General features: G+C 39.5%; 4 protein-coding genes, 4 long non-coding RNA genes and 1 pseudogene across 14 annotated transcripts; 6 read left to right on the forward strand and 3 right to left on the reverse strand.

Moving 5' to 3' along the window:
* Positions 1-32011: 32011 nt before the first annotated feature.
* Positions 32012-34428, forward strand: LOC109495910. The gene is made up of 2 exons (XR_002151633.3): positions 32012-32776; positions 33896-34428. It is a non-coding gene; the product is annotated as an uncharacterized LOC109495910 (long non-coding RNA).
* Positions 34429-69145: 34717 nt separating this feature from the next.
* On the reverse strand, positions 69146-78155 carry LOC123383076. Its single transcript, XR_006592398.1, has 3 exons — positions 77795-78155; positions 73108-73252; positions 69146-69665 (listed from the first exon to the last, which is right to left on the reverse strand). It is a non-coding gene; the product is annotated as an uncharacterized LOC123383076 (long non-coding RNA).
* A 15239-nt stretch (positions 78156-93394) lies between these two features.
* Positions 93395-99772, forward strand: KCNS2 (potassium voltage-gated channel modifier subfamily S member 2). Its single transcript, XM_019822937.3, has 2 exons — positions 93395-94304; positions 94953-99772. Exon 2 carries the CDS (start codon positions 94996-94998, stop codon positions 96427-96429), a length of 1434 nt encoding a protein of 477 aa, XP_019678496.1. The 5' UTR covers positions 93395-94304; positions 94953-94995; the 3' UTR covers positions 96430-99772.
* Positions 99773-119297: 19525 nt separating this feature from the next.
* Positions 119298-152784, forward strand: LOC105261378. 5 transcript variants are annotated; one of them, XM_045049942.1, is made up of 5 exons: positions 119298-119540; positions 131530-131618; positions 132589-132670; positions 133317-133486; positions 152474-152784. In XM_045049942.1, the coding sequence occupies exons 1-5, from the start codon at positions 119335-119337 to the stop codon at positions 152530-152532; spliced, it is 606 nt and encodes a 201-aa protein (XP_044905877.1). In that variant the 5' UTR covers positions 119298-119334; the 3' UTR covers positions 152533-152784. The 5 variants fall into 5 exon arrangements, 3 of the variants coding, with proteins under 3 accessions (XP_044905877.1, XP_019678500.1, XP_044905878.1); XM_019822941.3 differs by lacking the exon at positions 152474-152784 and adding an exon at positions 133840-140439; XM_045049943.1 differs by lacking the exons at positions 133317-133486; positions 152474-152784 and adding an exon at positions 133049-133310.
* On the reverse strand, positions 119579-398096 carry STK3 (serine/threonine kinase 3). Of its 2 annotated transcripts, none has more exons than XM_011291410.4 (11): positions 397798-398096; positions 363615-363695; positions 357099-357227; positions 345734-345848; positions 317765-317929; positions 317087-317254; positions 255302-255439; positions 244396-244521; positions 203289-203481; positions 188972-189147; positions 119579-120953 (listed from the first exon to the last, which is right to left on the reverse strand). In XM_011291410.4, the coding sequence occupies exons 1-11, from the start codon at positions 398067-398069 to the stop codon at positions 120795-120797; spliced, it is 1722 nt and encodes a 573-aa protein (XP_011289712.2). In that variant the 5' UTR covers positions 398070-398096; the 3' UTR covers positions 119579-120794. The 2 variants fall into 2 exon arrangements, with proteins under 2 accessions (XP_011289712.2, XP_023104370.2); XM_023248602.2 differs by lacking the exon at positions 119579-120953 and adding an exon at positions 155405-155502.
* LOC123383226 lies at positions 374864-375644 on the forward strand (annotated as a pseudogene).
* Positions 398097-514137: 116041 nt separating the features above from the next.
* On the forward strand, positions 514138-521868 carry OSR2 (odd-skipped related transciption factor 2). 2 transcript variants are annotated; one of them, XM_004000015.6, is made up of 4 exons: positions 514138-514526; positions 518588-519356; positions 520424-520523; positions 521288-521868. In XM_004000015.6, the coding sequence occupies exons 2-4, from the start codon at positions 518701-518703 to the stop codon at positions 521468-521470; spliced, it is 939 nt and encodes a 312-aa protein (XP_004000064.1). In that variant the 5' UTR covers positions 514138-514526; positions 518588-518700; the 3' UTR covers positions 521471-521868. The 2 variants fall into 2 exon arrangements, with proteins under 2 accessions (XP_004000064.1, XP_004000065.1); XM_004000016.5 differs by having other exon boundaries at positions 521370-521868.
* A 15619-nt stretch (positions 521869-537487) lies between these two features.
* On the reverse strand, positions 537488-542183 carry LOC109495911. The gene is made up of 2 exons (XR_002739508.2): positions 540809-542183; positions 537488-540594 (listed from the first exon to the last, which is right to left on the reverse strand). It is a non-coding gene; the product is annotated as an uncharacterized LOC109495911 (long non-coding RNA).
* Positions 542184-542745: 562 nt separating this feature from the next.
* Positions 542746-559383, forward strand: LOC109495912. Its single transcript, XR_006592533.1, has 3 exons — positions 542746-542947; positions 555567-555660; positions 559148-559383. It is a non-coding gene; the product is annotated as an uncharacterized LOC109495912 (long non-coding RNA).
* The last annotated feature ends 17333 nt before the right edge of the window (positions 559384-576716 follow it).

Here is a 576716-nt window from a genome sequence, read left to right on the forward strand (position 1 = left end):
TATGATTAAGAGAAAGGAGATGAAACTAAAAAAAGAAGACTGGGTCGAATATCGCAAATATGTTTTTAATAGCAAATTCTTTTCTATCGAATGAAAGTATTCCAAGGACAGCCACCGATGCTCCATGTTTAGCCGAGCCCAGAGTCATCAGGGCTGACTGATCTTAAACTGGGCATAACATAAACCAGCCCATAGGGAATTAAGACTTGGAATATACACGGATAAGACAACCCTTTTGTACCTTTTACTTCCTTAGGCCAGCAACTCACAGGCAGTTGGCGTAATAGGAAGAAAGAGAAAGACGGTATTTTCCTCCCCAGATGCTGGCCTTGCCATATCTCTACCTTCCTGAGGCCAAGCTCTCCAGTTTCCTGGCCTGGGCCCCGGGATGCAGCTGCAACAAAGCAAACCTTCCTTGGAGCTTTGCCAGAGTCTTCTCAGGTCTCCGTGGTTGTTGGACTAAGAACTAATCATCGTTGTCTTTTGGTAAGCTGATAAATGGGAAATAAAATTCATGAAAGTATCACCTCGCCAGTTTGTGAGGCTTGACTAAGCCTTCGTGATGCCCACTCTCTGCCATCCTCACTCATAGGCGGTGCTGCTTCCTCGTGTGTCTGTGTTGTGTGTTTCCTGCCTAGCTGCACTGGCCGCCCACCTCCCCCTACCCGCCCCCCCCACCCCAGAATCAGTGCACAAAATGATCTCCCGTCCTGTGATCCGCTTTCTCTGAGTTCAGAGCCCCGGCGAGCTAGGTAGGGCTGTGTGGTCTAGGCCACGTCTCCCCTGTTTCTGGATGAGTACACTGACCAAGTAAAACTAAATGTGACGTTATACCTATTTACACTGATGACTTCCTCTCAACTTACCAGGTCCTTCTATCACAGAAAGTGATTAATCTGAGTGCTACCTGGGAAGTTGAAAACTTATGTGGTTTTTATTACTTCTGCAAGAGTCTCTAAATTATATTCTACACACATATTTCTTCACTTAAGAGTAAAACAGAGCTGTGTAAAGTGAGCAGCGTGTTTACAGTAGATCCCTATGGCTTGCTATCAAATTAGTGGCGAATCAGTATTATAGTAAACAGAGGTCAAAGATCAAACCCACGATTTCACATAAAATTCAAAACACGAGACACAAAATACAAAATAGAAGGCTCATGTCATGAGACCATCAACTACTCTTAAAAAATAATCAAAACCAGGAAAAGATGAGAGGAAACACAATTTAAACATGATTTGAGTCCAGAATCTGATGCAAAAGCCAGACCTCACAGAGCTCTTTTAAAAACCATGACAACCGACTATAGGTCACTCATCCTAAACGGAAACACACGTCGAAAGGTGGCAAGAAGCAAGACTTAGCAACTCCCGGATTCTATTCATGGACTTGTCACTGACTTTGGACAAGTCAAAATCTGTCTTCAGTTTTTACTCTGAAAAGCAGGGTGGAAACTATTGTTTTACTTCTTTTGATGGACAACTCTGGAGAGAGTCATGCTAATAAGAAGACAGTGGTAATTCTCTCCTAGATTTGATTAGATGTATTTTTGAAAGGTCAAATGATTTAGGAGCATGAAATTGTACACACCACACCCCAGTTTTACTGTGGGCAGCTCTCCATTCTTGGCTTCTAAGGAGGAAACTAGAGGGATCACATTTATTCCATGTTAAAGTATTCCTTCAAGCCAAATAACCCCATAAAAATTGATTACAGTTTAGATCTCATTATTAAAATTGAAGTCCTAAATTAGTCAACAGTTCACACTTATCATTATTAATCTAGGGTTAATTAACCTTGAGTTAAAACATAACTTTTTACTGAAGGCTTCAATGAATGGACTAGGCCAGATGATAAATGGCATAGGAGGAAAAGAAAAGCCTTTGAAAACAGTGTTTGGAAAAGCTCCGAAGGAGTTCTGAGTATTTAAAAGCAATTTGGTCAATAATTTTAATCACAGCCCTCCTTCTTAATTCATAAGTATTTGCTTAATCGATGCCACCAGATGTCAGTATATCCTGTACGATTACCACTGGGTTCTCAAAACCATCCAGAGTTTTCATTCCAGTTAATGAAAGTGAGGTAGTGGCCAAATAATTAAGGCTCTCTAGAGGATTATAAATCCTACTCCTCAACATTAGTTATGTTATGGTAGAGGCCCTTCAGTTTAGATGCAAATTCCCAAGCTCCCAATAAATCTCAGCACTGCAGATCTTAAAAGTAGAAATGCCCTCCTCTGAAAGTGTTGTGTGGTCAGAGAGTTCTTCATGTTGAAGTACAGCTTCAGACAGTCCAGCCCCGGACCTCTACTGAGGTTTTCCTAGCCTATTTGACCTAACTTTTCCATTAAGGAAATGTCTTATTGACATTTATGTTTACACTAAAGGCGTCATCAGTGAGATAAAAGGAATTTTTATTAATGGAGAAGATAACTAATTTTTACTGTAGATAAGTGCTAGGACTTTTACCTGTATTACCTTATAGAAACATTAGGAAGTTGGAAAGACAGTTAAAAATGGTCTGTAAGTTTCACATGCATGTCTTTTTTTGACACTATGAAGAACCTAAACTGAGTTCTCGAGGCTTTCAGAGATTTTGTTTCCGTTAATAAACGTGATGTCATGGTCAAAAATGTAAAGGTTCAGTAAACTGGCAAAAATTTTAATTTGCTGGTTATTATTCAATATCAACTGGCCTGTTCTTTAACAGGATACATCTGGGAGGAGTTTTGATAAGCAGTAAGGATAACATTTGAAATGATATTTAACAGGATATCTTTAATTGTGAAATACATGTGCAGTTTGATAACTGTAAGCTCTAGAAATCTTTGAAGTCCTTGGCACTTTGCTATGTTTTCAGGAAAGACTGAACTTTGTATAAAGGAGATCCTTGTTGAAACTTCACATTATAAAGCGTCACTGTGGGATCATCCAGGGCATAATCCCTGGGGACAGCATTGCAAGACAGCTGCAGGCTTCCTGCTGCATAATGAAGAATGCACGTTTTATCTCAGTAATGAAAGTACCCTCCTTTATCCTAGAAGTTGATATTGCTGTAGGCTTTGCTCTTGGAAAGAAATCCTTTGAAATATGAATGTTCAGTGTGAGAGGAATTATTATAGTCTTGTTTATGACAGGAGGAAGGAAAGTCTGACAAAAATGTTTGGACTCCACTTATAAAAGCATTAATACACCTGTAATTTTGTTTGTGAAAAGATAACTGAATTTTTTCAGAGCTTATCTCCTCTGATGTTAAAATGTTTGTGAAATTCACTACAAACAAAGCTCCCTCCCCCCCACCCCATGCACATGCACATGCACATGTATTATTTCCTGGTTCATGGAAATTACTGAAACAAATAGCTAAGGACTCTCTATTGGATAACGTCGAATAGGGAATTTTAACTTGGCATAATATGTTTCATGGATCAAAGCACCAAATGCATTGCATTTGAATATCTGCATTCATGTACCATCATAAAGCCTGAGAAATCAGAAACTTTTATCTAATCACAGAAAGAAGATGCCACAAAAGTCACTCTTAGACAAACCCTTACTTGTCCTTGAATGTTTTCCTATGGAAATACATTTTACAAACTGCAAGGTGATTCATTGACTGAATCAAAGATCGTGACACCTGGGGAGGATTTTAGTGTTCATACAAGGACATTACAATCTGCTGTTCCACCCAGAACAACTTTGCTCTGGGGGGACACTGACAGCTCAGAGGAGTAACTTGCCTAGGGGCTCATTGGCCAGAATTGGCTTGTGAATCCCACCCACTCCTGAGGCCCCTGGGCAATTGCACTACCTAATTCTTAATAATAATGGTTTTATTGTAAACTAATTTATTTTACTCATTGAAATTGTTTTCTAGGCATTAATTAATTTTAACTGATTCTCCAAAAAAAGAAAAATCATTAGAGAAATAGGTACAGGTAAAATTCATCTTTTAAAGCTGGAAAAAAAAAAAAAAACCCAAGAGAAAGTGAAAGTTATCTTACACACATATTTCATTTATTCTTCATAAAACATAAAATAGTGTGAGGTTAAGGATCACCCTCTCCATCTGACTGATGAGGAAAGTGGCTCAGAGAACTTAATTAATGTGCCCAAGATCACTAATTATTTAAGTAGCAGAGCCAGGATTTAAACCCAGATCTGTCTGATTCCAGAAACCATGTCCTCTCCAGTTCAAGACGTTTCTCTTTAAGTTACTTATCCAAAATTACATGATGAGGGCTAATAGAATCGAACACAAATCTTAGTGCCAGTGCCCTGGGTTATGTTTGAAAAGAATCCTCACAATAAAGTCCAATAGTACAACTCCTAGCACTAACCAAGAATGTCCTAAATTTTCTCTCTCTTTTAATCCTGATTGTTTTACATACTCAATATCTTAACTAAGTTACAGGTTTCCTTTCTCTTGAAACCTGTAAACCACTCTGAAAAGGTCGGCCCATAAATTATCAAGGAAATAGGGGAGCCTGGGCGGCTCAGTCGGTTAAGCATCTGACTCTTGATTTCAGCTGAGGCCATGATCTCATGGTTTGTGAGATAAAGCCCTGAGTCAGGCTCCAGGCTGACAGCTCTCTCTTTCGCTCTCTCTCTCAAAATAAATAACTAAACTTTTAAAAAATGTATCAAGGAAATAAAATATATTAAGAACTCTCAGCAAGGACTACCATTGAAAGTGGTTTAAGCCCAGTTACCTACCACAGGTATGGTCAGCAGGCTTCTGTGTGCTCCTGAGTTAGTTTGAATCGTGCATGAAGAATCCTCGTACTGGCTGAGTTCTCCAAATGTCCTGTTCTCACTCTGTAGCTCATCTTACCCCCATTTCTCCTAATTTAAAACAGGATTTCAAAAACAGAAGAGGAAGAGAAGGAAAACAAGAGTGCCTATCTTGATGATCTTACTATCAAGATATATGAGGCTGATATTGCATTGACAAGTTTAGGTTAAAAAAATTTATGTATTTTAAAATTCTGTCTTGTTCAGTCAACAGGAGTCTTAACAGACTTAGGTGGTACCAAGTTCTTAAACAGACCTCCATACAGAGGGAGCAATGGGAAATAAACCACTTTTCTGACCAGAGAGCTCTGTTTTTAAGTAGATGATTCTACTCTGATGTCTAAACGATGATCCCTATCATTACTTTGGAAAACTAATAAGATCCTTTGTGGGGCCAGTTTGGAGCCAGCCCTCAAAAGATCAAATAGAGTATTGGGCCAGAGATGTTCCTGAGGACACCAGCACTCGCTGAGTAAACACTAATGAACTAATGGCCACCATTTTTTTCTTGGGTGCCCGGAGAACGTGTGTAAGCAGGAGGAGCTGAAGGAAAATAATTTCACAGGATTGCACAAGTATTACTTACTCCTTCCCACTGGGGAGGTTCATAGAGTTTAGAGTACCATCTTGGGCAGCATTCACTCACCAATTGGTCCTGTGAGGAATATTTAATACTTCATCCAGACATAACCTCATAAGGCATCTCCTAAAAATTCCAGCTGTCCTGACACAATGGAAGAGAAACTCTAATTCTTTCGTGTTTGCATATTCTGTTCAAGAGATGCGACTTTATTCTGGCGCATCCTGCTACAGGTCCTTTGGTTATGAATGACCCAAAGCCCAGGTCACACTCCTAGTATCACTCTAGAGGCCCTAGACTTCCATTGCAAGGGGGCTGCTCCCAACATTGGCCACAGAGCTGCTGTCAGAGGGCACCCTGAGCAGAGCCGGAAATGTCAAATACTGCACATCTTCTGCTTGGTTTTCTTTTTAGGGTAAACTCACTTCTGTGTACAGGTAAAGGAAAAAATAACCAATTGACATTTCACTGACCCAAAAAGGGCAAACTCTGAAATCTCCATGTAACAGAAATGACTGACTAGAAAGAAATGACTAACTGTTGCAAAGATCTGCACTGACAATATAGTCTACATATGAAAAAAAAAAATTGAGAATACTCAATATAGGAATTTGAAGAGTTTGAAATCTATCAAAGCATTCTCACCATATGCCTGTTTCTTCTTAATAATATAATATTTCAAAGTAAATGGCTGGCTTTCTTACCTCCAACTATTCAGATACAATGAAAAAAGAACATTTCTTTCTCTCTTTTATTTTTGGAAAGTGTTTTTTTTTTTTTTTTTTTTTTTTTTTTTTTTTTTTATCAAAGTGTGCATTCAGCATGGCATTGGTGACATGATTCCCTCCTCTGGCTCTCTGCTGTCACAGACCTAGTTCATACTTTCCACATTAATAATGAAATAACAAAACTAATAGTAATAGCTATTATTTCTTTATGAATTTGTATGGACCATTGCTTTGCTGAGAATTTTATACACATTATTTAATTTAATCTTTACAACAGTATGTAAGCAAATAGGTTAACACAAGTGCTTACTATGAACGATGGTCAATTTTATGTGTCAACTTGACTGGGCCATGGGAGGTGACTTCTAGGTGTATCTGTAAGAGTTTCTGGAAGAGATTAACATTTGAATTGGTGGACAGAGTAAAGCAGATGGCCCTCCCCGGTGTAGGTGAGCATCTTTCAATTCTTTGAGGGTCTGAATAGAACAAAAAGAGGAAAGTCGAATTTGCCAAAGTCAGTCATTTCTTTTGGGCCTAGATTCTTTTTGTTACATGCAACTCAAACTCCTCAAACTCCTAAATTTTGCATCTGGACTATTAACTTCCAAGGTGGTGACAGTTTTTTCTCTTGCCAATACATTCTTCAGAGATGGTAGAGTTATAATCTTCTTTTCCTTCAATCCTTCAATGGTTTACTGCTGCCTGTAGAGTGAATTCCAAACTTAGCATGGCATTGGAGTTCCCCCAACATTTGTGTGGCCTCAATTCCCGTCAATTTCTACCACTCACTCTAGGCTATAACTACCTTATGGGCGTCTCTCAGCTCCACTGTGTTCTCTGGTGCCTACAGGCATGTGCATGTGCTATTTGGGTCACTTCTTTTCATCCCTACCTGCCATTAGCACTCATTTCTAGGCTTCTAGCCCTCATTTGAATTACTGCAGCCACCTTCCAAATGTTTTTCTTGCTTCGATCTCTTTCTCCGATCCAATTCATTTTCTACTTGGTACCCAGAGTAATCTTTCTAAAATTCAGAGCTGAGCATGGCATGCCCCTGCTTAAGGCCTCTGAATAATTTCCCATTGCCAAAGGAATCAAGTCCAAATTCCTTCAAAGGGCCCTTCATGACCTTGTCCCAGCTTACCTCTCCAGTCTTTATCTCTCACTAACCTCCTCAACAGGCCATGTCACCCCTAGGCCTTTGCACAGAAAGGCCTCTTTGCCCAGAATATTCTGCCTCAGTCCTCACTTGGCTAATGCCTTCTTAACCTTCAGGTCTCAGCTGGGATGTCATCTCCTCTTGAATGCTATCCTAGACCCTTGTCCCTACCAATATCTTCCAGGCTTGGAAGCATATTGTGCCATCCAATGTGCCCTAGGACAATGTGCTGATCACTCCCTTTGTCTTTATCCCACTGTCAGGTCACAGCCTGGTTCTTGTCAGCTTGTAGCACTGGCCTATGCATACCCTGACTGGCAAGTTTCTCCGCTTATTCATTATTGTTCCCCAATGCGTGTCACATAATAGGGATTCAGTAAATATCCAGCAAAGGAAGTAAAAAAATAAACAAATGAATGAATATCTGGAATGCCTTCCCTGTCTTCACTTCTTGATGAAATCTCTGCTTTGCTTCAAATATTGGCTCTAGCTTCAGCTCTCCTCTAACGCTGAGCTTGCCCTGTCCCCTCTGTGAAATTAGCACACCCTTCTCTGGGCTCTCCTGGAAATGTGCTCTAATACACATAATATATTTAGCAAGACTACAAATATGGCCTTGCTAAATTGTAAGCTCCCTGGGGGTAGAGATGATATTTTTGCCCCCCAATGGGGCCTGATACTTAGTCCATTCACATCAGTTGAGAATTTTCATCAGGAGCGCATCATCACAAATGGGGAAAAAATAGAAAATACAAAAAAAAAATTAAGGAAAGGTGTAGCCTTGTGATGAAACAATGTGCCCCCAGCTCCCCAAATAAAACCCCAGTGCTCTGCCCCTGGAGCTTTTTTGCTTCCTCCACCCCGGGCATCTGGGGCAAGAGGGCAACTGGGTCATCTTCCTTCCCTCACTTCTCTTTACTGACCCCTCCACAATAGACCTGCACGCAGCCCAGCACATGGTTAGCCATTTAGAAACCAAATTGTGTTTTTTTTTCCACCATGTTAGCATTCATGCCAAGCAGAAACTATACACAAGCAGGTGGCAAGTGCTCAGAGGGCTGAACTTCGATGTCACGTGACCCATCATTCTGGGGCTCAACCATTCAAGAAGGTGTCTCCTGAAAAGGAGCCGGGTCACCTCTTCACTTTGACTCTGTGTCCAGTCCAGTCTACACCTTCCACACAGCTTGAAATCTTCTTTCCTTGGCCATCCAAAAGCCAGTGTGGATTCTATCCCACCCTAGGGGTCGCCTTCCACTTGTTTATCAAACCACTCTGTCTGCTTGGAAAATTCCCCTCAATCAATGCATTTTTTTTTATTGCTACTTCTGGAAGCTATTAAATCACCATTAATTCATCTGTTCTTTCCTCACAACTCAGTTTCTTTCAGTCACTTCCTTTTCCACTTCCTTCCTGTACTCACTGATCCAGCCTTCTAGGTCTTCTGCAGGTGGTCCTTCAGGCCTTGTAGACTGTTCACTTCAACAAACATTTACAGGGGGTCCAGCATTTAGTAGGCACTGGGGATAAGATAAATAACAGAGTTCTTGTCCTTGAAGGAATTATGCAAGACATACAGAGAGAAAGAAATATAATACAGACCAGTTACATAACAGAAGTTTGTACGGGACTATCTTAGTTTGCTTCTCCCAGAAGTAGACTTTGTGAGGTGCCTGGGTGGCTCAATCGGTTAAGCATCCAACTTTGGCTTGGGTCATGATCGGGTTTGTGAGTTTGAGCCCTGCTTCAGGCTCTAGACTGACAGTTCAGAGCCTGGAGCCTGCTTCAGATTCTGTTTCCCTCTCTCTCTATCCCTCCCCTGCTTATGCTCTGTCTCTCTCTCTCTCTCTCTCTCTCTCAAAAATAAACATTAAAAAGAAAGCAGAGCTTGTGATAAAGTTTTGAGTGCCATGCATTACTTTGAGAGGTGATCCAAGGAAGCACAATGAGAGAATAAGAGAGTGAAACAGAGAAGGAGAAAAAAACCAATCAAGAATATATTAAAAAGTAGGTAAAGACTGGGGGAAATAAGGGCTTGGATCTCCTAGGAACCCTCTGAGACACGGTGGAGAGCACCCTTCAGAATGTACTGTTGTAAAGTGAGGAAGCTGGGGTGTTTATCAGTGAATTCCTGCCTCTCAGTGGTTAAGGGTTGCTTCTGGGACATTAACTTCCTGGCACTTTTGCCTACTCCATGAGGGGATGGTGAGCTCCTGTGGTCAGAGAAAGCCCTCAAGTCAAGAGAAACAGATGCTTGAGAAACAAGACCATAGACACATACAGGAATTATCTGCGGAATCTCCAACGGCTTCTAGGGTAGTCCCAGGAGATATGAGTGAGGCACCCACAACACCTGCTACCTGGACACAGAAATATGAGTGTGGGGAGAGAATATTGCAGATCAGCAAAATTTCCACAGAGGTGCCGTCTTAGCAAGGTTTGAAGGGGAAAAGTTCTCCAGGTGGACGAGTAGGGAAAGTGTTTCAGACCAAGAAGATATTACGCACCAGGGCTTGTAGATGTGAATTAGCATGTTAATGTGGGACACCTGGGCCCAGATGAGGTAGGGGGTGGTGCTGAGGCAACCAGGGGCAAGGTGAGATTGGAGGGATTTGATAAGCATTTGCATCACATCTTTTCAATGCCAAGAGACAAAAACCTACAACAAAATGGTGAAATTCTTTTGTTAGCGTTGGCCATATGACATTGTTGTATATTGTGGGGATAATTGGGTGGACGGGCAAAGAGGTCCAACCATAGATCTAGGCTATCTTCCAGATCTATGGAACATATTTTAAAAACTCTACCCATTTTAGCTTCTGGCATCCTGTTTTCCTTTGGTTTGTTTACTCACTTTGATGGAGGGAGAGATTTCCTTTTCCTGAACTTCTCAATTTTACCCTAGTCATTAGCAAAGTCATGTGGAATAAAGATCTCAAGGAAAATGTGACATTTTCATCTCTTATGAGGAAGTGTAATTTGGGGCTCAAGGAGATCCAAGCTTGTGTTATTGACAGAGGAAATATGACCCTTGCAGGGGAAAACAGAACAATATGGATTGAGATATTCTTACTTCAAACATATACCACAGTGTTTAAATAAATAAATAACCCAGAAATATCTACCATGGGGAAAGCACAATTAACAAATTATGACGATCATATTCCACCTATGCATTTCATCTCCGTTTGAGGTGTTTGCCTCTCTGAGCAGTTCACATAAGCAAGGCTTTTGCTGTGCTCTGTGAGCTACCACTAAGCCCTAGCAGAAGCCTTTGATGATATTCTTTCTCCGTTATATTGTGTTTTACTTCATCAGCAAGGAAAAAAGAGAAAAAGCCAGTGACATAAACAGCGGGTATTTTGGGGGTTGTTCTTGTTTATTTAATTTCCTTTTTTTAAAAAAAAGGCAGCTGGGGGCAGGGAAAGGAAAGGAGGACGAGAGTGTTTAAAAACTAATTACAGCATAAAAATAATCCAAGAGCTCTGCTTTGGCCTGTCAAAGTCCCGGCTTTACCCTTATGCATGAGTCAGAGGCACCCAGGGGTCAAGCTTGTGACTACCAAGGGCCGTTACTACATTTGGTTGTTTCTGTGGAATTTTGGAATGCAGTTAGTGTTAATCCCACCCTATAACATAGGGCAGGGTTTCTCAACCTCAGTACTATTGACATTTTGGGCCGGATCATTCTTCATTATGGGTTTTAGATTATAGGATGTTTATCAACATCCCTGGCCTTCATCCAACACACAGATGCTAGTACACTACCCCTCCCTGAAGATGTGACAACCAAAAAATGTACGAAGACATTGCCGAATGTCCCCTGGGGTGCAACACTGCCCCTGTTTGAGAACCACTGACCTAGGGCCACAGGATCATTGTTATGGAACAAAATTATTCCAAAAAATCTCTCTAAGTGGGTCGTTCTGATTTTTTTTTCCCAAAAGAAAAAGAAACAGGTCTTCACCTTTTCTCCTTTTAGTCTTTAGTTGCTTTTCTAACATCCAGAGTCTTTTTATTGCCCGAAAATACACATTCCCCTATAATAGTTTATTTGATTTTCCCAGTCCTCTCGGGCAGACCAGGGCTGCCAAACAAAAGCCCTGTGGCTTGGGAACGTTAGGGGAACTGATAATCAAACATTTTCAGACACTGAAAGGGAAAAGAGAATTTTTAAGTGTCCTTTGTATTAAAAATATTCTGTCATAAACGATGTTATTTTTAATTTCCAGAAAAACCACCTCCTTGAAGGCAGAGACTGTGTTTTGTTCCTTTGAGTATGGTTGTATAATTGTCCACAAAGCCTGGCACACAGCACATGCTCAATAAATCTGGAATTACCTGCTTGATTAATTAAGACTGATCATCTACTAGTTAGACTTCTGGCAGCCTTAGTCCTAGTTAGCCCAGAAGCAAGTGAACAGAACTCTAGGTAGGTATCTATATTTGAGTGAATCACTAGTGCAGAAATAAGTATCACAAAAACCCACATACTCTTCTCAGTTTGGATCTGTTCCGCGAACAATTATTGAGTGCTCAGTGCAGTGGGGCTGGGACACAGAGGTGAAAAAGATGCAGTCCCTACTTTAGAGGTACTTCAAGTCACTTAAAGGCCCAGCAGTGGATCATTTCAATGCAATGTGATACATTCTAAGATAAAGGGACTTTACCAGTCCTGTGGGAGTCCAGCAGAGGGCCACCAACCTGGCCTTTGCTAGGAGATAGAAGCAAGATTGGAAGGTATGATACCTGGACTGGGTGCAAAGGGACAACCAGATGTGAAGGGGGGTGGGCAGTGAAGGGGTAGGAGGGTAGCAGTGGTCGTCCAGACAGAGGAGCGGCATAAACCGAGCTACAGAAGCAAGTTCTGGCAAGATGTGGGAGAGGAATTACATATGATATGATGCTGCTGGGGCTGGGATGGATCAGAGGTGAATCTGGGGAGATGGAAAGGTCAGGTCATGGAGGGCCTGGCGCCCTGACCAAGGAGTGGGAGACCTCTTCTGCACGGAATGGGCAATGTCTCAAGCACGGGGTAAGACAACCTGATTTTTGTCTTGCTGGAGCATCAAGCATGGATTTAAAGAACAGAGGCCATTTCATAACGGGTAAAAATATTGAATCTCTATGATGTACACCTGAACTAATAGGATACTGTATGTATGTTATACTTCAATTAAAAAAAAAACAAATAAAATTAGGAATATTTAAAAAAAAAGAACAGAGGCCAGATGAGAGACTAACATGATGCAAGGAAGAGGTGCTCTGGGTGATGAAAGGAGGGAAGTACAGAGTCAAGAAATGGAACAGGATGTCCCAGAAGACACTGAACTACAGGTAGCAACCCTCTGAGCCAGGGAGAGCCCATGGGTGTCTGGGTGCCCTTCGAGAGATGTGTCTGATCTGTTGAGATGTGAAAAGTATTTCTCTCTCACCTCTGTGCTGCTCTCTCTCAGAGTTTTGTGGGTTTCTTTTTTTTTTTTTTTTTTTTTTGGTAGAGAAGATAATCTGCCTTGTAAATATTCCTTATAGAGGACTTTGTGTTTTAAAAATTCTCTAGGCTCATCAAAGAAATAAAATTGGATATCAAAGAAGGAACAGCAAAGGGTAGAACTACAGGAATGGTAAGGAAAGGGAATCCAGATTTTGGAAGGAACGGAAGACTGAGTTTTCTAGGTTCAGTGCCTCTAAGGCAGCAGAGGCTAGGAGGGGAATAGCCCGAGTCAGCAAATTATATTTGGTGTGCTTTAGTACCAGCAACTTTGGGAGTACTCATGAATGCTAAGATCTGGAGTGCAGATGAAGGTGCTTGGAGTTGAGGGGGCCAAGAACCCAAAAAACTAGAACTGTCTTAGATGGGCCATCCACAAAGCCATTGGAAAGTCTTAGAATCAAGCAGGGATGGAGTTCACCCCCAAGATTTGTGCAGATTCAGCAGGAGTACAAACGCAGGTGCCACTCTTTTTTCTCAACCCCAGCCCTGTTCCATTCCAAGTTGGGCGGGGGCTTACCCTTAAACCTGTACAACCTCAGCCTGCACATCCAAGTTCACCTCTTCGATCACAAGTGACTTGGCTAACCCTAAGAGTGCACATGTAACACTGTCTACCCTCTAGAGGACAGATAAATGAAAGAGGCCCTAAAAGAGGGCAAAGGGTCATTTGGGCAAGGACACCCAGGGTCCTTGGTACCCAGAACATGGCTCTGAAAGAGGAGGCACATGCTCCCTATGGGACTCTAGCTTTGGCTCCTGGGACTCCTTGTTCCTTGGGAAGAAACATAGCTGTAGGAGAGCCATAGCAGGGTCCTCTAAAAGATGGGCCAGATGAGAGACTGAAAGAGCTAGGCCTAAAGGCAGTAATGGCAGGGATTGGGATGGAGAAAAGTACTGAGTCAGGGCCTTTATGATCAATGATGTGTGTGTGTGTGTGTGTGTGTGTGTGTGTGTGTTCTGTATGTTTTAGGCAGGTGGGTGGCAGTGATGATATATAGAGGGTGAAGAAGAAGAACTACCCTTAACACAACTCTATTGCCTTAGAATCAAATGAAATTGATGGATATTGCTCTACCATATTGATCTTCTTGTTTTCCCTGGTAACCTGCTGTTTCTGCAGAGTTCAAAGACAAGCAAGTAGAGTGGCACATGTTGGGAGATGACACACTGAGAAGTGGTAGCTGGCAGCAAAAAAGAGACAAGAGACTCCAAATAGAAAAACACATTAGTTGGGGGTCATTTAGTGCCAGGGCAAATAGCCCTACATGCCTCAAAAGCTCCTTGGGACACAACTCCATTACAGCATGGAACAATGATGAATGTGCTTTTAGAAGTTTCCATTTTTGGGAAAAAGTATTTGCTTTCAGTTTGTCTAAAAAAATGCATTAATTTGAGTTCCTTCTTCTCCAGCAATTTGGGATAATTCGGGTATTGCTGCAGTTCCCATTTAATCTGAGACTTTTTGTTGCCTCTCCTCTGGCACAGAACGGCCTGATCAAGTTTTGTTGTTCCTCCTCTTCTTCTCCATCCTGGAGAATTCTGCCTGTCCCTGCACAGAGCTGCATCTCAGGGCTCATTTACTGGTCAGGCAGCATAAAGTCAGCTCGACTAAACTAAGTCCAAAAATGAAATGACAATTCTGCTGCTATGCCCTAATTCACAGCCACATCATTAAATTGTTCATCATGGCCTTATATGGGACTTTTAATTCTTTTACAACAGCTGGCACATGGCAGGAACAGATGTGCCCACTCACTGGAGCTACTTCAGCAGGAGTAGGAAAGATGAATGAGGATAATGAATAATAGCAAAGAAGGTCCATCATCCTCCTTCTCCCTAGCTCTCAACCCTGGAACATCTGGGCTGCCATTCTAGAGGGATTGGGGCAACCCCTGGGTCATAGCACGACCCTAAGAGGAACATGAATCTCTGGGAGAGGCTTCATGTGGCTCTTATGAGCTCATCTCATCTCAAGTGGATTCCCACTCCTTCTCTGCTGTCAAGTCCTCTCCTTTGAAGGTCAGCCCTAAAAGGTGGAGTGAATGTGGTGGCCTCACCTTATGCTGCCTCAATGCTTTGCTTCTGTCTCATGAACAAAAAGGCAGGGTTGGGCTAGCCTGGAAACCCAACCATTGTTTACAGTATAGCTTTTACAGACAGGGGTTCGAAGTGGCAAACAACTGATTTACAAACAAGCTTGAGTAAGTTGGGGCCATCTTATTTGTGTGTGTGCATCTTGTGCCTACATCTTCCCAACACTCATCTGCAGAATCAGCAGCCCAGGCTCTGGGGCCAGTCCAGTTCTGAATGGGTGGGTAAGATACAGTGATGATGGTGATGATGGTGGTGGTAGGAGGAGAAGAAGAGCTAACAAGAAGAGCTTCTTGTTAGAAGAAGAGCTAACAAACACTGTGTTTGACAGTTATTGTGCCATACAATGTCTATGACTATTCTGTGAGGTGGGAATTACTACCCCCCTTTTAGAGATAGGAAACTGGGCTGGAATTTAACTTTCCAAGGTCACAAAAATGGGAGGTCACAGAACCAGGATTCTAACCCAGCTCATGCTCTTGATGAATATCGGGCAGCATGTCTTACATGGCACTTGGTACTTACTTACATTTTGTACTTTGGGGGCTCAGACTCACTGAGTTTTCCTAGGGCTCCTCTCTGATATTGTCTCTGAATTCTAAAACCTAGGTTCTGCCTTACTTCCTGTGACCAGTCTCCTTGTTGTAGGCCTATTTCTGGTCACTGCCTCCTTATCGAATTCTCCTGCATTGAGTGCCTGCCATACCCAGAATCTCTACTTTCCCAGGACAAAAATATTTGCCTTGATCTTTCTAGCACTGCCAATGAGTCTGAGCATTGGGTTCCCCAATACCTTCTAGATGTATAGATAATTGCTACTTTCTTGTTGCTCCTGATGGACCATCCTGTTGGTAACCACCTGCTTAATTGAGCCACATCACCTCTCTCTGACTTCCAAATGTTCCTATATTTTAGGCCCACTTGTAAGCTTTTGATCACCCTTGGTCACTGCATAACACCTCCTCAACTTTTGCCGTCTATTCCCTACGTTTAAACCACCCCCAGGTAACATTGAAGCATTTGTAAGAGGACTATAAGCAAGCCTGAATTTTCCCAAAGGGGTGTTAGGGAGCCTGGACCATACACTCAGCTTCTTCAATAACACTCATTCCCCAATCTTTCCTCAGAGGTCTGTCTTTTGGAAGCTCTGCTCACCCACTGGGTTGGCTAGTGATAATTTTGTCCAGCCTCTTAGGCCCCTTCTCACCACTGACCACAGGGGCTCATATGGAAGCTTTATCAAATATATTTTCCACTATTGATTAAATATATAAGGGGGGTATTTATCCGTTAATAATCCTGTCCTGTTATTACTTTGCAAAAAAGCGGAACAAGCAAGGAATATAATTCCCGGTGATCCTGCCAGCTTCCCTCTGTAGGCAACAAAAGAAGACCAAGGAATATGGAGCTGGAGGCTCTCCTGCCTTTTCTGGAGCAGCCTGGTGGGTATAATCATCCCTGTGGCAACTTCTGGTGAGGCCTCAGGGCAGAGAATAATGATAGTGAAAAGCATCATGTATGAAGACCCTTTGGATGAATGTCAGGGACAGTTTTGGAGAACATCGCGAGTTAGATGCTGCAGAGTAGCTGTGAAGTGAAAGAACTGGAGGTAAGTGAAAAATTGATCAGACATTGTGTTGTCTCGGATTAGAAACCGGATCCCCATCTTAGAGATGTCCAGTAAATACTAGTGTGCCTCAAAAATTGCTTTTAGTTTCTGAAGTACATTTTCTTTGAATCTGATTTTGAAAAGATACTGACCTTGTGGGACGCTAGAACCATGAACAACCTGTTTGGACATTGTTCCAAACCACTGAGGAAAATACAGTCGTTTTGCAAATCATCTGACGTCTTAGAAAGGCACGGTTTCCACCTGGAGATGAAGTTTACCCTAATTCCACCATGTTCTCCAATGTCATAGTTCTTCATATCTGGGAATCCATCCCATTTTCTTCCTTGGCTTCCTATATCTCTGGTTCAAATGAAACACGGAACAGTTACCTATAGCAAATATTCTGAGCATCTCCACGAAGTCAGATTGCCAGGCAAGTCCAACTTTCAAAACGAGAAAAATAGGGAAATATGCTCAGTATAATTTAGGCATACTGATTGCTGAGTGCCTTTTTGTCCCCTTGACAAATGACCTGAGTTTATTTTCAAGAGTGGGATAGACACGCTCAGTTGGGAATGCAACATGGCTAAAGCAGGAAAGCATGAGTAGGAAGTCTGGGACCCTTACCAATTTCTCACCCTGCGATGCTAATTCCATCACCAATATTAGTGAAATATAGGGCAGCTGAAATACTGAATTGCATCTCCAAAGGTCAGTATAGAGCCATACATAAAATATCTGTGAAATATTTTGAGATCCTTAGAAGCACAGAATGTTAGAGCTGAAAGTCAGCAAGAATGTGGAAATAGACCATTTTCATTAAAAAACAAAAGACAAAGTACTACAAGTTACTGAGCCTGAAGTAGTTTGAGCTCTATGAATACTAGATCAAACAATGCATACACAAACTATCACAGGTCCTCTTGACTCTCACAGTGAAAAAATGAGCTCATATTTACTCAGGAGAAGTAAACAAAGCAGCTTTCTAAATACCAACACCATCCCTTTACACTCAGCACCTAAACTGAAGGCTTCGGATAACCATTTAATGCTTTTCTCTGTTTTCTCTTAGTAGGAAACCTATCTCTCTCTTCCCTTCCCTGGTTTTGGTCTGTTTAGGGCTCTGCCAATGAGCAACAAGCTAGCTCTTTCAAAATACTGGACACTAATACAGAATTTTCAAAAATGGGTGATGGTGGCAGCAGAGTGTTCAATCTGTCTGAATCCCCTCATGAAAACAGACAATGAAACTGGATAGTGGAACTGAAAAACCCATGGATAACATTTAAACAAAACTAGATAACAAGGTATCCTCACCAACCCCCAAATACAAACAGATGAAGACAAGGCGTTCATAGCCACAAATCTGCATGGTAGCAGTATCAGTATGGGACGAAGGAGAGAGAAGCAAGTGTACAGGGTTTGATAAACCTGAGAACAAACAGACAACAGGTACACACTGGAAAGCAGAGTAGGCCAATTGGAGAAGGGCAGTTGAAACTGGGAGGATGCTGATGTTTCCAAACCTAGGTGAATAACAGGGCCCGTGACAAGAATGACTGAAGAGGCTGGATCCGTCTAGCCCTTTGAATTTCCAACCCCAACCCAGAACTCCCTTGCATGACAGAGTCCCACAGTTAGGAGAAACTTATGGGAATGGAATAGAAATTGATCAGGACATAGCGGATAAAAAGATGGGGAAAAAAGTCCAGTCCAATATCGAGGGAAAGAATGGAGTCCCAAAGTGTCAGAAAACAGGCTCATGTATTTATTAACACTGCACAACCACAGACGAGGGAGCTCAGAGTGGTTAGAAAAGCTTTTCTGGACCTCATTTCCTGCCTCAATCTAAATGCTTAGGAAAACTAATGTCACATAAAAAGAAGCAACACTCAAAGCCCATACAAAGTTACTATTTAAAAACAAGACAGTGAGAATACTATCCCTACAAATAATAAAAACATTGGAAAGATGCATCTGCAAAACAGATCAAAATTGTAACTTATTACCTCAAAGAAAGCAAAAGACATTAAGGAAGTAATTGGCAACTTGAAAGAACAACACAGGTCAGAAATAGGAAAAATCCCGGGGCACCGGGCTGACTCCGTCAGGATATGTGACTCATTGGATATGTGACTCTTGATCTTGGGGTTGTGACTTCAAGCCCCATGTTGGTGTAGAGGTTGCTTAAAAACAAAATCTTGAAAAAATAAAGAAATATGAAAAACTCAGAAATGAGCTGACAGAACTCAGGAAAGATGTAAAAATAAAAGAAAAAATATTTCAAAACAAAGACTAAACTATAAGGAACAGTGAGAGCAAAATGCACAATAATTAATGCCTTAAAGTAAAAGTTTAAAATAAAAAAATGAAGAATGAGTTAAAAGAAATTGAGAAAAAAAGAATAAGTATTGAAGATAGGCAAAGAAAGTCCAATATACAGCTAATAGAAATCCCTGAAGGTGAAAATTAAAGAGAATAGAAAAAAATTACTAACATGTATAATTCAAGAAAACATTCTTGAAAAAAGATTGAAATCATAATATTGAAAAGGCACATCGCTCATCTACTCAGGCCAAAATGGAGTAACAGGGACTGGATTTACTCTCCAATATGAAACAACTCAAAAAAACTGGACAAAAAATATGAAACAATTGGTTTCAAGACACTGCTCATCAAGGAATGAAGGACAGTGATTCCCAAGATATGGGAAACAGTTGAGGTGAGCCCCATGATTATCCCAACTTGCTGCCTTGTGAGAATTTCCAAGGTGTGGTACAGGCGGAGAAATCCAGCAGGAACTTGGCAGATTCTTCAAGTTGAGGAGACGAAGTTATGAGGCCAGTTAAGACCAAAAGGAGAGAGAGTTATCAGGAAAGAATACTGAGAAAGAACTCCAGAGATCTGATTAGAGTCATATAGGGCATTCAGTCAAGTATTGATCAGTACTATCCAAGGCTGGGAAAGAACCACGTGAGAAGACTGGAAGAAACGTACCTGACACTCTATACAGCCCTAAAAATAATGCCTGCAAAGAGGCAGGAAAACATAACCATAAGAGAAGAATGATCAGTCAGTAGAAACCAATCCAGAATTGACACAGATGTTAGAATTAACAGACAAGGACATTAAAACAATTTTTATAACTGTGTTCTATATGTTCAAAAATTTAATAGAAACATGGAAAATATGAGAGATCCAAGTTGAACTTCTAGAGATTAAAAACTACAATGTCTAAGATTGAGAATACACTGGATGAGATGACTGGCATTGCAGAAAAAAGAAGAATAGTTGAACTTGAAGATGTAACTATAGAAACTATCTAAAATGAAAAAGAGAGAAGAAACCAATTTTTTAAAAGTTGGCAGAGCATCAGCGAGCTCTGGGACAACTTCAAAAGTCTAATAGACATGTAATTGGGGTCCCTGAAGGAGAGGAAGGAGACAGGAGCTGAAGAGTTATTGAAGAAATAATGTTCAAAATGTTTCCAAACTTGATGAAAACTAGAATTCAAAGATTCAAGAAGCTTAATGAATCCCAAGTACAAGAAACATGAAGAAAACTATATGAAAGCACATCAAAATCAAATTGCTCAATACCACAGATAAAGAGAAAATCAAAATCATCCAGAGATAAAAGACATTTAACATACAAAGGAACAAGATAAGGATGACAAATTTCTTTTTGGGAGCAATGCAAGTAAGAAGGTCACATCAATCTAGACTTCTATATCCACCAAAAATATCTTTCAAAAAAAGTGTGAAATAAAGACTTTTTCAAATATAAAAAGCTGAGAGAATTCATCACTAGCAGACCTGCATTGTTAGAAATATTTCACTACATCCTAGGCAGAAGAAAAATGATACTAGAGAGAAGTATGGTTCTATACAAAGGAACGAAGAACACCAAAAATGGTAAGTACATGTGTATAATGTATAATTTTTTTATTATTTGAATTTCTTTAAAAAATAATTATCTGTTTAGAAAAAAATAATAGCAGTGTATTTTAGGATTTATAGCATATGTAAAAGTAAATGTATGTCAACAATAGCAGAAAGTCCAGAAAGGGAGAGATGGAAGTAAAGCTTTTATAATATGCATTAAATGCTATAATGTTATTTGAAGGTAGACTATGATATGTTAAAGATGTGAATTATAAACCCTAAAAGCAATGACTAAATAATAGTCATAGCTAATAAACCAACAAAGGAGATAAAATAAAATCATAGAAAATATTCAATTAATCCAAAAACAAGGCAGAAATAGAGAAGAATGCAGCAAAATACAGATGAGATGAATAGAAAAAAAATAAAATGATAGATTTAAACCTACTCATATCCATAATCACAATAAATTTAAATGGTCTTAACACCCTCAATTAAAAGGCAGAGGTTATTGGAATGGATTACAAAGGCAAATAGATTAAAGTAAAAGAATGAAAGAAGATAAAACATACTCATAGCAATCGTAAGAAAACTTTACTTCTGTGCATCAAAGAACACAACCAACAGAGTAAAAAGGAAACCTACATAATAGGAGAAAATATTTGCAGTCAGATATCTGATAAGGGGTTAGTGTACAGAATACATAAAGACCTCCTATAACTGAACAACAACAAAACATGATTAAAAATGAGGGAAGAACTTGAGTAGACATTTCTCCAGAGAACATATATGAATGGCCAATAAACACATGAAAAGATGTTCAACATCACTAATCATTAGAGAAGTGTAAATCAAAATCACAATGAGATAGTAACTTACACCCATCAGGATGGCTAATATCAAACAAACAAAAACCCAGGGAAATAATAAGTGTTAGTGAAGATGTAGAGAAATTGGAATCCTTCCTCGTACACCGCTGGTGCAAATGCAAAATGGGACAGCTACTGTGGAAAACAGAATAGTGGTTCCTCAAAAAATTAAACATAAAATAATCATATGACCCAACAGCTCCACTTAATAGCTCTCAAAGAGGCATTTGTACACCCATGTTGAGAGCAGCATTATTGACAATAGCCAAAAGATGGAAGCAACCCACGTGCCCATTGACAGATGATTGTATTAACAAAATATCATACATATAAAGATGACTGGGCATACAAATCTATATACATACAATGGAATATTAGCCTTAAAAAGTAAGGGCATTATGACACATGCTATGACATGGATGAACCTTGAAGACATTATGATAGGTGAAATAAGCCAGTCACAAAAAGACAATTACTGTATGATTTCTCTTACATGAGGTATCTAGAGCAATCGAATTGAGAGAGAGTAGAAACGTAATTGGCCAGGTGCTAGGGGGAAGGGAGAATGGGGAGTTTGTTTAACAGGAATGAAGTTTCAGTTTTGCAAGATGAAGAGTTTTGGAGATTAGTTGCACAACAATGTGCATGTACTTAATAATACTGAACTATATACTTTAAAATAGTATGTTAAATTTCATACTATGTATATTTTATCACAATTAAAAATAATAAAAAGGAAGGGAGAGGTGGTATATTAATATTACACAAAATGGATTTCAGAGCAAATAATATTACCAGAAAGAAACAAGGCTATCTTACAACATCAAAGTGGTCAATTCATAAAAAGGAAAAAGCACACCATGTTCCTGGAAATACTAGCTTGAATGACCAATTCCATGACATATTTTAATAAAAATCACAGGACTTTAAAGAACAAGAAAAATAGAAGGGCAATAGAAGTAAAGAATAGAAAAAGAACATGTGGCATAAAATAGAAAAAAATAATCATCAGACGTTGACAGTACTACTTTATGTCAGAAGAAAATGGAGTGACATGTGCAAGACAATGAAGAACAGAAAATGTGAGCCAAGATTTTGCATTCAGCAAACCTGCCTCTCAATTGCAAAGGGTACAGACTATCAACATGTGGCAATTTAGGGAAACTGGTCTCATAGACCTCCCTAAAAAAGTCTACTAGAGAACCAACAATGAACAAAGCAACCAGAGAGATATTTGTGGGGAGCGTTAAATATATACATTAAATATATACCCCCCTTATCCATGGGGGATATGTTCCAAAACCCCCAGTGATGCCTGAAACTGGATGGTACCAAACCCTCTTATGCTATGTATTTTCCCATGCATACATACCTATGATAAAATTTTATTTATAAATAAGGCAAGGTAGAAGATTAACAACCACAATAATAAAATAGAACAATGATAACAATATAATAGAATAAAAGTTATGTGAATATGATCTCTGTCTCAAAATATCTTATTGTACCGTTCTCACCCTTCTTCTTGTGATGTGAGGTGATAAAATGCCTATGTGATGAGATGAAGTGAGGTGAAAGATGTAGGCACTGTGACTATAGTGTTGAGTTACTACTGACTTTCTGACAATATATTCATCAGGAGGAGGATTGTCTGCTTCCAGATGGAGGTTAACCACAGGTAACCGGAATTGTGGAAAGCAAAACTGTGGATAAAAGGGGATTACTGTAGGGGCACCTGCGTGGCTCAGTCAGTTAAGCGTCCAATTCTTGATTTTGGCTTAGGTCATGATCTCTTGGTTCATGGGATCAAGCCCTGCATTGGGCTCCATGCTGACAGCACAGAGCCTGCTTGGGATTCTCTCTCTCCCTCTCTGTATGCCCCTCTCCCTCTTGCTCTGTCTCTAAATAAATAAATAAATAAACAAACAAACAAACAAATTTTTTTGAAAAGGGGGCTACTGTAATTACTTGTCACACTAAGACTACATGAAGGCTTAGAGGGAGAGTAAAGTATCTAATAGCTCTATGCTCTGACAACGTAGATACAGTACAACTATTTCTTAATGGTGGGGGGAATGGAGAGATCATATAGAAAACATTTAAAAGTGGTTTTGGTCATCATAATGATGGCAGGATTGGTATTGTTATTCTGAGACTGCTGTGTATGAAATATGGGATAAAATAAATAATTGTGGAATATTCTCATCTATCATTCCCTGTGTCCTTGAGAACCAGGGCGCTTGGCATGAAAGAAAAGAAATACAGAATAAGAGGTTAATAAAAGCTCTATAATCCAATGTTCTCTCTCTCTCTTTCCTCTCCTCCCCCATATATTTGATAATTGTGTGTATATATATATATATATACATATATACATAATTTTATATATGTATATATATATATTTGGATCCTGATATGAATATAATATATATATCTTTTTGACTAATCCTGGGCTCTTTTCCCTCACCAAATGGCTATCTAACTCACTAAATGTATCCACCATAAAGTAGCTATGACTGGTAATGATGTCAAGTGTTATTTTGTCCAAGACTGTTAGTATTTTATGATTCAGACACTCAGTGTCCTTGATCTAAGTAATCGCCTTCTGTGGTGGGTATTCGTATTGTCCTGTACATCATTCACACTTCCTTGTCAACCAGGTGCTGATTTTATGCTAGACTCAGGTGGCTATATGCCCGGCACACAAGCTATAATTCTCCCTCCCTTACCCTCTATTCTTGCTCTCACACACTCTCTCTCTCTTCATGGGCTTTCTTGTGTTCACTTCTTCCCGTATGTCTGAATTGTTCTTTTTGTCCTGCAGTTTAATTTCGTTAGTTTTTTTCCATGCATATGGCAGAAAATGCCTTACCAGAGCTCCCAAATTTACATGTGCCATACAGACTAGCTGTTTCTTAAAGCTTTTTTTTTTTTTTATTTGAGAGACACAGAGAGAGAGAGAATATTAAGTAGGCTCTACACTCGGCCTGGAGCCCAGTGTGGAGCTTGATTCCATGACCCTGGGATCATGATCTGAGTCGAAATCAAATGTCAGATGCCCAACCGACTAAACCACCCAGGGGCCCCAGACTAGCTGTTTCTGAACTATAATTCTAAATTTCTGGGACAGAGAATCCTAGTGGCTCAATTTTGGTTAGGGGCATTCTTCTGATCTAATCAGCTGTATCTAGGGAGGGCTGTGTAGTACCAACATGACAGCAACTGTAAGAGCCACCCCTCTGAGTAGATAGGCTGGATGTAGCAGTCAGAGGTGTGCACGGATAAGGCAGACACCCCAAGAGGGTATTCACTACAAGCCTGACTATAGTTGACCCATTCTGGATTCCCACAGCTATACTCCCAGGGCTATGATCTTCTTAAAAATTTTTTAATGTTTATTCATTTTTGAGAAATAGAGACAGGGTGTTAGCAAGGGAGGGGTACACAGAGAGGGAGATTCAGAATCTGAAGCAGGCTCCACGCTCTGAGCTATCAACACAGAGCTTGATATGGAGCTTGAACTCATGAACCTTGAGATCATGAGTCAGATGCTTAACCAGCTGAGCCACCCATGTGCCCCCCTCCCCAGGACTATGATCTTCTTAAGGCCAGGGCCTTAAAGAGTTGCTGACTAATAATAGATATCACAGAAGGACCTCCACATTTAGGTGGACGTGTTGGATATAATATCTGTCAGTGCAACACTCCAAGTCTTTCCAGCTGTCTGTCTTCTGGGCAGGTAGGATTTTATATTCTGGCATACCCTGAGGTTGGATCACACCATGTGATCAGTTCTGGCCAATAGGCTGTGAGCATTTAATGACTTATGAAAGGCCTTCCAAGATGGCCTTTTCCCTTTGCCATGAACATTGACAATGTTTCAGACAGTGGATGTTTGGATCCTGACATGAATATTACAATGCAATGGCCCTGCAATGGGCATGTAATATAAGTAGAAATAAGTCACTGAGATTCAGGGCTGTTTGACTGATTGACTACCTTATTGACTGATACCATGTAAACAGGGCTGGGATCAGCATCATTTCTGGAAAAAAGTCACTTGAAGTCTAATTCGTAGTACTAAGTCGGTCACACAGACTCCTCTCCCCTCCTCTGTTCTGAGCCTCCCATGAATTTTTTATCCTTACCTCAGAAAGAAAAGTGCTATTTCTTAGTAGTGATACCACCAAGAAATAATGGAGTTGAGAGCTTCTTTCTTGCTTGGATGCGGCTGGTGCCTAGCGGGGTGCATACATGGACCTTTTGGTTAAGGGTGTTTGGTGTTCAATCCAGCTCAAAAAGAGCTGTCCTTTGTTGAGACTCAGCCTGGTTTTTAGAAGGACGGGGCCTCCGGCAGGGAATGCAGCTTAACCAGATAAGGCTCCTGAAGCTGTCCCTCTTCCTGCAAAAGTCATAGAAGAGAGGTTTAGGAGTCTGGAAAGCCAAGCTGAAAGCATGGGTGCTCCAGCCCACATGCAGATCCCAAATGTGGGAATGCGATGTGATGATTTTATGAAATATAAAAGTCAAATGAATTTTTCATGAAGAAGTTATCTTCCCAAGATGCAATAATGGAAAATTCCTTTCAAGAACTGGTGTTTAGACCTCACAAAAATGCGCAGCAAATTGCATTGTGATTTATTTGTCAATGTTTTTATAGGTTAGGCGTTACTTTCTACCCCACAGCTGGAGTCAATTTTTAATATTTAAAAGTGGAAAGAAAGCAAAACCTAAACACGTCCAGAGCTGTCTGTTTTAGATTGAGCTTTTCCCAAACAGTGCTGTTTAGAACTGAACCCTGAGCATGGTCGGTCAGCGGCCAGCTGGCACTTACCTCCCTGCAACATAGAATTAAAATATCTGGGACTGGGCAGATTACATAGAAGACCTCCTAAATTGTAGTTGGTGGGCCTGGTGTTTATAACCACTTTCGAATGCATGTAGCCTGTCGGCCCTCCTGATTGAGGAAGGAAAGAGTCTTTGTGCTTTTTATTCTGGGTTTCCTTCTTGCTCAGGGCTCAAGGTGCTGTGAACGTAATTTTCAAGTTCAGTGGTTTCTGGCCCCCTTTGATGGCTGGGTTAGCAGGGATCCCACAAGACAGTCTCCTTCGTGATTTCCAGGACACCAATCAACTACAGAGAAGCAGCCTGTCCTCTCTAGACTTTTGACTTCCATGGGGTCTACTCTGGGAACTACTCAGGGCCCATCTTCCTGGGCCTGCAGGTGAAACCATGAGGCCAGCCTTGAAGGTGGGTTCTTACAGAAAGGATTCAAATCACAAGAGAACAAGTCATCAGGCCTTAAAGCTTAACCCCATTACACATTCCCTTGGGCCCCGTCTCCAGGCTCAAACAGGGGCCTCATTATAACTGGTGATAAAGAATTCACAAAGAAAAACTGGGTCTGTGCTTTTGGGAACAGCACAGAATTGTGTCCCTAGAGCACAGCATTCATACCTCAGTGCATGGCACATCACACTTTGTGCTCAATTGCAGCCCCCATTGTTGAGGCCTCCAGGCTGGCACTGGCTGCTGCTAAGGCTGCCATGTGTGTGCCTACCAAAAAAGGATTCTGTAACATACAACATCTGGAAGGAGGAAAAACAGCCCTAATTGTGACAGGCACAATCCCTTTGGGTAGGAGTTGATACCCTTCTGATGGAGGGGGTGTTTCTCTTTGCCCTCTCTCTTTCTGCTCCCTCCTGATCATTCTATAGCCAAGGCCCACAGGAGGAGTTGACCCATTTCCAAATGTGTGCTTTGGTCCAGCTAAATCAGCCAGTGGAGGACTTTTGGGGGTGCTGACAACATCCCCCAGTCAGGCTTTGAGAAGCACCAACAATCCATAGAGACAAGCTTTGGGTTACAAGGAGCCTCAGCAAACCATGGAAATGTAAGATGTGCCAGCATTTTAGGCTCAGCTTCAACTACCATGGACTTTTCCCAGGAACCATGCTCAAGGTCTTCAACAGGAACACCAGCATCAAGAGAACCCCTTCAATAAATCCCCCAATTCATAACATCAACAAATGAAGGGCTGGGGAAGAGCAATGATTATTCCCCATCACAAAAGGATTTCTTGGGGCGCCTGGGTGGCGCAGTCGGTTAAGCGTCCGACTTCAGCCAGGTCACGATCTCGCGGTCCGGGAGTTCGAGCCCCGCGTCGGGCTCTGGGCTGATGGCTCAGAGCCTGGAGCCTGTTTCCGATTCTGTGTCTCCCTCTCTCTCTGCCCCTCCCCCGTTCATGCTCTGTCTCTCTCTGTCCCAAAAATAAATAAACGTTGAAAAAAAAAATTAAAAAAAAAAAAAAGGATTTCTTGACTCACAAAAGGATTTACCATGGATTTCCTTTTAAAAGTGCACACTCCAAGAGCACCTATCATATGATTCAATTTAATGCACAAATCTCCAAGAACACACGCCATGCAGAGTCGAGTATATGGGCAATTGGAGCTAATGTGCAACAGAGCTGCCCGCCAGCAGGGGGAGCTCTTCCCCTGGTTCACAGGTTACCCAATAGAAACTCCCTAAGGCTTAAAGAGCAGGGAGTCACTGTCCAAAAGAACACAGATACCCAGTGGATTTGTCATTTTTCCTGAGGGCAATGGGGAGCCACTGAAGGATTCACGGACATCTATGGAATCGTACTGGGTCATCCTGCCTCTTTTGCTCAATATCTCTGACATCTTTGGGAAACACGTTTGCAAAAATGGTGTTCCCTGGATTTTCAACTTAAATGCATTAAAATGCATTACAGTGATGACCCATGAATCTTTTTTAGGGACCAAGGGCAGGTTCTGGTTTAGGGGTGTTTCTCAGGAAGTGTAAAGCTTTGTTTTATTTTGTTGGGGGCGAGGAGAAAGATAAGCAAGAATGGGAGGGAGATGGAGGCAGAAATGCTATTGTTTTATGCTCCAGTGGTGCTCCAAACCTTGCAGCAGGCAGTTTGGCACTGAAAATGGTGCTGTTTGAAAGTTAATGGGCAAGACATTCTGAGAAATGGGTTGTGGAGATAAGCATCAGGAGGCAACTGCACTGTTTGAAGTTTGCCTGCATCCAGGAAACCAAGAAAAGCAGAGCCACCCATTAGCTGGATTGCAACTCACACACGCACACACTCGTGGAATCCAAACACTGTCCAAAGACAAACATCTCCCAGAAGCAAATGAAGAATGACTTTCCCCCCACCCCTAAAAAGAGCTGGGGAAATGGTATTTCCTTCCTGTGCTGGGGAAAAAAGTCACGATATTCTCGGAGAGAGTTGTGAGTGAGCTCTGGAGGGCGAGAACTGGGCACCGTCCCTTTATTCCTGCTGAATGTTGATAATAAAAACAAATGTCTTGACTTCAGAGAGTTCCAAAAAGCATAGGAACCCAAGGGGAAGTGATGAAAATAAGAAATGAGTGTTGTCTTGAATACTTTATACCAGAATTAGGCCACTGTGATCTCCCTCCAGAGTGACTGCAATGGCTTTCCCACCTCTGGTCTTGATTACCTCCCCAATTTACCCTCCGTAGTGCTGCCAGGAGGATCTTTCCCAATCGGAATCTGCTTAGAATCCTTCAGTGGCTCCCCACTGCTTACAGGATAAGGGCCCACCTCAGGCATAAGTGATGAGGCCCTCCATACTCTCCTCTCTGAGGTTACCTCTGAATCTCATGTCTTGCCCTTTCAGGAGGTCTTGTAGCTCCCTGAATGGACCGTGTCTTCGGTGGCATAGGAAAGGTAAACAGTGCCGGGGGCATTGCAATGTACCCTGGGTCCTTTCTCCTTACACAGGCTAGAATTTGTCCAGACTCCCGTCTCTGAGGGATCCCCACAGACTGGGCACGTGTTCTCTTCTGCTCCCCTTTTCTCTGCCCCCTATAGTTTCCACACTCACTCTGGATTTTTGCACACACCCAAGGCTCTCTTTTCACATCCCTGCTTCTGTTTTACCCTTCGGACAGTGAATTAGACATTATTTCATCAAGGAAGGCTTTTCTGACTACCCAAGACTCATAGGGACACCCCCGGTATCGCCTTCCTTTGTCACCCTGTGCGTATCCCTACTGTACCTTTTGCATGCCGTGCATAATTACCTGATGATCTGTCCATTGTCCCTTCTAGACTGCCAGCTCCACAGAAAGGCAACTTTTCCCCTGCTATGTCCCCATTCCTAGTCTGTCATACTCTAGGAGCTCAATATTTTCTCAATGAAAATATTCCTTTCCCCAAGACTATCAAAAGACTACCTTGGCTTTTGGGGCTAACTTTTTCTGGTCAAATAAAATATATTATTAATGATGCCACAGTTTGGCCTGTGCGTGGTGCATCCGTTGACAGATGGATCTGACTGCTTTATTTTGCTGTAAGGAATATCCCTCCTTCTTCAAGAGCTCTCTCTCACAGGCACTTCCATTACCTTAATATTTTATTATGCAGCCATTTTTCAGGGTATAAGGGCATTGTCTCTGTTAATCAAATGTCAGAGTAGAGTAGTCAAGGCTAGTGATTCACCTGGGATTCCAGGAATTAGAAAGCTTTGTTAACAGGTCATTTGAGCTGAGGCTATGTGATTACAGGTATTCAGTTCTACTTTTACACAAAAGACCTGTAAACAAATAGAGATCAGGGATTGCTAAAACATTTTCCAGGGGTGTCAGAGGGTCACAAAATTGAACATTCCGTTCACTTTCTTACATCCTATACATCTATAGGACCTAAGCTCTGCAGAATATTGAATCACCAGGTCAACGTTTGATCTCATCAGTCTGATAATTTACTACTGTCCAACTCCTGTAGATAGAGAAGCCTGCAGGATGCATACAAGCAGAGTATTAGATTACATCAAATACCCCATCCCCAACCACAGTGGACGCCAGAGAGATTATATGTTTGGCTCTAATGAATGCTCAGGGATGGACAAGGCCCTTGGAAGCTGAAGAGCTGCTTACTGGGAGTTTAAGGCCCACACGTCCTGCGGCCTGTCTACACATACAATGTGGCTGCCTGCCACTTACTGACTTTGTGGACCTTAGGAAAGTTACTTAAGCTCTCCATGCTCCAGTTTCCTCATTTGTTCAAAGGGGACAGTGACAATACCTATCTATCTCTCAGAGTTGTTGAGAGGATTAAATTAGCTGATGAGTTGCATAGAACGGTGCCTGACACTAGGTAAGCATCACAATAGATGGGAGCTATAGTTATGACCATAACAAGAAGGGTGAACAGACTTTATCTCTGTTTGAGTTAACCCTGCTGTGGTGACCACGATAAACAACAGAGCAACATATCTTGTGTAAAGGGTGTATATTTCATCAGGACATTGGCTGTTTGACCCCCTGGTTTGCTGGCTTTAGAAAGGATCTAGAAATGAAGTGGTTTCACCAGTCTGATCAGGCCAGAGTGAGCTGTGGGAACAGGCTTTCAGAATGTGGCCCTGTGGTTTCAGGACAAGGGAGCCACAGGCGAGTTCTTTTGCTTCTCAGATCAAGCAGTAGAGCATTCTGAACTCCAGCCAGTCCCAAGGGCTTCGTGATCTCAGCTCAGTCCTCGCTGCCAGCTTGAGTCCTCTGCAAACTGGAGCTGGCGTTACAGATGCCACACAAGCTCCTTAGTGGAGCCAGTGAGACTGGATTCTGGGTGGCAAAGATTCCCTCTGGGGAGACTTGTGCAAAAGTATTTCTTCCCACAGGGTGTTTGAAGGCAGGTTGACCCAGGAAGAGATGTAGTTAGAGCAAAGGAGGATGATTGGGGAGGAATTCAAAGCCCCTCTCACACCAAAATGAGCTCGGATGAAGATAGCTCAGTGGGAAGATGGGAGGAGACACACAGGTTTGGGAATTAGCACTGACAGGACTTGTGATGGATTCCATAGGGTAGGGGAGAGAGTGAGAATGGCTCTACGGCTTTTTCTTGGAGCATCTGGATGGCTGCACACCCCCTTTCCAGTCTGAGTAAGTTAGGGTGTCCGTGACAGCCCCATTGGACCCTCCACCATCACCCCGCTCATCAAACTCCCCTTCCCTCAGGACTGTCCCACTGTGCTTTAGAGGAACCAGGGTGACGGACACTTTGGGGTACCTTTCCTAGATGAAATCTACTTCCATCCAGCAAAATCTCTAGCTGACTCCCCAGGGGAAGGTGCTGGAATGACGTCCATCCCTTCCCAGATGTAGGGTAGATGCCTACAGGAGAGGGGGCATCAGCTCCTTCTGCCTCCCACAGAGCGTCCTACGGTGCAGTTTTAGAAACTAGGGTAAAGAAGACAAAGAGTGCGTCGCTTCTGCCTGAACAGCTATCACAGAATTGTGGCTTAGCCCAGGCTGTGCAAGAGAGGCTGCTCCCTTCACTTAGCCGTATCTCTTCCCTGTGTCTGCTCCCTCAGCCAGCACAGCATCAGCAAACCAAAAAGGATAGTCTGAAGGTCTAATCTGCAGAAAATCCTTTCAGATCTGGAAGGAGTTAGTTATGTTTCTAGAAAGCTTCTACATAATCATCTTTCTCTTTCTCCCCCCACCCATACGCACACACACACACACACACACACACACGCACACACACACACATTTTATTTACAGTCCAGGAAAGACCCATACATTCTGAATATATACTCCACCCTCCCCACAAATTACTGTAAAATTCTAAAAAACCTACACATGCTTGTAAATAGATCACCCTTAAATGGAGCAAGGATCTCTGAATATCCCATGAGTCATGCAGCTAAAATGTCCCCCGGGAGCCCGAGTCGGCAGCACACATTTTCCCATAAAAAACTGAGTTCAGAGCTTTCCATGGCACCCAGCTCTATGCCAGGAAGAGCCCATCTGTGCGTAGTGGGGAAGCCATCAGTCAGGAAACCTGTGAGACCAGATGCTACGCCCTTCACCTGGTGGAAAGTCTCCCCCAGGAAGTCACTTAGGACCGCGAGGAGAGTCACGCTGCCAGAGGAGAAAGAGCAAATAGTCAAGGAATGTAGGCTCGGGTTCTAGTATAGGCTTTGTCCTGTGTTCCCCCAGGAAATATGCCTCCCTTCACCGGGCCTTTGTCACCTTCTCTCTGAAGGGATGGGGCTAGACCAGATGAAATTCAACAGTGTCTGAGCTGCATATGTGCTGTACAAATGAAAAATATTTTTTAAAGCCCAGATTCAGCTCCGTTCCTCAAAGAGCATGCAGTCTTGCGCATGGATAACTATGGCACTTCATAGTTAGGGCCTGGGGCCCCCACGAAGGCTGAGAGCCACCCTTTCACATTTAAGAGGCTGAGATGCTGTGTCTCCCTGACTAGAGCAGCCTCAGGTTGGGGTGAGTGGAAGTCATAACGCCACAGAAATGTCACAGCCAAGGGAGGGACCTGTGGGCTCTTCTCCTTTCACTATTGGCCATGGCTAAACTGTGGAGCTTCTAAATTCACACACGCCACCAGACACTGGGAACGTCCTGACGGGCATAGAAGAGGAGTACAACAACACTCAGATGTGGCCCTGGCCTGAGCTGTCCCCCGCTGCTCTTCTGTGTCTCAGTCAAGCCGAGCAGACCTCAGCAGGGGAGCGAGAAGCTGAGAGAAATCTCCTTAATGAGTTGGTGAGTGTCCGTCTGTCTGCTGAAGGGGTTCTGGGGGTTCCCGAAGGAATCTCTAGCCCTCCTGGGGCCTGGTGAGTGGGATAAGCACTGTTTCCTGTGGGGCCCCGGGCAGCCTCAGGCTGAAGGGTGGTCTGGGTGGTTCCTACCTGCAGGTGCTGGGTCTCACACAAGGCCCTTTTTCCTCCTACTCACCTGCTTTCCATCAGCTGCCTGCATCTTCCACATCTGTGCATTCAGCAATCATGGCTATCTACTGATTCCCACTTGGAGGAAACAGATGGGGCTTTATAGCCACTGCCTGCCAGCTCCTTCTGGTCCCACCTTAAGGCCTCTGCACCCCTCCTCCCGTCCCTCACTCTGGGCCTCATGAGGTCTGCCAGCCTCTTTTCCCAGAGGTGCAGCAAGACCCCAAATCCCAAGCCATATTCCTTTCTCCTCTCTGGTTTCCACTTCCTTGACTGACCTTTCTCCAAAGGCAGCTGGCTCGAGTCTCTTTTTTTCCTGTTCTTCCAAACTAAAATGTGTGACTATCACTCACTAACTCCATGACTGAGGTTTTTCTAGCCCTTAGGCTGATTAGCCACCAGTTGCTTGCACCCCCAAACCAGCTCACCCCTTCTCTGAGCCCCGGGGAGACTGACCTCCTGTGGACTACATCTCCCAGAATCCCCTGTAACTCGTTCCAATCGGGTTCAGTCAATGGGAGGCACCTGGAAGGGGGTGGGGGCTGGGAGGAAAGATAACTCAGGGTACTTCTCACCTATTCCATACCCTCTTTCTGCTTTGGGGGCGTCTGGGGCTTTTGTTGAGGCCCTCCATGACTCTGGCTTCCACTAGGCAGTGTCTCCTCTGTAGTTTCACTTTTCTCTGGACCAAAGTCACACCGTGACTTCTCCTCCTCCCTTTAGCCCTAGGGTGGTAATGACTTCCCACATTGCTGATCTCTGCGTGCTCCACCGTGTGTTCCCATAACCCTGCCCACGCTTCTGTAATAGTCTCAGAGCCCTCTGGGGGCGAATCCTGTTTCCTGTTGTGACCATACGGATGCAATAGTTCTCCACTTTTAATTTCAGAGTTTGACTCACTGCCCTTTTAAAATTATATAATTTTTCCACTAAGATCACAAGAATGGATGCTTTGGTGTCAATATTATGCCCACTAGAAGCTCTAGAGGAACTCAAGAGAAGCTAAATTCCTTGATAAAGCTGGGCATCATGGGAAGAAAAGACACTCTCTGAGAGACAAGATGAGAAGGTCTGCCAAGAAGTTTCTCCCATGATTGGCGGGAGACCCTGACTCCCTGATGAAAAGAAGTGAGGGAGAGCCCAGCCTTGGAAGAAGAGAGTGAGGCACCGTGATCCCAGATCTGTTTATTTTTAAGGAAACAAGACAAAATAAAACAAAACCCCTGAAAGAATCTATGTGCCTGCCACCCAAAATGAACAAATGCTTACATTTTTAAATTTAATTCAGATCTTTTAAAAAAAAAAAAACAAAACATTACAGATTTAAAATACCCTATGTGCTCACACCAGAGACCTGCTCCCTTTCCTTCCTTCCCAAAGTCACCACTGTGATGAATTCTACGTGTTCCCAGTCCTGTTTACAACTTCACTGTACATCCATGTATTGATAAACAGTATATAACAATGTTCCATGCTTTGAAACTTGTATGAAACATGGTGTCATTTTCTACATATATTCTGCACCTTGATTTTATTACTCAGCATTGTGTTGTCTGCATCAGGCTTCTTTGCTCCACAGAGATTGGATCCATGCTTTCTGGTTGCTGTGTAATATTCCATCATATGGAAGCTCCATAACTTACTCGTTTTACCCAAATTCCCACTGGTGGGCATTTTGTGGTTTCAGGCTTTTTTGGTTTCTGGAAGCAGTGTTTCTAAAACAAATACACAAGTTTCCCTAAGAAGGGAAGTGTTTCCCAGAAATGGAATGTTCAGTTCAGTTGGATATGTGTATTTGCAGTTTTATTAGAGTTTGCCAGAATTATTCTCCAAAATGATTTTACCTACCTGGTGAATTCCCATTCCCCTGCATTTTTATCAATACTTGGTATTGTCATAATTTTTCATTTTTACCAAGCTAAAAACACGAAATTGAGTTGTACTGTTTAAATGGAATATTCCCATTTACCGGTGAGGCTCAGACATCTTTTCACAACTTTCACATGTATGTTTGATGCTCAGGGTTCTTCTGTAAATTGTTGGTTTAAAGTCTTTTCTCATTTTTTTGTTGTTGTTGGGCTTTTTGTCCTTTTTAGAAATTGACTTAAAGAATTCTTTATATATTTCTAATATTAATCCTTTATGACCTGACTTTTACCTTTTTTTCAGAAGTTTTAAAATTTGACATTTTCCTTTTTGATTTCTGATTCTCGTGTCTTATAAAATAAACCCTTCCCTACCTCCCTGTCATAAAAACATTCTCACAAGCGTTTAGGTCTTTAAGCCATCTGGAATTTATTTTTGGGTGTGGTGTGAGGTAGGAATCTAATGTAATTTTTTTCCACATAGGAGTCCAGTTGTCTTAACATATTTATTGAATGGCTCATAATTTCCCCACTAATTTATAATGCTTCCTCTATCATACACCGGAGTCCAATTTATGTTGGATCTATTTCTGGGTTTTCTATTCTGTTTTATTGATAGATTTGTCCATCCCTGTTCCATACCCTCCCACTCACTTTGTTAAACACATTAGACAAAACCCATAGCCTTTTATCTCCAATCCCCATTTCCACATTTCCCTCCTTAATTTTGTCCTGCACTCATCTATGAGCCCTATCTTCCCAAGAATCATCATCACCTAATTTATTTTGTGCCTACTGTGTGCTAGACAGTGCTAACTACACACATATTATGTAGTTATTCCTCACGGCCCTGTAAGGTGATCTATGTTTGCCAATCAAGACACTGAGTCTCAGAGGTTGAGAAACTTGCCAATGTCATACTGCCAGTAAAAGACAAAGCTACAACTGGAACCCAGGTTTGTTTGATGGCACCCCATTTCCACTTTCTAGCCCTTCAAGACTTCCATAATCTGGTCCTCACCTGATCTCAGAATCTTTCTGTCTTTAAAATGGGTATAATAATCCTTCTTTGCAGAGTTGTTACAAGGATTATGTGAAATTATAATTGTGAAAGCACTTAGCACAGTGCCTACCACATAATAGGTACTCAATAAATGCCAGTTAAAGTTGAATAAAAAGTAGACAATAGTTGCCAAAGTTAAAGAAAGAAAGAAAGAAAGAAAGAAAGAAAGAAAGAAAGAAAGTTTACCCCAGCCCATTATCCCTGCTTTAGAATCCCAGGGAAGGAGGAGGGCTGGGCAAGAGTGGGTGGAGTGAGTAGGGGCAGAAGTCTTTGGATAGTTCCACCTTCCACTCTGCTTCCTCTGGTTAGGGTCTCCCAGGAGCAACTGGAAGACTGGTGAGGGGAAGCTGACAAGGAAGGTAAACCCTTAGAAATCTTATTTCTTCCTGCTGAACCTCAGGGCTGAGGATCAACAGCTGCTCTGTAGCTCTGGACCTACACAGCAAGCTTGGCTATTGAGTGGCTGTCATGAGGTTTCAGCCTTCTAGGCATTCGGAGCTGGAGCGGACATCTTCCCTCTCTGGGCTGCCTGAGGAAGGACTGGGGCCAGTCATCCCTTAGTGATTCCCATGGCAACAAGGCAACTGTAGGCCTCCCTCAGAGGAAGCAGGTGAAACAAGACAGCCCTTCCGGGCAGCTCTCTGACTAATGGGAACCACATTGACAAAGGAAGCTGATTGACTTGAGAAATCCAGCACAGCGCACGGGCTCCCTTTAATGCTGGAGGATTATGGTCACTTGCAATTTTCTTGCTAATTGAAGTTTTTGTAGGAAAAGCAAACACACATATACACAGTACGCATGTATTTCCACGCTGATTCTATTTCAGAAGCAGTGGGTTGTACACATCGGTTACAGGCTTTCTTTGACTCCACCCCTCACATCTGCACCGTATCAACGACAGCTCCAGCTATGGCCCCAGGACACTCCACAGGGGTCAGAATAACAGGAAAACAGGAGTGGAGAGGACAGTGCCCTCTCTCCCTTGTTTAACTTGGAAATCCTGCCTGAGTCTTAAGAGAGGCAATATGTTGGGTCCTAAAAGAGGTGAAAATTACACCCAGTTACTCAGAGAGAAACCCAAAAGGGCTACAGCCGATTTTCCTCTGCTGGTGGTCTGGCTTGGGGTGTTGGGGCAGCAGCTTAGGGCCATGGATTCCTCTGCATACGACAATTTGGAAAGAGCAGGACTTTTTCCTTAAGCCATCCCACCTTGCTCCCCTAAATTAAGTGAGGACGCTGAGTCCCCATAACCTTTTTTATACGGGAGTAAAGAAGAACACTCAATCTGGGTTTAAAATTAGAGGTTTCAAGGAGAAGCTGTTCCTTAGAGGGGGACAAAGGGCCCCCCTTCCTTGATATGTTGACATGGCGGCATGCATGGTGGCACTCTATCTGCTGTCACACACACCCACCCACACTCCCAGACACACGGCAGTGTTTATATGCACACCACACTTCCATGGACATGACCAGGGCTAGGCCAATTCCGGGGCGCGGCCTCCCCATTTCTTCTGCGCTCGTGTAAGTGCCATCAGAATACAAGTGAGTGCCAGTTATGTATCAGGAAAGGAATCCACGCACAAGGACCATTCTTGATTGTTTGTAACACATTAACTGTGATGCATTTCAATACTGATGGTGCCATCTTAGAGGCAGGAGGTCTGATTTCTACTTCTAGTATTCGACCCTCAGTGTCCTTGGATAGAGCACTTCTCTGAATGCTGGTTTCCTCATCTGTGAAAGTGTGAGGTCAGACTGGTGGCCTCTAGGGACACCAGCAGCACTAACACTCTTGAGGCCAAACTTCTTTTGTACTTTGTGTCTCTAGGCACGTCTAAGATCCCTGGAAATCAGGACTTACCAGAATTTCCAGGGCTCTGACCATTCTTGCTGGGCCCTGTAACCTTTCCCCCATGGAAGTTTCTGTTTAGTTCCTGCCCCCTTGGATTAACAAGCAAGCTCTTGGTCTCCATCCCTAAAATTCTGCCCTCAGGAAAGGACATGATAATAGTGTGTACACTAAGGGGGGAGAAGGAGTTGCCTTTGGAAAGAAGTATGATGCTTTGAACCAAAGGAGTGAAACCCTAATTGTGAAATTTTTAGCTGGAGAGTTGAAGGAGAAGATGTTTGAGATTGAGGATCCTAACTACACAGAGGCTTACCCTGTTGTCGATGCCTAAAATTTCACCATCAGCAAGTGAGTCCTTTGCTGAAACTATTGAGGGTTGCCTCCCACAAAAGAAATGTATTTAAGTTCAGAAGTCATTCAGGCCTTGGTGGGAAGGAGTTATTCAGATCCTTTTTTCAGTGCCTTTTTAAATAAAGAAATGGAGGTGAGGCAGAAAGCTAAGGGACTTAGCAGCTAAGGATGTGAGAGGAATGTCTTCAAAGGAAAACATGACAGGGCAGGCTTGGGACCCCAGAAAATAAACTGCAAGTCCCACACAGTTTTGGTGAAGGCCTCTCCCATACTGGGAACTCCCTGTAGGGAGGAGGAGGGGCCCAGTGAAGGAATCAGAAGTAATTCCAGACCAGCCCAGGCCTTACAGATAAAACAAAAGAGGCTCCATTGAGTCATGCGATAGAGACGGGATGTACCCTTACCCAAAACTTGGTTCAGATGTTGAGACTGATGACACCGTACACGCACCAAGGGGGTTATTAAAAAGATTATTACTCACATAAAGAAGCTTTCTAGATAGAGCAGGCCAGGCTCCCAAGGAGATCTGAAAAGGCTTGGGATTTCATGGTGGTTAGGGAGTGGGGCTGGAATGAGGGCTCCTGTCCCCAAGGGCTCATGTAGCTTGAACTTCCCACTGGTGCTAAAGGAACAGGCACCTGTGCACCTGGCCATTCTCAAAAACTTGCACCAACACAGAACAGAAAAGAGGGTGATGGGGCTTGAAAGCTGTCAGCAGTCAAAAATCAAAAATTGTATTCTGATTTTTTTACAGGCCAGGGAGAAGCAATAGATTCTGTTTGTTCACATGGCCTATCAAGGCAGTCCCTATTACCACTAGCTCCCAGGAACCCCAAGTCTCCCAGGTCTACAGTGTTGGGCAAGACCAGAGTCACTTCAGCATTGTCATGTTATTAGACCGGGAACTTTTGTTCTTCCAGGAACTAGGGAAGCCTGTTAAAATATATTCTGAGACCACAGACCTCCTGGCCTACAATGTGTGTGTGTGTGTGTGTGTGTGTGTGTGTGTGACTTTAAAGAACACTGGCTTTATCACTGACCCCAAGCTTCAGAGTCTTATACAATGAAATGAAACTCAGAACTAGTTTCTTTTGTGCCTGAGAAATTGAAATATGCTAAAGAGAACAGGATGGCAGCTTACTATATTTGTACTTGCTTGTGTGCTCCTAAGAGTTGATATTATTTGTTGTAGAACATGACCCAGCACAACGCCAGATATATAGTAGGTGCTCAATAAACATTTATTGAATTGAACTAGTGAAGTGGTAACTGATATATCCTTTCTTCTGATCCCATCTACTAAGGACAGGGTTGGGAAGGAAACGAACACTCCCCTAAACACTTACCACAGACACTTCTCGTGCGTTATGCCATTTCATTGTCACTACAATTCCGAGTAAACATTGAAGTTCCCATTCTGACAGATGAGGAAAAGAGAGGCTCCAGGAGGTGAAATAAGTCTAAATAACTAGTGAGTGATGGGACCAGGCTTTCCCTTGAAGGCCAGCAGACCATGGTGTGGTCGGAGGCAGGGTAAGAGCAGTGCCTCAGAAGGGAGCCACCAGGCAGGAATGTCATTCTGTTCTTTTCTTCAGATGTTCAACTCTCCTCAACAAAAAACACTTCCCAGATGTTTCCAGGACCTGGCAAGTCTTCAGTCACAAAGTGAGGGATGATCTCACACCTGCAGGAGAACGGAACTATATAGCCTGACCTCTCTGGATTATGCTTTTCAAGTTGTTTAAGGGCCACCTGGAATAACCCTTGTCTCAGCTGTGCTGAAGGCTCACAGGCAGTACTTATTGTGAGGCAATATGTTTACCCCACCCAAGTCATAGGTCATGGCAAACGTGATGGGTTGAATTGTGTCCCCCCAAAAGACTCGCTGAAGTCCTAATGCCCAATACCTATGAATGTGACCTTATTTGGAACAAGGGTCTTTGCCGACGCAATCGTGTTAAGATGAGGGTGTATTGAGTGAGTGTAGGCCCTTAATCCAATGTGACTGGTGTCCTTATAGGAGGAGGGCAGTTTGGACACAGACACCAACAAAGGGTAGAACACTGTGTGAAGTCAGAGCAGAGCAGACTGGAAAGATACAGCTGCAAGCCAAGGAACAGCAAGGATTGCCAGCTGCCATCAGAAGCTAGGAAGCAGCAAGGAATGATTCTACCCCATCTCAGTGAGAGCATGGCCCTACTGACTCCTTGACTTCAGACTTCTGCCTGGAGGAATCATTAAGAGAATAAATTCCTGATGTTTTAAACCCAGTCTTTACTCCTTTGTTAAGGCAGTCCTAGGAAACGAATGTAGAAAGTTCTTATGGGCAGCCTCCAAGCTCCTGATCCTGGCATCTTGGCCATCAGCTGCGTAGGCTCACAGAGTCCATCATCAGGATGCCAGAGCCCCCGAGCCCTTCCCCAATCCTGTGAGACAAGACAGACCTCATCTCATGGGGCCCACATCTCCCAGGTGAGCATTTCATTCAACTCTTAGCTCAGAACATCCTTCACAAATCTGAGAAATACAACTTCCTGTTAATGTAAGCACCAATATCCTTGCTGTATTTATGCACTCCCCCAGTGTAGGTGGAGGGTCTAGGACATTTGCTCTGCTCTAGGTCTGGAGAACACTGGCTCTTGAGACTTTGAATGGTGCATGGGGAAGAGGAAGAGTAGGAAAATGAAAAGAAAGATTTCAGATTCAGAGTCCAAATTCTAGCTCTGCTCCCCACCAGCTGCGTGACTTTGGGAAAGCCACTTGGTCTTAAAGCCTTGGTGTCCTCATCTACAATATGAGAAAGAGAATATCTGCACCATGAAGTTATTATGAGGACTAAATGAGATAATATACGTGAAGTGCCTGACATAGAAACTAACCAATAAATATTATTACTATTACTTTTATATCATTGTTGTTATTATTTCTCTTTATGTCCCTGAAATGGAACAGCCCACACCATGAATTACAGCATTATATGAGGGGAGAGACCGTCAGAAATGAGTTGTCTGCCAAGCTCATGTTCCAATTTCATGAGCATGGGCCCTCCCACTTGAGCTGGAGCTCCATAAATGGCAGGTGTTATTATTACCTTTTTATTATTGCTGTTTGAAGTCATGTGTCTGAACCAGATCAGGGCCATTAATAGCCAGGGTCAAAGTCCCAGACACCTGTGGTCAATTGCTCCCAATCTTTCCTCCCTGTATTTGGATTATATTATCTACACCCTTTTCTGTGCAAGGTGCACTTCCTCCCACTGTGAGCAGAGTATGCCTTCTGCATGGCTTGTTTTGGCCAGTGGGTGGTTGGCAGATATGACATCAACAGAGGCTCCTGGTCTGGCTCATTCTCTTGCATTCTTGATAGTATCTATTAAACACTTTGTATGCGTTGGGCACTACTCTTCATTATCTTACTGAATTGTCACACCTCTGGAAGGTGGGTACTATTTTCATGTTGATTTTCACAGATAAGAAAACTGAGACCAAGAAAGATTAAGTGTCTTGCTCAAATGTACACCATTAGGGACTCACAGTGAACCCAGGCAGTCTGGCATGCTTGACCATTACACTCCACCATACCATCTCATAGCCTGAAGAAGTTGGTAGAAATTCCACTGTCTAAAGACACAAAAAATGGGGCGCCTGGGTGGCTCAGTCATTTAAGTGTCTGACTTCGATTCAGGTCATGATCTCCATGGTTCGTGGGTTTGAGCCCCACACTGGGCTCTGTGCAGATGGTTCAGAGCCTGGAGCCTGCTTCAGATTCTGTCTCTCTCTTTCTCTCACTGCTCCTCCCCCACTCATGTGTGCGCTCTCTCTCTCTCTCAAAAATAAATAAACTTAAAAAAAAGTTAAAGACACAAAAAGGTAATATCTACATTTTTTTTTTCTGGAACACCTGCAATGTGCCAGGCACCACTCCATGTGTTCTATATATCTTGTCCCTCCAGCCCTATAACCACCTCTTGGGTTTTACAGATGAGGAAGGAAACGGAATCTCAGAAAACCTAAGTGGCTTGTCACAGTCACACAGTTAGAAAGTACAAGAGCTAGCATTTGACCTCAGATCTTAACTATCTGACCCTGAAACCTATAGTCTTTCCACCTTCTCACTCTGCTATACTGTGTCCTCTCTAAGCATATACTAAATTATGGGGGCCTCTGTTTTTCTCTGTCTAAAATGAAAAAAATCAGTCTAGAATTGATTTAATAATTTGATAAATTTTTAATGTTTATTTTTCAGTGAGAGAGAGAGAGAGAGAGACAGAGCATGAGCAGGGGAGGGGCAGAGAGAGAGGGAGACACAGAATCTGAAGCAGGCTCCAGGCTCTGAACTGTCAGCACAGAGCCTGAGGTGGAGTGGAGTTCAAACTCATGAGCTGTGAGATCATGACCTGAGCTGAAGTAGGATGTTTAACCAACTGAGCCACCCAGGTGCCCTGAGAATCAAGAATTTAGAGCCTTCACCCACATTGGAGGAGTGTGCTGAGAAGAGTAGTGATCGGGTCTAGGTTTGATCAAGAGTTCATGTTAACCACAAACCTGTCTTAGTTTTCAAATATCTGGTAACTTTCTGAGAAGTGTGATGAGGGAAATGTATTACAAGCCCTAGCAAGAGAAGGTTGAGAATCAGTGAAGGTCAAACACTGGGATTAAAAAGCATCCTGGGAGAAGTGTGTTGGGGAGATGTGGGTCATCTGGTATGACTGACTGTGGGGCAAATGTTAGGGGGCCCAGGTAGGCTGACCATGGGAATTGTCAATTTGTCTGAGTTGGTGGTCCAGGCACCAGCCTCAGAGTAGAAGATTCCCCTTCCTCAGAGTTTTGAGTCTCTTGGGTTCTGGTAGATTGCTATTGGCCGCAGCCAACAGATTGCAGGGTGTGTGGGGACATAAGAGAAGAGAAATGAGAGAAAATACATTGGGATATTTCCATCCTCTCTGGAGCATTAGAAGTTCCTTTGCCCAGTTCTTGAGCAGGAGCTACAGGGCTTCTCCTGAGGTGCTCTCTGCTCAGCTTCTGGGTTTCTGGATGCTTTGAGTTCATGTCATAAGCTACCAGTGGGAAAAAATGTGGTAAACTTGGCACTGGTGAGATTCTGTGGTATTCTGAATTCTGGTGTTCTTCCTCCATCTGCCTGCTGCTATTTAATTTTCTCAGACTTCAAATCATCCTCCATGCAGTCTATTCAGGCTTTATAGCTGCAGTCAGTGGGGGAGAAAGAGTGAAGCATACTTACTCTATCTCACATGGAACCCAACATATATATATACCATATGTTATGGTATGGTATATACATACCATATGTATTACCTATTCGAAGTTTAAATCTTAAAAAATGCTCAAATCATTTTAAAAAGAAAAATTACTTTCTACACAATTTATATTTGCCATTATATCAGCAGGCACTGTGAGCCCTGGAAAAAGGTGATTTGTGGCACCTGCCTCATGTGGGCCAAGAGTTTAAAGGCCTACAGTCAACCCTACTGTCCTGAGACAGCTTCGTCTTCCTTTCACAAATGGAAAGAAGTTCCAGGGGCGCCTGGGTGGCTCAGTCGTTTAAGCATCCGACTTCAGCTCAGGTCATGATCTCACAGTTCTTGAGTTTAAGCCCCGTGTCGGGCTCTGGGCTGACCACTCAGAACCCGGAGCCTGCTTTGGATTCTGTGTCTCCCTTTCTCTATGCCCCTCTCCCCCACTCACACTCTGTCTCTGTGTCTCCCTCTCTCTCAAAAATAAATAAACATTGAAATTTTTTTTTTTAAAGAAAGAAGTTCCAGTCTCTTGACTATGAGTAATCAATCAGTAGGGACATTGGTTAGGTTTGGGCCTCAGGATACTCGTAGCCTCTGCCACATCACCCCAGTTGAGTCTTGGCAGAATGTAGACGATGCAGGTCTCAGGGAGGGAAATGTGTTTCTTGAAGCATCTGATAAGATTCAAGTTGCACCGATTCTCTCCTAGCCTCCAGTGGGGACATTGTTCAGGGATATAGGTGTCAAGCCAGTGAACACACCTGCCAGGTGCCCAGCTTACTTCCTAAGGGGAATCTTCCATAGCAGGGTTGCCTAAAGTCACACAGGTCCTTCAGATCCAGAGGGAAGGTGGGGAGAAGAAGTAGGACTGCTCCAGAGAAGCCACAGATTCAAGAATGAGCTGTGCTTCACTGATTGAAGGTAGTCCAGGAAATGAAAGGAATGTGGTAGGACTGATGAGCCAACTTCCCAACCCTTAATCACATCCAGCCATGACATCCTTGGGCCCACCTTTTTCTTCAGTCAGGAGCTAAATGAAGATCTCCATCACTTGGCTTCCTGAAGAGTTACTTGGTCGTGTGTGTGTGTGTGTGTGTGTGTGTGTGTGTGTGTGAAAAAGATAGAGAAAAATGAGAGACAGAGAGCAAGAGCATTTGGCTTGTCCACGTGTAGTGGTGAGTAACACACAGAGAGTCGGTACACTGAAGTTTTTTCTTTCCAGGAAGCAGCTTTTTTCATGTCAGCTTGGGCTCGGGGTGCTAAGACTCAAAAGGCTGAACCCTGACAGCAGCGGGGGGTGGGGGTGCCTTTTGTACCATTTTGCTCCTTTGTCTCCCATATATGGTAACATACAATCTGAATGGGTGGTCTATGTTACAGAGTCGTGAGGAAGGTCATATATGTGCACATAGCCAGGTTGCCTTCCCTTGTCTTGAGGTTTTCACCACATTCCCCCCCTTTGATGCTCAGACCCCCTATTTTGGGTCATAGAGCATCATCTTGGTTTAGGAGTTTATATTTCCATAACATCATCACATGCATGGCCATTTTCCTTTCGACCATTACCTCAATGAGGTTGGAGACAGACTGCACGACCAGGGGAGCTAGGCAAGGTAGGATCAAGCCAGCTCCCCAAATCAAGAGGATAATACCTATGAGGGTTTTGAATCCTCCAAATAACTCCCCAGGGTTCTAACCTTCTCAGGTCTGGACTGGGACATGAGCAACCTTTTTCATTCGATGATCTCCTCTATGACTTTTCCTTCATCACCGATCTGTAGGCAGCAGCTGCTCAGGTTAAACTTTCCACAAGCTCCTCCTTCAGAAACAAGCAAGTAATCTAAGGCCAAGTGATTTTGATAGATAGCATCGTGCATTTTGGTTTGCTGCTTGACTAGTAAGTTAAGAGCTCTAGCAGTTTGATTATAATTGATTATAATTTCTACAACTGCTTGCAGTCTGATTATGCGGTTTAGCATGTAAATGGGAGTGTGGTAGCCCCAGGGCCCATCTTCTGCTCAGGTGGCAGGGCCATAATATTGGACTATATGCTCAGGAGGCCATTCATCATCTTTCCAATTGCCAATTTGTAGGGCATATCATTTCCTTTGAGTCTCCCTGTCCATACACTTGGACTCCCAAAGGTTCCCTTCTGGAAAGTGGGAGCAGGAAGAAAGATGGATGAATAGTCCCCAGCAGACGTGACCCTGAGCAGGCTGGGGAAAGTACTGTATAGGCTGTCCTTCAACACATCCAGTATAGTCCACCTGGGCCCGCCATTCAATGGCTGCATCGACATTGTCCCAGGCCTCTCAGAGATGAAAGAAGTTAGACAAGGGGTGGGGATTGGCTCAAGGTGATCTGGGGATCTCCACCATTGGGTTTCCCAGGTGGTTGAGTTATAAAATCTTTGGCCTAGGCACGTTAAACTTCCAATGGCAATGCTGAACTTTCTTCCCCATCGGCCAAGGAAGTTTTTCCCAATACTTGAGGTTTTGAAGAGCCACACCCCAGTAGTAGGACTGGGGTATTCTGTTACATTATAAGGTTCTTGGGGATCTACTTCTCTAGCCTCCCATGGCCTTTGATCCCCCGTGTTGGTTCCCCCGCATACACAGCAGGAAGAGATCTTCAGAGTCTGGCTATAGTCTCTGCTAGAGCTAGAAACAAGTTCCTTGCTGTGACTGAAATAGAGGGGGGGCTACTTCTCATTTCTTCATAGGAGTGGGAGACTTGATGGGATATGGTTGGATGGGCAGTAGTGACTCTCTTGAAATATAGCACAGTCCCTGGGTCTCTGCCTCGCTTATGGATCCGGAGACAATTCAGGTGCCCCATTGTCATTTAGAATCTCCTGGGTTAATTAACAGGGTTACAGGCCTTTGATGGACAACTTGATATAGCAGCCCCCTTATGAAGGAGGGCTGCTGTGTTTTCTTTTTCCCAAGTAGTCCATGAAACACAGCTCCAACTGGGGCATAAAACTTAGGTGTATAGGCATATAAACCATTTTCCTCACACATGTATCTGTCATTGAGTCAGTATTCCTGCTCCCAATCTAAGCCTCCCCATGGCATATCAAGAGTCCTTGGGCCCTCTATGACAAGTACCCACTTTTTTCTTCTGACAGATGCTTCTAGACCAATACTTATAACCTCATATACGTCAAACAGCATTGACACCGGTTGTTTGGGGTTAGTACTTTGTGTCCGGCTGACAAAGCCCCCCCCACCCACCTTCTCGGTAGATTGGACTTCTAATCAATTTTCACTGGGGAGTACTGTGGGTCAAAACAAGTGTATTGACTCTCCCATTGGCAGGTAGAGTAGGTGATCTTATTGTGTGCAGGTCCCCAGGATTGTCCTTGGCACGAGAAGTGGGTATGGCATAGTAAGGTCCAATTGACTCCCTGGCCTGACCCGGTTATGTGAATACATTGGTCACATGATGAGGAATCTAGGTCTACAGAAAAGGTCCAGATTAGAAGCAACCAGTACCAACAAAGCATCCTATCCATAAAAGGAAGGTAAGTGCTAACAGAAATCTCTCACCACACTCCCAGCCAGCTGGGGAGTCCTCTGCCAATCCTATGGTGAAAAGTAGAACACGAAACACAATAACAGCGAGACACAGGGGGTGGCAGTGCATCACAGTAAGGAAACAGGTCTAGAAAATAAGGACAGGTTATTTGTTCCACAGGACCGTCGACTTCTCAAGCTTCTGCCGTGTGTAGATTAGTCAGCTTCTGGAGTGACTAAAGCAGGGCTGTGGTCTCCCACAGCCTCTGGAGTCGCAGATTGCTTCTTTTGTATGGTCACTTGGCAGGGCGTTGGTGGATCAGGAATGCACTCCCAGTTTTAAGATGACTGTTTCACTCTGCTGTGGTGAATCCAGGGACCCACCTCGGCTACGTTTTCTGCAGTAGGGGTGGACAATATGACAGTGAATGGGCCCCTCCGGAGGGAGTATAGGGTTTGGACATTCCATTCCTTCACCCATACAGCATCTCCTGGTTTAAAGGGGTGAGCATCTGTGGTCAGACTCACAGGTAACCAGTCCCTAACCCAGTGGTATAAGGTGGTCAGGGGAGAGCCAAGGGTGGCATCTGTTACCTTAGGGTTAGATTGCCTATCTCATTTAGATCCCATCTTATGCCCTTGATAATGGGGGGAGGGTGCCCATAAAGGATTTCATAAGGGGAGAACCCCGTCTGCTTAGTGGGGCTACACCTGATTCTTACAAGCTGATCGGCAATACCTGGTCCCAGTGTAGGTGGGTTTCCTGACACAGTTTGCTTAACAGCAGTATCAGGGTTAGTTTTTTCCACCTTCCCGGAGCTCTGGGGTCCATATGCCGTGTGCAACTTCCAGGTGATCTTTAACCCCTTCGCCACCAGCCGCACCACCTCAGCCACGAATGCAGGACTGTTATCTGATCCAATAGTGATAAGGATCCCAAATTGAGGAACGATTTATTTTAGAAGAAGTTGGGCCAGTTCATGTGTCTTTTCTGTGAGAGTAGGGAAGGCTTCCACCCAGCCCGAGAAAGTGCACCCAAAGACCAACAGATACTTACAGCCTCAGACCCAGGGAAGCTCAGTGAAGTCCGCAATCATATTTTCAAACGGGCGTCCCCTGACACTCTGCACCCCAGGGGTGGCCTTGGGTCCCTGATGTGGGTTACTCCCAGCACACGTTCACATTGCTTGCGTATTGCCCGGGCTGTGCTGGAGAGTCGAGGGATGTAGAAATAAATGTTGGCTCAACATAGTCTCAAGAGCTCTCCGGCCAGTATGGGTTTCCTGATGGAACTGTTTGACAAAAGCTGGAGCCAGGGCCTTAGGAATTGCTACTTGCAAATCTCCACCATCCACCTGGGAGGTAGTTTCCCTTTTCAGTCTTAAATCAGGTACTCTCATGTTGTGAGTAATTGGGGTGCCATTCTCCAGTGGACTAGGGAACAGTGCGGCCCTTAAAGCTGCTGATTCCACTATTTCTTCAGAAGCCACAAGCTTTGCCTCTCAGTCTGCCTTATGGTTTCCTGTCCTGGTGTCCTGGTGTCTCCCCTTTGATGTCCCCGACATGCATGACTGCCACTCTTTTAGGGGCCCTGCTGAGAATTTCCCAGCCGCAGAGGGCACTCATTTTCCCAGTGGCCCTCCTGACAACAGCGAGAACACTGGTTCCATCCTAACTTTGGTCCTGGGTGAGATGATCCTCCTCGTTGTTCCCCTTTCTGGCCTCAGCCCTGTCCCTGCGGGACACCTTTCCAGGAGCGTTCCAACCACTCCATCAAGGCCGCAGCTGCAAGTCTGTGCTTTTCTGCATCTTCCGGTGTTCCCTCTATGCTGCCTGGTCACGGTCGACAAACACCTTAGTTGCTACTTCCAGCAACTGACTGGCATTCAGGCCAGCGAAACCCTCTAGCCTTTGCAGCTTGTGACAGATGTCCCCTTGGACCTGACCCACGAAAGCCACATTGGCCATCCACTGGTTAACCAGTGGATCAAAAGGGGTGTAGAGATGAAATGTCTCATATAGTCTCTCCTAGAACTGGCTCGGGCTTTCTGGAGCACTTCTGATGTTTTACTCATATTTATGGCCTTTTTCTCCCCTTCCTTCATGCCATTTAGAAGAGCTTCTTGATACCTTTCAGTCCTTGTGAGCCCTCCATCTACACTTGAGTTGTTTGGTTCCTGATTGGGGTCCTCCCCAGGGAAGTGAGCCTGCGCATAAGCCTGGGTGTCTAGCATCTCAGCCGGGGCATTCTCCTCTAACCATTTTAGGGCCACCTGGGTAATTCGGTGATGTTCCTCCGTGTTGAAGAGGGTCAGGAGGAGTTGGCGGCAGTCCATCCAAGTAGGATAAGGGGTTTGAATTATGGACTGCATTAGTTCAATCATAGCCTGGGTCTTCTCCATATAGAGGGAGTATGGTGCTTCCAATTTAGGAGGTCTGTAGTGCAAAGAGTTGGTACACAAAACATGCTGGCCTCCTCAGATCTGGCCTTCCTGCTCATAATAGACGGGTCTCCTAGTTTCCCCCAGTGGCATCTGTAGGGTTCCCCAGTGTGGGTGCAGAGAGGGACTGTCTCCACTGGCCTGATCTTCTAGTCACTTTCCAGGAGGGGTGTATGGGGTTTGGACCGGTGGTCCAAGTGAGCTGGTCATGTCTGGAGAGGCCAGTGGTGAGGCCTTCGGACTAGGGGCAGGCTCAGGTGGGGTTTCAGCAGCCGAGGCGGCTGGAGGCACAGGTGGCAGTGAGGGGTACAGTGGGGAATATGGCAGTGGAGTCCCCTCAGTCTCTCCTGACAGTATGGGTTTTTCAATTTTTGGCTGGCATATGGAGGTCGCTGTGACATAAGCCATCATAACTTTACAGCTTTCTTCAATACAGACTATTAGCCAAAGCAGCCAGGATAGGACCAGGTCTTGCCAACAGTCAATGGAAGGAAATTGGTTGGGGTGGCCTGGATCCCCCAAGCTGACCCTGAACACTCAGCCAACTAGTTCCTCATCAAGTGAGCCCTCGGAGGGCCAGCCCACCCTGAACGATGGCCAATCAATTTCACAGAATGTCCAGAGCTTTCCAGGAGTTAATTTCACACCATAATTTTCTGAATATCCCTTCTTGAAATTCCTCAACATACACTATAGGGGAGTCTGTTTACTCTGCTTTCCACCCATTTCTGCCCCCTTAATGTATAACTTTCATACACAAGAGAGGAAACAGGGAGAAGGGAGGGACTAATTTGGAGAGGATGCACACTCACTTCTTCCATTTCTGGCCGCTGTCCCTTGGAGATATTTCAGGCGCGTCTTAACGTTGGTGGGTTTGGTATCAAGCCTTGACCCAGATCAGACTCCTAAGGAAGTCTAAGGCTGCCCTGAGCCATATGAGGTTGCCACAGAACTGTAGATCGGGACTCAACACTCGTTTCTGCCCATTGGTCAGTTCGGAACCTTTCCACTGTACATCTCATTCACACAAAGTCACACAGGGACCCCAACCCACTGCCCAGTACCCAGTGCCTTAGAGTTGTGGTTTCGTCTCTTATGGAACTACTCAGGCAACCTTGGGAGGTGATCAGGCTCCCCTTCTGCCTCTTAGAGGCAGGTCTACCAAGACGAACCAAGGTTCTTACCAGTCTGATGGGCAGAGCTCCCTGAGCTAGTTCCTAGGCCATACCAGGTTCCTTTGTGCACCCGGGGCCCTTGCCTCAGTGCACCAGGAGGGGCTAGTCTCCTATAGATCAAGCAGTCTGCTAGCACCAGGTAAGATCGCCTCTCCTGGTGCACTGAGGTTTGAACCCCAGTGACAAGGGAAGTGAAACACCGTCTCCACATCCTGCACAAGCTCCCATGTCATGTAGTGGTGAATCACACATAGAGAGTCAGGACACTGAGGCTTTTCTTTCCAAGAAGCAGCTTTATTCTTGCCGCACAGGCTCAGTGGGCTAAGACTCAAAAGCACAGTGGGGGGTTGCCTTTTGTACAATTTTTGCTCCTTTGTTTCCCATATATGGTAACATACAGTCTGAATGGGTGGTCTATGTTACAGAGTCGTGAGGAAGGTCACGCAGGTGCACATGGCCAGGTTGCTTTCCCTTGTCTTGAAGTTCTCACCACATTCCTTAGGGAGGGACTCTACCACATCCTCTTCCCTACTGGTTTTTTCCTGCATGTTTAAGATCAATACCATGGATAGTTAAGAGCTTGGATCTTGAGTTAGATCTGGATTCATATTTTAACTCTACCATTTACTAGCTGTGCCTCAGGCAAGTTTTTTACACGTCTTAAGCTTTGGTTCCCTCATCCCTAAGGTGGACACAAGAATAGTGCTCAGATTGCGAGAATAATATGAGGTAATATGTATAAGGCCCCTAACCTACTGCCTGACACATAGTGTGAGTTTATGCTCAATGAGTGATAGTTATCTTTATCAACATCCTCCTTCTCATCATCATGAATCATCATGATCATGATTATGATAATGATCAGGAAGGCTCTACTTCCTTCTCTGGCCTATTTAGTATTGGGAGGGCCAAGGTTGGAAAACACACTAATTGAGCATCACCTGCCAAGAGGTAGCCTACCCTCAAAATCGGGAGGATGGGATATCTCTTAATCAGGTGGGCTTTGGCCTCCTCGACTACATTGGTCTTTTGCAATCCTGTCAGAGCTCAGATATTGGCATGAAAACCCCACTGAGAGCCCTGTGGAGTTTTGGGGTGAGGTAGACATGAAGAAGAAGCTGGGGCATAACCACATCTAGAGAGGCTCCAAGCCCTGGCTGCTGGAGACATCACTGAGCCCAGGTTTGTGGGTTTACTGGGTATTAGTCTCTGCTGGTCTGCTCTTCACCTCGCTCCGGTATGGGTATTATAGGGGAAATCATGGTTTAAGTAAGTCAAAGCAGCTCAGGGGTTAATATCTGAGAGGCCTCCAGAACAATTAGAGTCTGGATTCCCAGCTGCTAAAAAATTCCTACAAGGACAAATGGCCTTCATAAATATGTTAAACTTTGATATTCCCCCAACAATGGGCTGATCTGTTGGCATAACTTCGCTAAATGCAGCCACTGAGATACATAAGCACTATTTGACCATTGGGGAATAATTAGCTTAGAATGGTTTTTAGCAGGTTTCCTCTCAGGCCCTGGAGTATTAGACAATGCCATTATTCTACTCAAAAATTTGTTCTTTGCTAGTTTCACTTCAAGTAGAGCAAATGCTGCAGAAACCTGCATCAGGCCTCCTGAATTCCTCCCACACTGTTCTGGCCACCTTGGTTAGCAATGACCTGGGGTTCAGCTGGGAATTTGCCTCCACCCTCATTCCTCCGTCAAGTGCCCCAGGACTGGAGAACTGGACACAACAGCTCCAAAAGTCACAGGTGCAGGGTCACCCACACCACACTCTCGTACCCCTCAGGATAATCAGATTTTCAATTTCTTTCATTCTTAAGACAAAATTATTATACAAGGTAACACATGTTTACTGCAGAAACTTTTAAATATACAGAAAAGCAAAAAGCAGAAAATACAACTCATAATCTTATCTCCCAGTGATAACCACCACTAATATTTTGATATCATCTACCCATCTTTCTATATATTTAAAAAATAATAATAATCCCCTATTGTTAAACACAGGTTATTTTCAGTGTCCTGCTAAACAATTCCTGCTACCATTTTTGTTCACATCTACTATTATTACCTCAGGATGGACGTTATTTCAAGGAGTGTCATTACTGAGTTTGCACAGTTTTAAAGCTTTTTATTCAAGCTGACCTCCAGAAAAATCATATCTATATACTCTCATTTCAGCAATGTATGAGATTGCTTGTTTCCTCCAACTCTTCCAAGTACCAGGAATTGTAATTTTTTTTTCGAAAGTTGTAGTTTGATACATGAAAATGTTGCATTCCTTTAATTATTGGTTAAGTTGAACGTGCTTTCATGGGATTCTTGGTCCCTTGAATTTCTTCATCATGAGTGACCTATCAATATCTGTTATTCATTTTCCCATTGGGTTTTCTTTATCTTTTTCTTGTAAATTTGTAAAAGCACACATATAACAAGGAAATCAATCTTCTGTCTATCATGAGAGTTGGAAATTCTTCCCTCCGATTGTTGTATGTATTTTTAATTTTACTATTTTGGCGGGGGCCCACATTTCTATTCCAGGGGCCCTGAGAAGTGTATTCTGGCCTCTGAACTCCTGACACTTCTCCCCAGTCCCACCTACATTACTGATTACTTCATTAATAGTTTTGAATCTATTTGCTTTCCATACTCAATCTGAGTATTCAACAAACATATTTGGCTCCTCTGCCGAGTGCAGACACTTGGACTGGGTGCTCAAGTGAATTGTTACCAGTTTATAATGTCTCCGGAAAAACCTGATGGGCAACTATGAGGGTGAGAGCCAGTATTTAGTTATTACCTCCTGTGTGCCAGGTCTGTGCTAGGCATTGTGTACTCCTCCCGATTTAACCCCTAGAACAACTTTTGAGGTAGGCATTTGGGATAGGGAATTTGATACGTCAACTTGACTTGGCTAGGGGATGCCCATATATTTGGTTAAACATTATTTCTCGTGTGTTTGTGAGGATGTTTCCGGATAAGAGTAACATTTGAGTCAGTAGACTGAGTGAAGCACATTGCTTTCCCCAATGTGGATGGGCTTTATCGAACGTGTTGAAGGTCTGAATAAAATAAAAGGCTGAGTAAGAAAGAATTATCTCTCTGCTGAACTGTCTTGGAGATGGGACATTGATCTCCTGCCTTCAGACTGAAACTTATACCATTGTCTTTCCTGGTTCTCAGACCTTTGGATTTTGATGGGAACTATATACCATTGGCTCTCCTGGGTCTGGACGGCTCAGCCTCCATAGTCACATAAACCAATTCCTTATCATAAACATCTTTAGTTATATGTACATATATGTATGTTTATACTTGGAAAGTTTTATATATATAAAATTTATATGTGTGAAATCTACACTTACATGACATAAATCATATATACGTAAACTTCTATAAATTATATTATATATACATGTACAGATATATATTTATATGTGTGAAAATTTGAATATATGAAGACATATCTATAATTATATAGCATATAATATACCCCCCCACACATCCTGTTGTTTCTGTTTCTCTGGAGAACACTGCCCCCATTTAAAAAAACTTCTTAAGTTTATTTATTTATTTTGAGAGAGAGAGTGTGTGAGCAAGGGAGGAGTAGAGAGAGTGAGAGATTCCCAAGCAGGCTCCACACTTTCAGCATGGAGTCCAATATGGGGCTTGAACTGATGAACCATGAGATCACGACCTGAGCCGAAACCAAGAGTCGGATGTTTAACCAGCTGAGCCACCCAGGCATCCCTAATCGCCCCCATTTTAAAGATGAGGATATGGAGTTTCAGTCCAAACCCAAAGAGTTTCAGTCACTTAGCCTAAAGTCACCCAACTGGTAAACAACAGAATGGAATACTTGTCTGGTGCCGAAGCCCATGCTTCTTGTGTTCCACATGGGTTCTGGGGACGATGTACTTTAGCAGGGCTGGGACCAGAGGAGGCAAATGAGGTGGGTTATGCAAGTGCCGAGTCAGATCTTGCCTTTACTTAGAAATTTGATGATTTTTGCAACATGGATTTTTTTGACATTAATTTTTATTTAATAAATATATTGCATTAGGGGCACCTGGGTGGCTCCGTTGGTTAAGCAGCTCACTCTTGATTTCAGCTCAGGTCATGAGCCCATGAGAGACTCTAAGGTTGTGAGACTGAGCCCTGTGTCAGGCTCTATGCTGAGTGTGGAGCCTGCTTAAGATTCTTTCCCTCTTCTTCTGCTCCTCCCCTGCTCAGGTGCATTCGCTGTCTCTCTTTCTCTCTCCTTCTCTCTCTTTCTCAAAAATACACACACACACACACACACACACACACACATTGCATTAAAATATAATTTATCCTCAGTGTTAAATTTTTTGCCCCTCCCCTTTAAATTTTGTGCTCAAGTGAGTACCTCGCTGACCTCACCCTAAAGGGAAAGAACATCCATCCTTTTCAAAGAAATTAAAGTGTGTACTGGGGGAGAGGGAGGTTGGTCAGCTGAGTGCAGAACGGGGCAGGAGGCCTGGGATCACACCCAGTTCCCACAGTGACTCTTGTGTATGGCTCTGAGCAGCATGTTGGCCTTCCTGTGCCTCTTGCCCTGTCCGTAGCAGATCTGCTTCCTCCTGCCTCAGAAACAGGCCTGGAAAACGAACACGGTGCTCAGTATGCCCCTTGTACATAAGAAAGATGTTCCACATAAATGCACACGATTTTGACATTTGGTGATGAGCAGCCTTCTGAACTATCACAGTCTGTATGTCATTTTGTTTAAAAGGCACAGCCCCTTCCCAGCCCAGGCCCCTAGAAGACAGGGGAGGCAGGAGGCAGGGGAGGCAGGAGAAGCAAGAACTTCCCAAGTGCAGGATGATGGGAGAAGAAGCCTCAGGATCCAGGCTGCCTCCTCCAGCCCAGAAACAGGCCTTCCCAGGAGGGTCTGTGTTTCTAGGATGGGTGAGAGAGGGGTCTGGCTCGGGGACCTAAGGGGAGGCCACTTTTCAGCTCCCTGACCTGTGAGACCTGCTCAGGCAGCTCACTGAGGTGGGGTCTGCCCAGTTTCTCTCAGGGCTCCCACATTCCCCATCCACATTCTAACCCTGCTCCAATCTGAGCCACATTCCCACTCCCCCTGCCTGGAAGGCAGCCTGATAGCTAATCGCATTCCCTCCCACTTTGTCCACTCCAGCGGCCACATGACTGAGGGGAAATGGCAAGAAACAACTCCTGAAACGGGGCCCAACTGATAGGGCCCAGTTCCTGGAATCACAGCAGAGAGCCGGCCTGCTAGGGTGGGGGCCAGCCTTCCCAGGGTTTGGGCTCTGTCCTGCATGGCGGGGTTTCAAAGTCCATGCAGGCCCCAGCTGGGCTGCCTGCCTCCCACAGAAGACAAAGAAATCCAGGCCCCAAAGCCTCCTCCTCACCCAGGAAGCCTTCCCTATACCACAGACTGAGGCGCTCTGCCGGCTCCTGACCTCCCCAGCACAGACCCTCTCCTCCCTCAGGGCACATTCTGCCTTTTTAAAAAAACAAATCAGACAGTTTATAAAATTTATTCATATTTCACCTTTTAAAAGTCAGAACACAACAAATTTCACTTTCTGGAAAGTCATCTTATTGGAAATACACGAAGTGCACTTCATACAAGGAAATGGGTATCTTGGTACCACCAGTGAGAGGGACACACCCTCACCAGTGCCCTCAAATGAAGCCTTTGTGAAATTTCCCTTCAAACTTAGACCTCTCAATTCAGGGAGGTCTGAGTGAACTTTTCTTTCTTTCTCTTTCTTTCTTTCTTTCTTTCTTTCTTTCTTTCTTCTTTCTTTTTATAGAGAGAGAGAAAGAGAGTGTGAGTGGAGGAAGGGCAGAGAGAGAGGGAGACAGAGGATCCGAAGCAGGTTCTGTGCTGACAGCAGTAAGCCCAGAGCTGGGCTTGAACCCACAAACTGTGAGATCATGACCTGAGCTAAAGTCCAGATGCGTCACCGAATGAGCCACCCAGGCTCCCCTGAGTGAACTTTTTCCGGAAATTACAACGAAGACGCTGGCCTTAACATTTGGGCCCTCCTAAGCAACATAACCTTAGAAAAAATTGTATGGCTGCCAAAGGGCCCTCTCTTTGCTGGTTCCCAGGCATCTGTAGCCCCTACTGGCAGGTAGGAGGAGGCCCACACCTGGCGTGCACACAGGCCCAAAGCTCTCTGTCACTTACAACCTCAGCCACTGGGAAGAAAAACTTTCCACGTTCAGAGAGGTCTGACGTGAAAAAATGAACCTAAATCCACATGCCTTTCAGTCAATCAGAGGTTCTGTTCCTACAGATTAGACTGACAGCTCTTAGCCTTGTATTTATTAATATTCGCGAAACATGGCGAACGTCAGGATTCTGACCAGGCAGAATATGGTCAGCAGGGAATTTGTCTCAGCCATCTCTCATGGTGATAGCTGCCACTTGCTAAGCAATTTCTGCGTATGCATTATTTTATTTGCTCGAGCCCTGGGAGGTAGGCACTATTAACATTACCGTTCTGAAGAAGGGGAGACTGATTTTTCGGGGAGTAAAGTAACTTGCCCAAGGTCACTGGTATGTGGATGAGGTAAGACTAGAGCGTATGTCAGTTGATGAGCAAAGCCCATGGGTTGAAGCAACAAGCCAGAAGTGTCAGATGCCAAGGACCACAGGAGTTAGGCCAGAAGTCTAAATGAGAAAGGATGAACAGGTAGGATCTCTGGTGAGTAGGAGAGGTATGTCTGTCTGAGAGAGCTGGCACCCCACCCCTCTCGCTGATTTTGCCGGGTGGGAATGCAGGCCCACAGCTGTCAAACAGATTTTTTAGAAGACCTTGAAACTCACATTTTTAGGTAAAAGTGCCTTGGGGCGCCTGGGTGGCTCGGTCGGTTAAGCGTCCGACTTCGGCTCGCGTCATGATCTCACCGTCCGTGAGTTCGAGCCCCGCGTCGGGCTCTGTGCTGACCGCTCAGAGCCTGCAGCCTGTTTCAGATTCTGTGTCTCCCTCTCTCTCTAACCCCCTCCCTGTTCATGCTCTGTCTCTCTCTGTCTCAAAAATAAATAAACGTTAAAAAAAATGCCTTGATATCTATAGTTTGGCAGCTAGTTAAAAATAAAAGGAAAACAAACAAACAACAGCATTATGCATGCTAAACAACAGAAGTCTTCTCTTTGGGTCAGATATAGCCCGTGGGCTAGCAGTTTGCAACTTCTTTTCCATGCGGTTGCATGACACTGTGCTCTGTGTATGTTAGGTGCACATTGAATGTTTGTTACATTAACTAGAAAGTAAACCCCAGCCCTACTTCTAGGGACAGTTGTATCTGCGGGGGGTAAAAAGGTACCATTTCATATATTCTTTAGGATGTACAATGGTAAATGACATGGCTCCGGTTGCCCGTTGGGACAGCAGATGGAGAGTCAGATACTCATATAGACCAGGCTGGTATATTTATCAGATGCTCTGAAATGAATCCTCCTGTCAAGTGTCAGGGTGAGATCATGTGCTGGGATGAAAGGCATGTTTACATGATGCTTGGCCCCACAAAGACTTGGCCTCTCTGAGCTGTACTCATAATGTCCTCACCCCTTACCTGTGGAAAGCAGCCCAAGACTCAGTCCTGGACCTTGGCAACTCTCTCTCTCTCTCTCTGTCTTGTCCTCCAGAAAGCATGGATCTCAACCCCTCTCTTGGATTTAAACGTCACCTCTACATCTCACCCAAGCCTGAAGGCAAGTTCACTATCCTTCTCCCAGAATCAGCGTGCCCACCCTCCAGCTGGCCTCATTTCAGTCACTTGCACTATCACTCTTCTGTGTGGGCAGCTCCAAATCCCAGCCTCATTCTTGAATCTTTCTCCTTCCCTCCTTCATCAATCAGCCCCCAAACTCCAGCCAATATCTCATTCCACCTCTCAACACGTCATACCTGGCCGTTGCTATATGCTCTTAACTGATGTAACTGGGATAATATTTGGAGATATTAACTGAGGCTCCCCCCACCCATTCCTTTCTTTTCCCCCCTGTGGCCCTCTACCATTCAAACAAGATTGTGAGGCATCCACCCATTGTTTCAAGAAAGCATTGTTAGAACTTAATGGGACTGTCAAATTCTTGGCTTTTGAATTGCAAAAGCCAGTCATCAGTCTTGAGGATGGGGTGGGGGTGGGGGGCTCACTCAGAGGAAGTTCCCCATCACACCCTCTTCTTTCCCAGGAGATAGAGTCCTATGCTGCTCCTTGGGGAAGGCTCAGAAGAGGAGAAACTGGAAGGTTTCTGAGAAAATTTGTGCCTTTATCCCACACCCACGCTGAGCCCTAGAGAGATTTGGGAGGCATTTTAGAGGAGACAAATATATGTCTCATTTTCCAGGAGGGGGCCCAGCATAGCCCAGGTGCTGAGTAGAAATTGCTACATAGGGTCTCTGGAAGATAAGACCTTAGTTGTCCTCCCAGTATCTTGTGAACCCCAAGATGGAAGAACAGTCAGATTTCCTTAGGTTCCCAAAAGAGGAACGAAAGAGCTAGATGCCAACGAAAAAAAGGCCCTCTGGATGAAAGTGCAAGAGGCTATACACAGTTGCAACCTCCTTGGTTCCTTGACTGGGGGCTTGCCAGGAGGAGCGGTTGGGGTGCATCTCAGCCAGTGGTCAGATGGCATATGACCACCAAGAACCTGATTCCCCTTCTCAACTCTCCTTCCCCCTTCCTCCCCCAGTTCCCTATTGTAGCACTGACATAAGACCCTAGAATTCAGACATAATCTTGGGGGTGGGGGAATAGGCAAAATCTGAATTGATAGAGATTATTAAATCAATGCTCTCACCCCCCAAGAAGAGAAAATGTAATATGGGCATTGTAGAAAAGTAAAGTTGGATTTCTTACAACTTGATCTTGTGTCCTAAAATTTATGATTGCTCCTTGCCTCTGTCTCTCCATATTCTAAACTATTCTGTATTCTGAAGCTAGATCAGTCTTCCTAAAATACCACTTTATACTTTTATGGATTCAAAGAATAATTATTGAACAGCTACTATGAGCCAGGAGCTGTGTTAGGGGATTAAAAATCTTAAATGGAGTGTCATAAGAAAGATGTAAAATACAATTAAATCAAGATGCCATTTTTCAAGCAAAAATCCAAAAATTTGACAACATACCGTTAGGGAGTCTATGAAGATAGAAGCACTCAATACATTGCTATTAGACATGCAAAATGGTACAACCCTATGGAAGGGAATTCGGCGATATCTAGCAAAATTACATATGCATTTGCCCTTTGAACAACCTATCCCTCTTGTAAGAATCTATACCAAAGAAACTTTGCAAAAGTAGGAAGGGATGTGTACACAAGACTATTAATTGCAACACTATTTATATTAACAAAGAACTGGAAGCCACTCAAATGCCTGTCAATAGGAGACTGGTTAAGTAAATTACGGAGTTTATCATTATTAAAATATACAATAGATGACCATGTCGGTATGAAAAGGAATGAGAAATATTTTCTAAATTCTACTGTGGAGTGATCTGCAAAGCATATTATTGATGGAGAAAAAGGTGCAGAATACTATGTATAGAATGTTACATTTTCTTTGAGAAAGGGGAGTTTATGTGATTATTTATACATATTCCTTACATATTTTTAAATGCAAGATAACAAAAATTAATAATGGTTTCTTATAGATAACAGAGGAAATAAAATGGAGAAGAAAGGACTAAAGCAAGACTTCTCTGAATATATCTTATCTTATAGATTTTTTACCTTGGAACAATGGAAATGCTTTACATAATTATTTAAAAATTAATCAAATATAAAAATGTAATCCTTAAGAATTGAAAGTAAATACAACAGTTAAGCCTGTGTATAAATTTAGTGCCTTATCACATAGGGAATAATTATTTCTAATGACCTTAAAACACAGTAATTTGATTAATAACTCTAGTGAAATATAGCATTAGCATTTCAAAAACACCAAACTTTAAATAGAAAGGTTAAACTGTTTTTGCAGTAATTACATTGTTAATTCTGAAATATACACATAACAGGATAAAGCAAATAAGTAATTCACTTTAGGATTCAAGATTTTCAGAACAAGAGAAATGAGATTTTTAACTATAAAATTAAAATTAAGTAAACAAACATGTGGTTTTAATTTGAATTGTAAATCTCAGCATGAATACATGATGTATTTTCTCTTCAAAAAAGCAAACAAACAAAAAAACCACTTCTTTCCCTTCTCTGTCTGTTGAAAAGACCTATATACAATGACCTACCTAGGAATAATGAGCACCCCTAGGGCACAGATTGTTGCCTCTAAATACCACTTGCCATGAAAAGAAATTAGAGCTCTTTGTGGAATGGCCGATTTCAGATCTGGACCAGGAAATGTACAAGATGAGACTGGAAAGTAAGGAAGATATCAAAGATTTTTGAAATCATACATAAAGGACCCAGGAGCCAAGCTGAAGGGGCTCCCATTGACCAAAGATGAGACAATCTGAGCATCAAAATGAATAGTAATTGCAAGGGATTTAACATCAAAAATATTAAAATCCATGAGTTCATAATAATAATAAACTAATCAGTCATCTTTGGAGTATGCGAGGGAACTAACTCATTATTCTGAAAATGTATAAATAAAGAGAAAAATTAAACATTTATTCTTCCTCTTTAGGTAGTCAAAAAGTTGATGGAGAAAAGGTCTTTATTTTTTTTTTCAACGTTTATTTATTTTTGGGACAGAGAGAGACAGAGCATGAACGGGGGAGGGGCAGAGAGAGAGGGAGACACAGAATCGGAAACAGGCTCCAGGCTCTGAGCCATCAGCCCAGAGCCTGACGCGGGGCTCGAACTCACGGACCGCGAGATCGTGACCTGGCTGAAGTCGGACGCTTAACCGACTGCGCCACCCAGGCGCCCCGAAAAGGTCTTTATAGAATAATTCTAACCTATAACTGAAGAAGGAATTATAGAATCATACTATCACCATTTTGTGGTTCCCAGTGTTACCATGGGATAGGCAATACCATTGGCTGCTATACCAACATACTATATCAATGGCTGCTAAAATCATTAGATGAAAAACTGAGGGATGCTTCTTAATGACTCATACTGATAATTCCTAAACCCAATGATCAAACTTAAGATGACAAAAAGAGAAATGATCAAACATTGCATGCCACCTGATATGACACATTTAGAAGCATACACTACTGATGGAACATTCCTCAAAAAACAAACTAGACTCTAATCAAGATTCAAGTTCTTTTTTTTTTTTATTTTTTTTTCAACGTTTTTTATTTATTTTTGGGACAGAGAGAGACAGAGCATGAACGGGGGAGGGGCAGAGAGAGAGGGAGACACAGAATTGGAAACAGGCTCCAGGCTCTGAGCCATCAGCCCAGAGCCTGACGCGGGGCTCGAACTCACGGACCGTGAGATCGTGACCTGGCTGAAGTCGGACGCTTAACCGACTGTGCCACCCAGGCGCCCCTAATCAAGATTCAAGTTCTAACCAGTTTCCAGGGTAAAAAGGGACAAAGGAACATGTCAACTGACACCGATAGGATGAAGTCTGCCAAATCTAGAATGTTACAAATAAATTGCAAGGAAAACACTGAGAAGGAAACCTATAAATTTTAAGAGACTTACAAGACCTATCACTAAATTCAATTTGGGAACCTTGTTTGGATTTTGATTCAGACACATCAAAAGATTTTGAAAAGACAACTGAGAAAATTTATTACTTAACAATATAGGAAATTGTTAAATATTAGGTGATGTCTTTTGCCATTATGATAAAAATTCACTCTGACCTGGTATTATTAAGTGCCTTACACTTGAATCAAAAGATTTGGCCTAAGTTCTCGATGTGCGACATACTAGGCGATACATCCTTAAGGAAATCATTGAATGGCTCAGAACCACCTTACTGGATTCTTGTGAAATTATGACATAATGAATGTGAGAGCACTTTATAAACCATTTAAGCCATTTTTCCATAACTAACCTACAGGATTCCTTCAAGCATACCGGAGCCTTTGCCTTTGTTCATGTAATTTGCCCCTATCCAGAGTATTGTCCTCCATCTCGTGTGTTAATGGATGTTTCACCTTCCCTTCTATGCCCTAGCCCAAGTTTCACCTTTTCCATAAAACCTTTTCTCACCACTTCAGCTCACAGTGGTTTTTCCCTTCTCATGGACCTTAATCTGTAATGCTCACTTGGCACTTTGAAATGGCATTTTGTGGTATGACTGTCTTCCCGTTTAGACTGAAGGACTCTTGACAACACGGACTCTGTCTCATTTACCCATTCTTCCCTCCACCACAGATCCTAGCACGTATTTATATACAATAATGTATTTGCTGCTAATGATAGTTGCAGCTTCAAATAAACTGTATTGTTCAGAACTCTTTTTGCAGTGACAGAAACCCAACTCAATGTAGCTTGAGCAAAAACAAATTAACTGGCTCACACAGCCAGATTTCAGGAAGGGCATGGGCGGCTTGGGCCTGAAGGATGACTATTACCAGGGACTGGATGGGTAGGACTCACTGTTTCTCTTTCTCTACTACTGCACACAGTCTTTTCCACGTGACAGAGACACAGCTTCCTCCCCGACGTCTTGCTGCCTGATTCTGATTCAAGAGTTCTGGGAAAGGCCTCTGATTGGTCTGGCTTGGTCTATACCCACACCCACAGCCAGGGAGTGTGATGGAACTCCTGTTGGACCAAATGTTAGCGATGGGGACAGGAAAGTTGTCCCTCAAAATGGGCCAACTACCATCAGAAGGAAAAAGAAGAGCTGAACATATAAACCATGAAACGTCCACTATATGTGTCAATAATACGTTCACTCCGTGAGCCACTTGAGACCATAGATTATAAACTTTTGTTAAGTCAAAGGGAACTGACATTGAATTTATCTTCCATGTGCTAGGCCCTGTGCCAGGCATAAAGCAGTAAATAAAAAGACAAAAAACCCTGTCTTCATCAAAGTGGGACATGAGAGACAATAAATACATAAATACATAAATACATAAATAAATAAACAAATAAATAAGAAATTAGATGGTATGATAATGTTGATAGGTGCTATGGAGAAAGACAAAATAGGAAGTAAAGAAACAGAACGGCAGGGTAGATAGAGGAGTTTTCAGTTTTTAACAGAATAGTCAGGGAAATTTGAGCAAAGACCTGAAGGATATGGCAGAGCCAGCCATGCAGACAGCTGAGGAAAAAAGATCCAGACAGAGGAAGCAACAAGTGCAAAGGCCCTGAGGTGGAAACAAGAGATCCAGTTTGTCTGCAGAGGAGCATGAGAGTGGGGGAAACAGTAGGAGAAGACATCAAAGAGGTAATAAGGGGCCACATCACACGGGGCCTGTGTGTTAGAGTAAGGACTGGGACATATTCTGAGATGACACACTACTGAACTAAGGAGTGACATGATTTGACATGATCTGATATTCTGCATGACCTCCACTTCCCCCACAGCATTGATTTTTAGAACTGCAGGTTAATGCATGCCCTTGGCGTACCCTCAGGGTTGATGTCAGAAATAGCCAAAATTGGAACACCTCTGCACTTTCAGTAAAACTGTTTTTGGTTACTTACCATTTCTTTTGCTCTCTCTTCACTCTTGATGTTCTGAGTTCCCATCTGGTATCACTTTTCATCCGCTTGGAGAACTTCCTTAGCAATTCTCTTTGAGCAAGTCCATTGGCAACCAATTCTTTTAGTTTTGCTTACTCTGAGAATGTCTTTATTTCACTTTCATTCCTGAAACATATTTTCACTAGATATAGAAATTCTGGGATGACACTTCTTTTCTTTCGGCACTCCAAAAATGTCATGCCACCTCCTTCTGGCCTGCACGATTTCTGATAAGAAGTCTTCAGTCATTTGAACTGTAGTTCTACTGAAAGCACTGTGTTGTCTTCCTCTGAATTTGAGACTTTCTCTCCTCTTTAGTTTTTAGTAGTTTGATCATGGAGTGGCTGAGCATAGATTTCTCTGGGTTTGTCCTGTTTCGGGGTCACTCAGCTTCTTGAATATATAGGTGTACGTCTTTCACCAAATTTTGGAAGTTTTCAGACATTTTTTTTAATGTTCTTATTTCTTTATTTTGAGAGAGGGAAAGGGAGAGTGAGCACAAGCTGGGGATGGGCAGAAAGAGAGGGAGAGATAATCCCAAGCAGGCTCCACGCTGTGGGTGCAGAGCTTGATGTGGGGGCTCCATCTCACAAACTGTGAGCTGAAATCAAGAGTTGGATGCTTAACTGACTGAGCCACCTGGCACCCCTTTTTAGGAATTTTTTCAGCACTGCACTATTTCCCCTCTCCTTCTGGGACTTGCATGACATAAGTATTAGACTTTTTGCTATTGTCTGACAGATTCCTGATCTCTGTTCACTTTTCCAACATTTTTTATTTCTGTTGTTCAGATTACATAATTTCTATTAATCTATCTTTTAAGTTCACTCGCTCTTTCCTCTATCACCCTCATTCTGCTGTTGAGCTCATCCGGTGAGTTTTTATTTCAGTTAATATTATATTATGCAGTTTTAAAATTTCCATTTGGTTCTTCTTCATATCTTCTATTTCCCTGCGGAGGCCTTCTACTTTTCCATTCCTGGCAAGAGAAATTGCCCCTCTACTTTAAAAGTTTAACATAATGCCAGCTGACAAAAGAAAAAAATATTTATATCCCATATCCATTATCACAGAGGAGGAAAAAAGTGAATCTGGAGCTGAGAGGCAAGAAACTGATAAGCTAGCAAAGGCGTGTTTAGCAGGCATGTTTTCTGGTTTCCTATAGTCCATGAATCATCACAGCCCCTATGTCAACAATAACTTTGTGTAAATTACATGTTCACCATCAGCTTTCTTCAGAAATGCAAAGTCAGTGCTTAATTATTCATTTTTGAATGAATATTGAACCTTCATTTGAACCTTCAATGTTTAGGCTGATACTAATACTTTTTAATTAAAAATTATGACTAAATAATAAAATAAATATTATTGTAGTAAGAACAAAAGAGTGAGGGAGAGAAAGGGAAAGGGAGAGAGAGACAGAGAATTTGTCCTTACTTTTGGATCAGTTTTATAATAACTGCTCTAAAGTCTTTGTTAGTAATTCCAACATCTGTGCCATCTAAACATTGACCTCTATGGGTTGTCTTTTACTATACAAATTGACATTTGTCTGGTTCTTTATGTGCCAAAGAACTCTTAACTGTATCCTGGACATTTTGATAATTATGTTATGAGACTTTGGGTCTTGTTTAAATCCTATGAGGAATGTTGCTATTTTTGTCATAGGAGGTGATGAACCTGATTAACTCAGGCCTTAAGTTCCAACCTGTCTTCATGTAGGCTGCGACTACAATGTCAGTTCAGTTGTCAAATTCTTTGTAGTGTTGTCAGACCTATCCATATATAAGTACCCTCTACCTGCTAGTCTGGGATGCAGGCAGTGGTCTGGTCTGCGGGTTGGGATCAGATCCACACATGTGAAGCTTAGCATGAGCCCTTCAGGTCACAAACACCTTTATGTGGTCACTTTCTCTACTATCTTTCTGGTACTTTCCAATTCTCTGAGGTTCCCGTTTTCAGTTCCCTGGTCAGAAATCTGGGGCTTTGCTTACGCCACCTTGTTGTGTACCTCCCACATAGACACTCATCTTTAAGTCTAAGCTGTGAGGGGATCGGAGGGGAAAAGTGGTAAAGTCATCGGCAGTTTGATGGTTCATCAAATTCTGGTCTTTTTCCCCAGTTTGCCTACTACCATTTGCTTTTGACTCCTCAAATAGTGTCCCATGAATTCTCTCCAGATTTTATAACCGCATTTCCCTGGGGGAGATAAGGTGGCATGTGTTTACTCCGTCTTACCTGGAGCCTGAACACAATACACTCATTTAGAAGATGTTCTGCCATATGTTCCTTGATGTGTCTTATACAAAGACTCATCTCAGAACTCAAGCTCAGAAAAAAGCAAGTGATAAATTTATGTAGATTTCTTTTCTTCCACTGTTAATTCCTTTCTTTTACCCTGGTTACTGAAGAGCTCAGAAAAAAATTATTTGGCTCATGCAATTGAACTGCAATGTCTGGAACACAGGAGGTGCTTAGTAAACATTAGTGATCTCTATATTTATCTGTCTATCCTGTTATCCTTCAAGAGCTCAATTTTATGCTCATTTGAAGAAACCTTTCTTGGTGTGGTTTTCGGATACAATTTTCCTTATTCCCGTTCCTTTTATCACTTGGCTTTTCTCGTGGTTCTGTGATGGTAGTTTGGGGACCTATTTTCACCATATTAATCTCGGGAACTGTCTCAATCCCGTTTGAAAAGAGTCAAGCCGTAAATGAACAAATACAAGAAAAAAATGTATTGATAGAATGTCTCATATTTCTAAAGCTGCTTTCACACCTGTTTCCATATTTAACCCTAAAAAATATCCCAGATGACTGAAAGAGAAAAGGTAGCATGAGCCTCTTCTACGGAAGATGAAGCTGGCACCCAGCCAAAACAGGCCATCTTGAAGATTCTTCGGGTACCCCTCCCCCTCAGCAGCGATGAACCATTTTTGTCTTCTGTTGAATGTTGCACCAAGGCTACAAGCCATTTGGAAACCATTCTAGAGAGTTCTGGGTGTTCTGTGGGACCCCACACTCTAAGAACCCCAAGCTTAAGACCACCCCCACCAAGTCTTCTTTTCTCAGACTGCCTTGTGATTGGTTTAATTATCCCCCTGGGATCCAGGGACCCCTAGAGATGCTAAGGTTTGATGTCTCTTGAAGGGGCACAATAAAATTTCTACCCCTTCCTATCTTAGACTAGGAACTCATCCCTGAACAGAGTAGGCCTGTGTACTCAGTGGGTTCTCCACTCCTATTCCTGTCCATGAAACTAAGTATCTCCTCCTGGGTTGGCACTGAGAGGTGAGACAAAGAATTGTCCTGCAGGCATATGCGAAGGATGACTGTCACAACTCTTTCCTATTATTACTCTACATCCTGAAACCTCCCTTTTTAATTCAAAAGGAGGGGCAGAATGTGGCCTTGATCACAGAAAAGCCAGTCTGAACCCAGCATGTAGATTAGCCTCTCTCATTCCTTCTCTCCCTCCCTTAATCACACTGAGGGGGCACAGATTGCAGCCACCTTCCTCTGAGGTGTCCACCCAAGAGTTACTTGCTGCCTTTGGCTTTCCTAGGGAAGTGATATCAGCAAGCAGGAGGCCAAAAAAGAGAGAGCTACTCAGGAGACTTCTTGAACAGTCCCTTCCCCCAGTTCTTGGTAAGCTTTAGCAGCCAGAGCCAGACCCCTGTCACACTCCTTGGGCTGAGTTTGAACTTAGGTTGTGCCTACTACCATGGTATCAACATGTGTGAACATGGTCAAAGTCAAAAGATCAACAGTGGGAGCAGGGGTTATTCTGAGTGAGTCTGGGCTTACATAATACAGCAGCTGGGCTGAGAACATATTCATATATTCTCTAGCCCAAACCCCACGGACTCCCACCTTACTTCTAAGGGGAGGATGTTAGGTGTTACCAATATGGCAGCAGCCTTTTATTCCTCCCTGTACCCACAGCCCTTGTGATGTAACCTTGTAGCTCTCCCATCAAGAGGTGGAGTCTATTTCCCATTTTCTTGATTCTGGGCTGATCCTGTAACTTTCTTTGGCCAACAGAATCTACTGGAAGAGACATTTTCCAGTTCTGAGTCTAGGCTTTAAGATGTCTTCCACACTTCTTTCCCTTCCCCTGGGACTCCTCCTCATCCATGTGAGCTAGCCCATCGGAGAATAAGAGGCCATGTGAACCAGAGTTAGTCAGCCCAGTTATTCCAACCGAGACCCCAGACATGTGGAAGAGTCCAGTCAAGATCAGCAAAGTTGATGCACAGACACAAGAGGAAGCCCAGCTAAGACCAGAGGAGTTGTCCATTTAATTCCAGCCTAAACTTTCAACCTATAGAATCAGAAGCTAAAAAACAAAACAAAACAAAACAAAACAGTTGTTGTTCTATAGGCCACTGTATTTGGAGGTAGTTTATTGTATAGCTCTAGCTAACCAATGCAGAGGCTGAGCACTAAAAGAGCTATTTCTTTACCACTTCTTAAAATATTGGGAGCACAAGGTTTTCATAATACCAGTCAGCCAATAGACCGAGACAGAAAGTATGTGTATAGTGGTTGGTAGCAGTGAGGGTTGTGTCTTTGAGGACGTTGATATAGTTTTAGCATTTAGCAGTGACAGGAGTAGCCAGAGCAGGAAGAAAATGAACTGAACAGAAGCCCACAGGATCAGCTGGAGAAGCACCCTTAAAACTATATCCAGGGGCTCCCAGAAATCTTTAGGAGACATGTAAAGGGGCTGGAGGACTTACAGAGTGGATGTAGTTAAAGACAGGGAGACCACATAATTTGCATATAATGGATGAGGATACACTTGTTGAACTTTTTTTTTAACCTCAAATAAAAACTTGAACTTCCCAAAAGACATTAGAAATAGGAAGTTTTCATAAACTTCTTAGGCATGAGTTCTTCCAAAAGTCACTAATCATGGCTACTTTATTCTTCCTCAAAGGATTCTATATTTTTCTCTACATTGCTAATTCTTTGGGGATAGTTAAAAACAAAATACGAGGAATGGGTGCAAAGGCTGGCAGCATTTATCACATATTCTTTGTAAAAATGAATGAAATAAAGTGCTCATGAACGCATGTTAAGATACTGTGGCACAAAAGTCTGATGCTTACTCCTATTTGGTTCTCTTCTCCTCCCAGGCAAGTGTGAGGATTTCACATCTCTGCTCCTCTGGCAGTCAGGAGAGCCTCCATGACCAGGTCTGGCCAATGGGTAGTGAACAGTCGTGATCTTGTCATTTCCGAACTGAAGCATTTGATTGTTGGTCTCAGATCCTCCATCATCCTCGCCTGCCATACTGACCGAGGAGGCCACACGTTCCAGTGGAAAGCATAAGGGTGGTGGCATCTCTGTCCACCTGGATCACTGGGTCGCCCCACAGGAAGGCACCTGTCCTAGAAGCCACTCAGTCCTGCAGTGGGTATTGCACGAACGTGAATCAACCTTGGTTGTGTCAAGCCATGAAGTCTTGGTGTTGCCTGCTCCCAAAGCACTCCTTGGCCTAGTCCGACGAATAGTATTGGAAAGCTGAAATTTAAAAAATCTGATTAAAAGAAAAAACTATCAATGCTGCAAATAAATTACAAAAGTGAGGAAGAAAAATTTGTGCTGTTGTCAAATGCAGATTATACATGGTTTAATTTTTGGCAGGCAAGGTCTAGTGTGCCGAGGAGCATCCAAGAAACTTTATGAGCATGAACATGATAATGGGAATTTTATCCATTTGGCAGAAGTCAGAGCAAAAATTTGATAATATTATGGCAGAGCATTTATGCATAATATAAATATTTACACAAAATAATATTGCACCTATTTAGGGGATGAAATACAAAACTAAATAATTAAAATTGTAGCAGATGCGATGAATAAAACCGGTCTGAATAAGGTAAGAAGAGCTAAATATTATTCATTATTTTGGCTACAAACTTTGATGTTGTATTTGAGACACAACCCCTGATGAATATACTATAGATTGCAATTTTTGTTAGACTGTGGATTCCCAAAATGCAAATATTTCTATATGTAAACACGGTTTGGGATTTTTTTTCCCAGTAGATGACACAACTGGAAAAGGATTATAAGCAGTGTTGGTAGAGGAACTACAAAAACAATCAAGAATAAGATAATTTGAGGGGCCATGGCTATCACAATACTGCAGATACTCATGGAAAACATGACAGATTGAAATAGATGATTCAAAAAAAAAATGATTCTATGGAATTTTCTGTTCCTTGACTGGATATTTTCATCTCGGTAGTGAATGGTGCAGCAAAAATCTCTCCTGACACCACTGAATTTTATTTATACCATCCATGATCTATACAACTGCCTTTTGGCTTCAATACACAATGTTTCCTTGAAGCCGAAAGGCAGTTAGTTGTATAGGTTTGTGTATTAAAAACACATTTACCAAACTTAAATTTGAAACATTGTCAAATGCATGATGGGAAAGTTGAGTTTATGCCATTATGGCACTAAAAACTCAATTAGATACTCTAGGCTCTTCTTTTTTAGAAAATGGTGTATTAATGAAGACAAAGATTGTAGAATTCAAGCCAAAGGTAGGCTTTCAAAAACATCCGCTACTAAATTTATTTGCTCAGGGATAATTTGGCAAGATGTTTTAAGTAAAATTAGTGCTATATCCAAAATAACACAGGAGCTGAAATTCAACATATTGCCCTAAGAAGCGTCCAGAGAGGGTTGTGTGTCTGCAGAGGCTTGTTGTGTGGACTAGGGGTTGGGGTGAAAGCACGCGAGCTTCCTCCTGCTGGAGTCTGGACTCGGTGAGAAGGTGTTGTCAAATCATCCTCTGAGAGGAGGCAAGCCTGCCCTGCAGGGTGGGAGGCCAGAGATCGACCAGGAGGGATTCCTGGGGAAGGGCCTTTGCCATTGACATCGTGGAATTTTTATGTCTGCCAGCCTGTGGTCAATGATCTTTTCTGCAGTTGAGGTCCCTGTTCAAAGCAAGAAGCTCAGCCTGTCCACCCCAGCCTGGGAGGCAGTGACCAGGCAGCAAGAGAGAATGGGGGATGTGGTGAGAACAGCCGGCAGAGGTGAAAAGCCACCATGGGTCCTAAGTACAGAGCTTTCACTGGTGTGCAATTCTGACGACAGCTGAGACAACTTCGTATACCACCATACAAGGTGGCTGAGTATGTTTGACTCAGCCATCTCATTCCGGGTCCATAGATTTTTTTTTTTTTCGAGTAATTACTATGTGCTAGGCCCCATTCTAAATTCTTTGTATGTATTAATTTAATCCTCACAGTCACTGTATCAGTGTGCCCATTTTATAGATTAGAAAACTGAGGCCCAGAGAGGTTATATTACTTGCCCGAGGTCAAATTAAATGGCAGCCAGGACCTTAACCCAAGTGGTGTGGCTCCAGTGAGGCTCTACACTGTTAATCAGGGTATTATAGGATTTCAGTGTACAATTTCAGTGGTACCCTTATAACCAAAAGGCCCACCATAGTGGTCTGAGTTTTCAGCCCTAAAAAAGGAAAACAAAAAACAAAAAACAAAAAAAAACAAAACAACCATATTTCTTCCCCAAGAGATAAATCCAAACCTGCTGCCAGGTTGAAACTGCTTCAGCCCATCAGGGTTTCAGCAATGTTGACATCCACCCTCAGAATCTGCCACTTCAGCAGGGTCACACCCTCTTCCTAATGACAGCTGCTTCTGCTCATCTGCCTCCCCACACAGACTGTAGACTTTTCCGTCTTTTAAGGTAGGTTCAGAGGCTGTCAATGCCCCACCATGGGCAGGAAAGCCTGCCGCGGCCTCCCAGCAGAGGGAAAACGGAACCGAATACCTAGAAACTAGGCAGGACTCGGCTTTACATTTTCATCCTTTAAAGCCATGGGGGATCTGTCTTCCTAGAGCCTGAGTCCCTATAGCAGCTGCTTGGGAAGGAAAATTACCCTTCTATCCCAACCGAAGCCTGGCTTCATCTTAAGGCCTGACTTCCAAAGACAAAAGACATCAAAGTTAGGGTGACCAACTTGTCCCAGTTTGCCCAGAACTTTCCTTGTACTGAAAGTCCCACATCCTGGAAATCCCCTCGGTCCCCAGCAAACCCAACAGTTGGTACCCTGATCAAAGTAGAAATTAAGGAAACTCTTACCATTGTAGCCTCAAGCCTAGAAGGCCCAGACCCCACATTTCTCCTGATCCATGGAAGCCAGGATCTCCCCAAACTGTCACAATCAGGCTATAGATCAGTCCTCACTGCTCTCCATACAAAGGGATATGACATCCCCTTGGAGCATGGAGAAAAAAGCATTAAGGACACAGGCCCCAAATTCCGTCCACATGTTCCCATCTCCCCGGAGGCTTAAAAAAATTGGACACCAGGAGATGGAGATGCTTGATGGCTGGAGTCACTCCCAGCCTCGGGCAAATTTTCCAGACTTTTACATCTTTGGATGCGATGGCAGTATTCCCCCTTCTTTCCAGATCCACATGGCTCGGGGTCAGAGGCATGGGGAATTGGTCAACATGGCTTTCTCTATGATAAAGGGAGCACAGAGTTAAATCCTGTGAGTTAACATACAGGTGACAAAACATCTGGCATGACTGGGCCAGGACTGACAAGAAGCCATGACCACTTCCAAGACGCTTGCCGTCCCTAGTGGATTCCCCAGAGAGGTCTTAGTCCTCAGCCCGGCTACAGATATTCACTGTATATAATCCAGACCCCATCTAATGATATAAGTAAATAAACTCTGGACATTCAGAGAAAACAAATCACCAGTCCATCAAAATCCTTGGGGTAAATTAGTTCAGCAGACTGGACTAGAGACTTACTCTGTGACTCACCCTCACCCAGAGTAAATAAGGGAAGATTAAGCACAACTTGATTGAATCATGCTGAAGCTTGGCATCGCTCAACAAACAGATCAGCCTGAAATCTCACATTAGGAACACATAATCTCATAAAATTTATGACTGTTATTGCTCACCACATATGTTTCTGGGTTACTATGTGCTGGGCCGAGCAAGCTGCATTGCTGGGGTCTTGAGGGGCCTGCCTGCTGATCCACGATGTATTTCAAGAAAGAAGACACGTTCCTGGTTGACACTCTTTGGCACGGTCTTCGGCATTGCCTGGCCACCGCAAGGAAGGAAATGGAGAGCGATATTGGCAGTGGGGAAGGAGGCTTGCACCATGCCTTAAGAGGGCCCTTTGCAAGCTCTTGTTGGGATGTTGGTGGGGATGTGGGCAAGAAAATCTACTTTCTCCTCTCTAGGCCTCAGTTTCCTCACTTGTAAAAGAAGGCCATAGAACTAGATGATCTCCAGGGTCTTTTCCACACTTGCTAAGGTCTGTGAAGAAGATCAAAGAGACAGCTTATTTGAAGAGGAATCAGAACCAGGGTGCCCGGGTGGCTCAGTCAGTTAAGTGTCGGACTTCAGCTCAGGTCATGATCTCACAGTTCGTGAGTTCAAGCCCCGCGTGGGGCTCTGTGCTGACAGCGTGGACCCTGCTTCAGATTCTGTGTCTCCATCTCTCTCTGCCCCTCCCCTGTTCACACTCTGTCTCTGTCTCTCTCAAAAATAAATAAACATTTTTAAAAAACTTTACAAAAAAACAGGAATCAGAATAAAAATGTCATCGACTGAGGTCAGCAGAGAATAGGGTACAGAAAGTGTGGGTGTGGCCTAGGAAGGTAGGGGTGGGTACAGGAGGGTACGGAAGGCTAGCCCTGAAAATATGGGAGGAACATTTAGATGGCCAACTGCTTTGAGAAGTATGTTGCTGCCCAACACTGAAACAATCTGGAGCTGTTTTCAGAACACCTTCTGCTGACCATTCATGTAGGCCTTCTTCTCCTCTGAGTGCAAATGCAACCTCAGAATCCTTTTCAACACAAAAGCCGATGCTCACCCATCAGATCTGAAGGTGAGAGAGAGCTGCTCTCCAACCCAAATGACCTTGAGGCTCCTCCAGGGCCAGGATCAGATATTCCAGGTCTGACTATGGGCGCTCAGAACACAGAGTCAGCAGGAAGCAGAGCAGGAGAGAGAGAATGATGTCCCTGCCATGAAGGGCCCCCACTTACAGGAGATGGTCACTGAGGTGGGAGTCTGGGGACACCAGCAACGAACAGAGGCAAACTCCATAAGCCCTTGATTCACCTGCGGGAGTCTAAAATGGAACAGGAGATCCTGGGCCTCCGAGGCCATGGCCCCCCACCCCAAGTGTCCCCACCAAGGGGGTGCATGTGTAGAAGCAGGTGCCTGTTGTGCTCACGTTGGTGTCCCTCAACTCCCTCCTCCACGTACCCACCACAGGCTCTGTCCCGAACATTTCATCTCAGTAATCTGTCATTCATCCATGAAATCCTGCTAATAGCCAAGATCTGACCCTCCTGACCCTCAGGCCCTCTCAGGATGTTCCTGTTCCATTTTCCAGCACACTAGCTCCATCCAGAAAGAGTTTTGAACAAGAGAGTAACATTTTTCTTTCTGGCTCGTTCATTTTCATGATGATTTTCACAGCCAATTCCAGCAAATCTGCTACACTCAAAGTCCCTATTCATCATCCATGTTCTTTTAAATAATCTCAGATTGGAGTGGAAGTCTACTTTGTTAATATTTGGTGAAAGAAAGAAAGAAAGAAAGAAAGAAAGAAAGAAAGAAAGAAAGTTTTATTTTTCCCTGATTGTAACTCAGATATCAGCTGGGGACTGCCATGCCCCCTTAAAATCTATCAAATGTCTTGTGGCAGATTGTGTTTTCCAAAAATGGCCACAACAATATTGTCTTTAAAAAAATTTTTTTAATGTTTATTTTTGAAGAAGAGAGAGACAGAGTGTGTGTGTGGCGGGGGGGGGGGGGTGCGGCAGAGAGAGAGGGAGACACAGAATCCGAAGCAGGCTCCAGGTTCTGAGCTGTCAGCACAGAGCCTGATGTGGGGCTTGAACCCACAAACCGCGAGATGATGACCTGAACTGAAGTCACTCAACCGACTGAGCCACCCAGACACCCCTCACAACAATATTTTCAATCCCACATGCTCACTCCAAAACCCTGTGATTCCTCCATCAAGAAATGGGGTCTGTGTCACCTCCCCTTGAGCCTGGGTGGGCCTTTTGAATGCTTTGACCGATAGAATGCAGTAGAAGTGACTGTGTGAGTCCCAAAGCTGGATCAGAAAGGCAGTACAGCTTCTACCTCATTCCCTCTTTCTCAGTACATGTGCCTTTGGAGCCACGAACGGCCACGTAAGAAGTCCAGGCCCGGTGAAGATGCCCAGCTGGAGACACCATGTGGAGACATCACATGGGGACAGAAAGAAATCCTTGAGGAGCTCCAGCTGCGCCGGCCCCAGCGGCGTGAGCCTATGTAGCCCAGGCGCCATACACACGAGTGCGGAAGACTGTGGCACGCCGCCATCTGCAATGCCATCTGAATACAACCACAGGGCGGACTCCAAGCAAGAACCACCTTGCTGAGCCCACTCAATCCCCAGAACTATGTGAGAGAATAATAAATGATTGTCAGTGCTTTAAGCCACCAAGTGTGGGATGGTTTGTTACGCAGCAACAGAGAACCAGGACAACTGGGTTCAAGCTTGAGCAAGTCTATGCTCCAGGGAGCTCAAGAGGCCTCCCAAGATTACTGCTGATTCTGGAGGAATCAAATGGGTTGTTCGCTGTGAGTCATGTGTCCTCGGATGCTGCCTCTGTCCTACCCCATGTTAACTCGTATGTGAAGTTGGGCCCCAATTTTAGTGCCCCCCAGTGAAAATTACTCACGCCAACCATCTGAGTGTGTGGAAAATTTAGATACGTGCTGCTGACCACATGGGCTTCTGTTAACTAGCTGCCTCTTTCCCCCCCATCCTCTTACGCTCTCCGTTGGGCTTCAGGTTGTTCTGGGAGCCCAAATCCTTCTCCTGCTATGAAGAGTAATACAGCTTCCCCCACGCTCCTAATCCAGAACTTTCACGTTCAAGTGCATCAAGAATCCAACCTTTACTGGAACCCATTGAGGTTATAGATGGGCAATTTTTCTTATGTGGACATGCATTATAAAGATATTCAAGGGACACACAGACAAATAAAAGAAAGTAAAAATGGCCCCTAAATCCCGTTGCCCAGAGATAATTACTATTCATGTCTTGATAAACCTCCTGTCAGTATAAGACAACTTCACACAAATAGAATCACACTCTCCTTCCTGTCCTGTTTTCCCCTAGGCATCATTAACGATATTAACAGTATTAACGATAGCTTTACCATTTATTCAGCACCTGGTATGTATTTAGCAGCTGCATAAATGTGACATCCACAACCCTGAGGTGCAGGCTCATTACCGCCATCTTCTTTTTCCTAAGGGATCTTGGTGAGAGGCAGAGCTGGGATGTGAGCCCAGGCCCACCTAACCCTAAAGCCTGTGTTCTTTCTGCTGAATCATAGGCTCCTGACTCCTTTTCCCAAGCCTGTAAAGGGACTATCGTGGCTCTGCATAACTCAAGCCAGACCTAGTGCCCGACCAATTCCTGTTGGAGTTCAGAGGATTCAGAGCTCCGTGGGGTCTGGCTCATTTACCTAATGGGGCTGAGTCTCTGAGAGGAGGAGAAGGTCTGTGCCCAGTGGGAGGGGCAGGGCAGAGCCACACAGGAGACCCTCTACCTCTGTGTCTGCTGGATCAAGAGGGCCCTGCTATCCTAAGTCCGGGGGTGGCCTCTACTGAGTTCAGCATGTGTCATCTGCTTCCCCCCGTCCAGAGTCGTGATGGCTGTATCTGTGCAGGGCCAGCTGGGTGAGGAGGACATGCCCGGGAGGCAGTTTGTGACTGTTCCTTCAGCCCTAGAAGAGACACTGCCAGGAGGGATTTGCTCTTCCCAGGGAAGGAACATGCAGCTCGTTCTCTGTAAACCTTCCCTGATGAGCACATTTTCCAAACAGAGCCCCAGGAGGCCAGCATCTGCTGTCTCCCCTCCAGAGGGACCCTGGGTGGGAGGCTGAAGGAGGAGACCTCACGCATGCATTGTAGCCCCAGAAAAGGAGGAAAGCCTCCAGGGAGGCCCTGACCTTTCTTTGACAGCTTTCATGGCCTTGAGCTAATTCCGAAGGAGAATTCAAAACTGAGTGATCAGCCTGTCCCCCAGCTGTTGCCACAGCTGCCGACACTTGGGGGAAGCCCAGGGCAGCCAAATGCTTCCCCAGCTCCACCCACACTCACAGTCTCCCCCCTCCCCCACCCCGCTTGAAGGTAGGCCCTGTCTGGCTGCAGTTCCCCCTTGACGCCAGGGGCCTTCAGACACTCACAGTTCAGGATAGGAGTTAGGAAGTCAGCCTTTGAATCTGTACGTTCTGGATCTGAATCCTGGATACCCGCTTATTGGCAACCCTGGACAATCTGCTTAAGTTCTCTGGTCGTGGGGTTCCCCATCACCTTAGATTGGTCTCCCCTGCAAAAGCAGACCCTGAGAGGATGATTCTAGTGCAAGTAGTTTAATTGGGAGACAGGAGGCCAGTGCCAGGAAGGAAAGGGAGGCAAGGAGAGATGTAATATTAAGCAAAACTGAAGCTTAATCCCCCGCTGGGCACTCTTGGAGACAGTGCAGAATAAAGACGTTTTAGAATCACCACCCCCATGGGGGCAAAGGAGCTGGGGTATTGATCTGCCAGTACCTACCAGTTATCGGTTGGCTGACAGCTGCCCCTGGGGAGAGGGTCAGGGCTGGTCAGGTGTCCCCCTGACCTGTTCCGTGCTCAGGCGAGCAGGCTCCGACAGACAGAGAAGCCTTCTGTCAGACTCACAGCATAGGCCAATGAGATTAAGGAGAAGTTTGTTACTAATGTCCCGTCCTCTTTCCTTCTTCCTGGCTGATATGCGGACACATGCTGGGAGGTACAACCATCTTCTTGAGGCCCTCAGGTAACAGCATGAGGAAGAGACAGAAACAATCACTCAGAAGCCAGCGCCGATGAACAGTGAACTGGGGCTTCCAGACAGCTTCCTGCAGGTTGTTTGTGAAAATGGCTCCAGCTGAGTCTTCTGTTACTTGCACCTGAATGTGGTTCCTCACTGAAACCAGGTGGGGGACCTCTGACCCCCGATGAGGTAAATAAGGCATGGCGTATATAGTTGTCCTGCCACAAATGAATGCAAACGCCTCCCGTGTAGCTGAAGTCCAGAATTCAGTGTAGAACTCCCCTTCCGTAAAAGAAGGGGTTGGACCACTGATAGCAAAGTTTGGTTCCAGCCCTGGAGTCCAGCATGGAAGAGGAGGCCACGCATGTGCACGTGTATGTGTGCGTGCATGCTGTGTGGTATGATTGCTGGCCCCTTAGCCTCCAGGCTGGTGGAAAGGTAAATTTTATGCCCTCACATATCAGCCCTGGTGGATGCAGGACCTCCAGACGGCAATCCCCGCAATCCCTTGGAGGTGGGAGGAGAACGGGGGGCAACCAACTACTCGCCTATGTCAGGCCCCACACACCCATCACCCACAGTGAGCCTGCAAGGCAAAGATGATCAAACCCCTTAACGGACTTTGAAGACAGGACTCGAAGAGACCTGAGCTCAGGACTGGCCGAGCCACTCACGCTGGGTTCTCTTCCTGCTTCCACAGTTTCTATCCTTGTGTCTGTGGGCAAGACACCTAACCATTAAGAACTTCACTGTACCATCTGGCAAAGAGGAGCAGTTTGGAGCTGGAGGTACATTTGATAAGTCCTACTCTGCTTACTCCTCCGTGTTAGAGTGAGGATGGAATTAAGTAACATTTGTGAATATTTTTTTAAATTGTCAAGTGCCTTGACAATTAAAGGATTATAATTATTTTCCACAACAATAATAATGAGCTAGATTTGATTCTGGCATAAAAATGCAAATAGCTGAAATTCAGTGATGTAGAACAGATCAATTTAGGGAAACCGATACTCCATCTGCATTTCACAGAGGTAGAAGAAATGCACCTCGCCGCAGCCATGGAAAGGACCAGAAGAAGAGAAGGGTCCATTAATTCAGTAAGTCTGCCCAATTCCTGTTGACTCAAAGGCACAACAATTTATTCATGAATAACTCTGCTGGGCTTAGGGGCAGATTCAATGATTAAAATATATTCTTAAAGCCTTTAAGAGAGTTTGAGCAATCATTTGTATTCTAAATAGGTCTCACTGACACAACCCTTTTCAAAAGTTAGATCACACACACACACACACACACACACACACACACACACACACACACATCTAGAGCCAGAGGCTGGCTGGCAATGCTTCTTCTGGTTTTATAAAGTTGACCGTGGGTTCCCTTTCTGCTGAAACAATAGTCTGGATAAATAAGCGCATGTAACCAGAGTTTAGGGATGTAATCAAATGAAACCCTCAATCAAGTTAATCTGATACTGCTTTGGCAATTTTTCCAGACCAGTCCCACATTCAGATTCTTTATCTTATTATCCAACTATGTCTCCCACTATATGACCCAATATTGAGTTTGAAAGAAAATGTCCCCTGGTCTGTGGTCTTCAACTTTTTTCTATAATGTTACCAGCTTTCTTTAAGCCTCATAATCAGTGACCTAGAATCCCTCCACTCGCCTTATCTTCTCTCTCAGGACCTCTCATCCCTAAATTGTCTATGAAGCCTCATGTTTTCATTCACTCACCTGAAGCTTTCTGGGAATCCACTGCTAATGGTGCCCCTGGGAAAATCCTATTTTGGGTGAGAGGGAGGCACCATCTCTTGGGGCATCTAGAATCACCATCCCGCAAGATGCAAGGGCAGTGCTGGGCTCCATGCACGTGAGAAAAACAGCGTCTCTCATGTTTTGTGAGTGAGCCCCAAAGCAGTTTGGTTTGTACCCAGACTGTCCTCAACTTCCTCATGAAAACAGCCCCTCTGGCTTACTTTCTAAGCCCCCTGTCTGCATGTTCTATGACACTCTGCCATTCCTTCCATCCAGTCTCTCCTTCTCCCTTCTGAAGGCAATGGCCACCCTTCCCGCCATGCTCTCCAGCCAACAAAGGCCCTGTGCATGTCATTTCATGTAAGCAGATGCTGGGAGTTTGACATATGGATCATCAGGTCAACCTATGGCAAACCTCCCAATCCCACTTTGGACTCAGTAATACCACCCTGCAATGTGAATTTTCTAATTCCAGATTTTCTGTCCTATTGTAACTCATGTGTCAAACCATGTGTTTCAATTTTAAGCCTTGAAAAATATGGTCAACATGGCTCTGGGGCCTTGTACTGACCTGAAGTCCCTTCTGACTCATTCACAGCTGTCTTCAAGCTCAGGACAATCCCCTACACCTTCTCTGCCAAATGCCTTCTAGGCTGGGCTGGGTGATGGAGGGAAAGCCTGTGTCTCTCAAACACCCTCAGTGGTCCCTTCCTTGGCCAGAGAGTGCCACACATCCAGAAGGAAAGAACTGACCCAAGTCAGAGGCCCAAGAATCAGATTTTGTTGGGATAGAAGGCCACTGAATCAGCCTCATTATCTCTGCACTTGTGTTTCCTAAGTTTTTCCACATTACTTCTGATCTGGGCTGTTAGAAAAGGGGGGAAATTAAAAACCACTGATCTAGAGAATAATGGAATATCTCAGTGGTTATTGCATTAAAACCCGGCTGGCAAAAAATGGCTTTGGAAGATCTTAGAAGGCCATCTCTGACTCAAGCTCTGTATAAGTCAGAGCTGGGAGTGAGCACTGGCCAAGGAGTGGCTGAAATCCCAAGGATCTGCCTCCCTTCCCTGTGAAAACACATGTGGAGACATGTGAGCTGTGTCCTCTCACTTCTCCCTCCTTCTAGAAATAATGGGACAGAGGGATAGGGATTGCCTTTTGGATCGGGAATTCCCCAGGTGTCCCTAACATGTGGACCTCATCTACAATGTGGTCTTATTGCCCTTGACTCCTTTACTCATCTGTCTTGCTCAGGAGTCTTAATGAGTATTTGTCGAATAAATGAAGGAGAGAGAACAGGGATAGGACTTATTTTGGCTACTCTGAATGCCTTTCTTTCTTTCTTTCTTTCTTTCTTTCTTTCTTTCTTTCTTTCTTTCTTTCTTTCTTTCTTTCTTTCTCTCTTTTGAGAATTAGGTATGCAGGTGTGAACGAGTGGATAGATAAATAATCAAATTGTTGCTCATTGAATGATATGGTTGATGGAAACACCTGCACCATTTATATTTCTCTCTCTGCTGACAGTGTATAACTTAATTAGTAATCTTAAATGTGTCCATATGATCCCACTGTGTTCTTTTCTACCAGCCCTCTGATAAGTTCCTTCTCCATATACACAACATATTCACATGGTTACTAAGACAAAGCCATTCATAAATGGTACAGGCACTAGGAGGAAGTAAAAAGGTGGGGAGCAGATTCTAAGTGCTTCTTCTCATGTAATCATTTACCCTTAGATCAATAAGAGCTTTGGTACATCTGAAGGTCCTATGACAGAAAACATAATGTCCAGGGGCGCCTGGGTGGCTCAGTTGGTTAAGCATCTGACTTTGGCTTATGACTTTGGCTTTGAGATCATGAGGTCATGATCTCACGGCTTGTGAGATGGAGCCCCACATCGGGCTCTGCGCTGATAGCTCAGAGCCTGGAGCCTGCTTCAGATTCTGTTCTCCCTCTCTCTCTGCCCCTCCCCCACTTGTTCTCTCTCTCTCTCTGTCTCTCTCTCTCAAAAATAAACATTAAAAAAATTTAAAAAAAGAAAACCTAATATCCAGTGGTATACTCTTTACAATGGCAATTCATTATTACAATGAATTATGTACCAACAAATATCCACCACCACCCTCCCCAAAAGTTTGGCCAACTGGTGTTAATACTTAGATGAGGCTTATTTTCAATCAGTCACATTCATTTTTATGTGCCTTTTTAAGTATTACCCACATAAATTTAAGGGTCCTCATGGCCTTTTCAGGTCTTTCACGGTCAAAAGAAATAGACATTCAACTCTTAAATCTTTGAGGAATAATGGAGATTTGGGGACGGGTTTTCTAAATAAGGTGGCACAAGGATTTTGCATTATTCTAGCTGCTCTTTGTATGAGAAGCCACCAACCTATGCTCCACTCCCTCTCAAGGCCATGAAATAAAATCCTCCAACTTTTCCAGAACCAACAAACCAATTGCATAACTCCCTTCCAGAAGTACACAGTCACAGTCAAAATGTCATATTAACTTGTGACCAGTGAGTGCTCTCTCCATGTTCAACATATCCCCTCATTCAATCTAGATTCTCTTTTCTTCTCTTTCCGGAGGCAGTTTGGAGACACAGAGACACAAGGTGGTGGGCTTGTCACCCCTGCAGCATGCCTCCACTGCTTCCTGTTGCACCATTAACATCTGAGCCCACCCACCCAGCCTTTTCCACCAGAGTCCCTGCCCCTTGGCAATCCCCACCGACCATGTTTCCTCGGAGTTACAAGCTGCGATGTTGTTCCTTGCTGCAAATAAAATGCACATGTCACTTATTCCCATGTTCAGGGCAGCCTAAGGGTGACACTGTCTCACTCATTCTGGGGCCTGAGAAATGGCTTCTATGTGACCAACGTTACCCCTCTGGGAGCACAGTCAGGGATACTGTCTTCAACTTAAGTCCTGGGCTGGATCTGGGTGTCTCTTGAGTGGGACTAGGGAAGCTGCTCTCCCGTCCATCTTGCTTCTCAAGTTGAGGCACACTGGTGCCCCAAATTATCCCGACCGCCCCAGTTAGAATTCCATTATTTCATCTTGCTCCCAGAGAGCGCCATATTGCCTTTCTTTGTTCCTCAGGCTCAATTAGGCATCTCAAACAGAGGGAATTCAAGAAGTCTCTCCAAGTTTAAGACCAGATCTCAAATTGCTCAGCCACTTTTTACTAAAAGTTGCTGATCGTTCTCCCACAAGGATTGATCCAAGTGCTTCTCATTATCCAAGCCAGCTTCCACAGCTCCCCTGGGGATGCAGCATAGGAAACATTTGCACTGCTGGTAGGTTCCTAATTATGAACTCCACATATAAATCCTAGCTTCCCTCCACTCTACCCTTGACTTGCATTGGGGCAGTGAGGTGGTCGGCCACTAAATCAGACACCTGGTGGCTGGAGAGCTGCGAACAATCTCTGCTGTTTCGTACTTCATCTAACAGTGTCTTCTCTCTGCCTTCAGTGCTTGCCATCCTTGAAACCTTCCGAGAAGCACTAACTCCCTTCCAGAGTTAAGGCCCTTTTCTCTGGTTCCTTGCACAGAACATTTTGCGAACTTCTTATGTTGCTAGTAGCAGTCAGCTTGTATAAACAGTTCAAAGCCAACTTGACTGCAAGCCTCGAGGTAGCAGTCGTGCTCCAGGGGAGCTGACCCCAGCTAGGGCAGGGCAACAACTTTGAACTAGTCTAACTGTGTTTAGCATTAACTTCTCCACTCCTTATGCAAGAGTCTCTTATGTCTTAAGACACTTAGAGGTCTATGAGGGTTGGATTAAATGCTGATGTCCAACTTGCAATCTGCAGAGAGAGCTCTTGTAGGCATCCTCCATTTAACCAATTGCCAGGGCCCTGCATTCATTTAATTCTTGAAAATGGCAATTTTAATGTCAGAGTATGTGCCACCATTTCTCTCAGGCTTTCCTGCGCTGTCACTGCTTATATCTGACTCACCTACACCTGTGTATTAAAATTTCAACAATCTGGGAATCCCAGAAGGTATATCTGTGGCTCAGGTCTATGATTATTATTTTAATCTAAGAAGCAGAATATTGTCCTTTAGGGCCTGCTTAGGGCCCCCAAGTGGAACCTGCACACAGTTTGGTCCATTTACGGTTCTTTGTACATAGAATTGCATTCTCAAAGCATACTCAAATCTAACTTTGAGAGAATTAAGACCTTTTGTGACATAAACCAGTCAAGTCCTCATAAGCCTGATTCCTCTTCCTCCAGGCTGCACAGCTAGAGAATATTTCCCAGCCTCCTTTGCGATGAGGAGGGGTCACGTGACTGGGTTCTGACCAATGAAACACCAGTGGCTGTGATGTGCACCACCTCTAGGTCTAGGCTGTAAAAACATCCCACATTCATCCTCACCCTCCTCCTTTGCCTTGCGGCTGGATGCAGATGAGCTCTGCACCATTGGAAGGTGGTGTTGACTATGGGAAGGAGCCCAGTTCCCCGACTCACCACTTGGAGGGCAACGATCCACCAATTAGAACAAGTGTTTTGGGCTTTATGTAAGAAGTAAACTTCTATCACACTTGAGACATAATACATGTATTTATTATACTTGTTGGCATTACCTTCACTAATATAGCTTAACGGGTTTTCTTGGTCGGGCAGCACATCATGGAAAAACCTCTTAAAATTCTTCTTCAGACATCTTCTCAGGACTTCTCAACCACTCAGTTACTGTTCCCTTCTATAAGTCAATGTTTTCACTCATGGACCTGCCCACACGCATACTTCTCTGAGAAATGAATCTGCCTCCCATTCTGACTACTTTTATTCTGAGGGACTGCTTTTAACCTTACCCTGGACTTTTGGTAAATTTGAAAGCCTCCTGTTGACACATAACGTTTTATTTAAATAAATTAAATATGTTCTCCAGCAATCTTATTCAGATCTGGCAAAAGTAAACTTCAGCCCAGACTATGGGCTATTCCAGACGATGTAGGACCAACGATTTTTTGAAGTTCCAAAATAGTCTCATTTAAAATAATTAAAATAATGGGGTGCTATTGTACAACGATTATCAGAAAAAAATGTTGTATTAATCAGGATGGAAGAGATTCTGCTGTGGGAAACAGCCAACTCTCCTCAAAGCTCAGGAATATAGCCCAACTAAAATGTATCCCTCAAACACACAAGAGTCTGCTTCAAATCCAGGAGCATCCAGGGCGGCTGTGCTCTATGTAGGTGCTCAAGGATCCAGGCTGCTTTGATCTTGAGGCATCGTCATCGCAATATGTACTTTCACAGCAAGGGAAGAAATAGCTGCAGCCTCTCACGCCGGCAGTCAAGTGCTCTGGCCCACATAGGACGCAATACCTCCAGACACAGCTCATTGGCCAGAACAAGTCACGTGGTTCCTTCAAACTTGGGAGAGGATGGGGAAATGCCATCCTTCTATATGCCCGAGAGAGAGGAACACTGGATGTGGGTAAGCAGTATGCACTGGAAGACTCTACCTTAGAAACTTTTGGTTTCTTCATATTTATGCCATGAACTTCAGAAAAGTCCAAACGTTTTCTCAAAGATAACTCTGTAATTTATAAACTTTTTTCCCCCCAAATCATTTGGAATTTTCTACTCCAGTTAGCTAGGAAGAGCGTGGTGTAAGGAAACTAGTCTGGTAAAAAAAAAAAAAAAGAGCAAAGGAAACCAGAATTTCAAGAAGACCGCACCTTTTCTCAGGAGCTGGAGCTGTGCTTAACGGGGCGGGCCTGGAAGGTCAGTCCGGGATGGGAGATGGGCAAGGGAGGTGTTTCCAGCATCGTGTTCCCCACCTCTTCCCAATCACATTGCTTCCTGCCATGATAAAAATATCCAGACCCTCTGTCATCTTAGCAAGATTTAATTAAAACTGCCCTAAATTAAGAAAATCTAGTCATTGTTTGCATTCTTAGATGCCTATGTTTAGTTGAGTTGCACGTAAGCAGAGAAGTGAAAAATTAGCTTAATTTTTTGGCTGCAGGAAAGAGTGTGAATTGGTTTTTTGTCACTCGTGGGGAACATCTTGTGTCTTCCCTCAGCTGGGTTTCTCTGATGGGATTGCATCTTCCCATCCTCCTGAAGGCCTCTGAGGACAAGCTGCCACTTGGCTATGACCTGAGGAAACCTCTAGAGCCCACAGACAGACCAGCTGAGGGTGGGGAGGGTCAGAGAGCTCCTCATGAGAACAGCTGTGGCCCACCCAGTCTTCTGAGCAACAGAAAGCTGCTGTCGAGTGGGTCTAGGGTGGAAAGTGGGGGTGGGGAGTTCTCGCATATGGGCATTCGTTGCCCTCAGAGCAGAGCTGAGTAGTGGGGAGGTGTTCGAAACCTACTTCCTATCTTGAAAAAAATGAACCAGGGAAGCTTCCAGAATCCAGGAGTAGGAAGGAAAGGCTGTAGAGAGGTCACGAATGCAGTGTGTCAGAAGAAATCTCTAGAGTCAGACTGTCTTGCTCCAAATCGCAGCTCTGTTGCCGGTTAGCTCTATAACCTTGAACATGCTACTCAATATTTCTGTGCCTGTTTCCTCTCAGATAATCCTAATACGTGCCCCACAGAGTCGTTGTGAGAATTGACCTAGTTCATGGACGTGAAATCCTTATAACAGTGCCTGGCTTATAGTAAGTGCCCAGGAAATGTTAGCTTTTGTTACTATCGCAAAGGGGCCCTACCTATCTCTGGGAACTTCCACTTGTTTTCCTGTGGCAGCCTCCCAGACGTTGTATTTCCAGATCACCTCTCTGTTCAAATACTAGAAAGCTGTTATTTTAAATCTAGGAAGCTGATCACCCTGATGGACCGATGTGCAAGCAGTGTGTGATCCGCAGGTAGGCAGAGCTGTGAGAAGCAGGACAACCTACCAGCGATCAAGGGTTTGAGTCCGGCAGTAAGGCTGCTTTGGGAACAGTCTAGAAAGGAGAATCTTTCAGCAAACCCAAAGCAAACTAAGGCCCTGGAGTAACCATAGAAACAGGAGCCCACAGAGGCATCCAGGGTGTGGGATGGGAAGTGGGTGGATGGATGGATCAATCGATGGGCGATAGATGGATAGTTGGGTGGCTGTCACTTTCACGGAAGAGGGAGGGCCTGAGAGCAGCAGCTCTGATCACCTCTGAGCTGAGGGAGGTGTGGGGAGCGGGGAACGTGTCCCAGGGTAGATGGGTGGGCATGATAAATGAAATGCAGGCCAGGGCAGAAAGGGACTCTTTCCCTGAGTAATTTCTCCCAAGTTCCCAGCCTAGGGAAGGAGTGAAGATCAAAGCAGGAGGAAGAGGGTGGGGTTTTAGCTTCTGCAGCTTCCAAGTCTCATTTCTCTCCTAGAAGTTTGTGACCTCCTTTATTACACACTTTTTCTGCCTAATTATCTGCTGATTCCAACCAAGCACTGGGACTGACACCTTTCTTCAAATATGTGGTGTGGAAAAGTACTGAAAAAAGGGGAATAAGGCCTTATCTGAGACAAAACCATTCCTCAGTGCCGGCTCAGGACTCCTAGAGAGACAGGGCACCCTGGGCCTGCGTCCTGGAGCAAAGCCCTTCCAGCTGGGACACCTTCAGCCACCTCATGGTAAACAGCCAGGGGGCATCTTCGTGTGTTCTCTCCTCCTATCTCCGGAGAATGGATGCAGGACGTCTACCGGCTTCTACACATGCATGGCAACAGAGAATGCTAATTTCTCTTCTACAACCTCCTCTCCCCCTCTCTCCAGTTACATGGGGCCATGTGATTAAGTCCTATCAAAGGAATATGGGCAGAAACGCAGTCAGCCACTTCCAGACCTGGCCCTGGAAACATTTCGTGCCATCCTCCACGTTCTCTTCGCTCGTGTGCCATCTTGATGCAGAGGATCCCAAGGAAGGGGCCCAAAGTCCTGGAAGCTGCTCTAGGGAGGAGACTGGGATCACTTGAGTCCTGGAAGGCCGGTCCAAACACCCAGTTGGAGTATAACCGAAGCAGGAAATGGTCCTTTTATCATGTTAAACTATCGGCATCTGGGGGGTATTCATTATAGCAATTAGCCTGCCCTGACTAATTCTGCACCTACCTGAGATGGTTAAGAGGGCATATCTGGGACCAGAGAGCCATGTTGGAGTCTAAACCCCCCACTTAACACAAGGCAGATCACATCACAAGCGCTCAGCCATCAGTACTGGTCACGGTTCACATTTGAAGCACTCGCTATGTGCCAGGCCTTGCTATAGCTCTTTAATGCTCCTTTTCTTCTCGAGATAACCTTGTGAGTTTGCGACTGTCACAGGTTTTCAAGATGAAGACCTCAAAGCATGGAGGGGGCAAATGTTTCACCAGGCACATGGAGAAAGAAGAGCTGGACTGGGACACAAGCAGCCTGCCTCCAGGGCACATACCCCAGCCGCCAGGCTTCCCTCTGCTGCTGCCCTCATTGTCTTCACCCTCGGCGTCATTTTCTCTGCCACCTTATCTTCATCAGCCACCTGCTGGGCTGAGATGCCACTCCCACAAGTAAGGGCCTTAAGGCAGATTGTCCTGATCTAGTGTCTTGATAGGCCCAGAGATTAGCGCCGGGCTGAGAACTGGAGGCTTCAGTCCAGCTGACAGTCACCCAGAGAAGGGTCAGTAGAGGAGGGACAACAGAAATGACATGTCTGACGCAGAGAGAGGGGGGTCTCCTGGGTCTCTGTGGCTCAAACTCCACACCGTGAGCTTTCAGGAAGGCCTGGGGTAGGGAGGAGACAGAGCCCAAGAGGCAGGTGAAGGTGAGACTGGGAGGGCTGCTACCTGGGTGACATGTTGTCCTCTGAGTCATTTCCCTTGCGGTGACCTTAAGTCTGCATTTAATCAGTTTTATCTTAATTATTTCAGCCTCTTCCCAGGATATTCTGGGAGATCCATGAAAGGGCCCGCATGGAGCAGCAGCCAGCAGGGCTCCTAGGGAGGGCCTCCCAAGGAGAAGGCTCTCAGAGAGAGACACAAGAGTCAGGACCTTGAGGCCCCAACTCCTATGTCTGCCAGCTGTGGGACCTCTGGACATCTCTTTTTACTAAGGAACTCAAAGAGGAGCCCTTCAGAAACAACCTTCCCTCCCTTGTCGACCTCCAGGGGTGCCTAGGGATGGAGGGCTGTAGGAGGAGGGGAGGGTGGTCTCTGGGGATAAAAGCAAACAGCCTAGGCAAGGACCCACCTATAATATATTCAGTCCTGCAACGAAAAACAATACAAAAGTGATAGAAATATTTACTGTTGCCTCTTGAGAAAACACTTAATGAGGAATTGCATTCATAATGCAGCAAAACTTAAAACCTTTGTCCCCCATTTTGTCTCTTAATCTCCCACACGTCTCGTTCCTTCCCTCCCCAGTGCCCTCCTTCCCAAGGCTCAGGCCAATTGCCCAGCTCAGGACCTGCCCCCTACCCCTCCTGCTTCCCTCTTCTCTTTGGTCTGCCTCCACCCCTAGCCACTTCTCTGTGCCCTTTCTACCCTAAATCCACCTAGACAGGCCTGCTGGCTCCCTGGTTCCCAGTCCCCATCACCGCTGTTCACATAATAAAGGCTCACTCACGAATGCATCCTCTTCCGAGGTAGGGAAGGAACCTTGACTATTCCTAATCACAAATTATCATTAAAGTAAGTGATTCTGAGAGGCACACCTATACCAGCATTTATGGTAGCCACTGGGGCAGGCACAACTTAACAGTTGGGGTGGGTGTGAGTGTTTACTAAGCTGAGCAAGATACAGCCCCTGCCTTTGGTGCTGACCATTGAGCTGCACGTAGGCATACAGTTCTGTGTTCACGTTCACAAAGACATGCGGCTCAAGCTTTCAATCTTGGCTCCATATTGCGATCACTTAGGGGCTTTAAGAAAACACTGATTCCCTGGCCCTACATCAGGGATTCTGATTTAATTGGTCTAGGGTGAGACCCCAGGCATCCAGGGGCATTGACTATTTCAACAGCTCCTGAGTGATTCTAATGTGCAGCCAGGGATGAGACCCATTAGTCTAACCAATTACTTGGGAGAGCACCCCAGAGTCTGGGGTCCCCAAGCCATAGCCCCAGGCACAGCAACTCCTCATTTTCCAACTGCCTTCTTGATCCATCAGAGGAAGAGGAGGTGGGGTCAAGACTCAGCCCCGTTCATTCATCATTCAATCACATGTTCAATAACTATTTACTATAAGTTCTGTGTGAGAAATAATAGAAACTGCAGGATCCAGTTTAAAATTTATTTTGATGTTTATTTTTGAGAAGAGAGAGAGACAGAGTGTGAGCAGGGGCGGGGGAGGGGCAGAGAGAGAGGGAGATACAGAACCCTAAACGGCTCCAGGCTCTGCGTTGTTAGCACAGAGCTTGACTCAGAGCTCGAACTTTATGTACCGCAAGATCATGACCTGAGCCGAAGTCGGACGGTTAACCAACTGAACAATCCAGGTGCCCCATGTGGGATCCAGTTTAAATTGAGCGGTTAGGCCCCTTTGAGGAGGTGACATTTAACGCAAGACCTGAGCTACAGGAAACTGCCTTGTCGAGCTGCCATGATGAGCAGAGAATAGTAGGTGCAAAGGCCCTGTGGATGGAGCAAAGGGGCATGTAGCTAGAGCATAATTGGTAGAGAAGAGACAGGTGAGATGAAGTCTGTGAGCTGGGCAGGGGTGCATCGTGGAGGGTCTTGGAACTGTGGTAAGGAAGTGGCTTTTGTTTTCAGTTTGTTAGGGAGCCTCTGGAAGGTTTTCAGAAAAGAAAGACATGACCTGGTTTGTGTCTTTAAGAGACACTGGGAAGGGTGGCTGGCAGGGGGCAGGATGGACACAGGTGAATAGTCCACTCCAGTGGGATGGCAGGCATGAGCGCTCAGCTCTCTGCAGTGGGGAATGTAGGTCAGGCAGCCCAGCCCCCTCAGCCAAGCCGCCAGAGCAGCCCCCTCGCCTGTCAGAGAAAAAAGCCGACTCTGAGATGTGTGGGCTCACTGAGAGATCAGTGCTGCTGGCAGGGGAGGCAGAGATAATAGTCACCCAGGTGCAGGGATCTGGGCCACGGCCTGGGGGTCCCTTTGTCCCCTTTCCCAGGGTGCCTTTCCCACCCTCCCCCACCCCACCCCTTCAGGATCTCCCTGGCAGGGCCAGCTGGGGGGGGGGGTAGGCCTTGATGTGTGCCTGGAGCAGGCGGCTGTATTTTAAGATCAGGGCTCAGACCTCTAAATAAACCATAAACACAGCCAGCTTCCCCGGTACAGAAGGAGCGAGATGGCTCCATTTCTCTTCAGCACAGTGACTGGGAAATAAACAAGTGGCTCTGCCTGTCACATACACTTAACCCTCTGCAAAGGCATCTGTCACACACAGAGCTTCTGCCTCAGCCTTTCCAAGAAATAACTGAGATGCCCCAAACTTGGGCTTCTCTTTGCAGCCCTTAAGTTCATTTTCCCTTCAAGGAAAGGTGGGCGGGGGGGCTTGTCCTTGACTCCAGGCAAAGCTTACAAAGGGCAAGTAGGAACGGTGGGCTGCCAAGTAGCTGGGGGCATGTTGGCATAGCTCCGTGGGCTGCGGAAGTGGACAAGGGAGTGGCAGAGAGGGAGGAAGGGAAGGTGAATGGAAAAGAGGAAGGAGGAGGGGAGGCTGGCGGGAGCAGGGTGCAGAGCTGAGATGGGTGAGAGCCCAGTGGGCCTGAGCAGAGCACAGGCCGGGTGGTCGCGGGTGTGGGAGAAACAAAGAGAAACAGAAGGCAGAGGGGGCTCTGTCTTTATGGGCCCGTGGAGCAAAATCTCCCACGACCGTAAAGGAAGAAGGAATGAGCAAGAACAAAAACAGACAGGAACAGAAGGAGGCAGGCAGATACATAAAGCAGGGGAGGGAGGAGAACCCTAGAGTTATCAAACCCAAGCATTTTTTTGGTGGGGGGAGGGAGCCCTCCAAATTCTTCAGGAGAAGGTGATTTATACACTGAGCTAAACCAGAAGAGTCAGGAGCGAGGCCAAGGGAACGGGAGTGGCTGGGGATGGTGGCCATGCAGCAGAAGCCATACAGACATGTGCTGGTGAAGCAGAAAGGGGGGCTGACAGCTTTGGGGCAGCCAGCAGCCAGGCAGCACACGGCGGCGATGACAGCGAAGGGCAAGACAGCAAGTCACTGGGCCCACAAAGCCAGCCCCACAGGTGCTGCTGCAAAGGGCACCTGCAGCAGGGAGATCTCACAGCCGCCACCCCCAAGGTGTGGGAGGGGGTTGAAGAAGAGTGAAAGAGGCAGCAACACAGCGATTACGCCTGTACTTACAGACACACACACACCCTCAGCAAGGGCTGGCACACTCTCAGCAGCACTCCCATGGGGATAAAGGACACCCAGGGGCCTCCAGACTGCAACCCAGTCAGGTGCAGAGGGAGCCACAGACTTCAAATGGTGGGTCCAACAGAACTAGGTAGGAGATGAAGTGCACGTACTCCAAATGCAGACCTGACAGAAACAGGGACGGAGACAAAGACGACAAATGCCAGATTCCGCCACCTCTCTCTCTCTCTCTCTCTCTCACACACACACACACACACCCCTCTCTAAAAACATCAGACACAAGAGAAGGGATGCTCATGTGGCCCTCGCCACCCTGTTCATCCCCCTCCCACATGTGCTGCTTCCCTGGAAACCCCTGCACTTGCAGGTGCTTGCAGTGACATGGGGGTGGGGGTGGAGCCCTCTCAGCAGACAACACACCTGCACACACCCACCTCCCCACATATCCTGAGGCAAATGGCTGGCACAGGCATGGTCTCCTCTAAGTGAAGCCAGGCTTGGATCCAAGAACCCCCGCACAGAGCCAGTTCAAGGGTCTTTCCCAGGCCCTCCAGGGAGCCCCAAAGCACTGGAGCTCCACAGAGCACCTGTCTAACTGGGACAGCATTGCCAGACCCACAGAAAGAAGGGATGTGCTTTCCACCGTGGCTGTGCTGGCTTCCCCCGTGAGTCCAGAGCCACACCGCAGGGGCTTTCCCCAGGACTTCGGACCAAGACCTGTAGCCCGCTAGCTCCCTGCTAAGCTCACAAGGTGCTCCAGTCTTTGCAAATGGGGTCTATGAAAGGGCTGAAAGACCAAGGGGAGGGGGCTCCCCAGAGATTGTGGGTCTATTTCTCAACTCAGGCCCAACAGGCGGTGACTTAAGGAACAATCTTGGGAGACCGAGAGCTCAGAGTTGGGCCACAAGTCTCCTGGGGAATGGGGACAGAGACACTGAGCACATCTGCACTGGACTCACAGACCTGCACAGTCCCCACGGAGCCCGTAGGCACACAGTTCTTATTTTATTACACACAGACACTGTCACAGTCGCATTGAATACTACACTGTGTACAGCACACAGTACACAGAGCTAACAGTCACCCGTTGTGACACGCTACACTGACATGCCCTAGGTTCCCCTGTTCTGGCACACTGTGCACATCTATCTCCTCACCGTTCAGAGGTTCCATTTTTATCAACACTGTGCACACAGATACTGAAAAGTCGTACTGTCCTCAGACCACACACACACACACACACACACACGCACACAAACACAGAGCTCCTTACTCTCCTATAAAGCCTGCACACCCCACTGGCCTGTACACACATGGCACCCACACAGAATTCCCCCAAAGAACCCCTTGACTTCCTCCCAAGAGGTGGGGCCTGCGCTCCCACCCCTGGCAAGCTAAGATGAGCTGACCTCAGGCTTCCCTGCCCCTTATCTTCCCTCCTGTTGCCTTTCGCTAACCCCCACCCCCAGCTTCAGGAAACTTTTCATCAGGTCCCTAAAAGGGGAAACCTGGGGTCCCTGGAGCCCTGCCCTTCCCCCAGACTCGCGCAAGCCACCCCTCCTTCCTCGGCCGGGCTCTTGCCCAGCACCCAGTGGGGAAAGGTCACCGTAGGCAGTCCCCTGCCTGCGCCCTGGGAGGAGGGATCGTGGCAGTAATAGCTGTCATCAAGGGATGGGAAAGGTGTCGGCCCTGCGTCGAGCCGCGGGCGCAAAAGGGTCGCGGTGACGCGCCGGAGGAGAGCCGAGAAGCTCAGGCGGTGGCGGCAGCTCCATCTCCGGAGTCTGGGGCGGCGGCCGCGCCCCGGAGTGGGGCGCGTGGAGCTGTCCGTTCAGCACCACCGCTCTGCGCCCCAGCGCAGGGCCAAGCCGAGGCGCACCGGCTCCGCTCCCGCTCCCGCTCCCGCTCCCGCCGGCGCCTGCGGCGCGGGCTGCTGTCTCTCTCGGGCGCTGAGGGGCATGCGGATCGAGAGAGGGGGGCTCTGCAAGCGTCGGGGCCACGCAGCCACCTGTGAGCCTCCCGCAACTGCGGGCGGCGGCAGCATCTCCGGCCGGAGACAGGAGGAGACGCTTGGCGGACCCCGCCCGCCGGCCCGCCGGGCGCACACACAGGCGCACACACACTCGCACCCGCGCGCACACGCACAGCCAGCCGGCAGCGGCGGCCGCAGAGATGCTAACAAGCAGGTCGGGGAAGTTTCCCGCCGGCCTCGGCCGCGGGCCCCGGTGCTTGCAGGTAAGCGCTTCCAGAACGCGCAGGGCGAGCCTGGGCAGCTCCGCTGGGTAAGGCGCGGCGCACGCGGCTCCCGGGCACCGCGCCAGGCGGGCGGGGAGGCCCGGGGAGGGGGGCTAGGGGGCTCCAGTCGTGAGGGCTGGACGCAGTGGACGCCAGGCTGGCCCCCTACCCACAGCCCGGGTTTACAGACTCGAGCGGTGAATTTCTCCGCCCCCCCTGCCGAAGCTGCGCGTCCCCCACCCTCGGCCCAGCCCTGCCCGTGCGCATCCCAGGTACAGTCCCGCCTGTCTGCGGCGAGCGGGCGGGGGTGTCTCCTCGGCCTGCCCACGGGCAAGGTCAGCTTTCAGCCCCCCTGGGCTCTCTGAGCCGCGGGGGCGCGACCCCCACAAGCGTAAAGCGACCGACAGGACCCCCGGGGTGGGGATGGAGGCGCAGCCATGCTACTGAAAACATACCTTCTCCTCCCAAACCTTTCCTTGGGAGGGGGCCAAACCCCACGGAACCTTCCCCCTATCCCAGTGCCCTTCAGCCCCCCAGAGGCCCGCCTGGGGAGGACTGGGCTCGCCAGAGAGGGGTGGGGAGAAAGGAGAGGGGAGCCGTGGTCTTGGGCACCCCGCGCTCACAGGACGCCGTTTCCTCCGCCTTCAGGTGTAGCGCCCCCGCGTGGCACGGGCGGCCGGGCGTCTCCAGCATGACCCGCCGGAGCCTGTGGGACGTGTCGGAGGCCAACGTCGAAGATGGAGAGATCCGCATCAACGTAGGAGGCTTCAAGAGGCGGCTGCGCTCGCACACCCTGCTGCGCTTTCCTGAGACGCGTCTGGGCCGCCTGCTGCTCTGCCACTCGCGCGAGGCCATTCTGGAGCTCTGTGATGACTACGACGATGTCCAGCGTGAGTTCTACTTTGACCGCAACCCCGAGCTCTTCCCCTATGTGCTGCATTTCTACCACACTGGCAAGCTTCACGTCATGGCCGAGCTGTGCGTCTTCTCCTTCAGCCAGGAGATCGAGTACTGGGGCATAAACGAGTTCTTCATCGACTCCTGCTGCAGCTACAGCTACCATGGCCGCAAAGTGGAGCCGGAACAGGAGAAGTGGGATGAGCAGAGCGACCAGGAGAGCACCACATCCTCCTTCGACGAGATCCTGGCCTTCTACAACGATGCCTCCAAGTTTGATGGGCAGCCGCTGGGCAACTTCCGCAGGCAGCTGTGGCTGGCGCTGGACAACCCTGGCTACTCGGTCTTGAGCAGGGTCTTCAGCATCTTGTCCATCCTGGTGGTGTTGGGGTCCATCATCACCATGTGCCTGAATAGCCTGCCGGACTTCCAAATACCTGACAGCCAGGGCAACCCTGGAGAGGACCCCAGGTTCGAAATTGTGGAGCACTTTGGTATCGCCTGGTTCACGTTTGAGCTGGTGGCCAGGTTTGCTGTGGCCCCTGACTTCCTCAAATTTTTCAAGAATGCCCTAAACCTTATTGACCTCATGTCCATTGTACCCTTTTACATCACTCTGGTGGTGAATCTGGTGGTAGAGAGCACACCTACCCTGGCCAACTTGGGCAGGGTGGCCCAGGTCCTGAGGCTGATGCGGATTTTCCGCATCTTAAAGCTGGCTAGACACTCCACTGGCCTCCGCTCCCTGGGCGCCACCCTGAAATACAGCTACAAAGAAGTAGGGCTGCTTTTGCTCTATCTCTCTGTGGGGATTTCCATCTTCTCTGTAGTGGCCTACACCATTGAAAAGGAAGAGAATGAGGGCCTGACCACCATCCCTGCCTGCTGGTGGTGGGCCACCGTCAGTATGACCACTGTGGGGTACGGGGATGTGGTCCCGGGAACCACCGCAGGGAAGCTGACCGCCTCTGCCTGCATCTTGGCGGGTATCCTGGTGGTGGTACTGCCCATCACCTTGATCTTCAACAAGTTCTCCCACTTTTATCGGCGCCAAAAGCAACTTGAGAGTGCCATGCGCAGCTGTGACTTCGGAGATGGAATGAAGGAGGTTCCCTCTGTCAATTTAAGGGACTACTATGCACATAAAGTTAAATCCCTCATGGCAAGCCTGACGAACATGAGCAGGAGCTCACCAAGTGAACTAAGTTTAAATGATTCCCTACATTAGCCGAGAGGACTTGTCATCCTCAAACCTACGTTGCTGAGCTGCCTCTGGTGCCTCTGGCACAGTCCAGGCACCTTAGAGTTATGGCGTAAGGAGTATGCCCAGCCCCAAAGGGGAGAGATGCATGGGTTGTGCACCCCAGGTTGCTTTTACAGTATTTAGAATCCTTTTTAGAGGGTGTTGTGTCAGACACCATGCCTTTGCACCCTTCAATGAAATGACACTCACTGGTCTTTGCATCGTGGGCGTAAAATGTTCACCTTTCTGCCAGATGAGTACCACCCAGAATGCTAATTTTTTCTGTTTATTGTGTACTCTCTTCTAGTGCTCGTGGCCCAGTACTGTCTGTGAGTTGTTTGTGCTCTTGTTTCTGAGGTTGTCATGTGAGTTCTGTACAAAAAGCCCCCACAACTCTGTCCCGTGGAAACACATTGGTGAGGTCAGCAAGGATGTGATGAGATTTTGCCCAGTCAGCTGAAAACAAAATCTCAGTTCTCTATCCATTGCTTTCATTTAGTTGCGATACCAAAACAAAGAACGTGAAGTTAAGCGCATATGACGGATGCAAGGCTGTGAGTTGTTTTTACAAATCATCTGTAACTCTGTGGCTTGCATGGGTACACTGATGTTCATCTCGTAAATGTCACTTTTAGAGAATGTTACTTAGTTAAACATGTGGTGAAGGTTGAGTATTTTTTTCCCAAAAGAGAAGCATTAGGGACAGGGCTTCAGCTAAACGGGGGCTAAATTGCGGGATACCTGAAGACCTTCAAAATCAGGCCTTCATTTTCCTACGGTGGCCGTGGAGACATTTATTTCTGGCTGAGGTTCCTGGTCTAGGCCACTGACCAAACTTTGCCGTGTCTTAGATCAAAGCATGTTTTTGAAATATTTATTTTTTAAGATGTTTAGAAATAAGGTCGTGTTGTCTTTCTCAACTAAAAAGAGGTTTACTGTTGTATTATCTCCCTGAGGCAAACATTATTGGGTTGCTAGCAAGGGCAGTAGCTTAGAAACTTTGTTGCCTGCTCTGGTAGCTCATAAAATGAGAGCCCTTTTATTTCCAAGCAGAACTTAGGTAATTTTGCTTCCAGGATACAGTATGTTATATAGGATGCTCTAATTGCCCTGGAGTTCCTGGTTTGACATGGAAACCGGGCGGCGTGCAAGTGTGTACTCAGAATATAGCCATGCATGAATGAAGGCTGTGTGGCTTACCCAGGATGGAAATACTGTAGTGATTATTTCCATTTCAACAGCCTTTCGACGGGAGAGGGTGGGGAGAGGCCAGGAGCAAGGAAAGAGCTGTAAAACAAAACATCGTTACTTCATAAAATGTCACATATAATGGCAAACTTCTTGCAAAGCTTGCTGCTACTTAAAAGACCTTTAAATTTCTCCGCTTGTGCTGAAGGTTGAGAACGCTTTCCTTCTCCACAATGCCCTCTCTCCTCTTCTTCAGTCAACTAGCACACAACATGGTGAAGGCAATCTGGGCCTCTTTGTAATGTAGTTCTCTGTTATCTTCCAGGTAGTCAGGTGGTTCGTCGGTTGGTTTTTGTTACTGTTCGGTCTTTGAAAAGGCTGCCGAATCCCGGGGTCTCAGCGAGGAGAAAGGCTGGCTTTTTATGCAAGTTTGGGGCCTTCTGCTGGTTGAAGAAAACACAGACCTCAGGATCTTGTCAGAAGGCTTTGCTACTTAGAGTTGCCATGGCTTCTACAGAGTGAGCAATCTGTTGGATGAATGCACCAGTCCCTTACACCCCTGAGTTCCAAGTTCAAATCCTTCCATCGTACTGGAGCCTCATGGGGGAAGGGCGAGGAGGTGGCCACTTCCTAATGCCAGACAATTTACCGTCTTCGTCTCTTGGTCAGAAGTATCAGGAGAGATGCGATGACTTAGGGGCAACTGGCCACCAGGTCAGAAGAGCAGGTTGTTTTTTAGCATTTGCACTAGGCTCGTGTTTCCAGCACCGGATGGCAGAGAATTTATGAAACGATTCCTAGCTGCACTGAGGGCAGGGGAGGGTACAAATCTGTCAGGACCATTCAGTTTGGCAAGGATGATGGTACCAGGTCACTGAGCATGGTGTCCATGGTCACGGGCCACAAAGGTCATGAAAAAGTTGAAACAAGGAAGGAGGCAGAATAACTCAGTCACTCTCATGAGTATTTTTCTCAACAGGCAGGTTTTACCACCAAAAAAGAGATATCCCTAGTGGTTGCTCTTCACAGATGCGAACGCTAGAAAACTTGACTTTTCATTTTAGTAATGACTTGCATTTTTTTGGTGCCTTTCATTGGGGGAATCCCAAAGTGCTTTAGAGACTGTCTTTTTAACATCTCTTGTATATATTTATACACTTGTATAAAATATTGTTGTGCCCATCCTGGAACGGCAGTCACTTCTGAGCATGAGAATGTCCTAATAGCATCGACTTCTCCAAGTGGTGGTTTCAGATAAGAGGGAGAGAGAACAACCCAGCTGGCTTGAACCCTGGAGTTAATTCCCACAAAGGATGGCACCTGACTGTGGCCCAGGAGAAAGAACCTTCCTCTCCTCCAGAGTACCACCGAGGGACAGAGTTCACAAGTGCTCTCAATTGGGCTCTGACTGATACTAGATAACATCTTTATGTAGCAGTTTCTTCTGGCCTCTGAAACTAATCAGGGAGGATCAGGTTAATTTTGTGCTCTGTTTCTGGAGTTAAGACTATAATTATGAGGTGATGTCTTCGGCCACCAAGCTGTCAGACTGACCCATATACCTCCTCTAGGGGGACCCGATAGAAGCTTCAGGTTGCTTATTTCCAGCTGTGGCTCAAGAGCAGCTCCCTCTCAGCATTTCCAATGCCGTTGGGACAAATATATGGACCAGGCTCTTCTCACTACGTATGTGAAGAGCACTTCAAAAGTGTCAGTTGGGAAGTGACCCTGTGTCTTGACCGCATGGATATTGGTTATAGGTTTTTGTTTTCTGCCAAAGGCCCTCATTTCCTGGGTTTGCTCCCGAGGAGGGGCATGTTGCAATGCAGAGCCGATTTGTAGCTCCTAAGGTAGTAATTGGTATTTAATATTCGGATTTGTTATTTCTACTTCTCTTAGTACTCGAATACCTGAACTACCTGCTAATTCTTGCCTCATTTCAAAGGAAATGATTTGTTCTGCACTTTGGGATAGCAGTGATCTGTACAGGCTGCGTGTTGTCTACTTGAAGGCTTAACTGGTATTTCCTGTATGTTTTAACAGCATGACTTGTTACAGAGTTGTAATTTTCAAAATTGAGAACGCTGTATTTGCGATGTCAGTTTTAACACTCATTAACACACTACTGTGCAAGCATTAACACAGGCCCTGCTGAACCATTATGTCTGGTGGCTGCACTCGAGTCTCCGTGCCTGGACTCGAGAGTGAGGAGGGACGCTGACGCACTCAGGACTCCAGCCCCGAAGATTAAATAGAAAAAGATTATTTACGCTTCCTTAAGGCACTTCAATTATGTATGGAGTGGCAAACCCCGCAAGGGTGTTCGGCATGGGGAACCGGGTTTCCTAGGAAAGGCTAGGCTTTTTGAGCATTTGTTGGGAAGGAAGAGCTGTTACTTCTTCTTTGTAGGCATATAGAGGTGGTACCCTTTTCACCAGGATCTGGAGCCTCCAGACTGCTTTGTGGAAGGGATGGTCATTTATTCTTGGAGCCCTCGTGAAACAGACAGCTCTCGCAGGATGATCCCCTTCTACACTGTCTTGCTCAGCACCACTGTTGGGGGGCCTGCCCATGCCAACCCTCTGCCCGCCGGGTGCCATTGTCTCTGCTGCTGCAGTACCTCCCCGACAGTAACTTGGGTCCTGGGTAACCTGAGTGCCCCGGCTGGTTTGGTGTGAGTATTGCTGGGCGATACATAGAACCAGCCCTCAGCACCCATTTACCCTGGTAGTGCCCTAGACCACGAGCTATCGCAAAGGCCACGGCGAGTCTGTGGGAAGGTCCCTGAGCTTTACTCCCAGTTTTGCCTTCAATTCTGTGATCTTACACACATCATTTGGCCTGAGCCTTACATCCACTGCTGCAAAGTGAAAGGGTTGGATTAGATCATCCTTAAAGCTCTGGCCAATTCTCCATCACAATAGAGAAACAGAATTTCTACAGGCCCCTCTACGTCCACATAGTAACAGTGAGCCGGTCCTGATATCCTAGACTTATTCCTAAGCAGAGCAGAGGGACTGCTCATGAACCTGTTTTCTCTCATTTCTCTCTTCAGCAGCCAGCCACGATAGATGGAAGTTTCAGGGATCGTGATACCAGAGGAATGTTGGGACCGGGGTCTCTGCCAGGTGAATAGAGTTTTAACATAACCTACAGGTGTCTCCTTTGGGCTTTATACTATTTACACCTAATCTAATTCCTGCTATTAAATCAAAGGACAGAGAGGAAAATCACATTGATCCCATGTGGCTTCAGGGCTCTTGCCATTTATGTTTGTTCCCTTTGTAAAGCAGGGTGGATCGCCCACCCTGTTTCTAAGAGGTCCCGGGGCCCCCGAGTGGAGCCAGAGCAGACGGATCACCCCCCCACCACACTTAATTCTCAGGAGCCGTGGTGCCTGCACGTGTCTTCTGCATAATGGGCGCAAGGGCATGCCACAGGCTGTGTCAGCCTGCCTCCGGGCTCACAGCAGTGGCCGAGGAAGGGTGCTGAGGGACCCACACGCGGCACGGAGAGGCACTTGCGATCGCCGCAGAGGGGCATAGCGGGTGTCCTCCCTCCACCAGGGGTAGAAAATGGATGTTCAGGAATATTTTGAGGCCAGGATGCCTTGTGTCTTAAAAGGAAAACGAACACCTCTGTGGGGAAGAACTTACATACTGTGCTCGCATGGTTATTATCTCCTCTTATTTTTAGGAGAACTTTTAACTAGCATCTCTGCCCAAGGACCTTATCTGGGCGTTATACCCAGTTGATACTGTAGGTCTGAAAATCTGCAACATTTTCCTCATTCTGTGACCTCATTTGTCAATCTTATCATCCTTCTGGCTAAATTGTCCAAAGCCAATGATTGTGTCTGCAGGTGACAAGCGGATGCTTTTAGTAGAAGGTAGATACAAATGAGGCCTCAAAGACATGGTGAAGGGGAAAGAGACACAACAGGGAAAAGGGGGGAGGCGTGCCTAGGAGCTGGTGCAAACTCCCACAGAAGGAAGAAGGGATAGAAAGAAGCCAGGGAAAAGAGGAAACTCACAGGAGGGGACAGAGGAGAGGGTGAAGGAAAGAAAAGGCATAGGAGACTGAAGGGAAAGGGCAGACGGAAAATTAGGGAGAATAGGAAAGGCTAAGTTTGATGTGGTCATTTTAGGCCTGAATTCATTTTATTCCCAGTCAGCGTCACCTGCTCGGAGTCCACCAGTGGCCTCCTGGGAGGTGACCGGTTCTGGAGTCCACCGCCACCATCTACCTGACGCCTCCATTGCCCGCCTCCACCAAAGGGGTGTGCGGTCCGGCAGAATAGACGTGGAAGCTACAAAACTCGTTTTGGATGAAGAGGTCAGTGAGGACACAAGGAAGGGAGCAGCAAATGTTTCCTTCTGAAGATGGGACTTCTGGGGTGCAGATAGAAATAGCCAGGTGTTGGCCAGACACAGGTGGCCGAGGGAGTCTGAAATGGGGACACGGGGGGGAAGGGAAGGGAGGAAACCTCCGTGAACAGGGACCTACACGAGCACAGACAAGGAGGCCCACACAGGCCAGCGCGTGGGAGTCAGAGGAGCTGAGGAGAAGCACGGTGCAAACCAGTCCAGAGAAAAGGCTGAAGGGGCTCGAGCTTCATTCTTTGGTCACTGGGGTGGGACATCTGACCAAGTCAGTGCTGTCAGAACTCGACTCTGGCAGCAGCGGGGAGGTGTGCAGGGGCCAGGAGACCTATTTGAGGTCCGATGGGAAGGGAGTGGGCTGGACAGGAAGGGGCAGAGCGGGTTGCCAGGGTGGTTGGCTCTACAGGATTCAGTCAATGACTGGACGTGGAGAGGGAGGCTGGGATGACTGGAGGTCTGGCTTGGTCGGTGATGGGGTAGATGGTGGTGCCACCAAGAGAGACAGGGAATCCCTGGACCTGTCCCTGAGGTTCGGTGGTGTTGCCTGAGTGCCTGGGAGCGTGCGGATGGAGGTGTGCAGGGGGGAGACTGGGACAGGACCCCTCACCTGCGAGGTGGACGTTGAGGCCACGGGTGAGATAGCCCAGGAAGGGTACAGAGAGAAACAGAAGAAAGGAAGGTCTCTGCAGCAGGCCACCACATCTGACAGACAGCCACAGGGATGAGCGAGGCCCAGGGCTTTGTCTTCCTCTGCTGGCCCCTGATAGCCGTCATCTTAGCTCCTTCTTTTCCCCTGAGAAACTCCCAGTGGGTGATCTCTGCTGGCAGCCTCAGCTGTCCTCTTCATCCATTTCCTTGTTTTATCTCTGCAATTGGCGTCTGTTCCTCCCACTCTCTTCCAACTGCTCTTTTGAAGATCACCAGTGCTTTTCTGATAGCTAAATTTGGTGCCCCTTCCTCGGTTCTCAGGCTCCCCCAAATTTCACCCACCTAGGCCAACCTCTAAGTTCTTTGCGCTCCCTCCTCTCTTACTTTTTGGACACTGCACATTGCTGGTTCTCCCGAGGGCTCTGCTTCTCTCTCTCACGTTCCCATTGGCTCTTTGTCCTCCTTCTGACCCTCTTGATCATGCATTCCCCCCCAACTTTTGTCTGTAGCAGCCTGCAATGCACTTTACCCAAGCAGCAGCCTCAACTAGTGTGCAAACGACTTGCATGTCTCCTTGCCTGACCCCACGTCACTTCTGAGCCCCATGTACGTTGCCCATGCGTTCGAGGGTCACCATATCTAAAACTGGACTTTTCACCTTTAGCGCAAGCCTGCTCTTCCTCCCGCCTTCTCCCCCACTTCTGGCAATGGGAACACAGTGCTCTCAGCCACCCAGGACTTTTAGTCATCCTTGAATCCTCTCCATTTAGTTAGACATCTACTCACCACAGCAATCATTTCTTGACAGCTAATTGCCAAGCACCATATTGATGTAAGGGAAGCAAATGTAAAGGGTATTGCTCATAGCCCTTAAGCAGTATAGGCTTTAAGCCATTTTATTGTGCGTTGAAATCATCTGGGGAGCTTTCAACAAAGTAGATTTCTGGGCATCACTCCATCTACAAAATCAGACCCTTGGGAGTAGGTCTCCGGGAATCTGTATTCTTAAAATGCTGCTGGGTGATTTTGATGCAAGTGGTGTTCAGACCCCTCATGGAGAAATAGTGGCTCAGGGATCTCCCTTACAGAACTCACCCTCTCCTTCAACTCCCCGCCCAGTGGACACCAGGTTTTATCACTCCTCTCTTGAGTGCGTCTTGCACATAAGCACCATGGACATGAAGGGTCACAGCTAAGGAAGTGAAAAATCGACATCAGGCTCAAGGACAGAGAAAAGTTGCCATTACGTGGGGCAATGAGGGGCAGGTGATGGGGACATAGAGATTGGTAACAAGGGACACAAAAGTTGGCAGCGTGGAGGGATTGAATGTTGGATGACCACGCTCACCACCTGTCCGGGATGGCAAATCCTGACTCCTAGGCTCAAGGTCTCCCAAAGAGTGTGTGGGCCTGTCCAGCACTGAGTCATTCCTGGACACCCAGGGATGTGGTATGAGGCAGGCAGACTGGGGGATATGGTAGAAACAGAGTTGGGGTTCTCCAGGAGGTGTTTTTCCACTCAAAACTCTTTCCGTCGCCTACATCTCCAGACATTTAAAGAATTCTGAGCTATTTTCAGACCTACTATGAAAAGAACTGAGGTGTTATCAGTCAGACACCCATCTAACCATTTCCTAAGAGGCGAGCTGGCATGACTCACTTTTGATCTGTCAGCTTCGTATTGATTTTTCTGGCAAACTTTGTGGGTCTGCCAGGGCTGACTCTACCGGGAGCAGCTGAATTGTAACCCACCATGCTCAGGGGCAGTTATTACAAAGGCCACCATCGCAGGGTTGTAGCCTGCGTTTCTTTGGTGGAACACGCGGGAGGAGAGGTGGGAAACCGCAGTGCACAAAACCAAGGATGTCCCTGGGCTTTCCCACCGCTCGCTAAAAGAGAAGCCAGACAGCTTTCCTTATGCCTCTCCCAGATTCGAGATTTGAGTGCTGTTTGTGGATGAGGTGCTGGCAGGAACTGATGGGGCCCCCGAAGTAATTCTGGGCCCTTTCTCATGGCAGGTGAAGTCACTAGCTTCCACTGTGCTGTGAAGCTGGGCAGCCAACGACTGGAGGCGTTTAAATATACTACTATGTAATCTGCCAATTTTAAAACATGAGATCACTGATTATTCAGTAGTCTCGTTTTTTTAAAAAGCCCTCTCATGTTAAAAAGTAAATGCTAAAAATCCCAGTCAAGTCGAAATGTCCTACTGACCTTCACATTTACCTGAACCCTCCCCCACCCACCATGGGAATATGTAAATGGGTGTCAAAGCGGCAGAACTAACAGACGCTCCGAGTCCTGATGTTAAAGGACTCGTTTGAGCTGATGTTTCAGGGACGAGCTGATGCCTGGAAACTGGAATGTGCAGATGTCACATATTCAGAGAGACTGGAGTGCTGGCCTCAGCAAATGATGCCAAGAGAGGAACCGAGAAGCAGAGTTAAATCAACCAAGAGCCATCATCTGGCGGAATGCTAAGCCATTTGCCAAGCGCAGTGCTGAGTGAAATGGAAACAGCTTCTTCACGTGCCCTCAGTCCCAAATACTTTCATATGTGTGACATTGGGTGAAAAGACGCCTCACGTGGCCTTTCAGGAGCATCTCTGACGTGTCACACAGGGATGTGCACCTGTGTATGCGCCTGCGTCTATGTGTGTGCATGTGTCTGTGTGTGTGTGCGGGTCTCTCTGTGAATCTGTGTCTATGTGCCCGTGTGTATGTATGTGGGTGTGTTTGTGCCACTGTGTGTCTGTGAATGTGGGGGTGAAATGAGAGGGGAAAGCGGTGGAGATAGCCGCTCTCCAGGACTCTCATCGACACTATCTTCATAGAGAGGCTTTCCCTGCATTCCCCCCAATTTAAATGAAGTTCTTCTGCCACGGATGCCTCTGTTTTATGTCTCAAAGCAGCCAATACTTTTTCGTCTTAGCTCCCATTGCAATTTGTCATTTTGTTTATTGGGTGGGGTCTGTCACCTCCGCTAATTGGAAGCTCCATGAGTGCAGAGTTATTTATCTCCAGTGCTCAACACGGTGCCTGGCACAGAGTAAATGCTGACAAGTGATAAATAAGCCAAGGGCAGAGGGGCCGGCGTGAAGTGTAGAGTTCAGGTCTCTTACAGGGGGTGGGGGGGCGGTAGACAAATCACAGGTTGCCGGGGAGTCCGTCTGACCTGCCGCGTGACTGAAGCAGGGTTGGGAGGCCTCATAAAGGGTTTTCGTTGAATGAACATCCCTTAGCAAATTCTCCCAGGCTGGACACGTGTGACATGTTGGTCAGTGCCACCAGTAAGACTGGAAGGGACAGACTCCCTGTGATGCACGTTTCTGAATGAGCTCCAGGACCGAGGAAGGGCTGCCGGGACATTCCTACTGGCTAATGACTAATGCCTGAGCCAGTGTGCAGGTGAGTAATGTCAAAATGGATCAATGTATAAGCACCCCATCCCTCTGGGGCAGGGTCCAACAGAGATCACCCACACTGTCAGGCTTTGGAGCAGAGGGCGTTAGATGTCCCCTCTATGGAATGGCAGGCATCGCTTTGTACTGGTCAGAGGGGCAGTCTTGACATTAATATTTCATTGCTGATCTTCTAGCGAAAACCCAAACCCAAAAACTCTATCTGAGCCCTTCACTGACATGCGTCTTCATCGTGGCTAGCTAAGCACATCGCAGTCTGCATACTGAGTGGCCTCTGCGGGTCACCGGCTGGCACACTCACGAGGCCGGTGGGGACTGTGCCCCTGTGAACGTGTCGCCTGCCGTGCGCTGGCTGAGGTGTTGGGCACAACGCGGCACCTCTGCTGCCTTCAGCAAACAGGTGAGATCTGCGCTAGGCCTTACTGTGAGGAGGGGCATCGGAGAGAAAAGCAGGTCCCCAGGTTGCTGGAGGCAGGATCTGGGAGGAAGAGCTGCGGCTACCATACAACCTGCTCCTCTGGACCAGGACAGAACCAAGAGGGCTGAGCAGAGGGATGGGAGCTGCTCTGGGGATCTACACAGACATGGATGCTGGGCGAGGAGTTAGGAGGAATTCAGATCAGGTGTGGGGAAGGCCATGGCCGGAGGCTCTGAGAGCCCCAAGCATATGAAGGGCCTTTATATCTCCTAGGCTGGCAATCTTAAGGCAAATTTATTCCATACTTAGCTTTATTTATTTATTTATTTATTTATTTATTTATTTTCTATCTATCTCTATTATCTCTCTCTGTCTCTATTATCTCTATCTATCTATCCATCTATCTCTATTATCTACCTATCTATGTATCTATCTATCTCTATTACCTCTCTCTGTCTCTCTCTATTACCTATCCCTATCTATCTACCTATCATCTATGTATCTATCTCTATTATCTCTCTCTCTCTCTCTCTATCCATCCATCTTTCTATCTCTATTATCTATCATCTATGTATCTATCTCTTTATCTCTCTCTATCTCTCTCTCTATTATCTCTATCTATCTATCTATCCATCCATCTATCTTTCTATTTCCCAACACCCTATAAAACAGGTTCTGTTATTATTCTTATTTTGTAGATGAGGATACTAAAGCAGAGGGGGGTTAAATAACTAAGTAGCCCAAGGCCACACAAAGCATCTACCTTCTAGAATATGTCATGTAAAGAAAGTGCCAGGCAGAGTCAGTGCTCAGAAATATTGTTTCCTGTTGCCTTTTCCAGTACAGTGAATATAGTCTGTGTAACAAGAGCTTCTTTGTGCCAGGAAACAAATTTTATAGTCATTGTCTCGTTGAAGTCTTCCCTACAACACTGGAGGGTGAATAATTTTTAAATGTATTTTTAAAGTGAATCAATTTGTAATTATACAGGCAATAGCCAAATACGTCTGTCATACAAAATATTAAACTTTATAGGAAGCACTCAAACCCACATGACCCTCCAACCTCAGTCCCAGCCCCCTCCCCGAGTCACTGCTATTATTGTATTGGTGTATATCCTCCAGAACTTCCTATTGACGTATATAGACAGATCGTTATACCTGGCGTATTGAAGAGTGGTTTTGTAAACTGCTCATTCTGAAAATGCCTCAGTTTCACTCGGGGAATTTTTTTCCATGTCAGTTCATAAAAACCAACTCTATTCTTGTTATCTGCTCCTCGCAGCCGTTGTCCCAGAGTTTATTTAGTCATCCCCCTCTGATACTCAATTAATGAGGTGAGTAATATTATCTTCATTTGAGGGCTGAGTACCTTGTCCAAGGCCATCCAACTGGAAATGGCAGAGCTGGGCTCCAGCCCACTTCCATTTGGTTCTAAAGCCAACAGTCGTAACCACTAGAGTATGAATGAACACAAACATAAATTTTGTTTTAAAGTCAAATGAGGGGCACCTTGTGGCTCAGTTGGTTGAGCGTCTGACTCTTGGTTTTGACTCAGGTCATGATCTTATGGGTTCTTGAGTTCAAGTGCAGTGTCGAACTCTGCTCTGCAAGAGCCTGCTTGGGATTTCTCTCTCTCTCTCTGTCTCTCTCTCTGTCTCTCTCTTTCTCTCTCCCCCTCTCCCCCCACTCATGTGGGTGGACTCTCTTCCCCCCCCAATACATAAATAAACATTAAAAAAATAAAGTCAAATGGAAACTCAGTAGTTACCATATTTATTTGTTCAATACACATTTATTGAGTGTCTAGTATGTGTCACAACAAGCGGTGAGGAATCTCTTCCCTGAAGTTTCTCCTCTCTTGACTTCCAGCTCTCCCTCATACCTCCTTGCCTACTATAAAAATCCGTTGGCTCTTCTTCTTGTCCTGCCAATCCCCCCAGGGCTTTATCCTTGGTCATTTCCCCTTTTCCTTCACTTGGCTCCGTCTCCAATTGTTCTTTCTGTCCACTCTTCTACTTGACAACAAAAGTCTTCATTTCCAGCACTACTCCCTCACCCAGCTCCAGATTCATGCTTCCACCTGCCTCCAGGATGCCTGCTGGGGGGTATCTCATAGGCATGTAAAATCAACATGTCTAAATCTTAACTCATTATCCTACCACTCAAATCCACTCCTATTCTGATTAACGGTATCATAGTTTAGGGTGGCCCAAGTTGGGGTCCTCAGTGCTATCCTTGACCTCTCACTCTTTTGTATCCCTCAATCCCACTTAGTCGACCGACCCCACTGGTTCAATCTCCCAAATAGTCCTTGGATTTGCCCTCTCCTCCCTGTCACCAGTCCCCTGTCATAATTCAAGCCTTCAGTGACTTCTCCTGGACTAGCTCAAACACCTCTCCTCCCCAGTTCGTCAAGCTCCCAAAAGCACAGGACCTGTTCTTCTGTTAGCCCTCAACTGAGCTCTGAGATTTCGGGTGTGTTTCTAGTTGAGGCATATTCCAATCATCTGAATGTCTGGTGTCTAAATGCCTAGAGCTCATTTAGTTTCCCGAAGCACTTTTTTGCTAGCTCCTGTGCATGAATGTGTCATTAAGCTGAGAATCTCTTACCATTAAACTAATTTCTCAGCTTTGTGCTTTAGAAGCATTACAAATACTATCTTTTTCACTACCTTTTGTGTGGTGATGATTGCAGGTCTGTCATCAGTGCTTGGATCTTTCATATTAATCACACAGTTAGCAAATGTATAGACTAAGAACTAGAACTGGTAGTAAAATATATAGCCTTTCTCTAACTGTACTGCACGCAAGGACATTTTTATTTTCTCACCACATCAACTGAATGTTTCATTTTATAAAGCACTTTTTAATGCTGTGGTTGGTGCCTCATGATGCAGGAAGCCCTGAGACTGTTCTGAGAAACATGGACACCCTTCACTCTTCGTACAGAATCATAGAAACAAAAATTACACTGTCTCAGAGCTAAATAAAAGAAAGATTCTGCTCCCCTTTTCATATTTCTGTGACACATCAGTCTGTTTTGTATGAATCAAAGGGTCTAGAACTCCAGAGATGTGACCATTTTCACTACATAATGGCACTAAAGCAGTTCACGTCTTCTCTTTTAGAACCTGGGGTATATTCATTCAGGCCTTAGAATATAGCTGGATGCAAAAATACAGCGATATTTGTCACATGAATTTTCACATTCAATCGAATAATTATTTGCTCAAGGGAAAAATAAATGCTTCCCGAGGCTCCAAAGTGTTAGATACTGAGTAATCTTGGTTTGGGAGACGACAGAGATATAATTTTGTGAATGGCAGCCCTATTCTCATGAAAGCCATTTGTTTTCAGTTCACCTCTCTGCCTATACCTTTGTTCATTCGTTGATTTATCTTCCTATCCACCCGTTCAGCAAATACCGAATGACACTGGAGGCACAGTGTGTCCTCATGGAAACAGATAAGGGTAATTAGTACCTCAAAGTTGGGTTTCTAAGATTTCTTGGCTGTTTGCATAGACCCAAAATTTAAATCATACTTCTTTTATCTGTGATCATCCCTTATTCAACAAGCAGTTATTAAACATTGCTATGTCAGGGCCTGTGCTGGTGTTACAGAGATTAGGAAAACATGGGCACAGTGCTGGCTCTTGGGCAGCTTAGGTGATAGGAAAGAAAGAAGAATGAGTAGATACTATAATAATGCAATATGGAAAGCTCAGTGATGGTGATCCATGTCTGGGCACGCAGAGGAGGCATCCCTAAGTTGAGTTGACAGGATGAGTTGCAACTGGCCACTTCAGGTTCAGGAGGGGTGGGCAGCAGAAGACATAGGCCATTTGAAGGAGCGTTCGGAGCTGAGAAGAGAGAGGGGGACAGGGCCCTGGTCTTAGAGAGCCATATTTGCTTTAATGAACTTTATCCTGCAGGTGATAAGAACCCATTGTGTTCTGGATTGATGTGGCAGCAAATGATGGAGGGGATGACTTGAAGGGAAGAACTGGAGCGGAGACCAGTTAAGGGGCTGCTGCAGTCTTCCAGGTCGCAGATGATGAACGCTTGAGGGGCAGTGGAGAGAGGATGGAGATGAGGACACGGATTCGAGAACTACTGGAAAGCCTGAATTGGCAGAGGGAGGGTGTGGGTGGAAAGACAATGAAAATGCAAGGAATCCCAGGTTTCTGGCATTGGTGAAGGGACGGTAGATGGTAGCACCAACTGGGTAGAAAATACAGGGGGGATGGTGTTTGGTCATGTTGAACGTGAAGTATGCGTGAGACATTAAGAATGCCTGGGTATGGAGTTTTAAGGGGAAGACTTGGGCTGAAGGCAGGAATTTGAGTGCCATTAGCATGTAGGTGTTTGCCAAACAGAGTATGATGCCACTGACAAAAATTGAAAACACCACGCAAGACAGATCTGCAAAAGTCATCCCTGTGTTTGCTCTGAGAATATTGGTAATGAATATTGATGTTAAATTAAATAGGGATGGTATGCTTTCCAGTGGGTGCCCTTAGAGAGATACTTCTTAACCTGGTGCTAAGAAGAGTCGAGTTTCTTCTGAGCAAGCGAGTATGCTTTTATTCCACACCGTACCCCCACCCCCGACCCGATAAAGTTCAAAAACTTCTATTTTATTACTATAACATAGCTAAGTACATTGTATTCATTTTTTAAGGTTTACAGTTCAGTGGTTTGTAATATAGTCAGAGTTATGCCGCCTTTACCACAATTTTAAAACATGGCTATCACCCCCAAAAGAAACCCTGTACCCATTATTTCATTCTTTTTGATTGTTGAACCATCTTCCCTGGCATGAATATACCACACTTTATCCATTCATCAGTTGATGAATGCTTTTTATCTTATAGACCAGCACTGTCTAATAGATTCACGATGAGAACCACAAACGTGAGCTGTAATTTTAAATTTTCTGGTAGTTGTATTTTTTTAAAAGAGGAATAGATAAAACTAATTTTATTAAGATATTTTAACCCAATATATCTAAAGTATTATTTCAGCATGTAATCAACATTAAAAAATACGAATGATATATTCTACATTTTCTTTTATACTAAGTCTTTGAAATACGATGTGTATCTTTCTACCCAGGATTCATCTCAACTTGGACTAGCTTCTTTTCCAGTGCTAGTGGCTGCCATATTGAACAGCTGAGTTCGATGGTATCTAAACTGTGTCTGGTTTCCTTCTTCACTTGGGCTCCTTAGGAAGCTTTGAACCAAATTCATGGTAAGCAGGTTTTTGTTAATGTGATTCATGGCTCCAGACTGCTGCTCTACTTTTGTCTCCCTTTTGTCTTATCTTGTTACATTTGTTTTTAATCTATGCTACGTTGTTAGCCTTTATGTTCCTGCCCTCTCCTTTGGTAATTGCCTTGATTGGAGGTGGAAAACGCTGAAGGTCTTGAGAGGAAAACCACTGACAAAAAGGAGATCACTGTTTCAGTCAAGGCAAACAGCCAGTGAAGCGATTTGAGGAACTGAGCATAAGCATATTCCTTTAGATGCGGCTGCTGACCCTCTCCCCACCTTTCTCTGGCTCCTTTGCCCCAACAGTCAAGCTCAGCGAGCCACCACAGACAACATTTCTTCCATATACTATCAAGGAATGGAAATGAGTGCCGCTGAGTGTGACTGGTAGACATGGGCACCAGGAAATAGGCCAGATATTACTTGCAATTAATTGATCTCGAAAACATTCAGTGACTTGGCAAAAGAAAACAAAACAAAACCCCAAACGGGCCACCTCCTAAATTGCAGGGTAGAGAGAGCAAGCAAAGCAAACGATCCTTGATGCTTTTCCACTACACACATTATTATGCAATAAACTTTCTTAGACTCTGAAAGATATACCGTATATTCTTTCTCATCTCTCTGCCTTCCTATATGTTCTTCCTATATGTTCTGCCCTCCCCATAGTGCCCTTCTCCCTCTCTTGCCTTCCCAAGCTTTAAAGCCCGGTTCAAATATCGCTTCAGTGAAGACTTCCTCAATTCCTGCAGCCACAGGGACTTGTGGTATCCTTTTTACTACACTCACCACACTCGTGTATCTATGCCCTGCACCCAGCGATATGCACCAGCTCTTGGGCAGACAGGAACCATGTCGCCTTCATTTCTGTGTTCCCACACTCAGCTGGGAAGCTGGCATGTAGTTGGTGCTCAATGAATGTTTGTTGGTGAGTAAAGAGAGCAAGTCACTGGAGCCTTCTGGGTGCTGGGCAGCGTGCTCTCCGTGTGTGTCTCATCCACCTTTCACAACCCCGAAGCTCTTCTCTGGTAAGGAAGGTGGGACTTATGCAAGGTCAAACAACTCACCTAAGGTCGTGCAGCAAGTTAGTGGCAGAGCTTCAAAGACACCTACTTTTGAGGAGTACCAATCCGTAAGAGACAAGCTTCTTTGTCGTTTCATAATGGCCTCAAGGACTAAAGCACTGAATTTGTTTCAAATTGGACACAGTAGGGCCCTTTTCTACCAGAAGAAGCTATTGCTTCCTTTCAGCCAAGCTAGAAATGGTTACTATAGACAAATAGCATATATATCTCTATACACGATACATATATGGGGTCATTGCTTTGAATACATGTCAGGGTACTTGGCAAGACAATAGAAGTCATTGACCTAAAAACACTAGCAACTCATTATATTTGTGTGAAGTTGAAATAATTTTGCACTAAGAACTTTAAAAACATTGTGTTTGAATTTCTGTGATTGCCTGCCACACTCAGATTCTGGAATCATATCCCGAATTACAACTTGCTTGTTAAAGCAATTAATTTACTTTCAAAATTGAAAATCCTTGCTGAAACTTGTTAAGGCCCAGGTGCATTAGTCTATCGATATCAGAAATAATTTCCAAAGTCCACATTCTAAGCATGTTAACTGATTTATGGTCATCAGCTGGTACACCTTTAAAAAAACTATATACTTTGTGAAAGGTCAACAGAAAATGAATTCATGAATCCACAAAATGATTCCTTAATGATGGAACGGTTCTACGTTTCAGATTTTTCCAAGCATCTTGTTTCTTAACATCAAAGACTTTAGTTTCAAGTGCTATTATGTCTTCTCATTGGAATATTTTTGCTAAGAATTTTCTTTTTAAGTAGGAAAGCAAGCTGTCATGGAATAAATGGGGAGGCTGGATAAATAAATGCACAGCTGGAGGCCTGCCCCCATCCCGCATGCTCTGTACACACTGGAACATTAGGAAAAGTATGTACAGGAGCCTGGCTGGCTCAGTGGGTTAGACGTCCTACTCTTGATTTTGGCTCAGGTAAGGATCTCATGGTTCGTGAGATCGAGCCCCACGTCATCCTCAGGCTCTGTGCTGACATTGTGGAGCCTGCTTGGGATTCTCTCTCCCTCTCTCTCTGCCCCTCCCCACTTGCACACAGCCTTTCTCTCCCTCTCTCTCAAAATAAATGGAACTTAAAAAAAAAAAGAAAATATGTAAAAACTGAGAGCTTTAGTATCAGGTGGTGTTTAACTTCCACTCAACCAATTACAGTTCACCTTGGAAAATTCTTTATATATATGTAATTTATTGTCAGGTTAGCTAACATACGGTGTATACGGTGTGCTCTTGGTTTTGGGGGTAGATCCCCATGATTCATCGCTTACATACAACATCTAGTGCTCATCCCAACAAGTGCCCTCCTCAATGCCCATCACCCATTTCCCCCCTGCCCTGCCCCTCTCCCCTTGGAAAATTCTATAAAAATGTAAAAGACAAAACTGGTTGTCTGGTTTCAACATGGACAGGCACTGAGTTTTCTCCTAGAACAATTTTAGAACATGTTAGCTTTGAGTGCTTTCCATTGAAATGGAATAGACTTGGTTCTCTATCGAAGAAATGTGGGGTATGACACTACTTGTAACTTTGGGGTACAACTGTCATTTTAATATTAGGCAAAATCTATTTCCCTTTGCTTTCCTCTATTTTTTGGTTCATATCCTTCTCTTTTCATTGTGAATATGAAGTGGCATATGAATAGAGGAATAGGAATGGAAAAATCCTGAGAAGTAGATAAGCTTCTTTAGCAATTCTGATCTGTTGGCTGACCCGGGGCTGGAAGCTAGGGTGCTTGCCTGGTCATCCTGAATCAGGTTTTGTGTAAATGTGATTTGAACAGGTTGCCAAGGGCACAGGTGCAGGAGCCAAGGGCATTATGGTGTTCTCTAGCTTGTCTTCTTTCCAAAGAGGAAGGATAGGGGTTATCTCAGTATCTAGGAGTCTCATACCCTTTTGGGCGGTAAGACTCACATGTGGAAGATTCCAGCAGAGTTCTAGGTGCAGGACCTCAAGAACAAACCCCCTTGACACTCATTACCATATCTGACACCCACAAGAACCCTGTCAGAAGACATAAAAATTACACATAATAGGGAACCAGATCCTTCTAAATATAGCAGAAGGACCAAAACTTCCACAGATGTTTTCTTTTTCTTTTAAAAAATATTTTCAGGTTTTATAAGTATGGGATCATGTAAATGGAAGTATGCAGATCATAGAATACCATAGGCTTTTAACTGTCAGTTTGATTTTGAGCTTCCTGGGATCAAAGCAAGTTGGGAAACCATCAGTTGCATGACTCATATTTTTAAGGACCAAGAATGCTAAATCTTCAGTGAAACAAAACTTTAAGGGCATAAACTTGAAATTTCCAGAGGGGTCTTCATAAATGTTGGTCCTAACAATATCCCTAAAATAGAAAGGAGAGTCTTAGGCAGGGGTGAGAGGAATGTTTAGCTTACTATTTACTTTGTTTTAGATAGAAAAGAAAACACTCTTAAAAATTGAATATGCTTTTCCTCAGTGCAAATCGCTACCTGAGAGTAGGCCAGGCCCTTAATGGAACACACATCTGGGTTCTAGGAGACTCTAATGCACTTTAGAAGTTCTAATAAATTTGCTCATCAATGGAGAACAGAGCCATTTTCTTCATTCTTTTTTTTTTAATGCTTATTTATTTTGAGACAGGGGGCAGAGGGGGCAGAAAGAGAGGGAGAAAAGAGGATCCCAAGCAGGCTCCATGCTCAGCATGGAGATTGATTCAGGGCTTGATCCCAAGACCCTGGGATCATGGCCTGAGTCGAAATCAAGAGTTGGATGCTTAACCAACTGAGCCACCCAGGCACCCCTAAAAGTTTATTTTTCAATCTATGTCTATGTGCCATATGCCAAGAACTTTGTTAAATATTTTACATTTGATACAGAACATTTGATCTTCACAATTGCTGCATTATTACAGATGAAGAAATGGAAACACAGATTAGCTGAATGGTTTTTCTTGCCCAGGGCAATAAAAGTGTAAAGGAAGAGCTGGGATTTGAACCCAGGTAATTTAGCTTCTGAGGCCATGTGTTTTGCATGTATATGTACTAACTTTCCATGTCCATGTCCATGTACTAACCATGCTGGTTAGTGTTTCTCCAAATACTCATTAACCAAGGCAGGCTTTTGTAAGGGAGTGAAATGGACACATTTCAGTTTACAAAATACATAGATTTTCAAGGCATAAGAACTCCAAATATACCCTAATAACGAAGTAAAAAAAAATCTTTGTGTAAGTCATCTTGGAAACTTAACGCATTCTGCTTTTTTTCTTTCCCCCACATGTAGGAAGGATGCCATTTCAGAAAATGTAGGTCCCATTTGAAATGGAGCACAGGATCACATCAGCTAACAATGGTCCTCTTCTAAGTTTTAACTGAAAAGCTTCTCTTTCTAAGATCAGCAAGCAGGCTTAGCAATCCCGTCCAACATTCTAAAGCCAGACCTCCTGTGTTTATTAGGCAATGTGGTCTAGTGGAAAAAGCAAAGATTTTGGAGACAGACGCTGGCATTGACTAGCTTTGTGACCTCATTTAATCTCTCCAATCCTTTCTTTTCTGAGAAAAAGACTGTATCTTGTTATGAAGGTTTGAGATAATAAATCGAAAGTGCATGGCTTAGGAGATGCTCAAAACCTGGTTGAAGCTAGTATTATTGTTGTCAACGTGATTACCTGGGTGTAAGGAGAGCGATTAGCCTTTATGATTAGTGATGACAATTTTGTTGTTTGGGCTAATACTATTCAATGAAACTTTATTTGCTACCGATTTCATTTAACATCCGAGAAAGCAATGTGGGGAAACAAGATGGATAAACACCAAGTCTCTGCTCCCAGGAACCTTATAATCCAATAATAAATCACATCATTATAATAGAGTTTGAAAGCAGTTTGGTTTGGTGGAAGAAAGGGCTCAAATAAAGCAATTATGTAAGATGAGGTCATGTCCATTGGGGCATGATGCAGGTCTTGAGTGCCAGGAGGCAGAGTTCATTCGTAATTTGGTAGGCAAAGTCTTGTGGGCAGAAGAGTAACCCCTAAAATCAGCACTTTAATTTAAAGAGCTTAATCAAGTGAAAAAAATGGTGGCAGGGAGTCTGACTACTGATATGATCCAGCTCGAGAAGAACACGTCCTTGAAGCTGGTTTTCCAAGATTGGTGGAAGAACGGAACTGGTCACTTGCTTTCTCTTCTGGGGTCTTTTCATGGTGTTTGGCTGAGGTTCAGGTATTTCGTGTGGACATGGAACAGGGAGAAACTGACCGACTTCCTGGAGGATAAGTCACCATTCAGTGGCACCAAACTACCCAGCTAAGGTATATGCACCCTTGAGTCCACATCCCATCAGATTGCTCAAAAAGCAAAGTAGTTCTCTCTTTAGACCCCCAATTCTTGTGCTTTGGGACCAAATGTCTAGGATTCCAAAAGAGCATTTTGATGAAACACCTAATTATATGCGTATGCCTGGTAACAGTTTACTAATGCAATGTAACTCCAATTGTTTTTTTTTTTTTAATGATTTTTTTTTAAACATTTATTTTTGAGACAGAGAGAGAGAGAGAGAGCATGAACAGGGGAGGGTCAGAGAAAGGGGGAGACACAGAATCTGAAACAGGCTCCTGGCTCTGAGCTGTCAGCATAGAGCCCGACACGGGGCTCGAACCCACGGACCATGAGATCATGACCTGAGCCGAAGTCGGACGCCCAACCGACTGGGCCACCCAGGTGCCCCTAAAAAATGATGTTCTATTTAGAGTGTTGTATCATTAGTATTTTCAGGATTTATTTTAATCATTAATCTTTGACACAGGATAGGAAACAAAAATAGCATTCCTATTGAATGCTAATGTGTCAGTAATTTGAAAAGATTTCCTGTGACTAAGTTAAAAACATTTTATTGATGTATTATAGAATTTCCGCTAGAGAAGCTACATATCCTGCAGTGAGTAGAGAGTGATTTTAAACCTTGGGGATGTGATTCAATAAATAAACAGAGGAAAGAAACACAAAAGCATGTAAGTCATGTATATAAGGTTGATTAGCATAGTGTCTGACAAATAGTAAATGTCCCAAATATTAGATGGTATTATTTTGAAATCCATTTAAATAAAAACATTTTCTTCCCCGATTTATATTGACCAAATTAGCTCATATTATGAACATAAAACTATTACTGCTAAAATAAGCTAAGTGTATTGTAAGTCTGTAGAAATGAGTCATCTAGATCAGAAAAAACCTTCTCATCTACAGAACAACATATACAATGATGCTGGATTTTAGGCAAGACAAAATCCTCACTCATTAGCTACAATCACACTTACAATTCTGCGTTTATGAAAGGACGGGGGTGTGCAGAAAGTACACTTACCTATTTTTGGAATGTTCTCAGAAGCCAAGGTTAAGATAATAAGAGGCTTCTTCTTAAACTCATTAAAATAACCAGAAAACTCTTTCCTCAGCATCACGATTAATCAAGGCTTACCTAGACTTGAAGCTTTCTTTCATGGCTTTTGGTTCTTCAAAACTTATCATAAGTTCCTTTTTTTGATTGGTGGGGGGCAGAGACTGAGAAGCTTGGAAGAATTTTAAAAGATTATCCTAAAATATTCTAGAGCTTCCTAAGTCTCTAAAATAAAAATATGCTCACTGCTCTTAATTCTCTTGTGTGTGTATGTGTGTGTGTGTATAAAGAATAAAAATAACAACAGGATATAAAACCTATTTATATACAAATTACAATGTGATTGGAACATTCAATGTTTACTATTAAAAGGAGGATTCTTGTTGAGACTGAATTAGAAAGAGTGGTTAACAGGCCTCATCGAATTAATTTGCATACATTTTCTAATTTAGCAAACTGGAGAGAAATCCTCTTCATAGGTTTCTTGACATTTCATGTGGGCGGTTTTACTTGGATGGTAGCAAGTCAGTCATTTGATTCCACCAAATTAGGCAGGGTATTAGGTTACTGAAAAGAAAAACAATTAAGGAAGGGGTAAAAAAGGTAGGGTGCTTGAGGGGACTGACTCATCTGACTGTCCCAAGTAGACTCCATAAGTATGCAGCTGAAGCATATATTGTAGATTTAGTCTTCATTCTTAATTACCTTTAGAAATTTTTCAATACTTCCCACTATGTTAACAATCTTGTAATTCCTATGTGACTTATAAGGACTCAACAGAGCAGAGATAAATGTTACTTCAAGGCATACCCGGGATGCATCTGCCATTTTAAAATGGAATAAAAGCTCTCTGGAGATGATATGCCTTCTCTGGTGGTCATCAGTGAACCTGCCGGCATCTCCCTTCTCTCCCCTCCAGGCACATGGTAAGGTTGCATCTCCTTGCTCCCTTGAAATGAGGAGTGGCCATGTGACTGGTTCTGAACACAGGGTGTGGCCAACCTGACACGTGTCACAGTGGAGCTTGTGTGACTTGTCAGTGCTCCTTCCCTTTCTAGGGTGACCACTAATGTTACAGAGGGTGAAGGCACCATCGGTGGGGTCCCTGGGTGAGAGCGACAGGAGCAGGGTATCTTGCCAAGCGGGGGTGGGCACGGAGCATCAGAAAGAAATGAGCTGTTACTACGCTGAGCCACTGAGGTTTCACGGTTGTTATCCATCATCCAGCCCGTCCTCACTAATATACCTGCCTCGCCAGGAAAAGATAGAATCCAGGTGGTGAGTTTTTTGCAAAGACAGAGAGACGCAATACGCTGGGTGGCACAGTAAAATTTATTTGTCTTTACGATTTACACACAGTAATTAAACACACAAAAGACCAAACACGGTCAAGATGGCCATATGTAGCTTCGGAAATGACTGGTCCCAGATCAATCACGCAAACCTTCATTCAGCTTAGAAATGAGTTTCTTTTTAATGGTTTTAATCTTTTTATTCAGTCCCCAAGGCTTGTACAGTTCAGTACAAATGTTTCTGCTATTTTGTTATCGTCAGGCACATGATGTTTACCAATTCCCAGGAAATAAGTGAAATCAACAAAAAAGTCCTGTGACAATTGAGCATGTTTTCACAGGAATAAATTTGATGAGCTTATTACAGTTTGATACAGTTTAGCTATCAGACCTACATATGAAACATGAAACAAATTGCATTTGTTTTAAGGATTTATTTCTTTTAAAATATTTACCACGCTTTTTTGTGCAAGAGTTCCATTGATTTCTTTGGTTTTAAACATTACAGCTCCATGTGATCTAAATATAGTTTTATTTGTACCAAACATCAGGAATACAAACATTAAACAAAATTTCAGAAGGTAAAAATGGAATTATTGCTTCAGTATAAAAAAATGTCTGGCCCATTTGGGTACTATTGCTATTATTGCTTTGCTTCTATTGGAAAACTATCCTGGAAATCAAGGAATGTACCCCCATAGCTCCCTGCTGAAAGTATAATTTGGTTGTACGTTATCATCTATTATTAATGTGCCCTACCTTCACCAAAGCTATCCTGATCTCGTCCTTAAAAACAAAACAAAGTGAAACAGCATAAATAAATAAGCTTACGTAGGGGATACAATAAATAAGCTACCAGAAATAAGAATAAAGAATATTGTAACATAAAGCCCTTCGGTGCTGTACAATTAAACAATGGTTTCAGATTTTCAAGGTCTCTAAACACAGCTTTTGTTTTATAACACAGTTTTAGTGCTGGTATGCAGCTGACAGATCTAGAGAAGAATACCTTTCTGTTGTTTTCATTACCTAAGAATGAAAACATAGTGGCTATAGTTGTCAATTCTGCCCTGTGGAAATTTACTAGATAGGTACCATTGTCAATTTTGGACCGTTGCCTAGTTGTAGAGCACAAATCTTAGGGATTAAAAAAAACCCAATAATAATATTCCTTCAATTCTTAGTGGTTTCTTGGTCTCCAGAATAGTTATAGAAACAAACAGGGAAGAAATCAGACTCAAAAGTTTTGCTGCCTTCTTTTCTTCGCATCCATTGCATCCAGAATGGGTTGTCTTTTCGCCGTGTATCGTTGACGAAGCTCTTCTATTTCTCGTTCCATCATGGGGTCCAGTGCTTTTAACCGCATCTGTAGTTCTTCTAGACTTAGATTTTTTAACTAGAAACAGAAAAAAGTGAAGATATCAATACAGTATAAAATTATCTACAATAGGCTAAAATCTAATGGGGTTTAGCATGGATATTTCAGCAAACTCTCTACAACGTCTTTGAAATATGGTTCAATAACTAAAACAGGAATTCCTTCACTAAAGAACCAAAAAGCCATGCCTTATAAGAATCTTAAGTAATTCTGCAACAAAAGCAATAAAAAAACCTCTGCTTTTAGGAAAGAACAAATGAGAAAAATAAGCAGATGAAAAGTATTAGTTTTTTAAAGAAGGGCAGAAAAACAAATCCACCATTGCCAACACACGGACTTTCAGGATATGCTCCGGATATATTCACTCTAACCTCTCACATCCTCGCCAGCTTTGGAGCACTGTCATAATTGTCAACACTTGCAGAGATCACCCAAGAATGTGACAAGATTGAATGCAGGTTAAATTACCCATTCTATCCTGCATTTTACCAATTGCTTAAATTTTAAGTACTTGGTTAATCAAAAAATTAAATTACCTAGAATACTTCTATCCCAAACATTTTGATACAATAAGGTTTTTAATTTATGCCTCAAAATATCCCAAGCCTGATATATTAGTGACGAGTAAATTCCGACCTGCTGGTCAATCTGAGACTAAACTATCAGCTTTTCACCACATACATTATAGTTTGACGATAATGATGTGATTTGACTAAATGATCTAGTTTGACCATAGTGATTCAGTTCAATTACTCTGGCTTCCAGAGACAACACTAGCAATCCTTTACTGGTTTTCTGTGTAACAGGAGGTGAGAGGCCTCAGGTCAGGGGGATGAAATCCATTCTACATAACAGGATCTGTGGCATGCTGAGCTTTACTGTAATTATTTATATGTGAAAAAAGGGCGCCTGGATGGCCCAGTTGGTTAAGGGTCCATCCTTGGCTCTCAGGTCATAATATCGCGGTTTGTGGGTTTGAGCCCTGTGTCAGGCTCTGTCCTGATAGCTCAGAGCTTGGAGCCTGCTTTGGATTCTGTGTCTCCCTCTCTCACTGCCCCTCCCCACTCACGCTCTGTCTCTCTTTCAAAAATAAATATACGTTAAAATTTTTTTTTATATGTGAAAACAGCAAGATATGGATTATCTCCTGAGAAACATATTTTAAGATGCCCTGAAATATATAACCTAACACTTGGGCTTTATCTTACTAACATTTTAAAAAAGTCTAAAACTTTGTCTCACTCAGAAACTATTAAAGCAATGGTGGCAGATAAGTGGTTTTAAAAAATCTGTTAAACCACAGTGATTTACAGAATGCTATTACATATTCAGCATCTTGGTAGGTACTGTAAGGAAAGCAAAGAAGCACTGAACTATTTCCTTGCCTTAAGAAACTTGCAAATTGGGGCACCTGGGTGGCTCAGTCTGTTAAGCGTCTGACTTTGGCTCAGATCATGATCTCATGGTTCATGGGTTGGGGCTCACATCAGGCTCTGTGCTGGTGGTGCAGAGCCTGCTTGGGATATTCTCTCTCTCTCTCTCTCTCTCTCTCTCTCTCTCTCTCTCTCTCCCTCCCTCCCTCCCTCCCTGCCCCTCCCCTACTTGCACTCTCTCCCTCTCTCTTTCTCTCTTAAAAAAAAATAAAGGAAACTTGCATATTAGTCAGAAGGGTGAGATCAGCAACTAGAAACATGTGGACTGACACAAGACCCTACTGCATATAGTACAGATTGATTGCAATGAGAGGTTCTTAAGTCCATGAATAAGCTTCTCATGTACCCAATTTTGCAGGTTCAGTGTACATTTTCCTGGGGACAACATCTATTGCTTCTTGCTCTTTTATTTTTTTTTTAAACAGATTCCCAACAAAAAGAGAGAAGTGTCACTAAGCTGATCCCTTTTAGGGGAGCAGGGACCATGCTGGTCCTTGAAAAGGGGGGTATCTCAGAGATGAGCAGGGCCCTGAGGAGGAAGCTCCACCATGTTGAGGAAGGACTATGGTTGCTGCAGAACCAAGGGCTGGTGGGGTCCCAAGCTAGGCAAAGCAGGGTTTGGACTTTAGGGAATCACGATCTGCTCCACAGCAGGAGAATTCCATGAGAGTAATTCAGACTTGGTCTTAATATGATAACACTTGCAGCAATTTTTTGTTTTAATAAGAGAACTGTCTTTGGTTATTTTATGAGCCAAATCAGAAAGTGCTCTCATTACTTTATAGTCAACATGTCAATTTTAACCAAAAATAGCATTTTTCAGCTTGATCCTCCACTTTCCTCACCTTACCTGGCCCTAAATTACTCTTGGTTCTAAAAAATCCATTCTCACTGAAAAAGGTTTGTCACCACTGAGGATACTGAAAAGAATGAGTCACAGATTCTGAAGTAAATTCAAAAGAGGCGTTCCAAAAATATAGGCATGACAGTGTTACGGGAAAGAGTATGTGGGCTCCCAGGATGATGATTCTGAAGGTGAGTACCACTTGCCTTGGTGTATGAAAAGTTCTGGTGTATACATATATAGAATAATATATATATACAATATCCCCTGTCATAAAAAGAAGCTACCTTACTATATCACACCATTATAGGCATTTATATTATCATGCATTGTATTTTATCATATTCTTCATTAATTTTTAACCCAAGTACTAATCATGCCACTATTAATATGGCTAAATATGTTCAAATCTCTGGGAGGATAAAGAATAAGCCAATAGGGGACTTCAGAACTTTCTGAACTGGACGAACAGGTTAAGGGGGGGGGGGATGAAGAACCGATTAGACACCACACAGGGCCTTGTTTCCCTAAGAAAGACGGGGCACCTGGGTGGCTCAGTCGGTTAAGCGTCCAACTTCAGCTCAGGTCATGATCTCGCGGTTTGTGAGTTCGAGCCCCGCGTCAGGCCCTGTGCTGACAGCTCAGAGCCTGGAGCCTGCTTCGGATTCTGTGTCTCCCTCTCTCTCTTTCCCTCCCCTGCGTGCGCGCTCTCTGTCTCTGTCTCTCAGAAATAAATAAATGTAAAAAAAAAAAAAATTAAAGAAAGACACGTCCGGGTGCTGTCTACATGAGATCCCATTTCACTTTTGTCTCTTTTTCAGTCCACACTAATCTTCCCATCTCTGAATTTTTTTTTTTAATTTTTTTTTCAACATTTATTTATTTTTGGGACAGAGAGAGACAGAGCATGAACGGGGGAGGGGCAGAGAGAGAGGGAGACACAGAATCGGAGACAGGCTCCAGGCTCTGAGCCATCAGCCCAGAGCCCGACGCGGGGCTCGAACTCACGGACCGCGAGATCGTGACCTGGCTGAAGTCGGACGCTTAACCAACTGCGCCACCCAGGCGCCCCTCTGAATTTCAATATAACATTCATAATTTAAACAACACAATTTAGTATTTGATTCTAAATTTATTTATTATTATTTTGCAATTGACTTTTATGAATGAGTTTCAGGTCTCCCTGTCAGATATTCTAAAAAATATTTAAACTTTAGATACTGTAAACACGGTTAGAAACTGTCAAACTGTACTGCTAAATACCATGGCATGAGGGTGGGTAAATAGAAATACAGAAAAAAATGATTCAAAGGAATGGGTTACTCTAAGATTAGGAGAAATAGCATCAAAGCAAAGGAAAACAATTTTTGCATTAAGATATTCCTGTAAATATCTTATACTACCTTACTGGGGCAAATTACCAACAGTTTATAAATATTATATTACAGTAATGGACCAAATTCAGAGAAAGAAGCTACTTAGAAGAAAGTTTTCCTCCTCTAATAGACTTGCATATTTTCAATATGTAAAATGTGTGACGAACAGGTCTGTGATGTTGGAGAATCATCCAGGACTGCTAGGGAATTAAATGTTCCATATAAGAAAATTTATGAAGTATCTAAATCTTAGTTTTTTAGGTGGTAAAAACTTTGTTTCAACCGTTTTGAAGAGAAAATCTTTATGAAGTATTTTACAGAATATGCCGGCTTCTAAAGGAGAGGACACAGGACCTAAAGCAATCTTTCCTTAATGATGAATCCCCATTATTAATTTCTACTACTAATCTATGCCATGTATTAATTTCCTCTCTCCTTTTTGGCTTTTTATCTTCATTTGAGAGAAAGCTATCAGCTCCTTTTCATGACCCTCATTAGACGGATATCATTCTCTCTTTACATAGTTTGTTCATCTATTGGGAACCAGAAAAGTGACTGAACGGTCCTAGAAAGCATTACACTAAATAAAATACGTTAATGACGGCTTGAGGCTGTTTTAGGAAAGACAGAGCATGGTTCTAGTGCTGAAGCTTGTACCACCTGTTTCTAGTGTTTTTGTTTTTTAAAAAATTTGATTTCAGATTTGTGGCTCTGTAAGGTTGAAGTTACAGGAAATCTGACAGCTATGTAAGAAACATACATAGTTACATTTTCAGATGAGCTGTCAGAGAACTCCAGAGTACTCATTTATTAAAATATTTATTGATAATTTCTATGGACCAAGCATGTGGATACAGAGATGAATAGAACACTCTACCTCCCACAGAGAACTTGCAATCTAGCTGGCAAGACAGGTCCACACACGGCTAATTGACTGAAGGATGGGTAAGCTGAGAAGATGGCAAGTAGGACAGGGCAGAAGGGAAGCAGCATGAATAGAAATGTATAAGGTACCCAAATGCTCCATACTTTTGGAGACCTCAGCTGGCTGCCGGGATGTGGGGCGGATCCATGGGGGGAGGGGTCAGGAGAGGAGACAGAAGGAGACAGGAGACCTTTAAGCATGTTGCTACAAACTTTCTGTAGCGAAGAAGGAAATGCTAGATAATTGTGAACATAACTGGTGACAAGATCATATATGAGATAGAAAAATGTACCTACTAGCAGGTACAGAAAATGGAATACCATGGGTGAAAATGGAGGCAGGAAGGCCTGTCAGCAGGTTACTGCACAGTCTAATGAGAGGATGAGGCTTGGACTAGGAAAAAGGAAGTGGAGACTCAGAAGAAGGGAGGGATCTGAGAGACTTGGAAGTAGAACTGATAGGGCTTTCTTTGTTGACTGGTTGATTACGAAGGGTCAGGAAGAAGGAAGGGCTAGGATGATTCTGGCTTCAAGCTAGGGTGATGGGGTAGAGTTATCATTAATAAGGTACGGGAGTAGATCACATGGCATTTTAGTCCTGCTGAGTTTGAGACGTGAACAAGGCATCAAGGTGGAGACATTAGATATGGATTATAATTTGGAGTTTTGGAGTTCAGCAGAGAAATTAAAGCTACCGATTTAGGGAATCATCAGCATTTAGGCTATAACCGAAGCTCCTGATGAGGATCAGATTATCCAGGACAAGGTTTTCTCCTTGATTTTACGATCTATGGTATCCAACAAAAAATAATCTCCAAAATGTAGCCTTTGTTGCCAGAGGCTCTTCTCGTTTTGTTAATAGAAGAGAAATATCAGTAGATTTCTAAATAACTGGATCATGGTGTCATCTAGACAAAAAAAAAATGTGAATCTAACTGGTAGAAGTTTTCACTTTTTATACAGTGGGTATGATTTTAGACATGCACTTCTGGCTGAGTTCTGACTTATGATAAATCCTAATAACATATATTTAGCATTCTGCATTTCTGTAGCTACCAAGCCTCACAGGCATGAAAATGATTGCGGGGTTGGGAGAAATGGGGCAGGAGCAGCTTTTCCAAGCTCTTGGAAAGCACTACTGCTCGACGGCTTAGTAGTAAATAGGGTCACAAACCAGATAAAATTTTATGGAGACTCATAATGACAAACATGGTCCTGTAATATTAAACAATTCCACTATCATCCTTTTAAAATACTAATCCAGGGGTGCCTGGGTGGCGCAGTCGGTTAAGCGTCCGACTTCAGCCAGGTCACGATCTCGCGGTCCGTGAGTTCGAGCCCCGCGTCAGGCTCTGGGCTGATGGCTCAGAGCCTGGAGCCTGTTTCGCATTCTGTGTCTCCCTCTCTCTCTGCCCCTCCCCCGTTCATGCTCTGTCTCAAAAATAAATAAACGTTAAAAAAAAAAAAAATAAAAAAAAATACTAATCCAAATGAAAACAATTTTGGGGGCTAATGAGGATAATACAAGAAGGAAAAGTCGAGCTTCCTGAATTAGTATCAATATTACTGTGACAGAAGTTTCAGTCACTAAAATTAGCTTTCTTGAAAATCTTCACAAAAAGGAAGGGAGATCACTTCAGAATTTTTATGTTTATGGATCAACAGAGCTTGTGGTAAATTGACTTGAATTTATATATTTTTAAATATAGCAAAGAAATGTTACTTACGAACCATCTTTCTACAATACAAGGAACACAAAGTAGCTATATTACCATAGCCATCTGCCAGATGACTAATTCCAAAATAAATGCAGAGTAAACCATAGTTGTCAGTTTAGAGTTCTGTAAGTGAAGTCAGTGAAGAGAATTTTAGGTTATGCGTACATTGTGGTTATGGCTGTATGTGAACAAATGTATAAAAATGAATAACTCATCTCGAGATGGCTTTTATATGTTGTAGGCTAATTCTACTTAATAACATTTGATTTTGAATTTAATGGTAACACAGAACTTGCACAACGAACGATGATTCTTAGATTTTCAGATCTTAACATTCTGAGAGAAAACTGTAGTTTGACAACTGTTGACGAACATCAAGGATATATAACTTCATTAAGTGACTAAATGAGTGGACGTGCGGTAACAGGAAGGCCTTATCAGCAAAGACAGAACTTCTTCAAATTCACAGCCACAGAAAAGGAGATGAGTTTCAGGACAATACTCTTTTATTACCCGAGGCATGTTTTTCTATTCACAAGAATGTTTGCTTCTCTTGAACATTTGAAATGACAAGTATCAGGGGGCAAGACATATTAAGGACAGAGAAGAAAATCAATTGCCATAAACAGAGTTTAAACTGAGGTCAGGTAAATTGAATCATATGAGCCTCAGAGAAACACTTTGTGAATCTGGGATTATTAAACACCACTGCATATGAACAAACCATTATTTAACAGGAGCATAAACTATAAGGTTGGGTTATGAGTTAAACCTCACACAATCTTACTGCAAATGAAAACCTCAGAAATGATCTATTTTAGCTTCCTTATTTTGGGTGAGAAAATGGGAGCCAGCTTGCTCAAAGTTACAATGTTGGTTGATGGCAGAGATACAATCTGACCTCGAGGCCAATGCATTTTTTCATTATAACAACTTTGATGCATATGTTTTTTAATGTTTACTTATTTTTGAGAGAGAGAGACAGAGAGAGAGAGAGAGAGAGAGAGAGAGAGAGAGAGAGAGAGAGGTAGGGAGGGAGAGAGCGTATGAGTTGGGGAGGGGCAGAGAGAGAGGGAGACACAGAATCCGAAGCAGGCTCCAGGCTTTGAGCTGTCAGCACGGAGTCCGATGCAGAGTTCGAACTCACGAGCTGTGACATCATGACCTGAGCTGAAATCGTTTGCTTAACCGACTGAGCCACCCAGGCGCCCCACGTTTGATACTTTTAATTAGCACTGCCAGAGTGTTCAAAATGTTACGACACCATGAATAGGAAGGGTGTGGTGCTAAGAAATTTCCAGGGTCTTCAACCTGAGCTGAAAGGGAAAATAGCTGAAAGGGAAAATATTCAACTAGGAAGATCACAGTGAAGAGAAAACGTTGCATACGATATTTTTATAAAGCAGTTTTTTTTTTTTTACAATGAAATAAACTGCAGAAAGTCAGCAAAAGTAGAAATACCATTTTCTTTAAGTTTCAGGACACTCGGTAGACTAGGACTTCCCACCTCTTATAGAAAGGCTGTTTAAAACAAGTGAAAGAGTTTAAATAAAAACCCTAACTTTTAAACAATAATTAGAAGAGCAGATGGATTGCCTGTAAGTTAAACAAAAAAGTCAAAACCACTTTTCAATAGAGGTCAGCATTTGTTTGAAAATTGGTATAGTTTGGGACATAAGTGACAGCTTGACCACGCAGCCCATTTTGTTAATAACTGTCCTGGATTGTCACATTCCATCCAGGAGGTTGGGAGGATTACAGATCACTACCCAGCAAAACCATATTTCTTAGTAGCCCTTAAAAAAGAAAAAGCAAGTCCAAATAAATGATATGCAAATGAACAGCTCCCTTACTTACTAGCTCTTGCCTGATGCAGGGGCACAGACAACACAGTGGTGTGAGAAGATAGAAGGTAAGATTAAATCTTAAAACTGATCGTTTTGATAGCTCACTCTTTTAATCGTTAGAATTACTTCTGAACTCTATGAGAACCAGAAAAGCTTCTAGTTACTGACCATTAAGAGTTGTCAGTAACGTCAGAACTTTCTGCAAGTTTATGTATCCAACCTACTATAAAAACCTAATGGGGACGCCGGGGTGGCTCAGTCAGTTGAGCGTCCGACTTCGGCTCAGGTCATGATCTCGCAGTTTGTGGGTTCGAGCCCCGTGTCGGGCTCTGTGCTGACAGCTCAGAGCCTGGAGCCTGCTTCGGATTCTGTGTCTCCTTCTCTCTCTGTTCCTCCCCTGCTCACGCTCTGTCTCTCTCTCTTTCAAAAATAAATAAAGATTAAACAAAAAATTAAAAAAAAAGTAAAAACCTAATGTATTGTATTCAAGTGATAAGAGTGAATTACTTCCTAAAATAGTATCTTAAGAGCTCTCTGAGGAAAACACTTAGATTTTTATATTATTTTGTCAAAAACAGTCCCAATTACATGAGAGGTTTTTTTCAAAAGTCTTACTCTCTAAAAACAGCAGAAATAAGATTATGAAGTTTTAAAATGCATAAATGTGATAACACTCAAGACTCAACGGGTCCATGAGTTGCTGCTATAATCAGTCTGTCAAAATAAACACGACACCGTCACAATGAAGCAAATGGTCTTATATGTTAATGTTAACACATTTAGTCAAATAGTCAATCAAGAAAATCCTGTACAAGGTTTGCTGTGTTTACTGGGAAAACAAACTCTTCCTAGCAACTGTTTAAATCTCACAGATGCTACAGACCTTATTAGTGGCTTGTGATTAAAAAAATATGGATTGTTAATACCGTATCCTGACTCATCTATTCTCCCATCTGCTAGCAATTCTAACAATATGAACTATCAACAGAATGGCTAACAACAATAATTTTCTATGGCAATTTTGATGCTGAATTGCCTATAGCATTTTGTAAGATTTACCAGTGCATGCCTCAGACTGTTTTGAGTTGTTTGTGGCCTGGAGCAGTATACTCCTTTTCCCCCTAATATTCCATTGTAGCTCAAATTTTTACTGTGTTGAATGGAATCTGGTTCGGTTTTACAAAACACTGTTCACAGAGGCTGCCACACTCATTTTGCTAACAGTGAGAGTGGGGAATGCACCAAAATACTAGCAAAAATCCAGTCAAATCTGCTGATTAGTTTAGATATATATAAACAGGTAAGGGGTCTTCTTCCCTAAGACTGAACAACAGGGATAATAGGTATGACGCTTGTTCAAAAACCATTGAAATACCAATGTATTAAGGCATTTCCTGATTTCATTTCCAGACTGAGAAGAATACACAGACTCTCAAGTCAATCCAAACTAGTATGAAGCCTGTTAAAGAAAGACATACAGATACATTTAAAATATGGAGTAATAGGGAGTTATAAAAATAACGAAGACTGTGATAATTTCACACTTGACACACTAAAGAATAAAAATGGAATCCTTCACCGTAAAACATGCCCTTAAAAGCTACATTCACATTAATCTACTAGCAGAACCTTCTTCCCAAAACAGACACTATTTGGAGAGAGAATTACATGCAACCTTGTTTGAGCTGAGTGGCCCCTATCTACAGCTGACTGACTAAATGACTATAAATATTTCAGGACTCTAAAGAGAAACTGCCATGAAGCATTTGTTTAACCTCAGGGCATCTAAAGTAAATTTAAGACACTGAGATTTTATTTTCATTCCCAAAGAAAAGGGAGAAAACCACTTCTTGTGGATATCAGTGGAGGAGAAGAGAAAAGTGCTGACTACTAATCATTTACAATGTGTTAGACACTGTCCTACGCTCTGGGCATGAAGTCATTTAACCCTACCAATTACCTTATGGGGTAGATATTATCAGCCCTATTTTAGAGGTCAGGACACCAGGAGAGCCCAAGTGACCCACCACAGGTCTCTCAGCTAGACGTGTTCATGCAGGCACTCACAGCCCACATCGAACCCACTAATAGAAGTTGGGATTGGAGTCTACTAAGAGCTGTTTCCTAGGTCTCCCAAGATCTACAAGCACTTCAAAATCCAGAAATCACATAAAACAGTTCCTGACAGATTGTTCAGAGATTAAAAGTAGGGAAGCACTGCTTTTAAAAATCCCAGCTTTCCTCTCAATGGAGTATTTTATTTATAAGTTATTGTTGTATTTTAGCTATAATCGGCCTTATGAAATAAGTGATATGTTTAAGCATTTTTAATTTTATCAGCTCTCTAGCAAAATAAATGCATTCCTACATAGTGATTTGGGATAGACGCCATCATTTTATCAATAAGAGAAATGCCAAGACAAAACCAACAAGACATGTCCCCTTGATACAGAAGCAAGACTTGGCTTGTGCCCATTCGTACTGTCCGCCCGATGCTTTGGTGTTGTGTTCAGCTGGGATCTCCCCATGAGCTGCAAGCTGGTAAGCATCCCTATCATCACCCTGATCTGGAGAAACTTGAGCCACCCATGTGAAAAAGGAATGATGACATTTCAGTTGCATTCCTTAATGGCAGCTGAATACCCTTTCCTTCTACGCTTTTCAGTTTCTAGTAGTAGTTTTGTCTGCTAAAAATATCAGGGAGGAGTTCATTCCTGCATAGCCCTGTTATACTGTAAGCTGCTCTAAAATTCTAGGCCCAATACAACAAAATCTGAGTAACTTAAAACCAAATTACTAATTAAATCTTTCCAGATCTCTTAAGGGCCAGATGAAGAAGTTCTATTAGCTTTGATGCCTTCTCTTAGCGATTCCGATGAATACTTTGAATATCTTAAAACATTGATTAAGCCATAAATGAGATTAACAAATTGAGTGATTAACTTTGCTTATATATTTTATTTCTTTAAAAATTAACTTTATGACTAGTATGGAAGATAATAAACATTTACAAAAACAGTCCTTGGGGAGGCTGGGTGGTGCAGTCAGTTAAGCGGCTGACTCTTCATCTGGGCTTGGGTCATGGTCTCGCAGTTCATGGAGTCGAGCCCCACGTCAGGCTCTGCGCTGATGGCACAGGGCCTGCTTGGGATTCTGTCTCTCTTTCTCTCTGCCCCTCCCCAACTTGTGCTCTCTCTCTTTCTCTCAAAAATAAATAAACATAAAAATATTTTTTTAAATTACAATTTTTTTTTTACAAAGTCCTTAAAATATATCTGTAACTAGTTTATTGGGCAGTCAAATCTTTGTGTAACCATTGTATAAACTTAAAAGAGTTTCATTTTTCTCCACTCATACTTTTTCAGCTGTACTAGGCCAAATTTCCCTGACACATCCCTTAAGGAATCTTGGACAGATCTCACTGATTTCTGGTCACTTTAAGTTATTAAAAGTCCAGGCTAATTATAAACTTCAATGTCATATTAATGATAAACTTTGTTCATTCCCTCAGTATGGGCTTGCACAGACCAAGAGGCTTACAGTGGAAAGAGAGGATGCCTGCATCTAGAACCTTCTTCCCATCTCTTTTCAAGGTCTAGCTCCTCTGGTGCTGGGAGCTGGGAGCTGGGAGCTGGGAAGGAAACCGGGATCCTGTGATGGGAATGGTTACTTGTTGGTGGAAGGAGGTTTCAGTCCTGCTCTGGTTTGGTTGATTACTGGTGATTTGTGACTCAGGAGTGTGTGTGGATTTCCTGACAGGGTGGGCAGTACTATCGTGGTGCTCACCCCTCTTGAGAGCAGCTCTCTGGGTGAGGTATTGTCTCCTCTGGCCTGGAAGCCCCCTTGGCAGCATTATGATGTCTGACCTCCGTGTTTAGAGCCACAGAGATTGCAGAGGTTGTTCTCCATACTTTCCAGGGGCCACCAGGACCCAAGGAAAGGGAGAGGTACCCTAGTCTCTTCTTTCCTAGAATACGCCAACATGACCCCGGTTACCCTGCAGGCCTTGGCTCCACCTACAGAAGTCTGCTACCTACAGAACTCTTTGCGAGAGACACGGACATTGCTCTCTCTCTTATTCCAGGCATCTTTTCCTTATGTCTATGTTAACATGTCCCCCAGACTCCCAGAACTTCCCCACTGAGTTCTGCTCTAGTGGCACGTCAGTGGGTTTGCTGGTTCAACCAGCTTAGCAAGCAGCTGGCTGGGATACTAGATGCCAGTCTCCTTTTCCTGCAGGCACCAATTTGTGACTGGCTCTCTGGAAGACATCCCTCCACCCCTGACTTTAATTGAAGCAAGAAGAGAGCTACGTTCTTCTTCCACTAGACCACTGGATTGTGAATTCCATAAGGGCAGAACTTTCTCAATGGCTGCACCCCCAGTGCCTAGAACACTACCTGGAACAGGTACCTAATAAATATTTACTGAATGAAAGAAAGATGGTAGGGCTTTTAGTAAACCCTGGAGAGAGATGTCTGGCCTCAATTGTTGGTGGCTCTCCTCAGAATATGGGCTACTGCAGTCTTCAGCTATGGTCTCTAGTGCTAATGTGTGGCAACAGGAAAAGTCCCCTTCAACACTGTGGCACATATCTGTTAACTCCAAAAAAGTAAAATAAAATAAAAAAGTGTGTGCGTGTGTGTGTGTGCGCGCGCGCGCGCATGCTATCAAGTAGGAGCACTTACAACTTAAGTAAAGGAAAAGGAGTATCTGGGAAAATCAGGGTATTATCCAACATATTTCGTTTATTCCACTACAGGATGGTCTCATGCTCCATTACATGTTTATTCTGCAAGCCGGATAATACATTTATTTTGATTCCGACTCATTCTTTTCCAGAAACATGGCTTCTGTAAAAAAAATTCTTCAAAATGATAATAAACACCACAGTTTACTCTTTTGACAAACATGCATTGAATGAAGTGTCCTGGGAGGATAGAGTTCTTACCAATATCACCAAGAACAACCATTTGTAGCTTTCTACTGCAGCAGTTTCACAAAACTTACTCTGACGATTTAAATTCCTATCTTAAAGATGCAAAATTTACTTCGACAAATCTCTAAAAAGTTTAAAAATAGAGGTCAGCTGAAAACCACAAATCATGAAACTCAGATTGCAATAATTTTTTTAAGTAGTGAAACAACACCTACAAATAAGCAGGTACCTCCGACTCTAGTTTTGAGGCATCAATCTACCACAGAAGAGGAATCATGGTCTGACGCAAATATGGCAAAATATTTTTTTAAAACTTAGTGAAGACAAATTTTGATCAAAGTCATTCATCCTTACTTGCCACATGGGCCTCAGAAAATAAAATCTATCAAAAATATAACATTTAACATAAATATTACTTTTAGATTGGCATGATTGGTGGCTGAAACAGTATTTTAAATTTCCCAGATATTAACATACAAATGCACGAATTCAATCAAAACTCCAGGAAGATATTCAGGGATTTAAAAGAATAAATACACATCAGAGAGCTCCTATGAAACGTTAAAAGAAAAAAAAATTCCTGCCTACTTTAATAACAATCAGTCTTATGCAAACTTCAAAGCAAAACCACTAACTGAGTAAAACTGAAGATGACAGCTTCTGCCCTTGTCCTTTCGTTAATAACTTTTAAGATATGTTCATAAATGTTATTAATCTAAGATAAAAGAAAACAGAAAATGAGACTAAGTGAACATAAAACTGGCTAAATTAAATGTGTCTTATGGGGGGGCATCAACTTTCAAACGTAATGTTTCAAACTTTTGACTTTCTGGTTTAGGGAGAGGACAGTAGTGTTTATGAGGTATGTCGCCATCTTAGACTCACAACTATTACGCATAAGTCACTGAAAATTAAGATGACAGTAATATGCCAGTGTCATTTGTAAGCAAAATAGCTTACGGGTAAAAATTTATAGCAAACTAAAATTTTTACACTTAGGGGACTACAGTAAAATGAATTTTTCATGAAGGCTTTTTTTTTTTTTTTTTTTTGGTCTGAGAATGGCACCAAATTAGATTTTTAAAAATTGTTTTGGTACCAACTAATTTAATAGAGAACATGGCATCAAACTTGTATTTGTAATACCACCTTGTAAAATGAGCACATTCCCAACGTTCCCAGAACTTTCCAGCGTGGGCTTGGAACAAGCTATTGCTATCACCTCTCACAGAGGCAAACACTTTTGGTGAGATCTTCCCTTGAACCAAACACCTGCTTGCTGAGTGCGCCACCACTAATGCGGACATGGGAGCGGAAGCAAGGACTGGACATTGAGGGGTTCACCTTAACTGGCCAATCTCACTTTGCATCTCCTGGGAAGCCAGGAGGTTGTGGTCTCTTGTGGAAACTTGGGGATCAGAATGTGAGCTCTGGCTTGAATACTATACATTAATATGTAGTAGTTTTGCTAGCAAATCTTAACATTTTATTTTTCAGGATGAAATTTCACCTCAGCCTTAAATGATCCAATTTTAATAAGGATAAAAGGAAAAATGCATCTTCAATTACTTATCAAATGAAAGACATACTATTGGTTTACCTCCTGTGGAAAAGTAACAAAAAAGCATATGGCTGTTAAATTCAATGTGCTCTTGCGGAACTTTCCGTAAAATGTTTTTAGCAAGTGACTGGCACATGCTGTTATTCAGAGGAGCTAATCCACTGGATGATTATCCTGAAATTATTTTGTATTAGTATACAATATCACGTAACTTCCAATCCTTAAGAAATGACCCAACAGACCTAGTACCAACAAATGTCAGAATTCTCCAAAGCATTCTTAGACAAAAATATTGTGAGAGAAATTTCCTTTGCCTCATTAGATTCAGAGCAGGAGGAAATCATTTTGAAAGATACTGCATGCAGAGGAATTACCTTCAAACTGACTTAAATATTGCAAATATTGTAATCTGGTCTACACAACACTGTCCGTTTTTGGGTTCCCATGACACCACCCCATTTTTAGTTAGGAAGATCCAGGTGAATGAAACTCTTCCTGCTCTAAGTTCTTTTAACCAAAATGCATAATCTTCTGTCAGGCAGGCCCACTCCAGCCCTGTGGTCACCAATCCGCACATCTCTCCTGCTCACCCAGAAGGAAGAAACAGGCACTGGCCCCTCCTCAGAGATAAGCTCAAGGCCTCCTCTCAACCCTACTCATTCCAGAGTCTTCTATGTAGACCACCCTCACTCTCTTAGCCCATCTGACAGAAAAGCTGACTGTGCTTGACCATGCTGTCCAAGAAAGGAGAGAGGACTCTAAAATACTGAGGCAGTGGCAGATTTTGTCAGCTATCTCCTAGTTTTCTATAGTTTTTCAATCACTAGAAATTTTGTTTTTTATTGACCTTTAATGAATGTCATCCTGAATTATACCAACTAAAAATGAAGAGGGCAGATTTCCTACTAGGTAGTTTTGCTAGGTCAACAGCAGTGGGAGTTTCCCCATTCCCTGCCAAATCTCTGCTCTGAGTATAAAAATGAAGGCACTGTTTATTGATTTTTAAGTAGTGGGTTTTTAACTTTGCAGAATGATGAAGTACTGAATAATTGGTAACTATTTTGCAAAATCTCTTAAATCTCATTAAGAAATTAACTTATAGGATAACTGAGAGCAGCAAAAGTGGAAGCAGTAGGATAGAATACAATTAAATCCTCCTAAATCAACTGAATTGTGACCACCGTGATTTCTAATTGGGTGAGCCTCTTTTAAAAGGTCAGGGGTAACATGAAAAGCTCAATTGGCTCAGCGTTAACAGGTTTACAAAGGAGGGGAATAGGTTTCCAGCTCAATCCCTGGTCCCTGAGAAGGCAGATGGGCCAATATCAGATCAATGGTGATTGGAACCGAGAAAGCATGACACCACTGAGTTCTACAGGTAATGATTAGTGGCAGTTCCTGAACCCCTCTCACAAGGGCAAGCTCTCAGTCGCTAAGGAAGGGCTAGGTCGCTGGCTATCGGCACCCTCTAGTGGCCAGATTTGGCACCACAGGTTGTCTGCCTTCTCAGAGCAGAGACCTGCTTCCATTTTTTTTTTTTTTTCTTTAAAGCATAGTATACAGTATTTCAGAATCTTTTTTGGTTAGAGAAACAATCACCACTACCATTTCTGGGCTACAGGTATGTGGCCAACTACTTACTAGGTGTAAATTTGGAACCCCCCAAAGTAAGCTATTATAATGATTCAAAGAGAGAAAATGTTCTTCCAAAGGTATTTAAAATCTCGTGGGTGAAGCTACTTAACTGAAAAGATCCGGTCAGAACTTGGCTATTTATAATTTAATCTCCTGAAGGTACTTATTTTATAAGCAATAGTATTTTATATATTGATTCATATCACTATAAATTTCATACACATCACAGCTCACATCTATTGAGCACATGGCACTGGCAGACACTACGCTGTTAAATGACTCTGCTGTCATCTGAAGGGCACTGTTCTGTGAAACAGTACTGTTAACACCACCATTTTTCTGAGTTAAAATTGTCAAGGGCACCAAGAATTTAAACTTACCCAAGACACTTAGCTGCTAAAAGGCATGGCCAGGATTCGAATCCAAGGCAGCCTAATTTCAGAGCTGGCACTTTGAAACATTACCCTATACAGAGATACATAGTTTATCAGCTGCAGTAATTTTCCCCCCAAAAGAGATGGTTTCTTAGAGATTTTTAAATTAGATGTAGATTAGCACAGAAACTTATGAGTCAGTGATGCTTAAGTGGTAAGTGAAAGCCCTGTGCTAGCTGTGTTCATTTCTTATCACGCTTATTCAAGTGTGCTTTGGAGTCAAAGGGGAGCTTGTAATTGGCCAGGAGAGCCTGGGGTCTAATATTTTTCACATCATAATACATTTTAAAATATTTTACACTTTACATGTTTACAGACATATCAGATGGACCTCATAGTAATTCTGTGAAATGGGACAGATAACCTGGAAATAGGCATTATTCTGACTTTATAGATAAGATTAATGAGGTTTAGGGGCGCCTGGGTGGCTCAGTTGGTTGGGCCTCCGACTTCGGCTCAGGTTATGATCTCACGGTCTGTGAGTTCGAGCCCCGCGTTGGGCTCTGTGCCAACAGCTCAGAGCCTGGAGCCTGCTTCGGATTCTCTGTCTCTGTCTCTCTCTGACCCTCCCCCGTTCATGCTCTGTCTCTGTCTCAAAAATAAACATTAAAAAAAAAATTAATGAGGTGTAGAATGATTTAGTGGCTTCCTTAAATAACACAATTTCCTCAAAATCTAAGATCTCAAATGACTGAATGTACAAGGTATTATGCTAAGTCTACAATCTTTATCTTCCGTTACACGGAAAATAAAAATGAGAATTTTCACAGTAAACCGAAAGATGTTTTACTTATGCCAAAAATTTGGTTTCATATTATTTCTGCTTTGTTTACAAGAAATAATTTTATACTAATTACTATAGCTGAACTAGCAAAAATCCACAGAAAGAAGGTAAATGAAAATCAGTAGGTAAAAAGCAATAGAAAAAAAATAACAGCTCTGGATCATAAAATCCATACTAAATTGGGAGCAAAATGGCCCCCGAATTATGAGGTTAAGATGAATGATTATGCAAGCACTTAGCATTTTAAAATTCTTTAATTTTGTAAAGTACCTTCAAAAATGTGTTACTTTTTGATAACCCCTGAGAGATCATTAGGAGGCATAATAGCCTTTATTTATATGGCAGATAAAGAACAGATCAAAAGTACTATGAAAGGAAGCTATTACTTTTGATTAAAAGAAAGTAGCTTGTGATTCTCGTAACAAGACAAAGCTCCAAGTTCTTTCTGAATAGAAAGCAATGCAGTGTAGAAACATTCCTGCCCACCCATCTTCCATACACTCTGATTTAAGGGAGGATTCATACCTCCCTTCTGATCCAAGGCCAGATTGCCAGGGGTGGTCTTAGAAACCTAACTATATGGTTCTCTTTCTTTGTGCACCATCAAACTCTTTAAGCATCAAAACTGAAATACTTTCCAAATACATCCTGTCTTAAACACAGCAAACCACCCCTCTAGTTGCCATACTTCTCTTCTCTTTTCTCCTCTTGAAAGTCAAACGTCTCAGATGTGTGGAGAAAAAGTGTCTACTTTCTAAAATGGTAACCACACTTCAACTCACCTCACACTGTTTCTGCCCCCTCATGTTCTCCACACCACTCTTCTTAAGTCACTAAAATCAAATGAATTTTTATAGTTTTTATCTTGTTTGACCCTCCCCCCCCACCCTGCCAAGCTGCACTTTACACTACTGTTCACTCCCTCCTCCTCCTTCTTCAGGTCCTAACCTAGCAATTAGCAGGTGCCTAATAAATTCTTGTTCAATAAGCTAAAAGAACTAAGCATAAATATGCCCCCATAGTCCAAGAGTTTTCCTAGTCTTGTAAATATCTTTTCAGGGTCTGCAGTTTCTCTTGATTCTGTTGAATTTTGAGGTGGAATTTTGCCTTGACCAGACACTGAAAAGCTTGAATTCTTAGTAATCAATGTGTAATTTGTTTAAAGAGCTGCCTATCACAGACAAAAGAGTAGATGCTACTATTTTAGTAATATCTGCTAATAGTAGATAGTAGCAAGGGATGATGCATCATCACCCTGGCTGTGACTCATAAATAATACATTAATAATGAGTGCCATTTTACGTTTCAAAAACCACTGTGGAAGATTCTGTGTATCAATTTATCAGTGTTTATCATCACTATGGCACATTTAAAGGTATGCAGAACAATTCAATATTAATCATTAAAGACGTTACTGTGATGGCGTTTCGTGAAATCAGAATTCATCCGTGTACCCACATTCAACAAACTAAAATGTCTTGATCAATATATTACCACAATTTTCATATTAGGAGCCTCAATTCAAATCGTTGACATCTTACTGTTGGGTAGAGGCCAGAGGTTGGTAGACTCTCAGGTTCAAGTGCCTGAAAGGCTTCTGCTTAACATGTGAATATCAACTTGGTCAGAGATACCAAGAACAGTGGCCAGAAGAGGAGGCAGAATGTACAATACCTATCTACATAAGAAATAATGAGGGAAAAGACCATGATAACAGAGATGGTTTATCTTAGCTTACCTCAAAAGCCTTTCATTTCTCAAGCACAATGAAGCAGTGTTAGAGTTGACTGCAATAGGTTTTTTACTAGATTGTTCTGAAGGCTGCTATGTTTTGGAAAGTAAAAAATCATAGTTATCAGAAACATTAATCCATAATAAGATTAAATACTATCTGAAGAAAATACCCCCAGGTCATATAACAAAAATGAGGTCTGAGCAGAAAAAGCATGCATCTGAAATATTTAAACATAAAGACAATTAAATCTTTTTTTTAAGTTTTTTTTTTTAATGTTTATTCTTTTTGAGAGACAGAACGTGAGCAGGGGAGGAGCAGAGAGAGAGGGAGACACAGAACCCTGCCATCGGGCTCTCTGCTGTCAGCTTGGAGCCTGGAGCCTGCTTGGTATTCTGTGTCTCCCTCTCTCTCTGCCCCTCCCCTGCTCACGCTGGGTCTCTCTCTCTCTCAAAAATAAATAAAAACATTAAAAAAATTTTTTAAAAAGAAAGTGAACTATTAGCACCATAAGCACTATCTATACCTCAGATACATTTCAAGGCAAAGGTAGATACATTGGGCAGAGAAAACGTCAACATTTGACACTTGACATTTAATCCAATGCACTTAATGTAAGTTACAAGCTTTTATTCAAACTCTTGGGGGAGAAAAGTTTCATGTTCCAAGTGTATGCAACGTAATAATGTCCTCTGTTTTCTCCAGATAATTTGTCAAAACCAAAGGTGTAGAGGGAAGGTGAGAGTCATGCAGTGATTTTCTTGCAGATGTGAAGACTTGGGAGCACCTTTGTCTAGTGCTCAGAGCTTTACTGCCCCACAAACTCTAACATGGGGCAGAGACTTGGGAGAGGTGATGAAAGGTCCAAAATAATTACTGGGACTAATCAGAATTGCAAAGGACACTGACATGAGGTCACTGTAACAGAGTTATACTTTATACTTATCAGCAGTCTTAAATGGCTATGGGTAAATGTTCTGGTTGTGTGGGCCCCTTGTAACTAGGATATTCATTCCAACAGAAAAGGGGGAAAAATTGATTCCAGGTGAGAACAATGTCTCTCTCTCTCTCTCTCTCTCTCTCTCTCTCTCTTTTTAAGTTGAGAACTGACAATCTTGTTCAGGCAAATGAAAAAGGCAAATACAGGAACAGATTTTAGAGCTGCAATAAAACACAGCTTACCAAAAAAAAAATCAATGTGGTACTTCTAATGACATAAATAATAGATACTGAGCAAGTGACAATTATTCATAATTTATTTCATTTCAAAAATAACCATAGCCAAAACTATTTTTAGATTCAACCCCCAAAGTTTTCAAGTTCTCTAAGATTTATAAATTATATCACTGTTGATGATTTCCTCTACTATCACATACATGTCCATTGAAAGACAAGTCCTAACTCCAGCTCCATAGCAGCCAAGATACATCCACGATGGCCATGGCTGAGGACTGATGGTTCCTGTACTACTCCTATCCACAAATCCCACTCATGGGTTCTTTCCCAAGAGTCCCTGAGCAGTTCATTCCATAACTTCCCATTCCACCAGATGCCTTCCACCAGAAATGGTCACCCCTGTAGCTCTGACTGCTGGACAGGCATGCGAAAGCTTCAATGATGAGGTATAAAGTTGCAATGCTGGCCTAGCATAATATTAGACCAGGAGGAATGGCCCTAATGAAGGAAAGGGACAAGGAAAGAAAAGGACACAGAGAAAGGCTCTAGAAGTCTGCTGCAGGGTTTCTCAACCTTGACAATATTGACATTTTGGGTTGCCCAGTTCTTTGTTTTGGAGGGCTGTCCTGTGCACTGTAGAGGGTTTAGCAGCAACCCTGGCTTCTACTAACCAGATGCTCCTAGCATTCCCCCCAAATATCTCCAGACTACCAAACGGTCCTGGAGTACAAAATCATCCATAGTTGAGAACCAGTGAACTTCTCTGAGCATCCTAGACACAGAGAGGTGTAGGAAAAAAACTGAAGAGAGAGAGGGACCTGAATTCAGACTCTTGAGCTATGTGTGGAAGAAGGTAATGCCTCTTGGAATGTGCTTCTCTCTCTGAACATTACTCAATGGAATGGAAATTTTAGAGTGAGCACAAGGACAAGGGCACTAGAGGTCAGAGAAGTGAGAGAAATCTGTAAATAAGAATTTCAACTTCAAGTAATCTGCCTCTGACAAAGTGATCCCTGTGTATCTTCCTAAGAGTACTGAAACTCTTTTTGTTAAGGATCTGGCTTATTACAAAGCCCATCAAGAAGCACACTGAGACAGATCTGAGGGTGGGGTGGGGAAAGGGAAGGGTTGTTGAGAAGTGGAGAAGGGCTTACCATAGCTAAACTAAACTTAAGGCAGATCAAGTTTGCCTTCTGAGCAGAGAGTAAAGACCTGAAACATAGAAGAGGGTCACAGTGCAGCTTCTTAGCCAACTTTTCGAGGTCAGATGCCTGGGCTTCTCACTGAGGAAGGTGGCAGAACCTAGAAAGACCCTTCCCATTCCCCAGGGTTTCCAGAGGGACTTCATACGAGTAAAACCAACCTTAGGAAAGCAAAATGACATTTTATTTTCTGCCTCCTCATTTATTAAGTTGTGTGACTTGAAGAAAATCATGTGAGTTCTTTCAGTTTCTGAGCCTCTCAAATAAAATACAAATACTATAACTCATTTCACAGGGTTGTTCTGAAGATTACATGAAACCACATGGTAAAGGCCAAGTACAAGTGTGGGCACAGCTGGCTCCTGGCCCTTCTGTCTCCCCTTCTTTTTAAAATCTCTTTCCCTTTCAGGGACGCCTGGGTGGCTCAGTCGGTTGAGCGACCGACTTTGGCTCAGGTCATGATCTCACGGTTTGTGAGTTCGAGCCCCGCGTTGGGCTCTGTGCTGACAGCTCAGAGCCTGGAGCCTGCTTCCGATTCTGTGTCTCCCTCTCTCTCTGCCCCTCTCCCACTCATGCTCTGTCTCCAAAATAAATAAACATAAAAAAAAAAATAAACTCTCTTTCCCTTTCAGCTCACGTATACATGCCCACATCCATGCCAGCCTGTACTGACAGAGCTTTCTGCCATCCACTCTTATATGCTACATTTCCTGGCTTCTGTCATCACCTTGTTCTGGGATTTTCCTGTCTCCCCACACCCCTGATGGGGCAGTGGTACCTGTTGCTAGGTACATCAAAATTCTTTCACCTCTGGTGACAAAAGTGTATGTGTCAGGGTGGCAAGGAGGAGGATGCAAGAAACAAGAATGTTAGTTGTGAGAACGATAAACTTTATCTTTATGACTGTATTACCCTTGGCAGTCCTGATCGACTCCACCTGATGGAGACATAAAGAATCTGTCTGTGTGATGGTGGGGGCATGTAGTTTAGCAGGAAGCCTGAGAGGCAGTTAAAGGGTCAGAAAGCATGTAAGGAGTTCAGTTTTTGGTATGTTTGGTATGTCAGAGTAAGCTCCTAGTAGACTAACTCTTTCACAGATAACAACCTTCAATTGTGGACAAAATACAAAAAGCAACTACTAATCTGGGGAGTTAACAAAAACACTTTCCCCTTCCACAACAAAACATCTACCATGTTTGGGATATAACCCAAAATTACTTGACATTTCAACGTCAGGAAAATATGATCCACTCTCAAAGGAAAAGATAATCAACAGAGATCTACCTTGACATGACCCTCATAGAGAAACTGACAGGACTTTAAAGCAGCTATAATTAAACTCAGTAAGGGAAAATATGCTCATAATGAATGAAGAAATGGGAAACCTCAGCAGAGAAAGAGGAAACATAACAAAGACCCACATGGAAATTTTAGAGAAACGAAAAACTGAATATGTATCTGGAATCAAAGTTTATTGGATATGCTTAATAGCAGGATGGAGATGACAAAAGATCTGCTGGAAAAAGATCAATAGAAAATATCCAATTTGAAGAAGAGAGAGGAGAGACTGAAAGAGAAAAAAAGAGTTCAGGGACTTCTGGGATAATGTCAAGAGATTTAACAGATACACTGGAGTCCCAGAGGTTAGATAATGAGTGAATGGGGTGGGGGTGGGGGGATATATATACATAAAATAAAATAAAATAAAATAAAATAAAATAAAATAAAATAAAATAAAATAAAATAAAATAAAATAATAAATAAAATAAAAATAAAATAAATCTGAGGAAATAATAACCAAATACATTCTCTAAAGTGTTAGCAACAGATGCAAATTTACAGATTTAGGAAGCTCATCAACTGTAAAGAGGATTGAAAACAACAGCAATGACAAATATTTATGCCTAAGTTTGCTGAAAAAACAAAACAAAAAAATCTTAAAAAAATTTTTTTTAACATTTATTTATTTTTGACAGAGGGAGACAGAGTGTGAGTGGGGGAGGGGCAGAGAGAGAGGGAGACACAGAATCTGAAGCAGGGTCCAGGCTCCGATCTGTCAGCACAGAGCCCGATGCGGGACTCGAACTCATGAAACGTGAGATCATGACCTGAGCCGAAGTCAGATGCTTAATCGACTGAGCCACCCAGGCACCCAAGAAAAAAATCTTGAAAGTAGACAGAGAAAAGTGACATGTACAGGTGATGTATTAATCCCTTGTATATAACAATTTAAATCATCATAAACTTCTCTTTGAAAATATGGAGACCAGAAGACAAGTGAACATTTTAAACATTCTGGGGGAAAAAACATACTTCACTTTAAATATAAAGGCACAGATAGGTTAAAGTTAATGGACATAAATGGGGCACCTGGATGGCTCAGTCAGTTGAACATCTGACTTCAGCTCAGGTCATGATCCTACAGTTTGTGGATTCAAGCCCTGCATCGAGCCTTGTGCTGACAGCTCAGAGCCTGGAGCCTGCTTCAGATTCTGTGTCTCCCTCTCTCTCTGCCCCTTCCCTGCTCGCACTCTCTCTCTATCTCTCTTCTCAAAATAAATAAACATTAAAAAATTAAAAAAAAAAGAAAAAAGTTAATGGACATAAAAATAGCATGCAAACAGGAAACACAACAAGGCTGGAGTGATTGTATTAATATTAGGAAAAAACTGTATCACCTGCCTAGCTGATACAATGTAATTAAAAAAAAAAAAGAAAATTCACCAACAGGGAACAAAAAAAGCCTCTCCAAATGTACCATGGCAATGAATTCAGACCGTATCAGACAATTCAGATGACAATGTCTCTCTATAACCATCTTGACAGGCATATATCATAATTACTACAGAGACCGCCCAGGCATATCCAACCTTAGTATGCTTCTCACTACTGTCTCTCCACCTGGACAATGAAACTCAACAGAAATAATTATAACCACTGAGTCAGAGATTTTCCATTTGGGGGAAAGATTCAGGGTATGCTCTTGTGTCACAACTTGCTGGGGAACACAAACACATACACACACATACATAATAAAGCAAATATGGAGAATATCTGTTGAAATCTAGGTGGCTAATGTGTGTTCACTGTATTAACTTTCAGCTTTAAAAAAAGTTCGACAATAAGAAAATATTGAAGGAAAATTACTTGCAAGAACTTTACTCAAGATACATTCTCCTGTCTTTCCTTCATATTTTGATATATTGTTTTTGGGGAGAGGGGGAAGTCAGGGTATTGGCTATATATTGTGAAAAAAAAAACAAACCATCACATGAATTTGTTATATTTCAACCAAGGCTAGAAAATCCACATGGATAAGTACTGTCAGAATTTATGTTAAAAGTTTTCGGGGCGCCTGGGTGGCTCAGTCGGTTAAGCGTCCAACTTTGGCTCGGGTCATGATCTCACGGTCTGTGAGTTTGAGCCCTGCGTTGGGCTCTGTGCTGACAGCTCAGAGCCTGGAGCCTGCTTCAGATTCTGTGTCTCTCTCTCTCTCTCTGCCCCTCCCCTGCTCATGCTCTCTCTCTGTCTCAAAAATAAATAAAAAATATTAAAATAAATTAAAAAAAAAGTTTTCTGTCTCAAGGTTATAAAGTCTAAGAGTCTTACACCCAGTTCTTAAACATCCAAGATAGTTATCAGGCATTCATTAAACAAATATTCCTTGAAACCTACTGTGTGATAGATCAAGGAAGAGACAATAACCAAACATATGTAAGATGTTGCTGGGTAGTGATAAGTGCCAATTAAGAAAGAAAACAAAGTAGGGTAAGGGAACAGAAAGACTGGAAAAGTGACCTAAATGAAGTGAGAGAATATCTGTGAGAAGAAGAGTACTCCAGGCAGCATCAGCCAAAGCACAGGCCTCAGAGAAGTACACTTGACTTTACTTGAAGTTCAGCAAGAAGACCAGCACAGATGAAGCAAAGTGAGCAAAAAGGGTGGGCGGAGATGAGGCCAGAGAGGTGGCTAGGTGCCAGAACATGAATGGAACCAGTAGGCCATAATAAAGACCTCATATTTTACTCTGTGATGGAGAGGTTCTGGTGTGTTTTAAGCGAGAGGGTGACATAATTTGATCTATATTTAAAATGAATCAATCTGGTTCCAGAATGAAGGACAAAATGTGGGGAGTTAGGAATGGAAGCAGAGAGAAAAATCGGGAGATCAATTGGCTGTTGCCAAATATAACCCACAATGAGTGAAAAATGCATAAAGAATTTCTTTTAACTAACCCCTCCATCAAAGGCAGGAAAATACATAAGGGCAGGGAGTAAATATTGTACACTTATCAATTACTAACTAAGGCTCAATTACCAGTCTGTATTGGTTTGACTAAGGAAGGGGGAACCATCTGGGAGAATTATTGGCCAGAATACATTTGATATTTTTTAAATAATGGAATGAAGATTTGAAAATCAGGCTTCTCCTGTATTTGTCAGCTAGTCCCTCCATACTAAAAAATTAAAAAGTCACTGAAGTATAATATTTATTCAACTGAAGCCACACATTTCTCATACCTCCCTTGAGCTAGCATCAAAGATTATCTTAAAAGGTCATGAAGGAATTCGAATTCAAGGTTTTTCCTGCCTGCCCCATCCCAACACTTTAAATAAATGTAAACCTATCCTAACATCCCTTCATCTATAGCATTCATCTTCTCAAGGAGCTCTAAAACAAAACACTCTGCAGGTGGATTTCTGACATGCAAATCTTACAGATAATATATACAGCATTCTTTCAGATCAGTTATGTACTTTTAAAACATTATTTTTCTCCCTGAACAGAAATAAAGGGTTTTAAATCCTAACAGCAATTAAGGTCAAATCTAAATGTTTTCAAGACAATTTTACATTGCTTTTTAAAAATGTTCTTCATTTAAATTTTATTTTTTTTTATTAAAAAAAATTTTTTTTAATTTGAGAGAAAGCGACTGTGCACATACATGGGAGAGGCAGAGGAAGAGAGAGAATTTCAAGCTCCACACTCAGTGCAGAGCCCGACTTGCAGCTCATTCCCACGACTCTGGGATCATGACCTGAGCTGAAATCAAGAGTGGGACGCTCAACCAACTGAGCCACCCAGGGGCCCCTCTTCATTTAAAATTTAAATCAGGGGGATCCTGTGTGACTCAGTGGGTTAAGCATCCGACTTCGGCTCAGGTCATGATCTCACGGCTCATGAGTTCCAGCCCCGCGTCGGGCTCTGTGCTGACAGCTCAGAGCCTGGAGCCTGCTTCAGATTCTGTGTCTCCCTCTTTCTCTGCCCCTCCCCTGCTTGCACTCTCTATCTCAAAAAATAAATAAAAACATTTAAAAACTTAAAAAAAAAAATTTAAGGGGCGCCTGAGTGGCGCAGTCGGTTAGGCATCCGACTTCAGCCAGGTCACGATCTCACGGTCCGTGAGTTCGAGCCCCGTGTCAGGCTCTGGTCTGATGGCTCAGAGCCTGGAGCCTGCTTCCCATTCTGTGTCTCCTTCTCTCTCTGCCCCTCCCCCCTTCATGTTCTGTCTCCCTCTGTCTCAAAAATAAATAAAAACGTTAAAAAAAATTAAAAAAAAAATTTAAATCAGAATGCCAAATAAGAGACAGTTCAGATGTTTTCATAAATGCTGTGAGGAAATTATATAAAGATCAAGGTGAAATATATAATAAAATGTAACAATCTGTAGTTGAGGGCAGTTGACTGCCAATGCCTAGAATGGGTAGATCAGTGCATCCCCTTATGAGATGGCTCTCAGGAGTTAAGTCTCAACATTTGCTGAGCAGTGATTCAAGAACTAATACTCAAACAGCACCGCCTTAGATTATTCTGTGCGTGACCTCTAACTGCTTAGTGCCTAACTCTCCACACATGCCAAACAGAGAAGAATAATTGTTAGCCACCTCTCAGCAATTCTAAAAGATTTAACGAGACAAGGGAGCCAGACCTCCGTGGTGAGTCAATTATTCCCTGGGTGGAAGTCATGTTATTTGTGAGGTGCTGTAACTCTACGGATAATAGACTGTTGTACAAGCATTACAAATAGCTATTCTTGATTCCCAAGTGTTTACATTAAAGCTTTCAGATTAATGCACTCACCAAGTAACAAATGGTCCAATGTTTTATAAAAAAGTTGAGTTTGATGGAATGAAATCATCAAAAAGATTTTATAATGTTGTTTCTCTTCTGACTCTTAATAAGAGAGAGTACACCAATCTTTTAGGACAAGTGGGTTTAAAGGAATAGACAGATAAGGAGGAATGGAAGGTTTCTAACTGAATCCAGACCTGTTAAAATAGCCTGGTACCATGAACTATAGTATTTAATTGAGCCAAGTCCAGAGTCCACTAATTTCAGCTTGCCCAAGGCAAGGTTAGGGTACTGCTCTGGAAAGAAAAGATGTGGGTCTGCTAACAACATATGCTTCAACTCTTAAAAAGAAATGTGGCCCAATATTAATTGACAGTGATTAATACAACACATATAAATAAAGGCAATAACAAACACTTAAATTTGGATTAGAGAAGTCACAGGCTCTTTAAATAGTTCACACAGGATGGTCATGCTCTCATAAGTTAAAATGGATAAAATTGATTTTTTACACCAGATTAGCCACACAATATTAATCATATGAAATATTTCCCTGAAAGTCTTGGCACGAAAATGGGCCAATGTGTTCTGTTGTGCATATTTTTTCCAAAGTAAATTTAGATGGGGGAAAAACTTTAGAAAGTAATCACAAATTTCAAAATCAATAAATTCAAATTGTTTTTAAGGCGGTGAATGCACTGGCCTGCCAAATGCTGCAGGAAATTGATGTACAATCTGTCTGGCAACTGGACCATGTGAAAAAATTTTAGGAACGACCTTAAAATAACCAAGCCTCTGAAGCCTCAACAAAACTTGTTTTAGTAAGACCATTTTCCTGGTTCATAAAAAAGATAAGGAAGCAAGGGGTGGGATAACCAATTTAATTAGGGTGTGGTGAATTATCTTATCTTTAATTGGTACTTTCAATTGGGGCCTGGGCTCAGAAGAAAGGTTTACCATTGTCACTAAGACCAGTTACTCCGTGGCATGAAAATTAAATTATCCATTAGAACCCAGGAGTGTGTTTGAAAATAAAGGCCAAGGAAGCTCCAAAAAAATGAAGATTGCTATCTCTGTTCAGTGAAAATTAGTTAGTTTCTTACTACCTTTTAAAACTGCCTCTACTGTTCTGGCCTTGAATGATTCAGACTGAATGGGAAGAGTTAGTTTCCCAACGCAGGAGCCACTATGCCTTAAATATTTAATGCAGCCCACTTTATCCTAAGTCCTACAAGTTTTCAAAAGCACCAGGAAATACTTATTGAAAGAAAATAATTTCCTTCTACAAAAACTGGGAGGGAATGCCAAATTTTCTCTTTGAAAACAGTTTCAGTTTGATACGAAAGTATCATTTAATACTATGAGCAGAGCCACTAACATTTTACTTTACCGTTCACTCAAAAATTACAAAGACAGTACAAATTTCATGAAAATATTCAAATAATACCAATGCAAAATGCACTAAACAGTGAAAGTCCACTTCTCACGCTCCACTCCCAACCTCTTAACTCATAACGAAAGCTGATGTATCGTATAACTTCCAGACCTTTTCCCAACATACACACACAAATATTTTTACAAAAGCAGAATCATTTTTCTGTCCTACAACTTGTTTTTATTGCACTAGAGAGTGTACCATGAACAGTCTTCTGTATCTGTACACATAAATCTGCCACTTTGCTTTTAGTGGAGGTAGACACATACACACGCGCACACGCATTTAATTGCGAAGTTCTTACAACTGTTCATTTGTTCACTCTACAAACCTTTACTGAATGCCTAACCATGCTTCAGGCACGGTGCTATGCTGGGCATGATAACTATTGGGGGCGGGAGGAAAGCAACTGCAGGTGCTACTAATATAAACTGGGGTGCGGGGGGGCTCTCTTAGAGGAAGTACACCTAAGATTGGTTTGAAAGAGTAGGTAACAGCTAGGTAAAGAAGTGAACAGTCCACATTAAATTAGAACCAAAAAAATGTAACTTTATGGACTTTTTACACCAATATATGTACTTCCATGTGAATCAACTCTTGCACCATACTTTATTGTCTCTTTCAAAGTAAATATAAAGAAAATAACACTGCAACTAGATTTTCAATAGCGCAATTAATGATTTATTTAAAATATATTATGGAAAATATAAGCTTTAAAAATTTAAGACCCTGTTTTTATATACACGTGTAATATATACATATGTATGCACACACACACATACACAGACTATAATTATAGCATACTAAATACTGAAGAATACAATAAATTTGATTTCTTTTTCATTCTTAACAAAAGAAAACCTAGTCATTTTATTTACCTGGAAGAATTTTATTTATAAATCCAGTACTTTAGTGTTAGGTCAAGAAACAATCCATATTCAATTAGTCAATTTGAATTTTACATAGAACCATTATTGTTGCCCTGGAAGTCAGACTCATTTTAGCCACCCAAGATTTTATGGAGTGTATTTTATGGACAAATTATTGTATGAAATTGTGGAATATAGTCAACTGAAGTTATGGTCCTTACTCTCGAAGGGCTTCTAATGCATTACTGGGGACATCCATAGTCACAAATAAGTATAATACAAAGGCAGCACACACTGAGATTAATTCCAACTAGGGGAACTGTATAATGTTTAATGGAAGGCATAGGTTTAAGATGGGTGGAATTTCAACTAGCAAAACAGGGATGAAAAGGGTGTTCCTTAATCACACAGACGAGCACAGGTAAAGACAAAGAAGCTGGATGTTGCCACGTGCATGGTCGGGGATAGTGAAGTTGTGGGGGAGGCTGGAGTTTAGGAGCATAGAGGAAGCAGGAGTGGGAAATACAGCTGGAGAGGTAATGGGGGCAGATCATGGAGCAGATTCATGACATATCAGCAAGTTCGGCCTTTATCTTATAGGAAGTGAGGAGCCATCACAGGTATCTCAAAGGAAATGATATGATCAAAAGAATGCTGCATAAGCAGGAATGGGAAAGAAGACACAAATGGGGAGACAAAGTAGGGGACAGAGCAAAGCTCTAAGGAAGAGGTAATGAAGAGCTAAGGATGGCAGTGGTGGAAAGTGGAAGAAAGGAATACAGTGAAAGACATATTTTGGAAGCAAAGAGAAAAAGGTGAAGAACGGGGGCTCCAGGAAGCCCTAGATTTGAATGTGGGCTCCTCAAGTTACTTGCTTTCTGGCGTTAGGCAAGTTGGATTCTTAAGTCATAGTTTCCTCATCTATAAAATAGGAATAATGTGCCTGCCTGTGTGAAAAAACTCTCAGAAAACCACAGGAAATTGTCTGGATGAATCACGCCCACACACTTATTTTTTCAACAACATATAATAACAAAGAATGAAATGTAGCCCATATCTGGTTGGGGAAACATATGTAAACACAGAGGAGAGAGACTGTGTAAAGGCATTAACGACTGGGTAAAAAAGGTGAAGGGATTCAAGGAAGTTCTCATAGAGGGACATCTGAGGCAGGCTAGTCACAACTTTGAGGTGTTTTATTTTTCCTATGAATTATGAGGTTCCCCCACTTTCCCACCTGGTTCTCCACCTCACCGTATATACTATAGTTCAACCCCCTGGGTTTTATTTGAATTTTAAAGAGTGAAAGAAAGGCAAGCCAGGAGAAAGTAGCAGAAAAAAAGGTGGAGCTAGGGGCGGAAGGGGAAAGGGAGAAAGATTAGAGGAATATGAATGAATCTTAGGCAAATAACTTCTCAGGAAACAACACTTGAAAGAAAGCCAAACAATATTCAGATTCCCAGTGTGATACAATGTCAAGGCAGCAAAACGTAAATGAAAATATCTAACGAGTTCCAGGTGGCAGTTTAGTAGGTTTTTTTTTTTTTTTCTTTTCAGTACGTGACACTGGGTTGAGGTGGCTGTCAGTGTCAGTGTCCCATCTCAGCAAGTTTTAAGTTCACTTCAAACAGCAAATATACAGACTTCTCTTCAGACTGTTGGCATGCATTTGTCTACTGCTGATAAAAGCCTAAATGACTTTTTCTCAAGAAAGTAAGAGAAAAACATGGTTGCAAAGCTGCTGTCCTTAATTCTTTCATGTCTCAGGTAAATATTTACCAATGCCTACGCTGTGTAAGGAACAGGGATACAGGAGTGGGTATGATACTGATCTTGCCACTAACAGTCTCATAAAGAAATTCACTACAAAGTAGAAAGTGATAAATTTAATGAGAGGTACAGATAGACAAAATCCCAGCATAAAGGAGGGAGAGAGCACTCTGAGCTGAGAAGATCAAGGATGTGGCATTGGCAGTGGGAGAGGAGACTATGCTGTGACACTCACTTGACAAACATTTAATGAGCACACATAACATGTAAGCCACTCACCTAAAAGGCAATGGGAATGTGAGGTGATTTAGTCTAGCTCCTTCCCTGAATGCACTAGGAAACGAAAGTTCGGAGACCCAAACAGACAATTCAATTCAAACACATCATAAACACGGGTAAAATCAGAACTGATATTTCCAGGCTGCAAGTCCAGTACTTTCTTACTACTTTACTCTGTCTCCTTCAAAACCCTGTCTAAATATTTTGTGATGGACAGTGGTTACTTCAAAAAATATCCCCATTCCATTTCTGCATTAAGCCTAATTTGTTGTAAAATGCCTCTTCTAACACATAGTTAAAATTTACCTTCATTTCTAACCAGCGCCCCCCTCTGAAACCACACAGAACATACACAATTCCATGGCCATATGACCACCACTCACATATGTGAAGACATAGGTGAAGAATTCAGCTGATAATTATCATGGATTCAGTATATCACTACGTCTGAGAAGCAGGCATTGAAATTAGGAAGATCAGGATATGTAATCCAGCTTCAACATTTACTAGATGTATGATCATGAGCAAAGTTACTTAACTTTTATAATCTGTGTCCTCACGTGCAAAATAGGATGTCTACTGTCCTTCATGTCTCCCACAGAATTTAATAGCTAATAGCTATGATACAGAATTGGTACAACTTTGGGTGTAACTAAGAACACTACAGTTTCTCTATATACATTAAGCTAGCACAGAATCATCTGAGGTGAAAAGTTACAAAACTAAGAAAAGATGGCAGTGTTCCCCTCTCTCTGTCTCCCCTCCCTGTCTCCCTCTCTCCCCCTCTCCCATTTCTCTCCTCTCTGACACAGGCCAGTTAACGAGTAACAGCTCTGAAATACTAAAGAAAAGCTAGGTAACAGTCATGGCTTCACCATAGGATGTATGCAAATAGAGTTGCTGGCAAGAGAGAAGTTTCGTTGAGATAAAATATTGAAAAATATTTCCCTATCATTTAAGGCACAAATATGCTTCTTTCCTGTTTAAATCAGAAAGAAAGATCATCAAGGGTTGGGATTCAGATACAAACATACACAGCATCTCCGATGTATGAAAGGACAGAAAACGGTACAAGGATTGCTCCCTCTATATTCATAACTTCCAAACAATGCAGCGCAAAGCTGACCGTTTTTCCTGGTTACTTACGTAGGGTACGGAGGGAGTAGAAAGGAAGAACAGGAGATTTAGAGTTGGTTCTTCTCCTACATCCAAATGTTATAAACCAGCTGGTAATGTTTCATAGCAATAACCTCACGTGCTAGGCACTGCAAGTAATTCCCCATATTTGGGTAGGAAGAATGCATCAAGTCTCAAGGAATAACATACTGCTGGGGAATTTAGTGATAGACCCCAAAGAGAGACATGCAGCTCCCAGATAGGAGAAAGGAGTCAAGGACTCACCTAGATGATCTGCAGACTAGACATATAGTTTGGGCCTTCAAAATAGGGCTAAGCTAAGAAATGGAAGACGAAAATGCAGAGGAGAGGTAGCTGTCCCTCAATATCTGTTCTTTCTTCCGCAGAATAACATTTTTAGCTGAACCCATGGCCATTCCAAATAAAGACAACATTTTCCAGTCTCTCTTGCAGCTATGTACATGTGGCCCTAAGACTTAATACTGGCTAGTATTACAGGGCATCTTCCGGGTACCTTCCTCGAAAGATGGTGGGGCATGCTCTTTTTCATCCTTTTCTCCATTCTGGTGCCTGGAATGGAGATGCCTCGACCTTTGACCATGAAAATGAGAGCAGCACCCTAGAAATGGCGAGTGGTGACTTTCAAGAAGTGGGTCTCTAGACATACACATTGATTTCAATTTTTATTAAGCAATGTTGTCAAAATCCCCTTAAAACTATCTTTTACACATCTCAATTTCATCAGATTACACTCCTAGAAGTGGGTAAAAGGATATAACAACATTCTAAAGTTTTTGATACATATAGCCATACTGCTTTTCTGAAAGTTTAAGTTTACATGTGCTTCCCTCCTTTCCAGCACAATATGAGTTAATCTTTTTATGATAATCTTTTCATATTAAGTTATGGGCACCATATTATAAATGCTTGTTTCTAATTTACTTGACTTTCAGTTAGTTGGTTGTTATTGTACAGAAACTTCAAATCTTCATGTAGTCAAATAAAGCCCTTTTTTAAACGTGGTTTCTGCCTTTACTATGATACATTTAAAAACCTTTCCCACATCAAGATTACATACATATTCACCTACATTTCCCTATTATTTACTTTCACTGAATCTTTAATCCATATGGAATTTACTTTTTCCACAAATTTAGATAATTATACCAACACCAGATTCAACACACTGAATAATAAACGTTAGTGTATCTCTCCTCCTAATAATGAAAATTTCCACTTTTATTACATTCTGATTTTTTAAATTAGTACTAGATTATTTTAATTATTCATGTAAGTACTCACTTTTTTTTTTTTTCTCCAGAAGTCTGTTTGGTTTATTCTTCAGGTAAACATTAGAAATACATTGTCAGGTTTGGCCAAACAAAAACAAACAAAAAACCCTGAAATTTTAATTGGAATTGTATTAAATGACAGAGAAATTTGGAGGGGGTAAGGAGAATATATAAATTTATTTATTTTTAAAAAATATTTTTATTTATTTTTGATAGAGAGCAGGGAGGGGCAGCAAGGGGGGGGTAGTGAGGGTGGGGAGGGAGGGAGGGAGAGAGAGAGAGGGAGAGAGGGAAAGAGGGAGAGAGCAAGCGAATGAATGAATATCCCAAGCAGGCTCCACGCTGTCAGTGCAGAACCCAGCATGGGGCTCAAACTCATGAACTGTGAGATCATGATCTGAGCTGAAACCAAGACACTTAACTGACTGAGTCACCCAGGCACCCCAAGAATATATAACTTTAAAACATTAACTCTTCCCATTCACAAATATGAAATATTTCTCCATTTATTAAATTGTTCTCAGGTCCTGTAGGTTCTATAGTTTGGATAGTTCTATATTTACTTAAGTTCTAGAGTTTACTTCATTATACAAATTTCTAAGTATGATTGTAGATTTTTCTGCATATTGTTACAAGTAGGGTCTTTGAAAACATGCTTCTTTGTGCTGGTTTGGAAGACACCATTTTAAAATTTATTTGGTAACTGACCTTCTTTACTGATCAGTTCTCAGCTTTTATTTATTTATTTATTTTTAAATTTTTATTTATTTTTGAGACAGAGAAAGACAGAGCATAAACAGGGGAGGGTCAGAGAGAGGGAGACACAGAATCTGAAGAAGGCTCCAGGTTCCGAGCTGTCAGCACAGAGCCCGATGCGGGGCTCAAACTCACGGAGTGTGAGATCATGACCTGAGCTGAAGTTGGACGCTCAACTGACTGAGCCACCCAGGTGCCCCATCTCAGCTTTTAATAATGCTCATAAATGTTAGTTGATTATCTTGGGTTTTCTACTTAGGCAAGAATATTTTCCATTTCCTAAAGATGGGATTTCTCACTTCCTTTGCAATATTTATACCTCACTTCATTTTCTGGTCTTACGGTATTAGAACTTTCAAAACAATATTAAGTAATAGAGTTAATAATGGTAATAGCTGACACTCTTACCTTTTTTCCCCCTGACTTTACATTTCTTTAAAAAAAAAATTTAAATGTTTATTTATAAGAGACAGAGAGAGTGCAAGTGGGGAAGGGGCAGAGAGAGAGAGAGAGAGATAGAGAATCTGAAGCAGGCTCCACGCTCTGAGCTGTCAGCACAGAGCCTGATGCGGGGCTCGAACCCACCAGCCATGATGAGATCATGACCTGAGCCGAAGTTGGACAATTAACTGACTGAGCCACCCAGGTGCCCCCCACCGACTTTACATCATAGGGCACTTTGCTCTTTTGAGAAATACATATAGTTGCTATGTATTAGTTTTTCCCACCCCTTTTTACACTGTTCCGAATGCCAAGCTATACTGTAAATTCCCTGAAGACAAAAACTGTTTTAGTAATCTTTACAATAATTGTAGCATCCAGTGCAGTGTCTTGCACAGAGAAGATAAATCATTAAATCAGCGGTTCTCAAACCTAATGGACACTGGAATCACATGGGAGCTTTACAAAAAACTTAAAGTTCCATAAACCATTTATAGACTACAAATTCTTTGTTCTCTGTCAATGGCAGAGGAAATCTAGATGTTTTAAAAGGTGGTTCTGATGATCTACCAGGTTTGAGAACCAATAGTCTAATACTTTTATCACCCCTGGAGATTCTGTTTCAGAGTCAGGGATCTGATTTTTAACAAATCTTCCTAGATCCATATAGAGGCAGGATTAGAAATTACTTAGACTGTTTTTTTTTTTTAAACTTTTTTTTAACGTTTATTTATTTTTGAGACAGAGAGAGACAGAGCATGAACGGGGGAGGGTCAGAGAGAGGGAGACACAGAATCTGAAACAGGCTCCAGGCTCTGAGCTGTCAGCACAGAGCCCGAGGTGGGGCTCGAACTCACAGACTGCGAGATCATGACCTGAGCTGAAGTCAGCCGCTTAACTGACTGAGCCACCCAGGCGCCCTGATCCCCTCCTTGTTTTTATATTATTTTTGTTTCCCTTCCCTTATGTTTATCTGCTTTGTCTCTTAAAGTCCTCATATGAGTGAAGTCATATGATAAACAAAGGCTATTTTTAATATGCAAGCAAAATTCAGCCTCAAACTGACCTCTACTTAATATGCTTTTAACAAAACATAAAAGGTAACATTCAAATGTATGCCTGAAATAAAATTTTCTAAAATAGAACTGCTAATAAGAGGAAAGAATATAAATTACTGGCTAAGACAAAAAGACCATATTCTAAAAGACTAAGTCATGACTTTGGTGAAATCACTGCATTATTCATTTGTTATTACTAAATTTTCATGAAGTTTCTTCTCAAGAAACTCAATGAAATGCCTTAATGATTATTAAATGGTGCAAATGAGTATCCCTAAATTCTCCAATACTAAAAATTGGAAGACAGGGTGGCAGTGGTAGAGAAGAAGAGAGATAAAAGTAAAAAGAAGCAACAAGCAAAAGACGTTAGGTATCTTCCTCTATCAAAAGTGAACTAAACTGCGACTTCTGGTTCATTCCACAAGGATCTTTCTGTAAGAGCAGAATTTAAAGACATGATGTCTTCCTGACTCTCAGGACTTTGTTAGACGTATATTTGATTGTTAACTTGGAATTTGGAATGGGAGAAAGAAACGGTACCAAATTAATCTAGAAGAGGCATGAAATTGGAGAGAGACCTAAAACTCAAGTGCCAATATGTTGAGAATAAAGACAGTTTACAAAGGAAATAGTTTTGAGAAAGGGAACAACATTCAGTGTGGTGGTTGAAGGAAGTGATCCTAAAAATGGTGTTTTGCTTTTTGGCAGGAATGAAATGGATTTTGTGGGTAGGGAAATCAGAGAAACCCACAATGGTAGTTTAAGTTTGAAATTACAAGATATTTGATAGGAGAATTGATAAAGGAAAGGGGACTAAATGGTTAGGTGGCATCTCCAACTGCTACTCCCATCCTCGTCCCCAAGCCAGCGCCCACCCTTTCTCCCTGATTGCTCTGACCCAGAGTAACACCTCTCTCTTCCCATCAGATGTGGTTTCTCTACCAATGCTCTGGGCCCCTTCCTCTCTTTCCTTAGGGGCTTCACTCCATTGATTATCTTCAGTCAATCCTCAAACTCTTGCCATTAGCTCTTCTCTTTCAGCATATAAAAATCCTCAAGCTTTTCATATCTAAAGCCAAACCAAAAGTTTCTTTAAACCTATGTACTCTTTTTTTTAATGTTTATTTATTTTGAGAGAGAGAGAGAGAGAGAGAGAGAGAGAGAGAGAGAGAGAGAGATAAAGAGTGAGCCGGGAGGGGTAAGAGAGAGAGGGAGACAGAGAATCAATCCCAAACAGGCTCCATGCCGTCAGCACAGAGCCCAATGTGGGGCCGGAACACATGGACCATGAGATCATGACCTGAGCCGAAACCAGGAGTCAGAGGCGTAACCAACTCAGTCACCCAGGCACCCCAACCCTATGTATTCTTTCAAGATCATCTGATCTCTCTTCGCAAGCCACTCCTAGAAAGACATATACTTCCTGATTCACTCTTCACCCTGAAGCAATCCGGCTTTAGGTTTTACGATCCCACTGAGGCTGTTCCACATAAAAGCAACAATGACCTTCTAAGTATCAAATCTAATCTCTAGTTTTTGGCCCTCATATAAATGAATCCTACTGAAACTTTTTACACATTCACCTTCTCTTTCTTGAAAAGGTCTCCTCCCTCAGTATCTAAGATATCACATTCCTTCTGTGAATGCTCCACAGGGACTCATCTCATTCTGCCTATTATTACTCTCCCTCCATATTCATGACCTCAACGATGCCAGTTCAAAAATTACGTGGAATTCTGAATCTCTAGCCCAGATAGATATCTCTGTGGAGCTCTGATACTGAAAGTTTGACACTACTATGTCCAAAACGGATTCATCATGTTCCTCCTTTAAAAAGTCACTTGTTACTTCTTAACTTAGTTGAACGGAGCCATCACTCACCCAATTGTTCAAGTAAAACATCTGGGAATCATCTGAGATTCTTCCCCCTTCCTAACTTCCCAGATCAAATCACTATGGACTAGAGATTCTCTCAAACCTGTTCCTTTGCATTTATTCCATTGCCTTTGTTTGTTTCTCATTTGGACCATGTTACATTCCAACAGTCTCCTTAGTGATTTCTCTATCTCTAATTTCAATCCTTGCAACCTAGTTTCTAGAGGAAATGTGTTCTAATTGTTCAGTGGCTCTCTGTTACCTATAAGCTACCTTCTCAACTTTGTATGGCATAAATGTACCTGCCCACTCTACTTCCTCATTCTTACCACTTCCAGCTCAACTTTATGCTCCAGCAACACTGAACATGTTTTCCTGTGTCCAGTTCCTCTGTACGTGCTGTGGCACCATTTCCCCACTTGTCTGCCTGGTACATTTTTACCTATTTTTAGCTACTTGTTTAAATGCTAATTTCTCTATCAGGTAGACTTTGGTGTTCTTTATACATTCTCAACTGCAGTTTTGAAGATTCTTCCATTAAACAATGACTTTACTGCATTATAATTGTTTGCATGGGCATCTTAAGTACTTAACTGGCTTACAGTAGGGTATTAAAATAGATCTTGTATCCTAGAACAGTAGTTATCAAACTATTCCCCTAACTTAAAAAGCTTTATAACAAATGCCCAGAAAGGTCTTTTAATTTTAAGCTATTTGAGATTAAGGAATAAGAGACCACTTATTTTCATTTTACCAGTACAGTATCTAACACAGTGTAGTAAAGATCTGCAGTATTTACCCAATGAGTAGTTCATTGCACAAACATTGTTTGAGCAACTAGTAGTAGTCAGAAACCATTCTTGGTGCTGGGATACGGTGCTGAGCCTAACAATCATGATCTCTATCCTAGGAGAATTTAAAACGCCAAGGGGAAGACAGATCTTCAGTAATTCCGGGGCGCCTAGGTGGCCCAGTTGGTTGGGCATTCGACTTCAGCTCAGGTCATGATCTCATGGTTTGTGAGTTCGAGCCCCACGTCAGGCTCTGTGCTGACAGCTCGGAACCTGGAGCCTACTTCGGATTCTGTGTCTCCCTCTTTCTCTCTGCCTCTTCCCCACTCACACTCTGTCTGTGTCTCAAAAATAAGTAAATGTTAAAAAAAATTAAAAAGTAATTCCTAAAGTATATAATGAGAGCTTGACAAGAGACTACAGAAACATTTATTGGGAGACCTAACCGATCTTTTCTCCTGAGTAAATCAACTTTAAACAGTGCCTAGAAAGACAGGCAAAAGACACGTAGATAAAGTCAGAGGTGATGATGCTCGAGAAGTCTGGGCAAACTGAAGCACAAATACTACAGAGGAGAAAACAGCAAGGAAAAGCCGGGAGGCACGGGGAGTCGAATGGTGAAGACATTTCTAAGAGAAGTTTAAGCTGTGTACTTCCAGTAACGAATTCTTGTTTCTCCATGAATCAAATCACTACATTAAACACCTGTTTTCTAAAAGCATCACATTCTTGAACCATAAAAAGAAAAAAATATTGCAAATAAAATCCTTTCCGTGGCATCCTGTGTGATGAAGCACCGAGGAAAGAGATTAAACCTGAGGTGTTTTACTTGCGCATCTCCAGGGTCTGCGAACACGAAAGCAACTGAGACTCAGAACTCTCCAAAGTTATCAGAGCTCTAACCATGAGCTCCATGTGCCAACATACTAAATGTTCACTTTTGAAATAGGAAAAGTATGTTTTACCTCTTTAATTTGGGATGGAAAATGAGATTCTAATCTTTTTTGATTTTCCATTCAGTTGAACACAGTAAATGGGATCATCCTTCTATAATACAGGTACATTTTTCTAGGAAAGTCTGTGAATACTTTAATTTAAAAGCCATGGACAGCAACCCAGAGGAGCTCTGACCATGTAAAATGTTTTATAAATAGTTCCATGTGCACTGTTCATCTGGAGTCTCACTAGAGATGGATAATGACCTTGTATTTTGTACTCATTTACTCTGAATTAGCCAAACCTCTGTTTTTAATTACGTACTTAATTCACCTAGCATGGTCTAATTACAGAAAACAAAACATCATTTAAACAAAAGGTGGCCTTGAACTTAATCTATCAAAACACCAGTTAGTTTTAAAAGTTTTCAGTTCTTAATAAACTGCCAAGACATGCAATAGCAATTTTCCAAATGTGATCATACGCTTTTATAGCAACAGATTTACTACATAATCAAACATCTGTATATACTTTGAAAACTTGATGTGTTGTCTCACTATTAATGCAAATCTGCTTAAATTTTGATAGACCTAAACAATCTTAAAGCTGAAGTACTACAGAATAATTCTTACATACTCAAGGTCATTTTGGCCTTGAAATGACAAGTTATCATAATCATGGCTACTTATTTGTGAAATGGTCCAGAACTCGATATAAACTCATTTGTGGAATTTTCCCTAACTCCTCCAGTGTAATAGACCTTCTCCTCAGTGCTACCACGGCACCTTATGTATCTCTCAACCACAGTGTTTACGATGCTGAATTGCGGTTACTGGTGGGTACTGTTGCCTAAATTAAGATCGCAAACTTCATGAAAGCAGAGTTCATGCCTTTTATCTCTATGCTTCCAACACAGCGCACAGTGCCTGACACCAGAGAAAGTCCTCAATACATGTTTGTTGGATTAATGTATTTAAACACAATACTATATAACATCTCAATTTGCGGATGACATGATCTTGTATATAGAAAATCCTAAGGAATCCACCAAAAAACTATTAGAACCCATAAATGAGTTCTGCAAGGTTGCAGGATACAAGATCAATATATAAAAATCAACTGTATTTCTATACAATAGCAATGAGCAAACCCAAAATAAAATTAAGAAAAAACAATTCCATCGAGAAGCATAAATATTTAGGAATAAATTTAACAAAAGAAGTGCAAAACTTATACTATGAAAAAACATTGCTGAAAGAAATTAATAAAGACAAGTAAATGAAAAGACATCCCATGTTCACCGGCTAGAAGACTTATAGTTGTTTGAAGGAAATACTCCCCAAATCAATCTACAGAACCGAGAGATTCCAAACAGTACTTCTCAAATCTCAGCTGGCTTTTGTGTAGAGACTGACAAGCAAAACCTAAAATTCAGAAATTCAAGGTATTTAAGATAGCCAAAGCATATATGGAATACTATTCAGTCTTAGAAAGAAAGGAAATCCTACCATGCTATAGAACCTTGGGGACCTCATGCTAGTGAAATAAGCCAGTCACTAAAAGGCAAATGCTGTATGAGTCCACTTATACAAGGTATCTGAAATAGTCAAATTCATAAAAACACAGAGTAAAATAGTGGTTACCAGGGGCTAGGGGAGGGGGAAATAGGGAGACAGTTAAATGGGTACAGAGTTTCACTTTTGCAAGATGAAAAGCATTCTGGAGATGGACTGCACAACAATATGTATGAATGTACTTAATGATACTGAACTGTACAATTAAAAATAGTTGAGATGATAACTTTTATGTTGCGTTTTTTACCAAAATTTTTTTTACAACAGCCAAAACAATCTTTGAAAAGAACAACAAAGTTGGAGGAAACACATTTCCTGGTTTCAAAACTGACTACAGAGCTACAATGATCAAGACAGTGTGGAACTGGCAGGACACACATATATAGCAAAGGAATAGAACTCAGAGTCCAAAACTAGATCCTCACATTTATGGCCAATTGATTTCCTATAAGAGTTCCAAGATAATTCAATGGGGGAAAGAATAGTCTTTTCAACAAATGGTGCTGGGACAACTGGAGAGCAACATGTAATAGAATGAAATTGGACTCCTATCTCACACCATATATAAAAACTAACTCAAAATGGATCAGAAACCTAAATGTAAGAGCTGAAACTATAAGATTCTTAGAATAAAACCTAAGTGTAAATCTTTACGACCTTGGATTAGGCAAAAGTTTCTTAGATATGACACCAAAGCACAAGCAAAAACAACCAACCAACCAACCAACCAACCAACCAACCAACCAAGTGGACTTCACCAAAATTAAAAACTTTTGTGCTTCAGAGGACTCCATCACGACAGTAAAAAGACAACTCACAGAATGGGAGAAAATGACTGCAAATCATAAATCTAATAAACAACTTGATGTGGAATATATAAAGAACTCTTACAACTCAATAAAATACTAACCCAATTAAAAATGGGCAAAGGATTTGAATAGACATTTCTCCAAAGAACATATGCAAATGGAAAATAAGCATATGAAAAGATACTAATAACATCATTAGCCATTAGGGAAAAGCAAATCAAAACCACAATAAGATGCCACTTGATAACCACAAGGATGGTCATAAGCAAAATATAGATAATAACAAGTGTTGGCAAGGATGTGAAAAAACTGGAACTTATGTAAACTGCTGGTGGGAATGGAAAATGGTGCAGCCTAGAAAACAGTCTGGCAGTTCCTCAAACGGATAAAACCTGACACTATCATATGATTTACAATTCCATTTCTAGATATATATGCAAGAGAAATGAAAAATCCGCACAAAAGTCCACACAAAAACTTGTGCAATATTGTTCATAACAGCATTATTTGTAATAACTAAAAGGTGGAAACAATCTAAATGCCCATCAATTCTTAAGCGGATAAACAAAATGTGGTATATTCATACAATGAAACAGTATTCAGCCATAAACAGGAATGAAGTGCTGATTTATGGTATAACATGGTTCAACCTTGAAAACATTATGCTAAGGGAAAGAAACCAGACACAAAAGTCTCATATTACATGATTACATCTTGATAAAATGTCTAGAATAGCCAAATGTACAGGCTGAGATGGAAAGTAAATTAGTGACTGCCTAGGGCTGTGGGTGGAGGAGGGTGGGGGTGATGGCTGGGAGTGCTGGTTTCTTTTTGGGATAATGAAAATGTTCTAAAATTGAATGAGGTGACGGATGCCCAACTCTGTGAATATACTGAATATCACTGAGTTGTATACTTTAAATGAGTGAATTGTGAATTATATATCAATAAAGCTGTTATACACACAGTGCTTACAATATTAATGACTGAAGTAGGTTTCTGGAAAAGCAGCAAACGATGATGTGAAAGTACAGGGTTGCAATTGAGTGAAGCAACGTCTTTTACCTAAACTTCTCCTGATTCCTGACAGAAGTATTACTAGAAGTACAAGCAATTTATTTACACTTTAGATCTATTACAACATAGACACCTAAATGCTGTCCTTCCCAGAAAAGAATGTAGGGTTAGCACAGTGATAATTAATAACCTAGTTAAGGAAGCAGTGGTTAAAATTCCAGAGTAAATTTTTCTAAGAAAGTAATGAGGCAAAATCAGAAGGTCAAAAAGTCACAACACAGTATTGGAAATTTCATATCGAAAATGGTAGCAGCAACCAAGAAAAACAGTTGTTGAATAAGAGAAGGCCGCAAGACTGTCATGAAAGGTGAAGGGGTTTTAAACCAGGTGAAATGAAAAGTTGGATGTGGATCCAGTACAGTGAGGGCTGGGAAACTAAGAGAATCACAAAAGAGTGAGCCTAGAAGTATGCAAAAGACGGGAAGGAACAGTAATTCAAGCTAAGGCTCTAACAGAACACGCAGGGAGAGCTGTGGCTTAGAATGGAATTTTTAAAATACATGAAAAAAAAAAATCTCCCAAACCTTTCTGTTTTTAAATCCACATGTGAAGGTGTTGACTGACTGAAGGGTAGAGAAAATGCCTATTATCAAGTTCTTCCAGCAGTGCTGGGGCAGGAGGGGAGGGAGCTCTAAGAAAGCTGCTGATGAAAAGAGGTCCCAGGGGTCCCAGAAACTAGTTCCTGTGCTCCATTCTGGAGCAACGTGGGTCTCTCCACTGTGCGTGACAGAACAGGAGAGGCGGAAACTCCCATTGTGGTGGATACTACACAAAGCAGGGCATGGCCCTGCCCTTCAAGACACTTTGTTCATAAAATAAATCATTATTTCACCTTACTGTAATAATTTTTCTTTGTCCTGATCTGGAGCCTTAGGGAGGATCTTTTACACTGAAAGAATTTATGAACCCAAACTGCTCATCAAGATCACCAATGACCTTGTTGCTAACTACCCAAGAGTAAATTATCAGTCCCCATGTTTCTTGAGCTTAAGTAGAATGTGAACTATTTGAGAGCACTCTCCTTTTAGAACACTGTCCTCACATGATTGCCAGGATGCCACACTTTCCTGGCTATCTTTCTACCTCCATGACTGTCCCTTGTTAGTCTTTTTTGCTGGTTCCCTCTCCTCTTCATCTTTTCAGAAACAACATAAAGTCACACTTTCATCTACACATTTTTTTAAAATAATACATAGTGTTTATATTTTCTTACCAAAAATTTAACATTTAAAAACTCAATGTAAAAACTACTTTGGAAAATGATTAACTTTTTACTTAAAAGAGAAGCTAGAAAAGGGGACACCTGGGTGGCTCAGTCGGTTAAGCGTCTGACTTCAGCTCAGGTCATGATCTCGTGGCTCCTGGGTTCGAGCCCCGCATCGGGCTCTGTGCTGACAGCTCAGAGCCTGGAGCCTGCTTGGGATTCTGTGTCTCCCTCTCTCTCTGCTCCTCCCCCACTCTCACTCTGTCTCTCTCTCTCTCTCTCTCTCTCTCTCAAAAATAAATCAACATTAAAAAAATTTTTTTAAAGAAAAAGCTCCAAATAAAGTGATATACTATGTGTATGAAATGGAAGATTCAAAACTCACAAATATGTCAATCCTCCCTAAATTGACCTAAAGGTTTAATAGAGTCCAATCAAAATCTCACAGGAGTTTTTGTGCAACTTGATTTCCTGATTCTAAAATTTACATGGGAGTGCAATGGGTCAAGAATAAGCAAGCACTCCGGAAGTAATTGATCAAGGTGGGGGAACTTGCCCTACCACAAAGCAAGACTTCTAATAAAGCTATAAAATTTAACACAGTATGGTATTTGTTTAATTAAACAAATAGACTGAAAACACAACACAGAGCCTCAAACAGAATCTTTCATATATAGACACTTAACCTGTGACAGAGATAGAACCTCATAAAGTGAAGAAAGGATGGATTTTTCAATTCTTTCAGTATATGATACTGGGACTGGTTAGGCAATTGGACCCCTTTCTGACTGAAAAACCGAAATGATTGAAACTTATCTCCACACAAAAATGTGCACATATTTATAACAGCTTTATTCATATTTCCCCAAACTGGAAACAACCAAGATAACCTCCAAGACGTAAATGAATAAACAAACTGTGGTGCATCCATACAGTGGAATATTATCCAGCAATAAACATCAATGAGCTATCGAGCCATGAAAAGACACTGAGGAACCTACGTGCATAATGCTAAGTAAAAGAAGCCATCTGTAAAGGCTATACAGTGCACATGATTCCAATTATGTGATATTTTGGAAAATAAAAACTACAGAGACAGTATAAAAGATCAATGACTGCCAGGGGTTTGAGGGAAGGGCTGGAGGAATGAATAGGTGGAGTGCAGCAGAGTTTTTTAGGGCAGTGAAGCGATTCTGTATGAAACTTAATGGTGGATACAAGGCATTATGTATCTGTCAAAATCCATAGAATAGTACAACACAAAGAGTAAACACTAATGTAAACTGTAGACTTCAGTTAATGATGATGTACCACTACTGGCTTATCATTTGTAACAAATATAACACACTAACACGATTTATTAATAAGAGAAATGGGGGGGGGTGTGCTCATGGAAGACAGGGAGAGGGAATATTTGGAAACTGTACTTCCTGCTCAGTTTTTCTGTAAACCTAAAACTTCTCTAAAAAATAAAGTCTATTAATTAAAACAAAACCACGTGGAAGGTAAAACTATAACATTTGAGGAGTCAGCAAATAACATATATTTATGGTCTCTTAAATATGATGCAGAAAGTGTATACCTTAACAAAGACTAATGAATTCAATTATATCAAAACTAATAAATTTTGTCATTAAAAAACACTACAGAGAGTGAAAAGACAAGCCATATAATGGGAGACTACATATGTAGCACATATAACTGAAAAAAAAAATCCAGAATGTATGAATAGCTCCTACAATCAATGAGAAGAGACAACCCTAGTGGAAAACGAAAAGACTTGAACAGGCATTTCACAGAAGAGGAAATTAGAATGGCCAACCCCATGAGAAACACATAAAATTGTATTCAATCCTGTTAGTGATTAAGGGAAACATGAACTGTAACTGTAACAGAAGGCCATTTGATAGCCACTACATTGGTAAAAATTCAAAAATCTGGCAGTAGCAAGGGTTAGTACTAAGCAATGGGAAACATACAAAAATTTTCATAGCAGCACTGTTTGTGACGGCAAAAAAAAATGACACATGCTTCACATATTAGTCAACAGAGAATGGATACATAAAAATATGGAATAATCGTTTAATGGAATATTATATAACTTAGAAAATGTATGAACTAGAGTTTCATCATCAACATGGATGATCCTCAAAAATATACTGTTTAAGAATCCATACGTGGTTGGTAAAACTAACAAAGAAAAGAACAGAAATAATTACCACAAAGCAAGGACAGTGGATACCTCTATGGGGTAGGGGAGGAGGATACACAAGGGCTTCTAAGGAACTTGAATTTCTATCACTTGACCTACGTGGTGGATATTTGGGCAGATGTATAATTATTGTTTAACCTGTAAATACAATGTTTGGTGCACAAAATTTAAGTAATACAAATTTAAGTATTACAAAAAGGCAAAGGTAGAAACAAATACAAATAAAAGCATCTTTAGAAATATAATTTATGTATGTTGTCTTGGGTCAAATATTTTAAAATGCTATATACCTGGGGCACCTGGGTGGCTCAGTTGGCTAAGTGTCCAACTCTTGGTTTCGGCTCAGGTCACAATCTCACGGTTTGTGGGTTTGAACCCCATGTCAGGCTCCACACTGGCAACCCAGAGCCTGCTTGGGATTCTTTCTCTCTCCCTCTCTCTCTGCCCTCCCCTGCTCTCTCTCTCTCCGTCTCTCTCATAATAAATAAATAAACTTAAAAAAAATGCTATATACCTTGACAAAAGGAGCATACATTTACAGAAAAGGAAAGGGAGTGTATGTATTTTCCCTTAAACCCTTATGGATTTCAAATATCCCCAGAAAAATTAAAATAATAGTACAATGAACACACTCATATACCCTCTGTTTTGCTTCAACAATTGTTAACATTTTACTATATTTGCTTGCTTGCTTTACACACACACACACACACACACACACACACACACACACACACACTTTTATTTTGAACCACTGGAAAGTATATGCAGAACATCCTGGTATTCTGCACCTAAATACTTCAGCACACATCTTCTGAGAATAAGTACATTTTCCTACATTACTACTTATTACAACTGTGTCCAAGAAAATGGTTGTAAGTCTATAAAATCACCTAATCTTCAGGGACTACATATCATTTTGAAGACCAGAAAGCTTGGGAAACATATATAATAATAAAGCTAATTGAAAGGTTACCCACAAGAAGTTCACTGAATATTCTGAGGGAATATTTATTTTAAAAACCATTGAATTTATTACCTATGAATTAAGTTTAACTAGGCCAAAATGGGCGGAGCTAAATTTCCCAACAATGTATACAGGTATCAAATTTTTGAAAGAAAAAATCACAACATGTGGTTTGACACTGGAATGGAATATGTGAAATTAGAAACTGTCCAGGAAAACCCAAGCTGTGTGGTCACTGCAAACAGGCTACAAAGAGATCAGGGTAGTTCTGTTGCAACATAGGTTACCAGAGACTATATAAGGAAGTTATCAACCTAAGCCAGACCCACAGGAAAAAAAAACTGAAAATCAAAACTCCCATGCAGGACGAGCTAGGCTCTTGGGGCATAACTATGTATGCATTACAACTGATGGACAATATAGAGAAAATAAATTTCACTACCCTAGTATTTAAGGTCCTGAGAGTCCACTTAAAAATATTTTATTTGACTTCAGGTTACATCTATGCTACTTTAAGAAATACTTTATATCATATATTATTATTCTAATAGTTGGCAAATTCCTAAGTAAAAAAGATTTTCTAGTTATCCTATTATAATCTCCTATCTAGTAAACAGGAAGAAAAAAATAGTCATGGCTCATTCTGTATGATTCCATTTATGTGAAACGTCAAGAAAGGCAAATCCAAAGAGATAGAAAGGAGATTATGGTTGCCTAGGACTAGGGGGAGAAGGATGTTGGGGGGGGGGCGGAAATGAGTGTCTGCTAATGGGTAGAGGGTTATTTTGGGGGGCAATGAAAATGTTCTAAAATTAATTGTGGTGATAGCTACACAACTGTGTAAATATACTAACATCCCCCCATTGAATTGTGTACCTTAAATGAGAATTATATGACATATGAATTATTTTTCAATAAAGTTGTTGTAAAAAATTTTTAAAAATAGTTATGGCTGATGATTAATTCAAAACACGACATAATTTAAGAAAACATTACAGGAAAATCTTAACAACTGAGGACTAAGAATTACTATCACAATCTGACAGATACTAATGTAGACAAAATTATTGGTGCACATATTCTAAAAAGCTTTCCAGTAAATATTTTAAACATATGGTCTTGATCTTTTTTAAGATGCAAAAGAATTAGGAAAGGTCAAGTTAAAAACTAATGATGTATTCTTACATGCCTTATAAAATGAGTAAACAAAAGCTCAGGGAAATTGGTCTAAAAAAAAATAAAAAGCTTTCTAAAACTCATCCCAAATTTGCCCAATCAAGTCTTTTCCTAATCATCTACCTTTGAATTTTTTTAATCTAAGAAGTTTGTCCAATGATCTAACCTGATAGAGATTCGGCATATGATGAAAGAGAATTTGCAGAAAGTAAAATAATTATAGGAAAAAAATACCTTTCCTTCTCTTCACTTGGACAAAATATGTTTAGACAGGATTAAATAGCAATTTCTTAGGGTGGTTCTCTAAGGTTCTGCTAAACACTCTTATGGTTGGCCCGTCAATATAAATTTTATTTTACTTTCAAACCTCTTAAAAATTGCACATGTAATTCATGCTCATAACAATTTCGAACAGAGGGCTGCGTGTATACGTATGTGTGTGTAAAATGTATTCGTCGTTTAAAAATCTAGATTCATAGCATTAAAATACTTAGGCCGTTTTATACAAGCTACCCTGTGAACATTGTGTTCAGTTAGATGACCATTATGCAGATTATTAATAGGTTGGTGAATTTAGTGAAAATATCTTAATAGAATTATTTCATTAAGGAAAAATGACATACTTTAAATTTTGATTTGATTTGATTACCCTTAGCTAGTAATCAAACAGCTCTTTTAGCAACAATGGCATAAAATAAACAATCTCATAAACCTAAGCCTAGAGTTTATTATAGATTAAAACTTTCAAACTTTCAACTGACCATAAATCAAAGTATATAGTGGGGAATAAAACAAACATAAAATGAGAACAGTCATACTCAGACTAACAAATGTCTTTTAGAAAGACTGTAAGTAAACCTAAAATGTATCAGTATTAAATAATTCATCTATATATTAAAATTTGTATCTCATATTCTATCAAAAATTCTATTTTTCTACTCATAGAAGTTACTTACAGAATAGAATTCAATAAGAAAAATGTATTTGTAAATTAATCTAATATTTTCTAACACTAGCTAAGATTTTACTTGAAATATATCTATTCCTCATTAACATTTATTCAAGTCACTTATTTAATAAAAATAAGTTCTCTACTTTGAAATTTTATAGGGTTCAATATCAAGGTATTTTATTAAATGGTAACCTAGAATAAATTCAAAAGAATTTAAAAGAGAAAAGCACTAGGCTTTAAAATGAATACTATCAATATTGGTGTCCGGATTACACACAAATATAAAAAAAATTAGAGAAAAAACTGGCATAATGAAAGAATAATTTCAAAACTTACCATTTTAATACATAATAAATTTCCATAATGAAGAAAGGATTACTGGTGACACCAGACACGATTTCTTATGCTGCCAGTAAGTATTATTTAACAGTCAAATTCAATTTAATGCCTAATCCAGAGCCACACCACAAATGTGCAAGCCCTATTTTTGTCTGTCAAAAGACAGTTATGGATGCTAGCTTTCTCCTCGCAATTTCTTAGTTTTGCAAACAATTACAAAATTTTTACCAGGCCAAATAGCCCCATGTTCCCTACCCCCACCCACAGATTTTCCTTCTTTTTTAGCCCCTGTAACATCAGAAGAACTTTTTTTTTTTAACTGTGAATAAATCCTAGTAACTAGCTATAAGATTTATTCATAGATATCTGCTCTCAATGATACTATGAACTAGTATCCTTGTGAACTGTTAATAATTTATGTAAGACATCTAAATCCAGTTTTTTACAGCCAGAATTCACATTTGAACAAGAAAACACCAAACAGACTGAAGGTGAATCTAAAGATGTACAATTAGTTTTATAAGTAACTAATTCTTTAAGTTTAATAAAGTCTTTGGCAGTTGTTGTTTGCTTCAATTCTGTGAGCATATGATGCGACTGGGGGGTTAGGATCTAAAATTTAACGGCTACACAAAGTAGGATGCCCTCTATTCTGAGTAGGAAGAACAGATCACAATAGAGGGATATTTTGCAAGTGGTTCCTTTGACTGAGTTAGTTTCTAAACGGAAATAAAAAGGCACAGAGAGGGTGCTTACAATATTTTTGCTGAATAAACTAAACATTAAAAACTAAAAAGGGGGTTTAATTGTTGGTAGGTTACTCTAAAAATAATAACTAACCTATGTTACTCTAAAAATGTTAACTAAAAGTAGACCATTATATATTAACTTATATTTAAACCAAGTAATCCCAACCAAGTAAGTCCCAAAAAATATTAACAATAACATGTTCTAACAATAATATGTTAACTTTATTAATATTTTCCCATGGTCTGGAAACACTAATTAAAAAACTGGGTCCTATTAAATAAATGAATAAAATCTAGTGAGACAAATGCTTATTCATACATGATGAATTTGAATCACTTCAAAAATTTTTTAATGTTTATTTATTTTTGAGAGACAGAGAGAGACAGAGTGTGAGCAGGGGAGGGGCAGAGAGAGAGGGAGACACAGAATCTGAAGCAGGCCGGGGCTCGAACTCACAGACTGCGAGTTCATGACCTGAGCCAAAGTTGGACGCTTAACCGATGAGCCACCCAGGCACCCCTTGAATCACTTCAGATACAATATCTAGTAATTTAATATTTATGTATCTAACAAAATTTAAAATATAACAATGTAAGAAACTTAATTTAAAAATATGAAGTAGCTACTTGTGATATACCTGTATATAATACTTGTGATTATTTTTATTAGAGATACAAAAAATTAAATGAAATTTCTTTCTGTTAAAAATCAAAGAGAATGTATAGTCACACTTAAGTATTTTAAAACATTTTCCCTAAAAAAAGCTAACTTATGCTACCTTAAATATAAGAAGCCAAATATACTGTTAAGTACATTAATATGAAATTGAGTAAACATATGAACTGTTATGTTTCTCGAATGCCTATTCTTACACTGTTATCATTTCCTTTTAGAATTTATCATGAATTTAAATAATAGCTTTCTAACAGTGATTCAGGGAAGTATATGGGCACATAAATATAATCCATTTTCCCCTGAAAATATATTATGTATTTGAATAGAACACAAAGCCTGCATAGAAAAGTTCCAATGTTTTAGAAGTACTTCCTCTGCCATTAGAAGCTGGTTTTATTTTTTGATATTAATTTTTTTTAATGTTTATTTATTTTTGAGACAGAGAGAGACAGAGCAATAGCATGGGAGGGGCAGAGAGAGAGGGAGACACAGAATCCGCAGCAGGCTCCAGGCTCCGAGCTGTTAGCACAGAGCCCAATGTGGGGCTCGAACTCACCAACCGCGAGATCATGACCTGAGCCGAAGTCGGACGCTTAATCAACTGAGCCACCCAGGTGCCCCTACATGATACTGTTTTTTAATATTTTAGTTATGAAAAAGAAACTGGGATGAAAAATTTCATATGTATCACATTTAAAAATAGCCTTTGCTTTTAAATGGATGTGATTTTCTTTTAATCTTTCAAAATAATAATGTAAATGAAGATAATGATGTTTGGCCTGAATTTGTCTAAGCTCCTTTGCACAAATTGTTTATTTTCAGTTAAACCCTCAGACTCAACTTTTATAGGGTAAACAAATTATAAAACATTGCCTTGGAGATACAAAATGAATATAATTTTTTAAGTCTTATTATAGAATCCTAGATGACACAAATATGTGACACATGTGTGCAAGTACCCACTTAATATTAGCATGAAGCTAAAAATTTCTTAGCAAAAAGCAGGTAAAAAGAGACATAATCTTATTATCTTATTTAAATTTAAAGAAATGTAAAGCTAAATCTTTTATTTTTTAATGTTTATTTTTGAAAGAAAGAGAGAAAGATGCAGAGTGCAAGCAGGGGAGGAGAAGCAGGCTCCAGGCTCTGAGCTGTCAGCACAGAGCCTGACACGGGGCTTGAACTCACTGGAACCATGAGCTCATGACCTGAGCTGAAGTCGGATGCTTAACCGACTGAGCCACTCAGGGGTCCCAAAGCTAAATCTTTAAATAAATAATCTAGAAGAATTATCAGTCTGGTTCATGTGATTGCATGGTCTTATGTATCCAAGGACACCAGAACTTCTGTAATCTTACACAGCACCAATTCTGAATGTCAAACATTAATGTTCAGTCAAAAATAATTTCAATTAAAATTTTGCACGTTTGCACCTTTTTCAATTTTTGAGCCTATTGATTCCACTACAATCATATTTTTCAGATTAGGGGGTCTGGCCAAATTATCTATGGGTGAAATTAAATGCTTAGATATCTAGTCCCATCAGTGGCCTGGGGGCTTCTCCTGGGCAGCAGCGCGTTCGAATTATGAGTCTATAGAGTTTGGCATTGGAGTAAGGACTAAAAAATGTTCACTGGATAATTGATGCATGAAGGGACAAACTAAAATATTTCTATAGAGATAGAAACATGAAATACTCCGAAATGTATTTATCAAGTCAGCAATATTTATTCTTCTAAAAGAATACGGAGTGAGAGTTTCTGGCTCTCCCTGATGACTAAAGCTCAGAGCAAAGAGGAAGATGGGGCACAAGTATTACCGATCTTGAAGAGAGCCACTGAATAAATGTATTTTTGTTTTTTGTATAAATTCTTTATATATTTTGGATATTAAGACCTTATCGAATATATCATTTGCAAATATCTTCCCCCATTTAGTAGGCTGCCTTGTTGTTTTGCTGAGGGCTTCCTTTGCTGTGAAAACACTTCTTATTTTAATTTTGCTTTTGTTTCCCTTGCCGAAGGAGACATATCTAGAAAAATGTTTCTATAACCAATGTCAGAGAAATTACTGCCTACAATTTCTTCTAGTTTTATAGCTTCAGGTCTCACATTTAGGTCTTTAAACCATTTTGAGTTTATTTTTTCACATGGTGTAAGAAAGTGATCCAATTGCATTCCTGTGCATGTGAGCGTCCAGTCTTCTCGGCACCATTTATTGAAGAGATGGCCTTCTCCCTATTGCATATTCTTGCCTCCTTTGTTATAGATTAATTGATCACATAAGCGTGGGTTTATTTCTAGGCTTTCTATTCTGTTCCATTGATCTATGTGTCTATACTGTGCCGGTATCACACTGTTTTGATTACTACAACTTCGTAGCATATCTTGAAATCTGGATATGTGATATTTCTAGCTTTGTTCTTTCTCAAGATTGCTTTGGTTATTCAGGGTTGTGGGTGGTTCTATACACATGTGTACGGAACCATAAAAAACAAATTTGATCAGAATTACTTTCCTGACATCAATCTGTACTGGCTCTCCACTGCTCATAGGTTGAAGGTTAAATACATGTTAGAAGCTTCAGCTTGCCATTAAGGTCTTTATAACCTAGGTCACTCCTGCATCGTATCCAAAATTACTCTGTATAGTAGGCATTATCTCCACTAAGACCTGTTTTCTGGCCCAGCTGAAGTGTATAGAAATCCTTCTGTTTGGTTAGCAGAGCCAACTCATTCTGGGCCCTGCACCTCTGCCCGCCCGATGTCCGAACACCTACTTTACTGTAATGGTCTTTAGTTGTGCTTCTACCTAGTTTGGGTTTGGTGCCATGATTAACCTATCTTCTCCTTTCCTTGATTAATGACTTTCTCTTATGACTCAAGCTAACCTCTTCATAAAGGCTTAGTAGTACTATAATTGTTAAGTAGTACAGGGAAAACTCTAAAGTCCTATTTCCTGGCTTCAAATTTTGGCTCCGCCATCTAGAAGCTATGTGACTTTGGCCACTGAACATGTAAATATGTCCCTTTGTTTCCTCAATTGTAAAAAAAAAAAAAAAAAAAAAAAAAAGGTATGGAGGGGATAACAACAATACCTTCTGCAAAGGATTAGTGTCAAGAAAGTACTTTGAAATGTACTCAGCACACAGTTAAACTCTCAACATATACTGGTTATTATTTTTACTAATACCTAGTTTATTACCTAGAAGCAATAGAACAGAAAATTCTAAGCAGTTAAATTATACATGCAAACAAGCTGCACACACTACTCTGAACTTAAATAACTTGTAGTTAGAAAAACAATGTCACATGCTGAAGTTTAATGCAGCTTCCTATCATGAGTTACAGCAAAAATGTGGCATAGTACCCAAATGAATGGAAACTTGATAGTTTTAATGCGGAGTCAAGAGAAAAAAAGCATAAATTATTCTAAACAAGGAAGAAATGCTCACAGATGAGGGCAACTCATAAAATACAGAAGGGAGCTCACAGGTTGACTAAGTTTGGAAAATGTTTTTAAAAAATGACAACAAAAGACAGGGATATCCACTCTCACCACCATTATTTAACATAGTACTGAAAGTCGTAGCCACAGCAATCAGACCACAAAAGAAATAAAACGCATCCAAGTTGGCAGAGAGGAAGTAAAACTTTCACTATTTGCAGATGCCATGATACTACATACAGAAAACCCGAAAGACTCCACCAAAAGAATTGTTAGAACTGGTAAACAAATTCAGTCAAGTCACAAGATACAAAATCAATCTACAGAAATCCATTGCATTTCTATACACCAATAATGAAGTGCAGAAAGCAAAATTTAAAAACTCAATCCCATTGACGATTGCACCCAAAACAATCAGATACCTAGGAATAAGCTTAATCAAAGAGGTAAAAGACCTGAAAACTATAAAACTCTAATGAAGGAAACTGAAGATGACACAAAGAAATTTAAAGACGTTCCATGCTCCCAGACTGGAAGAACAAGTATTATTAAAATGTCTATATTACCCCAAGAATCTGCATGTTTAATGCAATCTCTATCAAAATACCAATAGCATTTTCCACAAAGGTAGAACAAACAATTGTATAATTTGTATGGAACCACAGAAGACCATAAATCGCCAGAGCAATCTTGAAAAAAAAAAAAAAAAGCAAACCTGGAGACATCACAATTCTGGACTTCAAGTTACATTACAAAGTTACATCACAAAACAGTGTGGTTCTGGCACAAAAACAGACACATAGATCAACAGCACAGAAAACCCGGAATGAACTCACAACTATATGGTCAATTAATCTTCAACAAAGCAAGAAAGAATATCCAATGGGAAAAAGACAATCTCTTCAACAAATGGTGTTGGAGAAACTGGACAGCAACATGCAAAAGAATGAAACTGGACCACTTTCTTACACCATACATAAAAACAAATTCAAAATGGACGAAACACCATTGGCCAGAAGATGGCTGTAGCAACTTCTCTCTAGATAGGTCTCCAGAGGCCAGGAAAACAAAGCAAAAATAAACTGCTAGGGCTTCATCAAAATAGAAAACTTCTGCACAGTGAAGGAGACAACCAAAAAAACTAAAAAGCAACCTACAGAATGGGAGAAGATGTTTGCGAATGACATATCTGATAAAGGATTAATATCCAAAATATATAAAGAACTTATAAAACTCAACACCTAGAAAACAAATAATCCAATTTAAAAATGGGCAGAAGAGATGAACAGACATTTTTCCAAAGAAAACATACAGATGGCCAACAAACACATGAAAAGATGCTCGACATCATTCATCATCAGGGAAACGGAAATCAAAACTACAATGAGGTATCACCTCATACCTGTCAGAATGGCTAAAATCAACACCACAAGAAACAACAGGTGTTGGCAGGGATGTGGAGAAAGGAGAACCCTCTTGCACTGTTGGTGGGAATGCAAACTGGTGCAGCCATTGCAGAAAACAGTATGGAGTTTCCTCAAAAAGTTAAAAAGAGAACTACCCTATGATCCAGCAATTGCTCTACTAAGTATTCACCCAACGAATATAAAAATACCAATTCAAAGGGATACAGTGCACCCCAATGTTTATAGCAGCGTCATCTACAATTGTCAAGTTATAGAAACACCCCAGTGTCTGTTGACTGATGAATGGATAAAGATGTGGTATACAGACACAACGGAATATTACTCAGACAGAAAAAAAAGAATGAAACCTTGCCATTTGCAACAATATGGTTGGAGCTAGAAGGTTTAATGCTCAGCGAACTAAGTCAGTCACAGAAAGACAAATACCATATGTGGAACTTAAGAAACAAAAGAAATGAGCAAAGGGGAAAGAGAGAGGCAAACTAAGAAACAGACTCGTAACTATGGAGAACAAACTGATGGTTACCAAAGGGGAGGTGGCAGGGCTGGGGGGAGGGACAGGTGAAATAGGTGATGGGGGTTAAGGAGTGCTTCTGTGTTGTATGGAAGTGCTGAATCACTATACTGTACACCTGAAATTAGTATTACGCTGTATGTTAACTAATGGGAATTTACATAAAAACTTTTAAAAAACGACAACAAAAAGGTAACCTGGTAGCATATCTAAACAGCCGCTGTTAAATGCTGACTGCTAGACTGCTAAGGGTTGCACAATGACTTAATTTCCTTAACTCAGTTGTTTAAAGAATATTTTTCTATAAGGCTATACCTATAATACTATCATAAAGGAAAATGGCAAAATAGAATTTGCTTGCAGATACTAGCTGTAATTAACTAATTTCTGCAATTCAAGGTGGGGACTTAACTGCATCTTGTTTCTATTGTATTTTATATAGATACACTAAGGGAAAGCTTTCAGTGTTCAGAGTCAGAGCAAGAATCATTAAATGTTTCAGATCAAAAGTAAGGCAATTCCAGGAATTTTGTACCATTACTGAAGTTCTAATGAATTAAAGACAGTACATTTCTTTTCATCAAAGTATACAATCACTAAAATGACTAGCTTTTTTAGGTCTTTCTTCCATTAGCAACAATAATTCACAACTGACTATTCATTTGACTAGTTACTAAAAGAGCATGGTTGATTATTAGCTTTTTATATATTTATAAATTTGTAACTCTATCATATAACTTCACTGCATTCTCAGATTAATATAGAAAGTTAAAAACTGACTACTGAAGGCCTGTAGAATTACAACTGGATATTCTAAGCCAGGTTACTGAGCCTTCTGTAAGATATTTTACTGATTAACACCAGCTTTAATTATACCTTATACTGCATATCAAGCTAAACATACACTACTACTTAATTCATACAGAAAAATCAGTTCCTTTATTAAGAACCATGAAAAATATACCTTCGAAATAAATTAATGAAATTAAGATATTTGTTTTCTACAATTCTTTTATCTGTTACTATATACTACTTTGATACCCTCTTTCATTTATCTCCTTAAGATCTGTCTATATTTATGGGAAGAAGATTTTTCCACTACTGACAGACAAAATTATGAACCCAAACTAGTTTGGTTTTGAACCAAGACAACTACATTTTGAGTTTACAAAAAAAAGATTATTTACTGGAAAGCCTTCCAATACAATGAATCCAACCTAATGAAACTATTTTATTGAGTGAGAAGTTCCGTGGGACAAAGTTGCCAACCTAATGTCAGGATGGGAGTGAATGTGGAGTCACTATTAGGGTGACCAGGCCAACAAATCTAACAGTCCCAAAAAGAACAATATACTTCTCACTGTAAAAGATGTATATCGGGAGTATGATGGAAGCTTCTTATGTAAAGGGTTTTGACACTAAACTACCACATATATCCTGAAAATCTGAATTAAGTATGAAAGTACAAAAATAATTTCAGATTTAAAGAAATTTCATTTATGACAGTTAAAGTAAAACACAACTCTTTTATTACCAACACAACCTGATATATGTATTACTAGTAACCTCAGTTGATCCTAACAACTTATTTTGAAATCTAATGGATTATTTAAGAAGTAAGCACCGCGGGGCATCAGTCTTATATTAAAAGGTGATAAATTATATTGTCCACTCTTTGATCCTAAATGCCACAATTGGTTCCTAACATCTCTTTTGATGTAATTATCCCAACAGTCCCCACTGCTTATTAGCCAAACATTCAAAATGAGGTTATGAACAGAAAGCCCACACAGTCAAAATAACTTCCTCAGACATCAACATCAGCCATAACATATGCTTGGAGTATAATACCTTTGTTTTAAAATGTAAAGTAGCCAATTTTTCATCACAATCTTCTAAATAAATGACATTTTAAAAAGAACAAGTTACTATGAGGAAAGTTTATGCTTGTTAGAACTCTTCTTGGTAAGCCATTTTTCTTTTTGCCATGTGCTTTAAACATCTTAATAAATTCCACCATGATGACAAGAAACCACACAGTGCACCTGTGCTCTCTATCTTAATGAATCCAATAAGTACAGGCCTGCTCACTTTAATTTGTAAAGGAAACGATGATACAGTCAGTTTTAACTTAAGGTATTAATTATCCAAATAAGCAGAATTAGCTTAATGTTCCAGTAGACCTTGCCCAGATACAACCACTAAGTAACATTTTCTGAAATTACGGCAGTTTTAAAAACAGCAAGTTTGGGGGAATAAGGAAGCAGAATGCTCCATCCAAATGGATTAAATTATACTGAGGAACTGATGTAGCAGTTCAGAGACACTCAAGTTTTTGTTGACTTTAACTACTACAAAATCAATTAAATGCAATTTAAACGCCCAGTGGGTAATTAACCGTCGCCGTTTTATGCCTACCTGTATACAAACACATTATCTTTCAAGAAGGCCATTCTCCTTTCAAAACAAAGGTTGTAACTGTCTTAAACGCCTCAGCATACCGATGGTCAAAATCTTATAGAAACTCCACATGGACCCAGACAATCACATGATATAACTGTGCACATGCCACACGCCATCTGTTGGATATGACTGCCAGCGCAGATTTCGTGAGCTGGCAAAGGACTGAAATAGTCAAGAATTCTGCAAGTATTTCAAAGTGCAGGCTTCTCATTAATTTTAATTTCCTGTTGGCTCTACAAGGAAGGAGTGAGTAGCGAAAGCACAATGTGCCACATACACTCAAGTTCATGCCACATGTACACCTGTAATCATAAACTCTTATCCAGGGCTATCCACTAAAAACACTTGAGATTCTGTGGTTATTTCTTCTTTACCCCAGAAGAAATAAATCTGCCATATCTACATTATCTTTTCATACTTTGTTAATACTTTTGGAAACATCTGGAAATACTTGACAATAATCACTTAATTAATGCAAAGCTAATCGATGACAATATGCTTAAATACTTCACTCGACTGAAGTGGTTTCCTCGGTCCACACAACTAGGGAATGACGAGAACAAGAAGCGCTTTGACAAAGGAGTACACTACAAGGGAAACTCTTAGCCAACATCTCTTTAAAAAGATGAAGCAGATGATACCATACTGCTACTCTGCTAAAAACTGGTAGATGCTGCTGGCTTTGGTTTGCCCCTCCGGGCTCTCCACAGGGCCTGTGTCACGGACGGCTTTCCAAAGGGCTGGCATTGCTACAAGCGTCTGCATGGGCTCTTGTATTCCACCACTGTCTCCACAACATTACCCTCCAGAACTGCTGGCCGCCGTAGGACAGCAAAAAGATCCTGAGAAAGAAATATTTCTCCAGAACGAGGGACGATTCCTAAGACGCGCACGGTGGCTCCAGGAGCACTTTTCTCTGGGCTTGCTGCTTGCTGTGTTTTGTGGCAGTGAGGTGTCAGTTTGCTCATCTGTTTGTTTCCCTAGAACCATACAGACTTGCCAATCCAGGAATCAGAAGTAGACGGGAAAACCACTTAGGAAAGTCTGAGGCAAATTTGCACTTGGAGGGGAGGACTTTATATTTCCTCTGCTACCATTATTGAAACTTGTTTCTCCAGTGCTGCTCTGGAGGAGTCTTGTGCCCGTTAGCTCAAAAGGCAATGCAAATTGAATAAATATTTTAAAATCATAGCAATCAAGAAAGGTTAACTTACATTTCAGTTTGAGTCAAAGACAAAAACATGGCTGATTTACCTAATCCCTCTCATACTAGTAATTATTGTCAATCCAATTTTTTTTTATTTTTTAAAGATTGGAACCAATATAGTAGGTTAACAGATGGCTTTTAAAGTTTTTGTTCTGGTTCCAAAATCTTTACGTTATCCAAAATATATCTGTTTAAGTATAATACTGTAATTTCTGCAAAACATGATCTACAAGCTCTCTATTTAACGCTAAACAATCTGGATGCTAGGGCTGTTTGGAAATAATTCTAACAAAAACTGAAACATTAGTCTAGTGCTATAATAAACAGATTGGCCTTTTATATTTGTTTTTAGGAATCGTCATAGGCACACCCTAAACAGAACATGTTTTGTGGAGTTAAAATAACGGGTTCAATTAGCCCAAATATATTTTATGCTATCTTTATTTTACCCCCAAATTGGTGAAATCATAAATTAATACTCCTCTCATCTCATTACAACCAGGAACATTAGCATAAAACAACAGTCCACAGAAAATCCAAAAGACAAATGCTAAAAGAAAATACACAAGTTATGCTGCACACAGGCTTTTGGGTAAAGAACGCTTCCTACTCTGCACATCTGTCTAGCAAGTGCCTCTCTGAATGTTTTGTCCTTTAGGAATCTGCTCTGAATACTACAAAAGACAAGTCTTTCACTCTTCTTGAAACCTATTTTCCTCAATGCAAAAGGATAAGCCTTCTATGCGTTGGAAATATGGGCAAAACAACTTTGGCTTGTTTTAAGGAACTTCTACATAATAGACGTAGGAATCACGTAAAAATCCAGTTCTTTTGGAAGGTAGCCTGAAGACACGTCATAAAGAGAGAAGATAAACACATAAACCTTAGCATACTTTATATTTTGATGAGTCACTTTTTTTTTAACATTCTATGTATCTAATGTATGATGGGATGAATAAGACCAGATTTCCCTTATCATTACCAGCTGGTATTTTATGTGGAAATCTGTCTTTGCTTTTAGACCATTTCCTTACTTTGTAAGCAAAGTATCCCATCAAACCCCTTCCACTCTGTCGCACCCACACTGCCTCTTTTCCTACTCCTTTAGCCCCTCTCGCACTCTTTTTTTTTTTTTTTTTTTACCATACTCACCAGACTCTTGGCAATTCTTTAGTCATCCCCTGCTAATCCTTCCTTTATCCATCTCCTCTTTATTCTCATTTACATTCCCCTCAGTGGCTATTACAACATTTTCCACTTTCCTCGAAGTGATGAGAGGGTTGAGCAGTAGTTCCAGCTGACAGGTGTGTAAATGTTGGGGTAGAAAGAACTCTGGTAACTCTGTACCACCGCCCCCCCCATACCTTTTTAAGGCTACATGCCTTGTATACATCAAAAAAGAAATTATTCTGAAAAAACCGGATCCAGTCATGACCTCTTAAAAGCCTCTTTCTTAACTGTGAGGACATTTTCCCTTCCTTTTTTTTTTTTTAATTACTTTCACTTTCTACTACCTAAGGTTCGTGACCTTAACCAAAATTATATTCCTTTAAGTTTATTTATTTAGAGAGAGAGAGTGAGAGAGACAGAGAGAGAGAGAGAGAGAGAGAGAGAGAGAAAGGGAGGGGGAGGGAGAGACAGAGGGAGGGAGGGAGGGAGGGAGGGAGGGAGAGAGGGAAGGAGAGAGAAAGAGAGAGAGGGAGGGAGGGAGAGGGACAGAGAGAGAGGGAGACAGAGAATCCCAAGCAGGCTCCACGCTGTCAGTATAGAGCCCAATGTGGGGCTCGATCCCACAAACTGTGAGATCATGACCTGAGCTGAAACCAAGAGTCGGACACTCCACCCCCAAAATTGTATTTTTTAATCTAGTAAGTCAGCTATTTCAGTGTTTTTAATCTTTTCTAATGTCTCCTATACTTACTTCTGTTTTTGTTGCTTCTTTTCTACTTTATTACTCTATTATTTCAAGCCCGTTTCACATAACTGATATCCCTTACCTCTAGTCTTTTCCTTTCAATCAACACTGCATACTACCATCGAGATTAATATTCTAGGGGCGCCTGGGTGGCTCAGTTGCTTAAGATTCTTGATTTCAGCTCAGGTCATGATCTCACAGTTTGTGAGCTCCAGCCCTGCATCGGGCTTTGCACTGACAGTGTGGAGCCTGCTTGGGATTCTGTCCCCTGCCTGCGCTTGCTCTCTCTCTCTCAAAAAAAAAAAAAAAAAAAAAAAAAAAAGATTAATATTCTAAAACACTTTCATCATGTCATTCTCCAACTTAAAAACCTTCAATGGTTTTCTACTGTCCAGGAAATAAGAATTCAGACTTTGCAATCTCTCATTCAAGTCTTTGACCATCTGAGCCAGACCTACCTTTCCACTATCATATTGTTCCAAATGAACTTGAAAGTCTCTATTTCATTTTCATCCAACATACTTCGTGGTTTCCTACCTCTAAGCTTTTTACTACACACATCATCCTGTGGTGCCTGCCTTCCCTCCTTCTGTTATCCATCTTTCAACGCTAAGATAAAGTCCCCCTCCACAGTATAATTTCACAAATTTCTCCAGCCTTTGCTCAGTCCCTGCTTATGCAAAACCACATGACGTTTGCATTATTGCTCTAGCTTAGAATTTAATTAATTTATATCTTGTCGTAATTTTATAAACTTATTTCTCCATAGAGCTGAGCACAATCCAAGCAGAGAGTAGAGCATTTGTTAAATTAGTTTAATGGTTTAGAACAAATTTTGTAATTTCCAGATAGAAGGACTCCAAAATATATGATAGGCTGACAATTTTACCAGAGGTTTAGAGGAGCCGGCCACTGGAAATTCGATGCTTTAATTTACAAAACTAGAAGGAGCCTAAAAGGGACAGTGGAAAGCTACACGTCAAAAGTTGTGTGTGAAAACTTAAAAAGCAGGGTACTGAAACGACCCGTACCAAAATCACAAATGGCCTCCAATTTCCTAAATTCAAGATTCTAATTTTAGGTGAATTTTAATCATGACAATTTCTAGTGGAACATTTGCAAAGATGATCACAACAAATCCTTTCATTCTGCAGAGCTCTCTGCAATGGGACTTTGCTCTTTTCCCCATCATGAGGTAAAACCGATTTCTAAATCCCTTGAATCTGGACTGGCCTTGTGACATATTTTAACTTAACAGAATATGGTAGAAATGACACTGTGAGAATTCTCCCCTCCTCTTATTTATTTATTTTTATTGTGGTAAAAAATACAGAACGTCAAATTTAGCCTTTTGATGATTTTTAAGTGTACAGTTCAGTGTATGAGATACATTCACACCGTTATGCAAACATCACCATTATCCAACCCCAGAACTTTTTTCAACTTGCAAAACTGAAACTCTGTGCCCATTAGACAAGAACTCTCTCCTTTCCCCTCTCCCCACAGCCCCTGGCAGCCACCATTCAACTTTCTCCCTCTGTAAATCTGACTACTCTGGGTGCCTCATGTAAGTGAAATCACACAGTATTTGTTCTTCCGTGATTGACTATTTCACTTAGCATGATATCTTCAAAGTTTATTCATGTTATAGCGAGGTTACAGTATGTGTCAGAATTTCCTTCCTTTGTAGGCTGAAAAATATTCTCTTGTATGTATATACCACATTTTGTTTATCTATTCATCTATCAATGGACACTTGGCTCGCTTCCACCTTTTCCCTATCATGAATAATGTCACTTGTATATCTTCTTTGGAAAAATATTTATATGAGTCCCTCACTCATTTTTTAACTGGGTTGTTTGTTTTTTTTGCTGTTGAGTTGTAGTTCTTTATACATCCTAGATGTTAACCCCTTATCAGATATGTGATTTGCAAATGTTTTCTCCCATTCCATGGGGTGCCTTTTCACTCTATTGACAGTGTCCTTAGATGCACAAAATAGTTGATTTTAATGTACCCTAATTTATCTATTTTTTGTTGTTCCCTGTGTTTTTGGTGTCATATCCAAGAAATCATTGCCAAATCCAATGTCAGGAAGATTCTCTTATGTTTTCTTCTAAGAGTTTTATAGTTTTAGTTCTTATGTTTAGATCTTTGATTCATTCTGAGTTAATTTTTGTACATAGTGTAGAGTAAGGGCCCAACCTCATTCTTTTGCACATGGCTGTCCAATTTCCCCAGTATCGTTTGTTGACAAGACTGTTCTTTCCCCATTGAATGGTCTCAGTATCCCTGCCAAAAATCACCTGATTATATATGGGACGGTTTATTTCTGGCGTCTTTATTCTACTCAACTGGTCTATATGTATGTCTTGTTTTGATTACTAAAGCTTTGTATGAGTTCTGAAATCGGTTAAGATGAGATCTCCAACTTCATTTCTCTTTTTCAAGACTGTTTTGACTATTTGAGTCCTTTCAAATTCCATATGAATTTTAGGATGGATTTTTGTATTTCTGCAACAAAAATGTCATTGGGATTTTGACAGAGATCACATTGAATCTACAGATTGCTTTGGCCCATACTGACATCTTAACAATAGTAAATCTTATAACCCATGAACAAGAAATATCTTTCTTTATATTGGTATCTTTAATTTCTTTCAGCAACGCTTTATAGTTTTCAGTGTATAGGTCTTTCACCTCCTTTGTTAAGATTATTCCTAAGGATTCATTCTTTTCGATGCTATTATAAATGGACACTGTGCAGATTCTAGGCGTAGGTCTGAAGAGGCCTTATAACTTCTCTGTCACCCTCTTGGTAGGCTGCTACAACCACATAAAAATGCCAGGCTTGCCTGATAGCATCATATGACCTAGGCTACTGTGGGCACCACTGCCACACACACGAGTGAGGTAATTTTAGGGGTGCCTGGGTGGCTTAGTCGGTTAAGCGTCCAACTCAGCTCAGGTCATGATCTCACAGTTCATGAATTTGAGCCCGGCATCAGGCTCTCTGCTGTCAGCACAGAGCCTGCTTTGGATCCTCTGTCCCCTTTTCTTTCTGCCACTCCTCTGCTTGCCCTCTCTCTCTCTCTCTCTCTCTCGCCCTCTCTCAATAATTAACTTTTTTTTTTTTTAAGAGTGAGGTAATTTTAGAGAAATCATTCAGATCCCGTCAAGCTGCCAGATGATTACAGCCACTTGACAGACCCCAGGTAAGACCAGGAGAAGAACCACTCCACCGAACCTAGTCAAAATGCTTACCCACAAAATTGTGAACAAATAAAATAGTTGTTATTTTAAGCCATTAAGTTGGTGGGGGGGGGTAGCAAAGACTAACTGGAACAGAAATAGAATTAAATCATTTTATTTGCTATTTCTTAACCATGATAATTTATTCATTACTTTGTAGCTCATTTCAAACTGTTTCTCAGAGGCTATTAAGATTTATTCCAACTGAGACAAGACAAAGTTCTTTGATGCTAAATACTCTACATAATTCATCATGTTCATGAATGATTTAAAGCTTGAATGTCAGCATTCTAAATAATTTATGATTTTTTAAAAAGTAGACAGCTTAAAATGAAATCTTCCCAGAACTACTACAGAAATATAGATTTTATTTTTGAATATCTAACTTCAAAATTGAAAAGACAAAAATAAGTAGATATTACAATTAATGTTTTCAGGCAAACTTGCACCCTTGCTGAAATTTGCTAGCTATCTGTACTAACTATATTGGGAATAGATTTTGAAACTTTAGTATCTGATTATTTCAAAACACAATCACAATATTTAGGAGAAAAGTACTAAACATTAAAAATACTTATAATCCCAAAGCATTTAGAGGCATGTTGACTAAGCAAAATGGCTATTATTTAAAAACATTAAAGATATACATATACCTAAAATTCTATTTACTTATAAAGAAATGCATTTATTTATATTTATAGCTATAACTACAGGATTATAGTTACTTTATGTGGAAAAAATCTTACAGAACAATATGCAAAACTAACATATTATTTAAAACATGCTAAAGCAAAAATTTACTCCATAAAAATTTCTACTCCATTAAAGAACTCATTTTGAGAATTTACTTCAAGATGTGGAAATAGTTGCTTTAGAATTGTTCACCTATATTATACGCAGTCTTTAAAAGAAATGAATAACAAGGAGCAGGGCAGAAGAAATAAAGAGAAAATATAACAAAGAAGCAATGAGGCACAATTTTATACTGAAATTTATATGCTAACTAGATATACAACAGGACTATTATTTCTGACAAACCAAGTGGAATTAACACTTACCAAGTAGAAACTAATTCAATTAACTATCAAAGTCGAGACAAATTTCTCAAAGTCTATGTCATAAATACCTTTGTACCATTTACTTTGGAAAGTAAATTTACTGTCAGAAATATCTGGTATTTGCACTATTAAAAAATGTTTTTAAGTTTATTTATTTTGAGAGAGAGAGCACACACAAGCAGGGGTTAGGATGGGGTGGGGGAGGGAGGGAGGGAGAGAGAGGGGAAGAGAGAGAGAAAGAGAGAGAATCATAAGCAGATCCCGTGCTGTCAGCACGGAGTCTGACACAGGGCTCGATCCCATGAACTGTGAGACCATGACCTGAGCTGAAATCAAGAGTCAGACGCTTAACCAACTGAGGCACCCAGGCGTCCCTAAAAACATTTTTTGACACAGTTGTTATTTTAGTTTTAAAGAGTCCTAAGCATTTCTCTAAATTTGGTCTAAATTTGGTCTGATTTATTTAGCTATAAGCAATTATTTACATTTCTCTGCAAATACCTGTCTACAAGCAAACTATAATTTTACCACTCTCTTATCTACATATATAGCCATACACTGAATATTAATACACTCATTGTCTAAATTTTATACACACACACACACACACACACACACACACACACACACACACTGTGCTTCTCAATGTGATGATAAAATGAAGAAGGATAAAACATAAATGGAAGAATTAAAATGTACTTACAAAGTCAAAGTCTCCATCCTGAGGAACTTTCCAGTTGTCAGGAAAAACATTTTTGGACATAGGAAAGGGTTCATGCATGTTCTGATTACAGTTTTCATGACTTTTATTCTTGAAGTCCTGTTTATCAAAGTAGTCCATAAAAGACGGTCTTTGTACTTGTGGTGAAGTTGCGTTTCCTTAGGTAAACAAAGAACACAGAAACGGTATAAGTTCTTACATTTAAAGAAGTGTGGTTTTTATCGAAGTATGATTTTTTTATTGAGCAAATAATAAATTTGCACTGGTCAGATTCAAGGCCAACATCGTCAATTTAATGAAGAACAAAGTAAAATGAAACAATGAAAAAACAAAAATATCCAGGCCACATAAAAATTTGACTAATGATTAGGCAAAGACCCACAATATTCTTAGATTGTAGAAAACATTTGAGAATTTTGGCAAGAATCTTTATTATAGTTTTACTAAAAATCGTTTCAAGTATATTGAAGTCTGTCAAATGAAGTAAAATTTTAAAACACACTTGTTTTTTTTTTATTTTTTTATTTTTTAACATTTATTTATTTTTGAGACAGAGAGAGACAGAGCATGAACAGGGGAGGGGCAGAGAGAGAGGGAGACACAGAATCCGAAACAGGCTCCAGGCTCTGAGCTGTCAGCACAGAGCCCGACGTGGGGCTCGAACTCACGGACCGTGAGATCATGACCTGGGCTGAAGTTGGACGCATAACCGACCAAGCCACCCAAGCGCCCCTAAAACACACTTATTTTTAAACATCTAAGCCTCCATTGTTATTGTCATTGCACACCACAAGCTAAAGAAGTTATAAGGACTTACCCAGATTTCTCTTATGTCTTTGTTTCCTTACAGTCTTTCTAGCTGATTCCACCTCATCCTGGACTCCCATGGTTTCTTTCGCCTCTCATATTTATATGTGACTCCTAACTGTCACTTCACCAGCCTAGATCTTGCTTCTGAGTTCTATTTCTAAAACTTTGCCACATTTAAGTCAGAAAACCAATTTTTTATTTCTAAAGCTCACTTCTAAGTTCTATATCTTGACTTTCCTACTGCTTACTTTTGGACTACTCCATCTGAGGTGAGTCAGAGTTACCTCAAACTTACCAGTTCTAAAACTAAAGCTAACTTCTAAAGTTTAATGTCCTTAAGGTTCATCCATGTATTAGCATGTGTCAGAATTCCCTTCCTTTTTAAGCTAAATAATATTCCATTGTATGTATAACTCACATTTTGTTTACCAATTCGTCTGTCAATAAACACTTTTGACTATTTTCAATAATGTTGCAATGAACATGGATGTACAAATATTTCGAGACCCTACCGACTATATGTTTTTAAGTCTTTTTAAGCTAACCAAGTTTTTCTCTATACATCTGCAGATCTTTATTTACAAGTAATTTTATTTTTTAATAGCTACATAGAGGCCTTTTTCATTTTCTTACGGGTGCTTTAATGGTTGTACCTAATCCCTGATCAAGTGAGTCATTATGATACAATGTAAGCAAACATGAATAATTATTAATAAAAGTAATGTTTATTTTTTATTTTCAGTCTATGAATTATGTCTTTTATATGTGTTTCTGAGTTTATCTTTTCATTAAACTATAAGTTCCTTAATGCAGGAACCCAAATAATTTCACAAACAAGAGAACTATGATCATCAAGGAGTGTTTTTGATTATCCACCCAGATGTTCAACATCAATGGCATGAGGAAGAGCTAATGAGATGGTATGTGGCATTTCAACATCATTACTTTTGAATTAGTAAGAGGCTGCTAGTATTTCAGTACTAGCAACTGTGAATTGGCAATAATAAATTTGAGAAATTATTGTGACTACTACAGTTTTTAGAATGATCTGTCCCAGTGAAGTCAGAAGGAATCTGATATTCAGAATATGCATGTATTAGTGGAAAAATAGGGGAAAAAACTGTTTATCTAAAGACTCATCATCTAATTAGAACTGCTCAGGCTTTGGAAGGCTTGAAAATAAGGGTGAGAAGACATCTGGGACCCAAATGGTACCCCCTGAAAAGATACTAGACATTCCATCAAAATTAGGATGGTATAAAATATCAATATTCATAGTCAACCTTCAGAACTTACAACACTCTCATACCCCACATACAAAATCCATGAAAAAAGAACTCCTCAGGGACAATGTATCAAGATACCAGCCAAAGCTGTCTTTAGATTCCCTGTCAGAACAGACTTTACTGGTATGTTAAAAATGAACAAAATATAGGAGGAAAGGTACAATATCTCAATAATCAATAAACGTAATATAAAGACTTTATTATCAATTTTCTTCTCTAAAATCTCCTATTGTTAAAAAAAGCAATTGTTTAATCTGATGAGGTTAAATTACTGACATTTGGATGGGACATACATCCCAATAACATTTTCAACAGATTTTAAGAACTCCTGATTCACTTCTGGAGCTCATTATTTTTTTCCTTTTTTTTTCTTTTTCTATTATTATTATTATTATTATTATTATTTAATTTACACCCAAGGTTAGTTAGCATACAGTGCAACAATGATTTCAGGAGTAGATTCCTTAATGTCCCTTATCCATTTAGTGCATCTCTCCTCCCACAACCCCTCCAGTAACCCTCTGTTTGTTCTCCATATTTAAGAGTCTCTTATGTTTTTTTCCCCTCCCTGTTTTTGTATTATTTTTGCTTCCCTTCCCTTACATTCATCTGTTTTGTCTCTTAAAGTCCTCATATGAGTGAAGTCATGATATTTGTCTTTCTCTAATTTTGCTTAGCATAATACTCTAGTTCCATCATGTAGTTGCAAATGGCAAAACTTCATTCTTTTTGACTGCTGAGTAATACTCCATTGTGTATATATATATATATATATATATATATATATACACCACATCTTTTTTATTCATTCATCCATCTTTGGACATTTGGACTCTTCCCATAATTTGGCTATTGTCGATAGTGCTGCTATAAACATTGGGGTGCGTGTGCCCCTCTGAAACAGCATACCTGTATCCCTTGGATAAATACCTAGTAGTTCTGGGCCTCATTATTACAAGACATCTTTATCTCCAGAATTAAAATTTGGCTCCTATGGAAACCTTTTATTACAAAATAAATCCAGGAATTTAACCTCAATTTTTCTCTGCCTCTTCCTTTTTTATGAGAATAAATAATAAAATATTACAAGTGTTGCTCAATGAATTTTCTATAAAATGAGTAAGTCAAATGATGGAGGGGAGAAAGATAATCCCTCAAATGAAAACTTTCTCTGCTTGATATTCTTTTCTTGTTTAAGAGTAATTTTGTAATAGGATTAGTTATTTGTAAGTTCTTATTTTAACCAGCTAGTCTTAAGATGGGTTACACACATAGAGATCTCAAAAATTTGGCACTTGGTACGAGAAAGGGTTATCAATATTTATATAGTAAAATCAGAATCAAAAGAGTAACAGTGGCTTCGTTGGCAACTCATTCCTGGAAAAGTAAGACATCATGAAGATCACAATCACTAACTGCATTTGACAAACATGACAAACACAGATTTTCACTGCAGCAAATTTCTAAACAGCACTCTTTTAAAAATGAATTTTGTATATTAGGTGCTTTGGAAAAATAAAACAAAACAAAAACATATTATGACATCATTAATCCACTGAAGCCAACAGCACTCCCTGACCAATGCCCCTCCCGCTTCCCACACCAGGCCAGGCTCACATTGCTCTTAGCAGTTGTCCCTCTAGTCAATACTGGCTTCACCACAGAGACTCTAGTTAGTCTTCCTTGTCTGCTTCTCAATTAGGAGACATGAAATTCTTCATCCTAGAATCTTCACCAATGTCCTGGTGTTGTACTGAAACTGTCAGGGTCTTGTGATATACTAGTGACTCTTAATTCAGACCTTTGTATCTCAGTAAATACAAGATTAATATTTTCTTATAGGAAACTAATATTTACAGAGCAGTTATTCTAATATGGCCTACATTTTAACAGCAGCAACATGCACAGGAAAGGAGAGGAGAAAAATAAAATCTTAAAAGTTGCTTTTCTGGGGTGCCTGGGTGGCTCAGTTGCTTAAAGAGTCCACCTCTTGATCTCAGGTCATGATCTCACAGTTGTGAGACTGAGCTTGGCATAGGGCTCCAAGCAGGGAGCGTGCGCTCACTCACTCACTCTCTCTCTCTCTCTCTCTCTCAAAAAAAAAAAAAAAAAAAAAAAGATGGAAGATTGCAATAAAAGAATAATTTTTAAAAAGTTGCTTTTCCAATACAGAGAATAAAGTAGAGGAAAACTTTTAGTCTTTTATAACAACCTTCACAACAAAAAGTAATTTGGGCTGGGGAGGTACTTCCTTTAGAGATGTAGAGAGTAAGGAAGAAGGATAAAGCCAAGCAGTATTCTTGTCTGCCATGACTCAGAAGAGTAAAAGCAGAAATAAGTAGTGGCAATAGAAAGGGAAAAGACAGACCAATCCCTGGAGCTGACTAAAAGAAAAAAGAAAATGACTAAGGAATTTCTTTCTGGGAATCTAGGTTTACATCCCAACAATCCTGTGCTGGTCCTAACCCAATCTTAATCAGGAGCTCCTATCCCAAGTCACATGTGCTAGCAATAGTGTTCCAGTGTCTTAAAGTGAAAATTTTGCCTACCCTAATATCAATAGATCCTCCCTTCCTTGAGGTGCCAAGGTGTCTCTCTTGTGGAGAGGAATGGCCATGTAACACAATTCTGGCCAACGACACAAAAGATGAGGGCTTCTAGGAAAGTTCAATTTTCTTGGTGTAGGTAATACCCCCAGTTTCTTCTTGCTCTTTCTTCCTGCCTGGAATGCAGACTTGATGGCCAAAGAGCTAGCAGTTACTCCGTAAGCAGGAGGACAAGAGAAGGTATCTTTGATACCTCAAAGATAGTGTCACAGAAAGGATCACTAAGGGCCGCATGAAATCAGTCTACCAATGCAGGATGCTCTGCTTCTCGATCTCTTGTTAAATGAAAAAAGAAATTAATCCTACTTTGTTAAAACCACTATTATTTGGGTTTTCTGGTACACAGAGCCAAATTCAGTCCCCAACTGATACATTCCTGTTCCCAAGTGGAGCATGTAGGAAGAGGTAAGAGCAGCAATCTTCAGTTTTACTGTAGGAATACCCCAGTTTGAAACTTGAAATCTGCTATTATTCATAGTGGTTTAATTTTCATTGCATTTTAGATACACCATCATATTAAGTGTCTTTTACAGGCTGGCCTAAATACCTATGGTAAAATGCCTGTTGGGCTCCACACTCAAAAATCTGGAAAAATAACCCATTCCTAAATTAGAAAGAAACATTCTCACAGAGAGTTAACAAAAGTCTAAAAATCAACTTAAATAAAAGACGGAAGTCTATTCCATTAGACTTTTCTTTTCAGATAACTTTATAACAAGATCTGCTGACACATAATTTTTAATTCAAATTATGTGCTTGCAGTTCCAAATATTTTCCATTGTTTAATTGAAAACATTTAACTTTAAACGTATTAACACTTAGAATATATCTTGGTTATACATAAAGAACATGTTAAAAACAACTTTTTAAAATTTCTAAGGACAAAAATAGGTCAGGATTGTTTTAAAAGTTATGAAGGGGGGCAGCTGTAATTGCCTAGGAACGTGTAACCACACAACGTCAAACACATGCCCAGGGCGTGCAGTGGGGCCTCCGAGGAGATGCATGCTCACAGAAATATGGGACAGAGAGGGTGATGTTTCTGACCTACAATTAATTTTTGAAAAGAGGAAAAAAGAAATAGTAGGCCCTTCAACAGAAGAGTGAGGTGGAAAAATCTCACGGTGGTAAGCTCTGTCTTATGTGATTGCGGTTGCTATGGCAAATACTTTTTTTAAAACACAGAAAGAACAATCACATTAAACTGACATCAATTTCTCCAGTTGTAGCTGAATTGTGACCCTAGCTTATATAAAAATATTTTTATTTTATTAATAAATTTAATGTTCCAAATTACCTTGTCCTCAATTTTGGCCCCAATTCCTTCAACTACCTGCTGTGGAACTAAGAATTCTTTAGCAATAAAGACTAAAATAATCACCACTCAATCCCTTTGTGCATTTGAAAGTTTAAAGAAAAAAAAATTGTTTTGCTTCTCCTTCACACATTCCCCAGAACATGTACAAGGAAACTAAACTGTGTGAATATAATACCTTTAGCAAATATGCCAGTCATTAACTTTCTTAATTTGTACATGTCTTCTAAGCAGGTGAAATGTCTTCATGGGAATTTAAATATATAAAGGAATTTCAAAAATACTTTAACAAAATGTAATTTGTTTAATTTTTAATTTCTTAACATGATGATGACAAAGACACTTAAGTGTAGGGAATTAAATAACAATTAATCACAACTTTAGCCTAAGATATTTTCACATCAAAGGAATTTATGAATATTACCTAATTTGATCTTCTAAAAATATTTTAAGATGTGGGTGTTCCACCTGATTAATGATCTTGGAAATCTGTTCTTTAATTTGCTGCCAGGAATACAGTGAATATACATAAAAGCCAGGATGTTAGTACAGAAGCTACTGACATCAGCTTTTTCTTAACTTCATCGGACTATTTTAAAACAAAGGAGGATCCAGACAACATGGAGAAGATCCAGAGGCTATTCATAAAAAAGATTAAAAGCTTAGAAAATGATACCTGCACAAAGGTTAAAGGGACTGAAATTGTTCAGCCAGAAAAAGTCTGAGGACACTATTTAATAAGCATCCAAGTACACAAGAGGGGTTCTTCCCCAGAAAATAGTGACCAGCTGTTTTCCATCTCCAATGAGGGCAGAATAAAGGAAAACAGACAAATTGAAGCCCAAGGATTTTAGTTAAATAAAAGGGATGATTTCCTGTCTGAGTAATGAGCATTGTAATGGCCACTGTGTGTCTATGGAAATCTTCCTTCAGAGGCCTTTACAAGAAAGACAGATTTTCATTTGTGCAAGGAAGACTCCTATTTCACAGGCTTGTCTGTGCTTTTGCTAGTAAAAGAGGTATCCTATGACCAAAATATCTACACTAACAGACCCAAGCTGGGTCACACATCATTGAACATTCCACGGACCAAGAGCACACAGAAGAGCAGACCATATTCAGTACCGCCAGGTAACTGAAAACCACTGTAGCCACACATTTGCTGGACATTTTGTATTTCTGTGAAGAGAAATCAAGGGCTGCTAACTGCCCATACCATTACGGGTATGTGCACCCAGCTGCAGGCGGGAGCGGTAGTTTACTGTTGTCACTTTTATTGCTATGTCACGGGCAAGATCAATCTTACCAATTAAAGATGCATACAAAAGTTTTTCACGAAAGAATGGTAAGATCTCTGATCTCCCCTACCCTGGTTAATTGTTTCTTGGCATCTCAAATTCCATCCTTAGTGATTTACTCCTTTGGTTCAAAGCTCTGGAATTTTGGAGGAAAAGACTCATGAACATAAAACATTATTAATCATTTTATACCTACATGTCTGATGTTTTCCTAAAACAGGTTTTGGGAGAAAGTGAGAAGGAATGGAACTGAACCAGAGCTGCGAGAGAAGATGTTATTTAGCAAAGAAGGGGCCAGGAAGGCTGTTGCTCCGAGCAAATGGTCTCTCATTTACAATTTTGTTCAAGGACATCAGATGAGTGAGGGAGCAGGAATACACAGGGGTCAGTGTCCCCTTCTTGGTATCTCTCCTAAACCCTTTTAAAATCAATCTAGGATCTATTTCTAGGATACACTCCTAAAAATCTAAAGCAGAACCTAACTGGCTTTCTCTTAGCAATTAAGTGAAATTACATAAATGTGCTGTCCAAAATGAAACAATAAAACTGTGAAATATTTTTAAAATCACTATGTATTATAAATATATGAAAAGAAAACATTTATAAAATACATACTCAATTATAATAACTTAACCCAACATTTCATCATTGACAAACAGGTTATGAAGGTTAATATAAATAATATAAAAGATAGACACGAAAATGGGTAATTTCTCCACCCATTCTTAATACAACATGGCCTCCACTAACTTTACCATCTGGGTCACTCACTCTCTACTGAATATGCTCCACTGTGTCTCCACCCCTCCTATATACTCCAGATAAGTTCTAGGCATTGAGAGCAGAATGAAGCTGCTTATTTCCTTGCTCTAAAATGTGGTTATTAGTCCTAGCTGTACCTCAGAAGTACCTGTACAGTTTTACTGTTTTGATTTTTTGATTTATTTTTTAAATTGAGATGCCCAGGCCCTACTCTGGCCTGCAGAACCGGTATCTCTGAGGGGCTCCTACTATGATATACACTTCTGAGGTTAGCTACATGGACCCAGGAGCAGGGTTTATCTTGTAAATCAAGCCCACTGCTCCAGTGTGTGGAGATCTCTTAAGATCCTAATCGCGTCTTAGAATGTTATTTATATTTTGCTCCACTTCACGTCATTTGCAATTCCAACAGACTTTCACTGTACAGCTTCATCCAAGTTTCCGTAAAAAATGTTAAGCTCAGCCAGTGCTGAGGCCTATGCCCTATAGCATACAATGAGAAATCTTCTCCTTGACAGTTTAAGACTGAACACTACGGCTGACTTAAAATTTAGCAACCACTGCCATTGCCTCTGGTAAGCCTTCGTATTGTACAGGTGGGAAAGCTTAACACTGCATTTCCTAGAACTCCCTGCACCTTATCCTGGATAAGTGCACTTTTTCATGATTGGAAAAGAAGGGAGGCAGAAGCCATGAGCCTCTGACAAGCACAGTACTCAAGAGGTAAGGGTTTCTTAGAGCAGCATGCCAGCGTCCAGTCAACAGCCTCACAGGTTGCAGTAGCCCTGGTAGCATTCTAATCCCTGAAGGGCAACAGGGCTTGAGCTCAGTCTGTATCACTGAACTCCAGAGGCCAATGGCAGCCTCTGGATTCACTGCCTTCCTGACTGCAGCAGCCATATATTCCATCCAGGGCCACTCCTGTGAGGTAGAGGCATTCCTGGAGGCCTAGTCTACACAGCCCTCTTTTCCAACGTTTCCACCGATTTTGTTAATAGTCACATCTCTGACTTAAATCTCTTTATGTTTAAAATGCCCAGAGCAGTTTCTGTTTCCTCCAATAAATGCTGACTGATACAAGCCCATGTAGCTGTAACCATTCAACCCTCATAACAGAACCATCAGCGAGTTCATACTACATAGTGGCTACCAGGATAGCATCAGAAACCTTGTCAAATACTTTTCCAACATCCTAAAACACAATATCCAAACCCATAATTTCCTCTGACCTATATAAGCTTAGCCATGCTGTCAAAAAAAGGAAATTCTATTATTTTGGTATAATTCGTTCCCAGCGAACTATGCAAAGTTGTACTAATCTCAGTCTCCTTTCCTAAAGCATTTATAGATATTCTACACTCCTGCCCGAAAGGGATGTCAAGCTCACCAGCCCCTGAGTAGTGATGTTGATCTGGGGGCCAAACCAGGGTCTGTATATTGGTTCCACTGCTTACTTGCTGTAAGACCTTGGACAAGTCACTTCACATTCCCAAGTCTCAGTTTCCTCAGGGGCAAATGGTAGTAATGATGCTACTCTACAGGGTCCTTGTGAGGGGTCAGTAAGATCATGTATGCAAAGTCCTGAGCACAACGATGGCCTATGCCAGACCCTCCACTCATGACAGCTACAATTTGAGAAATCCAGCCTTTTTTCTCTTTTCTGAAAATAAAAAATTACAATAAAATTTAAATTTACTCTTTGATGTCTCTTGTGACGCTTTCATGCATTTTGCATTTTTCTCAAAGAGACATCAAATTTCACGAACAGTGGAACATAGTTCTCTCACTTGAAAGTTATCTCAACACACATTATCGATCATACCTCTACTTGCAGATCCTCAGATCAGCTGAGCGATCCCTTCCCATCTCCTCATCTTGCCATTCAAATTGTTCATATTTATGTCTGTGCTACCCTGTTCATTTTGGGGGTCATTATTCCCCACAGCACCCCCTCTGGCTATCTTACTGAATAACTAGAAATGGAGCGAGGTCTTAGAGGAAGGAGGGGAGGGTGGGAGCAAGAGTTTGCCCTGGGAAGGAAAAGGACTGGCTCCCTGCTCACTGGCTCAACATGTGCAGTCCCGGGAAGCCCAGGCCTCCCTCACCGTGCAGGAAGCAGGGCTCCAGTTTCCCAAGCTGCTGGAAGGCCAAACTGACAATGATGTTAATTCAGGGAGGGGTGAGAAAGAGAGAGAAGTTAAGGACGACTCTAAATTTTCTATCTTATTCCAAAGTCTATACTTAAAAACATCTGTATAGTCCTTCTATATTCTCAAATGATAACGTTTAATTTTTCTTTTCTATGAAGCAGAAAGCAAGGTCACCCGTTGAAACTGAGAGGAGAGGTGGCAGGAAAAGACTTAGTGAAGGTCTAAAATAGCCACTTTGCAGGAGAAAGAGCTGAGGCAGAGAAACACAGGCTCCAGGAAAGTTCTGAAGGCCCTGAACTGGTGATCCATCTACATAGATCTGAGATTGCTTCCATCAGCACTCAGCAGCCATGGTGAAGATGTCCAGAATACGGACAAAGACACTGATCCACAGTCACATTTTGTCAGGAGGGGCAGAAGAGAAAGAGAATAGGGCAAAAAAGTTAAGGATATGAATAAGCAAGTAGCTAAAGCTATAAGACATAATCTCTAAACTGACTGGAAAATGTGGCTCTTCCTCAGATACCTACAGAGACAGTTTCCTCTCTGGGCAATTAGAGCTACCAATCCAGCCCCAGCTCTGTGAGACCAGAAAGTTCCACCACAGAAACTGAGCTGTATAGATCTAAGCTGAACATGGTAAAAGACCCCAGTCTTTCTCTTTCCTGAAACAATCACTCTCCCAGAATCACTCCCAAAGATATAATCTCTAGTATCTCATAAATTTGATGACAACAGATTCTTGACCTGGTCCTAATCTACTACTTCAGTTGGAAAGTCCCAAATGTTTATTCCCTTAATGACAACCAACCTGCTTTGCACCTACTGTCAAACATTCATAAGTCCGACTGGATAAAGTACAATATATGAAGAAGGAGAGATCCAGGGATAAATACTGGCTGGTGCCAGATTGTGAAAGACCTTGGTTACCAAGCTGAAGCCTGGACATCCTATGGGTTATGAGGAGGCCCCAGGGAGATGTGAGTGGGAGTGATGGGAGAGGGAGGGTGAGAGGAATGCCATCATCACTGAAAACGGGTTTGGAGAGTTCTTCTGGGAACATGCCCTTATGCCTATTTTATTATTTTTTTAAAGTTTATGTATTTATTTTGAGACAGACAGAGAGTCAGTAGGAGGAGGGGCAGAGAGAGGGAGAGGGGGAATCCCAAGCAGGCTCTGCACTGTCAACGCAGAGTCTGACGTGGGGCTTGAACCCATGAACCATGAGATCATGACCTGAGCTGAAAGTCTAACACTTAACCAACTGAGCCACCCAGGTGCCCCATGCCCATTTAAAAACAGATCAAATTTTAAATATTTTTTGTCACTATTCTCTACTTACTTTCAAGAGATTTTTTAATAATTTTGCTTCCTATAGTCATACCACCACATCTTTCAGAAGTAAGGAAAACAAATCCATAAATTCTAGCTTCATGAATAAAGGTATAAAAGAATATGCAAACATAATTTAAGCTGACAAGAATATGGCAACTCATTTGAAACTCCAACAGGAAAGATTATGGAAATCAGGATCTTCAGCACACAATATAACATTCTAGACATCTTAGAAAATTAAAAATAATATATTGCTATAATGTGTTTGGGGAACAAAAATGCTGAAGACACATTAGCAAATGGGGCTTTGACATGACATAACCTGAGAGCTCAAACCAATTAATCTAAGACGTTTTAAAGAAGATTTAGATCATTTAAAAAAAAAAAAGCAACAACCCAAAACTAATTATGTGGTTTCAGGAAAAGTAAGTTCTGCCTCAATAACTTCTTTATATTCTTTATTGCTATACTACAGGATGACAAACCCTGCGGGTTACACCAACATCACTTGATTAGACTTTTGGGAACACGTAAGTCCCACATTCTAGAATGATGTCTAAATTGCAGAAACTTAAATTACATGGAAAGTTGGCTCATGGGATTTAAGATTTGCTAAAGCACATAAACAACTGCAAGTATATAAGCTGCTATCTGCTCAACTTAAAAATGAGCTTTCAGTAAAATGTCTATGGCCTAACAAAATCATACTTGGGACATAAAATATATACTGAGTGGTTTCTGTGGCTGTCAAAGCTAAAACTCGCTACAAGAAGTATGTGGAAATCTGCACTGATAATTTAATGCATGCCATCTGATAAATCATCATCACAGAGCCCTTCCTTGAAATATAATCCAACATGAATTAGATGCTATAAAAACTCATTTTTAATAACCACTGCTTATATACTGATGTTCAACTCTGTGACTGCACAGAAAAAGTTGTTTATGTAGTTTTGTAGGGAGCTCAGTAGCTCTCCAGAAGATGCAGCGAAGCACTCAATGATCACCTAACTGGTCTGCTAAGGATTATACAGTTTTACTAAAAGAAATTTTACCAGCTGTGGAAAAGCGATGCTACATGCTGAGGGGTAATATGTTGTAAACTGTCTTATCATAGGGTCTTTTTAATCTGCAAGGCACTTAACTTGTACCCTACCACTTTGGAGGCTACAAGACCACCCGACACAGTTGGGTAAGCATGGTATGGATGCGGAAGGCCTCCTGCAGTCAGAAGCCTAGCTACGAATACAATTTTTAGGCTGCTTTCCAGGGCAAAGGCTCAGGAGACTCACCAGTTGTGGGAGATTAAAAAAAAATTCATATCCCTTTCCCAATTCCCACCCAGGATTAACTATGTGGCAATCTGCTTGCATTTTGTGCTTCATGACCCTCCCTTTCAAAGAATACAACCATAATGTGCTATACGTACCAGGAAATGTGAAGAAAGCAAGAGCAGTGAACAAATGGCTTGAAGCCATGAGGTAAGACTCACCAAGCAGCCTCACAGGGGGAGTAGCAAAAAGAAAGGGGTACGCAAAAAGAAAACAGACATGTCACAGAGAAAACTGCTGCCTATTTCCACGTTACAATAGTAGCAAATCACTTGAATATTTATAACTTTCTAGGCTCCATAATGCAAGAAATCATGTATTACTGCTTTTGTGCCATTCAGAAGCAGTGCTGTGCAGTGGAAAACAGCCTAGTGCTTAGATTTTGACATTGACCACACATGACCAGGGTAGGAGGGGGAAGAGGAGGGTCAGTAGGTATCAAGAGATAACTAATCTGCTTTTGCCTACAACTGTGAAATCACAATGTCCTACCTTGTTAACTGCAATCTTAAAAGGTACAAAAAGAAATGCTAGTCTGCAAAAGTATCTCTGTCTTCATCACTCTGTAAGCAATGGAGATCAGAGAGAATGTCTTAATCGTCATTTTAGCCCCTGCAGCATGCCTGGCACTGTGCCTCACACATGACAAGCAGCAGTAAATATGCACTGAACTGAATTTTCGGCATGAGTAAGCCCGTCTCTTGATCCTTCTTTCCAATGCTTCTTCTTTTCCCAACCAAGACCTTGTTTCTTCTCTTACCTTGCATCCTCTGTCATCTGTGGCTTAACTGATAATTTAGAAAACATGAAATAATATTATGTTGTATTTATTGGAACAGAATTTTATGTTCACTCTTTTACTGAGGAGGTAAATGTTAGGAACGTTATCCTTTTTTTTTTTTTTTAATGTTTATTTATTTCTGAGAGAGAGAGAGAGACAGAAACAGAGCATGAGCAGGGAAGGGGCAGAGACAAACGGAGGCACAGAATCCAAAACAGGCTCCAGGCTCTGAGCTGTCAGCACAAAGCCTGATGCGGGGCTTGAACTCACGAGCCACGAGATCATGACCTGAGCTGAAGTCAGAGGCTCAACCGACCGAGCCACTGAGGTGCCCCAGGAACGCTATGTTTTTATCTCTAAAATACTTTACAAATTAAATTAAGCTATGGGTTAGTATCTTTTAACAGAAAAAGTTCCATAACCCTAAGTTAAAGATGTGCTGCTTTCTGCCATATTAAATTTTTTAAAATTTACTTATGCCATACTCTCCTTACCGCTAAATAATGCCCGGAAACAAAATTTTCCACAACTGGCTATAAAAAGACAAAATATATCCTAGTTTCAATAGGAAGTGTACTTCTATAGAAGATAGAAAATTAATATTCATTGGGAAAAAGCCACATACTTTTCATAGTCCCATCTTCTTCTTCTTCGTCTTCACTGTTTATAACCATGGTCCCCAGGTCAGATTCTAACATGGTGCTGTTATGTTCAATCATGGTCTGGGCCCCTTCACTCATCGTGCTCGTGGCCTTCATCGTGCCCACACTTTCTGAACTAGTCTTCACCATGGTGTGGGAGTCCAGCTCATCTTCATCCTGCAAGCAAAATACTGCAGTGAAGGAAGACTTTTCTAAAACGGCCAGATTTCTTAATTCTTCACAATATGACAAGCATATGATACTTTTTTAATTGAAGTATAGTTGATACACAATGTTACATTAGTTTCAAGTGCACAACATAGCGATCTAACATCTCTATCTATTATGCTATGCTCACCACAAGTGTAGCTGCTGTCTGTCGCCACACAGCACTATCACCCTACCGTTGGCTATATTCTCTATGCCACACCTTTCATCTCCATGACTTATTTACTCCATAACTGAAAACCTGTAGCTCCCACTCCCTTTCACCCATTTTGCCCATCTCCCTCTTAATGTTATTACTATATTTCAAAATAATTTAATATAATGTTAATTTAATGTAATATTAATATATCTGATATATTTAATAATATTAATTTATAATACATTATAGTAATATAATTAACTTGATATACTTAATATAATATCAATATCGCTTTCAATAATGAAAATACTAATATAGCTAATTTTAATATACAGACATACATACAAATGTTATCATAAGAGCCCAAGTTATCCAAAATAATCTAAAGTTTTAGGTAATTAAAGCTCAAGCAACAGAATTTCTATTGGATGAAATAGAAGGCTGCTAGCTATTTTTTTAAAAATTTTTACAAATGTTTACTTATTTTTGACAGAGAGACAGAGCATGAGCGGGGGAGGGGCAGAGAGAGAGGGAGACACAGAATCTGAAGCAGGCTCCAGGCCCTGAGCTGTCAGCACAGAGCCCGATGCGGGGCTGAACTCACAGACCTCGAGATCAAGACCTGAGCCGAAGTCAGACGCTCAACCGACTGACTCACCCAGGCGCCCCTATCTATTTTTAAAATAAGGATTAAGATAGGTAAATTACCAACACATGCAAAACAAAGAATACAGTGACCAAAAAAATATGAGACAGCACATTAAAGACAGAACATGTTGGCACTATTCTAACAGTCATGTTTACAAAACTTCGTACAAAGGCCATTAGCTTTTTTCTTGTTAAAATTGTGATAAATACACATAAAATTTAACATGTTAATAACTTTCAGTGCGTATTTCTGAGGCATTAAGTACATTCACAGTATTATGCAATCATCACTAATATTCATTTGCAGAACTTTTTCATTATCCCAAACAGAAACCCTGTGCCCATGAAAAAATAACTCCTCATTCTCCCCTTTTCCCAGTCTCTAGTAACCTCTCTTCTCCTCTCTGTTACTATGAATTTGTCTATTCTAGGTACCTCATATAATAGAATCAAACAATATATGGCCTTTTGTGTCTGGCTTATTTCACTTGGCATGTTTTCAAGGTTCATCCATGTCGTAGCATGTGTCAGAATTTCATTCCTTTTCAAGACTGAATGATATTCCATTTATATATATACACACACACCACATTTGTTTATCCATTCATTTGTTGATGAACATTAGGCTATTTACACCTTTTGGTTATTATAAATAATGCTGCAATGAACACTGGTGTACAAGTATCTATTTGAGTCCCTGCTCTCAATTATTTTGGGTATAAACCTAGAAGTGCAATTCTATATCATATGGTAATTCTTTTTTAATTTTTGAGAAACCACCAAATTGTTGCTCCCAGTTGCTACACCATTTTACATTTTCACCAACAGTGCACAAAGTTCCATTTTCTCCACATTCTCACCAAGACTTGTTATTTTCTAGTTTTTTTGATAACAGCCATCCTAGTGGATATGTGGTATCTCATTGTAGTTTGATTTGCATTTCCCTAATGATGCTGAGCATCTTTTCATGTGCTTACTGACCATTCATATATCTTCTCTAGAGAAATGTCTATTTAAGTCCTTTGCCCACTTTTGATATAGGTTGTTTTTTGTTGTTGAGTTGCAGGAGATCATTGTATATTCTAGATATTAACCCCTTAGCAGATACATGATTTCCAAGTATTTCTCCCCATTTTGTAGGTTGCCTTTTTACTTTCTCGATGGTTCCTTTGATGCACACGTTTTTAATTTTGATAAAGTCAAAGTTATCTGTTTTCTTTTGTTGCCTGTGTTTTCATTGTCTTATCGTAGCCATTAGTTTTTAAATGTAAATTCACAGAAAGATCAAATCAGTAATATAAATATGAACCAAAAACTGCTCTTTAGAATGTTCGTCAAAAGATAAACTGAAATTGGGCCATAAAAATAAACTAACAAATTCTGTTTGAGAAACCAGACAAAATGCTACTTGGAAAAACTTGATACATACTGTGAAATTCATTTACATACATTCCACTTTAGGTAGAAACAAGCAAAACCTAATTCTGACAGAGGTCAAATGTGAATACAGAGGATAGGAACATCTGTATAGTTCTCAGCTGTTTGATGGCCCTTCCTCTTCCTGAACCTGCATGATAAATTCAGCATATCTCTCAAAGTCTTTTGTGCTTCTTTCACAAGGTTCTCTTTTATTTATTTATTTATTTATTTATTTATTTATTTATTTATTTATTTATTTATTATTTAATATGAAATTTATTGTCAAATTGGTTTCCATACAACACCCAGTGCTCATCCCAACAGGTGCTCTCCTCAGTGCCCATCACCCACTTTCCCCTCCCTCCCACCCCCCATCAACCCTCAGTTTATTCTCAGCTTCTCTGTTAGATGACTTCGTCATTCTTATGCTTCGACACTCTAACATGTTGAAGACTCCCAAATCCCGAAATCTTCCTGAACTTATTACTTAAATGCTTAATGACGTTTAAAACTCGACAATCCCAAATCAGATATCATCTCATCCACCTCTTTAGTCTCTCCTGTCTGCCTCCATCCCCAACAACAACCACTACAAAGCACAGTAATCTGCATTAGCTACCCAAGAGTAAAAAATCAACAGGTCTTCTTAGGTTCATTCTGTCTTTGATTCTCTATATCAACAGAGTTCTGTATATCAACTGTTACTGAGTAAATTCCTGATTGCCTCATACTTGGGTGAATGCAAGAAAAGCTCCCTGACTAAAGAGTCTCTCCCACCCTGACCTTCTAGAATCAGACAGATTCCTGGCTTGAATCACTTAAGAGACATAAGACCTCTAGGTAAACAATTTAAAATCTCTAAACTTTAGTTTCTTTCATTGGAGTTACGATGATTAAATGAGAAAAAACATGCAAAATGCCTACATATTACTAGAACAAAGTAGTTTTACACTTTCTTCAAAGCCCATATACCATACGAATCTTTCTTAAAAAACGATTGTACCATAATATCCTACTGAAATCTCTAATGGCCATAGTTCTTGCCTGCCTTAAAAGCTAAACACTTCTGCCTCATTTTAATGTCTTCTATGTTATCCTATTTTATCTGGCCAATCCTATTTTCCCATTGTCCAAATATCCTCCATTTTACTCAGGCCAACCTTAACTGAGTCTCCAGCTGCTATAAACCCATGTCACGCTATGCTCATTAAGACCTGGGGCGCCTGGGTGGCGCAGTCGGTTAAGCGTCCGGCTTCAGCCAGGTCACGATCTCGCGGTCCGTGAGTTCGAGCCCCGCGTCAGGCTCTGGGCTGATGGCTCAGAGCCTGCAGCCTGTTTCCGATTCTGTGTCTCCCTCTCTCTGCCCCTCCCCCGTTCATGCTCTGTCTCTCTCTGTCCCAAAAATAAATAAACGTTGGAAAAAAAAAACATTAAAAAAAAAAAAAAAACCTGTTCTTTCTTTGTTCACGTCTTCTTCTCCACTCAGAATGCTCTTTCCTCTCCTGTCCATTCTAACTAAATCCTATAGTCCCAGATCAAGTATCTACTACCTTCATCGCTAATTTAGTCCTTATTAATTATCCTCTTTTCTAAACTTCTATAGAATTTATAAGCTGCATCACACACTTTTGCATTTAAATTTATGATCTCATATTGTGAATAATGCTTTGTAAAATCTTTTAGAAATGTAAGTATCTTATAGATAAGAATACCTTACAGTACCTCCGAATCTACTCCAGTGTTTCATTTGGTATTCCATATACAGTAAGCATTCATTACATATTTACTTTACACAGAAATATAAAATCATGAGCCTTTAACAATTCAACCCCTCATTTTACTTATGAAAAAAATGAGATTCATAGAAAGCAAGAGACATCCCTAAGGACACATATCTATTTAAAAGCAAAGTGGGAGTAAGAAACTAGTTCTTATATTTCTTAGTCTATTACTCCACTAAATGCATGTATCTTACTTACATTTAAATTTTGATCCACTTGAATGCTTAAGTTAGAGGTACAGGCTTACAAATTTAACAGCTTATGTCACCAGCGCCTATTCCCAAAGAGCCCACACAAATTATTTGGTACATTCTCGTGAAACCATCTTCTCTTATTTGTACTATTAAAAACAGTACAATTATACTGTATGATTTAAAAATTATAAACTATACATGTAAACTATATATATAAACTGTTAAAAATTATAAGCTGTTAAAAACCATTAAAAAATGGCCTCTGCATAGTTTTCTCTGTTCCCACTCTTGCCCACTTTAGTCTCTCAAAGGCAGATTGATCCTTTCAAAAGATAAATCAATCATTTCATGTTACTCTCCTGCTCAAAACCCTGCTCTTGGCCTCCTATCACACTTAGAATAAAATCCAGAATCTTTATCAGCCAAATGTGATCTGGTTCAGTAACATCTGCCAATCCTATCTCCTATCACATTCCTTCTCACTCACCAAGTTCCATCCTTGGCTGTTTCTTGAGCATTCTAAGCATGTTCCTCCTCGAGCCTTTAAATTGGCTGATCTTTCAACCTGGAATGCTCCTCCACAAGACAGCTTTATTCTTTACTTAACTCAAGTCTCTACTTAGATGTCACCACCTTAGTGAGGCTTTTTCTGACCACCAAGCTGAAAGCAACGTCTCCATCAATCTTTTATCCTTCTGTATTCTTCATAGCCTCTACTTGGCTTCTCTACCACTAGAATGTAGGTTTGATGAAGGCAGAGGCTTCTTTTTCATCGATGAATCTCCAATGCTTAGAACACCTATCACACAATAGGTACTTAATAAGAACTTATTTAATAAATGGATCAATTTATATTTTCACTTGTTAATTCATTCAGCAAGGATTTATTGTAAATTTGTAATATGTCAAGGAGTAGACCAGGCATTGGAGATACAAAGATAAATAAGAAAAATTCTGCTCCATTTTGGTTTTTTAAGGAGTCTGATGTCTAAGAGAAACTGACTGACGTGTGAGGGATAAATTACCAGGCGATTTGTTAAGTACCATGAGAAAAGTGACCTCTACCTCTGCCTCTAACAAATGAAGAAAGCCTCGCAGAGGAGGCTGCCCTTAAATTAGGTCAAAACGATACATACTATGTATATAACAAATACACACAAATTTGGGTGACTGCTTTATATTACAGCTTCTTTTTATAGCAAAGCCACACTCAGACATCCCTTCTCAGCTCAGACACCCCAAGACTGAATTAAGTGCCATATTCTGTACTGTCAGAGCACCTAATGCTTATGCCACTCATATGCTTATTACGCAATACTGTAATTATCTATATACTTGACTTGTCCAAATCTCCCATTAGATTCTAAAACCTGTAAGTACAGTAACCAAATCTTGTTAACAGTTCTATTCCTGGCATCCAGCACAAAGCCTGTTCTTACTATATAATCTATTAAACTAATGTTAAAGCCCTTATTATGAGGTAGTGCCAAAGCACAGAACTGAGGACAATGTTATACAAGGTTCTACGGGAGAATTTTATTTAACTTATTATTTTAAAGTACAGAATGGCTGGGGCGCCTGGGTGGCTCAGTCAGTTGAGCATCCGACTTTGGCTCAGGTCATGATCTTGCAGTTCGTGAGTTCGAGCCCCGTGTCAGGCTCTGTGCTGACAGCTCCAAGCCTGGAGCCTGCTTCGGATTCTGTCTCCCTCTCTCTGCCCCTTCCCTGCTCATGCTCTGTCTCTCTCTGTCTCTTAAAAATGAGTAAGTGTTAAAAAATATTTTTAAATAAAATATAGAATGGCAACTGAAGAAACTGAGAGGGAAAATAATGCTATTAACTAGAATTATTAGTTGATCATTTTTTTAATAGTCATAAAAATAGTTACCAATGAGTAGAAGAACTTACGCTAAAAACTTTTTGTAGGCTATTCCCATTTAATCCTCTTATTCATCCTGTGAGATATTATTAACCCCACTTTGCAAACAATGAACCTGAAATTCAAGTGAGTTTAATAATTTGTCTAAGGTCATACAACAAATAAGTAGAGGAATAAGGATTCTAACTAGGTCATTCTGATTCTGAAGCCCAAGATCTAACTTTCAATTTTATAAAGCTTTACAATTATTTACAGCATTTCTCAGGTCTAGCTGAATTTAATAGTGGTTAGCGGGAGCATGTCTCATTTTTGCTAAAAGATAAAGAAACTGACATACACATAAATAAACTGATTTGTACTTGGTCCGAAAGCTAATAAAAAAACCTGGAATTACTCTTTCTAGTAGACCCCACTGAGGAAGAAAGGAAACAACTGATTTTCTATCAGTTCTTTTAAAATATCAACTGCTAGTTTAGTACCTTATTTTATCATGTTTGCAACCAGTTTAATTCCCAAAACACTGCATCTATTTTTATATGTGTGAGTCATTTGTCTCTCATCCTTGTAAGATTCAGTGCTGTGACAATTAACATAACATTTGGGTGACGGGCAACAATACTCTTAGTCTTCCTATATCCATATGAGATTTGAATCTACAATAATGAGACAGAATCCGAAGCACTTCTGGATTCACACAACTGGCCCAGACAATCTATACAATTATAAAAACAATAAATCAAGTTTGGAAGCGATTGCTCTTATAGCATATTATCTTCACTGACATAGTCACTTTGCTAAAGGATGCTAATCTAATTTACAAATTGACAGTAAATAAAAGAGCAATGCAAAAAAAAAAAAAAAAGAATGAGGACCCAATTCACTAATGGGAGGGTGGCACCCAAACAGTAATTAATAAGGTACAGATGGAATGAGAACCAGTTTCTGTGAAATTTGAAGACTCGGACACTAATAACGTGGTGATGGTGGTAAAAACTTTTCAGCAATACTTTTTACTTTTAAAAAATCATTAACTCTGAAATTATTCCTGGTATTTTAGATTATTATTAGAATTCCATTTGGTGCTTTTAACATTTTTACAATAAAACAGTTAAAATGTTTTTCCAAAGTCACACTTCATTTATATATATTTTGTTATTCCTCACAAAAGAAAAGCAGAAGAAAAACATGTTGATACTTTATAGAAAAAGGTCTGTGGAACAGATGCTTCTCCACTGTAGAAAGCAGCCAATTCCAGTAAGGAATACAATAGCATTTCAATCAGTGGTCATCATGTGCCAGGAATGCAAAACAGAGTACTGATGATAATCCAGGTTATGAATCATAAAATCCACATGGAATACAAATATTTGAAAACATTATTAGGAAATCCTACTCCATTGCTAAGATAGATTTATGCTGTAACAGTCTGAGAAATAATCAGATTTTGCGTTAGGTATCCCGACATATGCAAGATCTACTACTTTAAAGGATTTTCTAAATATTCAGCTACTCTTTGATATTAAAGATATTCACATAAACACATTAGAAAGCATTTGCCATTTGTAACATTGATGAGATAGACTATTCCTTAAATACGTGTTTTTCCAATTGGAAATACTCTGTTTTATTTCCCTTCTTGAAATATTAAATACATCTTTACTGCTAGTACAATTACATAACAGCACATTATCAGCATACAGCAGTGATCTTAATGGTTTTGATTCAACTGGAGAATTCCACTGGGGATACATTCTGCTACAGCATACAAAATTTACTTTTATTTTTTTTCCAAAACGATTTTTTAGGAAAAAAGTGAACGTGTAAAATATATAAATGAACCAATTATATAAACAGTTGCAATATTATAGTGGTCTGGATATCTTTCAAACCTCTTAGAGGTGCTAATCAGGGATGACACTAAAACAGCAAATAATAAATGTAACAAACATACTATAAATGCATAACTGAACTCTTGAGACACTAAAGGAAATCCCCAAGGGCCCCAAACAGAGCTGGGAAACAGTGAGAATAACCTAAATCTGACCTCAGGGGCTGCCTTAGGGGCATAAGATGATGGGGGTGGGGTGGTAATAGGGTATCCATTTTAGTGGATAAAGGGAACACGCGACAAGTCTTTGGGTTCTCTCCACAGTAGAACTGAAACCCCTGTATAAAAGGTGGGGATCTTGAAAGTCTACATCCTCAGTGAAAGGGTGAACAAGAAAAAATGTACTCAAAGGCAGAGAAGACATGCAAACTTGTTTGTCTCACTTCGGCTTTATGCAAAGATGGGAAGTGGGTGGTGGTGGGGCTTCCTTTTAGAAGGTATAGTTATGGGTTTTGGCTTTCTAATGTTACCCACAAGGTGTGGGGAACTTCATGCTGAGAAATTAACCTAATGCAGTCCCACTATGGAAGTACCTGGGGTGCCTGATGGAAACAAACAAAAATATCCACCCTGGACAGGGACTCAAACTCAACCATCAACCCAGAAATAATCATTCTCAGAAATAAAACCCAGCTAGAGTTGAGCTCACAATCCAAAAGATAAGTAATGAATGAACAAGCTATCAAGAATGGGTAGAAACAACATACACCAGAAGTAAGACTCCCTTCTCCCTTAAAATTAAGTTAGTCAACTTAGAAAGCTGCATCTTTCTAAGACAAAAATTTCTAGGATAAAAATTAGTAAAGAGTATACAGTGGCATTTTAGACTGGAAAAAACAAGCACAAAAGTAGAAATAATTCTGTCTAGAAGGGAAGGCATTAAGTCATTCTGACTGCATTAACAAATGACCTACAGTTTACAGAGTGCTCTCAACACTGAGAAATGGAATAGGTTGGTCGGCAGAGGACTGACCGGAACCTTGGAGACTCAAGAATGAATGGAGGACAAGACTGGAGAAAGAGAACCTGGAGTCAGAAGGTTATTACTGAAATCCAGATTTGAGGTAATCACAGCCTATACTAAAAGGTTTACAGAAACAGGAATCACAAGTCGAATCTGAAAGAAATCCTGAAAGAATCAATACATTATGTAAACTTTCTGGTCAAATTATCAAAATAACTCCAATACTCTGAACCTAAAGAGATGAAACTGACTCGAGAAAAGTGTGAAAGGTTCTAATTTGAAAAGATGGAGAAGATAAAATAAATAATGCCAATTATTTATAACCAAAAAATGACTTAATGGAATTTGCCACTTTCTCACATGATGAAGGCATTGAAATCTAATAATCAATTTGTGGTGAAAGGGTCAAATAGGAAATCAACAAGGCATGTAAGGTGCGACTTCAAGGGAATGGACTATGGCAGGAATCTTTCACTTTTCTCCCTGTGCATAACAAAATCCGAGGTTGTTGGTTACACTGCTAACCTGTGTCAATGATAAATTTGACTTATTACTTGAATTAGTAAAAGCAAAAATGAAAGGGTACTACTGTACATTTGCTTTTATGTCTCACATCCAAAAAGAGGGCTTTGTACCACTTAACTAAAAACACCTCTCTGCTACAGCAAGGTGAACGTACTGAAGTGACACGGGAACATTATCTTCAAATTCCACTTCCAAATACAGTAAAGAAGAGCACTTACCCCATTGCCCCTTTACCAACAAACCTTGTTTCTTTGTTACCAGTGAGATGGCTCACAGCAGAAGCAGCTGGTTAACTCTGGTCTCATTAGCTCCACATTCAACCCAACTGAGCTAAGAACTACTGAAAAAACATCAAAAATACTCTCTTTCAAACAGCTGCCCTTAAGCACCGCTTCAATGTCTGACAGGCCGAAAAAGGTAATAAATTGGTATTTACCAACAAAAGCTATTAAGATCTACAGTATCTGAGAATCTGTCCAACGAATGAACTGTCTTCTCATTGCTATAAGTAGGTGGTCCTTCTGTTTCACTGCAAGGCCAGCATACGAGCTTATTCAGCTGCTGTCTTTGACATACCTGTCTTTAACAACAGAAACTTCTGCCTTCATGGATCCTAACTTTTTGCATGTTCACAGGCATGTTTTAGAGTTACATCAAAGCATTCAAGATCTCCAAAAGTCATAAAAGACTTGTTCATCAGTACAAGCCTAAATGGTGAGAAGGCGTGTGGGCAGGACTTCAGAGGCTCCATGATGCAAGACTGCACAAGTTCTTGGCATTATATTAAAAGTTTCCAAACAAAAGATTATCTTACATCCCCTGTGCATAATACTGATATACAATACAGTAAATTAAAAAGTAAAAGCAACCTTAACCATGGTTTTTCTTTTTTCTCTTAGAGCCAAAATGATGTCAAAAGACTAACAAAATATAAAAATTAAAAAATCAACTATTTTAAAATAAAAATAACACCTTTAAAAATTGTTGTTACAAGCAGTTTATAAAAAATCCACAAGAGGGCACCAAAGACAAAACACTAGAACAAATTCCATTAATTGGAGATTTACAGATAATACAGGTTCATAAAACAGGTTATTCTGTTTACTAACATACTATCAATACCTTTCAGAAAGAAGCTAGTGGCTCCCTGTCTTAAGCTGATATATTTTAAAATATAAGTATAGCCAAGTTATATTTTTAAATAAGCAATTTTTGTTTCTTAAAGGACAGGTTGCCTACACTCAGTAATCTTCCCAATGACTTCCATACAATAGCAGGAGCTCAATGAATAGTTGCTGATTCCACAAAATTGACAGAAACATACAACAGGAAATATCAAACATTCATATTACTTTATCATTGCATTCTAAATTGTTTTATATTAAAAGATTTACGATTGTAGGGATGCCTGGGTGGCTCAGTCAGTTAACCATCCGACTTTAGCTCAGGTCATGATCTCATGGCTTATGAGTTTGAGCCCTGCATCAGGCTCTGTGCTGACAGCTCAAAAATAAATAAATGTTAAAAAATTTTAATAAAAAAAAGATTTACAATTGTATATCTTATGTTTGTAGAACAAGGGCTAATTTGTCTTTGAAAAGAATTTTTTCTTTCCTGCATCCTTTCTTTTCTGTCCCTTTTCTATTCCATTATGATAGTGTTTAATAGCAAATAAAAACTTTAATACACACTTAACAGAAGAAACATCACTTATGTAAAGTTAGAAATGTAATATAAAATGATTTTGAGAAATCACTCTCCAAAGCATACAATTCAGAAGAAGACTACTAGCAATATTCATTTTAATGTGTGGTTTATGTAATACAAATGAAATTCTGGAGCAGAGAGGAGTTATCAGGGAAGCAAAAGACAGGCAATCTTCCTCTACACCCCCAACCAAATATTTATGACATTTGGCTTAAGAATTGCTGAAGGAAAATACTTCAGTACCAGTATGCACCTTAAATGCAAATACATTCTGTACTGATGATAATTGTGCGGCACTATGCTAAATAATAAGGGGTAAAAGGTAGAATCTACTATAAAGGTTGTATTATAAAGATAAGTAAATATATATAGCTGATGAATCAAAAATTACATATTTATATAATAAATTCTGTGCCATGCAGTGTACTAAAATATAGTCTTTGTCCTTGAGAAATATACAGTTTAAAAAAATTTTTTTTAATGTTTATTTATTTTTGGCGGAGAGAGAGACAGAGCATGAGTAGGGGAGGGGCAGAGAGAGAGGGAGACACAGAATCCAAAGCAGGCTCCAAGCTCCAGCACAGAGCCTGATGCGGGGCTCGAACTCACAGACCAAGAGATCGAGACCTGAGCCGAAGTCGGACGCTCAACGGGCTGAGCCACCCAGGCGCCCCAGAGAAACATACAGTTTAGTGGACAGAGGTAGAAAATAGACAAAGTGAGATAAATATTCTCATAGAGGTAAACACAGGATACATTCAGGAACCATATAGAAGCACTTGTACAGCTGAAGTTTAAAAGAGCATCATGAAAGGTTCCCCCTTTCCAGAGGAACCATGGCCAAGATGACTCCTGAAAGATAAGGAGTTAATCAGGCAAATGAGGGTGAAGAAATGAGTCTAAGGAAAAGCAGCAACTTATAATTTGCTTTAAACACTTTTTGAGCAATCCTATTTTTGCTAATGGTTTTGCTACCAATTGCAAAAAGCCTGCTGATTCCTAATTACTTGCTCTCTCCCTGAGGCTTCAAACCTGCATATCCAACTGCCTGCTACACAAAATGACTTGGATGAGCCAGGGACACCTCAAATTAAAGCAAGTGCTAAAGCCATCTCATCTTATCCAGAAAGTCGCCTTGGAGAGAGTGCTGCTGGGAGAATATTTTGCCACAGTCTAAGGGGTAGAGAGAAAATGTGGGTGAGCGAAGAAACAAAGGCTCTGACTACTCTATCATGAGGTTTGTTAGTGAATCAGTTATTGTTGATTTCTTCCCTGATTTTTTTTTTTTAATGGTGAAAAACAACTACATTTGTAGTTTGAGGAGAAAGGCCCTAGAAAGAAGAGATACTATGACTGACAGAAAAGAAAAGGCAAGTAGAGAAGATACCCTTAAAGGAGGTAGGGGCGCCTGGGTGGCTCAGTCAGTTGTGTCCAACATCAGTTCAGGTCATGATCTCAGTGTTCGTGAGCTTGGGCCCCATATCGGGCTCTGTGCTGACAGCTCAGAGCCTGGAGCCCACTTGGGATTCATGTGTCCCTCTCTCTCTGCCCCTCTCCTGCTTGCGTGAACGTACATGAGTGTGCATTCTCTCTTGCTCTCTCTCAAAAAAAATAAACATTAAAAAAATTTATAAAGGGAGGTAGAAGGAAAATCAAAGGGCAATAAAATAACAATGACTTCTTTGTGCAGAGCTCTATCACAGTACTTTCATATTGTATTGTGATGAGTCATCAGTTCACTTGGTGTCTCACCCACCACACTACAATCTTCTTGTAGGAAAAAACCACATTTTAGTTTTATTCTATATGAATTTTTATGAGTGAAAAAAGATATATCATCTGAAACAGGGAGACAGAGAAAACTAGTGAGGATGCAGAAACAGAGTTAAAAGAAAACTGAGGTCTAGTTAGTTGCGGTAAGACAAAAAATATATACAAAAGTTATAAAGATTTATTTCTAAGTAAAAGGATTATTTATGCAGAAAATTTCAAAGAATCTACAAAAAACTCCTAGAACTGATAACCAAGTACAACAAGGTCATAGGATATAAGCACAATATAAAAAAATCATTTGCTTCCTATATATACCAGCAATAAAAAGGTGGAATTTGGAATCAAAATAGTATTTTTTAAATCTCAAATGCCAACTCAAATTCCTTAGTTTTCTCAATGAAGCAACTCAGAATTTAGGCCAACTGATTGTAAGTCTGTAGTGTCATACTTTTGTTAAGGTGATTTGTATCTTGCTGTGTTCAGATGGAACAATGGTAGACCTTCGGTACTCAGTGGAGTTGAGGGTAGTTGGTTTCCTTCTTTCTTCCTTTTTAAAATTTTTTACTCAATTTATTTATTTATTTAAAAAAGTTTTTTGAACGTTTTTTTCATTTTTGAGAGACAGAGAGAGTGCAAGCAGGGTGGGGCAGGGAGGGAGGGAGACACAGAATCCAAAGCAGGTCCAGGCTCTGTGCTGTTAGCACAGAGCCCGACGTGGGACTTGAACTCACAAGCCGTGAGATCATGACCTGAGCCAAGGTCGGAGGCTTAACCAACTGAGCCACCCAGGCACCCTTCAATTTATTTAAACAAAACAAAAAACTTTTAAGAAAGGTTCATCCATTTCTCTCACTCCCTCACCCCCTGCCTCCTGTAGCAACTAATCTGTTCTCTGTATCTATGAATGAGGTTTTTGATTTTTCTGTTCTTGTTTTTATTTATTAGATTCCACTTCTAAGAGAGATCATATGGTATTTGTCTTTCTCTGACATTTCACTTAGCATAAGTTCTATCCATGCTATCACATATGGCAAGATTCCTCTTTTTTTTAGAATATTCCATTATATACATAATAACACAATTTATTTATCCATTTACCCACTGATGGACACTTAGGTTGGTTACATATCTTGGCTATTATAAATAATGCTGCAACGAACATGGGGAATGCACATATCTTTTCGAATTGTTTTTGTTTTCTTTGGGTAAATATCAAAGAAGTACAATTTTTGGATCATATGATAGTTATATTTTTAATTCTTTGAGGAATCTCCATGCTGCTTTCCAGAATGGTTGCACCAATTTAATTTCCCACTAACAGTGCACCAGTGTTCCCTTGTCTCTACATCTTTGCCAGCACTTGCTATTTCTTGTCTTCTTGATAATAGGCATTCTAACAGGTGTGAGGTGATATATCATTGTGGTTTTGATTTGCATTCCCCTAATGATTAATGATGTTGAGCATCTTTCATGTACTTGGTGGCCATCTGTATGTCTTCTTTGAAATAAAATCTATTCAGATCTTCTGCCCATTTTTTAATCGGATTGTTTGTGAGGCTTTTGCTATTAAGTAGTAGGAGTTCTGTATATATTATGGTGATTAGCCTCTTATCAGTTATATGATTTTAAATTATTTTCTAACATTCAATAGGTTGTCTTTTCATTTTGTTGATGGTTTCCTTTGCTGTGCAGAAGCTTTTTAGCTTGACATAGTCCCATTCATTTATCTTTTCTTTTGTTGCCTCTGCTTTTTGGTATCAGATCTAAAGGTCATTGCCAAAACCAGTATCAAAGAGTTGTCTATATTTTTTTCTAGGAGTTTTATGGTTTCAGGTCTTTTAATCTGTTTCAAGTTAGTTTGTGTGTATGGCGTAAGATATGGATACTGTTTCATTCTTTTGTGTGTAGCAGTCCAGTATTCCCAACACTATTTATTGAAGAAACCGTCCTTTCCCCATTGTTGTTAGCAGCTAATTTGTTGTAAATTAATTGACCATATAAGGGTGGGCTTAATTCTGGGATCTCTATTCTGTTCCACTGATGTATGTGTCTGTTTTTAATGACAATATGATATGCTTTTGATTACTATAGCTTTGAAATATAGTTTGAAATCAGAGATTGTGGTGCCTTTGGCTTTGTTCTTTCTCAAGATTGCTTTGGCTATTCAGGGTCTGTTGTGGTTACACACAAATTTTTGGCTGATTTGTTTTCTGTGAAAAACGCCACTGGAATTTTGATAAGGGTTGCACTGAATCTGCAGATTGCTTTGGGTCCTATGGACATTTTATAATATAAAGTCTTCTAATCCATAAACATGGAATATCTTTCCATTTATTTGTGTCTTTTTTTTTTAATTTTTTTTTCAACGTTTTTTATTTATTTTTGGGACAGAGAGAGACAGAGCATGAACGGGGGAGGGGCAGAGAGAGACGGAGACACAGAATCGGAAACAGGCTCCAGGCTCCGAGCCATCAGCTCAGAGCCCGATGCGGGGCTCGAACTCACGGACCACGAGATCGTGACCTGGCTGAAGTCGGACGCTCAACCGACTGCACCACCCAGGCGCCCCTATTTGTGTCTTCTTTAATTTCTTTCATTAATGTCTTGTGGTTTTTAATATACAGGTCTTTCATCTCCTTTGTAAATTCATTCATAGATATTTTACTCTTTCTTATGCAATTATAAATTGGATTGTTTCCTTAATTTCTCTGATAGTTCATTATTAGTGTAAAGAAATGCAACATATTTTTATATACTGATATTGTATACTGCAACTTTCCAGAATTCAGTTTATTAGTTCTCAATAGGTTTCAGATGGAATCTTCAGGGTTTTCTTTATATAGTATCATGTCATCTACAAATAGTGACAGTTTTACTTCTTCCTCTCTGATCTGGACACCTTTTAATTCTATTTCTTGCCTAAGTGCTCTGGCTAGGATACTCTGTTGAATAAAAGTGGTGAGAATAGACATCCTTGTCTTATTTCTGATCTTAGAAAGCTGAAAGCTTTTCACAGTTAAATATGACATTAGTTGTGGGCTTGTCATATATGGCTTTTATTATGTTGAGGTACACTCCCTCAATACCTGCCTTGTTGAGAGTTTTTTGTCATAAACAGATGTTGAATTTTGTCAAATTCTTTTTCTGCAGCGATTGAGATGATCATATAATTTTTACCCTCCACTTGATTAATGTGTTGTATCACATCGGCTGATTTGTGGATGTTGAACCACAAATGTATGAAACTAGAAGTTAATGACAAAAAGAAAACTTGAAAATTTATAAGTATGTGGAGATTAAACAACATACTACTGAACAACCAATGGGTCAAAGAAGAAATCAAGGGAGAAATAAAAAAACACCTTGAGATAAACAAAAATGGAAAAGTAACATACCAAAATTTATGGGATGCAGCAAAAGCAATTCTGAGAGGGAAGTTCGTAGCATTAAATACCTACTTCAAGAAAGAAGAGAAGGCTCAAATAAACAACTTAACTTTATACCTCAAGAAACTAGAAAAATAACAAATGAAGCCCAAAGTTAGCAGAAGGAAATAGTAAAGATTAGAGCAGATATATATAAAATAGAGACTAAAAAGATAATAGAAAAGATCAATGAGATTAAGAGCTGGTTCTCTAAAAAGATAAACAAAATTGACAAGCCTTTAGCTAGACCCCCCAGAAAAAGTGAGAGGACTCAAATAAGATTAAAAATGAAAAAGGAGATGTTACAGTTGATGACACAGACATAGATTATAAGAAACTACTATGAACAATTATACACCAACAAATTGAAAAACCTAGAAAAAAAGGATAAATCCTTAGAAACATACATGATGAAAGAAAAAAAGAAAATCTAAATAGATCAATTACTAGCAAGGAGGCTGATTCAATAATAATCAAAAACCAACAAACAAAATGTCAGGACCAGAGGCTTCACTGGTAACTTCTACAAAATATTCAAAGAAGAACTGAAAACAATTCTTCTCAAACTCTTCCAAAAAAATATTACCTTGATACCAAAAACTAATAAACAAAAGAAAATTATAGGGCAGTATCCCTGATGAACAAAGATGCAAAAATCCTCAACAAATCATTAGCACACCAAATTTAGCAATTCATGACAAGGATCATATGCTACAAGCAAGCAGGATTTATTCCAGGGATAAAAAAAACCTAAATTTTATTTATTTATTTTTTGAGAGAGAGAGAGAGAGAGAGAGAGAGAGAGAGAGAGAGAGAGAGAGAGAGAGAGAAACTGAGGCTCCCCCCAAGCAGGGCTCAAGCTCACCCTAGGTGGGGCTCATGCTCATCCAGCGTGGGACTTGAACTCACGAACCATGAGATAATGACCTGAGCCAAAGTCAGGTGTTTTATTTATTTATTTGTTTGTTTGTTTGTTTTTTCAATACATGAAATTTATTGTCAAATTGGTTTCCATACAACACCCAGTGCTCTTCCCAAAAGGTGCCCTCCTCAATACCCATCACCCACCCTCCCCTCCCTCCCACCCCCCATCAACCCTCAGTTTGTTCTCAGTGTTTAAGAGTCACTTATGCTTTGGTCCTCTCCCACTCTAACCTCTTTTTTTTTTTCCTTCCCCTCTCCCATGGGTTTCTGTTAAGTTTCTCAGGATCCACATAAGAGTGAAAACATATGGTATCTGTCTTTCTCTGTATGGCTTATTTCACTTAGCATAACACTCTCCAGTTCCATCCATGTTGCTACAAAGGGCCATATTTCATTCTTCCTCATTGCCACGTAGTACTCCATTGTGTATATAAACGACAATTTCTTTATCCATTCATCAGTTGATGGGACATTTAGGCTCTTTCCATAATTTGGCTATTGTTGAGAGTGCTGCTATAAACATTGGGATACAAGTGCCCCTATGCATCAGTACTCCTGTATCCCTTGGGTAAATTCCTAGCAGTGCTATTGCTGGGTCATAGGGTAGGTCTATTTTTAATCTTTTGAGGAACCTCCACACTGCTTTCCAGAGTGGCTGTACCAGTTTGCATTCCCACCAACAGAGCAAGAGGGTTCCCGTTTCTCCACATCCTCTCCAGCATCTATGGACTCCTGATTTGTTCATTTTAGCCACTCTGACTGGCGTGAGGTGATAACTGAGTGTGGTTTTGATTTGTATTTCCCTGATGAGGAGCGACGTTGAGCATCTTTTCATGTGCCTGTTGGCCATCTGGATGTCTTCTTTAGAGAAGTATCTATTCATGTCTTCTGCCCATTTCTTCACTGGGTTATTTGTTTTTCGGGTGTGGAGTTTGGTGAGCTCTTTATAGATTTTGGATACTAGCCCTTTGTCCGATATGCCATTTGCAAATATCTTTCCCATTCCATTGGTTGCCTTTTAATTTTGTTGGTTGTTTCCTTTGTAGTGCAGAAGCTTTTTATCTTCATAAGGTCCCAGTAGTTCATTTTTGCTTTTAATTCCCTTGCCTTTGGGGATGTGTCAAGTAAGAAATTGTTACGGCTGAGGTCAGAGAGGTCTTTCCTGCTTTCTCCTCTAGGGTTTTGATGGTTTCCTGTCTCACATTCAGGTCCTTTATCCATTTTGAGTTTATTTTTGTGAATGGTGTGAGAAAGTGGTCTAGTTTCAATCTTCTGCATGTTGCTGTCCAGTTCTCCCAGCACCATTTGTTAAAGAGACTGTCTTTTAAAGAGACTGGATGTTCTTTCCTGCTTTGTCAAAGATTAGTTGGCCATATGTTTGTGGGTCTAGTTCTGGGGTTTCTATTCTAATCCATTGGTCTATGTGTCTGTTTTTGTGCCAATACCATGCTGTCTTGATGATGACAGCTTTGTAGTAGAGGCTAAAGTCTGGGATTGTGATGCCTCCTGCTTTGGTCTTCTTCTTCAAAATTACTTTGGCTATTTGGGGCCTTTTGTGGTTCCATATGAATTTTAGGATTGCTTGTTCTAGTTTTGAGAAGAATGCTGGTGCAATTTTGATTGGGATTGCATTGAATGTGTAGGTAGCTTTGGATAGTATTGACATTTTGACAATATTTATTCTTCCAAACCATGAGCATGGAATGTTTTTCCATTTCTTTATATCTTCTTCAATTTCCTTCACAAGCTTTCTATAGTTTTCAGCATACAGATCTTTTACATCTTTGGTTAGGTTTATTCCTCGGTATTTTATGCTTCTTGGTGCAATTGTGAATGGGATCAGTTTCTTTATTTGTCTTTCTGTTGCTTCATTATTAGTGTATAAGAATGCAACTGATTTCTGTACATTGATTTTGTATCCTGCAACTTTGCTGAATTCATGTATCAGTTCTAGCAGACTTTTGGTGGAATCTATCAGATTTTCCATGTGTAATATGATGCCATCTGCAAAAAGTGAAAGCTTGACTTCATCTTTGCCAATTTTGATGCCTTTGATTTCCTTTTGTTGTCTGATTGCTGATGCTAGCACTTCCAACACTATGTTAAACAACAGCGGTGAGAATGGGCATCCCTGTCGTGTTCCTGATGTCAGGAAAAAAGCTCTCAGTTTTTCCCCATTGAGGATGATGTTAGCTGTGGGCTTTTCATAAATGGCTTTTATGATGTTTAAGTATGTTCCTTCTATCCCGACTTTCTCGAGGGTTTTTATTAAGAAAGGTTGCTGAATTTTGTCAAATGCCTTTTCTGCATCGATTGACAGGATCATATGGTTCTTATCTTTTCTTTTATTGATGTGATGTATCACGTTGATTGATTTGCAAATGTTGAACCAGCCCTGCATCCCAGGAATGAATCCCACTTGATCATGGTGAATAATTCTTTTTATATGCTGTTGAATTCGATTTGCTAGTATCTTATTGAGAATTTTTGCATCCATATTCATCAGGGATATTGGCCTGTAGTTCTCTTTTTTTTTGCTGGGTCTCTGTCTGGTTTAGGAATCAAAGTAATACTGGCTTCATAGAATGAGTCTGGAAGTTTTCCTTCCCTTTCTATTTCTTGGAATAGCTTGAGAAGGATAGGTATTATCTCTGCTTTAAAAGTCTGGTAGAATTCCCCTGGGAAGCCATCTGGTCCTGGACTCTTATTTGTTGGGAGATTTTTGATGACTGATTCAATTTCTTCCCTGGTTATGGGTCTGTTCAAGCTTTCTATTTCCTCCTGATTTTTGGAAGCGTGTGGGTGTTTAGGAATTTGTCCATTTCTTCCAGGTTGTCCAGTTTGTTGGCATATAATTTTTCATAGTATTCCCTGATAATTGCTTGTATCTCTGAGGGATGGTTGTAATAATTCCATTTTCATTCATGATTTTATCTATTTGGGTCCTCTCCCTTTTCTTTTTGAGAAGCCTGGCTAGAGGTTTATCAATTTTGTTTATTTTTTCAAAAAACCAACTCTTGGTTTCGTTGATCTGCTCTACAGTTTTTTTAGATTCTATATTGTTTATTTCTGCTCTGATCTTTATTATTTCCTTCTTCTGCTGGGTTTAGGCTGTCTTTGCTGTTCTGCTTCTATTTCCTTTAGGTGTGCTGTTACATTTTGTATTTGGGATTTTTCTTGTTTCTTGAGATAGGCCTGGATTGCAATGTATTTTCCTCTCAGGACTGCCTTCGCTGCATCCCAAAGCGTTTGGATTGTTGTATTTTCATTTTCGTTTGTTTCCATATATTTTTTAATTTCTTCTCTAATTGCCTGGTTGACCCATTCATTCTTTAGTAGGGTGTTCTTTAACCTCCATGCTTTCGGAGGTTTTCCAGACTTTTTCCTGTGGTTGATTTCAAGCTGCATAGCATTGTGGTCTGAAAGTATGCATGGTATGATTTCAATTCTTGTACACTTATGAAGGGCTGTTTTGTGACCCAGCATATGATCTATCTTGGAGGACATTCCACGTGCACTCGAGAAGAAAGTATATTCTGTTGCTTAGGGATGCAGAGTTCTAAATATATCTGTCAAGTCCATCTGATCCAATGTATCATTCAGAGCCCTTGTTTCTTTATTGACCGTGTGTCTAGATGATCTATCCATTTCTGCAAGTGGAGTGTTAAAGTCCCCTGCAATTACCACATTCTTATCAATAAGGTTGCTTATGTTTGTCAGTAATTGTTTTATATATTTGGGGGCTCCCGTATTCGGTGCATAGACATTTATAATTGTTAGCTCTTCCTGATGGATAGACCCTGTAACTATTATATAATGTCCTTCTTCATCTCTTGTTACAGCCTTTAATTTAAAGTCTAGTTTGTCTAGGGGCGCCTGGGTGGCGCAGTCGGTTAAGCGTCCGACTTCAGCCAGGTCACGATCTCGCGGTCTGTGAGTTCGAGCCCCACGTCAGGCTCTGGGCTGATGGCTCAGAGCCTGGAGCCTGTTTCCGATTCTGTGTCTCCCTCTCTCTCTGCCCCTCCCCCGTTCATGCTCTGTCTCTCTCTGTCCCAAAAATAAATAAAAAAGTTGAAAAAAAAATAAATAAATAAAGTCTAGTTTCTCTGATGTAAGTATGGCTACTCCAGCTTTCTTTTGGCTTCCAGTAGCATGATAAATAGTTCTCCATCCCCTCACTCTCAATCTAAAGGTGTCCTCAGGTCTAAAATGAGTCTCTTGTAGACAGCAAATAGATGGGTCTTGTTTTTTTTATCCATTCTGATACCCTATGTCTTTTAGTTGGCGCATTTAGTCCATTTACATTCAGTGTTATTATAGAAAGATATGGGTTTAGAATCATTGTGATGTCCGTAGGTTTCATGCTTGTGGCGATGTTTCTGGTACTCTGTCTCACAGGATCCCCCTTAGGATCTCTTGTAGGGCTGGTTTAGTGGTGACGAATTCCTTGAGGTTTTGTTTGTTTGGGAAGACCTTTATCTCTCCTTCTATTCTAAAAGACAGACTTGCTGGATAAAGGATTCTCGGCTGCATATTTTTTTCTGTTCATCACATTGAAGATTTCCTGCCATTCCTTTCTGGCCTGCCAACTTTCAGAAGAGAGATTGGTCACGGGTCTTATAGGTCTCCCTTTATATGTTAGAGCACGTTTATCCCTAGCTGCTTCCAGAATTTTCTCTTTATCCTTGTATTTTGCCAGTTTCACTATGATATGTCGTGCAGAAGATCAATTCAAGTTACATCTGAAGGGAGTTCTCTGTGCCTCTTGGATTTCAATGCCTTTTTCCTTCCCCAGATCCAGGAAGTTCTCAGCTATTATTTCTTCAAGTACACCTTCAGCACCTTTCCCTCTCTCTTCCTCCTCTGGAATACCAATTATGCGTAGATTATTTCTCTTTAGTGCATCACTTAGTTCTCTAATTTTCCCCTCATACTCCTGGATTTTTTATCTCTCTTTTTCTCAGCTTCTTCTTTTTCCATAATTTTATCTTCTAGTTCACCTATTCTCTCCTCTGCCTCTTCAATCCGAGCCGTGGTTGTCTCCATTTTATTTTGCAGATCATTAATAGCATTTTTTAGCTCCTCCTGGCTGTTCCTTAGTCCCTTGATCTCTGTAGCAATAGATCCTCTGCTGTCCTTTATACTGTTTTCAAGCCCAGCGATTAATTTTATGACTATTATTCTAAATTCACTTTCTGTTATATTGTTTAAATTGTTTTTGATCAGTTCATTAGCTGTTGTTATTTCCTGGAGATTCTTTTGAGGGGAATTCTTCCGTTTCATCATTTTGGATAGTCCCTGGAGTGGTGCAGAACTGCAGGGCACTTCCCCTGTGCTGTCTTGAATAACTTGCGTTGGTGGGTGGGGCCACAGTCAGACCTGATGTCTGCCCCCAGCCCACCGCTGGGGCCACAGTCAGACTGGTGTGTGCCTTGTCTTCCCCTCTCCTAGGGGTGGGATTCACTGTGGGGTGGCGTGGCCCATCTGGGCTACTTGCACACTGCCAGGATTGTGGTGCTGGGATCTGGCGTATTAGCCGGGGTAGATGGGCAAGGTGCACAGGGGCGGGAGAGGGAGACTCAGCTTGCTTTTCCTTTGGAGATCCACTTCGGGAGGGGCCCTGCAGCACCGGGAGGGAGTCAGACCCACCGAGGGATGGATCCGCAGAAGCACAGTGTTGGGTGTTTGCGCGGTGCAAGCAAGTTCCCTGTCGGGAACTGGTTCCCTTTGGGATTTTGGCTGGGGGATGGGCGAGGGAGATGGCGCTGGCGAGTGCCTTTGTTCCCTGCCAAGCTGAGCCGTGTCCTCAGGGGCTCAACAACTCTCCCTCCCGCTGTCCTCTAGCCCTCCCGCTCTCGGAGCAGAGCTGTCCACTTATAACATTCCAGATGTTAAGTTCCACTGGCTGTCAGAACTCACTCTGTCCGGCCCCTCTGCTTTTGCAAGCCAGACTCGGGGGCTCTGCTTTGCCGGCGGGCCGCCCCTCTGCCCCGGCTCCCTCCTGCCAGTCCGTGTAGTGTGCACCACCTCTCCACCCTTCCTACCCTCTTCCGTGGGCCTCTCATCTACGCTTGCCTCCGGAGAATCTGTTCTGCTAGTCTTCTGGCAATTTTCTGGGTTATTTAGGCAGGTGTGGGTGGAATCTAAGTGATCCACACGACGCTGTGAGCTCAGCGTCCTCCTATGCCATCTTCCCAGAAGCCCCAAAGTCAGGTGTTTTAGACTGAGCCATCCAGGCACCCAAAACCCAAACATTTTTAATAGTACCCCCCCCAAAAAACAACCCCACTTAGGTCTAACAAAATATGTACAGAATCTTGTGTTCTTGTGTGCAATGATGAAAGAAATCAAAGTTCTAAATAAGCTGAAAGACATTCCATGTTTGTGAATTGAAGACTCAACACTGTTAAGATGTCATTTCTTCCTAACTTAGTGTAGACAGTCAATTAAATCCCAATAAAAATTCCAGCAAGCTAATTTGTAAATGTTGCCAAAATGATTCTAAAGTTTATATGGTATGGCAAAGACCTAAAACAACCAACACACTACTAAATAAGAAAAATAAAGTTGGAAGGTTCACAGTATCCAATTTTAAGACTTCTACAGAACTACTATAATCAAGACAGTATAATGTTTTAAATGTTTATTTGAGAGAGAGTGCAAGTGGGGGTGGGGCAGAGAGAGGAAAAGGGAGAGAGAGAATCCCAAGCAGGCTCGGCTCTGTACGCTCTATCTGCAGAGCCCTAAGTGGGGCTGGATCTCACAAATTGTGAGATCATGACCCGAACCCAAACCAGGAGTCAGACATGTAAACAAATGAGCTACCCAGGTGCCCCAAGACAGTATAATTTTGATAACAAATAGACATATATACCATGGATATATCAGTGCAACAGAATAAAGAGCCCTGAAACAAACCCACAAAAATACTGTCAACTGATGTGTGAAAAGACACAAAGGCAACTCAGTGGAGAAAGGATAATCTTTTAAACAAAAGGTACTAGAACAACTGGACAACCACATGTCAAAAAAAGGACCTTTATACAGACCTTATGGCTTTCACAAAAATTAACTCAAAAAAGATCATAGACCTTAATATAATACGCAAACCTAGAAAACTTCTGGAAGGAAACTTTCTGTAGAAAGTTTATGTGACCTGGAGTTTGGTGGGGAGTTTATAGATAAAACACTAAAAGGAAGATCCATGAAAAAAAACTGATAGGGGATATTAAAACTAAAAAGTTCTCTTCTGTGAAAGACACTGTTAAGAGAATACAAAGACAAACTATAGACTGGGAAAAAATATTTTCAAAACACATATTTTTAAATAAGACTTGTGTCCAAAATACACAGAGAACTCTTAAAAATTAACAATAAGAGAACAAAAAAAAAAAGAGAAGAAAATAATAGCCTATTTTGGGGAGCCTGGGTGGCTCAGTCGGTTTAACATACAACTTGTGCCCAAGTCACGATCTCACAGTTTGTTAGTTCAAGCCCAACACTGGGCTCACTTCTAACAGAGCCCACTTCAGACCTTCTGTCCCCCTCTGTCTACCCCTCTCCTGCTTGTGCTCACTCAAAACTGAATACTTTAAAAAAATTTTTTTTAAAAACAATAAGAGAACAAATGATACAAAACAATTTTAAAAGTGGGGGAAAGTACTGAACAGACACTTTATCGAAGAAGATAATAATTGGCAAATAAACATATAAAAAATGCCCAACATCTCCATCATTAGGAATTGCAAACTAGCACTGAAACAGCACTAAACACTTATTAGAATGGCTAAAATGCAAAAATACTAACTACTATGAAATGCTGGTGAACATGCATAGCAATGTAAACTCTCATTCATTGTTGGTGAGAATACAAAATGGACAGTTTGGCAACTTCTAGAAAATTAAATGTACCATAAGATTCAGCAATTATGGTCCTAGGTATTTACCCAACTGATTTTGAAAACTTACATCCACATAAAAGCCAGCATGCAAATGTATGTAGCAGCTTTATCCATAATTGCCAAAAACTAGAAGTAATCCAGATGTCCTTGAGGAGGTGAATGGATAAACAAACTGATAAATCTACACAATGGAATACTATTCAGTGAAAACATGAACTAGGTAGCCACAAAGAGACATGGATGAATCTTAAATGCATTTTGTTAAGTGAAAGAAACCCATCTGAAAAGGCTATATGCTGTATGATTCCAATTATATGTCATTATGGAAAAGGCAAAAAACTATAGATAGTTAACTGCAGATGAGTGACTGCAAAGGGTTTGGGGATAGAGGAAGAGTTGAATATGTGAAGCATGGGGATTTTTTAGGGTGGTGAAACTATTCTGTATGACACTGCAATGGTGGATATGTACCACCACGCATCTGTCAAAACCCATAGAAATTTATACCATAAGGAGTTAATGTTAACGTACACAAATTTTAAAAAATCACTTAAGAGGTCAAGAGATCCCAGAATGGAATGCAGAATGTGGCACATACACACAATCTAACTGTATTACAAATGTATAAAAGAACTTCACTGAAGGAGGTAGGTAGAAAAGGTACTAACCTAAGTAAACACAGAAGTGAGTAAAGTCTGTAGGACTGAAAACAAAAAGAATTTTACATAAGCACTGTGCTCTAACTGATAAAGTTGTTTGCCATGAGGCTATGGGTTAACAATTCTGAAACCACTATATATGTTTACAGGAATTGAAACATTTAGCAAAGGAGTGGTAGATGATGTGAGCCAGGTTTCTCACCATGGCAGTAGGTGGTTATAAACAAGCAAGGGGAAGGGTGCCTGGGAGGCTCGGTTGGTTAAGTGTCTGACTTCGGCTCAGGTCATGATCTCACAGTTCATGGGTTTGAGCCCCACATTGGGTGCTGAAAGCTCAGAACCTAGATGGAGCCTGCTTTGGAGTCTGTGTCTCCCACTCTCTCTGCCCCTCCCCCATTTTTTTCTCTCTCTCTCAAAAAAAAGTTAAAATTAAAAAAAAGTAATAATAATAAATAAGCAACAAGAGACAAAGAGAATGATCCATGCAGTAACGGACTAGAGTCAGAGATATCAGTATGAATTCATGTTTAGCTTACTATTGATACAGATGGAGATATATATAGCTACAGATATATACACACATACATACAGAGATGTATAGTTTATAGGTATGTGTGTATAGACAAGTTAGTGAATACATTTGCTTTGTCAGCTGAGAGGATCTATAACACCCCACAGTGGCAATAAGCACACCAAGTCCAGGTCTTGGGTTTGAATACCATTCTCTAGTTGAAGGAATGAGGATCCTAAGATTCTAGGACTGTGGCAGGAAACATACAAGATGAACCTGGAGTATCTTATAGTATCAGAGAGTAACAAAATACTTAAAGAACAAAAACAGGGGCACCTGGGTAGCTCAGTTGGGTGAGCATCCTGACTCTTGATTTCAGCTCAAGTCATGATCCCAGGGCTGTGGGATCTAGCCCCACCTCAGGCTTTGTGCTGAGCATGGAGCCTGCTTGGGAATCTTTCTCTCTCCCTCTGCCCATCCTCCCTCCCTCTCTCTCTCTCTGTCTCTCTCAAAAACAAACAAAAAACCAAAACCAAAAACACCTTAAAAATCCACAATAATGGGGGTATGTCAAAGAGACCAAGGTACCTACTAGAAGAGGCTCTCAACAGCCAAAGCTGGAACACTTTGAGCAACAAAATAAATAAAGCAAAATGAATAAATATTCAAAGGCAAAGTGTAAATTAAATAATCATGAATCAATACTGATGTAAACTACTGAATAAATGGGAAGAATAGACAAATCTCCTGTGTAGAAGAATTCCATATAATTTATGTAAACATTATGCCCTCAAAAAGGAAGGGCATAACTCTCTACTCCTTAAGTGTGGGCTGTATAGTGTGATTTCGTTCCAAAGTGTGAAATATGGAAAGGGGAAAAGAATAATATCGTGAGGAAACCTGATAAACACTACTTCAGCCAGGTAGTCATGTTAACAGAATGTATTTGTGATATTGCGATATAACAAGAAATATATATTTAGCAAACTTCATTATGTACATTCTGTTTAAAAAAAAAAAAAGAACGCATACAGGCCTGTCCTATTTTAAAAATGGCATCCTTTACTGGATTTTTCAATTCTTATATGACAGAAATAATCCACATATTTCTGATTATACTCTACCATTCATGTTCTTTGGTGACCACAAAATACTATATTTTTAAAGTTCTACTGATTAGAAAGAACAACTCTATTAGCAGACACTCTAAAAAGTGTACACTCTATAGGCAATTTCAGTATTTACACTAAATGTGAACAAATATAGTTATGTTATTTAATCAACTCACATACAGATTTAGAAATATATTCCAATAACATCTAAAAAACAAATTCTTTTTCATTATGTTATACAGTTGACCCATCTCAGCACCAAATTTATATCACATGCTCATAAATGCCAAAAAAAAAAATCTTTGTCATGTTTAGCAATGCTTAAACTAACACAAAAATCTTGATATTGGGATTAACCTGCTGCAGAAATCTCTGTTTGCAATTTGTTTAATTTTTAAAATCTGTACAATTACCTCAACACCTATCAAAACATGTCAATTTGTCAGGATGTATTCTCATCAGACTAGCTTTTTCTATAATAGGTATAAAAATCAACTTCATAAGGCACTATTTCCAATCGTGTCCCATACTTTTCTTGAATAAAAAAAATGTTTAAAGAGGTTGTTTATAATAGTTACCCAGGACACAGGTGTACAGAACTAAAATTTTTAAAAACAACATATCTTGAAATGGTTATCATAAACTGTTTCCCCTTCAAAAGTCACATTGAGGGTTGATGGAAATATCTATTTAATTTTAGGCCACAAATTTTTCTCCATCTGTAGTAAGCTGAACTGTGTAGAAGAAAATTAAATTTGGAAAAATTATAAGTTGATATTGGTATAACTCATAAATTCTTGGGAAATTGCACTCACTGAGAATGGAAAAAGCAGGATCCACAATGAGTTCAAGCATTAATACTGAATATCAAATGTAAATGACTCTTATACTGTAGCAACTCAGTATGGTGAATTTCACAGCTCTAGATTTTTAAAATTAGGAAAAGAATTCAATCTACAGTATTTCAAAATTTAGCTTTCTAAAATTTTCCAATGGTCTAGGGCCAACATGGCTCTGTGTTATATTAACCCAGTCACTGGATAAGGACCAATCCAGGGTCAGGGCTAAAGATAGCTACTATAAAGGCTGTCACAAAATACAGTCTTCCAAGATAAAAATAAATGCAGGGGGCGTCTGGGTGGTTCAGTAAGTTAAGTGTCCAGCTCTTGGTTTCAGCTCAGGTCATGATCTCATGGTTCATGAGTTCGGGCTTCACATCGGGCTCTGCTCTGATAGTGCGGAGCCTGCGTGGGATACTCTTTCTCTCAAAATAAATAAACTTAAAAAAAATTTTTTTTAAGATAAAATAAATGCAGAAATAAAACTTGGCAGTACAGATCTCCCACCATGCTGAAAAGACCATTCATCTTTGAAATAATCACAAAGGAGGAAAAAAGAGTGGGGAAAACTTCAATGAAAATGAAAACAGCTAGGATATCAAAATATCCACCCAAAACCTCCTGGCATACCCTAAAAGGTAACCAGTCCAGAACTATAACTAGCAGGTATTAGCCAAAATGAATCTCCTAAATTGGAGCAAATTAAAAAAAAAAAAAAAAAAAATGGCCGCAGGTAACTAAGGTAAGTTATAAGTGAAAATTAGAAGAGGTTATAAAGCAACAACCTCAACTTCACAGATATAAATGTTAAGACAAACACAGCAGCAATCACATAATGGTTCATTAGTCTACAATTATTGTCAAACGCTGGGAGCTAATGGGTCCAAGACTATACCTTTAGTCTATCATCTAAAGAAAACCGGGTGTAAAAGACATGTGGTTCAAAAAAAGACAAATATCCATTTACTTCTATTCTTATCAACTACTAACTTGCCTTAAATTACCCTGATTTTGTGTAATGTTACCTTTTAGAAGTTTCCCTTCCCTTCTTGGATCACTTTGATTTACAAACTATCCAGAATAAGCCAGAATTGAATAGACCATAATTTTTTTTTTGAATCATGCTAATTTATGAGTACTCAAGGAATTTATAATCATTATAACATATGAAGTGTTTTATATATTAATATATATTAAATATCATATTAAAAACTCAGTATTTCACATTAAGAATTCAGAACACCCAAGAAATGACAAGTTGTAAGAGTTTCCATTAAAATGGATGATTGAACACATGGGTTTATGCCTATCCCTCCCAAAACTCTTCCAAAATTACAATAAAGGCACAGAAAAGGATAAACTCATAAAGATCAAGGGAAAGGCGAAAGCAGCAAACAGGACATGTCCCCAAATTTGGAAGCTAGAAAGCAGATAAATATATAAGTAATAGCTAATTCAGCAGACCAAAGAAATCTAAAACTTCACAGAAGTCACAAAAAGCAAGCAAATTCAGGCCCCAGAACAATGGATCCTAACATCTTTTATAGTAAGGTTCACTCTTACACACTGAGTTTCCAGTAGGCAATTTTAGTGCTTATATCAAATATAATCACTAGACCTTTGAAGAAAGTCCATAAAATGAAAAGTCACAGATCAAAACAAAGGAAACATAGACAAGGTAGGAAGCAAAAGAAAATTCAAAGTGATAATATAATAACAACGAAGAAGAGGAGATTATCTTAGAAATTAAATATTTGACATGGGGAAAAAATAAGTTTAGAAGATAAACTTGAGGAGACCTCTAAGAAAAAACAAAAAGAGAAAAAAAAAAAACAGAAAAGATCACTGAATAAGTCTAAGAAGTCCAATAAACAAACAAAAGCAGTTCCAGAGTGAGAAAATGCACAAGAACAGAGAGAAGTAATGAGATAAAAGTATCGTGAAAAAGCAAAAATAAAATTACACAGCACTTAAGAGTATTTCCAAATTAAAAGGGCCAAAAGACACTCCACACAATGAATGAAAAAATATCTACAAGGCACAGCACCATGGAAGTTTTAAAGAAAAGGGAAAAGTGAAGATCTAAAAATCTTCCATAAAACACCTAAAAGATCAGGTATTGGACTGTCATTTGTCTTCCGCTGAGTTAGAAAACAGAACAAAGCCTTCAAAATTTTAAGGGAACGTTATTTCCAATCCAGAATTTTATACTCAATCTCTCATGGATAAAGGTAGAATAAAGACATGGTCAGATATACAAGGTATGAAAAACAAAACAACTGCAAATGTCTGGAAGCTCCTGGGAGATAGGGCCCATCAAAATGAGGAAATAAGACAGACAAGATCCAGGGAACAGAGGATCCATTACAGAACAGAGCAAAAGGAAATTCCCAGGATGATGTTGCAGGGAGGTCTTAGTGTGACAGCTGCTCCAGACTCTAGAGAGCAGTCATACAGATTACAGGAGGAGAGAGGGCCAGGAAAGAAGGAGTTGAAAAAAGTACAAAATTAATGAATGATCTATGTTTGAACATAGAGTCTATGGCTCCTACACAGAGCATAGGAATGTAACATTTGAAAAAAAATTAGATAGGTACATAGAAAAACAACAACTATAAATGACAGTAACAAAAACTGAGACAATTATTAGTTCCAGAAATGACAAAAAGAAAGAGCACGTAACCAAAATATATTATGACGTTTCTCCGCAAACGTATTTATATAGTCATAACTATGTAAACACTGTGTAGGGGTTTTTTAGAACTGTGATTTAATTGTATGGGGAAAATGAGAAGTAACAAGTGATTAATTCTTTTAAAGAATTTTAATTTTGATCAATAATTTAATCTCAAGTTATTCCTTACTAAATCTAATTTACTTCTCAGGAAGCAAAGGAATGACAATAAATTTATTTACTGGTTTTCTTCAAATAGATTTTTTATAAGCTTAAAGTAGTTTTACAAAAATCTCCCCCAATTCTTCCAAACAGATCTGGCCACTTAAAATTCATCTTACAATACTTAAAAAGAAATTGTGAATATAAATATTGGTTCAAATCTGATCAGTGACATTATCTTGGTGGCCCTTTGAGGAGCAAAACCAGCAGCAGCAACAACTACTACCAAAGAAACCAAAAACTGAACAAACCAAACAATAACAAAAACAAAAAAAAAACATGGCTAAAATATTATAATTAATAACCATTATTGCTGGGGCAAGTAGTAGCATTAGTAAAGATGAAAGCTAAACTTTATTGGGCATACTACGCATAACACACTGTTCTAAGTGCTTATATGTATTTTTAAAAATCACATCCCCACAGGAACTCTATGAGTTATGTGTGGTCTATCACTAATTCCCCTTACACAGATGATGAAAGTGGAGAGGTTAGTAACTTGCCCAAAGACACAGAGTTATATGTGAACAGAATCAGGACTTAACTCCCAAGCCGAATATCTTCTTACTCTTAGATAAATTCTATCTCCCACCCCCACCCCGTTTAACCAACTAGGTACATTATAGGCTTCTGGTCTGACTGAAGTGGATGCTGCTGTTCTATTTTTTTTTTTTTAATTTTTTTTTAATGTTTATTTATTTTTGAGAGAGACAGATACAGAATGCAAGTGGGTTGGGGCAGAGAGAGAGAGAGGCACAGAATTTGAAGCAGGCACCAGGCTCTGAGCTGCCAGCACAGAGCCTGACGCGGGGTTCAAACTCACAAGCTGTGAGATCATGACCTGAGCCGAAGTCAGACGCTCAACCAACTGACCCACCCAGGCGCCCCTATTCTTTACCTAGTTCAAAAGGTTCTCAAGAAGTAGACTAATTTGAAGTTCCCTTATTAAACAGGGGCAGGGAGAGGGAGGAAGCTTCTGAGAAATGCTCAAGTGGAGGCTGTATCATCATCTGTAGGGGAGTGAATTTTCCAAAGCACCCCTGCATTTCTCCCCACACCCATGCTGAGAATTACTGCTTCAGTGAATTGTTTAAAGGGGATTTGCCACTCTAAGACATTAAGGACCACAGCCTGACAAGCTTAGAGTTCGAACCATAAGGAAATCACCAGAAAGTCCCCATTTCTTTTCCAAAAACAGAACCTCTAGGATATAGTCTCAGGCCAATTAATAGGCAAAATCTCTTTCTTTGAGTCATTACCAAACTAACATGAAATACAACAACACCTTTCTTTAGATGGAAGTGAAAATAAAGGGCCTGATAACGTGCATACAATATATACACACATGTAACATCAAGAAGTAGATACGTGCATACAATATATACACACATGTAACATCAAGAAGTATCCCATTTTTTACTCAACATTTCACTTAATGTAACATTCTTCTACATCTGTTCAACTCCTTGTATTTTACTTAACACTGTGATCTACATGAGAAACGCCTAAACTCCAGTGACAAAGCAACTCTTGTAAACTCCTTATCAATCTTGTAATCTACTTTAAAAATAACTACTTGTCAACGGTGCCTTCTGGACCTTATCTCACAAATTCTATTGTTAACACCATCCATTCCATTTTTAAGTCATCATCCAACATATCATGTGTGGAGTGTTTGCCTTGTTCTCTTACTTAAAAACAGTAAGCACCAACTCTTTTACTGTATAAATATTTAAACATTCATTCAAGTGCCCGTATAATAGTTCAGTAAACCATACGAGCTAACTTAAAACCAGCTTTATAAAAATCATTGGTTAATTAGAGATTAAGAACTACATGGAATGTATAGTGTTTGTTGTATAATTAATAAACTGCCAAAATGCATGCTTACATCTTGAATGCTATAGATAAGTTAGTATAACCTGAATAAGAAAAGTCTTATATGCCTGCAATTTATATAGATAACCTATATCAAACTTTGGGTTGACTTTGTCAGAAATGAATGCAAATTTTGTAAATATATTCCACTTTTATGAAAAATACAGTATTGCTTCAAGGATGTAATTTGGCCTTGAACATCAAGAGACAGTAGTTCTATGAGTATTCAGCTGTCTTATTTTAAAACTGTATATGTAATCCAATTTTAAGCCAATCTGCAAGAGAATCCCAAAAGAATGTACAGTATAAAGACAAACTATGAAAGACTTTGAGCCTTCAATGTGGATGTTTCTGAGAGAAAATGACTACCGATTTAAAAATTTGCTAAAAATGTTGGCAATGTAGAGATACACTTTTACCTGTGTAGGAGGAATTCAGATCCATTATCACTGCTCTTGTGAGCATGTGTGTATACTGTATTGGGGGAAAACTGACAAATGATCTCAAGATGGAAGCGACTGCCTGAGAACATAATCGAAAGCAAAGCACGTGAATACTGTTCAAACTAGGACTCTGTTAAGACTTTAAATTTTTTCTTATGATTCCAATTAAAAACAACAAAAAAGAACGTAATAATTTTACTCAGAAATGCTAGGTCGGTTCCAAAGAATTAAGGATTATTTGAAAAAAAAAAAAAAAAAAAAAAAAAAAAAAAACCCAAAAACCTGATGTGATTTTTAATTTGTCCACAATACTTTGGGAGTACTCCCCTCGAAGGGTGGAACCTAATTCCCTTCACCCTGACTGTGGACAGGACTCAGTAACATATACCTAAATCGATGGGATGGCTTTGGAGCAGTACAGCGAGTAGAAGCTGGAAGCACTTTGAAGAGACTATTAGAACCAGCCCACAGAGCCATGAAAGGCTGTTAGAAGACTGATCATCATTAAGGAGGAAGGGAAGATAAATGTCTGGAATCTTGAAGAAAAGATATTCTTATTACACTGTGGCAGAAAATTCAGGACACTGTCATCTACAGTAACCAGGAAGTAAAAAATGTACCTGTTAAACTGGGTATATCATCTAGCTAAGGAGATTTCTAGGCAGAGTGTTAAGATGATGCCTGGTTTCTTTTTACTGCTTATAACAAAATGCACAAGGAGAGAGAAAAGCTTAAGAAAGAGTAACTAAAAAAGGAATCAGGACTCGTTGGTTTAGTAAGTCCCTAGCCTCTACAGACAGTAAACAATGCTACAATTATGAAAAAGCTTCCAAGCAAACGTCAAATCCAAGGCACCTTCAGAAAAAATTGTCTAAAAATCAAGCTGCATTGGTGACCTTAAAATCCTTTACTAAGACTTCAGAAAGAGCTAAATACGTAATAGGGCTTTTATGAAGCTTAAAGGCATTGTCCCGTAGCAGCCTTAGGAGAGACCACGGTAAAGAAGCAATTATTTCAACAAAATGTAGGGGTGTCGCCTGGTCTAATGGAGTGAACCACAATAAGATTTATAGGGTGCCCACACAATTGTTTTTTGGCAGAAACACCACCAGCATGGTCTCACTAGGACAAAGCACAAAATGAAAAGAGGATTCTGGAGTCTCAAACTTCTACAGGCAGGAAGGGGCTGAGAAAATGATTTAGTTCAAAACATAGGCTGTCTTCCTATGAAAAAGGAGGGAAGACACAGAGAACAGAAGCAAGAACTCAGAGGGCACAGCAAAGAGTCATTGAGAAACAGGGCCGGAATAGAACTGAAATAATCAAATAGAACTTCTAACACTTTCTTGGCTGGATTCCAAAATTGCCATGGACTGCTAATTATTGTGCCTCCTGTCCTCACTCTTTGAAAACAACCATCTATAGTGATAGTCTTATGCCTGACCCAGCACTGTATTTTGGGTATGTGGGGGACAGATAACTAACCTTTAGTTTGCCAGTCTTCAAACTGAGATAAGCTAGACTAAAGGATTCTCATCTCTTTCCAAATGTGATCTAGAAGACAAAATACTGAACTGGGAGCTGATAATGTAAAGGGATAATACTCAGAGTGAAGAAGAGACAGTTATCAAGAAGTAGTAAGTATATTCCACATGGGCAAAGAATGTAAATAATTCGTAGCCAAAGGACACTTTGTATTAGTTTTAAAACATGCCCATAAATTCCCTGAAATTCTCCCTGAAAAGGTAGGGTCTAATTCTCTGCTTAAGTGTGGGGCAGACTAAGTGACTTGTTTTTATTTTTTAATTGAGGTGAACTTCAAGTAACATAAAAATATTTTAAAGTGTACAATCAGTGGCATTTAGTGCATTCACAAGGTTGTTCAACCATTATCTTGATCAGGTATCAAAATATTTTCATCACCCCCCCCACCCCAAAAAACACTTCACTCATCAAGCAATCATTCCCCATCTCCCCTACTTCCCTGCCCCCTCCCCCACCCCCTGGCCAGTCTCTGGCAAGCACTAATCTGATTTTTGTTTCTAAAGGTTTACCTGTTTCAGATCATTCATATGATACAACATGACTTTTTATGTGTGGCTTCTTTCACTTGGTATAAGGTTTCCATGCTGTAGCATGTATCCCTATTTTCTTTCTTTTTATGGCTAAAACTCCAGTGTGTGTATATACCACAATTAACCTACTTTTGTCTACTGTGAATGGTATTGGGAACATTCATGTACAAGTATTTATTTGAGTACCTGTTTTCAATTCTTCTGGATATATACTTAGAAGTGGAATTGCTAGATCATATGGTAATTCTATGTCTAATGTTTTAAGTAACTACCAAACTATTTTCCACAGCAGCTGTACCATTTCACATTTCCATCAGCAATGTATGAGGGTTCCAATTTCTCCATATCCTTATCAACAGTGGTTATTTTCCTGGCTTTTGTTTAATCACAGCACACCTAGTGAGTGTGAAGCAACATCTCATGGTGAATTTGACTTGCATTTCCCTAATGACTAATGTTGCTGACCCTCACTTCATGTGCTTGTTGGCCATCTATGTGTTTTTGGAGAAATGCCTACTTAAATTCTTTCCTTAGTTTTCAATTAGGTCTTTTTGTTGTTGAGGTGCCACGGTTCTATATATATTTTCAATGCTAGACCCTTACCAGGTATATAATTTATGAATATTTTCTCCCATTCCACAGCATGTCTTTTCATATCTTGATGATATCCTTTGATATATAGAGTTTTAAATTTTGATAAATTTCAATTTTTCTATTTTTTTTCTTTATTACTCGTGATTTGGTTTTCTAAGAATCCACTGCCAAATCCAAAGTCAGGTAGATTACTTGTTTTCTCCTAAGAGTTTTCACATTTTAGCTCTTATATTTGGTTTGCTGATCCATCCAATTAGATCTTATATTAAAAGGCCTTTGTATACGATGAAAGGTAGGGGTCCAAGTTCACTTTTTTACATGGCTATCCAGTTGTCCCACTACCATTTGTTAAAGAGATGGTTCTTTTTCCACCAAAGAGTCTCCACACCTTTGTTGAAAATCAATTGGCCATGGACATATGGGTTTTTCTGGACTCTCAATTCTAATCTATTGGTCTATATGTCTATCCTTAGGCCAGTATCACATTTGATTACTACAGCATTATGCTAAGTTTTGAAATTGGGAAGTGAGTACTCCAACTTTGTTCTTCTTTTTCAATACTGTTTTAGCTATTTGGGGTCCCTTTGATCCATCTGAATTTGAGGATAGGTTTTCGCATTTTGCAGAAAGGACCACTGATATCTTGATAGGGACTGGATTAATCTGTGAATCACTTTGGGGAATACTGTTATCTTAACAATAGTAAGTCCTCCAACCCATTTATACGGGATATCCTTCCATTGATTTAGGCACTCTTTAATTTCTTTCAACAATGTTTTGTACTTTTCACTCTACAAGTCTTTTACCTCCTTGCTTAAATTTATTCTCAGGTGGGGCACCTGGGTGTCTCAGTCAGTTAAGGATCTGACTTTGGCTCAAATCATGAGCTCGCAGTCTGTGAGTTCAAGCCCTACACTGGACTCTGTGCTGACAGCTCAGAGCCTGGAGCCTGCTTCTGATTCTATGTCTCCCTCTCTTTCTGCCCCTCCCTCGCTCCTGCGCTCTCTCTCTCTCTCTCTCTCTCTCTCTCTCTCTCTCTCAAAATAAACATTAAAATTTTTTTTAAATTTATTATCAAATATTTCATTCTTTTGGATACTATGGTAAATAGAACTGTTTATTTAATTTCCTTTTTCCATCACTTATTGCTGGTACATAAAAACATAACTGATTTTTGTATGTTGATTTTATACCCTCCAACTGTGCTGAAATTGTTTATTAGCTCTACTAAATTTAGCTGTTTTTTACAGACACCATCCAGGAAGCTGCTCTAGTTCAACAGAGCCAAGACAAAGGCAAGCCTCCGTGCTGGTCCCTCAGGGAACCACCAGACAGGTCAAAATGCAAAGCCACAATTTTTTGAGCACAAGCTTCTTATTGCTCTCCCCTACCATCTCTCTCCACTGCTGTTCCCACGGCTGCTGCTAGCTACAATATGGGGGCTTGGGGGGGGGGGCGGTGGTGGTGCTGGGTGGCTCCGTTGGTTAAGTGTCGGACTTCGGCTCAGGTCATGATCTCGCGGTCTGCAAGTTCGAGCCCCGCGTCGGGCTCTGTGCTGACAGCTCAGAGCCTGGAGCCTGGTTCAGATTCTGTGTCTCCCTCTCTCTCTGCCCCGCCCCCACTCACACTCTCTCAACAAAAATTAACATTAAAAAGAAAATTTTTTTAAGAAAAAGAAATAGAAAATGGGGGATGGCAGGCATATAGACAAAAATGCCACAACACTATCTTACCAAAATTTAGCAGCCTCCTTCTTCAGTAAGCACTGTCCTGGTTGCTGTAAGTCTTTTTATTCGATTTCAGTGTTTTGAAAAAGTTGATTTGTCACTTGATTTTTTTCCAACTTAATGGCTGTTTCTGTGGAGGCACAGATTCTTAGAGCTCCCTACTCCACCATTTCTATGACCAGTAACTTCTCTTAACAAACAGAATGTGGCAGAAGTGACAGTATGTAACTCCCAAGAGTAGGTCATAAAAAGCATTGAGATTTCCTCCCTGTTCTTTCTCTTGGATCACTTCCTCTGAGAGAAGCCAGTTTCCATGCTGTGAAGACTCTCAAGTAGCCCTAGAGAGAGTCCACACAGCGAGGAACTGAAGCAGCCCCAGGACAGCCACATGAGTGAGCTACCTTAGAACTCCAGTTCTTGTCAAGCCTTCAGTTGACTGCAGTTCTCACTAACACTTAGACTGCAACCTCATGAGAAACCCTGAAAATCATCTCACTAAGCCACTTCTGAAATAACTGATCTACAGATACCATGAAATAATAAATGTGTATCGTGGTAGGCTGCTAAGTTTTGGGACACACGATATTTAAAGCTGAGCCTCAAAAGGTGAGAAGAACCAAGTGACTTGAGTTCTTGGGAAGAAGAATGTTTCAAGCAGAGGGAGGAAAGGTTTCTGGCACATTAAAAATAAAAAATTTGAAAGAAGATCAATGTGGCTGGAGCTCAGTGGAGAAGAAGAAAATGAAGAAAGAGATCACTGAAGTGGCAGAAAGTAACCTAAGTGACTAGCGTAAGGTCTTAAAACCAGTAAAAACTGGTAAGCCCTGGAGTAATCAATGTTTCCCTATCCATCAAAAGTGGAAACTGGTCTACAGTTAAGTACAGGAAGACAGAACTAAGCAAAACAATCACTTGTCCATTGACAGATAACTGGAGGCAGTCCACCAGCCCAGCACCCATAAGAAAACTGCACAAGGTGAAAGAAAGGCAGACGGGTACCACCACATAAGGGCAAAAAACAGACATTTTTGTGAATATAAACTTATCAGAAATTGTACAACTTTGATAATCCAATGTTGGGGCGCCTGGGTGGCGCAGTCGGTTAAGCGTCCGACTTCAGCCAGGTCACGATCTCACAGTCCGTGAGTTCGAGCCCCGCGTCAGGCTCTGGGCTGATGGCTCAGAGCCTGGAGCCTGTTTCCGATTCTGTGTCTCCCTCTCTCTCTGCCCCTCCCCCGTTCATGCTCTGTCTCTCTCTGTCCCCAAAATAAATAAATGTTGATAATCCAATGTTGCTTATTTTTGAAGTAATAAACATTTGATTAAAAAGTGAGCATAAAGTATTAGTGAATGAACATGGGAGCATACAAGTACAAGACCTAGTTTTATTCTTGGTTCCTCATTAGCTTTATGAACTTTGGTAAATCACTTCTCTCCTAACCCAATCTCCCTCATCTGCAAAATGGGATAATAACATATATAGTACATGACCAATCTTCCTTTTTTTAAAGATCAAATGAAATAATATATGACAAAAGTACTTTTAAAATTAAAAAAAAATCTAGAAAAAAATTAACATTTACAAATGTTAATTGGAGAAAAATCAGTAACTATATCTATTATCACACAGGAACCCAGGGTGGGAGCTATAAAGCCCTTTGAAAGCAAGAACCAAGGTCTTTACCTCATTCCATATTACTTAACTTTAATAGAATGGATACACAACCCCAAAGGAACAAAACACAAAACAAAACAAAACAAACAAACAAAAACTTGGGGCACTGGGTAGCTAAATCAGTTAAGTGTCTGACTCTTGATTTTGGCTCAGGTCATGATCTCATGGTTCTTGAGTTCAAGCCCCGCCTTGGGTTCTGCACAGTGTGGAGCCTGCTTGAGATTGTCCCTCTTCCTCTCTCTCTGTCCTTCCCCTACTCATGCTCGCTCTCTCTCTCTTTCTCTCTCTCAAAGTAAATAAATTAAAAAAACAAAAACCTTTAAAGAGATGTTATTTACAATTCTGAATGGCAAATTCATTAGTAAAAATCTTACATCTGGAATATAAGCTCAAAACATCTGTCTCACAAGGCAGTCCACAGTCACTGCCAAATGAATAACCGATGTAGTTGCAAATCTAAAAAATATGATCGTAAATCAGCTCTGCAAAGATGCATATTTGTCCTTGTCCTCAGCTACCACATGATACAAGTTTTAATAACTGGTGAAAGGGGTAAAAGAATTTCAAAAGAAATCCCAATTGGATAACCAGCCTCTGAAACTAAAACTAAATGTAATTAGCAAAATAATACTATTTGTAGACGATTAAAACTATAAGATTAAAAAAGTCTATGGGAAAATACAGATATTATCAATGACATTTCAATCAGTAAAAAAATAAAATGATATTTGTGCTTTCAGATTTTACAACTATCTGAATACCATGAGGTATTCATCTCTGGATCTTAAACCAGAAAAAAAATTATAATTTGAAATAAGAAAAACATCATTAGTGAAGAACATAAGCATTAAACATTATAAAATGTGAGACATAATTATTTTGGTATTAAGATGCACTGATGCATGAATATAAAGTAAATGGGGTAAACGGGTAGGTTCTTATATGGTCCTCCTGCTTTCTCTAGCAACCCATCTTCTACTGTGGTACCCTTTATTTACAGCATAATTGATAGCCAGTTGAAAGAAAGTTCTAGAAGATATGACACAAAATTGACCAAATATGACACTGAGTGTCATCTAGATACTAGATACTATACTCTAATTCTTAAGACATCAGGAAAGGATAGCAAACATTTGATGCAAACAAAATATATTTTGAAATTTAATAAACACATCTCCTTGCATAATAAAATAAGTGCTATTGACATATTTAAAGAAAAAAAACCCCAAGTTTATAGAAAAATGACTTGGAAGGAAAAAAATCAACTTTTTGAGGGTAATTACGAACCGAATTTTCTTCTTCCTCTTCCAGTTCTCGTTGTTGCTCTTCATGTCTTTTAGCTTTGATCTCCATAGCTTCTGTGATCAGGTCTCTCAAAATTGATACAGGCTTTGCATTCTTGATAAAAGCGTGCTGGAAAAGTAAAATTCAACGGTATAAATTCCAAAGATTTCTCTCAATTATATCTAAAATATGTTAAAACAACACATAAATGCTAATCAGGATCACAGGCTTCAATTGTTCTTTCAACTAAAATTAAATGTATATATTAAGAAAAGAGAATATTCCAGCTGCTTTAGAAATAAAGATTTTGTTTTTGGGTTTACTTGCTTTTGGAGAACCATTAAGGCACACACAAAACATGCAATCCTGTTAATAAAACTACATTACATTACCCTTAAAAATATAATTGTCCAGGGGCTCCTGCATGGCTCAGTTGGTTAAGCATCTGACTTTGGCTTGGGTCATGATCTCACGGTTCAGAAGTTTGAGCCGTGAGTGAGGCTCTGTGCTGACAGCTCAGAGCCTGCAGCCTGATTCAGACTCCTCTCTCTCTGCCTCTCCCCGCTCATACTCTGTCTTTCTGTCTCTCTCTCTCTCTCTCTCTCTCTCTCTCTCTCTCTCTCTCTCTCTCTCAAAAATAAATAAACATTAAAAAAAATTTAAAAATATAACTGTCCAGGGGTGCCTGGGTGGCTCAGTCGGTTAAGCAACGGACTTCGGCTCAGGTCATGATCTCACAGTTTGTGGTTTCGAACCCCGCGTCGGGCTCTGTGCTGACAGCTCAGAGCCTGGAGCCTGCTTCTGATTCTGTGTCTTCCTCTCTCTCTGCTCCTCCCCCTGCTTGCAGCCTGCCTCCCTCTCTCTCTCAAAAATAAACATTAAAAAAAAATTAAAAAAAAATATGTATGTATAATTGTCCAAAGGAAGTGTAGGTAGATAGTGAAAAAGATAAAGAATTTTTTAACAGGTTGGTGATGATCAGTTACTAGAGGGGAAGTGGGTGGGGGGCAATGGCTTAACAGGTGATGGGGATTAAGGAGTGCACTTGTAATGAGCTCTGGGTGTTATACAAAAATGCTGAATCACTATATTTTACATCCAAAACGAATGTTAACTAACTGTAATTTAAACAAAAACTTAAAAAAAATTTTAATTAATTAAAAATTCTCATAAAAAATAAGAGATTGGTGATTATATTACATATGAAAATAAAATTATTTTGGTAATACATACAAATTTTAATTAATCTTCATAAACTGACAGCCACAATCAGTGGCTCAAAAGGAGGGCAACTATTCTGTTACTTCTTTTACATATTTTTTACTTTATTGTGTTTTGAGTAATATAATCATCTCCAATGGAGAAACAGTAATAAAGGAAATATTTTTCAGAAAATAAATACTGTCTCACTTCTATGCTATGTATAAAACACCTTTTAACTTCTTTTTTTATAGCATCTTGATCTAGTGAAAATATCTGAGTTTGCTGCATTTCTGGTAAATAGAAGGGAAACCACCAGGATAGACCTGGGTTTTCAATGACTTTTTTATTGGGGAAAGGGAGAAGGAGTGTGAGAGAAAGTAGGGGACAGGTTACAAATACAATTTGAGATAAATAACCTTATTTTGAGGCAGCAATACAGTTTCAAAATGTTAATTTTCATATTACAAATCCATAGATAGTTATTTTAATAAAGATCAACAGAACATAAAAATATTCTTAAAGACAAAAAAAAATAGTGCTAAAGAAGAAATTATACACATTTAGAATAGAATTTAAAAAAATAAAATGGTGAACATATCATTTGGGAAAACTATATGGAAGAATTTTGCCAGATTACAGAAATACTAGAATTGATGGCAAAGAACCAATAAATTCTTCTGTAACAGTTATAAACTAATCGCCAGATAAATTAAGAGCTAGTGACATAACTGCAGTGTAGATTCCCAGTCATCCACTAAAACAGAGTTGGGATTGGATGTATGGCAACCCAGCTAGATCCTACATTTCTCAGTCTCCCCCTTTCAGTTGGTTGTGACTGTGTGACTAAGCTCTCATGAATGGGTTGTGAGTACAAGTGGTGTGTTCCACTCTAAGATCTGATCCTTATGCACTCTTCCGTGAGTTCGTCTCTTTCTACGAAGCTGGAAAACAGACAAATACAGTGTCTCAGAGGATGGTGGAGCTGTGAGCAGGAAGGAACCCCAGTTCGACTCTAAAAATTTTGAGAACACTTGTGGAAAGGTCTCAAAAAGTAATAATTGAAGATATGTTCTTTGCTCTTAAGCAACTTATCATCTAGAATAAGAAATAAAAGATACATACAGAAAATTACAATGTGACATACAAGTTACATTCATGATGGTTTGATGCAGACTATATGATTTATGATTAAGAAATGTAAGAGCAGAAGAAAAGGTAATGTGACGATCTCAGATACCTCACACAGAAGAAACAGACCATTTTAGGGAGGAGGACAAGTATGAACAATATGAACAAACACACAAAGATAAGAGATGTATGCCAGAACACAGTAGGAAGATCCACCTAGCCAAAACAGAAACACTATTTAGAGAAATGGGGTTCCGGGAATTTAGATCCAGAAAACAGTGGGACAAGAAGGATAAATGCTAAAAATGAGATGCCTGGATTCTGAGAGCCACTTCAATTACATAAGCAAGAAAATAATGTAAGGAAAAGAATGTCTTTGACAGCATAATCTTGCAGTAGAGTTTAGACATGAAATAGAGTGGGAAGAGACTATAATAACAAAAGTGTAAATTATTAAGAACATGGGTGAAAAAAAGTGAGGGGAAATAGTGAATCTCACAGAAGAACTCTTAAAAAGGATTTAGTGACCAATATTAACAGAAGTGGAAGAAGACCAACAGTACAAAAAACTGAGAACTAGTGGAATTATTCTTCTTTATTTTTTTTTAATGTTTATTTATTTAGAGACAGAGAGTGCACAAGTGGGGGAGGGGCAGAGAGAGAGGGAGACATGGAATTCGAAGCGGGTTCCAGGCTCTGAGCTGTCAGCACAGAGCCCAACGAACCCAGGCACCATGAGATCATGACCTGAGCCAAAGTCAGACACCCAACTGACTGAGCCACCCAGGCGCCCCAGAATTGTTCTTCTTTAAAAAGGCACAGATGGGACACCTGAGTGGCTCAGTCGGTTAAGCATTCGACTTCAGCCCAAGTCATGAACTCACAGTTTGTGAGTTCGAGCCCCGTGTCAGGCTCTGTGCTATAGCTCAGAGCCTGCAGCCTGCTTCAGATTCTGTGTCTCTCTCTCTCTGCCCCTATACCACTCAGGCTCTGTTTCTGTCTCTCAAAAGAAAAAATAAATAAATAAAAATAAATGTTAAAAAAATTTTTTTAAAGGCACAGAAATTTCAAATTGTATTATACTTTATCTTCTCAGGGAAAATTATTAGCCAATCCTGCAAGCCACAGTTTTATCTTTAAAAAATACCAAAGTACATATATGATTCATCCAATCTACTTCAATTTTATTTTCATGAAGTTTATTCAGTATTATGTTACTATTAGTCTATAGGGCTCAACATTCTTAATCTCAAAATCTCAGCATATCTGATTTCACTTGCACTCATGTCTTCTTTACATAACTGCTACAGGTATAATTTTGACCAACAAAGAGGAACTGGCTAAAAAAGTTAAAAGGGTACTTGAGGAACAAGGCCATATTATTTGAGGATTCTTGACAGTCAGAAGAGAAATTTTATCAAACACTGGCTGATTTAAGTTTACTTATTTATTCTGAGAGACAGAAAGAGCACAAGCAGGGAAGGGCAGAGAGGGAGGGAGGGAGGGAGGGGGAGAGAGAGAGAGAGAGAGAGAGAGAGAGAGAAAGAGAGAGGGAGAGAGAGGGAGAGAGAGAGAATAGCAAGCAGACTCAACACTGTCAGTGCAGAGCCCAATGTGGGGCTCGAACTCACAAACCATGAGATCACGACCTGAGCCAAAGTCAGACGCGCAACCAACTAAGCCACATAGGTGCCCCTGGCTGATTTTTAAAGACTGTTTTTCAAGGCTTTTTAAAAGTAGCAGGTAGTGGGGTGCCTGGATGGCTCAGTCTGTTGAGCATCCAACTGCTGATTTTGGCTCAGGTCATGACCCTAGGGAAGTGGATCAAGCTCCACATCAGGCTCCATGCTGAGTGTGGCCTGCTTAAGATTCTCTCTCTTTGTCCCATGGCCTCCTCCCCCTCTCTAAAAAATAAAATAAAAATAAAGTAGCAGATGGTAAAATTAAAAATGCAAAGCAACGTAATAACTACAAATACCAGAGAAAACAAGTTGACAAAAGTAAAACATGACAACTGTGATTTAAATTTTATTAAGATACACCAATGTAAATAAATGGGTTGAATTTCCATTTATTAAATAGTATTATAGTTAAGCACTAAAAGACACTTAGTTTACAAGATAAATTCAACTACATACTTTCTAAATGAAATATAATTATAATAAGTCTAACTCATGTTTCTATAAGAGGCATACTAAGAAAAACTTGGGTTAAAAGTCAAAGATAGGCAATGAAATAGTAGTCAAACACAAAAATGTATCAAGAATAAAATGGTCCAAATAAAATAGAAGTGAAGGCTCAAACAGTACATGATGAAACAGTCATTTAATGTTTATAAGGGACGTAATATAAAGAAACATAGTTATAAACTTAATACAACATTATGATTCAAAACAATTTTAGAGAATTAAGTTCTAAATAAATAAGACATAGGAAATAGTGGGGCTTTTTTGGTCACTGAGAAAATAGACAAAAAAAAATTTAAAAACTTTCTGAATATTATAATCAGATTGAATCAACAGAAAAATTAGTAAAAAGAAGCTACATCTTTTTGTTAAATGCCTAGAGAAGCATGTGGTACTACTCTAAGAATAGGAAGAGCAATGAAACAAAATATAATGTCCCCAGAAATAGAATATAATACACAAAATAAACAGTCATACTATGAAGATAGCATTTTCAATCACTGAGCAAAAATAACTTTAAACTGGTGCTGAGATAATGCCTGTCTTTTGTGGGAAAATTTAAACTAGATCTTTATCACAGAAACACGAAAATAAATTCCAGATAGATGAAAGGAGGTGAAAGTTAGAAAAATAGAAACACAGAGAACAAGAGGGTAATATATGAGAATATTTATATGTTCAATCCAATGCCATAAAACAAAAGAAAAAGATGATTTGGATACATATAACTTAAAAATGCATAAATGACAAAAAATATGAATTAAAAAGTTTATTTGTAACATTTATATCAGACAAGAAGGTGATCACAAGAGTTTTTAAAAGAATCAGTAAGAAAAAGATAAGCACACCAAATTCTAAAAGGCTATTTCTAAATGCATCTAAAGGAAAATCAAAACTAAAAAAGGGTGAGGGGCACCTGGTTGGCTCATTTGGTTAAGCATCCGACTTTGGCTCAGGTCATGACTTCATGGCTCCTGAGTTCGAGTCCCACATCAGGCTCTGTGCTAATAGCTCAGAGCCTGGAGCTTGCTTCAGTTTTTGTGTCTCTGTCTCTCTGCTCCTCCCCTGCTCACACTCTGTCTCTCTCTCTCTCAAAAATAAACATTAAAAAAAATGTTTTTTAACTAAAAAAGGGTGAGAATTCATAAAACACCTGAACTAATGTTGTAGTGACAGGAAATACCCCAAATCAACCTACCACATTCTTGATCATGTATCTTTAAAATAAGGCTGCCTGAACATTACCTCTTTTAAAATCTGAGATAGTGCCTCTTAAATTTTGTTCATGTTCTGAATTACCAATTTCTGAACTGACAGAATTCAAATTAGTGATTTATTCAAAAAAACTTCATAGCAAACAAGAATTTAAAGTGAATTGAAGAGAGACTTCTGCTTCTGGACAAAATGAATAGACATACTTTTCCCTGTAACTCTCCATTAAAGCACAATTAAAACCCTGGACAAAACATAGGAAGATTCTGAAAGATGGAGAGAAGGTGCCAAAATGGGTAGGGACTCTGGAATTTGGGGTAGAACACAGCTTTGAGTTCCATGCTTTTCTGTTTTACCTCACTTATCCCAGATCAGGTACTAGAGAAGCCAGCACAACTAAGAAATACCAATGGACACAAGTGAAAAAAACAAAAACAAAAACCCTACAAAAGCCTGCTCTCTCAAGCCAAGAGATCAGGAAAGGGCAGCTAACAAGACAAAAGTTTTAGGTAACAACCAATCTAGTCCAGCCAAACACTACACAGAAAACACTGACCCCTCCCCCACCAGCAAAGGCTGAATGAGGAACCTAGACTTCCAACCTCTGGAGGCTGTCCAATCCTTCTACTGAGGTGGTATCAGAGAAGGCCAAGTATCAGATTAGGGCTTTCACTTCTATCAGGCCGTATAACAAAATGTCAGCCACCCTGCCAGTGTGAAGTGTCTGCAGAGACTGTGTTGCAGGCTGGACTTATACCCCTACCAGGCAATAATGAAACAAACAAACAAACAAACAAAAAAAACCCACCCCCTCCCTGCTGGAGTGGAATCAGACGGAGGCCCACTGGAGAGTCAGAACTTTCATCACCAGCAAGCTATAATGAGGCCCTGCAGTTCTAGGAGAGGCCACTATATGCGCCCCAGCCCTCACCCCTGTTCAGTAATAAGGGACCCCAGCACACACATGTCAAAGGAGACCAAGTCAGGGTACCAGACTTCTACTGCTACCTGGCAGAAATGAGATGAGGCCCCTTTCCCTCACTGAAGCAGCATCAGAGGACACCTGTTAGAAAATTTAAATAAGATCTACACTCTCACCATAATACCCAAAATGTCCCAGTTCCAAATGAAAAACACTCACCATACCAACAAGCAGGAAAATCTCAACTAAAATGGGAAAAGACAGTCAACAGACAGCAACATCAAGATGACATGGTTGTTAGAATTACGTAACAAGGATTTTAAGGCAGTCATCACAAAAATGCTTCAACAAGTAATTACAAACATGTTTGTAAACAAATGAAAAGTTGGAAAGTCTCCAGAAAGAAATAGAAGATATAAAAGAGAAACAAATGAAAAAGTTAGAATTGAAAAATACAGTAATGACAATAAACTCAATGAATGGGCTCATCAGTAGATGATGACAGAAGGATGAATCAGTGAATTGTAATATAAAACAGTGGAAAGTACACAATGTGAACCACAGAAAGAAAATAGACTAGCATAAAAATGAACACAATCTCAGGGATCTGTAAGACTAAAACAAAATGTCTAACATTTGTATCAATGGAGTCATAATGAAGAGAAGAGAAAGAGGGTAGGACTGAAAAAACATTAGAAAAAATAATGACCAAAAACTTTCCTAAACTAGTAAGAGATAAAAACCTACAGACTTAAGAAGGTAAACAAACCTCCAACAGGATAAACCCAAAGAAATTCATACCTAGACACATAATTAGACCTGTGAAAATTAGGACAAAAAAAAAAATCTTGAAAACAGCAAGGGGTAAAACAATCCAACAAAGAGACAGTAGAGTGCTCATAAGAAACTGTGATATCAGAGGAAATGGCACAATATTTTTCAAGTGCTGAAAGGAAAAAAAAAACACCTGTCAACCAAGAATTCTATAGCTAGTGAAAATATCCTGCAGGAAAGAAAAGGAAATCCATATATTCTCATATGAAGGAAAACTAAGAGAATCTCTTACTGCAGACCTACCTTAAAAGAATGGCTTACAGGAAGTCCTCTAGACACAAAGGAAGTAATAAAAGAAGGGACTGTGAAACATTAGGAGAAAGAACAATGGAAAGAGCAAAAATAGGGTAAATACAACAGATTACCCTTATTCTCTTGAGTTTTCTCAATTGTTTAAAGGTTAAAGCAAATATTTTACCACTGTTTGACACAGATCTCTATGTATGAAGAGAAAATATTTTGACTATTATAAATGGGAGGGACAGCAAGGTAGATAAAGTTCTACTCCTCAGCTGAACTGGTGAAATGGAAGAATAAGTCACATTCCATGGGAGTTCACAGAGTAACCCATGACATCATCTGTTCTAGCCAAGCTCAGGGGTCAATTCAAATAATGGCAGATCTCAGTCAACCTCACAGTCTCACAGAAATACATCCTGGGGCAGGAGCTGACTTCAGGTTCTAGGCTGCCCACCAGCAGATACAAGGACCATCTTGAGATCTGGAACTTTAGTGCCACTAGGCTGAACTTGAACCCTGTCCTTTAATATCTTTGGGGTTTCAATCTACTCATCTTTTAAAAACTACTAGGAGTTCACTAATAATTTCAAAGGATCCTGTCAGTCTATGATTCTTTTAAGCTTACACAATTATTTATATTGTGCCCTGGAGAAAAAAACACTATAAAAAATTCAGCATGAATTTCTTAAAAACTGTTTATCAGGGTCTAGAAATCAACATGGTATAATCTGTACATGTAGGCTGTAGATGTGTCCACTAAAACTTGGTAATAAGACTGTCCTCTGAGAGTTATAATTCAACTCATAATATGTAAGACATATGCAAAACTCCTTTAAAAGACAGAATGGATCCCAGGCACCTAGCAAATAAGACTCAAATGAGACTAATGAGACTCACGATAATTATTCTATCTGATATACATGTATTAAGTACTGGATACCAGTAAATGATATGCACTTTTGGGAACACTGAGGAATGACAACTAGCCTTAACAAGGATGAGAGAGGAAGGCTTCCTGGAGGAGTACCTAATTTGAATTAGAAATAATTAGAGAAGAGTAAGAAGGAAACTGTTGGTGAAGGGGGTTTTTAACTAGGAGGGTTGGGGGAAACAGTGTGAAAAAAGGTACAGAGGATTGAAAGAGCATGGTCTGTATAATAAACTACAAGTCCATTATTTCAAAATTTATAGAGAAAAAGAGAGGTAGCAAAGGGTAGTTACGAGGCTAGACAAGCAAGGGCACATTATAACAAAGGGCCTTGAATGGTTAACAATAGCACAATAGGAAAAAAAAATCAAGAAAGCAAATATTGGCTCATACGCACTATAAAGTTCTTGTTATAAAGAAGCATGGTTAAGCCAAACCCAACTAGAGGCTAGACAGTAACAGAGCTTGTTAATGTAGCCCATCTAGGCCAACTTTTTGGGCAGAAAAGAGTGGAAAAAGAGTGGAGCTGGGGGACAAATGGGATAAACCCACAACAGTCACTTTCACTGTATGATCTTCAGTGAGTCGTTTAACCTTTTGGGGCTTCAAGACCTTCATCCACAAAATAAGGGAATTATACTAGAGTATTTCTCAACTGCTTTTCTATCCTAAATACTCAAAGTGGAAAAAAACAAAACAAAAACCAGAATATCTTTTCTTAAGATTAGAAAAGATTATGGAAGAAAGACTACAAAGAAATACTGGTTATGTTATCCAAAATATCAGTTACCAGATATATTTGGATTTATTTTAACCATCATTTTTTGTGCTATCTGTCCCACTTTTTGTTTTGCTTCCCCCCTCTTTCTTTCTGGTCTTCCTTGGGGCTGAATAATTTGGATACTCAACATGATAACAATACCAACTGGCCCCTGATTTATGTGCTCAAAATTCCTCTGTAATGCTGACAATATCTCAAAATAAAAGTTTTAATTAATTAATTCTTGAAAGGCAATATTTTCATATAACACAGAACTCAAAAGGCTCAAAAAGAGCATTCAGCAAAATGTATGTCTCTATCCCACTCCTGCTTCTTAGCCATACTGTTACCTACTCTGGAGGTCAGTTTCTTGATTATTTTTCCAGATCTACTCCACTGCAAGCACTGGTGCATGCACACACACACACACACACACACACACACGATTTATAAATGAAAGACATTATAATTAAACATATGATTATTATATGATATTACTGATTATATATTAATAGGACATATCGGTGGGTATATAGGATTGAATATTATAATGAATATAGTAATATACTAAATTACAATGATATATACATATATGTATGTGTAGGTGTGTATACTCTGCCAATTACTCCTCTCAGTGGACCTTAGATTGCTTCCAACTGTTGGCAGATATTTATGTTGTTTCTGATCTTCTGTCATTACAATGTACTATGAATACTTCTACACATAAGTTATGTCAGCAATGGTTAACATTTTCTGTAGAACGAATTTCTAGAAGTGTGACTGCTTGGTCAAAAAAGAATTCCTTTCCAAATATCAAGAATTATTTTCCAAATACCAATTGATTATTAGCTTAGAGGTCTAAGCCAATTCTGTTGGGAAAATAAAGACACAGATGCTTATCAAAAGTATTAAATTATTTCTAATCGCAATAAATGCCAACATAGATAAAAAATAAAACCTCCTGACACTCTGGATAAAGAGTCTGCTTGTAGTTGGGGGTGGGTACTGAAAGTATTTAGGTAATCATGTAATCAATATATATACACAACATAAGGTCTTTTCAAGGAGCTCAGGGATCTCGTATTTATATACCTTATGGTATATCAAAAAGTGAAGAAAGAAATGCTGGGCCAAGGACTAATATACAGCAGGGGAAAAAAGCACAAAAAATACTAATAGTGGAGAAAATAACTCATTTCTGCATTGAGAACCTTTGAGAAGTTTTGTTTTAAACAACTTTGGAGGGAAGAATTGACAACAACAAAGATAGAAAAAAGGGAAAAGACAGAAGACTGAATTTGGAAAACAGAAAAGGAAAACTGAGACACAGAGAACAGGTAGGCGAAGAATGGCATGTGTGTCTTTGTCAATCCATATTTCCTCAGAGGTTTACATCTTGAGAAATCGGTTAATAAAAGCCACAGCAATTCTGGTCAATGTGAGAAAGCTACAAGGTATGAAGAAAATATCTTTCCCTTTCAGGCATAAGCACTGACCTGTAACAGTTGTGTGGCAGTAGCTCTCTGCTCAGGATTCTTCACGAGGCACTTTTTAACAAAATCGGTGAAATCATCAGACCAAAGTTCTGGCTTCCTGAATGTTGGTGGTGGATTTGTGGGAATCATAAAAATAGCCTAGCAAAAATGAAATAGCCAAAAGAAATTAAGTAAGAATCACAAGAGCACACCAAAAAAACAAATCTCTCTATCTTTCTATCAGACCCTAAATCTGAAAAACAAATTTAAGCTGTTCTAGGATTTCCAGTAAGATTGCAATTCAGGAAGCAAGTCCATCTGCTACTAATGTAATCATTTCCCATTAGATTTCCTCTATTTGAATTGCAGCTCATTGAGCACATCATTCTTTATTTTATCTATTATTTTTAATCAGTCTCCAAAAAAGACTGCAATTCTAACCCTTTTACCAAATTAGGAACATTCTCTAATTAAACAGATATATTCCCTAATTTTGCTATTGCATGCCAGATTTACTTCCCATTTCAGTTTCATATAAGTATTCCTGCTCAAAATGGATAGCAGCAGTCCAATTTGTTTCTGCAATCCAGAATATATAAGTATAAATAAAATTACTACCGTGATTAGAAATAATACTAATAGAGCCAAGGAAACTTTTATTTCCTTTTCTAACTACATGAATCAGGATTCCAAATGAAAAGTATTAAAGGTAATATACCACTTAAATTTGTTATTAATGATATAATTTAGTATTAATAACTTAGAACTAATTAAATACATTCATAAAGTTCAAAATTCAAAAGTTTTAAAAAGCCTTCCTGCCATCCTTGTCCTCCTAGCTGTCCAGTCATCCTTTCTCAACCAAGAGAATTAATTCTTAATGTTCTTAGGAAATCACTGTATGTAATGAAATTACTTCTCTCTTGGGGCATCTATAAGAGTTCCTGATAAAATACTATCACTAAAACATCATTTTCTTTGAAAAGATATAAAAATGAAAATACAATAAAGTTAAAACAAATGTATCGAGCACTCAATAAACACTATTACCATTTTAATTTTTTTTTACATTATTTATTTTTGAGAGAGAGAGACGGAGCACAAGTTGGGGAGAGGCAGAGAGAGAATGAGACACAAAATCCAAAGCAGGATTCAGGCTCTGAGCTGTCAGCATAGAGTCCAATGCGGGGCTCAAACCCACAAACCGTGAGATCATGACCTGAGCCGAAGTTGGACATGTAACTGACTGAGCCACCTAAGAGCCCCTGCTATTACCATTTTCATTTTCACATAATGTTATTAATAAACAAGAGGCAAACACAGCCATGACAAAAATTTTACAAAGTAAAATGAATTCAACCATAACTAACTATAGTTTAACAAGTAAATTTATATAATTATACAGTCAACACAACAGGTGAGATGAGGAAAAAATGGCTTTTGGCAATCTTAATATACGCATATGCAACATACAAACATGTGCCCCTCAAAGATGTAGTTAGGGTGAAACATCCAAAAAACTCCCTTCTGGGCTGCAGAATTCCTGGACTTTCTAGAAGGGAGGTGTTTGTCTCTGTTCTATTCTCAGTTTTTTGCCTGGCTTTGGTGGTCTTCTCTCTTCATGTATAAACAAATTTCCTTACTGCATAAAGAAAATAAAAATGGCAATACTACAAACCACAACAATACTCAGAAACCAGTTTTTTTTTTTTACCACTGAAAGTAATCATAATTATGTTTAAAACTTCTGTTCATATATGGAGAAACCACAGCTGTAGAAAAAGTAACAAAGATAATATATTCTTGGGGATACCAGTTTTAATGTATTTTGTTGCTATAATAAAACTGTTCCACTCTCCACTGGAGTTATGAACTGTTCAAAGTCATTCACAAGTATCTTAAAATCATAGAATTTCCGTAATAAAAGATATATGACAGATCATTTAGCTCAACCATTTAACAGAAAAGGAATCAAAAGGCCAGAGAGGCTAAGTGACTTAAAACCAAAATTTTAGACCCACAAAAGGCCTTTATTTAAAAGATTAGCAAAGTATTCTAATGCTTCTACTATATTTCAAGAAGCAGAAGGTGAAGTACAAAGCAAAGAGGGTTACTGAATCTAAACAAGCAGCTAGTAAGAGAACAGAGAAATGACAATTGATGATGTTTTCAACATATTTGTCTTCACAGGCCCTCCTCTTCCAAGCGGAGAAGAAAGCATAAGCAAGTTTTAAGCCTTTACGATAAGGCAGTGGCAGAAATGACCTTAAAACTTACTACAATCACAAATGTGACCATCGATAAAGGTGAAGGTCATTCAATGAAAAATGAATGAGGGGAAGACCATTAAGTGGAGAAAATACAGTCTTTTCAATAAACGGTGTAACAAAAATGAATTTGGATTCTTATGTTGTACCATATACAAAAATTAACTGAAAATGGACCAGTGACCATAACAATAAGAGTTAAAACTATAAAACTTAGAGGAAAACGTTGGGGGAAAGCTTCAAGACATTGGATTTGGCAATAATGTCTTGGGTGTGACCCCCAAAATCTAGGCAACAAAAGAAAAAAAACAGGTAATTGGACTTCATCAAAATTTAAAACTTGTGCACCAAAGGACACTATCCATAAGATGAAAAGGCAACCGAAATGGGAGAAAATATTTGCAAGTCCTATGTGTGTAGAGGTTTAATATCTAGGATGTATAAAGAACTCCTACAACTCAACAACCAACAACCCAACTCAAAAGACAGAGAAAGAACTCGAGTAGGTATTTCTTCAAAGAACATACAAATGGCCAATAAGTACATGAAAAGGTACGCAACATAACTAATCATTACAGAAATGTAAATCAAAACCACAATGAGATATGTCTCACATTCATTAGCATGGCTTTTATTAAAGAAAAAAAATCAGAAAATAACAAGTGGTGGCAAGGATGTGGAGCAGCTGGAATCCTCATGCACTGCTGGTAGAGATGTAAAAATGGTGCAGCTGCTTGAAAAACAGTACGGCGATTCCTTGAAAAATCAAACATAAAGTTACCATATGATCCCCTAATTCTACTTCTGGGTATGCACCCAAAAGAAGTAAAGGCATGGAAGAGATATTTGTATACCCATATTCATAGACTCATTATTCACTGTGGCCAAAAGATGGAAGTGACCCAAGTGTGCACTGACAGATGAACGGATAAAGAAAACATAATGTTTACACTGTATACACACATACAATGGAATATTATTTAACCTTAAAAAGAAAATTTTGGGGGTGCCTGAGTGGCTCAGTTGGCTGAGTATCTGACTTTGGCTTAGGTCATGATCTCACGACTCATGGTTTTGAGCCCCACGTCAGGCTCTGCGCTGAACAGCTCCGAGCCTGGAGCCTGCTTCGGATTCTGTGTTTCCCTCACTCTTTCTGCCCCTCCCCTGCTTGTACTCACTCTCTCTCCCTCTCTCTCTCTCTCTCAAAAATAAATAAACATTAAAAATTTTTTTTTCTAAATGGTTTTTTTTTTTATTTTTTTTTTCAACATTTATTTATTTTTTTGGGAGAGAGAGAGACAGAGCATGAACGGGGGAGGGGCAGAGAGAGAGGGAGACACAGCATCGGAAACAGGCTCCAGGCTCTGAGCCATCAGCCCAGAGCCTGACGCGGGGCTCGAACCCACGGACCGCGAGATCGTGACCTGGCTGAAGTCGGACGCTTAACCGACTGCGCCACCCAGGCGCCCCACTAAATGGTTAATTTTATGCTGTGTATATCTTACCACAAAGAAAAAATATGGATGAAGGAAAACATTAAGTAATAATCAAGTTCAGAAATATTTAAGTGCCTACTGCAGATGAAGCACGGTGTTAAGCATTACATGGAGCTCAAAGAAGCAGCAGGAAATACCCTACCCTTAAGTCACTACCCTTAAGAAGCTTCTAACCTAGTCTGTCAATGAAAGCACAAGCAATAAAAGAATTAAATAACAGTATAATAATAAAATAAATGATAACAAGGCATTTGGAACAGAGGTCATTCCCCTTAGTAGAAACAGTGTAAGGGTAAGCAGGAGAGTAGAAACAGGCCATCAGGAGGAGCAGAGAACAACTGACTGCTTGGTAAGGTATAGGAAATAAGATTAGAAGGGAAATGGAGAATATGGAGTTTGGTCAGCAAGAAAGTACACAACTGAAAAGAAATGTGTGTGTGTGTGTGTGTGTGTGTATTTGTTCTTGATTAGGTTGTTTATGACCCAAGAAGTAGATTAAACAAGAACAAAACCCCTGGAGACACTCTAAATATGGAATAGAAAAGGCAGTTAGGGGCTAGTACAGATGGCCCAACACGAGTAATAAAGAGTTCAAATGAGGGTGGTTTCTACGGAAATGAAATGGAAGAAATGAGGTAGAGGAGATACTACAAAAGAGGAACCAAGAATATATCTTGCCAACATTGTGTGGGAGGGGTGGAAAAAAAGGAAGAATGAAAGATTACTCTAGAATTCAAGAAATTAAAAAAAACAATACCTTAATTGCAAGGCACTCAGGTGTTCTAACAATTCACTACATCATTTTTTTGAAAGCCCTTAGAATATGCAGCAAGTTGCTACAGTGTGTTATCACCGGCTTCTAACTCGGAAAGTGATCCAAAGGACTTTCCATGGACAAAGCAGTGAAGATTCAATATCCAAGTCTGTTGATTCTAGGGTAAGAGTTAATCTCTTTTATTAGTCTATTCATCTTCTTTCAAAAGGGGAAAATCCTTTCACAGAAGAGAATATTCTTACACATCTTACATCATATCACACATATTTACATCTAACACGGTCCTTTCAAAAGCAGTACAGCCAGTTTTATGACACAATAAGCACGTCAAATGACATTTATCAAGTACTTTCTGTGTGTTCAAAACTACATTCTAAGTGAAGTTGCAGACTGATAGGCCAAAGGCCAAATAACATTAGTGGGCATATTTTGTTCAGTCACTATCAAGTTCACACTCCCAAAAGGTAAGAATCTGCTGGAATCAGGCTGATTTCACCCAGGATGTACGTTCTCCCTTGTACATGGGCCCCATTTAGTCTGGCTCAATTATCTATTTTACCTGATGGTTCTTTCAAGTATTCAACTTTGTGAGCCCTGCTATTACAGATTTTAAAATAAAACACATATCTCAAAGCCACAGAGCTCACAGTCAGCTTGTGGGGGGGGGGGAGGGGAATTAACACGTGAAACAAAAAGCAAACAATGAAGTGCTGGAAAATAAAGTTCTTCTGTAAATAACCTAATTCATCTCAGCTCCATAGCTGAAACGGAACCTAATCTGGCTTCAAGGATGGGCAAAATGGGGTTAATATCAGCTGCTGGAAAGGGCACACAAAACCACCTGCTACTTCAATTAAAGAATAAAAATAAATTTGAACTCTCATCTCTGCAAAACAGTTCAAAGCACCCACATAAGCCCTTATATACTGACCTCAAACTGCAGGTAAATGATACTAGATTGTCTAGATAAATGTTGTTCATCTGCACTTGTTACAAACTGATGGATAACAACTCAGTGATTTATGTTCTTGTAGCTAATGCTCTCCTTTGAACTTTGAGTCAATAAGTTGCAGTCTTATCTTCTGATAATCTTAACATATAAGGCTCACCTCAGCAGTAGCTATTAGAAACTCAAGGATAAAAAAACTGAACCCTAACTCTTATTTACCCAGTACTATCATAAAGCAATCCTAAAAGGTTCACATTCTAGTCTCAAACAAGCACTGAACTGCATATAGTTCAAACAAGTAAGTCTCATTATATGGTCTACCAAAAGCAGAGACTCTGAAAGGCTCCAGGAAAACCACTATACCTTTTATTTCTATTTTTTTAGGTTAGATAATCAATAACAAATGGGCAGATTTTCTCACAGGCTTAACTTTGTTCAACTAATTTAACCTAATCATGAATCATAAAGGATCTTCTTAAGAATCCCTAGGTTTTGTATGAGCTAATTAGGTAATAGGCCCCTGCTGTAGAAAGTTTTAGCAATCAGTGGCTAGCCTTAGACTAACAATTCACTCCCTCCCTTGCCACCAACCAAATCGCATGGACACACTTTACAGCCATATAATTTATCTTATCTCTAACACCATTTTGATTGAAGAATGTTAGTACAATAAACAATATGATTTTCCTTGTATTTGTTGCTACACAGTGTGTTGCTTAACTACATATTGAACCTCTGGTTGAGTTTTTTTAAATTTATTTTTAACGTTTATTCATTTTTGAGACAGCCAGAAGGCACGAGCACGGGAGGGGCAGACAGAGAGGGAGATACAGAATCCTCAGCAGGCTCCAAGCTCTGAGTTCTCAGCGCAGAGCCTGATACGGGGCTAGAACCTACGAACTGTGAGATCACGACCTGAGCCAAACTCGGACGCGCAACCAACTGAGCCACCCAGGTGCCCCTGAACCTCTGATTACGTTTTAAAAAGAACTTCCTTGATCACAAATAGTCTAAAGAAGCCAAAAAATGTAAGTGCCTCAAAACAAATAATTCACTCCATGCTTGGAATTTCATGCCTTAGACTCCAGGAGCACCCACACGTGGAAAGAGCTGGAGCTGAGCAAGCACAAAGCGTGCACTCTGCAATGTCAGTGGAGTGAGTCAACACATATGCCTGAAGCTAAGGTAGCTGGGTTTGTGAATATACAGAAGCAAGGACATGCCGGAATAACAAAGGAATCTGTGCCACTATTCAAGAACCTCAGGTATATGAGCAAAAGGTTATCTTCATAACAAATAAATGAGATAAGGAATGAGAAAGCATTTTATAAAACTTCAAAGAACTAAATAAACACAGCTGTTTATTTTTCTTGCTGGCAAACATAATCCATAGGCAGGAAGCTACTAAGTCAAATAAAAATATATAGCTTCTAAAAATGATATATAGGAATAATAATTTTTAAAAGACTACACAAATAAGATGGCAAACAACACAACAAAATGAAGCCAACACTGGATCTGGGTCAGAAAAACAGGCTTGAGCTCTCAATCATCCTCTGGCTGATCGTGCAGCTTCAGTTTTTTCATTTAAGTGATGACATTGGACTACATGTTTTTCAGGGTCCTTTTTGGGTCTAAAAGACTCTAGCACTCTAACTGCCTAGCAATCAAGGAGTTAAATCCTCACTAGCCAAGTAGTATTAAGAAAGGAGATGCAAGGGGGGGGGGGGGGGAGGAGAAGGATAACAAAATGGTTATTAGATGTGAACACAAAAGTACAAATCTACATTTTTATTACCACTCCCTCAAATGCAATTTTGAAGCAGACAGAGAATACTAAAACCCAGAGTGAACCTTGCTATCAGGGTGCCGTTTCTACAGTAAGCACAGGGTTAAAGTATTGTGAGCCTGACCTCACAATTCACTCCAACTCCAACTGCAGGAACTTCAATACTCATTAATCTGTCCAATAAGGGCCATTTTGCCTGCCGAGGTACCAAATTAAGGGAAGGGATGCAGTTGATGTCCTGGCGGTACAGAGTGAATAAGAGAACTGGCTCTAGAAGTCTGAGCCAGCCCTAGATAGCACTGGGTCCAACAGCACTGCCACCATAAGCAGCTACATGACCTATTTTACTTCTCTATGCCTATTTTCACATATTAAAAATGGGAATAATCGTACCTACCTTACAGAACCGGTCTGAAGCTTGCATGGGTTAATACACGTAAAATACATGCAGCAGCACCGACCACATTGCAAATGCACAAAAATTAACCCCACCTTACCAAGGGGACCCGCAAGAGTAAACTACCTTATTCAAGGTCACACAGCTAGTCAACGCTGGAACTCAGGTGTACCTGGCTCCTTGGCTACTTCACACCACCTCTAGATTTCTATTAAATTTCTGCCACAGATAATTCTATCATAAGAGCCCCCTAATGTATATTCAGTCTCCAAAAAAGAAAATGGAAAGCTATTTGTATAAAGATGGTTAGAATTCACTTTCTGTAACAGTGGAAAACTGCAAACAAAAAATACCAAACAATTAAGAAATGGATAAGTAAACTGCTATGTATCAATAAAATGGAGAAACTTATTGCTATAAAAATAACAAATGGTGAATAAACTGTGAAAATTTAAAAAAATAAAAAAATTAAAAAAAAAACAAATGGTGAATCACAAAATCACAATGAAATATTTTGTTTAGTTTTTTAAGTGAAAATGAGAAAATAAAACAACAGTCTGTTGTTCTGAATGATTACCTTCAGTAATGACATGTGGCAATGTCACTAAAATGTAGCAATAAAGACTGAAAGATGGTACAGAATCTCAAAAATTCAAAATATCAATTCACAACAGCAACTGTCTACAAGAGAGCAAAAGACTCTTTTTACATTTTTTATTCTCAAGGCTACTCACTATATATATTAAACTTTTAAAAACTGTATTTGAGGGGCACCTGGGTGCTCACTCGGTCAAGCGTACAACTTAGGCTCAGGTCATGATCTTATGGTCTGTGAGTTCCAGCTCCATGTTGGGCTCTGTGCTGACAGCACGGAGCCTGCGGCCTGCTTCAGATTCTGTGTCTCCCTCTCTCTGTCCCTCCCCAACTCATGCTCTGTCTCTCTCCCTCTCAAAAAGGAATAAACATGAAAAAAAATAATTTAAAAAAAAACCACTTGTACTTGCAATTGATCCAAGGCTTCATTTAGAACCACTGCTGAATTTATAGCCAACTGCAATCCGCTTCTATAACCACCGCACACAAACATAATTTAAATTCCAACACCTTTCATGGCTTCCATCTCTTGAGGTTGAAATATCATGTCCCTTTAATACAATGCAAAAGTATTCATAAAATATGGCTAAAGAAGAAATCAGAAGTGAATAAGAGCCAAAGTTAAGCAACTTTCTCAGCCTACTCTCTTTCCAATCTCCCAAATTAGAATTCCTATGTGTGACCAGTTCAACCAACTGCTTTGAGCACATAAAATGTATCCATACCTGCAATATAAGAATTTCTTAAAAAAAAAAAAAAAGGAATTTCTTCAAGAAGCTTAGAATTTAATGGGATAGAGAATGCACACCAGATCATTTCAATAAAATAGTGTAAGTACAAAAATATATGTGGACACTGGGCATTATGACTTGGTCCAAACTGAGGTTTAAAAAAAAAAAAAGAGACTTAAGCTGAATGCTAAAGAATGAGTTAATGAGTCATAGAAAAGAGAACAGTATGTTCAGGATGTGGGGTCTGAAGTGTCACCATGGGGTCTGTGAGGGAAAGTAACCTGTTTCGTGCATGGGGCAGGGAAATTACAAGGTAAGCCTGAAACATCTTACTGGCCCTTAGAGAAAGGAACCAACGACCAACTGAGTCATGTCAAAAGAAGTTCAGAACATTGAGAGCTTAGCTCCACCCGTAAAAGATTTAAATTTACTTGACCTGAAGTAAGGACCAGTCACAGTATTTTTTTTTCTTTTTTTTTTTTTTTTTGGTCTCCCAAGCAATTCTAACGTGTAGTCAACACTGAGAACACCGTTCTAGGACATATAATATAAGGCAAGTATTATCACTCCATGTGCCTCCATTTCAGTACCTCCCATATTTTAACCAGTACTCTGGTTAGTTATAAACTCATTCTAAATGCCCTGGATAACATGGAAACTACTTAAAAGCATAGATACAGTGCCTCAAGTTTTGTATCCCCACAGTATCAGGCATAGTCATTTCTGCAAAGTAAAACCAAAATTTATATTGGAAGTGTTGATATAAAGACTTCCAGTTAAATATGGTTCTTTGAACATACTGATTTACCTCAACTCCATCCCAAAGGAAAGTCCTTACTGAAGGACACTAAGAACTAAAAAAAAAAATAAGTTTTGAAAAACAACAGTAGCAGTTCTACCCCTGAATGGCTATATGGCTTAGGCTCAAACCTTAGGTCTTCACCATAAAATAGAAGTAACAGCAGTGCCATTTTATTATTTTTAAAGCCCATCCAACTTAATTCACTAGTTATTATATAACAGCTTAACTGAGACACAATTCACATATGCGATCTATGTGATCTGGTCCTCTGCCACCTCTCTGACCTCATCTCCTACTTCTCTCCCTTTCCTGGCCAATTCCAGACATATAAACCTCCACCTCGTTCCTTAAACACCAAACATACTGCCACATCAATTTCCTCTGGCTAGAACACTCTCACCATAAATCTGCATGTCCCATTTACTAACCTCCTTTAGGTCTCTACTAAAAGTCACCTTATCAGCCCTATCTTGACCATCATATATATAGTATCACAAACACCCCTGTCATTCTGTATCCCTCTTATCTTGTTTTATTCTTCCTGTTGAGCAGCACCTGTATATGACTATATGTTACAGTTTTTGAGAAGAATTTGTCTCTGTCCACTACAACATAAACACTTGAAAAGCTGGAACTTTGTTTCATTCACTGCTATATTCCAATGCCTAAAACAGTGTCAGAGCAGGCAGTCAATAAATGAGATGAATTAATATGTAACAAACTCAGTCTCTCTCAGCTTCACTGAGATTTTTTTATTTCCAAAAAGCAGGATTTAGACGTAATGACCCCTAAGACACCTGCACAGCTTTAAAGTCTACAAATCTAGCAAAGAGACAGAACTAGAGAGCTAATGGTAATGTATAAAAATGTAAGCTGGCCTTCTAAGAAGGAAGACTTGACAATAAATGATTAACTACCAAAAGAATAAAGTATATATGAGAGGTACCTCCAAATAAACATGTGAAAGACTTTATAATAAAACTATATAATTAAGCACAGAGAACAAGACTATCTTGCCAAGATTTGCTATCATTGGCAAAAATCCATATTAAACTCAGCTTCCCCAATTCCAGATACAAATGGAATTGTGAATTTGGCAACTCACTGGAGAGAAAGACTGAAGTACAATCTGGGTTCACATTAAAGTTACCTCATTCTTCTCAACTTAGATCTGACCCAGAGGAAAATTTTTAACAGATTGTGTTGGACTAGTGCCATACTATACTCAGTAAAGTTCAAAATTAGCATTTTAGATACTAACCTAAAGGATTTGTATTTTGTTTCCCGAAAACTAAATTCGGCTAAAAAATGTAATATGATGAATTATGAATATAAATGGATTATTTAAAGAAACACATTGTCAAAGAAAAAGCAAATTATAACACCAGTCCCTCCCTCTTTTGATTTCATTCATGCAGTGTCTCACCCAGGTCTGAACACATGGTAGCACTCAAGCTGATAAGAGAGAGATAATTCTCTTCTTTCCTCTCAAAGTTTATTCAGATTTAGTGATATACAATATATACATGTCCACCTCAAACTTCCTAGTTATCAAAAAATGCAAATAAAAATTATGTACTTCCACTTTTTATATATATACATTAAGCATTTATTTTATTACCTCCTATGTCACAGAGCATGTATTCTAGGTAGACAATGAAGTCACAAGATAAAAGTTACCCATGCTGCTCTCAATAAATTTACAATCTGGTGAAAAAGTCAGACAAAATACAATAGAGTGTGATAAATTCTATGATTTGAGGGTATACAGGGTGCAAAGGAAGGAAGCTCAGAGGAAGGGTTCCCAGGTTAGACTGTAGAAGAGAAATGGGAGACAATACAGGTAAAGAGAAGTAACACTGAGTAGAGAGCAGCAGTAAGAACTTAAAATATCTGAAAATAATAGTATGGCTAAAGGAAAGCAGATATCACGTAAATAAAGATGTAGGCAGAGCCCAAGGCTTTGTATAACACCCTTAGGAGTTCGGCTCCTAACCTAGAGTCAAATGAAAGAAACTGCTTTTTAATGGGAGAATTTTAAGTAAGGGAGTAATATGATCTGTGTTTCATTTGGGAATGATCAATCTAGCAGTATCACGAAGAACACTTTGAAAAGGGGGGTGAAACCAAACACTAGGAGACTATAATAGAAATCCAGAAGAAAAATTATGAGGTCTGAAATGAAAAAAATAGAGATGGAAAGAAGGGGATATATTCAAGACATATTAAGGAAGTAATATGGGCGGAAATTGGTGAATAATGAGAACTTGAATTAGCTTCATGGCTAAATAGGAGGAGCTAAATAGTAAGGAAAGGAATCACAGAAAAATTAGAAGGCAGCATCAACAGGCCTTGGTGATTGACCAATGGTGGGAGACTGGACAGATGAAGTACACTCTCCAGATTTTCAACATGAAAACTGGTTTGATGGGAGTGCCATTAACCAAGATAGAAAATACAATGCTAAAACCAGGCTGATGAGAAAACAGTAGAAAGAGATTTGGAGATATTGGATTTGAAGCATCTCTTGACAGTATAGAAAAGATTATCTAAGTAGGTTTTTAGAAATGAGTCTAGAGCTCGAGGTGGGGAAAAAAGAGCCAGGAGATGGAGACACTCTAGAAATCAAAAGAGGAAAGAGATTTAAGGAAGAGAAAATGGCTACCAATGCCAAATAGAAGTAAAAGTTTGTGAACAATTTTAGTAGAATTGTGGGGGGAAAACAGCCAAAGTCTGTTCAGGGGTAAATGGCAGGGAAGTGAGGAAACTGAGGCAGCATGGGTTTTCATATGTGGCTCTGATAGGAAGGAGTGAGACAGAGCAGCAAACTGAGAATAGTATGAGCCCAAAGAAAATTTGTTTCTTCCTTAAAATGAGAAGAACCTGAGCCTATAAAGTTCTGTAACAGAAAGGAGATAAGTGATGGGTGAAAGAGGGAAGCCAAGAGTGGAAGGAGCATGCCTTTCTACTAAAACCAGGAAAGACAGAAACAAGCCCTTAACAGTTCAGGCACTAAAATGACCACTTAGGCAAATTAATTTTTTTAATAATGAATATCCTGCAAGCTTAAGCTATTTAGCACTATTTTTTAAACAATTCTGTTGGGTAAATTTTGATACATTTACATGTTATATATAGTAATACTTACTGTTGTTAATATCATATCTACTCTATATAGACAGTGTGCATGGCAATGTACTAAGTGGCTTTATAAAAATTATTTCTCTTAGTCCTCACCAAAACTCAATGAAGGATTATTATTCCATTTGATACATCAGAAAACTGAGGCATAGGGAGGTTAAATAACTTGCCCTTGAATACTCAGCAAATAAAGGACAGCACTGGAAAATGAACCCAGACACTGTAGCCCAAAGCCAATGTTCTTAACCAACAAGTTATACTGCCTCTACAAACAAATACTTTTGGTTCATGAAATTAATCTGAAGGCAACATATTTTCCATCAGGAAATATTTCTGATTTTAGAATAGAAGAAAACTGGGTTTACTGATCAAAAACTTGCTAAACTGCACTTAATATATTAAATTTTAAAAACCTAGAGAAATAACAGTATATTATAAAAAACATCACAAAATACAGTTTTCTCTTACGTATGTTATGTATATATGGATGTGTGTGTGTGTGTTTGTGTGTGTGTGTGTGTGTGTGTGTGTGTATCAGTGGTTCTTAAATTTGACCATGCATCAGAATTCCTTGGAGGGCTTATTAAAATGCAGACTGCTGAACCCTACCAAAAGAGTTCCAGATTCAATATGCCTGATAAAGGACCCAAGAATCTGTATTTCTAACAAATGTTCAGAAGATATTAATGCTATTGCTCTAGGGACCACACTTTGAGAATTACTACCTTATTATAGTAACTCTACATAAAAGTTAAGTAACATGAATGTAAAAACACCTGGCAGATGGCAGACAATAAGTAGTATCTGCAATTATTATTAATAATAGCAAATATGATGACCATTACTATTATCTGCATAATTACTTAGACTTTTAATCAATTTTTATTCAAAGAAATACAAAATTAACATATCCTTTTATGATCACAATACTCTGACTGCCAACTTTATGTACCTCTGGTGTCTTTCCTGCATACTGCTAGCAAAACAGCCTTTCTAAAATGTAAATCTGCACATCAACTCATACTTCAAACCAATCTTTCCCTATTACTTGCAAAACAAACTACAGTCTTCTTGGCATGGCTAAGAGATAGATCTCTTTGCCCATGAGCTATCATGTAATTACTCATCTTTCAATGTGATTATGGAACATTTCCTATTCTTTGAAAGGTTCCCTAATATGACTCTCTCAATAAAGCCATACATTCCTTTCATGATTCCAAAGTACCTCTAAAATAATAAGAGAACAACAATGATATTATCAATCAACATTGTGGGGTATCTCCCAAGGGCTTTACATGAACTATTTTACTTAATCCTCATAACAACTCAGGATAATGACTATAATTATCTTCATTTATAGATGGAAAAAAATGAGATATGGAGAAAACAAATTTGCCCTAAGTGATAAAACTAGCAAGGAGAAAAGTCAGGATTCTACCACTGCAATTAAGCTATACCAACAACTGTCAGATTTCTTAGTACTTGAGTATTGTTTAGATTATAGATTTTTGTAAATATTAATCTCAGTAATTTCCTTATTCGTTTTTACATTATTTAACTAATATTTACTACCTTTTATATGCCAGGCATTGTGTTAGGCAATGAGAAACATGAGATTAAAAAAAGGAAAACCTAGTGCTGGTTCCCTGAGACATGAAATATAGTGGGGAAGCCATACATTAAAGGAAAAAAAAATCACATAAATATTTCCATAAATAAACGTTAAAGACAAAAAGGACAAGGTTCTCTTCGATTAAAATAGGAAGATCTAACCTATAGATAGCTATTGTCCCTTACCTTCACAGTGCCCTAATACAAGGGTATAAGTTATGCAAAATATAACTCTCAGAATGCCAAATGACTACATTTTAAAATGACACTTTCAAAATCAAATTAAGTGATTTAATTATAAGATCAAAGTCATGTAGTTAAAATTTTAAACATATTATTAAAAATGACATTTAAATTCTTCGGCTCTTTGTTCTTTTGGCAAATGTAGCTATTGCCTCTCTGAAACAGAATGTAATAAATATAAAAACCTATAAAAAACTAGTAAACTGGCATTTGAAGGGGCCTTGCAAATATTAGTCATGATAAAGGTAAAATAACATGCCAAGTTCCTGACAATCGTAGTTGTGCAAAAAAAGAACTTCCGTTTTGGACAATGCTAACTTTCTCAAGATTAAAGAGGAGTTAGATCCATGACTTAATATACTTCCATTTGTAAGATTTTAAAAAAAAAATCAAAAAAATTTCCTTCATAGTAAGTTTCAAAGGGAAAACCAGTATTCTTTTATAGGAGGAAAATGCCTAAAAGTCCAAATACTGATCTTACAAAAAGACATGAAAGGTAAAATCAAGTATGAACCAGGTCTGGATCCCCATATCTTCAGTTTCTATTTATCAAACAGAAAAATCTTTCCAACTTTCTCCTTTCCTGTATAAGACCAAAACTATGCGATATTCTGTTTGTATTACAATTACACTAATTCAATGCAGGTCACTTGCTTTTTACTGAGTCCAGATGACATTCAGTAAACTAAACATGGGCCAATTAGTTTTAAAAAAGAGAAAAAAAGAAAAGAAGAAAGAAAGAAAGAAAGAAGTGCATTCTGATTGCCTTTGGGTAGGTCATACAGTGGCTACAGAACATCATGGCCTGAACTTCATTTTGGCTAACACCAACCATACGCTAACATTAAGGACTAGCATTTTTCATTCCTTTCAGATTTCTCACATTTGGAAATTCTAATTTAAATGCATACTCCGGTGGAAGTGAGGACAGCAGTGCAGCACAATACCGGTTCTCCCCTCCTGAAACTCAAATGTCTTGTTTTGGAGCTACTAAGGGGGAATGTGCATATTGTCTAAAAACATCTGATTCCTTTATTTCAATTGTTTTTTTTTTTTACTTATCACAGTTATAAATGAGTAAATAACACTGCTGAGTTAGCTGACACACACAAAAAAAGACGCTCCATGGCTATGAACTTTCAACATCAGTATTGTAGTCTATAATCAACCTACACCACCATGTAATTAGACACATGACAAACTGGGTAACAGGAACAAATATTCGTAACTAAAGAAACAATAATTTTCCTAATACCTCATCAGGAGCTGGCACTCAACATTTTTTTATAGTCTATTGTGTAAAGAAAGATGGTTTACCATTCCTTGTAAACTCTGCTCACTAATGTGTACCTTGCTTAAAAAATAAAAAAATCTTTCAAAGGTTGTAATATAAACTAAACTTCACATAAAATCATAATTTGAAATCAGAATGAGCTCCTACAAAAAACTACATTAATTAATTCTTCACTACATTTACCCTTTATTAATTGCCTGAATTTTAATTTAAAAACCACTCATCATTATCACAAAAATATCAGTCTCCAAATGTTTAAATTAGCCTGATTTTTTAAAACTTTGTTATTTATTTTTAGCTGTTTTTTAACTTGTATAAATTTAACTGGAGAATATTATGTTCCTGCAAGTGTTCATGAATAGAAAGATACAGTAATGGAGATGGAAATTATTTACTCTGAAAATCCTGACTGCATGACTGTTAAATCACTTACATACGGCCAAATGATCTACAAGGAAGCAGGGAGGTCCTGAAATTGTGTACTCATATCCATTTTCAACTACTGCACAGGTGACACAATCAATCAAGTCATTACTGAAATAGAATGGGAATAGAAGGCACTTGGTGAGTAAAGGTGACTTCTTTAAACAATAGGTAAAATGAAAAAAAGAGACTATCACTATCTCACATTAAAAAGTAGCCATCAACTATAGATCAAAGAGTATATTCCATCTCTGTGGTGTTCAGTAATGTATGTCCAACTTTGGACACTGTATTATATTCAATGTCTACACTAGTACAGAAAAAAATATGCATAAAATAATTCAGTAACGACAAATTCCCTGATAATAAAGTTTCTCTTAACAAAGTCGATATTCTCTGCAGAGAATCAGCAGAGGCCATAACCTGCAGAGGTTAGCTGATGATTAAGGAGGAAGGAACAATGGCACCATTTCTAGCACAGAACTCAAAAGGCAACCAAGGGACCAAGCCCACCCCAAGGGAAGAGCTGAGCCAAGTGATGCATGCTTAGTTGGTAGAGAAGAAATGTGTGCCCCATGTATGGGTTAGTGGAGTGGGGCGCATCCAGTCCAACTGAAGAAGATCCAAAAGCCCAATCTAACCTACTTAGAAAAGCATGAGAAAGGAAGGACAATAAAAAAGAAATTTATATCCCACAACCTATCTGTGAAGTTTCTATCTTGTTACCACCCTTGACAACAAAATATACACTATCAGAAATTTCCTCAACATAAGTGCTTCCTCTTCTAAAGAAATGCAATTTTAAGTGACCTGGAGCATAAAGATGAAAACAAAATAGGCCAAAATGTTTACTCATTCACTTTGTATCCGTTAAGTCAACTCTGTATTGTTATCCACATACCCCAAAATACAATATATCTATGAGCAACCCTAGATCACATAAACTTTCCTAATGTGGAATTCACCATGAACCAAATTCCTAAATGCTTTTTATATCCACTGTGTTAATCCATGTCTCCAACCAGGGCAGACCTCCCTGCCTATTCTCATGCATTGGTGAGGGTGGGAGAATATTCAAATTTAACATACATTTAATTTCATCTTCTTGGACTCAACCTACTGCTTGATCCTGCAAGATTTTTCTATATCCTGACTGTGCCATTTGATAAAACTATCCCTCTATCCTTCCTTTCTTCTTTACACCTACAAGTATGAAAAACATGCTTTCTTTTTTAAAAAAAAAAAAAAGTTTATTTATTCATTTTGAGAGAGACAGAGAGCAGGGGAAGAGCAGAGAGAGAGAGGGAGACAGAGAATCCCAAGTAGGATCCAAGCTGTCAGCACAGAGCTGGATGCGAGGCTTGAACCTCATGACCTGAACTGAAATTGAGTCAGACGCTTAACTGACTGACCCACCCAGGTGCCCTTAAGTCATTTACAGAAGAATGCTTAACGTCTCAGAGAAACACTTCATGTATCTGCTTACAACATCTGACAGAAAGATTTCATAAAAAGGGAAATTATAAACTAAACTAGGAAAACCAGGTATATTCTGGCACTGGGGCAAGAGAATAGTGGTTCTCACAGGAGTAGCAGCAGGCATCCATGATGGTTGTTCATACTAAGAAGACAATCAAGAGACAAGGAATGGAGGAGAATAACACCAGCAAAGAGAGAGGCAGTAATGAGTTTAGAATGTGAGAACAGCCCAATTTAAGTATTTCTAAATAGAAAACCAGAATGCATAAGCTGGGCAAGACACACATATTATCAAACTAAGCATTTTAAACTTTATCAAATAGCCAAAAGAGTTGAACACAGAGCACAGAAGACATAGGAGAAACTGTCAGTTTCACTCAAATATTTATAGAACAGTCCTTGCTCATCATTAAATCAATAAGCACTAGTCCCCAAAACTTAAAAATAACATACAATGAAATGCTGGTTATGTAAAAATCTTATTTTTTTTTAAAAATTTTTTTTCAATGTTTATTTATTTTTGGGACAGAGAGAGACAGAGCATGAACGGGGGAGGGGCAGAGAGAGACGGAGACACAGAATCGGAAACAGGCTCCAGGCTCCGAGCCATCAGCCCAGAGCCCGATGCAGGGCTCGAACTCCCGGACCGCGAGATGGTGACCTGGCTGAAGTCGGACGCTTAACCGACTGTGCCACCCAGGCGCCCCTGTAAAAATCTTATTTAAAATGGTAATTATATTTTTAGAAAAGAGCAAATGTTTTAAATATTAAAAAACTAACAATAGATTAAAGATTTATGGTCTAAAATCTATCGCTTATCATGAGAAAGGGTTACTGTATAAAAATCTATGCATAGAGCTATAAAAATGCAATAGTTATACTAGCCTACAGAAACAATGTTCTAAAAATCACAATGGAGTTATTAATCCTCCTAAAATCAATTTTTATTTAAATTCTAGTCGGTTAACATTTACTATAATATTAGTTTCAGGAGTAGAATTTAGTGATTCATCACTTACATATAACACCCAGTACTCAACCCAACAAGTACCCTGCTTAATGCCCATCAGCCATTTAGCCTACCCCCACCCCGCCCACCACCCCTCCAGCAACTCTGTTTGTTAAGAGTTTTTATTTGCTTCTCTCTTTCTTTTCCCTTCCCGTATGTTCACCCGTTTCATTTCTCAAATTCCACATGAGTGAAATCATATAGTATTTGTCTTTCTCCTTATTTCACTGAGCATAATATACCCTAGCCTCATCCACACCATTGCAAATGGCAAGATTTCATTCTTTTTGATGGCTGAGTAATATTCCATTATATATATAATATTACAAATTATATATTCCATTATATATGCAATATATACATGTATCACAGCTTCTGTGTGTGTGTGTGTGTGTGTGTGTGTGTGTGTGTGTGTACACACCTCACATCTTCTTTATCCATTCATCAGTCAATGGACATTTGGGCTCTTTCCATAATTTGGCTATTGTTGATAATGCTGCTATAAACATCAGGTGCATGTGTCCCTTTGAATCAGTATATTTGTATCCTTTGGGGAAATACCTAATATTGCAATTCTAGGTCATAGGATAGTTCTATTTTTAAGTTTTTGAGAACCCTCCATACTGTCTTCCACAATGGTTACACCAGTTTTCATTCCCACCAACAGTGCAAAAGGGTTCCCCTTTCTTTGCATGCTTGCCAATATCTGTTCTTTCCTGTATTGTTAATTTTAGCCATGCTGACAGGTGGTACCTCATTATGGTTTTGATTTGTATTTCCCTAATGATGAGTGATGTTGAGCATCTTTTCATGTGTCTGTTAGCCATCTGGATGTCTTGTTTGGAAAAATATCTACTCATGTCTTCTACCCAGATCTTAACTGGATTATCTGGTTTTGGGTGTTGAGTTTGGTAAGTTCTTTATAGATTTTGGACACTAACCCTTGATCAGATATGTCGTTTGCAAATATCTTCTCCCATTCCATAGGTTGCCTTTTAGTTTGATTGTTTCCTTAACTGTGCATAAGCTTTTTATCTTGATGAAGTCTTAATAGTTCATTTTTGCTTGTTTCTCTTGCTTCTGAAGACATGTCTAGTAAGAAGCTGCTATGGCAGAGGTCAAAAGATTGTTGCTTGTGTTCTCCTCTAGGATTCTGATGGTTTCCTGTCTCACACTTAGGTCTTTCATCCATTATTTATTTTTGGGTATGGTATAAGAAAGTGGTCCAGTTTTCATTCTTCTACATGTTTCTGTACAGTTAAAAAAATTTTTTAGTGTTTATTTTTGAGAGAGAGAGAGAGAGAGAGAGAGAAAGCATGAGCAGGGGAGGGCAGAAAGAGAGGGAGATACAGAATCTGAAGTAAGCTCCAGGCTCTGAGCTGTCCACACAGAGCCCGACACAGGGCTCGAACTCACAAACCATGAGATCATGACCTGAGCTGAAGTTGGTCACTCAACCAACTTAGCCACCCAGGCACCCCTGTTGCTGTCCAGTTTTAGATGGGGTTTTAAAATATAACACTTTAATTGCCTCAGTTTCGAAGTTAAAATTTGCTTTTCCTAAATCTAAACAGAAAATCTTAACTCCTACATAATAAACTTCCATGTTTACTACTTTCAATCAGCTGCATGACTGCTGATGTTTGGAGGGGGAAATCCGCTTTGGTGCTCCTTCATTTGCTTTTCAAAACCAAATGGTATATAACGGTTCTTTACGCTTTTATAACTAGGTTTGATCTAAGGTCACTGGTATCTTTGATATTTTTTTAAGCACTTTTCCATGTTAACTAAAGCTTTATCAACTTTCCATAGCAAGAGATAAAGTAAGATTTGTATTTCTTGAATTTCCAAACTTTGATTTCTGATTTTAGAAGAGAAAGAATGCTCCCAGCTGATGGTTTCTAAGCTTCAAAAATTCTTAACAATTTTCCCTCTTTCAAATTTTCCTATGTTTTATATATTCCTTTTATTCAAAACTGTGGCAAGGTTTCAAGGAAGGTATTTATCTATAATCTAGTTCTATAATCTAGTGAAAAAAATGTGTTATAAAAAACGTAATATTTAATGATGTACTAATTGAAGGTTCTAGTACATTAATTTCAACAAATTTGGAATTATTCCCAACCTATTTTATAATACTATGTTTTGTATAAAATATTATCTTTGACATTTTTATTATTGCCAATAAATAACATTGTAATTAACAACTTATTATTAAAGTGTCAAATAAAAAACCCAAAAGCACCTCCTTGAAAGGAATATTCTGATGTAATTTACTTCAGATAATTATTCTTGGTTAGCTGCTCATGTTTCCCTCAATAAATACAGTATACCTAACAAATTCCTATATATAGTATTAAATACTATCAAGTGTTTAAATATTTTTATTGTCAGAAAGAAAACACATGTATTCAAGTAAAGTTTATAAAATCTATTTTCGAGCTCATTGCATAAACATGAAACAGAAAGGATAATCAGACTACTGACCAATCTTAAATATTTAAGAGCAACACGATAAATTCAGTTATATGACTTTCCTAATACATTTCCTAATTTCCTTCACTTACTACTTTAACTTTGCAGTTTACAAGTCAAATTTCCCAGCACTATACTTTCTCACAGGAGGAGTTCCCTTATACAAATTGACACAAAATGTTTAATTATTGCTTCATAATACACTGGTTATTGAATTTATAAAATATTTAGGTCATGTATTTTCATTTTTCTCTCCCACTAATTGACTTTTGACCACTTCACTGTTTATTAAGCTAAAGATCCAAATTTGGCTAAGTTTTTTCCTTTTAAACTAAGAGCTAAGGTGTCAGCTGACTGCAAGTTCTGTTGGAGCTTACTGACGAGTTTAATCATCAGTTCTACACCACTTTGTCAAAACTGACCCAGTCTAATACCAGAAGAATATTCTTATATATGAAAAGTTCTACCTTTGGTACAGAAGATTTATTCATTCAACAAGAATCTATTAAGTACCTACTATGTGTCAAGCACTGTTCTGGTGCTTAACATACAGTAATGAATGAAAGAAATAAAAAATTCCTGCTCCCATGGAGCTTTCATTAGGTGGCAACAGACAGTACTGATTTATCGTCTCTGGGCTTCACGCCAAGAATACAAAGATGAAAACCCTGCCCCTTCCTTAAAGAACATTTAATCTAATTATGGCAGCAACAACAAATCCTCAATACAACTGATCACATACACAAACTAAAACGGTAAAATACACAAACATAAATGGTAGCAAAAGCATCACCAAGTGCCATAGGAATAGAGAGGAAAGCACCCCTGTGCAGATGTTACTAGGTACATTACCATAAAGACGGCAATTCTCTCTGCTTATGTTAACCAAATATAAGCATTCCATCTTGAGAATAGGAATCCATAGGACAAAAATAAAATTTTACATCTAACTCTATGATATCTCTTCTAGTGGTTAATCAAGGTGTTACCTTATCTGACCTTCACAATCTGTGGCCCATTAGCATCTTCAATGGTAAATGACAAGGGTGGGAAAATTCAAATATCTCTATTTTGCCAACTGTTAGTAGCCTCTTGTCTCTCAGGAGGACAACTGAAACAATTCTGTAAAATTTCTGGATTACCTGGGCCTCAATAGCCCATACATCATCCTTATCTCTTATTCATATGAAGACATTAGCTATCACTTACTAAGTGCCTCTACTGGGAGAGCAACTGTGTACACCTGTAGATCTTTTACATATATTATTTCTAAGGTCTACCTCTTTGGAGGGTAGGTATTTATATTCCCCTATTTTGTACATAAGAAAACTGAGGGTCAGAGAGATTGTGTAATTTTCCCAAGATGGTACAGAATTGGGCTGGAATATAAACCAAATCTATCTGAACACAAAGTTTTGAACAGGATATCAGAGATCTGATATGAAATATATATTTCATAGCCTTTCACTATATTTCATAGTCTCTCATTCCCACGGAGAATCATTCTTCTCTTATGGTTATATTAATAATCCTATATATAGATACATATGTGAACTGACCTAAAACAGATCATGTCCTCATTGAAAATAGGACAGAGAGGGGTATGAAGAACAAAATCTCGGGTATAATGTTATCTAAAATTGCTTAAATCTATTCTGCAGTGTTCTTATCAGCCTCCAGTGGCAAGTACATGAACTATCTGACAATATTTCAAAAAGCACAATTAAAGAAAATATAAGCATACCTTGAGATCTTCGTAACAACTTTATTACCTCAATTACTTCATTTCCTATTACTGTCCCCCTGGCTCACTTCAGCCACACTGGCCTCTAAGTTAAGCCTCTAAGAGCCAGGCATATTCCCATCTCCTAGACTTTGTACTCTCTGTTCCCTCTAACCAAAGTGGTCCTACCCCAGATATACAGATGGCTCACTCCTTTGTGTCCTTCAGACCTTTGCTTAAACATCCCCTTCTTACAAGACCTCCCCTATCATATTTAAAAGTACAATCAGACCTTGACATCCCTCATTAGCACTTCCCAAAGTGCTAATCACCATCCAACACTATAGTAAACTGTACTTATTTGTTTCATTTATTATCTGTCTAATCCAACTGGAATGTAAACACTATGAAGACAGGAATTTTCATTCTATTAAGGGCTATATCTTCTGCCCATAGAACAGTGCCTGGCACTCAATAAATATTTATTGACTGAATAAATAAACTTTATTATTCAGAATGTAAAGAGAATCTGAGTTAGATTTTATCACTGCTGAAGAATTCAATTAATGTTTCTTCAAAAGTATAGTCCCATAGGGGTGCCTGGGAGGCTCCATTGGTTAAGTGTTTGACTTCGGCTCAGGTCATGATCACACGGCTTGTGTGTTCGGGCCCCGCATCAGGCTCTGCGCTGACAGCTCTCTGCCCTCCCCCCGCTTGTGCTCTGTCTCTCTCTCTTTCTCTCTCAAATATAAACAAACATTAAAAAAAAGTATAGTCCCATATTACAGTGGGGACTATAACATTAAAAAAAAGTATAGTCCCATATTATTTAATGTAAGTTAAACCTCCCCATCATGTAAAATATTTACTTCCTTCCTGTGGTCAACAATTGTCTTTTCATTGCTTTTTAGAGATTAATAAAGAGAAATTAAAAATTGATTTTAAAAGTCAAAGTTTGAATAAAACTAAAAATGTGTATAGACACATCTATTAGCTCTCACTTCCATAAACTGTTACAGTAAACATAATTTTTGAGACAGAAATTCATAGATTAAGAAATAAAATTAAGATTTTGATGTTTTATGTCATCCTTCAATATTAACTGGGCATCAACATCCATTATAATGAATGTGTTTAATATTTCTAAGTCATTTGAAAATCTGAGAAAACTGACCTCCTTGTGTTGTACAGAAACATACTGTCACCAAATATTATAAGACATTCACATGGATAAAGCATCCCAAATGCCACAGAAATTACAATACCACAATCATACTTAAGCTTTAAACTATCCATGTCTTTCATGCTTTCATGTTTAGCAAAGAATCTCTTATCCAAAATTATTTAAAAATCTTTTTTTCAACAATAGCCTTTGTCTCCTAAGATAAACAAAGGCCTATGACACCCCTCCATTATATAACTTTTTATTACTTCAATTAAATAATTAGCTGATACCAGCATCTCTTAATACAACCCCTACACATTTGGAAAAAGTAAATAACCCAGAGATCAAAATACACAGTAAAACCATAGGAACAGCAGTTTTTCATTGCCAGCTCTCTCTATGTAAACACAGAATGCAATTCTATGGCAGTATGGCTCCACATATTAAGATGAGGAATATGTCTGTTTACATGTGTCTCTTTCCTGCTCTCTATTATACTGGAACCTGTGTGCGCCTCTGTGGTTAAGATTTACTGCATGTTCACATTAAAGTCCCATTTCCAACATTTAAACACACAGCCACAAAGACCAATTACAACAGTTATTAGTACAACCCTTGGTGTACCAAAGATTCGGGAGTTCATAAAATTGGAATTGATTGTTTATGGACAATTACAGGTACTGAGATTATTTAAAACATTTCAATTTTTGTTTTGCTCTACTGAACCAGAGAGTCTCATTTAAACACCAGTACCAGATGCAGAGATTTAAATATCAACTTCTAATCAAAAATCACCACTAATGTCTTAGCAGGGTGGCCATCCTTTTGCTCATTAAAGAGTCCTTTTTAAAGGTGCAGGGATTCTGGAAGAATGTGGCATTAGGGTCAAAATATTTTTAGATTAAACAAAAGTATGTTGATAAACAAAAAATATTTTCCTTAGCAAAAGTATGTTAAACTTGGACTTTCAGCTTAAAGGAACATGGAAGGTCTGAGAAATAATTGCCTATGTTAGATACTATGGCGGAAATAAGTGCATTTTTCAAGTGTATGAAGCTGTGATAGGCTAAATAATATCCATACAGTACACTAGAAGCATTTTCTTGCTAAATACTAAATTACATATTAAACTGTAGCAAAGATACAGGAAATCTATTAAAAAAAGTTCAAATACCCACATAATGTCATACTTACAAATTGTGTGCTACTTTAAGCCTGAGAGTGTGTCTGATTCATTCATCTTTGAACTACCAGCACCTGAATAAAGAGCTGATATTCAGTAAATACTGACTTAAGGAAGGAAGATGGCACAATGATGTTGAAAAACAAAATGTGTGCCACCACCATCTCTCACCTGGATTATTGCAATAGCCTCCCGACCTTTGCCCCACCTCTCACCATAGTCTATTCTCAACAAAACCAGAGTCATCCTTTCAAAACATTAAGTCAGATCAAGGGCCTAAAAATGTCTACAAACACTACTCCTGATCTGAACTACGATCAGCCATCACCTCCCTCACTTCTCTTCTCAGATCTCATCTCCTGCTTCTCTCTCTTTCCACACTCTGCTCCAGCCTCAGTGGCCTCCTTGCTATTCCCCAAACACAACATGTTTTCCACTGGCTATTCCTTCTGCCTGGAAAGGTCTCCCCGGGTATATGTATGGTTCACTCCCACACCACCTTCAAAGTGAATATAGGTATATTCTGATATCCTTTCCTAGTGCCTTCGTCCTAATACATTGTTAATAACCCTTAGTAAACTATGAAAAGGTATATTACATACTTAAAAAGGGTATATTGTAATTCCAAACCTTTGTGTGTAACTCATAAACTCAGTATGTATCAGGAAGTCTACTTTTTGCCTCAAGCCTTTTTATTACTGCCCTGGTGGTATTCTAATTGAGCCCTTGTTCAAAGATGAGCCCGGAACTACATGAGTCTTCTTTCTCCCCAGCTCCTACTTTTCCATGTTTGAATCTTTCCCCTACCCTGCCCCCCAACTCCAGGTGTACTGCTCCACACCTTGTTCTCCATCCTTGTATAAGCACAACCAAACATACACATTGGGTCGAGGATTTTATTTCTTGGGAGATAAGGTTGTCTCCATATGCAATTCTCTACATTGTAGTTTCCTCATTTCATAGCAGACAACGGAATGCAACCACATCAGCTAACTCCTTTCTTGAAAAAAAATTTTTCTTAATGTATATTCATTTTTGAGAGACAGAGCATGAGTGTGGGAGAGGGGCACAGAGAGAAGGAGACACAGAATCTGAAGCAGGCTCCAGGGCAAGACGTCAGCACAGAGCTCGACGTGGGGCTCAAACTCATGAAACACGAGATCATGACCTGAGCCCAGGTCAGACATTTAACCAACAAAGTCACCCAGGCACCCAGAACTCCTTTCTTTTTAATGGCTGCATAATGTTACGTGACTGAAATGTATCAAAAGTATTCAACTTTCCTCCCCTTGTTTCCAGTTTTTTACCACTACTAACAATACTGCAAAAGACCCTTACATAAAAATATATATATATATATATATCCTTACATATTGGTGCTTTTATTTCTATGATAGAGATTCTCAGGAGTGAAAGTACCAAATTGCTTTTTCTTCTCTTTTCTTTTTACTATTTTTTTCTTTGAGAGAGAGAGAGAAAGAGAGAGAACATGCCAGTGGGGGTGAGGCAGAGAGAGAGAGAGAGAGAGAGAGAGAGAGAGAGAGAGAGAGAGAGAGAATGAGAGAATCCCAAGTAGGCTCCACCCTTAGCATGGAGCCTGTCTTGGGGCTTGATCTCACAATCCTGGCTGGGATCATGACCTGAGCCAAAATCAAGAGTCTGACACTCAACAGACCTAACCACGCAGGCACCCTACTTTTTTTTTTTTAAGTTGTAAACTTCACATTTTTCTACCAATGCCCATTCTTCTAATTTCCCACCAGCACTGAATGTCGTAAGTCTTTTTAACTTTGGATACAACATGCCATCTTGTTGTTACTTTAATCTGCATTTCCCTAACAAATATTGATCATGTGTTTTTTGGCTATTTGGATTTGCTCTTCTGTGAACTATTCAATCTGTTACCTATTTTTTACACTAGATTATATTTTTGTTATTAGTTTGAAAATTTTACTATATCTGAAATATCAACCATTTATCTGTCATTTAGGTATAAATATTCTTTCCCAACATAATATTTGCTTTTTGATTTTGTTTATGGGATTCCACACAAACCTTCTAATTATTGTAACTAGACTTTTCTTTCATACCTCTGGTTTTCCTGTGTTGGTCAAAAATTCTCTCTCCAACTTCTAAATTATACATACAATATAAAATTTTTATTTTTTCATTTAAGTCTTTAGTACATCTAGACATTATTTAGGTATTCTAACAGACCAAAGATTCCATTTTCTCTTGTATACCTATGTCCTGAGAGTATGATTATCATTTTCTCAGCGGTTTAAGATTCTTACCTGTACAGTTAAATTCCCATTTATACTACAATCTATTTCAGACCTCTATATTCATAAGATATATTTCAGTGCCATACTATTGTAATTATACTGACTTTAGAGTATCTTTTCACATTCCGTTTTTTCTTAGTTTTTTTGTTCAACAAACATTAACATCATTTTACTCAATTTCTACATAAACTGATGGAATTTCTATCAAAAGTACAATAAATGTTTTTCTATTAACTTTAAAGAATTTATGACACAGTTCTTAGATGGCAACACACTACCATAAGAATTGGGAATGTATTTTATAAAACCAGCAAGCTTTTCTTATTTCAGTTATAAATTAAAACCATACAGAGATATCATTACTCACATGTTAGGGTGGCAAAAAGTAAAAAGATAATACATGTGACAGCAAAGATAAGATTTTCAATGAGATTTTATAGCTTTCTTCATATACAACTGTACTTCTCTTATTAATAAATTCATTCTTAAGTATTTCCTAGTTTCTAAAACTACTCTAAACTGATTATCTTCTCCAATTTTTCTTTATCATTATCAGTATTGACAAAAACTATTAATTCCTGTGTATTTTATATAGTATTTTATAACCTCTTAATTCTGTTAATCTTTTACTGATATCTTTTGGATTCTTCTAGGCATACAATTGTGCCAATACAGCAAAATACACTTTTTCTCTTGTTTTTCTAATTTATACTGATTAGCCAATTATTTTGTCTTACTGACCATGCTAGAACATACAAAACACTGGATGATAATAATAGAGGGCGTAACTGTTATCAGAGATAGCTTTAGCATTTCACTAAATGTTAAAATAATGTTTGCTTTTTTTTTGTTTTTTTATACACTTTATTACATTTACACACTTTGGAAAAGCTGTTGAATCTGTCAAACATTTCTTCAGCATCTACTGATATTAACAAACTTTCTTTTTCAATTTGATGAATCTTCTATGCATTGTTCTTTTCACTCATTCACAGTTAATTATTTAAAAGTTATTAATTAGTATGTCCTTTGCATTCCAAGAATTCTTATTTAGCATACTTCCAGTCACTTTACCTTTGACTTTTGATTAGAGTCATTTGGATTTGGTAATATATATTAAAAATTTTTTTGACATGTATTCATTTTTTGAGAGACAAAGAGAGACAGAGCGCTAGCAGGGTAGGGGCAGATAGAGAGGGAGACACAGAATACGAAGCAGGCTCCAGGCTCTGAGCTGTCAGCACAGAGCCTGATGTGGGGCTCAAACTCACAAGCTGTGAAATCACGACCTGAGCCAAAGTCAGCTACTTAACCAACCGAGCCACCCAGGTACCCCTGGATTTAATTTTATATTTTATATATATTTAAAGGTTCATTGCATATAACTGTTTCCTCTTCTCTTTATAATATTCTTTTGAGGGCTCAGTTCTGATTCATTTGCTCTTTGGTATAACTTCCTTAAGTATTTTCTTCAAATGGGAGTAGGAGCGATATGTTCTGTGAATCTTTGAAATATCGTTCATTCTGAGAAGTGAATGGGATATTCATTGAGTCAGTTATTCATTCATTTGTCAAAAACGTATACTATGGAACATGCTTTGTTGTCGGTATCAGAGATAAACCATGGTAAACACAGAGTCTTTGTCTTTAAAGAATGCATATTACCAAAAAAAGAGGGGAAGGCACCTGAGTGGCTCAGTCAGTTAAGTGTCCCCTGCTTGGGATTCTCTCTCCCTCTCTCTCTCTGCCCCTCCCCTGCTTACATGTTTGCATGCTCTCTCTAAGTAAATAAACAAAACAAAAAAGAATGCATAATACAGTTAAAGGAGACAGAAAATAGGCACATAAGTTAATAAATAAAATAGAAAGTAGTTATTAAGAGCTAACAAAAAACAACAAGGCAGGGAAAGGAAAATGATGGTGGAGTAGAAGAAATGTTATTTCATAAATATACACACAGATACACACATGATAGATAGATAGGCAGGCAGATAGATAATAGTCAGGAAGGACCTCTCCAATGATGATGGTAATAAATGATGATGATGACAGCAGTTAATCCACATATAATACTTCCTAAGTGCCAGGTACTATGCTAACTACTGAATTTAAATCAACTCATCTAATCCTAAACAACTCTTTCAGACTGTTATTATTAAAGCCAAAATTATAGGGGCACCTGGTGGCTCAGTCACTTAAGTGTCTGACTCTTGATTTCAGCTCAGGTCATAATCTCATGGTTCATGAGTTTGAGCTCCACATCGGGCTCTGCATCTGCCTGGAATTCTCTCTCTGTCCTTCCCCCGCTCCCTCTCTCAAAAATAAATAAACATGAATAGAATAGAATAGAATAGAATAGAATAGAATAGAATAGAATAATAATTGTATTATATCCTTAGATTCAACATTAGAATATGTGACTGAAACAATTCCACACATCTTTAGAACAGTGTTTTAATTAAAACGTTAAGAATTGATCAATTTAAGTGTTCAGAATTAAAATGCTAAAAAAAAAGGTATTGAGAACATGTTAATGTGATTTTTAAAAGACTTCCTTTTTTAAAAAACGAAACACCAGAATTATACAAAATGAAGACACATTCTCAATAATAACAGAAAAAAGACTAAAATGTCTGCATACCACCCCATTGTATCAACATCTTACTGGCTCCTTTTACACACAATCTCTCACTGAATTCTTCCAGTAAGCATGTGATTCCAATAAGACTACTACGTCCATTTTATATGTGAAGAAAGTGAAGTTTAAGAGAATACCTTACCTAAAGTTACGACAGGAAAAAAGGGAAAGAAAAACATGAAATTTGTATAAATGGCATGGTCATAAACTGGTATAGCCACTAACATCAACTTACTACAGGTAATATGTGAGTTCAGCAGAGTTGTAGGATATAAGATAAATCCAGAAAAGTGCTTTCCTATTGAAGTTGGACTGTGCAGTGGAAAGAAAATGCTCTTTGGAGCCAAATACGCTTGATTCACATCAAGCAGACTAACCTAAGGAGTTAACTGAAAAGCACGTATTGCTGAGATCAGTGCCCACAGGGTTACGTTTACGATAACCCTAGTGGACACAGCAGTGACAAAGTTGCTCAGCAACAATAGCAATCTAAAGCAATCTTAAAATACCTGCTCAAACAGTTATTCCTGGTTCTGAGATCAAAGGCAACCATCTCAAATATGTAAGAAGCTGAGAACCCTAACTCTTTCTAGGCTCCCATTCTCTTCTCCGTTCTCAACAGAAAATACCTTCACGCTCTTAACCATCTCACACTCCTTTCTTCCCCATTTGACTCTTTTTCTTTCTGATTATTCTCTAATACTTCTTTTTTCCATCACTTTAATCAAGCATCTCCTTTTGAACTGCCTTCTTTTCCTTCTCCAGAGTTTGGGTTCAAGGATATTCATCTCTATTGCCTCCAAATAAATTTTGATCTCAAAGGCCATATTATCTCTTCTGCCAATACCAGTAACTTAAGGAAGATTTAAACAACTCAGCATACGTTACAGAGTGAAAATGGATGAAAACACCGACCTATATATGTTAAAATATTATGTGGTTTTAGAAAAAAGTATGTCCTAAATAAAACACTGTATTAAAAATTCTTTCATACACTTGTTAATTATTTTCAAAATTCAAGGAATAAAATATAGCCTATTTAACAAGTAATCTAAGACAATTAGTGTCAGAAAGAAACTCAGTTATTGCTTTAGTGTCCCTCAGCACTACAATTCTTTTCCATTTAAACTTAATAACACTTCACCTATGTAAATGATTTACAAAGGAAGGACAAATCATTGACAGTTTACTATCGTGGGAATCAGACACCAGTTATCACACAATGCTTTTAATTCTTATCATATTACTAAAATTTTATCAGAAACAGATGTCAGCAGCACATTTTGATGGAATTAGTTAACTTTTCTTTCACTTTCATAACAAATTAAGCATTGCTCAGTTGAAAAGTTATAATGTCACAAGCCTTGAGGCAATGTTAGGTACTATAATCTAAACCGTTAAGTGCAGCTTATATGCTATTGGAAAATAATTTATGGCCTCATTACTGGTAATTATTTAACTAGTAAGGTGCCAGGTTCTCTTAAAACTTCCAATCAGTTAAATATCCAAAAACAAAAAACTAATAAAATAACTCAAAGGTCTATAAATGTATGATTAATATAGCAATATATTAATTAGTGATATAGGGGCACCTGGGTGGCTCAGTCAGTTGGACATCTGTCTGACTTTGGCTCAGGTCATGAACTCACTTTCATGACTTCGAGCCTTGCATTGAGCTCTGTGCTGACAGCTCAGAGCCTGGAGCCTGCTTTGGATTCTGTGTCTTCCTCTCTCTCTGTCCCTCCCCTGCTCGTTCTCTCTCTCTCTCTCTCTCTCTCTCTCTCTCTCTCTCTCTCTCTCTCTCTCAAAAATAAATTAAGATTAAAAATAAATAAAAAAATAAATTAGCAATATAGCAGCAAAACAGATGTAAAATATAACCATTAATTTGACTTCCAAGGAACAAATCAGACAAGTGCTTTATATCCCTAAATAAGCTAAAACCTTAGAGACAAGGAAACTTAGTGGGTGAGAAGGAAAGACATTTATCCAAAGATGACATACAGAGGGCCAAGAGACACAAGAAAAGATGCTCAACCTCACTAATCATCAGAGAAATGCAAGTCAAAACTACAGAGATACTATGCTTCCACTAGTCAAAACAGCTAGTGTCAAAAAGATAAAAAATAACAAGTGTTGGCAAGGATGTGGAAAAGAACCCTCATGCACTGTTGATGGGAATGTAAATTGGTGCAACCACTATGGAAAACAGTATTTCTAAAAATGATCCAGTGATTCCACTACTGGGTATTTACCCAAAGAAAACGAAAACACTAAAGCAAAAAGATGTATGTACCCCTGTGTTTATTGTGGCATTATTTACAATAGCCAAGATATGGAAGCAACCCAAGTATCTATTAATACACAAATGGATAAAGACAGTGTGTTATATATATTTAATGAAATATTGCTCAGCCAAAAAAAAAGAAAGAGTTTGCCACTTGAGGCAACATGGATGGACCTAAGAGTATTATGCTAAGTGAAATAATTCAGACAGAGAAAGACAAATAACATATGATTCACTCATATGTGGAATCTAAAAAATAACAAAATGAAATAAGCAGACTCTTAAATACAGAGAACTAGAGGTTGCCAGAAAAGAGGTGGATAGAAGGATGGGTGAAATAGATAAAGGGGATTAAGAGGTACAAACTTGCAGTTATAAAATAAATAAGTCATGGAAATGAAAAATACAGCATAGGGAATACACTCAATAATACTGTAATAACGTTGTATGGTGACAGATGATGACTACATTTATCATGGTGAGCACTGGGTAATGTACAGAACTGTCAAATCACCGTGATCTTATACACCTGAAACTAATATAACATTGTTAATTATACTTCTATTTTTTAAAAAGTGGGTTTTCAGTTTCACTTCTAAAATGGAGACAGTGAAGAGATAAAGAAAATATAATAATGGCATCTTTGAAAATGCTTCAAAACATGCGGTGGACGAACTATACTTCTGTGTGTCACGTGTCACATGCCACAGACCAGTTATAAGTTATAATTTGGCAGTTTGGCTCAATGTGGTTTTAAAACACTAACCTTATCTTGTTAATTTTACAACTCTTGAATCCCTTCCTCTCTATTATCACAGCTAACACCTTAATCTAGGTTGGTACCACTTCTCACCTTGATTATCAGGAGCTTCCTAATTGGTCTTCCTAAATCTAGTCCTACTTCACCCCAATCCGTTTCCTACACTGCTGCCATTAGCAATGTAACAACAACAACAACAACAACAAAATCAGATTCCATCATTCTGCTTTAAAATTTTCCAATGGCTCCTCATAATATTCAGGAAAAATGAATTAAAATTCCAGAACAAAATGCAATTCCCAGGACAAAATTCATGACATGATCACTATTTTTCTCTCCAGCACTACCACATATATAAAGGTGATCTATACCCACACTCTATGCTATAGCCCTTGGGAGCTATTCAGGACCCCAGAATGTCCTACGTCTCCTTTTATATATGCTACTTTCTCTGATTAGAAAAGCTTTATATTATACTACCTCCTCATCTCTACTCTAACAAAGACTTCCTTTTCTCCAGGACTCAACATCTATACCTATAAACGCCCCTGCCTCCAATAATGCTGTGTTTATATTTATGTAGATGTAAATACCATAGCACTTATCAAAATGTACTATAAATACCTGCTTGCCAGTGCATCTTTCCCACAACCTGTACGCTATTTAAACATAAGGATTTATTTTATTCTTATTTTTTATCCCTCTATTTACACATAGTGCCTGGCACAGAGTAGGTAGGCAGCGGTTAATAAATGTAATAATGAATGAAATAAATGTTCATAAATGAAAAATGCATCAAAGGATGAAACACACTGTATATTACCAGACCATGGAGAATCTGATCAAGTTTTATTTTCTATAACCAAATCAAATATCTGAATTAATAATCTAATAAAACTGAAATACCAACATTAATCTTTAGTAAAAATAAGTCAAATAACAATATAATGTAGTTCTTAATTTTTGTAGCTCATTTTTAAAAATATTTTCTTCTATTACAATAGAAGACTCAATGAAAATATGGAAACTGGTCCCAATTTTTTTACAATAAAAAAATGAGTTTCTTTCAAATTCTGACCCAGAATCCCCAAGTGACTTTGCAGCAAATTAAACAACAAGACCTATGATTCATAGATAGAACTCTACTCCATATGTAGAAAAGAGAGATATGCTAAACTTGTACAAATTAACATCATTCAAGGGACTTTTTTAAGCTATGGATTAAAAAGTGAAAACTTGAATTTTTTAAACTGGAAAAGTAAAGCTGAGATAACACTCAATTATCAATAGCCTGCAAATGTGTTAAAAAGGCTTTGAGGGGCGCCTGGATAGCTCAGTTGGTTGTGTCCGACTCTTGATTTCAGCTCAGGGCATGATCTCATGGGGTTCGTGAGATCAAGCCCTGTTAGATCGCTGTCAGTGCAGAGCCTACTTGGGATTCTCTCTCTCTGCCCCTCCCCACCTCGCTGTCTCTCAAAATAAATAAATAAACCATTGAAAAAAAAAAAGCCTCTGAAACCACAAATTTTCCAACAGACCCAAAAATGTATACTGTGGATGTCCCCAGCTGTATTTCTAAGGTCGGAGAAAGGTCCCACAGACTGTAGTACTTTCTCCTTTATATCCAATTTTCCAGGATAGAGCTAACAATACTACCTCCCCCTCAGAAGATTTTTGGAAGGACTAGAATTCATGTACCACACTAAGAACTCATGTTTCACACTAGTAAAAACTCTGTCTAGTGACTATTATTACTATAATTACTATGAAACTCGATTATTTCCATGGCCATATAGAACCTATTAAAAAAAAAAAAAAGGCAAAGTTAAATGAAACAAAGATTCCCTGGTCTGTACACCCAATTCTTTCAAAGTGAACCAAAATTTTTCCATATGAATATTCCTTTGGAAAATACAGAAATAAATCCTACTTGACCAAGGAAACTGCCAAAAGACATTAGATTAACACGTTAACCTAACATAACTGGTTAGTTTGCCTATTACTCAGCCACTTATTTCACTGCATGTAAGTCTCCATTATCCACAACTAAAACAGATGTAATAATGGCATTTCATGATGTCCCAAATACATAAATTAATGACACATACAGCAGGAAAAAAAAATGATGCAGACCCCATTAGAAAAGGTAACATTTATGTCAGCATTAGCTGTCTCCCACAGGAGTCTCAATAATACAAATCTTAATTCACATACCTTAACTCCTCAGAACTTACCAGAAAAAAAAGATCATGCTGCCTTAAAAAAAAAAAAAAATCTCAACTATCAGTAATAAATGAAAGGAGGAATAGCTTTCCAAGATGATTTTCTAAGTCCAGATACTTCTTTTCTTGTTGCTGTCAGGTACTTCTCTAATTTCTAATTCTAATTCTAATACAAATTTTAGCGTAACTAAGAAAGACAAACTAAAATTACTCAGGGATTTTTATGCAAAACTTCCAATTGTGTGTCCTAAACTCTTTTACTCCAAAGTGAGTTCACAAACTCTGACAGATGTTTTATAACTTTGTTTAAATATTTAGTCAGTAAAAAGATGAAATAAAAAAAAAAAAACTCAGAATGATTTCATTCTTCTCAAAAACCAGGGTGGTCTATAGGCAATTTTGGTACCAGTGGTGTTGCCGGGGGAACAAAATGAAAACAGGTGCCATCAAATTCAAATTAAAGATTTAGTTCTATTTTAAACCACCTTAAACAATGTTTCCATAAACTTTCTAACTGATACTACTATAAATTTGACAATATTTTATAACAAGAAAAGGATTATAAATTGTCTGTAGACCATCAAATTTTAACTGTAACAAATTTGGACTGATTGGCAACACTTCCTTTTAAAAAACTTGCTTTCATTAAATATGCAGCATCATTTAAAAAATGGAATAAATATATAATAAAAGGCAAGTCAAAACAAGGAAACAGAGTAAGTATAAACTTTGATAGTCGTTTTTGAAAGAATTTACCTTGAATCTATTCAGTTTTAAAAACTAAAAATCGAGCACAAAAAAATTCAAATTTATTACATGTAAAAATAGTTTTGTAATTAATAAAATTATGAAAAGCTTACCTTTTCCTGATAAACCTAACTGTGGTATATATAAGCTTTATTGTTAAGAACTGCAGTTTTCTCTGCAAAAAATATCCGGTAACTTTCATTTTATTTTAAAGAATGTAAGTACATGGTTTCTGCCATTAAATAACACTTTTTTTCACTCCTAAAAGAGATATGAAATGAAATATATGAAAGTTAATTGATGTTTTAAAAGATACATTACAGTATTAGATGTTTTCTTACTTGTTTCATAGTTATTAGTGACGACATTAGTGACAAGCCATTTTATTTTCTTAAAATGGCTTATAAGAAAGTTTTAGATAGGTGATATTGCACATAGGTTGATGTTCTTGAAAAGACTCTCTAAGGCTTTCAGAAAGAGTTAAATGTCTCGTTCTCAAGGATGATTCTAGATATACAGGTAAGATGAGATACACATTCTGCAGTATTATTAAACAGAAAATAATTTATCTTTATATCAGTCTTGACAACTTGAAAACTTTTTAAACTTGCAGGGGCATTTCATCGTGCATGGATCAGTGTTCTTATATTCTGATTACAAATAAATCAGATTCCATTGTCATTTCAAATCTTTCAGACAGTAGAAAGTTTAATTTTTAGCAGTGCTGTGCAGAAACACAAGTTGGTTCATTAGTGTTTAAGCACGGCTTACGGTGAGCTCCGTTAGTTGGATGCTTTCCAGAATTTAAACACATTGAATGTTCTATCACCTAGTTTTCTGAAAAACTTAGTTTTCAGTATTAATAGTTAAATGTGTTTGAAACTAGTATTTCTAGTTTAAAATTCTCCCCCATGAAATTACATGCAAAAATAATAGAAAGAATTTTTTTCAGATTAGCACTTGTAAGTATTTGAAATCATAAAAGAAAAATACACAGTTTTATATAAAGTTGACCAATGTAAAACTTCTTTTACAGTTATGTTAGCTAAAGTTTCAAATAATCTCACTTGCGTATAATTATAAAATTACTGTACTGGTCTACTGCTTACTTTGAAAGTGATTAATCAAAGTCAGAGAAAGCCAACCATCAACTGAAGTGTGTTTCAAATTTCCTTCTCATAGAAATGTCAAAAAAAGATGAGCCAATTTTACTTTAATTAAAACCTCATTTAGAAATACGAAATAAATGTTTTCTATTTAATTCCAATTATATTTCAATTGTGTCCAGCTTTCAAACTGCTTCTGCTACTTGATTACACGTGCTAAACTAATCTTTTCTTATGATTCATATAAAAAAGACTTAAAATCAAGACTTGGATTACTTAATTATTTAGTAGGTACACAGTATTTTACATCTTATTCTAAATCAAATAGCTCATTAGCAAAAAAAATTAACCATAAACAAATTAGCCTCAATTCATTAATGGCTTATTTATCTCTTAAGCAATGCATTACCTAAGATAGTTACTTAAACTTTACTCTTCAGATTTTAGAAATCTAATTTTTTTAATTCTTTTTTTCTTACATTCTCCACTATCTCATAAAAGCCCAACAAATCTACTGGTCTAGATTTCTAATTTTGAAGTGCTTTCCCAAAAGAGTTAGAAGTAACTTTTCCTGCTAGAACCAAGGTATGTTAGAGCAACTCAATCATAAAGTACCCTGAAGTTCTGTGACCCAGGAAAAGACTCCTCTAATTCCAAAGGACCATAACATCAAACCCACAAAATACCTTATAGCTAAGTTTCAGATGGTGTATTTGGTTGGGTCAAATGCAGGAAGACTTGTCCTTTGTATAACCTAACATTCCTTGTACATCCTTTCAGAGACTAAGAAGGTAAAGGAAATAAATTCAACTAAAATATTTGTTCTGCTAAAAAGCAGTCTTCCAAAAACTGAAAGTAGAAATTTTAGAACACATCTAGAACTCTTTATCATGTCTTCTTCAGGTGCTTCACACAGATAATCAAGTGGAACTACCCTAAAAATCAATGAATAAGGGAACACAGACCCTACAACGAATCAAGCAGCACGCTTGCACAACCGAAAGTTAACTCAGCACCACTTACTCCCTGTAGCATGTGAGGCAAACAAGTCTCCCCTCCTTTCTTTCCTTTGCTTACCTCCTTTCTCATACACCGTTCTTTCTATGGCTTAGCCCTTCAAAGGCATCTGAAGGCAGGAAAGATTCAGGATGCCTTTCACATAAGAGAAAAAACAACTCTGTGATGAACTAGAGAGATACTCAGAAAAGGCTCTAGCTGCCAGCACCCTTCAACTGTAAGGCCTTCCATCTTTCTCTCTCTACTTACAGAAAACTCTTCAACCCTTTTAAAGGTTCTCATGTTGACAAATATTTGAAAAGTAGTACTTACTGTAATGTATAAAAAAATGAATGGAAAAGGAAAAACAGTACTGACTCATGGTAAGAAGTAACAGTCCAGATGCAAATAGAAATCATTCAATTTAATGTCAAATCCTCAGCCTCAATTAGCTTACTAAATCTAAGCCACTCAACATTGTGTTTAAATGTGAAAAAAAGTCAATATTAAAGAATATGTACAAAATGCTAAAATATATCATTGACAAGGCAAATGAAATTAGGGAATGTATAATAAAGTTCTCTGGAATGAGAACCATTCCTTAAAACATTTTTGTCAACTGTCTGACTTTTAGAAACATTCCCTAAGAAATGAGAGAGCAGTCTGTATGAAGAGAAGGGCTACCTCTTCACATGGAGACTTTGCACCTAGAACTACTGTCTAAATCTACCTGGGGGGAAAAAGCTAATTAGTTAGTTAGACAATGTCACCATCTCTCCCAGAGTCTCTAGCAGATTTAGAAAAGAAAAAGGTCTGAGTTGTGTTTTGTTTTCTTGTACTCAAAGTTCAGCTAAGAGTAAAGGCCTATAAAAGAATTCTTATTTCCCCAAAGGTTTCAAAGAAATTGCTTCAGTAAATCAAAAGAATGCTTTCTCTATTGGCCAAACCCTATAATTCAAGAGTAAAGGGTTATTTAAGATGATTAAACTTTTCTCAAACAAAGAAGTGGAAAGCTAAGTAGTAACAAGGTTAGTGATCAGAATTCCAGGAAACTGCTAAATTCTGGCACATTCTGATCATCCAACTATTACTGTTGCAGGGGGCACAGGGGACGACATTCCTGGAGAACTTTTGATGCAGGCTTAAATTTTACATAGAGAGAAGCCATATAATTGTTGTGAAATGCTTCAAAGCTCCAAGAAGCAGCTACTACACTTTGCCATGTTTCTTTTTTTTTTTTTTAATTTTTTTTAACGTTTATTTATTTTTGAGACAGAGAGAGACAGAGCATGAACGGGGGAGGGGCAGAGAGAGAGGGAGACACAGAATCTGAAGCAGGCTCCAGGCTCTGAGCTGTCAGCACAGAGCCCGACGCGGGGCTCGAACTCCCGGACAGCGAGATCGTGACCTGAGCCGAAGTCGGACGCTTAACCAACTGAGCCACCCAGGCGCCCCCACTTTGCCATGTTTCTTAAAAACAAAACCCACATACACAAAAACCACACATTATGGACTTTGGGTGTTATTTAGCTCCAAAAATACCAAAGAATCAAAAAGATAATATCCATAATTAAAGTTCGATCTCACATACATACATACACACACACACCCCTTTTTTGTGTTTGTTTGTTTGTTTGTTTTAAGCAGGCCTGACGCCCAGTGTGGAGCCCAACATGGGGCCTAAACTCACAACCCTGAGATCAAAACCTGACCCAAGACCAAGAGTTGGTCGCTTAACTGACTGAGCCACCCAGCCACCCAGACCCAAGGTCTTACATATTTTGTGTGGCCTCTAAACTTTCTCATTGCCCACGTATTTAGTTATGCCACTGACATTTTTCCAGTTGTCACAGAATCCCCTTTTCAATTTGGTTCTGTAAATACTTAGGATCTATTTCATACAAGGATGAATACAGCATTATCTTACCTCTAGGTTAAGGACCTGAAGTCCACTGCCTGGATTCTAATCCTAGTTCTTCCAATTACTCGGTATTTAATCTGTGTCTTAAAGTTATCATTTATAAACTAGATAATCTTAGTAACACTTACTTCATAGGGGTGCTGTGAGGATAAATGTTAGCGCATACAGAATACACAGAACACAACCATAAAAAGAAATGTAGCACTGACACCTGTTACAACAGGGATGAACCTTGAAAACATCACACTAAGTGAAAGAAGCCAGGCACAAAAGACCAAATACAGTGCAAAATTCTGTTCACATGCAACTTCCAGAAGAGGTAAGTCCATAGAGACAGAATGTAGACTGCTGGTTGCCAAGGTCTGCAGGAAGGGTTATATGAGGATACAATACTTAAGGAGTACTGAGTGATGAAAATATTTTAGAAGAACACAGAAGTGGTAGTTGCACAACACTGTGAATGTACTAAACACCACGACTGTTCACTTTAGAATGGTTAATTTTATGTTACATGAATTTCACCTCAATAAATTTATATTTAAAAAAACAAACTATTCATTGACATCTTTAAGAAATATTTAAAACAATGATAGACATAGAGAAGAAATTCCATAAATGTCAGCTATAACAATTAGCCATGCCACAAAAACTAGTAAATACATAGGATACAATCCTATATTCCAAAAATTCAAAAATTCAGCATAAAATTATGTAACTCATCTACCAGGAACTCATTTCTTCCCAAAAAGATATTCATATAGAAAAAATATATATAAGATGAAAACTAAAAAAATTACCGTGTATATTATCGCATGTTACCCAAGTACAGTACTTCTGTGTTTAACTATCTGGAAAAAAAAGGAGCTAAATAATTGAGAAAATAGAAACAAAATAACAACTAAAAAACTGTTCTGTATATTTAACCCCACAAATTAAAAATATATTGTTATACTCACGATGTTAAAATGTTAATATATAAAATACCACTAAAGGACTCATGCATATATTTACAAACTCAATGGAATGATCAATTTGTGATAAATCAGAAAAATTCTTCATAATGGAAGACAAAATGGGAATTAAAAATTTAGATCAGCCTAGGGAAAGCAAATTTAAAAAGGACATTAAATCATAAAGGTTGTATTGTGTAGCTATCAAAGACCACTAAGTCATTTTCTTGTTTTAAGGCAAAAAAGAAAAAAGAAAAAGAAGATTTGAGTAGAAAAAAGCTTTCTGTATTCCAAACTTGAACCAATCATCCTATAGTTTAGGGAGAACATGTAAATAAAGGAAGAGATTACAGTCAGCTCCCAAACTATCAATTATAGCAGCAAGAGACCAAGTCTGAAACACCCTTCATCTCAAATAAAAAAGCTACCAGAAAAAACTAAGATGCACTTTCTATTATCTCTAAAGAAAAACCATGAAATATTCCAAAAGCAAGAGAACAGTTCACATTTTCCATTTCTTTGCCTCATATATGTTTTTACTATTAGAAGGATGTCTTTTTGTTTTCTTTGTCATTGCTAATGTTTACCTTATAAATTTCCATTAAATATGTTACAAAGGGTTCCTATTGCGAATAAAAGGAATATACATATATTTCAAATATACGTTTATGAAAAAATGAAAACTGCCATTAATAATTTTAATATCAATTTAAATTACTGGAATAAATTTTCAGATATTGTATGTTGAGATCAGTCAAAGAGTTGGGGCATGACACATGTAATCTTTACTGGTTCAAAAGCAAGATTTTTAGGTCAAGCTTTTTTTTAAATAGCCAAATGATTAGCAATTAAAGAAAAATATGTATTACGTGTTTTATGAATAAAAATAGTTCAAATGAACAAGGTTTGTGGGAAATGATGCATTCTACATCACACATCAACATTGTTAACATTACACTGCATATGCTATGAGAAAGAACTTTACAACTATAAAGATTACCATTTTTGAAATGTTACCTTTTTCTCTTATAATTTTTAAGAAAAAAGTCAGCTAACATCCTGGAATTATTTAAATGTGCTACCCCAAACAAAGAGATGTAATTTTCTTACATTTCATGAGTTCCATAAAATTTGAACAAAAACAATATATGTTTGGGGCACATGGGTGGCTCAGTCAGTTAAGTGTCCAACTCTTGACTTCAGCTCAGGTCATGATCTCACAGTTCATGGAATCAAGCCCCACATCAGGCTCTGCACTGACAGCACAGTGCCTGCTTGGGATTCTCTTTCTCCCAGTCTCTTTGCCCATCCCCTGCTCATGCTCTTATTCCCTCTCCCTCAAAATAAATAAATAAATAAACATTTAAAAAAAAATTAGATGTTCTGTATGCCTTCCAAACTTTATGTCTAATATCATGTGGAAACAGTATGGTGGCTCCTCAAAAAATTAAATACAGAATTAATTCCCCTATGGTCTAGCCATAACACTTCTAGGTGTATACCTAGAAGAATTAAAAGCAGGAAGTCATATATTTGTATATGAAGCATGTACACAGTTCATAGCACCACTACTTATAACAACCAAATGGTAGAATCACACCAAATGTCCATAAACAGATGAATAAACAAAATGTAGTATATACACACAATGAAATATTATTCAGCCTTAAAAAAAAGAATGAAATGTTGACACATGCTTACAACTTTGATGAACCTTGAAGACATTCTGCTAAGTGAAAGAAGCCATATAGAAAATGGCAGTATTGTATCATTCCACTTATATGAGGTATTTAGAATGGTCAAATTCATAGAAACGAAAAAAGTAGAAGGGTGGTTACTTGGGGCTGGTGAGAGAAAGTAATACAAGGTTATAGTTTCATGGGTACAGAGTTTCAGTTTGGGATGATGAAAAGTTCTAGAGGTAAACAGAGGTGAATTACAGAATAATATGAATGTATTTAATGCCATTTAGAAATGGTTAAAATCGTAAATTTCACCACAATATTAAAAAAGAAACAAACATTATTATTTTTTTAATGTTTATTTATTTTTGAGAGAGACAGAGTGCAAGTGGGGGAGGGGCAAAGAGAGAGGGAGACACAGAATCTGAAGCAGGCTCCAGGCTCCGAGCTGTCAGTGCAGAGCCCGACACGGGGCTCAAACTCACAAACCGCGAGATCATGACCTGAGCTAAAGTTAGACACTTAGCTGACTGAGCCACCCAGGTGCCCCATAAAAGGAAACAAACTTTAAAATAAAGTTCTGGAGGTGCTGGCACCTGGCTGTTTCAGTCAGCTGAGCGTTCAACTCTTGATTTTGACTCAGGTCTTGATTCCACGATCGGGGGATCAAGCACTGCATCGGGCTCTGTGCTGAGCATGGAGCCTGCTTAAGACTCTCGCTCTCCCTCTGCCCCCTACCCTGCTCGTGCTCACTTGCTCACTCTCTCTCTGTCTCTAAAAAGTAACTAACTAAATAAATAAGTAAAAAGAAAATACTGAAAAATTAAATAAGTTCTGGAAATGGATGGTGGTAATGGTTGTACAACAAGGTGAATATATATGTCATTGAACTGAACACTAATGGATGGTTAAAATGGTAAATTTTGTTATTTACATTGTCTAATAATTGTCTTTTAAAAAGTTGGGAGAAGTCCTTCAATCATTAGTTTCACTCGGAACTACTTCTACAGCGGGTCAGAATATAGTGGCCAAGAGGTTTCTGAATATTCTATAAGCAGCTAACCCACTACCACAGCTAACCAGCACTCCTAAACCAAGCATGCTCAACAAAATTATTACTGCCCTTCAACCGACTGGCCTTGCCTCAGTCTGGCAACCTTACAAAATGCTTACATTGCTTCTGCAGCAGTAAGTGATGCACTGTTAAAAATACAGCACCTGATGGTCAAGGCTTGACCGTGTTTCAAAGAATACACTTCAAATCCATTTTTTCCCATGGCTAATGGCTGCATTTCACCCTCAGTCACGTTCTCTTCTACCTAACTAGGGTCTTGTTTCACTGTTTATCATCCTTGGCCCTGCTCCTTATGTCTTTAACCCTCTCCCTGGATCCTCCATCTCATTCCAAAAGCAGCCTATCAAAACCTTCTCCAACTATGAGACCTTCAAACATTTTCCCTAAACTCCCTCTTCTTCTTTGCTCTCAAATACCTCAGACAGTCTACTGCTGTTGCTTCCATTTCTGTACTTCCCATTCATTCTTTGATCTCTCAGAAACTGGCTTCTGCCCCACCAAACTGAGCTACATTACTGACAGCTAGCCATGACCTCCAATCTAATGACCTCTGCATGCTACCCAACCTACTGGCAAAAAGAAGACAAAAATTTGTTAAAAGGTCATCAATCACCTCCTTCTTAAAACTCTTCTCTCTTACCTAAAATACCATAAACTCCTAATTCTCTTATCCTCTGGCTTCTCTTTTACCTTCCGCCCCCAAATCCCCCAGTATTGGTACTTGTTATTCCATCCTTCATCTTTTTTACCCTCTCTCCTAGGAACTTTTCAAAACTTTTCTTCTTGAAACTTTGCAAAATATTTCATAAATTCAGAACACCATCAACACAACAGACACCAGAAAGAGTCAGGTAGTTGGAGAACAATTCCACTTACCCCAAGAACTAATTAGCTGGCAATAGAGTATGCTTCCCTACTGCACATGCATAGACCAGTGCTCAAGGTTAAGAAAACCACATTTGTATGTTTTGGCAGGTAATATACTTTTCAAACAAAAAAGCATTTAGAATGTTTTCTTTTTTAAATGATGGTATTGCTACAAGGAAGTATCTAACAATCTGTTCATTATTAATTGCATGTTTTCTGATATGGTTAATTATTTAGGCTTGATGCAATCACTCAGTTGATTAGGCTGCTTACTGATACGAAAGAGAATATTAAAATTATATTTTATTTTAAAAATTATAAATTTATATTTATATAAATTGCAATGTAAATTGTAAATTGCAATGTAAATTGTAAATTGCAATGTATATTATAAATTATAAATTGCAATGTAAATATCAGCTTCTAAAACTCAAAAAAATAATTTCCTCTGAAAGAGTTTCTAAAATTCTATATAGAAATCTTATAGAAAAGAAACAGGAAAACAAAATTCATGGAGAACTGATAGGTTATACCTTGACTTAAAAGTTGCCATAATACTTACATTCTTTAAAAGTATAATTTATGATACTTAATGGATAATTCATTAGTATGAAAATTTTAAACCAAGGGCATTTTCACCTACTTTAGGATTGTTGACAGGCAATGGCTTCTTTACCTAAGTTATTCCCTCTTGCCTTAAACAAAGAAATCACTCATTTTAAACCTTTATCATAAAAGCAGAACGTATATGAAATCATTTCATTTAAGTGATTTTTAAAACATTTTAAGGTTCAAAAAACTTAAAGATATGGGGAAGTTATCAAGATACAGCACTAACTGGAAAATGAAAATTACAAAACAATATGATCTCATGATTTCAATTTTAGTTAAAAAACAGTATGTTCTCATGGGCGCATATATATGTATATATGCAAGTCAAACAGGAATACCATATATCAAAATGTTAACTGTAAACCTCTACGTACAACAAGGGCAAGTGATTTTTTACTTTCTTCTCTTTACTTTCCTTCCTACAACAAACATGCATTACATTTGTAGCTGGGGCTCCTGGAAGAAAAATCTCTATATTCCATTCAATTTTCTGCCTTATATTTGACAGAGTAGAAAAGCAGCATTTTCAAAAGCTGTATAGAGTGGCTTTTTAGCATTGTCAATGTTCTCATGAACCTGATCCGTTAACAAATCCTCGTAATCCACTTTCAAAATATACCAGAAACCAACTACTTCTGTCTTCACTCTTTCTACCATCTTCATCATAGTCACCACCATTTCTTGGTTGGTTTATACAAGTCTAGTAAACCAGTTTATGTGATTCCACCCTTATAACTCTTCAGGCTATCCTTATGTCCCTCCCCTACACAGAAATCCTTAGTGACCACTCATCTCATTCAGGATAAAACCTAAGTATTTACTAGAACTTTCAAGTCTCTATGATCTGTACCATGAGTTACCTGGCACACTCCCACTTCAGGACCAGTGACTCTGCAGTTAGTTGCCTCTACCTGGTATATTCTGCACCCAGATATCCTCATTTCCTTCTAGTTTTATTCAAGTGTCATTTTCTCAATGAAGAAACCTAATACATCAACCACTTCACCCCACCCCTCAGATTTCCTATCTCACTTCCTTGCTTTATTTTTTCTCCTGTAGAACCTCTTACTATCTAACATAATAGATGTTCGTATTTATTTCTCTTCTTTTTTTTTTAGTTTTATTATTTTTTCGGAGTTCATAATTTATTTACTTAAATTCTACACTGTAATGCTCTTCTTTATTACCTCTCTTCCTCATTAGAATGTAAGCTCAATAAAGAGACATTTTCACCTTTTTTTACTGCTACAACCTCGGCACCTAGAACAGTCACTAGTACAGAGTAGGTGCTCAGTAAACATTTGAGGAATGAATGAAATGCACTCCTGTAAAAAGCAAAGCTTCCCAGTCACAGTAATAGTTGGCTTGACAAATGTCATGAATGACAGCAACTCATTTATTCATACTCTGAAAATAAACACCAAGCATGACTTTACAGAGGGCTAGAGAGCTGAAGAACAGCTACAGTAAATAATAATGTAGTCATATTTTCTCAAGCCTAAAAGGAGACATCTATGATCTTCCCTTCAAAATTTAGGAATAAAGTTATGATCTGATTTAATACATTAAAGAGACTCTAGGAGATTACATTGCTGTTATTGCTGATGCTAAATAAGTAAGCAATATTGTCTAAAATCATACTGTTACTCTTCTAAGTTTTCCACTAGAATATTCAATTCCAGTCTATGAGGGTGGATATAAAACTTTCCTTATGTTTAAACAAAAAACAAGCTGAATATGGTACTACTATGCACCTGAGGATCTATTATCTAAAAGATCTTCGGATATTTTATAAACATCAATCAATGCTGTGCAAAGAAAGCTAAGAGGGAATAGGCAATTAGATACTGTGAAGAAATGGAGGCAATCAGAAGAAATACAGTGGTGGCAGTGACACAAGCTAAGCAGGAGGTATGGATAATCTGGGTAAGTGCCATGGAAAAATAAATATCATGATTGGACTTGAGGCAAATGGAAACAGTTCAAATTGGCTTCGTACAGTACGCTGTGGAACATATGATGTCCATATGTCCATTACCAACAAACTGAAACATGGAAAATAACAAAAGCCAATGCTGTGATGGCTACAAGAACACACCCAGTGCCAGTCTCCACCACACCACAGCAGCATAACTTACTACAGCTGCCAGGTAAGCTGGCTAAGGAGTCAGAAGCAATAAGAAAAAGGGAAAGACCGAACTATAAACTGTTCTTTCCCTACAGAAAAAAAGCTGGGGTCTACACTAAAATGTAGAATGTGGCCACAATAAACGCTGAAAAGTGCAATTTTTTAAATTATTTTTTTTTTGCCATAGACAGTTTCCAAAAGTATAAAATACTTTAGAATTAAAGAGGTCAGCATTTTATCCGAAACTATAAATGATTTAAAATCCAAGAAACTAAATAAGAATGAATCAGTACGTTAAAAAAATAATAGGAGAGAATAACAAGTTTAAAGAATTGTAAATGTGACCTTTCAAGTTTGAAATACAGACTAGAGAACTAAAATGGACCAAAAGATGTGCAGGAATCCATTGTTTTATGTGAGTGCTAAGAAGTCTCCCAAATTTTCTTTCTATATTCTCTAATGCCCAAAGTGATTCATCTTCAGGACACAACCAGAGTTGAAATAAAAGAAGTAGTGCTTACGCAAATGTCATGAAGGACCAATTTACACAGCAAAGCCAAACCTATAAAAACCTTAAAAAAGCAATATTAACATGTCAGAGCCTATCTGGTGGTCCTGATCTTTTCAACCAATCAAAGCCAGACATTCCCAGCCAGGTGAACTACATAAAAATAATCTCAGCTCTAATTCAGAAATATATTGGTTGCCACTCACTGAAACTACATAGTAATAAAATCCAGCAGTTAAAAATACATAACTATTTTATAGTAAATATCAATGTCATTCCTGTTTCAACCTGACTTCCCATTCTACCCCCAAACCCCCAAACTTGAAACCAAGTACAATTTCTTGAGTAGCTGGAGTGTGGTTAAAGAAAGGAAGCTATGCTTGTTTGCATGGAATCTGCCATTTCCTCCCTGCCAAAACACTTGTTTAAAAAGTCATGTAATATTTCTATTAAATTGTAAATGCAGCCGACAAGGAAATGGCCTACTGGCAGTGTATTACCTTTGTGGCAGTGCCAACGGGCCTACAGCAAAATAGTGCACATGATAATTTCAACATGCATTCCCAAGTAACAAAATTGTGCTTTACATAAATACCACAGAACCTGAGCAAGATCCAGAAAAAGCAATGAAAATTTGCCCAAGCTTTCATGCTTGCCTATATCAATTGTATGTCATAACTAAAGCAAAATAGAAAAGCATCTACATATGTCCAGGAAGCTTGTGAAGTTAGATCATATAACCCTGGGAAAACGATTGCAACTTAAATCTGTGTATTTCTTGTTAACCACTGTAACAACTCACTAATAAAAATTAAGAAAAACTGTGGGTATCAAATGAACCAAAATGTACTAACTACATACAAGTCCTTAAAGACCATAATGCAACTTATTAACAGGAACATATGTTCAGTGTAAGCCGCAATTGTTATGTTAAATTACTTCTTCCTTTGATATCATTCATTTGATTACAGAACTTAAGAGATTCACAAACCTTCCAATTAAAATGGTGACCTTTAGTTTATAAGTCACTTACTGCAATGCTTATAAAGTCACCTCTGATCATTTATCCCTTACCTTTCATTATATAACAAAACTACATGTAAATGATCCCAGATGTAATGAAGATGATTCTACTTATGTAAAAGTTATACTGAAAACAAAGTTAGTATAAAAAGTAATTAATTTGTAATCAATACTGTCCTCTAGAACAGCTGAAGAATTCTATTCTTCAGGGATTTGACTAAAATACATATATTTTAAGTCAGTTATATCTTACTCATTTTTTAAAATATGCCTGTTCAACCATAATTTCAAAAGTCAAATTTGTTACAGATAGCACTTCCTCCAAAAATTTTATAAATTTTTAGTTATTACACACTTGAATTACAGAGTCAACACCTGCCCTCAAACACTTTCCAGCCTCCCAACACACACACACACACACACACACACACACACACACACACACACACCCTTACATATTTATGTCCTCTAAAATTAATGCTAGCTTAGGTCTCTAACCTAAACAGTTTCTCTGACCGGTTCCAAAATAAAACAAAACTTACTGTGACCAGTATAGTAGGCCTATACAATTGCTTTTAAGACATTAAGGCTTGGCAATTATATTCCCATTAGCAAACCAAAGCTACTGCCCAGAGGCCAATGCTAAGGGTGCTCACTAAGTCTTTCTGATCTCCAACAAAGGAACAGGATCTAAAGTACAAAAAAATTATATCAATTTAAAATTTAAATGTCAAATAAATAAACTAAGCTTAGTAAAAGTTTAAAAGGCAAGCTATAAGTAACGACAAGCCTTTCAAGTTGTATTTCATTAGCATTTACTTACTTTCATTTTTTAATTTATTTTACTGACTCTTATTCTAAGTTATAAGTACAACATTTATTATTGTAAGAAAGAAAAATCTGAGCCTGCCAGGTTTCAGTATTTATACCAAAGAAATATCTTTGAGATAGGAAATGGAATTGAGCACATATTAACAAAAATCTTTAACGGATGCTCTTATGTATAAGAGCAGGTTCATTTACACACACAAAGAAGAAACATACCTGCACTTAAAACTGAGATCTGGTAGGGGAAATAAGACAATTACAAAACTATGATAATACACAGTAAGTTAAAAAGTACCATAAGAAAGTCATAAGAAAAGTGATATGAGAATTCAGAGAAAGAAAAGATTTTTTTAGTCAGTGATAAGGATATTTGGACAGTAACTAGACATACCTAAAACTAACCTTTCTAGAAATAAAACAGTGTGGTGGGGGAGGAATCATATACAGATGCCATATACATATATATTTACTCATTCCAGATTAAAATACAGAACAATGATACATTGTGATAAATAGTAAACAAAATCATATCCTAAATTTACAATATACTAAGAAACTCATTTGTGAAGCAATGGTATTATTATTGAGAGCCACAGTTCTGAACCTTTTTGGGTCACTTGAAAATTATGAACTCATAGCAGAAAAATGCACATCTGCACAAACACCAATATTAAAATACAACTTCAGGGGTCCACTGATGCTATGAATTCTCTGCCCCAGAAAAAAAGCTCATTCTAATCTCTTGTGAATCATGATTTCCATAACTGAGCTAGTATATACTGAAAATGAAGTAGAAAACATCAGTCTACCCTGAGGTTAGAAAAGAGAGTCCATGAGGCACTTGGGTGGCTCAGTCAATTGACTCAAGACTCTTGATTTTGGCTCAGGTCATGATCTCACGGTTGTGAGATCAAGTCCTGTGTGGGGCTCTATGATGACAGAACAAAGCCTGCTTGAGACTCCCCCACTCCTCAAATAAATAAACATTAAAAAAGAAAATATAAACACTGTAAAGAAAGAAAAGAAAAGAAAAGAAAAGAAAAGAAAAGAAAAGAAAAGAAAAGAAAAGAAAAGAGAAAAGGGAAGGAAAGGAAAGGAAAGGAAAGGAAAGGAAAGGAAAGGAAAGGAAAGGAAAGGAAAGGAAAGGAAAGGAAGGGAAAGGAAAGGAAAGGAAAGGAAAGTCATGTATCTCTGCCTTAATGGACTTGTTCTATCTTGCTTTATAAATACAAGTTACAATCCAATTCTGGGTCACAAAATCAATTCGGATTACCTTTTTTGTTTAATGAAAATATGAAGTAGAAGATTCACACACCTGAAACAAATTGTACATAAAACAGTACTTATCTATACATGTGCAAAATGGGTCACAACACAAAACATATTTTATGGTATGGACCACAGTCAAAAAAAAAAGTGTCAAATGCCAATGCCACCTTTTAATTATTAATAAATCAATGTAAATTGTGTACTGTAAACGTTCCTAAATACAGAGAAATACTGCCTTTGCCGATATCCTACGTTAAAATCCTGAAAAGATGGATTCTAGCATAATTCTTTCAATAATTCTCAATAATTCTTTATTTTAATTTTTTTTTTCAACGTTTATTTATTTTTGGGACAGAGAGAGACAGAGCATGAACGGGGGAGGGGCAGAGAGAGAGGGAGACACAGAATCGGAAACAGGCTCCAGGCTCCGAGCCATCAGCCCAGAGCCTGACGCGGGGCTCGAACTCACAGACCGCGAGATCGTGACCTGGCCCAAGTCGGACGCTTAACCGACTGTGCCACCAGGCGCCCCTACATAATTCTTTAAAGCATGATTCTTTCTTAATGATTCCTTCTCTAAGCAATACTTAATGTAAACATGACTTCAAAACGACAATTCATATTCATGTAATTTGTATGTCAGTAGGAAGATGAGGACTACTTCCTCAACAGTGACCAAACTATTCATGTTTACAAAGCACATGGCAACACAACACCAACAGCAAGGTTTGAATCTAAGTCAACAGTGGGAATTGGTCTTTCCTGTGAAACCCTCAGGGGTGACCCCCCAGCAGGCCTAAACAAGAGAAGAAGAGATCTATTTATTCTGTTCTCTTTGTTTGTTCGTCTCTTCAAGAATAATAACTCTGACTGGACAGAAATATGTTGAAAGTGTCACTGTAATAAACCTTAATCCCCAATTTAGGGGCTGGAATGCCTGATACTCCCACATGTACAGGACCACAGGGCAGAAGAACTCTAACTTTCAAATAGAGTGAAAAACCATATGCCCTGGAAGTAGTATTGAAATCCTCCAATGATCCAATTTGTCCCACTCCTCCAGATCCTTGGCTATATCTGATCTAAAAGTAATGGTTAACAGAATAAAGTATCACTTACTTAATCAGGCAGAAAAACGTAGGGAACAGACAAGGGGTAAGAAAGTCAATATTAAAAGAAAGAAAAGCACAGGGAAAGCAAAGCAAATGTGGGGAGAGGACCATGTGAGCATTCATGTGCGTGCACTGTCAGGGGACAGGGAACAAAGTAAAGGCAACAGTGAGAGAGAAAAAAAAAAAAAAGGAAGATGAGGATAAGTTCAAAGGAGAAAAATAAGTGAGGTATGTAATGACAAAATAATAAAACTCATATTTATAGTCTTATGATCCTATATAATTTGTAATATACATACATATAATTGAAGTTTTTACAGTGTATGGTCTCATACTCTAGACAACTGAATGTATTTATCTACGCCGCTCTCCCCACAACAGAAAGCTAAATAATTTTAACATTAGAATGCCAGTTCCACCGGACTGGAAGTTCCAAGGGAATAGGACACACGCCTGCTCTGCTTACCACTACATCCTCAAAGTCCGATCAGCAAATGATAAATGTGCACTAAACATGTATAGAAGGAGATAAAGGAAAGAGGAACGTACAGGAAGAAAATTCCAGGGTACTTTCTTCAAAAATCACACACTCATACTTAAATGACATTTAGTTTCGACACAAAATAAGCAATGTAGTTAAGTATAACAGATCTATACTCCAAGTAGTCTAAAAGTCAAATTTCCTGTCTCCACATTAGAACATGCATTTCTTATACTTTAACATTAATACCAAATCAAAAATATTTTAATATTATGGATTAAATTTATATTACTACTAAAATGAGTATGTCCCACCCTAAAAATATACACAATTACAAGGTAGATAAGTTTGAAAAGTGTTATTCTCATTACTAAAGGAGTCATTAAAAATTTTTTTTCAGGATTTATTTTTTTTCCAATATATGAAATTTATTGTCAAATTGGTTTCCATACAACACCCAGTGCTCATCCCAAAAGGTGCCCTCCTCAATGCCCACCACCCACCCTCCCCTCCCTTCCACCCCCCATCAACCCTCAGTTTGTTCCCAGTTTTTAAGAGTCTCTTATGCTTTAGCTCTCTCCCACTCTAACCTCTTTTTTTAATTATTTTAAAAATAATAATTTAAAATGATTTGCACCTATTAAATATTTACACACCTTCATCAGAACACACCTACTGCCCAAATAAAGTAATATATATAAATACAAATAAGCAACCCTCTATTTGTAGACCAGTAAGTCATTTGCATGTAAACAGGAAGTAAAAACGATTTGACTCAAAGATCTCCCAATAGACTGATTATGAAGGAAGAATTACAAAGGGACTTAGAGTATTAGACTTGGGGTGCAAAGAATAATAGGGGACAGCTGGAAGGATAATAAAAGCAGTAAAAAGTCAAATGATTCAGAGATCTCAGCCAGCAAATAGAAATAAAGCAGATTAATACCAGAGAAAAGTCAATAAAAATGAGAACAGAAACTTAACAACAAAAAACAACCAACCCAATTTTCTTCACATAGGATATACCAATGGAAAGATACTCAACATCACTGGTTATTTGGGAAAAACAAATCAAAACTGAGATACCTGTTCACACTCACTAGGATGACTATTACCAAAAAGACAGAAAGTAAATGTCAGAAAGAATGTGGAAAAACTGGAACCACTGGAAATAACTGCTGGTGAGAATGTAAAATGGTACAGCTACTATGAAAAAACTACGGAAGTTCCCCCCAAAATTATACATAATATAATCCAGCAATCCTCATTCCGGGTATACACCCATAAGAATCAAAAGCCGTCTCAAGGAAATAATTGTATACCCATGTTCACAGTAGCATTATATACAATAGCCAAAATGGGAAAGCAACCCAAGTGTCAGTCAGTGGACGAATAGATAAACAAAGTGTGGTATATACATACAAGAGAATATTATTCAGCTTTAAAAAGGAAGGAAATGCTGACACATGGTACAACATGAACGAACCTTTAAAACATTATGCTGAGTGAAATAATTCAGACACAAAAGGACAGATGTTGCATGATTCCACTTCTATTAGGTACTCAGAACAGTCAAACTCATAGAGACCAAAAGTGGAATGGTGGTGACAAAATGCTGTGGGGAGGAGATAATGAAGAGCTACTGTTTAATGGGTACAGAGTTTCAGTTTGGGATGATAAAATTTTCTGGAAATGGATAGTGTGATTGTTACACAACAGCATGAGTGTACTTAATGCTGCTGAATTGTATACTTAAAAGTGATTACAATGATAAATGTTATGTTCTGTATATTTTACCACAATAAAAAAATTGAGAACAGAAAGACTAGGAGATATTAGTCCTAATATTAGTCACTATTAATCTTAAACTGTATATAATTTAAAAGGAGAGAAAAAATTATAGAAGGTGTAGTGGTTGAAAGGTAGCCCCCAAAAGATGTGTCCTTGTCATGATCCCCAGAACCTCTGAATGTGACCTCATTTGGAAAAGAAAGGTAGGGAACTGAAAGGAGGCTATCACCATGGATTATCCATGTAGTCCCTAAAAACAATGACAAGTGTCCTTTTAAGAGACAGAGGGAAATTTGAGGAGAAGGTAATGTGAAGATGTAGGCAGAGATGGAACAATGCAGTTACAATTCAAGGAACGCCAAGGATTGCCAGCAGTCACCAAAAGCTAGAAGAGCGAAGAATGGATTCTCTCTTAGAGCCTCTGGAAGCAGAGCAACGCTGTGAACACCCCGATTGTGAAAGAATACATTTCTGTTGTTTAAAGCTACCAGATTTCTGGTAATTTATTGAGGCGGCCCTAAGAATCTATTGTGGGGGTAAAAAGATAAAATAAAAAGTAAGAAAGTGATCCTTGTAAGCATAGAACAAGTCATTCAAGCCAAAATTTAGCTATGAAAGCCAAGAGGAAAAGAGGGTACCTGGGCTTCACCATTAAGCCACATGACGTCTGTGAACATGAGTGCTGACGGCAAACTGCTGAGGCCAGCCTCCCATCCTGGGCAGGGCAGGAGTGAGGTTTGCCTACAAGCTCCTGGCCAGGCGTATGGGGAATCTGGAGCAGCACATCCATAGGGTCAGACCACAGAGAACGGCTGCACCCTGCTATCTCAGGCTTTAAGACGGAGGCTTTCAGCCAGGATGTTTCTGTGAATTAACAGTCCCATATTCCTTCATCTACTCCCAAATAAAATGAAGATACCTGTCTTTTGCTCGTCATGTTAAATGCCTATAGGGAATCTTCCAAGAGGCAGTGCCTGCACCCCACACTAAGATGGGCCAGCTATCTACTGAGCCATATACAGTAGGGACTGGGAGAGGGCAGATGTGTAAATATGCCAGGTGGGGCATTACTCAACTACCACCCCTCCTCAAGCCTAGTCTTCTAGAATTCAGCCAAATTTGATCATTAATTAGACAGGAAGGAGGTCACTGATTCATTTTTATTTATAAAAAATGGATAACTCAGTTTCACTCCTTTGATGGAGATTTAATATCTCCTTTTTTTTTTTTTTTTTTTTTTTTTAAGAAATCTTGTTGGATCAGGACTATACCTGGAGTATACTTGTAAAAGTAGTAGTGCCATGTGATTTGAGGTAGGGGCAAGCTACTGTGTGTTTTGTTTTTTAATATGCAGTATAGAGGGTGATTTTTTCCTAATGTCTGTGTTTACTTTGCATGTACTGGATCATTTATTTCACGTATTAAAACGCACTATTTCCCCAAAAGGGGTAGAAGTAAAGAGGCAAGTTGTAAAAAACAGCAAGGTTAAGGAAAGAAAGATAACATCACTTTCAAAAACATTCATCAAAAGTAACTTTTCCGTGTTGAAATTATCTACAGGGTTCTTTTCTTCATAAGTAAGTGATGTAAGGATATAGGGAGACAGATGGAGAGACAAAGAGATCTTTTTTTAGTCTAAAGTAATTCCTAATTTACTCTTAAACAGATTGTCAAGCTGTATATAAGTTGAATTTCCTGAAAATTGCCATTTAAATGCCTCCAATTGTCTCCTTAAGTCACATTTGACAAGTCTTCCTAAAATATACAATATATGTCTATATTTTATCTTTAAAAGGTAATAAACATTCATATTGTGTTGTGTAGAAGTACAATTCTTAGTTTGATTTTTATTTTCTTTCCTTCAGTTGATGCCAAGCTATCTTCAGTCACAGTACTTGCTCTCTCAAACAGTTCTTAGTCTGACTCAAACACTTCTGTCCTTACCCCTTTCTCTATGCCAAGCAATGGGTAATCAAACACAAAAGACTGTAAAACAAAAGAAATCAAAACCAAAACTGTATTTAAAAGAATCAACAGGGTCTTAGTGATGTGTATGAAACAAAGTGCCTGGGTTTGGTAGTGGGGTACAGGGACAGACATTTAAAAAATAATACTATTCACTCATTTCCTGATTATTTGGTAATTATATTTCCTATAGAGCTGAGAAAGAGGTAGATCTCCAAAGAAATATGTGGTTAACCAAATTCAAAATTAAAATTTTAAATCCCTTTGTTTATTTAACTGACCAAAATTAATTCAGTTTCTTTATATTTAACTTTTTAAAATAAACTGGATTTCGATAAAACTTGTTTCATTTAACATTTTGAGTTTTACTTCCATCTGTTGTTATTCCTTAATCTGTCATTACTGCTTAATTTTAATCTATTTGCTGGATGTAAATTTATAACCACGTTTTCATCCTTTTCCTATTTACAAAGCTTTACATGTTTTAATGTGATTTCATCATTGCCTTTTACTAGACACATAATTATTACTCTTACCACAGCAAAGATATAATCTGTACACACTACGAGTTTCTCTTTTAAAAAGAGAGAGAAAGCAAGCTGTATAAAAACTAACAAATTAGTATCCCTTGCCATCAAACAAATCCAGTGTTTTTAGTAGCTCTTTTTATTAGGAAATTCCTCCATGAGTATCTATATCCCCAATACTTCTTATTCTCCCTGAGGAATGATTAAAGATAAGCATCAATCTTTGACCAATGATAAACCAAAGTGTATAAAACAAATGACCTCAGCCTTCACACCTTCAAAAGACCCATTTTCAATTCACTATCAAGTTCCAATTTGATCGCTTTCACTTTCTAATTTAGTGCCATCTTTAAGTTCTTCATATCCCTCAGGCTATGACACTCAAAACATATGTCCTACAAAAAGCTTAATCAGTGAAAGCCACGATATTAATTTGTGGCTATTTAGGCAGGAGCAACTCCATTCTAAATTATCAAAAATGGACGCATCTCTTCTTGACCCGAATTTTTGCTGGCCGAAGCAAGCACGACCTGGGTCTCAAGCAGGCCGCCTGGAGCCTGGGCATACTTAGAAGGACGGTATGTCTGAGAATAAGAGTAGGAAACCAACACCCAGTTCACTCAGTCAGCCTCGTTGTTCCTATGACATACCTCTAGAGGGTAGGCATAGTGGGAAAGGCTATCATCTTGTAACAACAGCCAAAGGGAATTGCAGAAGGACTAGGATGTGGAGGCTAGGGAAGCTGGCCTACCACATCCTAACTAGCGTCCTGTTCCAGATAGCCAACTAAATGCAGTAAATTATATACTATCCTTTACTTATCTTAAAAGAACTAGCATTCTTTGCCTCCATCTGTTGTAGTGGTCTTTCCATCACTCACATCCTCATTCCACTGTGACAACTTTATAAACTATTGGTAATCTCATAAGCCAACATTGCTACAAAAAAAAAAAATGGCAGGGAACATGAAAAATTTGCCCATATTTCTTCCCACTCTGAAAAATTTAGAAGGTTCCTATTTTAATATAATAATTATGAAATTAAAATGTTTGCTGATTTTTATTTTTGCTAGCCACTCCTTCATCTGCATAGAGTTGACATATAAACACAAAAGATATTTCTTTTTTGTCAAGGCAAGAAATGGACTAGCATGAATTCATCTCTCAGTTCTGCCATTTATAAACTGTATCATCTTAACAAAAAACGTAATTTTTTAAGTATCCATTTCACCCAATCCACTCATTAAAATGGAGATTAAAATATGTATTTGGGGGCTCCTGGGTGGCTCAGTCAGTGGGCATTGACTTTGGCTCAGGTCATGATCTCACATTCCGTGGGATTAAGCCCCATGTCAGGCTTTGAGCAGACAGCATGGAACCTGCTTGGAATTCTCTCTCACTCTCTCCCTGCCCTTCCCCCACTCGCACTTTCTCTCTCTCAAAATAAATAAACTTAAAAAACATAATTATTTCACAGAGTGGTTAAAGTGAGAAAATTGTTTAATTAAAAACAGAAAACTTCAGGGATGCCTGGGTGGCTCTGTCAATTGAGCGTCTGACTCTTGATTTCAGCTCAGGTCGTGATCCCAGGGTCATGGTGTCAAGCCCCAAGTCGGGCTCTACACTCAGCTTGAGATTTTTTCTCTCTCTCCCTCCCCCTGCCACTCCCCCACTCACAAGCACTCACATGCTCTCTCTCTAAAAAAAAGGAAACTTCACTATTTCACTCACTAACGTGAGTTTCATATACAGCCAACTCTCTTATACCTTAACTACAGCTTTACTGGCTCTCTAATAACACTGAGATTCTGAAATAATCGGTTTGGGTCAGGGCCCAGGCATCAGTATTTTTTCAAAGCTCTCCAGGTAACGGCTATGTAGGAAGTGTGAAAAACACTGTCTAGCTCCCTGATCCGTTCATTTCCTATACCCTCTCCTCTCTTTTCAGGTTACACCCCATTGTAACCACCAGAACAACTCTCTCAACAGCATCCTTCAATGCCCTGGAGCCCCATCGTTTCGAGACACTCATTCATTTCACCTCAAACCTGAGCTCAAGGCCATAATGTGCTGTGTTCCACTGCTGAGCACTGCTAGAGCAAGGCTAGAGCAAAGAACTGTATTGGTGACAATACAATTCTCACTTTCCAACTTCGGCTGTGTCCTCAACAATCCTTTTTTCTCTCTTGGACAGCTCTTTCTTTTTTCCTCCCACCCAACCTCCCACCAAACTAAACTTTGATGAGCAGTAAATACTATTAATTTTATCAAAATTCTACCCTTGAATACATACCTTTTTAATATTCTTTACGACAAAGTGAGAAATGCACACAAAGCACTTGCCTTGCATACAGAAGAACGGTGATTATCTTGAGGAAAAGCACTTGTGTGACAGAACTGCAAGCCAAACAAGCTGCAACTTGTTACTAAGGAACAACTGACAGAAAAGCGATGGCAATTCAGACTTGGACATAGGACTGACATTTTCTCAAAAATGAACCGTGTGAATCTGTCATTTCAAGGAAACTATCGTATTTGCCGCCAATGATAAAATGTGAGCTTTGGAAAACTTGTACCCACCACGTGACCTTAACAGCTTCTCAGTACTTGCAGTTCATACTCTCATTTGTACAAAGCAGTTCACAAACATGAGAAAAGTTAAATGATGATAACACAATTTAAGTAGCAACTTAAAACCATACTGTTTGGAAATGCACAAGGCGACACTTGATAAACTGTCCAAAGAACTTGCAGAGCCCAGAATTGCCTATATACAAATTATGAGGAAAACAAGAAATTTACTTAGGTGATGGCTACCAAGGAAGGCTCTATATAGAAATAATATCTGAGCTGGGACTTGAATGAGTAGGATTTAGACTGGTAGGAAAAAAGTGAGATAGACCGATGACTGATAGACAGAATTTTAAAGAGAAATACTGTCTTCAAGTATATTTTTGCTATTTCACATGTGTTAATTCAAACTGCCAAATGATACTTTAAGATCCTAGAAGTCGGGAACCACATATTACAACTATTTACTATCAGACAGACTACTTCAGGGTCAAATTTAATACGTTCATCTTTGTGGTTAGAAAAAAAAGATCTACACAAGAAGGAAACAGAACAGTAATAATCTAAGTCCTAGGTTAAATCTCAGCTCTGGCACCTGGCTAGGTTGCCTTGGATAATTCAGTTAACCTCATTAACTCAAATTCAAATACACCTAGTTTGAGGATCACCCTAAAAACATCATAACTAAAAGTACTAAAGATAACTAATAATCAGAAAAGAAATGAGAATCTGTGTTGCTGGTTTTATGCTGATCTTGTCATTTTTTATTATTTTGCAAACGAACAATTCATGTCATTTTTATTTTTCACCTTAAAAGAAATTAATATACACCAGGAAGATGATACATATTATATATAATTTTATTACTCGAAGAATTCTCTTTAAAGTGGGAGACAGACTTTTAAATATTTTCAGCACAGTACACTATTACTTATATTATTGAAATTCAATCCACAATAATACTGTATATCAGAAATTAATTCCAATTTATTCTTTTTCAGATGTTCCAAAATACTACATTCTCTTTCCTCCCATCTATTTACTTCACACATTTCTCCAGTCAGCCTGACGCCATTTTTTCTTCTCTATACACTCTCTCTCTCTCTCTCTCTCTCTCTCTCTTTCTCTCTCTCTTCATTCTTCTATCTTTTCTTCTTGAGGTGATTCCAGCCACTAGAGGGCAATAAGTTCACAAACACAGATGTACTTAATCAATAATGAATTGAGATTCACATATGAAAAAACCTAAGAACTGTATCATCACAAACCCTGAAGCACAGGCAATTAGACTTGAATATGTAAGGTACATACTTCAAACTCAAAAAAATCATCCTGGAAAAGGGAGCTCACAGAAGTGTATAATAATGTTCAAGAAAGGAATTCCAGTTTCTCACTAAGACAACTAAAGAAATAAGATTAATATGCTTACAGGTACATAGCAATATTAGAAATCATGATTTTTAAATATTAATTTCAGATGAGAGAAGAAAAAAAGGAAAACCAAAAACACAGAAAGGTAGACTCCACAGGGTGGGTAGAAAAGTGAGAAATGATTTTTCCCAGGCCTCTACTGCTGCACTGAGAAAACAATGGATGGATTAAAGAATATAGTGGATTTGCCAACCCTTTCTTCTACTGAAAAGCAAGGGAATATTTTACACGTATAGTTTGGGGGGAGGAAAATGGTGACTGTAGAGGGACATATAGCCTTCACTTCTTTTCTCACAATTAAGGATGTGGGGGGAGAAAAGTTAATATTGCCAACCTTTAACAGATAATTTTACTGTTTTTTGCACAGAACCTAAATTCAAATCAACTTATTTAATCTGTATTTGTTTATTTACACTGACATTACAAAAATGCAAAATTTATATAACATCAACATTTTTAGCAAACCAGCATTTTCTTACCCTCATTGGATGTATATCAGCATAAGGTGGTTTTCCTTCAGCCATTTCTATAGAAGTAATGCCAAGGGACCAGATGTCAGCCACACAGTTATAGCCTATTTCTTGAATAACCTCAGGAGCCATCCAAAACGGAGTTCCTATCACAGTGTTGCGTTTTGCCATTGTATCCTGCAAAAACATCACACAGATATAAATACTACTACAAAAACACAAAGGAAATCTGTCAACATATTCTTTAAACTGTATAGTGAAACTCTCAATTACTACAGATTGTATCTGAAATTGACTATTTTTTTAGAATTTCCACTAGAGCTCTGACAGGACATTTTTAAGAAGTTTGAATTCTGTAATAACAAAGAATCCACAAGAAACTTATTTCCACCTTCATTAAAGATAGTCATAAAACAGTACTGTAACAATAAAAGCTATAGAAATGGATCAATATAGCTTTCCTTTTTAAACATTCAAGCATTTCAATTACATTTTTTCATATTCATTCAACATCTCTTAAGTTTTAAATAAAAGTAATAAATAATACTTAAATTATGGATCCTTCTCCCCAAGAACAATGTAGTTACATATTTCTTCCCATTAACCCCTCTAAAAAGTTATCAACATTTAGTTGCAATCAAACCTGGACATATAAGCCAAAAGAGTGTCCACAATTACTGCACTTACCGTTAACTGACCAGCCACTCCAAAATCAGCCAATTTTGCATGTCCTTCTGTATTGAGGAGAATATTTCCAGCTTTTATATCTCTGTGTATTTTTCTCATGAAGTGCAAATATTCTAGTCCTTTCAAAGTAGATTTAAGAATAGTTGCAATTTCATCTTCTGTTAACTGGAAACAAATATTTGTAAAACTAGAATGAAAAACCATGCTAGATAAACTCTTACAAAAGAGCACTGGTAACTAATCCTTCTTTCTAATGACCACTAAACCTCTAGGAAAAGGCTAAAAGATAAAGAACTGGGGGAGATTCCTGGGTGGCTCAGTCAGTTGAGTATCCGACTCTTGGTTTCAGCTCAGGTCATGATCTCACGGTTCGTGCGTTCGAGCCCCACATTAGACTCTGCACTGACAGCATAGAGCTTCTTGGGATTCTGTCTCTCCCTTTCTCTTCCCCTCCCCTATTCACGTACTCTTTCTCTTTCTCTCTCTCTTTCTCTCTCTCTCTCTCTCTCTCTCTCTCTCTCAAAATAAATAAATTGAAAAAATTGAAAAAAAAACTGGGAACTTCTTTTTCTTCACAAATATTCTTTGTCACTCTTACTACATGTTTTATTGATGAAAAATTTTTTCAATATTAAATTTGCCCTTTCCTTAAAATTAGTGATGTCATTCCTAAAGCACATAGCCTCTCCCAAAAATCATTGTGACCCTAAGAAATCACTATTTCCCACATCTTCTGACACTGAGGTAGCAATATCACAGCTACTTGTCCTGAAAGTAAATTCAGACATTCTTCTCTGTGATGTTGCTAATTCTTGATGAAAAAGAAAATCAACAGTTTTACACAAAGGAAAGGAAACAAAGGTGGCTTGCCAAGAGTCTCCTGCATGAAGTGATTATGCCCATATCACTCCTCCTCTTCTAACCGAGTCATGTCTAAACCCACCCAGATCCTGGATTTCTGGCCATAAGAATGAGAACTCAAAAATGAAAATACCAGAGAAAGACTAGGAAAATGGAAACACAAACTAAGGTTATCAGGGAGAGGATAAGAGGGGAGAAGGGAGAAAAGGTGGTCAAGGAAAGAAGTGGGAAAGGAAACATTCTCAGTAGCTATGGCAATAGAGCCAGATCTCTACCAGCCTTTATGCTAATCATTTTCCATGTATTATCTTATTTATCCTTACGACAACTCTCCAAGATATATACTATTTTTACCAGCAACTGACAAATGATGATATTATTGCATTGAGGTTCAGTAAATTCCTTCTCCTCATATACAAGATGGAACTAAGATTTGAGCCCTTGTCTGATCATAACCTATGCCTCTCTTGACAAGCCTTGCTCAAGTGCCACTTATGAAAGCCTCTATTTTAAATATACCCACATAATAATAAAAGTTCATGACAATAAAATCTACTTCTCCCTAAAAGTACAACCAGCAAATATAACCCGAACATAAGCTGATGGAAGATGGGAGGAGGGGAGTTCCAATTTATACAAAGATAGAGGACACTACTCTATTTGAGAAAGAAGAAAAGAAGGAAAATTCAAATACCCAACAATGGGATAAAAGGAAGACACAGTACAAATTAAAATTATAAAAATATTATACTACAAAGCTGTAGTAATCAGAACAGTATGGTACTGGCACAAAAAGACATATATATCAATGGAATAGAATAGAAATCCCAGCAATAAAGCTACATGTTTGTGGTCAATTAATCTACATCAAAGGACTCATGAATATACAATGGGAAAGAGACAGTCTTTTCAACAACTGTTACTAGGAAAACTGGACAGATAAATGCAAAAGAATGAAACTGGGCCACTTTCTTACACTATAAACAAAAATAAACTCAAAATGGATTAAAGACCTAAATGTGAGCCCTGAAACCATAAGATTCCTAGAAGAAAACAGTACATAATTTCTTTCACATCACCATAGAAACCTCTTCCTGGATATGTCTCCTCTGGCAAAGGAAACAAAAGCAAAATTCAACTATTGGGGCTACATCAAAAGAAAAAGCTTTTGCAGAGAAAAGGAACCATCAACAAAACAAAAAGGCAACCTACTGAATGAAAGAAGATATTTACAAAAGATATATCCAATAAGGGGTTAATATCCAAGATATATAAAGAACTTATATAACCCAACACATGCGCGCATGCACACACACACACACACACACACACACACACACACACAAACAAAACAAATAATCCAATTAAATATAGGCAGAGGAGCTGAACAGACAGTATTCCAAAGAAGAAATAGATTGCCAGCAGACACATGAAAAGATACTCAACATCACTAATCATCAGGGAAATGCAAATTAAAACCACAACGAGACATCACTTTATACCCGTCAGAGTGGCTAAAATAAAAAACACAAGAAATAATACTGGTGATGATGTAGAGTAAAAGGAACCCTCATACACTGTTAGTGGGAATGCAAATAGGTACAGCCACTGTAGAAAACAGTATGGAGTTCCTTTAAAAAAATTAAAAATAGAATTACTATATGATCCAGTAATACCACTAATGGGTACTTACTCAAGGAAAATGAAAACACTAATTCAAAAAAATATATGCAACCCTATGTTTATTGTAGCATTAAGTATCCATTCATATCTCTTTCTCTCTCTTTCACACACACACACACACACACACACACACACACACACACGAATATTACTCAGCCATAAAAAAGAATGAAATATTGCCAACTGCAACAATAACATACATGGACCTAAAGTATATAATGCTAAATGAAAATAAGTCAGAGAAAGACAAACACCATATGATTTTACTCATGTGTGGAATTTAAGAAACAAAACAAATGAACAAGCAAAAAAAAAAAGAAACCAAAAAAGCCAGACTCTTAAATACAGAGAACAAACTGGTGGTTGTCAGAGGGGAGGTGGCAGTGGGGAATCAGGAAATGTGTAGAATTGTTGAATCATTATATTGTACAACTGAAACTAATATAATACTGTATGTTAGTTATATTTGAATAATTATTCATATATATTTATACACACACACACACATATATAAAGACTATGTAGAATGTGAAAATAACTATTGGAAGAAGTTTGTTTCAACTGCCACCAATGGCACAGTGGCTCATGTCTCATTAAGAAACAACCTGGGGACAACTGGATATTCACAAGCAAAAAAATGAAGTTGGACCCCTACCTCACACCATATATAAGAGTTTACTCAAAATAGATCAACAACTTAACTATGAGTTAAAACCATAAAACACAGGGGTAAATCTGCATGGCTATTGGTTTGGCAATGGATCATTAGGTGTGATATCAAAAGTACAAGCAGCAAGAGGAAAAATGATAAATTAGACTTCATCAGAATCAAAAATTTTGTGCATTAAAGGATATTATTAATAAAGTGAAATGACAACCTACAAAATGGGAGAAAATATTTACAAATCATACATCTGATAAGGGTCTAGTATCCAGAATATAAATAACTCTTTTAACTCAACAAATGACTCAATTTAAACATGACAAAGGACTTAGACATTTCCCCCACAAAAGATATACAAATGGCCATATATGAAAAGACAGATGTTCAACATCATCATCATTAGTCATTAGGAAATGCAAATCAAAGCCACAATGAGGTACCATTTCACACCCACTAGTGTGGCTATAATAAAAAAATAGAAAACAGTGTTGGCAGGGATATGAAGAAAGTGGAGCTCTTGGACACTGGTGGTGAGAATGTAAAATGGTGCAGCTTCCATGTAAAACAATGTACAGTTCCTCAAAAAGTTAAAAATAATTAAACACAGAATTACCATGTGACCCAGCAATTCCATTCCTAGGTATATATTCAAAATAATTGAGAACTAGTATTCAAACAATGTATGTACAGGAATGTTCATAACAGTACTATTCACAATGGCTGAAAGGTTAAAACAATACAAATGTCTATCAACAGATGAATGGATAAACAAATTATTGTATATACATGCAATAGAATATTACTCAGCCATAAAAAAAGAATAAAGTCCTGATACATGCTACATTGTGGATGGACTTCAAAAACATTATGCTAAGTAAAAGAAGTCAGAACAAAAGGGCACATATATGACTCCATGTATATGAAATATTCACAACAGGTGAATCCTCATAGAAAGAAAGCAGATTGGTGGTTGCCAGGGGCTGAGGCAGGATAAGAAAAACAAGGAACAATGGCTTACTGAGTTTGAGGTGTTGAAAATATTTTGAAACTAGACAGAGGTGGTGATTATACAACATTGCGAATACACTCATACCACTCATTAAAATGGCTAATTTTATGCTATGTCAATTTCACCTCCATTAAACAAAACCCTGACATGAAAATTCCTAAACAAATTGGGAGACAGTTTACATATAACATTAATATATAACATCATAAATGTATTGTACATGTCTATTTGTAGTACTTGAACAATGTGCTGGCTTTGGATAAATTAGTTTTATCAAAACAAACAAACAAACAAACAAACAACTTGGATCTCCGTCCCCTAACCTCTGAGGTCTCAACTTGCCCTAATCCTTTCCAAATTAAAACACTCTAAGACTACTCTAAACCAACTCTCAATCCTACACTCTTCAGTGGTAATGTAAGAATGTGACTTACTTGATAAATCCACTCTAGTACAAGATACCTGATCCAGAATGCCATTTATTCATTCAATAAATACTTATCAAACACCAATAGCATGCCAGGAATTACACTAGTTGCTGGGGATACAACAGTGAATAAACCAAGCAGCGTCCTTTCTCTCATGGAACTTATATTCTACGAGGAAGGGATAATTTGATGATAATATGATAGAAAATAGGATAGTGCAAGAAAATATCAGTGATGATTACTATCAGGACAAGAAAATACAAAGCTATTGACAGAGAATGACTGAGAAAGGCTCTTTAGCGTAGACATCAAAGAAAGCCTGAGAGACATTTCTGGTCTTAAATGACATAAGAGAGCTAAACATGTGATTGGCTATCTGGGAATATGACATTTCACACAAAGGAAACAAGAAACACCATGATTCAGGAAAAAAGCCTCCTACATTTGAGTTCAAGAAAAAAGGCTGAAGTTTAGTGAGTCATAAGAACAGTAGTTCTAGATGAGATCTGGGAGACATGTAAAAGCACAAGGCTTCATAGGCCATGGATATGGAGTCTGGGTTATTTGAAAATTCTAGTACTACCAGGAACTTATTCTCTATCTTAGACCACACAGTCTGACTTGATGGTCAAGCACTATGCTCTAGAAAGCAAGCACTATGCTCTAAAGTTGCACTACCCAATACAGTAGCTCCCAACATGTGAAACATAGCTACCCTAACTAAGAGGTTCTATAAATGTACAATATACACCAAAGGTCAAAGTTTAGTACTAAAAGGACAGGTAAAGAATCTTATTCATAATTTTTAAATTGATTAGGAGCACCTGGGTGGCTCAGTCAGTTAAGCATCTGACTCTTGATTTCAGCTCAGGTCATGATCTCATGGTTTGTGTGATCAAGCCCCATGTCGGGCTCTGCACTGTCAGTGCAGATTGGGATTCTTTCTCTCTCCTCCTCTTTCTTCCCCTCTCTGGCTTGTGCATGCACACACACACACACACACACACACACACACACACACTCTCTCTCTCTCTCTCTCTCTCTCTCTCTCTCTTTCAAAATAAATAAGCTTTAAAAGAAAAAATTTTTAGTTGATTACACTTATAAATGATATTTATATATTAATATCATAAACTTATTAATGTTTAGCATAAGTCATTAATATTAAGATACTGTTATTAGCTATATTATTTAATATTGGTGCTATATATTAATATATTTTATATATTACTAAAGTTAACCTCACCTATTAATTTTTTTTAATGTGATTACTAGGAAATGTTAAATTACATTTGTGGCTCATTTTATGTTTCTATTGGACAACACCACACTGAGAAAGGGTCCACAAGGGCAGGGATCTTTGTTCTTTTCACTGATGATGTATCCACAATGCACAGAACCATGCCTAGCATATAGTTAGCACTCCATAAATAATAAATGAATGGATACAGACTCGTAGTCACAAAAAGAAAGGAGATACACCACATCTGACATTTCCAATCTTTCTAAGTTAGCAGTTAACAGCCAAGGTGGGAGAGTGGGAGGTAGGAGCGTTCTTTAGGGCCACCACAGTGACCAAGGCATACAAGGTGGTGGTGCTGTCCTATGTACCTGGGTTTTCTCCCCTCTCACCACTCCTGGTATAAAAATTAAAGAGCTTGGGGGTACTACAAAACACAGTCCATAAAACTGTGTCATGTTTAATCATTTCAATGTTGACATTTTCAGCTACCTAGACTTTAATTTTTATCCTCTTAACATTCCATTATTTCCACCATTCCATTATTTCACTAACCCTTCATTAACTGATTTGTTATCTCTGCTTCTGAACCCTATATTTCAGAGCTATATGAGAAAAAAGTTCAGGAGTAAGATCTGCTACATACTTCGAGGTCTCAAGAGCTGCCTGATTTCAGTGCTGTAAAGCATTTGCTACTAGACAAATCCACAGCAAGACTAAAGATTTGCCAAAGATATTATACTGATTCAAGAACTAACTTTACTAAATGATTTCAAAGGTTCATTCCAAACTCCATGATTCTATAACATATTTACAAAATATCTTCATACTCTTAACAGATGAATAAATTCACACTAATTCAGACATCCATTTTTTAAATTCTTTTGACAAATATCTACTTCACTGGCTCTCTCATACAGACTCTGTTAAAGGTGCTAGGTGTTGAAGGTGAGAACATGGACAGTCTCAGTCCTTATAAAGCTTATACAATTACCTTAGAGCATAGCCTGTATTTGGCCCAGAATTGTCAAAGGTGGAGAGGGCAGACCTCAAGCAATGTATAAATGTTATAAAGTCCTTCTTCCATTATGCTTTTCTCTCTTTGTAATAAACTCCTCCCCCTTACCTCAGGGGGTCACTTCATATGCTGCCCTAATCAAAAAATGACACAGTATTCAATCATTCATACTAGTACACGGATACATCTTAAAGTCATTTGTAGTACAGTATTATTTCAACAATCCATTTGAATATTAAAGCTCAAATGAGGTAACTACACATTAAGCCTTTTAACTTTAATTATGAAAATGAAGGGTTTCTATCCCTCAATAAAATCATTTAAACAACAGCGGCGCCTGGGTGGCTCAGTAGGTTAGGCGTCCGACATTGGCTCGGGTCATGATCTCACGGTTGGTGAGTTGGAGCCCCATATCGGTCGGGCTCTGTGCTGACAGCTCAGAGCCTGGATCCTACTTCAGATTCTGTGTCTCCCTCTCTCTCTGCCCTTCCCTCATTCACGCTCTGTCTCTCTGTGTCTCTCAAAAATGAATAAACATTAAAAAAAATTTTTTTAATCATTTAAACAATACACAGTAACATTTTATAGAACACAAAGATATAATGTCTTAATTTTTTACATTACTTTATAGTTATAAGGAGTATTATATGAGTCTCATGACAACGCAATTAAGAGAAACACATCATCCCCTTTTTAGATGAAACAAATTCAGAGAAATAAAGTGGTCAAGTATCATACAACTACAAAGAGGCAAAGCCCACATGTCTTCTGGCTCTATTGCCTATACTCTTTCTATCACACCACAGACAGATGTCACAAACATCATTATGTATGAAAGGGTCGCAATATAAGAAAACAGAGAGCTGCCCTCAATGGGGAAAAACTGAGAGCTTACCCCCCGAGATCAGGAACACGACAGGGATGTCCACTCTCACCACTGCTGTTTAACATAGTGTTGGAAGTCCTAGCATCAGCAATCAGACAACAAAATGAAATAAAAGGAATCCAAATTGGCAAAGAAGAAGTCAAACTTTCACTTTTCACGGATGACATGATACTCTACATGGAAAACCTGAAAGACTCCACCAAAAAGCTGCTAGAACTCATACATGAATTCAGCAAAGTCGCTGGATATAAAATCAATGTACAGAAACCGGCTGCATTTCTACACACCAATAATGAAGCAACAGAAAGAGATATCAAGGAATCAATCCCATTTACAATTGTACCAAGAACCATAAAATACCTAGGAATAAGCCTAACCAATGAGGTAAAAGATAATATATGCTGAAAACTATAGAAAGCTTATGAAATAAATTGGAGAAGACACAAAGAAATGGAAAAACAGTCCATGCTCATGGACTAGAAGAACAAATATTGTTAAAATGTCAGTACTACCCCAAGCAATCTACACATTCAATGCAATCCCAATCAAAATTGTTCTCAGAGGGAGAACAAACAATCTTAAAATTTGTATGGAACTACAAAGTCCCCGAACAGCCAAAGTAATGTTGAAAAAGAAAACCAAAGCGGGAGGCATCACAATCCCGGATTTTAGCCTATACTACAAAGTTGTAATTATCAAGACAGTATGGTATTGGCACACTAAAACAAGACACATAGACTAATGGAATAGAATAGAAAAGTCAGAATCGGACCCACAAATATATGGCCAACTAATCTTCGACAAAACAGGAAAGAATATCCAACAGAAAAAAGACAGTCTCTTTAGCAAATGGTGCTGGGAGAACTGGACAACAACATGCAGAAGAATGAAACTGGACCACTTTCTTATACCATACACAAGAATAAGTTCAAAATGGATGAAAGACCTAAATGTGAGACAGGAAACCATCAAAATCCTAGAAGAGAAAAGAGGCAACAACCTCTTTGACCTTCGCCACATCAACTTACTTGACATGTCTGTGAAGGCAAGGGAACAAAAGCAAAAATGAACTATTAGGACCTCATCAAGATAAAAAGCTTTGGCAAAGCAAAGGATATAATCAACAAAACTAAAAGGCAACTAATGGAATGGGAGAAGATATTTGCAAATGACACATCAGGTAAAAGGTTAGTATCCAAAATCTATACACAACTTACCAAACTTAACACCCGAAAAACAAATGATCCAGTGTAGAAATGGGCAGAAGACATGAATAGACATTTTTCCAAAGAAGACATCCAGATGGCCAACAGACACACGAAAAGATGCTCAACATTACTCATCATCAGGGAAATACAAATCAAAACTACATTGAGATACCACCTCACACCGTTTGGAGTGGCTAAAATGAACAACTCAGGAAACAACAGATGTTGGTGAGGATGTGGAGAAAGGGGAACTCTCTTGCCCTGTTGGTGGGAATGCAAACTGGTACAGTTGCTCTGGAAAACAGTGTGGAGGTTCCTCAAAAAAGTAAAGATAGATTTACCCTATGACCCAGCAATAGCACTACTAGGAATTTACCCAAAGGATACAGGAGTGCCGATTCATAGGAGCACATGTACTCCAATGTTTATGGCAGCACTATCAACAATAGCTAAATTATGGAAAGAGCCCAAATGTCCATCAACTGATGAATAGATAAAGAAGATGTGGTATACAGATACAATGAAATACTACTCAGCAATGAAAAAGAATGAAATCTTGCCATTTGCAATAGTGTGGATGGAACTGGAGGGTATTATGCTAAGTGAAATAAGTCGGTCAAAGACAGATACATGTTTTCACTCATATGTGGAATTTGAAAAACTTAACAGAAGACCATGGGGGAAGGGAAAGAAAGAAAAAAATAGTTACCAATAGAGAGGGCGACAAGCCATAAAAGACTTAAATACAGAGAACAAACTGAGGTTGGAAGGGGATGGGGGGTGCGGGGAAAATGGGTGATGGGCATTGCGGAGGGTACTTGTTGGGATGAGCACTGGGTTTATGTAAGCAATTAAATATGGGAATCTACTCTCAGAGCCAAGAGCACACTGTATACACTGTATGTTAGTTAACTTGACAATAAATTATATATATATACCCCAAAAAAGAAAAAAACAGAATTGCACAACTTGCTCCAAAGATGATATTGAAAATATTTGACAATCAGCTAAAGCAATGTCTAATTAGAACGGGTGCCAGCCATAGTACAAGTGGTTAACAAACTAAGGACAGATACCAGCCATACACAAGCAGTAAAACCGAGTATCAGCCCAGAGTATCAAGACAAAATGCAGGCCTCATCCTAGCATTCTAATGTAAATTATTTTAAATGCTGTGCCTGCCAAACAAAACAACTATACCTGTTAATAAATTCTGCGAGTAAGTGGATCCCCTGGCCTGAAAAGTAACCTTAACTGAGGACATTATAGGTGGCTTAATAAGTACTTTATGGAAAACAGATGCTTAATACCACTAAAACAAACATATAGATCAACGATTGAAACAATTTTAAGCTATTTAAATAAAAATAGAAGACATTCAAAGTATCAAATCAGTAGGCAGAAAGAATGCTTTCTAATCGAAAAAGCAAACAAAAATTATGAGAATTTATTAGCTTTGTTTACATAAATACTATAAGCTTAGAAAGCTTAGAAAAATATTCACAGAAAATATACTAAGATATTTAGTGTACAGAATTATTTAGAATATAAAGAGCTCACATAAATCTTTCAGAAAAATAATAAAACCCAACAAATAAGTAGGTAAATAAATGAATATACACAACTCACAAATATGCAAAAATTAAAAATAGAGCTGGTTAACATACACAGAAAATAACAAACTTCACTAATTATCAAAAAAAAAGCAAATTAAAACAATGAAGTATCAGTTATAAAATCGATCACAATGTTGCCAAGGATAAGAGCACATGTATGGCAGACAGGAAGAATATAAAGCATGCATAAAAGTGATCTAAGAATGCAGAAGTATTTTCCAAAAACCCTAGATAACATTCATTCACTGAAAAAACAAACAAACAAACAAACATTTATTGAGCATCTACTCTGCACTAAATTTAAAAAATCTTTAACCTTGGGGCACTTGGGTGGCTCAGTGGATTGTGGATTAAGTGTTGGACTTTGGCTCAGTCATGATCTTATTGTTTCTGAATTCAACAGCTAGGAGCCTGGAGCCTGCTTTGGATTCTGTCTCCCTCTCTCTCTGCCCCTCCCCAGCTCACTCTGTCTCAAAAATAAATAAACAGAGGCGCCTGGATGGCTCAGTCAGTTAAGTGTCCAACTTTGGCTCAGGTCATGATCTCACGGTTCGTGAGTTCGAGCTCCGCATCGGGCTCTGTGCTGACAGCTCAGAGCCTGGAGCCTGCTTCAGATTCTGTGTCTCCTCTCTCGGTCTGCCGCTCCCCCACTCATTCTCTGCCTCTCTTTCTCTCTCTCTCTTAAGAATAAATAAACATGAAAAAAAATTAATAAAATAAACTTAAAATTTTTTAATATTTAAAAAAATAAATGAAATAAAAAATCTTTAACCTAACCTTATATGGTTCCAATCTAGCATGAAAGACAGACTTAGAAACTCAGAAACTATTATAAAAAACACTTTCCAAGTGAAATGGGACCAGAGTGGATGGAGAGCAATTAATTAGGGAAGAAAGAGAAGTAGCATTAAAATTAGGCTTTGAATAAAAAAGAAGTTCACCATCGAGAAAAAGGAAAATTTTCAATAGAATAATTCAAATAATTAACTGAAGAATAATAGTTATGAAATGGCACTCAGAAATCAAGTAAGGCCCATTCTTCCCCCTTTCATTAAGATGGGAAAAATGGCAAAAAAGTGATGGGCCAAATTTCAGCCTTCTAAGTGCCAAAATGCAGGTAAATCTTAGCATATTTGAAAAAATAAACATTTACCTGGTCTCTTTTAAATGTCAATGGTATTAAACGAACTGTGGATAAAAGCAGTATCTGTATCAACATTTTACAAGCATTTTCTGGCCCTAATAGAGAAGAATAAGATAGGAACTTGTGTTTATTTAATGGACACTATACAGTAGACTTTAAACAAGATGTTTATTTCATATCCTTACAAAAACTATTTTGTTATAAAGACAGGAAAGGCAGGCAGGCAGATAGATGACAGTCATTTATTTTCCTAAAAAGTTTTGTTTTTAAACAACATTTAAATATGTTAAGAAATTTCATTTTATACAAATTTAACCAGGTACCAAAGTGACTAGAATTCTATTTGGCAACAGAGGTAACTACTTATTCCCATCACTAAATAAAATTTAAAGTGCTATCATTTTCATTTCTGTAATAAAGACTTTTTAACAGTTCAGATAGACCATACCCATCAATTTCAAAATGGTCAGGTTTACACTAAAAACACTCAGAAACACACAAACAGACACACACACACACACACACACACACACACACACACACACAGGAGAGAAGATCTTAACTTATACAAAATGAGCTAACTAATGTAAGATTTCAGTTCTAAGATAGAAAACTCTTAGATCCACTCTCAAACCACAGCTGACACTTCAGTTAGTGGTATCTGTCAAAATCGTCTCCAATGAAAAATCTTATCAACAGAGTACTCCATTTATGGATTTAATTATGTTACCTTTAATACAATGCAGGTTTAATTTGATTTTCACCACTATATAAATGGGGCAATGTCATTTTAAAATCACGTGAATATTTTATAGGTCTATTTAAAAAAATAAATAAAAGTGGGAGAGATATAATAAACCATGAATGAAATAAATACTCAGTAATCAGGGATCAAAATAAGACTTTTATAGCTGAGCTAATACATTAAAAGACGGAAGTCCACATCTGGTTTCAATACTGGTATGAATTCACTGGCAAATTTAAAAAGAATCTCATTGTACAAAAACAAAAAGATGGTTTTGATAGGCTTTAGTCCTCTGGTTACTTTTGTTTCTAGAGTCATATGATTAGTATAATAATATGATACATTTAATATGTCACTGTGTATATGGTTTTGATAAAAATGCACCCACCAAATTGTCTCAAGGGCACATGCCCAAGCTGTTTTAAAATATACATACTGCCTTAATGTTTTTGTGTCAGTAAAAACAAATTCAAGTGAGCTTTTGTAAGTTCATACAAAATTAAGAATTTTAATTTTCTAAAAATGACTCGACAATCCTACCTAAACCCCACCTTTTTGACATACTTACTTATATAAAATAATACATTAATTCCATATTTAGTACCTATTATCTATTAAGGAAATGAAAAAAAAGTGACATAGTTTCATCTTTCAAGTGCCACAGACAGCTAACTATATATTATTATAAAATTTTAAGTTTCAATTTTCACAGTGACTTTTCACAAAGTCTTGAAAACCATTTGATGAAAACCCACCTATGTAATCTTTACACAGTCTTTTAAGTCCTGGATCAAATCTCACCTCTTTCAAGAAATCACCCTATATTCCCCAAGTCAGGATTTACCTATCCACAGATGAGGGGGTAACATCAAAAACAGCTTACACTTAACTGAGATTTAACTATGCCAGCTACATTAAAGATACTTAAACACAACTGGAGGAGGTAGGCACTAACAAGAACTTACTAAGAGCCTGTTACATAGCCCTTGCCTTCATGGTGCTCATAACTGAGTGGAAACGGAAGGGCACAGGAACAAAGAATTACAATATTAAGGAATACCTGGAACAACAGGATTAGCTATAGGAGCACTCCACGACAGCAGTTCCCAAAGCTGATGATGCATCACAAACAGTACTCTTAAAATCCAAACCATATAATTTAACCCTCAAGGCCTTGAATGATACAGTTCCCACCAGCCTTGATAATCTCACCACACCATTCTCCCTACTCCAGTAAGGTTTCACAGAGGAGGTGACTTCTGAGCTGCCTCTTGAAGAAAGAACAAAGTTTGTCTGGTGACCAAAGAGGGAAAGAAATACTAGGTAGGTGTAAAGGCAATGGGCATAAAAATATATGAAGTTCAATACTAGTGAATGGCTCTTTGTGTCTGAGTAATGTGTATGGGAAAACAGTGCAAAATGCAAGGGTAGATTAGGGTCAAACTCTGCTTTACATATCGACAAATTTTTAAGTGAAACAATGATATAAACATCTGAACTTACAGGAAAAAAAACTCTGATAGTAAACTCTCAGCCTACTAGTGTGGAAAGCTAATGTGGGGATAATAATGAAATCATTTATGGTAGTAGCAGCAGCAGCAGCTATAGTAGCTAACAGGTATGCAACTTGCTTAAAATCCCAATGGAGATTTCTGTGGTAGAATTAATAATGAATACCTTATGCAAAATTAGACAAAAGTAGGGAAGATGAAAAAGTATCACAGCATGCAGTGAACCAGGAAGGCACCGAAAGCAAAACCCGTACTTCTTCATAATTCAAACTGAAATTGCCTCAGCGCTAAGAAGTTATATATGGCTTAGGCAGCAGTCTCTCAACCAAAAAAAAAAAAAAAAATTGTTATTAAAAATGAACTTAGGGGGTGGGGCGCCTGGGTGGCTCAGGCAGTTAAGCATCCCACTTCAACTCAGGTCATGATCTCACAGTTTATGGGTCCGGGCCCCACATCAGGCTCCATACTGACAGCATGGAGCCTGCTTGGGATTCTCTCTCACTCTCTCTCTGCCCCTCCGTCACTTGCGCTCTCACTCTCAAAATCATAAATAAATAAACTTAAAAAAAAAATGAACTTGTGGCACCTGGGTGGCTCAGCTGGTTAAGTGTCCAACTTCAGCTCAGGTCATGATCTCACAGTTCATGGGTTTGAGCCCTCTGTCGGGCTCCATGCCGACAGCTCAGAGCCTGAAGCCTGCTTCGGATTCTATGTCTCCCTCTCTCTCTGCCGCTCCCCTGCTCACGCTCTCTTTCTCTCTCAAAACTAAATTAAAAAAAAAAATTAAAAAACAAAAAATGAACTTGCCCTCTAACCCAGTAATGCCATGTTTCAGGATGTATCCAATGGACATAACAACATAAGTATGCCAATACACAAATACAAGAGTTCTTGCCACTCTGACTATAACAAAAACTGACAAGTTGGAACTCATTTTCTCCAAAGTAGTGAAAAAAATATTTTTTAAGTTTATTTATTTTGAGAGAAAGAACATGCAGATGCATGTGTGGGGGAGGGGCAGAGAGAGAAGAGACAAAGAATCCCACGCAGGCAGGGGCTCAATCCCACAAACCATGAGATCATGACCTGAGCCGAAACCAATAGACACGTAACCGACAGCCACTCAAGTTGCCTCCCAAAGTACATTTCGTTACATACACACAGACCTTTGCTGCATACACACATGTACCACTATGGGAAGATCTCTAAGATATATCAGAAGTTAAAGAAAAAAAAAAGACAAGGTATAGAACACCACATCTATAGCATGAATCCCTCAAGTAAAATAAGGTATGCATACATATGTGCTAGCAAGACCCACAAGAAACTATTAGCTGACATTACCTCAAGGAAGTAAAACTGAGGGATGAGTAAGGAGACACTGAGTTCCTCTTCCATACTATTTAAAATTTTTACAATCTACTCTATTACTTGCATTTTTTCCTTAATTTATATCATTAAAGGGGGGAGGAGCTCACACATTCTCGTTAAAAGTACAGACAACAGTGCTATAAAATTTTAAAGGCTCTTCATCTAAAATCGTTAAAATTAGTGATTTTCTACCTAAGGAGCTAAATTCCAATTTTCTAGAAGATTAACTTATGTACATCTCTTGATTTCCTAAAATTAACCAAAACTTTACTGGATAAGACACAATAATTTTTTAGTATATTTTTCTAATGTTAGAGAATATTCACTATTTCAACAAATATCATAAAATTCTTAAATCATTAGTTAATTAAAAAATATATGCCATTTTTAAAGTTTTTGCCTTGATAACAGTAAATTAAGTTTGTATAGAATTTTCCAGGTTACAAAATGCTCTGACACTCATCATCTTTGTTCCTCACAAAACACTGAGGTAGGTAAGGAAAGTAATATGATATTAGGTCCATTTTAGGCTTAGGCATCTTGGGTTTAGAGTAGTTACACAATGTGCCCAGGGTCACAGAGCTACCAAGTAACAACGCAGGAATGAACCCTTGGTCTTCCGGTTCCACCTCCAGGAATGCTTCCACCAAACCACACCACTTCAAATGACCACTGTCATGGTGTGCTAAGGGTCAGGTTTAAGACAGGGAGGGAGGGCTAACCACAGATCTGGCAGTGACAGGCAGTCCACTCAGGCAAGGAATAAGGAATGTACAATATAAAAATAAAGTGTATGAAGGTGGGCCTGACTGATGAAAAGAAAACAGAACTGGGAGAAATGCCAAGAAGAACAGCAACTAAGGTGACATTTGGGCAGTTTACCAATAAGGGCAGCCAAGGAAATACCTTTGTAAGGTTAATTTACTTAGTTAAGGTAGGAGAGAAAGTCTATTGGAGGAACTATATAGTAATGTGGAAAAATCATAAAGGAAAGTGTTTATAATCCAATCAAAAGATTTAGAAAAAAATGTAATGGAGTGTAATGTGTATGATGTGTTTAATCAGAGATTAAGGCCTGGCACATGATTGCTATGAAAAATTCTAAAAGTCTAATCCTACAGTGCATGGTCATCTTAATGCTGTGGCTTGGAACTTTAAGAGGCATGTGTGAAATATACTTAGAACTCAATTTCACTCTATGGTATATACCAAAAAAGGAGCAAGAAGCACTTTCCATACAAAAGAACTCATTCTCCTAAAATTCTTGTGCAGCTGTAGACAGTTATTACCTGTTCAGGGTGAGAAAATCCTTGTAAGAAAAGGGGCCGTGGACACCAGAACTACTAACAGGGTCAGTCCACCCTGGCCTAATAAGGAACTATGAGTCTTTAATCCTGATAAGTAGAGTTTCCGGGAGAAGTCTTACAGCAAACATTCACTGCTGACAGAGCAGAAACAGGCTCCTAGAAAATATCAATCTTCCCATCCTTTACTGTGACAGAAGGAGAAAGGGATGAAGACCCAACAGTTTGACCCAAATGTCATCGAAAACGTCTTCTAACTTTTAAATTTTTTTTTTCAACGTTTATTTATTTTTGGGACAGAGAGAGACAGAGCATGAACGGGGGAGGGGCAGAGACAGAGGGAGACACAGAATCGGAAACAGGCTCCAGGCTCCGAGCCATCAGCCCAGAGCCTGACGCGGGGCTCGAACTCCCGGACCGCGAGATCGTGACCTGGCTGAAGTCGGACGCCCAACCGACTGCGCCACCCAGGCGCCCCTCACTTTTAATCTACATTTTGGGAGTTATTTAGAGGTGGGTTGTTTTTGTTTTTTTATTCAGTATTTTATTGTGTGTGGGGTTGTTTTTTTCTTTTTTCTTTAAAATACATTCACACCCAGCACGAAGCCCAATGTGGGGCCTGAACTCACTACCTGAGATCAAGACCTGAGCCGAGATCAAGAATTAGATGCTTAACTGACTAAGCCAACCAGGTGCCCCTTTTTTCTTGTGTTTTATTCCTGATATAGTTTGTTTTGTTTTGATTTTAGTTTTAGTAAATATATAAAAATATCTATTATTTTGCCATATTGCCATTCTTATACACATTCACCCTTCTCCTGCTAACAAATTTCAGGGGAAATCACTACTTCCCCATCCTCAGAATATGCATTTCTAATCGTCAGCTCCAACCTAGCTCCAGGTTAGACACAAAGCTAGGTCTAAGCCAATTACCACATCACAATGATATGTGCAGAGAAAGACACATGACCTATTCAGAAGCAGTGAAGCACAAGACTGCTTGCTGGATTTCAGCTAGAAAGTATAACCCAGTAGCTGCTGGCAGCCCTTCTGCGACAATAAGGTAAAAATTTGTGTGAGACTAGACTCCATACAGAGGTATCAGAATAAAAAGATGAATTCAAGTAATTCCTTTAACCCAGAATCTGCCATGCATAAAACTAGCTCTGCAAAGATTTTTGGTAATATGAGCAAATAAATTCCCCTTGTGACGTAAGCCAATTTAGGCTGGGCTTTCTATATAACTTATAACCAAGAGTTGAAAATGATACAATAAACTTGAAGTTGATACCAAAAAGTGGGGAAGTTCCTGGAAAAAAAGGTTTGTATAAAGCACAAACCACTGATCAACTTTAAAAATGCTAAAGGTTATTCCAGATATTTAACAACATGAGATCTCTGAGGCTGGTTTCTATATTCTGCCCCCAAACAAAGGGAATTCGGTAATTGCGGGGGCAGGGAAAGTAGAATCAGCGTGTTTTTTAAAGGGAGCATAAAGGCTTTTCTTAAGTCTCCTTTTTTGCCTTCATTTCGTAGTACTGCTTCCCTCAGCTAATAAATATTTACTTCAAACTGTATTAACATTACATTCAGACTTCTCATTTTACAGGACTCCTTGAATGTTTCAGTGTCCATTAGTTTTTATGGCATACATGATATAATCACATACAATGGTGACCAAACACCTTGCTAAAAATCAGTGGTTTAGAGAAAGTTGAGGAATTAAGTAGCAATCTCTGAAATACCTAAATCTCACAGGTAATACTCAAGCTTACATGTAAGACTTTATCCAAACATCCATCAAGCCTCAGATTCCAACTTCTTTACAATCAAAATTTCTCCCCCTCTTACTCCTTCTCTCTTGGGAAAAAGAATACATACATTTAATGGGGCTCTTAGGTATCCAACATGAGGAAAACACTGGGGAAAAACAGCAGAACAACTCAGTAACTCCCTCCCACCCCTCACCATGCTATCTCATCCCACCCAAAAAAAGGAGGGTTGAGGGTATAAAATAGCCAAAGTCTTAAACAATAAAAAAATTTATGGGATTCTTCCAGAAAAACACAAATCTGCTCAACACAAAGTACATACATTAGAAAACATAACTAGAATATTTTAGCCATTATTAAAGGGCAGAGAGAGGCTGTCTTTCATGAAATCTGGATTGCAGATGTTTGGCAAAAAAAAAAAAAAAAAAAGATTAATAATCTATCACAAAGTCCCACAACTAGTGATTCAGAATGAAAGCTTTCACTACTTACACCATATGTAAATATACATATATACACGCTGCTTATAATCCCTTGATCTGAAGAGAAAGAGAACTGATACTCTACTGTGAAAATGGTCAGTGGGCAGACATTTTAAAATCCTTTCCCACATGAAAAGATTCCTGAAAAAGAGATCAGAAGACAACAGAAAAGCACTCAATATATATGGAGTTGTAAATCCTGTATGAACTAGTATCTATTACACAAAGGGGGAACATGCAACAAAGTGATTAGGGAAGTCAAACATGAATTAGTCCAATAACAAAGAGCCAAATACACATGCCCAAAAAGCACTTTATGGAACAGAAATCCAAACAAATAAAAAAGATGTCTGTTATTAACAATAAAATAATAATTAAACTTTGAAATTCCAAAGAAATCAGTAAGAAACTGGTATGCATTCACCAAGAAAAAACAAAGCTGTCTGAAGTGACACAAAGTACACATCAAGGCAGAACATATATATATATTTTTTTCTTTTAAAAAAAATTTTTTTTCAACGTTTATTTATTTTGGGGACAGAGAGAGACAGAGCATGAACGGGGGAGGGGCAGAGAGAGAGGGAGACACAGAATCGGAAACAGGCTCCAGGCTCTGAGCCATCAGCCCAGAGCCTGACGCGGGGCTCGAACTCCCGGACCGCGAGATCGTGACCTGGCTGAAGTCGGACGCTTAACCGACTGCACCACCCAGGCGCCCCAGAACATATATTTTTAAAACACATTAAATCAAGCATTTACTAAAAAGACCATTACGTACGAGGCATTAATTCAAAGGGCACTAAGATAACATGTCCTAGTATGTTGTGAATAGCCACTGTCTGATTCTATTAAAGAAACTTTCACTGCACCTAAAAATGTACCTCTCTTATTAAGTGTATACCTCCTTCATTAAAAAAGATAATTCAAAGTACAAACAGTGAATGTTCAGACTCTGTTCTTGGTTCCATAGTCCTCTGCATATTCTGTTCAAACACATCTGATTGCAAAGACATTCCCACCTATACAAGTGAGAATGACAGGATGATGACAGTACCAACAGCAAATAGATACAGGGTTTTTATGTGCTAAGTGCTATTCCTTGCACTTTATATATTTAATCTTCGGAACAACTCAATGAAGTAGGGTGGTCTTCTTATCCCATTTAGCAGATGAAGAAAATGAGTAACAGAGAAGTTAAGAAACAGCCGAGTTCACACAGCTAGTATGTAGGATTTAAACCCAGATCTTCTGCCTCCAGAGTCTGTGCTCTTAACTATAGCAGTTAGCTGTCATTTCAACCCTTTCTTTCCCTCTAAACTGCTTTACCACTCTGTAATTCAGTTTCCCATCTACAAAATGGGTCAGTAATAGTTCTTATGTCATACAGTTGTTTAACTCTTATATGAGGATTAAATGCAAAAACATATGCAATGTGTTTAGAATAATGCCTGACACATACCAATACTAAACAAACAGCTGCTCGTAAAATATCTATCGGGGCACCTGGTTGGCTCAGTCAGAAAAGCATGTGACTCTTCATCTCAGGGTTGTGGGTTTGAGGCCCACATTGGGTGTAGAGATTACTAAAAAATAAACTTAAAAGAGCATATGCTAAAAATAAAATAAAATAAAAGTAATTAATTAAATATCTATCAAAAGTCTGACACCAGAGTTGAGAATCACTATTATAAAACTAACAATCAGTGAGAATTTACCAAGCAGAATGGTCTTAATGTGTCCTTCACAGTTCTAAAGAAGTGATGTCTAAATAAAACTTGGCTTTCCCAATTATTTCCATTATAAAATAATAAGCCCACCACCAGCTCGGAGGAAAACGCATATACATAACTTAGAAGCAGCCTTCTTCAGTCTGGAACTTCCTCTCCATTATTTTTTGTTCCCTCAATGCCCAGTTCTCCCCAATATCACAGAAATATATCTCATCCCGGTAAAGGTAAATACTAAAAATCTCTCTTGTATTCCAAGATAAATATTTATATACGTTTTAAGACACAAAATCTATTTGGCATTTTAATGTCATTCTCATCTGTACAGCTGGCTACTGGGTATTCTGAATGGTTTCAGCCAGAATTCTATCCTCAGTTTGCCTTTCCTAAAGAGCTATGGAGTTATGGAGATGGAAAGAACATTAGCAATCCTCTAGTCCAGGATCTAGAGCTGATCCAGATTTAAATTTGCTTCTAATTTTCTGTTGTGACAACATTCTTATCTATGTGTCACTGTACAACTTGTGCTAGGGTTCCTCTAGGTGCAGATGAAAGAGGAGAATTAATTGCTGGATGGATCTCAGACTGTATATGTATTCAACCTTGAAAGAATTATCAAACTACTCCTCAAAGTAGTTGTACTACACACCTAAGAATATGAAAGTTTTAAAAAAATATACATAAGATGAGGGGGGAATATCACTGATGCAGATTCAAAAGCCAACCTAAATTTGTAATTAATTTGTTTAGTTATTCGCATCTCCTCCTCCTGAAACCTCATTAAGCTGATAGAGACTTTTTAAAATAAATAATCAATAACAGAAGAATTATCACAGGAGAGTATAATAAATTTGGAAACATTCTATGGAAAGAGCCACAGCCAAGAGCAGGCAAAGAAGGGGTCTGCAACAAAAGGAGTGATTGCCATGTCAACTCTAGGGGGCTCCAAATTAGCACCACTGGGCAGGGAAGGCAGGAATAAGAAGGGGGACAGAAACAGTGGCTAGCTTCTCCATGGAAGCTGAAAAGAAGAAAATGGAATAAGAAAACAAAATGGAATCCCTGCTCTACCCCTACCCCCATCCCTGTATACGCAGATTACATGCATTCTGGCACTTACCCCCAGATTGGGGGGCAGGGGTGGGAGGAATGACTCCTCTCTCAAGAAACTGAACAAATTGCCTCTGTAGGCCCTTCCCCTAAAAGCCAGCTCCTAGCCCATTCACCCTAATAACACCTGCCAGTCAAAAAGCACTGCCCAATGCTTCCAGTGAGAGCTAGTCAGCCTTTCTGCTGCCCAGCCTTACCATAGGCTAGACCAGAACAAAGAAAGCAAGTAAAACAACAATCGCAGAGAAGTAGAGATGATTCAGGAAACAGAAAATAAGTGATTAGAAAAACTTTTGCATCCATGTCTCAGCATCAAGATGTTACAAAAAAGAAATAATCAAAAATGAAAGAGTTCTTGTAAATTGAAACCTAACTCCTGAAATAAAAAGTTCAGTTAAAAGAATTGGAAAATTAAGTAGAAGAAACCACCTCCTACCCACTCCCCAGAAAAGACAAAAAAATCTAGGAGGAAAAAAAAAAGAATAAAATTCAGGAGATTCACCATCCAATAAAGAAAACAGAAGAAGATTATCAGAGAAATGTTCCAAAGCTGAAGGCACAAGGGTTTATTTGAAAAGCACAGAGTGCTGAGCATAACTAATAAAAAGGACTCATACCTAGGCACATCCTTCTGAAACATCTTGTTCCTTGTACAGTATCAGAACCATCAGGATAAAAAGAAAAGTCTAGGGCACCTGGGTGGCTCAGTCGGTTAAGCGTCCAACCAGCTCAGGTCATGATCTCGCGGTTCCCCGCATTGGGCTCTATCAGAGCCTGGAGCCTGCTCGGGATTCTGTGTCTCCCTCTCTCTCTGCCCCTCCCCTGCCTGAGTTCTCTCTCTCTCTCTCTCTCTCTCAAAAATAAGTTAAACATTTAAAACAGGAAAAATTAAAACAAAAAAAAAAAAAAAAGAAAAAAAACGTCGAAAAAGCTCCAGATTTGGGAGGGAGTAGTAAAAAACCTACAAATAAATAAGACTTTGAGAGGCATTAGCTATAACATTAGCAATCCTGGATGCTAGAAGGTAATACACAAAAGCTCTCAAAGTTCTGAGAGAAACTTATTTTCAACATAAATTTCTACATAAGCCAACAATCAACTGTGAAAGCAAAATAAAAACATTTTCAGACATGCAGGAACTCAAATAGTTGACCGCTTATTCTTGTATCATGAAGAAGATAGTTTAAGGAAGAAAACAAAACAAGAGTGAAAACTAACGAAAGAGGAAGTATACAAGAAAATGATGGCACTAACCCAAAAGTCCAGTGAAAAGAAATTCCAAGGACACAGCTGTACAGCAGACCTAAAAAGCAATGAGTCCACATTAGAACAAGAAATCAGGAAGCTCCAAAGAATGTCTTCTCAAAGAAGAATCATATAAATTCCAGGAAACAGATCAAATGAGTGAGAAAGTAGAAGACATTAGCAAAATGATAAAGAAGGCTTATGCTGCTTCTCTAAACGTAAGGGGGGTGGGGGGAAGGAAACAACTCCAGAAAAAAAACAAAAAATTATACAGCAACATCATGATCCTAACATAGATCCATCAAACTACAATGTGGCAATGATTCTGAGCAATTAAGTGTGAGAAAAGTAAATCCATTTAAACCAGATGCTGGGAACTTTCTCCAGGTGACCTAGAAGTATGACCCTGAACTTTTAGAGAGGGAAGTATAAATTCAGCACATCATTGTTTCTTCTTCCAAGATGTCCTTTACCCTCTCTTCTCTGATTCATTTATTCATTCATTCATTCATTCATTCATTCATCCATGCATGCAACAAATATTTCCTGAGCATTCTACATGCCAGGTACTGTGCTAGGAACAGAGATAAAGCCGTGAACAAAGAAGATAGGAGCCAGCATTCTAATGATAAAGACTCCTCCTCTTCCAAGAATCGGCTAAGAGGTTATATCTCCTACCAAGCTTTCTCTGAACTTCCATGTTAGGCTAAATGCTTCTCTTTTACTGCTCTGAAAGAAGTCTAATTCTTCACAGAGTTGAACTAGCTTTTTATATAGGTATTATCTCAACAATGCAACAATGGCAAAATTTATTAGAGTTATTTGGACCTCTACTGCGCAGCACTGCACCTAGATCAATAAATGTTTTGAACCTTTCCATTCAACTGAAATGTAAATAAAATTGCCAAATAAAATGTAAAGCATTGCAGATGTTAATTATTATTTAACAGACGAGGAAGCTAAAGTCCCTGTCAGTTATATGACGTGCTCAGATCTTGAAACTAGTTTGTGAAAGAGCCAAAACTAAAATCCATAGTACTAGGTTAAGTTAAAGTGGTCAAATCAAAAAATGGGTCAAAATGGGAGAGAATAACCTTAGGCATTTTCTTAGAACTTTTCCGAGTACACAACAAATAAATACATTAAAACTTCTGTCCCTGAGTGGCTTATAGTAGGAGAAAGCAACTACAACTATTCTTTTCCTAAACACTAAAGGCTGACTAATTAAATGTGATTTCTAAGTATGGGATACCATAGCAGGGCGATCTACATGTAAGTTTCAGCAAACTTAAACCATGGTTCAAAACAATGTAATTACTTTGAAAAATAGTCAATTACTAAAATACATACTAGGACTTGACGTGTGTTTGTGAGTCTGAGCACAGAAATCAAGAATTTAACTCACACATATTTATAGATCCCCAATACTTAGAAGCTGAAAGATTCAATGAATACTAAACAGTGACTTTTACTCATAATGCAACCAGGAGACTCAGAGAAACTTTTATCACCCATTGGAATATAGAAGCGTTTCACCTTCATCCTATCTCAAGTACTACTACCATTAATTACTACAGTTGTCATTTATTATCAGCTCAAATGCCAACTCTGTGATCTGCCCCATGTTAAGCAGCAACATTTAAATAGATACAATCCCAACCCCTTGCTGCTCAGGCTCAGTCCCAATCACTGGAATATAATTAACTCCTAAACTTAATTCTATGCCTTTATCTTTTCCTAGATATTTCCCAAAGAAAAAGAATAGGTGAAGGTATGAAATCTCTGAAAGAGATATTCTGAAGCTTCTTCTTCTTTAAGATCTATTCTGACAATAAAATAATTGGTTTTCTGACTTTTTAAAATATGTAAAGTGCTGGGGGCACCTGGGTGGCTCAGTCAGTTAAGCATCCAACTTCAGCTCAGGTCATGATCTCGTGGTTTGTGAGTTCGAGCCCTGTGTCGGGCTCTGTGCTGACAACTTGGAGCCTGAAGCCTGCTTCGGATTCTTAGTGTCCCTCTCTCTCTGCCCCTTCCCCACTCGCACTCTGTCTCTCTGTCTCTCAAAACCAAATAAAAATTTAAAAAAAATTTTTTGATATGTAAAGTGCTCATATAACTATTAGCAAACTGCCAGGCAATCCCGAAAACTGGTAAGAAAAATGCCAACCATAATGACAAAATGGCACAAAAAGGAAATAAAAGAGCCAATACACATATAAAAAGGTGCAAAGTCTACCTACCTGTCAAAATATGAAAAAAGTAATAATAATAGTAAAGATTATAATAATAATGGCAACTAGAATTTATCATGCTCTTCATGTGTGAATGTATAGTAAACACCTAATTAATTAATTAGATAAGAAACTACTCAGGAAAACAGGAAAAGTTTCAAAGAGGAGGTGATCTCTGCGCTGGTGCCTCATGGATGCAAATTCAGTAGACAAAGCCTGGGGATAAGGGAAGCACTCAAAGGTGGAGGAAAGGATGAGGTAATAACATTTACAAAAACACCAAATATGAATCCAGTTTTTATTCTTGGAACCATTTATATTCTAAAGTGCATAATAGAAGTGACAAGTTATGAAACTGTACAGAGAAGAGGGAGGTTAAGTAAACAGTGTTTACTTCAAGCTAAACAGATTAAACTTAAAAGTTTTTTATTTTATTATTTTTTAGTGTTTATTTTTGAGAGACAGAGAGAGAGAGAGAGAGAGAAAGAGAGAGAGAGAGAGACAGAGCACGAGCAGGAGAGGGGCAAAGAAAGAGGGACAGAATCCGAAGCAGGCCCCAGGCTCTGAGCTGTCAGCACAGAGCCCAATGCGGGGCTCGAACTCATGGATGGCGACATCATGACCTGAGCCAAAGCCGAATGCTTAACCAACTGAGCCACCCAGGCATCCCTAAATGTTTTTTAAAGGACATATAACTTAATCAGATTTGTTTTTCCCTGTGCCTTTAATTTTCAAGGAAACATTTGATCAAAACCAGATAGCAATCCATAACTAAAAATCAGCAATACTTCATCCCTAATGAGATATCTTTAACTTAGGTGGTCTTCCTTTTAAATCAAAAACTAAAAGAAACTTCCAACCTAGAATTCTTTTTAAACTTTTTTTTTTACATTTATTTATTTTTGAGAGACAGAGAGAGACAGAGCACAAGTTGGGGAGGGGCAGAGATAGAAGGAGACACAGAATCAGAAGCAGGCTCCAGGCTCCGAGCTGTCAGCACAGAGCCTGATGCGGGGCTCGAACTCATGAACCATGAGATCAGGACCTGAGCCAAAGTCGGACGCTTAACCGGACTGAGCCACCCAGGTGCCCCTCAACCTAGAATTCTTTACCCAGCAATTATACCATATAAAAAATGAAGTGAAATAACATTTTCACTTATCACCATCATACCCACATAAAAGACCATACTAAAGGACAAGTTCTTCAGGCAACTGAGAAATGCAGAAAAGAATAAAGAACAATAAAAACTATAAATATAAATGGGGTAAAGTCTTTCCTTTGATAACTGGTGAAGGAATTCCCAAAGATTATGATTCATCCATACACATACTTTAGGACTATATATAGTATATACCTTCCCAGTTTGTACTTATTGGCAACAAGATATTGGCAACAAGAAAGACTGGCAACTTGAATAAAATATTTCCTATCTATGCACTATGGTAACATTAACATTTAAAATCAAGAAAACAGATTTTCCATTTCACACATTTTTACTTTATATTTCTAATACTTGGTAACTTTAAATACCAAAAGTACTGGGTTTAACCCTGAAATGATCTTAAAACACTTCTCTAACTGGCGTATAATTATTTTCCATTAAACCATTGTTCTGTGACTCAAGAGTCATCTGATTTACATAAGTACTAGTTAAGCACCATAGAAATTCTAAAATATATAATTAGAATGTCACAAAGCACTTAATCCATCCTGTCAAAACAGAGATTATTTTAATTTCTATTTTACTTTTAAAAGAAATCCTATTTACTTTATTTTCTCTAATAGAAAAAAAAATTAGTAGGATAAACTTACAATGTACTTCCCCAATCAAACTTTAAAATGATTCTGGTCAACCACAAACTGACTCAAGTAATTGACTCAAGTAATTAAGTATTTTTCTGAATGTATTTTAGTGAAATATGTCTGACAACATACAATAATGTCATATAATAATTAGGTTACCGTTCTACAGAATTACAAATTATTTCACTGATTATTATTCTTACTCATGCACAGATAAGCAGGTATAAATTCTGTCCTTATAAATTATTCAAGTAAACTAGATGCATTTCTAGCATAAACAATTTTGTTAACAGCTCTTTCATGTAGGGTTAAAACATAACCATAAAAAGCTATTATTAAGTAACATATTCCACTAACCTGAATTCTCACATACACACACACACACACACACACACACACACACACACACACAAAATTATGAGCTAGCTTTATCATTTTCAAACATCCTGACACTATTTAAAAAAATAAAGACAAAATCGTCTTTCAATTATTTTTTAAAATTTAGAAACATAAAACTTCAATTGTTTGCCAGCCATAGATTATAATACAGAAAACTTAAATACTATGAATATTATGAAGTTCAAATAAAATTCTAGCCTTAACTTATTGAAACATATTAATAAAGAATATATACACTGATTCCAAATGAAGAAGTGGAATACTATGGTAGATTTTCTCAGTGACCTACCAAAAATTTCCTAACAAATAAATTAAACAATCATATGACTCTTAAATCTGCCATACAGAGATATATAGCTGGTTCTCACAACTCATACTAGATCTTTTTACACTGTAAAGTCTTTCTTTTTTCACACTGACATTTTCTTTGTAACAAAATACTACCTAGTCAGATCCTAAAGTATGAATCTTTAGAAATGAGATTAGCAAAACAGTTTAAAAATACTTACTGTCTTGTTTCGTAATCTAATTATGTCTGAGACAGAGCCAGCGCCACAGTACTCCATAACAATCCAGAGGTCTGTGTTCTTAAAATAACTGCCATAGTACTTTACAACATATGGGCTAAAGAAAAATATATAGACCATTAAACTTAGTTAATTCCCAAAGAAAATTATTTCTTAATCCCAATACAAAGTATTTTCAACATTTCATAATGTTCCAATAAGTAAACTTAATGAGTAAACATCTATAGTACATCAAATTGTCTATATGTAGGGTTTACCAACTGTGCATAATTAGGCTTTAACTCATGGATGAAATTTAACAGGATTACAAATCAGAGGAGGCCCAAATGCTCTGAGTGATTCCCAACAAAACAAGGCTTTGTTTTGGCAAAGGATTTAGTGTATAACATAAGGAACAAATGAAAATATTTAACTAAAGCATTTTAAATATAAATCTTTAAGGGAGTTCACATTCAGTCAAATATTTTTTTAATGAATAAATGGGCTTTTTTTCAGTCTAATTATGTGTGTTTTTTATATGAAATTCATTGTCAAATTGGTTTCCATACAACACCCAAGTGCTCATCCCAACAGGTGCCCTCCTCAATGCCCATCACCCACTTTCCACTCCCTCCCACCCACCATCAACCCTCAATTTATTCTCAGTTTTTAAGAGTCTCTTATGGTTTGGCTCCCTCCCTCTCTAACTTCAGTCAAATATTAATACTCAACTTTAAAATATTCTATAATTCAACAAGGCCAAAAAAAATTATTTTTAATTCTCTTTTATTTGGGTCTTTAAAATCCAGAGATAAGTAATCACAACTATTTTTGCTTTAAATGCAGATAATTAAAATTAACAATTTAAAATTTAAAATTTAAACTGAAGTTTTATGCCTTTCAGAGCAGAATAAACTATGTTTATAACCTAACTGTTTTTAGGAAGACTTAGAAAGAGACAAGTAGTAATTTATTTCTTTAATATTTACCTAATATTTATTAAGGGCAAGCTATATACACTGATACGTAAAACATCTTGTCCAAGTCAGAGGCAGAGTATCCATATTCACAGAATACATAAAAAGATGAAAAATACAAGGTAGTATAAGCTAAATCATATACAGCTTACATGCTACAAGAGCTAAAATAAGCAAATGATCATGGTAGAGCCAGCAGAAAAAAACTTGTACAAAGGGTGGTATTTGAACTATGAGAGGATAAAACCTCAAATTATGGGTAGAGGAGAGATAAGAACATTCTAGAAAAAAGAAAGGCCATGTGTGAAGACACAAAATAGAAAAATCAAGAATGGCATGTTTAGGGCACAACTTGTTCAATAGATATTTCTATCTAGTAGCAGCTATCATGAAAAGTGGCAGAAATGGAAGATAAGACACATGAATCAAATTAGCAAAAAATAAAAATAAATGGAAAGTACTATAAAAGACGACATAAAGAGACCACCAAAACAAGAGGTCAGGAGAAGACTGTCAGGGAAGACTTCTCAGTAAAGCCTTTACAATTTCAGCTGTCTTCAAATCAACAGTAGAGCAGATTGGTTGGAGCTTAAGGGCTTAAATTAAAAAGGTAGCTACAAAGCTAGAATTCATTCCTGGGGTTTATCCTTCTGCTTGTCATGACCTCTTGCACAGATTTGCTTCCTAACTGGTCTCCTTGTCATAGTTTTCTACCCCATTCTAATCTTTGTTCCATATAGTTAACAAGGTTACCTTCCTTTAAAACAAAGGTAAAATAAACTGATCATACTGCTCTCCCATTTAAAAAAAAAAAAAAAAAAACTTCCAATCAATAGCTCTCCATTACTGAAAAGGTCTTAACTGCTTCATATCACATGCAAGACATTTCAACATCTACCTTTCTACCCATGTCTCTCATTATTTCCCATCTCACACCTTAAATTTGCAGACATACTCAACTTTGGTAGGCATTGGGAATGGAAAGTAAGTATCAGGAGTTCCTAAGTGTTCACTGAACCACTAAAGAAACATGCTTGTTTACAAACAAATGAAACTAATCTATAGACCCAGAACTTCAACTTACGGGAAACATTAAAAAGGCTTCTCTACATACACTTCTTTGGGGTGTGAGTGCCTGTGCAGAAACCTTTATAGGGAGTATTGCTCTTACACCTGGCTGTGCCTCAGAAACACTTGTGGCCCAGGTCCCACACCTTAGGGGTTCTAATTCAGCAGGTCTTTTAAAAGCTCAATAGGTGACTCTGATATAGATTCAGAGTTGAACTTCAATCCAAAAGAATATCCTTCAAAGAACTTCTTTAAATATTAATTTTCTCATTCAGAATTTTGGATGTATTAAGTGGCAACGAATTCAAGACTATGTTCACTGGAAGACACATAGAAAACATATGTTTTATCTTGCACTGCACTAAGTAATTAGCAGTCCTAAGGATAGGACTGACAGCCCTTACAAAAATTAGGGATTCTAACCTGGGCAGCTACCTGAAAAAGCAACTCTGTCTTTAGTGATAAGTCAAGAAAATGGCTTTGGGGAAAGGTAAAATGCTCCTCAAAAAATACTTTGTGGTCCACTCTAATACATAATCAAGTAGGTGGATCAAGGTCCAACAGTTCTATGCCATAAAACATGGCCTCAATAATTTTAATCTAAAAAAGTATTCAAGCAGATAGAGCTAAACAGTCACATTAAGGACACATACCCGAATATAGTTTCTAACATTCATTCAACATTCATTCAACATTCATTCATTGACCCTCTGCTTAAGCCGGATATTCAATACACAGTGGTGAACCACACAGACTCAACCCTGACTCTCAGAGAGCACATACCAGCATGAAAACACACTGGTATTAGAGAAGTCAGCCCACAAATAAATGTAATTAGTAACTGTGCTTAAAAAAATAAAATAAAATAAGAGGGCTGCCATGAGATAAACTGGCTGAGACTATATTTTGCATTCATCATCTCTCCAAATAAAACTTTCTAGGGGCACCTGGGTGGCTCAGTCAGTTAAGCGTCCGACTTCGGCTTAGATCATGATCTCATGGTTTGTGAGTTTGAGCCCCGTGTCGGGCTCTGTGCTGACAGCTCAGAGCCCAGAGCCTGGTTTGGATTCTGTGTCTCCCTCTCTCTCTGCCCCCTCCACCACTCACACTCTGTCTCTGTCTCTCAAAAATGAATAAACGTTAAAAAAAAAAATTTAAAAAAAAAAGACTGTTCTAGCTCATATGAAAGAATGGCACAAAACCCATATGCCATGGTAGTCCCTTAACTTGGGACTTTTACCTGCCTCCCCCAGAAAAAAAGAAGCTCTTTGAGGTTAGGTGCCAATCTTGCTTGCTCTCCATTTTATCCTCAATATCTCTCTTTTTACAGGTACAAACATACAAATACAAACAAAAGCACTGAATAAGTGAACAAATGAATAATCACAGAAAAGCTAAAAGAAGGGACCTAATGTAGGCCTCCCCAAAAGAATAACATTTAAGGGAAGATTCAAAGGTTGGCTGGAAGTTAACCAGATAAAGAACATCCAGGCACCAAGAACTGTCTGTGCAAAGGCCTCAGGAGAAAAAGAGCAAATCATTCTCAGGGATCAAAAGATCAGTGTACCTAGAATAGAATGAAGAATAAGATTTAACACAATGTAGTTGCAGACGGAGAAAGAAGCCTCATAATGGAGAGCCTCAAAACCAAGATAAGGGCTTTATTAGATATGCAAGAGATCTGAGAAGGAATTTTAAGCACAGCAATAACATGATCTAATTTATATTTTGTAAGATTTCTCTGGCTTCTGCATGAAAGCTAGATTACAGGAAAGCAAAACAGACACAGGTAGACCAATTAGAAGATAATGTTAATCTATGTATGCATGAGATCATAATGAGCATATCTTCTTATTTTCTGTATTTGTGATGCTTTGACAAGGACCTGCTGACAAGGCCTCCACTGTCCCTCTTAGGGTTAGCTAATTCCTAGAATAGTACCTGTGAGCATACCTTTCCTATGCAATCAAACCAATCTGGAGTCCATACCCTCAACCACCGCCAGGGTCACTATTCCCCTAATTTCATCAACCCAGAGTCATGTACCAAACAAGTAGGGACTGCCCTACACCCAGTGAAATCATTACTCATTGAAATCATTCAAACCAACCAATCCTAGACCTCTTTACCCCACCTCATCCATTCCTTCCCACAGAATCACAATAAAGGCTCTTGCCCATGTTTTGCATGTTCTCCTTCTGCCTCCTATCTGACCCTGGTGCTTCCCTGTATAAGCTTCCTCTCCCCTTCTCACCCACTCTTGCACGGCAGGCTCCCTCCTCTTGGGGTCTGTAACAATTTATCTCCTGATCCATTGGTCTCACCACACCTAAACAATAATAAAACCTACATTTTTAAAAAGAGATGTTGGTGAATTGAAGGGAGAGTAAAAGAAAAAGCAAAGAAAACAAATTCATGAGATATTGTCAAGGTACACTCAACACAATTTGATAATGACATAGACTGGCAAGCTAAGAGACTGTAAGCCGGTTTTCTTCTATGTTGTGCACACTGAACATAAGCTTAAGACTGACATATTAAGATTAAAATTTAGGTGGCTCAGTGTGGTGAGCATCTGATTTGGCTCAGGTCACGATCTCAGAGTTTGTGAGTTCAAGCCCTGAGATGGGCTTTGCACTGACAGCGCAGGGCCTACTTTGGATTCTCTGTCTCCCTCTCTCTCTGCCTGTCCCCTGCTCACACTCTCTCAAAAGTAAACAGTAAAAAAATTTTTTTAATAAAATTATTTTTAAAAGATTATAATTTAACGCTGTGATTTTAAAAAATTATATACACAGGTACTAATACGGTCAAAGAGTTCAAGACCTGTGACTTCTAACTCAGTCTGTTTCCACTGACATAGACATCATTCATTTAAATTCATTCATCATTCATTCATGTATCATTTTATTATTTTTTTTAAGTTTATTCATTTATTTTTGAGAGAGAGAGAGAGAGCGTGAAGGGGGGGTTGGAGAAGAAAGAGAAGGAGACACAGAATCCGAAGCAGGCTCCAGGCTCTGAGCTGTCAGCACAGAGCCCGATTCAGGGCTTGAACTTATGAACCATGAGATCATGACCTGAGCTGAAGTCTAACACTTAACCAACTGATCCACCCAGGCACCCCTATGTATCATTTTAAAATAATCAATGTTTACTAAACAATATAGATGGCCTAATGGCAGGAGCTAGGGAGACAAAGGAGTAAACTTCAGTGACTAAAAAAGGCAGTCAAGGCAATGGAGAACTCCTGAGGAAGTTTATGCAAGAATTTAAAGAGGATTACATTGTGCAGGACTGTCAGGGGTCAAAGGGGTCACTGTTCATTTCAACCAGCAAGGTAACAAACTATACAGTTATTTAGATTTCTTAACATGTTTTTTAACCACACATTGATTCTTAAACGCTAGAGGAGGCAGAGTTTCCTTCAAAACACCAGCTCTACGCTATTTAATTTTAAGCAACACACAAAATTTTAATTCAGCCATAATTCCTAAGAACCTTGACTAAGGATGCTGCACGGGTTTATAGGACTTATAAGAATCCAGTAACTCTGTGTAGTCTTGCCACTGCTAAATAGTTAAATATGCCTTTAAAAATTCTATTGGGTGGAGGGACAAGGAAGACGCAAGTCAAATTACTGCATACACCAGGAAGCAAGGTGAAACACGATGCCTTGAATACTGGGGTGACAATCATAAGCCATATTCTACTCCTCTCTCCCGTGCCACCTCCTCACCGCTTCGTTCTCCTGTCCTGTTCATGTATGTCCCTTCCCCTATTTAACACCTTCAGCCCAATGAAACTATGTACCATCTTCCCCAACTTTTTTTTTTTTGGCACATCCCATGCCTAATGACCATATTCTTTCCATTCCTGTCTCCTTTTCACATAGTAGTTTCACTACCCTAAAAATCCTCTGTGTTCCATCTATTCACCCTTCCTACGCTGCTAACCCTTAGCAACCACTGATCTTTTTATTGCCTGCTTAGTTTTGTCTTTTCTAGAATGTCATAAAGTGAGAATCATACAGTATGTAGCCTTTTCAAATTGGCTTCTTTCACTTAGTAATATGCATTTAAGTTTTCTCTATGTCTTTTCGTAGTTTAGTAAATCACTTCCTTTTAGTGCTGAAAAATATTCCATTGCCTGGATGTAACACAGTTTATTTATGCATTCACCTACTGAAGGACATCTTGGTTGCTTCCAAGTGTTTGCTAATTATAAATAAAGCTGCAATAAACATCCATGTGCAGGTTTTTATGTGAACGTAAGTTTCCAACTCCTTTGGATAAATATTAAGGAGTATGATTGCTGGATCATATAGCTAAAAGTAGGCTTAGTTTTGTAAGAAAATGGCCAAACTGACTTCTAAACTGGCTATACCATTTTGCATTGCTACCATCAATGAATGGAAGTTCCTTTTGCTCCACATCCTCACCACTATTTCGTGTTGTCAGTGTTCCAGATTTGGGTCATTTTAATAGGTGTGTAGTGGTATCTCATTTTAATTTGCATTTCTCTAATGACATATGATGGGAAACACCTTTCCATATGCTTATTTGCCATCTGCATATCTTTCCTGGTAAGGTATCTATGAAGGCCTTTTGCCCATTTTTTACTTGGGTTGTTCATATTTTTGTTAAGTTTTAGGGATTCTTTGTACCTTTTTGATAACACACCTTAACAGATAAGTCTTTTGCAAATATTTTCTAAAGTCCTCCCATTATGAGCATGTAAGAATTAAAATACTCAGAAATGGCTATTTTTCATTACAGAAGTTTCACTAACATCCTTCTACCATCTTAACAGTGCTCTAAACTTAATAGGGGTAACACAGTGTTTTTACAAAGGCTATATGAATACTCTCCTATGAAAACTGAGCTGTTTCCAATATAAATCTAAATCACAGCAATTTATTTCTGGGCCCAGCCAAAAATGAATATACATATACATGAACTAATACAAATTGCCAAAATTCATCACAAATCCTTCAGTATGGTGATTTTCAAACTTTTTTGGGCGGGGGGGGGGGGGGGGAGGGCCCTCACTAACAGTGCTTTAATGGAATTTTACCCAGAAACATCAGCAAATAGAACAGGCAGGAGAGGGACTACTCTGGTAGAAGCCTCTAAGCAGACCAGCTAAAAATGTGCTATTCCCAACACATGGATTGCCTCTCCTCTTTGCCCCCCCAAATCTAAGTAATTCTAAATCACTTAGTTTGGGTATGACCTCCCTGGAGTAGCTTTCCCTGAATCTCCAATGGTGAGGTGTTGGATATGTATTCCGACCTACAAAGTTTCCGTAATTAGCCCATCCCATTTCTTATCACACTGTATAAAACAGTCTATCCATTCATCTGCCTCTCCCATCTAACTGAAAGTCCCTCTAAAGTCTAAGACTCCTTCATTGTTGTATCTCCTGTGAGCAATGCATAAAGGCTCCCCTTACCAGTATGTACTCAATATATATTAGTTGAGTGCATAAATAAGTGAATAATTGTGTGCCTTGATGCATGTGGTAACAACACATTTCTCCTGGTTTACACAGGAGAAGTTCCATGAGTAGTGTAAGGACAAGGAATATAGGGGCCATATCAACTGTGGTTCCCTTGTCTCCAAATTACCTAGCACACAGTATTCCTAACTATTACTGACCAGCTCCTGCCTCCACCGCTAGCAATGCCTTGAGAGTGCTTCAGTCTGAAGTGCTGGAATCTTTCTGTAGACCCTGCTTTCTTCAGCACAGGCTAGAGTAGCAAATGTGTGTTCTTATGGCATCCCAGTCACTAACTAGCTGTGTGATTTGGGACAATTCATGTAAAATCTCTAGGTCCCATTTTCTGTATATGTAAAATTTTTAAGTTCTAAAATATGCTTTAGCACAAGGAGTCTTTTCCTCAAATAAAATTTTAGAATGAGCCCCAATATAGAAAAAAGATAAAAGCAATGGCTGAAGTTTCTCATTCTGCTCAATCCTTCACTGTTGGAGGAAAACACCCGCACCTCCTTAGAGCAGAATACATTTGCAAAACTCTAAATTAATCGACCCTACAGAGATCTAGCCTAACATTAACATTCTATGATTTATATATTCAACAAATATTTATTAAATGTCTACTCTGTGCCAAGCACTGGACTAGACACAAAAGATTCTGTAATAAACAATGTAGATGGGCTCCCTCAAATATTTATGCCAAAATGCAGTATTAAACACATGTTTAATATTCACTAAAATGAACAAAAAATTTAAACACCCTCTGGTCTCTTTTTATAGACAATTTGCCAAATGTTCATATAGCTGAATAGACCTTATTTTAATTTCAAAAATGCAAATCTCATTTTCTCTAAGTGGGAATTTTTCAATTTGTACTGTTCTCTTACAAATCATTTGTATGTTAGTTTCCTGATACCACATCTAAATTAACACTAGTAATTAGTAGCTAAAATGTAATGCTTGCCCTGTCATTTCCTGGTTTTTTTTTTTTTTTTACTTGTCCTATCTTTTAGTATTTTTAGGATCTTTTAACCTACTAATTTTTCTGATTCTTCACTATTTCATGTGAATAGTGAATCTGAAAGTAAAATCCAAAAGGCATGAACTATTTTTTACCAGTAATTGTTCCACCATATTTCAGTCAACAAATATTTGAGACATACCTACCATGTACAAGACATTCTGCTATAAAGTGGTACAAAATTTCTAGAACTTTATTCACATTTCTTTCCCCTTTTATTCTTTACTCTTCTTTCTCCTGAGTAGTTTAAAATATATAATGACAAAGGACCAGATTTCCCTAGGGTTCCCTCAACCTACAACACTCTTCCATATTCCTTATTCATACCATATCCATTCACATTCACTCAACAAAAAGTACAGTAGTGCTAGGCATTGTAACGTGTGGTAATATGAGTCCCTCTCAGGAAATGAAGAGAAGGATAAAGATAGTGAAGACATTTCAGAAGGAAAATCTATAAGATAGTGCCCTCAGAAGTATCAGAAAAAGAAACAAAGATGACTCTCAATTTTGTCTTTGGGAGACTAAGTAGGTGATGATGCCATTAACAGAACAGGAACTGCAGAGGCTTCTCTGCAATAATTAAAAATTTGGTCTAAGAATGTTAAATGCAAAGTTCCTTCTGGGTATTCTCCAGTTGAGTCGCCCAGACTAGAATCAGTAATTCCCGTATTTGAGTAACCACTGTGTGGCAAGATCCAGGGCACTTACTAAGACATACTCCCAAAATCACAGAATTTAAGAGTCAGGTGACAGAGAATGCAAGTAAAAGTGTGCTTAAAAGAGAAACTCAGGTAAGACAGAAGACTGGAAGCACAGGCACAATTATAAAGGACTTTATATGCCATGCTTAGGAGGTTGGATCTATCCAGGCATGGGAAAGCATTTAAGGTTTTAAACAAGGAATGGCTTAATTAGATTTGCATTTTAGAAAGATCACTCCAGTTTTAGGGTAGAAAATGGGTTGGAAGAGTGAAAACTGAAAGCAAAAGAAACAAACAGGTAGCTGAGAAAGAAATGTGAGCAAGAGCTGATTGGTCCTAAGATGTACAAAGATTAGAGGAAGATGTGTATGATAGGTAATATTTGCAACCCTGCCTTTCCCAGAGCACATTCAAGTTAAAATCTCTAAAGGACAACAGCAGTCCCTAAACTACACTTAATCATAAGAATAAAGTAGTAATAGCAACATGCAAGTATTAAGCCCCTGATGGGCCCAACACTATTCTATGCTCAATCTTTCTTTTCTACAACAAACTGTGGTAACCATATTCTTATCAAATTACCAGATTAATAGTAAGGTGTGGGAAAACTTTGAATTACATATTTTGATCTGGGAGCTGAGGAATGTATTTTTTTCTATAACCACTTGAATTTCCAGTCATACAGCCTTTATGGAAAATATATAATCTAAATATGTAGTACACAATAAAGAAAAGCAAAACTGAACAGACTCAAGCAACAAAGTTCTTCTATGATTATTCAGTCACCTCATTAGCCAAAGGGCTTATAATATATGGACCTTATACACTTTTGGAAGAGAAAGTTTTTCATAGACCTTTTACTAATATATTGGGCCCTGATCGGATTAGAGGCGACAATGTGTCCAGATTCTCCTGAGTCATCAGCTGTAATATACCATGTGGCTCAATCAATTTTGATGATTAAAACATAAGTTGAGGGTTTCTGGGAAAGCTCTTTCCTGCCTTTTCCCTTTTTTCTTCTACTGGAACATAAACATAAGGCTGGAGCAACAGCAGCCCTCTTCGAACCACAAGATAATAAGCATGAGGACACAAGCCACGTAATAAGGATAGCACAGTATAAGAAAAAAAGTCTGAGTCTGAGACTGTGGTTACTTTATGCTGCTATACCAACCCTACCTGGAGACCACTGTAAAGGGAGAGTAATGAAATCCCTCTTTAACTAAGTAACTATAGGCTAAACATAGTCCTAATTCATGAACTCTGCGTTTCTGACCAAACTACTTAACAGGGCACATAAGACACTTCAAGGTCAGCTCCATTTCCCTATCCCATTTCACACCAATCTCTGTCTCATGCCTTCCACTCCGGTAATTCTAAACCTTGTCAGAACAGCACATACCAGTGAGCTGATTTTCACCTGTCTACCTATAATTCTCTTTACTCTCTCTCATCCCTCCATTTCTCCACAATTTTAATTAACTCTTCCTCAGCATGCCAGACTTCGTAACTGCTGGCTGGGAGTTAAGGTACCCTGCCTCCTTGCTCTCACATCACCCCATGCACCAGGGAGTAAAGGGACTGTGCTGTATTATATAGCTATTTATGTATCTGTCTTCCCAACTAGATCACTAGCCCCTCAAGAAGAAAAGCAATAGTTTAGTTCTTTTGGTATTCCTGGACTCTGGCATAGTAGCAGCTGGCCCACCAGCAATGCTCAGTAAATGTTTGTTGAATGAATTAGAGTTACATAAAACATGGCTGTTTTTAATAAGTAAAAACAATTATATAAAAAAGACTGTTAAATGATCCCCCTTCACATTAAAAAATAATTTTCACCCATAATTTGCCCTGAAAATAAGAAAATGGCTTAAGTATTTTCTGCCACCATATGTTGCTTTATAAGATTATTTCCCCCTTAGAACTGTAAGTCCTAAAGACAACACCACAAAACTATCCTTATCTTCCTTGAAGGATTAGTCTCACTTCAGATGGAAAGTCAGAAAGCTAACCAGATGTCCAAAGAATACATTTTCTTACATATTATTAGCAAAACTCATCAGAATGAAGGTAAATAAAGAAATAAAATCTCTTCATACCTGTCACATTGTTGCATTATGGAAATTTCTTTGATTATTTCCTGAAGATCCGACTCAACAGGTACTTGTTTAATTGCCACAACCTGACCAGATTCCTTATGTATTGCTTTAAATACACTTCCGTAAGACCTAAAAGAAACCAAGACGTTTATTTTTTTCCTTTCAAACATCATAGGTATTAGAGAAAAAGTCTACTATGAGTGAGTTTTTGCATGTAGTTTTTTCTGGTTTAAAACACTATTTAATGGTGATAACTCAAAGTAAACAAATAAGAAAAGTGAATTATACCTTAGCTTTAATGCTTCAATTATATACTTAAAATCTACCAAAATCATCAAGTTCATATATAAAGATTTGCTTTTTTCCTTATGAATGAAAGAAGTAGACTTACGGTTTGTCAACTCAAACAAATGCAGCATTAAGAAGATATAAATGAAAATTAAAAGAATGAAATATAGAACAAAAACAGCCAAAGTCTCAAGTTAGGGGAAAAGGCCTATCTCACCTTAAGCATAATCATCCCCAAAATATGAAAGCCCCATGCCTGTTCAGACCGAATAAAAGCAAAATGAAACCCTCAGCTGAGGACTACATTATCACCAAAGTTAGAGAAGCAAGGAATCTGGTTTTCCCTTTGTCATACATCCAAGGTCTCCTCAAATGCTCCTCCTCCTCCTCAAGAGCAAGACCACACACTTACAGGTAAATCAAAGGAGTAATAGGATCTAATGGCCCCCTGCCCAAAAATCATCTCTGCTACAACCCTTGAAACTTTGCCAATTAAATATTTATGTGTTTTAAAGTGCAAAACAACGAGAGAGGGAAGCCATGTGTACTCTGGTATGAATTAGAAGACAAAGTAAACATTGCTACCACTTTCTTTTCTTACAGTAAGCCAGGTACTAGGATTAGTGTTTTACATGCATTATCGAATTCAACCCTCTCAACTGTGAGGTAAAATACTACCACCACCATTTTATAAATGAGGGAACAGAGACTCAGATGCTGAATTTAAACATATAATTTAACAAAGAATTTAAACATATAATGATTCCAAAGACCATACTCTTCCCACTGAATCATTTCTGCAGAGGAGAAAGAAGAGCAAGTCATTGAAAGACATGGCACGTTTCCTAGTATTAGAAAGCTATGCAGAATCACTTTCAAATTTATAATCTTTTAAAATAAGTGAAAAATAAGTGATAAACCAGCTACCCTAATAACATGAATTTTATCCCATCCTCTGTTTCTTTAAGCTTTCCAAAATAATTTCTTTAATTTGATATTCAAAGACACCTTTGTGTGTATGTAGTCCTAATTTATGCACGTAAAAATACACACACACACACACACACACACACACACACACACACACGTATACCTCCCCCCTTAAACATCATATATGTACGTATACATATATATGTATATAAACATGCATGTGTGCATATATATATATATATATTCCCTCAAAAGCCAATACAGAATTCAGTGATGGGTTATCTACTGCGAATGAACACCATCACTCTCTTCTAAAGTCTCATTACTGCAAAAGAGAAGCTGGGAACCACATTTCCCAGAATTCCTTTCCTTGAATGGAACCTAGTTAAGAGTCTGACAATGAGAAGAATATGCACGAAATCTGAACGGCAAAAAGTTGAGGAGAAACCATCATTCTCCAGATGTAGTTGGAGCAGATGCACTGACAAATACGACATATACAGTGGCTTCCTGCTGAGTTTTTGATGACCAATACATGTTGCTACAGAATAAGAGAGTTGGCGGGAGCTTCTCAAAGATTCTTAAGGATTCCAGTAGATTCCCAGTGAGCTTTTAAGAAACACTCATTTCAGTGTTTCAGGCAGAGATGTTTAGTGTTGGCTTCTCTGACCTTCATTAGCAGATTTGATGACCTCTGTATCTGCGGCCCTTCAACAAGTCATTTGAGCTCCTAATTTTATAATAAACTCTCTATAACCAGAGTACATCAAGGAGCTTTTCTTTTCCTGATCAAACCCTGCTACCAATAGTTTTTGGCATAGGAAGTGGTTCCAAGGGAAAGATCTTAAAGAAGCTTGAATTAGTTCTTTCTTAGATCTGAAGACAGTAATGACTTCAATGCAAGTACAAATAGAATATTGACAGTCTATGGCATTCAGTGGCAAAACAATTATTTAAATTATTACCCTTAGTTACCCTCCCTGTTCATGCTCTGTCTCTCTCTGTCTCAAAAATAAACATTAAAAAAAAAAATTAAAAAAATAAAAAAAAATCTTTTTCAAAATGTGTTAGTTTTTTAATCAATGCTTTATGAACATACCAAAAAAGGAGGAATGCCAAAATATATGTTGTAATACAAGCGCAGATATACACTGTATATTTATAAATATAATCAAGTTCATTGATTACAATATTTAGATCCTCTATGTCTTTTTTTCTATTACTCTTGTCCAATTCTTAAAGAGATTTATGAAAATCTCCCATCTGAATATACTTTTATGAGACTCCCCTGACATTTCTAACAGCTTTCCTTCACAAATTTAACTGTCACAGTGACTGACACATATACGTTTCATATAAATTGTCTTATATGCCACTACCTTAAGTCCCTCATTATTCTTTATTTGGATATTAACCCCTCTTTATTCACTTGAGATATTTTAACTTTAACTAATTTACCTGATAAAAATATTGCCACTCCTATTTCTTTTTATTTTTATTTGTAGGATTATCTCTTTCTTATCGGCATCTCTAATAGGAACTATCCCTATATTTCTACCCTACAGGCCTCTTATAAATAGCATATTCCTAGATTTTTGCATTTTAATTGACCCTACTAGTTTGTCTTTTAATGGGATAACTGACATTTAGTGAAAAATATATTTCATTTTATTCCTTCCAACTTACATTTAGCTTATTATTTTACATTTTTGTTTCCTCTATTTCCTTTTCCTCGCTCTCACTGGTTTACACCATTTTAATTGTTTTATGCCTTTCATCATTTTGAAAGTTCTTTTATACTCTGCCATTTCATTAAATGTCCCTATGTGCTAAAATTGAAACATTTCTCTACTGTTATTTTAAATCATATTAACTATTCCTCTGTCTCAATGAGACACTCTATTTACAATCTATTACTCATTTTTCCCCAAGTAAAATGAGTCCCAACATCCTGAAAGATGGTCTTATGTTCACTTGCCTAACAAAGTCAAAATCTTTCAAGCTTATTAATAAGAACACCAGACAGAACAAATTAACAAACCTTGTGAGTCACTTTATGGCACACTTCTTGCCTCTCTTATCCATATATATATACATATATATATATATATATATATATGTATATATATATATGTGTGTGTGTGTGTGTGTGTGTGTGTATACGTGTGTGTGTGTGTGTGTGTGTGTGTGTGTGTGTGTGTCCTACTTCTCTGAAAAACACAATTACTAGATTCAGCACAATCCAGTATTTTCAAATTCATATTGACTGCTACAAAGTATATTAATTTTAATTACTACTACTATTTTTTCCTTTCCACTTTTATTGAGATATATCTGACATATATAATATTGTAGTAGTTTAAGGTGTACAACATAATGCTTTAATGTATGTATATACTACAAAATGATTACAAGTTTAGGTGACACCTAACAGCTCACAGAGTCAGAAAAAAGTTTTTTCTTATGATGAGAACTTTTAAGATCTACTCTCTTAGCAACACTGAAATCTTTAATATAGCATTGTTAACTAATCACCATGCTATATATGTACATCCTTGGAACTTATTTATCTTATAACTAGAAGTTTGTACCTTTTGACTCCCTTCACCCATTTCTCCCACTCCCCGTTATCCTCTCTCTGGAAACCACCAATTTGTTCTCTGTTTCTATGAGCTTGGCTTTTTAGATTCCACATATAAGTGAGATCATACAGTATTTCTCTCTCTCTGACTTATTTCACTTAGCATAATGTCCTCTTTATGACCAAATAATATATATATGAATCTTCCTTGACTTATACGGCAGCTATGTCCTGATAAATCCATAGTAAGTTCAAAATATCTTAAGACGAAAATGCATTTAATATGTTTAACCTACCAGACATCACAGCTTAGCCTAACCTATCCTAAATGTGCTCAGAACACTTACATTAACCTACAGTTGGGCAAAATCATCTAACACAAAGCTCGTTTTGTAATAAAGTGTTGAATATCTCATGTAATTTGTTGAATACTACGCTGTAAGTAAAAAACAGAATGGTGGTATGAGTACAAAATGGTTGTAAGTGTATTAATTGTTTACCTTCACGACTGCATGGCTGAATAAGAATTGTGGCTTACTTCTGCCGCCTACCAACATAAGAAAGGTTATGATACTACATATCATTAGCCCAGGAAAAGATCAAAATTCAAAATTTGATATATGGTTTCTACTGAATGCATATCACTTTTGCACCATCATAAGTCAAACCAGATAAATTGGGACCATCCATATATACCACATTTTCTTTACCCATCTGTATATACCATATTTTCTTTACCCATACAACCATCAATGGGACACTTACATTGTTTCTATGTCTTGGCTGTTGTAAATAATGGTGCATTGAACATGAAGATGCAGGTATCTCTTCAAGATGATGATTTTGCTTCCTTCACATACATATACCCAGAAGAGAGACTGCTGGATCATACGGTAGTTCTATTTTTAATATTTTGAAGAACGTCTATATTGTTTTCTATAGTGGCTGCACCAATGTTCCTTCCCACCAACAGGGCACAGCAGTTCCCTGTTCCCCACATTCTCACCAATACTTGTTATTTCTTGTCTTTTTGGTAAGAGCCATTTTAACAAGTGTGAGGTGATAGCTCATTGTGGTTATGATTTACATTTCCCTGATGATTAATGATGTTGAGCATCTTTTCTTGCACCTGCTGACCATCTGGATGTCTTCTTTGGAAAAACATCTATTCAGATCCCTCTATCCATTTTTTAATTAAAATGTTTGGGTTTTTTGCTATTAAGATGTATGAGTTCTTTATATGTTTTGGATATTAACCCCTTATCAGATATATTACTTGCAAATATTTTCTCCAATTCTACAGGTTGCTTTTTCATTTTATTAATGGTTTCCTTCCACTGCAGACATTTTTTAGTTTAACATAGTCCCACTTACTTGTTTCATTTTTGCCTCTGTTACCTTTTCTTTGGGTGTCAAATCCAAAATGTCATGTCAAGACCAACGTCAAGGAGTTTACTGCCCATGTTTTCTTCTAGGACTTTAAATTTCAGGTTTTACATTCAAGTCTTTAATCCATTTTGAGTTGATTTTTGAGTATAAGACAGAAGCCCAGTTTCATTCTTTTGCATGTGGGTGTCCAGTTTTCCAACATCATTTATTAAAGAAATTCTCCTTTGCCCATTGTATATTCTTGGCTCCTTTGTTATAAATTAACTGATTATATATGCACGGGTTTGTTTCTGAGTTCTCTATATTGCTTCATTAAACTATGTAACTGTTTTTATACCAATACCATAATATTTTTATTACTACAGGTTTTTTTTTAATGTTTATTTGAGAGAGACAGAGCATGCAAGCAGGGGAGAGGCAGAGAGAGGGGCACAGAGGATCCAAAGCAAGCTCTGTGCTGACAGCAGACAGCCTGATGCAGGGCTCAAACTCACAATCCATGAGATCACGGCCTGAGCCGAAGTTGGACACTTAAACAACAGAGCCACCAAGGCACCCCTGATTACAACAGTTTTGTAATATTGTTTGAAATCAGGGAGCATGATGCCTCCAGATTAATTCTTTATTCTCATAATTGCTTTAGCTATTCAGGGTTTTCTGTAGTTCCAAACAAATTGTACAACAGTTTGTTCTATTTCTGTGAAAAATACCGCTGGTATTTTGTTAGGGACTGCAATGAATCTGTGGATTGCATTTTAACAATATGAATTCTCCCGATCTATGAGCACAAAATATCTTTTTGTCTTCAATTTCTTTCATCAATGTATTACAGCTTTCAATAAACAGATCTTTCACCTCCTTGGTTAAATTTTTCCTAGGCGTTTCCTTCCTTCTGATATAATTATAATTCATTTATAATCATTTTATTAATTCTAACAAATTTTGGGTGGACTCTGAGTTTTTCTATATAATATCATGTCATCTGCAAATAGAAACAATTTTATCTCTTCCTATTTCATTTGGATATTTTTATTTCTCTTTCTTTCCTAATTGCTCTCGCTAGGACTTCCTGTACTGTGTTAAATAAAAGTGGTGAGAGTGTTCATCCATGTCTTGCACCTGATCTTAGAAGAAAAGCTTTTCGTTTTTCCCCACTGAGTATGATGTATGCCGTGGGCGTGTCATACATGGCCTTTATTATGTTGAAGTGTGTTCTCTCTACACTACTTCTATTCAATAAAATATACTCTAGTGAAAGATTAATATTATATAGTAATTTATAATTTTCTGTCATTACCTAATGCTACTTTCATATTTTTTGTACTTACCCTTCTCCAAGTTTCTCTAATACATCAAAAACTTCTTCAGGCTGCTTAGTCAGACTGTCTTCACTCAGCTTTTTTAGCTTACTGATGAAAAAAAGAGAGAGAGAAATATTTTAAGACTTTTTACAAAATTTTTAACTTCATTTTTAAGAGGTAATCTATTCAGATAGTTCAAAAATAAAACAATATAAAAAACATAAGGCAAATAGTCTCGTTTCAATCCCTATTCCTAATCTTCCCAGAACACCTCAAATGACTACTTTTATTAGCTTGTTATGTAATCTTTATACAAATATGAATATATATTTTTACTTCTCACCCTTTTTAACACATAAGATAGCATTTTATACACACTCTTTCTACCCACACTGTTATAACTTTGCTGTTTTCATTTAACAACATGTAGCCTATATTGGAGAATCTACAACACAAGTACATAGAAAGCATCCCCATTCATTCTTTTTTACATTTACATCCTACACTATTGCAAAGATGTAGCATCTCTTACAAATCACTTTTTTATGAATATCTAGGTTTCCTTTTGCTATTATAAACAACACTGCACTGGATAAATGTATACATAAGTCAGTTCACACATGTTCCAGTGCATCTGTAGGATAAATTCCCAGAAGTGAAACTCCAAGATCCAGAGAATACATATACACATACATACACACACACAAAAATATAGAAGCATATGTATTGAAGAAGTATATGTACTATAAGCATAATCATATTTGATAACAAATAATACAATATAATCACTATAGTAACAACTACATAGCAATTATTAAGGTTATTGATTACATTTTACATTTTATCTACTATAACTGTATGTTATATAAATATATACGTATAGTGATAGATACTAGCAAACTGCCCTCCAGGGAGCTTGCACCAATTTATTATCCTGCCACTAATACATGAGAGAGACTCTTCCCCCACAATTTCACCAACAAAGTATTTAACTACATATCTGGATTTCAGTCAATATGTTAGCTGAAAACGTGTCACTCAGAATAGATTTAATTTGTATTTCTCTTACTCTGAGTGAAACTGAGTATCTTTTAACATCATTATGAAACTAGACCATCTATTCATTTCCTTTGTTCATTTCTCTTCAAGTTTTTTGGTCTTTTTCTTATCTATATACAAGGTAAACTTGCTTTTGTTTAGGTTTCAAATATTTTCAATTGTATTTTGACTTCACTTATGAGGTTTTAGTTTTCTACTCTATCTGACTTCCACATTGCCATAATGAAATGTGTTCTTGTTTTGTTTTGCCTTCTTTAAAAATCATCTATATGTATGGCATATGCAGATATCTGGAAACAGAGGTGAGAAGGATTATGCATGGCGAATTTGATGGAACAAAGTTAATTCAGTATGAATGAAATGTCATGTATGAAGAACTAAAATAATTCAGTATGAATAAAGAAAAAGTGAACAGGATGTAGAGGTAAGCAAAGTCAAATTTTAAAAAAGCTTTGTAAACCATGTTAAGGAACTCTTTTTTAAAAACTATCACTTCCCATATAGAAAATCTGAACAGACCAATTAGTAGTAACAATATTGAAATGGTAATCAAAACATTATCAAAGGATAATCAGAATCAGGCTCAGGTCACAATCTCACAGTTCGAGACCCACATCAGGCTCTGTGTCTGCTTCAGATCCCATCCTCCATTTTAGGACACACAAAGGTGCTCACTATGAAAAAGAAAGCAAGCTTTCACCTGAATGTGACCATTCTGGCACCTTGATCTTGGACTTCCAAGCTTCCAGAACTATGAGAAACAAATTTGTTGTTTATAAGCTACCTGGTCTGTGGTATTTGTAGCAGCCTAAACAGACCAAGACAAAAACCCAAAGTTTGTTTTTTGAAAAGACCAACAAAATTAATAAACCCTAGACAAACAAAGCTAGACTTAAAAGAGAGAGAGAGAAAGAGAGAGAGGGAGGGATAGGGAGAGAGAGAGAAGACTCAAACAACCAATATTAGAAATGAAAGAGGGGACATCAAAACTCATGCTCACAGAAATAAAAACAATTATAGGAAAATACTATGAATAATTATACACCAACAAATCAGAGAATGTAGAAGAAATGGTTAAATTCTTAGAAATACACAATCTATCAAGATTGAATCCTGAAACAATAAATATTCTCAGTAGATGTGTAAATACTAAGGAGATTGAAGGTGTAATAAAAAATCTCTCAACAAAGAAAAGCCCAGGACTAAAGGGCTTCACTGGAGAATTCTATCAAACATCTAAGGAAGAATTAACACCAACACTCCTCAAACTCTTCCAAAAAACTAAAGAGTAAAGAGTACTTCCAAATTTATTCTGAAAGGCCAGCATTACTATGAACCAAAACCACATAAAGATACAGCATGAACACTACAGACCAATATCCTTAAATACTGATACAAAAATCCTCAACAAAATACTAGCAAACCAAATTCACAGCACATTAAAAGAATTATACACCATGAACAAGTGGAATTTACACCTGTAATGTAATAATGGTTCAACAAATGAAATGCAATCATTTGTTTAAAATTAAGTGCAAAAATCACATGATCATCTCCAGTGATGCAGAGAAAGTATTTAGCAAAATTCAATATCCTTTCATGATAAAAACACTCAAACTAAAACTATTAAAAATAACATAAAATAACAATAATGAGGATGTGAAGAAAATGGAACTCTTGTGCACTGTTGGTGGGAATGTAAAGTGGTGCAGCCATTATGGAAAACAATATGAAGATTCCTCAAAAAATTAAAAATAGAACTACAATATAATCCGTTGATCCCACTTCTGGGTACATATACAAAAGAACTCAAAGCAGCATCTTAAAGAAATATCCGTGTACCCCATGTTTACAGCATTATTCTAAATAGCCAAGAGGTGGAAATAACCAAATGTCCATCAACAGAGGAAAAGACAACCAAAATATGGTATAGGCATACAATGGAATAGTATGCAACTTTCAAAGAATGAAAACTGTCCTGGGGCACCTGGATGGCTCAGTCAGTTAAGTGTTGGACTCTTGATTTCAGCTCAGGTCATGATCTCACAGTTCAGTTCATGAGTCTGAGCCCCACGTTGGGCTCCACACTAATAGTGCACAGCCTGCTTGGGATTCTCTCTCTCTCTGCCCCTCCCCCACTTGCTCTCTCTCTCTCTCTCTCTCTCTCTCTCAAAATAAATAAACATTAAGAAAAAAAAAAGAAGGAAACCTACAACATGGATGAACCTTGAGGACATCACATTAAGTGAAATAAGCCAGTCACAAAAGGACAAATACTGCATAATTCCACTCACATGACATATCAGTCAAAATTATAAAAACAAAAGTGGAAAGGTGGTTGCCAAGAGCTGGGGGTAAAGAGGAAGCAGAATTCATGTTTAGTGGGTACAGAGTCGCAGTGTCGCAAGATAGCAAAGTTCCAGATATCTGTTGAACAACATTATGAATATACTTAATACTACCGAACTTAAAAATTTCTTAAGATAATAAATTTAATGTTTTGGGTGTTTGTTTGTTTGTTTGTTTGTTTTACCACAGCTTTAAAAAAGAGGTCTTATGGGGCACTTGAGTGGTTCAATTGGTTGAGCATCACACTCTCAGTTTCAGCTCAGGTCATGATCTCATGGTTCGTGAGTGCAAGCCCCACATCAGTCTCTATGCTGACAGAAGGGAGTCTGCTTGGGATTCTGTCTCTTTCTGTGTTCCTCCCCTACATGCATGTGCATACTCTCTCCCTCAAAATAAACATCTAAACTAAACAAACAAAAAATAAACACAAGGTCTTAGTGACTTAGAAAAACAGAAAAAAAGAAAAACTTCTCCATTTTCTCATTTATTTAAAACATAACTGTTTAAACCAAAAATAACGACTAACATGGGGTTAAATAACATATGTACAAGTTTACAAGTAAAATATAGTACAAAGCCAGCACAAAGGAAGAGAGATGAAAAAGATATGTACTCTTACAAGGGCCTCACATGATGTGTGAAGTGGTATAAAAGTATTTGAAGAAAGGAGCGCCTGGGTGGCTCAGTCGGTTAAGCGTCCGACTTCAGCTCAGGTCATGATCCTGCTCTTCGTGAGTTTGAGCCCTGCACCGGGCTCTCTGTGCTGACAGCTCAGAGCCTGGAGCCTACTTAGGATTCTGTGTCTCCTTCTCTCTCTGTCCTTCCCCCACACGTGCTCTGTTTCTCTTAAATAAACATTTAAAAAAATTTTTTTAAGTATTTGAAGAAAGATTTTTGATAAGTTAAAGATTCATATTGTAAACCTTCGAGGAATCACTAAAAATAGAAAGCAACGAGGGGCGCCTGGGTGGCTCAGTCAGTTAGGCGTCAGACTTCAGCTCAGGTTGTGATCTCACGGTTCTTGAGTTCGGGCCCCACAATGGGCTCTGTGCTGATAGCTCAGAGCCTGAAGCCTGTTTCAGATTCTGGGTCTCCCTCTCTCTCTGACCCTCCCCTGTTCATGCTCTGTCTCTGTCTCTCAAAAATAAACATTAAAAAATTTAAAAAAAAAAAAGGAAAGCAATGAGGTACCACTAATTCATCAATAGTGGAGATAAAATGGAATAAAAATTACTCTATCCAAAAAGGCATGAGTTGGGACGGGGCGGGGCGGGGTGGGGGTGGGGGGGTAGGGAAGGAAAAAAGAACAGATAGAGACAAACAGAAAAAAATGGAAAGACTGTAGATTTAAACTAAAATATATCAGGAAATCCCCCTACTTTTGGCTATGATAGTGTGAAGAGGCTGACATATGCTCCTCAAACAAAAACACTGAACAAGTTGTCAAAATCAACCAGTTTATGACTCAAAAAATTGAAACAAAAGCAGCCAACATATTGAAAAGCATTTATTCTTAAAACCTTGCAATGGCTTTGAGTAACAACAGAAAGACTGTGTGGCCTTCCAGCCTAGGGCTGTTACCATCACCTGTCCCCCAATTCCATCAGTAGCAAGAACTACAGTTTTACTAGGACAAGCTTGACTATGAAAAGTAGCAACTTTGCTGCCAGAAAAAAAATGGGCTCAATTTGGGACATGAATCAAAAACTGGCAGTTTTGTCAACTAAAGATGGTAAGCCTAATAATAAACAAATTGTCAAACCCACAGCTTTGACATTCAAGCTTGGGTAAACAACAAACTAGTCAGAAATTTAACAGGAAGAATCTGAAAATGAAAGGGTGAGATGAGTTCTCCATATATCATGGCTGACTAGAAAAATATGCACACAAGCACAGGAGACCCAACAAAAACCCATGAAAAGTAAAAGCCAAAAAAGACTTGAAAACTAGCTACAGCTTTGAATGCTCTCCCCCAATACATACACAGCTACATCAGCAGACAGTAGAAGGCATAAAGGTTCAAGGTGTTTAAGCACAACCTCTGCCCAAATCACTGGCTGATCACTAAGTTATGTAGAAAAGAGGCAATTTCAAATAATCCTGGCTACAAAATAAAAAATTAAAAAATGAGCAGAGGCATTAATAGCCAAATACTGCAAGAAGATAAATGCCACAGTTTAACTCCAAGGAGGTATAAAAAGAAAAAAAAAAAACTGGACGAAAAAGGAGAGAAACTAGAGTGTCTACAGTGTATTATTTTAAAAGTCTAGTTTTAAACAAAACAACAACAACAACAAAAAGATTATGAAACATACAAAGAAACAGGAAAGCATATTCAGGAAGCAGTCAATAAAGAGCAATCAACAGAAAAGAAAACAGTCATAGAAAATGATTTACAGGGGTGCCTGGGTGGCTCAGTCAGTTAAAAGTCAGACTTCAGATCAAGTAGTGATCAAGCAGTTCATGAGTTCGGGCCCCACTTCGGGCTCTGTGGTGACAGATCAGAGCCTGAAGCCTGCTTCAGATTCCGTGTCTCCCTCTCTCTCTGCCCCTCCTCCACTTACACTCTGTCTCTCTCTCAAAAATAAATAAAATTTTTAAAAAACAAGAAGAAAAATGATTTACAGTGGACCTAGATATTGAATATATACGAAAAAGGTTTCAAATTGGTTATTTTAGATATGCTTAAAAAGATGAATCTGTGTTCAAGAAATTAAAGAAAAATATCTTGAAAATGACTCAACAGAGAATCTCAATAGACAAATAGAAACTAATACACATGTAAAATTTAGACTTGAAAAATAAATCTTTCATAAAAAATATACTAGAAGAACTCAACAGCATATCTGAGATAAAAGATGAAAGAATAAAAAAAAAGATGAAAGAATCAATAGACTTTCAGATAGTTGAATAAAAGAGAGAGAGAGAGAAGATGAAGAAATAGTCTCAGAGACTGGTGATACATACAACATAGCAATACACATGTAATGGGAGTCTCAGGAGAAAAGAGAGACTAAGGGGCAGAAACAATTATTTGAAAAAACAGTAGCTGAAAACTTCCCAAATTTGAAAAATTAAGGTTTAAAAAGCATTAATGTACACATCCAAGAGGTAAACAAATCCCAAGTAGGATAAACACAAAAAGATCCACAGCTAGACACACCGTAGTCAAACTGCCAAAAGACAACTGAAAACAACTCATCATGAACAGCAGAACAAGAAGAATATGAGTAACAGCTGACTTCTCATCAGAAATCATGCCAGTCAGAATACAGTGAAAGGAAACACTCAAAGTGCTGAAAGAATTCTAAATCCAACAAATTCCTCTTCCAAAAATGAAGGGGAAATAAGGACATCCCCAGATAAACAAAAACGGAAAGAATCTCTTGCTAGGAGAGCTTCTCTACAAGAAATAATGAAAGAACTTCTGGATTAAAGGAAATGGTAAATATCTGCATAAACATAAAAGATCAATTTATCTTAAAAAACAAAAGACTGTTTGAATCAATAATTATAGTATTGTATTACTGAAGTAACATTCTGAGGTATTATACACACACACACACACACACACACACACACACACAACGCATAATAAAACAAAGGGAAAAGAAATGGAGCTACATTGAAGCAAACTTGCTATATTTTACCAGAATTAAGTCAACCCAAAATTGATTATAATAAAGATACATCCTATAATCCCTTGAGCAACTATTAAGAAAAAAAAAACTGGAGAAAAATGCAGTTAACAAAATTCTATTGGTTAGTTACATTAAATATATATGGAGTCAAATCACTCCAGTTAAGAGAGATTGTGAGACTGGATTAAAAAGGCAAGATCCAACTACATTCTATCTACAAAAAAACTCACACAAAGACATTAAATAAAAGGATGGAAAATACATACCATGAGAAACTAATCAAAACAAAGCTAAAGTGGCTGTATTAATTATCAGGCAAAGAAGACTGCAGAGAAATTAATGCCACCAGAGATAAAGAAGGATATTTCATAATGACAAAAGGATCAATTTATCAAGAAGATAGAACCCTACACATGTAAGCACCCTGAAACACAGCTATAAAACCATGGAACAAAAACTGAAAGAATTGAAAGGAGAAAAGTACAAATCCAAAATAATAATCACTGGAGATTTTGACACTCCTGTCTCAGTAATTTACACAATAAGTTTACCAAAATATCAGTTAAGGATATACAAGACAAACAATACTATCAACCAATTTAAGTTCTTTATTTCATGTCTTTAATTTCTAGTATCTTTATTTACCTTTTTTTTCCCAATAATTTCCATTGTTCTGGTGAGTTCTCCTGACTCTTCACTGGTGTTGTCCACCTTTCACCAGATACTTTTAACATAGCAATCACTGTAATTTCAAAGTCCCTGTATGACAGTTCCAACATCTGGATCATCTCTGATTTTGGTTTGGCTGACTATTTCATCTTTTGACAAAGGATCGCTTTCCTTGCTTTTGGGGGTGATGTACTATTTTCACTTGAATCCAAGACACAAACACACACATGCAAACACTGATATAAAATTACCTAGTAGAAGTGGCTCTGGGGGAAAAAAATGTGATACAGGAATTGTACTCTAATATATAAAGAATTTTTATCAATAGTACAACAAAAACCCAAAGATAAAAATGGCAAAAAATACATGCAAACATTTCATAAAAAATATACAAATGGCTAATAAGCACATTGTGTCATGAGGGAAATGAAAAATAAAACTACAATAAAATAATACCACCCACAAAAATGGCTAAAATTATAAAGACAATAACAAGTATTAATAAGGATATGGAACAAGAGGATCTCTCTCGTACATTGATATTGGAAATGAAAAATTAGTCAATTCAAAAAACAGGTTAGCAGTTGTTATAAACTTTTAGGCACACACTTATACAAACCAGCAATTCTACTCCTAGGTATTTAAGAACCTATGTCCACCAAAGACTTGTACACAAAAAATCATAGCGGCCTTATTCAAAATCAAAAACTGGAAGAAAAAAAAATTCCAGAGGTGCCTGAGTGGCTCAGTTAAGTGTCCTAACTCTTGATCTCAGCTCAGGTCTTGATCTCAGGGTCGTGAGTTCAAGCCCCACACTGGGCTCCAAGCAGGGCATAAAACCTACTTTTTTTAAATTTTTTTTTTTCAACGTTTATTTATTTTTGGGACAGAGAGACAGAGCATGAACGGGCGAGGGGCAGAGAGAGAGGGAGACACAGAATCGGAAACAGGCTCCAGGCTCTGAGCCATCAGCCCAGAGCCCGACGCGGGGCTCGAACTCACGGACCGTGAGATCGTGACCTGGCTGAAGTCGGACGCTTAACCGACTGCGCCACCCAGGCGCCCCGCATAAAACCTACTTTTAAAAAAATTCCAAATGTCCATCAACTAGCAGATGAATAAACAAACTATGGTAAATCCATACACTGGAATAATACTCATAATAATAATAATAATAATAATAATAAAACCTAACAAACTACTACATTCAAGATCTTGGACAAATCTCAAAATGACTATTGCTGAACCAAAAAAAAAGCCAAACTAAAAGAGTGAACCTTATTCTATGCAAATTATATGTCTATAACATTTACCCAAAAAAGTTGTAAGGAAATTATTGGTGATTACAGCAAGAGCAATTTAGTGGAGTGGTAAAGGCAGAAACCAAACTGCAATGCTTTGAGACAACAGAATAAAGTGAAGAGGTAGAGACAACAATTATGGATCGCAGTCCACTTGGAAGTTTCTGGAAAGGATAAGTGACTGGAGACATGAGTTTGAGAAGGAACATAAAGCCAAACAAACAAACAAAAACCATTAGAAATGCTTGAAAAAGGGTAAATGATATTTTGAATGAATTGGTAAAATAAAGGAAAATTGAAAATACAAGTGAGAACAAGACATAACTACTAAAGCACGTCCCTGAAAAGGGTGGAAGAATGAGATGGAAAACACATGTGGATGGGACTGCTTTAACCTCAAAGGGTTGCAGACACCTCTCTCATAATAGGAGGATATGACAGGCAGACTTAAACAGTAAATGGTAGAAAGTTAAGGGAGCTCTCATATACTGACTTCTATTTGCTTTAGGAAGTCAGAGGGATATTCATCTGCTGTGAGTGAGGAAGTTAAAGTCTGAGATTTGAGAATATAAAACTATATTTGAAATAGCCAGAGTAGAGAACCAAAACAAAACAAAAAAATCTCATGAAGTTTAACAGGATTACTAGATAGTACTACAGGCCTTGTTGAGGCCTTGCTGAGGCCTTGTTAGAGACCATCAATTTAAAATGGCAATCTTCGAAGTTTCATATTTTCTTCATCACTGCTCACAAGTCTTTTTTTTTTTTTTTTGAGAGAGAGAGAGAGAGAGTGCGTGAGCAGGGGAGGGGCAGAGAGAGAGAGACAGGATCCGAAGCGAGCTCTGTACTGACAGCAGACAGCCTGATGTGGGGTTCGAACTCACGAACTGTGAGATCATGACCTGAGCCAAAGTCGGACACTTAACCAACTGAGCCACCCAGACGCCCCATTGCTCACAGGTCTTAAAGCAGGCAAGGAGAAAGCAAACAGCAAAATCTGACATTGTGCCAGACACATGCCACATAAGAACAAGGAGACAAAGGAGTTAAAGATGGGGGTAAAAGAACAGCTGAAGATATGGACCAGGTAAGAAAGAAAGAAAAATAGGAAGGGGCTAATGAGCAGGGGAAAAGAGCAAAGCAGATACCATGAACCAAAGACTATATCCCTACCAGAAAGAGAAGTCAGTCTCTTAAATTTTCAAAAATATTCACTATTATACCTCAGAAAGCAAGGGTGCTTCGTGTCCTTCATGGCTAAGCAAGCATCAGTAGCTCAAGTGAGCCATGCGCATGATATAGTGAGGGAGACAGCCTTATACTAACAAATCTCTTTAATACTAAACCAAAAGGTAATCTAACCACTACATACTTCTTCAGAAGTTATGAAAGTTTTCTTCAAAGCAGGCTCATAATCTGGCTCACTTTAAACAAACAAGTCATAGGTCCTCTAGAACGTATCCAGTAATTTAATTAACTCAATGAGAATTTTCTATTAGTCCACAGGTCTCATTTTCTCAACATGTTGAATAAGTGAAATGTCACTAATGTAACTTAAGCAAAAAGATGGTCTCTAGGGTGTCTATCAAGTGAAAACACATGATTTATTTTCATAAACAATTCCTGGTTTATGTCGTTTGTCTTTATTTCCTCTTTCCCTTTCTGGTGTTTTAAATGAAAACGAATCATTTCAATTATGGTTTAATTTTAAATAACTTTTAAATTGTCTGCTTTGAAAACCCTTACAGCTTAAAAAACTCATACTTAGGGTCGGCTGGGTGGCTCAGTCACCCAGGGTCATGAGTTCAAGCCTCACACCCAGGGTGAAGCCTACTTTAAAAAAAACTCATAATTAAAAGCCAATTTAAAATATATATACACATTGGGGTGCCTGGGTGGCCCAGTTGGTTGAGCATCCAACTTTGGCTCAGGTCATGATCTCGCAGTTTGTGGGTTCTAGCCCCACGTCAGGCTCTGTGCTAACGACACGGAGCCTGGAGCCTGCTTCAGATTCTCTATCTCCCTCTCTCTCTGCCCCTCCCCTGCTCAAGCTCTGTCTCTCTCTGTCTCTCAAAAATAAACATTAAAAAAAAATTAAAATATATACACACACACACAAACACATTTTCCTATTTTATTGCCTTGGTAAACACAACGTCATGAGTGTAATTTCTTCTATACTTGACATATGGTTTTTAACACCTCAGAATTTCATTATAATTACATGTATTTAATCAGATAGCCAAAAAAATTCTTAATGAGTGTCTTTAGAACATACGCCCTCCCAGGTGCTGGGGAATTCTGTGAAGAACAAATCACCCACAAGATATTTCTCTCATGGAACGTGATAGATAGGGTTTATTGCATACTTAAGCAGACATATCCCAGAATTGTCTTTTTAAGACAAGTAAGTGGCAGTCCTTTCCAGGTGGTGTGGGACGGAGCGGCCACCAGGCTGCAAAGTAACAGACCTAAGTTTTATTGTGACCGCTGCAACACCTACCTCACCCACAAATCTCCCTCTGAGAAAAAGACGCACCGCAGCAGTAGGAAACACAAAGAGAATGTGAGAGACTACCATCAGGAATGGATAGAAGAGCAGGTTCAGAACCTGATCGAGAAAACAACCATGTATTTCAACAAGAGAGGATAGCTCCTACTCCATTCTCTGTTCCTCCTCCTGCAGGGGCAATGATCCCACAGTCTCCTGGGCCCTTCTCACCCCACATGGGGGCCCTTCCATGATGCCAATGATGGGCCCTCTTCCTCCTGGGACAATGCCAGCGGGACCTCCTGGAATGAGGTGGCGCACCAGAGGCCACATGCCAGTGACGCCTGGGCCCCCACTGATGACTTCCCACCGTCCCATCATGGTGCCCACTCAGCCAGGAATGACTCAACCAGACAGGTAGGGAGAGACAGGAACCTCTTTATACCCATCTTATATTACTTGTTCCACTTCACCAAGAGATCATGGTGCTGTGATTCTGGGTGTTTTCCAGCAGCATGACAGGGAAGGCTTGCTCCCCCTTCCTATCAAAGAGAGAATAGTTTTTATAGGGGAGCAGAGGGACCAAAAAAAAAAAAGCAATTTTCATTTGTATTATAAAATGTGAAAATAAAATTGTCAAGTGTTTTAGTTTAAAAAAACAAAAAGCAAGTAAGTGGCTAATATAATCTGGCTTTCCTGCCACTTGACTTTCCATCTCATAAAGCAGGAGAAAACATCATCTATTATACTGACATTGCTAATACCATGAAGAAAAAGAGTCTTCTCTCACAGTGTTTTCAAACATTAGAATTCCTCTTTTTTTTTTTTAGCTATAACCAATTTCTCTAGTAACCGAGTATTTATATGCCCATTTCAACCTTGCCCCCATCCATAAGCTTATTTATCTCACTTTTGTGTTTCCTGTTCAATGTAAGAATTTCTGTTAATATTTTTTCCAAGATCCCAATACAAAGTTTTCTACACCTTCAATGGGAAGGTGGGGGAATCATTCTAGATAGACTAGTCTCAGTTTTCTACAAATTCCCCTCAATATTTTATCATTTCAAGAATAAGGTACAATTAAAATTATACCTCAGATAATGGTATTATGGTGATATACTGTTTAATATTCTTATCTTTTAGAGATGCATAGTGAAATAGTTAAGAATGCTATGATATGATACCTGAGATTATTTCAAATTATTAAAGGGTAGGGTGTGTGTACGGAAATATAAATTATGCAAGATTGGCCAGATGTTAAAAAATGTTCAAACTGAGTGACGGGAACACAGAGGTTTATTCTCTCTTCTGTACAAAACTATGTTTCAAGAGGAAATGGTAAGAAGTAAATCAACTGCGATTGATCTTAGATAAATGGAAACAAAAAGTGTGTATTTGTTGTAAATTATGCCAAAATTTAGAAGTAAATTAAATGTCTCAACCTATATTAATTAAGTATGGAATATCTCTTCATGAGATTATCAAGTAGCCACTAAAAATCACGCTGTAGAAAACTCACTGACATGAAACAAGTGAGCGACATTGCTAAAAGAAAAAAGAGCAGAACACAACCTAATGCGCACATAATTAAATCATTTTCAGGTTTTCTTTTAAATGCAGATGTACCTTGGGGCGCCTGGGTGGCTCAGTCGGTTAAGCAGCCGACTTCGGCTCAGGTCATGATCTCGCGGTCCGTGAGTTCGAGCTCCGCGTCAGGCTCTGTGCTGACCGCTCAGAGCCTGGAGCCTGTTTTGGATTCTGTGTCTCCCTCTCTCTCTGACCCTCCCCCGTTCATGCTCTCTCTCTCTCTGTCTCAAAAATAAATAAACTTAAAAAAAATTAAAAAAAATAATAATAAATGCAGATGTACTTGCATATGTGCAGACACACACACATACTGGCACCAAACTACTAGCAGACTCTGTTCTGTTCACGGCTATGTCCCCAGCACTAAAAACTGCCTAGGACACAATAGGAATTCAAATATTTGCATGTAAATATTTTAGGATTCCAAGCAACAAGGTTTGATTTTGGGAAGTGGCTCTCCTCTATGCTTTTGTTTCATAAGGTTTCTAAAATAAACATTCATTTTTTTTTTTTTTTACGTAATTGGGAGAAACCTTAAAAAATTGTATCTTGTAAAAAAATTAAAAATTTTCCACATGACTCACTGTTTCATGAAATGCATTTCATAAAGTCATTTTATACACTGAAAAGAAAGGTCTCTTCTATAGCCTGAATTAATAAACTGACCTAGACAATAAAAACTACTAAAAACAATATCTGTTAATCAGTCTTATTCTTGTGAGTAAATTTTGCAACTGCTTAGGAAATACAATCTTTACAAGAACTAAATGTTCTAAAATGAATCTTCAACCTGGGTACAAAAAACAGATAAAACTAGATTTAAAAAATCCATCCATTTATATTCATTTAATATACACTTACTGAATTTGTAGACAATAAACTACATGCTGGGATAATACAAAGAAAATTAAGATAAAACCTTTGACAACTCAGAGCTCCTAAGATAGTATGAAAGACAGATACCTAAGAGCTAAATGAAAGAGAATAATAAAGGTAGTTAACATTTATTAGGGTTTTTATTGGCCCTGTGCTGAGTGCTTAACAAGCATTTTCTCATTTAATCTCTGTAACAATCTCTATGGTAGTTACTAAAATATTCTCAGTTTATAAGTAAGAAAACTAGGTGTTAAGTAACCTCCCCAGTTACTAGGTTAATAAACAGCAAAACAAAATCAGACCAATGTCTGCCCAAGATACAGCACAGAGCCTCTTGCCATTAGGAAGCTAGCAAATACCAAAGCATGCTCATTAATTTCCATCTATTACTACATCAAGTACCATATATCAATCTCATTTTTTAAAGGGGATATTCTTTTGTAAATGTTCCCAGGAATTTCTCACCTTCAAATCAACTCGTCATTTCTACTCTAAGACGCACTATTACAGCCACTAAACTATGATCTGCTAAAAAGGATTTAGCAGTTTGTTTCTCCCAATGCTATATACTACGCACTCAAGAGATTAAACAGATAAACTTTTAGCTTGTTCTGTGCTTCTTAGATTCCAAATCACCATATCATTATATGAGATGATAGATGATCTAGGTAAATAGCAATTTAAATTACGGTTTAGGAAAGTTGGGACAGAAGAGCCAAAGAGATGAAATTCTGAAGTACATTATGGTGATTATGGCAATGGTGGAATACTGCTAATTGTGTAAGATAAACAACATAGTCTTCTTCCAGAGATTTCTTCCCATTCTTCTAAATGTCCTACAAGCCAAATTCCATAATGGAGAAAAGAACTAAAAAAGCTTTAAAACTAAGGGATGGTTTTGTTTCTTGCAATCCAGAAGTGTTGGTGACAAGGATCTGGGCTTAAAAGTTAACAGTGGAAATGACAGGAAAGAACAAATTCAAGGGAAATTCTGAAAGGAGAATCATTTCTCACTACAAACAAGGTAAAAAAAGAGGATCTAACTGATCCTCTCAATCACCTAATTTCCATAACCTACACTGAAGCCACAGTGGACTGACTATTCCTTAAGGGTCCTGAATTTGCACATCACACATTTTTTTTTAAATCATATAATCGCTGTACTATAAAAAGCAGATACTGTATAGTTATTTGTACATGATGCAAGATATAAAGGTCATACCCTTCCTATGTCCATTCTCTCTTACGTGATCTTCCCCCTTTTCTCTGCCTGTCAGTTAACCACTTTGTTAAAGATATACTCAAGAGTCTTCCCTGGGAAGTTTGCAGAGATAGCAAACTCCTCTACCACCATCCCTACCCACCGAAACACAGAGAACTAATCCCACTGTTAACTATGGTCCCAGAGCACTTAGTACACTGAGTCATTATTCCCTTTACTATTTATTTATTGTATGAGCTTATTACTAAAGAGCTAAAATGGGAACTCCATGAAGATAGGGATCATGTCTCATCTAGCTTCATATCTCCAGTAAGTCCTTAAAACAGAATCTCACATACTACTGTTTAATAAACTTTGGTTCAATAAATAAATGAGTAGGAGTGCCTGAGTGGCTCAGCTGGTTAAGCAGCCACTTTGGCTCAGGTCATGATCTCACAGTTTGGGAGTTGGAGCCCTGTGTTGGGCTCTGTCCTGTCAGCTCAGAACCTGAAGCCTGCTTTGGATTCTGTGTCTCCCTCTCTCTCTGCCCCTCCCCTGCTCACCCTCTGTGTCTCTCTCTCAAAACTCAAGAAGCATTAAAAAAAAATTTTTTTTAATAAAAATAAATAAATAAATAAATAAACCCAAAATTTGCTACTATAAACCTTATGGAACTTCAAAACGCCTGTCACTCACACAGCACACTTATAGAGAAAAACCTATGTTCCTGTATCAATTGTTATGGTTCAACACATGCTACTTCAAATCAAATCAGCTTTACTATGTGCTCACTTCAGCAGCACATATAGTAAATCAGCTTTACTATCCCAGCAATAAAAAGTACATACTGAGCCTGGGTGGCTCAGTCAGTTAAGCAACTGACTCTTGATTTCTGCTCAGGTCACCATCTCGTGGTTCGGGAGTTCAAGCCTCACGTTGGTGAGCTGTCAGTAAGCACTGTCAGTGTGAAGCCCGCTTGGGATTCTCTCTCTCATCCTCTCTCTCTCTCTCTCTCTCTCTCTCTCTCTGCCCCTCTGCTGCTTCTGTGCACTCACTCACTCTCACTCTCTCTCTCAAAATAAATAAATAAACTTAAAAAAAAAAAGTACATATATCTAGAAGTTGATCCAGAAGCCAAAGCAACCATACAAGGGCTGAAATTCAGGCCATTGGGGATGTTCCAAATTTCATGGTTGCAAGATGGCCCGATTAAACCTTAGATTACAGAAAGTGTAAATGTTACATGAACAAAGATGACAAAGGTCACAGGAACTCATTTCATTCTTCCAAGTGACTCTAAGCTGCTATTCCCTTTATTAATAGAGCCTACTCCACAAGCCGGTATTAGAGATACTGAAGATCACACGGAACAAGCAGCTGACTAGGCAGCTTCCCATGCTACACCGTGCACATTTCCTGAGTATGTCTGCAATAAAATTCTATTACTGAAGATAATCTGTGTATCTCTCTTCCTTGTGGTCTTAAAGGACCTAAGTAACAAAGTAACTAATGTAGGAAACCAAGCAGAAGGAAGACACACACACCAAATGCAAAGTGGCAAAAGAGTCACATCACTAATCAACAGAGGTTAGCTAGAAGACAGGACTTTGTTTTATACATACTGCTTTTCAGGAGACAGCAGAGTAGTCCAATGTTATGTAATAGACTGAAAAGACTGAATAAGACTGAGCACAAAAGTCTGAGTCTCAAAAGTGTATATTTGTGGATCATTTTGATCAAAGTTGAAGCCACAAGAGTGGATAAACTCACCAAGGAAATAACTACATAAAAAAAAAGAGGAGGAAGATAGAAAACAGAAAATGCAAGGTCTATGTCAATTATGAACTTGAAAGAAGAACACATAAAACAGAGAAAAAGAAGCAACAGGAAAAGCAGAAAGTTGGAGAAAGAGAAAGCTTTAAGAAACAGAGATATGAGAGGGATAAGAACAGGGAAAAAAAAAACTGATCTAACCAAGCAATGTCTGAAAACCTGCAACCTTAAAGAAGTTTTATTAGATAGACAAGGCCTAAGCATGTTTCAAGTGAATGAAGCCTTACAAATAGAGAGTTTAAAGATTCTAGAACTGGGGAACAAAAACATGATTATAAGAGTAAAGTTATAAAAGTATAAGAAGGGACATGTTCGAAGGTTAGATGAAAGAGGGGAAGAGAAGAAACTGCCCTTCTGTAACAGGAGCAAAAATTATGTAAGAACAATAATCAAATGAAATTAAGATGAAAATACATAAGGTGGTTCTTCTTCCTGCCAGTCACAGAATCCCAACCTTATCTACAAAGTAGATGAAATCATCTGCATAAAATTATGTGAAAATATGAGGGTAGGACAGAAAAAGTGTAAATTTAGGACACTGAGGCTCAGAAGCCAGTCAGAAGTTACAGCTTTTTCTGAAAAGTCTTTTAACACTAAACTCTCTTCATGCAAGAAACAGGCCCATCATAAAAGGCTCAAAGAAGGGGGAAAAAAAAAAAAAAAACGACTATATTTAATCCTCTTCCTTTCTTTTCTCTGCTTCCAGCTTTGCAGCAGCAGTTTACAAGTTTGTACACAGGTGGTAACTTCTGCTAAGGACGTCTCTTTGGCTTTGAAGAGACTTAAACTTCAGAAGAGAGAAGGCACAGCCAGCTGCTTATGATTAGCTAAAGGTTTTTTGTTTTGTCTGGTTTTTTAGTTGTGGTAAAATATATGTAACATAAAATTTACGATTTTAACTATTTTTAAGTGTACAATTAGGTGGCAATGAGTACATTCACACTGTTGTGCAACCATCACCACTATCCATCGCCGGGACTTTTCATTATCCCAAACTAAAACTCTTCATCCATTCAACAACTTCCCATATTCCCCTCCTCTAGTCCCTAGCAACCACCATATTACTTCCTGTCTCTATGAATTTGACTACTCTAAGTACCTCATATGTAAGTGGAATCGTATGGCACATGTCCCGTGTCTGGCTTCTCTCACTCGTCATGTTTTTAAGATTCACCCATGTTGTATGCAGCATGTATTATAATTTCATTCCTTTTAAGGTTGAAAATATAGCAGAATGTATATACCACATTTTGCTTATCCACTCATCTATTACTGGACATTTGGGCTGCTTCTACCTATTAGCTATCGTGAATAACGCCGAAAATAAACTCTGGTGTACAGGTATCTCTGAGTCCCTGCCTCCAATTCTTTTGGATATCTACCTAGAAGTGGAATTGCTGAATCATATGGTAATTGTATGTTTCATTTTTTAAGAAACCATCATACTGTTTTCCACAGTGACTGTACTATTTTACATTCCAATGTACAAGGAGTCCAATTGCTACACATCCTAGACAACGTTTATTTTCTGGCTTTAAATGAAAAGAAGCTGAGACAACACTATATTCTGGATATGGATATATATACATATATATGTACATACATGTATGTGTATATATATTGTATGTATAAATCTGGAAACTTATATACATATAAAATAGTCATCCTAAACAGTCTGAAGTTATTTCATTGTAGTTTTGATTTGCATTTCCCTAATTTGTGATGTTGAGGTTTTTTTCACAGGTTTATCATCCATTTGTATATCTTTGGAAAAATGTCCGCTCAAAGTCCTTTCTCCACTTTTTACTTGGAATGTTTGTTTTGGCCAAAGACCTTTTTTTTTTTCCTGAGTGGGGGAGGGGCAGAGAAGAAGGAGACCAACAATCCCAAACAGGCTCCAGGCCCAGCACAGAGCCCGATGTGAAGCTCGATCTCACAACCATGAGATCATGACCTGAACTGAAATCAAGAGTCAGATGCTCAACTGACTGAGTCACCCAGGCACTCCTGGCCAAAGACCTTTAAAAAGAGACAAAAAGGAAGACTTTCCACATTGCTAGATCTAGCTCCCTAGTCAAGAATAATTAGAATATGCCTTCTAGATCTCCTGGGAAACTAATCATGGAGAGGAGGATCTGGTCAGAGCGCAAATCCAGCAGAAGAAAAGAACTTTCAACTCTCCAAGAACAGAGATTCCTTCCTCTTAAAGGACCTTCTACCTCATTTCAGCTCTGTAGTTTTCAATGCGTTTTTCTTTTATGGCAAATTTCCCTATATTTTAGTGATCACACTACTGGTAGCTTTATTACTAATGACAGTAGCTATTTAATAAGTCATAACTTTTATTAACAGTCATACTGTTATTGCAATATGCTAAGCACCATGCTGCATCTTACATGTGATATCTCATTTAAAATTAAGTTCTCAGGGCACCTGGATGGCTCAGTCGGGCATCTGACTTCGGCTCAGGTCATGATCTCATGGGTTCGAGCCCTCAGTTGGGCTCTTTGCTGGCAGTGTGGAGCGTGCTTGGGATTCTCTCTCTCTCTGCCCCTTCCCCACTTGTGTTCTCTCTCAAAATAAATAAATAAACTTAAAAAATAAAATTAAGTTATCTGCTTCAGCCCTAGCAGTTTCATCTTGACTGCTGTTATAAAAGTAAAACATCTTTAGCACACATGAAAGGTTTTCATCCTTTAGTCCTTCAACATTCCATTATCAAGCAATATCAGAGTCTCAACATCAGCCTTAAATAATATTTTCTAGGTTACACAACGACTCTGTCTTGAATCTACAAAATCAAAAATCTTTTTTACTTCAAGCCCAGGAAGTACATTTTACCTCTAATAAATTCAAGGACCTTTTTTTTCTGCTCTCTTTTGCTTTTTAAAGGCCAGACATCTTGTAAATACTTAGATAGCTCGAAAGTAACACAACTGATTTTTTTTAACTCAACTAGAACATATGTATCCAAGTTAAAGTTGTCCTTTTATCCCTTTGGAAAGCTATGTATTTCTTCAAAAGATGTTGACAGTGATAGATACATTTTTGATACACTTTAGAAAATGGCTTAAGAGATAAATGCTTTACAATTATTAATCATTTAATCTTCACAAAACCCACAGAAAAGGTACTATTTTACAAGTGAGTATACGGAGACCTAGAAAAGTTAACTAACTTGCCTGCCACAGCACTGAGTAAGTGGCAGAACTAAGACGAGAACCAAGGTCTATCTGACTCTAAAGCTCTGGCTTTTTATTGTTTTGCCGTGAGTACCACTGTTTTAATAGTGAAATAGATGTGATTTGATGATCTCATATAGTATTTGCTTAAAATTTATGAGGGTTTACTTAATTATTGGCACTACAATGAGATGAAATCCACCTAAGAAAACAGATGCTCTACAATGGATAGAAGACTTTTCAAAATTAAAGTCTTATTTTTCAGCTCTATCATACCATTTCCTCTCAGGTTGGGCTCTTCGCCCAAAAATACTCCGAAATTATAATTTCCTGGCAAAGAGCTTTAAAGGAAAAGAAGCTGAGATTTTTTTCCCCTTCTTTCACCCTTCAGAGTCTTTCATTTTTATTTTCTAAGAACGTTTCACTTACCCTCAACTGGAAAGCGATAGGATTCCTTTTAATTTCTGGTAACAAACCTATTGGAAGAAATGCTGCAATACACTCCCTAGCCTTAAAGACACAGTAATGCATATTACTTTATTAACAATAACTTTTAAAAAAAAAAAAAAACCAAAGCCACAAAAGGCAGACAACACAAAACAGCACATCTGAAAATGTTCTGACATATTCATGTCCTGTTAAAATAAAAATTAAAAATAATCTAAGAAATATGCACAACTGTAAATCTCATAACTTTAACCCAGGTCCTTATAAAGATTTTTAAATACTCAATAACCATACCTAAATTTGAGAACTAAAAAAGGGAAGAGAATCTTTTATTGATTAAGAATAAAAGAGGAACTTCCATATGAAACTTGCCAAGGGCAATCCATGTACCTGCTATACAGAAAAATCTTCTACGATTTGTGCCAAAGACACTACCTACACTTAAAAACTGGATTTACTCATAGATTTTGTCCCTATTTATTTCCTGCACTTCAAATTCTGAAGGTAATATATAAGGATTTAGTCCTCATACACTGACAACTCCTCACTCTCATCCCTAGAATACTGGAATTAACTAAAATTTTAAAAAATTAACTGAAATTAACATAAATACATTAAAGGTATACCTATATTAATAAAAGTGTAATTTCAAGGAAAGTTTAAACTATGACAGTATTAACATGTGTATCATTCAGTGAGTTGTGTACTCTGCTTTCTGTTTAATGTTTACAGACTTTCATAAATAGAGATGAGAACTGTGAAGACAGTGGCTCAGTTCTGCTATTTGTGCAGATGGACACTATCTTGCTTGATTTCTCAGCACAGTTTGATTACACAGTAACAGTACATATGAAGCCATTTCTCAGTATTTCTCTGTGGTTCTTTGTAAACAAATTAAGAGGATTACGATCCTTTATGAAAACAATTTTTGCTTTTTTTTTTTTTTTAATGTTCATTTATTTTCGAGAGAGAGAAACAGAGACAGGGCACGAGCAAGGAAGGGGCAGAGAGAGAGGGAGAAACAGAATCTGAGGGAGGCTCCAGGCCTGAGCTGTCAGCACAGGGCCAGACACAGGGCTCAAACTCACAAACCGAGAGATCATGACCTGAGCTGAAGTGGGACACCTAACTGACTGAGCCACCCAGGTGCTTCAGTAATTTTTGCTTTTCTAAATTGGGGTTATTTTTACCTGTTTGGTTTTGTTTTTTTAGAAATAAAAATAAAATTTTAAAATCCCAAGGATATCTAATAGAAAAAAATTTTGATTATAAGAAAGATAAATAGCCTAAATACTTGCCCATAGAAATTAAAAATAAACAAGTCTAAGTGTAATGCTACAGTATTTGCATGAGTATAAATACCCTCTGAAATTCCAATGCACTTTTGTAATAATATCATGAGTTACCAAAATCTAAGTAATGTTCTAAAATGACAGAAATATTTTTTAGCTGAATTCTGTGGGCTTAAGGTAATAACCTGTTCCCTTTTGGATGAAAAATTTGGATATTTTCATATTAAAACTTAAGAACTTAGGGAAGTTTGGAATAATTTTTTCTCCCCTTCACTGCATATAATGTTCCTCCTCTTGGTCAAAAGATAATTTCAAGATGTACTATGAACCCAGAAGAGAAAAAGACCTCTAATAAGCAAAAACGGACACAACATGCATGTATTTTACTTTCGGAAAGGGAGAGCAGCTGTCAGGTCAGGTCATTATTTCTGAGATAAGTAGCAGTTTAAAGAAGGACATAGTAATGAGAATGACAGATAACAGTAAAAGACAAGACTAAGTTCAGGGGAAAACCAGTTACATACAGCAACAAAGCTTCAAACGCACCAAAAGAGCACACTTGACTGTTTCTATGAACTAAAATTATGAACGGTTCTATGAACTGCCTCTATGACTTTTTATGAACAAGAAAAGCAAGAAGATGATTTGCTTTCTTGAAGTTTCAGAAGACTGAGCCAAGTGCCTTCATTTTGGTATGATTTCAGTCAAAACTGGTTATATAAAAGTGTTTGTAAAATACTTAAAATATATTGCTTAAAGTGGTTTACTTCATTTATTTGAAAAACCCATTACGTGGTACACCATACTTCACAATGATGCTAACTATAGTTAAAATTATAACCATATCACTATTTTGACAGGCTCTTTGAAATCACAAGGATTTATGAATATTAATTAAAGCTATCTAATCAAGTGCTGAGAGTCTATATAAAAGGCAGAGAGGGGAATCCCACTGTCTTATCATTAGCCTAGTACCTGAATTCTCTTCTATTAGAAAAACAAAAACAAAAAGCCTTGGAAGTATACAATAAGAATCTAGTTCATGGAAGAAAAATTCCTTCTGCAGGGAAAGGAAATCATCAAAACACTTTCTTCTCAAGAGTTAATTAGTACATACATTTTTAATTTCCACTGGAATTTTATGCCATTCCATCATTTAATTTGACATTTATTTCTTACAATTCTTAGAAATTACATAAATATAAATTTTTTCATGGCAATCATTTCTCTATGATCCAAATATCTATGATCCAAATTTCACTGATTACTAAAAATGTTTGAATGAATAATCATTGGAAAATAATTACTGGTTGCTGTTTAACTGCAAGACAATAGATCAACTTATAGGTCCAACATATCAACTTATAGATCCAACCTAATGTCTTTTAATACAGTAAGTGATTACACCAAAACTAACTCTTTCTAAAGTTATGTGACACAGCATCAAATGTAAATTACCCACCACATCACTGAGACAAATATCCTGTATTATCTAATCAAAAGCACAATAAAACTTAACTAAAGGGGCTGATATCAAAACTAAAAACATATGGCATATGGAATAACATATGGCATTTAATACCTGGATATACTTCATTTTGCAATTCATCATACTGTAGTCAGTTAGAATTGGATTTATACAGCAGCCTCAAAAGGTGCCCTTGAATTTTGTTTGTGCACAGACAGATATACTTTTATGTATGCAATACAAAGCAAGCTAAAAGGTCTACCTTAAAAAATAAGGTCTGAAATCTAATCTTATCACTTGTGGTGGTTTTTGTCTTGGATTCTTTTATTTTATCTTTTTTGTTTAAGAAAAGAAGAAACTAGGTCACCTAAAACCCTAAGGAGGTGAGAAAGAAGTAAGGCTGGATATTAGGATAATAGTGGGTCAAAGGGTAACCAAAGTAAGAGAAGGGAGAACATGAAGGTAAAAGTCCACTCAAAATAGTCTCTACCATAGAATTTGTCTACACACGCCCAATTTCTGGCTTAAAACTTAGAAAAATAAAGGTATGGTAGAGATTATTCAGAGGAAGAAGCTCAAAACTTCCAGTGCTATCAGATTTTTTGACACAGTATCCCACAGTTGGAAAGAATGAGTCAGTTCTCCTATTTGTGAAAAAAACACTATTTAAAATTAAAGTGGCACTAACCACACTAGTGCCAGGGTTAAGGTCCTAAAATACCATTTCTCACTAAAAGAAAGTAGTGCTTCTTGGACAAATGGTTGATTCCGGATCCAGGACAGGAAATGGACATAATGAGCCCTGAATGTCTTATCACTGCAGACAACGAGGAAGCTACAGGTCACGTTGTCCCTGAAGGGACTTCCACTGACGAAAGACGGGGGACACTTTGAATTTCAGCAACAGTAACTGCAATGGATTAAAATCCATCAAATATGGGGCGCCTGGTGGCTCAGTTGGTTAAGTGTCCAACTCTTGGTTTCAGCTCAGGTCATGATGTCATGGTTTGTGAGTTCGAGCCCCACATCGGGCTCTGCACTGATGGTGTAGAGCCTGCTTGGGATTCTCTCTCTTCCTGTCTCTCTCTGTCCCTCCCACGTGTGCTCTCTCTAAAAAATAAATGAATAAACTTTAAAAAATAAAATAAAATCCATCTAATATGCTTAAATCCATTAGCTCATAATGGCACTTAAAAAAAAAAAAAAGAATTGCTTCCCTTTGGAGAAAAATAGGGAACTAATTCATTCTCTTGAAAATGTGTAAATAAAGGGGAAGAATCCAGCATTTATCCTGTTTTATGTTATAAAGTGTACCACTGGGTAATCAAACAAAAGATGAGGGAGGTGATTCTCTATAAAAACATTCCAACTAATAAATAAAACAAAATGATGTATTTAGAAATTCACCATTTTGCAACATCCAATGAATTAACAGAAATAAGCACTAACCATCAACAGCTGCTAATATCAGAAAAAGGAGACGCAACTAGACACGAAGTGACTAATACAGTCTTGCCAAACACCACCTATAACAATTCCTATGGGATCAAAACTGAGCCCGTCAGTCTCTGGATCCAGTTACCCATTTGCAGAAAATATGGAGGGCAAAAGAAGATCTAGAATTGCACCTTGTGTAAGCTGTCAGCAAAATCCAGGCTGTGAAAAACTATAAACAGCTTGAGTTCTTCAACAGGAAAAAGAAAAGAAAAGGGATAGAGAAACTAATGTAAAGATTAAAAATGACAACTCCTAGGGCACCCGGGTGGCTCAGTCAGTTGAACGTCTGACTTTGGCTCAGGTCATGATCTCACGGTTCATGAGTTCGAGCCCATCAGGCTCACTGCCGTCAGTGCAGAGAGCCTGCTTTGGATCCTATGTCCTCCTCTCTCTCTCCCCTTCTCCCACTTGTGCTCCCTCAAAAATAAATAAACATTAACAATAATAATAAAAGTAACAACTCCTATAAAAACTATTTTTTTAATTGGCAAGACTAACCCTAGAGTGTCTAGCAATGCACATTTAAGTTATTACTATAAAAGTCAGGATATGGGGAAAGGCAGCTATGACTGGGATGGAACACTAGGAAGGGAGTGTGGCAGAGTTCTTTTTCTTAACCTGACTGGTGATTACAAAGGTGTCTGCCTTAAGCCATACACCTGTTTTTCACTGATGCTTTCTTTTTTTTGCAGTAAAAACATTTTTTTTATTTTTTTTTTGATGTTTTATTTCTGAAACAGAGAGAGACAGAGCATGAGCAGGGGAGGGGCAGAGAGAGAGGGAGACACAGAATCTGAGGCAGGCTCCAAGCTCTAAGCTGCCAGCACAGAGCCCGACGCGGGGCTCGAACTCACGGACCGTGAGATCATGACCCGAGCTGAAGTCGGACGCCCAACCGACTGAGCCACCCAGGTGCCCCTAGTAAAAACATTTTTTAATAGCAGGTCACCAGGACACCTGGATGTGGCAAACACCTAACAAAGGTTTGGTATATTCCCCATTCTCTAGATTCATACAGTGAAAAAAGAGGTTAAAAAAGAAGTTAGTGTCCATTATTTCCTCCCAATCCACTTCCTCTCCTAAGGGAACCACCTAATACCACATTTCAAGCCCAACACATTCACTTTTCTGGGAGTTGGAAATTCTAAGAAATAGACTATAAGGTACCCAAACCTGTTCCTCTCCAGGTCTTCTCCACTCCCAAGTTGCTCAAATACAAAACCTAAGGGCCAGAATTGACAATCTCTTCCTCAATCCCCACATCTAGTCTATCAGTAAGTCCTTCATTTCCAACTCCAAAATATAATTTAAATCTATCCACACTTCTCTCCATCTCCACTGACTCCACCACCTAACCATGAACTATTCCAATAGATTCCTAACTTGTTTCCCTGCTTTTATTCTTAACCCTCTACAATCTATTCTACCCAAACCAACCAGAACGATTGCTTTTAAAAGCATAAACTGCTTAAAATTCTGCTTAAAACCCTTTAATGACAGCCCACTGCACTCTTACATCCAAATTCCTTTCCATGGCCTGCATCATTGACTCTCTGCCCATTTCTCTGACCTCATCTCCAACCACTTTCTCCCATTTTACAATCCAGCCACAGTGGCCTCATTTCAATTCCTCCCCCACACTAAACTCTTTGCCACCTCCAAGCCTTCTCACAGCTTTCCCTCTGCCTGGAATACTCTTTCCAGCTACTCACGGGGATAACTTCTCACAACCCCATGTCACAGCTTTAGTATTACCTTTTCAGAGAAGCCCTGTCCAACCGTCCTATAAAACAGGTTCCACCATTCTTCTCTATCAATACGAGCTATTTCTCTCCTTCACAGCTCAAGCTCCAACTGGAGTGTATGTTCTTCTATGAGGTCAAAGATTTCAATTGCTACATTTAACAATGCACCCAATATGTAGCATTTGAAAGGCAGTTAATTAATAATTACTAATATATGAATAAATGAGCAACTGAATGAACTCAAGGCTGACAGCCAATTTCTGTCATGAGCAATGATCAATGAGTAAAGAAAGCCAGTTTTTAGAAAGAAATAGGAGAATGGGGCAACTCAGCAGACTCAGGAGAGATCACCTAGCTCCAGAGAGAAAGAGTCAGGGAAATTAAATGTGTATTACCTTTAACTTATGCTTTCCTCAAATATGTAAAAGGTCTACCTAAATTACAAAAATAATTTTAACTTGCATTCTCCAACTACAGGACTCTAGGTCCAATGGTCTCACAAAATCAAAAATCCTGAAAATGAAAAATGATCTGGACAGACAGTAGTAACATTCTGTATTCTGAATATAGAAACTATCTCATCTTTGGAATCACATATGCTCAACAATTTCCCATTTTCTAAGTGTGAGAGTGTGTGTGTGTATACCAAGATACTAATATTTATATCAAGATATCCGCAACTATCTGAAAATGTTACTCTATTTGACCTCTTTACTAAGGTGTCTGGTATCATGTAAAATTTATAAACTAATTCAGAACCCACTATACTATCACATCTCTACCTATATTAATTATCAGCAATATTAACTGTTTTCTGCAATTCTCACTTTGCTATGAAGTCATTTTGTAAGTTATGTCCTTTAAGATACTTTTAAGAAGTTCAAGGTAATCTGTACCTTATTATTCGTGGCATGCAAACAATGAACTTATTTTTAATATTTATACATGTCTATTTACATATTTATTTGTATCTATTCAACTTTAGATTCTGTAGAAAAACCAGTTGTAATGAGACATTTCAAATATAGAATCTGTTCTAAGATTCTAAGAATTGAAGAGCTAAGAATTGAAATTAGAATAATCCTAAAATATGAGGCAATTCAAATAAGATCTCAACAAAAAAGAAACTTGGATCAAATAAAAAAGAAAGTTTCTATGAGATAGTATAAATTTTTCCTTCGCAGAAAAACTAAAGACCTTTGTTATCTAGGAAGGGGAGAACTAGTAGGAAGTCAGAAACTGAGGCAATCATAATTATAGCTTTGCACGGGGTCATTCTACACCAGGAGGCAAATGAGCCTTTGCCTGATAGCAACCTTTATGTATTACATATTCTTTTGTGAACTCTGTCAGACATCATAGACCACAGTTTTCCATTGTCCCATACTTCAATTGGGACCTATATAAAATGTTCAAAATACTGTGACTTTTAAATTACAGCTTCCTTTCTCCCTATCACCACTATCCTTTTTAGATTCTTAAAGAATATCTCTATTGTGCATATAGGTAGTTACCCCAGTCTGGATTCCTCTGGCAATGCCATCATAGAGCTTTTAAGTATGAGGATGGAGTCTAAAATGAGATAAGTTTCTCGACTGTCACTACAACATACGCCAGCAATGTTTTTTCAAACTGCAGATCACAACCCATTAAAAGGTCATGAAAATAATTTGGTGGACCATGACTAGCAGTTTTTCAATGAAACAGAACAGAAAGTAGAAAAATACCAAAAACATCCTACATAGTACGTTGTATGAAACTTCTGTTTTAATTTGATATGTATGTGGGCCTGTCCTGGGTTTCACCGTCAATTTTTTTTTTTTTTAATTTTTTGAGAGCCACTAATATATGATGGCCTGAAGTGACGGTACCTTTAGTTGAACACAGACTTCTTTGAAACCAGAAAAATTAAATTCAAAGCACTTCCCCCCACCTCTACAATCCAGAATCTAGAAGTACTCAATTTAAACCTTTTATGATTTTTTTTAATTAATGTATTTATTTTGAGAGAGAAAGAGAGATATAACACGTAAGCTGGGGAGGGGCAGAGAGAGAGAAAGAGAGAATTCCAAGCAGGCTCTGCACTGTCAGCGCAGAGCGGATGTAGGGTTCAAACTCCCAGACCATGAGAACCTGAGCTGAAACCAAGAGTCGGACGCTTAACCGACTGAGCCACCCAGGTACCCCTAAGCCTTTTGTTATTAAACCTCTACTGATACACACTTCTAGAATGAGCATTTAGATGACTTAAGAAAAACAAATTTTAACCCAGCTATGTTTAATATATGTTTACCTTTTTCTTTACATTTCTAACTAATTCTTCGGTTCTAATATATGCTATCTCTCAGCCCCTTAAAGAACAAAGGATAAATTAATCTTTGCCTCAGGTTGGCCAAAGACTGAGTTTATCTCCTGTCTTATGTTGCAACTGAAGTTTGCTCACCAGGACCAGCTAGCCAATTGACTGGTCCCATCTACAGGACTTAAGTCAATTACAGAGGAATTGGTGCCATCCCCAATTAACTGAGAAAAGCCAAAGGGAGGACAGATACGCTTAGGGACCCTGTCATTAAAGAGATGCTCCTGTTTGTTTCTTTTCTTTCCCTCTGAACTACTCAGAACCTCCTCCCCTAGCTTGCCTCTAAAGTTGGGAGCTCCCCGCAGGGTCTACTTGAGGCTATTGGCCTTTGTTTTTGTTTTTTTTTTTCTTAGAGGTCATCTTCTCAAAGAGAACTCTAGCTCCCAATCTCTACTATAATAAGCACAGAAGAATTTTACTTTGTAACATTCCAAGGGCGCATGAATCAGTAATACAGACATAAAATGAAGCCCATAACTCGTCTTTGCAATGTCTTCATGATTTTTGTCATACCCTAGTATCTACTTAACTGATTTGTTGCTTTGTCCCACACAATTCAATTCCAAGAGTTGATAGTTCCTGCTGTCTGTTTATCTGCATTCCCAATTTCTGGTCTAAGGTCAGGGCTACTGATGCTACAGGCTGATTGATATTGGCTTCTCATGCTGAGGAATCTATGAATACCTTATACTTTACCCTCCTGTATCATCATCCTTTTTTTTTTTTTTAATGTTCATTTATATTTGAGAAAGCACAAGCAGGGAGGGACAGAGAGAAGGGGACAGAGGATCCGAAGCGGGCTCCACGCTGACAGCAGCTAGCCCATGTGGGGCTTGAACTCACAAACCCACGAGATCATGACCTGAGCTAAAGTCAGACACTCAACTCACTGAGCCACCCAGGTGCTCCACCATCCTTTTACTTTCACTTTTTCATTCCCTACTAATTTATCTTCTGACTGATATTCCAGTTATTCATAGCAACACTTTCCCTTATGAAATAATGGTTTTCTTACCTTCACTTTTCTTTGAATGCACTGTATAACCCTAATATTTTACCTTGAGTCTTCAACTTTACTTCCCCCAACTACCTTTACACACTATAAAAAAAAAGAAAAAGAAAAAAACTGCCAAAGAATCCAACCATAGCTTAAATCAAAGAACTCTCCTTCTCCGTCTTGAAAGTAAATTTCAGTAGCTTACTCTCTTATTAGCCTTCCAGTGTTTTCACTGTCCCACACCAACTTTTCCTCCAAATATACCTTAACCAATGCATTTTACGTTTTAAATAACTATTAATTCTATCATCTAACTGTGGAACAAGGCCTGTCTGATACAGTATATCTCTCCAGCAATGAATTCTGTCCGCTCTTTAACAACTATATAGGTGGTATATATGACCACCTATCCTCAAGCAACCAGTTTTCATGCTACCCACCACCTGTCTTTCATAGAGGCCGACCTCCCCTTTTATGAACGTTCTACTTGGTGAAGAGCCCATGTTCTGATCATTTCCTTTCCTATCTATCAAAACTTATCTACTGTGTGGTCATTTTTCTTTCATCTAGCAGTTCCCCTACAGAGAAATCTGAGAAACTCAACTTACCAAAGAGCTAATAATTAATAACCATTTGATGGACTTCCTTCCCAGAGGAACTTCATTTTAATAAGGACTTATAAAGACCTCTGTGACAGACCTTTTAAGGAAACCTGGGGAATCTAAAAGCTATTCTGATACCTTAAGTCAGGGACCATAGGTGACCACATCTATTGCCTATATTTAACACAGCCTGGTTGGTGAGACCAAATCAATGAAGTGAGGTAAGAGGGGCCTTCCAGATCCTCTAGTCATGATTCTCAGATCTGGCTGCACAGTGGAATCTCCAATTCCCAGAGGAAAAGGATGATACCAAAGAGCAAAGGCAGGCCTAACACCCAGGCCTAACACCAGGTCAGATATATATTCACAACACGCTAAAAATATAAAGACATGTATGGGAATAATAAATACCCAATTCAGGACAGTGACTACCCTTTGGGGGAGAGGGAGGGAATGCAACTGAGAAGAGACATACTTAGGGAGCTTCAACTATATTTGTAATATTTTACTTCTAAAGCTGGATAATGTGACACATAAGTACTTATTAAATTAGCTTTTGAATATCTAAAATTTTGTAATTGAAAAAAGTACAATATGAAGATGGCACACACTCAAAGGGATATAATATTAGGAATACAGAGAAATACTCTAGGCTAGAAAGCACTCAAAAAAGATACTTTATGAAGCAGGCCTTGAAGGAAGAATAAAACATAGATTACTAGCAAAAACTAACATAAACTTCTGTAAATGAAAAGCATGAACAAAGGCAAAGTTGGGAGTACCCATAGCCTACAACCTACATAAAAGACAAAGGGGAAACTTTAGAACAGATTCATTTTGGAGAAGAGTAACAAAGCCTGGGGATTAAGTCTGAGACCAAGGGATAAGAGTCTTGGATACTAAGTAGACTAATGTGCCCCAATCCAAAAAAAAAAAAAAAAGGAAAAGCATGGGGGAAGTGATGTTTTAACAAAACAAATCAGAAGCCATGTGCAGGATGAACTAAAGTAAACAGACTCCTATGGGTCATTAGGAGGTTCTGTAGGGCAGCAAAAGGGGAAGAGAAGGTGGTAAAGCACTGAGAACCAGGTCCTAGTGCCCTATCTCTACTCCCAACAGAGCCTTTCTACTGCTAAAAATTTTTGAAAACTACTGCACTAAAGTACCTAGTTGGAAGGCACTGCTGTAAATCATGTATGACTGTCATAAAACCCAGGAATGGGGTAGGAATATCAAAAATGAAAAAGGGAAAAGAAGATGAATCCAGACTTTTTGGTGGAGAATTCAACAGGACCTAGGGACAAACTAGATGGAATAACGAAAGAGTGGATCTGCATGAAAAAATCAAAAATACCAACCAAATAGCAGCTGTTGGTCATCCAGACTTGAACACCAGCAATATACATGTGAGCATGTCAAAGTGTTTGAGCTACCCAAGGGAGAAAAGCAAAGTGACATTCCTACAGAGATCAGGAAAAGAACAAGCCAAGGACCCACAAGACTGTACCCAGAAATGACCACCACATCATGGAAGGCTAAGCAAGCAAGCAAGTTTTAAGAAAGAGGTATCACTATACACAGTGAGAGGATGCGCAGCCCCGTACAGCCAATCAGACTCAGCGTTCTGGCATTCCTCCCCCTGACCAGATTATTTGACCTGACTTTCGATTAATAAGGAAAAAATAAACTAGCAACATTTAACATCATCAAACACATTGCGAAGCACTGGGCTAAGTAAGTACTTTACACACGCCCTCATTTAATCCTCACAGCGCACTTTACAGATGAAGAAATTAAACGTAGAACAAGCATAGTAAATTACAGAGCCAAGATCTCTGTTTCTTAGGACAATAAAATAAAGGAATGTGTATATAAAGTTCCTGGCAAATAAAAGGACCTTAATGGCAGCTATATTTTATTATTAGAAGGTAATGATCAACAGGGAGAAAAAACTCACTGTCAGTAATCCCTGTCACGGCCTTCCGTGTGGCAAACTCTTTTGGTGTCCTCAGCTATAAAACAGGATCAATGCCTGTAATCCAAACTATTTAATAGGGTTGCAATGATGATATTGTGAAAATGCAAATGCTACGAAAAAATTTTAAGCCATATTCGAATATATGGGATTAATGTCACATATCTTGCTCTTCAGAAATGCCTTCCTGGATCAACACAAGTCTCTCTGAAGAGAGCTAAAAATAAGCCTGTTAGATGTGCAAGCACCACTTTGCAAAGTATAAATGACCATGGAATGGTTACATACACCACCACCGTCTCCCCCTGACCCCTCTAGGTTTTCTAATGCCCCTACAAGGCCAGGGGTTCCCTTACACCTGTAATGAAACTTTGAGCGCTCAGAGCTAATGAATAGAGAGAACCTCTACTTCAATTTGGACTTAAGTTGGCCCTCGGGCATTATGTCACAGGTGCCCCCCTTCCCATTTTTTTTCTATGGTATTAAAACTGGGTGTCTAGTCAACACTAGAATTCAATACTTTACAAAATGCCAGATAAGAATCTATCAAGGGCTCTGTGTGATAGCAGGTCTCTTTTGGAAACCCCTCCACAACCCCCCTTTCTTCACCTGAACAGATGGTTTCCAGGCCTTAAGGCTCACATGTCTAGTTACCCAATTCACACCAGCTCACAAAGTTCCTACCTTTTCAATTATTCCATGTTCCTGAATATATCACCTTTCATCTAAAGATCGCTAAGTATCAAAACCCAAGAACTCCTTAATCTTCACAACAGCACTATCTGGGAGAGAGATTAGTACATTTTATAAATTAAAAATGAAAGACCTAGGTTAAATGTTTTAAACAACATCAGTTAATTGACAGTGATTCATCCTTGGGGGGAAAATACCCACTATGAACTTATATCAATGGACAGCCTTGATTTAGTTAGATCATTTCAAGTATTAGTTTAAAAGTATCTACTGTGTACTCTTACTCTTCCAATACATTAAACATGAAATATAAACTAACAGTAAATACCAAAGCATCACTATTTTTATATGCTAGAAGAAATACAAAAAAACTATACGAGGGAGGGGTTCTAATTTAAGATTCCCACTGCCTTGCATCCATAAATACTTTTGAACTTGACGGCGATAGGGAGAAGAACACCTGTCAGGGCAGTATATCCACAAGTTTTACAGACTGTGTAGCTATTAATATTGAATTCCTTAAACTGTAAATAAATAACCCGCCTTCTCAAATAAAAGGCAGTATTATGAAAAACATTTGACAAGAACGCCTACATAGCTGTAAGCTGCCTAATTAATTTCCTAGTTTTACGTCGCGGGGCTTCGTGAACTTGCCGGGAGGGAAAAGTCCTCCCGGCCCAGGAGTCCGGCCACGGGGAGCCCAGCGCTGCCCAGCGACTTTCCACGCCGCCAGGCCCCGCGGCCGCGGGAGAGGCGAGGCTCGGCCTCCCCTCGGGCCCCGTCGGCGTGTGGACAGACGCGGCCCGGCACTCGGACGTGCCTCCGACTCCCGATGGGCCTGGTCTGGGCCCCGCAGTCGCGAAGGGGGTCGCGGTCCGGCCTGGCCTAGCCGCCCCCGCCCGCGGCCGCCGCCTCCCTCCTTCTCCCGGTTCCCCACGTTCGTTACCTCTTGGGCGCTGGCGGCTGCTCCATGGCGGCGGATCCAGAAGGAGGGATCTGGTGGGCGGTGAAGGACGGAGGGAGGCGAGGAGCCGGGGCACCGGCCGGCCGAGCCCCGGGAAACACAGGGGAAACTCCAGGAACTCGGACCAACTTTCCCGTAACTCCTCGGCGGATCCCCCTCCCGCTCGCGAGTGCGGCTCCTCCCGGCGCGCCCCGCCCCTCGGCCGCCGGCCGCGGTCCTGGGAGAGTGGGTGGAGCCAGACGCGGCCCAGGCATGGTGGGCGGAGCCAGGCCCTGGTCGGGCGAGCGGAGTCGGGGGCGGAGGGACGCGCGGGCCACATGGCTGGGAGGGGGCGGGGGAAAGCGCGGGGACTGGAAGAGCTAGAGGCTAAGGCCTAGTAGCGACTCAGAACCCGTCTTTTCTGGCCATGGGCACGTTCCTTTGAGCCGGCCAAGAGCTGCCGTTGCACACTTGCCTTCATTCCGTTTGCCCCAAACCGATTTGACTCATTTATCTGGATTTCTCAGGGACACATCCCAAGCACCTTGTGCAGCCTTTTGAAGTGTTACTAACTGCCCACGCTTCCTTCTAGTTGTTTATAATTACTGGCTATGTTTTCCCGCAGCCATATGACATTTGTAGCTACAGCAGTAGGGATTCTTTCTGGAAATTCTTGTTTGATGTTGATTGTAGACAAGCTCCTTGCTACATTTCACTATAATTACGTCTAATTACAAAGAAAATAATTACTGTAGTGAGATCTCTCAGTGCACCAATTTCAGTGCGCTGTGGTCTTGCCAGCTATTCACTTGGGTAACCTGGAAAACCTATCACAAATTATGGTGCATAGAAAAGTACTCAAGAAACGTTTGTTTTCCTCCTTCTTGTCATGGGCCCTCTCCCCTACCTATTCCCAAGGCCCTTACCTCATCATAATTTGATCCCTTCATTCATTGTTTGTATACCATTTAACCTTGAATTCCATATGTAAATATCTTTCTTAGGACCATATCCAGGTGCTATGTAACGAGTTTCCTTGCTTTCCTTAGAAATTATCAAGATTTAGAGTCATAGAGTCTTTTTGAAGATTAGAATGAAGTCTATGAAGAGAATGTTAAATAAAGGAATTTGATGAACATTAATCCAAATTAAACATGTCTATTTGCAGTTTTCCTCTTTTTTGCATTGTTTTGATATGTAACAAACTTACATGATTTATTTTCAAACCATTATATTCCCCCCTAAATTTAGTTATGTTCAACTTTAGACTATTCATTGTTCACACCTAAAGTCAAATTCTGCAAACAAGAGAGATCACAAAATTTTATACTCATTTGCATTATTAAAGGTCTATAGTCTAATACAGAAGTAACAAGACAACAAAAAACTAAATTGTTAAAATGTAAAATCTAGGAAGAACCTTTGAAATTATTTCATTCTATCCCTCATTCTGATCCTCACTTCCATGCCCTAGTCACATCTTCTTATATTTCATCAGAAATATCTCTTTCAGAGAATGTCATGTCATCCTCTTAAAAAAAATTGTCGTATTTTGAAATGGGATCAGTTGTCATACTTTCAAATGGACTCTGAATTGTTACCAATCTTAATCTCCAGAAAGCCTTTCCCAGTCAAATCACCAGCACCACCACTCCTCCCACTCTCTCTGACATTTATGTTGTGAAAGAGATGTCTCTCTTGTATGTGCCCATAACACACCGCGCTGGCTCTTGTATGATGCTTATTGCACTGAATTGAAGTTGTTTATTTGACTATCATCCCAACCAAGCGAGTCTGCTGAGAATCACACTATGTCTTTACTCTATCCTTTGCATAGCAAGTACCTTGGATATAGTAAGGTTGGATAGCCAGATTCACTCCATTCTTTTCCATTCCTTTCCATACAGGTTCACCTGTATGGCTGATATCATTGGATTCTAGGCTCTCTGGCTTACAATTGGGTCTGATGATCGGGAGATGCAGGAGGAGATTATCTGAGGGAGAAAGGAGAAAGGCTATTTATTCTCCTGGTTCCCTTCCTGTAAGGTCACCTGGGGCCCAGCTCTCCTTTGTTCCCTTCATCCCATTTGGGCCTACAGGTAGTGATTGCTCTGCTATTCCCTGGGTTTCTCCTCTATTCCCTATGTTCCCTTAGACCTCAACCCTCCTCAAATGTTCTTAATTTGAGTTCCTGTTAGAAGCCTGACTGAGACACCCATAAAAAAGTTTTGTGAAAGGAAGAGGAATAATATCTGAAAATAAATCTCTGAGGCCTTCCCTCAATCTGAAAAGGGCTAAAAGTTGTTGTGTGACTCTAACAGGATCAGACACTTGGCCTACAATATCTCATTACACCCTTAAAACTACCTTGTTAGATAGTTATATCCACGTTAAAAGGGAAGAAACTGAGGCTCAAAGGGGTGAAGGGAGCTACCCCAGGCCAAATAGAAAGTCTGCATTCTTGGGGCGCCTGGGTGGCTCAGTCGGTTGAGCGTCCGACTTCGCTCAGGTCACGATCTCACGGTCCGTGAGTTCGAGCCCCGCATCAGGCTCTGTGCTGACAGCTCAGAGCCTGGAGCCTGCTTCAGATTCTGTGTCTCCCTCTCTCTCTGGCCCTCCCCCCATTCATGCTCTGTCTCTCTCTGTCTCAAAAATAAATAAATGTTAAAAAAAAAAAATTAAAAAAAAAAAAAAAGAAAGTCTGCATTCTAACCCAAGCCTTCCTAACTCCAAAGCCAAGCTTTAACCCACTTTAAGTCAGTCAACAAATATTTACTGAGCCCTTATGTATATCAGACACTGATCTAGGAGCTGCGGATTCCTCAACGACGAAAGTAAACAGACAATAATTCCTGTCCTCATGAGGTTTACATTCTGGTTGGGGAAACATAATAAAATAAATCAATACTATTAGGCGTTGAAAATTGGTAAGGAAGAAAAGTAAAATGGGAAAGGGGGATATAACATGGAGGGGAAGTGACAAAATTTAGATTGATTGGCTGGGGAAGGCCTCAGCAAAAGGGTGACTGAGGAAGTCAGGGGAGCATTGTGCAGACTGCAAAGGGAAGAGAACCAGGAAGCCCAGGAAGCAGTAAGTGGTAAGGCCTGGGAGGCCAGCCTGCCTGATGTGTTGTGTGTTACTAAGTAAAAAGAATTGTTTTTCTCCTGAATTACTCAGAAAACAAAACAAAACAAAACAAAAAAATGCCTCAAGTTTCCATTTTAATTGTCTGTGGAAAGCCAATCTGAAGATTCCAAGAAGGAAAGCATAAAAATTATCATTAAACCTGCAAATAAAAGGCAGCAGCCTTTATGAACAATGGAAAGCCTTAGAAAAATTTGAGATCTTAGATAAGGGTCAGAAATAGAGTAAAATGTTTCTGCTTCCAACCATTCTAGTTGGAATGGAGATTAAGTGCACACTCTACTTACATTAGCAAATACCTTACCAGAATTTTTAACTGGGTGTCCTAAGAGAAATGTAAGAGAAATCTGCAATTTGAGACCCAGTTCCTTTTAATAACAAAACTGTATTTGTTGTCACTGAACATGTACACCACAATGTTTTGTGGGTGGAAAAATATTAACATAAAGATTCCTTGCTATATTTGCTGCTGCTTTTTATTGCAACTGTGTATATATGACTGTTTCTATCATTTTTATGTTTCTTTGAAAAATAGTACTAATTAACAACAGTTAATCTTTCCTACCATTACAGGGAAGTGTTTGGGCAGAGAGAAAGTTCTGATCAAATATATTACATTATGTAACTTTTTATTTGCAGGGAAACTTGGAAGTATTTCCTTTCAAGAAGCAACTTAAAACATTTTCCTTTGATATGTTTCTCTTTTCTAACTTAATTTTATAGTGAGCTTAGAACTAGCATGTTGCATTTGACTTCAACTACCATCTTCTTTTATCAGAGCAATCTTAAACTTTTATTTCACTTATTTGTTTCTCTGGCCAAACTGTAAACCTTTTGGGAATGAGAACAAATCTTATTCACATATGTCATCTCAAAAGTCTGGCATGTCAGTTAACTACAAGAAACATCTTAAGATGATTTTTAAAACCAGGAGCCTAGGGGTAGGTGTTCCTAGGCTTGATCAATTCTTTCATTTACTTCCATTTCCTGCTCTGCAGTGCACAGCCAACTATCACCCTCCCCTCAAATGATGGCTGCCATCGCATGGAGACATGACAATGCCCAGCAACAGAAGAGGGTTATTTCTTTCTGAATACCACTTTTCAAAATAGTGGAAAAAGCTATTCTAGAAGCCTCTTTGTAGATTTCCCTTCATGTCTTAATGGCCAGAATTGTGTCACAGACACGTTGTTGGCAAAGGAAATAGGATCATGAAAGCCTGTTTAGAACAATTGTGATTCACCCCATGGAGCTGGTTTTACAGCTGAGACCGGCACTGGCCTTTCCTCAAGCTTATGGCCAAGAGAAACATGAGAGAAGAACAAAATTGGGATCTATTATTGAGAAAAAAAATGGAAGAATTGTTAATAGACAATAGCCTACAATTTCTGCTTATGTTTATAAGTACCTAGAACACTATGGTCACTAAATAAATGCTTATTGAAAGAATGAATGGATTTCTACACACCGAAAGCATCAGGAATTTTAACAGACATAGGTAAACTATATATTAAGTGAAAGTAAATATGCTGTTTGTCATTTTATTTCCTCTCAGTTCCAAATTCATCTTTTTTTTCCAATTTTTTATCTAAATTCTAGTTAGTTAACTTATAGTATAATATTGGTTTCATGAGTAGAACTCAGTGATTCATGACTTACATATAACACTCAGTGCTCAACACAACAAGTGCCCTCCTTAATGCCCCTCGCACATTTAGCCCATCCCCCACCACCTCCCTGCTATCAATCCTCAGTTTGTTCTCTGTAGTTAACAGTCTCTTACGCTTTGCCTCCCTCTCTGTTTTTATCATTTTATTTTTCCTTTCTTTCCCCCTATGTTCATTTGTTTTGTTTCTTAATTTCCACATATGAGTGAAATCATATAGTATTTGTCTTTCTCGGACTGACTTATTTCACTTAGCATAATACACTCTAGTTCCATGAACACTGTTGCAAATGACAAGATTTCATTCTTTTGACAGCTGAGTAATATCCCATTGTGTATATATACCACTTCTTCTTTATCCATTCATCAGTTGATGGACATTTGGGCACTTTCCATAATTTGGCTATTGTTGATAATGCTGCTATAAACCTTAGAGTGCATGTGCCCCTTCATATCAGTAATTTTGTATCCTTTGGGTAAAAACCTAGTAGTGCAATTACTGGGTGGCTGGGTAGTTGTATTTTTAATTTTTTGAGGAACCTCCATACTGTTTTACATAGCGGCTGCACCAATTTGCATTCCTACCAATAGTGTAAGAGGGTTCCCCTTTCTTCACATCCTGGCCGACAACAAACACATGTTGTTTCCTGTGTTGTTAGTTTTAGCCATTCTGACAGGTGGGAGGTGGTATCTCATCCTGGCTTTGATTTGTATTTCCCTGATGATAAGTGATGTTGAGCATCTTTTCATATGTCCGTTAGCCATCTGGATATATTCTTTGGAAAAGTGTCTATTCATGTCTTATGCCCATTCTTAACTGGGCTGTTTGGTTTTTGGGTGTTGAGTTTGATAAGTTCTTTATAGGTTTCGGTTACTAACCCTTTATCAAATATGTCATTTGCAAATATCTCCTCCCATTCCGTAGGCTGCCTTTTAGTTTTTTTTTTATTGTTTCCTTCACTGTGCAGAAGCTTTTTATCTTGATAAAGTCCCAATAGTTTTGTTTTTGGTTTTGGTTTTGGTTTTGGTTTTGGTTTAGGTTTTTTTTTTTTTTTTTTTTTTTTTTTTTGCTTTTATTTCTCTTGCCTCCAGAGATACGTCTAGTAAGGAGTTGCTATGGCCAAGGTCAAAGAGATTGCTGCACGTGTTCTCCTCTAGGATTTTGTTAGTTTCCTGTCTCACATTTAGGTCTTTCATCCATTTTGAATATTTTTGTGTATGCTGTAAGAAAGTGGTCCAGTTTCATTCTTTTGCATGTTGCTGTCCAGTTTTCCCAACACCATTTGTCGAAGAGACTGTTTTTTTCCCCTCCATTGGATACTCTTTCCTGCTTTGTCCAAGATTAGTTGACCATATAGCTGTGGGCCCATTTCTGGGTGTTCTATTCTCTTCAACTGATCTATGTGTCTGTTTTTGTGCCAGTACCATACCGTCTTACATTACAGCTTTGTAATATAGCTTGAAGTCCAGAATTGTGATGTGTCCAGGTTTGTTTTTCTTTTTCAAGATTGATTTGGCTACTTGGGGTCTTTTAGGATTGTTTGTTCTACCTCTGTGAAAAATGGTGTTTGTTGTTTTTTTTTTTAAGTTTATTTATGTTGAGACAGAGCATGTGTAAGCAAGACTGGGGCAGAGAGAGGGGATCTTAAGCAGGCTCCATACTGTCAGCACAGGGCCTGATGTGGGGCTCCAACTCATGAACCGTGAGATCATAACCTGAGCCAAAATCAAGCATCAGACACCTAACCAACTGAGCCACCCAGATGCCCCACTAGTGGTATTTTTATAGGGATTGCATTAAATGTGTAGATTACTTTGTGTAATGTAGACATTTTACTACAGACATATTTGTTCTTCCAATCCATGAGCATGGAATGTTTTTCCATTTGTTTGTGTCATCTTCTATTTCTTTCATAAATGCTCTATAGTTTTCAGAGTACAGATCTTTTACCACTTTGATTAGGTTTATTCCTAGGTATCTTATGGGTTTCGGTGCAATTGTAAATGGGATCGATTCCTTGATTTCTTTTTCTGCTGCTTCATTATTGATGTATAGAAATGCAAAAGATTTCTGTTGATTTTATATCGTGCAACTTTGCTTAATTCATGTATCAATTCTAGCAATTTTGGGGTGGAATCTTCTGAGGTTTCTATATAAAGTATCTTGTTTTCTGCAAAGAGTGAAAGTTTGACTTCTTCCTTGGTAATTTGGATGCATTTTATTTCTTTTTGTTTTCTGATTGCTGAGGCTAGGACTTCCAGTACTATGTTAAATAAGAATGGTAAGAGTGGACATCCCTGTTTTGTTCCTGACCTTAGAGGAAAAGCTCTCCGTTTTTCCCCATTGAAGATATTAGCTGTGGGTCTTTTGTAATATGGTTTTATGATGTTGAGGTATGTTCCCTCTATCCCTACTTTTTTTTAAATCTTTTTTACTGTTTATTTATTATTGAGAGACAGAGAGAGACAGAGCATGAGCATGGGAGGGGCAGAGAGAAGGGGAGACACAGAATCCGAAGCGGGCTCCAGGCTCCGAGCCGTCAGCACAGAGCCGGACGCGGGGCTGGAACTCACAAACCATGAGATCATGACCTGAGCCAAAGTTGGACGCTTAACTGACTGAGCCACCCAGGTGCCCCCTTCTATCCCTACTTTGTTGGGGGGCTTTATAAACAATGGATGCTGTATTTTGTCAAATGCTTTCTCTGCATCTACTGAGAGGATTGTGTGGTTCTTATTCTTATTTTATTAATTTGATGTAGCACATTGATTGATTTGTGAATATTGAACCACCCCTGCAGCCCAGGAATAAATGTCACTTGATCATGCTGAATAATTATATTAATGTACTGTTGGGTTCAATTTGCTATTATCTTGTTAAGAATTTTTGCACCAGGGATGTCCATCAGGGATACTGGCCTGTAATTCTCCTTTTTAGTGGGGTCTTTGTCTGGTTTTGGAATCAAGGTAATGCTGGCCTTGTAGAACGAGTGTGGAAATTTTCCTTCTATTTCTATTTTTTGGAATAGTTTGAGAAGAATAGATGTTAACTCTTCTTTAAATGTCTGGTAAAATTCTGCTGAGAACCCATCTTGCCCCAGACTTTTGTTTGTTAGGAGATTTTTTATTACTGATTCAATTTCTTTGCTGGTTATGGGTGTGTTCAAATTTTCTATTTCTTCCGGTTTCAGTTTTGGTAGTTTGTATGTTTCTAGAAATTTGTCCATTTCTTCCAGATCGCCCAATTTACTAGCATATAATTTTTCATAGTATTCTCATAATTTTTTGTATTTCTGTGGTATTGGTTGTGATCTCACCTCTTTCATTTGTGATTATATTTATTTGGGTCCTTTCTCTTTTCTTCTTGGTAAGTCTGGTTAGGAGTTTATCAATTTTATTATTTCAAAAAATCAGCTCTTAGTTTCGATGATCTATCCACTGGGTTTTTTGTTTTGTTTTGTTTCTATATCATTTATTTCTGTTCTAATATTTATTATTTCCCTTCTTCTGCTGGCTTTAAGCTTTATTTGCTGTTCCTTTTCTAGTTGCTTTAGTTGTAAGGTTAGGTTGTGTATTTGAGACTTTTCTTGCTTCTTAGGTGGGCTGTGTTGCTATATACTTACCTCTGATGACTGCCTTTGCTGCATCCCAAAGTTTCTGGACTGTCATGTTTTCATTTTCACTTACTTTGTTTTTATTTCTTCTTTAATTTCCTGGTTCTTCATTCTTTAGTAGGATATTCTTTAATCTCTACATATTTGTGGTCTTTCCAAATTTTTTCTTTTAGGTGACTTCAAGTTTCATAGCACTGCGGTCTGAAAATATGCATGGTAAGATCTTGATCTTTTTGTACTTGTTGAGGCCTGATTTGTGACCTAGTATGTGATCTATTCTGGGGAATGTTCCCTGGGCACTCGAGAATATGTATTCTGCTGCTTTAGGATTAAATATTCTGAATATATCTGCTAAGCCCATCTGGTCCAGTGTGTCATTCAAAGCCGTTGTTTCCTTGGTGATTTTCTGCCTTGATAATCTGTCTGTTGCTGTAAGTGGGGTGTTAAAGTCCCCTACTATTATTGTATTGTTATCAATAATTTCTTTATTTTTTTTATTAATTGATTTATATATTTTGGGTATTTCCAAATTGGGGGCAAAAGTATTTATAATTGGGGTCTTGTTGGATAGACCCCTTTATGATTATATAGTGCCCTTCTTCATCTCTTGTTACAGTCTTTGGTTTAAAGTCTAGTTAGTCTGATACAAGTATGGCTACTCTGGCTTATTTTTGACATCCATTAGCACAGTAGATGGTTCTCCATCCCCTCACTTTCAATCTGGAGGTGTCTTTAGGGCTCAAAGGAGTCTCTTACAGGCAGCATATAGACAGGTCTTGTTTTTTGTTTTTGTTTTTGTTTTTGTTTTTTATCAATTCTGATACCTATGTCTTTTGACTGGAGCATTTAGTCCATTTACATTCAGATTGATTATTGATAGATATGAATTTAGTGCCATTGTATTACCTGTAAAGTCATTTTTTCTGGAGATTTTTTTTTCTCTGTTCCTTTCTAGTCTTTGTCTTTCTCACTTAAGGAGTCCCCTTTAGTATTTCTTGCAAGACTGGTTTAGTGGTCACAGACTCCTTTCCTTTTGTTTGTCTGGGAAACTGTTTATCTCTCCTTCTATTCTGAATGACAGCCTTGCTGGATAACATACCCTTGGCTGCATATTTCTCCCATTCAGTATGTTGAATGTATCATGCCACTCCCTTCTGGCCTGCCAGGTTTCTGTGGAAAAATCTGTTGCTAACCTGATTTGTCTTCCTTTGTAGATTAGTGATTTCTTTTCCCTTGCTGCTTTTGGGGCCCTTTCCTTATCTTTGTATTTTGCAAATTTTACTGTGATACGTCTTAGTGTTGGAAAGCTTTTATTGATTTTGATGGGAGTTCTGTAACTCCTGGATTTGGATGTCTGTTTCTTTCTCCAGATTAGGTAACTTTTCAGCTATAATTTGCTCAAATAAACCTTCTACCCCTTTTCCCTCTTTTCTTCTGGGAGTCCTATGATATGGAGTTGCTGAGTTCCCTAAGTCTACAATTTGTGATCCAATATTTTTCTTTTCCTCTTCTTTTCATCTTCATTATTTTCCATAATTTCATCTTCTATATCATTTTTTCATTCCTTTGATTCTTCCATCCCTGTGGTCATTAAGCGCAGTCATTTTTGCATCTCAATTATAGCATTTTTTTATTTCACCCTGACTAGTTTTTAGGTCTTTTATCTCTGTGGTATGGGTCCCTCTGGTTTCTTCTATACTTTTCTCAAGCCCAGCTAGTATCCATATGATTGTTGTTTTAAACTCTGGTTAGGCATATTACTTATATATATTTTTGTTAGCTCCCTGGCCTTGACCTCTTGTTCTTTCTTTTGGAATGAATTCCTCCATCTTGGCATTTTGTCTCTGTCTTTTGTGTTTTAGGAAAGCCTGTGCCTGGTCCTTTCCACTAGAGCTGAAGCTTTGCAACATTCTATGATCAGTAGGCCTGGTGTGTGATGGGAGAGGGGGGAGGGGAAGGAGGGTTGTGCTGGTTTTCTGGGGGAGGAACCTACTGCTTCTCTGGCTCTCAATCACATTTGCGCTATTAAAAAGGCACCTGCAGAGGCACCTGGGTGGCTCAGTCAGCGTCTGACTTCAGCTCAGGTCATGATCTCACAGTTCACCAGTTCGAGCCCCACATCGGACTCTGTGCTGACAGCTCATAGCCTGGAGTTTGCTTCAGTTCTGTCTCCCTCTCTCTCTGCTCCTCCCCTGCTCACATTCTGCGCCTCTCCCTCTCTCGAAAATAAATAAAAATTAAAAAGGCACCTGTGGTGGCACCTGGGTGGTTCAGTCAGTTAAGCAGCCAACTCTTGATTTCAGCTGAGGTCATGATCCATGGTTGTGAGATTGAGCCCCGTGTCAGGCTTAGTGTGGAGTGCAGAGCCTGCTTGGGATTCTCTCTCTCTCCCTCTGTCTGCCCCTCCCCTGTTTGTGCTCTCTCTCTCTCTCTCTCAAAATAAATAAATAAACTTAAAAAAAATAATAAAGGCACCTGCAGAGTACAGGGGACCAGGCAGCTCAAGTCTCTACTGTGTGTGCTGCAATGCTCACTGAAGTCCGTCTATGTTGATAGTAGTGGTAAAAAAAAAAAAATTGGCATTGGCCTGCTCTCTTCCCTGGAGTGGGGAGTTTGCACCCCCTGCTAATTAGGAAGCCCTCACAGAAGAGCGAACAGTTTCCCCTCTTGTGTCCCAGGCTTCTGCCAGATCCCTGCCTTCACCCTGTCTGTACTCACACCATCCACCTGCCTGATGGTGACACAGTCTCCTGTGTTTTATCTCAGGCCTGCTGCTGAATTTCAAACTCCAAATTTTAGGAATCCAGTGTGGCATGGACCACACCGATCCTCTGGGGGAGGGTCTCACAGCACTGTGGCTGTTACTAGTTTGTCCCAAAAAAGCAGTTGCATGACTGCACAGGGGCTTAGATTTTATGGTAAAGCATAGCAAGAATCAGGCATCCAGGTTAACTGCCCTCAGCAGGTGTCTCTGCTTGTATGCTAATGAATGGGACAGCTCAATGGTGCCTGGCAGCTCTTTTGTCCCCTGAGAGGCAGTGCCACCTCTCTCAAGTGCTCTCCAAGAAGGGGAACTATCTCTCCCAGAACAACCCAGGGGATCCTCAGACCACACTGTCCACTCCTGGGCCTCTGCTCTCCTCCACACAGAAGCACCACTATACCCACCAGGTTCAACGTGGCAATGGTGTGGACTTCTAAAATTTCAGACTTTCAGCTCTGCTGACTGTAAAATCTTTCACTAATCAGTCCCTTTTGTTTTCCTAGTCAATAGTTTTGGGGAAGTATTTTTCTTGTGCAATCCACTTTGTGATGCTTTATCTCTTTCTCTCTCTTTCTCTCTCTCTCTCTCTTCTCTCTGTGATCAGGGCTCTTCTCCCTTTGCAGCATCTGAGACTCATTTCTCCCCTAAATCACAACTCCACACTTCCTTCCTTCCACAATTCGGCCTCTTTTCTCCCTCTGTTTGTGCCGTTTATTCTCTCAGTACTCAGATTGATTTCCTGGGTGTTCAGAATGATTTGATCATTTTCTAGCTGTGTTTGAGGGACAAGCTTAAGGTCCTCCTACTAATCCTCCATCTTAACTCCTCCCCACCCACCCCCAGAGTCATCCTTCACTGCCTGCCCTGTTAAAATGGAGCCAGGTTCTTTCAATTTTTTTCTTTTTCAGATAGACTGATGTTATGCTTTGTCAATAGAGAGCCATGAAGAGACATTGCAAAAGAGCTTTCTTCCCCGGTTAGTACGTTTTCCATTGGTAGGCTTCACCACTGGAGACTGCTTCTCTGGATCCTGCAAGATGCGCTTCTTTGCCAATACTTGGCTCCTGCAGTGCAAGGCAGCAACAGCACTCAGTGGTCAACAGTCCCTCTCCCCACCACAACTTGCTTCTCCCTTGAGCAGTTTCGAGGCAGAGTGTCTCCACTAAGAAAGCTCACCATGAACAGTTTTCCCTAGCAAACTGAAAGAAAGATTTCCAGAAAGTTCCAGAGGGCAGATTTCCAGCAAGTTCCATCACCGTGGCACAACAGCAACTTTTCTGCCATTCAGTGAGACGTAATTGTGCCCTCTCTAACGAAGTCTATGTCTCAACCCTGGGAGACCTCTGAGGGAGTACTCCTGATTTCTGCTATTCTATATTCTTTAGAGTTCTTTTTGCCTCTTACTAACCTATCTCTTGTTATTCCAACCCCTTGTTATAGTTAATAACTCTTTCTATTAAACTTTCTCCATTCTCTGTCTCTTGTGGTTTCTGTATCAGATTGGACCTTGACCCAAACAGAGAATAATAGCAAAGAATTTCAGGCCCAACCGTAAATTCAGGGGAAGGAATGATAAAATCAGATTGATTCCATTTTTAGTTCAATACATAACTATCTGTGCCAGCAGTTCTCAAACTTTTTGGTCTCAGGACCTCTTTACACTCAGAAACTATAGATAACCTTAAAGAGCTTTTGTTCATGTGGGTTGAACATCTATCTATATTAAGAAATTAAAACATCAATTTTTAAAACACAAGAGTACACAAGTCCACGTTCCAATAGCCATCAGAGGAATGACATCATCACATGTCATGTAGCATCAGTAAAATTCTACCATAAACTCATGAAAGAACAAAAATGAAAGGGCAAATAAAATTTTAATATTGTTTTTTAAACAGTTTGATTTTGTGAACCCCCTGAAGTAAACTTGGGTACCCCCGGAAGTACCTAGGTCACTCTTTGAGAGCCACTGAATTTATGGTAACTTTACGTAAACACACATGGTGGAAAAGATATAGAAGATATGGTCCTTGCTATCTAAAACTATAGTTTACTTGAAAATATAAAATTTATATTCATGTAAGGGTAAAATGATGATTTAAGCCTTATGTAGTAAACTATCAATAAATTTTGTCATTCAGAGAAGTGCTATAGTTCAAATTGATATGGTCTAGAACTCAGCCAAACAAAAATGCCTTCCATTTTGCAAAATCCACTCTGCTTATTACATCACTTTTATGGGGGGAAAAAAAGAAGTTTCCATTATATACAAAGATAAGTTCCAGAACGAGCCGAAGATATCTCAAATACTCACAACAATGAATTAAGTTAAGACACTGAACATGGGGACAGAACTAAGGAAAAAAAAAAGAACCAATGCTAAGAAGATGGCAAACTCCATCAGTCAAAGCCTTTCCATGGCTGGCCTTTGTTGCATTAATATAAGTAACTAGAAATAAATCTGTTCCATGTGTTCATTATTTCTCTTTTTATATTTTTGTTTTTTAAGTTTCTTTTTATACCTGCCTATGGTCTCTGAATAATCTCTAAGTTGGCTTTTTTTTTTTAATGTTTATTTATTTTTGAGAGAGACAGAGTATGAGCAGGGGAGGGGCAGAGAGAGAGGGAGACACAGAATCTGAAGCAGGCTCCAGGCTCCGAGCTGTTAGCACAGAGCCCGACGCGGGGCTCGAACTCACAAACCGAGAGACCATGACCTGAGCCCAAGTCGGCCACTTAACTGACTGAGCCACCCAGGCGCCCCATGTAAGTTGGTTTTGACTGACCTAAGCAGAAAGAAGATGTGTTTACTTCCAGGCCGGGAAAGCTAAGGAAATAAGAATATCCCTAGACTTGTAATAGTGACAGCAGTTAACATCGCTGGAAAACTGGACAATGAGACCTACGGCAATAGGATAAAAAGGGGAGACAGACATTTAATAGATAGACAGAAGCTGAAATAAAGCCATCCTTAAGCCAGCCTTAGCACGTGATGCAATCAAATCAAACATAAATCCAACTTCAAGAAGTTTGGAGAGATGTAGATTTTTACTAACATTCTCACGAAAATGCTGAGGAAGGGAATACATGGCATATTAACACAGCACAACTTACTAAAAATCTTTACCCATCTTTCTCCCTTAAGTTTTCATGACAGCCATCCATATGCCTCTCCCTTGCTCACCAAACTCCTACAGCGCTTCTCTCCTGCTGTTTACCTCCCTTTGCTGTTACTTCAGGCCTTTTACTACTGAGAATAATCTGACCTCCTTCTCTTCAATTCTGTGGCTCTTCTGGCTCTACTTATCTTTGTCAGCACAACATAGTTCTAGGAGACAAGAAATGAAGGATTCCTCCTTAAAAGGGCAGGGGAAACAAGAGAGAAAAAGACTGTGAATACTCAGATGTTAATATTTTTGTCCCTGTCAAACATTCTTTCAATCAGCATTTTTTAATTGGGTTGCCAGACGCAGGCAATGAGGTATGACCTCTACCCTGAACTTATGGGGTTTTCCTATTACAAGATTTCCCATGCTCCTTCTTTTCGATGCTTTTCCAAAGCGAGTGATTACATTACAAAAGGTAATTTTTTGCTTAATGAAGTGATTACTTTACAAAAATTACCCATGGAAAACCTTTACATGGTTAATTTCCCTCAAGCATTTAAACTATGATTTCAATTTCAGTGTTCACTGAGAAAGAGGGTTAAGATGATTGTGGTTTCTATAATTTCTTTTGAAAGAAATAGTCAAAAGCATTAGACAAAGTTGTCTTAAGGCCACCTTCTTAATAAATCACCATTGACAAAGGACTGTTAGATCACCACTTTATATTTGGCCACAAATGAAGGGGAGGGAGAGTAACAGAGAAGCTTCTAGACACCACAGGTTTATGCCAACTAAACTAAATTTTTAAAAATTGTAAATCAAGAGTGAGAGCATTGAAAACATAGATAAACATAACATTAATTTTTATCCATATTAGTTATCTATTGCTGCATAACAAATTGCCCCCAAAATTGCCAACTTAAAACAACACACATTTATTATCCCCTAGTTTCTGTAAGTCAGCAATTTGGGTGCAGCTTAGTAGGGCCCGCCTGCTCAGGGTCTCTCATAAGCCTGTAGTCAAGGTGTTGGCCAGGGCTACAGTCATTTACAGGTTTAATCTGTCAATTTAATATAATCCCAACTTTTTAAAAATTTTTTTTCAACGTTTTTTTTTATTTTATTTTTGGGACAGAGAGAGACAGAGCATGAACGGGGGAGGGGCAGAGAGAGAGGGAGACCCAGAATTGGAAACAGGCTCCAGGCTCCGAGCCATCAGCCCAGAGCCCGACGCGGGGCTCGAACTCATGGACTGCGAGATCGTGACCTGGCTGAAGTCGGACGCTTAACCGACTACGCCACCCAGGCGCCCCAATCCCAACTTTTTAAAAATTAAAAAAAAAACACTTTTAACGGGATTTAAAAGGCAAACTGTCAATTTCAAATAAAAGAGAAATTACATGAAAAATACCCAAAGTGTTTGAAAGGAAGAATAATGATGAGAGATTTGCCCTGTCAAAATGGCAAAACATACAATAGAATTATGGTAATTAGGTACATGAAAAGATATTCAACATCGCATATCAATCATTAGTAAAATTCAAGTCAAAAACCACAATGAGATATCACCTCACACCAGTTAGAATGGCTGTTATCAAAAAGACAAGAAATAGCAAGTGTTGGTGAGAATGTGGAGAAGAAGGAACGTCCTTGCACTGTTGGTGAGAAGGTAAACTGGTGCAGCCACTATGGAAAATAATATGGAGGTTCCTCAAAATATTAAAAATAGAACTATCATATGATCCAGCAATGCTACTTCTGAATATTTAACTAAAGAAAATGAAAACGGTAACTAGAAAAGATATATATGCACCCTCCTGTTCATTGCAACATTATTTATCATAGCCCAGATATAAGTGTCCACATGGATGAATGGATAAAGAAAAATACAGTATAACTACAATAGAATATTATTCAGCTATAAAAAAGAATGAAATCTTGCCATTTTCAACAATATGAATGGACCTTGAGGGTGTTACGCTAAGTGAAATAAGTCAGAGAAAGACAAATACCATATCATATGACTTCACTTACATGTGGAGTCCAAAACAAAATAGAACAAATGAAAACCAAGCTCACAGATGCAGAGAACAGACTGGTACCTGCCAGAGGTGGGGGGAGGGGGGAGGGGATCAAAATGTACAAACTTTCAGTTATAAAATAAATAAGACCTCAGGACATAATATACAGCATGGTGACTGTAGTTAATAATACTGAATTGCATATTCAAAAGGTGCTAAGAAAAATCTTCAAAGTTCTCATCACAAGAAAAAACATTTTGTAATTATGTGTGTGCCAGATAAACTAGACTTACTGTGGTAATCATTTCACAATACATACAAATGTTGAATCATTATGCCATACACCTGAAACTAATATAATATGTCAATTGTACCTCAATAAAAATTTTTGGTAATTAAAACAATGTGGTATTAATTCTAAATTAGATAAATTAATGTATGTAATGAATAATGAGCCTACAACAGAACCATTTTCATGTGGAAGTGTTGTTTATGATAAAATGACATTTTCTATCATGGGGGAAAGAATGAGCCACTCAATAAACTGTATTGAGACAAATGACTATTTGAAAGAAAAAAAAAAAGGAAATAAACACAATACATATAATACATACATACATATCATTAGATCTCTGTTTATATACCTCTCTATCAGGATTTTTATTTGCAAGCAATTGCAGACCCAGCCCAAACTGCTTTATACAACAAAGGACTCCTTTCACTAGAAGACCCAGAGATGGAGCAGACTGTAGGGTTGCTTGATTTAGTGGCTTGATACTGACATGAAAGACACTGAGGGTTTTTGTTTATTTGTTTTTCTTTTCTTTTCTTTGCTTTTTTTTTTTTTTCCGTTTCTGGGTTCTGACTTCTGTAATGTTAGCTTCATCCTAACTCTAAATAGCTGCCGAAGTTCCCAGCTTCAAATCTGCACACCAGGCTGCCCAAGAGGAGAAAAAGCATTATTCTGGTAGCTCCCATAAAAGAAGGAGAAACCTCCTCTCCCAGAATGCTTCCACAGCTTCCCCTCTTGTCACATTGTCTCAACTTGTCAGCTTGACCATTCCCTAACAAGCAATGATTTGGCTTCTGCTTAAACAAATGATTGGTCTATCTTACTACATCAGTGTGGAAAATTGGATGGAAATACAATTTTGTTTGGTCTAGAAGAGCAGGGCCCTCTCTCAGAGCTAGAAGTGGTGTCAATTTCCACTATAACTGCCCCGAACAGAAGAAATGCCAATTGCACAAAAGAGGGAAGAAAGAAATAGCCTCAATGTCCACTATGATGATATATCAGAATAAACTGCAGATACATTAGAGATCCAAATGGTTAAAAATAGACAAACAGGATTCTCCACCCTCAAGGAAGTAGAGCAGAACTCCTTATACCTTAAGTGTGGTCTGTACATAGTGGCTTCCTTCCAAAGAGTACTGTATGAAAAGGTGGGTAAAACAAGTTACTTTTCAGGTAGAGAAACAGAACCTCAGCTGAGTGATCAAAGTCAACATCAAGAGCGATAAGTCATATTGGTTATACATACCCTCGATCTGATGTGATGTGAAGGACACTTTACCTCCGTGGTCTTTCTTCCCAAGTCACAAAACTCAGTCTTACTATGAGACAAACATCAGACAAATCCCAACTACGGGATATTCTACAAAATATCTGGCCAGTACTTCTCAAAACTGTTCACATAATCATCAAAAACAATTAAAGTCTGAGGAAACGTCACAGACCAGATGAGGCTAAGGAGACATAAAGGCTAAATGTAATGAGGTATCCTAAATATGTATTTCCTAGAACAGAAAAAGGACATTAAATAAAAACTTAAGGGTATCTGAAAAAGGGATAAACTGCAATTAACAATAACATCAATATTGGCTCATTAATTGTGACAAATGTACCATGCTAATGTAAGATGTTAATAATAGAAGAGATTGGGTTTGGGGTATATGGGAACTGTGCTACTTTCACAACTTTTTTGTAAATCTAAAATTACTCTAAAATCTAAAGTTTATTTTAAAAACCTTTTAAAACACATTAAAGACCTCCAAGACATGTTTTAGAAGAGCACATAAGAGAATATTTTTATAATCATGAGATAGAAAATCTAATAAGAAAAATGCAATGCTCAGCAACATAAGAAATCAGAACATAAGAATTCATAAGAAGAAAGATAATAACCAAAATGAGCAGATGCCTAACAGAATGAAACAAAAGTATCTGCACACACATTAGATGAAGAGTTACTATCTAGAATACAATGAGATATAAAGAAACTTACTTGGGTAGGACAATCAAAACAGACAAATGGGCAAAACATCTAAACTGACAAATTCACAGAAGAAATTCAAATGGTTAGTAACCATGAAAAGATGCTTAACCCTAAAAGATGCTTAATAATCAGGAAAATGAAAATAAAGTAACAGCAGTGTTTGTAAGTCATCAGTTTGGGAAAGGAAGGGGAGGGGAAGGGGAAGGAAAAGGTGGAAAGGTGGAAAGGAGGACGGCCGCAGAGAGAGTATATGATTGACATTGAGAGCAACTTCATTTTATCAAAAGTGTAAGATTAAAACATGCATAGCTGCTTCAAGGCTTTAGGAAGCCTATGAAAGACCAACTGTAAACTGTGTTGCAAAGCTTAATATACAATTCAGTGAGGTAGAATGAAAACAATCACTCCCTTTGTTTAGGGAAATATCTTGATAAGCTTCTTTGGGGTGGAAAGGGGACACTGAAAGGCTTGCTCTATATAAGAGGCAATATGTAAACAAAGAGAGCTGGAATCGGATTTGGAAATGTATATAAGTTCCGAATGTCTCTGGACTCCAGGAAAAGACTTAGTGAAGCGCTAAAATAGAAACAGAATTAGGTTTGACTGCCACACTGTTGAAGTGTATTCAGGGAGACATTGGCCTTAAGGTTAGACACATTTTAAAGGCTTGTGTTAAATTTCATCTTCCCTTAAAATTTAAGTGCCAGTAATTAGTAGCTAGTTAATATCTATTCTAAGTTTGGAAAGTGACTATTTTTGCAGGAAAAATATAGTTGTGGAAAAGTTTCAGCTGTAAGCCTTAGACGTTCCCAGCTGGAGGAAGCCTAGCTTTTGGAACGCAGCCATGTCCAAGCTCAACCACTTACCTGGGGGCACCAAATTCTAGGCATGGTGCCTAGAAGGAAATAAATAACTTCATATGTTTTAATTTATAAAGCCATGGCAAGCATCAAATATACGGATAAGGTTAATTTAAATTTATTCCACAAATATAAGAATATTAGCAAGAGAGGAAGCCCCTTCAAGCTTCAAGAGGCAGTATTAATATTACTAAAAGAAAGTGCTAATGTTTTAGAATAGGAATTCACTAATTCATGCAATCATATAGGTTGAGAATATAAATAGATTTAAGAAAGATTTGAGTATCGTTATGATTATAGTTATCTCTGGTAGTATCACAGACTATGGATACATCATAAACTTTTTTCTTAAAGAGAAAGAAATTTCAGGCATACTCCAAATATTTTGAAAGTGTCATAATGGAAAATAATCACTTTTTCCCACAAAGTCCCGTTTTATTTTTGAAGACCTCTCCCTGGTCAGTCGGTACCATCACGATTATCCCTACCACCACCATCAGCAACACAGACTGAACACTTTCTTTACGCTAAAAGGTCTACATGAATTTTCTTATTTTTAAGTGTCAGATCTTCTAAAAATGCAAATACCTCTGGATGCTATTACTAGTTAGCACAGTAGCAGTGATCAGAAAGCAAGATTCTTTGGGAATAGAATACAGAATATAAACTCTGGGACTTAACAGGAATGTGGCACGAAAGGTGGAAAACAAACACTAATTTTCCTTCCTTCTTAATTTTGCTTAGGATGAGATGTATATGCACACATAAAGCCAGGACAAGTCCAAGATGCTTGTTATGTTGTGTTTTCAACTGGCTCCTTTTTATAAAATGCTTCATGGATAGTTATCAGAGAACCTATAGAAAACCAACAGGTGCAGAGCACTTTCCTAAGTGTTATGATTAAATATTTTTTACTTAGAAAAATAAAGTCTCTAATCAAGAAAACCTGGGAATAAATGGTAGTAAGGTAGGTTAAAAAAAAAAAAGCAGTATCGATAGGTATACATCTGGGGTGCCTGAGTGGCTCAGTTGGTTAAGCATCCGAATTTGGCTCAGGTCATGATCTCACAGTTGGTGGGTTCAAGCCCCATGCCGGGCTCTGTGCTGACAGCTCAGAGCCTGGAACCTGCTTCAGATTCTGTAACTCCCTCTCTCTGCCCCTCCCCCATTGTGTTCCCTCTCTCTCTCTCTCTCTCTCTCTCCTCTCAAAAATAGACAAACACTTTAAAAAATAGGTATACGTCCAAAACACAACTGTTTCAAATATTTTAATTACATTTTTAATTAAATGTGGCAATTTTCGAATAACATTGTACCATGAGCATTTTCTGTTAACTAAACAGTCTTTGTAATTATCATGTAATTGCTGTATAGAATTTTATAATAATTTACATGGTCTATTTTTAAAATTTAGATTGTATCCACATTTTCACTATTATATACAATGGTACAATGCACATATTTGTATGGAATTTATTCTGTGTTTTAGTACTATCTTCTGAGATAATGTCCACAAACAAAGTTAATGGGACAAGAAACATGAGAAATTTAAGGCTTTTGGCATATTGCTATCAAAAAAATTGCTTTCCAAAAGACATTTTCATATGCTCATTTGGAAATATAAATTATTAAAGACTTTTTGGAGTGTAATTTTATAGTATCTTTCAAAATAAAAATGCATGTAGCCTTTGAAGCATCAATCCCACTTCTAGGAATCTTTCCAACAAAAATAGTTACACATATATTCAAATACAGATGTACAAGGGTTTCATTTTAGCATTGTTTAAATTAGGAGGAAAATGGGAAATAACCTAAAACAAAAGGCCAAATAAATTGTGTTATGGCTATATTATGGTGAATATAAAGCTGTTAAGAATTAAGTGATTTGGCATGCCTGGGTGGCTCAGTAGGTTGAGCATCTAACTCTTGATTTAGGCCCAGGTCTTGGGATTGGATCCCTCATCTGGCTCTGCACTGAGTGTGGAGCCTGCTTGATATTCTCTCTGCCTCTCTGTCTCTCTGTCTCTCTCTCTCCCTCTGTCCCCTCCCCCTCTTGCACTCTATCTCCTTAAAATAAAAAATAAAAATAATAATAATTTTTTAAAAATAAATTTTAAAGAAGGAATTAAGTGATTCTACAATTCTTGACATGGAAAGCTCTCTTAGAGAGTTAAGTAGAGAACAAAAGCTGATAGATAAATAATCAGGTAGAATGATTTCATTTATAAAAAATAAGTAATTAAATGTTTGAAGATTCATTCAAAAATCAATAGGGATTGATTGTGGTATGACATTATGAATGTATATAATACCACTCAATTATACATTTAAAATGGTTAAGATGGTAAATTTTGTTATGTATATTTTGCCACAATTTAAAAAAAATCAGGAGGGATCATACACCTGTGGCTGAGACTGTTAGCTGTCCCACCAAATCCATTCTCCTCTTCTTATACAGTAACAGATTATCAAATTTAGCTAGATACATTTCGCAGCCTCCCTTGCAGTTAGAATTGGCCACGTGGCTAACTTCTGGCCAATAAGGGATAAGTAGAAGTGTTTATGACACTTTCTGTGAATCTTCCTTAAGAAACCACTAATATATTTTGTTGGCTAATTCTCAATAGCTTAAAACAGCAATTATCTATTTTCATGGATCTGTGGGGCAGCGGGGCAGCTGTGCCCCACATTCATTTAACCTGGGCCTGGGATGAAGGGACAGTCGGTCACTGAGGGAAGACCTTCCCCTATGGGCAGCAGGGGTACAGTAGGGCCAGCAGAGCAGTGAAGGTGTAAGAAGCCTGGGCTTGAAACTAAAACACTGTGACTTCCACCTGCAGCCATTGACCAAGTCTTATGGCCAAGCCAAAAGCCAAGAGGAAAGGAAGTATACCCTGTCTATGACGAGGGCAAGAGAGGATGTAAATGAGGGGGTGGGGTGGAGGAATAGGACAGTTAGGGTCTATACCACATATTTTGCTTGAAGATATTAAGTTAATTGCCTAGGATTACATATCTAGAATGTGTCGTAGTCAGGCATTCAAACCTCAGTTTACTGGATCCAAAGCCTATCTTTTCATCTCACCACTGTGCATTTTTGTATATTTTTTACTCTATTTTAATTCTGATAGGATAAATTGTCCCTCATTACTCAACTTTTTCATTTTGTCTTTGCTATTGCAATGTGTTCATCATTCCAAATGAATTTTAAAATCACTTTGTCAAATCCCAGAAATCAAACAAATAAGAAAACAGACTGGAAATGAACCTATATGGTAACTTTGGGAAATGCTGACATTGCTAACTTTCCTAAAAGGGATTTTGGTGTGTTCATTGTTATCAATTTTATTCATGTGGGTCTATCTATCTTATTAACACTACCCACAATCCTTTTGGGTTTCCTAGGTATCCAATTATTTTATTTACAAATATTAATAATGTTGTCACTTTCTAACACTTACAGTTCTTATTTCTTTTCTGCCTTTTTATGTTAGACAAAATTTCCAGAAGGTTATTGGACTTTATTGACCAAAAAATATATGATGATAGTTTAAAAGATTGTTTTTAAATCACAGTAAAGAAGTGTCCTTCTATATGGGGCGCCTGGGTGGCTCAGTCGGTCGGGCGTCTGACTTCGGCTCAGGTCATGATCTCATGGTCTGTGAGTTTGGGCTCCGCGTCGGGCTCTGTGCTGACAGCTCAGAGCCTGGAGCCTGCTTCGGATTCTGTGTCTCCCTCTCTCTCTGACCCTCCCCTGTTCATGATCTGTCTCTCTGTGTCTCAAAAATAAATAAAAAACATTAAAAAAAATAAAAAAAAAGAAGTGTCCTTCTATACTTTTTAAAGAGGTTTTTTTACTTAAAGAAATTAGTATTTAAATTGGCAGAAGACATGAATAGACATTTCCCCAAAGACAGATATCTGGCCAACAGACACATGAAAAGATGTTCATCATCACTTATTATCAGGGAAATGCAAATCAAAACTATAATGAGATGTCACTTCACACCTGTCAGACTGGCTAAAATCAACAACACAGGAAACAACAGGTATTGGCAAGGATGGGAAGAAAGGGGAACCTTCTTACACTGTTGGTGGGAATGCAAACTCGTGCAGCCACTCTGGAAAACAGTATGGCATTTCCTCAAAAAGTTAAAAATAGAACTACCCTGTGATCCAACAATTGCACTACTAGATATTTATCCAAAGGACATAAAAATACTGATTTGAAGGGGCACATGCACCCCAATGTTTATAGCAGCATTATATACAATAGCCCAGATATTTAAACAGCCCAAATGTTCATCAGTTGATGAATGGATAAAGAATGGAGTAATGGAATTAATTAATTCTATCAATGAACAATGGAATATTACTCAGCTGTAAAAAAGAATGTCTTACCATTTGCGACAACATGGATGGAGTTAAAAAGAATATTATGCTAAGTGAGATAAGTCAGTCAGAGAAAGACAAATACCATATGACTTCACTCATATGTGGAATTTAAGAAACAAGACAAATTATCAGGGGCACCTGGGGTGACTTAGCCGGTTAAGCATACGACTCTTGATTTCAACTCAGGTCATGATCTCACAGTTCCTGAGTTTGAGACCCACATCAGGGACACACTGACAGTGTGGAGCCTGCTTGGGATCCTCTCTATCTCTCTGTCTCTGCCCCTCTCCCACTCTTGGGAGCACATTCTCTCTCTCTCAAAACAAAACAAGACACCTGGCCTTCCAAAGTATACTGAATGAAAAAGTAAAACAAAATAAAAATAAACAAATGAGGGGTGCCTGGGTGGCTCAGTCGGTTAAGCGGCCGACTTTGGCTCAGGTCATGATCTCGCGGTCCGTGAGTTCGAGCCCCGCGTCGGGCTCTGTGCTGACAGCTTGGAGCCTGGAGCCTGTTTCGGATTCTGTGTCTCCCTCTCTCTCTGACCCTCCCCCGTTCATGCTCTGTCTCTCTCTGTCTCAAAATGAATAAACGTTAAAAAAATAAAAAAATAAATAAACAAATGATCACAGGAGGGAGAAAAGAGAGAGGCAAACCAAGAAACATACTGTTAACTATAGAGAACAAACTGATGGTTACCAGAGGGGAGGAGGGTGGGAGATGAGTGAAATAGGTGATGGGGATTAACGAGGGCACTTGTCGTGATGGGCACTGGGTATTCCATGTAAGTGTTGAATTACTAAATTCTACACCTGAAACTAATATTATACTGTATATTAACTAACTGGAATTTGAATGAAAACTTACTTTACAAAGAAGAATTTGTATTTAATTTATCAGGTGCTATTCAACTATCACTACGTGATCATTAAATGATCTTATTTCCTTATTATCTTTAACATATCTTAATGATTTTCCTAATATTGAAACAGTTTCCTGGGTGGATTATTATTTTAGTATGCAGTTAGAACTGATCTACTAACATTTATTTAGGATTTTCAGATCTAGGCTTTAAAATCCAGAAAATATTGTTTCAAATGCACACTACATGGTTTTGTGGGAGTAAAATCTGCTTATAATTTTGACAAGTTCCCAAGAAGGTTTACATTCCCATGGTCTCCTCAAACTTCAAGTTCCTGCTTTTGTTCAATTGGATCAGCTGATGGATGGGCCTGGCATGTTGTTTCTTACTCCTTCTGTTTCAGAGAGTTAACCCAAATGTGGAATTCAACCCATTTCTTAGATTTCCATCAAAAACACACTCATACATAGCATGTATATATAATATACTTAGGTAAAATGAAAACAATATAAAATCCCAAGCTAGACATGTCTGGCCTAAAAGCCCTTTAACAATTTTTGGATCTCTTGTCTCCTGCTTCATTGCTTAGACCTCTGCTTTCTCCACTTTATTTCCCTGGCCAATTCCCCCTCTACCAGATAGAACAAAACTTTTCTACTTTCTTATACAAAGAAATTTAGTTCTCTCTAGTTTATACCCCTAAACTCAAGCTTTGGTGTCACTTTAAATATCTAATCAAACCCATCAAGGTGCTCGCCACCCCCTCCAAAAAAAGAAAGAAAAACTCATTTCATGTATGTTAGTCAGATTTACTGCAGTAACAAACAACTCAAAATCTCTATAGCTTCCAAGAATGAGCATTTATATACTGCTCATGGTTTCTGCCAGTGGCTGCATCTCTGTTTTGTGTGTCTTCTTATTCTACAAACCAGCCTAAAGGAGCAACCTCTATTAAGAACATGTCATTCTTGGGGCACCTAGGTGGCTCAGTTGGTTGAGCATCCAACTTCGGCTCAGGTCATGATCTCACGGCTCGTGGGTTTGAGCTCCGCATCAGGCTCTGCACTGACAGCTCAGAGCCTGGAGCCTGCTTCCAATTCTGTGTCTCCCTCTCTGCCCCTCCACCACTCAGGCTCTGTCTCTCTCTGTCTCTCAAAAATAAATAAACGTTAAAAAATAGAGAAGAACATGCCATTCTTAAGGTATGAAGAAAGGCAAATGAGTTGGCAGAAACACAAATTGCCTTTTAAAGTTTCTGCTTAGAGCTAAAACATTATCACTTCCTCTCATCTTCCATTGACCCAAGTCACATGGCTAACTTAGAAAATGTGGTGAGAAAGTACACTTCATCTATTCTCTTACAGAGAAGAGAATAGCTAGAAACATTAACATAATTTATCACAATGTAAGAAGAGTCACCCTCCTTATAATTAATTGTAAACAGCCACTTTCTCCTTTTCCTTATACTATATTCATGATTAAGATGGGTGTAGTAGTGGTTCTGGGAATCACGAGTTGTGAACATCGGAGGGTGCCTATCAGAAAATCTAGAGAGCTTTCTAATATGCGTGACCTCCCTACCCCGACCTTCACCACCATTTTGATTCATCCTTGGAGGTAGAAGCAGATATGGGCATTTCAAAGGATCCTCAGGTGATTTTAACACTTCCTATTCTCAAGTCTTTTGAGCACCACTGGAAATGGGTTTTGGGGGAATGCTCTTACATTGTGTCCACACCATTCCTGACACTTTAAATACAACGAGTCCTCCACTTTCTAACACTGTGACACAAAAATAAACTCAAAATTGATTAAAGACTTGAATATGAGACTTGAAACCATATAAAATCCTAGAAGAGAGCATAGGCAGTAATTTCTTTGACATTGGCCATAGCAACATTTTTCTAAATATGTCTCATCCGGCAAGGAAACAAAATTTTAAAATAGTATTGGGACTACATCAAAATAAAAGGCTTTTATATAGCAAAGGAAACCATCAACAAAACAAAAAGGTCAACCTACTAAATGGGAAGAGATATTTGCAAATGATGTATCTGATAAGGAAATAATACCCAAAATATATAAAGAACTTATACAACAAACTCAACTCAACTCAACACCAAAACAAACAAACAAAAAAGAAACAGTCCAATTTTAAAAATGGGCAGAGGAACTCAATAGACATTTCCAAAGGAAACATACAGATGGTCAACAGACATATGAAAAGATGTTCAACATCACTAATTATCATGGAAATGAAAATCAAAACCACAGTGAGATATCACTTTACACCTGTCAGAATGGCTAAAATCAAAAAGATAAGAAATAAGTGTTGGTGAGGATGTGGAGAAAAAGGAAATTTCACGCACTGTTGACAGGAATGTAAATTTGTACAGCCACTGTGGAAGACGCTGTGGAGGTTCCTTAAAAAATTAAAAATAGAGATACCATATGATCCAGTAATTCCACTATCCACTACTGGGTATTTACCAAAGAAAACAAAAACATTAATTCAAAAAGATATATGCAGCCCTATGCTTATTGCAGCATTGTTTAGAATAGCCAATATATGGAAACAACCAACATATCCACAATAAATGAATGAATAAGGAATATATGGTATATATATTTGTGATACATACACACACACACATGAGATATATATATGAGATATGTATATAATGGAATATTAATAAAAATGGAAGCATAATAAAGGGATGGAATATTTATATTGATACAAATGGCATATTAATAAAAAGGGATGAGATTATGCCATTTGAGATTATGCCATGAGATTATGCCATTAGACAACATGGATAGACCTAGAGGGTATAATGCCAAGTGAAATAAGTCAGACTAATAAAGACAAATAGCATATTATTTCGCTCATGTATGGAATCTAAAAAATCCAGCTAACTAACTAACTAAATAAACAAACAAAAAGCAGAATCAGACCTGCAAATACAGAGAACAGACTGATGGTTGCCAGAGGAAAGGGGAGTTGGGAGATGAGCAAAGTAGGTGAAGAAGAGTGGGAGATATAAGCTTCCAGGTATGGAATGAGTAAGTCATGGGAATAAAAGGCACAGCCTAGGGAAAAGAGCCAATGATATTATATTGTATGGTGCCAGGTGGTGACTACACTAGTGGTGAACGTAGCATAACATTCAGAGATGTTGAATCACTATGTTGTATATGTGAAATTGATGTAATATTATGTGTCAACTATACTCAAATGTTTAAAAATTTTAAATAATAAATACAATAAGTCCTTCAATGAACGTCACAGTAAGCACATAGAAGACATGAATAGGCAATAATATCTGCCTCATGTATTTGTCCAGGACTCTCCTTTTGCCAAGAGAAGGTTTTTACCTAGCAAGGACTGCAGACATTTGCTACTTTTTTTTTTAATGTATATTTATTTTTGAGAGTGTGAGCTGGGGAGGGGCAATGAGAAGGGGGCGGAGGATCTGAAGCAGGCTCTGCACTGTCAGCGTGCCTGATGTGGGGCTTGAACTAAAGAACCCAGGTGGGGTTTGAACTCACAAACCGCAAGACCATGACCTGAGTCAAAGTCGGATGCTCAACCGACTGAGCCACCCAGGTGCCCTGAGATTTGCTACTTTAAAAAAAGAAACTACTGTTGAAATTTTTGCAGGAATATATTTTTTAAAGCACTCAACCAAGAAGAGTGAAATATAATTTTAGATTGGACTGAATTTGTCAATGTGGGTGCACTTATCAGAAGTGCTGCTTCCAGAGTACTGGCTCAAGGAGTTGGGTGTCTAACTGGGTTGGATAAAGCAAATCAGGCTCCACAACACGCCTCATTAAAAAAAGTGGAGATGCCAAAAATCCCTTGGCATAGGTACAGGAAGGAAATCAACGACTCCCTGAGATAGGAATGCTGGAATAGATCCTGCTTATATACCCACAACTATTGCCCCAAGAAGGACTGGAATGACTATCCCTTCCCCAAGACCTTAAGACCTGCACTGCTGAAGGAAATTCCAGTATCTTTTTCTTATGCTTCACTATTTTCTGAATGTTGGAAATTGCTAGTGAGAAATGTTGCAGTTGAAATGTGTTGCCTACCAACGGAATGGGAAAAGATATTTGCAAATGACATATCGGACAAAGGGCTAGTATCCAAAATCTATAAAGAGCTCACCAAACTCCACACCCGAAAAACAAATAACCCAGTGAAGAAATGGGCACAAAACATGAATAGACACTTCTCTAAAGAAGACATCCGGATGGCCAACAGGCACATGAGAAGATGCTCAACGTCGCTCCTTATCAGGGAAATACAAATCAAAACCACACTCAGATATCACCTCACGCCAGTCAGAGTGGCCAAAATGAACAAATCAGGAGACTATAGATGCTGGCGAGGATGTGGAGAAACGGGAACCCTCTTGCACTGTTGGTGGGAATGCAAATTGGTGCAGCCGCTCTGGAAAGCAGTGTGGAGGTTCCTCAGAAAATTAAAAATAGACATACCCTATGACCCAGCAATAGCACTGCTAGGAATTTACCCAAGGGATACAGGAGTACTGATGCATAGGGGCACTTGTACCCCAATGTTTATAGCAGCACTCTCAACAATAGCCAAATTATGGAAAGAGCCTAAATGTCCATCAACTGATGAATGGATAAAGAAATTGTGGTTTATATACACAATGGAATACTACATGGCAATGAGAAAGAACGGAATATGGCCCTTTGTAGCAACGTGGATGGAACTGGAGAGTGTGATGCTAAGTGAAATAAGCCATACAGAGAAAGACAGATACCATATGGTTTCACTCTTATGTGGATCCTGAGAAACTTAACAGAAACCCATGGAGGAGGGGAAGGAAAAAAAAAAGAGGTTAGAGTGGGAGAGGACCAAAGCATAAGAGACTCTTAAAAACTGAGAACAAACTGAGGGTTGATGGAGGATGGGAGGGAGGGGAGGGTGGGTGATGGGTATTGAAGAGGGCACCTTTTGGGATGAGCACTGGGTGTTGTATGGAAACCAATTTGACAATAGATTTCATATATTGAAAAAAAAAAAGAAATGTGTTGCCTAGTTTCATTTGGGAAAGGAGAATCTTGAAATTGCAGAAGTGAGATAGCCTCCATCAACAATCAGAGGCAATCTGTGCATGATTACAATAGGCAGAAAGATCAGCTTCGTAATCAGAATGATTTCACTTTCATAGCTCTCTGGCTATGCCTATTTGAGCAAAGAGTTGTCACTAAAGTCTTGACTTGTATGACCAAAATACCCTAGGTAACTTAAATAAGGCCTGATTTGAGCCAAGACAATAGTCATGACTCCTCATCCAATTTCCAGAGCTGAATCCACAGATCCACAGGCATCTTGCTTGAAGGGGAGACTAGGTAACATACTAGCAAAAGTAGATTCTTTGACTGTTACCCCTAGGTATTCCTAACGGCCACTTGAAAGTATAACTATGTCCTTGGATAAGAGAAATAATTAAGACTTCTCAGGAACTTTTAGATACTTGCTCTAAGCTGATAGTAATTTCTGGCACAGAGAAATTCACTGAGACCCACCTATCAGAATAAGGACATACCTGGGTCAGGTAAAATAAATGAAGTTTGACACAGTCAGACTCTAAGCACATTCATTCTGTCATTTTGTTCCAGTTCCTGTGTTGAATAAAATATTCTCAACAACTGGCAAAAAGTCCCAGATATTTTCCCTACGATGGTAGGAAGAACAAAATGGAAGATACTAGAGTTCCCTCTCCCTATTAAAATAGCAAAGCAAAGGCAATGCTATATCCCTGAGGGAATTTCAGATATTAATGCCACTGTTTGTGGCTAACCCAACAGCTGTTTTTACTTGCTCAACACAATGCCTTTTTTATTTTAAAGTTATAAGACAACCATGTGCCTCCAGGAGACTGAACTCCTCTCCAGGACCAGGGGGTGAATTTTAATTAGACTAAACCCAAACCTAAATAATTCCATTCTCCTTGCATTCATTGGTTTAGGAATGGGAATATGATGCCATTCTGGCCAATGAGATGTGAGGGAAAGCCCTCTAGGAGGCCGAAAGTATCCCCACAGTCTTGAAGAATGACAATGGCTGGCATGATCAGACAGTTGGGACAAAATGGTACAGTCTCGGGCCCTAGAACACAGTGACAGAACTAGGAAATGGTCTTTTCTACATTCTAAGTAATCAGAGCATCTCAGTTGCAATGATTTGAGATTGTCTGTTAGTTTCCTCTGGATCCCTGGACTTGCTCTGGTTCCTATCCTTTCTGAGACCTGATGATTCAGTATTTTGTGTTTTGATTCTGTGGCTACCCCACAGCCCTCTGATAAATTCCTGTATTTGCTCAGAGTTCATTTCTACTGCTTATAAAGAGCTCTAATAGATGTACCTTCCTATGTATTTTTTTTAAAAACTCACATATTTTCTTTATAATTGTTTTTGTTTTGCACTCACTTTTATATTTATGAATGTTATTTTTATATGTTTCCTTGGTTTTGTTGTGTGTCATCAGCTTTTTTTCTGCTACAAATTCTCAATTTTTTTATTCTTTAGTTTTGACAAATTTCTCAGTGCAAGAGCATCCATCATGAGAAATTTTTGAGATAGGACATACAAATGGTCTGACTCTGAGATCTTTTATATCTGAGAATGCCATTTATTTGAGATTATACATAAATGACAGCATCCCCTCCCTCAAGTTTCTATGGATATTGTTTTATTGTTTTGTGGTATTTGGTATGGCACAGAGGTCTGAAGCTAGTCTGATATGTTTTCCATTGAAAATATCATTTCCCTTGTTTCTATACTTGAAAGTTTCCTCATAGTTTAATTATTTCTGCTTCTTTGTTGGTTTTGCCTTCAGAATTTCTACAAAGTTTTTCTGGATTCTTGCAGTTGCTACTGACAGAAAATCAAATTTATGTATAGTGGTCTGAATTTCCTTGCAGAAAAGAGTTGACACTAGCCAGTTTAAGGAGGGAGATACCTACTAAAGTCTATTCGCTTACTAAGGAATGACGAAGAGGCTTGTAGTAGCAGGCTGGACTTCCAGAACAACCCCGCAAGCCACATCTAACATCTACCTCAGTGAAGTTGCTGGTCTGGCTGCTATATCCCTGCTAATTTAAATGCAAACTATGCTACCTCTGTCATGGTCATGAAAGCTGCCAGACCAGGAAATTGCTGCCACCCTTGCCGATCACACAGAGCTAGGGACGGACTAGACATCAGGGCTTCTGTCATACCTGCTGCAAAAGTACCCAAATGCCTCTGGTGACAGAGTGCTGCCAGTATAGCCACTCCATGATACTCATAACCCCCTTTCAAATCTCATTCAGATGTATCTACTTAGTGGATACACATCACATGCAGAAATCCTCAGTGCAAAGGCATCTGAGTAATGTAGACTTTAGTTTTCCAGCTTGTGGTGTCCACAAAGTCATGCTAGTACGGGCTTGGAGTCTTGTTGAGTGAGCCAGTTTTCAATATCTGCCACATTAACTTAAAAAATACGTGTCAGGCTCTGGGCTGATGGCTCAGAGCCTGGAGCCTGTTTCCGATTCTGTGTCTCCCTCTCTCTCTGCCCCTCCCCCGTTCATGCTCTGTCTCTCTCTGTCGCAAAAATAAATAAACGTTGAAAAAAAAATTTTTTTTTAAAAAAGGGGCGCCTGGGTGGCGCAGTCGGTTAAGCGTCCGACTTCAGCCAGGTCACGATCTCGCGGTCCGTGAGTTCGAGCCCCGTGTCAGGCTCTGGGCTGATGGCTCAGAGCCTGGAGCCTGTTTCCGATTCTGTGTCTCCCTCTCTCTCTGCCCCTCCCCCGTTCATGCTCTGTCTCTCTCTGTCGCAAAAATAAATAAACGTTGAAAAAAAAAATTAAAAAAAAAATAAAGGGAATTTTTATTGGCCGATGTACTTGGGAAGTCCAAGGGGTACAGTTGGCTCTAAACAACTGGAACCAGAATTTCAAACCATGTTACCAGCATTCTCTCTCTCTCTTCCTATTTTTCAGTTCTGATTTTATTCATTCAACAAACATTTACTGAGTGCTATGTGCCAGACATTGTTATTAGTGCTGGGGATGCCATAAAAAACAAAACACATATTGATCTCTGCCTTCTTGCCTTTCTTCTCTAGTAGTTCTGTTCTCTGGCTGATTTTCTGAAAATGGCAGCAAAATTAGCTCCCAGTAGCTTTAAGCTTTTGGGTTACTTCAGATATCACAAGGAGAAAGGACTTTTCTCCCACAGAAAGCATATCAATTCTACCCTCCCCAAAGAAGATTCTAATTGGTTTCCTTCTCTCTCTCTCTCTCTGCACCTCTCCTGCTCACAAGTGCGCGCTCTCTCTCCCTCTCAAAAATAAACATTAAAAAAAACCCTTATAAAAAATATGTGATGCACCTATGACCAATCAGAGTATGGAGGGGTACACATCATATGCCCACCAGATGTTGGTCAGGCTGTTCCGAAACAGAAAGGGCGTGCTCCATCCCTAAACTACCCAGCATACTACACACACACACACACACACACACACAGAGCACACAACCTTATTTCTGTACATTCAGTTTAAAAAGTGTTCCTCCCTATGACAACACAAGTTCCTCTTCCACAAAAGAATACACCCTCTCTTCCTCCCCAAAAGAAGAAATTTCAAAATTCACCCAGTTACCATGTAACGTTCTAAAGTCCAGGATTTCAGGCCCAGATGACTCATCATTTAGCAACCTATGGATAAATGAGAAATATAACTACCCCCGACATATTCAGTATTTCAATTCATGAGGTATAACAGAAAGCTACAACAAAAACCCTTATTTGAAAATGGGAAACCAGCTTCTGGCCCCTACTCTATGGCATATACCTATACTTCTGGCCGAAAGACCAAAGCCCCTGCTCTGGCAGCAGACTAGTTTAAAAAAAATTTTTTTTTAAAGTTTATTCACTTTTTTTGAGAGACAGGGCATGCGTGGGGGAGGGGCAGAGAGAGAGGGACACACAGAATTAGAAGCAGGCTCCAGGCTCTGAGCTGTCAGCACAGAGCTGGATATGGGGCTCGAACTCACAGAGCGTGAGATCATGACCTGAGCCAAAGTCGGATGCCTAACCAACTGAGCCACCTAGGTGCCCCTGGCAGCAGACTAGTTTTGCATCATCAACCCAATGGACTAGTAACCAAAACCAGAGATTGGGCAGGATTGTGATTCTTGAACCTAAACCCCTAGCCCAGTGGCTTTTTCCTTTTGCCACAGACTGTGAATGTCTGCCATCCCCCTATCCTTGTTTTAACTGTACTCCTCCCGGCCTCTGTCCCTCAGTGTGACCCAGCACTCCAAAACCCATAATCTTTCTCTGGATTACATCCAGTGGTTGTATCTTAACAGTGGAATTACTCTTGCTTTTGTGGGGCAGAGAAGTAACAGCAGGAAGCGTCTGGGTAAGGCCCAGGGGCCAGCCTTCTACCCTTGCCAGTCTTCTCGTCCACCACACTCCTCACCTTCCTGTTTTTATTCTCACTATCTTTAGCTTCAGGCTCAAGTCAAGAATACTGCTGTTAGACTCCTTCAAATGTATATGAGTTGCTGACTCTTAAGGATCCGGGATTGCTGGTTATAGGCAGAAAGAGACTCTCAGCAAAGTCATATGGATGGTATCGCTTTTCTGCTTGCTATTGAGACCAGAGTGAGATTTTTCAAAAGAACTTCACTGAGATAAAATTTCCATGCCATGTAATTCACCCATTTCAAGTGTACACATTAACAGCTTTTAGTGTATTGACAGAGTTGTACATCCATTACCATAATCAATTTTAGAACGCTTTCTTCTTTTTAGTGTTTATTTACTTATTTTGAGAGAGAAAGTGTGTGCTCATGAGCGCATGAGCAGGGGAGGTGGGGGGAGAGAGAGAGAGAGAGAGAGAGAGAGAGAAAGAATCCCAAGCAAACTCCTCACTGTTGGCACAGAGACTAACCTGAGGCTCAATCTCATGAAACTTGAAATTAGCCTTAGCTGAAATCAGGAGTCAGAAGCTCAACCAACTGAACCATCCAGGCATCCAATTTTAGAACACTTTCATTACCCCAGAGAGAAACCCCACTTCCTCACCTCTTTTTTTTTTAATAGTTTATTTATTTTTCAATTTACACCCAAGTTAGTTAGCATGTAGTGCAACAATGATTTCAGGAGTAGATTCCTTAGTGCCCCTTACCCATTTAGCCCATCCCCTCTCCCACAATCCCTCCAGCAACCCTCTGTTTGTACTTCATATTTGAGCTTCTTATGTTTTGTCCACCTCCCCATTTTTATATTATTTTTGCTCCCCTTTCCTATGTTCATCTGTTTTGTATCTTAAAGTCTTCATATGAGTGAAGTCATGTATTTGTCTTTCTCTGACTAATTTCGCTTAGCACAATACCCTCTAGTTCCACCCACATAGTTGCAAATGGCATGATTTCATGCTTTTTGATTGCCGAGTAATACTCCATTGTATATATATATACACCACATCTTTTTTATCCGTTCATCCATCGATAGACATTTGGTCTCTCTTTTTTTTAATGTTTATTTATTTTTGAGAGAGAGACAGAGACAGAGCACAAGGGGGGAGAGGCAGAGAGACCCAGAATCTGAAGCAGGTTCCAGGGTCTGAGCTGTCAGCACAGAGCCTGACATGGGGCTAGAACTCACATACCTCAAGATCATGACCTGAGCTAAAGTCAGACGATTAACTGACTGAGCCACCCAGGTGCCCCTTTGAATATGCCCCTTTGAAACAGCACACCGTGCTGTTTCGAAAGGACACATGCACCCCCATGTTTATAGCAGCACTATCAACAATAGCCAAAGGATGGAAAGAGCCCAAATGTCCTCTTTCTCTGCATCCTCGTCAACATCTGTTGTTGTTGCCTGAGTTGTTAATGTTAGCCATTCTGACAGGCGTAAGGTGGTATCTCATTGTGGTTTTGATTTGTATTTCCCTGATGATGAGCGATGTTGAACATTTTTTCATGTATCGGTTGGCCACCTGGTTGTCTTCTTTGGAGAAGTGTCTGTTCATGTCTTTTGTCCATTTCTTCACTGGATTATTTGTTTTTCAGGTGCTGAGTTTGTTAAGTTCTTTATAGATTTTGGATACTAACCCTTTATCTGATAAGTCTTTTGCAAATATCTTCTCCCATTCTGTCGGTTGCCTTTTAGTCTTGCTGATTGTTTCCTTCGCTGTGAAGAGGCTTTTTATTTCAATGAGGTCCCAATAGTTCATTTTTGCTTTTGTTTCCCTTGCCCCCAGAGACGTGTTGAGTAAGAAGTTGCTGCGGCTGAGGTCAAAGAGGTTTTAGCCTGCTTTCTCCTAGGGGATTTTGATGGCTTCCTGTCTTACATTGAGGTCTTTCATCCATTTTGAGTTTATTTTTGTGTATGGTGTAAGAAAGTGGTCCAGGTTCATTTTCTGCATGTCTCTGTGCAGTTTTCCCAGCACCACTTGCTGAAGAGACTGTCTTTATTCCATTAGATATTCTTTCCTGCTTTGTCAAAGATTAGTAGGCCATACATTTGTGGGTCCATTTCTGGGTTCTCTCTCCTGTACTATTGATCTGGGTGTCTGTTTTTGTGCCACCACTTCCTCACGTCAATCCTCCCATCCTCCCAGCCCTTAAAACTGCTAATCTGCTTTCTGCCTCTACAGATTACCTTGTTGTAGACATTTCATATAAATGGAATCATACATTCTGTGGTCCTCTGTGATGGACTTCTTTCACTTAGCATAATATTCTCAAGGTTCATCCATGTTGTAGCATGCATTAGCACTTCACTTCTTTTATTGCTGAATAATATTCACTGTATGCATATACATTTTGATTATCCACTCATCAGTCAATGAACATTTGGGTTGTTCTGTCTACCCTTTGGCTATTATGAATAATGTTGTTATAAATGTTCATGTACAGGTTTTATGTGAACGTATTCATTTCTTTTGGAGTATCTATGAATGGGATTGCTGGAGCATAACCTAACTCTGTTTAACTGTTTGATGAAAACTATTTTTTTTTTATGTTATTAAAAGTATCAAAAAGTCACTAACTTACTCCAATATCTTGACATTTTCTGCAAGCCACTAAAACACTAGCCACAGGGGGCATGTGATCAGATTTCCAAATACAACAGGTGACAGTCTAATTTGTGTCTACCCTATAACCCAGATGTTCAGTACTCAGGTGGGAACAGAAGAATTCTCATTACCGCTTATACCTCAGCTCAGAAATTCTATATTTTAGAGCCTGACACTTGGACTATATTCCACTTCCAGTTACCAATCTTTGTCTTATGATTACAAATGAATAAAAAGTTAGGTCTTACAGGGATGCCTTGATGGCTCAGTCAGTTAAGTGTCTAACTCTTGATTTTGGCTCAGGTCATGATCTCACAGTTCATGAGTTCAAGCCCCGCTTTGGGCTCCAGGCTGATAGCATGGAGCCTGCTTGGGTTTCTCTCTCTCCCTCTTCTTTCTGCTCTTCCTCCACTTGTGCTCTCTCTCTCTATCTCTATCTCAAAATAAATAAATAATCTTTTTCAAAAAAAGTTAGGTCTCACATTATTGGGAGTTTGATTGTGAAATCTGATGTCAGATACATCTGGATACAGCAGTTCAAAACTGTAAAGCAAATGCCATCTCTCTACTTTTCAACAATCTTTTTTCTATTTTGGCTTAATTTTCAGGTGGGCTTGCTTTACTTGACTGCAAAAGTGCCCCCTTGCAGCTCATGATTCGAGATTCCAAAAGGGACCCGTATTGGTCCCTTCATAAAAATGCTAATTGACCCTAGTGAGGGCAAGAGATCTGGGGGCACAGGGGAAGCCGTTCTTATTCTGGGTCACCTTCCATTTCCAGGTCCAAGGGAACAGGATGGTCAGCCCGAGTTCCATGCTCATTCTCATGGCAGAGATGGTGGGGTCAAATGATTGACAGCCAGGTATGGCATGAGAGATTTCCAAAAGGAAAAATATACCTGGAAGTCAAGAAACAACTGTCCCATATACTTTCTATATCTATTATACTCAATTTCATCATTTTCATTTTTATGTCTTTATCAATTTTCTGTGTCCTATGAAATATTTTTCAGATTTGCCCCATACATTATTCATTCAGTTTTCTGAAAGATTGAGTCTGTAATTACCCTCCTGTGCTTTGGGTTTCTGTATAGTTTTTATTTTTTTATTTATTTTTTTTTAATTTTTTTTTCCAACGTTTATTTATTTTTGGGACAGAGAGAGACAGAGCATGAATGGGGGAGGGGCAGAGAGAGAGGGAGACACAGAATCGGAAACAGGCTCCAGGCTCTGAGCCATCAGCCCAGAACCCGACGCGGGGCTCGAACTCACGGACCGCGAGATCGTGACCTGGCTGAAGTCAGACGCTTAACCGACTGCGCCACCCAGGTGCCCCTGTATAGTTTTTAGAATATCATTGATGTTTTAAAATATTTATTATGGGGGCTCCTGGGTGGCTCAGTCAGTTAAGCATCGGATTTCAACTCAAGTCATCATCTCACAGTTCCTGAGTTCAAGCCCCACATCGGGCTCTCTGCTGTCAGCACAGAGCCCACTTCAGATCTTGTCTCCCTCCCTCTCTGCCCCTCCCCCACTTGTGCTCTGTCTCTCTCAAAATAAATAAACTTTAAAAAATAAAAGAAAAGAAAATATTTATTATGGATCCATTCTTCCCAGGATATTATGCTAGAACAAGGACCCTGTCTTTAGAGAGATTACTGTTTGCTAGAGGAGGACACCAATGAACAGATAATTACAGTAAAGTGGTGTACCTAAAGTAAGCTCAGGGTGCTTGGATGTGCCTAGCACAGGCACCCAACCCAGCTGGGAGGATTCATAAGTTTTCCAAAGGAGACAGTCTTTAAAGAATGAGTGTTCACTGCATAGGGAGTGGGGACCAAAAAATGAAGGGAATTTCAGGTCAAGGCACGGTGTGTGCAAAGGCATGAAGATGTAAAAGCGCATGTCAAGAGAGAGGAACACTGATTACTTCAGGGAGATCAGTACATGCAGTGCAAGGGGAGCAACAAGAACAAGGCCAGTGAGGTGCCTAGGGACCACGTCATAAATAACAATGCAGCTGTGTTCCTGGGGGGTTGGGTTTTTGTCCTGCGATTAATGGAAGGGTTCAAACAGGGATGTGTCATGATCAGAATTGCATTCTAGAAAGGCAATTCTAATGACAAGGTGGAGGATGCCCTGCAGATACAAACTGTTCAAGAGGTTACCGCAGCCACACTAGTGACAGATGGTAAGGATCTCAATTATGAGTGTGTGGCAGGTATGTGACCTTCACAAAAGAAAAGGAAGTCAGAGCCAAGAAATGGAAGGAGCAATAAAATGGTGGGTAGCCTCCAGTTCCATATCATCCCTTAGACTTTGCAACTAAATGAACCAACAAGCTACCTTTGGAGCTAAGCTCATTTGTGTTGGTTTTCCAGACTTTAAACTAAGAGAGTCCTGACTAACTCAATAACAAATCAAATAATCAATCCATCCCTACCTCTATCAATTAATATGGTGCTTTCTTCAAGGAGATGGTTTACAAATTCACTTGTCTGATTCTTCTCTTTATCTCTTTCTACTCTCCTCAGAGGTCTCGTCTTTTCCTTCAGATGTGAGAAGAGCTGGAGGGTGGAAAAAACTTCGTAGGGGTGATTCTCACAGTTTATTTTTGTTGTGTTTCTCTCAAATCTCCTTACATGTTTATGTTAGATACTACTGTGGGTCTCATGTTATCCACAGAATCTTAAAAGGGATTATTAGCATAGCTGTGGCTTTCTTTCTTTAAAATAGACCCCATCTTACTTGGAATTTGTATTCCTCAAGGGATAGTCTTTTTCCAGATACACAATACTAAATATTTTAATCAAATATGTGATCAGAAATATTTTCCATTTTACTTCTTTTATTTATTTAATGGACTCATGTTACCCATGCTTTTTGGAAGAGAATTATTTGGGATAAAGGCTCAGATTTTATATTCCAAAATATGAGAAAATGATTTCTTGTTTCTGGAACATATAAAATGTCAGTCTAATTGTGCATTGTTTGGTATAGTCATGTATGGTTTGAGAATGGATTTTAAATTATATATACTAATATTAAATTAAATTTTTTTTTGATAGTTCTCTGTCATAGTTAAGGGGTTGGGTTCTAGAACATGTCTTGAACAGGTTATATAGATCATTTCAGAATTCTCCTATTATTTCAGTTCTCCTCTTCCCTCATTCCCCAATGTGGTTAGATAGTCCCACACATCTGCATCCTTGAATCCCAAGACACCAAGCTTAGGGAGTAGTTTCTGCCTTCACCACATGCTCAGAAAAACTGGATTAGTTTCTATTCTTACTGCTGGGCTCTGATCTTTCTGCCTAAACCTTAGTCTGCCTTTTATTTTATTGCTTTTTTTTTCCCTTCCCAGATTTGCATACTTCATGGTTCTTATCCTTCCCCTGGGGTCTGGTGTCCTACTGGCTCTGATTCATGGCTGGTCCTGACTTCCCTACTAATGCACATTCTGGCTTCTATTGATTCACAGGTTGCTGATCCCTGACTGATTTTTTTCCCCTTCCAAGTCTTGCAGCCAGCCACACTCATTGTGGTTCATAATCCTGGTGTAGATTTATCACATCTGCCTCCAATGCTTACAGGCAATCAAGTGGAAAAGCTCAGACAGAGAATCAGGAACCAAGAAAGACACATACTACTGAAACTGACTCAAAAAGAAATAGAAAATTGGAATAGAACTATGGCAACTGAAGGGACAAATAAGTAACCGCCCCCTCCCCAAAATGCCCACAAAGTAGAACGTAGGCCCTGATGTTTTCACCATTGAATTCTACCAAACATTCAATGAAGAATAAATCTAAATTCTTCACCAACTCTTCCAAAAAATAGAAAAGGAGGGAACACTTCCCAAATCATTCCATGAGGTCAATGTTACCCTGAAATCAAAAGCAGGCAAACACATGGAAAGAAAACTATAGAACAATATCTCTTGTGAATATGGAGGAAACTAGGCAAGAAAAAGAAATATAAGGCATCCAGATTGGAGAAGAAGAAATAAAACAACATTCACAGGTGACATACTCTTCATACACTAAAAAATTATTAGAACTAATGAATAAGTTCCTGAAGGTTGCAGGATACAAGATCAACATGTAAAAATCAATTGGGGTGCCTGGGTGACTCGGTTGAGCCTCCAACTTCAGTTCAGGTCATGATCTCACGGCTTTGAATTCGAGGCCTGCGTCAGGCTCTGTGCTGACAGCTCAGAGTCTGGAGCCTGCTTCAGATACTGTGTCTCCCTCTCTCTCTCTGCCCCTCTCTCACTTGCTCTGTTTCTTTGTCAAAAATAAATAAAGACATTAAAAATTTTTAATAAAACATATGTAAAAATCAATTGTATTTCTACACTTGTAATGATCAACCTAAAAATGAAAATAAGAAAACAACCCTTTTATGAGAACATCTAAAAGAATAACATGATTAGGAATACATTTAACAAAAAAGTGTAAAACTAATACTCTGAAAACTAAAAATAGTCTTGAAAGAAATTAAATAAAAGCCAAATAAATGAGAAAACATTCCCATGTTCACAGATTAGAAAACTTAACATTGTTAAAATGTAAATAATCCCCCAACTGATCTATAGATTCAATGCAATTCCTAACAGAATTACAGATGACTTCTTTTTGCAAACTGACAAGCTGATTATAAAATTTGAATGGAATTGCAAGGCACCCAGAATAGCCAAAACAATTCTGAAAAGGAAAAATAAAGTAGAATTTACATTTCAATTTCAAGACTTAATACAAAGCAACAGTAATCAGGATAACGTGGTATGGTCAAAGGTAGACATACATCAATGGAACAGAATTAAGAGTCCAGAAATAAATTCATACATCTATTTTCAGCAAGGTTGCCAAGACCATTCAATGGAGAAAGAATAGTCTTTTAAACAAATGATGTTGGGGACAACTGGATAGCCACATGCAAAAGAATGAAGTTGGACCCTTACTTTATGTCATATACAAAAATGATCTCAAGATGCATCAAAGATAAATGTAAGAGCAAAAACTACTCATACTATAAAAAAAACTGCCACATACTATATGACTCTACTTATATGAAAGCCTAGAGTAGAGAAACCTATAAAAACAAAAAGTAGATTAGTGGTTGCTTATGGCAGGATATGGCATAAAAAGTGAATTATATGGTATATGAATTATATCTCAGTATAACTGTTAAAGAAAAACAAACAAACAATAACCAAATCCACTCAAAGACTTATTAAATGACTTTTCAAAACATTAAAAAGCTTTGAAAATCTACTACAGATTCCTGAAGGTTTAGCTTCACAGATTTGTTTATTTTGCAATTAATGAAGGTTAAAAGAGCATTCTCTAAAATTGTCACTTGGAAGCTTAGAGTTTCTAGTTGTGACTCTAAGCACAAGTACACAACCATCATGTCTTTTAAAAGAGAATTTATTTGCCTTATTAACAAATCAAGAGTACTGAGTTTCTATCAAAGAGAGCAGAATAAAGGGAAAAGATTAAATGTTTTATTTGCTTAGATTGTTTAAAGAAGTACGCTAGAGAATAATAGATGGGTTTAAACTTCTTTTAGAGTTACTAGCATTTCAAGTTCTTAAAAAACGAATAATGCACTAAAGTCCACTTAAAACTTGTAAGAGTGACATCAATGACCATAAAGTAGAGGCTAAATGAGTATTTTAAGGTAAAATTCATCACTATCAACTACTGGCTATAAGTAGTGAAACTAAATACAGAGTTAGTGAGCTAGGGATGAAAGGGGAAAATACACATAAAGCCTAGGGAAGGAGCCATAACAATATTTGAATGAGAGGATAATGACAGAATTATTTAGGAGGCAAAACTAGAGAAAAGAGAAAAGGAAAAGGGAAAGAAACCCTGTGGGAAATATTTCAATAAGTTCTGGAAAACATAGTGATTTTGATCAGATCGTTTTTTACTCATTTTGCCACATGTTTGCCAATAGCTTGAATGTGCAAGTGGACAGCAGTTTTTGTGATACGGTAAAATAATTTTTAAAAATAATAAGGTAGGCCCGGTGATTTTTTTAATGTTCTCTTGTACCTGCTCCCTATGTTAGCAAGAAAGGCTGAAAATTGAGGTATAGACTTAATCATTATTTGCCCAGTCTAAAGGAATATGGGAGGGGATTCAGGCCTCTAAAAGGGAGATAGCCACACATTAATGGAAACATGGATTAAAAATAGGATTACCAAATATTTGTCAATTAGAGGAAAAAATCAGTTCAGTTTCTGTAAGAATAAACCATGCTTGACTAACCTGCAAAATTCTTTCAGAAGGAAAATAAATGTGTAGAGAAAGGGGAAAACATGAATGTATTTTATTCTTGGGAAAATCTTTGAAATTTTTTCACACCAATACTTGTTTCTTAATTGAGTTACCTAGGATTCAGCAGAAGGTTTTATTGTGGTAAAGAATAAAATCAAGTTAATAGGGAAGGAACATTATTGAATGGAGTAATGCACACTGTGTATTTCTCACGGAATCAATCCTAGGCCAATCTGATTTAAAGATTTATTATGTTTTGGAAAAGACAGTGCACGGTAAAATCTCTAAATTTGAAAATGATACTGAATTTTTATAGGGAGTGATATGCCAAAATGAGAGAGATAAAGTATGCAAAGTAAAAATGGCAGATGAATTTTGGCCTAAGTGCAACTTAACAAACACATTAGTGGGAAAATTACCCAAGCTCTAGTTATAGATGGATTTGATTGCTAAGTTACAGCAGACCACAGGGTTCAAGGCATCACTGGGGCTATTCTTTAAAGATATCCTGATGTGTTATCGAGGTTCAAAATGTCAATACAAGATTATTGGAGACAAGACAATTAACACTGTCGATTATTCTATCTATGAGAAAATTACTGTCATGACTGATCTCGGCATGTTTCTAAGACCCAGAAGGGTGACTGGAAGGAGGTGGCCATGCAGGACACCTTTTCTTCTACCTTGTGCAATGATTATCACATGGCATGAACATACTTATCCATAAGGACAGAATACCAGCTTGGCTGCAAATGTCCTGAGACATTTTCTGAGAAACTACAGTGTGAAAGGCACTCTACTAGGTGCTAGGGAAGATACACAGATACATTTATTTCTTTCAGCTCCTAGACTACCCAGAGAAAAAAGACAACTGCAATACAGAGGGGACAATAATTTTGCTCTATGAAAGGTGTGGATGTGCGTGTCCAGAGGAAAGAGAAATCAAACTCCATCTTACTTTTTATTCATTCATTCGGCTCACATTTATTGAATATGACTCTTCATTCATGCATTACATCAGAACTTAGTTACTGCTTACTAAGTGCTAGCCACTGTTCTAGGTGGTAGGGAATAACAGTGAACAAGACAAGGTCCCTGATCTCTACAATTATGATAGATTTTTTTAAGATACCCAAATAAACCTGATAACATCAGATAGATAAGTAGTATGAAAAAAAAAAAAAGCAAATGAGTTGGATGGAGAGGCTGGAGGTTGGTGGCTTCTTTACATGGGATGACAGAAAAATTCTTTCAGAGAGGTGACATCTGACTTGGGACATATTGATGAGAAGGAGCCTATCATGTGTAGAGCTTTCTAGGCAGAGGGAGCAGCAGGTGCAAAGATTCTGATGTGGGAAGAAGCATGGTGTGTTTGAGGAGCAGAAAAAAGAGCAGCAATAGCTCAGTGCACCTGGAGAAGTTAGACAAGGCTGGAGGAAGATCTGGTTCTCCCCTTGGAAGATTCCCTCAAGCCCACTGGAATAAAGAGAACATGTCAGCAACTAAGTGATAATATAAGGAATATGCAGATATACAGTTTTATTTTAAATGTGAAGCAGGAATTAAAGATGATTGGTTATGAATTATATTTTCAGAAAGAGCCAGGAACATAAAGCTGAGGAAGAGGAACTATGGATAAGGATACTACAAACACACAGAAGTCCAGACCTTGAGCTAAGATTGAGCTACACTGTAGGGGCAGAAGCAGCAGCAAGGGTGGGCGATGGAGGTACTGTCCAGGGCTGGGAGGCTAAGCTTCTTACATAGTTGGATTTGAGTGACCCCTGAAAGGTTAATCAAGCCCACCCACCCCCTTTTCCCCTGAAAACCTCTCAGGACTCACTGAGGTCTCCGGAGCTTCATTCACTTGACTTAAACTTTGGTCCAAATAAGATACAAAGAGCCCCAGGAGGAGAAATGCATTATACTTAATTACCCTGCAGTGTATTATTAGTGCTTCATTTCTTTGGGTACTTAATCTTCAAGAGATCTCTGTTAAGAGGGGATGACAGCACCTCGGTATGAATTTGTGTAGATAATTATAGCTCTTCCATCTTTATAATGAGGTGGGAGATAGTAATAAGGCACTTGCCTCTTTTGGATCAGAACAAATTGGGAGTTTGGGGGAGGCACAGAGAAGGCCATATGAAACCAGGTTCAAAGTCCAGGGTCTGGCTTCACCTGTGGGACCTGGGAAAAATTTAGTTATTTGGAGTCCTAGTTGCCTTATCTGAAGGAATGCCAGACGAAGAGATTTGTTGTGGAGATTTAATTGGATAATTTAAGTGAAAGTGCCTGCCAGACTCGTAAATGTTTAATGGTCTTTCTTTCCCACTCAAGCCTGTGGCCCAAATTCAGGGGCATGGCTGGGTGTTCAGGGAGGCCAGTCCGAGTGGGGCTCCCCTGAGGAGCAAGGGAGAACAAGTCAGGGTCATGAGGAGAATTTGGTACTTCTTTCTAGGCCACACAGAGAAGATACATGAAAAATGAAATTTTGCTTAATGCCCAAAAGAATCCTAAGTGGAAAAACTACAGAACCTCTGGAGTAATGAGTTTTCTTCCTTCTTAATTCTTCCTTCTTAATGTGTTCTAACACAGACATTGGTTTCAAAGGTGTTAAAATATAATAGGACTAAAATAATTTACTGCCAGGATTTTGATAACAAAATCCAAACATAAGAACCACCAACTCTACTTGCCAGAATTTAAACCAAGTTAACCTCAAATCAATACACAGTACATCCGAAGAGGGAAAACATTTACATTGCCTGACCTGGGATTCTAGCAAACAAACTCTAGCTATGTCACTTCTTGGGCCTCTTTAATATCTCGTTAGTCTAGGTTCACATCAATCGTTTCTTGCCAGGAAAATGGGTTTTTAAATGGGTTTCCATTTGGAGATGGCTCAATGCCAGCCTGAGCAGGGCTTTTTAGAGGCATTGGAACACTCAAATGTCACCAGTTAAAGTCAGTACAATTTCTACTCGTACAATTTTATTTAATGCAATTACTTAAAGAAACAAAAAAGCAGACATAAGGATACTGGTATCAGAGGGAATGCAAAATCCATTGAAATGGCATCTACTGAAGGAGTCAGGTGACCTGTGTTAGGCTCTTAGTTCTATTAATAAGCTAAATATAGGACTTAATTGGATAAAGTGACAGATGTCTAATATTTTTCATTCTTATGTACACGGAACAGGTTCAAACCAGCCTCGCATAGATTCAGGCACTCACCCTGTGGATTGGCCAATTTAGTTTGAGGCAAGGAGGCACTCCCAAACATACCAGACTCCTTGGAAATATGTTAAGTGGTATTGATGATGGCCAGAGCTGCCAAGGGTGTCAAATGCATTTAAAAGTAAGCAGAGCCTAGGCCCGCTGCTCCCTGGGCAGGGACACAATTGATTTCAGGAGGGCATGGTTCCTTTTCAGTGGCGTGGGCAGGAGGCTCCCAGCTAAGGATCTCACCCGATGCAGAGCACATCAAGATATCATGAAAGATGCTAGAGTTGTAGCTCTTGTATTTGTGGCAATAGTAAGAATGGTAGCATCATCTTTAGCAACATTTGGCTTCTCTTTTTATTCTTTGTTTGATCTCCTTTTAGGAGGGGCAATACAACATTAAGGTGAAGGACAGACTCGGGTAGATTCCCTAGGTTTGAACACCAGCGCTAACACTTGCTAAATGGATGGTGCTGGGCAAGTCACTTAACCTCTGTGTGCCTCAGTTTCCTGATATATATTGTGAGAACAGTAATATGTACCTCAAAGAATCACTTTGAGGAATTCGTAAAATACAGACTGTTTAGGCAGACCCGGCATGTGGTAGATAAGCAATAAAGTTAGCTATTGTCATATTTCTGTGGGGGGGATTAGAATAACACATATTTAATATTTATCCATAAATTATGGATAATATGTATGGATAAATATTAAATACTTAATTTAATAAAACAATTAGTACACAAAAAATTTTTTAAAGAAAAAACACCCATTTCCATCCACATCCCCACTATCCACAGACTATCTAAACATTTTAGGAAGGAAGCTACCAGTAATTATAATTATTTGCCTATACAATATATATTCTTCCCTTCTTCCTTAGTAATTATACCCTGATTTTGTTGTGGCTAGCAAACTGTTTTTCCTACCTTCTTTGCAAATAAGATTCACCATGTGACTAATTTACAGCCATTGAGATGAAAATGCTCCTTAACAGTAGAATGGATAAATAAGATGTGGAATGGAAAACTACACAGTGATGAGAATGGACAAACTGTAACTAACTCAACAACATGAAAATCTCACAAACACACTGTTGAGTAAAAGAAAATAGGCACTACTGAGTACATCCTGGATTATCCCATTTATATAAAGAACAAAACCCTGGCAAAATAATCCCTGCTTTTAGAAATCAGGATAATGGTTACTTTTGGATGGGTAATAATATGGGGTGAGAGACACGGGAGGGGCTTCTAGGATGCTGGTAATTTTCTGTTTCTTAATTTGAGTGATGGCTACATGAGCATGTTCAGTTTGAGGAAACTCACTGAACAAATATACTTATATATACATATCTGCATTTATATTATATTTCAATAAATCTAAAAACCATGCAAAGCTCCGATGATAAAATTCCACACATCAGCCACCAGATGAAGATGGACTGGTGAAACACAAGTTACACAAGTGTTTGGAAGTTGCTGCTTCACCTAGGGGTGAGGTTGGGTCTGTACATCGCACAGCTGAAGCTAGTTCATTCAGTCAGCAGTCCTGAGGAAAAGCTTTGCTAAGCAAATGTGCTTCAGAAGGTAACCAGGAGGGGTGGCTGGATGACTCAGTGGGTTAAGCATCTGGCTCTTGATTTCAGCTCAGGTTGTGATCTCACAGTTTGTGGGATCAATCCTTGCATCAGACTCTGTGCTGACAGTGTGGAGCCTGCTTAGGATTCTCTCTCTCCCTCTCTTTCTCTGCCCCTCCCCCCCACACACACACATACTTTCTCTCTCTCTCTCTCAAAATAAGTAAACTTAAAAGAAAAGAAGAGGGGCACCTGGGTGGCTCAGTCGGTTAAGCGTCCGACTTCAGCTCAGGTCACGATCTCGAGGTCCGTGAGTTTGAGCCCCGCGTCGGGCTCTGGGCTGATGGCCCAGAGCCTGGAGCCTGCTTCCAGTTCTGTGTCTCCCTCTCTCTCTGCCCCTCCCCCATTCATGCTCTGTCTCTCTCTGTCTCAAAAATAAATAATAAAAAAAAAAAACGTTAAAAAAAAAGAAAAGAAGATAACCAAGAATTCAAGACGATAGTGATATCTTCCCCAAAGTGAGAAAAATCTATATTGATGTCAAGAAGCCACATAAATCCAATAGGGTGTCACTGCATCCAATGTAGTGTAGTGAGCACTTTATGAACTCTGAAGAGGGAATTTTATGCATGCTATCTCCTTGAATCCTCACAAAATCTTTCAGAAGTAGATATTATTCCTTTCATTTTAGAGGTGAGGAAACAAGACTCCAACACATAAAAGCCTCCTTGAGAAATGAAAAATATTATTAGTGGCAGTCCCCTAACTTATTATCAACTCCTGTATTATTCAGGACTCTGTTAGTTGCAAGTAATGATAACCCAATTCAAACTAACTTAAGAAAAATTGGAAATGTTTTTGGTTCCCATGCCTGGGAAGTGTAGGGATATAGCTAATTTCTAGCATAGCTGGGTACAGGGTATCAGGTTCTTTTAAGTTTAGGTCTTACCACTTCTTCAATAGGCCTATCCATGTGTGTGATGTCCTCCCCCATCCCCAGCTTTACATCCTACCAGTTCGTCTAGCAAAAAGCAACAGCCTTCCCAATAACTCTGGAAGAAGAGTCTGGAGAAGGCTCTGATTGACCCAGGCAGGGTCATGTGTTCATCCCGGGACCACTTGATGTGGCCAGGGAGAAGGACGATTACGTGGCTAGAGGAGATAATGGCATTGCCACGCAAATCACATGAAATGACTTTGCTGCGGGGAAGATGGGTTCTGTCACCCAAAGAACAGACAAAAACAACAGGCTTCCACTACAATGCCCAAGGAAGATTTCCCAGGCATCCAATCATTGCTGACTTGTGACTATTTAAATATCACTATTTCCATGCAGTATATGAACACCTTTCATTTGGGTAGTGTTTCACATCAAAGAGCTTTGAAATGAATATTCTCATTTAAGTCTTACAGTAAATACTGGGAAGAAAAATTGTTCTCATTTCACAGATGAAGGAACAGGCTCATGAGGTAAAGAACAAATAAGGTTATACAGCTGGTAAGTGGACCCCAGTTTGAAACCATACCTCTCAGCCTCCCAACATAAGCAGTACTAAGTGGACTTCCTATACCACATTAGTTTAAGTTATTTTTCTTAGTTATTTTGAAAGCATAAGAATAGGCCACTGCTCAGGGATACTCCCCAACAAAAGAACATCACAATGCCTTTAAAACAGTAGTAGGCTAGTGCCATTGGCTTTAGAGCATCTTTCCAGAAACCAAAGGTCGTCTTCATATCACCTGGCAATACAGTGGAGAATCCAGACTTACTGCAGCCTTGTCACAGCCCCTCAGTGGCCATTAGATGGAACAGCCCACTCACTTCTGTGTGAAGCCCAGAGCCTTCCCCAGGACAATGTACAGGGCTGCCTAAAGCTGCTTCTCCCTCTGGCCACACAGTCCCCAGCCTGGGGTGGTCAGAGGCCCCGCAAGCAGTGTTCACAGGGTGCAGGACCATGTGCCTGCTAGCCATGTGTTGCTGCTGTTCCCTGCTCTGTCTGGGCCCTGTAACTTTTAGGCCACGGGGCTTAGATTTCTCAGGCATGCTGCTGATGGTGCAGAAATTCCAAATGCTGTGAAGTTCTCAAAGCACTTACTGTTGAGAGAGTGTCTGCGTCTAGTTTGTGAATTCCATCTATTTGGAATTCTGAAAACTGAAGGTCCATTCTTCAGGGTCAGTAGAGGCCTTACATCATCAACAACAAACATTCACTGTAAGCCTTTTTATGTCTGGGGCTGTGGGCAGCTACCGACATGGTATAACTGGGTCTCCTCTAGAATCAGGCTCACCCTCTGACCACTTAAGGCGCCTAGGAGGTTACACGCACCCTCCATCCAAGTGAAAAGAGACACCGATCCACGACTAACCAGCTTTTATAAGATGCTCCCCTGTGGCATTGAGACATGGGATTGCTAAATTTTCATGAGACAGAGGTAGTCAGAGGCACAATAAATTCTCAGGTGGTGAGGCATTGCTGTACGACTCACGTGAGGTGAGTAGGAACCCAGGAAATAATTTACTGACTGTGCATCGTGTATCAGACATTGTACAAACATTAGCTGTTGTAGGGCAGGTTCCCTAGGAAAGAGACTCTGGGGTGAAGGTTCACTAGGAAGTGATCTTAGCACCAACACCTGAGAGGGATGAGCAGCAAGATTGGGCAGAAGAAGAAGTAGGGTGGTGATGGAGGTACAGCAGAGGTCTCAGCTAGCCCCGCCACTGGAGCCTCAGGAGGAGGGATGGACCCTCAGAGTGGTCCTAAATTGAGATGGAGTGGTGGCGAGCCTTTGTGCCCTTCCCACACACACAACTGAGAAGTCATGGGATGCCAGATGGCCCTGGAGAGGAAGCATAATCTGATCTGAGTAAGACAGGCTCTGGAAGAGCCTCAGCTGTGAACAGTCAGCAGCAAGGGAGGGAGGGTCCTGAAAGGGTGGCCTGGGCAGAATAGCGAAGTTGCCACTGCAAGGTATTTTTTAAATCCATTCAACTGTCCTAGAAAGTAGTTCTTATTATCACCATTTTCAAATGAGGAAACTGCACCCTGGAGAAGTTAGTCTGTCTAGGTTCACATACCCGGGATTTGAACACAGGTCAGACTACATACAAAACCTGTAATCTATCTACCACACTATCCTGCCTCGGACAGGAAGTGAAAGGAAAGGCACAGAGAGGGTGGAGGAACGCTGGAGGCAACCACCTAACTCACAGTTTTGTGAGAAACAGATCAGGAGATGCAGATACAGTGACTAAGAACACAGTCTCCAAAACTATCCTGGCTGGCTTTGAATACCAGCTGTACTGGTTACCATTTAACTTCTCTTATAAAATGGAGATAATATTAGTACATGCCTCAAGGGTTTTAATAAAGTTTAAATAAAATAATAAATTCAGTCCATGCCAAGGGCCTAGCACTGTGGCAGGCCTATAGTAAGCACCTAGTAAACATTAACTACTCTTATAATTTTCCCACTTATGGTAACTTTTGATAGTGCAGGAAATGTTCTCTTTAGGATTCTGCCGAGTCCTTGCCTACTATTTCCAAAGAATGATCCATCTCTCTGGGTACCATATACATGGCCTCATTACCAGTCAAGGCTCTAGATTGTTCCATGGACCTGGGTATTTTAAGAATCTAGTTTTTAGACAGGGTAATTCCAGAAATCTGAAAAGGAGCCAAGTGCCAACCATACCTACCCCTTAAATACATAATTCTGGAGGCAGAATAAATAAAAGAGAACTGTGAAAATAGCACTTTCTTGTCTGCCAAACAAAATACCTTTTACTGAAGTCAGCTTTTTAGAAACCTTGGACAGTGAAGGAGTGGAGGGTGTTCTACTCGCAAAGAAGCCTCAGCTGAGTTTTGTAATCCAAATCCCACAGCCTGGGAGAGAGAGATCGTTAACCTTGTTGCAGTGATTTCACCACTACTTCCTCTGGAGAGCAGAGCACAGGGAGCTAAACCCTCAGTGCATGTTTCCTAGGTGTGTGGCCAGTATTTTATTACCGCATACTCCTCAGGAACCACTCAATGACTCAGTGAGTTCTGCCTTCAGCTCAGTCTGCCCACCATGTAGCCAAATAAAAAAGGACCCAGAAAGTTAAGTCAATGACTCCTTTTTAAAAGTAATTTTTAAGGAGAAAATCATTCATCCAAGTGTAGTGAGTTAAATGGTCCCCCTTCAACACCCCTTCCCCGCTCCCCCCCCCCCCCCCCGCCCCCGCCCATGCTATGTTCACCTGGAACCTGTAAATGGGACTTTATGTGGAAAAGGATCTTTGCAGCTATAATTAAGTTAAAGATATCAAGATGAGATCATTCTGAATTATCTGTGTGGACCTTATAAAGGCAGGCATCCTTATAAAGAATGACAGAGAAGGGCGCCTGGCTGGCTCAGTCGATTGAGCATCCAACTCTGGATTTCAGCTCAGGTCATGATCCCAGGGTCGTGGGATCAAGCCCCACATTAGGTTCCACACTGAGTGTGGAGCCTGCTTAAGATTCTCTCTCTCTCCCTCTGCCTCTCTCCCCCATTCACGCACACTCTCTCTCAAAAAAAAAAAAAATAGAAGAAAAAAGAAAGAAAGAAAGAAAGAAAGAAAGAAAGAAAGAAAGAAAGAAAGAAAGAAAGAGAGGTTGAGGGAGATTTGGGGCACAGAGAAGGCCAGAGAAGACAGAGGTAGAGGTTGGAGTGATGCCCCAACAGCTGAGGAATCCTATAGCCAGCAGAAGCTGGAAGAGGCAAGGGAGGATTCTCCCCCTGAGCCTTCAGAGTGAGTGTAGTCCTGCCAATACCTTGATTTTGGACTTCTAGCCTCCAGAACCATAAAAGAATAAACTTCTGTTGTTTTAAGCCACCTAGTTGGTACTAATTTGTTACAGCAGCCAGAGGAAACTAATTCACCAATTGTTTCCTATATAACCTAGGAGTATATCTGTGCTACCCATCAATATGTTTATGATTCTTTCATACATTCAATAAATAGAAAATGCCAATTTAAACAATATGACCAAATTTTTGTTATAACAACACATGAAACTATTCATTGCCCAATGAATACACTACATAGTTTTCAGAATAAAGACTTTAGAAGGCTAGATAGATAGATAGATAGACAGACCCCATATCCTGTTCTCTTGTCCAGATTTGAGGAAGTCACTTCTGGGATTGGACCAGCCTCCCTCAAGGATCTAGAAATATCCAGTTCTTTTCCCTTCAATAGGCCCAGACCAGAGATCAAAAATTCAAATGTCCATAGGAGCCAGGCAGGTATATTTTTCAATGAGTTGGGCCTCATAAAAAATATTTAGGCATATGGGGGACTGTGACACACTGGGAAGAGCATACTTGTCACAAACAGGAACTCCAACTCAGCTCAATGATTCTTGTCACAAAGGAGACAGGCTGGCTGTTACCAAATCTTATTTTTTAAGAGATACTGGATTCAAATGTTTCTGTATGAAACCTGTTTTTTAAATGTGGACATCTAATTCAAATTCTCTTAAAACGTTTTTCACAGGGCACCTGGATGGCTCAGTCGGTTAAGCGACCGGTTCTTGGTTTCTGCTCAGGTCATGATCTCACAGTTTGTGAGTTCAAGCCCCCCATCGGGCTCTGTGCTGACAGCATGGAGCCTGCTTGGGTTTCTTTCTCTGTCTCTCTCTCTCCCCTGTTCGATTTCTCTCTGTCTCTCAAAATAAATAAATAAACTAAAAAAAATTATAAACAATTACATTAAAAATGTATTAAAAAAAAACATTTTTCAGGCCACACAGAAGCTCAGACCTTTGGGTTTCTGCTTGTGATTTAGACCTTTATAAATAAGGTCATTTGACTCTTCCCAGAGGGTAAAAGAAATGTAGGCTTTAGAACACAATGCCTGGGCTCCTTTGTTAGGAGAGATATGGAAAAATTCCTCTCATTCTTTGCTGATAAGCTTACAGCCTTGAACACAAGACACAGTTAATTTTGTAATCAAGTTATTCTGCCCCATGAAAATTTTCATAAATTGCCCTGCGAAGTAAGCATTGTGTCAAGGCACACAGTAAATGCTCAGTGAATGGTAGCTATCACCTCTGCTCTGATGGGTATGAATTTTGTCCTCCTCCTTTGGATAGTCCGACAATAGGGATGGAGTAGAATAAGTGATGCCCAGAAACTGATGAAAGAGCCCCTATTACTCATTAACCAAGCCCGCAGGGCCTGTTCAAAGGCAAGTGGCCTTATTCCCTCCATTCCCTTCAGTGCCAAGCAGAGCCATAGAAAGCTTCTACTGTGGCACCAAAGTCAACAGCTCTTGGTGTTCACTCTGGTCCCGGCACTGTGTCTCCCTATTCCTATCAAAAGTACAGTCCTCTGTGGGACACAACATGGGAGCAGCTGGTACACTTAGCCTCCTTCAACCCTTAGAGTCCCTCCGTCTCTTGGATAATTCAGCCCCAACACCACTAGGAGCCTGGGGTTTGGGGGGTTGGGTGAAGAAAAGGCTTTCAATTCCCCTAGGGAACGAAAGCACCACCAGCACCCAGGCTGCTTGGAAGAGTAGATTAAGGACCAAGAGAAAAATTTATTTCTTTTTCCTTACTGCAGAAACATAAACTAATCTCAGTGGAGATTATCACATTATCATATTAGGGAGAAATACTCCTAAAATCCAGACTTGGGAGTCTGTGCAGGAATGCCATTAGCAAAGTAGTGCCCAAGAATGTCAACAATAGACCAAAAGCATAGGCAAGAGAGACAAGGAGGCATTTTTATTGGGAAGAACTATGGGAACACTCTCGCCGCACTGAGCTCCTTAAAGTTTTGGTTTCCCGCGTCTGGGGAAAAGTCTCTTGGGTCAGGATATATAGCTTCTGGGCCTGGGACAATAACCACTCCCAGCAGGACTCAGTCAAAGTCATTGCTAGATGGTCTCTAAGAAGCTGTGTGAATGAGGGAAGGCCTTGATCTATCTGTTTCAGCTTCTTCTCTAAAATGTGACTAAAATTAGCACATCTATTGTGTGGACCAAGAGAAAAATACGTGTACTATTTTTTTTTTTTAATTCAAGTTAGTTATCATACAGTGTAGTATTGGTTTCCAGAGTAGAACCCAGTGATTCATCACTTACATATGACATCCAGTGTTCATCCCAACAAGTGCCCTCCTTAATGCCCATCCCCCATTTAGCCCATCCCCCACCCACCTCCCCGAGAGCAACCCTGTTTGTTCTCTGCATTTAAGAGTCTCTTAGTTTGCCCCTCTCTCTGCTTTTATCTTATTTTCCCTTCCCTTCCTCTGTGTTCCTCTGCATGTACTTTTAAATGTAGGCAACATGCTTGAAAATTTGCATTTTGAAAAGTAAGAAATGCCCTTGAGTAAACTGCCAACTCCTCACAGAACAGATAGAGGAACTTTTATTCTCCCTAGAACAAAAAGTTCCTGGCTACTCTGTTAAAACTCTAACATAGCCTTGTAGTGTTATCTAAGAATTTGTTACGTATTTCATAAACTTGGTTAGCGAGGATGACTGATTAGAGACACAACTGATTTAGGATTATGACATTTATTCTAAACAGTTTTTGAAACAACATGCATTACCATATAACTAGAGGTTCAAAATAAATAGTTCTTTTAAAGTTTATATAGGCTCTGTAATGACCATGCTGCCCATAGCTAAATACAAAAGGGCATTTTGATAACAAAGCAGTATCAGGTCAGCACTTAGAGTGCAATTATAATTCTATCAACTGTGGGTCTGGAATTTAAAATAACACCCCAACTGAAACCATCCGTACTGCCTCTATTATACTTCAGGAGACTGACTGTACAGTCTACTTTTCAAATTTCAGAGTTTAAGATGTTAGAACAATGCTTTCAACTGACCTTTTAGGCTTTCTATTCTAGGTTCACTGTTTAAAATTTAGTAATAATACTAGGCTAAATTCAGTCATTCCATGTTTTATTAAAAAATAACTTGAAAAGACATTGGAATAATTACTACGTACTATTATTTAAGTGTTTTCCAGAACTTTTAAAGACACAGTAATAAAACAAAATAATTATAGAATTTGAAGGAATCTAAAAGAACTAGTAGATTCTTTGATTTTACAGATGAAGAAACTGGGACCAGAGATCTCGGTGACCTGACCTGCCTAAATTGGTGTAACTAAATCATAGCTAAAGGTATTGCAAAAAAAGTCTATTGATAGGGAATTCTTTCAGAAAGATGGGTATTATAAATTAGTGTATTTGTGCAACCATGCCTGTCCTCTTACTGTAGATGGGTTGTCATGAGATCAATATAATATTATTATGGAATTGGTACGTTTTGAAGTTATAAAGGAACACTTGAAGATCTGCTCCCTGAGGGTATAAAGTGAAACAAAGAGAACCTAATTAGAATGGGTCATCATGGAATATCCCAGAAATGGCCAGTCTATGGTCATCCATATAGGAATTACCTACAACAGCGGCACTTGGGTGGCTCAGCCAGTTGAGCAACTGACTCTTGGTTTCCCCTCAGGTCATGATTTCACAGTTCATGAGATCAAGCCCTGTGTCAGGCCCTGTGCTGTCACTGTGGAGCCTGGTTGCAATTCTCACTCTCTCTCTCTTTCTCTGCTCACTGGCCCTCCTCAAAATAAAAAATAGAACCAATTGCAACAGCGATGTTCAAGGTTTGCCAGTCTGTCTTTCATTCAGAAGACCTTAGAAGAATTTTTTATAAGTTTATGTAGTTGAATAGTTGAAACATGTAATTTCTGACATATTTTAAATATAGACATTCTAAAATAAAATGGTTATATCAAATTTAAATGTATCTAAAATAATATAAATAGGAACCCTGACTGGCTCAGTCAGTAGAGCATGTGACTCTTAATTTCAGAGTTGTGAGTTCAAGCCCCACATTGGGTGTAGAGATTACATAAATAAATAAATCTTAAAAATAAATAAATAAATAAATAAATAAATAAATAAATAAAATACCATAATGGTTGGTTGCCATCACACATCATGCATTAAAAAAAAAAAAACAAAAGCCTTAACAATCCCTTCTTTAACTGTTGAAAATTCTACATCTTTCATTTCCTCCTAATTCTTACACAGAATTTCATCCTATTGTGATTTTTTTAATTTCCTGTTTAAAATCTTTTATCAATTTCCCTATCATGTATCTCTGTAACAAAAAAAAATTTTTTTTAAATTTTTTTTCAACGTTTATTTATTTTGGGGACAGAGAGAGACAGAGCATGAACGGGGGAGGGGCAGAGAGAGAGGGAGACACAGAATTGGAAACAGGCTCCAGGCTCTGAGCCATCAGCCCAGAGCCCGACGCGGGGCTCGAACTCACGGACCGGGAGATCGTGACCTGGCTGAAGTCGGACGCTTAACCGACTGCGCCACCCAGGCGCCCCTGTAACAAAAATATTAATACAAATTGAATTTGTAAATTTTTATCTTGTTTTCTGTGACAATTCTCTAAGTGTTAAAATCATTCTCCTGATTTGATTCATTGTTATAATTCCTAATAATATACAATACTATAATGCAATATTTGATTAAAAATCACTAAAACATAAAAACTAATTTATAATAGAATTGTGACTGTCTTAATGAGATTAATAGGACTTTCTTTTTTCAATTAGTTCATGATCCCATGATCCATCAATTAATGTGACTTATTGCTAGAATAAAGTAAGGTTTTCTATCACTTAACATTTCTTTCTTTTTTTTTTTTTTTTTTTTTTAATTTATTTTTGGGACAGAGAGAGACAGAGCATGAACGGGGGAGGGGCAGAGAGAGAGGGAGACACAGATCAGAAACAGGCTCCAGGCTCCGAGCCATCAGCCCAGAGCCTGACGCCGGGCTCGAACCCACGGACCGGGAGATCGTGACCTGGCCGAAGTCGGACGCTCAACCGACTGCGCCACCCAGGCGCCCCCATTTCTTTCTTTTTTTAAGTTTCTATTTATTTATTTTGAGAGAGAGAGAGAGAGACAGAGAGAGCAAGTGGGGGAGGAGCAGAAAGAGAGGGGGAGAGAGAGAATCCCAAGCAGGCTCCATGCTGTCAGTGCAGAACTCCATGTGGGGCTCACACCCACAAACCCATGAGAAACCAAGAGTCCCACACTTAACCAAGTGAGCCACCCAGGTGCCCCATGTTCCTTGTGTTGTTGTTTGTTTTTTTTTAAATAAATGTAAATGCTATTGTTGAAAGTGTCCTATAAACATTGGGGTACATGTGCTGCTATGAATCAGCACTCCTGTATCCTTTAGAAAAATTCCTAATAGTGCTACTTCTGGGTTGTAGGGTAATTCTATTTTTGAGGAACCTCCACGCTGTTTTCCAGAGTGGCAACACCAGTTTGCATTCCTACCAAGAGTGCAGGAGGGTTCCCCTTTTTCCACATCCTTGACAGCATTTGTTGTTTCTTGAGTCATTAATTTTAGCCACTTTGACCAGTGTGAGGTGGTATCTCAGTGTAGTTTTAATTTGTATTTCCCTGATGATGAGTGATGTTGAGCATCTTTTCATGTGTCTGTTAGCCATCTGGATGTCTTCTTTGGAAAAGTGTCTATTCATGTCTTCTGCCCATTTCTTCACTGGATTATTTGTTTTTTAAGTACTGAGTTTGGTACGTTCTTTATAGATTTTGGATACTAACTCTTTATCCGATATGTCATTTGCAAGTATCTTCCCATTCCATTGGTTACCTTTTAGTTTTGTTGATTATTTCTTTTGCAGTGCAGAAGCTTTTTATCTTGATGAGGTTCCAATAGCTCATTTTTGCCTTTAATTCCCTTGCCTTTGGAGATGTGTCGAACAAGAAATTGCTGCAGCCAAGGTCAAAGAGGTTGCTGCCTGTTTTCTTCTCTAGGGTTTTGATGGTTTCCTGACTCACATTTAGGTCTTTTATCCACCTTGAGTTTATTTTTGTGTATGGTGTAAGAAAGTGGTCTAATTTTATTATTCTGCATGTTGCTGTCCAGTTCTCCCAGCACCATTTGCTAAAGAGATTCTTTTTTTCCATTGGATACTTTTTCCTGCTTTGTCAAAGATCAGTTAGCCATACGTTTGTGGGTCCATTTCTGGGTTCTCTCTTCTGTTCCATTGATCTGGGTGTCTGTTTTTGTGCCAATACCATACTGTCTTAATGATTACAGCTTTGTAGTAGAGGCTAAAGTCTGAGATTGTGATGCCTCCTGCTTTGGTTTTCTTTTTCAACATTAATGTGGCTATTCGGGGTCTTTTGTGGTTCCATACAAATTTTAGGATTGTTTGTTCTCTCTTTGAGAGGAATGCTGGTTCAATTTTGATTGGGATTGCACTGAATGTGTAGATTGCTTTGGGTAAAATTGACATGTTAACAATATTTATTCTTCTAATCCATGAGCATGGGATATTTTTTCATTTCTTTGTGTCTTCTTCAATTTCTTCCATAAGTTTTCTATACTTTTCAGTATACAGATCTTTTACATCTTTGGTTAGGTTTATTCCTAGGTATTTAATGGTTGTTGGTGCAGTTGTAAATGGGATCAATTTCTTGATTTCTCTTTCTGTTGCTTCATTATTGACGTATAGAAATGCAACTGATTTCTGAACATTGATTTTGTACCCTGCGACTTTGATGAAAGAGCCTAAATGTCCATCAGCTGATGAATGAATAAAGAAGATGTGGTTTATATATACAATGGAATACTACTTAGCAATGAGAAAGAATGAAATCCTGCCATTTGCAGCAATGTGAATGGAACTGGAGGGTATTATGCTAAGTGAAATAAGTCAGTCAGAGAAAGACAGATATCATGTTTTTACTCATATGTGGAACCTAAGAAAGTTAAAACAGAAGACAATGGGAGAAGGGAAGGGGGAAAAATAGTTACAAACAGAGAGGGAGGGAGGCAAACCATAATAGACTTTTACATACAGAGAACAAACTGAGGGTTGATGGGCAGGGGCAGGGGAGAGGGGAAAATGGATGATGGGAATTGAGGAGCGCACTTGTTGGGATGGGCACTGGGTGCTGTATGTAAGTGATGAATCATGGGAATCTGCCCCAAAACCAAGAGCACACTGCATACACTGTATGTTAGACAACTTGACACTAAATTATATTCAATAAATAAATAAATAAATTAATTAATTAATTAAAGTAAATGCTGAGAAATCTTGTCACATTTTAAAAGTTGGCAATAACGGAAGGAATTTTGTTATTGCAATGCTGATGAGGTTCTGGTTTCCTTCTAAGTTAAATTTCAAAAATCATAAAACGATACATCATCAGAACTGTTGTGTAATGACCTATCAGCTGGACTAGATTCTCCTTTAAACTGGTGTAAGCATTGAATTGGAAACCTCCTACTTTACAAAGGAGTTTGTCACTCAATCACTAGAGTCACTAGCTTTCTCTGTTTCTGGAAAATCTAACAAAAAGACTTTATCCAGACTCATTAAATAACCATTCATTATCCTTGCTACTCTTTCACTTAGAGGCATCATGTTTAATCCTTTAGAATTGCAGTTAGGAAAACCCGTATCAATCTTAATTTTGTTGTACTTTAGCCAACTCAACTTTTTTTAGTAGTGTTCTTAATCAACACATGCTTTACATATATTTTTTCAAGACTTGGAGCTGCCGATATGTCATGTTTGAGTTATGGAAAATATCTACCAAATAACCTACAGAGCTAGTCCTCTTGGTCAACTCAGTCAGTGTTTTTTATTTTCAGAAAAATCCTGCCTTCATGTTTTAACCCAAATGAATATGTTAATTCATGTTTCAAAAACATTGTAAAAACCACTGAGAAATATCTTCAGGAAAGTACCATCTATGAATACTTAGATTAAATTGATATAATTATAATTCAACTAATGTATTCATTTTTTTAAGTTTATCTTTTATTTATTTTGAGAGAGAGAGAGAGAGAGCACACAGGAGGGACAGAGAGAGAAGGAGAGAGAGAGAACCCCAAGCAGGCTCCACACTGTCAGCACAGAGCCTAATGCAGGGCTCAAACTCACAAACTGTGAGATCATGCCCTGGGTCAAAATCAAGAGTTGGATGCTTAACCAACTGAGCCTCCCAGGGGCCCCTAATGTACCCATTTAATAACATGTTATTAAATCATGATAAGCAAGATAAGTGAAGTTGCTGCTTCTCATCACTTGATTTGTAAAAATGTAACATTACATGTGACTACATTTTTAAGTTACTTGTGAGGTGAGTGGTATCATAAAAGGCATAGTATTCCTCTGGAAAATCTATCTGTATTAAATTCTCATGAAAACAACTATGGACAGTCAAAACAAGGATTGACCATTACTAGAATGGAGCCAGCCTTTCACAGCAGGCTAACTTCTTCTGCTCCTAACAAATTTCAGGGCAACCCTAGTGGAATTGGTGAAATAGTCATTTTTAAAGTTGAATGATTTGATACTCCAATAGTTCACAGAGTAATCAAAGTTCAAGAAACAGATAATGAAGACATCAGGTTTCTAACTAAAGGAGATAATAATGAAGTTGATGATAGAGGGGCTTACACAAACAAGGCCACAACTAGCTTGAAAAGAAAGATGGGGTGGGGGAGGAGTTACAGGGTTTTTACCGTATGTTAGCATGGCCACCGTAATAATGAATGACTATCCAAACTTCAGGTATGTTCCTTTGGTTCTAATGAGTACCTATGTGTTACTAAAACATGAATTCTAAAGTGAGAAGCAGCTCCTGGGACCAGATTGAATTGAATTCTGTTGAAAAAGACAAAAACTAATATACTTAAAATATTCCACTTCTGTATAAAAGGAAACAATGCAGAGATATATGTTTGTCTTGTTCAAATAAATGATTTATCAGTAAAAAAACCAAAAGATGCTTTTCCCTTTCTATCATTCCTTCTGTAGTTATTAATTGTAATTCTACTACATAAAAGAGCTTTCTCTTCTCCCTATTAATTTATTTATTTATGTCAGTACAGAATAATGAATTCTTATCCTATTCTATGAATGATAATCCATGTTCATCTTTATTTTAGTGCTCAAATTGTCCCAGATTTGATGAAGGGTATCCCTTCAGTTGCCTTTGGACACACCCCTACCATTTGTAAGGGCTTGCTTGCTTTCTGTCATTACAGATGTTCTAGACTCAGGTGTACAACATACTGATTTGACAATTCTAGGCTTACTCAGTGCTCACTATGACAAGTATAGTCACCATCTGTCACCATGCAACATTATTACAGTATTATTGACTATATTCCTTATGCTTTACTGTTCATCCCTGTGACTTATTTTATAACTGGAAATTTGTACCTCTTAATCCCTTTTCTATATTTCACCCATCCCCCCACCCACCTCACCTCTGGCAACCACAAATTTATTCTTGTATTCAAGAGTCTGTTTTTCTGTTTGTTCATTTGTTTTGTTTTTTTGGATTTCATGTATAAGTGAAATCATATGGTACTTGTCTTCCTCTGTCTGACTTATTTCACTTAGAATCATACCCTCTAGGTCCATCTAACTTGGCCTGGTCTTGGTTCAGTTAATTAGCCAGTGATTTTATACTCTTGGCAAGAACAGGCTCTGGTATATTAAAAAAAGTTTGTGAAAGTTCCTAAGGCCATTCCCCATAATGATGTGGTCAGTTACAACTGTGTTATAGGTGATTTGTTCAACACATTTCTCATCGTTAATGGGGTAGTTCAATTGTTTGAGATTTATTTAATCTCCTTTACAAGGCCATGCACACAGGGAACTTGGTAGATGGTATTGCAGTATTCTCTGTGGTTTTCAACAAAAACAATTCTTTTAACAATGGTTCCCAGCACCACAGAACTTTTTGAAAGGATTCAGTCATTCTTGAGGTCATAGTACATACAGACAGTATTTTAGGTCCTAAGAAAATAATAGTGACCCCCTCAGAGAAAGACATGGTTACAACCATGAAGCTTATGTCCTACAGTGTCAGAGACAAGTTAATCACGCAGTCACAGATAAATATGAAGTTAAAACTGGACAAGTTCTAACTTGGGGGAGGTACACGGTGCTACGAAACTGTATAAAGAGAGATCTGATCTAGTTGCTATTTTTTGTGGAAAGAGAATGAGAGGTCAGGGAAGGCTTCCCCGTGAAAGTAAAAGTTGAGCTGAGGTTCAAACAACAAATGGGTATTTTATCAGTCAGGGTTCAGATAAGAAAACAAAGCCCATATGAGGCAGTTCACTAAGGAAGTTTAATTTAGGAGATGAGTTATGAATTACTAGGGTATGAAGAACAAACAGGAGAGTGAGGTAACAGCTGGAAGCTGGAGCTACCTCAGGACTTGGAGTGACATAGTAAAGTGCCCAGGAACCAGGGCTAGTGGTGACAGATGGCAACACAGAGGAAGGGACTGTCTGCAGATTCTGGAACCATAGAGGTGATTATAGCCACTGCTGAGAGATGCTTTGCAAGTTGGGGATGTTGGGGTTACCTGGCTTTCTACCTTCCCTCTGCCCTCTAATTTTCTGCCAATGATTTCCATTGACCAAATACGGCTAGAAACCAATTGGAAAGGAAGCATAGAAAATGGAGTTTGCAAGGGTCAGCCCTCTACTATATAGAGCAGAAGCGAGGGAGGAAATAGATCTGAACAAATATCTGGGACAAAGCCAGTGGGGGAAAACAGTGGAGGAAACAGGCAGGGGATAGCATGCTAGGCAGAGAGGTGACACATGACAGAGGCAGAGAGCAAGATGAAGCTGAGAGGAAGTAGGGCCAGACCGGGCAGGTGCAGCAGGCCATCTTAAATTGTGGACTTTAATGGAAAAGCAATGAAATGCCAATAGTGTTTTTTTTTAATTAGAAATTTTTAATGTCTATTATTTTTCAGAGAGAGAGAGAGAGAGCACGCAAGTGGGAGAGGGGCAGAGAGAGAGAGCAAGACACAGAATCTGAAGCAGGCTCCAGGTTCAGAGCTGTCAGCACAGAGCCCAATGTAGGGTTCGAACTGACAACCCACAAGATCCTGACCTGAGCTGAAGTCAAACATTCAACCAACTGAGCCACCCAGGTGCCCCATGCCAGTAGTGTTTTAAGCTAGGGGTCATTGTAACTGACTAATGTACTTGAAATGAAAAAATAATTATCAGTTATTCTGCAGAGCTGAGTCTCTATATCATCAGCAGGGAAATGTTTTGAATACTAAGGACTGGTAAGATAAAAAAAAACTTCAGTGAGCCCACTGATCACCATAGTGGGAAACCAGATCTATCTGGCATATAGACAGAGTTGGGACCACAAACCACGATTCTCCATGTCTAACTGAAGGCCTCTGCAACAGTAGCTATAGCACTTTTGAGCACCTAGTATGTGCTGTGAAAGGGGCCCAAGGAAGAGAGAAGAAAATAAATATTTTTTTAATGCTCCCATATGCTAAGTGATAGTGGGATACACACACACACACACACACACACACACACACACACATTCTTATTTAATTTTTATAACAATCCTATGAGATGGGTATCATCATCCCTAAGTTACAGATGAGCAATCAGAGGCTCAGGAATATTCTAGGTCACCAGCTAGGAAGTGATGGAATCAGGATAAGAACTCAAGTCTTCTTGATTTAAAAGTCTAACGTTTGGCTGTGAATGGTAAACTCAGACCCTCCTCAGACTCAGTTTCTCAGGCACTCCACTGGCCGCTCTGAGGAACCATCTTTAATGCCATCCAGGTTGAAGCAATAAAATATGGCTTCCTACACTGAAGCAATGCTTTCTGCTGTGCTATTTCCCTGGGCCAGGCATGGTGAGCAATAACAAACAAAAGTAGGACACCCAAGCGGTTACCATTTCCTTATTTAAAGTGGGACAAGTACAAAACTGATGGGAGTGAAGCATTCTAAGGACTCAATGAATCGATTCTGGTGGAAGGCTGGCAAGTGGCTTCTCTAAAGATGAGTCCAGGGCGAGGAGCAGCCAGCAGGGGTGACTCCATTCTGGACAAGGGCACTAAGAAGAACACCGTATTATTTAGGCCTGGACAAATTACCACAAAGCCAATGCTAGGAAGAATCTATGGCTCAAGAGGCCTCCATGTCTTTGAGGCAGGTGCTTGACAAGCTGACTGCATGTCAGATGGTTGGAGACCAGAGTGAGATGGGGCAGGGGAAGCCTTTCACAGGGTGAGAGAATCAAGTATTCATACGGGGGGAAGGACCAGAGAGAGTGATGGCTGAATCTGGAGGTAGAGGTGGGTTTGAGGTCTGAGCTGGTAGGCAAAAGCAAGTGGAGATGACAAAAGATGGTCCCCCCAGTGCTCCAGTGTTTAAGCCTTGTTTTGTGGGACAGCAGGTGGACTGACTTGATTTATAGGGCAAGGGTTGGGCTGGACATTTCTAGTCTAAACCAGTGGTTTTGAAATTCTTCAAAGCAGGGAAACATTTTCTCCAAAGGAAATCTTAAGTGGAAGTGTAAATAACCAAGACAAATAAAATGGAATTGCTCTGGTGGAAGCCAGTGGTGGGGACCCCAGGTCCTGCCATGTTAGACCTGCTTCTCCCTTCCCAGGTCCCCTGATGGTCCCACACCCAGATGTTGAAGCCAAGAGGATTCATAAATGCAGTCATAATCTTCTCGACTGAGAAGTTAAATGAATCCAATTCTTAAGTATGTAAATTAACTAGAATGTCTTAGGCCTCTGTTGGATGGAATCCAAAAAGGAAAACTGAATTAGCACACCAATAATCATTTTCAGCCTGCTCTCTCGCCAGGCCCCATGGCCCCTGTAATTTAGCTGGTTAAACCTTTTCCTTGGGGCCAAACAGCTAACCTTGAGCCAGGTGGGCTTACGTGCATGAACCAATTCAGAGTTTACTGTCCAAAGATGAAAGAGAAAAGCCGGCCAGCACCTTCTGCTCATCCACCTAAGGTTCCCAAGAGCAGAACTCTGCCCTCCTCCCTTCCCACTACAAATACACAGAGTAGAGGCCAGCCCAACAGAACTTCAAACAGTGTGACCTTGCAGCCCTCTCAGACAGATTACATGAAAACAAGCCAAAGCGAACACAACTGTCTTTACCAGTTTCATAAAGGAACCGCCTGGGAGCCATTCCTTTTCAGACCTAATTATAAAGTCAGTTTTAAATTACAGCGCAAGATGGTATGAAAGCCAGTGTTCAACAAGCAGAACAAACAAACACGCAAAGATAAAATGCAGCGGGCTTTCACCCGAGGGCTGCTGCCAGTGACAGCAGGAATGGCTCTCTTTCACCAAGTCTGGGGTGCCCTGGAAAACTTCATACCCTGCCAGGAGACAGTTCTCAAAGCCCCCCTTTACAAAGCACTCTTGTAATAAATAAATAAACTACATTTCCCAGAAATCTCTTTGCTCTGGCCCGGGGCTATATTTTCAACCACTCTGTAATTGTCCAAGAAAAATAAGTAGAAACGTTTCATGACAACCTTTTGACATGGAGTTGACTCAGCTCATTTCAGATCTCGTTTTATCACCAGTTCCCTTGGGCAAGTTTTTAAAGATAAAAATACCAAACTATTAGACTATGCCAGGATCAGCAGCAGCAGCACCTAACAGAGCAACAGTCCAGTGCTTTGTATATACATCACGCTTCATTCAAACATCAGCATGCATTGGAATCTCCTGAAGGGCTTGCTAAAACGCAGGTTGTTGGACCCCAAACCCGCAACCTCTGATTCAGTAGTGGGTCTGCAGGGGGGGTCCCAAGAATGGGCATCTCTATCAGATTCCCAAGTGATGCCAATGCTGACGGTTCCCAGTCCCATTTTAAGAACCACTGATTTAGATGATCTATGTGGCCTATGCCAAAACTGTGCGGGAAGCAGACACCGTTACTGATTTCTACTTATTCTGATTTCTACACATTTTGAACTAGCAGTACCTGTGGAAATGAAGACCCTAGCCTTCCCTAGCAGTGATAGAAAGGGTAAAAAGCAAAGCAACTAGTTCGGGAAGATCCAGAAACTGACACTGTCTGGCCCAACGCTTTTCATTTTCCCATTAAGGAAATTCAGTCTCAGAGAGAATCCATTTGTGTAAAGTCTCCTGGTGAGTCTGTGGTTGTGCTGGGACAAAGAGCCCCATGTCTTGTGGGACTTCCTCTCCAGTGCTTTTGCCAGCTCTGGACTAAAAAGAGACGAGAGGACCAGGCAAAGAACAGGGAAGCCATTGTGATTCTGTTTCGTACCAACTTCTCCACTGGCCCCTACCTGGTCATTGTCTTTGCCCTGGCAGAGGTATGGTTCCTCTGCTCAGATCCCCAACCCAAGAATTCCTACCCTCCCTTCCTTCTTCATTTAGCTCCTTTATAGCCTAAGATGGGCAATCAAAGTTGGGCAGCCAAATAACCACAACAGCCTTTAGTTACGCTACTGAGGGTGGGGGTGGGGAGGAGGGTGAATTAATGAATGTAGAGCCATTTATTTACTTTACTATCTACCTTGTCTATGTGACAGCAAGCAAGGCTAGAATCTTTGGAAACACCGACCATACTCACTGCATCAATCCGCTACTCTTGCTATTATAAAGAAACTAACTTTTAAGAAAAATTGTTCAGGTGGGGCACCTGGGTGGCTCAGTTTGTTGAACGTCCGACTTCAGCTCAGGTCATGATCTCGTGGCTCATGAGCTCAAGCCCCACATCTGACTCACTGCTATCAGCACAAAGGCCACTTCGGATCATCTGTCCCCGTCTCTCTCTGCCCATCCTCTGCTCGTGCTCTAAATAAATAAATAAGAACAAAACAACTCCTCCCAGCTTCCTCCTTCTTCTCCATAAAATGAAGTTCCTTCCTTTTGTTTGTAAGACTTGCCTATGATTTAAAAGAAGAAGGAGGACGAGGAGGCGGAGGAGGAGGAGAAGAAGAATTGCTCAGACGCACCAATCACTCCCATCAGCCACCAGGGGTCACATAAATAGAAGTTTTCACTAGACCTTTCTAATTCACAAACCTACCCTCTTCCTCCACGGTCCTTGGTTACAACACATAATTCAGCAACTAGAATCCCTTGAAGAAGAAAAGAAAACATCTATAAAACTAGTCTTTTTCTAATTCCAGAGACATGAAACCATTTAGGAGTTTAGGCCAGGGTTCACAACAATCCATTATCTGAAACACAGATATTCAGATAAACCATTACTTTGGTAAAGATAAACACCAGTCAGCTAGGCGTTGTTTGCCCTTGAATTGAAGTACGATCTCATTTTATTGTCTTAGCCTTGAGTGTGGTTATCAATGCCAGTAACCGAGAGGCTTCATTGAAAGATGACCATGCTGTCCAGCTTGCAAATACCTTTGTCAGTTAACAGGGTCTGCTGAAAGCACATGGGCTTATACACTGTTGCACAAGCGAAAAACTTCTCAACGCTTCTTAAAGGTACCAGCTAAGAGACTCTGGTCAGTCTGCCCAGGCCAGGGTTGCAAAGACAGCAGCTCGGCACCGTGTGGTGCAGCTGTTGTATTGGCCAGAAAAAGTGCTGGCAGCCCCAGGAAAAACAGACTAATTCACTTACAGGAACTTTCCTGAAAGAGTCTTTTAAAAAGGATTTAAGGCAGACCAGGTGTACTTTTTTCTTAAATCTCATTTCTGTGTCAGGTATTCTCATTTATGGTGGTAATACTGTTAATGTGCCACATTAAATATTCTTTGCATCATAAATTATAATAAAAACTTATAAAACATATTTAATGCTAATTAATGGTTCCTAGGTAGATTCCTTTAGAAGTGTATGTAACATCTAAATACCTGTGCCACAGTACTCTGTAGACATACACACATACACACACACACACACACACACACACACCATGGATTGCTATTTAGGTTGCCTGGAATTTTGTTAAAGATTTTGTAAGCCACGCATACTTTTTAAAAAAATTTTTTTAACATTTATTTTTTTTTTTCAGAGACATAGAGAGACAGAGCACAACTGGTGAGGGGCAGAGAGAGAAGGAGACACAGAATCGGAAGCAGGCTCCAGGCTCCGAGCTGTCAGCACAGAGCCCAAAGCAGGGCTCGAACTCACAAACTTTGAGATCATGAGTTGAGCTGGAGTCGGATGCTTAACCAACTGAGCCACCCAGGTGCCCCCATACTTTTTTTTAATAAAGCCATTTGTGTATGTGTGTGTAAGATATAAACAGTAGTAATTGATTCGTAATTGAACAGTAGTAACTGCTTCAATTCAGCAATGTCATTACTGTTAAAGAGTTCCAGCTGTCAACTGCTCCCATTATAAAGAGGAGGTGGGAAGATTGTGATCCAGAGGGAAAAGAAATTGCATAAAGGTGGAACTTCATAACGTGAGAGGCAGGAGTTGGGACTCACGTCATCATTTAGGTGAAAATTGCCAATAATCTGAATAATTCTAGGAAATACTCTGGCCCTTCACCAGACTTGGAAAGCACTCAGGTCACAAACACCACAGTCCTCGCATGACAAAACACCTCCTTGTGTCAGTAAATAAAAATGAATGCCAGAGCCATCCTTAAAGGTGAATATATTGGGAGTAGGCAGCTGTTTGCATAATGTGATTTTAAGTGTGACAAGCATGCACCCCACCCAAAAAACAGCTATGCTACAGACCAACCCAGGTCATGGATGCCTGCAATTCTGCCACTAAGAGTATTTCCACCCCAGTCAAAACTTAGGAATCAACCTTGACTCCTCTCTCTCGTTCTCTGACCCCATTCAATCAATCACAAATTCCTCCTACACAGCTCTTGACTCTGCCCCTTTATCTTCATTCTCTCGGACAGTGTGATAGCTCAGGTCAACTCCTGCCAGTGTGACTGCATTGCCTCCTGACTTGTCTCTTCCTTCATTCTGGTCTCCACACTGCAACTAATGTGATCTTTTAAGATGCAAATCTGATTATGACATTCCCCAGCTTAAAAGCATTAGCTGGCTCCCCATAGTCCTAAAGATGAAGTCCAGGTTCCTTAACAGGGTTTACAAGGCCCATGTGGTCTGGTGCTTGCTCCTGCTCCAGCCTCAACTCCTGCCCATCAGCACATTCACACCTTTCTGGTCCCTCCTTCTTGTCTCCAGGGCTTTGTAAATATCATCCTTTTTGCTTAGAACACTCCCTCCCACTTTCTAGTCTTCTTCCCAAAGACTACATAACCCTAAATTTATCCCTATTTTAACATTTCCTTCCTATGTAAGCTTTACCCATTTGACTGATTTTTTCACAGTTAGAGTGTGTATTTCATGAACGCCAGAACTGTTACTTACTACTGTATTTCCAGGAGTTGGCACAATGCTTGTCACATAATAGTCACTCAATAAGTATTTGTTAAATAGATGAACAAGTGAATTCTATTAAAGGTCTTATGTTCGATTAACATACTGATTGGGGGAATTTACATTTGTATCGTTTTCCTTATGACAGCTCTCTGAAGATATGTTTGAGATGTGTAATGAAATAAAGGCAGAACCGGCTCTGAAAAATCAGAGGACAGTCAAAAGACAATACTAACCAGGGCACCTGGGTGGCTCAGTCGGTTGAGTGTCCAACTTCAGCTCAGGTCATGATCTTGCGGTCTGTGAGTTTGAGCCCTGCATCAGGCTCTGTGCTGACAGCTCAGAGCCTGGAGCCTGCTTTGGATTCTGTGTCTCCCTCTCTCTTTGCCCCTCCCCCACTCATGCTCTCTCTCTCTCTCTCTCTCTCTCTCAGTCAAAACTAAATAAAACATTAAAAAAATTTTTAAAGAAAAAAAAGACAATACTAACCAAAAGAAAAAGGCACCGGCAAGGAAAGAAAGGATAGGTACTATTGGAGAGATTAGAGTGGCCCTTCATGGGTATAAAGAAAATAGCAACCAAAACCTGAGTTTCACCCTTGATTTCATCCCTAAGGCCCCCACTAATGAAAGGTTGGTTCCACGGGGTGGGTTCAACATCAAGATACCTGCATTTGGCCCAGTGACTTTACCTGGGGCTAACCCCATGGCTATGCCCTATTACCAGGCCTATACCATGGAGAAGCTATGAGGGCAAGGCATCGAGGACTGGACAGACTTATTTCACCTTGGCCAGTTTGACTGAACTCATCTAGGTAGACTTGGCTACTTTTTGCTTATCACAGCCTTTCAAAGAAGTATACAAATTTCACCAGCCCATACTTTATATATTTCCATACCCGACTACACTCTTTTATCTATGATCAGTGTAGAAGAGGATAATATATAAAATTAATAAGTTTATTTTCCTATTGACCTGCATCAATCACTCAGTATGTTTCTGAGCAAAAGGGAAAGAATATCTTCTTCCCTCCACCCACTATTAGGAGCATTCCTGAGCCCTCAGCCATGAGTTCCTGATTTTTTCTCTCTGGATTCTTTCCTTGGTAGATTAGTTCCATATCATGGCTCTCACTTTTGGATTTAGGTACCACTCTAATGATTCCTCCATTTAAAACATCCACCCTGACCTTATAAGCAGACTTCAGGCCCACATTTGTCATTGTCTATAGGACTTCTTTTTTTTTTACTATCTCAACACGAGCCACAAGTTAACATGTCCATAATCTTGCCCTCTCAAAAAAAATTGACCCACAGCTGCAGTGTTCTTATTTTCACCAGTGGTATCACTATTCTCCCAGTGACATTCTCCCAGTCAGAATGCTCTACTCCTCCCACTAGAACATAAACTGCCTCCTAAAGAAGTCCCACCTTGACTACTCCATTTAAAATTGCAACTCTACAGCCCCAGCATTCTTGACTTGCCCCCTCACCTGTTCCATTTTTTTTATAGCACTTATCACTGTCCACCACACTACATAATTTATTTACTTACAATTTATCAGTCTTTCCCCAATATTAAGTGGAATGTAAGCACTACTGAAGATAGGGATCATGTCTGTTTTTATTCACTAATGTCATCCCAGTACCTAGAACAATACCTAACACCTAATAGTGCTCAATAAATGTTTGTTGAATTAATTCACAAGCGTATAGAACAAAGTATATATTATAAAATATCTCTCCTATAACTAGAACTTAAGTTCCATGAAGTAGGGACTTTGTTTTGTTCATTATTGTATCTTCAAAATCTAGATAGTGCCAGGTATCACAGGTATTCAATAAAAGTCTGTTGAATAAATGAATGAATGAGTAGGAACTCATTGAGTTCCGAGTATGCAGTTAGGTGCTTAGAGACTCAAAGATAATTTAAACAACTATGATAATTTAAACATCATACCCTGGGAGGAACATATGTGATAGAAGTAGAAACAAAATGCCATGGAAGCTGAGAAGTAACAGCACTGAAGTTAATTCTTCACTCCTGGGTCTTGAAGACTTAGCTATTCACCTGCCCAAATGGCAGGAAAAGCCTTAGAAGGGATTAAAGCATTTGGTATGGGGTAATGCTTCTCAAATGTTACTTGCATGTGAATCACCTGGGGAATCTTGCTTAAATGTAGATTCCAGTTCAGTGGACTTGAAGTGAGCCCTAAGATTTTACATTTCTTTTTTTTTTTAAGTTTATTTATTTATTTTGAGAGAGAGAAAGAGAAAGCATGAGTAGGGGAGGGGCAGAGAGAGGGAGAGAGAAAGAATCCCAAGCATGCTCTGCACTATCAGCATAGAGCCCCATGTGGGGCTTGAACTCATGAATCACAAGACCATGCCTTGAGCCGAACTCAGGGGTTTAACTGACTGAGCCACCCAGGTGCCCCAGATTGTATAGTTCTGACAAGGTCCCAGGTGATGCTGGGGCTGCTGGTTCTCAACTTCATGTTGAATAACAGGTGTACTCAACTCAGGACCCATTCTCCTTTATTTCTTTTTAGTGGACTCCAGTTTTGTTCATGTATCTGACCATCTCTCCCCCAGAACTCAGAGGAAGTGATCCTCATGTTACTCCAGGGTTAGACTAGGATTGAGCTCAAAGCTTCTTTAAGCTGATAAGTGGGTGAGTGAGAATAAGGATAGGAACTAAGGATTTACAGTCTTGTTTGGGGGAAAGGTTTCTCTTTCCCTTCTGCTGTCCTTAAATAAGGAAACATGTGGCTTGACCATTATAGGCAACTATGCTACATGAACAACATCACCTTACGATGAAGCCAATGTCAAGAGCGCTGAGTGGAGAGAAGGAGAGAAGTAGGGTCCTTAAGGATATCACTTAGCTGCCGACTGCATGAGTCTGGAAGTTACTCTATCTGTGATCTGATCTAATAAATTTCCTTATAGTTTAAGTCAATTTGAGGTCAAGACTTCTCTTATTTCCAGCAGAAATCATCCTAATGGTTACATATGACCTTTTTTTAAGGGAATAAATATTTATTGAACACCTACTATGTCCCAGGCACCAACCTAAGGAAACAAGACATATCTGTATCTTCATAAAGTTTATAGTCTAGAATTTAAGTTAATTTGATAGAGTCCAAGTTGATGAGATTAGCAAAATTTCATTTTATATAGTATTTATTTCCTTGGCTGCAGACTATTTCTTCTTCGCTGGCTCTGCCTCTGAAATTGTTCTTATTAATCATTTTTTGCCCTGAAAAACCGACCTAATCCTAAGTCAGACCTTTGTCTCCTCACACTTGAAAATTGCAACAATACCCTAATACCACCTCAGATCTAATACACAAACTAGTACCCCATCAATCTTCCTACATCATCAAACTCACAGGACAAAAATCTCCAGAGACACATGTTGCTTATAGCAGAGATTTGCAAACTCATTTTTATTAAAGCTAAAAATGATTTCTTCAAAGGCAAAGAAAGTTTCTTCCATAAAGTCTCAATGCATAAAATGAAAAAAAACCAGTGTTGTGCTGTGAAAGCAGGGAAGGGTGAGGGGCAGCCACAGTCTCCCCACTCCAACCACCCCTCCATGCACCACCCAACATACCCAGTCCCCTGAAGAGTCACGGAGTTCAACTGGAGCCTTCATTTCACATGGTTTCACAAACACTGGTCTGGTGGTAGGGTGAAATTGAACGCTTCCACTTGTCACCCTATTATCTGCTTCTATTATCTGCCCCCATTCTTGATTCACTTAGGTCAGTCTTCCCACAACATTTCAAGCACACACACTCATTCTCAATCTTTGCTCAGGTTATTTCTTGCATCGGGAACAGTGTATGTCTACCTCGATGTAAAACTGATCCACCTTCACAAGAAACCTGACGCCACAGAACATGCACTCCCAGGGTCCAGACAGCAGGCATTACCAATCAATCCCTATCCATCAGCATTCTTTCCTTGGAGTCTGGGAGCATGGCAGTCCTTTTCCTTGCATCGTAATTGTCAACCACTATAAACCCAAAAACAGCAAAAAAGCCAAAAAAAATTTTTTTAATTAAAAAGAAGAATTTTTTTAATTAAAAATATTTTTAAAAAAGAAATGTCCCTCCCCCGTTGTAAATGCAGCTCTCATTCTATCATTTTATAGATTCAGATTATCACTTAACTATAAAATCACTTAACCGTGTAGTTCCTCAGCTAGGTTATAAATGGCTGGAGGGTAAGGACTATTTTTTCTTTCTTTCCCTTGAATTCCTAGCCCTGTTCTAGCCTCCTAGTAGATATTAAATGAATACACACTTAGTAAATGAATATTAAAGTAAATATTTGTTTCTTCTAAAGCATCCTTACATGATCACCACGGAGTGTCAAAACATGAGGCAGCACTAGACCTTGAAAAACTACATTAGGAATCAGGAAACATGAGCTCTTCTCCCATGAGCACGACAAGGTAACTGTGTGCCATACTGTGTTCTGGGCCTCAGTTTCTCTCATCTATAGGAATGGGTCTGATTCAATTATTCTGAGGAATGATGTTAGGGATGGTGTTGAAGTTTGCTGGGAGAAGAAGCACTCAGGTTACCAGGTTGCCATTTGGAAGTGGGGTCCACAATAGGCAAAGAAGATTGTACAATCCACAAAGAACGATATATACAGGGCATTCTCCATTTCCCTGGCTGTATTCTGGGTCCCTAGACTTCCAAGCCATGGCCATACGCCAGGCCTCATGGAGAACTGGAACAACAGCTCCTGACACGGAGTGTGACTGACTACCCTTCTTTGTGTCAACTCATCATCAGTTTATCCTGACCCAACAGACTCTGCCACATCTCGCAGCAAATGCTGTCAAAGGCAGTTAACCTCCCACATATCCAGCTTACACATGATTGTCTTTGGATTGGACACCAGTCCCTGGTGTAATCAGTTGGGGCCAAGGTCTCAGGGTTGGTTTCACTCAGAGAATACTCTGGCAACATTATGTAGGAAAAAACTGGTTGGGGCCACTGTTTTCAGAAAAGGGGGCTGCAGGTATGGCACAAACCTTGTGCTCTTTTCTCTCCTTTTTCAAGATGTTTTATGTTATTTGACCAAATACTGCCAGCCCTCATAAAAAGCATTAAGAAATATGCACTATGGGGTGCCTGGTGGCTCAGTCAGTTAAGCGTCCAACTTCGGCTCAGTTCATGATCTCAGGGTTTGTGAGTTGGAGCCCCGTGTTGAGCTCAGTCTGTACTGATAGCTCAGAGCCTGGAGCCTGCTTCGGATTCTGTGTCTCCCTCCCTCTGCCCTCCCCCACTCATGCTTTCTCTCTCTCTCTCAAAAATAAATAAACATTAAAAAAAATTTTAAAGAAATATGCATTATAAATAAAAGATCAGCAGGACGAAATGTAGCAGTAACTTAATCTTTCCGCTCAGTAGGAAAGTATATGGAATGGAAGTAGAACTAGAGAAGAGGGAAACTATACAAATGCATAAAATCAACTCCCTTAAAGACCTTCTGGGATCCAAGGACCTTAAACATCATACAACATTGCTTCAGTATTCAAAAAATTACATTTTATGTCCATCAACTGACGAACGGATAAAGAAGATGTGGTTTATATATACAATGGAATACTACTTGGCAATGAGAAAGGATGACATATGGCCTTTTGTAGCAACGTGGATGGAACTGGAGAGTGTTATGCTAAGTGAAATAACTCAGGCAGAGAAAGACAGATACCATATGTTTTCACTCGTAGGTGGATCCTGAGAAACTTAACAGAAGACCAGTGGGGGAGGGGAAGGGGGAAAAAAAGTTACAGAGAGGGAAGGAAGAAGCCCATAAGAGACTCTTAAAAACTGAGAACAAACTGAGGCTTGATGGGGGGTGGGGGAGAGGGGAAAGCGGGTGATGCGTACTGAGGAGGGCCCTTGTTGGCATGAGCACTGGGTGTTGTATGGAAACCAATTTGACAATAAATCATATATATTAAAAAATTACATTTTAAAGAGGACACAGAGTATGAAAGTGTTTTATAACTTTCTAATGCGTAGCTGATTCAAACACAGCCCGAAGGGCATGCTAATTACAAATAGATGGGACATTTTTCTCCCCACCTCCTTGTCATCAAGGGGGTATAGCATGGTGATGAAAAGTTTGGACTCTTGTCAGAGAGAAACCTAGAATAGAACCCTCAGCGCCACCATTTTATCACCATGCGACGTTAGGAAACTTTCGTAACTCTCTAAGCCTCTGTTTATTTGTAAAATGGCGATAACGATTCCTGCATCATAGGATTATTGCAAGGATTAAGTGAGATAAAAAATAAATGAAGCCCCTATGCTTTTATTATTCACTATAAGCTTTTATTACCAACTATAACTGTTCTTAGCTCTCAGCTTCCTCTCCCTCTCCATTCACATTTTCAGTTAATCAATGGCTTTACAGAAATATGCTTAGGGATTACAGAGGTTTAAGAGAGAGCAGAGAGAAAGGGGAGAGGAGAGAGGAGAGACCGTGGTCGCAGGGAGGCCCTGCACATGGGGCCTGCCTCAGCCTCTCCTGCCCGCTCAGCAGGAGCAGCAGGGGCTCCCAGGCTGAAATTCCATTCCCAGGTAGCTCACAGGGCAGATCTGGTCACTGCTGGGACGTGTGGGCTGTGCCCACCTGCTGCCTCACGGCAGCCTCATTCCACGCTGGCTCCCTCGGGATGACCGAAGCCGCCGTGGCCTGGGATGGAGGCAGCTGGGGAGGGCAGGGAAGCTTTATACGTTCTGTGAGAGCTTCTCAGTTGTCTGAAATCCTCCGCTTTTCAAAGTAGGGCTGATCCCGCACAGAAATGTGAAACTGCTGTGCGTCAAATAAATCATTAATAGGCAAGCTGGGAAAGAATGGGCAGTAAAGAGGACAAAGGGTCAGCCCTCGGCCTTCTCAGAAGGATTGACTTCACATGTGCTCTCCGCCTCCTCATGCCATTCACCAGTCAACTCGCAAGATGATTTTCGCTCTTCCGAGGAGGCGCCTGGGGCTGTGCCAGGAAGACTCCAGGAGCATTCCACCCAGTTGAGCACTCCCTGCTTCTTGAAACTCTATTCTCTCGGCTTCCACGACGTCATCGTCTCCCGGGCTTTCTCCTCCTTCTCCAGCTCACCCTCCTTTGTCAGCCACTTCTCCTCTACTTGACCTCTAAACATCACAGTCCCTTAGGACCTGGCGGTAAGCCCTGTCCTCTTTCTGAGCCTTCCTTCTCTCTGGGTGACCTCACCCATTTTCGATCCTGGTGACTCCCAAATCTTTATCTCCAGCTCCGACCTCTCTTGTGACCTCTACATCTGTAGATCCAGTACATACAAATCTCCACTTGTCTTCCATGGCTTAACGGGTCCAAGCGTAACTCCTCCAAATGGCCCCCTCATCCAGTGTTCCTCTCTCAGTAAGTCTCAGTCACACCCGTATCTGCCCGGTCGTACATGTGTACCCACACCTGGGAGTCATCCTTGACACCCTCCTCCCACACCACCCCCATCCAATTCATCACAGATCCCTCTCAATTCCTCCTCGAAAATATTTCCTGCACCCTCCCACTGTCACCATCCTGGACCAAGCCTTCTCTTCTAATAACCTGCCAGCTAATCTCCCTGAGCCCTCCATGTGGCAACCAAGCATCACCTAGAAACATAACAGATGGGATTGTGTCACCATCCTCACAAAACACTTCAACAGCTTCCCATTGCACTTAGTGGTAAGCAGTGTGTCAGACGCTGTGCAAAGAACCCTGCGTGCATCACCTCAGTTACGCCTCACAACCCGCACTTACCATCCTATTTTACAGATAAGGAAACTGAGGCCTTGAGAGATGAAGTAGTTTTCCCAAAATAGGCAATTGGAACGAGTTAGGATTTGAATTCAGTTGATCTGACCACAGAACCTAGGCTCTTTGATTACTGCTATCCTGCCTTTCACTTAATCCAACCCTCTAACAGCCTAAAAGGTGCCATATGATCAGGTTTCTACCCACCTCTCCATTGCTCTTTGTGTTATGTTACAGTCATATCATTCTTCCTTCAGTGACTCTAATACCCTAAGCTCTTTCCTGCCTCAGGGCCTTTGCACATGTAGTACCTCCGTAGCATTTTTTCCCCATATGACCTAACTCCTTCTCATCCTTCAGGACTCAGCTTTACAGTCACTTTCTCACCAAGAGAACTTTTCCTAATTCCTTATTAAGTTATTTTCTTATGTTATGCTTTCTTATTGCATTCTGCATTTTTATTTCAGAGTACTTACCAAAGTATGTACATAATATGTAATTGTACAATATATAATATTTGCACATTATATGGTTATTTAGTGTTTATCTCTCCCATAAACATTAGCTCCATGAGAGCAGAGACTATGATCACTTTTTCATCCTGTATCCCCTGAGCTTAGCATAGTAGTAGATGCTTCATTAATATTAGTTAAATAATTAAACTTATTTATCTTTAAGGGATAAATAACTTATGTCCATCAGTAGGGAAAACACTACATTCCCCGGAAGATAAATAGGTAAATGATGCAATTGACAATTAACAACTTTGGAATAAAACAAATAAACAGGGTGATGTTCTACCTTATTGAGTAATTAGATAACCTGAAACAGAAATGAGATCTAATTTTTTCATCTATTTCAGTAGCTAAAATGAAAAAAATAAATATAACTTCTTAATACTGATGGTGAAATTGGCCCATTAATGTTTTTTAAAAATGTTTATTTATTTATTTTGAGAGAGAGAGAGAGAAAGAAAGAGAGAGAGCGGGGGAGGGGCAGAGAGAGAGGTAGAGAGAGAATCCCAAGCAGGCTCCATGCTGTCAGCACAGAGCCTGATGTGGGGCTCGATCCCATGAACCATGAGATCATGACCTAGCTCAAATCAAGAGTCGGGTGCTTAACCAACTGAGCCACCCAGGCACCCAGGCCCATTAATGTTTTGGTGGTGAAAGTGTTAATTGATTTCAAAAAAGAAAAAGAAAGAAAAGAGAATTTGACAAAATTTGACAAAAAGCAATTTGACAAGCATTAAGAATCTTAAAATATTTATATCCTTTATCCCATCATTCTACTTAGAAGCTTCTATTGTAAGAAAATAATATTAAGACAGAAATTGTTTCATACAGAGATATTTTACCTCAGCATTATTTATAATAGTGAAAAACAAGGCAAATCAAACGTCTAACAATAAAGTCTAGCATACCACTGTATTATGCAGTCATTAAATTTACATTTATCACAACTTCATAAAGCCATGGGGAAATGGCAAAGCTTCAACAATGAATGTATCAAGTGAAAATGCACAATTGCTTATATTAAGACTGAATATAAGGCAACTATGAACACTACGTTATCCTAATGAAAATTTAAAAAATTTTTAATGTTTATTTTTTAGAGAGAGGGAGAGAGAGAGAGAGACAGGTGTGAGCGGGGGAGGGGCTTATATTAAGACTGAATATAAGGCAACTATGAATACTACATTATCCTAATGAAAATTTAAAAATTTTTTTAATGTTTATTTTTTAGACAGAGGGAGAGAGAGAGAGAGAGAGAGAGAGAGAGGTGTGAGCAGGGGAGGGGCAGACAGAGAGGGAGACAGAATTTGAAGCAGGCTCCAGGCTTTGAGCTGTCAGCGCAGAGCCCAACACAGGGCTTGAACTCACGGACCACCAGATCATGACCTAAGCCTAAGTCGGATGCTTAACTGACTGAGCCACCCAGGTGACCCAGAAAAATTTAAAACAATTGAGTTTTAGGGGCAGAAAACTGGAATATGTAAATTTTTAGCAATGAAAATGAAATAGATATCTCCTTATAATATTTATTAATTTAATTTGAAATATATAGCCCAAATCACATGTATAGAAAATATACTGATAAAAAAAATTTTCCACCCTCATATTTGATGAAAACATTTTATTCTAACTCTTCAGAGTTGTATTTGATAGCAGTGTCTTCATCATCTGTAAAGAGATTATCTATCAATTTTTTCAAGATTTACTTATAAATATAACCAACACTTACAAGTGTGTAGTCATGACCTCAGTGTATTAGTCAGGCTTCTCCAGAGAAACAGAACCAATAGGATATAAGAGGAGATTTATCTTGAGGAATTGGCTCACCTGATTATGGAGGCTGAAAAATCTTCCTATCTGCCGTGGTGCTGCAAGCCGGAGACCCAGAAAAACCAGTGATGTAATAAGGAATACAAAGGCCTGAGACCCTGGGGAGCTAGTGGTGTAAATCCCAATCTGGGGGCAGGAGAAGATGAGATGAGATGGCCCAGCTCAAGGAGAAATGCAGGAAAAAAAGTGACAAATTCTTCCTCCACCTTTTGTCTTATTCAGGCCCTCAGTGGATTGGATGATGCCCATCTACACCAGGGAGGGCAATCCACTTTACTGAGTCTACATTTCAAATGCTAATCTTATCCAGAAGCACCCTCATGGACACACCTGGAAACAATGCTTAATCTGGGCACCCCATGGCCAGTCAACACATAGAATTAACCATCACACTAAGGAATGAATTATTAACTTTGTATTAAATTCTTTATTAACTTAAGATTTCAGCAGATAACTTCAATAAATGCAGAAAACTATCATTGAGTGACTTTTTTTTTAGTTGTTTTCTAAGGTTTATTTATTTATTTTGAGAGAGAGAGAGCAGGGAGGGGCAGAGAGAGGAGAGAGAAAATCCCAAGCAGGCCCCACGCTGTCAGCACAGAGCCTGACGCCGAACTCCAACTGTGAGATCATGACCCGAGCCAAAATCAAGAGTCGAACGCTTAACCAACTGAGCCACCCAGGTGCCCTTGAAGTTGTTTTTTTTTTTTAAGTTAACATGTCTTCTCCCAAATAGTATGTTGTTATTTAAAACAAAATAATTGAGAGAGCTACCTGTGATAGATTTTGTAAAGACTTGAACATAGAATGACTCTCTTTTCTGAGGAGTACTTTTCAGGAAACCCCGTCTGTTATTGGATATACATAGTGCATAATTTACAATAGAGTTTTTAAATAAAGCCTCATCCCTATACAACCTGCATTACTGGATGATTAATCATTAGTCCCTCTCAGTTGTTGCTGGGTAGTAAGAGACCGCAGTGTTAAATGACACTGCACAGGAAGTATTCCTGAAGTCTATGTCCTGCCTGGGAGGGTATCCTTCTTCAGCTCAAACTCTAGAGGAAATTAGTCTTTCCACCAAAAGGCATTTAAGGTGTCCTTCCCATGGTTATGGCACTCAAGAGAAATCCAACTGGACAGAGAGAATGCAGCCGCAAGGACAGCCTGAGTGCATAGCCCACCAGAAAGAGCTTAGTGGTCAACCAGCACACTTAGCAAGGGAAACAGCAGACGCATCACAGGGATCCTGGTGATGCCCATACCCAGCAAGGCAACCGGCAGCCAGCAATTTTTGCAGACTGCTGGAAGGAGCATTCTGGAAAAGATGGTCACTTATTCTTTGAAAGAAGAAACTAGGGACCAGAGTTACAGGATGCTGTTCATCTTTTTATAGATTGTTGCATATAATCCAGTAGGCAAACTCTAGTTCCCTCTCTTTCTTAAGCTTTTCATTTTCATTCTAGTGTAGTTGATGTACAGTGCTATATTAGTTTCAGGTGTACAATGTAGTGATTCAACAATTCTATACATTGTTCAGTGCCCATCATTAAGTGTACTCTTTAATTTTTTTTAATGTTTTATTTATTTTTGAGACAGAGAGAGACAGAGCATGAGCAGGGGAGGGGCAGAGAGAGAGAGAGAGAGCGAGACACAGAATCCGAAGCAGGCTCCAGGCTCTGAGCTGTCAGCACAGAGCCTGACGCGGAGCTCGAACTCATGAACCGGGAGATCAGGACCTGAGCCGAAGTCGGATGCTTAACCGACTGAGCCACCCAGGCGCCCCATAAGTGTACTCTTTAATTAATCTTTATTTCTCTTTACAAAGAGTGAGTTTGGTTATTCTCAGTAATTTATTTTGTTGATTCCCTGAAGCTCTAAGTTAAAGGAGCTCTCTTGGTATAGACAAATTAGGTGGACCACAACTAATTGTTAAGTCAAGATTCTGCCCTTGGAGTGATCAGTAATATACCAGCAGCCTCCTTTACAAAGTGACAAAGACAGCTACAAGGGTGTGTGTTACTCATAGAAAATATTCTTAGAGCACCTGGGTAGCTCAGCCAGTTAAGAGGCTGACTTCAGCTCAGGTTATGATCTCATAGTTTGGGAGTTCAAGTCCTGCATCGGGCTCTGTATTGACAGCTCAGCGTCTGGAGCCTGCTTCAGATTCTGTATCTCCCTCTCTCTCTGCCCCTCCCCAGCTTGCTCTCTCTCTCTCTCTCTCTCAAAAATAAATAAACATTAAAAAAACTTTAAAGCCTTTATAAAAATATATATATTCTTAAGGAAATATTCCAAAACATTGGTTTCAGTATATTTTGAGTGGCAGTCTTATAGGAGTAATTATCCTCTTTTTTTTTTTCTATTTTCCAAATTATATTACTAGGAGTGTACTTTTTAATGAAAGCTAATGAAATAAAAAATTTTAAAAAGAACAAAGTTTAATCCTAGATTATTCATATTTGTTACAACGGATACCAGTGTTATCTAGCCTTGAAATATTGATAAAAATTCTTCTTAGTTAGAGAAAAAAATTAAGAGTTTGCCTACATACAATCAAAAAGAATGAAATCTTACTATCTGCAACAACGTGAATGGAACTAGAGTGTACTAGGCTAAGCTAAATAAGTCAGTCAGAGAAAGACAAATATCATATGATTTCTCTCATTTGAGAAACAAACCAGATGAACATAGAGGAAAGGAAGGAAAAATAATATGAAAACACGGAGGGAGGCAAACCATAAGAAACTTGTAATTTTAGAGAACAAACTGAGGGATGCTGGAGGGGAGGCGGGAGGTGGGATGGGTTAAATGGGGGATGGGCATTAAGGAGGACACTTGTTGGGATGAGCACTGGGCGTCATGTGTAAGTGATGAATCACTGGGCTCTACTCCTGAAATCAATACTGCACTGTGTGATAACTAACTTAAATTTAAATGAATAAATAAATAAAGAGTTTGCTGATACGACACCATATCTGTCAAGGTTTTAGAGAGCTAAGCCCCTTTTTTCACCTCCTGAGTTTAAAACCAACCGAGAGATAAAAACAAGAATAAGATAGTTAAAGATCAAAACTTTTATCTCCAAGAGTGGATTGGAGGATGTGACTTTAGGTCTGTCGCCAGATTGGCCCTACTCACACTGCGCTTGCAAATTATTCTCTGCCTGGTCACAAGGAAGAGCTGGAGAACCGAAGGCTTTCCTGATGAGGAGGGAACATGCCTTGCTAACAGTCCTACATGGAGAGCGGACCAGAGAACGTTTTTTCTGTAGGCAGCTGAGCCACAAGGAAAGTGAAGTCCAAAAGGCTGAGCCATACCTCCCCGGTTCTAAGGTCCAAACATAAACCAGAGATAGAGGAGAAGAGGGAGCTTGGGAATATTACTTTAAGGAAAGTCTTCTATGTGGAACTATGGGACCAGAGGAAGAGAAGAATCCTAACCCACCTGCAGCATACTGAATGGGAAAAATTTCATTCAGATAACTAAGACTATGTGATCCTAAGGAACAGTTCTGACTATGCTTAAAACTAAATGAAGAAAGGATGCCTGGGTGGCTCAGTCGGTTAACCATCTGACTTCAGATCAGGTCATGATCTCACAATTTGGGAGTTCAAGCCCCACAGCGGGCTCTCTGCTGTCATTGCAGAGTCTGCTTTGGATCCTTTGTCTGCCTCTCTCTCTCTCTCTCTCAAAAGTAAACAACAACAAAAAAAACTAAATTAAGAAAAACTTCGGTGTCAGGTAAATGCAAAAAGAAAAAAGGCATTAACCAGATGGATCTCTTGTATTTTAAAAAACAAATATGAGTTTTCCTTAAAATGTGCAACGATATACTTATTTGATTTATGCTTCATTCATATTCCACAAATTGAAAGTATCTTGACAATTAAATCTAAAATTAGAAAAACATTGTTGTGCCCAATAGAATTCTCTCTCTCTTCTCTAAACACAACCCAGCCAGAAACAAAGGAATGAGAACCTCTGGAAAAGAGAGTAGAGAAACTGTTATTTGTTTTTAAAAAGTCAATCCAGAGTATAAAGCTGGAAAGGAGAGCCCATCCTCTTAGCCTGAGTTGCATAATCTTCAAAGAAGAGTCCCTGGAGAGTCATAACCAGGTATGTTGTTTCAGCACCCACACTTGCTGGGCAAGACTCTGGCCTTCATCCAGGCTCCTTGGGACAAGATGTCCACATGTGTCTCCATGCCTCCAAGGAGATTCCAGATGAGATTTTCACATAGATATTGCAGCGTGCAAGCCTCTTGCACCATATTTACCCACTCAGGCATTAGACTAACTCCCTTCCTGCAACACAGTGTGACTGAACCAGAGGAAAAGAATCTTCCACATCAGGTACAAATGAATATCTCTGCTTAGAAGGAAACAGGAGTCCAGGAAGGGGAACAGAGTCTCCATGGCAATTGCCGTTGGCAGCCAGGGCCTGTTATCTGGGGCATCTCTTGACTGAGAGACCTTGAGACTCTTAGCTTCTATTCCCTTAACTCAAAAGTACCAAGGCTGGACTTATCAGGCTGGAACTGCATTAAAATTTTGATTTTTCAGCTTCTTTCTATCCAGATATTCTTATGGTTAATACAATAAACTAAGGTAAAAGTTATTTTCGTGATTGTTCTCAGTTAATGCCAATTTTTGTTAAAAAGTCTGTAAGGTAGGCTTGTGAGCACACACACACACACACACACACACACACAGACACACACGCCACTCACAAAGTAAGAAGCTTGAACTATTTCAATTGTTTGTTCACACAGGCCCAAATTACTCAACCTTGCACTTCATGTTGCTGCTATTGACATGTTAATTGTGCCAGGTTGTTTTTAGTACTTTCAAACTGTCCTCATCTCTCTTTAAGTGGCATAGATTTCTAAACATGGGTCCTCAAAACAGGATGGTTGAGCCAGCACCATATGCTCGGGGACATGTAAGAGCTAAATGTACTGATACACTGAACACGTTCTTGAAAGATGGATCTATCACACAAGGGCAGTAAAAGTGGTTGATTGAAGGAAAACGTCCTGAAAAATGGAAGATGAACGCATCTTTCATTATATGGAATCACATTTTATGTGTTGTAGGACAATTCCCTATTTAGGACTACATTTTTAAAAGAACACTGAATTTAGGTCCAAATTTATTTATTTCTGCCACTTACCGTTGTAACTTTAGGCAAGGTCCTCAAACCCTCTCTCTGAGCTTTAGTTTCCCCTCGAATAGTTTCCCCTCAAACCATCTCAAATGATGGTTGTGAAAATTGAGTAAGAGACTGCAAAAATGCCTGACAAAGCACCTGATAGATTCAAAAGTTATTTGGATATTAAAATACTTATTTTACCCCATTTGAGAAATCCTTTTGAAATGCAAATAATAATCAGCAATGATTCTCTGTGTGTGTATGATTTTTAAAACAGAGTCTTATTTACAAATGTGCTCAGGTAAGAAGTATTTGTTATTTTGTAAAAGCCACACCATAAGGAATATGGTCAATGATATTGTAATAGCCATATATGGGGGTCAGATGGTAGCTATGCTTGTGGTGAACATAGAATCATAACTTGTCAGATCACTAAGTTGTATGTCTGCGGCTAAGGTAACGTTGTGTCAACTCTACTCAAATTTTTAAAAAAGTATTTGTTATTTGGGGCTTCTGGGTAGCTCAGTCGGTAAGTGTCTGACTTTGGCTCAGGTCATGATCTCACGGTTCGTGAGTTTGAGCCCTGCATCAGTGCAGAGCCCGCTTTGGATTCCTCTGTCTCCCTCTCTCTGCCTTTCCCTGACCCTCTCTCTCAAAAAGAAACAATTAAAAAGTATTTGTCATTCTGTCACATGGAGTACCCACCACTCAGACAACATCCACCATCCTCCTGAGCACATCCAATCCTTCTGCAAGGAGCGAGTCCCTCCCTCCCTCCACTGCCTCTGCTTCCATTCCTTTATCCTTCAGCACCCCTCACGGATGCCAACATGGTATCTCATACCTCTTTACTAGTGACAGAAACTGAGCATTAAAGCTTCGTTTTACCCTCCTTCTACTTTAGGATAGCTTTTCCAGAAACCATTAAAGGCAAAAGAAAATTCTTCCTGTTTCAGAGACTTACAAAAAGAAGCAGCAGACTCAACACCTCCTGCTGGAAGCTCTGAAAAGAGTCTTCCTTTTACTGTTTCAAATGTACTTCTTTTTCCCCGCTGTGGCATGAGCCTGTACAAGCTCCAGAGGACAAGTTTCCTCGAGATAAAGGGTGTGTTAAACCCCCAGCTTCCAGCCTAGTGCTGAACACACAGGGAAGGAGGCAAACAAATTTTTTACAGGCAAATAGGGAATAAGCATCAGGACTAGAGTCAGTCTTCACAACTTACACCCAAGTTTCATTTTCTCTGACATAAGTATAATTACCCTCCCTATCTCCCCTGGTTATTGGGAGGACCACATGACTATGTGTGGCTGCAAAGCATTATCCAAATAGAATGTATTATTATTAACCATAACACATGCAACAAATATTAACTGATGTCACTGTTCTAGGCTCCAAGGATATGGCATTAAATTAGCAGATCACGGTCTCTGTTCCTTGTACAGCTTAGTAATTGTAAGATAATTTCTGTCAGGGATTAGTACTAAGTGGGAAATAAACAGAACTATGTCATTTTTAAAAATCAGAGGAGAGATGGGAGTGATTCTAGGTTAGTTAGCCCTCTTTGAGGTCAGGGACTTTGTTGATGAGACCTGAGCAGTGGGGAAGAGCCAGCCATGAGCAGATCTGGAGGAGGAGCATTCCAGACTGAGAGAGCATCTGCACAGGTCCTGAAATGGACATAAGCTTGATGTGTCAATGGAATGGGAAGACGGCCAGTGTAGCTGGAGCATGGTGAGCAAATACGAGACAGACAGAAGGTGAAATCAGAAAATAAATGGTAACCAGGGCATCTAGGTCATGGTGAGGATTATTTCAGAGACCTGCTGAAATGCACACATTTCTGAGAACCTGTTTAACTGCCACAACACATAGTAGGCAATTAATAAATATTTAGACTAATTGATTTCCTATGGATAAGCTTTGGATAAATCTGTGATTAATAGCCATCCAATGGACCAGGACTCTTGAACAACTGGGAGATGTACCAGCATAGCTTTTTCAAAGAGGACAGCAATGCAGATAGCATTCCAGGAAGCAGAATCCAGAGACGGGCTTTTCATCCATCTTGGCAGAAACCGTTCCTATCCTGATGTAGATTCCAGATCCCAGCAACCCCTTGCCAAATACTAGGAACTGAACCCAAGTTTAGGGCCATGTCTTTTGGGTCTGAAGACTGTTCCTGTCAGTAAGGTAGGGGAAAGACCATGAGCTCAAGACCCTTCCTTTGCTTCTTACTAGCTATGCAACCTTGAGTAAGTTACCTAATAATAACAGAAGCAAATGTTTGTGTAGTGCTTTCTGTGGGCCAGGCACTGTTCTAGGGACCTTACTTGTATTAATTCATTTAACCTTCAGTTGCACCATCTGTAAAGAGGGGATGATAATAATAATGCTTACTTGGTAGGCTGGGATATCAAGTATAAAATTGACATATAATAAATGTTTCCTTGCCTTCCCCTTTTCTTTTAAAGACTCAAATGACTGCCTTCAAAAGCACTAGTAGAGATAAGGTATGTTAAGTGCTTGGCCCATAGTTGGTGCCCAATATATCACAGCTATAACGGCAGAGATGTTATCAAGTCTTCCCCGGTAAAGGTAAGTCCTGGTTTCTCTGAAGGGTCAAAGTCCTGCTGAGTGACTTATAGAGACCAGCTATTTGGTGTACATCTTACTGCTAACTTATCCTAGAAGCTGATTGAGTACCTGGCACATAATAGGTGCTCAGTAAATATTCTTTCCTCTCTATTGAGGCACAGATTTACTGTCAAACCAGGAACTACTTTGAAAGGTAGCTGTCTTACCTCAGAGAACACTGTCATCAATCAACTGTATCAACAGTATTATCAACTGTAGAGGAAAAAAATCTAAATCTTCATTTTAGGTGGTGATCTCCAATGTTCAAACTCTTACCTCAGCAGAGAGGTTGGCAACTGGGACATGAGGAGGGGGCCTGGTGCCTTTGCCAGCCAGGTCAGGACTGGCCTCGCAGTAAGGCAGAGCAGAGTAGCAATGTTACAGCCAAGCAGAAGAAAGGGTCAGGGGAGCTTGGGTCAGGCAGATGGGCCCAAAGCAGTGAGAACAAACCCTGCTAATGATGGAAGTAGAGAGAGTTCACAAGCAAAGATTTCTCAAGCAAGATGCAGCTGTGTATCAGTGTACAAATCCTATATCCTACCCTGGTTATCACCATACACACAAGGTCCTAGGGGCTAAGAGGTGAGGGGTCCCCCCCTATATCTCCTCCACCCTAGCTGGCCATGAGACCTCGCCTTGGAAGAGGGACCCTTTGGATCTAATGTCTATATCTCCATGGACCTTTGTGAGATGCCAAGATTTGACTTGAAAGGGTAACACATCCATCTATTAGCACCTACCCATAGATGAGAGTGTATTGTTTCAGCAGATAAGCTGACTCTTGTCTTAGGAAACTGAGAGTAGAGTTCAGAGATAGGACACAGGTCAGAAAAATCTTTGTCAGTTCGAAAACAGGCCAAAAAAACACACGTTAAAAAAAACCCTGAGGTTTAAAAAAAAAAAAATCAGAACAATGGTTGCCTGGGGGGATTGACCAGGAAGGTGCATGAGCGAACTTTCTGGGAACACGGAAATTCTATATTTTGATGCAGTGTAAATTACATGAGTGGTGTATCCATTTGTCAAACTTGTACAGCTAAGAGCTGTGATTTCAATGTACGTGAATTTTGCCTTAAAAAGCTGTGAGAAAAATAAGAATGGGGTAGGGAGGGAAAGTCGAGGCAGAGATGATACAGAAACGGCAGCATGTGATGGATACATTGGAGTTTATCATACTATTTGATTTTTTTTTGTATATATTTAGAACTTTCTATAATCAAAAAAAAAAAAAAAGTCTTTGTCAGGAGCAAAGGAAGGATGACCAGAGGCCAGGAAGGGGCTCTGCAGGATGAGGGCCCACACAGTCAAAGGGCAGCATGGGAAATGGCGTAAGTGCCCAGGGAGAGAGACTTTTGTCTCCTGCACATTGCTTGTCCAGTTTAATTCTACATGTTACTTTTTTTGTGTGGGGGGGAGAAGGAGGGCCTTATTAATCTGATCCTTCTCTGTTGACTTTTCTAACTGTATGAGAGAAAGCTAATACTTTTATGTATTTGTACAGCCACTGTTTCAATAGTTACAAGCACACTAAAGGGAGGGGAAGTAGAAGGTAAACCTGGTTTAAATGTGTCCTAGGACAGTCCTGCTCATTTCCACTGAGAGACTGCAGAAAAGAGGGACCCACAAGCCCAAACTCAAGAAACTTCCACATGAAGATTGTTGTTTTCCCAGAAATGACTCTCCTCAAACAAAAACCCGGGGGTGGGGATAGGGTAGTGAATAGCCTTCATGTGTAGATGGATCGCTCCACCAGAGATGCAAACTCATGGAAATTAGCAGTAATGAGACATAAACAGTCAAACCTCAAAATAACATCTTTGGCCTTTAGAATCAACACAGCTCTCCTGTCAGCCTGCACCTGGCCTGTCCGGCTGGGTCCGGGAGCCAGTGGGGTTTTAGGCCCCTTTTAACAGCTGCCAAGAGCACATTACTCATGGCCGGGATGTCGGCCTTTTATGTTGCCACAAGTGGCCCAGCCGTTGTTGGGGCCTGGCGAAGTCCATTGACGGTTTTTCCCAGGGCCGGGGCTTTGCTGTCTGATTTTTCCAGCAGCTCCAATTTGTCCAAATGTTACCAATGTACACTGAATAAGCCCCCCAGGCTCCTGTGCTGGCTTGCAGCCACGCTTGCGTCCAGGCCCACATCCTCTGGCCCCCGGAGAGGCAGGGCGGGAGGCTGAAGTCAGAACAGCAAAGGGCTACAACCTCACCGGACAAACTGTTCGACCTGCCTTGTCAATGCCTGGATTCCTCCCACAATGTGAATAGTTAGGAGGTGCCAGTTAAATATAGAAAGTCTACCAAGAACATAACTGTGAAACTGCTAAATAAATAAATAAATAAATAAATAAATAAATAAATAAAGCCTAATAGTAATACTTGTGTTTGAAATACATCCTTGAAATGGGTTGGTCCGTGGCATGGATGGGTGGGTATAGCAAGTGAAGAGTCCCATCTACATCAAATTAGTAAGGGCCCTCCTGGAACAGTGGGGCCTGGTGAGATTGGATTTGGGGTTAAATCCTAATGGGGTCATGAGTATCTGATGACATAAACTCATTCTGTTTACTGCAGTTATTCATTTACCATCTATTTTTCCTTCTAGACTTTAAGTTCTTCGAGGACAAGGAGTAGTGTCTTTCATTCACTGCTATATCATCATGGTCTAGCCCAGAGAAAATCACAGAGAAAAAGAAAATCTACTGAATGAAGGAATATGTTGAATACTGAATCTCCAAGTTGCTACCACATATGAGGGCCTGGAGGCATTTCCTTCTGCACTAGGTTCCTTGTTGGCAGACATTGTTAGCTGGATACGGGGCAGCCATGCCCAACCCCTTCATCCCTTTGTCTCTCCCACTGTGGAGGTTGGAAAGTCTCCCCTGTAGCTTTAAGTCTCACCCATAAGGCAGAAGAGGGACTCTGCTGAGGTACATCTGGGATAGATTTTGCTTCCTCATCAAAAAAAAAAAATCAGACAAAAGAAGAGAAGTTGCTGGTGTTGCCCTTCGTCTCTTGTTTCTGCTCTGAATGTACACTGTAAAGCCTACACTGTGACAGTCATTGTGCAACCAATAGTGACAAGCATGGGGAGGAAAATGCAACATCTAAGGATTATCGAGCAGAAACACAAAAATAACCTGGGTCCTTGGGCTTCCCTGAGTCACCGAATCATCCCTGGAACCACCTGCCTCTTGCCTTCTTGTTAAGTGAGATAATTCAAACGTTTATTCTGTTTGAGCCACAATTAGTCCCATTTGTTTTCTATCGGCTACATTCAAATACTCCATAGCTGGTAATTTTTCTAACCTCCACCTTAGAGAGAGAGGACAAACACTGTTTTATTCAACTTGTTATTCCCAAATACATAGTTCAGAACATTGTAATAGTAAGGGCTCAATAATTATTGAATAAGTGAATGAATGAATGAAGTGAGTGAACTAACAAATCAGGAAATGAATAAAAAGTGATTCAAGAATTCATTTATTGAGCTTCTGCTATATAAGGCTTTGCTGGTTGCTGAATGAGAGCTGTTAGATTTTATTATTTAGTTGAGTGTTTTAGAACTCTAGTATTTATAAGGTATTGGTTACAAACTATTGTGATTCTTAGTTCTTACTCTCTGATTTATATAAATTATGGATTATTAAAGTGCACATCGTTTGTTTATTTTCTTTGTTTTTGTTTTGTTTTTATTTTTTTTAACATTTATTCATTTTTGAAAGACAGAGTCAGAGCATGAGCCAGGGAGGGGCAGAGAGGGAAGGAGACACAGAATCCGAAGCAGGCTCCAGGCTCTGAGTTGTCAGCACAGAGCCCAAGACAGGGCTGGAACCCACGAACCGCAAGATCATGACCTGAGCCAAAGTCAGACACTTAACTGATTGAGCCACCTAGGTGCTCCTATTTTCTTTTTTGTTTTTAAGATTTTATTTTTAAGTAATCTCTACACCTGGTGTGGGGCTCCAACTCACAACCCCAAGATCAAGAATTGCATGCTCTACGAACTGATCTATCCAGGCGCCCCTGTTTGATCATTTCCTTAATGCATACATACTCATTTGTTCTCAAAGACTGAAGAAAGATAACTATTCCTGTATAATGTTTATTAATGGAACCCTGTCTATAAAATATGGAAACTATTTTTCTTTTTTGAAATTAGCTACAATTGGTTCCACTGAGGATTGACAAAATCTGGCTGTCTGCTAACATCATTTCATTTAGAACATTAGGATGTGTACTATCCACGGTTTTTCAAAATGTTTGATGTTTGGAGCTTCTAATTAAAAAAAAATGTGGAGCCTTGATCAAATGGAAAGGTTTTAAACATATCTGTTGCAAATTGTAATGAAGCAAAATTTATACTAGTTGACAACCAATGACCCATATTAGAAGAAGTTCTAAAATAACAAAAAGAACAGAAAAAATGTATTATGTTAATAAATCTAGGGATTCAGTCTGTGGGCATTATAATAAAATTTCACTTTTCCTTTCATACTATTCTCTAGCAAGGCCCAAGTAAAACAAGTGTAATAAATTTTCCATCAACAGGTGACAACACTTGTTTGTTGTTTTTTGTTTTTTTTTAAGGTGGGCCTTAACTGCATCTCAGAACAAATGCATCGATAGCTGGTGAAGATAAATATATATTTTTTAAAGCAACTGCATCCAGAAACAACATCCTCATGCAAACAAAATAAGAACTATGGCAGAAGAAGTCATAAAACAACAAACAAACAAGCCTGGAGCCTAGCACTACTTGTAAAAATGGCCTGTGAAACCCCAGGGACGTTTCCTCAAAGATGGATCCTCCCTGGGCTGAAATTACCTAGAGTCTCACAGTAGAAGGATAAATGGTCATGCAGCCTGAGGCTGACGAACAAAATGGAATACTCTGCAGTTATTAAAAAATCTTACGTCTAGGGGCTCCTGGGTGGCCCAGTCAGTTAAGCGTCTGACTTAGGCTCAGGTCATGATCTCACGGTTTGTGAGTTCGAGCCCTGCATCAGGTTCTGTGCTGACAGCTCAGAGCCTGGAGCCTGCTTCGGATTCTGTGTCTCCTTCTCTCTCTGCCCCTCCCCAACTTGTGCTCTGTCTCTCTCTGTCTCTCAAAAAATAAATAAATGTAAAAAGAAAAAAATTAAAAAAAAAATCTTACGTCTACAATACCAGCCAAGACATGGAAATGTATAGGTGGAATAAAATGAAAAAAGCAGAGCATAAAACTGTATGTACACGCAGATCACTGCTTTGCAAAAACATGTGTGTTTGTGTTGACAATGATGGGAGAGAATCTGGAGGTGTGTCAGTGGTTTTATGCCAAGCCAGCCAGTTCTTTAGTTTTTTTTTTTTCTTTTTCTTTTCCTTTGGAAGTTGTTTAGATTCACAATATAAGAAAAAAGGAAAGCCCTAGCGCTAAAACTGTCCATGGTTCCCTGAAAGAGTTGTCAGGCCTTCTTAAGTGGCTCATGGAGGTTTGAGGGCCCAGAGAGTTCATGTCAGGAAAGTAAGGAGCATGAACACAAGGACACCATTGTTGCCCCCGAAAACTTCGAGGAGGGTGCAATGGAAGAAGCCGGCCCACCTCTTGTTTCTTCCAACTGCAGTTTGAATGGCAAGGAGAAGACTTGTCTGTTGAGTAAGTTTGTGAACAAAGGCTGATTGCTTCCCTTGTCAATAAACAAACATTATCTGCTTCTGTTTCTCTGTTAAATTGAATTTCTGCCTACCCTGATTGGTTATATAAAGACTTTATGTACATGGGAAAAAGAAATGACAAGGATGTATAAGCAGGCAGCCCTGGGTAGAGTTGTGAAGTCTGTACAGTTTTTTTTCTTGGGGATCCTTGCTTCTCTTTTATGCATACTTTTCCTTCTTTCAAACCTTTAGATAGCTCACAAAGCCACTATTTCTATCGTGCATCAACCTATTCAGTGACCAATGGATTATTTCCGTCCAGAATTCTTTAAATAATTTTTCTTTAAAAAAGACCATGACAAAGGGTGCAGACAAAGGGATGAATCACTATAGACTGAATTTTGGGCATGGAGGTAGGGTTTATATGGGCATGGAGGTAGGTTTGGGATTGAGAACCTTAAATCATACTGCCTAGGCAACAGTCTTTATGAAAGCCTGAACTGAGGGACAAAGAGTCTAATTTACTGGCTCAAGGTCCAACAACTAAAAAGAGGGAAAGTCAGGAGTGGAAGTCAGGTCTTCAGAAAGTGGTAGGTATAATGAGAAGCTGTGAGAGTTCCCAAGAATGCGGATGGACCCAGATTTCTTTTCTCATAGGGGAGTGGAATTGGGGACAACCCTCCCCCCATACCAAGTTTGGGTCCTACAGCCATAAAATGCATTGGGATTATTGCTGGTTTGTGATACAAGAAGTAGGATGCCAATTAGAAGGAAGAAGACAAAATCCTCTTTTTTTGATATGGTGGGAAATGACAAGGGAGGAGACCAGCAGAGAAACTGCTCCTATTAATTATTCAAAGCTAGATTCCCCTTGGAAGGTTGTCCTGTGATGAGAATAGTGTCACCAAGGTCCAAACCCTCTCCAGGGTTACCACTAGAAGGGCAGACTGTCTGATCAGAGTGGGTGCTCTCCAAAGTCATCCCCAGATTTTGACTGTCCCCTCTCTCTCTACATCAGGCTGCCAGAACTCTCCTGACAACCCCTAAGACAAAGTTGGCATCCAGTTTTAGGCTCAGTCATCTTAATTTTTCTGGTAGCCTTAGGGATAGTAGCAATTTGTCTTTCAATTTAAAATTATAAAATAAGGTATCAGAGTTGCAGAATCACAAGGCATGAAAAGACACTCATTGAAAGTTTAAAGAGAGATACACAGAGGCACCTGCTTGGTTCAGTTAGTTAAGCGTCCAATTTTGGCCCAGGTCACGATCTCATGTTTGTGGGTTCGAGCCCCACGTCGGGCTCTCTGCTGTCAGCACAGAGCCTGCTTGGGATCCTGTGTCTCCCTCTCTCTCTCTGCCCACCCCCCAACTCTCACGCATTCCCTCTCCCCCCTCTCTTTCTCTCAAAATGAATAAATTGGGGCACCTGGGTGGCTCAGTGAGTTAAGTGTCTGACTTTGGCTCATGTCAAGATCTCGCGGTTCGTGTGTTCTAGCCCTGCATCAGACTCTGTGCTGACAGCATAAGAGCCTGGAGCTTGCATCAGATTCTCTCTCTCTCTCTCTCTCTCTCTCTCTCAAAAATAAGTAAACATTTAAAAAAATTTTAATGGATAAATAACACTTAAAAAATAATAAAGTAAGGAGAGATATACAAATATTCTGCAAAAACAATCATTAGCTCTTTCAAGGTCATAGAGCAGATTGGCAGAACTGGAAAGGAGACTTGTTTTCTGTACTGTACGTTTCAGTCACACATTTATCCAAGGGACCAGGATTTTGAGGAAATAGTGATACAAAAACCTTTGCATTTTATGGTATAGAAGGCAGCTTCATGTCAAAACTCTAAATTCATTCAAACGCTTGTAATTTTCATTTTTTTCAGTCCCCCTTTCCATCTGCAATCTGTATTGTTTTTGGCTCAGGCACCATTTTTTGATTGTCCTTGCTGCTTGCTGAGAATGCGATCTCTAAAGCACTCTGTTTAATCTTTGAATCAGCTCAGGAAGATGGAATTACCATCTCTGGAAAACTGCAGTTTCGTGTCAAGGAACTCACTGCAGCTGCAACAATAAGATGGAAATGTGGCTGGCTTGGAGGAGGCGAGGATAAAGGTATGGACCGGATTAAGAAAGCCGTGCTTGCCCCAGTGAGTAGAATGATCACATAAATCACAGGCTAACCTTGGCTCCACTCAGCTCATATTAAAGTATGTGGTGTCGCAGCCTCCCCTTAATTAGGAAATGTCATCTTGAGCATCAGGATGGAAGACACAGGTGCCAAAGAGGGGCCAGAGAGAGAACAGAGGATGAGGAGGAAGTGAATAATTTGGGGGACAGTGACTACTATTTTGATACGAACCAGAACGTCTGCAATATTTCAAGAACTACGTATAAGGGCAAGAGCTCTTGGAAAAGTGCCTTCCAACTTCAAAATGTGCCTGACCATAAGAACGCTGATAAGCATGGGGGGAGAGCAGATGGAACGCTCTGGGCTGCTTGTGTTTCCTCTCTGGATAGTTATTCCGAGATTACATTTGCAGCTGCTTTCATCTGCTCTTCAGAAGTTCTTGTATTTGGGGAATCGTTAATTTTGAAATAAATACCTACTCACTGACATGGAAATGTAATTTATTAGCCAGCTACAGAACTAGTTATTACATTTTTAGAGAATCTGGAACTTTCCACCCTACTCAAGATGCCATTTGTGGACACTCAAGGTTTTCACACCTCATGTGGCCTCCATATTAGTGTCCCGAACTAAGACATTAAAAATAATGCGGTCTTCAAGAAAAACATTTAAAAATTACGTTACCCAGGGGCGCCTGGGTGGCTCAGTTGGTTAAGCTACTGACTTTGGCTCAGGTCAGTTTGTGGGTTTGAGCCCTGCATCGGGTTCTGTGCTTACAGCTCAGGGCCTGGAGCCCGCTTCAGATTTTGTGTCTCCCTCTCTCTCTGCGCACCCCCCTCCACCTCCGCGCACACTCTCTCTCTCTCTCAAAAATAAATAAAACATTAAAAACTTTTTAAAAATTGTGTTACCCAATAATATGGATGGGGACATGGGAAGAGGTTTTTGAATAAGAGACAGAGCCCTGAAAGAATGACCAGCAGAGAAGAGACAGAGTAAAATGTAGTTGTAAACGCAAGTCTATTGAGAAACAATGCAGAGCCTCATCTTGTTAAAATGGGACCGACACATGTTGGGATTTGGGGCAACACAAGAAGAAGTTAGGGTAGGGCAGAGGTGACACCATGATAAAACTGACCCCACGATATCTAAGGCACAGTGTCTTCATATACAACAAGCTTAGGCATGGTCAGTATCAGCTGGTCCAAACCAGTAAGTAAGGTAAGGTCCTGAGAGGTTTGCAGCAGCAGCAGTGGGTAGTAGTGTGGGAGTCAGTTAGAACCACAGGGGTCATGGGATCAGAATCCAGACCAGGCTGTATAAGGGCCACGGCCAAGCAAAATGAAGTTCACAGTGTGTCCCAGTTCTATACAAGGTCAGGCTTTCGAGGCTGGGTAACCAAGCAGCTATGGAGCTGGAATCAAAACATCCAGATGGGCCCAGTCCTGACAGTGAGAAAGATGGTGCTTCCATTTTAGGGCTACATTAAGCCCAGGGTTCAGCATCTGAATGTGAAATCATGCTGGCAATCCAACTTTATTCCAGATCATACTAGGGGGCAGGGCTGAGGCTACCTGTCTCATTCCCGTCCTGCTCAATTCCTGTCCTGCAGGATTGTACCAGGTGTTGGCCCTGTAGTAGGCATATGTTATTTGTCTGTCCAACTGCCCTTCTTTTTGGAATGATGCCTCTATGATTCAATGTGATTTGAGTATACTGCCCTCCCAGTACAAAAAGGGGGGAATGTGACTCAAGTCTGGCCAATCAGATTACTTCATCCCCCCTCCCACAGTGATTTATCTAGAGATAGGCATATGCACAGGCTGAGCCAAATCTTCTATTCTTCTCTTACTACCAGCATTTACTGAGTGCTTACCAAGTGCCAGGGACTACTCTAAATGCTTCATTCAGATGCATTATCTTATTTGACCCTCCTATCAATTCAATAAGGTAATGCTATGATTACCTCCCCCTTAAAGATAAAGGAACTGAAACAAAGATAGGGTACTTTGTCTAAGATCAGACAGCTAGGTGGTAGAGACAGACTGTGTAACTAGGCAGGTTTGCTCCAAGGCTCGGGCTATTAATGTGTAAGGAGACATACTCGCTTCCTCCGGGATTGTAAACTATAAGGATTATGTAAACCAGAGACACAAACCACCATCTCCCCTGGCCTCAGTGTGGGAGTTGTCTTCAGTAGAGGAGAGTGAGGCCATGTAATGTGAAAAGCAAAGGGAGAGAGAGAGAGAGAGAGAGAGAGAGAGAGAGAGAAGAGAGAGAGACTCATAATATGGCTTGAATTCTTAAATCCAGGTGTGCCTGAAGCCATTCAATCCATGGACTTGTCAGTTACATGGATCAGTAAACTCCTTTTATGGCTTAAACTAGTCAGAGTTGGGTTTTTGTCATTTGCAAAGGGTCCTGGCTAATATAGGCTTGTCTATAAGATATGTCAGTATCCACGGGAGAGAGGAGATTGGGGAAGGTCAGAGCAGAGGAAATGAGTTAGGATGTTAAAAACATGCTGGCATCCTATGACATGCCTACAATTGGGGCATTTCACAGCTCCAGTTGTCCTAACATTACCAGTGTGCCCTGCTCCCATCTACTCAGTGATGCTCTGTAGACATACTGACTGTCCCTCTGCAGACAGAGCCATGGCCCCTGGAAAGAAATCTAAAGATAAAGCAATGCAGGGCTCTCACCTCACTGGGAGAAAATGTTTGATCTGTCTTATCAGTACCTGGGATTAGAGCACACTGCAAATAACCTGTAGAATGATGGCTGAAACACACACACACACACACACACACACACACACACACACACACCCTTGGAAGTTGCGAAAAGCAAGATAATCGCAATGCTTGTGCTTTGAAATACACCTTTAAAAGACTGGGGGAATGAGGGATTGGTTGGTTTGTTGGTCAGTCCCTTAGGAATAACTAGATAGAGTTAACATCTGTTCCAACTTCAACTAATTAAAAGTGGCCTTCCTAGGCTCCTGGACTTACAGAGCAGAGCAGTTTGGTGTGGTTTGGTCTTGGGCTAATAATACAAGTGAAGTTCTTAGCACAGTGTCTGCCATGTAATAAGTACTTGTTACCCAAACACCATTGTTTTTTTTTTCCCTCTTCTATGGCTTTCCAAAGATTTTTCAATAACTGGTATTATTTTTCTAATTAACAAATTCTATAGTGGAATGAGTGGGAAGGACTTAATAACTGAATGGGCTATTGGAAAAAGAATCTCTAATCAACATTCCTGCACATGGACAACGGTTAGAGCCAGAAAAGACTTTTAATTCAAACACCGAAACTGGAGAAACTGAGGTTAAGTAAACACCCAGGGTCACACAGCCTATGAGTAACAGCACTGCAATTAAAAGTTCAGGTTGGTACAAATTGTGCCAGCCTCAGTCTGCATAGATGATGAGAATAATCAAATCTTTATGCTTTTTGAGTGTATTATAATCTGAGTTTTTTTTTTAATTTAATGTTTATTTTTGGAAGAGAGAGAGAGAGACAGAGTGTGAACAAGGGAGGGGCAGAGAGGGAGACACGGAATCCAAAGCAGGCTCCAGGCTCTGAGCTGTCAGCATAGAGCCCAATGAGGAGCTGGAACCCACGAACCGCCAGATCATGTCCCGAGCCGAGGTCGGATGCTTAACCGACTGAGCCCCCCGGGCACCCCAATATAATCTGAGTTTTAAAGTCTGGATTACGGGCGCCTGGGTGGCTCAGTCGGATGAGCGTCCAACTTCGGCTAAGGTCATGATCTTGTGGTTCACGGCTTCAAGCCCCACATCAGGCTTGCTGCTGTCAGCCTGTTGGCACAGAACCCACTTCGGACCCTCTGCCCCCCTCTATCTCTGTCCCTTTCCTACTGACACACTCTCTCAAAAAAGAAATAATAAAGAAACATTTAAAGTCTGAATTATCACAATTTTCTCTGTCATCAAATGAACTAGCTTAAAAAGTAGAAATTGCTTTGCTTACTCAACAGAAACTTTTAGAACTTTGTAGCAAAATGAACCTTAGAAATCAAATAGAGGTGGGGAAGACCACATTAAACAGATACCTTTAGGGGCGCCTGGGTGGCGCAGTCGGTTAAGCGTCCGACTTCAGCCAGGTCACGATCTCGCGGTCCGTGAGTTCGAGCCCCGCGTCGGGCTCTGGGCTGACGGCTCAGAGCCTGGAGCCTGTTTCCGATTCTGTGTCTCCCTCTCTCTCTGCCCCTCCCCCGTTCATGCTCTGTCTCTCTCTGTCCCAAAAATAAATAAACGTTGAAAAAAAAAAATTAAAAAAAAAAATAAACAGATATCTTTAACTGTAGGACTGACATCTCAGAGTTTGGGTTGTGCCGACACCAGTTTTGACTCTTCACTAGGAAATCTAGTATACAACTTCTCTCAAGCTTTTTTTTAATGTTTATTTATTTATTTTGAGAGAGAGAGAAATAGAGAGCAAGTGGGGGAGGGGCAGAGAGAGGGGGAGAGAGAGAATCCCAAGCAGGCTCCACACTGTCAGCGCAGAGCCTGATTCGGGGCTCGACCCCACAAACCGTGAGATGATGACCTGAGTCGAAACCAAGAGTTGGGTGCTTAACCGACTGAGCCACCCAAGCTTACATGATACCAGAATCTTTTTTCCTCAGCAAAATTATTAAAATCTCGAGGCATGCTGAACACCGTCTAGGAAATGGTGGAGTAAACGTCTGGAGTTCCTGCATAGGTGCACATTTTCTTCTATAAATCCTAATTATTTTCCTGCTAGCTGAGGCCCAGAGTGACAGATCCTTCACTTTTCTGCTCAGTGCACCTCAACTCCCCTCACTACGGAGCTCCTGTTGGGGTCTCCAGGTTCCTGTTCTCTTGTGCCCTCAGCCCCGGAGCGTGTGAGGGGGAAGCCAGAAACTGCAGCTGCCGGCCCAGGCCTCCAAACTCCGCTCCCCACACTGCAGTTCTGAATTCCCCCTGCGTGTAATTATAAAGTATGTGTTCAGCTATTTACTTTCCCTGTTCCATGCAGTGTGTAACTGAATAATACAGCTCACAAGTAAGCCCAGCTTTCCTGCTGCAAGGTCTGAATTAAAAAGATTACAACTCTATCATTCTAGCTTAAAAAGAAACCACTACTTACGTAGCTTAAAAAAAAAAAAAATGGAAACAATGATTCTCTGTCTTCTCAGAGATGCAAGCAAAATGGTAGAATTAAGACGTTTACATGGGTTTTGTTGTTTCTGATGGCCCTAAACTGCCTCATTTAGAAAGGTAGAAGATAAAAAAATGCCTGTGTTTCTTGAATTTCCAGGAACCGGGTCTGGCAGCTGATTCCCTGTTGTCTTTTAGAGTTTGGAGCAAGAAAAATTACAACCGAAGTGGTGTCAATTTGCTCTATTTATCTTGGGAATTAACTTTAAAGCTTAATTGTCAGAGACAGTGACCTCTAGACTCATGAAAATCCCCAGGGAATCACAAAAGCGGACTACTTGAGTGGAATGTAAATGTCACTCTGGGGTGACCTGGCCTGCACAGCGCCTGAAGGAAAATGCTCAGCCCTAGAAGGAAGGAGCTGACCCCACAAGTTTTTGTCCTTCATTTCTCAACATCCAGATCTGGTTCCTAAAGCACTGCTTCTGTCTGACCCATGTTCCTGCTGCCCAGCTGGTTACAGAATTGCCTGTGGATGTGCCTTGTCACGGAGAGACTGGGTATCTTGAAACGACCTGAGTCAGCACCCAACTATTGACCCCATTCAGCTCCTGAATGCCCCTGAAGAGATGGTGCAGTGGGTTGAAGAAGTTCTGCTTGCTTAAGAAGAGGGTTCCTGGGCAGAGGGGCGCCTGGGTGGCTCAGTTGGTTAGGCATCGGCTTCGGCTCAGGCCTTGATCTCACGGTTTGTGAGTTCGAGCCCCGCACTGGGCTCTGTGCTGATGGCTCAGAGCCTGGAGCCTGCTCCGGATTCGGTATCTCCCTCTCTCTCTGCCCTTCCTCCACTCATGCTGTGTCTCTCTCTCTCTCTCTCTCAAAAAATAAATAAATATTTTTAAAAAAATTTTAATAAATAAATAAATAAAGAAGAAGAGGGTTCTTGGGCAGGATTTTGTCTGGAAACTTCCCTTTGCTCTGGCAGAATTTGGAACAAATGTTTGGCTGAAACCATATACTATCAAATTAATAGAACAATTGCAGGATAGAGGACAATAACTCAGAAAACAAAAATGCAAGGATACAGCTCATAAAGTCTACTTTATGGAAGTAGCACAATGCTGAAAAAGTACACGTTGTACTCAGTGGAATAACCACCCCCACCCCAACCCTGCCCCAGCGTGATCCATCTTGCACACATTCAACTTAAAAAAAAGAGAGAGGAGGAGGAGGAGGAGGAGAAAAATCATTTGAGCAAATAATGGCCAGGCCTCTGCTGTGGTCAGTGGTAAGCCCAGATACTCAGCAGATAACATCACCATTGTAATGAGGTAACAGTGGACAGCCAGGAGAGAAACTGGGTTTGCTAACAGTCTTTTCTGAGTACAAAAAATTCTGTCAACTGGCCCTGCCCTAAATCATTGCCTTGTAAGAGAAGAGCACTCGTGGGGCGCTTGGGTGGCTCAGTCAGTTAAGCATCAGACTCTTGGTTTCGGCTCAGGTCATGATCTCACAGTGTGTGGGTTTGGGTCCGCGCTGACAGCACAGAGCCTGCTTGGGATTCCCTCTCTCTCTCTCTCTGCCCCTCCCTCCACCTCTCTCTCAAAATAAATAAATAAAACTTACCAAAAAAAAAAAAAAAAACCCAACCAATAACACTGAAATAGATTACCCTCTAGTGTATACAACAATACCCTGTTTTGGAATCTGTTAGCATAAGTTCAGAGCTGGGAACCATGGTTAAGAGCTTTCTTTAAAATTTGGAGCTCATTGATTGATTTAACCTCGATTCACTCAGAGCATGTTGTTCTTTTTGACCGAAGCACAACAACAGAAGGGACTTTAATGGAATGATGGGAATGGAGGGATAGGTGCACTTAGCAAACCAGATGAGCCAAATCAATCCTGGTGATCACTGGAATATCAGATAAAGCAGCCAGATGAACCAATGACTGGATCTCAGAATGGTTTAAATAGGCCTTCAGGAGTGTTCATTCCTATTAGTAATGATTAACAAGGAAGTGGGAAAGGAAATTTGGGAATCAAGCATAGTTTATCTTTTCAAATTGGGAGAAAGTGAAAAGTCAATGAAAGAGAAAGATATGAAAAAATATAATCAGAAGGAAAATAGTTTTTGTGATTTGGCATCTAAGGAAAACAAGGTAGCATGGAGAAGTGCTTGCTGGTTTCCAAGGTTTTCCTGTTCTAAGTTATACCAAAGCAACATTTTGGATCAATATTTTTCAAACAGCCGATTTAGGGACCCAGGAAAGCTAATTACCTGGGGAGATCTTTAAATACCTAGATTCCCAACTCCATCTATAGAGAAAATCTCTTGTATGAGGAGGGAAACTGTACTTATCAAGTTTAATACGTACATTGAGACTGGACATTTAAAACATTCGCATAGAAACAGATAAGCAATAGGAGACCATCATAGGTTCTTGATGGATCAGAGGAAAGTGATCAAACAGATCTTTAGGGAAACAGTCTGGCAGTAGATACGGTTATGGAGCAGTTCTTCCCAAATTTAATCTACAGGGAAATCACCCAGGGATCTTGTTAAAATTCTCATTCAGTGGGTCTGGCTGCATTTCTAACCAGCCCCAGGTGAGGCCAACGCTGCTGGTCTTCCACCCACACTTGGGAAAGCTAAGTCTGGAGGGTGGCTGAGGCTGGAGTCGAGTACTCACAGGCTCACGATGTGGCACGGCAGACTACTGGGGTCAAGTCAACACCTTTTCCTTGGAGAGAAATTGCAGCTGCAATCTAGGTGAGACTGCAAGGTATAACAGAAAGAGGCCCTTCTGGAACCAGGAGGTCCAGCTGTGGGCCATTGAAAGTCAACTGGCTTGAGAAACTTTCTGTCCTCCTGGGCCTCTGTGACTACACAGACAAAATGATGGAATTGAATTATGTTGTCTCTAAAATAATTTCTCATCCCATGGTCCTAAATCCTCTAAACCCAACACAGACAATAGGGTCAAACCAACTTAGGTGGCCTTGTCTAAATCTGCAGGTTATTAGTAACTGTATTTTAAAGAATCAACATGAGTATCTTGCAACCTTTTGGTATGTTTGCTGTAAAACATGCATGTCCTTCCTATACATCAACTGTGTACGTTACTATTTAGACACGTAATTACACCCTAAAAAGGGGGAAATACATTTGCATGTGGGGGGTTGATAAACGAAAATTCTATTGTATACAGACTGAAAAACATTATACTTTATTTTTAAAATATTGTAAGGGCTGGTATAAACAACTCATCGCTTACAGATGTGTGTAAACGCTGCACGAATTGTGCACATTTACTATTTGGAGGGGGAAAAAAACCTTGGTTTTAAAAATTGTTTGGACTGTATGTTCTTTTCCTTTTTAGCAGGGTGGGGAGCCAAAGGAATAGAATTACAGGGCAGAATATAAAATACCTCCTTTAAGGAAATAAATGTGTAATAGGAACTATCTAGCCAGTTCTCTCAGGCATGGGAATCCCCTGAGGCTCGTGTAAATGTGTATAACTATGTCCTCCGTGTCACTCCAGATGTTTCTGAAGGGAAAGAATCTTTCTCCCCGCACACTGGCATTAATGCTCTGCATGTGACCTCCATGCTCAGACTTGCCCCAAGCCAAGCAGCATCCTGCAGAGGTACCCCAGGTGAGACTGGGGATCCACAGGCCCTTGCCACTCCCCGCCCTCTATACCTGGAAATTCATGTTTGTTGATAAGTATTCTCCTGGGCTTGGAGGGGAGAATCAAGCCTGTAAATATTAACATGGGGTAAGGCTCAGAAGAAAAGTTTACCAGGCAGAGAGGTCAGGCCAGGACAATTTAAAATGGTAATTAAGTCCTGAGGCGCCTGGGTGGCTCAGTCATTAAGCGTCCTACTCTTGGTTTCGGCTCAGGTCATGATCTCACAGTGAGTGCGAGCCCAGCGTAGAGCTCTGTGCTGAGAGCTCAGAGCCTAGAGCCTGCTTGGGATCCTCAGTCTCCCTCTCTCTCTCTGCCCCTCCCCCTCCTCCCCCCACACACATGCTCTCTCTCTCTCTCTCTCTCTCAAAATAAATAAACTTAAAAAAAATCTTTAAAATGGTGATTAAGTCTCTCCTCACTTTTCTTTGGAGATTGTCCTTGGGCTGCAGCCAAAGGGAGGCCTCTCCACTGTGTGTGGGGTCCAATTGTAGTTTTCACCCTGCCCCTCGGGGCAACTGAGCTGCACATTTTCGCAGCAACCTCGGCTGCCCCCGGTGTAAAGAGTCAGATCCTGGCTTCTGCAGCTGCCCCCCAAGCCTGCTTTACGTGGTGCCAGGGCCACAAAAGATCTAAGGCTTCCACTTCCCCTCTAGGATGTTCTGTCTCATTTCTCACCCCATATTCCAAGAATAAAAATGAAGTACTCCTGCAGAAGACCCACTCACATGGCCCTTCTGACACCTCAGGACCTATCCCACAAAGGAATGCTGCCACGCGGTACCGGTGGTATTCCTCACAACCCACAACAAGGTCATCTCCAGGCAAGTCCTGACACCTCTTGTCTCCAAACCTCACCCACCTTCTTTGTTCACACCTCCCCACTCTAGGCAGAAAGTCACACACCAGTAGCCACAATTAAGTAGTGACAACACGCTGAGGGATTCCAAAACAGAATCCTGGCCACTCAGTATAGGGCTTAAAACCATAAAAGCAGCAAAGGGGATAGTGAACACTATCTGGAACCAATGACAGTATTATGGTACAAACACATATACATATATAAAGAATCAAATACCAGTCCTAGACATCCTTGGCAGAGACTGTTGGCATCACCCAATATCCATTCTCTTCTTCTTCTTTAGTAATAGAAGCCTGAATCTTAGCTGAGCATATAGCCACCCAGAGTAAAGACTACATTTGCCCACCTCCCATGCAGCTGGGTGTAGCTGTGCATCGAGGTTCTGATTTCTGTAGAATCTCCTTAAAGAAGGGGTGCTTGACCTTTATGTCTTCCTCCTTGCTATTGGCTGGAATGCAGTGATTTTGGACTATAAGGTGAAAATCATTTCTTGACGTTGTGGAACAACAAGATAGGAGGAGTCCAAGGACCTGATAATCAAGGAGCTGGCCACCATATTGATTCTGGCTTGCCTATGTTTGTGTGAGAGATAAATAAACTTCTCTGTTGATAGGGTGCCTGGCTGGCTCAGTTCGTAAAGCATGGGACTCTTGATTTTGGGGTTGTGAGTTCGAGTCCCATATAGAGATTACTTAAAAACATATAGAGATTACTTAAAAACAAAATCTTTAAAAAAATTAACTTCTCAGTTGTTTAAACCCCTGTGATTTTGGATTTTCTAATACTCATAGCTCAATTGTATTCTAACGGATACAATTTCCCTCCTCTTAAGATTTCATATGTCAATGGCATCCCATTTTTTTTAAAGGGGGGGTACACCTGGGTGGCTCAGTCCATTAAGTGTCCGGCTTTGGCTCAGGTCATGATCTCACGGTTTGTGAGTTTGAGCCCGACATTGGGCTATGGGCTGACAGCTCAGAGCCTGGAGCCTGCTTCAGATTCTGTGTCTCCCTCTCTCTCTACCCCTCCCCCCCCCCACAGGCTCTGTTTTTTTTAAAAAAAAAAAAACATTAAAAAAATACGCAGATTGATTTCTTTAAAAAAAAAAAGTAACATCCCAAAATCAATTGTATCATTGTTTCATTAGAGAAAATATCCAAAATGATAGCTTTGAAGCTTAAAAATCTATTCCTTGGGGCGCTTGAGTGGCTCAGTCGGTTAAGTGTCCAACTTTTGGCTCAGGTCATGATCTCACAGTCCATGAGTTCAAGTCCCATGTTGGGCTCTATGCTGACAGCTCAGAGCCTGGAGCTGCTTTGGATTCTGTGTCTCCCTCTCTCTCTGCCCCTCCCACTCCCTTTCTCTCTCTCTCTCTCTCTCTCTCTCTCTCTCTCTCTCTCTCTCTCTCTCAAAAATAAATAAACATTAGGGGCACCTGGGTGGCTCAGTTGGTTAAGCACCTGACTTTGGCTCAGGTCACAATCTCACAGTTTGTGAGTTCAAGCCCCACGTTGGGCTCTGTGCTGACAGTTCAGAGCCTAGAGCCTGCTTCAGATTCTGTGTTTTCCTCTCTCTCTCTGCCCCTCCCCACTCGTACTATGTCTCTCTCTCTCAAAAATAAATAAAACATTTTTAAAAGTTAAAATAAATAAATAAATAAACATTTAAAAAATCTAGTCTTCATAAATTTACTCCATGTATTCTCTAATTGCAATAAGACAAAATAACAGAGTAGAACAGAATGTAATTAATATACAACATAGTACAGTGTTCCTACTTTTCAGTAAACAGTGAAAATTTCTCTTGATTATCTTACTGTCAAGGCAGATGACATTTTTCTCTAGAAATACTTGCTGCAGTGACTTAATTTTTGTACTCTTGACCACTAGATACTAGGCACTGGGTCAAATTTCTTCCCCTTGATCTCCTTCCCAAGTCCTTGGAGGAGTGTGAAAAATAATTGGGGACCGATGAGGTCAGTTCATGTTAATGGATAAGAAAGAATTGTAACTACTTATAACACTGATATACATCCATGTCATTTAACCCTCAGAGTATTTTTTATCAGTAAATTCAGAAACTAAGGCTCCAATAAGTGGCATAACTTCTTCAAGATAATAGACTTTGGGGTGCCTGGGTGGCTCAGTCGGTTAAGTATCCAACTTCGGCTCAGGTCATGATCTCATGGTTTGTGGGTTCAAGCCCCACATCAGGTTCGGCTGGGACAGCTTGGAGCCTGAAACCTGCTTCGGATTCTGTACCTCCCCCGGCCCCTTCCGCCCCCCCCCCCCGCTTGTGCTCTCTCTCAAAAACAAATAAATAAACATACATAAAAAAAGACAATAGACTATTAACTAGGGACCTTGGATCCAGGTTTTCTTATTCCTACTGTATCATAATTACCTGTTTATTTGCCTGTCTCTCCACTAGACCATAGCTCCTTATTCATTGTCTCCCCAGCACCTACCACAAGACCTACTCTACTAAACATCACCAATAAATAAAATACGTTAAATGAATTAACAAGTCTAAAATCCCACTCTGTCATTGCTCCCTTGCTCTGCGAGGGTTCTACAAGCCAATGCTCCTAATATATTCCAGGTCACTCCCAGGCCATATGGCCTGTCAAAAGAATGTGGTCAAGGCTGAGATGGAGGGGAGCAGAACTGGTGAACACACCCATATGACACACTCGTGTTCTCCTCCACGCTCTCCTGGGCCTGGGCGGGCCCACCACGTAGGGCATTTGGATGTGTGCCTCATGGCCTGGGAGACAACTTGCACTTTGTGTACTTTTCCAGGGAAAGGAAAAGGCAACCGTGGTCTAACACATGTTAGAAACGCTGCTGCCTGGTGTCCTGACATCATAGCATCCACCCAGACTGATTCCTGGAGGCAGGCCCATTTGCCAGGCATGGGCTGGGGAGGGTAGAGAGAGAGGGGACATGAGAAGAGGGGTCAGGCACTGTGACATGGAGTATGTGGTTAAGATAGGCAGGGTGACCAGCCATTGTGACACAGTACACGAGGTAAGAATAGAATGGAGCCTCTCCGCTTCTTGTATCTGTGTGTCCCGATTCACGGAAGTTGTCTAAGTTTTGAACTTAGAGGCAAAGATAATGGGGCTCATCTTTCATTGCAAGACCTGGCTTCTCTGAAGCCAGCTGGATCTGAGCTGGTCCTGCTTTAAGTTCTCCCAAGGAACAATGAGTATGGGGCCAGCCTAGCTGTCTGCTACTTCCTTTATTTACCCCTCCCTCCAGCAAGGGTGTCAGAGGAAGAAGTGTGGTGGTTTGTTTGTTTTTTCCCCCCTGTGTCTCCCTGCAGAGTCAGGACATGAAAACAGGCTTGAAGTGAGCCAGTGGTCACCAATCATAAGGAATCTACAGCTAAATTATCACCTGGCATGATGGAAATAACATTATTCTAAAATGTTGTCATGATACTAAGGTCTTCCAGTTGGAAAACCAAAAGTTAAGGCTGTGCTGGCATTCATTTTCCAATAAATGAGCTGGCTTAAATACTGCCTTTCTCTCCTCAACTTGTAAAAATGATCTAAAAATGTAAGAGAGAGAGTTCAATAAACGTTTTAAAGACTGCTATTAAGGAGAAATACTTTAACAATTTAACAAAACCAGAGGAAACCAGCCTTAAAAAACCTACCTTTCTTGTCCTTGCCCCACTCCCAAGTCAGGATGAAATTCAGGGTCTCAATAACACAACTGCCTAGAACCTGGCACAAAGTAGACACTCAAAAATATTTGGTGACAAAGAATTCTATGTGCCTTATGAGTTGGCACCTCACAGACACTTTTAGAGTTTGCTGACTTGGCTTTGATTCAAAAATAGTGTATTAATCCTCTGGGGAATATTCACAGGGAAACAGCTACAGGGATATACATTTTTCTTTGTTAAAACTTGTATCTGTATTCAAATATTGGCCTTGGTATTTCCTAACTAAGTGCTGGCGGCTTTGAATGTTACTGTGTCAAACCATCTGCACTGGAAAGCAAAATCCTGTTAAGAAATATGATCACAGGTTGTAAAGAGATTATCATGTTCTTGACCATCATACATTTCATATTTTCAAAATCCCCAAAAGAAAAGGACATATTAAAATAGCAACCTTTGTCACAATGGAGCAGAGTACTCTTATACAATTTGTGATTATGGTCAATATGAAAATTCATTTTTGTGTGCCTTTTCAGTGGCTTCCCTGCACTGGCTCACTAAAATGCAATCTTTTTTTTTTTTCCTGAATCTAAAAATAGACAAGAGGCTTCCAATAGACAAGAGATCCTGTTTTTTAAGGACCTGCCACTGCTTGTGAGGCAGGGTCTCCTATTGCTCTCACTGCCCACAAACAGAAAATCTTGAGGAAAGCAAGTGGTCCAGCGGGGGTGGCTCTTTGCCTGGCTAAGAACAGAAGTTCAAGTCAGGGTTCTGAAGAGAAAGTGCAAGGTGAAAGTTTGAGGTTGATCTGGCATTAAGAAAATTACCAAGTTCGAGTTTCATTCAAAGTTTTACATAGGGGGGGGGTGGTAAATGAGTCTTATACTCCCATGGATAGGGTAATGGGATTTGACCCAGTCTTAAGGTGACAAATCTGCAGGTGGAGGATCTCTACATCAACACCCAGGTGTACCTGACCTCAGGAAGCCGGGAAGTCAAGGACCCCAAGATGCAAGAAGGCAGCAAGTGGGAATCAGTGAGTGCAGAGTCTGTGAGCAGACCATGCATGTCAGTTTCAGCTGCCCTAAAAGCGTCCTGTGCAGCCTCAGGGAAACCCAAAGGCACAGAAGCTTCCAGCCCAGGTCCAGACAGGATCCGCAGGTTGTGACACTCGCTCCTCTCAGCTGGTGTCAGGCACTCTGACCCAGTGCAGGGAGGACAGGGAGAGTGTGGGCAGTGTGTCAAGATGTGTGAGAAGTGTATGCAGCAGACTCACAGAACCACTAGGATGTGATGGAAAATGGGGGGGGGGGGGGAATACTATCATGAGAATACTGGGCAAGGGAAAGAGTGGAGAGTCCCAAAGGGTCTGAAACTAAAATGAAGTGCGATGACATGTGTGGTCCCTAATAGGGACATTTCCTGAAATTATACCAGTTCCTGTATTAGATAATAATAATAACAACAACAACAAACTGGCCGTGAAATGAGAAGGCACCCATACTGCTTTCTCTCCCCCGCTCTTGCCCACACATCCCGACCTGCCTCCATGAAGGGAGGGTTCGCGCCTAGATCCCTTGACAATCCTCTGCAAATCTCCAAGGACTTGGAAGGTACCTCTGGAAATCAGGTGAATGAATAAATGAATGAACTAATGAATGAGCGAATGAATGAATGAAATAGCTGCCCCAGGCCAGACGTTTACGTCTGCTGTCTGTGGTGGAAAGAGAAATGAAGTCAAGGAGGGAGAAAGGAATAGAGGGAAAAATAATTCCGCACGCCCGCGATGGCCCTCAATGTCAATATGATCGAGGTCAGTGGTTCCCAGACTTTGGTGTGCATCAGACTCACCTGGAGGGCTTGTTCAAGCACAGTTCTCGGGCCGCACTCCCAGAATTTCTAAGTCAGTAAGTGGGGCCAGAGAATCTGCATTTCTAACAAGTTCCAGACGTTGCTGATGCTATTGGACCGCACTTTAAGACGGATCCCAGCGTCCCAGGGGAATGACCTCTGCATCGAGTACTGGAAACTCCAAGGTAATCTAAGACATTTAAAAAACAGACCACAGAGAACCGAGAGCACAACTGCTCCCATCCAGCTAGCTCACCGCGGTATAGCGATGGGAGCCCATTGGAAATCAAGATTTTTCGTTTGAATTTTCCCAGTGTAAAGCGTTGGCAAGTAACTTTGTCTGTATTTTAAGTGAAAGCGTAACAAAATTAGGCTTGCAGATTCTGTCCTAGTCTTTGCTGAGTATCTTTTCGGAGTGCGATGGCTGGGACAGTCCCACGCTGGGCGAGTGGAGGTGCCCCAGCACCAGCCACAGGGCCGTCCCTCCTGGGAAGCTCCTGGGTCTTGTCCTCTGATGCTTAGGTCTTCTTAGTCACGAACACCAACGAGCTCCGTTAGAAAAGCACCTTGAATTCGAAGCTGTCCTTTGGCTCGGGAGCGTAGGCTTTGACCCGGCTCTCTCGAGGCAAACTTCAGGAGATCCGCTTCCCTGGGGGCACTGACGCTGAGCGCGCGCCCCGTCCCGGCACACCGGCCCGAGCCCATGCCCTTGGCTACAGGCGCCTGCCTCCCGGCCTCTGTGCTCCGCCCGCGCCCAGCACGTGCCGAGCCAGCCCACGCTGCTACCTGCTCCTGCCCCCCAGCGGGACCGCTCCAGACTCCGCGCAGCACGAAGGCGCGGAGCCGTTCTCAAGGGCCAGAGCCTTCGCAACACCACGCGACTCCAGAAAGGCTGTCGGATCGCGGGGCGGCCTGGATTCGGCGCTGGTCCTCGCTGCTTCGGCATCGGGGAAAGCCAAACACCGATGGGACCCAGGCTTACAAGAGGGTCTCCCCCTAAGCTTGCCCACCCCTGCAACGGCCACGTAGATCCGACCCGATCTAAGGCCTACGCAGACAGCTCCCCCTTCCCGGTGACTCGGTGCCACGCAAACCGGCGGCTGGAAGGGCGCCAGCTTCGGCCTCCAGCCGAGTGAAGCTGAGCGAGGGCGCAGACGCAGGGAGTGCGCTGCCTGAGGCTGACCGGCCTGGCCCCGTTCAGGAGGTGGCTGGGCCCAGGGATTGGATGGCTGGAAGCGGCGAGTGGCCCTCAGCACCCACACCCCTCCGCCACGTCCTGCTCCGGGAAGGCTCCCGGGGCGATCTGGGAGCCTCGCCACGCGCCTCTTCCCGCTCTCGGCCTTAAGGAGAGCATGGTCCGTCCAGGAGACCCATTCCCGACAGGGCGTCAAATGATGGGGTAGGAGGAAGCATAAGTCGCGGGAGTGGGTCAGCCTTTCCTAATACGGTCCCCAGAGAAACTCTCTTGCCTCTCCCACAGGGACAATGTCTGAGGCCTTGGAATCAGCTGGAATCTGAGCTGATCAGAACAGGACCGCCCACGAACTCCTTGCATTGGGGTCAGACCTGGGGTCTTGCCCTGCCCTGCGAAAGTCAGAGCCTCCCAGAGCGGCGCCGTGAGTCCGAAAACTTGTCTTAGAAATTCTCTCCAGGCAAAAAGTCGAGGGGGGGGGGGGGGGGGCGGGAGGAGGAACCGCGCGGGGCGTTCACCAAGGCCCCAGCGTTAGGGCCTGACAGCAGGCCAAGGCCTTCTCCCCAGAAACCCTGCGGCGCACAGGACTCTTCCTCCACAGCAAAGGGGCCCAGGTCGAGGTGAAAGGAATCCAGCGGCCAGCGGGGTCTCTGGCGGCTCCGCACTCTCACCGGGTGGCCGCCCCCGGCGCCCGCGCCAGGTAGTGCTCGGCAATTGCCTCCAGGGGGCGCTGCGGCCCTTCCCGCCGGCCGCGGAGCTCTACCCGCGACTGCGCTTTCCCAGCCCATCCCAGTGTAGAGCGCCGACTCGAACATACTTTTCTAAAATATAAAATTCTTAGTCTTTTGGTCCCTGTTCCACACCCTCAGTTCTGAGCCCAATGCCCGCGATCCTCTTCTAGGTTTTCGCAGACGTCCTCACAGCGCCCAAGCCCAGAGGATACCTGGGCTTCCCGCTCCTCGGGGCTGGAGGTGGGAGGGAAAGCGGCTAACAGTGCGCGAAGTTCAAATGCAAAAGGTCTCCGCCCTAAAGAGGCTGAGGAAGTCTGGGGAGAAGGGAGGCAAGTCCACAGAGGTAATGGCAGCTGGGATCCCTGGAGAAAAAAGATGGGGTTACCATAATTTGTATCTTAAGGGGTAAACACGTTTAGGATGTCCGCAGCGCGCGGTCAGAGTGGGAGAGGCTCGGAGTCAACTGCAAGGAAACCTGTTGTCTGACACCTGCTCGCTGCTTTACTGGCAGAGCCTCCTGGGTGGGCCGAGGAGGGGGAGAGGGGACTACTCTGCGGGCCCCCTCCTCCTCCAACTCTGCGTTTCCTCTCTCCGGCCTTCGCCGAGTCCTCCGGGGGCGTAAACTTTCAGCAGTTCGGGTTTGAACACAACTGCTCACGCGTTCCTCGTCGGTCTGTTAGCCATTGCCCTGGAAGCGTCCTTGGTGTCGAAAACCCAGAACCCAGAGCGAGGACAGCAGATGACCGAGTTGGCGGAAATGTCAGAGTGAACCGGCGGCGCAGCTCCGGGAGGGCGCAGGGAGAATGAGACGGCTGCGCAGAGACTCAGACCCCCTGAGTAGCTGCGCCGCTGTAGGCTCCAGGACTTCCCTCTCGGCACACACGGACCCCACAACTCGCCGAGGGCCGGGTGGCCTATCTTCCCAGCGGGGCGTTGTCGTCTGGGGAGTCCGGCCGGCGAGGCTGCTCCTGGGTGGGCCTCCACAAAACGTGCGCTCTAGACGCTGGCGTGGGCGAGGGGCTCGCCCGGGCTGAGCCTGGAGAAACTCAAGGTCCCCCAACGGGGTGGGCGCAGAGATGGCCGGGGAGAGCCCTGCGTGCAGGGCAGCGCGGCGCTCAGCCCCCCGCTTGCTGTCGGCCTGGGGCGCGCACCTGCCCAGTGCAGCGGCCCGGCCTAGAGGCTCCCGAGGCGCTGCCCCGTGAAGCGGCTTCCAGCAAAGCCCGGAACTCGTCGACTCCTCACTACCGTTCAAGCAACAGCAGCCCTCGGGCCGGCGTAGCCCAGACAACACTGTGGAACTTCAGAGGCTGGGGTGGGCGAGGTAAACACGTTTATGAAAAACCTGGGCCCAGGAGGTTTGCGTAAAGAGGGCGATGCTCGTAGGAAGTTGGAATTTCTGTCTACCCGGCAGGAAAAGCAGGCGGCTCCTTGCACACACTCATACAGGGTGGGAAGGTGTGAAGCCGGCCGCTGGGGAGCTGCCTCCACTTTGGAAGAGGAAATACGAAGCGTAGGAACACTCTTCAGGTCACCACCCCGGGAGTGTGTGTCCTGGGGGTCTGAAAGAAGAGAAAGTTCCCTCCAAATCTTCCAAATTGAGAAAAGATGCGGAAGGAATGAGGTGGTTAGAGAGAGGGGACCGCAGGCATCCCGGTAGTTGGAACTCAGGACTGAGCGCTGAAATGAAAGGACCCCTAAAGAACCCTCTAGGGAAAACTTGTTGTTTAAAAAAAAAAAACCTAAACTCCTACGCGTTCTACTTCCATGCTGCTTGTCAAATCTACTTTAAGCAGTTAAATGCTGAAGGATATTAAACACTTGGCTCGCTATTCCAAGCTCACTTTTTAACCTTGGAGAATTTGAAATTGGAAAGAAAGGAAAAAAAAGATCTACTATCCCTGAATTATGTTTTATCAGAAGAACGAAAAATTCCATCCATCTGGACATAAATAAAATAGAAGGAATTGTATCTTATTAATATAATATCTCGTAGCTTCTGCCTGGCTCACCAATTACTGGTTAACCTTTTGACAAATTTTAGGCTTCTGCTTATATTTACCCACTTCCCCGCACGATGAGATTATTGTAATTGTCCTTTGGGGCGGCACATCCAACACCATCTTTTGACGGAACACTTTTGAATTGTACACAGCATTTGGGCTGGAAGATTGGCGCCCCTCAAAGCGCGAACTTGCCGGGGGCTAACGCAAATCCCCTCTGGCGACTCGTCTGGGACGAAAGGCGTTTTCTTCAGTGTTGCTCACACAGATCTCATCTGGAAAGAGGCTGTTTAAAATGAGTGTGTCATTCCCTTTCTGTCACTAGGTCACCCTACTTACGGCTGAGCTGAAGTGCGTTCTGCAATTACGCTTACCCAGGACCAAACCTTTAGAAGAACCTGAAAATTTTATCACTACACTTCAATTCGATTAAGTTTTCCTGGAGACTGAAAAGTGAACTGCATTTTTTTTTTTTTTTTTTGCTGGAAATGAAGATGTACATGTTTTGAGAAGCTACAATAGTATTTTCCTAAAAATTTAAAGTGATTGTTCTTCACCCATTCCAGATGGATTCTTTATTGTTTGCCAATGGGTTGCAGATGCCCACCCCTTTAACCAAGTTGGTTAACTGCTTATAAAATGTACACTGGCTGATTAAACCTTAAATACTGGAAGAAATTTCTTCTGGGACATTCCACATGTCTTTGCAGTAATTACGAAATTAGTCAATTGTCACCTCTAAAAACAAACTTCGTTTTGAAAACAGCAAGCAAGAGCAGACTACAGATATAGTCATAATTCACAAAAAGTATGTACAACGCGGTATTTAAAATTGAAGGAAGGGTGATATATGCTGGAGTATACAATCTAGAACTGATTGACTTTACCCTACGGAGAAGATAGTTATATTAAACGTGTTAAGATGTGGAAATTAATCCGGCGAGCGCGCCAAGTAAATCTACAAAAAGCCCTTTGGGTTTCTCTGCAGGGTCTTCAGGACGCAGAGAACCAGTTGTTTGGTTTCTCACAGTGTAAGGAAAAGTGGCACGGAGAAGGAAGGGGGTGGGCTTTGCTTGTGTGTGAATTTTGAACTGAGTCACCTTCGGCTCATCTCTGTAACAGGGGAACCTCCAGCAAACCTGTGCCTTTAAGACTCAGTTGCTATCCAAACACAAGTAAACAGAGTGGACCATTAGCGGGCGCCGGGCTCGGAGGCGGAGCCAGGCTCCGTGGGCCCCGCGCGGCTGCAGGACGCCCGCCCGAAGGGGAGGCGGGGCTGCTACTAAAGCCCGGGACTCCGGGCCGCGAGCAGCCTGGGGAGGGACGCGGGCGGGGACAGAGCTCCGAGCGCGCGCTGCTGGAGGGTGATGGCCCTGCGAGGCTGCAGACTCCGACCTTACCCGGAGTCCGCGGCAAGAGGCTCGCGGAGACGCGGGGTTCCGGACGAGCGCTGAGCCCCGGCTTAACCACCCCCCCCCCCGAGCTTTACAAACTCCACGTCCACAGTCCCCCACGAAGGCGAGGATCCGCTCTCGTTTTTGCTGCTCGTCGTCCTCCAGATCATGTCCGCGGCTCCCGGGATTCCGCTCGGAAAAAGAAGTTTGCCCGGCGAGGACCCAATGACCTTTCCGAGCCGTGCGCCTCACTACCTGGGCCGGGTCTGAGCGAAGGTGCCCAGGCGGACCTTTCCGAGGGAGGTGAGTGTCCGCTCTGGGAAGGGGCTGCAGCCGCCAGAAGGAAGGAAGGGAGGATGGGTGTCGGGGGTGTGGGGGACACTCAGATTCTCGGTCCCGCGTGCCCCAAGTTCACAACTGTGAAAAGAAATCATATGGATGCAATCTTGGGGCACTGTGTTTCTCACTTAATCGGATTCCAGGCACACCACTCCCAGCTAACACCCAACGGCACACACTTGTATGCGCTGTTTTAGTTCTGTTTTGCGACATTTAATCTAAGTGTTCGGCAAGGCTTCTTAGAAAAGCTGCTCAACATACGCTCAGATAAAACCCCATAATCCCATGTGCTTCTGATGGTGCCGCAGTATTCCTGGTCCACCCGTCCCGGGGCAGCCGCAGCAGCTCGGGGCAGCCGCAGCAGCGCAGCGCAGCGCGGACGCGCGGGGACTCACAGTGCCTGCCTAGCCAGCGCGTTGCAAGAGGGAAGTTACAGTTCAGTCCTAGGTAATCCTCCAACCTTGTGCTGGGCTTTTGATTTTCCTCCCAGCCTCCAGTCCTGGAGAGGGGGCAGAAGGCAAATTCCCTTAGGGTTTAAACGCCCGCCTCCTCGAGTAAGAGCAACAGAGAAAGGAGTAGTGGCGGTTGCAGGAAGGAAGGAGAAAAAAGGTGTTTGCGGAGGGAGCGGGGGGGGGGGGGGGGGGATCCGTCTCCCTACCTGTTAGAACCTAGAGAACAAAAGAGGGCTGGCATTTCCCGAAGCGAAACGGCGCAGACAGCTACTTTCTCAGCTAAACAAACTGCAGTCCTGAGCAAAACAAGAAAATTACTCACGCAGGGAGAGCGAGGGAGCAGAGAGAAACAGAACCCAGATTATGCGGAAGGCATCTTAATTTAATTAACTCCTTGGAAAGGCAGAGGCGCTGCAAAGGGGCAGGAACTTCGCGGCCCTTTTCCTCTGTTCACCTGATCCAGTCTGGCCATCGTTAGTACTTTTTAAATGATCTCCTTATATCTACTGGGACTATAGCTCTGATTTATGTAAAATTCCATTGTGGCTTGGGTTGAAATTCAGCAAGCCTATGGATCCATCCGTCGTTTGTCTCACACTAGCACACAGGTTTTAGCAGATGACCCCTGACTGTGTCTTATTTTTAGATAACTGAATGTAATAACAGCATTACCAAAGAGCAAGACTCTATCAGATTACCACGTACCTTTTTCCTCCCATGTTTTGAAAGCTTCGGTGAAATGAAATTAGCATGTACACATCTCACTTGTTGACAGCCAGTGCATTAAATTTTACAAAACTTCTGTACGTGCCTGGAAATCCCTGTGAAGAAGACTGATAAAAGAAAATTAGTCTCAGCTTCACCAAAATATTTGTTTTTCACTGGCTCTTTCCTCGTAAAATTAGAAGTAACTAGTGGTCCGAAAAGGGGTAGTGGAGAAATGACAGCAGAGGATGATGACCTCTGTTACTGCCTGAAGCTCAACTACATGCTCCACTCCAGACAAAATGAAAGTACTTTAGCTCTCTTCGTTGACTTAAAACATCTTTTGACATATATTTCCAGCAACTCAGTGGGAGAGTGGAAATCTAAATTCCCTGATTATTTATGGCAAAAGTGTTCGGTGGATATTTAGAGTTGTTCTGCTTGTAAAAGGGTTGAAGTCACCACTGGTTTGTTCTTCTTCTATGAAGAAACTATCTGTCCTGCGAATTAAAATGAAAACTTACTATGAAATAGCACGTTTATGCTGCTTTGGAGCTGAATTGTAATGGAGTTGCTAATTTTTGTGTTACAAACCATTTGAAGAAAATGGCAGGAAGATGGCACTCAACTTTTTGCTGGCAGAATTAATGCATAATGTTTATGGCAGATTTCACTTTGTGCATTTGAAGTGGAAATTACAGGCGGTGATATTCCTTCAGTTGACAACCCCCTCCCCTCATAACAGTGGTGGGAGTTATACTTTGCCTCCTGTATTTATTTCTAAGAAATCTAGTCTGGGAATACACCCAAATAATAATTTCGGTTTCCTCTCTATGGGGGAAACCGCTTTTTAACACTAGGGGAAAAATAATATTTTGAATCTCTGGAAAATCCTCATTACACAAAAAGAAGGAAATAAACGTGTAATTTATTATTTTTAATGGAAAATGAGATAATCAGATAGATTACTAGGAATGTTAGTAGAATCCTTTTTCCCTGCCTTTCTAGGAGGGCTTGAGGGTTGCCACTGAACAAAAATGAATCGTGATTTGTGGTGGGAAAGTTTATTTCTAATGGAGGTTTACAGTTTCGGTTGAATGGTCTGACTGAGACCCTCTGACTCTTCCACACCTCTCATTAACCCCCGGTCTGAACTCCCAGACCGAATACGACCAGGCAGAAGCGGTTCATTAATAAATCCCTGTCTCTGAGCATTCCAGAGGAGGAGAGAGAGAAGGTGTGGGCCTCACTGAAGCGACCAAATTCTGCCTTGTCAGAGCGCTGTGTCATTATCGCAGTCTCCCAAGTCTGCCCTCAGACTCGCGGGCAACACTTCACAGCGCACTAGAATAGATTCAGGCGTGTAAAGGGATGGGTGGTGAAGGAACACTGGACAAACTTTCCCACCTTCCGGCTGGATTCAAAAGCCAGGCTTAAAAGGTTGAATGGCTCCAACCGATCCGCCGGCCCCTCGCAAGCACTCAGCTGTGAGTCCCGCACCTGGGGAGCCTCCCTCAAAGGCAAGGCCCAGGTCTGAGGAGCTGGCAGAACCGCTGCTAAAAGGCGAATGGCGGTGGGAAAAGGTGGGCCTTTCCCTAAAATGCAGGTAGGGTGTCCTGGGGAACCGGGGTCTGAAATCAGACCTCTGTATTGCCATTGGGGGAGCAGGAAGAGGGGAGTGAGTGCTCCCTGCTTAGGCCCAGGCCGCACACATCTCCCAGCAGATAAACGACCTTCCTCCAGGCTGGCAAAGCCGCACTGTACCCGGCCCGCCGTGGCTCCCCTGCTGCCCCTTCCCCAGGGAGTCCACTCTCCTCTCCACTCCTCTCTTCTCACCTCCTGAGGCCTCCCTGGTGTAGGAGCGGCTCCCGGTGCCAGGCCGGGAAGCCGCTCCCGCCTCCCGAGAGCTTGGCGCTCAGTCTGGGAGAAGGGGTTCCGGCCTCAGGGAGGTTCTCCGCCCACCCACCCGTATCCCCTACCACCGCACCCCACCCCCGAGAGCCTGAACCATCTGGAAGGGATCTTGGTCGGGGGGGTGGGAGGGGACGGCTCCTGGGAAGGAGGAGGGGGCGATTCCAGGCTGAACCGGCTCCAGAGGTGTCACTTTTCTTTCCTGCGGCCCGTCACCGCTGATAAATGGGACTGAGGCAGAGGAAGGAAAAAGAAAACCTCCGAGGTCAACGCGGGGCGAGACCGGCCCCTCCGAGGGCCCTCCGGCCCTGGAGCGCGAAGCGCACCCCGGCTGCGCTCCCGCACCCGCGGCGTGGCCGGGGTAAGCGCGGGAAAGGCGACCACGCGGCGGAACGGCCTGCGGGGGGCGCAGCGCGGGGAGCAGCAGCACCCGGGCTCCGCCGGGCGGTCCGTGTCGTTGCCCGGAGAGCTCGGAGGCGCCGCGGCGACAGAGGCTCGGCCCTGGGCCTGCGGGTGCTGGCGTCGCGGGCCGTCGCGGTTGCCCGACCTTCGCCGGACAGGGTGGGCTGGATGGGCTGAACTGGGTGCTGCCTCGGCTGAAGCACCGCCTTCCCCCAGCCCGCCTTTCTTTCTCCCAGGGCCTGGGTCTTCTGCTCAGTGCGTGCCCGCCAAGCCCACCTTCCTCTGGGCGCCCACAGAAGGGCCGCCGGGGCGCCCGGCTCGCCGGAAAGCCACTTCCCGCCCTGCCTGACACCCTGGTCCCGGGTCTGAGCATGGTTCGGACCTCACGGCAGGCGCTGTGGGGATCCCTCACCACTCCTTCGGGGGGCCCTGGAGTAGAGTGGGAAGGAGGACTTTGAAGGAAGGTGTGGTAACCCGCGCCGGCGCCAAAGGGCAGGCCGAGCCTGCTAGGATAATAGTCACAACTCTCCCCCTCTCTTCTCCTGCCATTTTTAGGGTTTTCTCTGCGTGCCTTTGTCTCTCTGGGTTCTCGCCGGAGCCCCACGCCCACCTGCCTCTGAGTCCTGGAAGACAGGGACGGCTCCCTCCGCCCCCCAGCACCAGGGAAAATGGGGAGCAAGGCCCTGCCGGCGCCCATCCCGCTCCACCCGTCGCTGCAGCTCACCAATTACTCCTTCCTGCAGGCCGTGAACACCTTCCCCGCCGCGGTGGACCACCTGCAGGGCTTGTACGGTCTCAGCGCCGTGCAGACCATGCACATGAACCACTGGACGCTGGGGTACCCCAACGTGCACGAGATCACCCGCTCCACCATCACCGAGATGGCGGCGGCGCAGGGCCTCGTGGACGCACGCTTCCCCTTCCCGGCTCTGCCCTTTACCACCCACCTCTTCCACCCCAAGCAGGGAGCTATTGCCCATGTCCTCCCAGCCCTGCACAAAGACCGGCCCCGTTTTGACTTTGCCAACTTGGCCGTGGCCGCCACGCAAGAGGACCCCCCTAAGATGGGAGACCTGACCAAGCTGAGCCCGGGGCTAGGTAGCCCCATTTCGGGGCTCAGTAAATTGACTCCGGACAGAAAGCCCTCCAGAGGGAGGTTGCCCTCCAAAACGAAAAAAGAGTTTATCTGCAAGTTTTGCGGCAGACACTTTACCAAATCCTACAATTTGCTCATCCACGAGAGGACCCACACGGATGAGAGGCCATATACGTGTGACATCTGCCACAAGGCCTTCCGGAGGCAAGATCATCTGCGGGATCACAGGTGAGGTTGGAAAAGAGGTTGGCCTGGGTAGGGAAGTCGACTTTGTTCAGAGTACCGAGTCCTGATAGACAGTCTAAGTGTCACCAAAATCCCCTCTAAACCAGAATATATTCCCAAAGGCCCTCCCTGGCCAGCTACAGCTAACCCCCAACTGTTACCTTTTTCCTCCTCCGTCTCTGGCTGCGTCCTGGTTTGGGATGCAGAAGGGCCTTTCCTCATTCTTAGGCAGTTACAATCTGGTGGGTTGGTCTTTGTATGCGTTTCCCAGTTTCCTCCGGGTCGCCAATGGGGGGTGGGGCCAAAAAAGCCGAGGGACCCCAAAGACCTTCCCACGTGGATACCAGTTCTAGCTGCTGTCAGACCATTTCTAGAAATCTACTCGGGCCACCCCTACTGGGTTCCCTCCTTTCCCTATCTCCCCACCCCCAGGTGTGCCCCAGAGCCTGCCAAGGCGACCTTTCTTTTATTTTACTTATGGGGGTCTTGAGATCACTGAATTTAGAAACGGGTCCCCACCCCGCAACACCCTACGACCTTAAACTCTGCATTAATAAATGGCAATTGAAGAAATACTGTAACGTAAGTGTTTTCATCGGGTAGAAGCTTCCAAGGAGTGGGGGTGGGGGTATCTTTTCTTGGACCCTGCTTGTAGTTCTACAGCACTGGGACTCCTGTTGGGATCCTCCGCGGCTGTTTAGGGATTGGGTAAAATCGGTTCCCCTAAAGTCGGCCTTGCCTAACATCCTGATTTGGCCAGTTTAAATACCAGAGAAAACCGAAGAGACCAAGAAGGACTCATTCGGCACGATTTTGAGCTCCAGAATACACCAGAGAGGGCGATCAAGTGTAGATAAAGCCGGCGTCCGGTGAATGTTTTGAAGAATCTGTTAGTTGAGGTTAACCATAAACAGAATTACACAGAGGAAAAAAAAAATACAATCTATAAACATAAATAATGGGAATCCCGTTTCTTCTGCCCTTTCACGACTTGGTTTTGAGTGACTGTCAAAAGAAACTCCTCACCGTGGTGTAAAACCATCTCAATGAAACCTTATATTGATTTTCAGGTATATCCATTCCAAAGAAAAACCTTTCAAATGTCAGGAGTGTGGGAAAGGATTTTGTCAGTCTAGAACTCTAGCGGTTCACAAAACTTTACATATGCAGGTAAGTTTGTTTTCTTGTTTAAAAACAGTGGCTGGTTTCGTTTTATCATCTTCGCTCACAAAGGTGTTCAATGGCAAGCTCTTTCTCTTAAAAGGCTCTGTTTAGATTTAGTTTTCGAGGTGGGGAAAAGCAGCACTCAGCATTTTTTTATGCAAAAAATTACTCTTACCTACCATAAAGCATTATTATATTTTTCTTAAGGAAAAGGCCATTCTCTTTATTCTAAGTCCTAACTTTAGATTTTTTTTTTTTTTTTCAATCTGATCTGCCCTGCATTTAAAGCTTTCGTGTTTGGGAGGAAATAAAGGTAATTTTGATAATGGAGGCATAGTGAAATCCCATATGCTCTCTCTCCCAGGGGCCTCATAATTTGTAGTTTTCAGAACATTGAGGAATAGTTTAATTTTCCAGCAAAGAGGAGCCTTATTACCCGGGAGAATGTCGTTCCTTAAGAGCGGATTAGAGTTTTTTCCTTCCTCCTTTTCCTGCCTGTGACACGGTGATGAAATGTAAAGAGCTGGAAATCACAAAGCCCACCGCGGTGGCCACCGGCAGTTATCAGTGTAATCGGGCCTCTGTGTGTGCCTGCGCGAGTGCGTTCTTGATTGGAGGATTAGGAGCCAGATTTGTTCGTGCAAGTCCCCTCTTTTGTTGTCGTGCGCGTGTTATGTTAACGCTTGTGATACCGATAAGACAGAAACTATTGAGAAGGGTGCGGTGGTGGTGTGAAGGATTAATCCTTTGCTTGCTTCACATCTGAACAGGAATCTCCACACAAATGTCCCACATGTGGAAGAACCTTTAATCAGAGAAGTAATCTGAAAACTCACCTTCTCACCCATACAGACATCAAGCCCTACAGCTGCGAGCGGTGCGGCAAAGTGTTCAGGCGAAACTGTGATCTGCGGCGGCACAGCCTGACTCACACCCCGCGGCAGGACTTCTAGAGAAGCCCAGGATGTGTCCCGTGCCGCCGCTGCTCCCCTCCCCAGACACTTCTCCACGCCTCCCACCCAAGGGTCGCACCCCCAACCCCTCACTGACCCCAGCTCTTCCCTTGCTGTAGCCGCACCTGCAGCTCCAGGGAGTTAACTCTTCTTCTCGAGGACTGAGGACTGTAGAAAGCCACACAAGTACATCCCTTCACAAAGAGTATATGCTAGTTTCTTGTAGATATTCACAGCTCATTTTAGAGCTCTGTACATAATGTTGTGGGTCTTCGTTTTGTTGTTTTGTTTTGTTCGTTTTTGTATCTTGTTGGATGCACCTAGATATGGAAAATGGAAGCCAAATTTATCTTTAAAGAGTGTATTTTCAAAATAAAACCTTTTCTTGTTTGTTTCAACACTTCTGCAAAAGTGTCTTGCTATTTAACTTCTGTTCTTCCGCTGGGCTCTGGGAGAGTAGGATGCCTCTAAAATACTCAACATTGAGGGTTTTCTTTATCCCTAGGTTTTTAAAATAAGACTTCTCACAATTCTCTTACTGAGACTTCAGCTCTTCCCTTTCTGTGTTATGGTATTTTTGAATTGGACAATTTAGATTTGGAATTTTTGGTTTTCACAGATATTAAAATTGATACCCTCGAGGTTTTATCCTCTTTTGTTTATTCTAATTCTTTGTGTGTTATTCCTTCTGATAAAAAGCAGTATAATGATTGTTAATCGCATGCAACTCCATGACTGACCTACCTGAAAGCACAAGATGAAAAAGTCCTTGACCTAATGTCAAAGTTTATGATGGACTTCTCTTACCATTAGACTTTGAACACTATGATTTAGCACTGTAGACAGAGACTTTACCCTGGTTTCAGGAGAGAAGTCTAATAATCCTCCTATAGAAGAGCGCAGGAAGATACAACCTTCAGAAGATGGGGGACAAGAGGAGAAAGGAGAAACTACTTAGCTGTGAAAATATTGCTTTCCTAGGGTGGAGATGTTTTCTTCTAGAAGGTTCAGATTTCTCTGCAAAGCAAACTTGAGCCAGGTCACTTGCAAAGTTTTCATCACTGGTTGGTCTTTTGTCCCTGGGAAAATGCCAGAAGTATAGGTACTCTGTGTGGAGCTCATGGGAAGCATGTCATAATCTTCTGAGGCATTTCAACCTTTCCCAGATGATTCCTGGGGAATGTGACACTGGCATCATGACAACCTGTATAGGATTTGGGTGGAAGACTTTGGATACAGATAAACTGTAGTACTATGCAGAAGTACTGGAAGGGATCTAACTGAACTTAAGGAGGGAACATCAGAGGAACCCATGGCCCAGTAGCCCAGAAGGTACTCACAGACTTTAACACTGAACAATAGGGTTAATTAGGTATTCTCAGATTTTTCACTTTTATATTTGTATTAGATGGCATGTTTCATCTTTAGGGACTAGGCATCACATCCTGTGTTTGTACTTTAGAATCCTCCAGAAGGGTACATAGGGACTTGAGGACTCGATTCCAAATTTTTTGCCAGTGCCTTGTTCAACACAATTTACAAAGAGGTTTCAAACGTGTTCCAGATTCAATGCTTACTCTGTTCTCAAGGGAACTGGCTGGAAGTCACTGACGCTTCTCATGAGAGATGAATTCTATCCAACAAAGTGTCCACTCACCAAGCCTGTGTGTCTAATGCTCACACAAATGCATTTCCCAACATGGGATGGGCCCAAGCCTTCACTGAGGAGAGGGGGCAGGGAAGAGTGTGAGGGTGCATGTGTGTGTGGTATTTAGAAGACTGAAACTCTTGTTTGTTTTCTTGTGTTTGTATAGAATTAACTCAGTGACCTCCCTACCTCTACTCTCTCAAGATCCTGCCCACCTTGGCACAGAAGATTTGAATACTTTAGGGCAGGGTTACACATTGACTGTCCCTAGAGCTCCCCTAATCCTGCAGGCATTTCCATGTCCTCAGTCTCGCTTCCCCACCCAACCCAACCAACTATAAGTGTCAGAATTCCATTGCACAGGGTTCAGTCCAATTATCAAAGAATGACCCTTGCTCACTATCAAGCTCAGGCATATCCTTGAAGTCAGTGTCACAAGGATATTTAGATAGGAATACGGTTCCTCTGCATTTATTTTAGTTAAAAAAATGGGAATCAGAAGGGAATGAGGAAAAAATAGAGAAAGTGGAGAAAGCAGTTACTCTTCCCAGATACACACTATTTCAAAAATTAATGTTGATTTGTTTATATAGTTATTAATTTAACAAGTGCACATTTTGGGATCTTGACTACTTAGTAATTTGAAAACCTATACTAGGGTTTAATTTAATAGCTCCCTTCCTTCAGTCTGCACTCCTAAAGCCAGCATCCATCTAGACTCAGAAAGAGATCTAGCCTCATTGCTCTCTCTTTCCACACCTCATGATCTCAGGGGAACTTTTGAACAGTGGGTTCTTTCCTCTCCAAATGCAGAGTTTTGCTTTCTTCTTTATAATGTTCAAGTATGCAGGAAATGAATCTTATGTGAGAAAAACTTACAAGACATCATAAGGAAAATGATATCTTGTAGCTTATGAAATTAATCTACTGAGTTTTGGTGTGGTGGTTTTTTGTGTTTTTTTGTGTTTTTTTTTTTTTTTGTTTTTTTTGGTTTAGGGAAGAGTCATTATTTGAGTTTTAGATTAGCCTGTGTTTTCCTTACACCCTCTACCATAGTCAACTCATGAATCAATACTCCTGGCCAGAAACCAGGAATGGGAAATATCACGAGTCATAACCACAGTGCTGAAGAACTTCATGTACAACAGTTAAGTATTCAGATGTGACTTTAATCTTATTTTGCAATCCATGTGTGGGATTTTAAAAATAATATCTAAAATTAATTACATTGTAACCAATTATTAATGTAAAATTATGAATGTGTGTTAGGTGCATGTATTGAGGCTAATATTGAAATGAAGGTCATTGTAGTACCAGTGCTTTATAATTGCAGTAATTAAAATTGCTATTTTGCCCAGGCACATCCTCTTTTACGTGAGGAAACTTACAAAAGTTTAACTCTAAGACTACTAAATATTTAAAAAGCAAACAAATCTAAAATTTCAAATTATAAATAAGCCTAATTACTACTAATGATGAAATCAGAAGCATATACTCGGAGTTTCTTCTGTTCATTTGTCAGATGTTAGCATAGACGTTTGAACCTCTTCACTTAAATCATGTTCAGTCAGGTACCCTTGCCCTACTTTTGTTTCTAGAGGAGCAGCCTACCCCTGGAAGGTACTTGGGAAACATCAGTTCTTGAAAATTGCCAACATGACAGACTACATGCATTTGGATTGAACACAATAGAATCTACAGCAAATTTTACTACAAGAAGGGTATTACCATGGCATAATGGGCTACCTTCCTGTTCCCAAAGTAACATTAATATTATTATAATAATAAAGAAAGAGGAAACGTTGATGAGACCATATAACACATTGTAAACAGGAATAACTTTTGATTTTTGAGGATTATTTGCTTTCACATTTATCAGTGTATTATATTGAGACCGTATTTCCCAATTTTTCCTTCTGAAATGTAACTTTCCACTGATAACCACCTCTGCTGACAGCACCTAGCAATAAAGGGAGTGGAGATTCAGAATGATTCAGCTTTGATGACCTGAGATATTTCAAGTTCATTCCTGTTTATTGCCTGTTTTCCCCCTCTAACACAAATTACATTATCATAAGCTATGTAACTTTTCCTATATAATCATCCAAGGCAAAAAATGACAGTGAAAAACTGTAAGTAACCCAAACAGCCTATAAGAGGAAATGGTTGGGTAAATTATAATGCTATATCTGTTATGTATGGCATTATACTAGGTATATATTATACTATTAGGTATAGCTTTCTAGTGCAAACAGAAAACCTGACTAAAAGGGGCTTGAACAATAGGGGATTTATTTTCTGACATAACAAGAGGTCTAAAGGTAGGATCCAGAGAGGTATAATTAATTGGACTGACAAGATTATCCAGAGCCTAGTTCTTACTTTTCTTTTGTTCCATCTTTAGTGTGTAGACTGGCTCCCTTCATGGCCACAAGATGGTTGCAACAGCTCCAACCACCAGTTCTAGTGCTTCCTTTTCACACATATTTCACAGGTAGGAAAAGGATTTATTTCTTTTTTGTATCACTTTTTAAGAATTAACAATTTCTGCATAAATCCAACCTGTAGACTTGCCCGTATATCTTATTGGTCAGAATTAGGTCAACCTGCTCATTCCTCAGCCAATCACTGACAAGGAGAATACAATTATCCTGCAATGGACTAAATAAAACTCCTCTTATAAGCATAGAAATGGAGCTAGCCTTCCCTGAAGCCTCTGATTGCCCGAAAAAAACCCTGATTTCTGTTAGCAAGGAAGAAAGGAAAACTGAGTGTTGTGAATATAAAGCAGATATTAAAGATGAAGTTTCTGTTAATAACCTTATGTTAGGAGATGCTTATGTTGTAATACAGCAAGATATTCAATGGCATGTACAATATTACCCAAACTATATAAACAAACAAAATCTTGAAAAAACTAAGCAGAAATAAAGACTAGCAGAAAATACACCGAAATGTTAATAGCAGTTATTCATGAGTAGCAAGCTAAAGGTGTGTTTTTCTTCTCCTTTTCTTTTTTCAAAATTTCTATTTGAAAAAAATTTTATGTTTATTTTTGAGAGAGAGAGAGAGAGAGAGAGACAGAGAGAGACAGAGACAGAGAGAGAGAGAGGCAGACAGAGATGGAGACAGAATCGGAAGCAGGCTCCAGGCTCTGAGCTGTCATCACAGAGCCTGTTGAGGGGCTCAAATTCACAAACCATGAGATCATGACCTGAGCCGAAATCTCATGAGCCAAAGTTGATGCTTAACTGACTGAATCACCCAGCGCCCCTCTTCTCCCTTTCTTATTTTCAACTTTCCCACAATAAGCATGTGTTAGTTTTATAAAGGAAAAAATAATAAACATTATTTCTAAAATTCAAGATAAAGCCTTAGTTTCCTCAATATATTTTTTCATATGGCTTTATTGTCTCTGACCAGCCTTTGCTTTGTCTCTTGTCCACGCAAACCCACGTATACACTCTTGCTTCTTCTAAACCACTTCTTTAATTTCATTACATCTTTCTAGTTTCTTTCCGTTCTTCCTTGATTTCTATTCACATTTCTTTTTCCTATCTTTTCTCTTCTCTAGGTTTCTGTATACTGGTTCTTTGTTTTCTTCCTTGTAAGACCTTCAGTAATTCTAGCTCAGTGTTCCTCCAGGTATGATCATCAGACTTACCCAGGGTACTTATTTCTGGGCTCTCCCTAATCCAGTGTGTGACTTGGGATTCCTGGTGATAAAGACTCAGAACTCTGTATTTTAAACAAACACTTCAGGTAGTTCTTATGTGTATTACAGACTGAGAATGTCTGCATTAGCCTTTGACACCATCATTCCCTTTATCTTATCCATCAGCCATTTACTATGTGCCTACCGTAATAAACATAAAATAAATTTCAACCCGCTTTTCTTTACTTATTTACTCATGTCCTTGACGTGGTGAAAATTTCCTCTGCCTTTATTCTTATTACTCTTCTATGGTCTCTCTATGTACTTTTCTTTTCTATTGTTGCTGTCTCCAAATTAGATTTATCTTTTTTGCACTAATAGACATCTTTGGCTTTGATATTTTATTTCTTTGTTCTTTTTTGTTCTCTTAATCCATTTGCTAATTTAAAGAGGCAGGAGAATAGAGAGAATATAATAATTGATTAAGATGAGAAAATCACAGAGAAGTAAAAATAATTCTCTTTTGGATTTGTATATTGAAATATTGTCACCAAATGACTTGTTACTTTGGCTTCTGTATAAAGAACATTAAGTTGCTATGAGTAATGCTTTATGTATTGAGCTTTGTGTGTGTGTGTGTGTGTGTGTGTGTGTGTGTGCACAATCTAAAATTTGTTTATTAGATTATTTTATTATTACACTAAAATTTCAGAGTAGGTGGCTATATGTTGTGATGGAAAAAGCCATGGACATGAAGTCAGAAGATGGATTTAAGGGCACCTGGGTGGCTCAGTCAGTTAAGTGTTCCACTCTCAATATTGGCTCAGGTTGTGATTTCATGCTTCTGGGATTAGCCCTGTGTCGGGCTCTGTGCTAAGCATGGAGCCTGCTTGGGATTCTTTCTCTCCTCTCTCTGTTCCTACCCCACTCATACGCTCTCTCTCTTTCCTCTTCTCTCTCTCAAAAGATCTTTTTCTAAAGATCTAAAAGATCTTTCTAAAGATCCATCTTTTTCTAGAAGAAAAGATGGATTTAATTTTTTAAGCTCTGGAATTGTTTATAGACAAAACATTTAACCTTTTTGAGGCTCAGTTTCTCATCTGTAAAATGTGAGTTTGCCCTACATAATAAGGTCTTCTCCACTTTGTAAGATTTATGGTTCTCATTTAGGTAAGCATGAATGTATTATTAGATGAGCATTGTTCACTTCACAAAAGCTAGAAAATACCAAGAAATCATATCACTTCTCTCATAAAATATGTCATTAACTCAGTAAAAATAAATGTAGGCTTACAAATTAATTTCTACTTGAAACTGTCATATCATGTTTTTCTAAAACTTCTGAAATATTAGAGGCTCTTTGGTTGATTAAAAGTAAAGTTTTTAAATTGTAAAGGAATTGTATTTCTTTATCATTTTTAGCTGATAAAAACAATCATGCTTATTGTAAAAAAAAATTCAAACCATATAGAAGTCTATAAGTAGAAGTCTCTTATTTCCTCACCCCCACTAATGACCCTATTAGTTTCATTCCCCAGAGGTAGCTACTGTTAACATTTTTGGTCTGTCTTTCTGGACATTTTGCTGTGGATATTCAAAGGTAAGCATATAGTTAACATCACACACACACAAATAGGATCATAGAATAATAGTATTTTGCAACTTCTACACACACACACACACACACACACACACATACACACACACTTAACAAAACAATATATCTATTGGGTCTTTTTTCACATCAGCGTAAATAGATATTCCTCTAAGGTGATGGAAAAAAAAAGTCTAAAGACTTCTAAACCTGAGAATTGAATCTCTTCATTAGAATTTAACATGAGAAATAGGAAAATCATTGTTACTGAAATTATTTACAGAATACTATCCTTAACTGACAACCTTTAGTCCCCTATCTTCATGACAGCAGCTGAGAGAGTGCCTGAGGGTTTCGAAGATTCTTCAAGGTGTGTCATATTATGGTTCACATCAGTGCACACTGAGATACCTCTCTGGCAAGAACTGAAAGATACAGTTCTTAAATCCCCTGGTGACCCATTATCCATGGATCATTGACAAGATAGAATGTAATAGCTTCTGTCTTTTTACCAAGGTAAACTTCCCAGTGAAACTGTACTGTTCTTGCCCTATGTCTCTTATCTAAACAAAAAATTAATCTAGGAAAAAGAAACTACATTAAGTAGATAATGCAAATACTCTCATATTCTTTATTGTATTTTAATATTTATTGAATGAGGAAATATTTATTGAAATATGGTAGCTGTTTAATAGTAAAGACTGACCCTGACAAGTTGTTCCCACAACTCAACTTTCCAAACAGATCATGTGAAATTCAAGGCTAAGCAAATTGCACAAGACCCAGCATTTGGAACATAAAGTTCTAAATAAAGAACTAATAGAACATAAAGAACTAATAGATATTTTGTTTATTTAAGGCCAGCATTAAAACAATAGTTCAGCTGGTACTATGGGCCAGAACTGAACATTTCCTATTATTTTTCTATGGTCTAAAAAGTCAGTATTTCTCTATCCTAAAAATTATTTCACTTGTGCACCGGTCCATAGTCATAATCTCAGTGGGACCCACTCTTAGTCCTCTGCAATGTTTACCATGAGGCACCATGTTTTTGCAACATCATTTATTGGCAGTGCTGGTGTTATAAATATTATAATGTGATGACAGGACGTGGCCATGTTTTTATTTGGTTCTGATCTAGATCCATCTGAAAGTTCCTTATTTTATGTTAATCTTTTTTACTTCTATAAGGATTCTTCCTCCATTTATACGGGTTTAGAGATAGAAATGGTTAGAAATAGAAAGATGATGCTCTTATCAACTTGATTAACACTTTATTTCCTGCCCAGGTCAAAAGAAAAAAGGAAAAAAGAAAAAAGGCAGTAACTTAACCAAAAAAGCAGGTTGCAGAATGACAAGTATGTATCATTCATGTAAATTTTGAAGGTATGATATATAGTTTGTATAAATATAGTAAAAATATAAAATGTTCTTGGAAATAATAAACACTAAATTCTGGATATTGGTTACCTTTGGGGAGAAAGACAAAAGAAATTAAGGATGCTACACACTGAAGGGGGACTTCACTTGTATTTATATTTTATTGCCTAAAAACATCTGAAGCAAATATTTAAACAGTTAAGACTTCACAAAACTGAGTGATATGTGTACGAGCTTGTTACGTTAGTCTCCATACTTTTCGATATGCTTGGAAATTTTCATAATAAGCCTTTCTTTTCCCCAAAGAATCTGATTTTAGGGGTGCCTGGCTGGCTCAGTCAGTAGAGCATTTGACTCTTGATCTTGGGGTGGTGAGTTTGAGCCTCACATTGGGTGTACAGATTACTTAAAAATTAAATTAAAATAAGTTAAATTAAGTTTAAAAAAATCTGATTTTAGAGCTGAAAAGGACTTTAGGAACTATCTAATATTGATATTTAATGAGCAGCTACTCTGTGATGCTAGAGATATACTGGTATACCAGAGAGGCACATTCTCTACACCCTTGGAACTTGCATTCTACAGGAAAGAGGCCACATTTTTAAAAAAATGTGAATACACAAAAACATATCAATAAGGACTACATTTGAGGATGGGGCCATCGAGGTGAAGAAAAGTGAAGTGATTTTCCCGAGGTTCAATCCAGTTCTAGAGTCTTGCATTCCCTCTCTGCCTTCCCAAATACTTATATTTCCCCCTGGTTTCTCCCTAACTTAATCTAATTATTGATGATGTTAGGCACAAACACATGGACAATGTCTCACTTGTTTTGTAGCCATCTTTAAGATATAAGATATGAGATAAAAAGTTATAAATTTATCAAATGCTAAAATTTAACTGAATAAGTTTTTAAATTATTGGAATATTTTGAATACAACATGAAATTTACACAACTTTCTTATTAGGTAGGTCAGCATTATCTTCATTTCATGGGTGAAGAAAGAGATGTATGGGGGAGTAGTCTTGGAGTGAAGTAAATTGCCTAAGGCTCTATAGGAAATAAAAGTGACAGGTTCTGGATCAGAATTCACAAGCCTGACTAATCTAATACAAAATCTTGAGTACCTTTCTTTCTGATCTTCCCTTTCAGGTTACTGTGCCTTACTTCCACACATTCCTGTAAAGCCAGCATTATTCTTTCGAAAATTTTAAGAAAAGAGCCCATAACACTAATATCTTGTGAGACAAATTGAGTATTTTCTCACCTTCAAAGTTGCAAATTCATTGATAAAAATGTTTAAGGTAAGCTTTCGTGTCCATCTTAGTGTGCAAACCCTTCTCTCCAGATGGTCTCAAAGAATGTTCCAGAAAATAATTTCCCAGAATGCAACTATCCTATTCAGAGCTTTGAAGACAAATTGCAGGTGAGCTCTTATCCACTGTTGGCAAACAAAGGGAGTAGAAGAACAGAATAATTATGGTGACCTAATCTACCTACATGGTGTGATGACATCCATTCTACTTATAAAATCCTATCATTTATAAAATTTGTCTTCATTGCTATTAAAAAATTGTTTTAATATTATGATAGGTAAAAAGGATTGTTTCAGCTTCTTTCTGTATTCAATTTTTAAAAAGCTGTCACTTGTAGAAATAAAGTCTTTGTGGGAAAATTATTCTGAGCAGAATTTAAATATTCAATATCAGAAGCTAGTATGGTCTGAGACTATTGCTACCCAGGAATCTATCAACAGACTTTACCTCTGTGCACTACATGCTTCCCTACAAAGCTGATTATAGGTTTATGTTGTAAGTGCATGATACTGACTGGTACAGGAATACTCCAGAATTACTTATTATCTTCATTTTCCAATGAATTCTTTCTTCCCTTGGCTGATGTGTGAAGCTAGGCTTCTAAGGACTTCTTCAGTGTCCTTATTAAGAACATCTGTAAAGAGCATCAGAATGAAGTGTTGAATTTCACCCATTTGGATTTCATTAAAGTGTCTATAGTTGTCAAGCATTTAGAAAGTCAAGACACTAAGAGTTTGGGGTTTGACCCAAAGGAAATTGGTCCTCATTTTAAGGCTAAACAGGAGGGATAACTGAGCCAAAGTTTTTTAGGGAGTTGTTTTTTTTTTTTAATCATCCCTTTCAGATACATGCCCCTAAAGAATGAACGCTTAAACAGGCATACTTTCTAATGGTAAGTTTTCCATCTTGCCAAAGCAAAGTGTGGGTTTATTGCAGAGGTTCTTAACCCAGGGTTCATGGACTTCTGATGGGCCCATAGGAAGACCTCAGAGAGTCCATAAACTTTGTGAAATTGTAAGCAAAATTTGATGTGCATATACACATTGTTGGGTTTTTTTTTCTGGGAAGAGGGAGCTGTAGCTTTCATCAAATTTTCAGAGACATCTGTGCCTCAAAAAAAGTAAGAAATGTTGGTTTATTTTCAGGTTATTTAGGTATCTTAAAAACTTCAAAGTATCTGAGGAGCAGAGTTTTTAATTTCTCTTTTTACTAAGAGTACACAGAGTACACAAATGTGCATAACTTATAGCTGCTAATAATAACTTTTAAATATTAACAAATAAACAGTATTTTGGTAATTTGTGAAGTCTCAGTTATGACTAACTTGCCCATGTACACACTCTGATCCAATCGGGTTTAACAAAGGTAACTGGACTGATTATTTGGAGTAAATGACATAAAAAGAGTAATTTGGTTGAAAAGTGAAAATACGTGGTATTGGCAGCACAAAGCGGCAAAAAACAAAGCAGCTTCCACTACATGTAGTAGTAGTAGCAATAGTAACCATTTGGTTAATCGATTATGCTCTAATTATAGTAAAGTGGCATGAATTCATTTACATTGTGACTTAAATGCACTTTCAGTAAAAACAACAATTTCATTTTGTAAAGAATACTAAGTGAAATAAATTCTGATGTGAAAAATCCACTGAGGACTTTTACGTTTTCTAACATTTAAAATGAATACCAAATAATAGGACCATCATTACACTAATTCTAGCTACATTTATGTTTGGAACAGTTGGTAAAATTTAAGAGGTCATATTTTAAGTTCAAATACAATACCATATTTCTTCTCTGCATGTGATTTTTAAAAAGCCTTATTTTAACTGGATCCTATAATTATATTTGTCTTTAAAAATAGATTATTTAGTATCTGTTGAACTGGAAACCTTTTTTCAGTGTGGTTTTTTTTTTTTTTTTTTTTTTGGTGAATCATTCACTTCAGATTGGAATCAAAACACAGAATGCAGAAATATAGCACGAATCTTTGATTGATAGGGTATCTGCCATTTTTCTTTATATATATAATATATAAATATATTTATATATTATATATATATATACTATATATACACACTATATATACACACACCATATATATATATATATACACACACACACACACACACACACACACACACACACACACACACTACAAGAATCTATACATGTTATTTTTTTCCCTTGAGTTAAACTTTGGACACCAGTCTATTTTGATTTATCTTTGCTTCTTGTGCAGTAAGCTTTCTTTGACCACCTTCTTAAATTACCTATCCTCTTAGACAGTTCTTTAGCTTATTACATGTGGACCTGGCTTGTTTCCAAATTAACTTGGCTAGTCTCTTAATCTTTCCCATCCTCTCTCAAAAGCCCTGATCAGCCTTGTTGATATTCACCAAACTTACTTTCCAGGTTTCATACTCCCTTGTCTCCTCTGCACTCCCCTAATATATATATATATATATACACACACACACACACACACACACATATATACATATATACATACATATATATGTACACACACACTATACACACTTATATCATCAATGTTTCTCTTACTTTTCAGATGCCTTTATTCGCTCCTTAACCTTTGTTTTTCTAACTTTGCCTCAAAATATTTTCTATGTGATATATATCCCCCCACGCACACTTGTATCATCAATGTTTCTCTAACATTGCCTCACAAGTCTAACTTTACAAATATATCTATGTGATATATATATATATATATATATATATATATATACACACACACACACACACACACACTTATATTATCAATGTTTCTCTTATATTATTTTTCGGGTGCCTTTATTCTCTCCTTAGCATTTGTCTTTCTAACTTTGCCTCAAAATATTTTCTGTTTTATAATGTATCCCACATAGTTAAATTTAAATATTAGTAAGATATAGACTCTTGAAGAGTTGCTTGTTTGATTGACTGGTTGATTGATTTTGCTTATTTGTTTTAAAGTTAAGACTTTTGGGGGGCACCTGGCTGGCTCAGTCAGTGGAGCATGCAACTCTTGATCTTGGGGTTGTAAGTTTGAGTCCCCACACTGGGTGTAGAGATTGCTTTAAAAATAAAATATTAAAAAAATAAATAAGGTTAAGACTTTTTTTTCTTTAGCATCAAGTTTATTTCTTACTATTTCTATAAGGTTAAGAATCAGTAAAGGTTATAGCATATGAATTATATCTTAATTAAGCTATCTTATAAAAAATGGAAAACAGTGGAGGAAAAAATTAATAAAGTAAAGGAATTTCCTTGAAACTGTTTTGAAAGATATAAACTGCAATATGGACCCTAGGTATTTATCATTATTCTAATTACCATTACATGCACTGTTTAGCTTTACAGATTCTCTGAAGCCTTCCTATAAACTGATAATTTAAACTGCTTTGCTAACTCACTGTCCTAGAACTATTTACCCAAATACAGATTAGGTGAAAGCTTCTAGCATAGTGGCTGGCATATAATAGGTACCCAATAAATGTTAAAATAAAAGAAAAAAGAAGAAGAAGAAGAAGAGTTAAAGTACAATTGATAAAGTCATATATATCAGTATAGGGTTTAAATACTCAAAGAATTTAACCTATGCCTAAAATAGTCAGGAGCCAATTTAAAGTTAAAGTAAAAGGGCTGGAAGCATTGGATTAAAATTTATTTTTTAGGCCCTTCTTAGAATACTTAATAAAGCTGAAACTTAGTTTTGTGGAGTAATATGATGATTCCCAATCAGATTTCTTCTCATAATAGGGATTCTCACAGCTCTGGTATTCCAACATGGTTCCTTCTTTTGGAAACAGAGAGCAACTTTTAAATTTTCTGTTAAAATGTCCAACAGTGAATATGAGTTCAAGATGTTTCAGTTGCTCAGGCGGTATTATGTTTTTTCCGCATTTCAACCTTACCTCCCTCTCAGGTTCTCAGAACCAATGAATAAAGAAACATGACTTATCAAAGAAGGTAAGAACCAGAGCTGATGGGACACTAGTTTGCTAGTCAGGACAGCCAGCATATTTTCAAAGGTGTGGTCTTCATTATGCTTCAAGAATAGCAGCGTCTTTGGTTTGGAAGGAACTTTAGAAATGTCTTTGTCCATCTTTCATATAGTATTAACTGGAGAAGCACTCACACTTCTGTGAAGCCATAGGTTGCATTGTTGATAACTCTGAATGTTATAAAAGTCTTATAATCAAGACTTTTGCTAGCTGCACCTTCCAATGATTGATCCTAGGCCTGCCCTCTACTTTCTCTAAACTGCAAACTTATGGGAGGGGGAGGAGAATTCCTCTTACATAAACAGATGAGACGTACATAAACTTTGTAAAATGTTTAGAATTGTCACCACACCATCAGGTCCTCAGGCAAATATACTGCTTATTATGTCTTTATTCAGATTCTACACTAGGAAGTTTTCATTATCCTCATCCAAAAATGCCAGTGAATTTAGGAAATTTTCAGTCTTCCTTGGAGATGTGCCAACAATTATCAATGAATCAGCGTTAGCACAACTTACGGGAGGAGGGAGAAGGAATTAGAAACTTCATACTTTTATTTCCTCCTCTGGTGGTATGGTAGGAAGGAGGATTAACTGGTTAGAGCTGAAGCCTTACTGGGTCTGAATCTTTTAAATCCCTGGCCCAGATTAACTGAATGATCCCAGCACTGAGCACACAGGTTGTCAGGAGGACTTGTATCACACTGATTTGCCTAATAACTAATCTGTTTGCAACCTCCTCCACATTTAATGAAGTTTCATTGTCCTCCTCTTACAAGTTTTAACATGCTATTATTTAACATGCTATTATTCCTATCCTGATTCAAAAGGACCTGAATTGCATGATAGTATTTCAAGGTGCTAAAGGCCACAGCTTCTTCATTAAAAAAGAGAGGGGAGGAAGTATTATTATAGATCAGGCAGCAGGACTCTCAGAGTCTACACCTGGCTGGCCCAGGTTTGGCTCTTCCTCATCTATTTATTCATTCGAATAAAAACTTCAAGAAAAGTAAGAAAAAAAAAAAAAGAGTCACCCTGGTACCAAGCCTGAGATAATGTATATCAGCTTTGATCACATGCTCTGAGGTTTGGGAAAATGAATTACTATAAAACCGGGTGTCATCCTTGGCTCTTCCCTGGAAACACTTTTCTTAAATGTTGCTTTTGATCATATTTTTAAGATGTAATTAAGGATTCCTTTCCCTAGTCATGTTTTCTTTCTTGAGCTAAAACCTTATGGAAACAATCCAATAGAATTATATAGCTATGGTTCCACTCACAGGAGCTCTTGGTAATGATTAAGGTTGCCTGGACAAAAGAATATGGAATAGGTGTTTGCCTAGTGGGTGTGTCAATGGTGGGGAGTGGGGAGAGAGTCCTTTTTATCTTTCTACAACCTGGAGTCCTATGAGGAACCCTAAGGCATATCTGCAACAAAGAAATTGTTCTGATTGTATTTATCTTTTTTTCCAGTACTTCTCACTCATTTGATAGCCATTCAACAAATATTTGAGTATCTTCCTGTTAGGCACTGTATTAATCTGTATAAGAGACAAATAAAGAGCAAGAAAAACATTAATAAAGAAATAAATATGTTATGATCCAGATATGTGTTGACTTCTGTGGCAATATGTAGAAGGTTCCCTTGTCAGTGAAGGAGGAACAGAGGGAATAAGGAAGACTCATTGGTGGAGGTGAATGTGATGAGACAGCATTCAAATGACTTTCTCCAGTGGAAGTATGCTATCCCAGTAATGGTCAGGTGGTAACTGCATATAGTAGTTTTCTTCAAAGCATGATCCATGACACAAAAGTCTCTTTAGACCCTCTGAGGCCAAAAGGATTTGGTAGTCAAATACATCTAAAACTTCACAAAGCACATCAACAGTTAACATCTCTGACAAACCCAGTAGTAAAGAGACCTAATTAACAAAGTTTAACCCAGCATTTCCCACATGGTCTAACCACAACTCTCTTTTTTGTTGCTGTTTGGGGGAGATGTACTGTTGTCCTGACAGATGGCATTAAAATTCTTAATCTAAAGAGGATAATTTCCCATGAAAAATGGATGCTGTGGGTCAATGAAATGCATTTCAGCTTTTCTAAGTTTCACAGGTAACTATTACCATAAAAATGGTTAATGGCTATGGTTTTTCAAATAGGCAAATAGGTCACAACGTGGAGTCTCTTGCTTACTAAAGCTCTCTCTGTACTTAGCCCTCAAAAAATCTGTATGGGATCCTCACCTTAGAGGTAAACCAACTGGAGCCCTAGGGCAGAATATGTCTCTACATTCCTTGAAACAAGTGTGAAGAAACAAATAAAAAGAACTGCCATTATGAATTGTACTACAGCCATGATCAAAAGTCTCTATACTTTGAAATACCTAATCATATTACAGGATTAAAAACACATGAGTGAACACTAACCAATAATTTATTCATTTCTATACCTACTTACATCTTTTAAATGTGAAAACATAAATTTGTGGCTCTTTCTCAATTATACTGACAAAACCTTTCTCTTCCTTTCAGTTTGGTAGGTCCCCTTTGCTATACGTCTTTTTGTTGTATTTGGATTATAGTAAGCTTCAGGCTTTATCCAAATTCACTTTTCAGAGTGGCTTTTGAGTAGAAGATGGCCTAAGGATCACAAATGATTAAGAAGAGTTCATATAAGAAGTCTCATCTTTTCTAAGAATTATGGAAAAAAATGTAACTTTTATATGAATGTTGGGCTTATTTTGTCGTGTTCTAGTAAGGCTCTACTGTTGAGGCCATAGTGTAAGGCCATACTCCTAGTGATGGACGTCCCCCATATTAATCATCTGGAAGGGGCATTTCCTTAAACAGGTAACAGGGTCACTTGGAAGGTGGGTCTTGGCAGTGAGAACTCTTGATGCCCTGTGGAATCACACTCTTACTGGACTTTGCTGTATATTAACTATTTGACAATGCTTCCTGGTGGTTTGGGAAAGATGACTTCTCCAAGGAGTTAGGCAGGAAGGTGCTAACTCTGTAGGAGATCCTAAAATCAAATGATATACTTTCACTTTATCTAGCTTTCTGTTGCTCTCTGTGTTCATTCCCATATGGCTATGCCCACATCTTTAGTAAAGGCTTATCATAATATTGTAGTCCAGCTCAGAACTCAGTTGTGCACTATGGACCTTAGGTGAGAATTTGGAGTCCATGTTTGTGCCAAAGAACTAAAGAGGACACAGTAGCCACTCAAGTTAACATAGTGATATGTGGTTATAGCTATTTATAAGGGAAGTATCAGGTATCGAGTACTCACTCTGTGCCAGGCATTTTACATATGTTATTTCATCTAATCTTCAGAATAATACTCAGAGGTAGGTTCTATTTTGGTTCTGTTTTGTGGATGAGGAAATCGAGAGTCAGAGAGATTATGTATTTGCACACATCCCTTAGCTATTGACAGGTGGAATTTCAATCTAGGTTTCATCCGACCTCAGAGGCTAAACATATCCTAGTCAAATTACTTAACTTCTCAGCACTTGAGTTTCTCTATTTGAAAACATCTACCTTTTGGGTTGCTATAAGGATTCAATGAAATAATGTATATAAAGATCCCGGGCCATTGACTAGAAGATAATAGGTACCCCCAAAATGATGCTTATTGTTATGTTTTCCTTCTGCCTTTCTGGTCATTCCTTCTTAGTATCCTTCAAGGTTTTCTCTTCCTCTGATGGCCTGCTAAATGGTGTTTCCTAAATTGGTTTTTTAACTAAGCACTTTTCTTGAGTGACTTCACCAAACCCAAGGCTTCAGCTACTAGTCTTCCGCTGGTGACTTCTAAATCTTTACCCTTAGCCCAGATCAGTACATAACTCCAGACCCAGATACCCATCATCTGACATCTCTACCTGGGTGTCTCACAGAGAAAACAAAATCAACATGCACCCAAACTGATCACATCATCTTTCTGTTCCAGTCCTGGTTTTTCTCTCAGTAGGTGGCACTATCAAATCTCTAGATACCTAAGCTAGAAGCCTGGGAATCTTTCTCTATTCATTTCACTCATCTCTCACACGCAATTAGTCATCAGGTTCTCTCAAGTCCCTTTTATTATCTCTTATATCATTCCCTCCCTCTCCCCTTATCCTCCCTCAATTTCATTTTACAGCCACTATTACTATCTAAGTTCAGACTCCCATCACTTCTATCAGGTATTACTGCAATAGTTTTCTAACTGGTTTCCCTATAATCTACCCAACCCTCCTTTGTGTCCTTAACATTCCCATCAAAGTGATCTTTCTAAAATGAAAATTTTTTCATTTATTTCCCATTTAAAACCTTGTAAGAGCTTCCCCTGGCTTTCAGGGTATAAAGTTCAAATTCAGGACATAAAGTTCTTCAAGATAGAGCCTCTGCCTGCGTCTTTAGCTGTTTTTCCCACTATTCCTTTATTTTTCATTCCTACCATTTGTTTTTGTTTTAAAGGATTACTTAAACTTCTTTAAAGGAAGCTATTTCTAGCCTTGGGCCTTCAGGCATGTCATCTGAATGCCTACTCATTGCCCCGAACCCACGCCCTTGCCCAACTGCCCCTTTCAACTTCCTCCTTAAAGTTCAGTTTAAGGGGCACACCTCTGGAGAGCTTTTCCTTGATCTTGACTCTGTTTTTTTCTTTTTCTTAAAAAAAAATTTTTTTTCTTTAACATTTATTTATTATTGAGAGAGAGACACAGAGCGTGAGCAGGGGAGGGGTAGAGAGATGGGGAGACACAGAATCTGAAGCAAGTTCCAGGCTCTGAGCTGTCAGCACAGAGCCCAACGCGGGGCCCAAACTCACAAACTGATGTTTTTTTCTTAATGCTCCCACGATACCTATGTAACAGCACTTTTCAGTCTACCCATCTGTTTCACTAGCCTGTAAATTGGACCCCAACGTTTGTTCCATATAGTATCCCCAGCACCCAACCCCTAGTGCTTAGCTCATAACAGATACAAACTGTTTATTAACGAAGGAGTGAATTTAGGAGGAGAGTTTTTAGCCATTGGCTATGCTGTGTGTAAACCTAAGAAACCAAAGGCAGGACTTTGAGTTAAGGTGGCATGTTATTGGTGATGCCTTAAACCACATTTCACTCTTCTGCACCTGGTCCTTATTTCTCCATTTTACATTGGACCAGGTTCCACTACTCACCCCTAGAAGAGTAAGACAACAGCTTTTAGACACACCTGATGGAACAAGCAATTAAGATACAGAGTATTCCATTTAGCAACCTGGGGTGTTCCATTTAGAGTATGATTGGGACCTATGAAGCCAACGCACACCCTGCCCTTGACAAACTTGAGCATCAGTGTTCCTTTGTAAACGTGAACCAGAAGCTGAGGTCCCAAAGACCCTGTTTAGTTTTATTTTCATTGGGGAAATTGGGTACATTTTTTTAAAAGTTACATTAATTGATCTCTTCACTTTCTTTCTTTCCCCACTTTTTAAAGACTTCTCTGAATGTTTTCTTCTTTTTGATGTAGCTGTTTCCCAACTTTCCTTCTCTGAATGTAATAGAGATAAAAAGGGTTAAAAGGAAGAAAAGCAAAACCCACTAATTCAAAAGCTAATCAGATTTCTTAAAAAAGCTTCTTTGTGGGGGAGATTCTCTAGGTTGAAACAAGACCACAGTATCATATAGCTTACTCAACAACTTCATTTAGTAAGTGATGATATGAAGGGAAAGAGCAAGTTAGTGACTTGCCCAAAGCCACTTACCCAGTAGAGGCATGAGTTGTATTGTGGCCCTAAGTCCCCCCAGTTCTAGTCTTGGCTATCTGTTTTTCCTGGAAGACTCTTTTCACTTGTGCCCACTGCTAATACATTTCTGTTAAGAATATATTTGTTATACACAATGTATATTACACATAATTTTTTAAAAACAGATAAGGTCAACACACTAACGGCAAAAAGAAAGAAACCACGTGGGCGTGGGCTCAGGGCTCTGGGTAATTTGCCCCTGGGAGAGTACGAAAGATTGCCAAGGGAATCCAGGCTCTCGGACACCATGAACCTCGGGCTGGACAGAGCCATTGTTTTTTTTCTGGCCTTTCTCCAAAGAATGAGTTGACGCCGAGGGAAAGCCAGGGCTGAGTCCGCGGGCCAAACAGAACCGAGTAACCTGGAGGCGTGCCCTGCTGCTCCGTGGCTGGCTCGAGACGACTTCCAGGAACTGGTCTGGAAGAGTCTGTGAGGAGCTGGGAGGGCCTCACCTTAGGGCGCCAGCTTCGGGGCTCCGCCAGGGCCACGAGCCTCCATCCCTGCCCCCAGGTGCTCACCACCCCGCGTGCCACTCACAACAATCACCATGGCCCTTTGGGGCTCCAGAGCCTAGGCAGTGGCCGGGTCAGAGATCAAAAGAACCGGTGGTCTTGTCCTACTCCCCTAAAAACCCTGAGCGTGGGGATCACGCTCTTTTTTTTATGAGTTTGATACTTAGGCTGCGTCCCCTTGTATACCAGAAACTGGATTATGCTAAAAAAGATGAAATTACCCTCATATCCGGAGATTGTTTATTTCCATACAAACTAAGAAACGATTAAGAGGTGATGAGCAGTCAAACAGACCCACGTGGAGAGTGGTGGCGGGGAGGGAAGGGTAGATGCCGGAGAGGGGAGTGAGAGAGCACGCGAGCAAAGGGGAAGAAAGAGGGAAGACGGTGGGAGAGGAGAGGGTCCCAGAGGGGAGAGTGGGCAGAAGAGAAGGGAGAGGCAGAGAGAAACGATGGGAAGGGGGGTGGGGGAGGACGAGAAGGAAAACAGGGCGGGGTGGGGAAGAAGGTGCAGAGGGGGCCTCGAAGACTGGCGGGGTAGGGGGACGTGGGCGGGGATTAGAAAGGGAGGGCGAGGCCTAGCTTGTGTCCCACCGGCCTCCCCTCAGGCCCTCTTAGGGGAGAAAAGTCTTACGAGCCCCCAAATACGATTCCGGGAAACCTCTGTCTCGCCGAGCGCCGTCTGGCATCTCACCCCACGGCCTCTGAGACCAGCGGCGCGCACACCCTCACAGTGGCCGGGCCACGCGGATTCTGAGGTCCCGACGGCCTCGCGCCCGAACCCAACGGCCCTCCTCGACGGCTTTGCGGCGACGCGGAGGCCGGAAGCCAGGTGCGCGCGACCGGAGTGAGACCCCCCCCCCCCCGCGCGCGTGCGCGGGTACGCTTGCGCCCGCGCCGCAGGCGCCGCGAGCCGTGGGTCCGGAGAAAGGACTCTGAGGCGACGGCGGGCGCAGGCCGGGAATTTGGGGGAAAGGCTCCAGCCCTGCGGACAGGCCCGGCGAAGAGGGGGCCCGGAGGTGGTTTCTCATCAACTAATACCAACTCTTTGAGCTACTTCTGTTTGTTTACTCCTTGATAAGCGCACTGGGGGATTCTGAAGGGAACGGGGCCGGCAGTGCCCCCGAAGAGGTGGCGGGAAAGCAGAGCTGAGACTTGCGCGGGACTGTCGACTGCTCGTGACAGCTATGGCTGGCGCCGCACGCGGAAACAGGCTGTGGCGCGCGGGGGCTGGGGGCCGGGACAGACCCCCTCAGCTCGGCCGTCGCTGCTGGCGGGGAGACCGGGGCACTGGAGAGGCGCGGCGCGCGGCCGAGGCGGGGTCGCCGAGCTGGGTGGAAGCGCAGGGCCCACCGAGGACTGCCGGCACGAGCTGGCCGACCGCGGAGCGCCCCGGGGGCGGGGGGTGGGGGCGTTCGGTGTGGACCGAGTGGGAGTGGCCCTGGGGGACGGGCCTGAAGCTGGTGGGCTCAGCTGAGTCCACGCCGAGGCCACTGCATCTTCGACCCTTGTTCTACAACGAGCGGAGACCTAACGGGATAATGAGGGCGCTGACGGGCGTTTAGGGCCCCCGGCTCCGTCTCCAGGTAGGAGCCGGCCGCCCGGCCCTTCGTCGGGCGCAGGCTCGGGGCACTGGGCGGCTGGCGCCGAGGCCGCTGGCCCTTTCCCGCCTCGTGCGCGCTGCCCAGTAGTGAGCGCGCCTGCCGCCCCGCGGGAGGAGAGCAGTGTGGAGGCGGGCGGCCGAGTCCGGGGGAGGGGGGGGCGCCGTTCCCCGCGCCCTCCACACCCGCCGCGAGCCGAGCTCCTCAGGCCCGGCAGGAGGCGCTGTGCGGACGAATTAAAGCAGAATACCAAGGTTTTAGGGGTGGCGGTTTCGCAGCCCAGGATAGCACCCCTTTAGTTGAGTGACTCTATTCAGACCTCCTCCCTCTCTTTAATATGGGTGTGTGTGTGTGTGTGTGTGTGTGTGTGTGTGTGCGCGCGTGTGCGCGTGTTGGATTAGTCACAAGAATGAAACGTCAGCGAAAGAGATTGAAAAGGAGAAAGTCTTAAATTTTTCAGGTTCGCCGACCGCTTTAAAAGGAAGATGTCGGGCAGCCGTTCTAATTCTTGCTTATAAAGTGCTCGCCTATCACTGCCGTTTGTTAAAGAGGCAACTCGACTCGAAGGGTTTGGTTCAAATTCTTTTACTGAAATAAAGGTTTATACAAGACTATTTCTGTTTATTGCTCTCTGAAAGATCACATCAGGAACAGGAGGTAATTCCAGTATATATTTGAAATTACAATATATTATAACAATATTATTTTTGTGATGCCTTTATCAAACTATGAAAAATCCTGTTATTTGTGAATAGAGGTTTGTGAATCATTCGTGAATCCACTGGAACTGGAGCAGTTATGCAGAAATGAAATGTATTATTTAATTTATCGTCCTACTTAAGTGTAGTGCCAAATGATACTAGTGAGTAATTTTATGAAAACTCTGTGATCAGAAATAAAGGGGATGGAAAGCAAATCCCTGAACCCATTGTATATATCGTCAATGTAGACTCTTGAGTTCTGTATGAATGGTGGAGTTATGAAGGGATTAAATGTTGCTGCCTCCATTTTGTATGTGTGTGTTCTCAGTCTCAAAGAGATGTGCCTTAGACTGGCCTCCCAGTAGAAGTTGGCATTCCTGGGGTTTGGTTTTGCAAATTGATTTCTGTCGTTTCGGAAATTAACTGTTTATAAATGCAAGTTACTAAAATGCATGGAGTATAAAGAGACATGTTATTCTGGTAATAGTCTAGTATGTGGAAAAATTAATTTCCAAACTAATGCTCCATTAAAAAAAATCTATTCCTTTATGCTAGTGAGATTTAGAAGTGATGCTGTTCTATCTAAAAAGTACCTGTTTCAGGACCTCAGGATATCAAACTTAAAATCGGCATGAATCTTTGGTAAAAGGGAGGTTTATATGGTGTAAGCAGGTGCTAACTGTACCTGGCTAGACAGTCCTTCACAGCGTTGCTCAAACACAGTGCTTTGGTCTGATGTGCAAGTTTCTGATAGTGTGATTCTACCTCTTCTTTGAACACGTTAACCTCAAAGTAGGTACAAAGTAAAGCCTTGTTAAGTAAAATAGTGGGTTTTTTTCATTTTGTTTTGTTTTAGTAAAGATTAGGCTAGGTAGTAAAATTAGATAGGAAGTTAAATATGTAATAATCATATTACCTTACCTTTATGTGACATTTTGTAATTTATGAAGTACTTTAAGATACATTTGTCTCATTTAATTCTCACAATAAACCTTTTGACGTAGATACTGTTTGATTTTATAATTGGGGGTACAGGCTCACAGTGGTGGCCTCAAGTCATGTAGATAGTTTGTAGCACAGCTAGGACTCAAACCCCAGATATTGGCAGACATTTTTTGTATATTTACCTTTTAAATGGTACATTAAAAAAATTTTTGTTTTACATTTATTTATTTTTGAGAGACAGAGCACAAAGGGGGAGGGGCAGAGAGAGAAGGAGACAGAATCTGAAGCAGGCTCCAGGCTCTGAGCTGTCAGCACAGAGCCCGACGCCAGGCTCGAACTCACAAACCATGAGATCATGACCTGAGCTGAAGTTGGACGCTCAACCAACTGAGCCACCCAGGTGCCCCATTAAATGGTACATTTTAAATATGTGCTTTTAAATTTCCTAATCAAAGTTTCTTTCAAATTACTCAATCTAGATTACTGGATGATCTGTTTTACTTCAGTAAAGACAACATAGATGTGTGAGTGATTGACATGTAGCAATATTTCAGATTCAAAGAGTTGGGTTAACCAAGACTTAAATACCCTATACATTCAATAGGCATAATTCTCCAATTATGCTACTTTTTATGTTTTGTTACTCTGCTCCTGCTACTTTTATGTTTTGTTGGTGTTATATGTTAGAATATTATTTTTGTTTGTTATTTGAGATACATATCCCTCTGGACTATAGATTCCATGAGGGCAGAGAATATGTTAATCCATCTTGTTGATAGATGTATCCTCAATACCTTACCATGTGCTTGGAATTTAGTGGGTATAATAAATACATGGTAAATAAATGATGCTCATACACTCCTCCACCTCATCTTTTTGGAAATTCTACCCATCCTTCAAACACTGACTCAAATGCTACATCCTCTGTGTGAAGTTCTCTGCTCTCTCCTATCTGTAAATTCTTGTGGTGCTTCTGTATGTTTCTCATTTTCAGCATTCATCTATACCAATTGCTTCTTATTAGTGTACATGTTTTTATCTTACCTCCTGGACTGTAAGCTTCTTGTGGGTGGGATACCTTACCAAGTACAATGCCTTGTATCATAAATTCCATTAATGTTAACTAAGTGAATAAAGCAAAACTGTCTAGGTGTACCATCCAGTATGAATCTATATAACTTGATTATAAGTTATAAATAAAATATAAATTTGCCCTAGCAAAATAAGTTACATGCTCAATATTGGTCATAATTATTTTTATTAGGGGTAATCTACAATTTTTTATTTCATGATATAAAACAAGCATTTAGCATATTTACAGCAACTTTTTTATTTTTAAATTTTATTTATTTATTTAGTTAGTTAGTTAGTTTTGGAGAGGGAGAGGGAGCCTGAGCTGGGGAGAGGAACAGAGGGAGAGAGAGAGAATCCCAAACAGGCTCCACGCACAGTGCAGAGCCTTCAGTGGGGCCCGATCCCACAACCCTGGGATCACGATGCAAGCTGAAATCAAGAGTAGGCGCTCAAACAACTGAGGCACCCAGGCACCCCTACTGTAACTTTTAATGTTAGCCGTATACCTAGAGCAAAAGTTGTAGGGATTTCTAGTATAACTTTTTTTTAAGTTTATTTTGAGAGAGAGACAGAGAGAGCAGGAGAGGGGCAGAGAGAGAGAATCCCAAGCAGGCTCTGTGCTGTCAGCACACAGCCCAACACGGGGCTCGAACTCATGAAGTGTGAGATCATAACCTGAGGTGAAACCAAGAGCCAGTTGCTTAACCAACTGAGCCACCTAGGTGCCCCTAGTATAACTTTTTAGGACTAATAGAATTCATTTGCCAAAATACATATCTCTTCTTCTCCAGACTAGAAATAAGAAGAGTTGTATGCTATACAATACCTTTGCATGGATTTTCAGAGGTAGAGGACTGGTTAACATTTGCTATTATTACACTTTTTTTTTTCCTCTAGAAAAAAATTAAGCAGTTTAATGGCAATTAAAAAAAAAAACCTGAGTCATAAGCAACTATTTTTTTTTACCATCAGAATGAAATTTGAGGTAAAAGAAGATTCTTAGCTTCGTTTATTCTTCCAAAATTCAGAATAGTGTGTATTACTATTAGAACTGCACCAGGGATAGAGAGATATAGATATAGATATAGATATAGATATAGATATAGATATAGATATAGATATAGATATATAGATATATAGATATATAGATATATAGATATAGATATATTTATCATATATTGGGACATTTGCTTTTTAAATTTAATTCAATTAACTCTGCTGTGCAACTGGAGTAACCAGCAACTGCTAATATCTTGATTTTCAAATCACATGGAAAATTTGGTGTTCCTAAGCCAAATGGATGGATTTTGAGCTAGAGAATGCAGAACCGAAGTTGTGATATAGCTTTGAAATGAGTGTGTGTGGTGGTGGGGAAGATGGTGTTTTAGTCTAAAATCTCATATATAAAAGTACAAATTGTGAGTCCTTGAAAAGTAGTGGTGTGATAGGTTTACAACTAAAACAATACTTCTTTCTTAAAGAGAGAAAAAAAAAACCTGTGCAGCTCAAAACTTAAAGTCACAATCCTAAAATGTCCTTTTTGGTTAATTTAAGTAAAGAAAGCAACTTCTAACAGTTATTTCCTTAAAGTTTGAAATGTAATATATTTTAGCTAGGTGACTTGAAATAGAAAACAGATAAAGATGACTTACTGGTTAGTGAAACACCAGTCTAAAACAGACAGCTTGCTTTTTTTTCCCTCTTCATTTCCCCTGGACCAGCTGTTAATGTTTAACCTTCATTTACTACTTCAAGAGTCATATTTACACTTCTCCAGCAACACTTTATCCATATGTTCTGTGGCCTTATACATTATATAAGGCTCTTTTAGGGCAACTTCCTAATCTTCTCATTAAGAAAATGTCACACTCACCCAAATAACCCTATAGAAGATGTCAGATGATATCACCACTACAATAACCCCATAGGAGATGTCATCTGATATCACTTATAGGCTTCCTTTCATTTTTGCCAGTAATAGTCTTTGCCAGGTTGTTCTTCCCATTTAGACAACTAGGATGTTTCCTTTCCTTTATTCAATTGATAGCGGAAAAAATCTTCCAAAAATACTTCACAATTCACTTCATATCAGATAATGAATTCAGCTTCCTTAGAGGATCATAATGCAAAGATAATTTTTCTTTGTTATAATCAATTGTCGTACCTAAAATGAGTGATCATTATTTAGCTCATAAGTTTCATACTGGAGTGTTACTGCTTTAAGACCATGTAGGGGATATGACAAAAAAGAAAAAATGGACTTTACCTCTTGTCTGATAACTTGCTTATTTCTGGTTCTTTTTTAGGTTCCAGAGGTTGACAAGTAAGCCTTAGGAAGTGTTTTTATGAACAAATCAGTCTCATTATTTTTACTTCCTTGACTACCTATCAGGTAGTTATATATATAGGGGGAAAAGGTCGATGAATTTTCAAATTGCTTTGTTTGGGTTTGATTATTGTTAGTGGTTAACTCAGAGAAGCTGGAGTTAAGATTCTTGTATTTAAAACTTACTATAATGTACTGATTATGTAATTGGCCATTTAATATGAAATTCAAGGTTTTCATCTGTAAAATAGATATATTTTACCACCTTTGAGGAATATTTAACATTTTGGTTTAAGAGAAGCCAGGTAAGTTCTATCATAAAAATAAATTTAATATATTACAACCAAGTATTAGATCTCTCATATCTTTAAAATTGCTTAGTGATTTACAAGTGATATGTGATCTGAGTGAATGCATCTCATTCCTTTCTGATTTGTTCTTGGCTTAAGAAGATACTTTTAGCAGAATCTACCACTCCTTTCAAAGTAGGTTCAATTGACAGAAAGTGGAATTGAAACTTAATTTTGTCAAAAATAATTTCCTTTTTTGCACAGAATTTGGTTGTCTCATCTAGGGCACTTCTGTGTAATGCTATGGTGCTGATTCTCCACGGTCTTATACTCCTTCAAGTCTGTAGTGTCACCCCTATGAATATCCATTTCTGGAATCAGTGTGAGTGAAACTCTGCCTGGAAATCCATATGTCTAAAGCAAAAGTTATAGTGATTTTCTGTATAACCTTTTGTGACTAATAGAATTATCTTTCCAAATTACACACTACTTCTCCAGATTATAAATCATTATGCCAACTTTGACAGTTATGAGATATTGAGAGCTCCTGTTAAACTAAGTTACAATTTTCACATGTAACTTGCTACTTCCATTTCTAACATCCTTATTGCCTGAATCAGTAATTTTAGCACTTAATCACATACTTGTATTTTAACATTTCTTTTATGTGTTGTTCCTCTTAAGACTGTAATGCCCCTGAGGGCAGGTTCTATGTGTTGTAAGATTTTTTAATGCCTCATAATTCCTGAATAAAGTTTTGACATGTGGTACATACTCAGTGAAGAATTCTTCAAATAAAAGTGAACTGTTTTTATTGAGTGTTGTGCATGGCACTTTTTTAGAAATATGAAGAATTAAAATACATGATCACTGTCCCTGTGATATATGTAGTCATACTGAAGTCCACATAATTTACTAGATCTATAGTTCTTTTTAAAAATATTTATTTACTGGGGCGCCTGAGTGGCTCAGTCGGTTAAGCGTCCGACTTCAGCTCAGGTCACGATCTCGCGGTCCATGAGTTCGAGCCCCGCGTCGGGCTCTGGGTTGATGGCTCAGAGCCTGGAGCCTGCTTCCGATTCTGTGTCTCCCTCTCTCTCTGCCCCTCCCCTGTTCATGCTCTGTCTGTCTCTGTCTCAAAAATAAATAAAACGTTAAAAAAATGTTTAAAAAAATAAAAATATTTACTTATTTAGAAAGAGAAAGAGAAAGAGGGGAGAGGGCAGAGAGGGAGAGAGAGAATCTGTGCTGACAGCGCAGAGCCCTATGGGGAGGAGGGGGCTGGATCTCATGAACCATGAGACCATGACCTCAGCAGAAATCAGGAGTCAGACACTTGGGGCACCTGCGTGGCTCAATCCATTGGACATCGCACTTCAGCTCAGGTCATGATCTCACGGTTCCTGGGTTTGAGCCCCGCACTGGGCTCTGTGCTGACAGCTCAGAGCCTGAAGCCTGCTTCGGATTCTGTGTCTCCCTCTCTCTCTCTGCCCCTCCCCCGCTAAAGCTCTGTCTCTCAAAAATGAATAAACATTAAAAAAAAATTTTTTTAAGTCAGACACTTAACCGACTGAGCTACCCAGATGCCCCTGATCCATAATTCTTTATATGGAATTATGAAGTCCAAAAATCTCAAAAATTATTTTGTTATGTTTTTGGTAATATCTGGCAGTAAAATCTAATCCAAGATTAACTCATTTGGCTGAAAAACCTGACTTGAACTGATGTGAATGAAACTATAGTATTCATTTATTCCACGTAAGAATTTTCAAATGTTTTACTTCAGAGATAATCGATCCTTCTGATTATTATGTTTTACACAGTATATGTATTCTGTTATCTTTTGAAATCTGAAAAATTCTGACTTCTGAGACACATCCAATCTCAAGAGTTTTGGGTATTGTAGATCTGTACAAAAAGTTAAATGATAAGATATTCAAATAACAACAAATACAATAATGGTAGAAATATCTCAAACCCATCTTGGAAAGTTGCCTAAAGGGTCATGGTGTCTCTGTTGGGTGTTCCTGCAAATGGGCATGTATTCAGTCTTGGATCCCAGGGGCCAGAAGCAGATGATGGAGTATTTTCCTGACATGTCCCGGCATAAGAAGAGCCAGAGCGTCTGTGCAAACGAAGTCTTTTAGAGAGCACTGAGGATCAAAACCAGGGAAAACCAATTCTGTCCTCCAGGGGCAAGAGATGGCCTGAAAAAGGAGCCAGAGAGACACCAGAATAGAAGGAGGAATTAAGGGTAAGGTGAGCGTCCTGGGCAGTTGCCACAGCCGTGGATGATAGATCTGCAATCCCATGCTGTGTAAGTGGGTGGCTTTGATGTAAAGTGTAGCGTTGGAACAGGCTGGTACAGATAATTGTTGCTTGGATATGAAAGGGACCTTTAATACAATCACACCCGTACCCTCTCCCTATTTTAAAATGAGTAATCTGAAGTTTAATAATTATTTTTTAAACATCTAGTTAGTGGCTGAGCCACGATACAAATCCAGGTTTTATGGTGCCTATCCAGCGCTCCTTCTATTGCCATAGGGAAATAGTATTTAGGTCTGGAGTAGTCATGAATCACTTTTCAGAAGTTTGGAATGAATTGTAGTAGCTTGCCAAAACTTGAATTATTTGAACTGAATTACTGTCATAGTTTGACGACACTTAAATTTCTGTAAATCTCTGTACTTTTATATATATTTTTGCATTTTTAAGTACCTTGGTGTCAAGGATTGTCGTAACTTTTTAAATCCCTAGAGTACCTAAGAAGTGTGTGGCATATAGTATAGAATGAGAAAAAGAAAGGTTGAAGTGGAAACAGACCAAAAAATAAGTGTCTGTTATAGTAGAAAGAATACCCTGGGGAATTTAAAGACCTGACTTCTACCCCTGCACAGATTATCTGGATAACCTTGTACAAATCACTGAACCTCTGTGAGATCCAATTGTCCTCTTTAAAAAGGGTAGCGTAGGTGACCTTTAAACTCTTTCATTCTGTAATTTAGTTCTATGTCTATATTTGTCAAGACAACATTATTGCCATTAGTACTTACTGGATTTAATTGGTTAGGTATACAAAAATAGAGGTCATATGGGCTTACATTTTCCAGGGACTCTCTCTCTGCATAGAGATCCTTGAATATGTTTGGAATATTGATTAAGATACTTTGGTAAAATGAAAATACAAAATAAATTAATATTAACAATACATCTAGCAATAATCACTTAACATTCAAAGCATTGAATAAGATGTGTTCTCTGACTTCAAGTTGTTTAGGATTTAGTTAGAATTTACTTTAAATAGTTAAAAATGCAAGTAAGAAACAAAACAAGCTCTCTGGAGCCTAGCTATGTTTAGCTGGAATGAATCAGCCTCTAAAAGTGTGGTACGACTGGCTATTCAACCTTTCATTGGGACTGTTTAAATTACTTCGCATTTCATAATGTAAATATTTTGATACTGTGCACTCCTTGATTAATATGAAAGTGGCTTATCATCTTTGAAGAAAATTGTAACCCTTACAAATCAACTCAGAGTATAATGTTTCTAATTGAATATCGTCTGGGATAATATAACTATATCCTCAAAGCCCCTTTTCTGAGTCCCAAACATGTTAGAGAAGTATCATATTCATTTCACTTTATGTTGTATTAACTAATGGCAAAAATATTTGGTTGGAACTACATAGCATTGTGATTGACTGGTGAACATTTTAATAGAGAAGATCTAAATAAAGATAACATTTTTCAAAGAAGGACATTGCTGGTGCTTGACTACCTGTTCTGTAAGACATGTATTCAGTCTTGGCAGTTAATTTAGACTAGAACATTTAAAGTTACCAGCCTGTGGCCATCTTTATAAACCATTTTGTGAAAATTTCTCATCGGTGTTTTCCTAAACAAGGTTTTTTCAAACTTTTGGCTGTTATTCATAGTGTAAAATAAATGTTGCATTGTGACCTGGTACCCACATACATATATAAGTAACTGAAACAAACCTTTCATGAAATAATACTTACCTTACTTTGTGTGAGGCACAATGAGTTTTTTTAATGTGTTCTATTTTATTTTATTCTTTTGAAATAGTTGGTCAGAAAGTCACTAAATTGATTCCTATAGTTTAAAAGGTCGTGACCTATAGTTTGAAAACATTCAGCTAAACTCTTTTATGAGGGCAGTTACTATTTCCTATTTAATTTTTATTCCACAGTGCCTAGATCTGTGCTCGGCACTTAGATGGTACTCAATGTTTCTTGAATGCTTTGTTCTTAATCTAACTTCAAAAATATTATAGTATCAATGACACTTATCTATAGCAGCTGCATGAAGCTGTTGAAAGAGATTAGGAGAAAATTATTAATAAGAAGAAGATGAAGGCAAAACGCATATGAGAAGAGGCAAAAGTCAGCATACAGTTAAAAATAATAAACACAAAAATAATAAACACAATAACAATGTGTTGGTTCTCTAAGAAGTTGTAGAATCAAGTACTGACTTGTATTTTTTTTTCAGATTTTAAACTTCAGGTTGAATTTTCTAATAATTTTATCTTAAAACTATACTTTCTCCTAACTTCTATTGTGTTTGTGTGTATGTGTGAAGCTTAATTTTGATTAGGTGTTATTTTTCTAAAAAAGTGAGATCAACATCCTGTAAACTTTATTACCATTCTTTAAACAATATTCTGAGCCAAAAACACTTGTGGATAAATCACATATTTTTTCTTTTTCGTCTTCTAATCATACAAAGTTCTTTTTCCCCATAGTAATGTCTGCTTAATTTTAAGTATGGTCCTTAATAACTTAAACGTGTCCACTTATACTCATTAACAACTTTTGGGGGGAGATTTTGTCAAATATTTTGGTTCCCTATAAGTTCAACTCAAATAAAATTCTATTATAACGAATATATTAGTAATTTCTAAAAGATTGCCTGGTATTATCTAGCCATAGCAATAATTTATATACTAGAGTTTCTGTTTAGCAAATAATTAGGTTAGTTCAAAGAAATTTTCTGGGATATGGTTCATTCAAATAAATAGAAAATATATCATTTATTACCATCAGATTTTAGCAGGGTTAAATTACATCAGTAGATCAGGGAGTTTTCACAATGGCTATTTTACACTCAGTGGTATTTTGTAATTATTCTAAAAATTAATGTTTTCTTCTCAAACAGATACTAAGTTCATCAATGGAATTTTATCCTCTTTCTTCCTTTTCCAATTTTTCTACTTCTTTTTGTATCACACAAATACTTCTGTGCTTTATACAATATAGAAACTCATTGAATACTTGTTGATTAACTTTAAGCTAAATTATTCCCTAAAACATTTAGGATCACTAGGGCTCTCTGATACTAATGTTATCTAGTGGGTAGTGAATTGGGGTTGGAAGTTAGGGAACTAAGACTGTAATTGTGGTTTTTTATTAGCTCAATGATTTATTCTCTGTGTCCTTTTATGTTTTTAATCTATAATTTACATAGGGCTAATAATTGCTTTTACCTTTTGTCTATTTCACAGCATAATGTGAATATCATATGAGATAGTTATAAGAATGTTTTTTTGAAAATTTAAAAGTATTCTACATGTATAAATGTTTAGTGAGGCCCCTGATGAATGGTTGTGATTAAATGAGAGGTTGTAGGTAAAATGACCAGCAAAGTGCTTAACATAGAATAAGCACTTAGTAATAGTGGTTGCTATTAATATTTAACTTGCATATTATATAGTTGCATACTTATAAGTTTCAATTATTTTATATTTCGCTTTTTGAAATTTAATAGGATCTAATAGTAATTTTTTGTAAATTTGTTTTTCAAGCTTTTAATTTTGTGTGGTTTTCTTAATTGGAATCCTCCTCCCTCCCCCAAATCTGGTCTTTTTAAAAAATATATATTTGCCCTTTTATAAGTTTTTACATATAAAATAGTTAAAATTTATAATTGAATAGTTGAAAATAAAAATTATAATTTGGTAGACAAGTATTATATGTGTCTGAGTATTTGGAATTCCATATTTTGAATTGTGACTATTTGAATTATTCAATATATAATCATGTAATAAGGCACTTAATTATTTGAGTAATAGCAGTTGCTTTGAATTATTAATTATATTTCATCCTATATCAGATAAGTAAAATTTGTATTGCATTATTTTTTACAAACAGCAGATATTTTATCTACAAGGAGCAATGTTAGCCAGTTGAAGACAAAAAAGTTCAAAAGCAATGTAAACAATTTAGATCTCATACAGGTAGTCATTTTTTACGTACTTATAATTTGCAATATTTCCCTTCATATTTTTTTCAAGTTATGTTTTATTGTTTTCCCTGTCAAAAAAAAAGTAATCCCATTATAGAGACTGGATGGAGCCTTCTTTCTGTAAACATTAAAGATACTTCATTTCTTTTACAATTCAAAATTATTTAAATTGAAGGTATTCAAGTAGTTTATCACCTCTTCCCAAAGAGGAAAAAAGTGTGTTCCTCGGTTCTCTCTCTCTCTCTCTCTCTCTCTCTCTCTGTGTGTGTGTGTGTGTGTGTGTGTGTGTGTGTGTGTGTGATTTAATCAAGTTTTTTTTTTTTCCAGAACCTTTCCCAAAATGTTAGAAAAAGGATAGAAAAACATTTGCAACTTTTGTTTCACTTGGTGAAGGAGTCAGGAACTGTTTGTACATAATAATCAACATCAGTTTAAGATTTTTGGCTGTCATTTTCTCAAGAGCAAGAAAAGATTTTGTTTCCAATTCCTGCATGTTATTTTTTTTATTGGTTGGATTTCCGATTCAGCGCCACTTTACTTTCATGCTTTTTGTTACTAATCTGTTAATTTTGAAAGAATAAGTAATTAAAACAGGTTTGAAAAGTTTTGTGTGTGTTTATGTGATATTTTGTTGGAGCATTTACGAAAGCAATAAAAATACTTGTCCGAATCCTCAAGATGCATATGGTGTCATGAATGTTTTAAAGACAGGAAACCATACAGTCCTATTTTAAGAAATTCTATTTATTTTTAAGTCAAATAAAAATTTTCCCTGCTCTTTAAAGTACCTGACTGGCAAGAGAATTTTTATGGCATCCATTTGCAGGAAAAACAAAAACAAAAACACAATTCTTTTAGTAGATTGAGGTTTGAATATCACAGCTCTTGGAGACTCTAGAGCTTAATTTGGAATTAGTCTATGTTTTCACCCACTTAGTTGCTGTCTTCTTAAACATGCTAATTTTTCATCTGTTTTTCTTTTTCTTTTTTTTTTTTTTCAGTATAATTACATCATCTCCTTAACCAGGAGAATTGCTGTCTGCTCCTCAGCCCTGTATCATTAATGAAGATCTTTGTTGGGTTTCCTTAACACAGGTTAGTACTTGACTTTTGGTTTGCTCAGACTCACAATCAGGATTTTTCTGACTGTACTATCAGTGCTTTATTTCTTTATTTTTCATGTGATTATTCATTTTCTAAAATTTTTGTATTGTGTTTTCCCATTTTTGTTCTCTAGCTTTCATAGAGGTTGTGATAAAAACCAAGCAACCAGCCAATTAAATAAACAAAACAAAAACCCCTTCCTGCTTCCTGAAAATCTTGACTCTCTCTATATTTAGTTTCCCTTTCATTTCATTTCTTAATTATTACTACTTTCGAAAACTATTTGTTATCTCTTTTAATCCCACTAGGTCATACTCTAACACTTCTCAAATCTTCCCCTTCCTTATCAGTGTTGTTGTGGTTTCCAGAATCTAATGAAGTGATCCGTCTAAAACACAGATACAAACAGATCACTCCTCCTAAGAGACCATTTAATAATTCTCCATCACCTACACAGGAAAATTAATCTTAGCATTGAATACAATGATCTAGCCCCTGCCTACCTTCCCCATACTTATTTTGAGAATATGAGAGACTTCATGTAATCCCCAGAATTTACTATGCTGTTTTCTCACCTCTGTGCCTTGACTCAGGTTTTTCCTTGCCTGAAACTTTTTCTTACCCTTTCTTTGCCTAGCTAGGAAGGAAGGCTTTTATCTTTCAAGACTCTGCTTGTATAGCATTACTTCTGGGAAATCTTACTGGCTGGTGGTCATGTGATCCTGTCTCCTTGCAGTCTTTGTTTAACTCTGTCCTAGCTCTTATTTATTTATCTATTGCTATCATTCCCTAGAGAATGAGCTCCTTGAGGGCTCCTTGTAGTTGGTTTTTTGACCAAAGTATTATAAAAAGTATCTCTTGAACTGAACTTTTGTCAGTCCTGTGTAAAAAAAGTTGAAAGTGCTGTGAGAAGTGCTGATAAAAACCATGCCAAACAAAAGCACATTACAGGTTACTGATAGCTTTATTGACAGAAAGCAACTGATCCAATAGCCTAAACTTCTTTTTCCTATTCTGAATCCATTCATAATGAGGGAGTGAGCCACAGTATTACACCCTGAAAATCCTGGATCAAGGCAGTTTTCTCTGTTTGCTTTGTGGAACTGTCTGACTTGGACAGTTTTTGGCATGAGTAATAAACTCTCAGATTATTTTAGAAATGATGAGCTCTGTGTAGCAGGTGTATTTCCCAGTGTCTGCTGACAGCAGAAAGAAAAATATAGCTAACTGGTTCCAGCTCCAGAACAACCTCAGTCTGTAGTCATTCTCCAAAAGCCTTTGGCAGGAGATATATTGGAATGCTGACTGTCCATGTTCTTGGAAAGATGGCAATAGGAAAAAAGTTGCTTTCATCAGGCCAATTTTCTTCATTTCTACAGTTCAAGAAGTTTAACGTCCCAAAGAATTTTTAAAAGACAACAGAATTTTAAACATTTCCAAGAAAGCACATTAATGTTAATCTCTGTTTCTACCCATTCTCATAGAACTTGACTTATTCCCCAATTTGGGGAGAAGAATTTCCCTAGAATTCATGGGAAGTAAGCATCAAACTAACAAGGCTTGTATACATTTTGAAGGATACACATACACTTGTTATTTATTTATAACAGAAAGGATGAAAGTAAAAAATGTTCTACAGTTCATGTGAGTTAATTGAAACAGTTCTCCATTGCATTTTTGCTAAATCAATTAATACTATCTTTTAGCCAATTAATTAGGAGCATATGAAATCATCTTATCATGTTATGAAATATAGAGAAATAACCACCTTTTTAGATATAATTAAAATTTATTTATGGTTGGCTAATAATTATACTGATTACTATTTGATGCTATATGTAATTTTTCTATACCAGTGTTGTCTCTTAAAACTTTTTGTGGTGATGTAAATGTTCTGTCAGTGCTGTCCAGTAGGGTAGCTAATAGCTACATGTAGCTATTAAGCATTTGAAATGGGGCTAGTGTGACTGAGGAACTGAATTTATAATTTTATTTCATTTTAATTCTAATTTGAATTTAAGGGACACCTGGGTGGCTCAGTTAGTTAAGTCTCTGACTCTTGATTTCAGCTCAGGTCCTCATAGTTCCTGGGATCGGGCCCCACATCGGGCCCTGTGTGGACATCACAGAACCTGCTTGGGATTCTCTCTCTCCCTCTCCCTCTGCCCCTCCTCAACTCATGCATGTGTACATTCACACACACTCCCTCTCTCTCAGAATAATAAGTAAATAACAAACTTAAAAACATTTATATTTAAGCAGCCACATGTGGTTAGTCGCTACCATGTTGGACAGTGCAGATCTAGGCTATAAAATGCCAGCAGTAAAGTTTTTTTGTTTTTTTTTTAAAGCTTAGGTGTAAGGAAAGTATCCATTCTCTCCAATGCTGATTATATATCTTTGTCTTAGTTCCCTAATGCAAATTATTGTATCAAAAATATCTTCATGGCCTGAAAAACTCTTTTTTTTTTTGTTTTATTTAAATTCCAGTTAGTTAACATATGGTGTTTCAGGTGAACAATATAGTGATTCAACACTTCCATGCATCACCTAGTACTCATCACCAATGCACTCCTTAATCCCTATCACCTATTTAACCTATCTTTCTCCACACCTCCCCTCTGGTAACCATTAGTTTGTTCTCTATAATTAAGAGTCTGTTTCTTGGTTTGCCTCTCTCTCTCTTTTTTTCCCTTTGCTCATTTGTTTTATTTCTTAAATTCCACATATGAGTGAAATCATATGATATTTGTCTTTCTCTGACTGACTTATTTCACTTTAGCATTATACTCTTTAGCTCCATCCACACTGTTGCAAATGGAAAGATTTCATTCTTTTTGATGGCCAAGTAATATTCATCTATTCATTCATCTATTATCTATCCATCAGTCAATGGCCACTTGGGCTCTTTCCATAATTTGACTATTATAGATAATGCTGCTATAAACATCAGGGTAGATGTGTCCCTTTGAATTAGTATTTTTGTATTCTTTGGGAAATACTTGGTAGTGTGATTGCTGGATGTATTTGATATTTTTAAGAGAACTGGATATTTTAAAAGGATACTGGCATTGTTCTCAAGGGATCTATAACTTAGGTAGAGAAAAGTCAATGAATGGTACTAACTCTGAATTAATAATTTTAGTATAGATTAACTGGCACCTTTTGTAAAATTCTTTCATTATATTTGCTGAGAATCTCTAAGACCTGGTTAATTGTTTTGGAAAACTGAGACCAGAAATTTTATACACTAATCACCATCTAAGAATTTCACCATTATGATGATGTAATCAAATGATTTTATCAAATTAAAGTCTGCACATTGGTGTTTAAAGGTAGAGGGAATTCCCAAAGGGAGAAAGTTAAAGGACAAGGGCAAAGGAAGGAATGAGGTAAATAAACTGATTTGACTTAGGAACTCTGAAGTGGTCTAGAATATGTTCACAGATTTTTAATTAGTCTTTATTGTGATTCCCAGTTGCTTCAGACTTCTGAAAAGATGGATATTAGGAAAGTGAGAAGATAAGGAAAATTTTCCTGGAAGATATTGTTGCTGAGTGGGAGGAAATGAAATTGATGGATAGCTTGAGTAGTCCATCATCACCATAATCATCATCATCATCATCATCATCATCATGATCATCAGAAGTGTGGTCTAACCCCACTTAGTGCTTCTGTTGGATCAGAATTAAAATCTCTTTTAATTGCTACCCATTCTTTATCTCAACTGGTTCTTTATTATCCCATTTTGTAGAAGATTACTGTCTTCAATGAAAGTATGAAATGTTTGCTATACAACACTTTATTTTTTAAAAAAAGTTTATTTGCTTATTTTGAGGGAGAGAGAGAGAGAGAGACAGCAAGAGAGGGAGCCGGGGAAGGGAGAGGTTGGGAGGGGGGGAGAATCCCAAGCACAGAGCCTGACGGGAGGGCTCAAACTCACAAACCATGAGCTGATGACCCGAGCCTAAACCAAGAGTCTGACGCTAACTAACTGACTGAGCCACCCAGGTACCCCTGCTGTATGACATTTTAATGTTGCTTGGTTAGTGCCTAAGCAATTTTGCTGTGTGAAAAGTCACTGTCACCCTTATCTGTAGCAGTCTCCTCCAAAGCAGTCAAATAAGGAAACTGCAGTGAATATTCTACCACACATAGAGGTGAGAGTTCCACCAATCTGAAACTAAGTTAGCAATTCTAAACAATAGAAATGCATTATTTCAAAGTAGATAAAAACGGATTCAAGTCTTTCCCCTTAATTAAACTAAAACTCATTGAAGTGACATAAAGCATAGGGAATATAGTCAATAATATTGTAGTAACTTTTATATGATAACAGATGGTAACTAGACTCACTGTGGGGATCATTCTGTAATGTGTAGAAATAACGAATCACTATGATGTACACCTAACACTAATAGGATATTGCGTGTCAATTATACTTCAATTGAAAAAAAGGATTTGATTCACTTTCTCTTTTAGTCATATTAAATTTTTAGTGATGTGCATGTACCTCTGGGCAGGCAGGTTCTACTTAGATTCTCAAGTAAAAAAGCCAAATAAAATGTCTTAAGATGTTCTTGGAACAGTTAGAAGCATGAAGTGCCAAAAAATTTCATGAGAAAAAGACAACCTGTTTTCTCAAGATTTCTAGTCCAGCTAGAGAAATTCAAGAAAGAGGAGATTCTTAACTCCTAACATTATCTTTAGTTTGTGGAAGATAAAACAAAGACCAGAAGTTAAGTAACAGAAAGCAGAGTGGTCAAATCTGCTTCTTTGCGTGATAGAAAAGATAAAGTGTGTGCATGTGTGCATGCATGGTGGGGCACAGATGTAAAGTGCGGGCCTTCAAGGGCTCAAGGTCAGACAAAACAATGAGTATGGAAACTGGTTTGCTTCCAATTTCCAATTTGTTTCCAATTTTTAAAATGGTTTAATGAATATATTCAAAATCATCGTCTTCTTTTTATTCATCAGCATCTTTCCTATATGTCTTTTCTTCAAACCATAGCAAGGATTTTATTAAGCAGCAATACATAGACAAAAGAAATCGGCAAATATTTTGAGTCAACATTTGATTTTTTAAGATCTGGCATTTTAAAAAATCACGTATTAATTCACTTTTCTCCTCTCGTAAGCAAACTGTCATTCCTCTCAAGCCACACACTTATCTGTGGCTTTGGTTGCTTTCATTTCTCTATTTCATCATTAATGTTACATCAGAACTTTATACAAAAGTAGTTTTTCATTTCCCTTTTATCAACTCCTCTGCCTCTTCCCACTTTTCATTCCATTTCCTTAAAAGGAAACAGACATTTATTATGTGCCTACTATTTGCCAAGGTCTTTGCTTTTCCCATTTGCAGATAAGAAAATGGGAGCTTCAAGAAGTTATGTAACTTGCCTAAGGTCACATAGATAATTAATGGATGACTTTGAAATCTTCATCTGCCTGACTCTAACTAAGACCCTTTCTCTCCAGTATGGCTTGTTTAGTCCACTTGCAGGCACTCCACAGCTCTATTCATGCTTCTACTTTTATTCCCTTCTCTTCTCTCTTCTTTGGCAACAATTTTTTTCTATGCATTTTACTTCTTCTTTGTGCCTTTCCAGCTTTCTGTTACCACTCAAACTCTTTTCCTTTTCTTCTAAATCATAGTTTTGTTATTCTTCTAGTGAGAAAGCAGACAATCGCATTTTTGGATTCAGTGTCTTAAAATTGTTTATATCTCCTGGCCTTGTAATTCTAAATTATTCTGAAGAAATACCCAGGGATGTCTGCAAAATGTATATACAAGAAGGAAATCCAAGCATTATTTGTAGTTTTGAAAATTAGGATAACTTAAATACTTAACAGTAGGGTTAAACATGGGTTAAATAAATCCTAGAAGATATATTAGATAATTGACTATTACAGAGTTAAGTAAGGTAACAAATACTTAATGACATAGAAAAATGTTCATCAGCTATTATTTAAAAATTCATTTCTTATGAAAACTCATTTATGATAAAGCTATTCTGCATATAAAAGAGATTTAAACTATTTAAAGAAAAATGAATACCTATGTCTACCACCCAATTACTAAAATGAACATTACCAACTTCTATAAATCTCCCTGTATGATACCATATGATGGTAAATACAAGAAACAAAAAAAAAATCTTAGAAGATAGAAAAATGGTAGTAGTATTTTTAGAATAACTTAATTTAGTGAAAAAACATGTAGAGTAGAATATTAACAGTTGTTACCTCAGTTGATGGCATTGAAGATAAATTTAATTCAATTTCTAACTTATGTTTCATTCTTTTTCAATGAATATTGATTAGGTTGTAATAAAAATACATAACAAATGTTTATGTATATGTGACTTTATTATTATCTTCAGTGAAAAGGGTAGATTGAAAATTCAAGAAAATCCTTTTTTCCTTGGAGGCTGGAGAGACAAACATCAGAGACTGGAAAAGGGTTGTTTATGATTCACCATCAAACACAAAAGTCTTTCATTATCATTCTTAATCAGTATAGCAATATTAATTCCTTTTGGGCACAAGCTCTGTGCTAGGTGAATTGTGCAAAAGAACCCTAAGTGTGTATGTGTCCTAGGTGTTCAGACTAGGCAGAGGAGATTCTCTCTAGTTGCAATGGTCAAATAGCTTATCAAGGAGGAAGGCTTTGATTTGGATTTTATAGGATATGGAAGATTTAGGTCAGCATTGTCAAATTCTTTGGCCTTAGGCCTCTTTTAAAATACTCTCCAAAAGCATTTAGGACCGCAAAGAGTTTTTGCTTATATGGGTTATATCTCTTTGTACTTATCATATTAAATTCAAATCAAGAAAATCAATAAGTATCTATTAATTTATTTTAAAATAAATTACATGTTAACAAAAATAATATATTCTTATGAAAAATCATTATATTTTCCCAAAATGAAACCAGTTAGTGAGGAAACTGTTTATTGTTTTACATTTTACATTTTAGTATATGACTTAATAGAAGACTGCTTACATTTAGTATATGACTTAATAGAAGACTGCTTCTTTGTGATATTTCACATCATATAGCCTCTGGAAAATTCCACTGTACACTTGCAAGAGAATGAGAGTGAAAGGCAAATAGCATCTCAGTGTTATTATGAACATAGTGTTGATGTCATGAACCCCCTGAGAACCTCTGTGAGAATTACTGATTAAAACAGACTGGGAGCAAAATAGAGGGATGGCATAATCTCAATGCTGGGAAAGCATAAGGTATATCAGAGAAAGTGAACAGACCAATCTGGTAGTTGCAAAATATTCACATGGGGGAAAGTGGGAGAGATATTGCTAGACATGTGGGTTTTGGAGAATCGTATTATCTCAAAACATACCAGCTTCCTTATTTACGACTATAGTCACAGATCTCTACTTTTGGCTTCAGAAAGTTCCAGGCAGGAATGATTGAAGAGAAATTTACACTTAGTTCCAGGCAATAATAAGTTATGTGGCTGGCAGTTATTGATTGATTGATTGCTTTATTCATTCAATTTATTTGGTATCTGCTACATTCCAAGCATCAAGTAAGAGATAGTGATGCAAAGATGATAATGACATAATCCTACCCTAAAGCAGCTCTCAATTAAGTGGGAGATTCAGATATTAAAAGGTAAGTGATACATTCTTTAAACTGGAGCATCACAGAGGGAGAGCAGCTAACTCTGACTGAGAGGCATGGTGGACAGGTTGTGGGGTAGGTAGAAAGTCTTAAAGGTTGAAGTCCTAAATGCCAGCAACCAGTCATATCTAACCATGGTGAGAAATACCAGAAGGACAGGGATGACAATTATAGTACCAGAGTTAATACAGTAGATGTGGGGGAATGCTCAGTACTGCAGAATAATCATTCTGACTGTATGTTCTCTTTCAGAAAGTAGAAATGTACAAAGCCTCTTTCCCCTAAAGTCCTACAGAATCTTTCCACTGGCATGCCTGGGAGACACCGCCAATTACCTTAGTGTCTCTCTTCACTTGCATCATCTTTTTCAGTGTTTTGGCTCCCTTCTGTGACTCGGTAACTGGAGCGAAGGGGAGGAAGAAATGTAATCACAACCGCTTTAAACCAGGTACTGGGAACACCTTTAGCAGCCCATATCATTATGAAAAGGTAAATAAACAAAGAACCTGTCTCCCAGCACCACCTGCAGGGAACAAAGAAGTCTGCAGCAAGATTCAATACTTCCTTCTCTGCCAAAGTATCTTTAACATTCCTTTATTGAGCATCTACTATGTAAAGAGACTGATTTTAGTTGCTGAGGAGAACACAAAGATCAATAAGAGATCATGCACGCATCCCCTAAGGAACATTATTAGAATTTGGGTATTTTTGTAGTGATGAGAATGGGTTGGAAGGAACTGATTAAATCTAAGAGAATCAAGTTTCTTTTGAACAGATTGAAAATAAAGCAAATACTGCATTGCTTTTTTAGGTTCTCCATTGATAGAAACTAAGAACAAAGGTGATTTCAGTTTTAAGTAGTGATGTAATGAAGTCTGCTTTTGAGACTTCAAGTCCGTTGAGCTTATAACATGACGAGAAAGGTTTGTGTTGCCTACCAATATATGTGGAGCAGTTAAGGTTGCTCTTTTCCTAATTTAAGGCTATCCCCAAACAGATGCCTTATGGGATAGCTGTCTGCTGGCTATCAGAGGGATTGGATGGAAGAAGATACATGACTTTGTATAAATCCATAAGCACCTATTTGAAATAATATCAAAGTGTATTCTCATAAGAGCCTTTTACTTTCCTTATCAAGTCATGTCCTAGGAGCTAGGGAGAAAGAGATTTCTAGAAGTTCCCAGACTTGTATAGTCTTAACAAACAAGTATGAAATTTTTTTCCGATTTCTAGCATTTAAAATAGGAGAATGCACAAGAAACAAAATAAATTAAGCGAGCATTTGTAATACCCTTAGAACACAGAAAGACATCTGCTGGCTGAGTGATAAAGACTAGGAATAAAGCTGATCTTCAGGATGGCTGTTATTGTTTTTCTTTGTCTAGATTTGGAGTCTATATATACAGGCAGGTTTTTAGGGGGAGCGCCCAGTCAGCTATTACCCCTATCACCCATCCTAAAAACCCAGACAATGCTTACATGACTTTAAGTACTCATATTCTTGTGTTTCCAGTCTTTTTAACTAGGCATTCAAACATCCTAATGCAGATTAAGTCTTGAACCAACACTCCCAATTAAACTTCTTCCAAAATCATACCATGAGGTATAGAAGCAATGGACTGGTAAGGTAAGTAAAATAACACACCGTCAGAAGTAAGGGGATCTTAGATATTATGTAGTCTAGTATTTATCAAAATGTGGGTCATCTATCTGCAGAAGAATTTCTTGCCTCATTACAAATGTAGACTCTTGGGCTACATATCAAAGCTAATCAATTTCTTTCTTTTTTTATGTTTATTTATTTTTGAGAGAGAGAAAGACAGAGTGCAAGCTGGGGAGGAGCAGAGAGAAAGGGAGACGCAGGACCCGAAGCAGGCTCCAGGCTCTGAGCTGTCAGCACGGAAACTGATGCAGGGCTTGAACTCACACTGAGATCATGACCTGAGCTGAAGTCCGACACTTAACCTACTGAGCCACCCAGGTGCCCCAAAGCTAATCAATTCCAATCCCCTGGGTGGCATCCAAGAATATGCATTATTTTTTTTAACGTTTATTTATTTTTGAGACAGAGAGAGACAGAGCATGAACGGGAGAGGGGCAGACAGAGAGGGAGACACAGAACCGGAAGCAGGCTCCAGGCTCTGAGCTCTGAGCTGTCAGCACAGAGCTGACGCGGGCTCGAACTCACGGACCGCGAGATCGTGATCTGAGCGGAAGTCGGAAGCCTAACCGACTGAGCCACCCAGGCGCCCCAAGAATATGCATTGTTAACTAACTCCCTAAATTGATTTGTGCATTAAGGTTTGGGAACCACTAATCTCATCGCATTGCTTCATATTACAGGTGAGGAAATAATATCAGAAAAGTCAAGTGATTTGGCCAAAGTGACATAACCAGTCAGAGGCAGGAACTGGACTCAAATCCTTTGACTCCCAGATTAGAATTTTTACAACTATAAATAGTTTGTGTCTATTTGTAAATTCTCAATAAGCCTCAATGAAAGAGAGAAATTTGAGTTCTTTGTTCCTTGACATTCCCCCGAATTTAATACTAATAATTTGCCATTGGTAAGTTCCTAGTACTTGCTAAGTAAGCTGTTGCCTTGGAATTTAGGGAATATCAACTATAGAAGCTTGTGGACAAAAGGATTTTGTTATCTTGTTACTGCCCCATTCACATCACAATAAGACAAGCAAAATCATTTATCAACAAGAATGTGTATTCATTTTTCTCAAATCACAAGAGAACAATAAAAGGTAAACAGAAAATCCTGCTACCAGTGTTAAACAAGAATATCCCACCATCTATAACAACATACCATATGGTATTTCCCTACCTTGTTCAGTATTTCACCTAACAATTTATTGCTAGGCGTCTTGGCAGCAAGCTGTGCAAGTTGAAGTGGAATCTGATTGAGGTGAGTTAATTAATGTGGTGGCAGCTTGGAATGTTGTCCAGCTGCCAGTGAGAATTATGTTTGTTTGCCTTTGGCCCAAGTGTGAAATGGCTGGCTGTTGATTTCAGAAGTGTGAGTGTACATTTTTATATCTCACACGAATGAATACATTTTTTGTATCCTACACATTTGGGGAAATGCTAAAATTTATTGGGTAATGTTATTTACCACTTGTGTGGCAGAAAGAGAAAAGTGGAATTTCGCCCCAGAGGTTGACTTTGCATCTGTAGAAAAAGCAAAAGCAGGTGGCATATAAATCCACGAACAGGTAAATAAGCCATCTGAAATTAGGTCATCTGGGCTAATGTTTTCAGGAATAAGTTTTAAAAGGAGGTAAGCAAAATTTGAACCAGAAAAGAATAACTTTTGTAATGATAAAAGGATTCTGAAAGTAGAAAACACAATTTTAAATTTCCCTTGAAAGGAATGGCTTTTGAATTTACTACTTAGTTACATTTAGAATTTTTATTTTCTTTTCACCAAACACAACCCTCTATTGAAGACATCATCTCTCTGTGCACTCTTCCTTTCTATCAATAAAGGTGGCGGGATTCCTGTGACGAGTTTTTGATGTAAAGGTACTGTTATCACTTTGGCCATTGTTACTGATATGAGCAGGGGTTCTCCAACTCAGGTAGTCGTAACTGACACTAAGCCAGCACAGTTCAAAGTACATTCGAAGGGTGTCAGATATTACTGTTCTCCTATTTTTTCTATGTAAAATACTATTAAGATATAGTGATGACAAAAGTTTACTTTAGTAGATTAAGGATATGAATACTTAAAATTTTAATATATACATACATTTATTTCTTTCCATATTTTGAAGACTAAAACTAAAGGAAATGGCAGGCAGGAGATATAAGACCAAATAATACAAAGAAACATTTGCAAACCTAACAAAACAAGGATTACCAGAAAGCCTTTTTGATGATAAAAAGATTTTCTTAAATTTTGATGTTGCCATGAGCATATTAACAAAACTTAAAATAAAAGTGTTTACCCTTTGGAAGATACTAAACAAAATTAGTTTGTCAAGTAAAACTCTAGCAAAAGCAGTATTTTAAATGTAGACTGTAGAAGTGTAGAGAAAAAAAAAACACAATGCAGTACTTACCCCCTAAAAGCTTTTTTTTTTTTTTTTTTGAGACAGAGAGACAGAACATGTGCATGTGCACAAGCTGGGGAGAGAGAGAGAGAGAGAGAGAGAGAGAGAGAGAGAGAGAGAGAGGAGGGAGGGGGAGAAAGAGAGAGGATTGTAAGCATTTAAGCGGGCAACACGCTCAGCACAGAGACCAAGACAGGGCTGTATCCCACGACCCTGGGATCATGACCTGAGCTGAAACCAAGAGTTGGAGGCTCAAGTGACCGGCCACCCAAGTGCCCTTTTCCTCCCAAAAGCTTTTAATCTAAGAAAATATGATGAGAGGGGTGCCTGGGTGGCTCAGTTGGTTAAGCATCCAACTTTGGCCCAGGTCATGATCCCATGGTTCATGAATTTGAGCCCTACGTAGGGTTCTGTGCTGACAGCTCAGAGCCTGGAGCCTGCTTCAGATTCTGTGTCTCCCTCTCTCTCTCTGCCCCTCCCCCATGTGTGCTTTGTGTGTCTCTCTCTTTCTCAAAAATGAATAAACATTAAAAAAATTTTTTTTAAGATAATATGACAGTTTTAAAACTTTTATTCAGATAGGTGAGTGGTACTTTGAGCTTTTGATTTTATTTTTTTGGAAGGTAGAGAAAAGTAATTAAAAAATGTTTATTTATTCATTTTGAGAGAGAAGGAGAGTGCAAGCAGGGGAGGGGCAGAAAGAGAGGAGAGAGAGAGAATCACAAGCAGGCTCTGTACTCTCTGTGCTGAGCCTGATGTGGTGCTCCATTTCATAAACGGTGAGATCTGACCTGAGCCAAAATCAAGGGTTAGATGCTTAATGGACTGAGCCACCCAGGGACCCCAAGAAAGGTAATTTTTTTGATCACATGCTAAATAATAGAATATGATAATGTTTCCTTCCCCCCTCCCTGCCCCGAGGGTATTTGCTATAGTGTTGTTTATGATGCTTTTTCTATGCTAAAAATTTTTAGTAGTAGAAGGATTGTTATAATTATATGCAGTTAGCTACTGGTTACTTTCTTATTTTTCTTTATTTGATACGGCAACTTAAAATATGAGAGAGACATTTTGTGCCTACCTTTCACAACCCTGGTAAATATTATTGTACTTTTCACATTATAGTGTTATCGTATCCTTGACCTTTCAGGCCAAAGTAAGCCTCTGAGTCTTGTTTTAGATTACATTACTGTCAGAGTGAATAAGAAATCAGACATTTTAATCTAATATACACCCTATGAGTATCTCATAAGATCAAACCCTATCACAGATAGCTGACCTGAGAATGAACTTTTATAAATTATTTAGTTGCTATTAACATTTTTTAAATTTAATTTTGCATAGATATGCTAGATAAATGTTTCCCCTTAAACTTTTCTGATGGTTATGGTATGTTTACAAGTATGTAATAACGATGGAGAATACTTTTGTCCCAAATTTGATTGTTGCTCTCACATAAACTTTACATTTACAAAGTTAACATATTAAATACTATTGGTGAGATGCTAAGCTTAAAAAAAAGTAGGTTTATTTTAGAAAAATTAGGGCCAATTAATTAATACAAATATTAATGAAGTGTCCTCAAATAATTTTAACATCAGATTAAAATAACATCAGATTATAGGTTTTCAAAACACTATGAAAACATCATATACTTTCTATGTAAAAAATGGTACATCAATGAGGAATGATATAAGTTCAAATAAAATCAGTTCTGTGTCATAGGTAATTTAGAAGAAGTTTTCACTGCCTTTAGTTTTTGAGTTCTGCCTTCACTTTGGGCAGTTTCTTAAGTTCTGTGTGATAACATTTAAATTATTTAATGCTAAATGTTAAAATTATTGAAATTAAAAATTATTCTCATCTTAGTGAACTTAAGATTTTATTAAGCATCAAGAATGAATTCAAATGCTTCTTCATTTTTCCATCTGCTCTTTTCAGATATAAGTGGATTAGTGAAGTAATAGAATCATGGATTCATAGAACTTTAGATGTTGAAGAGACTTCGGGTTTTTCAGTCTGTGAAATATAAGGTGAGTAAACCTATGTCTAGAGATTTAAAGAGACTTGCTGAAAGATCATGAAGCAAATCATGGATGAAGCCAGGTTTGGGACTCAGATCTGTAGGTCCAGTGTGCTTTCCACCTGCATTAAAAATTGTCCTTAATAACCATATATTTAATTTCTTAGAACAGTTTTAGGTTTATAGGAAGATTCTGAAGATAGTTCAGAGACTTCTCCTTCACCCCACATCCATTCTCCCTTATTATTAACATTATGCAATAATGTGGTATATTTGTCACCATCAATGAATCCATATTGGTTCATTATTATTATTAACATTTATTTATTATTTTGAGAGAGAGAGAGTGCATATGTGCTGGAGGGGCAGAGAGAGAGGGAGAGAGAGAATCCCAAGCAGGTTCTTCACTGTCAGTGCAGAGTTCAATGTGGGGCTCCAACTGATGAGCCATGAGACCATGACCTGAGCCAAAATCAAGATGCTTAATGCATAGAGTCACCCAGGTGCCCCCTTGGTCCATTATTATTAACTAAAGTTCATATGCTTTCAGATTTCATTACTTTTTACCTAATGTTCTTTTTCTGTTCTAAGATTCCATCCCAGACCCCACATTACATTGGGTTGTCATGTCCCCTATGTTCCTCTTGTTTATGACAATTTTTCAGACTTTTCTTGTTTTCAATGACCTTGACAGTTTTGAAAAGTACTGTCAGATATGTTGTAGACTGTCCCTCATTTGAGATTTGGCTTATGTTTTTATCATGATTAGATTTGTTCTGGGTTTTTAGGAGAAAGTCCACAGAGGTAAAGTGCCATTATTATCTATCATATCAAGGATATATACTATCACTGTGACTTACACTTTTGGTGTTGACCTGCATTGGATGGTAGTGTCTGTCAGGTTTTTCCATTATAAAGTTACTCCCCCTGCCCTTTTCCACCTTTTCATACTATACTCTTTGGAAGAATTTACTATGTGCAGCTCACACTTAGGGAGGGAAGAGTTATGCTCCTATTCCTTGAGGGTGGAGTATATGCATAAATTATTTGGAATTCTCCTGCAAAGGAGATCTCTCTCTTCTCCCTCATTAATTTATTCCTGTATTCAATTTATTAAACTCAGTATAGGCTCAAGGATATTTATTTTATGTTCTGAGTTATAATCTAAGTATTCCCCACTTTTTGGAAGTTGACATTACATTACTTCATTTTTACAAGAGACCTACATCAGTACCTTTTTTGCTAACTGAAAGAAATCCAAAGAAGATTTTCATATTTACACAAAAAGGCAAAAAGCGAAAATAGCATTCAGCATTTGTTTTTCAGCGAGCTGCTATAGAGGCAGTGGGCACCCTGAGCAGGGAGAGTAACACTGTCAAGTCCTTCCCAGAAACTACACTCAGCATTTCAGCATCAAGGTACTGTAGCTTTGAACTCTGTCTGTGAGCATCTGTGCTTTATTTCTATTTATTTTGTGCATTCGTTAGCAAGGTGTGCCCTAAGATATCAGAAAAGCTGAAGAGAAGTTATTTTTTGGGTCTGAGAACTCTCAAGATTTTTTCCACATAATTAATGGTATTTGCTTCTTCACTTTACACCATTTTGGCTTACAAAAAAGGTTTCATGGGAACGTTCTACTTTTGGACAGCAGGGGAAACCTGTGCTACTCTGTTTAGATCTTTGCTCAAATTGTTCCTGCTTTGGCCGTTGAGAGCTCTTGCAGTTGGCTCCTATGCCTCTCTGACATCCCCCTATTACTGTGTGCGTGTGTGTCACTTCCTTACTCTGGAACTATAAGATGCTCCAGGCTCATTTTATATTTCCTGCCTCAGTCCTAAAATTAGCCAGGTCTCCAAGGAGCTCTGAGACCTTTTATTGGAAAATGGTATTAGAAACCAGGAGGTAGGTACTAGGTGTGATTGTTGCTTTCTGCTGTGTCATTGCATCTAGGCTCTCTCAAGTGACAAAGAAAGGACATATATGAATGATACCAGCTCATGTACATACATATATCTGTAAATATTTATTTATGTAACCAGCTCTATATAAAGTTAAACATGAATTCATACTGACAGCTCCAAATCTAATTCAGTATATATTTTTTAAAGTTATTTTGTTTAGTTTTATATTGCAAATGTAATATATTCTTTTTTATTGAGGTAATGTTCATATAACATAGGATTAACCATTTTAAAGTATATAATTCAGTGGTACTTACAGTATGTTAACAGTCAGGTACCACCTCTATTTAATTCAAAAACATCTTCATCATCCCCAAAGAAAATCTCTGAACAATTAAGCAGTCACTTTCTATTCCTCTCTTTCTCCGCCCCTGGCAACCACTAATCTGCTTTCCTTCTCTGTGGATTTAAATATTCTGGGTATTTGAAATAAATGGAATCATACATGATGTGATCTTTAATATTCTTTTTTTAAAATGTTCTTTCACTTAGCATAATATTGTGACGTTCATCCATGTGGTAGCAAGTATCAGAATGCCATTCTTTTTATTGAGGAATAATATTTCCATATATATATATATATATATATATATATATATACACACACCACATTTTTGTTTATCCGTTTATATGTTGGTAGACATTTGGGTTGCTTCCATATTTTGGCTATTATGAATACTACTCTATGAATATAGGTATATAAGTTTCTGTTTGAGTCTCTTTCAGTTCTTTTGGGTATCTACCTAGGAATGGAATTGCTCAGTCATATGGTAAATCTATATTTCATTTTTTTAGAAACTTGCCATACTGTTTTCACAGCAGCTGCACCATTTTACATTCCCACAAGCAATGTACAAGTGCTATGTTCTACATATGCTTATCAATACTGTTTTTTAAAATTATAGCTCTCTTAATTGTTGTGAAGTGGTATCTCATTGTGGATTTGATTTGCATTTCCCTAATGACGTATGATATTGAGCATCTTTTCATGTGCTTATTGGTTATTTGTGTGTCTTCTTTGGAGAAATGTTTTTTCAAGTCTTTTGCCCATTTTTAAATTGGGTTGTTGATCTTTTTGTTGTTGAGTTGTAAGAGTTCTTTATGTATTCTAGATATTAAACACTTATCAGATATATTATTTGTAAATATTTTATTTTATTCTTTGGGTTCTTTTGAATCCTTGATAGTGTTCTTTTCTGCACCAAAGTTTTAAATTTCAATGAAGTTCCACAATGTATTTTTTTCCTTTCATTGCCTATGCTTTTGGTATCATATTTAAGAAACTATTGTCAGTTTCCATTGAAACTGGTTAAAATCAGTTAACCACTGTTGTGAATATTTAGACCTGGGCTCTCAATTCTATTCCACTGGCCTATGTGTGTATCTTTATGCCACTACTACACTGTTTTGAATACTGTAGCTTTTTTTTTAACGTTAGTAATTTATTTATTTTTATTTTAATTCCAGTATGGTTAACACACAGTGTTCTGTTAGTTTCAGGTGTGCAATATAGTGATTCAACAATTGCATACATCACCCAGTGTTCATCACAAGTGCCTTCCTTAATCCCCATCACCTATTTCACCCATCCCCCCGTCCACCTCCCCAGTGGTAACCATCAGTTTATTCTCTATTTTTAAGAGTTTGTTTCTTGGTTTGTCTCTCTCTTTTTCTCCTCTTTGTTCATTTGTTTTGTTTCTCAAATTCCACATATGAGTGAAGTCATATGGTATTTGTCTTTCTCTATTTCACTTAGCATTATACACTCTAGCTCCATCCCTGTCATTGCAAATGGCAAGATTTTGTTCTTTTTTATGGATGAGTAATATTCCACTGTATGTATGTATGTATGTATGTATGTATGTATGTATGTATACCATATCTTTATCCATTTATCCATTAATGGACATTTGAGCTGCTTCTATAGTAGTTTGGCTATTGTAAATAATGCTGCAATAAACACAAGAGTACATGTATCCCTTTGACTTAGTGTATTCTTTGGGTAAATACCCAGTAGTGCAATTGCTGGATCATAGGGTAATTCTACTTTTAACTTTTTTAGGAACCTCCATACTGTTTTCCAGAGTGACTGTATGAGTTTGCATTCCCACCAGCAGTGCACAAGGGTTCCCCTTTCTTCACATCCTTGCCAACGCTTATCATTTCTTGTGTTGTTGATTTTAGCCATTTTGACAGGTGTGAGGTGATATCTCATTGTAGTTTGGGTATGCCTTTCACTGATGATGAGTGATGTCTCAGTATCTTTTCATGTGTCTGTTTGTTATCTGTATGTCTTTTGGAGAAATATCTGTTCCTGTCTTCTACCCATTTTTAAATTGGATTATTTATTTTTTGAGTGTTGAGTTATATAAGTTCTTTATATATTTTGAATACTAATCCTTTATTGATTATGTCATTTCCAGATATCTTCTTCCATTCAGTAGATTGGAGTTTAGTTTTATTGATTGCTTCATTCATTGTGCAGAAGCTTTCTATTTTGATGAAGTCCCAATAATTTGCTTTTATTTCCTTTGCCTCAGGAGACATATCTAGAAAAATGTTGCTTTGGCTGATTGTCAGAGAAATTACTGCCTGGGTACTCTTCCAGGATGTTTATAGTTTCAGGTCTTACATTTGGGTCATTAATCCATTTTGAATTGATTTCTATGTATGGTATAAGAAAGTGGTCCAGTTTCATTCTTTTGAATGTTGCTGTCCAGTTTTCCCAACACCATTTGTTGAAGAGACTGTCTTTTTCCCATTGGATATTCTTTACTCCCTTGTCGAAGATTAATTGACCATATAGCTGTGGGTTTATTTCTGGGTTTTCTGTTCTGTTCTATTGATCTATGTGTCTATTTTTATGCCAGAAGTATACTGTTTTAATTACTACTGCTTTATAATATAACTTGAAGTCTGGAATTGTGATACCTCCAGTTTTGTTTTTCTTTTTCAAGATTGCTTTGGCTATTCAGGGTGTTTTGTGTTTCCATACAAATTTTAGGATTGTTTGCTCTAGTTCTGTGAAAAATGCTTTGGAATTTTGATAGGGATTGCATTAAATGTGTAGATTGCTTCAGGTAGTATAGACATTTTAACAATATTTGTTCTTTCAACCCATGAGAATGGAATGTCTTTCCATTTCTTTGAGTCATCTTCAATATCTTTTATCAGGATTTTATAGTTTTCAGAGCACTGGCCTTTCATCACTTTGGTTAAGTTTATTCCTACATATTTTATTGTTTTGGTGCAATTGTGAATGGGATTGTTTTCTTAATTTCTCTTTCTGCCACTTTATTAATAGTATACAGGAAACAACAGATTTCTGTAGATGGATATTGTACCCTGTGACTTCACTGAATTCATTTATGAGTTCTAGTAGTTTTTTGGTGGAGTCTTTAGGGTTTTTCTATATGTAGTAACATGTCATCTGCAAATAGTAAGAGTTTTACTTTTTCTTTACTGATTTGGATGCCTTTTATTTCTTTGTGTTGTCTAATTGCTGTGGTTAGGACTTTCAGTATTATGTTGAATAAAAGTGGCGAGAGTGGACATCTTGCTCTTCACCTTAGGGAAAAAGCTCTCAGTTTTTCACCACTGAGTATGATGTTGGATGTGAGTTTTTCATATAAGGCCTTTATTATGTTGAGGTATGTTCCCTCTAGGCCTGCTTTACCGAGAGTTTTTATCATGAATTGATGATGGACTTTGTGGAATATTTTTTATGCATCTATTGAAATGATCATATGATTTTTGTCCTTTCTCTTATTGATGTGACATATCACATTGAGTGTTTGATGAATTTTGAAACATCTTTGATTCCCAGGAATAAATCCTGCTTGATTGTGGTGTAGGATTTTTTAATGTATTGTTGCATTCAGTTTGCTACTGTTTTATTGAGGATATTTTCATCTATATTCATGAGAGATATTGGCTTGTAATTCACTGTTTTTGTGGTGTCTTTATCTGTTTTTGGTATCAGTGTGATACTGGCCTCATAGAATGAATTTGGAAGTTTTCCTTCTTCTTTTATTTTTTGGAATAGTTTGAAAAGAATAGGTATTAACTCTTCCTTAAGTATATTGTAGAATTTGCCCATGAAACCGTCTGGTCCTGGAGTTTTGGTTTTGGGGAGTTTTTTTTTTTTTTTTTTTTACAATTCAATTTCACTGCTGGTAATTGATCTGTTCAAATTTTCTATTTCTTCCTGCTTTTTTTTTAAAAAAAGCTTATTTATTCATTTCTTTTTGGTAATGTCTACATCCAACATGGGGCTTGAACTCACAACCCCGAGATCAAGAGTCATAATTGTCTTCTGACTAAGCTAGCTAGGTGCCCCTATTTCTTCCTGCTTTAGTTTTGGTAGGTTGTGTGTTTCTAGGAGTTTATCCATTTCTTCTAGGTTGTCCAATTTGTTGGCATTCAGTTTTCATAATAATCTGTTACAATTGTTTGTAGTTCTGTAATGTTGGTTGTTATTTCTCCGCTGTCATTAGTGATTTTATTTGGGTTCTCTCTCTCTCTCTTTTTAGTGAGTCTGGCTAGAGGTTTACCTATTTTGTTGATCTTTTCAGAGAACCAGCTCCTAGTTTCATTGATCTGTTCTATTATTTTTTTAGTTTCTGTGTCATTTATTTCTACTCTAATGTTTATTATTTCCTTCCTTTTGCTGGTTTAGGGTTTTATTTGTTCTTCTTTTTCTAGCTCTATTAGGTGTAAGTTTAGGTTGTGTATTTGAGATTTTTCTTGCTTCTTGATGTAGACCAGTATTGCTGTAAACTTCCCTTTTAGAACCAGTTTTGCTGCATCGCAAAGGTTTTGGATCATTGTGTTTTCATTTTCATTTGTTTCCATATACATTTATTCTTTGATTTCCTGGTTGACCCATTCTTTGTTTAGTGGCATGATTTTTAATCTCCATGTATTTGTGCTCTTTTCAGATTTTTTTCTTGTGGTTGATTTCTAGTTTCATAGTGTTGTGGTCAGAAAAGATGTATGGTATGACTTCGGTTTTTTTTAATTTATTGAGGCTAGTTTTGTGGCCTAATATGTGACCTATTCTGGAGAATGTTCCATGTTTACTTGAAAAGAATGTGTATTCTGTTGTTTTAGGCTGGAATACCCTGAATGTCTGTTAAATCCATCTGGTCCAGTGTGTCATTCAAAGCCACTATTTCCTTGTTGATTTTCTGTTTGAATAGTCTGTCTTTTGATGTAAGTTTGGTGTTATAGTCCTCTACTGTTATATTACTATTGATTAATTCCTTTATGTTTGTTATTAACTGTTTTATGTATTGGGTGCTTTCATGTTAGGGGCGTAAATATTTACAATTTTTAGATCTTTG

Source organism: Felis catus, chromosome F2 (assembly GCF_018350175.1).
Source record: "Felis catus isolate Fca126 chromosome F2, F.catus_Fca126_mat1.0, whole genome shotgun sequence".
Classification (NCBI taxonomy): Eukaryota; Metazoa; Chordata; class Mammalia; order Carnivora; family Felidae; genus Felis; species Felis catus.

Coding starts and splice junctions, on each gene's coding strand:
- KCNS2 (XM_019822937.3), top strand. CDS start 94,996: ATGACCCGCCGGAGCCTGTGGGACGTGTCGGAGGCCAACGTCGAAGAT.
- LOC105261378 (XM_045049942.1), top strand. CDS start 119,335: ATGTTACAGAGGGTGAAGGCACCATCGGTGGGGTCCCTGGGTGAGAGC. Junction 131,619..132,588: donor TCCCCATGAGCTGCAAGCTG/GTAAGCATCCCT, acceptor TCATTCCCTCAG/TATGGGCTTGCACAGACCAA. Junction 133,487..152,473: donor TAGAACACTACCTGGAACAG/GTACCTAATAAA, acceptor TTTTCTTTTCAG/TACGTGACACTGGGTTGAGG.
- STK3 (XM_011291410.4), bottom strand. CDS start 398,069: ATGCCTGGGCCGCGTCTGGCTCCACCCACTCTCCCAGGACCGCGGCCG. Junction 363,696..397,797: donor CAGCCGCCAGCGCCCAAGAG/GTAACGAACGTG, acceptor TTTTTTCATCAG/TAAGCTAAAAAAGCTGAGTG. Junction 203,482..244,395: donor AAGAGGAAGAAGAAAATTCG/GTTCGTAATTAC, acceptor TTTTGCTTGCAG/GATGAAGATGAGCTGGACTC.
- OSR2 (XM_004000015.6), top strand. CDS start 518,701: ATGGGGAGCAAGGCCCTGCCGGCGCCCATCCCGCTCCACCCGTCGCTG. Junction 519,357..520,423: donor GATCATCTGCGGGATCACAG/GTGAGGTTGGAA, acceptor ATTGATTTTCAG/GTATATCCATTCCAAAGAAA. Junction 520,524..521,287: donor ACAAAACTTTACATATGCAG/GTAAGTTTGTTT, acceptor ACATCTGAACAG/GAATCTCCACACAAATGTCC.